The sequence below is a fragment of the Ochlerotatus camptorhynchus genome, unplaced genomic scaffold (genome assembly GCF_037179485.1).
Source record: "Ochlerotatus camptorhynchus isolate MF236.1 unplaced genomic scaffold, CSIRO-AGI_Acam_v1.1 ptg000022l, whole genome shotgun sequence".
Classification (NCBI taxonomy): domain Eukaryota; kingdom Metazoa; phylum Arthropoda; class Insecta; order Diptera; family Culicidae; genus Ochlerotatus; species Ochlerotatus camptorhynchus.
Genome location: NW_027040514.1, coordinates 1,926,585 through 2,503,300, shown reverse-complemented (window position 1 = coordinate 2,503,300; position 576,716 = coordinate 1,926,585). Strand labels below are relative to the sequence as shown.

The following is a 576,716-nucleotide window of genomic DNA, read 5'->3' as shown; positions in this document are numbered from 1 at the left end:
ACTTCCTATAACTATAGTTCAATAATCCCAATGCCCCCCCCCCTCCCCGCCGACAATGTACTTTGTGTCACCCACCAGGACACAGGAGGTTCAGCACAACTGCCGGTCAACAATTATCCTAATTGATTATTGTATGTTCAAGTGCATGTGTATTTAACCCCCTCCCCCCCCCCCCTGTTGATGGCAGCAGCGGGTCAGCAAGTACGCTCTGTTAGGTCAGTTTTAGCAAATAATGTCAACGACGGGCGGCCCTGCTGACCGAATGCATGACAGTGATTTTGTTATTAAATTTTGATTACATCAAACTCGAGTTGCCCGGTTTCCTGCCCCGGTTCTTCGGTCCGGTTGGCTGCGGATTGGATCCACCGATCGGTTGGTTGATTGCAGGTCAAGCAAGCTGACATCCCATATGATACGCCGCCATCATGTTGTATGGTAATTACACGGGCTGAATTTATGATAGAATAATTTGATACATTTTTAATAATGGGTAACCCAGCCGATGCGTGATGGACACGGATGGATGGTCGGTCGGCTGGGTGGTCTGCCGGTGAGTGTGGTTTTTGGTGGATCCTTCATATTGACGTGTGCACGTAATCATTTTGATACGGCTATTGCTGCGATGTGCCTTTCGTTTATACACGGGGGTGGAATGGGCGCCATGGTTTGCCTTTTTGTGCTACGGTCGGTTATAGCCAGCTGAATGTGTAGCATAATAAATTTCGTTCTGTGAATAGGAAATTGCTCTTTTGTGGTGCTGCGTTATTGATTAGGTTGGTTTTGATAGTGTACAATACTAATTGGGAACAAACATGGGATCAGTTGTTCGAACGGATTATTTTTGTGAACGAGAAAAAAAAGCAACGCAGTTATAATAACACTCAATCAGGCTGCTTTCTAAACACAACCCTCAAGCGAATCCTTTGTTCTCCTACAAGCACCGCTCTCCAGATGCCTAAACACAAATCGGAACAAATTTCACTATTTCACTTCCAATTCCAAAAACTACTCATTCACTGGACCTAAATCCACCCGGCTTTTGTTTTGTCCCTCCAGTAGACCACAGAAAATTTCCCAGACTGCCATTTTCCCTCACTTCCTATCAGTTCACTAGAGCAGTGCACAAGGTCATAATTCACCCATTTTCAGTGCTTTGGAGCAAAACCACCGGCCCTGCAAAGCTCTGGGACTTTCCGAAAAACGACATTTTTATGTCAGTGCGCTCGTTCCTCGTGAGTCTCTGTCTCGTTTGCTCCCTCGGTTTCAGTGTACATTTTTATTCTTTCCCATGAATGTCACACGGCTGCTCTCTTCAGGGCTATTCAGTCCAACTGGAGAACCGAGAAATCCATTTTTTAAAATCCCGAAACAAATGTTTCGGAAAATTGTTAGCTCCTTGTTGTTTTGCGCCTTTCGGTGAGTTCGCCGCCTCTGTGCGTGATAGGAGAATGAGGTACCTACTATGTGTTGCTCGTTTTGTGGTATTTTGGGATGACGGGTTGTAAATTGTAAGGATCGTAACATTGGGGGAAAGTTTCCCTTTTCTTCCAGTTCATAAAAGGCACATTCATTTATAAATGTGCATTTATTTATGATAGACATCGTCAGTTTGCGACTGCTAGCATGTTTCGTTAGGTATTCGAATGTTGCTTGTCGTTGCCTACTCTGAAAAAAAAAACTGCATTATAACAATCGAGAAAAATCGAGAAAACGGTTGGACCAGAGACGATGTTTTATAAGAGACGCGCGGAGAGAGTAAAAGTAAATCTGGTTGCACGGCCAACTAAGTAATTTTGTCTGCAAGGTTTGGCAACCCGCAATTTTGTGTTTACTTCGAGTGACTTTTATTTTGAGCGACTCCTTTTTTGATCGCGACGGTAGTATCGTTGAATACGAAGTAGTTGAATAATCAATTTTTGACAACACTGAGTGAAACCAAATAGTTATTACACATTGGAGGGGATATTTTACAGAGCGTTGCGCAATCTGCGATTCTTGTTTCTTACCCTGTATAAATGAAATTTCGATTACTTTTTTCAGTTACGCCAAACCGACGATCAAATGCATTGTGTACAAAAGCAGATAGGGGAATTTACGTATTCTCGGCAACCTAAGCAGCGACCTTCTTTCTATAGCCTTTTTCTCTATGGAACGCACACATATGCAGTATTGGTTTGTTTACAATCTTTTGCTGCCAGCTGCTCTAACAATTTCAGTCGAAAGAATTGTCAAAAACTGTTTTGAAACGCTTTTACAAAGCTCCAATCTTCTCTAGTGAGAGCGAGTATTGTCGGCAACCAGTTTTTCTTCGGCAACCGTTCCATTTGAACTGCACGTAAATCTGCTGTTCTATTATCGGCAACTCGAAATCAGCTACAATTTGTAGTGCGTGTGTTTCATTTCAAGAAAACCCTGCTAGATTGCTTTTTCTCAGTGGTAAAAATATAGTCAAATTGAAGCTGAAAGTATAAAGAATCGTTTGCATGCATTCAGCGAAGTGTTTTCGTAAGAAAATCCAGTGAAAATAGTATTTCAATTTGGGTTGCCGAAAATAGTATATCATGCCGAAGCCGTCATTTCCCCTATGTAAATTAAAAAAAAAAGTAATCGAGAAATCCCTTGAAGTCTTTTGCCAAATTCACTATCTTGAAATATAACACCGGAAACTCCTTGATCAACGTTGCAGGGCCTGAGTAAATGTTTTTCGTTGCACTGGAGCGCATATTTCGTAAGAACATAACGAGACTACCGCTGGTGAATAACAATAATATTCCAGCCCAGTTAGCTACCTTGATGATGCTATTGCAAATCACTAGTTTTGAAGACTGTCACGATGTTCACATAAAACTAGATGATAGGTTAAAAATGTTTTGACTTTGTATTCATCAGCCATGCAAATCTGGTGATTAAAAACTTAATTATAAACTCTCAGAATCTGAGATGCACCGTAGAAAGCCTGATGGAAGCTCCCAATAACCCCAATTCAGTACAGCGAACTGCCGCCTTCGTTCATCATAGTCGTCTCGGCCCTGAGGTTGGTGGTGAAAAGGGAGTCTTCCCCCACGCTTGCTCAGGCAAGTATTTCAATTACTTGCCTGTTCGCCGTTGCGTGATGAGTTTTCCCGCATCCAGGTACTCCCGAATCCTTCGAGGCTAAACGATGCGTCTTCGCTATCCTCGAATGGTCAATCTACTCATCCGGAACACACCGTAGATGTTTCCACGATCTCCGAGAATAATGCTGCACCAGGACGCATCGTAGAAAGCATTCCCCAGCTCCTCTAGCTTAGTCGCGCCTATTGCTGCCTGCCTGCCAAGTCGTCCTGGCCCTGAGCGAAGACAACAACAACCTGGCCCTGAGCGAAGACAAGCAACTCTTCCATTTTCTCATACGAACGCTATGAGACAGGTACAATCGCGTCATCTGCCGCTCAAAGGTAAATGCTTCGAACGAATTTGATAGCAAAGATTACATCCTTAGAAGAAGGGTTTGTGTATTTGCTCATTTTTCTATGCGTTGCTTCCACCTTCACTCAAGTGCAGCGCCATTGTATCTGTCGCTTGGATTCTGGCAAAGTTGCCATTCTTCTTGATTTGTTGTCTTCGCCCTGAGTCTACATGTGGGCTGAGGCTCTCCCAGCTTGCTACATTAAGCAAGTACTACTGTAATTGTGAGCTTTCGGAGCCTGATGTTGATCAGAATTTCAGTGCCAAAGAAACTACATCTGCCAGTTGGTTTCCCAGACTCTCCTCTACTAGCCGGATACCGGGACGCACTCTTGTCGCTTACCTTGAGGAAGTTCCAGCAGACATCCCGGTCCTGCGCTTGAGTCGAGTCGCCCGACAACGGACCTACTTGCACAGTGTTCTTACGAAACACTACCTCTACTGCTTCTGGACCACCACCATCACCAAAGACACGCATCGTGGATAGTACTGTGGAAGCCCCCGATTTATCTGCCTCAGTCACGCTTACTCCAGCCAGCGCTTAGCATAGTGTAGATGTAGGTCGGGGGTCTTCCAACCAGCTATTACTGGCAAGTATATTGACGATTCAGCCTCTCCTTTGCCTGATACCGCTTCAACTTCTAGCTGTGCTTCCGGTTCTGTGGCTTCCGCACTAGCCACATCATGTCTGTTAACGCAAACCCTAGCAATGAATTCTCCTTAATATATAAGACCTATATTGATCTCACTCGATCACTTGCGATCAATACCAAGAATGTACCCTTCCTTATCATAAGCCTTCGGATAACGAGAGAATAGAATAGAATAGACTTTTTGCTCTCTTATCAAGCCACTGAATTCGCATATATTACCTTTGTTACTAGCGTAACATAGGTATTAGAATCGATTTTCACACGTCCTGCCGTCTGCGCCCGATAGCCATCCATACAAGCTATCTCACCTGTATAAAACATTCTCAATCGATAGAACTCGGCGCGATCTGGCTCGACAGTTTGATTACGACATCGTAAAATCAAATTAAACATCAAAAATCGACCCGGCAAGGTGAAATTTGCTGATGTCTGTATGTGCGTCTGTGGACGCGTTTCATCTAGGCAAGTTTTTTTTTCGAGATGGCTCATGCGATCAATATGGTTGATATCTCGTTCGATAGGCCCCATTGCGCCATTGATCGCTATTGTATTTTTTCTCGATCTGACTTCCGGTTTCGGAGATATATAGGCCAGAATGATTTTAGCGAACGATTTTTTTAAAAATCAACGGTACACTTTATCAACATGATTTCTTTAACAGTAGAAAGAACTTATCCATATCTACTTGGGGAAAAAATTCCATACCGATCAGACTTCCGGTTCCGGAGATTTACAGGATAGAATGATTTTAGTTAACGATTTTTTACAAATCAACGGTACATCCCATCAACGTGAAATTTGCAGCAGTGGAAAGACCTCATCTATACCGATCTGACGTTTGGTGTTCGAGATTCCGCCTTATTACCTTTGTTACTAGCGTAACATAGGTATTAGAATCGATTTTCACTGAATGGGAAATGCAATTGCAGTCGGGTATCAAAAACGAGATTATACTGGGTAACAAAGGTTCTATTCACCTGCCCGGCGGATCAATTTGGGTTTTACTATACACGAACCAGAATTGTATCAGTCGAAAATAAACCTACAAAACGTACACGTCGTTCAAACTATCTTGCGATAATTAGAGGAGTGTAATAAATAGAAGTGAAGTTAAATAATGTGATCTTTCTTTACAAGCTAATTCAGTAAGTGCCCGCGCCAACAATGTCCATGCATCCATCTTGCCAACTGCCAGCATGAGATATCCGTCTACTACCAGAACGTCGGTGGTATCAACTGTGATTTTGACGATTTTCGCGTACATCAGATCTTTGCTACGACATCATTGTTCCCACGGAGACACGGTTGGATTCACGCACGATCTCTCGTCAGGTGTTCGGCGACGATTACAAAGTTTTCCGTTGCGATAGGAATGCTGCTAATAGCCGGAAAGCTAAAGGTGGAGGCGTTTTAGTGGCTGTTAATTCTAGGTTTAAAGCGAGGTTACTAGAAAATAATGCTTGGATATGCTTAGAGCAGATGTGGACGTCGATTTGGACAATTACAGCTCGGCCACTCTTCCTCATATCAATCATGTTATTAACCAGAACAACCGCAGTTTGGATCTTTGTTTTGTGACCGTCCAGGACATGGCTCCTTTCTTATGCGAGGCACCCACTCCTCTGGTGAGACTGGATAGACACCACCCTCCGCTACTGGTGACGTTAAGTACTAAGCTGATGCATAATTTTAATAATTCACCTGCCACCTTTCCCTACGATTTTCGTAACGCCGACCATGGTAGTATCGCCGAGTTACTCTCCAGTTTAGATTAGATAATTCATTTCACTCACTAATACAGTCAACATTTTTCGGTCTCCAATTTTCGTGCATTGGACCGCAGCTAGGTATATCGCATCCTCGGTTCATGTGGTCTCCACTAACATCCTCTGATAATGAATCCCACATAATTGTAAGCGATTCCTACATCCCCCGGTATAGAATTATTTTACAAAGCACAATGAATTATCAGCTCCGTAAAGCTAACGCGATTGAGCCTTACAAATAAACGATCTAGATTTTTAAAAATATCGTTGATGCGATTAAAATCATCTACCATTTGAAATATCAACAATTATATCTAGACCTCCTACAACATTGCCATGAAACCCGTAGATGCCTAACGTCAAAACCGGGTAGTGATTTCTTGAAATCTTGGTGAGCGTGTAATCCCGCATGGACCAAATGGCGTATGTTGGGTTGCAAAAGATTTGCCAGAGGAATCAGTTTACCCAACGCTGCAAAAAGTCATATGATCCAATCAAACACTTTTAGTGCCCATCAAACCTAATTTCTATTCTAACTGATCAGTTCCATATCGTCCCAAAATCTGCATCAACCTTAATCACAATGCCACAAAACCAATTGCACTGGGAAATGCTCTGTTCCGATTGACATTTCCGAGCAACTCGCCAGTATTCTGTGTGGGGGCAAACCACTATTCAATTTAACGTTCCAACCAACCACCAACGGTCGGACGTGCATCGATCTGGATTTCAATGTGATGGCATCAAAGTCAATTCCCCAGTTGAATAGGGATAAATTAGGGCGGCCCCGACACAAGGGGGTCTTATTTGTCAACTGTCTACTTTCCATGTTGGTTGCAACACAGAAGTTGCTCATGTTTCGAGTGCCGAGGGTACCCTTTGCTTCTCGATTGAATCGGCAGGCCGTTCCTCTTTGCATGCATGGAAATAAATCAACGTTTGAGATTCCCATTCAATTGTGGAGCGTTCCCGGAATAGGTTTGTGTAATCAGATGAAAGTGTACGGGATTTATTGGACCAACAGAGTTCCGGGGAACCTCTCCGTCCAAACGTAAACTTACACCGGCTGGCTGTAGTACAAACCTGAGGTACATATGTCATGTCAGCACACTTTGGCCGTATGTGGAGCAGTGCACAGTTCAAATAGCGCACCATCAGAGGCTATTGTGTAGTTCCGCTCTGGCATCGAACACCGGTACAGCAGACAGCATCTTTCCCATCTGGTCGGCTCATCTATCATGTATTGTGTCTAGGCTAGGACGTCCGCTCGTCCGGGCCTCCGCATTTGAATCGTTCCAGCGAGCGAACCGGTTGGAAAGCCATAAATAGATCATGGATTTCAAGTTTTCATTAAAGCCATCCCCACCGCACATCACACACAGGCCGTTCTAGGGCTGGCTGTGCGGTCGTCGGTCGTTCTACGGTTGAACTGGGGAAACACAAATGTTCCCTCGTCTACGGCCGTCGTCGTCGTCGTCGTCATCATCATAGTCGGAAAAACAGTGTTTTGAATTGTGTCCTAAATTTCCTCACCCGTTCCCAGTTGGGCTCGGTAAATGGTAGACATTTGACTCTTTTTGTTCGGCTCCCAAAGGAGCGGTAGTGTGGGTGTATGAGCAAAACTTTAATCGAGTTTTCAAGTTGATTGATGTTTGAGGAGGCTTAGTCTCTGCGGAGAAGGTGATATGATTGTTGGGCTGTTTTTGCCATCCTGGTCAGGGTGGTCTGAGGAAATTTTAACCAATAAAAAAAAACATGGAAAGTGACAGGATGACGTCCTTTCCAATCAAAATCCCGTCCCTAATCCCACAAAAGAGAATCAGAACCGACTTCAAACAATAGCATTAATAATTGAACGTATCCAACTCAACTTGGAACGTCGTTTTTACAAACACCAGCCCAACTCAATCGCTTTGACTAAACAAATTGAACTTCCTTTCCCGGGTGGTTCGTATACACATTTGGAACTTTGGAACGCAAAAGTATAGGCAGCTGGATGCCACAAGTTGTCAATACATACCGATGTTCGGAAGATCCCCACAGTGAATTTATCATGAGTTTGTGTGTCAGAGCCAGGAAGCCGGTGCGGTATTGTTTCGATTTGTCTGTGCTCACGATTTTTGGCTTCTTTAGTGGTAGGTATGTAAGGAGGACTTTTCGATGTAATTTCAAAGCCAAACGATTGCTGGGGTTGGATGTTTGCTCTTCTTCAAACGAATGGAGACAGTTCGGTAAACGGGCTGCCGCAGGTGGGATCGAGCGAAACGAAGCGAATCAAAACCGGGGACAGTTGAGACGGGGTGGTTGCTTGACTGATGAACCATGCTGGGATTTGTCTTTCGAGCGAGTGCTCACTCCTAAAACAAATGTTTGCTTCATTTTCATATGAAATTTCATGCTACCAGCAATTTATAAAAAAAAATAGCAATTATTTCAGATTGTTCATGAATAAAACCATATTTTCGCAAGGATCTAGAAGAAAAAAAATCCAAAGTTTTGTTCCGAGGCAAAGTGGTAGAAAACATCGTTGAAAACTAGTCGAATGATATGATCCTTTGGAAATAATCTAGTTTGGACTATTTTGCTCAGACTTGACAGACTAAAGTGTTCAGGATTTCAAGAGATATTCGAGACGGAACAATTTCTAAGATCCAACTGAAAAACTAAGTACTTATTTTTCTTGGTTTGACAAGGAAATTGGAACTTCGTTTATAGTGACTTTGTGACAACTACTAAGTTTCAAAACGGAAGTACAAGTCTTATGTGAGAATATTGTAAGTTGAGTTTTGGAAGCGTTGGGAGAAATTTTCCATTTTTGTAAACACTATCGAATGCTTTTTCTATGTCTAGAAGAGCAACTCCAGTTGAACAGCTTTCAGATTTGTTTGAACGAATTAAATTGGCAACTATTGAGAGTTGAATGCCCATGGCGAAATCCAACCTGCTCATCTGCAAAAATTGAGTTCGTGTTGATCTGAAGCATCATTCTATTCAAAATTATCGTTTCAAAAAGTTTTCTTATTGATGACAGCAAACTTATTGGACGGTAGCTGTGTTAAATATTTTTGCCAAGAAACACAAAGTGAAGATCATTGTCTATTATAATAGAATAGAATTTAACCTCACATTTTGGTACCGATGTAGCTCTTACTTTAACTCAAGAAGTAGTCAGAGATTCAAGAGTATAATCAATTTCATCTTTGGTTTTCAAACGAATATTTGAATCGAAGTTGAATTCCCTAAACGTTCGATATTGCATCCAATCAGCTCTATAGTAATTGGAGATAGAGCTGATTGGCTTAGAAATTATTTCTTTAGATATTTCAAAAGTTACGGGAAGGTGGCAAGAACCGAAGTTAGCATGGGTAACCAATTGAGCATGAGCATGAGCATGATTGTCCGCCCACGGTTGCTACTCTCTTATTTCTAGACCAGCTGTTATTACATAGAGAACCAATAGACGATGCTTGGGACTGGCAATCATCCTCAATACCAGCGCCGACAAAATGGTGAGTTGACAACCTGGAAGGAGCGGAATACCTAGCCCTGGTCCTCACAAGTTCCTACTTCACGCCTCCTCGAGTCATATGATAACAAAAGACTACCAGCTGAAACATGGACACAGCTGGTTGGCGTAGCCTGGGCAATGTTGCCAGTCCGGCAATAGCAAAGTGAAGAGGTGCGACGCGAACACTGGCGCGGTAACCATAGTACGGTGATAGAGGAAATGCTTCACCAAACCTGAGCGTCTGCTCACCATGGAGGTGCGGCACAAAACGGCGTCTGTTCTCCATGTTAGGAGCGGCTGATCACCGTCCTAGTGCCAGCGTGGGACTCTAAACAGAGCTGTGCACGATGGTCCTCCGGCGAGACAGGGGGTTGGGGCAGGCCCAACAAGCCGCCCTGGAAAAAAACAAAGTTGCAAATACCGAAGAAAGAAATACGGATCGGAACAATCGGCACAGACCTACGCGACGAAATAAGGACTACGATTGGAAACTCGGAACATGGAACTGCAAATCGCTCGGCTTCCCGGGTTGCGATAGGTTAATCTATGACGAACTTCAACCACGCAACTTCGAAGTCGTAGCACTGCAGGAACTTTGCTGGACGGGACAAAAGGTATGGAAAAGCGGGCATCGAGCGGCTACTTTCTACCAGAGCTGTGGCACCACCAACGAGCTGGGAACCGGCTTTGTAGTGCTGGGTAAGATGCGCCAACGCGTGATTGGTTGGCAGCCGATCAACGCGAGGATGTGCAAGTTGAGGATTAAGGGCCGTTTCTTCAACTACAGCATCATCAACGTGCACTGCCCACACGAAGGGAGATCCGACGACGAGAAAGAAGCATTCTATGCGCAGCTGGAGCAGGTGTACGACGGCTGTTCGCAACGGGACGTCAAAATCGTCATCGGCGACATGAACGCTCAGGTAGGACGGGAGGCAATCGGGCCAAACAGCCTGCATGCCGTATCGAACGACAACGGCCAACGATGCGTGAACTTTGCAGCCTCTCGGGGTATGGTAGTTCGAAGTACCTTTTTCCCCTGCAAGGATATCCACAAAGCCACCTGGAGATCACCTGACCAACACACAGAAAACCAAATCGATCACGTTCTAATCGACGGGAAATTCTTCTCCGACATTATCAACGTCCGCACGTACCGCAGTGCGAACATAGATTCGGACCACTACCTAGTTGCAGTATGCATGCGCTCAAAACTCTCGACGGTGCATAACACACGTCGAAGTCGAACGCCGCGACCCAACATTGAGCAACTACGGGACACCGGAGTTGCCCAGGACTACGCGCAGCAGCTGGAAGTTGCACTACCCACGGAAGAGCAGCTTGGCGCAGCTTCTCTTGAAGATGGCTGGAGGGACATCCGTTCAGCCATAGGTAGTACTGCTGTAGCGGCACTAGGTACTGCAATCCCGGACCGAAGAAATGACTGGTTTGACGGCGAATGCAAACTGTTAGTAGAGGAGAAGAATGCAGCACGGGCGAGAATGCTGCAACACCGCACGAGATTGAATGTGGAGCGATACAGACAAGCGCGGAACAGACAAAACTCGGTTTTCCGAAGGAAGAAGCGTCAGCAGGAAGATCGAGATCGCGAGGCGATGGAAAATCTGTACCGCGTAAACGACACACGGAAGTTCTACGAGAAGCTAAATAGTTCGCGCAAAGGCTACGTGCCGCAAGCCGATATGTGCAAGGACTTGCACGGTAACCTTCTCACGAACGAGTGTGAGGTGATTGAGCGGTGGAAGCAGTACTATGACGAGCACCTCAACGGTGATGCAGCAGAAAACGAAGGTGGCACGGCAACAGACCTTGGAGCACGCGCAGAAGACGACAGGCTACCGGCCCCTGATCTTCAAGAAGTTGAGGAGGAGATCGGTCGGCTGAAGAACAACAAAGCAACTGGTGTAGATCAACTACCAAGTGAGCTATTGAAATACGGTGGTGAAGCACTGGCTAGAGCGCTGCACTGGGTAATTGCCAAGATTTGGGAGGAGGAGATATTACCGGAGGAGTGGATGGAAGGTGTCGTATGCCCAATCTACAAAAAGGGCGACAAGTTGGATTGCTGCAACTACCGCGCGATCACACTGCTGAGCGCCGCCTACAAGGTACTCTCCCAAATTCTATGCCGCCGTCTGTCACCATATGCAAGAGAGTTCGTGGGGCAATACCAGGCGGGATTCATGGGTGCCCGCGCTACCACGGACCAAATTTTCGCGATTCGGCAGGTTCTGCAGAAATGCCGCGAATACAACGTGCCCACACATCATTTGTTCATCGATTTCAAATCCGCATACGACACAATCGATCGAGATCAGCTATGGCAGATTATGCACGAGTACGGATTTCCGGATAAACTGACGCGATTGGTCAAGGCGACGATGGATCGAGTGACGTGCGTTGTTCGAGTATCGGGGACACTCTCGAGTCCCTTTGAATCTCGAAGGGGGTTACGGCAGGGTGATGGACTTTCGTGTCTGCTGTTCAACATCGCGTTAGAAGGTGTGATCAGAAGAGCTGGGATAGACACGAGTGGCACGATATTCAGGAAGTCCATCCAGCTCCTTGGTTTCGCCGATGACATTGACATTATGGCACGGAACTTTGAGATGATGGCGGAAACGTACATCAGACTGAAGGCTGAAGCTAGACGGATTGGACTTGCCATCAACGCATCAAAGACAAAATATATGAAAGGAAGAGGTTCTAGGGAGGACAATGTTAGCCTCCCACCCCGAGTTCAGATTGACGGTGACGAAATCGAGGTGGTCGATGAGTTCGTGTATTTGGGCTCACTGGTGACCGCCGAAAATGATACCAGCAGAGAAATTCAAAGACGCATTATGGCAGGGAATCGTGCCTACTTTGGACTCCGGAGGACGCTCCGGTCGAATAAAATTCGCCTCCGCACGAAGTTGACTGTCTACAAGACGCTGATTAGACCGGTGGTCCTTTACGGCCACGAGACCTGGACTATGCTCGTGGAGGACCAACGCGCCCTTGGTGTTTTCGAACCGAAGGTGTTGCGTACCATCTACGGTGGAGTGCAGATGGATGACGGAACGTGGAGGAGGCGAATGAACCACGAATTGCACCAGCTGCTGGGAGAACCATCCATCGTCCACATTGCAAAAATTGGGCGACTACGGTGGGCTGGGCACGTCGTAAGAATGCCGCACGACGACCCAGTGAAAATGGTTCTAGAAAGCGACCCAACAGGAACAAGAAGAAGAGGCGCGCAGCGGGCAAGGTGGATCGACCAAGTAGAAGGTGACCTGCGGACCCTTCGCAGACTACGAGGCTGGCGAACTGTGGCCATGGATTGAGTAGAGTGGAGACGACTTCTTCGGACAGCAGAGGACAACAAGGCCTTAGCCTGATTGGTAAGGTAAGTACCAGCGCCGACCGCGCCCGAACACAGGTCAAGATAGTAATGGGTAGAAATGTGTTGACGTGACACTCGCTTTGATGGAAGCCGAGAACACCTCTGCCCTTCCACAAGAAGTCACAGGGATATTGGGTAATAGGGTTGGGTTTGCAGCAGGGTTCGTTTTGGTAAACGATAAGCTTAATTGATGTCCTAACGATCATATAACGCGAAGGAGCTTGGGATTGAACCCACGGTCTTCTGCTCAGTAAGCAAAACCGTTTGCCACTAGACAGACGAGCTCCTTTTTAATCATCGAGTTGCTGTTATTACCATGTAGTCGTGTTAACAAATATAACGATTAACGAATCTTGAATGTGGATGGGCTTGAGATTAGACTAATAATGTTCTGCTCAGTAAGCAAAAACGGTTGCTCTAAGGCCACCGAGCCCCTCATATCACATTATACCGTTACTCAAGTTGTTATAACTATTCAAAGCTAGCACCGAGGGCAACGAAAAATTTTACAAAATACACGATAAAAAGCGATCGTACCATACATTTTAAATATGAAAGAACCTGGGATCACGTTTTTCTGCTCAGAAAGCAAGCCACTGCAACCGACGATCTTTCAAATCCTAAAACTAAAAGCTACGAAATAGTACTTAGGCCTTCATTACGTTCCACTTTTACGTGACGTTCAATGTTTCGATTTGCTCTTTACGCATGGTTCATGCAATTATAACAAGCTATAACCGACGTGACGTGACTGGTTAAACAAGCGATTCAAATGAAATTACGTTCTCGAATTTCACTTAGTATGTCATGAACAACAGAAATACGCGGTAATGAATATAGTTTCAGCGGTTGATTATTAATTTAAAATATACTAACGGTACCGCCTACAGCGACTACGACGGCAAATACGACAGCGACTACGACAACGAAAACAGGGAATTTGTGACTTACCATTTGACTAGGGTATAACACTTTAGCCCGGCACCCAGGCTTGCTGAAGCTCCTCAAACTCACTGGAGGTTTTAAAACATTCTTGTCCTGCGAGTATAGCCCGCCCTCACCTCAAGTTAATTAAAACTCCTCGAGCGATGATTTGACGTGAGGTGCGCTTTTCAAGCCTCCGGATGACTTTTTTGTTCGACGCAAGAAGCTCAGAGTTCACCCAGAGTGAGAGTAAGAGCGTGTGATAGAAAAAAAAAGAACATGAATGGCAGCAAACATCACTCTCATTTTATCCCCCTTTGCTCACAGTGGAATGATTTAGCAGTAGACATTCTACTCCTCAGAAATATGCTACGCTCGGCTCATTTCAAACTCGCGAGTGAGGCTCCATTAAGCCTGCCGGCACCTCCACTTGGGCTTCATGTCTGCAATCTGTCTCTGTTTGCAAACATATCTAATAGCAATTACCTTTGTTGTAATACTTCCTGCATTGCCATGGTCATCTAGGAGGAGGTTCGCGTCCAGTGCTTTCCCCAGGAACCGTTCGCGGCCACCAGCTACCGCCCGTCCAGTCTTGGGCGTATTCAGCGTGGCAGTCAGCATGGGTAACCAATTGGCTACAAAGTTGACATGAATCAGTTAAGACCAAATCGATTGTAGAGAGATTTCTTGATGGAGAAGAGCATGTCGGGCTGTTTGGACATTGAATAGTGTATTAACCTGCAGAACAATCATCAAACAGAATATTACAATTGGAATTGCTTTGAGCATTATTCCATGAGCGGTGTTTTGCATTAAAATCACCAATAATGAAGAATTTTGACCTGTGACGGGTAATTTTCTGAAGGTCACCCTTGAGAAAATTCTTTTGCAGGCCTACGCATTGGAATGGCAAATAGGCAGCTATAAACGTAAGTTGTCCAAATTTTGTTTTAACAGAAACACCCAAAGTTTCAAGAATTTGATGGTTGATTCGTCTATGAACAATGATGGCAACGCCACCACAGGCTCCATCAAGGCGATCATTTCTATAAATGAAATAATTTGCTTCCCTTTTAACCTTATGGTCAATAGTGACAGCTCGCCAAGTCCGGTCAGAGCAGCACATGTCTATTATGTTGCTTTAGGAATGGTAGCACCCGCTTTTCCAGGCACTCCTGGACGTAGATCTCTTGATTGATAGTTCCCGTAGTAATGAGTGTGTGCGTATACAGTTTTCGGGACCACTGCTTTGCCGATGTGTTTTGTTTGTAATCTCGGTTCGCCACCTTCACCTTCTTAAACGTCGACAACCCGGCTCGTTTCCTGGCCCGCTGCACAGTAGTATGGGAGACATTGAGCTTGCCAGCGACGTCCCGGATGGAGAGGTTGGGATTCCGCTTATATTTCACCGCCACTTTCTTCGTCGTCGCAACCACGTCCGGATTACGATTGCCGCCACTTCCAGGCTTCTTGGCGGTCGACAGACGCTCCCCGAACACTTTTAAAACGTTTGTCACGGTCGATTTGGCCACATCCAGCAATTTAGCTAACTTGGCGTGTGAGAAATTTTGACAAGTTGCTCCTCTTGCTTGGACGTCATTTTGAAAACTGGAGAGCAAACGGTGAAAACTCATCATAGCAACCATTGTTTATTCACTCAACTTCCAAATGCAGCATTTCAGATTTTTTATGCATTGTTAACAGAAATACACCAATTTGAAGTTGACCAATTTTTGCACGTTCCAGACTTTAATGCTTCCATAGTCACAATTATCAAAATTTCCATTAGAATTGTGTTGGCTACAATTTTGATTTTTGACCCGCTGCAATAGCTTCATTTTCTCACTGAACATTGTTATCAGCTAGGGAAGCAGGTATAAATGAAGAGATTGAAGCAGGGGTGATGTTTGTACGAATGTAGAATTTGTTCCTCGCTGACCGTTGTTAAAAACAGAGGAATTTGTACCGTTCGGGAATGTTGAGTGTTCCCTACTTGTCGCTTAGAATAAGATTGTAGGATCGCTTTGCGTAGTGAGGCTTCGACTGCCGAATGGTCTCGTTCGTTCGTGATTCGGTTGTGAAAAGTACCGGGCTACTAAGGTTTTCACGACGTGTCGCGTTCCGGAGCGAACCGGTTCGAGACCGGAGATTTGTTTTTCGTACGCCACCCCATCTCAGACAACCGTTTTGAGATGAACAGCCGCAAGATCCGTGAAAACACGTTTCGCGTGGAATTTGCGAACCTACAAAAAAAACCAACAAAACACATTTGTTGGAGTACATCTCGGCATCACACGTACTTAACTGGTGAAAATACAGATGAGCCACACAGACAACTGCGCCTTTGTCAAAGTAACGGACCAAGCTATTGCTCAACGAATAGTTGACCAATACGACAACAAGTTTGACTATGAAGTCAAGGGAGTAAAATACAAGCTGCGAATTCGTATGGCGGATGGTTTTGTGGAAGTGAGACTACATGACCTATCCGAAAATACAACGGATGAGCAGATCCGAAAGCACATGTCGTTTTACGGTGAAGTCGTCTCCGTGCAAGAGTTACTATGGAGTGACAAACACTATGATAGGTAATAAACTGAATAACTACTGTAGTTTAGAAACGGCACAATGAAATATTTCAGTAGCATAGCGCTTTTCGCTATGTTTCGCTCTTCTTTCGCATTGACAGCTAGAAATGTCATGTTCAATTTTGAATAAAAACACAACGTAGGAAGCAATTGAAAGTGAAAGTTGTTTTTCTTTGCTATTCCCGAAAAGTGCGTTTTCCCGAGTTTTTCCCCGATTTTTACCCGTCGCGCGTTAGTTTCCAGTCGTGTGTGATTCCGTTGCTGTTTTGGAAGAAAGGCAAGTGAGCCTCCCCTATTGAAGGGCAACCACCAACGGAGGAGCCTATGCTGATCGTCGTCTCGCCTGTATATTTTGCTGTTGCCGCTGCCGCTGCCCGTGGAAGCTAATCGCTTTTACATCACCTGAAAAAGGAACTGAAAAAGGAAAGCTGACCCGTCCCGTTGAAGCCCTTCCCGTATAGCCAGCGCCGGTGAGTCACCCATACCCCAACATTTTGGTGCCGTGACCAGGATTCCTGGTTTTCCCGTTCCCAACCACGTGAGATCAACGACATAACCTCATTTGGATCGATTGAGCCGCTGCATACCCCTCTGGAAGTTACTGCTGGTTCCAGAATATAAATATACAAGGCCTCTTTTCAAGAGGTACAAGGTGAGTACCTCTCCAACCTTCTTACCTCCAGTTTTGTGGTGCTTCTTTGGTCTCTTTTCGACCATTTCAGTCAAACTGTCTGCATAGTGTCGACGATATTGAGGAACAGCTCGACATGCCCGACGAAAAGCGCATGAAAATAAAGGAAGCCAAACGACGGAACGCCATCGATGGCTTCAAGCGCATGGACTTGTTCCTCGCCAACTACATTCCTGAACAACATCAGCACGAAGTTGCACTTCGCTTGGAACGTGTGGAGAAAATATGGGAAGTGTTCGAGACCATACAGGACGAGTACGAAGAAATGGATGACGAGGAAGAATTCGTAAAGAAGAACCTGGAGTTGCGTGCCCAAGTGGAGCAGCTGTATTTCCGTGTGAAAGCTGGGCTTGCTACGAAGTTGCCACCTTCTCCCGTTCCTGTTGTTTCTGGACCTTCCACTGCACCACCCGTTACGCCTACTCTCGCCAACGTGAAGTTACCAACCATATCGCTCCCCGAGTTCGATGGTGATTTTAATACCTGGTTGACTTTCCACGATACTTTCTTGTCGATGATTCACTCGTCGACAGAAATTTCCCAGGTACAGAAATTTCACTACCTCCGGGCTGCTTTGAAGGGTGAAGCAGCCAATTTGATACAGTCGGTAACAATAACGGCCAACAACTACGCCGTAGCATGGCAGACGTTGGTCAACCGATACTCCAACAAGGCCATCCTCCGTAAGAAACATATTCGGGCCCTACTCAAGCATCCCAAGATTCCGAGCAACAACGTTGATGCCCTTCACAAGATCGTGGATGAGTTCCAACGCCACACTAAGGTTCTGGAACAGCTTGGTGAACCAGTGGATCAGTTTAGCTCTATTCTCATCGAATTGCTTGAGGATAAACTGGATGATGCGTCGCTCACTGCATGGGAGGAATCAGTCGCCGTTGACGAACATCCCACAAGCCTGGCAACCAGTTCCCCGCATCGAAGAAACCAAATCAGTCTCGCTTAAGCACCATCGCGGCGGCTGAGATCCCGTCAAAGATCTTCCCGATCTGCCCAGCCTGCGACAAGCAGAAACACTCGCTTTTCGACTGTTCCGTATTCAACGGACTAGATACGAAAGGCCGCCTGAAGGTGGTCACGGACAAGAAGCTCTGCAGCAATTGCTTCCGTAGCGATCATTTTGCCCGAAACTGCCGCTCCAAATTCAGCTGCAAGCACTGCGGTAAGCGGCATCACTCTATGATACACCCAGGTCCGTTCGAGATGAATAAGTCTACTTCCGAAGATAGTGCCACGATCAGTTCCGAAAATTTTCCGCCTGGCACTTCCAGTGTTTCAACTGCTGTAGTAGCAACACCCGCTCCAGAGGTCATATCAACGGTGAAATCCTCTAACACAAATGTTCTCCTCACGACCGTGGTACTGATCATTGCTGACGTCTACGGTCAAGAGCACATCGCCCGTGCCCTGTTGGATACAGGTTCGCAGCCCAACGCAATCAGCGAGCGGTTGTGTCAGCAACTTCATCTCCCCCGAAAGGTTGTCAATGTGCCCATTGCTGGAGTGGACAGCATCGTCACGAACGCGAAGTACGAAGTTCGAGCCGAAATCCGTTCGCGAGTAGCTGACTTCAGTGAATCACTGGATTTTCTTGTCCTGCGGAAGGTGACCCGTGATACGCCAGCCGTTTCGTTCTCCACTGTTCAGTGGAATCTTCCCGAAAAGTTTCCACTAGCTGATCCCGACTTCCACACTTCTCGAAGGGTGGATATGATCATTGGCGCAGCTCATTTTTATTCATTTCTGCGGGATGGGCGCTTCCGCCTGCCTGGCCATGGTCCATTACTTGTTGAGACAGTATTTGGTTGGGTAGTGGCCGGAAAATTTGAAGACATCGGTGGGTCACAATCGCAGCCTTCAGTTACATGCCATACGGTGACCGTCGCTTCCATAAGCGAACAATTAGAACGTTTTTGGCGAGTGGAAGAGCTCCATGGGTCGAATTACTCCATCGAAGAACAGACGTGCGAGGATTATTACCGAAGGACCGTTTCCCGTAACACTACTGGACGATACATCGTGAGAATGCCAAGACACACTGACCACGAGCAGATGATTGGAGCATTGAAGCCGGCTGCACTGCGCAGATTCAAGCTGTTGGAACGAAGGCTGTTAAAGGACGATGACCTGAAGACCCAATACCATGACTTCATCAATGAATACATATCCCTTGGCCACATGGCTCCTGTTCCTGTGGACAAGGAAGACGATCCGAAGGCTTGCTACCTCCCCCACCATCCCGTCCTTAAATATTCGAGCTCCACCACAAAGGTGAGAGTTGTTTTTGATGGATCTGCTAAGACGAGCTCTGGACATTCGCTAAATGATTCCTTGCTCGTCGGCCCCGTCGTGCAGGACGAGCTATTGAGTCTCGTTCTCCGTTTCCGGAAATTCTTGATCGCTTTGGTGGCTGACATCGAGAAAATGTACCGCCAAATACTGATGCATGTACACGATCGTCTCCTGCAAAGAATTCTGTGGCGCTTCAACAGTTCACAACTGATTCAGGAGTATGAACTATGCACTGTCACTTACGGCCTCGCTCCGTCCTCGTTCCTGGCTACACGAACACTCTTGAAGCTCGTCGAAGATGAAGGTATCCCGTTCCCGAAAGCAAGCACGGCCATCAAGAAGAACACCTATGTGGACGATATCCTCGCCGGAGCCGATAGCATCGAAGAGGCTATTCTGCTTCGTGAAGAACTAATTGAACTATTGCAGAAAGGTGGTTTCCGTCCCCGAAAATGGTGTTCCAATTCGCTTCCCGTTTTATCTGGACTCCCTCCTGATGTTCTTGGGACTCATTCGTCGCTGAGATTCGATCCTGGAGAAATAATCAAGACCCTTGGAATACGCTGGGATCTCGAGGCAGATGTTTTCCGTTTTGATGTTTCCATCGCCGTGAAAAACCAAACGCCCACAAAGCGTAACATTCTATCAGCTATCGCACAGTTATACGATCCGCTTGGGATCATCGCACCCGTCGTAGTTCAGGCGAAAATTATCATGCAGCAACTGTGGCTTTCGGCATTGGATTGGGACGAAGAAGTATCACCCGACTTGCAAAGTAAGTGGAATCAATTCTGCGAACAACTTCCAAACCTCTCCAACTTTTGTATCGAAAGGTATGCGTTCATTCCCGGCTATCGCATTGCTGAATTGCACTGCTTTGCAGACGCGTCAGAAGTAGGCTACGGCGCATGCATATACGTCCGTTCCGAAACCTCTGAAGGGCGTGTACAAGTGAGCCTGCTTGCTTCAAAGTCAAAGGTTGCCCCATTGAAACCACTCAGCATCCCGCGCCTAGAGCTTTGTGCCGCGCTGCTTGCCTCCCGTTTATTTGAAAAAGTCGAGGCCGCATTGGATATGAAGTTCTCTGGATGTTTCTTCTGGTCTGATTCAACGATAGTTATCCAGTGGCTGAAAGCCCCCCCACGAACGTGGAAGACGTTTGTGGCGAATCGTGTCGCCGAAATCCAAACCCTCTCTCATGGATCGCAATGGCAGCATATTTCCGGGAACGAAAACCCTGCTGATATGATCTCGCGAGGAGTCTCGGCCGAAGACTTGATCACCAGTGAGCGATGGAAATATGGACCCAGGTGGCTGGGTGAAGAAAAATCAAAGTGGCCTGTTCATGCCTGCCTGGACAACAAGTTCACCGACGAAGAATTGGAGCTGAAGAAGAATTTGATCTTGACTACCCAAGTGCTCACATCAAACCCGCTATTCGAAACATTTTCATCGTTCCAGACCCTGCTTGGCACAGTTGGATATTGCCTTCGTTTCTGCCACAATGCTCGCAACAAAAAGCAGCGACATTCCAGTAGGATTCTTTCCGTTGCCGAATTGCAAAACGCCAAATTAGTTCTCGTGCGGATAGTTCAGGCTGGATCGTTCCCCGAAGACCTGCAGCGTTTGAAGAAAGGACAGATGGTCACGAACAAATCTTCTCTTCGCCTGCTGAGCCCGTTCATCGACGCTGATGGCTTGATCCGTGTGGGTGGCCGGTTGCGGCTGTCCGATGCACCGTATAACGTAAAACACCAGATTGTCATCCCCGGTTTCCACCCCTTTACACATCTTCTTTTGAAGCACCATCACCGCAAGTTTGTCCATGGTGGAATTGAGATGACCCTGTCCGTCGTCCGTGATGAATTCTGGCCGCTGAATGGCCGGAAAGCAGTTCGAAGTGTCATACGAAAGTGCTACGAGTGCAGCAGAGCAAATCCGCAACCCATCCAGCAACCGATTGGTCAACTTCCGATCGCCCGTGTTACCGCCAACGAAGCCTTCGCCTGCACCGGCGTTGATTATTGTGGTCCCATTTTCCTCAAGCCAACACATCGCAAAGCAGCTGCCCGCAAATCCTACATTTGCATTTTCGTTTGTATGAGCACAAAGGCGGTCCACCTGGAGCTCGTGAGTGACCTGAGTACAGCCGCATTCCTGATGGCACTTGATCGGTTCGTTTGGAGGAGGAATAAGCCCCAGCACTTGTATTCAGACAACGGCACAAACTTCATCGGGGCGAAAAATGAATTGCACGCCCTGTACACTATGCTCCAACCCGGTTCCGAAAACAACAAGATCGTCAAACGCCTTGCCGAAGACAGCATCCAGTGGCACTTGATCCCTCCTCGTGCTCCTAACTTCGGTGGCCTCTGGGAGGCGGCAGTGAAGGTTGCCAAAACTCACCTCGTTCGTCAACTCGGCTCTTCTTTGCTGTCCTTCGAAGAGATGTCCACGGTGCTGATTAAAATCGAAGGGTGCATGAACTCTCGTCCGCTGTTGCCGCTTTCGAGCGACCCGAATGATTTTGCCGCCCTCACCCCAGCGCATTTCTTGGTGAGAAATATGATCCGCCCTCTTCCTGAAGCAGACATCCGAAATGTTCCGTTCAACCGGCTTAGCCAGTACCAAAAGCTTCAGAAGCACTCGCAAGTTTTTTGGCACCGTTGGCGAAATGAATATTTGAAGGAGTTGAACCTACAGTACCGGACCAACCCGAAGCGTTACCAGCTCAGCATCGGTGACGTCGTCATCGTGAAAGATGATTCTCTTCCTCCTGCCCGCTGGCCACTGGCCCGCATCCTTGAGCTTCATCCCGGAGCTGACGGAGTTACCCGAGTGGTTAGCCTTCGTACCTCAACTGGAATTCTGAAGAGGGCAGTCTGCAAAATTTGCCCTTTGGAGTGTGCCTTAGAAGAATAAGATTTGCAATGAATTTGTAAGCAACAAAACATTTTTTTGAAATTAGTAAATTAATTTTTTGATTTAGTCTAATTTGTTTCGCAAATAATTTGCGAAGGTGGCCGGTATTATGATAGGTAATAAACTGAATAACTACTGTAGTTTAGAAACGGCACAATGAAATATTTCAGTAGCATAGCGCTTTTCGCTATGTTTCGCTCTTCTTTCGCATTGACAGCTAGAAATGTCATGTTCAATTTTGAATAAAAACACAACGTAGGAAGCAATTGAAAGTGAAAGTTGTTTTTCTTTGCTATTCCCGAAAAGTGCGTTTTCCCGAGTTTTTCCCCGATTTTTACCCGTCGCGCGTTAGTTTCCAGTCGTGTGTGATTCCGTTGCTGTTTTGGAAGAAAGGCAAGTGAGCCTCCCCTATTGAAGGGCAACCACCAACGGAGGAGCCTATGCTGATCGTCGTCTCGCCTGTATATTTTGCTGTTGCCGCTGCCGCTGCCCGTGGAAGCTAATCGCTTTTACATCACCTGAAAAAGGAACTGAAAAAGGAAAGCTGACCCGTCCCGTTGAAGCCCTTCCCGTATAGCCAGCGCCGGTGAGTCACCCATACCCCAACACACTACTTTCCTGGTTTCTCATCTGGCATTCGTCAAGTCAGAATGGTTCTCAGAGATATATACATATATCACGATCGATGGGGATACCACTTACGTGACGTACCCAAAACAAAGACAAACATCCCGCCACTGCGGAGAGTTTATGCATACTGGAATCTCATGCGTCCAAAATAAGAAGCTGTTGGCGCAGAAAATCGGGTTGAACGAGCGGCTAAGAGGATCCTCTTACGCTGGTGCTGTGCGTGGCAATTCAACAGGAAATTCCCATACCGCTGGATCTTCAAGGACGGCGGGTTCTCCAGGATCATCTGGCACATCGGGTTCGTTCGGAACGTCGGGTTCGTCCGGCTTTGCTTCGAATACGTCAGGCAACATGAACCCTTCTGGACAAGATGGAGAAGCTAGTCCATCAACAGGTTCTAAGACGACGCTGAACGAGGCAACCTCAGACACTACAGTGAACCTTACATCAAACGCCCAGTCGATTGATCCTGTTCAACCCGAACAATCGATGGCTGCTGCTAAGGGAGAGTTCGTAATGAATGAATCTTTGGAATCATCAAGCATATCTCATCCAACACCTGTGGCACAGGTAACTGACTCGGCTACAGACAACGTTGTTCCTAGTACCTCTTCTGGTGGTGTTATGCAAGCGTTGCTGAAGGTCATCAATATCGACGGAAAGGGACAAGCGGAAAAACATAAACAAGACGACGGTGGAACCAGTGATGATTCTAATGCATTCACTGTGGTTGAGAAACGCAGCCGAGGGCACCCGAAGAAGCTTAAACAGTAAGTTACATAACAACAAAGTACGCTTAGAAATGGATTCAATAAGTTACAATATTGCAACGATAAACATTAATAACATTACCAACCAAAACAAACTTAACGCTCTACAGCATTTTACTAAGACATCGGAATTAGATATTTTGCTTCTTCAGGAGGTAGAAACTGATACAATGACTATTCCAGGATTTAATATTATATTCAATGTAGATCATTCTCGAAGAGGAACCGCTATTGCGTTGAAAAACTATATTAGATTCTCACAGATAGAAAGAAGCTTAGATTCTAGGTTAATTTCTCTTAGAATACATGATACGGTCTCTATCATCAATGTTTATGCTCCCTCTGGTACTCAGAATAGAGCTTCCAGAGAAGAGTTCTTTAACTCGACAATTTCTTATTACCTCCGTCATGCAGCCGAACATGTCATCCTTGGTGGGGATTTTAACTCTGTAATACATGCAAAGGATGCTACAGGTGAGAGCAACTTCAGCCTCTCGCTAAAAAACACTGTTCAACAGGCACAACTCTTTGATGTATGGAATTGTTTACGGAAGGGTACTACTCAATACTCGTACATCACCCACAATTCGGCTTCCCGCATTGATCGATTATACGTGTCATCTGGGGTGCTGAAAGACCTAAGACACATCGACACTCACGTTTGTTCGTTTACTAACCACCATGCCTTGACAATATAATATATAGGCAGAGGTTACTGGTCAATCAGACCCCATGTTTTGACTCAGGGTAATATGGACGAATTTCAGCTCCAGTGGGACTACTGGACACATCAACGAAGAAACTACAATTCATGGATGCATTGGTGGTTATCATTTGCAAAACCAAAGATCAAGTCGTTTTTCCGGTGGAAAACTAAGCAAACATATGATGTTTTCCATAATAGATATCAATTGTTATACACTCAATTTCGTGAAGCTTATAATAGCTTTTATGGAGATCATTCGATGCTTTCCACAATAAACCTACTAAAAGGTAAGATGCTACACCTCCAAAGAGAGTTTACACAAACTTTTGTACAGGTGAACGAAACGTTTGTATCGGGAGAACCCGTATCTGCTTTTCATCTATCATGTTATCATGTTATCAGTCGGTTGAACACATCCGATAGAGAATGCATCGATAACTCCGAAGACATAGAAAATTATGTCTACGATTATTTCCGAGAGCTGTACACCGAAGGTGAAGTACGTGTAAACACAGAATTTATTTGTGACAGGATCATCTCCGAGAATAGTGATGCTAACACCAGGTGCATGGAGGACATCACAACGGAAGAAATATACTTCGCGATAAAAGGTAGTGCTTCCAGAAAATGCCCAGGACCAGATGGGATTCCGAAGGAATTTTATGAACGCGCATTTGACATTATTCATGGCCATCTCAATCTCATTCTCAATGAGGCTTTACGAGGTGAATTTACATCCGAATTTGTTAATGGAGTCATTGTGTTAGCAAAAAAGGAAGGTTCAAACAACACCTTGAAATCGTACCGTCCGATTTCTCTCCTTAACGTAGACTTTAAACTACTCTCTCGAGTGCTAAAAACCAGATTAGATCGTGTTTTAACTGAAAACTCAGTAATTAGTAACTCACAAAAGAATTCCAATCATGATCGGAACATTTTTCAAGCTACACTCACTTTGAAAGATCGTATTGTGCAGTTACGAGAGAAGAAGAAATGTGGAAAATTAGTGTCATTCGATCTCGATCATGCTTTTGATCGTGTTGATCGCCGATTCTTATTCGAAACGATGTCCTCTCTTGGCATAAACGGAAACTTAATAGAACTGCTTTCTAAAATAGGCTCTCTTTCCAATTCTCGGATGCTCATCAACGGTCACCTCTCTCGAGAGTTTCCAATACAAAGATCGGTTCGCCAGGGCGATCCACTATCGATGCATTTATTTGTGTTATACCTACAACCATTAATGACGAAACTTGAACAAACCCTTAACGATATCGATGATGTTGTTGTAGCATATGCAGATGACTTTACGGTGATAACTACTAGCGTAAGCAAAATTGAGAGGGCTCGAGAGATATTCGAAATGTTCGGCAGATCCTCAGGCTCTGTAGTCAACCTCACAAAGACAGTTGCTTTAGACGTTGGGTATATACGAAACAATAACCAGTTGATCGTACCATGGTTAACAACAGCCGATAAAGTGAAGGTGCTCGGTATTGTATACACAAACTGCGTTAGGCTGATGATCAATGTAAACTGGGATTCATTGATAACGAAATTTGCACAGCAATTGTGGATGCACAAAATGCGATCTCTCTCCCTCCATCAAAAAGTCGTCCTACTAAATAACTTCTTGACTTCAAAAATTTGGTACACTGCTTCAGTTTTACACATAAACAAATCGCATTTTGCAAAGTTAACGTCTTTAATGGGAACCTTCTTATGGTCAGGGCAAACAATTAGGGTTGCTATTAATCAATTGGCCCTAGATGTTGAAAATGGAGGATTAAAGCTACAGCTTCCGAGCTTTAAATGTAAGTCGCTGCTTATCAACAGACATTTAAAAGAGTCTGTTTCAATGCCCTACTATGCATCAATGATATCTAGATCAGGAAATCCACCATACCTAGGAAATATTCCTACAAACTGCCCATGCTTACGAACAGTTTGCCAGGAATTAGCTTACCTCCCAGAACAAATCAAAGAAAATCCGGTTTCGAAACAAATCCTTACATTTTTCTTGGAGAAGGTTGAACCCTCCAAAATAATGCGAACGTTTCCAGAGATAAATTGGAAGCGTGTTTGGCGTAACATTGCATCTCGGAACCTAACTTCTGACGAAAGAAGCACTGTACTATGTTCTAGTGAACAACAAAGTTCTTCACCGTAAACTACTTTTTACAATGCAGCTGACTGATTCAGCAACTTGCTTGGTATGCAATGTAACTGACGAGGATTTAGAACATCGTTTTGCAACATGTCAGAGAGTAAAAGATGCCTGGGAAGCATTGACGCAGATTATAGAGACCGTAGTAATGAAGAGACTAACTTTTTCTGAATTATTATTTACAAACATTAATACTTCAAGAGAAAAAAGATGCAAGGTCATGAAACTATTTATAAACTATGTCAAGTTTATTAATGTAGTTAATAACACTGTTGATGCAAATGCTGTTAAATTTCATCTAGAAAATTTATAAACTGAAAATGTAACATAATACTGTAGACTAATAAATGATTTTACAAAAAAAAAGTCTTACATTCCCAAAAATTGGATTTGTGGTTTTCACCACAATTCGCACATTTAAATTTCTTAGGATCTTCCTTCACAGGACAGTCGTCCTTTGCGTGAGAGGAATCACCACAATTCATGCATTTAGCTGGCATGTAGCAATTTTTGTTCCGTGACCCCATCCCTGGTACTTACGGCACTGGGTAAGGTTTTGGAAATTTCCTCCAGTCTTCCTGAAGTGTTCCCACTTCACTCGGACATGGAGCATCAGGCTAGCTTTCTCCAAGGCAAGGGTGCACTAAATAAAAATCATCAGAAATCCAGTTGCGTGAATCGCCAAGACATTATTCCATTTTCATTTTGATTAATTGGAGTGACTCCCCAGACAACCAGAAGTCGTATAATAATGTACAGACAGTATCGTAAATTGCTACAGTTTAAGTCATAATCGCATATAAGAATGGCATACCTCGCATTATGTTTAAATTAAATCGTATGGAATGCAAATTTCCGACCAATATGCGATGACTCATTTTTCCATCGTACTGTATCACACATTAAATCGGATTACATCGTAGGACTTTTCAAGATGAATTTGTTATTACAGTTTAAATCGTATATGATGTTAAATCAACTCGTTTAAAATTAAATTAAAATATGCACGTATATGGCCTCCACTTTTGTACGTATAAGCCATTTCTTTGCATTATATACGAATTGTTTGTTTGTATATATGTTTGTATATCACGAAAACAACTTTGAATATACGTGCATTCTGGTTGTCTGGGTCAACTCCTAGTAATTTTGTCCGATTAATCTTTGATCTGATCCAGGTATTCACCACTGGGCAGACCTTTCATGGTAACCTTAAACAGACGTTCAGTGTAGGTGTCATAAGTAAAAAAAAATGAGTGCTGCTTCTCAGTAAGATGCTTGAGAAGACGTTTGAATTCGCCTAAGGTTTCAGACAATGCACGGTCAATTTGAAGTGAAAACTTGAATTCAACCACGTTGAAAAGTTCCGTGTGAAGAGCATGGAAATCGGAAGAGGTTAACATAATAGCGGGGACCTTTTCTTTCTTTCTTGGCATGAAGCCAGGAATGTTTAATGAATTTTTTTCCTGGATGATGGATCATTCTCATCATCCGTGAGCATATCATATTGATTGCTGAAATCAATTTCATCAGAAGGGGGATCAAGAGATTACCCTTTTCGTTTGCGTCTATGCGCCATGGTGGCAGTAAAACGTTTCTCCAAATTGACTTTCAAGCATATTGTTATAAGAATCCGAAGGATCGAAGAGGCATTTTCCAAATCGAATTTTGCAAGGCTATGTCGAAGCAGGAAATAGAAACTTTACAGGCAATATTGAGCACTGAGAAGTGCTATTTACATTTGTTGTAGCGTTAGGTAGCAGTAATACTTCCTTCAGCAAAAAGCAAGTAGATCCGCAACAATAGTTCTACGGATATTTTTTACAATACTGACATTGACATATACATGGAGAAAACACTTAAAATGACAATGACACTGACTGACACTAATTCTCAAATCATTACAAGAATATTTTGTGAGCTGTTTTCGATAGTTTTCTATTTTGTTTAAATTATTTTTACGTCAAATTTCAATCTTTATTTGTGATGTGAAGATGTTGTTATCCACTATTAATTATTTACTTTTAATTAAGTCCATTCTCCATGCATTTTTATCTTATATACATTCATTTTTTCATGTTTAGCTTTGCTGAGCTCTTCTTAGATTTCTTGAGCATTCATTTTCTTTTTTTTCCTTGTTATCTTTTCCGTCGATTTTGTTTTCCCGAAGGAAGGCGTGATCAGAGATTTTATGCCTCAGAAAATCCCGGTGGTGCCGACTTCGATTGAACCCAGGCCCTTTGGAGTGATTCAATTAAAGCTCTTTATTTCCTAAGGACATAATTGAGGAAAACGTATTTAAAAAAAAATAAAAATAAATGGTCACAGGACATCACATTTTCTTGGACCAATAAGCGACTGACTATTAAATGAAATAAGCTCGAGGTGAATGTTGAGATTGGTTTCAGGATATCGAGCATTCTGCTTTGATGACATTCTACTAATTCACTGGTTTCCTCATGCTTCTTGAAAGGGGTGGTTTCCCTAGCCCATCGTGCCCATCTTCATTCAGCACCTTGATTTCATTCATTTCACAATGCACTTCGCTTAGACTACCTTTACGCAAAAACTCGGTCACATGTTCCAGGTGATGTAATCCACTTCGCACGAATTCACACTCACACAACCCACACAACCGGTCCGGGACCCTCATTAAAATGTATAAATAATAGAGCAGCGGGCTGAAATGTAAATCAATTATTTGACCAGCAACCCACCGAGGGCGGTGGGCTGGCTGGGTGGCAGACGAATGGGAAAGCTTTTCATTGTCGGCTGCACGTGTGGCTTAAAATGCAATTTTCACGATGCTCTCGCGCCGCTCTCCCATTGGCTTAATGAAACACGGTGACACCATTTCCACGGTTTCGTTATCCTCCGGTTGTTGGTCCCACTGATGCTGGTTCAATGCTCCGATGATCCCGATAAATCACTCCCTGTGAAGGTTCATTGGCTTAGCAGCGTGGGGTGCGGTGGCGGTGTACAATTTTACGGCTCACATGAACGGTTCACTGGGTGGGGATTCTATTTTTTCCCCTATATTTGAATTATCATCGTTTATAATTATCCCCGGTTAAACTGTTTCCGGAGTATTAGGAAGGGAATTATGATTTGAAAAATGTATTTAGAATTTGCTCACAATGTAAGAGCACTTTGAACAATTTTAATCGCCAATGGTATCGAACGGCGTAACCCCCAATCGATTCCAGTTCATTTGTGCTCGTCCAACTCAGTCGAATCGACCCTTCTGGGTTACACGGATCGACGATGTTGAATGAGACTCGCTGGTTCAACAAGCGGCTATGCTCTACGTCTAACCTCACAAAGCTCTGGACAAAGTTTATCACCGACGAGCTCGCATCGCTCTACTACGGTACCGAAAACCGACGAACCGCAGATTTATGCCTTCGCCTCTTGTACCTAAGCTGCGTGGAAAGGTATCCACCAGGAGGACTATTTGCATCAAAGTGGGTAGTGGCTGTATTGCCACCCTCGTTGGGTTTTTGTAGCTCGTGCATTCGTAGAACTTCCGCAGAACAATGAAGCACAGGCACACACACACAGTCTGTTGCCACACGAACAAAGCGCAGATTACCCATAACTGTCTCGCAATAATGTTCTTTGGTCTTGTCTAACCCTGAAAACCCATCCCGCCTCATCCCAGCCTTCAACGAAGCATTTCATTAGGAAAATTTTCGGCCAAGAGTGCGCGTCCGTTTCCAGGGCAGCAGACAACTTTCGCCCTCACTTTATAGTTTCTCTGATTAACTTTTCCACCACCCCGGAGGTTTGACTTTCCGGGAAGGAGCGAGGAAAATTAATTCTTCGGTCCGACGGCAGTTTATCAGACAAGGCCGACGACGACGGTGCAGAACAGCCGCCTACTTCGCTCTTGTTGGTGGTGGAGTGTTTTTGAAGGGACAGACCCCAGCAGCCGAGGTCCGGTTCAAATGAAGCGTGAAAGTTTGGCTTTCAGATGTACACCTTTTTCCGCAACAGACCGGGACCGGGACCGGGACGGGTCTTCAGAGTGCCGTGTGCGTGGTGCATGTAATCAAAGCGTAATCCTTGATTAAACGGACGGCCGTGTCCAACTTGGAGCCAGTTCGGTGGGGAATTATATCATCCAGACCACGATGGCACCGATACCAGTGGGGAAAATTAAGGCGTATTTTTGAGAGCATTATCATTAGGGTCCACATGCTGAACTCAGATGAAAAGGATGGTGCACAAAATCTCAATTAGAAAGTGATGCTCTCAATTTGGCAGGTAAAATGGTATAGTGGCATAACGTAGACCCCAATGAGAGTGTCCAGTTAATCCTATCAATCCCTCCCCGTGGTGCTAAAGTGCGAGTTACCATTTTGGAAAGATTGGATTATCGACCCTGATGGGACATTATGCGATCCAAGCGACTGGTCTTCCTGTTTAAGGGTGGCTGAACATCGTCATGGTCGGGCGTGTATTTTTAAATAACCGAACCCGACCCGAACCCGATTCATACAATTTTGCATATCCGAACCGACCCCGAAATGTGATTTTGTTATAAATAACCGTACCTGATCCGAACCCAAAATTTTAGGTTTCTAAATACCCGTACCCGGCCCGAACCCGAGTTTTAGGTAAACAAACCCGTTCCTGAACATGTACAGTTTATTGATTACATATACCTATTTGTACATTTACCAGTCAAAGAAGACTGGATACTTCGACAACACAGTGACGCAACATGGAATACTAAAGTACGGGCACTGGAGGAGTAAAACTGAGGATAATTTACTGGCTTTACTCGGCGATCGTGAGACTCAGAATCACATATGCTTCGTTTGTGTAGTGGCCTAAAACTACACAAATTTCAGCCCAAAAAAAGCTTAGAAAACTACATCGACTGGCGTGCTTGTCAATAACTGGAGCAATGCCCACCCAAGCACCTTAAGTTCAGATTTTACTTGAGAAACGAACTCAAAAGTTCACATCTGGTTCAAATTTAGTTCCGTGGAACTTTCTTGCTGATTAACAAGACACTACACGTACAAACAGAACTTAATGCTCTTTAAAGTACCACCAATATTTATTGGAACCAAGGTTGCAAAGACTCATTTCAGCTAAAACAATGTTTTTCTAAATTATGAAATAATTAGATGCCATGATCAAATTTTGAATTGGTAGGATACAAGAAGAGGTTGCAAAGAATGTGTTTGACATATTAAACCTGTTTATTTCACTTCATGAGAGTCACAATCAGCGATTTTTCACAAACTCACTCACTCACTCACTCACTCACTCAGCGATCAGCAAATCGCTGATTGTGACTCATAGAAAGCAAAATTTACAGGTTTTATGTTTCCAACGCATACTTTGTAACCTCTTCTTGTAAGTTACAAGTAAAACATGCCATCATACCATCTTTTGGTTTTATTATTCCGAAAAACATTATTTTAGCTGAAATGAGTCTTTGCAACCTTGATTGGAACCTTGAAAGTTCAACAAAAGTTTCTTGTTCCCGTTCATTTGAACTGTGAAGTTCACAAAAATTGAATAAAGAACTTGTTTCGAACCTCTAACACAAAGTTCAATCTTAGCACTAACCGTACTTTTAAGCAGCACGAAAGTTCACAATTAATCTATGTTGAACTTCTTTCAGACTTTAAAGTACACGTAAAGTTCTAGATAAGTTCGAAGGAAGTTCGACTTGAACCTTGACTTGAACTTGTAAGCAAATTTAGAAATGTCAATTTCTAGCAGCTTTTTTCGTCACGGATCAATTTATATTGTTCTGCGACACTGTTTGCGTTTGGCCAGAACAAAATGTGTCCACTTTTTCATTTCCGCAGCAATTGATCTGGAACGACCGAAAGCTTCTTACAGCGTTCAATGTTTCTACTACGGCGAATGGCATTTCTGTGAGTAAAAACCCGAATCTATCCACCTATGGTGTGATCAGACCCTTCTTACTTATTCAAGTTTATTTATTTTATTGTCATTATCAGTGACCAAGCCCCCCACCCCCGTGTCATCCAGTGACGCTACGCCACTGCCTGGGGGTACCCGGAATATATCCGGGGGTAGTCTATTTGGTGAGGCTACCAATCACCTTATCATCGTATTTTAATGTGATTTAATGGGTTTTAATTCAATTCATATTCAAGCAACTTCCCCGGGGTACCCGGAACATGTCCAAGTGTGTCCAATGTGGTCTGGAACACTTAACACGACTTGCATTGATCTTATTTTTGAATTCTGTAGTAATTTGATGTGTCGTATGATGGTTTTGATACGTTTTCCGTTAAATCCAGCGTGAAGGCCTATATTCATCGGATCTTATTCCGGCCATATCTCCGGAACCGGTTCACCGATTTCAAAACCGTTCAATAGCGTTCAATGGGACCCCAAGACCTATCATTTGGCGCCGAGTTTGTCCAAATCGGTTGAGCGGTTGCTGAGCTATACACACACATACACACGTACACACGTACACACACACACACACACACACACACACACACACACACACACACACACACACACACACACACACACACAAATGTGTGGGCTACAAATGGTGAATTGACAACCTGGGAAGAGCGTTTTTCCTATCTCTGGTCCTCACAAGTTCCTACCTCACACCTCCCCGTGGTGTAGCCTGGGCAATGTTGTCCTTCTGACAATAGCAAAGTGAGGGGGTGCGACGCGAACACTGGCGCGGTAACCATAACACGGCGATCGAGGAAATGCTTCGTCAACCCGCAGGAGTGCCAACCGGCACATTAGGATCGACACCAGTAAGATCCTTATTACGGCATACTGGATACGGCATGGAACTATGGACACGACACGGCACAATGGATTGGATACCACGCTACAGGGCTGACAGTCGTGCTATTCTGCTCCCTAAGTAAAGAAGGGTGACACCTTCTTGAAATGGCGAGTGGGCTAATAGTGCGGCTGCCCCCGTCCCGGTAAAACCTTGGCAGGCCTCCGGATACGTTCAAAACTCGTCACCAATTGGTGATTGGTGAGTAGTAGACTCAGATGTAACATTCCTGACTTACGCCGATCTGGCTCTGAACACGGCCCCCATGAAGGACCGTGTCAACCCTAGCATGGCCTCCCTGCTTGCATAGATAACCATGGGATCACGATAGGCGACTACATACAACGAGTGGAGATAGCGGCCCGGAGGGGGGACCCAACAGAATGGAGAAAAACGGAGAAAAAAACAAAAAAGAAGAAAATGAAAAAACCCAAAAAAATATGAAGGACGACGGCAAGACGCCAGAAATTGAAAACGGAGGAGCGAACGTGTTCGCAAGGAGCGGGATATTGCAGAGATCACCAGTGTTGAACCTGGAGGCAACAGCGAGTTCCAACAGCAGCAGTAAGCCCCAAGGTGAGCAGCAAGGACACCAAGGAGAGCTAGGTCTTATGCTAAGCCAGGTGTTCACACTGAAATCCAGCAGTAGCACACCCCAAGAAGGATTGCAGCTTGGGAAGACCAAATTGATGGAGGTCAGGAGGAGGATCAATGAACTCCATGACTTCATCAAGGATAAGAGCAACGTCCACAAGGCAATAAAGGAAATGGTGACGGGCATCAAATCCGCCATTATTGCTGCCGAACGTGAACAGGATGCGCTGAGGACGAGGTCCGTAACTGCCGAAAGGGCACTGATCGAGGCCAAGGAGAGAGCAGCAGCTGAAATACAGGAGACGCCAAAGGGACCTCGAAATCCACGCTCGGAGAAGAGGAAAAGGGAAACTCCAGGAGAGGAAGAGGAGTTGAAAAAAGTCAAGAACGACAAAGAAGACAACAAGGAGGAAGGCTGGCGTACCGTCGAGAAGCCAAAGGAGAAGTGGAAAAAACGGAAGGAAAAAGACGTGAAGAAGAAAGCTGAACAGAAGAAGGAGATACCCAGGACTCGTCGGGAGCGAAGTAAGGGCGATGCTCTGATCGTCGAAGCTAAGGACAAAACGTCGTATGCAGCACTCCTCCGGAAGGTACGAGAGGATCCGGAGTTGAAGCAACTAGGAGAGAACGTGGTGAAAACCAGGCGAACCCAGAAAGGCGAGATCCTCTTTGAGCTGAAGAAGGATCCTGCTATCAAGAGCTCAGCCTACAAGGAGCTCGTTGAAAAGTCTCTTGGCGAAGGGGCGAGCGTAAGAGCTCTATCCCAGGAGACAGTGGTCGAGTGCAGGGACCTGGACGAGATCACCACAGAAGAGGAGCTAAGAAGTGCGTTGAGAGTGTACTGCTATCTGGGAGATGTCCCGATGTCAATCCGCATGAGGAAGGCGTACGGCGGCATGCAAACGGCGGTTATACGGCTTTCGACAGCTGCAGCGAATAAGCTGTTGGAGACGGGCAAGGTCAAGGTTGGCTGGTCATTGTGCTCGCTGAAAGCCACTCCTCGGGTTACCAAGCAATTGGAGCGATGCTTCAAGTGCATGGGATTCGGTCACCAGGCGAGGAACTGCAATGGCCCTGACAGATCTGATCTGTGCAGGAAATGCGGAGAGAAAGGCCATATTGCAAGAGGCTGCACGAAGCATCCGAGGTGTATGCTCTGCAAAAAAGAGGACGGTAACGATCATACGACGGGAGGCTTCAAATGCCTAGCATACAAAAAGGCGATGGCAGGCCAACAGTAATGGAGGTAACCCAAATAAACCTCAATCATTGCGACATTGCTCAGCAACTGTTGTGGCAGTCGACAACAGAAACAAAGTGCGACGTTGCAATCATTGCGGAACCGTATCGAGTCCCTCCCGATAACGGTAACTGGGTTGCGGATAGAGCTGGGATGGCAGCTATACAAGTTATGAGCAGATATCCCATTCAAGAAGTGGTTGCGAGCTCATACGAAGGCTTCGTCATCGCCAAAATCAACGGAATCTTCATGTGTAGTTGTTACGCACCCCCCAGATGGACGATGGAGAAGTTCCACGAGATGCTTGATGGACTTACCGAAGAGCTGGTCGGACGACGACCGGTAGTCATCGGAGGAGACTTCAATGCTTGGACAGTGGACTGGGGAAGCAGGTGTTCCAATGCAAGAGGGCACAGTCTGTTGGAAGCTCTGGCAAAACTGGAAGTTATGCTGGCCAATAAAGGCACCAGCAGCACTTTTCGCAGAGATGGCCGAGAATCCATTATCGACGTTACTTTCTGCAGTTCGTCGCTGATGGCAAACATGGATTGGAGAGTGTGCGAAGGATATACCCATAGCGACCATCAGGCGATACGATATGGCATCGGTCAACGGAATACTGTGGCAGTACGGAGGACGAGAACTGGTGACCGAAAGTGGAAGACGAAAGCTTTCGACAAGGATTTGTTCGTTGAGGCACTTCGTGTGGACGGGAGTCCCGTAGATCTAAATGCGGACGAGTTGACAGAAACGTTAGTGAGAGCATGTGACACGACCATGCCGAGGAAACTGGAGCCAAATAACAGACGGCGTCCAGTCTACTGGTGGAACGAGGCACTTAGTACTCTCCGCGCTAGTTGTCTCAGAGCCAGAAGACGTGTTCAGAGAGCAAGAACGGAAGCAGACAGAGAGGAACGAAGAGAAGTGTTTCGAGCGGCCAGGGCCGCTTTTAAACGAGTGATTAAGCAGAGCAAGTCGAACTGTTTTAAGGAGCTGTGTCGAGACGCTGATGCCAACCCCTGGGGCGACGCATACCGAGTCGTGATGGCGAAGATCAGAGGTCCAACGATGCCCGCTGAAATGTGCCCAGAGAAGCTAAAAGTCATCGTGGAAGGACTTTTCCCGAAGCACGACCCAACAACCTGGCCACCTACACCGTACGGAGAAGGAGAGGGAGATAACGTCGAAATCACCAACGAGGAGCTCGTAGTAGTGGCGAAAGGATTGAAGGTGAAGAAAGCTCCCGGTCCGGATGGAATCCCCAACGTAGCGTTGAAAGCGGCGATCCAGTCATCCCCGGACATGTTCAGGATGGTGCTGCAGAAATGCAGGTGGAAGATACAGAAGCTAGTGTTGTTGCCGAAACCAGGAAAACCGCCGGGGGATCCAGCATCATACAGGCCTATATGCCTGCTGGATACACTCGACAGGTGGAAGATACAGAAGCTAGTGTTGTTGCCGAAACCAGGAAAACCGCCGGGGGATCCAGCATCATACAGGCCTATATGCCTGCTGGATACACTCGGAAAACTCTTGGAGAGGATCATCCTAAACAGGCTGACGAAATACACGGAGAGTGAGCACGGATTGTCGGAGAGGCAGTTCGGATTCCGGAAAGGGAGATCGACGGTGGATGCAATTCGGACAGTGGTCGAGAGAGCTGAAAAGGCGTCCAAACAGAAGCGGAGAGGAGATCGATATTGCGCCGTGATAACGATCGACGTCAAGAATGCGTTCAACAGCGCCAGCTGGGAGGCCATCACCGAAGCACTGCATAGAATGAGGGTCCCTGACTACCTGTGCAGGATCCTGAGGAGTTATTTCCAGAACCGGGTTCTGGTCTACGAGACAGACATGGGACAGAGATCGATTAGGATCACAGCGGGAGTTCCACAAGGCTCCATCCTTGGTCCAACGCTCTGGAACGGGATGTACAACGGCGTGCTAACGCTGAAACTGCCCAAAGGAGTTGAGATCGTTGGCTTTGCGGACGACGTCGTCTTGACGGTAACAGGCGAGACGCTGGAAGAGGTGGAAGTGTTGTCAACCGAGGCAATCGACATGATTGGTAACTGGATGAAAGGAGCGAAGCTGCAAATAGCCCACCACAAAACGGAAGTGTTATTGGTCAGTAACTGTAAAGCGGTACAGCGGGCAGAAATCACCGTCGGGGAGCACACCATAGCCTCGAAGCGTGTGTTAAAATACCTGGGAGTGATGATCGATGACCGGCTAAACTTCAACAGCCACGTCGAATATGCCTGTGAGAAGGCTTCGAAGGCCATCAACGCGATAGCTAGAATCATGCCGAACAACGCTGGTCCCAGCAGTAGCAAGAGGCGTCTTCTGGCCAGCGTGTCATCATCGATACTGAGATATGGAGGTCCAGCCTGGGTTCCAGCGCTGGAAACGAAGCAGAACCACAGGAAACTGAGCAGTACGTTCCGGCTCATGGCCATGCGAGTCGTGAGTGCGTACAGAACCATCTCGTCGGAAGCAGTATGCGTTATCGCCGGTATGATCCCTATCGGCATCACCCTGGCGGAGGACAGCGAGTGCTACAGGCAGAGAGAAGCCGGAAGAGTACGGAAAGTTGTGAGAGTGGAGTCATTGGCTAAGTGGCAACATGAGTGGAACACGACGGAGAACGGTAGATGGACACATAGACTAATACCGATTCTTTCGACCTGGGTGAACAGAAAACACGGAGAAGTCAATTTCCACCTAACGCAGTTCCTGTCTGGCCACGGCTGCTTCAGGAAATACCTGCATCGGTTCGGACACGCAGCGTCACCCCTCTGTCCGGAGTGTGGCAACGTCGATGAAACGCCGGAGCATGTGGTCTTTGACTGTCCAAGGTTCGAGGCAGTGCGAACGGAGATGCCCGTCCTTAACGTGGAGAATGTCGTCGATGAAATGTGTCGAGAGGAGGACTCATGGAATGCCGTCAGCAGGGCAGTCACGCAGATTATGTCAGAGCTGCAGCGTAAATGGAGAGAAGAGCAGCGATCTAGCAACGCCAGCTAGCGCTGAGAGTACGACAAGTGCATGAGCACAGCCACCCCCCGAAGTAGTCGCTTCACAGTGGTCCCGGGGGGATCCAGGCAGAGGAGAGAGTAAGGAATGGGTTTTAGTGGAGCTGCACTAGGCAACTAGTGGATACCACACCGTGCCACCTTCACTGCAGGCCAGGCTTCTTGAAGCTTTCCTAAACCTTACTATAAAAAAAAAAAAAAAAAAAAAAAAAAAACACACACACACACACAAATGAATAAAACAAGTCTCAAAACAAGTAAATTTACTACAATCGTTTCGTACTTTTCGATGTTACTGAAAACTTTTGCGGAAAACAAAACGAGCTGTCAAATGTCAAACGGTGCAAGTTCACAATAAGTTCCGTATGTACTTTTTAGCAACTTTCAAATTCAGATAAGGTTCTACATGAACTAATCAGAGACTTTGAAGTTCAAAAATAGTTCTTACGGAACTTGATTTGGCTACTCTGAAAACCATTTTTATGAATGAAATCAACTTATCGAGTAAAATCAGATGATTTTCCACTTCGTTCACATAGAGCAGTGGTATGTATCTTGGTTTCAAAGAGGAGGACTTGAGTTCGAGACTTGCGGTAAGTAATTTAAAAACATGTAATTTAAATTAAATATTTGACCATATTTCAAACATTTATCTTCCGACGACGCAGTAGCTCATAATAAATTAGAAGAGAACGTGGTAAGGAGCAAAATAAAAGATACATTTGTTTTCAATTTTGGATTGTTGATTTCATACAAGTTTTCTTTTTGGGCTGAATAGCATTCCTTCCAACGGTTAAAAGAACCTTTTATTTTTATTTTTTTTTCCTTTGGTTTGTTTTTCCGTCGATCTTGTTTTCCGTGCTGAGCACCAATGCTACCGACGTGCCAGGAAGGCAGCTCCCACACCTGGACTCCACCTATCGACCCATCAACTCATGAACCGGGGACCAACGGCTTTACTTCCCATCCGGAAGGCGTGATCAGAACTATGAACTTTCAAGTTCTTTTTAAAAGTGAAATAGTATTCTGTTAGAAGCTTAAACACCGAATGTGAACTTGGAAGTTCGGTTAATTACTTAAAAAGTAAGCTGAATAGAATTCTCTTCATAATCCTTCGAATAGCTTATTAAGCCAAAAAAGGGCAACACTCTCTAAGGCCTTTGATGCTCTTTTACATCTTCTGCCGCTACATTAATTCATGCAACTTGAAACAGAAAAAGGTGCTCTAAGGCTGCAACGTGTAAAACGTTTTCAAGATGGAAATCTCAATGGACACCTATGAATCCTCAGAGATTTTCAACTAAGCGCTTTAGTAACCATGATTGAAGACTGGATGAGGCCAAGACTAGTTTTAATGTTCCCTCTGAAGTGATTGAATCCAATTGCAGCATATGGGAAGAAGGCGGTCCTAAAATTCGTGCAGGATCACTCGTGTTTTACACCGATGCGATGACTCCAAAATGGGAAACTCTACCGGAGCTGGGATCACAGGTTTAGGATTCAGCATCTTAGTTCCAACGGTATAGTGGCCTACAGTTTTCCAGGCAGAAATACATGCTTTTTTAACATGTACAAAAAAAAATTTACTGACATGCCAATTTCTGTATTTTCTCTGATAGTCACGCAGTACTGAATGCTTTAAAAGCATACACATGTCAGTCGAAACTAGTTTTGAAGTGCATCCTCTCTTTGAAACAGCTGACTACAGCTAGCTAATACAGTACTTGTTCGCTAACTGGGCGATCTTTACCTGGACTAAGGCCTGTACTCGAAAAAATGCACCAGACAAAAGTGTTCGCCAAAAATTTATTTTAAGTCGGATTTTTTTGAAACATTCAGGGAATGAACTAATACATATGGATTATGTTTCGGCATAATTACTTTACTCAATTTCCTTTCCATCGCTGAGAGCTCGCACCTTTCCCTTAAGACCCCTCATTACATTTTGTGCAATGGTGGAGCCGACCTTTTTGGTCACTTTCATCCATTTTTTCTTCAACTCCAGCTCGTTATTAAACACCTTGGACGATTTTCGAACTATGACCTTCATTATGGCCCGAAATCTTTCTAACCGGACGAATCTCTGGTGAATTTGGGGGGTTGGCGGTTTTCGGTATCAAAACAACGTTATTGTCTCTGTACCAATCCAACGTCGATCGCGCGTAATGGCATGATGCCAGGTCCGGCCAAAATAATGTCTCCGTGGGACCTCAGGAAGGGCAGCAGACTCTTCTGGAGGCACTCGGTGCGGTAAATTTCGTTGTTGATGGTACCCATTGTGATGTACGGTTTACTCAGTTTACCGCATTGGCATATGGCCTGCCAGAGCAAGTATTTTTTGGCGAATTTGTCCACTTTCTTCTTCCTTATGTCTTCCGGAACATCACACCGTGATTTGGCAACGTAGAACTCCAGCCCCGGTATCTGTTTTGCGTCTGCCTTGATGAAGGTTTCGTCATCCATAACCACACACATCGGTCTCGTTAACCACTCTCGATACAGCTTCCTTGCGCGGGATTAGGCCGCCGTGTTTTGTTGATCACGCCGGTTCGGTGCCTTCCGGACCTTGAATACACGAAGCCCAGCTCGTTTCATGGTTTGCTGAACGAACCAGGCGGAACACTTTGCCTTCAGAGCCACGTCGCGAATCGAAAGGTTTGGATTACGCTTGAAATAATCCAACACCTTCCGGGCCTTCACAGGGTCAGCTGTCTTCGATTTCTTCCACTTCCAGCCCACCGCTCGGTCGTCTGGGACTCCTTAAACGATTTTACCACCTGAGACACAGTTGTATGGGTGATTCCCAGTTGTCTTACGATCCATCTCATGGTCGCAGTTGGATTTTCTATGACGGCGCGCAAAATTCTTGTTTCGATGACATCTTAATAACCACTGAACCGATTGTTATGAAATTTTGCCCATGTAAACAATTCACTAAAAATAAAAATAAATTACAAACGGATAAAAATTGTTCATTTTTTTCGAGTACAAGTCTTACTTTTTAACTGGGCACTCGTTAACTGGGCTGTAGCCCAGTAAAAAGCAGTTATGTGTCAAAAATAGACGTCACATTTAGTTTGACATTTATTTGTCATAATTGGTGAAGGGCATTCGAATGGAATATTAAGTGATAATGTAAATAAATATGAAATTATTTTCATTTCACACTGAAATCACGACTTAAAAGCGTTATGATCAAAAACATTAAGTAGAAAGGCTACTAGCTGGATTGAATGCTGTGAAAATAACAATGACAAACTTTACACTGTATCAAACAATCCTTTGAAGCTTCCCTGAGTGTTTTTTGGCGTTTGACAAGCCAGCCCAGTTAGCGAACAAGTACTGTAATGCCGTCGTGGTTCTCCTGCCCGTGCAATACAGTGACCTGAAACAGCTGGCTACAGCTAATAGTTTTGGCCTATACTGAGTACCTGGTCACTGGATACGTGAGTGACTACCGACTGAGTCGGACGTGTGTGCTGTTTGCTGCTGCGTTCAGTGCTGTTGCTGGTTTGAGGAAAGTGTTCGACGGAATGCTGGTCCGGTAATACGGATTAGGAGGCGGATTGGTGGAGTGATACGAAGATAAGGTGGTGGTTAACATCCGCAGGTGGTGCGCTATAATTTGCGTGACGGTTTCAATCGGTGGCGGTGATAGAAGAAGAAAGAAAAAGCGTGATTGAGACTGCTTTTGGCAGGATTGCTGCTGAAGGGGCGAAGGGTCTATGCGGGGAGGCCCAGTGTGCATATGTGTGCGAGGGGAGCGCAAGGGGAGTTGCGTTTAAGAGTGGAAATTGTGGATTCCACGCCGAACGGTACCGATAATTTCGAGCGCGAGAAGGCAGGAAAGAGGAAGAAAAGAAGAAGCTGATAGTGCGGGGAAAATAAAAAGCCAAAAATATAGCGGCAAGGCATGAGAGTATTTATATGGAAGAACAGCTCATGCTATAAACAATGCAAAATTACAAATTCAGAGAAATTGCATTAGGCAAACTATTTTGAACCATTGTAACTTCGTTACTACAATAGCTGGATCCATTAATTTCGATTCTTGACTTTTGCAGCAATAAATTTGTTTCTATGCTTTGCTGTTACATGCTTGCCGGAATGTGATATTTGAAAAATGAATAATACTGAATGGATCTATACTAACTCCTAGTTTTAAGTAAATTAAAAATCATTGAAGTGCTCTAGAATAAACGACATTTTTGGTTTTGCCGTCTGGAGCAAATACATACAATGCAGAGCTTATGCCCACTCGTGAACATGCAACATATAACTGACCATGCGAGAAACATGGAAATTCCAGATTCAATCCGCTAATATCCAATGACTGTCCTTGCGCTTTATTTACAGTCATTGCAAACGCAAGGCGAACCGGAAACTGCACACGTTTGAATTCAAACGGAAAATCGGTTGGTATCATTGGAATGCGCGGTGGAGATGTTGCAGGTTGGATTTTCATTGGTTTGCATATTCAACGGCAACTTGAGAGCGGAGTGAGCTGTTTGACCTTCCTCCAATAAAGTCGCTGCAATGCCGGATGATGCAAGTGCCACTGTAATTTGGTCTTGTGAACGAATCGATGCCATAATCAACGAAATCAAGAATGCTTTTTCAGTTCCTGCGGGCGCATCTAAGAAATAAATGCCTCCAGTTTCATCGTTTACTGATTTCATGATGCTATCGTATGCACATTTTTGCTGTTGATTTAGTAACGGGATGTTCGCTTGAACTGTATTACTTAAAGCTTCACGATCGTATTGCTGTTCTCGCTCCAGCTCTTGATTGAATGCATCGTGCATTGGACGATCGGGCGATGTCATGCCTAAAGATTTATTAGACATCATCAAACACATGTTCTCTATTAAAATCAAAGCTTCGTTTTGAATCGTGTCGTTCATTAGCAAGTCAGGGTTCGATGTCCTGACACGCATTTGATGTAAAATGTCTTCAGACATTTCGTTTCTGTATTTGATCCACAAATCATTTGGTCTCGATGGAAAACATGATTATAGAAAACAATGTGCGAATCTGATGTGGATGAGCCGAAAAACTGCATCACAGAGAGTTTAATCCCAGTGACTATCGTTCTCAAGCAATTGCAAACGCTGGCAGGCCTCGCGATATGCTGTACACAATACGCCTATCAAACTTATTTGATTTGAGAAAAATACGGACGATGTAAAAAAGAAGAATACTCACCATCCACAGTCCGTATATTTTCGAAAGATGTAGGTCCACGAACATTGATCAACAGTAAACGCAAGTAGAAACATTCGTTGTTTTTGGGATGAACTGTGTAAATCCTTCCAAATGTATCAGTTGAAAAAACGTTTCCGTACCCTGGAACGGGATTTCCTTGTTTCCGGCGTTGGAATCGCTTCGTTGATTGATTCCACGTGTAATATCGCGGCATTTCTGCGTACATCAGCGTTTTATCGAAATCATCATTCTGGCAAGTATCGAAAAAACTTGTCAATGTAGTCGACGGCGGTCGATTAGCACGTTCTAATGCATTGTCCGTTGTAAAGTATACTCTTTGGCCATTTTCCAAATGTACTGCCACGTGTACAACGGTTGGAAGTCGTTCATGTATGGCGAAGGAAAAAATTCTCCAAATCGCTTCGTTGGTGCTCACATAACGGCCCATTTGGTATTGTGTGACTTCATCGCTTGAATTTTCCGTACTAACTCCGAACACTTTGTTTTGTTTAAATGATCTTTATTTTAGTTTAACTTGGACGATTACCATATAAATTTTTTACTAAGTGATTTAATTGCTTTCTTCATCTTTAGGTATGGGTGAAATTCAAAATTTGTTTTACAGAATTAGTCCTAGACTTAGTACACGGTCGACCACCTTGGTGGGATTGGTTTGTTTTGTTTTTAGAATTTGAAGAGAAACTACTTAATACTACTATTTACAGCTTAAAACTAACCTACTCTACTATATACACTTAACCTACTATGTACAAATTGCTTATTAAAGCATGTTCAGAAAGATTGCATTTTTGAATAAATTTAGTTGTCATATCATCAATTTTGGAATCTACTTTGGGAATTTCTGCCTCTTGATGGAGGTCTGCTATTCTTGTGTCGAATGGACGATCTAGGATCATCCTCAACACTCTATTCTGTGCAACCTGGATTTTGTTCCTGTGGGTCTGAGCGCACGATTCCCACACCGGGGCGGCATAGAAGATCGCGGGGGCTATGATCTGTTTGTAAACAGCCAGTTTGTTTTGCCTTGAGAGGCGGGATCTGCGGCAAATGAGCGGATACAAACACCTAACCAAGGCGGAGCACTTAACTAGGGTTTTCTCTATGTGCGAGCGGAACAGGAGCTTCTCATCGAACAACATCCCGAGATAAGTAACATCAGTGGACCACTCGACCCTTGTACCATCCATCATTACGGTACAGGAGGGAGACGGTTTAAGTTTTAATGATTGTCTGTGAAGGAACATGATCGCTTGGGTTTTCGAGGCGTTGATTTTGATTTTCCACGTGGTGGCATAATCAGTAAAGGTGTCAAGGCATCGTTGGAGCTTGTTCGTAATTTCACGAGGCATCCTACCCTTGACGGCTTTCGCGGTGTCATCTGCAAACAGAAAAAACACGCAACCGTCTCCTAGAGGAGGGATGTCCGACGTGTAGATGCTGTAAAGCAGTGGTCCCAGCAGACTCCCTTGCGGAACACCTGCTGGGATCGGAAATTGTCCCGAAAGGGAACTATTCAACGACACCCTGAACGACCTTTGCTGGAGATAGTTACGGGTGATTTTCACAAGGTATGGTGGAAAGTTGGAGTTACAAAGCTTGTATATAAGTCCGTCGTGCCAGACATTGTCAAACGCCTTTTCGACGTCTAACAAGGCCATGGCTGTGGACTTGGATACAGCTTTGTTACTTCGGATGTTATTCATCACCCGCACTAGCTGATGATTGGTGGAATGCCCCTTGCGGAACCCGAACTGTTCCGGAAGAAGAATGTCATGTTCCTCCACAAACTTGTTTAGTCGGCTGAGGATCAATTTTTCGAACAGCTTGCTCAGCGCTGAGAGCAGGCTAATCGGTCTGTAGCTTGACGGTAGTGAAGGGTCTTTCCCAGGTTTGCGGATCGGGATGATTTTTGCCACCTTCCAGATGCTTGGAAAGTAGTGCAGCTCCAAGCATCTGTTGAGGATGGCAGCCAGCAGCGAGTGCACCCTCGCGCTGAGATTTTTCAACTCTAGGTTGAATATTCCGTCAAACCCGGGAGCCTTCATGTTCTTACTGTGTTTCAGCGCTGAGCAAATTTGTTCCTCTGTAATCCGTTCTTCTGGAGGGACGGCACAAGGGGAGGCATCTAACGTCTGGACGCACTGCGCAACCTGGTTCTCGAGTGGACTTGGGATTGTAGAGCCAAGCAAATGCGACTGGGCAATGTGCTCCCCAATTGCATTGGCCTTCTCTTCGTTGGTGATAAGCCGTTCGTCATTGACTCTAAGTGGTGGAATGGGCTTGGGGTGAGACTTCAGCACCTTGGCAACCTTCCAGAATGGTCTGGAACGGTCGTCCAGGTTCTGAACGAGCCGCCCGAAACTCTCGTTCCGGATTGAGACCATTCTGGAAGCGATCTGCCGATTCAGATCGACCATTTCGTATTTACGCTGCAGATCCCCAGTCCGCTGAAACTGGCGTCTACGAACATTTCTGAGCCGAATCAAGAGTTTGGTGTGGGAATCAATTGCTTGAAACTTACCCCTCACAGGAACTCGTCGAACGCACTCTTCGTCAGCCACGGATATGGCTTGATGGAGACCCTCCAGGGCCCGGTCGATGTCATCCACTGTGTCGAGCGGTTGGTTGTCGTCGATGTGGCGGTCGACCACGCGTCGAAACTGGACCCAGTTGACTCGATGGTAGTCCTTCCGCTGGCACGGTGCAGGGGCCACGTTGTAGCCCAGCTCGGTCAGCACCGGTTGGTGGTCCGAACTCAGGTCGTTGACGGCAACCGGCTTGGCTAATCTGGTGTTTGCCAAGAACAGGTCCAGCGTCGATGGGTTGCCCGTCGGTGATGTGAAGGTTGGTTCGTCCGGAAACCAGACGGAATAGAGACCATGCTGGGAATGGTCGAATAGCAGGCGGCCGTTCTGGTTCTGCTGGTAGTTCCGCCAGGCCTCGTGCCGGGCGTTCAGGTCCCCTCCGATTACAAAGCGGGCATTGGTGTGGGTTATGATGGCAAGGTCGTTCTTGAACTGCTGTGCTGTACCATTGCTAACGGTACATTGCCGGGGGCAGTAGACAACGATGAACCGGACGTTTCCGGTCGATGTTTCCACCTCAACGCCGACGGCCTCGATGATGGAAGTGCGGTAGAGGGGTAGGGTGCAGTACTTGATGCCTTTCTTGATGATGACCGCGACACCGCCCCCCCTGGAGCTGGTGCGATCAAGCCGGACAATGCTGTGGTCGGGCAGCCAGAAACTGTCACCGGTCTTGAGGTGGGTCTCGGTGAGAAGGCCCACGTCGATGTCGTGCTTGCGGAGGAAGTCTGCAAGCTCAATGTTTTTCGCCCCTACGGAGCGAGCGTTCCAGTTGGCGATCTTTATGGGTTCACGGTCCATAATTAGCGACGAAGGAGATGATAGCTTGGAGCTGTTGTGTTCTTGTTGCGCAGGTGCGCTTGATGATGATGGCCTGGGCCAACAGTGTGACGATCTCATCCGTTGACAGCGGAGAATCGTCTGTAGCTTCACCGGTTGTACCGGCCAATTCCGGAGCAGGGGGATCCGTCGATGGCCCGGAGGCTTGACCGGGTACTGCAGCGGCAGCCAACTGGGCAGCAGCCAACTGTTGGTTGAGCGGGAGCGGCGGCAACACTGGAATTGGCCGTGATTGGACCGGTGATAACGGAGGAAAGTTCTGCGCGTTGTTTTCTGGAACCTTCTTGCGACCGGGCTGGCTGTTGGACGAGGCCTTCTTCCGGATCTCGGCGTATTCGGCCCGCTTCGGACAGGCCTTACTCGTGGCCTTGTGGGCGGCACCGCAGTTGGCGCATGTGGGAGTGGCTTCCTCGATGCTGTCGCAGTTGTCGATCTTGTGGTTTTTGCCGCATTTGATGCAGCGGCTGGCCATGCGGCAATTCCTGGTGCCGTGCCCGAACAATAGGCAGTTCGAGCACTGAGTGACGCCACGGTGGGTGGGTTTATACCGCTCCCACTTCACTACGATGTGGAACAGTGTGCGTGTCGTCTGGAGATCCTTCACGGTTGTGGAGTTCTTCTCCAGATGGACCAGGTAGAGCTGGTCACGATACTTGATGGCCTTGCTGCGGGTCATCTTGTGGACTTCGACCGGCTTGAGGCCGTTCGCCTTAATCTCGTCCATTAAGGTGGTGGTGTCCATGTCGTGGAGCCCGCGCAGCACCACTTTCAGCGGCTTGGTGGCCTCGATGTCGTGGGAGAAGTACTCCAGCTTCATTCTGTCCAAGAGGGCCTGAACTGCGTTGAAGTGTTTTTCGGCCGGGACCATCAGTTTGTAGCCTTCCGTGCACCGTTGAATGGTGCAGCGAAGGCCCTGCTTAATGTAGAAATCCAGCTGCTCCCATAGCCCGGGAGGGAAGCCCTTCACATAGAAGGGTGGCAACTTAACTTTTTTCGGCACCGTCTCAGGGTCCGACTGCGGCTGCGCTCCGTTCTGCAGGGCGGAGAACGGATTGTTGCTCAGCAGCTTTTTTGCTGCTGATACGGTGGCGCTGCTGTCTTCAGGTCTGGGTCGTTTAGTTCCGGGAGGCCCCGGCTGCGGGTCCGCAACGCCTGTCGGGATGGGCAATGGGGTTTTCTTCTGCTTCTTCTGGGCTGGCTCGGTGGTCGCGCCGTCTCCTGGGAGAGTCTGTTTTCCCGGTAAACCGGCACTCGCGTTACCGCGCGATTTCTTACCCATGGCTGGGTCAGCGAGAGCGTCACTACACAACGCGGAGCTAATTCTACTTGCGAACGAACGAACGAAACTAGAGAGAATTCAAATCGACTGAACTGCTCAACAGTCTGGCAGCGAATGATGACAGTAGCTGACGCGGTCGCAGTTTTATATATTTGCGATACCGCCTCCTAGATCAAAGTGGATTCAAACGCGTTGGATCCTTTTGAGGCCCACACGGTAATCACAACAAACTCTCTTATGACTATAAAGTACGCTCTTTCTTTGGAAAATGGGACTATCCAATAAAGGAGTATACTGTTTTTACTCTCTTTTGCGTAAATAGTATGTACGTCAGAATCTGCATACTTTTTACACCACATAGTAAACTTAAAAATGCGTAATTTTGACACCCCGAACAAAGTATAAATACGTAATTTATACTCCCACATGCATAGTTAAATGCATAGTTTTTACATTGAAAAAAAAAAAATTTATACCTACGATAAAACAAATTTTGTATTTCAAGTTCGTTTCAAATATTGAATAAAAATGCAACATAATTTTAACAGTAATATTTATTTATTTATTTGTTTAATTAAATGGAATAAATCCTTTCTAGATTTTATTCGCATCAATCGTCAAAACACTTACACCAATCCATCGAATCAACGGTGCTGCCAACTCCTCCTCGATTCCCAATGGCATCACGTTTGGCGGTTTTTTAACGCCATTTCTGGACTGTTGTCCCATGATTTGGAGGCATCCACGGACATAATCTACATTTAGATGAATATTTCATTTAACACGTAATGAATACTCGATGTCCTTTTTATTCGGTTAAAATTTTTTATTTGGTTAACAATAAAAGTAAATGCTTTAATTACCTGCCAGTGTCGTGAATACGTCCAGTTCCAAAGTTTTGGACAATTCCTCCATTTTCCGCTGTCATTTTTAAAGAAACAATCCGGGACCGGGAACTGAATTAAAATGCTGCTTTTCCAATAAACGCTGTTTTGAAAATGGCGGCACGTCGCGCCGTAAATTTTCTTTTCTCAGCGGGGACTACTTTTTACACATTTTTGTTCGTCGTTGACATACTCGGAAATGCATAAAAAGTACTCTGACATACTCGGAAATGCATAAAAATGGGTTTCTTTTACATTTCATAAAAAACACAGCGAGGATCAAGACGAACGAATCCATGTTCAAAAATTGCAAATCCGTCCATCCGTGACATAGATAACGCACATCCATTTTTATTTATATAGATAGATACATAGATAGATAAAGAGGAACTCGAAACTTTGCCTGAAGAATAAACTCCTGATATTTAAACATGTGCTAGACCACTTCCAGGGAAAAAGCACTTCAAAGCATTCAGAGAAAAGTTCTGAAGATGATTTTGAAGTTGCCCCCCTCTATGAACCTTTGAATTCCAGAATGAAAGACAGGCAGTAGTTACATCATTCTCCTACCATAGAGATGAATAAATTGCCCATTTGCAACTCAACAATCCAATTAATCACCAAGTACAACCTCAGCCGCCACCAGACCGGATTACTCCCCTTTTGACCAGTCGGTAGGCTGTGCTGAGTATAAGCGGCAATAAACACAATTTCTCACAGCTCTCTTCCATTGTTCTTGTTATCTGTTGATAGCTTAATTACAACCATTAAACTGTTTTCGCAGTTTATCCGCCGAGGAGCAGCCGAGACGAAAATGTCAGAACCTATTCTTCATGGCTTTCATCATCAACTCCCGGCCCCGGTCGTAACAACAGTGGACAAGCTCTTAGAGAGGCAGGCTACCGTAGACCGTTGTCAGTAGTACATTAATCAAAGTGATAATGCTGTCGGGGCCGAACGCCGAGCAAACAAAGTACCGGGTGTTTCCGCCGCCGCCATCGCCGACCGACCACTGAACTTCGACACAGCGATGATGTGATGCCGTGATGCCGAGAACCTGTTATCCCCCAGACACGAACGATCCCGTAATTATGTTGATTATAAACCTTTTTCGGAGGGTCCGTGAACGAGGTGGGTGGGGAGAGGGATTGGATTAACTCCCAGGGGGCTGTCAGGTGACCTAATGAATTAAACACCCTCAATTGATGTGACTTGCGGCACAGCAGCACACGGCGAACGAAGGCAGTCAGTCTAGTTGGTCGAGGCTCGTGATGTGACTGCATTCCGCAAGCACACACACACACACACAGATGCACCGTTTTGGCTTAGAACTGGCGCAGAGATTTGACAATGGACAATGGCAAAATGTTAACGGGTGCGTTGAAATGCTGAAATTACCCAAACGTGAAACAGTTGATGCCCATTCCCCGTTGCTACTGTCGGCTGGGCTGTCTGATGGGATGTGCCGATGACCGTGTGTGTTTGCAGGGATTATTAGCATTTCAAACCTGGTGATTTATGCACGTTTACCATGGGATGGACCGTTGAACTTCATGATGTCTATGCTACTGCTGTTATGCAACAACATGCTATGCGTAAAGTTCTACAAACATTAGGTTTGGGTACCCATTAATCTTGAATTCATTACCATTCAATATTTGACGAATTTTTCAAATTTAATCTACGATACAAAATTGCTCCCGTAAAACGGAATAACTTGAAATCAGTGCACAGTGGTCCAGAATGGGAATTTAGCAAGAATGACGCATTTGGAGCCTGAAATTAAAACTAAGGGTTGTGCCCTGGGCATTGGCATAACCTTGAGGATTGCATTACTGCAACCAGGTCCCAGAACTTGTCTGTATCTTTAAATTTTGAATGATGCACACTAGTGATGCCAGTTGTGATGTAGCGGACCAAAAGTTTTTTGGAATTTAGCGACCAGCAAAAATTAAATAATTGTTTTTTTTTCTAAACAACTTTTTTCGAGTGAATTTTGTTCGTGATTCAGGAAAAAAATCTTTAGAAATTCCGAAGTTTCGAGAAGGGAATCCTCTGGAATCGATTCGCGGGAAAAAGGAGGTACCCGTAAATGTGTAAAAAACCTGGGTGAAGTGCCTTAAGACAATTTAGAAGAAGAGTGAAGATGTCGCATACTTGCAAAGAATGGGAGAAGGGAGTTTTGTGACGGCTTTGGATAATATTGAGTAACTGGTAGAATTTGGTGAGGCTTTCCCGAATCTATAATCGGTTGCTGATCTGGCCAAATCCAGGCCCAAGAGACAATTTCAAGTTCCTCATTTTAGGTCTCTATTATTTGCCGCTGAGAAGCTGTTCCGAAGCCAAGTAGAACCTCCACGAGGCGTCCCTTCATTCGTCCCATAATTAGTTCCATCATTCGTTGAGTCGCAGCGTTGAACCTGACTATTGGTCACGAAAAGGCTTGCCAATGCACATCAAAAATCGACTACATGTGGGAAATGGCTCTAATGTTGGCCTATGAATCTAAGATTGGGCCCATCAAACCTCTTAATGGAATCCCTTTATGAAGAGCTTTGAGTGGGATATTTTTGGTTGCTATTGAAAATTTAATCGATTGCTGAATTATTTACTGCTGCTTTAGTTACTGCTGCTGCTGTTCCTTCGGCTGGTCCGTTTCCTCTAAAATTCGTAAAAAAAAAAATACGGACCAGCAGCAGCATTGCACTATGGTCCGAATCGACAATTCAGCAGGAAAAAAATGTTTTCTCCGTTCTTGTTCATTTTAGATGCTAAGTGTTGTGAGAGAAGTTGTTTGCAATAAGCCCCATAGAGTTGTTGTTATTCACATCGTAGTGATTTTGCGCTGCTAAATTTGTCATTTTTTATCACACGGGCTATCGTTATTCGTGTTTTTCCGTTCGGTATACTTGTAATATTGTACTGGTTGTTAGTGGAAAGTGTAGTTCGTTACGATAATCGGCTAATTAGAGCATATTTTTTGTTGTGAAAACAGTGAAAAAATTATCCAATCGGACATATTGTACACGACTAATATTGGGCGATCTCGAGAATCCAATTTCTCTTTGCGTATTAGAGCATCTCCACCGCTGTTTCTAAATCACTTTTGGAAAGTGAGTCAGCATGACTTCCGCCTGTGACCAATGCGCTAAGCCAGTTAAAGGCGATGAAGAATCCGTCTCCTGCATGGCTTTTTGCGACAGGATGATTCACCTAAAGTGTGGCGGCACAAAGCTGAATAAGGCTTTTCTGAACATTGTCCACACTAGTCCGAACCTGTTTTGGATGTGTAACGAGTGCGCGAAGCTGATGAAATGTGCTCGATTCAAAACTGCCGTCTCGTCGTTTGGCAGTGTGATTAATTCTATCACCGAGAGACAGGAAATCGAACACGCTGAGCTTAGGAAGGAAATGGCTAAGCAAGAACAGCAGATCGCTCAGCTATCAAAACGAATCGCATTGGCAACTCCGACAAACTCTGATTTCATGCGTCAACCGCCATTAAAACGGCGCCGCGATGAAGGCTCGCTCACAGGCAAACCACTTGTTGGTGGTTCTAAAGCAGTAACAGGTGACAATGCCTTTACCGAGGTCCTTACTGTCCCTGAACCCACCGAGCTGTTTTGGCTGTACCTTTCTCGTATTCATCCTAGCGTGAAATCGGAATCAATCGAGAAGCTGGTGAAAGGTTGTGTACAGTGCGAAGATCCGATTAAGGTTGTGCCGCCAGGGTTCCTTCCATTCATTTTGGCTAAAAAATGTTTTATTAAATTATGGAATAGTAAGATATTATGATAATAATTGGTTTGCGTAAGCAACAAGACAAGATTGTAAAGTTTGTGTTTGACACATAAAACTTGCATATTTAGCTTTGACAGAGTCACAATGAGTGGTTTTCTGATCGCCTTTTCGCGAAGAGTGAAGAGCGAAGAATGGGTGAGATAAATGACAAAATCACTTATTGCGACTCTCATGTAGCAAAATTGGCAGGTATTATGTGTCAAACACAAACTTTACAATATTTTCTTGATGCTTACGCAAACAAAATATTATCATAATATCTTATTATTCCATAATTTAATAAAACTTTTTTTTTTGCCGAAATGAATGGAAGGAACCCTGTGTGCCGCTAGTCAAAAAAGGAACCGACATCAGCCGTATGAGCTTCATCTCGTACAAAGTCGGAATGGATCCCAAACTACGCGAAGCTGCTCTTAGATCGGATACATGGCCGAAAGGAATTTTGTTCCGTGAATTTGAGGACGGTTCAAAAAACATGTGGTTGCCTCGTTTGAACACGCCTACCATCACGATCTCTCCTATTACGGGACCTTCCGAGTTCTCAACTCCCATTTCCGGACTAGACCCAGTCTGCTGATTCAGAATTGGATTTTGCGTTGTGAATCGGAGCGCTGTAGACCAGAACGCAATGCCTGTCGCATTATGGGAGACCTCAAACCACTCGATCCAGTCGCGCTAGCTGTTTCCCGCCATCAAAGTCGTTCTATTTCCTGCCATCAGAGTCGTTCTGGCCCTGCGGTCGAGTTCGGTGGTGGGGTCTCCCAAGCATTGTCTTCAGGCAAGTATGCATACATTAGTTACAGTCATTTGCCTGATCAGTTTCCGTGTTCCAGTGCAACGCTTCAAGCACCTGCCGGCTGTTTCCAGTTGAGAAGCACTTCTGATACTGCTCATTCACAACATCCGCTTTACTGTTCGAACAATCCTACTTCATCTCCGGGACGCACAATAGACTGCTCTTTGGAAGCTCCTGGTTACTCCAGCCCAGTCGTGCCAATTCCCGCCAGCGTTCAGCATAGTCGTCTTGGACCTGTGGCTGGATATGAATCAGGAGTCTTCCACCTTGCCTCTACAAGCAAGTACAATCAATATATTAACTATTCACTGCCTGATGCCGATCAAATTTTCAGCAATTCTAACTATGTTAGTCATTGTGATGATGCCTCTGTAACTCCTAATCCTGGAAACCCGGAACGCGCCGTAGAAAGCCCCATGGAAGCCCCCAATCCTCCGTCTCAGTCCTGCCATCAGCAGCCTTCGTTCATCATAGTCGTTCCGGACCTGCTGTCGGATGCGGAGAGGGGGTCTTCCAACCCACTCACTATGGCGAGTATCCAATGAGACTTGATGATGGTCAGTTATTGCCTGATGTATCTGTGATTTCCAGGGAGAGCAGTCGTTCGATTCCTTGCCGCAAGCAGGACGTCGTGATCTTTTACCAAAACGCCGGTGGAATGAATTCTGATGTTGAAGAGTACCTGTATCGGATCGTTGCTACGATATTGTTGTCCTGTGCGAAACGTGGCTCGATTATCGAACGCTTTCCAGTCAAGTCTTCGGTCCTGACTACGAGGTCTTTCGTTGCGATAGGAATCCTAACAACAGCCGTAAATCTACTGGTGGAGGTGTCCTTGTAGCTGTCCGTAGCGGGTTGGAGGCAAAGGCCATCGAGAACGATTCATGGAACAATGTGGAGCAGGTTTGGACAGCCATCAATCTGGGTGATCGCACACTATTTCTATGCGCTCTGTACATTCCACCTGATCGAGTCCGCGACAATGAACTCATCGATACTCACTGTCGGTCAGTTTTCACAGTTGTCGAAAGTTCCACTCCAGTTGATGAGAAATTCATTTTTGGTGACTTCAATCTGCCAGGCGTTTCGTGGAGTCCATCTCATAGCGGATTCCAGATCCTGATAGCTCTACATTTCACGCAGGAGCTATTAGCCTTCTCGACAACTACAGCGCAGCGACGCTTTCTCAAATTAACCATGTAGTTAATGAAAATGGTCGTAGTTTGGACCTCTGCTTCGTGAGCACACAGGACAGGACTCCTTCAATTTCCTCGGCTCCTTGTGCACTAACTAAGCTAGTTCCACATCACCCTCCTCTAATTGTCACTGTTGAGGACAAACTCGTGCGTGATTTCAGCGACTATACTGCTACGGTTTCTTATGACTTCCGTAAAGCTGACCACCGTAGCATCATAGATGTATTGTCTAGCATGGTATGGGAGAACATCCTTGATCCAGATGACGTTGAGCCTGCAGCGCAAACCTTTTCACATGTCTTGGCATATGTCATTGACAGACACGTCCCGAAAAGAACTCACCACAATGTGTCTCACCCTCCCTGGCAGACGAGAGAGCTACGTAGGTTGAAATCAATCAAGAGAGCAGCATTGAGAAGATTTACGAAGTATCAGAGTTGGTTGGAAATGCTAACATGAAGCTTTAGTGTGATGATTTATTAGCTAGAGAATGATCTTTAGAAGAATGTAGGTGGATAGTTCCGTTAGAGTACGGCAGTATGAAAATTGAATAGAAGTTGAAAATGAGCGAAGGGCCATTAAAGCGACAGTTTTCAAGATGACGCACATTTTTGCCTAGCCCGTACGATGTACGCGGGGACTTGAAGTATGTCTCCAAGTCCACAGGCAAAAATGTGCGTCATCTTGAAAACTGTCGCTTTAATGGCCCTTCGCTCATTTTCAACTTCTATTCAATTTTCATACTGCCGTACTCTAACGGAACTATCCACCTACATTCTTCTAAAGATCATTCTCTAGCTAATAAATCATCACACTAAAGCTTCATGTTAGCATTTCCAACCAACTCTGAAAATCGTTAACTTCGCGTATGAAGTAACATAAAAAACACTTTGAATACGAAGTATCGCCCGCTTCCTCTGAAACTACATTATGTGAGGCTGAATCACATGTACCAGCGAGTCAGTCGTGAATGCTTTTCAAGTTTCCAATGAGGCATCCAGCGCAAACTTAAGCTACACCCGAAATCCTTTTGGAACTACGTGAACGAGCAACGCAGGGAATCCGGCCTCCCATCGTCTATGGAATTCAACGGAGAAGTTGCTGCCACTGTTCAGGATATATGCCACCTTCGAAAAGTTTTCCAGTGTATTCACTAATGAGACACTAACTGACGACCATATTAACCTGGCTGCCAGAAACGTTCCAGTAAACGATCAAACGCTGGGTGCAATTGATGTTAATGCAGAAATAATTTCTAAGGCCGCGACTCTGCTCAAATCATCCTTCAATCCTGGACCTGATGGAGTTCCATCTGTATTTTTGAAGAGACATATTGCTAGCTTGTTAATTCCGCTTCTTCGCCTGTTCCGAATGTCTCTCTCAGGTGGCATATTTCCATCTTGCTGGAAATTTGCGCACATGTTTCCCGTCCACAAAAAAGGAAGGAAACGAGCTGTGGATAACTATCGAGGAATTACATCGTTAAGTGCCGTTTCGAAGCTATTCGAGCTAGTGATTATGGAACCGTTGCTGTCCCATTGCAAGCAGTATTTGAGTGCTGATCAACATTGGTTTACTGTCGGCCGCTCTACAACTACCAATCTGCTGTGTCTCACATCGTATATAACCGAAAGCATGTCGGATCGGGTTCAAACGGACGTTATTTATTCAGACCTATCCGAAGCATTCGACAAGTTGAACCATGCTATTGCGATTGCTAAACTCGGCAGGCTCGGTGTATGCGGTAATCTTCTGAGTTGGTTTCGATCATATCTAACCGGTCGGCAACTAAAAGTTGCCATAGGAGATTGCAGATCAGGTAGCTTCTTCGCCACATCAGGTATACCTCAGGGAAGCCACATGGGACCGTTAAATTTTATACTGTACTTCAACGACGTGCATCTGGTCAACGAAGCTCCTCGGTTATCATATGCAGATGACCTCAAAATCTTCCTACGAATCTGATCCATTGCTGACTGTCACTTTCTTCAACGTCAACTGAATGTATTCGCTAGTTGGTGCAGGTTAAACAGAATGGTAGTGAACCCAGCCAAATGCTCCGCTATTACGTTTTCACGAAAACAACAACCGATAATATTTAGCTATGACCTGCTTGGCTCGACAATCGAACGCGTGAATCAGGTGGAAGACTTGGGTGTGATCTTGGATTCGCAGCTTTCATTCAAGCAACACATTGCATATGTTGTTGATAAGGCGTCAAGAACTTTAAGGTTCATTTTTAGGATAGCTAAAAACTTCACTGATATCTATTGTCTAAAATCTCTCTATTGTTCGCTTGTTCAATCGAAGCTTGAGTATTGTTCAGCGGTTTGGAACCCAAACTACAACAACGGTGCCGAGAGAATTGAATCTGTTCAACGTCGCTTTCTTCGTTTTGCGTTGCGTAGATGGCCTTGGAATGATTACCCAGTTACGAAAGCCATTGTCAACTTATCGACCTAGAACTTCTCCGGACTAGAAGAGACACAAGCAGAGCCCTAACCGTGGCCGATATCCTGCAAGGAAGGACAGATTACGAGGCTATCCTGAGGCAAATTGACCTGAATGTTCAACCCCGACCGCTTCGTAATAACCTTATGCTAAGACTGCCTCTACGTCGCACAAATTATGGAGCGTACGGTGCGATTTGCGGACTGCAGAGAACATTCAACAGAGTTGCATCTGTTTTCGACTTTCATCTCTCCCGTGATGCGCTTCGTCGAAAGTTTTCTTCTGTTAAGCAGGAGTTAAGATATTGACTATAAGATATACGTTTTTTAATGTTTTTTTTTATGTTATGACCATGCTTGAATGTATTTTTTTTTACCATAGTTGATAAGGTTTAAATCATTGGGGCTTCATCCAGCCTGTTGATGTAAAACAACAATAAACAATAAACTATCATACCATGCTTCTTTTGAGCAAAAAGCCAGTTAAATCAAAATTCAAATTCTAACTTTTTTGTTTCATCTTATAGGTAGTTACATTGCTGAGCAAAATTTTAGAAAATATTATTTTAGACAACTATAGCATTTATCTATCTCTTTAGTTGACTGTTTTAGAGCATTTATTAAATATTTAGTTAGGGTGACCCTAAAAAACAGTTTTTTTATTCTATCTTTTTTGAACCATTTTCGTTTAGAAAATGGTCTTCAAAAACATGTAGATCAAATATTGGTGCACGTTTTTGCTCAAGAAAGCATGTTGGTAAGTCTTAACGTTAAAACATTATAGGCTATTTTGCCCAAAAAACCAAGTGGCGTTAAAATGCTTATATCGCATGGAGTTGGATCGCTAAAATATTTAGAGAGATATTTGAGAAAAAAAAACTGCTAGGACAACTTTCTTTAAAGTTGAATAAATCAATTTTAAAAATTCCCTAAAAAAACTTGAAAATTATCTAAAACTCAAAAATTTCTAAAAATAACAAAATACTGTCGTTATCAAAATTGTAGGTTTTGACTAGATCTTAAAGTCTTCTTTGCACAACTTTTTTGTAGAATGTAAAATAAAAAAGATAGATTTAATTATATGTTTTATGTGTGAGACAACCTATATCAATTATAAATTATCATGGGAAACAACCTTTTAGTAAACTGTCATTGTACGGATTGACTCTGAAAACTTTAAATGGAACGAAGCATATATATTTACGAGACAAATATTATATTCTTGAGGACGAACCAAAACTACGAAGAAGCGGTCGTCCTTCTATACCGTTTTCAGCGGTTGGGAGGAAATCAAAACAGAGTAAAGTACGTACGCTGACTAACCAATTCTCTCCTGAAGAATTGCGATTTGCTGCAGCTAAAAATACTGCTTTGGAGGGCTTTCGTTCGGCTGGAAAGCTGATTGAGAGTGTTAATCATGATCCTTCAATTGCTATGCAAGTTTGAAGCGACTCTAATAGTTCAGAGCAGGCTATTCTGATGTATACGGCAAATGAAGCATTTGCGTTTATTTGTCAAAATGATTTTTCGAAAGCCCAATATTTGAATATCCGATTTATGGCTGCTCAACAATTTTTCTTATTTCAGCAAAACTTTCTAAAAATGCACAGAATTATCCAGAAATTTGCTAATATCCTTGAAGTTCCCAAAATTTTTGAAGCTCACAAACCTTTCCGAAAGTTCGCAGAATTTTCTTGAAGTACGCAGACTTTCCTGAAATCCGCAGAATATACCTGAAGCTCGTATATTTTTTCTGAAACTCGCTGAGTTTTTTGTAGTTTTGTAGTTTTGAAGTTTGTAGAAGTTCCTTAAGTTCGCAGAATTTTACTGAAGTTTGCAGACTTTTCTGAAGTTTGAAGAATTTTTGTAATGTTCACAAATTTTCCTGAAGACCGCAGAATTTTCCTGAAGGTTAAAGAATTTTTCTGAAGCTCGCCAAACTTTCCAGAAGTTCACAGAAATTTCGTTATGTTCGCCGACCTCCCTGGAGTTCAAAGAATGTTCCTAAAGTTTTCAAAATCTTCGTGAAGTTCGCAGAATTTTATTAAAATTTGCCACATCCTGCAGAGTTTTGCTGAAGTTCGAAGAATTATGCTGAAGTTCGCTGAATTCCCTGAAGTTTGCAAAACTTTGCAAAGTTTTCAGAATTTTCGCAGAATTTTCCTTAAGTTGGCTGATTTTTCAGATGCTCAATATTTTTTCCTCGATTTTTTTTTCCCTTAATTCAGCAATACATTCTAGAAGTGCACATAATTATCCTGAAATTCACAAACTTCCTTGAAGTTCCCAAAATTCATCAAGCCTGAAGTACACAAACTTCCCTGAAAGCCGCAAAATTTTCCTGAAGTTCGTAATTTTTTTCTTGTACGTAGTACGTAGAATTTTCTTGTAGTTTGCTTGATGTTATCCTGAAGTTCATAGACTTTGTGTAAATTTTGAAGATTTATTTTAATATCTTAAAGCTTTCCAGAAGAACGCAGAAATTTTCTCAAAGTCGCAACATTTTCAGAAGTTCCAAGAATTTTTCTGAAGTTCTCAAAATCTTGATGAAGTACGTAGATTTTTTTGTAGTTTGCTCTAAGTTATCCTGAAGTTCGTAGAGTTTGTTCGATTTCCGAAGATTTTTTTAAGCTCTCAAAACTTTCCAGAAGTACGCAGAAGTTTTCGCAAAGTCGAAAAATTTCCTGAAGTTTGCAGACATTTATGATGTTTGTGTTATGATGTCCTGTAATTTATATAATTTTTCTTAAGTTTGCAGAATTTTTCAAAAGTTCATAGATTTTTTTGAAGTTCGTATAATTTTTCTTCAAAGCATTGCAGAAGTTCTCAGATTTGGCCTGAGGTTGGCAGATTTTGTCTGAAGTTTGTAGACCTACACTGATAAAATTCGACACATTTTTAATGGCGAATTTCCATGTAAACTTTCACATGATTTTCATGTGTCCACACATAAACAGAATCCCCTCAGAAGTACACATGAAATTTATGAGTCAAGTGTGGTTACACATGAATTGTATGTGTACACATATGAACTATGTGTTCGACACATATATATATCATTTGTTTCTCAAATTGCAAAAATTCATGTGTGGGACACATAGAAATAATCATTGAATTTCTATTAGTGTAGGAAGCTCTTTGATTTTCCTGAAATGCTCAGAATTTTCCTGAAGTACGAAGAATTTTGCTGAAGTTCGCAGACTTTATTCCTATTAATTTGATTGACTTGTTGGTTTTGTTTATGTAATCGTTTAAATAATCGTTTTTTAATCGTTACTTTTTCATTGATTCGACTTTATTATGATTTCTGTTTTAACCGTTTTCAGGTATTTAGGTCATGGAATGAGTCACTTTGCTCTGTCTCGTTTATTCCGGATGGGCGTTTCAACCGTACGGGAAATCACCCAGGAAGTTACGAGAGTCATATTTACATATGACAATATTGGTACATATTTACCAATGCTGAGTGAAACCTCTTGGAAGGAATGCAGCGATGATTTTTTTGATCGGTGGAATTTTTCGAATTGCTGTGGCGCCGTCGACGGGAAGCATGTGGTTATTCAATGCCCACCGAACGCTGGATCACTATTTTACAACTATAAAAAACAGCATTCAATCGTTTTGTTGGCAATTTGTGACGCCAATTACAACTACTTGGCAGTTGACATAGGTGCGTACGGTGGAAACTCTGATAGCAGTATATTTGCGTCAAGTGAGTTTGGAAAACTTTTGTTATCAGGCAGACTGGGATTTCCTCCGCCAACTAACTTGCCAAACAGCACCATAGAGCTGCCTTATTTCATTGTTGGAGATGCAGCTTTCCCTCTCAGATCAAACATCATGAGACCCTTCCCAGGAAGAAATCTACAGGAAATACAAGAAAATTTCAACCATAGACTTTCTGTTGCACACCGCACGATAGAAAATACATTTGGCATCACCGTCGCTAGATGGAGGATTTTGAAGTCACCATTGTGTATGTTACCAGAGTTAGCGGAAAATATTGTTAAGGCAGTAGTGGTGTTGCACAATTTTCTGAAAAACACGGTGAGCAACAGTACACTCCACCAGGATTCACGGATACCATCGACACTGTTGGAAACTTGGTCCAGGGCGAATGGCGCACGCTTACTGATCCTCTACAAAGTGTTCCAGCTGATTCTATTAGTTGAAGACATAATGCTTCTCGAAAAAAAGTAACACTTTTTTGACAATTCTAAAATAAGTTGCCGTCTATACAATTTTTGCCAGTGGTCAATATTTGGCAGCAGTAAGTTGGAATTTATTAACCATTCATCTTCCCTTTCAGTTACCGAACGTTTTAGATTAGTGTATAAGTAATTTTGTAAGAGAAAGGAATTCTGTAAATTTCACCAGAAATAAAAATAACAACCGTCAATAAATTTAAAGATATGTATATACATTTAGCTTCGTAAACATATTATACTTTGTTATGGACTCAATAAAAGATCAAATCAAACAAAGTAATTTTGTAAAAAAGAAAGATAATAGATAAAAATTTAAAAAGTAATAAGCATAGGTCATTCCATTGGTATATAAAGCAAAAACAAATTGAAAATTGAGCAACGTTTTTCATGTTGAGATATCAAATATTGATTAAATTGTAAAAAACATGCAATATTATGTGTATTATATGTATATTAAGGTAGGTCAACATTATAACCCACTGATCCCCACTGCTCATTCGATCTGTATTGAGGTCCTCAACAACTATGCCAAATTAGAATGAATTATTTTACGATCTATAAATGTGAGAGAATTTTAAATTATGTGTGCGAAAATGTAAAGGAAATGGAACATCATTGTTTGAGCATTGAATCGGTAAAAAACGAATTTAATTTTTCTCCCGTACAACAATTTAGTAATACATTTTAATTTTCTCGAAATTCAACAGTAAAACTTATTGAAATTCCGTGGTTTTATCACAATTTTTTTTTTTTTGACAGAGATTTAGAAAAAAAAAAAAATATGCAGTACAACTTTGTCGAAGATTGCAAATCGATTCGACTTCTGTTGAAAACGTTATTAAGGTGATTCGCGGTGCATCCTTATTCTCGTTACCACGTCGAAACTTTAAGTGCACAAATAGGGGAAATGACGGCTTCGGCATGACAGACTATTTTCGGCAACCCAAATTAAAACACTATTTTCACTGGATTTTCTTACGAAAACACTTTGCTGAATGCATGCAAACGATTCTTTATGCTTTCAGCTTCAATTTGACTATATTTTTATCACTGAGAAAAAGCAATCGAGCAAGGTTTTCTTGAAATGCAACACACGCACTACAAATTGTAGCTTATTTCGAGTTGCCGATAATAGAACAGCAGATTTACATGCAGTTCAAATGGAACGGTTGCCGAAGAAAAACTGGTTGCCGACAATACTCGCTCTCACTAGAGAAGTTTGGAGCTTTGCAAAAGCGTTTCAAAACAGTTTTTGACAATTCTTTCGACTGAAATTGTTAGAGCAGCTGGCAGCAAAAGATTGTAAACAAACCAATACTGCATATGTGTGCGTTCCTTAGCGAAAAAGGCTATAGAAAGAAGGTCGCTGCTTAGGTTGCCGAGAATACGTAAATTCCCCTATAAGATTCTACGACACGTGCTACATTCAAATTGTTACTCCACGTTTGCTGCACTGCAGCATACATGAAGTAACAATTTCAGGTGAAGTGGAGCATCGATTTCCGAGATTTGTGTAATTGAAAACTCGAAGTGGTAGTGCATGTGGGCTCTACAAGAAATCACCTTAAACATTTACCAACTAGGTATGTGTGGAGCTCTAGGCCTACAGTAAAAAAATAACAACTTTTTGCCCAGAAGTCGAATCAATTTGCGGTTTTGGACAATGTTGTTTTGCATAGTTTTTCCAATCTAAGTCTCAAATGTGGTAAAAATTGAGCAATTTTTGAATTTTTGACAAGTGCACGGCCACTCAAAGAGAGAGAGAGTCACTTGTACTCAGAGGCATGGAGAAGTTTCTAAAAATTGGCCACGTAAATTCCACAGCGATACACTTTAGAGTCTGTCTATGTAAGCCACCAATGCTATCGGATAGAAAAACTTTCACCCTACTCGTCGTGGTGGGTTGGTTGAACAAGTTTTATTCGGGAGACATTTTTGTTTAGGTTTACTTAGAATATCTTATGTACCTACATGAAAATGAATAAAATCGATCTCATGAATCTATTGAGACGTGCTTTGTTAATGATGACTCTATCCTAAGTGAGGTTTAACAGAAGATCAGAACTCAAAGACGAGATACATGGAGATACATAAAAACGAATCAGCTGCAATCAGCATAAGATCCATGAATCTGTCGGGATTTATATGTGGTATTTTGTTTGGCTTTCATTTCCAAGTTGTGAATAATTTTATAACACTGATAACCATCGTTTAATGTATTGCTTTATTCATTGGAATAAACATCAAGCACTTCGTTTACTCGTGCAGTAAACTCAACTTCCAATTCTCGTGCCACTTTCATTGGCAACGAGGACATGCGTTGCCCAAGATAATTACAGAAATCTTTGTGCCTGTTTGTTTGGTTCACTTGCATGGACGTGGCAACGTCTCCAACGATGTTCAATATACCATGGATTTTTTCATCCAGGGCGTCCGATCTCTTCTTCCTCTTCGCTGGTGTCGATGATACCATTGTTGGAGTGCTGTTCTCAACATCGTCTAACTCCTCAACGTCAATATATTCCTGGGCAGTCATGTTCTGCTCTTGGGTGTCTGGCTCGGAATCTCCTTCTGTTGGCTGGGGATCAACCCTGTAGTTGCTGGTAGTGCTGAAATATTGAAATCATGTTAAATTACTTTTATATATTTTGAAATTTGTTTTCGCTACCTTCTGCGTTTGCAGTGGCTGGATAGAAATGAAAGCTCGTTGTATAAACACCATTTTGGTTGATGCACCTGCGAGCTGCCTGCTCCGGAAGTCACTGTCTGCTCAACCTTCCGCAACTCCTTGAGGTACCGGTCACGCAAATTTTTCCATTTTTTTTTTGCTTCATCGACTGAAAGGGAAGAAAAACAAATTGTAACCGGTAGTGACAAAAAACAAATTTGTCGATCAGTTATTAAAAAGTTATTAAACAAGTTAAAAAAGTTATTCAACAGGTTGATTTAATCAGCCTAGCAACTTACTCGGTATTTTAACTTCGTTGCTGACAGCCATCCAAAAATTCTCCTTTTTTCCAGCATTCTGGTACGCCTTGTCACTTTTCGCTTATAGGGCCGGGTATTTCTTAACTACTCCGATAAAAAAATAGTTAACATATTCCTCTTCCGTAATCTCATGGATAGAATCCATTTTCTGAAATTCCGATTCGATTCGAACACACAATTGTTTTGGATTGCGCTTTGCCGTGCCGCGTTTTTCCAAAATTTTGAAAAAAAAAACGCGTTTTAGTGCAATGCCGCTTTTGCCGCAACGCGCTCATTGTGGGTTATCAAACGGATTTCAGTGTATTGGAAAATTTGCGCTTGCCGCTATGCCGCTATGCCGCTATCATTGTGTTCAGCCCTTTACGATGAGCAACGCGATGAGCGAGCAATCCGTATAAGAATATAAAAAAAATCAATCGATTTTCACCATCTTTAGACAATGGTTTACTTTTAACCATTTTTCAATAGTTTACAGAATGAAATCAATAGTTTTGAAACATTCAGCAAATTGCTAGAAATATTTCCAATCGATTGATGCCCTTTTCTCGTAAATCTATCGAGAGACGGTTGAGTTATTATCGTTCAAAATCTTTTAATTTTTCGTAACGCATCCAAAATGACTGTTTTCAATTTTGTACCCCCGTATGTTGCCGAAAGACGTTATCCAACGTCAAAAAAATCCCCTTGAGCAAGTTCAACCTGAACCTTACGGATAATTGGTTTTCCTATACTAGTTTAGTTTTGTTTTCTTTATCAGGGAGTCTTTCAGCCTGAGGCTGGTTCGCCTCCGGCCCCTTTTTCTATACACACTTAGAAATTATTATTTTTACACGAGACGTAATTCAGCTTTGACGTAAATCATGGAACGTTAACAAACATGGCGTGTAAAATTAAGTGTCCTGAAACTGAAACATATGCAACTCGACGAAAAGTGCGTTTGACTGAATTGATTTTCTCGTCCTTGTCAACTGATTCTTATGTCAAAAGGGCCGCTTGCATGTGTCGGTCTCAGGGCACTGAAATTTACATATCTTTTTTTGTAGTGTATAGGGTAGAACACTACTTCGTCGTAATCGCCCATTTCCGTTCTATCGATCAGAAAAGATCAATAATATCAATGATTTCACCATGCACAAATCAATAAAAGGTTTGTTCAGATGCGTTAGTTCATTAGCTACAACATCAATTCTATTAGAGCGCATTGTATGAATATTTACGCTCATTGCTCTCAAACAAAAGAAGCGCTCCTAGCGAATCTCCTTTTTCTACGTTTATCCGTAGGACGAAGACAATCTAATGGCGTTTCAATGTGTTTGGACGGAATTGAAACTCGTAAGACGAATTTAGAATCAAGAAGTATTAGATTTAGATGAAAAATTTTGAAGTCATCTTTGAGAAAAAAAAATTCAATTTTTTGTTCAAACTCGTCAAAAAAGAGATGTAAAGCGCGGGTTGTGCTTAGTAGAACGGAAATTAGATCAAAAACCCTACTAAACAAAATCGAACCAACATTCATCTTGCTCTCATACGGGACTATTTTCTCCAATGAAGGTGTACAATTCTCCAAATTCGCATCCTATCCTTCCTAACTAATCACCTTTTGATGCACCCATTTCAGTCTCATCTAGCGAAACTCCACTTGACACAACTTTAATCCATTTCCCCGTCCCAGAAAAGGATGCCATAAATTGTCCCACAAATCCACCGAAACGCGCGGTAGGTCACATGTAGCCAACTCTCCCACACACACTTGTCCTCTTCCGTTTGTTTCGCCCTCGTTCCCCCCTCCCGCCACCGCCCTCGTTCAAATTGAATAAACTTTTGTCTGTGTCGTCCGTGCAGCTCTACTCACTCAGCACCGCCCAGCACCACAGCCAGTCAAATAGACAGTCCGGGGCTGTCCCGCACATTTGCGCCTTTGTCAAGCTTAATTTCCGAGGCGCGACACGTCCTCACTACTGGCTGCTGCTGGTCTCCTCCTGCCCCGGCGCAGGCAGACAAAGAAGACAGCGGAGAATATAAAAAACCGAGCTATTTCAGCAACTGAACTCGAAGGATAATCGCCTCGATGTAGGCACTACTCCACTCCGTTCAGAATGTATCCAATCTTTTGGTATGCAACCCGCGTGCACGCGCTGCTGATGCTGCATGAACGAGTTTCAATCGCGTTTTTTTGTTCTGTGTAGGTTAAAATGTGACGGAAAGATAATTATAATCAATTCTAGTGTTGCTTTTCACTTTAAAATAATATTGTAAATTAAATAATAGCCTCGACGAAACAATTGACAACTAAGGAGGTGAAAGTTCAAATGTTCGCCCCCCTCACAAAACTTCCATTTTCACACATTTTTTCTGGGAAATTTTCACCACTACCACTTTCATCCCTCTTCCAGCGACAAGTGCACTCGGTGGTCTACATTCATTTATGGAATTTTAAATTTCATCCTACGTGCTTCGCGTGGTCTGTCCCATTTTCTGCAGCAAATTGCTCTCCTTTCGTTATGCTAAACCCGACAAAACCGGCAAAAAATTGGACGTAAGGCGTAGGTGGCAAGCGAGGATCGGTGTGTACATTTCATTTGTGGATGCTGTAGCGTAGCGCGTCGTCATCAGCGTCAGCTGGTCCTCGCATCCAACCGGGCAATCCAAGTGCCATCCGTCCAAACTGTCTAGTGCTGTTAGGCGTGGGTGCGCCTGAAAGTAGTCCCACCAACGGTCGAATCGCTATTTTTTCCATTTTTTTTCTCTCTCTCATCAGCGATATCAATTTTCTGGCGGGTCCCACTCTGTCACGTGCGCACGATCTGAACAGCAAATTGAAAATGACGCATTTTTCGCTTATCACGACGATGGACCGTTTTCCACGGAGTGTGCTAACGAATTGGGCCCTCGGGGTTGGCGTGTTGGTGAAAATCTATCGAAACTCTCGCTCTGTCTCCCTCTCTAGTCTCGTGCCGTGGACGGAGGAGGATCTTGGTTGTTTGGGCAAATACCGACCATAGGCAGATCTAGGTTTCGTTTGAATCGGAATTCTCGGTCTATACCAAGTCCCCGGCAAGGTGACAGATAGCCTTAGTTTCACGTACCCACTTGCAAATAGTAGATGTCGCCACACAACACAAACAAAGGGATTGTCCTTCACTACCGCAATGACATTTCTCTTTAGCCTTCTTGCCGCAAGATCTCACTAAACCAACCGCGGTAGTCTAACAATGTAAAAACGATTTGTTTATTATTTTCAACCACGAAATCAACTGTCAAAGTGTTCGACCTGACAGTGGATTGTTTTTTTTTTAATTTTATTTTCAACCTTTACAACGCATATACTAGTGAAACTACTCAATAATCCTAACGGTGGCCGATGTGAAGTATCCTGCTATCTGACACTTGTGTTTCTCATTAAATGATTCAACTTCACTTGTTGATGGTTTATGCAAGATTGATTTTATTGTTCAAATTTAACTTAGCCTAAGCTGGAGGTCAGTGATGGCATAATCCTCACTCAACTGATTTTGTTTCGCTCTCAAGGGCTCCCAATATCACGCATGATATTGGAATAAAATATCAAGCATGATATTGTTTTTACAAGCTCCTTTGATATTGCGAGACTATTCAGAACATGTAAAATTGCAGCCACGAGTTGACCACAAAATGATTCCTTTGCTCATCGTTTTCTTAGAAAGAGAAAGCATAGTTTGCTATCTTTCTTTACGCTTCACAGATGGCAGACACGAAGTTAATGCTGCCAGCAGTGATGGAAGTTTCGTTTCGTGTTCGGATGTACAGCAAAAATCTTGAAGCTCAAACTCAACACAGTTTGGTGAGAATTGTAGCCGGGGAGTTTTGTTAGCATGATATCATAGCAACCGTTTCACAGCTTGTAATATCATCTGCTGTTGTTTGCGTGTTGAGTTTTTGGTCTACGATACTCAAATGAGATTATGCACATTGGTGAGATTAGATCTTTTGATATTTTCACAACACTGCTGGAGGTATTTGAAGTCATTATGTATTTGCTAGCCAATCAGCGATCGATACATAGATCGACCAAGAGAGGGAGAGAAATGATCAAGAGAGAAACCGCGTATAGCTTTGGAGGGTTTTATAAAAAAAAATGATAGGTAATAAATTGAACCACTACTGTACTACGAAACATTACATTGAAATATGTCTGTAGCAAAGCGCTTTTCGCTATTATTTCGCCTTGACAGCTAGAAATGTCATTTTTACAGTACTTTTATCCCTATCTCCATAAAAAATCCTCGAAATGTTAAATTTTAGTGAAAATTCCCCAAATGGAACACAGCCTAAGCAACAATCAATACAAAACCAACGATTTTAAATTGGCTCACTACTTGACTAGCATATTGGTCCCAAGCAAATCGATCAACGTACCCCATTCTAGCCGAAATTCTATGTTTGTTTTGATTCGCTATGAAAGTTTGGCTGATAAAATGAGGGATTCGTGGATTTCCTATGTTTCGAGGGGTGCATCTATTAGCTTGGGACCGAAGATAGTACCAGAGCTGAGCCAAAAAATTGAGCACGTTTCTTCGGGACCTTCTGGTCTTAGAGTTACCTCTACGGCCTAAGTCCGTTCACGTCGGTAAGATTGACATTGATGAAATAAAACGAAATAGAGTTGTTAATCGGTTCATTCAGTTGTTGTACGCTGGAAAAGATTAAGTAAACTGTTAAATCGGCATATGAAATTAATAAAACAAGATGAAATACACTAATTATTCGGGAAATTAAATAGTTTAATGAAAACATACTAAATCGACAGAAATCATTGAAGAATGCATTGGCAGAAAAAATTATTGATATAAAGTGAGCGTTTAATTTACTAGATGGTTTGGAAGAAGAAATTGAATTCAACAAATAAACATTTTACACATTTGGATTTCAGGGTCCACTCGGCTGTCGACAAAAGCAGGCCACTCTCGATGTGTGCCACGTGATCGTCTGTTTTATCGGCAGGTGTGGTCCTCCTCATTGTTTTTCATCAGCAGTTCTTTCGGTCGATGCATCGTCGACTTTGGAAAGCAACCATTTAGTGATGAGTGTGTGAGTGCTAACCACGTTTTGCATTCATTGCTGAAATGGATGCGCTCTGACCCCCGTTGGCGAATCTGCCATACAAGGAAACCACTGGAAGCGGCTCCCGTTCTGATGAAGGAGGCTTTTTGGATAGCGGAAGATCAAGTGTTTATTGTTTTGTACCTTTTGACTATAGTTTTAAGATGTATTGTATAGCTCTGTAAAGTTAATTTGATTGAACCTTATCAAATAAATTAATAAACAACAACACATTTGGACTTGAAAGATTTATTTAGAGTCTTCAACGTCTTCCTCGATGTCATTCTCAGAGTCCTCCGAACCCTGAACCACTAAATCCGATGGGAAACCATCTCCATTTTCAACCATATGTACCACAACACGCGTTTCCTCCTTTCTCATTTTCTTCGCACCTGATGGTTTCCCAAAGAACTCTACAGCTCTGATAGGGGGAGCCATGAGTGGAGGATTTTCCTTGGCCACAGATTTCTTCGCTTCTCTTCGCCGTTGTGAATATGCTCTTCCTTTCCCTTAGTTCACTAAGTCTGTCAACTGTTTATCCGTGGTCAATGTGATGTTATCTATACGGAATTCAAACACGGTAAACAAATATGATATCAATATGATTCGGGTGCTCGAATTTGCCAACTACAGCTTGCACATCATCGATGGTTTTTACCGGAAACGTTCGTTTTCTTGGTGGCGTCATGCGCTCTTTGATGATTTGGAGCTGGTTGTTGCATTCTGCTACCAGTTCCCGTGTCGCTCGTTGATGAGCAAACATCACGTCGTTGTTGTTCAACTAAAGAAATACAAATAAAAACAAATTACTATTTAGTGTGCCGTAGCACCACTTTATTGTTATAGCTATAATTACCTCTGTCAAACCGAGCTGTGGTTCGATCGAATTCCCTCTCCAAAAATCTTCGCAACGAATTTGAGTCTTAACTAGAGGTGGGCAAAATAGCTCATCTGGCTGAGCGAATCAGACCCGTCCAGCTGATTAAAGGGAGTCGATTCTTTTGAACAGCTCACCTTTAAATTATAGAAATTTTTACACACATTTCAAACGCGATGATATGATCGACATCAAGTTACACGATGTTACGCCTTTTCTCTAGCTATGTAATCCACTCTACATACAGATTTTATTTCTGATGTTAATTCTTCAGCAGATTTGTTCTCACTATTCTCGGCTTCAGCTCCAGATCATCAGCTCAGATATGGAGATGGGCTCCCAAGCTGTTCTTTAGACCCGATTCATTCAAGTCAGCTTATGACCCGTGGTTCGTTTTTAGGAACCGCAGCTCATCTGCTCACTGATATCATAAGTCTAATGGTGTATTCAGATCAGAGCGTGCATCTCTATTCTCGGCTTCAGCTCTAGATCATCAGCTCAGATCCGGATCCGGAGCTGAATCGTGAAGAATCGAGAGAGAAAAAGATCCAAAGAGCTGGACGGGTCCGACAGATGTCATCTCACTGAATCATTCGAGCCGATGATTCGGATCCGGAGATGAGCTGCTAAGGTGGAGAGCTGCACTTAGCTTTTCGGTTATTTGCTTTTGTGCGGATCTTCCGCTCCCCCAGAGAATGATGGGAAGAGAGGTGAGAGTACATATGCTGGAGGAATAACATCAGAAATAAGAGCTGGGTACGTAAATACATTGCATAATACCAGTAGAAATTAACATCGTGCAACACATGTACATATGTCTCTCTTTCTCCCATACAGCCGCTTGGAAGTTTGCTTTTACGGTTGATGATATCCATCAGTATGCACTTGTAGCGCATCTTGATTTACGCGGTGACTGTTCAATGCGTAAAGGAGCACTGCGTGCTTTTTTGAAAAAAAAAAAATCCGCTCTAAGTCACGGATTGAATGGTTTAGATTTGTGATAACAATGTGCTGATGAGCTGCGGTTCCTAAAAAAATGAACCGCGGATCATCATCTCACTTTATTGAATCGACTCTTTAGAACAGCTCGGGAGCGGATCGACCATCTCTAGTCTTAACAAGAATAAATAACTCACCAAGCAAAATCAAAGTCAGCACAGCTTGACTTGCCAAAAACAATTGAGCGAACGATTTTTGGGACAGGTCTTGTGAGAGTTTTCACCATTTCGCACGGTGACATGAAAGTCCCAGCTAATGAGAATAAATTTACCCATTTTGAAGAAAAGTGCGCACGCGTTTTAGCGTGTGGCTTAACACATTACATTAGTAAAAGTGGATTTACTCATTAATAAGTATTCGACGAATACTTAAAAAAAAAAAACATGGGTACATTTTAATCTGCATGTTTTTATCTCGACAGACTATAAAAGATTTTTAATACAGCAATGAGCGGAATTACTTACCAGAAATGTTTTACACTTTAAAATGCTGCATTTAAACTAAATAGATTGTTCATTGCCGTTATAGAGCCATTATAAATCAGAGTGGATGCCAAGTAGCTGCTGAATTGTTACTTGGGGGGTCAAAATGGTTGGAAATGGTTTTTGGCCTTTTTTTATAACGCGTTTATTTTTCTAGGCTCATTTGCTGTAGCTTTGCGGAGCCGATATTCACTGTTAAGATAGTAAAATTATTTAAAACTAATGTTAGTAAAGCAGGGGCCGATTAATCGCGGCTATCTCGAGGTTAGGGGTAACAAATTGTAACAAATGGATGGCAGGGTAGGGATTGAGAAGACAAGGTTTGGAGAGCAATGTGCTCTTGATCTCGAACTAAGCAACTCTCCGATGAAAAAGACAAACATGGGGGTACACCGATGGGCAGCTAACAACTTGGAAGAACACAAGATGACACTAACTACTAGATCCTCAAATCTATCCGTTTTAAAAACACATAAATTAAATTCAAATAGTGTATCGCGGGTTGTTTTCCTCGGGCCCTGAGGGATGTGGATAACTCAGATCTGGCAACACGGTGTAAGGTACATGACCAAACAACATGCTCGATATCGGGATAACCACTGCCACACGCACATAAATTGCTGCCTGAGAACCCAATTCGATAGAAGTGCGAGTCTAACGAGCAGTGATTGGACATAAGCCTTGATATAACGCGTATAAAGTCACGGCTCTTGTCCAACTCTTTGAACCATGGTTTGTTCGACACCTGTGGGAGAATAGAGTGTAACCATCTTCCCAATTCACCATCATTCCATTTTTGTTGCCAACTGATGAGGACTTGCTAACGAGCAATGAAGAAAAATTCGTTGAAGGCGATTTGTCGCTCAAAAACATTGCCTTCCATAGCAATGAGCAATGAGATGAGACCCAAGCTAAGGTGATAGTATAGGAGCAGTTGGATCAGATCTTCCTTGGCTCCCAACCAAGTTCCGGTAATTAAACGAAGAAAATTAATCCTTTGCTGGCATTTTTGTTTCAGATACGCAATGACTGTGCAGGATGATGCTTCCTAGAAAAAAAAACAACCAACTCAGTTTTCTACGGAGAGAATTCGATACCCAGCTTCATAGCCCAAGTAGACAAATTGTCTAGGGTATCTTGCAATGGTCCTTGCACGTCCGGTGCACTTGGCCCAGTGACAGAAACAACGCCATCATCTGCAAGTTGCCTTAGCGAGAGATTTTCATCAAGACAACCATCAATGCCTTTTACATAAAAATTATAAAGAAGGGGGCTTAAACATGAGCCCTGGGGAAACCCATGTAACTAATTCGTGAAGTTGTCGAGTTTCCATGAGAGAAGCTCATATATTTCTCAGACAACAAGTTGCTCAAATAGTTGTTCATAATTGGTGAAAGCCCACTATCGTGGAGTTTATCCGAAAGGACATCGATACAAACAGAATCAAAAGCCCCCTTAATGTCCAAGAAAACTGAACCTATTTGCTGTATTTACCCATAGGCCAGTTGAATTTCAGTCGAAAGCAACGCAAGACAGTCGCTCGTTCCTTTGCCTCTCCGAAATCCAAATTGCGTATCTGAAAGTAAACCTTTCGACTCGACCAAAAGAATCATTTTCTCCAACAATTTCCGTAAACAGGGCAGCATCGTGATGGGACGTTACGAGTTATAATCCGACGTGGGTTTACCGGGTTTTCGGATGGCGATAACTCTTACTTGCCTCCAGTCATCCGGGACAATGTTGTGCTCCTGAAATTGATTGAATAAGTTCATTAAGCGTCTCTTCGCGACGTCTGGGAGATTTTTAAGCAAGTTGAACTTGATTCTATCAATTCCTGGAGCTGATTTTTTACATGAGAGGAGAGCAAGTGAGAATTCCACCATCGAAAACGGGGAATCTATTTCGTTACTACCCGACAAACGATCACGAACGTTGGTTTGAACCGACACCGAATCCGGGCACACTTTCCGCACGAAGCTGAAAATCTTTCTGTCCGAGTATTCCTTGTCTTCATTAACCGGTGATGACGCGTTTCGCATTCTCCTGCCGACATTCCAGAGTGTTCTCATGGAAGTCTCTAGCGACAAACCATCGACGAACCGACGCCAGTAACGGCGTTTTTTGGCTTAAGTCAAGTCCTTAAAAGTTTTCTCGAGGTTGGTGTACCGCTCGAAATCCTCGACCTTACCGTGTTTGCGGAAGCGTTTAAATGCGGCGGACTTCTCGCTGTTCGCGTCGGTGCAATCCTTATCCCACCACGGGGTGGGAGGTCGCTTGCGGACGGAAACACCCGGAACACGTTTCGTCTGTGCTCGCAGCGCACAATCTATGATGAAACGCGCGAGAAAGGAGTACTCGTCCAGCGGAGGAAGTACGTCGACCGATTGACTGGCTTCAAGAACCGCGGTCGCGAATTTTCGCCAGTCAATGTTTTTCGTAAGATCGTACGCGATGTCGACCGAGCGAGTAGAAGATGAACCATTGGTAATAGAAATTTTGATTGGCAAATGGTCACTACCGTAGGGATCTTGAATTACTTTCCACGAGCAATCCAACGATAGTGAACTCAAACAAAGTGTTGTCATTAATGTTGTCAATATTTATGTATTGATAATATTGTAAGGAAAATTGACAATACGATGATTGTCAATTTATTGACATGTGTAATGGGCGCTTAATGTATTGCCATTAATGTTGTCAATATTCGTATATTGATGATATTGATCGCGAAATTGGTGGTTTTTTGTCAATACATTCTGAGTACTGAAAAAGTGAAATTAAAATCAGCTTTTCGTCGATTGATATCACCTTTTCAATAAAATTGTCAGTATGTCAATTTATTGTCAATATATTGATAAGTGTAATATGCACTTGAGAGTTAAAATCTTCCAAGATCAACCGTGGCTCCATCATAGCCGTGCAGATATCCGGGAAACTTTGACGAGAAATCGCAATTCTCGGTGGAAGATATACTGAGACAATACTGAGGCATTTACCTCGAATGTTAACCTGACATGCAACAACTACAATGCCTGTCACCGAAAGCAGATCGATTCTGTAGAAGGAATGGAGCTTGTTGATCCCCAGAAGCACCCCTCCATACGAATCTGCGCTGTCAAGGCGAATAATGTTGAAATCGAGGAAAGCAAGTTGTCAGAAGATAGCCATGTTTCACAAAGGGCAAATGCATCAGAGAGTGAGTTGTAAACTAAAAATTTAAATGCGTCAAATTTTGGTATAAGATTTCTACAGTTCCACTGAAATCATATCCCCGACCTTATTCGGAGAATCTTCCATCAAAGGATATGATCGATGCAAGGAAGGACCGCCTAGAAGCTTGTTGCTTTAAAAGAGTTTTCACCATTGGCAGCATTAAATTAATAATGCTCGTCGTTGAGTCAGAGATATTGAATTACTGAAGAAGCTATCCACAATACCAGAAAACGTGAACATGTTCTTGCTGATTATTCAGCTGATTTTTTGGCCGAAAAACTGGGCCATCTGGGGTTTTAGATGATCCTGGAAGTGACGGAAAGTTCTTGTCATAATTACAAGGTTTAAAACCCGGTGGAATGCTGTGGTGGAATATCTAGGTGGGTCAAAATGGTTGGAAATGGTTTTTGGCCTTGATATTGATCGAGAGAAACGATTTGTGATCATTTAAAAACCATATCGGAAATTTGTCCGTGTTTTGTATGGAGTCGTCCCACTGTCGGAACATGGAGAGGCTAAATACGAATAAGAAGCGCTCGTAGTGCGATAACTCAATTTCGTATGCTTTTTCTGCTGAACGGGAATTGGAGAAAATTGGGGCAAATGTGTGCGTCGTTTGACAATGTTATAAATAAAATGCTTACAAAAAAAGAAGATAAAAAATAATTGCATCGTCAGCAAGGTCAACTTACATATATAATTTGCTGCGGAGGACGATAGGATGTACAACTAACATTCAATGTAATACATTTTTGGTTTGCGTGTACAACTTAAAACATAAACTGTAAACTCGGCATCTGTTATAAATAATGTCCAGAAAAATCAGAATAAAACATGAAATTTTAAAACAGAAATTCAGTTACCACCCTACGCTAGCTACGCCACTGCCCCCTTTTCTAGCAACCTTTATTTTCGTCCTTTTCCGAACCCGATGCTCAGAGGGTGCCAATCGAGGTGCGGTGGAAAGACACATCTGCTTCACCTGAATCAATAGGCGATATCATCTCGATGCCATCCTCCGGGGGCGTCAACAGATGGCCATGATTCGATTTGGCTCCATTCTGTACGACAGGTAGGGAAAATTTACGACACTCGAAGGGAAGCGTTTCTCGGAAATTTTTTAAAACGATTATTCCCAAAGTTCCCCGGATCTCTAATCGCTCCGACATGATGGTTGCCCTAATTTGAAAATCGAATCATGCGTCGGCTCAGTTGGCGCGCGTCTAATTACCACATCGCAACTAAAACCATTCCACGTTTCTCGTTTCTTTTCCGCAGATTGCGACTGTGCCAAAATCACTCGACTCTCGGTGCCCCGGGCGTACATTCTCGATAATTACCACCGGGAGCTCGGCGACAGCAACGAACTGTTCGGCGGCGGAGGTGGCCGCAACCGGGCCGTGTACCGGTACGAGGAAGTCGGAGGCAGTGTGAACCGACCGCCGCCACCGCCTTCGAGGGATCCGGACGGAAGACGTCACAACGAGCATCTGATACTGGACTGCGAGTACGAGATCGATCCGGACGAGAAGGGATTCGTGCTCAAATGGCTGTACAACGGGAGACCCATCTATCAGTGGATTCCGCCGGTGCGTTCCCCGCACGGATTCAAGGCCACCGGTCAGCACATCAATCTGACGTACAGCATCAGCGACGAACCGATGCACAAACATCGGGCCCTGGCCTTGATTAGGCCGTTGAAGAACTTTACCGGCGAATACACGTGCTCGGTTTCGACCTTCCATAGTGAGGAAATGCAGTCCGCGCGGATGGTGATGATTGGTGAGTGGAATTTTTTTTTCTTTTCTAATCGATTCGTTGTGACAGTTTATATTTTGTGGGAGCTTCCGAATGACTTTGGAACTAGCTTTAAATAAGGTGGCTATATTTATAGTCTGGCGGATACAATTTCGATCTGTCAAGAAGAAGGAACCAATTTAATATATTGGAGACCAATAACTGAAAAGCTACGATCATCTTTTATAAACAATGCTTTGATAGTTCTTTCATCGCCAACCGAACGCAAATTAACAGCATCTTCGGCCTTGGTTTGCGGTTTTCGAAGTTTTGTTCAGAAAGCTGATATGCTCTTTTCTGATGTTGGTCGTGATATGCTCGATTGGCTCCGCTATTTGACTGCTTAATTGGTTCCCGAGATTCTATCCACGTGACTATTGTGACTATAACTTTAAAGACATATCATAAAAGTTGCCTTGCAGCCTTACTGATTCCCTTAATTTGGATTATCGCTAAGACTGTGCTGCAATTAAAGAGTGACATTTAACTAAAGTGGGCAGATAAAAATTTAACGAACGGTTCATTTTCGGTGGTTTTGTAAATTTTTACGATTTTATAGATACAGTCAAGATTCTTAAATTACGGTTAATAGGGACCACACAATTGGAACCGGCATTAACGAATACACGTAGCATATGAGATCCCAAGTAACATTGCAAGTTTTATCGAGGTTTTAAAGAACTCTTCAACCCTAAACCATGGGCTCCAAGAGCGTTATAAAACCAAAATTGTTGCTTGGGATTAAAGCTATTTGGAGACGACCGCTTATTGTAGGGTAATCTGAAGAGATAACTTCCTGGTGTCTTCTAAACATTTATTAAAAAGATAAATGACCTCCTTTTGAGACAACTTTGCATCCGGAAAGTCAGAAGTCTGGTCATCTGGAAGATTCGGAACATCCTAAAAGTGGTCAATTTATGAAACTGATTCTAGAGCTCAGGGGTTTTTTTTTTTCCAAAACCACTCATAGACGTCTTATCACAATTAATTCTGAGTTATGACCTTAATTTGCACTCTGGAGACTACAAGATGATCCACCGAAAGATCCGGAACATTCGTTATAGTGGCCAATTCATGATCCTATAGCTCCGCAGATTTGAAACCACTCATAGACGTCTTCTCAGAATTAATTCGGAGTTGTGACCGGAATATGAAACCTTAGGACCACGGGATGGCATACCGGTAGATCCGAAACATGCGTAGAAGTGGTCAATTCATGAAACTGATACTAGAGCTCCATAGTTATTTTTTTTTTAAACCACTCATTAACGTTTTATCAGCAAGAATTCGAAGTTGTGATCGAAATATGGACCATGGAGATCACGTAATGATCGACCTAAAGATCTGGAAAATTAAATAAACTGATCCTATAGCTCCGCGGTTTTTTATAAACCACACATAGACGTTTAATCAGCATTAATTCGAAATTGTGACCGGAATACGAACCCTGGGAACTACGAAATGGCTCACCGGTTGATCCGGAACACCCGTAAAAGTTATCAATTCATGAAATTGATCCTAGAGCTCCTCGTTTTTTCAAAACCACTCATAGACGTCTTATCAGAATGAATTCGAAGTTGTGACTAGAATATAGACCATGGTACATCCGTAAAAGGATTATTGATTGATTTATCTTTATTAAGGAGGCTTTCAGCCTGAGGCTGGTTTGCCTCCAAAGATCCGTAAAAGGAGTAAATCAATGAAACTGATCCTAAACATCCGGAGATTTTTTTTTCGAAACCGCTCATAAAACTCTTATCATAATTAATGTGAAGTTATGGCCGGAATTTGGTCACCGGAAGATCCGGAACATCCGTAAAAGTGGTAAATCAGTTTCATTAATCATCCTAGAGCTTCAAAACAACTAATTGAAATCTTATCAATATAAATTCTGATTAGTGACCGGAAAATTTACCCTTGGGCCCTTGGAATGGTCCTCTAGAGGATCCAAATCATCCCTAAATGAGGTGAATTCACGAAACTGATCCTAGAGCTCTTCTGATTTTTTGAAATCACTCATAGATGTCTCATCAGAATAAAATGGCTGGAAAATGGACGCTTGGGACTACAAGATGGATCACCAGGAAGATCCGGAATATCCATAAAATTGTTCAATCTAATCTAATTTAATCTAATCTAATCTAACACCAGCAAAGCCAGTTCTTGAAAACATCCTGAAAATGATATGTATACCTACATCATTTTTCTTGTCTATTTGATAAATGTTTCACATCGAAGATGCGTCACACATATCAAAACGGCCAGGCCTACTGTACACCATTTAAGGGGCAAGATGATTCAGGTAACATCGGGCCTGTTTAAATCGAAGATTTAAACTCGATGCTGCAGAATTCAATAAATGGATGAAACGTGGACAACTCGTACCGTACGATTCGATTTTGGTAATTATATGATTCGTTGGTCGTTGGAAGCATCAAAGCTAGAAAGGTTAAGTGATGCTCCATTTTCTTGATGAGCATTAACTCTTGTCCTAGCCTTTTATGACTTATGGCTATAGCGCTATCACTCACTTTCTGAAAAGAGAAACGTGAAAGAAAAAGGAGAAGGACAAACGAAAAAGGATTAAGTGAAATCTATGAACATAAACAATATTTTTGATCCTTTAAATTTGTCGATCTTCTTAACGGAATCCTTTTATGAAGAGCTTTTATTTGGTTTTTTTATTTCCTTTAAATTCCGTTATAATTGCTTATATTTTGACAGATACGCGTATTTCGTTCTAGTTTCCAAGGCGAAGATACACTCCGCAGGATATTAATGTTATCCTAGACGTAGCAGAAAGTTAAGAAATATTTAAACATAATCCAACAAAATTACTTAATAGAGATCAAGGAAACGGATACTCGATACTCTTTAGCATACTACCTTAAACCACACATCGTAACATACATCTACCTGTTGGAGACTAAATTTAGGTACCTGGTTAGGCTAATTGTGACATGGCAGTGGATACCTGCTGATTTTTAGTACCTATTGATTAGTATTTAACTCGTAACTAAATGATGGAACCTTCAGTGGTGTTGAGTACTTGGCACTGATGAAGTCTGCAAGTAGTAGACGAAATACGCGTATCTGTCAAAAGATAAGCAATTATAACGGAATATTTTTGATTAGAAATATACAACATAGAAATGCATAACGGCGCGGTGGTTTTGTCACTATTATCAAGTCATAAAAAGTAACAAGGACTAAAATGTGATCCTTTGATTACTGGAAAATCCTGATTCCCTAGTTTGAAGTTGTCACGACTAAGGTTCGGTGGTAGATCTTATAACAGTAACGCACCACAAAAAGGTGACTTCCTAACGTTACTGGTTTGAAAAGATACAAATTTACAAAATGGAACAAACTCACCAAGTTTAGCCAATTGAACCTGAAGGCTGCCTGACATGTGTTGATGTAGAAGTCCAAATTGTAGACGAAGCTTGACGAAGATCAACATGAACTAGTCTGGTCTATGGTAGTTGTGCGGAATGTCTTCCGTCGATTTGAGATAAACAAATGTTCGGATGTAGGGTAGAGTGCTACTTCGTCGTAATCGAAGTAGAAACATCAATAATCTAAATGGTTTTACCGTACACAAATCAAAAATACGTTTATTTTAATGCGTTAGCTCGTAAGCTTTAAAACAAAGCCTAAACTCGCGCGTTGTATGAACATTGACACTCATTCTTCTCAAAACAAAAGAAGTCCTCCTAGCGAATCCATTTTATCTACCTTCATTCGTAGAACGAAGAAAAACCTAGAAAAACCAATGGCATTTCAATACGGTAGGACGGAATTGAAACTCATAGAACGAATTTGGAATCAAGAAGTTGTGTTAGATTTCTAACAATATCTCAATAATGTGTGACTCTTTATTAAATTCAACGGTACGTACACTACCAATCATAAGTTTAAGGACACCCCCAAAAAACCATGCAAATATGTTTTGTTCAATGATGTCTCATTTCACGTTCAATTTTCGATCTCCAAAGGTTATTTGAATGGTATGAATGGTATAGCATAAGTGTTCTACTACTACTTTTATTTCAAAATTTGGCCAACCCAATTCTGAGAAAATCAGTCCCGATTCTTCAGAGTAAATTTTGAAAAATATTGTAACTTTGAGTGAACTTTTAGCACACAAAATTTTGAAAATTATATTGAACCTAGAATGAGGAACTAGAAATTGTCTCCTGGGGCTGGTTATGGACAGATCAGCCACCGATTATTGATAAAAAAAACTCCACAGAAAACGTCGAAAACTTTTTTTTTTCTGTGGGGTGTTTTATAATCTACAATCGGTGGCTGATCTGTCCATAACCAGGCCCAGGAGACAATTTCTAGTTCCTCATTCTAGGTCCCTATTATTTACCGCTGAGAAGCTGTTCCGAAGCCAAGTAGAACCTCCACGAGGCGTCCCATCATTCATCCCAACAATAGTTCAAACATTCGTTGAGTTAAAGCGTTGAACCTGACTAAAGGGTGATACGGTCAAAATTTGGTCAATATCAACTTGACGTATTTCTTTAAATTTTGCATTTAAAAAACCTGAACACCCCTCATTTTGAAGGTGTGTGTGTGTGTAGAATGTTGCTCCTATTTTGATTTTGGAATTCACTCTTCAGTTGTCAAAATGCCGTCCAAGCAAGAAGAGCAGCGTATCAAAATTTTGCTCGCGCATCGCGAAAATCCGAGCTACTCGCACGCAAAGTTGGCAAAATCGTTAAAAGTTGCCAAATCAACCGTTACAAATGTAATTAAAGTGTTTGGGGAACGTTTGTCGACAGCCAGGAAGTCTGGATCGGGGGAAAATCGAAAACCGGAAGCCGCTGAGACGACAAAGAGAGTTGCCGGTAGTTTCAAGCGAAACTCTAACCTCTCTCTCCGAGATGCCGCAAATAAGCTGGGTGTATCGTCTACAACCGTGCATCGAGCCAAAAAACGAGCCGGACTATCGACTTACAAGAAGGTAGTGACTCCAAATCGCGATGATAAACAAAATACGACGGCCAAAGCGCGATCCCGGAGGCTGTACACGACGATGCTGACGAAGTTTGACTGCGTGGTAATGGACGACGAAACCTACGTCAAAGCCGACTACAAGCAGCTTCCGGGACAGGAGTTTTATACGGCAAAAGGAAGGGGAAAGGTAGCAGATGTTTTCAAGCACATGAAACTGTCAAAGTTCGCAAAGAAATATCTGGTTTGGCAAGCCATCTGTACCTGTGGCTTGAAAAGCAGCATTTTCATAGCTTCCGGGACTGTCAACCAAGAAATTTTCGTAAAAGAGTGTTTGAATAAACGTCTGCTGCCTTTCCTGAAGAAACACGGTTGTTCCGTACTGTTTTGGCCGGATTTGGCATCTTGCCATTACGGTAAAAAGGCCATGGAGTGGTACGCCGCCAACAACGTGCAGGTGGTTCCCAAGGACAAGAACCCTCCCAACACGCCAGAGCTCCGCCCAATTGAGAAATACTGGGCTATTGTCAAGCGGAACCTAAAGAAGACCAAAAAAACTGCTAAGGGCGAGCAGCAGTTCAAGGCAAACTGGCTTTCTGCGGCGAAGAAGGTGGACAAGGTGGCTGTACAAAATCTGATGGCAGGGGTCAAGCGTAAGGCCCGGCAATTCGGATTTGGAAAAGCGGAAGCCTAACTGAATATTTTTCCTGAATTTTATACTAATTGAACTTGAAAAAGAAATTTAATTTGATTTTTTAAATAAACGATTTCACCGATTTACACGCGTTTTCCCTTAACCAAATTTTGACCGTATCACCCTTTAGACGTTATCGCGGTTCCAAAAATATCCATATTGATGGGTATTTGACAGTATTTCTAACTTTTTCTGAAATCGGAAGCCGCCATATTGGATTGAAAATGGCGTCGAACATCGATTTTTATTCGCTAGTCGTCATCCCGATTCCAAGAATACCCATATTGATGGGTAATTTACTGTATTTTCCACTTTTTCTGAAATCGGGAATCGCCATATTAGATTTTAAAATGGAGTGGCATATCGATTTTCGATCTTAAGACGTCACTCCGACTTCAAAAATATCCATATCAACAAGATTTTGACAGTATTGCACACCAGTCTGCTACCGGAAGCCACCCTCTTGGATTTCAAAATGGCGTCGGTCATAAATTTCCGACCTCTAGACGTCATCCCGAATCCAGAAATACTCATATTCTGCCATAGAATTCCATAGCAAACCGATGCAGTGGTTCTCAGAAATTCGTAAAAAATTGTATGCTTGTTCCCTATCGCAAAATATTAGACCTGTATTTATTTTTCGTAATTAGGGTGACCATTTACATGTTAGGGTGGTACAAAAAATCGATTTTTTTTCAAAAATTACTTTTATAACTTTTGAACCACTGGGTCGATTTTAAAGATCAAAATATCATATGAATGGAACAATATACTTTTTAGGAAAAATATAATGATATTAAAAAAATGAGATATTGTATTGAAAAACATTGATTGTATTTGATTTGTTTGGTTTTTATGGTTTGTAGATAGAGTTTTATGTTTTTATATTTTTCCTTAAAAATATTGGCATTTTTGAAAAAGAATCGATTTTTTGGACCATTCTAACATGGAAATAGTCACCCTAATTACAAAATGAAAAAAAAAAACGCAAACAGGTCTATACACTGTTCCAGAAAGTATAAGCACACTTTTAAAATAACAAAAAAGTCATGTTTTTTTTAAGTTTTAATATTTTTATTTGCCAAATCAGATTTGTATTTGTATTTCAAATGATATTTTACTCTCGTTTAATCAACATATTTAATCATAGCCAAGACTCCTAACTTTTCCTCGAACATGACCCATTAGCTTCTGCACAGTGGTACTTCCCACCATTTTGACCACTTTTGGCCAATCTTTTTTGAATTTTTGGATGTCGTCCGCTGGTTTTATTAATTTTCGAAGCTTTGCTTTGGTTAAAGCCCAAAAAGTCTCGATTGGCCGTGCCTCCGGGCAGTTCGGCGGATTCATGTCTTTTGGCACGAAACATACATTTTGACTTTTGTACCATTCTTAAGTGTCCTTTATCATCGGCAACAATCGCTTCTGGAGACATTCCTTAACGCATTTCTGAGTGTTCATCGTCTCCGTTGTGATGTACGGACTAGATGTTTTACCACACTTGCATATTGCCTGCCAAACTATAACCTTCTTACCGAATTTTTCGGTAAAAATTGCCTTCTCCGTTTCGGGGATGTCCTTGCCTTCGCTTACAGTATAGAATTGTCGTCCGGGAAGCGTTTTGTAATCTAGTTTCACGTAAGTTTCGTCGTCCATTATTATACACCCAGAATTTCGACACAATAACGAATCGTTGAGTTTGCGGTCCCGTGGTTTCACGGACGTGGCCTGTTTTGGGTCCTTTTGGGTTTTTTTTCTGCTTCCGGTATGTTTTTAGCCCAAGTCTTTCTTTGGCACGCATGACGTTACTCGACGAGGTCCCTAGTTTTTTCGCAACATCCCGAACGGAAGTCGCTGGTTTTCGTTTGGAGGCATCCCTGATCTTTTTATCTATATCCGGACTTACAGGACCGGATTTCCGGCCCCTCTTCGGCGCATCTTCAAACGTACACTGTTCTCTATATTTTTTAATCGCAGTTCGTACCGCTCCGACGCTAACACCCTCTTCCTTGGCCAATTTTCTCAAGGAGAGTCCGCTCACAGTGCACCATTTGTGCACGATACTTTTTCGTTGTTCCGGAGTAAGACCACGCATTTTGACAGGAAACACAAAACTGAGCACTTTTTTGATGCTATGTTATTCAGAAATGAGCAAACAAAAGGACGCAGCCAAAACATGTTGAAATATTTCATTATATTCAAAGTGACCGTTAAAATAAGGTGTGCTTATACTTTCTGGAACAGTCGTTAATATTTTGCGATTAAGAACAAACCTACCAATTTTTACGAAATTCTGAGAACCACTATATCGTTTTACTAAAAATGGGTACATATTTGATATCGAACATCCCTATTCTAAGCACAAACTGTTCGGAGTCTATCCGGATAGGAAAATTATGGATAATCCAAGTTCATCTTAAAAATTATCAGGATAGAGAAAAATGTGGACAGGGAAAGACTCCGCTTATTTCTATAGGTCTATCCGGATAATGTTGAAGCCTGATCACCACCCGACTTTGTCGAAGATCTACTAGAATGCACACAATGTGTTCAAAATTAAACTTCCATGATTGCCTCTCATATGACAACCATCCTGCATTGTTTCAGTTCCGGAAACCAACTTCGTGCTGCGCTACTACAGCAGCAACATCAGCAACCTGGTGACGGTCATCTGCAGCGTGTACGGAATCTTCCCGGCACCGGAGCTGTCGCTGTGGATCAACGAATACCGGCTGGAGAATGCCACCGAAAATCTTCTCCTGACCCAGTCGGACCTATACGACAGCTCCATTCGCATCCAACTGGTCCTGTATGAACGGATCCAGCAGGACGACGTCATCAAATGCACCCTAGGTGTGAAAGACACCGAGTACAGCAAAACCAAGGAAACTGTATTCATCGGTAAGTTTTCGGAATCAATTCCCGCTTTTTCATGCTTCTAAATAACAAATTGTCACACCACCCTAGATGTAAACAGTGATCCGGTAATGGAGCACAACTCCGTCTTTGACCCCGTCAGCTCAACCACCCGAGAACCAACGAGTTCGACAGCCGAAAGCAATTCAAGCTCAAGCACAAGTTCGACTGCACCCAGTTCAACTACAAACTACGATTCGCCGACAACGCCGCCTCCGTCGCCGTCTTCATCCTCTTCCTCCTCCTCCTCCAGCACATCAACCAGTAGACTGTCCAACGAAGTCTACAAGGAAGCCGACGCAGTCAAGCATCCTTCGATGGTGACGGTGGTGGCGCCAACGGCCCGAGTAGTTCATCACCACTTTGCCCCTTCTCTGCAACCGGCGGTCGTTCGGTTGAAACCGACGCCTCCGCGAATCTTCACGGCCGGTGAACAACCCAGTGGCCTGGATTCCGATGAAGTGACCAATGTCGTCAACTTCAAGGAAGTCTTTAATGAGAACATGCTCTACAGCAGCGGTGGCAGCAGCAGCAGCAGAGGTGAGTTTGACTTTCCATTAGCTCGCCGGCGGCACGTGCAGCACGTGTGACTGGATTAATTTCCGGAAGTCACGAAACGGCATTCAGATCACATACGACAGGGCTTTCGGTAATAATGGAACCGGGTAAGATGATCGCATTCAATTTCTCCTTGGTGCGGGGGGAAGTTGAGCGAGAAACTTTTCGCTTCCCATTATCAAGCTCATCATCATCATCATCATCATCATCTTCACTACCACCATCATCGTCGAGGGGGCCACCGAAGCAAGCGTGTGGCACCAGTGCAGAAGTAGTCGAAGCATATGATGGGGGAAGTTTTTCCTCCTCAAGTCGACTCCGGTCCTGTGTGAAAAAGGAAATTCGAAGAAGCCGGTTGCGAAAAACATAAAGTCAGTTAATTTAGTTTCCGGAAAGCAGCGGGAAACTTTGCTCCCCACCCTTGCCAGGCTTAGAGTAGAGCACCTAGTAGAGTTTGGCAATTAGTTTTGCAGATGGGAATTTATTAATTCCGGACAAGATGCAAGATATCCGATGAGGCTCTAGAAGTTTAAAAATCAGTTTTTTTATTTATCATTCATTATTTTCTAAATGCTTGGATCACATTATCAAGGATAAAAATGGGGTTTTCCATCGGTAGTTTTATTGATTTTAATAAAATTTCAATCACTGTCCAATATATTAAACTTATCATAAACTGATTGCCAAATCTTACTTAAAATAGGATTGAAATATTTTCTATCAACAATAAAAATTAAAACTGGGGTCATGTTTACATTCAAATCAGCTTCAAAAGATACAGGATCTTCTAGTTTTGCTGATTTGTATACATTGGAAGTAATATTTTTAATTTGTTAACGTTTTGAGAGTCTTAGTGGAATACATGTATAAAGAGAGAGAGAGATGTAGCTCAATTAATTGAAAGCTTTTTTTTCCTTTTTTACTTAATTTGATTTTCGTCGATTTTGTTTTCTGTACTGAGTACCAATGCAACCGACGCCAGGGAGACAGCTCCCACACCTGGACCCTGCCTATCGACCCATCAACTCATGGACCGGGGACCAACTGTTTTACTTCCCGTCCAAAGGAAGGCATGATCAGAGATTTTATGCCTCAGAAAATCCCGGCTGGTGCAGACTGGGATTGAACTCAGGCCTTCTGGGAGGCAATCACGCTTAACTCTACACCACCGGAGACGCTAATTAATTGAAAGCTTATGTCCATTCTTTTAACCCTTTGTATCCCTATGTCTGTATCTTGAGGTCAATATGACCCCAGGCAATTTTTGCAATCTTGATTATTCATCAAAATGATTTTTTTCCCTGACATTTTTGCATGCTAAACTCTTCTTGATATGCCTGCCTTTTACTTAAGAAATATTTCGAATATCCCGTTTTTCCGTTTTCAAGGATTTTCGCAAAGAACTTAGCTTTATTTTAGAAGCACAGACAGAGGGTTAAAGACCCGCAAATAGTGACATACTTATGGTATGTATGGTACACAGATAAAAAATCTGAATTTTAATTGTGATGTAAACATTCATTCACGTAAACTTGTATTTCATCTCACACAACCGAGCAACTTGCAAACAATGTTGTTTACAAAGATGGGCTTTTGCATACAATATTTACTACTTTGCATGAAATGTGTCAGAAATTTACATGATATATAATGTAAACGTATATGATATGTGACGCTCCATTTATGGGCATCATATTGAACAGAAATTTACACTACTTTTTCGAACTGTGTAGGTGCTTCAGTTACTACAGTCACTTACCAGCTTTAATTGTTATAATATAAATCTAATTGTTTTTACATTGTTCCTGCCTTGGCAATTCAGTATTTTAATTTGAACCTGCATGTCAGTATAGCAATTGAAATCTTAAAACTAAAAACGAAAACTAAATCTTATCTAAATATAAAGAGAATTAATCGTTGCAATTGAGGATTGCAACGATTTTTGCCTGAAATTATTAATTATTTTGTTGGTCATTTGTTCTAAAGTCTCAACATTCGAAATTCTATGTACTTCGGTAGTACTGTACCAGGGAGGCAACTTCAAAAGCATCTTCAGAACTTTGTTCTGAATCCTTTGAAGTGATTTTTTCCTGATAGTCCAACAACTAGACCATATTGGCACAGTGTAAAGCATGGCAGGTCTAAAAACTTGTTTAAATATTAGAAGTCAGGCAAAGCTTGGATTTCCTATTTATAAGAGGATACAAACATTTTATATATTTGTTACATTTGGCTTGAATGCCCTCAATGTGGTCTTTAAAAGTTAATTTTTGGTCAAGTACTAATCCAAGATATTTCACTTGGTTTGACCAGGAAATTGGAACTCCGTTCATAGTGACTATGTGACTACTACTACACAGTTCGAAAAAGTAGTGTAAATTTCTGTTCAATATAATGCACATAAATGGAGCGTCACATATCATATACGTTTACATTATATATCATGTAAATTTCTGACACATTTCATGCAAAGTAGTAAATATTGTATGCAAAAGCCCATCTTTGTAAACAACATTGTTTGCAAGTTGCTCGGTTGTGTGAGATGAAATACAAGTTTACGTGAATGAATGTTTACATCACAATTAAAATTCAGATTTTTTATCTGTGTAGGTTTCAGAAACGAAGCTTTAGGCTTATGTGGAAATATTATAAGTTGAGTTTTGGAAGCGTTGGGAGAAATCTTCCATTTTTGTAAATAAGAAGAGAAAATATCTAAACTTTTCTGCAGTCTGCTGCAAATAACACGAAGACTTCTTCCTTTAGCGGAAATGCCTGTGTCATCAGCGAACAAAGATTTGTGGCAACCCTGAGGCAAATTAGGGAGGTCCGAAGTGAAAATGTTATACAATATAGTCCCAAGAATGCTACCCTGAGGAACTCCTGCTCTAACAGGTAGTCGATCAGATTTGGAATATTGATAATTTACCTGCAGATTTCTGTCAGTTAAATAATTTTGAACCAATTTCATAATATAAAGTGAAAAATTAAACTCTTTCAATTTTGCAATCAAACCTTCATGCCAAACACTGTCGAATGCTTTTTCTATGTCTAGAAGAGCAACTCCAGTTGAGTGGCCTTCAGATTGGTTTGAACGAATTAAATTGGTAACTCATAAGAGTTGATGAGTAGTTGAATGCCCATGGCGAAATCCAAACTGCTCATCTGCGAAAATTGAGTTCGTATTGATGTGAAGCATCGTCCTTTTTAAAATTATCTTTTCAAAAAGTTTACTTATTGAAGAAAGCAAACTTATTGGACTGTAGCTAGAAGCTTCAGCTGGATTTTTATCCGACTTCAAAATTGGGACATTTTTTGCGTTTTTACATTTATCAAGAAAGTATGCCAAATGGAAACATCTGTTAAATAATTTTACCGAGAAAGACAAGGTGCTCTCTGGGAGTTTTTTGATGAGGATATAGCTTACATCCTCAGCTTTCATATTATGAAACTTTTTAGACATAGATCTTACTTCGTCCAAATCAGTCGCCCAGGAATCATCAAACATATTTTCCTGAGAGAAAATATACAGTTAATCCCGAGCAACCTGATTCTCAATGGGACTAGTAAGACCCACACTGAAATTATGGGAACTCTCGAATTGCTTAGCAAGTTTCTGAGTTTTTTCCAAAGGGTTGCTGCATATATTATGTCACGCTCTATGGGGGGAGGGGGGATCTAAGATTTTGTGACGAGCAATGCATTAGGTATAGGAAAAACGTCACTATTGCGAGGGGGAGTGTGACATAATTAATGCATGGGCCCAAATTCACGATCAAAATTTGAACACCACCTTTAAGCGCTGGAATAGGCTTTGGAGGTTTTTTCAAAATTTTTAGGAGCATCCAAAAGGATTTGGAACTCGGATCTAATTTCGAAACACTATTTTCAAAAGTTTTGATCCTCAGGGCAGAGAATCGTTTTTTAATTTGTTTTTGCAAATCCCGCCAGATAACTTTCATGGCAGGAGTGCGTGTTCTTTGTTATTGTCTCCTACGGACATTTTTAAGACGGATCAAGAGCTGAAGATCGTCGTCTATTATAATTGAATCGAATTTAACCTCGCATTTTGGTACTGAGGCAGCTCTTGCTTCAACTATAGAAGTAGTCAGAGATTCAAGAGCATAATTAATTTCATCTTTGGTTTGCAAAGAAAAGTTTGGATCGAAGTTATATTCCATAAATGTTCGATATTGCTCCCATTCAGCCCTATGGTAATTGAAAGTAGAGCTGTTGGGATTAGAAATTATTTCTTGGGATATTTCAAAAGTTACTGGAAGGTGATCAGAACCGAAGTCAGCACGGGTAACCAATTGCCTACAAAGATGACATGAATCAGTTAAGACCAAATCAATAGTTGAGGGATTTCTTGCAGAAGAAAAGCATGTTGGGCTGTTTGGATATTGAATAGTGTAATAACCTGCAGAACAATTATCAAACAGAATATTACCATTGGAATTGCTTTGAGCATTATTCCATGAGCGGTGTTTTGCATTAAAATCACCAATAATGAAGAATTTATACCTAGGACGGGTAAGTTTCTGAAGCTCACCCTTGAGAAAATTCTTTTGCTGGCCTACGCATTGGAATGGCAAATAGGCAGCTATAAACGTAAGTTGTCCAAATTTTGTTTCAAAAACTTTGGTTTCAAATGAAGAAAGAATTTTATGTTTGATTCGTCTATTAACAATGATGGCAACGCCACCACAGGGTCCATCAAGACGATCGTTTCTATAAACGTAATAATTTGCGTCCCTCTTAACCTTATGGTCAGGTATAAGGAACGTTTCAGTTATAACGACAATATGCACTTTATGAACTCTCAAAAAGTTAAATAGCTCGTCTTCATTATCTTTAAGAGATCGAGCATTCCAATTTAAAATATTTAATGCTTTAAAATCCATTACTGTCATGTTTGAATAGCATCAAACATGGAGTTAGATTTAAGCATATCAGAAATCATGTTAATTAATGATTTCTGCAAAAAATCCATTTCCGTTAGAATTACGTTGGTTAGTATTTTGATTTTTATCCTTTGCAATAGCAGCATAGGTAGCTCCATTTACTCGCTGAACATTTTTAGCAGCGAGGGGAGTATTTATAGATGAAGAATTTGAAGCAGGGGTGCTATTTGTATCTACGGGTACGAATGTAGAATTTGTTCCTCGCTGACCGTTGTTAACAGCAGAGGAATTTGTACCTGGTCGGAAACTTGGAGCGTTTCCTACCTGTCGCTTAGAACGAGATTGTAGGATCGCTTTGCGAGTCTTAAATTCCCAAAAATTGGATTTGTGGTTTTCACCACAATTTGAACATTTAAATTTCTTAGGATCATCCTTCACAGGACAGTCGTCCTTTGCGTGACAGGAATCACCACAATTCATGCATTTAACTGGCATGTAGCAATTGTTTATTCCGTGACCCCATCCCTGGCACTTATGGCACTGAGTGAGGTTTTGGAAATTTCCTCCAGTCGAGTCATAGGCTAATTTTTACTAATGCCTTAAGGTTGTTTAGTTCACTAGACTTGAAGTGAACTAAATAAAAATATTGTTCTTCTCTAGCGCAAAGCATAATCGTTTGCGTGAGCTACGTACGTGTGCATGACAATCTAAATTCAAGCTGAACATTGCATTGGGTCCTAGGTGCCATTGATGGATTCTCTTCGTCGACTTCCTCTTTGTATTCCCACGGCCATGTAAATATATTATCAGGTATTTTTGGAACACAGATCGATAAAAGAAGCTAATATGACAAACACAACAAGAAACAGTTATGTGCTCAAGTTATTAACGAAAGAGAAGGAGGAGAATCGATCATGCTTGGGACCCAATGTAGAGTCCAGCTTGAATTCATCCCCGCACGCTAGAAGGGCTAGATCTAAGAGAAGAGGTGACTATACGGGGGCGAAAATGAACCACTTTTCTGTCAAACGTGAACCAGCTCCTGATTGGCCGATTTCATGTGCGTAAGATAGAGATAGAGATAGATAAAGATAGAGATAGAGATAGAAATAAAAGAGGAAGAAGCCAATTGTCACCTCTTCCTCTTAGGGCTAGATGCAGAAACATATGGAAGCAAAACTCTGCTACCAGAACGACGGTTGATTCATAACATTCTAATATTTATCAATTTTACATATTAAAGTTCATTTCAGTTTTCTAGAATATTTTTTTTTTTAAATATGTTTTATCGTAATCGATTGATAATTTGGTACATCTTCAATTTAAACGAGTTCGGTGATTATTTTCTATTGTCGTTTTAATGTTTTTATTTTAGACAAGAATAGAAACTCTTCAACTGAGTAACCGGTGGCATCATCCTTTACCTTAATATAATTTTCAATAATCTGGTTGTATCTCAATTGTAAAATTTTCTACTTGGCACTTTGCAGAGTCTTTGAGTTTGGAAACTAATTTAAATTGGTTTCTTGACTCGGAGATTCTGTGGGGTGTCAAGCAGAAAATTTACAATATTCTGTTTTCGAACTTTCAGTTCTGTCCTCTCAGATAAATAGTAGACTAATCCGTGTTTCATGTTTGAACTTTGTTCTTTTCACTTAACTATTATTATTAATTTATTTATTATTTTTCTCCATTAAAATTCAAAGCGTAAAAAGGACTTCATGTGTTGTCCATGGGGTGGCTGTAGATAACTCGTATTTTAAAACTTTTGTTGAAGTATTCAACAAAAAAGCAATATGAATTGGTAAACTAAATAGAATTGCGTAGGCATAGGAAAATAACCAGGTACTCGCAGCAGAATAGCAGAACGTATTTGATACCAGCATAGTTTATTTTCAACTCTTTGTCGAAACGTCAACAGATCACGACTTCCTTTTTGCAGCTCACTTTCGAACTAGTCATAAAATATCTTCATGCTCATGTTATTTTCATCCAGTTACTTAATCCTTATACTTTACTTTTCAGCAGCATAATCCTAACACTATTTTTATTTAGGTAGCGGGCAACATCAAAGGATGAACTCTGGTTTCTAGCTTTATTACTGACTTATTTAAGAAACATAATGATTGCAACGCTGACTGGGCGTAACCTATGGCATACCTTTCAACTAAAAAAATCCTAAATTCCTGTGACATTTATGAGGGGTCGTAGAGTTTTCTGCGCCTCTCTTAAGTAATTGTTGGACTAACATTCCTTCCCTATCCGCACCAGTTGCAAGGACGTGGTCTGCTGCTGGAAGGAGAAACATCCTTTGTCTAAGAGGTAGTGATTACTCTCAAATTACCATCTAACAGTACCAGGTGGATCTTAACAGTAGTTTGGAGTTCGTACCACCTATGAATTTGTGCAGCGTGTTCTATACTATGCTATGCTATGATATTTATGTTACATCTCTTTCGTCAAATCAAATATTTTCAATATCTATTAAATTATCATTTATAACAATAAACAGTTGAAGATGCTCGACTAAAGTGGTAATTTTTATTCGATAGATGAGGAGATGCAAGTATAGAGTTGATAGTTCCGTTAGAGAACGGCAGTGTGAAAATTGTATATAGAGAGTAGAAAGCGAGCAAGGACAACAAACGAAAAAAAAAGCGAAATTCAGCTCAATCAAACGTACTTTCGAACTTTTCAGTCTCAGAGCACTTTTTTAATTCCTCTGTTCGGGACATAACACTACTGGGACCAGTAAATTGATCTATTGTAGTATATCCCGTGTCATTAGTTTAGTGCATATCGTATTACTCCATCACTATTAAGAAATGATGAAGTATTCGATTTTTTACAGTTGCCACTCTTGCATTTATCGCAAGGATCCGACTCTAATTGAAAGGTCCCGCTATTTATACGCTTCGGAGTGTTGAAACACCCTCCAAAGGCGCGCCCCTTTGTCAGTCAAAATTGGATTCCTTAGCAACAAAGTTAAGGAATGACACCGATAATGACCATGCATCAGAACCCTAGGCTTAACCACTTTAAACTAGAGAACAACGAATGATTAGGAATCACATAGATGAAGACTAACTAACTCATGTTTTCCTTGTTTCAAGATCATCCTCGGTAGACAAAGCCGAGTCTTGTCACTATCAACAAGGCATAAAAAGTAACAAGGACTAAGATGTGTTTCTTGTATTACGGAAAAATCCTGTTCCCCTAGTTTGAAGTAGTCAGGACTAGGAATCGGTGGTAGATCTTACATCCCGTAACGTACCACGAAAAGGTGATCTACCCACGTTACGGGGCCTCGGAGCACTTAATTTTAAATGACATGTTTGTTTACGTCTCATCCTTTATGTCAAATATGGGTTCCGTCACGTGTAAGATTAGGTATTTCTAAGTGTGTAAATTATCGTTTGGCTGAAAAGACTGCTGCAGAAAATGCAGAAAATTCTAGTTCACTTTTTTGTCAAGATTCACCTAAAAAACCGTCAAAGCATATCATCAGCTTAATTTCACCCGATGTCAAATATTTTCCCCCACGAGGGTACTGCAAGGGTTCCCGCGAGTATAATCCAATACTTCGTTTGGCAGCAAGTCAGGTTGGATTTTCATCCTCTGTCCTCCCCATCTCCACCAAACCTTTACTAATCATCATCCTGCACCACACGCACCACTCGCATATGTGATCAGACTGCCACTGACTATTCTTGCTGCCGTCCGTCCGTCCGCCTGCCAACTCCTACTCAAGGAGATGATATTCCGATACTTACTCAGTATACCTACAGACTACATATATTCACATGTTCTCATTTTCTTTTCCAACCGCTGTCTCTTTCACAGCCCACCCACCCGGCGGCGGTGGCGGAAGAGCCTGGTGCTGGTGGATGCTGCTGCGGCTAACCGCCACGTTCGTCCTGACATTGGCGCTGACGACGATGACGCTGCGGAGCACCAGCAGCCGGCTGTAATATATATCCTCCATCCCGGGAATGAGCCAATTTCGGTGAGCAACCTGTGCGCGGGGCGGGGGAGGGAGGGGGCGCGGAGGCACTGGCTTGATTTCTGAGCCACGCGGGATTTTTCTTTCATTTCATCATGTGTGCGCGTTTCGTTTCATTCGTTCGTACCGTGTATAAGTAGATAAGGGCAAGGGGAGGGCCTCGGCGAAACTCGATTAAACTTTTGCGGCTTTTCGGAATCTTTTTTTTTTTTCATCTTCCGGGCAAGTAAACGGGCAGAAAACGAATAAAACAAAGGAAATTATGTGGGCTGGTATTCGCCTGCTTGGGGTCTGCGACGGGTGAAGAGAGTGAAACAGTTGAAGATTTTCGACAAAGTCGTTAAAGCTGCTTGAAGTATGTGATAACCTGACAGTGACATATGGTGATGGGTAGGGTGCGTGGTGGGGAGGGGGAAGGCAGGCGAGCTCGAAATTAGAATGGAATACGAAGTTGTTCCGGCTACGGCTCAAGAGGATTACACCGACGATGATGACAGAAGGTTAAATTGGGAAAGCGTACGTGCACGATGAGTACTATAAGAGAATGGGATACTGTGGGGGGAAGGTCCTTAGATGAGTGACTAACAGGATTAAATAACTCGGAAATATTACTGCTTCTATCGTAGTATAAACATTGAAGTCCATAATATTTTGGACCATAAATGATCAAGTTTTCGATCAGGTGATCAACCAAATTTTCTAAACAACGTTACTTACCTTACCATTCAGGCTCTAATTCATGGTCTACATCGTTGCAATCTGTAATTTTCTCTGGCAACGAATGGAGCAACTTTTTCGTGTGTTGAACTGAACTGGTCGAGATTCAGCCACTTTTTGTATTACTGAAACTCTTGAGCCCAGTTCTGTCACATATGCAGAAGCATTATTGTACGCACTGTTTTGTTTAAGTTTAGAATATGATAATAAGGCACACTTTATGTCGAGTGTGCAACAACAAACTGCTTAAACCCACGCGAGCGTGTACAAATAAGATTGGCCACAAGGGTCCGCGTGGCTTGAAAACGAACGAGAGCAGAAAATTGGATTGCAACACGAGAATGTATACACGAGCAACAAGTAGTCTTCCGGTCATCTCTCACCAACAAAAGTGTATTCGTGAAAACCATCAGACGAGTGGCTGCTGGACCGTCGGACAACGAAGTCGTCGCGGAGAGTGCGGTGCTGTTTGATCCTGAGCATCGTCAGTGGACTTCGGTGGAATTCAACGCCTAGAAAATTCGGGCACAAAAGTGAAGGACTTGCCACTGACGAGCCGCACAGCATAGGACCGAGGGAGAAAAACGGGCTCGCCGTAGCCGCCATCAGATCGAGACGAAAAGACGATTGGAGGTTAGTAAAACAGTTTCCGCTTACGGGAGACCAATCCTGACTAAAGCTTTTTCAAGTAGCACCACACTGGAGGAAGCAGGTCGAAGCACCGTCGAAACGACCGAAAGATTGCGAGCGCATAAGAGCCGACCGAGGAGTGGATCTTCCCTGCTGCGTCACGGCATCGCAAAGCTGGGAGTCGGCCATTGGACACAAAAAAAAAGCCTTCCCAAGGAAGTAGGTTCTCCCAGATGTTGATGTTGTCCACGAAGGCTGACCTAGTGGCGTCTCAGGCCTTTTTATCAATTTAATTGCAGCTTCGAACCCTTCCAAATCGTGCAAGCCAATCCGGACAGTCTGCGATTCTTGATCGCGTCGACGGCATCGATTTCGACGCTCAACGAGCAGTGCGGCGGCAGCAAAGGCAGCGAAGCGCAACCCACACGCATACAACAACGAGCCAGCATTCTTTTAGGTGGCCCCATCGAGTCGGGTAACCGAACGAATCTCGGGCCTATTTCATCCGTGGCCGATTGGCACATCAGGCCGACGTAGTCCCTCGTATGCACATGTGGAGCATTGTTCAACACTAGTAGGACGTGTCGGGTGCGTGTGTAGTGTCCCAGCGTGACTGAAATCGAGCGGTGGTAAGGGTGCACCCAGCCGAAACAGTGAGTAGGAAATGAAGAGAACCGTGCAATTGAACGAAAAAGAAAACTTGAACCAGAAGGTAGGACAGTTTGAGGAATTAGGCAAAAGAGGAATAGTCAAGGGAAAGATGGAAGGGAGGAATAAATGTACCTAAAATGATAAGCCCGTTCTTGATTTCGTTGGTGCACATTCCTCCAGTGTTTGCGTTCTAGCCCATTCATAGGTAGTCTGCTCTACTGCAACGAAAATAAATACGAAGTTTCAATGCTAATCTCAAAGTTACATATAGTATTTCAAGAGAGAGTTTCAAGGTTGTTCGAGTAATCTTAAGAGAATTGAGAAGACTTCCTAGGCAATTCTGAGGACCATTTCATGGAATTTTCAGAACTCAAGAAAATTCTGAGAGGAGTATAGAGTGAATTCCGAAGATTATTCTATGGGAATTTTAGAAGAATACTTAGTGAATACTGAGGAGCAGTGTTGGCTAAAATCAAGATCAGAAAATCAAAAACAGCTATCTTTCAAGATCAATATCACCTAAAATCACAGGCACCAATATCACAAGCCATCATCACCACGAAAATCACACGTGATTTTCGACCAATATCAGTGATTTCCGATTCCGAAAATCAACCAGCATCAATATCAGTCAAAATCAAAATCATCGAAAATCATAGCATTAGAAGATTTGTTAAATTCTAGAGTTTGAGGCATTTCGAATTTCAAGTCAACATTCTGGATGAAATTAAAATGGTGGATTTCAACCTAAGATGGCTTCCACAAACCCAAGATGGCGGACCAAAATCCAATATGGCGCCCTCTGGATAGCAAATATGCATCTAAACCCATGCAATATGGGTATCTACGGAATGGGCTCGATGAGTGGAAGTGGTAAATTGACATCCACCGCCATTTTGGAATTCAAGATGGTTGACCAAAATCTAGTATGGCGGCCCCCGACAGGGAATATGCATCTAAACCCATGCAATATGGATATCTGGGGCGCGGTGGATGTCGATTTTTCACTTCTACTCATTTAGCCCATTTCATAGATACCCATATTGCATGGGTTTAAAGCCCGATTCAAAGTAAATTTGGACGCATTCAAATGACCATAACTCAAGAACTAAACAACATACACGTTTAATCAAAACGTCAAACAAAAGGGTATTTACTCAGCTTTCAAACGATATATAACAAGTTATTACACATCACCGTTTCGAACGAACTGTCGCACTTTACTTGTGATCGATGCCATCAGGATCTGCACAGTCGCTGGGGACACAGTACCAGTGAACATATTCCACTTTAAACGCATTTGTTGTGCATTTGTCACTTCTTTACCGCATCCTCGAAGTTTTCGCTTGACAATTGCCCAATATTTTTCGATCGGTCTGAACTCAGGGCAATTCGGAGGATTAATCTCTTTGGCGACGAAATTAACATTATTTTCAGCATACCATTCTAGTACCTCCTTAGAATAGTGGCAGCTCGCTAGATCCGGCCAAAACATAACGTTGGTCTTGTGTTGCCGAATGAAGGGTAAAATCCGCTTTTTCGGACACTCTTTAATGTAAACCTTCGACGTCATTGTGTGAGATGTGATGAAAACCTTGGTTTTAAGGCCACAACTGCCACAACTTCCTGATTTCTTGTCAAATCATTAGTTTCCTAGCAAGCTTATCAGCAAAAACAAATTTATACTTGGAAAGGACATCCCCACGACCAGTTGCCAGGTAAAATTTTCGTCCGGGGATTTGTTTATAATGCGTTTTGACGTATGTTTCGTCATCCATTAAAATACAGCCATCAAATTTCGTCAAAACTTCGACAGTGAGCAGGCATAAGGGCCTATACGCGATGATCGATTCTCTTCGTCGATTTTCTCTTTTGTTAAGAACTCGCTAGATTTAACGATTCTCGGTGCGTTTGCTGTTGCTTTTGATAGCCAATACAACCTTTTGCTACTCTGCATTGAACAAATTCTAGAAAATTGTTTTGCTTAGCTGTAGCAATGCAAAAAGAAAATCGATGAAGAGAATCGATCATCGCGTATTCGCCCTTATGCATGCTCACTGTCGACTTGTTCGTATAGTAATCGTGCTCACTTTTTGGCCACTAAATTTTGTTTCAGAGAGCAATTCGGATGCCAAATCACGTATGGAGACACCTGGGTTGCTTTTCACGTACCTCAACACCTTTCTCCTCAGCTCTTTGTCCCTAGTGCCACTTTTATGATAGATGCGCTGTGCTCTATCCACACTCAGAGTATCCTTGTAACGTTTGATTACAAGACTCACCGTTGACTTTGGGAATTTTAACAATTTTGCTATTTTTGAGGTAGACCACGAAGAGTTCTCTAGATGTTAGTGCATAATTAATTTTCTTTTCTCAAGTTCCATGATCCGTAATTTCGGGATGCGTCAATCAATCGAGAAAAAGTTTTCACCAATTTATTCGTCAATGAAACATCAACAATTGTCTGTCAAACATATTTTGTTCCAACCAACAGGGGCGCGTCGGTGTATTAAACCGTGCGTCCAGATTTACTTTGAATCGAGCTTTAAATGCATATCGCTGTTCGGAGGCCGCCATGTTGGATTTTGGTTCCCATTTTGGATTCCAAAATGGCGGCGGAAGTCGATTTTCCACTTTTACTCATCGAGCCCATTCCATAGATACTCATATTATATGGGTTTAGATGCATATACGCTGTCCGGGGGCCGCCATACTGGATTTTGGTTAGCCATATTGGATTCCAAAATGGCGGTGGATGTTGGTTTTTTACTTTGTCTGTAATACCAAGCTATGGATTTTCCGTTTGGTTAATTAGTTACCTCAAAATCAGCTAAGGTTAAAATCAACCTTGATGTTCTGCTTTGTGATTTTGCTACTCTCAAGATCAGGTAAAATAATATCAGCCGTGATTTTTTGTTTGTGATTTTGCTGATATCAGTGACAGCAGTGATTTTCGGCAGTTCCTGATTTTGTATTTTATTTTTTATTTTGATTTTTTCCATCACTGCTCAGGAGAGTTATTCGCAAGAGAATTCGTTGGGGAATTCCTAAGTAATACAGCGAGAATATTTAGTTAGTAATTTTCTAAGAACTACATGCAGGGTGAATCAGAGAATGTTTTAGAGAGAATTTCTAAAGTATTATGGAGGAAATGGCCCAATATTTTACGATTGGGTGAAGCTCTGCTGTGTTGGGAGGGTTCTTGTCCTTAGTCACCACCTGCGCAATGACAGAATGCCAAACCCGGCCAAAACAGCACGGAAAAATCGTGTTGCGTCAGGAAAGGCCAGCTAGCCTGCCCAACCAGATATTTCTTAGCGAACTTGGACAGTTTCATATGTTTGAAAATGTCTGCCACCTTTCCCCTTTCGGTTGCCGTTTAGAACTCCAGGCAAGGAAGCTTTTTGAAGTCTGCCTTGACGTAGGTTTCGTGCGAGTAGTTCGGATTTTCGCTTTGATGCGTTGCTCCTCTACGCCATTTTGACAACTCAATAGCAGATGTCAAAACCAGAACAGAGGCATCATTCTGCACGCACACACCTACAAAATGAGAGGTGTTCAGGTTTTTTTAAATGCTCGATTAAAAGAAATGCGTCAAGTTTAAGTCGACCAAATTTTGATCGTAGCGCCCCTAATAGAGCAGCTACCAGACATGTTTTACAGTGTCAGGCACTCTATTGTGTAGTCTGTGGAAGGGATTGATAGGTTTTACGACAGAACTGTCCTCTGTCAACAACTAAGGGGCTGTTCATTAACTATGTAGAAATTTAAGAGAGGGGGGGGGGAGGGTTTGGCAATTATCCGCGGCCCATATAAATTTAAAAAAATGTGTGTGGACAATTTTCTACGGGGGAGGGTGGAGCAAGACTCCCAAAAACTGTCTGCGTAGTTAATGAACAGCCCCTAATGGACGGCCCTACTCGACAAAAATCAATAATCAAAAAAATTCAACTATCATTCCATCAGGAAAATTAGTTAATAGAAATTCGAAAAATTCTGGAAAGTTCAGAGCTCTTAATGGGCTGTTCGGCTCGATTGACTTCTGAGAAGAAAAAATTGTATGAATTCCACATATGTTACTAGAATAAATTAAATACAACTTGAAAGTAGTTGTAAGTCCCATGGACGTCAACTTGCGGGAACTGCAATGATGCTCGGAAAGCTTTTCGCAAAGTTTGAAAACTTTATGGTAGTTTCATTACATCAATGAAATGTGGAAACTTTCAAGAAGCTCTCAGAATTTAATGGAAATTCAAACAATTCGAAAAATTCTGGGTAGTTCCGAGAACTTCAAGAACGTTCCGAAGAACTGCGGGAAGTGTTATGATCGTTCGGGTAAACTTCAGTAGCTTCAGGGCAGTTCCACAGGTTTTAGGTAAATTTCTAAAAGTTCAGTGACGATCAACGAGCTGCAGGGCAGTTCCATTAACTTCAGGAAAATAACAAAAACTTTACCAAAGTTGCCAAAATTTTAGTTGAGTTTAAAGATCTTAAGAGACATTACGTAACTTTGGTCAGTTCCGACAACACTGGGCAGCTTCAATATTATCAGGAAAGTTTGCAGAATTGCAGGGAAGTTCCGCGAACTTCAGGTCAATTTTTTGAATTTAAGGACGGTTCCATAAAATTAAAGATAATCCAGAGAATATCAGGGAAGTGTTAAGAACTTAAGAAAAGATCCGGAAACTTCACATAAGGTGTGAGAATTTCACGGAAGAGCAGAAATTATCGAGAAGTTAAAAGATATCTATAGGGAGGTCTACACAAAAATATTAGGATATAGTTCCGAGAAATTAATGGAACATTTCGAGAAAGTCAGGAATTTTCACAAATTTTCTGGAAAATTACGGGGTCTTCATAGAAGTTTCATTAATTTCAGGAAAATTTTAGGAAAGCAAGATAATTTCTTGAAAAAACTCAGGCAATTTCAGACAAGCTCTTGGAAGTTTCATGAGCTTCATGGAAGTACCGGAAAATTCAGCAAAATTGCGGGCACATCAGGATAGACCAAATAGTTTCAGGAAAATTACGGGAACTTTTAAAAAGATGTTAAATGACCTTGGATTTTTTTTTAATTTTTTAAGGTGTTTCAGTCTTCTAGAAAAAGTGTTCAGTATTATTTTATAATCGTCAACGTTTCCATCCATCAAGGCTAGTTTAACATTAATATCGTAAAGCTTTTTGCACTGTACTGAGCGAAAGACAGCTTTATGTCCCGTACATAATAAGGCCAAATACAACAATTTAAATGTTGGACATAAAACATTGGAACTTTAAGATCCACCGGTCAGCATTTATAAGTTTAATAATTGCAGAGAAGTTTTTGCCACAGCATAGTTTTAATTAGGGCGAACTTGCTGTGTACTTTCCTTTATTACACTTATGGTGTCCTTAAAGGGGGCACATGGATTTATGATTAGGGTAACCAGCTCTTAATTTACCATGACTGCACTGGTTCACGGAACTTGCTAGGAGCTCATGGATTTTGGGAGAAATTACCGTAGCTCAGGAAACGTTCACGATACTTGAAAGGGTCTGTTCATATACTACTTAGGGGAAACGCTCCCATAGTTGCGCTACGTTAGAAGCGTTAGGTTCCTATAGTTGTGCATGGAAACTCAATACACAACTATAGGAATCTAATGCTTCTAACGTACCGCAACTATAGGAGCGTTTATCCTAGGAACTTAAGGTAGGTGGACTCCCAAGTAACATTGCAAGTTTTATTGAGGTTTTAAAGCATGCTACAAGTCTAAATCATGGTCTTCAGAACCCTTATAAAACCAAAATTGTTACTTGGGCTGTCGGCAAGTAGTAGTAGTTTATGAACAACCCCAAAATTAGGGAAAGTTCACAAACATTGAATAAAGTTTTCAAAACTTGGTATAAGGTTACGGAAGTTTGGAGAAGTTTACCAAACATGGAAAGAGTTCAGAAAAGGTCACAGAAATTTGGAGAAGTTAACAGAACTTGGAATAGGTTACTAAAACTTGGTAGAAGTTTACGGAACTTAGCACAAGTTCACTGAACATGGGAGAAGTTAACTGAACTCCTTGTTCAGAAGTAAACGAAATTTGGGAAAGTTCACAGAATTTGAGTGCAGTTCACGGGAATTGGAAGAAATTCACAGAATTACGATAAACTTCAAGTAAGAGAACTTGTGGGAAATTCCAGGGTAAAGAAGTTCCGTGAAATTCTAGAAATTTCCGTAAAGTTTTTCCAAGATTCGTGAACTTCTCCCAAATTCCATGGACATTTTCCATGTTGTATGAAGTTTATCGCAATTCAGTGAACTTCTCCCAAGTTCTGTGAACTTCACTCAAGTTCGGTGAGCTTTTCCGAAATTTCGTTAACTTTTGAACGTCGAGTTCTGCTAACTTCTCAAGGAAGGTACTTCCGAAATATCAGAAATTGAGAGAAGTTAACAGAAGTTGGGAGAAGTTCACTGAATTGTTCACGGAACTGCAGTAAAGTTCATGAAACACGGAAAAATATCACACTTCCTGAAAGATTCTTTGGAACGTCATATAAGCTTCATTAGAACTTCCTTGGATTTTCCCACAAGTGCCGTTGGTACTTTCGGGTGCCTTGGAACTTGATGCTGTTCATCATAACAAAATACAGTCAAGATTCCTATAGTATGGTTAATAGGGACCGCACTATAGGAACCGCCATTAACGAATGCACGTAGCATTCCAAGTAACATTGCAGGTTTTATCGCGGTTTTATAGCATTCTACAGAACCCTCATAAAATCAAAATTGTTACTTGGGATATGCGATTTGAGCTAAGTGGGGACAAACACTTATTGTAGGGTAATTTGAAGAGATGACTTCTTGGTTTCTTCTGAAAAGTTATTAACAAGATAGATGACCTCCTTTTGGGACAATTTTGCATCCGGAAGGTCAGAAGTCTGGTCTTCTGGAAGACCCGGACTTCCGTAAGAGTGGTCAATTCATGAAACTGAACCTAGAGCTCCGTGTTTTTTTTTCGAAACTGCTCATAGACGTTTTATCAGAATGAATTCGGAGTTGTGACCGGAATATGGACGCTGGGGACTCCGGAATGACCCACTAGAAGATCCGGAACATCCGTATAAGTGGTCAATTCATGAACCTGATCCTTAAGCTCCACAAATTTTTCAAAACCACTCATAGACGTCTTATCAGAATGCATTTGGAGTTGTGACCGGAATATGCATGCTTAGGACTACGGGATGGTCTACTAAGAGATCCGGAACATCCGTTAAAGTGGTAAATTCATGAAACTGATCCTAGAGCTCCGTGTTTTTTTTTCGAAACCGCTCATAGACGTCTTATCAGAATGAATTCAGAGTTATGGCCGGAATTAGGACGCTGAGGACCATGAGATGGTCCAACGAAAGATCCGGAACATCCATAAAAGTGGTAAATTCATTAAACTGACCCAAGAGCTCCGTGGTTTTTTCGAAACCACTCATAGACGTTTTATCAGAATGAATTCGGAGTTATGACCGGAATTTGGACAATGGGGACGACGGGATGGTTCACAGGAATATCTGGAACATCCATAAAAGTGGTCAATTCATGAAATTGATCCTAAAACTTCGCGTATTTTTCGAAACCACGCATAGGGATTTTTCGAACCACTCATGAATTCCAAGTTGTGACCGAAATTTGGTCACTGGCAGTCACGAGGTGGTCCACTAAAACATTCGGAACATTCGTAAAAGTGGTCAATTTATGAAACTGATCCTAGAATTGGTTTATAAGTTTTGATTATTTCAAACGAGCAGTTTAGGGTGGCCCCTAAAAAATCGGCTATCCTTAAATATATTTTTAAACGTTTATTTCTCGTAAAGCTTCGTTCTAGATACTTTTAGAACTTTTTTTTGCTGATATCTCCTTTAGGGGTCGTCCATTAATTATGTCACACATTAAGGGGGAGGGGGGTGTTTTGAAAACTGTGACGAGTCATAAAAAAAATTAAGGTCCATAGAAAAAATGTGACAAAGAGGGGAGGGGAGGTTGAAAATGGGCCAAATTTGCGTGACATAAATAATCGACCATCCCTTATTTGAAAAGATATGCTATTTTTAAATTAAATTAAATACTTTAAACATAAAATACTCTCCCAGTTTTTCCACCAAAAATGAAAAAAATACACGATCTTTCAAATGAAATCAAAAGTTTGTAAATAGATTTGCTCCATTTAAAGATATAGATAATTTAATAGAACTATTTTTTTGAATATAATCTCCATTTATTTTCTTATAAAAAAGATAGCAGCCTGGTTGCTAAAGCAAAAATATGCATCATCATAAGTTTACAATGTGTTCAAAACAACGTTTTACGAGAAAGATATTCAAAGAAATCTATTTTTTTAGGGGCCACCCTAAACTGCTTGTTTAAAATAATCATAACTCATGGACTATATGAGACAGAAATTTGGTGGCTTGTGCAAAGTTGCTTCAAATTGATTGTTCTGCAGCTTTTTAGAACATAACATTGGCCTATATCAAATAATATTAAAAAAAAAAAATGTATCTTCAAATCATCAATTTTGTGGACCACCCTACTTTCACTAACATAAAAAGATCGACCAACAAATATGAAGAAACTTTCCCGAAGGCACTTTATACCTAAAACTGAAGGTTTGGGCGCAAACATTTTTGTCTTCCTAAATACGGCTTTGGGACCATTGTGCAGCGGATGGTCCTCCGAAACATCCGTAAAAGAGGTGAATTAATGGAACTCCGTATTTTTTCGAAAACTATCATAGAGGCCTTATTATTATGAATTCGGAGTTATGATCGGAAAATAGACCTTTGAGACCATGAATGCTCCTCTGGAAGATAATAGACGTCTCATCAGAATGAAGTCGGAGTTGTGACTGGAAAATGGAGGATAGTTCAAGCAAACTGATCTCCGCACTCTGTGTTTTTTTTAAGAACTGCTCATAGACATAATTTTTCTATTTATTATCGTGGATGATATCTAGGTGGTATTTAAGCCCGTCAGTGGTATTCGGCATTAGAGAAGGAAATTAAGCGTTCCTTTATACGGGACAAGCGAGCGTGGGTGGACTCCCTGGCTGATGAAGGGGAGAAAGCCGCAGCAACTGGCGATATCCGCCTCCTCTATGATGTTTCACGAGGCCTGAGCGGGGCAAGGATGAACCCAAGGTTGCCTGTGAAAGACGCGACTGGACAGTTGCTAACCTACCCCACTGACCAGTTGAAACGTTGGTTTGAGCACTTTGAACAACTTCTCGAAGTTTTAACGGTCAACCAACCATCAACATCTCGGCAAGATCCGCCAAGGGTGAAGCGCGTTACTCGCGTCAACACTGAAGCTCCATCATTGCAGGAGATAGAAGCAGCCATCCGAATTATGAAGTCCAACAAAGCCCCGGGGGTCGATCGCATATTAACAGAGATGCTCAAAGCTGACCCCTTGCTATCCTCATAAATGTTGCATCAACTATTCTGTAATATCTTGGACACCGTGACTTTTCCGGCCTACTGGATGCAGGGCGTCTTGGTAGGGGGAATCCAACTGTATGCGCCAACTGGCGAGGCATCATGTTACTGTGTATGTTACTGTGTATTGTTCTCAAAGTTTTGTGTAAAGTTATCCTCAATCGGATACAGGAGAAGATTGACGTGACTCTCCGACGACAGCAGGCAGGATTCCGTGCTGGAAGATCCTGTGTGGACCATATTGTCACGCTCCGCATCATCTTGGAGCAGATCAATGTGTTCCAAGAGTCCCTGTACTTGGTGTTCATTGACTACGAAAAAGCTTTCGACCGACTAAACCACGGAAACTTGTGGGGGGCTCTGAGACGCAAGGGAGTCCCTGATAAGATCGTCAACCTCATCGAAGCGCAGTACGAGGCTTTCTCATGCAGAATGTTGCACAACGGAGCTTTGTCTGACCCGATTCGGGTAATCGCGGGTGTGAGGCAAGGATGTATATTATCACCGCTACTGTTCCTCATCGTAATCGACGAGATCATGGTTGAAGCCGTTGACCGTGTACCGAACCGTGGGTTGCTGTGGCAGCCTATTACCATGGAGCATCTCAACGACTTCGATTTGGCTGATTATGTTGCGTTCTTAGCACAACGGCGCTCTGACATGCGGAGTAAGCTCGACGACCTTGTGGAACGCTCCTCTGAAGCAGGTCTAACCATCAACGTCAACAAGACCAAATCGTTGGATGTCAACACGGAAAACCGTTCCAATTTCACGGTAGCGGGGCAGGCAGTGGAGAAAGTCGAAAACTTCCAATATCTTGGCAGCCAGATAGCGTCGGATGGCGGTACCAAGAGCGACATAGGTGCACGGATTAAGAAGGCGTGGGCTGCTTTTTCCAGTTTGTGAAATGTATGGAGAGTTCTGTTATACGCCAGTGAAACATGGTGTGTATCAGCGGAGAACACTCAGAAGCTGCAGGTGTTTATCAACCGATGCCTGCGGTACATAATTCGTGCCTGGTGGGCCCACAATTGGATCTCAAATTCCGAGCTTCATCGTTTGTGCCATCAGAAGCCGATAGAGACAGCAATTCGTGAACAGAAGTGAAGGTGGGTCGGCCACACACTACGACGGAGTGGAAACGAAATCTGCAAGCAAGCACTGGACTGGAATCCAGCAGGACATCGCAATAGAGGCAGACCCAGAGGCTCGTGGCGGGGGAGCCTATAAACAGTGAAATTAAGAACGTTGAACGAAATTTGACTTGGGCACAGGTCAAGGCCAAAGCTTTTAATCGCCCAGGATGGAAATCTTTCACAAAGTCCCTTTGCACCCCTGAAGGTGCGCAGGATCGTTAAAAAGAATTTAAGTAATTAGATCTCTTGGACTTCTTGCTTTTGACTTCTTAGAGATCTTTCTATGGAGTTACAAGTTAACTAGGGACTATCTTTAATGTTTATAGTTTTTAATCATCACATAAAATTTAATCAATAAGCTATTTGAAAGTATCGTCTGATAGAGTTATTATTCATATTAATTTATGAGTGGTTTCGAAAAAAAACGCGGAGCTCGAGGATCAGTTTCATGAATTAGTCACTTTTTACGGATGTTTCGGATCTTTTGGTGGACCATCCCGTGGTCCCCAGTAGAAATTTTCTGGTCAGAACTCTGATTTTATTGTGATAAGACGTCTATGAGAAGTTTCTAAAAAAAAACCGCGTAGCTCGAGGATCAGTCTTATGAATTGACCACTTTTACGGATGTTCCGGATCATCCACAGGAGCAGACTTGTGTCCTCCTGGAAACTGACTCATCCCAAAAAGTGGCAAACTATCTGCTTAACAACTTCTCCAAAGGCATCAGGAAGTTATCCCAATTAGCTCAAATGCCATATTGTACGTGTATCACGTGGCATCAGTACTATAGGAATCCGGCAAGAGCGAATCCGCACTGTGGGATACACCATACGCCCCGTCAGCATACCCCTCGGTTAACTGTAAATTGACGTTGACGAATAAGTAGAGCGTTTGCCAACACTGCGCTCGACTGTCGTGAGCAGTCAGCAAAGAGCATCGTCCTCCCTCGTCTGCACGCCGTTGATCAGGTAAGTTGTACTCAGTGGAAATCTCCGTGATCCTCCGGCCATTTGCCGGGCAATTAATGCAGGGCAATCGCCCGGACCTAACAATGGGGCCATTTGGCGGAACCTCACGCACTATAGGAATCTTGACTGTACATTTGAACTGAACCACGAAACGTAAACAGCGAAAGTGATTTTTGTGTGGAGCAGCTCACACTCAAGCAAAATAGCATGTCAGCTCATATTTGAAATTATTCCCTATTTCCGTTCACATACTACCGGTGTGTACATAAGTTGCTAGATGGACCTTGAAAATAAGGATTGGAATCCGCTTAGAGACAGATTTGTGTGCCTGTCGTAGACCAGATCCCCATAGAAGGGTGTACGCCACTAGGATCGATGAGAATACCGTTTCATCTTTCATCATATGTTTGTTTAGTTTACTTAGCTCACTCAATTCCAATGTCTAATAAAGTCCCTCTGAACTGTGATTCCAAATTAATTACAAAAAACACATCTCAACAGAAATGCACCGGACACTTCTTTGTGACACATAAATTGCCTTCCATTCCGTTTGAATCAAACAGCAATTAGTTCTGATCCCCAGAGCAACTGCCACTCACGCAAATTTGTCAAAAGGATTGCAACCAAATATGTTTACCAACTCACAACTCCTCCCCCATGCACCCAATCACCAAGATCCCCCAATTTCCCCTTCTTATTTTCCCTGGCGCTAGACAAATATGTCGTAGAAAGTTTGCGGACGTCTGGCTCAGATTCTTCACTCTCTTCACCCAACGAGCACCCTTGGGAGGAACCACCCCCACTCAACGCAACTTGGCTACGGTCAAGCAGAAGGAAAAGTCAGTTCTTTGGTTCTTTCGAAAGGAAGGAATAGGGAAACATATAATAAAAAACAGCACATACGAAGAGCAGCAGTTCAAAGTGGTCGAAAAAGATGGATATGAGAATAGTTCCGTAGATGTGGTAAGGGGGGGGGGGGGGGGGCGAACAGCAGGAACATGTCCTTCTGCTCCATACACTCCAAACAGTAGCCATGTGCCATATTGGTGTTAAGATGTATGTGCATTAGGGTGCGCCAAACCCACTCAAACTCCAAACAGGCTCACACGGGTTGTTGAAACATACTTTCCAAAGCTGGCGCACCCTAGTGTGTGCATTCTATAAATAAATTCAACTTTTGAATAGGAAAAAAAAAGCCCAAGACAAGTAAAAACTCAAGTGTTTGGCTTTCGTTTCGCTTGTTGTAGTCGGGGCTTTGTTTGTCGGGCTGCTGGTAAGAATTCTAAAATAAGACGAATACGAATAATGTTAGTGCTAAGAAGAATAAGAAGAAATCGTTGTTCAAAAAAATAAAAATACGAAAAGTTCGGACAAGTGCTGCTACTGGACTTTGGCCGACAAACAACACCAAGTCTGGGCGGGAAAACTTTCAATGAAATTGAAGTAAAACTAGTTTGTCCTCTTCTGGGCACCAAATAGCAGAGCAGAGCAGCCGACGACGAGGACGTTCACGGGGAGGGTAAAACAAATAAAATGGACTATAAATGTGATAACTACCAACTACTACTACTACTACTACATACTGCTACTCCGACAGCCACTGATACTGATGGTGACAAAGTGGAGATGAAAACGACGACGATAAATCGGGCGGGAAATTGGGAAATTGAAAACCCGTTCCGATCTTGCGACTTTCCCGAGGGAATGGTGTGCTGTGTATGTGTTTGTGTACGTCTTGAAACTGTAAACTTTGGCTTGCTGCGATTTAAAAAAAAAACATATGTATGGGGAAAGGGTAAACGGGAAGGGGGGCTTGAAGCTTTTTGCTGTTGATGAAACTCACTACTTGAGAATATTACGATTGGGGATAAGTGGAAGCTATGCTGGAGACGGAACAGTTGCCAGCAGAACAAAAACGGACGATGTAATATTTTTAGGAATTCAAATTTAATTAATTCACAAAATGTAAATATAGCTGCTACGGGGACGGAGAACCGGTCCAGGGAGGGGCAGCAAGAGAATGAAGAGAGAAATATAGATAAGTGATGGTAAACCAGGAAAGAGGTTTGTCCGTTATTGCAAGGTTAAATTAATTCGAAAGCCCTCGTCTCCTCTCGGTTGCAGTTCTTGAGAATAAAAAAAATAAATAAATATGGTTTGTTGATTTCCAGGGAATCCGGAATGATGATTTGACTCTCAAATGCAAACTTTGACGTCTGCACAAAAGCAAAACTCAACCAGATATTTATCTTTCGATGACATCTCCATCAGTTTTTCTAGGTTATGCAGATCCAAAATTTAAAGTCTTGCAGTTTTTTTTTTTTTGTAATTACTTTATTTGTACAGGCTTAATCGAATAAACTTTACAGAGCCGAGTTATCCTTTGCGTTATACATTATTACTGTCTTATATTTAAAGTTACAGGAACTGGACCGAGTACTCGCGGTCGTCTCGAGGTTAGTGGAGATTTACATTGTTTGGATGGGAAAAGGGAAGAAGGAGGTTTTAAATGTGGTTTACGATACAACTATTTAATTAATCCTAAAGCATGAAATTATTTCTATGCATCTTGAAAACAAACATTGAAAAAAAAAACCCCAGACGTACAAAATACAAACTAAACACAAGATTAATCAAACTTACAATCTAAGGTTAATATCCTTAAAGTAAACATATATGAGTTTCATAAACTCCAGCCAAAATATCCCGAACTGGAACATTAGGTTGTCTACCTCGACCCCGAAGGGAATCATAAAAATGTGATCTGACTCCACGATACTCTGCACAAGACCAAAGGATGTGATCAGCGTCCTGGTAACCTTGTCCACATTCACAGAGATTGCTGTCTCCCAACCCCACACGGAACAAGTGAGCGTTTAGACAATAGTGATTGGACATGAGACGAGACATCACGCGTATGAAGTCTCGACTCAAGTCCAACCCTTTGAACCATGCAAACTTCGACACCTTAGGGATAATTAAATGTAGCCATCGTCCCAAGCTCCCTTCACTCCATTGATGTTGCCAGCTAACGAGCGACTGCTGACGATAAATAGAGAAAAATTCACTATAGGCGATTTGTCGATCATAAATGTCGCCTTCCATAGCGCCCACCTTCGCAAGTGAATCCGCCTTCTCATTGCCCAAAATTGTAAAGTCTTGCAGTTGTTAGGGGTGATGTATGCATTATTAGCCATGTAATGTTTTAGGAATGCTTCGCTCAATTTCAATTTCTATTATCAACCAACTCTGGGACTCAATTGATTGTATCCCGCCAAAAGCTCTGAGTCATAAATACCTCCATGATTCTCATAAAGTTTGTTTACATTCTTGTTTCGCCACAGTATGTTGTATTGGAATTGTAAATCTGTCATTATGTCATCAAAACTGTGCTGGTTTTTAAACATTCTTGCTGTAAGCCGTTTGAGCTTACAATTAATAATGTGTTACGAAAAAGTATGATTCATTTCTATGACATGACAATACTTAACTGTAGATAAGAAGAGAAGCAACATTTGTATCATCAGAGTGATTGGCTCCCGTTTGACAGTTCGCGTTGGCTCCCAAATGACAAGCATGTTAAGTGAGTCAGTCCACAGTACCCCGGGGGACAAAACGCGACGAAAGGGACCGGTTAAATTTTCCCTCAATTTCGCGTAACATAATTAATGCATGGCCCGTTAATAGTGATCATTGGATATCTAGAATTGAACCTATTTCCCACATGACAATAGCAGTAGAACAATAGAAACGATAAATCGGTAAGTTTATTTGCATAGACAGTCATCATTCATATGTAAGCCATAAGCAACACAAATTTCTCTTACATTCAATGTAAGGTTGGATTTATTATATCCTCTGCATATGTTACAAAAACTGTAATGGGAGTTTTGGCAATAGCATAGAGGTAACTCTAAGACTAGTAGGTCCCGAAGAAACGTGCTCAGCTTTTTGGCTCAGCTCTGGTACTCTCTTCGGTCCCAAGCAAATCCACGAACCCCTCATTTTATCTGTCAAACAAAACGAACATAGTGTAGTACTAGAATTTCGACTAGAATGGGGTACGTTAATCGATTTGCTTGGGACCAATAGGCTAGTCAAGTAGTGAGCCAATTTTAAATCGTTAGTTTCCATCGGTTGGCAATAGTCTGCAGCGCACAGCGTCTGATTCAGAATGCATATTTTTGTTAAGAAACTTCACGAGATCATTTTCGAGGCACAATGCATTTGGGGAAACTGTTATATTTTTCACCTTATCAGTTCTATTAACCTTGATCTACTTTAAATTTGTTAATACCTTTACTTTATTCTTTTTAACATCCACGGATAGACGCCATTTTGTTTGTAGTGCTGACCAGTTAAAAAATTTGTCTTTATTTCTCTGGCATACATTCGAAACAGAAGCAAACTTTGTTCAAAAATTAAGCTTACATAAAATTTACACAATTATTTTTAAAAGCTTCTAGCAACCACATTACCAATGTGCTCATGCGCGAAACACTACACATTATGTATAATTTTCATGCAAATCTGTAATAGAATCTAATAATATTTTGTTTAGTACACATGTTTTTTTTTCACTTTTTTTAAAGTTCTTTATTAAGGAGTTTTTTTTGCCTATGGCTAGTTCATCTCCTGAGAAAGAAGAGGGTTCAGAGTGAGTAACCTCTAAATACACGGTATTTGAAAAAAAATAACAACATATAAAATTATTAAACAGAAGAACAACACAAAACAAAATGATTTAAGACAAGCTACAAACGATTAATTTAAACAAAACAGAGCTCAGCTTGCATGGGTCCAATAGGGAAAATCCATCCAGCTGAGATGGCCCGACGGCCGAAAGAAATTCCTGCTATACCAAGTGGTAGATTTTGGCTTCCTTTAAGAAGGTAACTAGTGCTGCTGAGGCCAAAGTATCATTCCCGAGCTGATCGCTGATGCTGGAAGTTAGGCAGAATGATTCCCGAAGATTTTGGAACTCCGGGCAGTTGTACAGGATGTGTTCGACGGTGCAGGGTACCCCACAGATGATGCAGCTCTGCGGAACGGCAGGCCACCATAGTTATAGTAGAGTTTGGTGTGCCCGGTTCGAAGCCGCGAAATTACGCGTTGATCCCTCAGGTTGTGCAGTTCGCTCCATGGTTCAGTTGAGCCCTTGACTTTGTGGATGAAGCCAGTTCTGTTGCGGAGCCATTCGGCTTCCCATGCCGCTCGAATGGTCCGTATGATCCACCGTCTGACGTCCTGTAGGGGTACCTTGTTGGTGAGTCTGGGACCCGATGTCCCGGCTCTGGTAAGGTGACCAGCAGACTCGTTACCTGGCACTCCGCAGTGTCCGGGAATACATGTGTACACGGTGTTCGGCATAGTTGGACCCAAGTAACTCGGCGACCGATCTGCGCAAAATCATAGATGTACCCCCTGCTTTGAAGCGGTTCTTGATCCGATTGTCCAATTGGATTCGTGAAGAGTGCCAACTTTTCTCTCCATGCCAATGGACATTGGCCACTGGGGGGAGGTCGATGTCTGCTGCCGTGCGGAGGACTCTGTTCCCCTCGTCGAGGAGAAAGATCCTATTGTTTCCGGAGGTCTTGGCGGAAAAGACGGCGGCTTTTGTGGCAATATCAGCGTTTAAGCAGAACCGGAAAGGAAGAAGACCCGCTTCGATGCATGTGGCGTCAGCTGGAGTGGATGGCAGGAGACCAGATATGATGCGGATGTAGCTGTTGTAGACTGGTGCTAGGGTTCTAACCAGCTTCCCGTAAGCGATACAAGTAATTTCCGTCCAGTAAAGCAACCTACTGTCGATGATGGCTCGCGCCACCCGGAACCGAACATCGCGGTTGTTGGATCGGTGAGGCCGAGAGATCGTTTTAACGAGGTTGAGTCTACTGCGGCAGTCCTTTTTGACCTGTTGGAAATGCTTGTCGAAGGAAAGCGTTCGGTCGATCAGTACGCCAAGGACGCGAACTGTTTTCCTGTTTGGAATGGCTTGGTCGTGGATCGTAATTGGGGTGGCCACAATCAGCACATCGTCAGCGTAAACAAATATGTAAATGCGCCCAGGTAGCTGGTCAAATACCTCGTTCATTGCCACCAGAAACAACGTGACTGCGATAACGGAGCCTTGAGGGACTCCGGTCTCCTCGCTGAAACTTTTCGACCGCGTGTTCCCCACCAATACACGGAATGACCGGTCGGTCAAGAATTTTCGTATGAAATACATCATATGCCCCTTCAAGCCCCAGTTGGTAATTTTTTTCAGGACGGCTGGCGTCCACGTCCTTTTGAAAGTCTTGGAGATGTCAAAAGAGTTGATTTTAACGTGGTGTTCCTGATCGTAAGCTTCCTTGAGCACGTCCCCCAGAGTGGCAAAGTACGTGGATGTACCGAAACCTTGTCGAAAGACATGTTGTCGGTGGTCGAGCAAGCTGTTGGTCTCAAGGAACATCTTGAGTCGACGGTTCACCATCCGTTCGAATACCTTGGCCATGCAGGATGTGAGAGCGATCGGCCGGAACTTAGATGTGCCCCTGTCTTTTTCGTTTGCCTTCGGGATGGGCACGACGAGACTCTCCTTCCATAGCGTCGGATAGGTATCCGAGACCCAGAGTTGGTTGAGTATCTCAAGCATGCAACACTTGCCCTCAAGGGGCAGCTTTTTTAAAAGTGGATACCCGAGATCGTCAGGTCCCGCAGATTTGCCGCCGAGGTTGTCCGTATCAGGCGGGTTGCTGAACTCAGCGAGTGATGTACGGGTAGGCTTTGCCAACCGCTGAAAGTGGCTATCGTAACCGGAGATGGCCGAAATTTATGCGAAATACCCTCCGAGTTCGGCGACGGCTGCCGGTTCGGAGATGGTAACTCCGTTAGCTTGTACATGTAATGGCGTTGAGTGCCGTTTACCGCTGAGAGCATTAACCCTGCTCCAAATATCGGCAGAGGACTGGGAGGCGTTGATGCTTTCAAGGAAACCAGACCAACTGTTAAGCTTCGCACTTCTCACTTCTTTTCTGCATTGAATATGCAGTGCACAGTACCGTGTTAGTAGCTCTTCCCTGTTTGGGTCATCTCTCGGGGTTCGCCTGAGTTTCCGTAGAGCTTGCCTGTGGGCTTTAACGGCTTTTTTGGTGTGGAGGGATCCCTGGAGAGAGTGACTGAGCCCACGATGGAGGAGAATGAGCAGATAACAGAGGCTAGGAAAAACAGTAGCCAACCACGGAAGTACACCGTTCGAAAAATTCATGTAAATTTCTGCGAGATACAGCGCACATAAAATTAACGCTAGATTTGGCATAAATTTACGCTATATTTCGTGTAAATTTAAGCGCAATATCGCATAAAAAAATAACAATATTGTAAGCAAGCTTTTAAACGATTTCGCTGTTTATGCCAAGTATAGCTCAAAATGAAACGAAGGTAGTTTTTACGCGATAGTTAAAATTCAGAATTTTTTCTGTGTAGTAAAACGTGTGCTCGTGTGTCGTCCCGCGGTTTTCCGGTTTTCCGGTCTTCATTCGAACTCGTCTTCATCCGGCAGTAAGCCCGGCCGTCATCCGAGTGCCATCCGACTACTACTTACGACCATCCGGCCACTACCCGGACACCACCCGGCCACCACCTTGTTGCCTACCAGATGCCATCCTACTGCCATCCGACCATCACCCGACATTCACCCGTCACCAACAAATCGTTTAACCGTTGACCGTAGCGTTTGATAGGATCCCTTGTCCGAAAACTCTCCCATGCCCGTACGCCTTAAGACCCGGAACTATCAGAGGCCGAGAACGCTTGCGCAAAAAGACTAGGGTGGGAAACGGATTCGAAACTCAAATGTCATTAGCCAAATGCATCCATGCACCATTTTCAGCTTTCCATGCTCGGTATTCGCTTTTTTTTTGTATGAATAAATGTATCCTTCACTGTGCTTTTTGACACTATCTGGATGTTCGGATTTTGACTCCTCCCTTTCCCTCTCCAAGGAACAGAAAAAAATGGAACAACATACGCCCTCCAGTTAGTGCCAAAAAGCACAGTGAAGGAAACATTTATTCATACCAACAGGCCACCATTACCGAGCATGGAAAGCTGGATAGGTCCACCGTTGTATAATTGGCAATGCACCCGTGTACTGAATGGGAATTGTGGGTTCAAATCCCACCGGTGCTCTTAGATTTTTTTCGCAAATTTTCTCACACACACACGTCTCTTACCGATGATATGTGCTTACCTCTCAGTATGTTAAAACTTTCTTACAAACAATTAAATTGACTGAAAGTCGCTAAACCGTAAATCTACAGGAAAACTGTGAAATATCACCGAGCTGTTTACCAAACGTTCAGCTGTTGAGTAGTAAAGAGTTGCAGAATCGTCGTCAAGCCAAATAGTTTCACCAATACCAATACAAAGTTATTAAATAAAGTTCGTACACCATAATTAAGAACACGTTTCAAAATTATGTCCCTAATATTCGGTCCATAGTTATACAGTGCAAATAGCGAAATATTTTCTAAATTTTCAATTACAGTGAAAGCTGTGATATTGATTTATTGGACTAGCATCTTACAAAAAGGTAAGTCCTTTCAATTCATGAAATTATCAGTTTTTTTGATGACCACCGCAGTGTAGATTTTCGTACGGCAAGATCATGGTGCCTAGAAATCGAAAAATGTTAATGTTTCACAATGTACGACATTTGACCCAAAAATAGGCAATTTATTTACGAATTACAATTTTGCAGCAGATGTTTTATTAGTTTTTCATTACTATTGTGTATTATTGCAGAATGAATGAGTTATTTGCTTGATAGGCCGAAGTAAGGGGATAGGCTGACATTACATACCTTCCCGATCAGAAGTGCATAACAAAATGTTAACACAATTATATCAACGTTTGTTTTATTTTGATATATTAGTGTAAAGTGATCTGTGTGAAGTTTTTCCTCATATCAGAATTATAACAAAGTCAGTAATAATTACTATCAATACATAAAATGTGTATTAATGATTCCAAAATATAAGTTTATCCACTATTTTTTTTTTGTTTCTGAGTGGCGATCATTAGAGGCATCAAAAATTTGAAAAAGAAATGGAATAATCATTGCCAAACATATGGAAATTATTATTTCTAATCTATAACAACGGTATACGGTAACAATACATGCATATTTTTGAACGCGATAGATTATATCTAATTTTGTAATAATTTTAATATAATTATATCAACGTCTGTTATAATTTTGCTGCCACCAAACGAATTTTTGTTATGATTTTTGCTATTTTAACAACTAACCAGCCAATTTTTATTACACGTACTGTTACTTTTTTTTAAATAAATAACTCCAGTTGTTATAATGTTGTTATACCCTTCTGATCGGGTTAACTCAAAGATTTAGTTTTTGTTTTTCGTTTTAAGATGTCAATTGTTATACTGACATGCAGGTACATAGAAAACCTGTTTAAAATACTGAATTTACAAGCCAGGAACAATGTAAAAACACTAAGATATATATTAGCTGGAGCACATAGGTTAAAATGAAATGTAATATATATTGAATTTAGAACGAATAAAGAGTTAAGAAAAAAAAGTTATTCCACAGAATACCAGAATAATATACCATACCACATTAAGATATTCGTTTGTTATTGTATCGTTATTGAGGACAGTCAAGGATCACGCTATCCAGCTTGTGCCCTACTCGACTCTGGTTCGGAATGTAATTTCATTTCGGAAGATTTGACCGTAGCTTGAACCTTTCGTGTTACCCTCGTATTTGCCTGCCCAACTCCTTGGATTGAAATATCGACCTTGTAGCTGAGTACCTTCATCAACCTACTCAAATCTTCCGAAATGAAATTACATTCTGAACCAGAGTCTAGTAGGGCACGAGCTGGATAGCGTGATCCTTGACTGTCCTCAATGATAACAATAGCGGTAGCCAAAAGCATCTGGGATGACGTAACCTTTGCCATATTTGACGATGCAGATTCTGTTGAAGCAGCATTCAACTCCTGTGAGCTCTGAGCAGCTACGTTTTGCTTAGCGCCTTCACCCGAAACTCCACTTCCGGATGACCTCTGGTTGGAGCTGACTCCGTCTGACTTGAAACACATGGTGTCTGGCCTTACACTTTCGGCAAGAATATCCCGATGAGCAATCCCTTGCGATATGACCTCGTGTTAGGCAGTTTCGGCAAAGAGAATGACTACGCAGAAAAGACTCCCTACTGGATAACGACATCCTCACGAAGTCTGGACAGATGTGTAATCCATGGGCTTCTGAGCAGGACGGACATTCCCAACAAACAATTTTAGCTGCAGATTAGCTTATACTGCCAAAATTTGCCTTATGCAGCTAATTTTTGCCTGTATAAGCTGAGTTGCAGCTAAAATTGTTAGTTGGGTTGTGCATTGTTGGACTGAGTAGCATTGTGGCTTACCTTCTGGTAGATAGGTTTCCGCCTTTCCTGTGATGTAGAATCACGCTTGGCTACCGATTTCACAGGAAGCGATTTAAGGATCTGGATTCGCCGTTGGAGGAAATCCATTAAGTCCTTGAATGTATCCTTTTCCTTGGTAGATGTAAATTCCTCCCACCCTCGACGCGTAGCAGGATCGAGACGAGAACTGAGGAGCTCCACTTATAGCAAGTCCTTGTAATCAGCAGGTTCGAGTACCTGATCTAAATTTCGAGTAGCTCTATCGAATCCTTCCACCAACTTGTGTAGTTCATCAACGGATTCCTTGACGAGAGACGGAAGTTTTAACAACGCCTGGATTTGTCTTTTCCTCAAGGGCTTGCTATTATTGTAACGCCTTAGCAGCGTATCCCATGCTAGCTGATAATTGTTCCAAGTGATCTGTAGTGGATCAACCAGAGCCCTTGCCTCTCCTGCCAGACATCCTTTGAGGTAGTGGAATTTCTCAACTGGCGGCAAATCGATTTTGTGGTGAATCAGAGAAGTGTAGCGAAACACTGTAGCTTTATTTGCGGAAGACGGACATGATCAACCGCACCATGCAAAGTAGTATCGCCTCCCCAAATAGTTTGATTTTGGGCGGGAACCTTTTGCAATTCGTTCGCCTTATCAATCAGGAAAGATTTGACGTCGTAGAAACGGGTTTCAAACTCTTCCCGTTCCTTATGAAATGCTTCGTTGTCTTCAAAATTTTCATGATATTCTATCTCCCAAGAAGTCTCATTAATGGATTCCCACAACTCATCGAGACGATCAATACGAACTTTGATCTGACTTGCCGTTGTCCCTTCCTTGAACTCACTAACAAACCGTCTTATATTGCTGAACGAAGTGCGAAGGCCTCTGAGCTTCGTCGTGAGAGACTTCAGTTGTCTTGATCTCTTTGTTGCCATTGTTGAATCTTGCCGACGCAGTATGTTTTCCGAAAGGCGAGAGAAAAGCGTGAATGTAGTTTCAAGAATTGGCCCGCTTCGGTGAACATATACTGTTCAGCTCACCTGTGAGACTAAAACAGCGGTGTCCCTCAACCGATCAGAACCAATTCGAAAATTATTATGCTTTCTATCGAATGTCAGAAGCGTCAGACTCCAAAAACCAAAGGGTAGAAAAGAGCGGATGTAGTATTCAAAGACCCAAAACTTCGGCTGTACATATACCGTAAAGCTAACCTAGAGAATTACAGAGAACGCCAACAGCCAAGTTCGAACACACCTTCCATGTACAGCAAGTTGTCTCAAAGCGGAATATCCAGTGCAAAAAACGGAAAAACAGCTATGAAATATCGACAGAATGCCTGCGACGGCAGGACATGTACTTTAGCCTCACCTGGAGAATCTAAAGATGGCGCTGTACAACTCAAAAACGACTCAATGTTTCGTCCAATGAAGCCCTTGAGCATAGGGATTGCGTCCGTAAGAAATTTTTGCCAAATTTCATCGAAAAGGTAAAGTTTATTTTGTGATGCAGCATCAACATAGAACCTCCTACGGCCGGGCATATATCTAAATGTAAATTTACCTGGACGAAAAGTTCGATGTCCGTTGTCCAAGCTCGTAGGGTTCGTTGACGTCGTGGTGTAGCTTGTCGTTCTTCCTCGTTAGCGTTTCGCGGATTCCTCACTACCAATCCGTCATCAGTAGTTGCCAAAGGAGTCGTATGATGATGGCTCAACAGCTCACTTAATGGATGGCACACCGGTCAATTGATTCCCTAATGGTTTTATTTATTTATTTATTTGTCTACATCAACAGGCTGTGTATAGCCCCAATGATGATTTAAGTAACTTATATAGGTAAGTCAAAAAATAAAAACTAAGAATAAAATACATAAATAAAACACACAATCATTCACGGTTAACTGTGCCAGAAAAGAACGATGAGAAGTATTTTCGTAGCAGCTGTCGAGGCATATGGAAATCGAAGATGCCCGAGACTCGATTGAACACTCGTTGCAGCCCACCTATTGCGCCGTTCATGCCATAGTTTGTGCGCTGAAGTGGCAATCTCAGCATAACGGGGGGAGGTAGCTCATCGATTCTTCCGGTTCGCCTCCTAGCATCGTGCTATAAGGTACCAGGCGATAACCAGGGTAGTTGATCGATAGCTCGATGACGTCATTTCGTTGGCGTCTGCAATGGGAAATTCTCATAGCAGGCGTTGACGATGGGACGTTGTCGAGTTGTTGAATAGCAACTATCGTGGTAACTCACCGATTACCTGTCGATCTGCCAAATTTGGAAAGACGTCTGCATTGAATTGTCTCATATAATAATATTCCACCCACTATATCATATTGGGTACAGGACCAAGTCTCCCCTGGGTGGTTCCAGAAGATGAGCGCAATAGAATCATCAAGTTGCCATAAGGCACGGAATGAGACTATTGCATGGTTGGGTAGTCAAAGTCTTCCATTCGTTAGTCATTTCAGGTGGATTAGAACAGGTTTAGGATTAGGGTGGGCGTTGGCCAGATTTGGATTTTTCAGATATAATTTTAAATAGGACCTAGATTATTTAATACACTAGTAACCTCAACTTCTCTCACAATGTTTCATTGTGACTAATCAACACTCAATGGGTAAAATATCAAATTTGCGGTAAATTTTAAAAAAAGGTAACTTGGCGTTTAGAGCGCACTGCCCACTGGACGATTCTGAAGCCTGACCAAGTGAGTGGGTTACGGATTTATTTGATTGTACGTCATTTCCAAGTTATATATATATAGATACATTCATACCATTGGCATTTTGTATTTGAGATAAGACAGAGACAGGATGCGGAGGGCCTGCTTAGGGGGAGCGTAACCCATGTTATGGCTTCCATTTATTAAATAGTTCAGATAGGCTGGAAATGATAGGTTCATGGTGAGAAAATGTACCATATGGTGCCCGTTCACTGATCAAAATTAGATTCAAATCGTCAGGCCCTGCCCTGGAATAAGGGGATTGACGATGATTTGTCAAGTTTCATCTTGCATTTGCATATAATTGTAAGTTTAGGTTTGCTTTTCTAATTGTAAGATAGATAGTTTGCCTCAATTGAAACATTGAGTTGTATAAACTTGACGAATCATACCTCTAAAATAGTAGTAGTTACAGTGCCGCATTATCTAACAACCACTGCCTACAACTAATGTTGGAGGGGTCAGCAGGGCTGATTACGGATCAAAACTAACATAACTCTAACACTGAAATGATCCCGAAACTAACGCTCATTAAATAGTTTTATTTATTTTCCTACTAATCTATCTACACACTTAGTTTTTTCTACCGAGCTCGGCTGTGCAGGTCTCGGCGGGGAGGGGTTTTTGCTAAGATCTCGGCGGGAGTGACATTTGATTGCTGAGTCTCGGATAATGCCTTTTCTAATAATCTCCCTACGTTTCTTTTCTTTATCCCCTTTTTATTTTTCTGCTCTTCTTTCCTCTTCTCTTCTTTTGTTTTGTTTGTTTACATATAACTAATACTAATACCTCCTTGTTTTCTCTCTAATTTGGCTACTATGTCCCACCATCACGATGAGAGATGAGCTACCGTACATGGTACACGCTCATATACACTCCCAAAATAGTATGCCGCAAGTAAGTATATCACAGAGGCAACTAAAGATCCAGAAACGCTGATAACGCTGAAGATAATGAGCTGTGGTGATTTATATAACTATATAGTATTTTTTATTTATACTAACCTAAGCACAACGTGGGGTGACCCAAATCCAAACGATCACTAACCAAAATAATAGACTTATCTTTTTTCAGCAGGTGTAATTTCGTTTAGTTCTGTTTCTCTCTTTTCAGCAAAACAACTACAAAAAAACCTCTATAACTCTTCTTCATTCTTTTAATCTCCTACTATCCCCTATAAATGTATCGGAAACTAGTGGGACTGTCTGTGCAAACAGAAACAGACCTGCTAGTGGAAGAAGGTCGTTATAACTCGTTTAACTCGTACTCGCACTCGCTTAACGGCAGATTGGTTTACAGTGGTCGACCAGGGTGTGTGCTGATAAATTACAAAATTACAATTACATCATTATTTCATACATCAGCTAGAATTGCGTTGATCGATGTTACATTTTTTTTTTGCTGTGCACTACACCAACCAGCAAAGTTCAACAATCCATCGTTGCTTATGCCTTTGTTGTCGTTTGGAACCAGTTTTGCGAGGTAGGCGACGATTGTGCGTATTTCTTGCGTAACTTTTGAAAAGGGCCTATTTATAGCCTGAACAATACGTAAAGAGCAAATTGAAACATTGAACGTCGCGTGAAAGTGGAACTTAATGAAGGCCTAAGTACTTTTTCATAGTTTTTAGTTTTCGGATTTGAGAGATCGTCGGTTACAGTGGCCTCCTTACTGAGCAGGAAAACGCGGTCCCAGGTCCTTACATATCAAAGAGATTTATGGTAAAATCGCTTGTGTATCGTGTATTTTGCGAAACTCGTTGTTGTCGTTAGTTCCGGGTTTGAATGGATACAAAAATTTGAGCAACGGTATTATGTGATATGAGGGGCTCGTTGGCCTTAGAGCAACCGTTTTTGCTTACTGAGCAGAACATCATGAGTCTAATCTCAGGCCCATCCACATTCAAGATTCGTCAATCGTTTTATTTGTTAATATGACTACATGGTAATAACAGCAACTCGGTGATTAAAAAGGTGCTCGTCTGCCTAGTGGCAAACGTTTTTGCTTACTGAGCAGAAGACCGTGGGTTTAGTCCCAAGCTCCTTCGCGTTATATGATCGTTAGGACATCAATTCAGCTTATCGTTTACCAAAACGAACCCTGCTGCAAACCCAACCCTCTTATCCAACATCCCAGTGATTCCTCGTGGAAGTGCAGAGGTGTTCTCGGCTTCCATCAAAGCGAGTGTCATGTCAACACAATCCTTCCCCTTCCTTTCTTGACCTGTGTTCGGGCGCGGCCGGCGCTGGTATTGCCTAATTTAAGATCACCAGTTTTTACACATTGAGGATGATTGCTAGTCCCAAGCATTATCTATTGGTTCTCTGTGTAATTACAGCTGATCTGACAATAACAGTGTAGCAACCGTGGGCGGTCAATCAAGCTCAAGCTCAAGCTCAAGCTGAAGTGGCAATCTCAGCATAACGTTGTTACGTAGCGCACGGGGTTGGACGTTAATGTTGACTTGCCCCAAGATTGCACTGCAATCAATTCTACCTTGTAAAGTGTCCGCAATGAACAGGGCCCTAGAGGTGTCTCTTCTAGTTCGGAGAGGTTCCAGATCAATCAGCTGGCAACGACTTTCATAGCTGGGCAGATGAAATGGGTCTCTCCAAGGCAGCTTCCGCAGAGCGAATCGAAGAAAACGGCGTTGAACGGACTCAACTCTCTCAGCACCATTGACTCAAGACCACAGAACAATATTCCAGAATGGATCGCACCAAGGAACAGTACAGTGACTTCAAACAGTAGATGTCGGAGAAATTCTTTGCTATCCTGAAGATAAATCCCAATGTCCTAGACGCCTTGTCGACAACGTACGAGATGTGCTGCTTGTACGTAAGTTGAGAATCCAGAACACCCAGATCTTTCACATGGTTCACACGGTCGATTACAGTGCCGATAAGTTTGTATTCAAATGTGATTGGTTCTTTCTTCCGAGTAAAAGTGATCACTGAACACTTAGTGGGGTTAACCACCATTCGGTTCAAATTACACCAGCTGGCAAAGGCTTCGAACTGACGCTGAAGGAAGTGACAGTCCTCAATCGAGCGGATTCGTAGGTAGATTTTAAGATCGTCTGCATACGATAGTCGTGGGCCTTCGATGACCAAGTTCACGTCATTGAAGTAGAGTAAGAAAATCAAAGGTCCCAGGTGACTTCCTTGAGGTATTCCTGACGTAGCTAGATAGATATTGCACCGGTTGTCACCAATGGCAACCATCAGTTGCCGATAAGTGAGATATGAACGAAACCATCGCAAGAGGTTGCCGCTGACCCCAAGTCTATGCAACTTGGCAATCGCGATGGCATGGTTTAGCTTATCGAAGGCAGCTGACAAGTCGGTGTATATGACGTCTGTTTGAGTCCTCTCTGCCATGCTTTCCGTAAGATACGATGTCAAACACAGCAGATTTGTGGAAGTAGAACGGCCGGAAGTGAAGCCGTGTTGATCACCACTTAGATACTGCTTACAATGAGAGAGTAGAGGCTCCATGATAACTAACTCGAATAACTTCGAAACTGCACTCAACGACGTAAATCCACGATAATTGTCCACACCCCGTTTGCTGCCCTTTTTGTGGATAGGAAACATATGTGCGAATTTCCAACAAGATGGAAATGTACCACTCGAGATGGACAATCGAAATAGGTGAAGCATGGGCATCAGCAAGCTGGCGATATGCTTTTTCAGGAATATGGATGGAACGCCATCGGGTCCTGGATTGAAGGACGATTTGAGTTGTGATGCGGCAGTGGAAATCATCTCGACGTTGACATCCATCGCACCCAGTGTTTGACCGTACAGTGGAACATTACTAGCTTCAAGGGTAATGTGTTCATCAGTTAATCTCTCATTCGTGAAAACACTGGCGAACTTCTCAGAAAACAAGCTACAGATCTGCTGAGGAGTGGAAGCAACTGCTCCATTCAACACCATTGAAGAAGGTAGGCCGGATTCCTTGCACTGCTCATTTACGTAATTCCAGAATGACTTCGGGTGCGACTTGAGTTTCCTCTGAATCCCTCGTTGATATCGCGAATAGCATCGACGGCTAACTCGCTTGAACTCATAATTGAACCTAACGTAGTGACGTTTCAGCGAAAGCGTACGATACTTAATGAATTTTCTTAATGTGGTAAGGCGTTTTCCCTGGAAGTCATGGAAACATCAGGTGGCGAATGGACATGAACAATCTCAAGTGGATACTCGCCGTAGTGAGTAGGTTGGAAGACCCCCTCTCCACATCCAACCACAGGCCCGGAACGACTATGAAGATCGGAGGCGGCAGATGGCAGGACTGGGTCAGAGAGATTGGGGGCTTCCACAATGCTTTCTACAGCGCGTCCCAGGTTCCAATTAACAGGAGTAGAAGCATTTCCTCGATCGGTGACATCCAGAGTGCTGAAATTCAACTCGGCATCAGGCAGCGAATGTTCAGAATAATATTTGTACTTGCCTTACATAGCAAGTTGGAAGCCCCCGATCCACATCTAAGCTCAGGGCCGGGACGACATTGATGTACACTGGCAGGAATCGGCACGACTGAGTTAGAGGAACCGAGGACTTTCCAAGTGCTTTCTACGGTGCGCCCCGGTTGAAAATACTCATCATTCGTTCCTGCGATGCGTCTATTTGTCCGAAGTGCAGCAGCAACAGGATTCACTTCATCATGGTCCAGGCAGCTAATGATAACCTGGGTGCGGGAAAACTCGTCACGCAACGAAAAGCTCGAATCAAAACAGTACTTGCCTGTGCAAACATGGTGGAAGACTCCCTTTCCACCACCAACCACAGCACCGAGACGGCTGTGATGAACGGAGGCTTCGAGATGCCGGACTGGGTTGGGGCGATTGGGAGCTTCCATCAGGCTTTCTACGGTGCGTCTCGGTTGAATTTCTGGAAGTGTAAGCTGTCACTCCATAGGGGCAGCATTCGTCAATTGGGTGATTTTCAAGCTTCGTGAATCTTCGAACTCACGGAACTGGATACTCTCAGGCCAAGAGTCGCAAGAAAGTGCCAGGTCACGCAGTTCTTTCTTGACGCCAATTTTGAACGATACGAAGTTCAGCGTTGTTGGATCTCTACCTTTGGGTACCAGTTTGGCCACCATTGGTGTTTCACTAGGGTCCAGTGCCAGACAGTTACGAACGAGTGATGCAATATCTTCGTTCGTGGTACTGGGGTGAAACGCCGATAAATATACCCACACCTTATCCGCATTTTGGTTAACTGTTTTAATCGACTTATGGTTAAAGAACAGGTTGAAATGTCGGTGTTAGAACTGAGAAAAAGGCTTCGGCCGGACATACACTAGTTCAACCAACCTGACCGGTGATAGAGCAACACTAAGGTTGAACTGCATGGGCCTGCAAATCCTGTCCAACGTCTGGAAATCGTTGTTTAATCCTTGGTAGCTTCGGTGTCACTAGTCCCAATCGTTGAAAATGGCAATCGTCATGCCAATTAGTAGTGATGATTAATAGTTGGGTCCAATATGCAATGGCGCAATGAGGCCTTATACACAAGGCGGTGGTACCAACCTAGTAGCGGTCGTGATGGCGATCGAAGTATTGACGGTGTTTGATGATGGCGCAGATGCCCTTTGTAGCGATAAAGGACAGTATGAGATGGCGTAGGTCCTTTGAGGAATAATGACGGCCTTCCGTGATGGCGCGAATCCATTCAGGTGGACACAAAGGCACTTCTTCGATGGTATGCAATGGCGGTGTTCGCTTATATCCCAACCAGACTCACCGGTGGCTAGTATCCAGCTCGAAGGACCAAATTATGTTGGGATACCTTCGGTACTCGTCCTTGGGTGACCTTGTCGCATCGCTGGACCAGCCGTTTGCTGTTGGTGGTACTTCGCTGGCATTGGCTGAACAATCCCTGGAATTTCGGATTACACTCTTCGGGGCACAATGCACGTTAACACCAGTTACAATTAATTACACCTTATTCAAACGAAAACTACATATATTTACATACACTATTTCACATCAAACATTTATTTGATTTGATACGTGTGGAGGTTTGCCCGACGTTGACCGTTCGCGAGCTGTGGTAGAAGCTGACTGATTCTCTGTGTTTATCGTCGTTGGTTCTCGGTTCTCTTCCTTGCAGTAGTATGGGTTGAGGCGAAATCATTCCAACCGATGAGTGCCCGCCTTACTCCGACATGGCTCCTCAAGTGATACAGTGCGATCACTCGACCTGACTGCATCCATACGAATCGATCACATCATTCGCAGACAGGTCAGTTATCGGTTCGGGTTTTTTTTCTAGTATTCATTTGATATTTTACAAAATATTTCGATAACTGACTAATAGCAAAACAAGGGTTTACAACAAGCATACCAAAATAAGGCATTTGGGGAAATTGATGTAATGTCGGCCTAAATGCCTCTAATTTTGGGCCCACACATAAATTCCAAAAATATCCATTAGTACTGTCTCAATGACGCGTTCGTCTGGATAAAATTGATAAATAGCAGATTTCTAACGATGGGCCCAATCTTAGATCCATAGGCCAACCTTAGAGCCATTTCCCCTATATCTTATTTTGATATTCATATGTAATCGATTAGTTACCGGTTCTTGCTCGGATATTCAACCACAATGATATTATATTCAGCTATAAAAAGTTGATAGCCGGGTATGAGAACTTGTTTTAAATTAGGTTTAAAACTTTACTCGGCTGGTGTGTCATTGGTTTGGTATTGTAGGAAATGCTACATTTGCTTAATTTCATCTGGTTTGAACTTCAAACTCATCATCAAACGAAACGTAACGTGAGAACAGTAATTCATGCGTGTTTACATTTTTTTTTTAATTTGACATGCTTGCGATCGTGTCAGATCAGACAAATCAATCAACTTCCAATGCATTTATTTATATTTCAAGCGATTAATAGCCCTATTCTGTGAGTCATTTAACTCTCTGCCCTAGGGAGGTGACGTCGTATGAGAGGACTTTCCATTTGTTTATTTGCACGGAGAGTCACCTCACTCGACTCGCATAATAAGCGGAAGTACCAATTATTTTCGTCCATCGAGTAGGATATTACTGAAACAATTCGCTTGATTGGAAAAGCACCATCATCGCAAGCTTCTCCTATGCTCCAACAAATCGAACAATACAAACCAACTGTTAGCATAAAGACATGTTGGGAAACAGTCTATAAATAATTTATCGAATCACTTTCCCACTATTTATACAGTACCTATGTAGGAATTCCAAACTCTCAAACCCAGCAGCTAGTTGCGAGAAGTTTCTTCTTTTTCGTTGCAACTTGTTACTATGAAGCACTGAGAAGCATCCGCAATCCGCCATCATCGCATCATATTTTTTGTTCGGATTATCATGAATAAAAGACGAGATCTATCTATATATATAAGGATGGACGGTAGGGGTGGAGAAGGAAGCGTGCGGATAGGGAGAAAGTCCATTAGTCTCTTCCTTTCCGGGCGCATTCCCGGAACCACTCTTTGTATAGCTTTATTACACTTGCATTGATTCAACAGCGTTTTCCTCGACCCTCGCTGAAGTAGCATCCCCAATATTTGTTGTGTGCACAGAAGTAAGAACGAAACAAACATAACCGATTGAATTGCATCCATTGCGACGGAAATTATCGGGGCGAAATTATTTCAACTCCTTGTGGAAAAAGTCCTTAATGCCTAGCGTATCACAGGTGAATTGGAACAGCTTATCGCACTGGACCGAGTTCTTCCAGAAGCGATGGCAGCTGGCCACGCGGCAGTTGCTCAGGTAGGTACCGCCCTTGCCTTCCAGTTCCGGTGCGATGGCCGCGTACACCACGGTGCGGGATCCCTGTTCGGGGTTCTGTGGTGGGAGAAGGAGAAGGGTGAATTGGTTTTTGAAGGCACATGTCAACCAAATGGGGCATACCTTGAACAGCAACTGTCTGACCCACGGGACGTAGTTGGTGCTGGAGTGCTCGAACAGGTCCGTATTGACGACCCCGGGGTGCAGCGAGTGCGACTGGATTGGGTCGTTATCTTCCTCGAACTGGAGGTTGATGTGCTTGGTGAACAGGATCTGGGCTAGCTTGCTCTGGTTGTACGCTCTTGAGGGGTAGTAATTTTTGCTGCAATCAAACCGAAAAGAAACATGAACGGGGGTTGGGGGTCAGAAATTGCATCGTTAAAATTATCATGGCCTCGATGACAGACCGGTGAGGCGCTCTAGGCTGTTAATTTCGCACATCCCGTGCCTGGCGGTGTTGATGATGAAGCTTGTTCACCGGATACGGTGACAACAGCGATATCGTCGGCATTGCCATCGTTTCCATTTAACGGTGAGCACCGAACGAAACTCACACAACGTCAAACTAATTTGAATTTAAACAAATTTCCTAATGGCGCGTATCGGAGGACACCGTTTAGGAACCGAGTTACTGTACTTACGTCATGTTGATGTCGCTGTAGTTGATTTCGCCGATTTTGTTCACGCATGAGGACACATTTACGATCCGAGCATGGCAGTCCGGGGTTCCGGCGGCTCGGAGCTGCGGCAGAAGGAGGTGCGTGAGCAGGAAGTGGCCGTAGTGGTTGATGGCCATGTGCGATTCGAAGCCTTCCTCGGTGAGTTTGTATGGGACGCACATGACGCCGGCTGTAGGGCGGAACGAATGTAGGAATTTTAATTGAGTTACGGATTACGGTGTGACTGGTAATCTTCCAGGGTGGAAAAGGTTTTGTTGTAAATGTTCTAAAGGGTCAACAGATCGGACGAACAAAACGTCGAACGATTTGTGTCTCATCAAAACACTCCTTCCTTGGAACGATTTGCCGATATTGGCGATGACCTTCTGAACTTTCCATTTCGACTTATTGGCCCCTTAAGTTTCATTCGACGTTTTGTCCATTTGAACTTCTGTTCATTCAGCGATTATTAATCAGATTTACAATTTTTGCTATGGTTTAAAAACACAAATGCAAATGCTGTCAAAAATAGTGATTTTAGCGACCATGTTGTAGGATTACGAAAGGTAGTTTTGATGTCACAGCAAAAGTAAAATGTATAATAAATTGACTTATTAACTCGTTAGGAAAAGTTCGATAGGTTGAAATTCGGAAGCAATTTGAGAGTTCTGTTTGTGAGGTGCTCTGTCGATGTCCATGTAGTACAAGCCAATCCTGGACGGTATGTCTTGGATACAAGCTCGTACTCTTTAGTTAACTCGTTTATCAGTCATTTATGGTCCTGAAAAGGACCGATTGATTGGAAACTTGGCGGCCAGTTTAGAACAATGCTGCAGAAATGTGTCCTCGATGTTCTTGGAGATGATAGCGGTGCGGAAATGAAGTATATATTAGGGAACACACATCAATCATAGAACTACGACGAGCAACTGAATCCGATCAGTGGTTGAGGGCAGCCAATGGCACTGCTAACAGTGACGACCATGTGACTTGAGCAACACAATTACTAGAAGCCGTTAATGTGAACAAGCATCTACCTCCTGAACTACTTGAATAACAATAATGTGACACAGAATGTACGAAATTACACTTTTTGTTACCAGGTGAAACTTTGTCATTGACGAAAAATGAATGAGATTTTGACGAAGGTTTTTTTGAGAATCAAGTCTGTCAGTGACTATGTGACGAACAATTTGTCAATATCGCGCGAAAGTCTGTCACTGACAATGACAAATCGCAGCACTGCTTACCACACGCGGTGATTGAATGAACAGCATTTGTTGAGACTCGATGGAATTCAATTTTGAAATCTGTGCTAGGGAAAGCGCTTTTCGCAGGCAACCCTAATAAACAAATACCATAAACGAACTGTATCCCGGATAGGTAAACTATCCAACAAATGGTTTGGATGATACCCCGAACACGTCGTTACCCAAGTAACATTTTAAGTTTTATGAAATACTAAAAAGCAACTATAAAACAACATTCATAAAACCCTGGTCAAGGCTATTTTGTCATTAATGCATCCACCAAAACCTCATTAAGACTAGAATGTATCTAGTTGGCCCACCCTGGAGAAGGTTCTGAAGGGTGTATTCTCGAAGCTCTTCAAGATTGACTTACTGCAACAGGTTGTATGACGAACGCATTGAGAACCATTTGAAAGCTACAATAAAAGCTATTTAGCAACAATATAAACCCTTTCCGAGCCATTTTTCCTAGCCGCATGCTGAATCCACTAGAATCAAGATAGAAAAGGATTTATGAATCCGATCTTATCAAAATAATTAAAATAGAAACTGATGGTATAAAAATCTTGTTGAATATCCAAATTTATTACAATAGATCTTATTAAGTGGCCTAGTTTTAAGTGCCATATCAAATTGCATGTGAAATGTACGTGAAAACATCGAAAAAATTAAGCCCACCCTCGTAAAACGTCGATTTGAGTAATTATTTAACATTGAAAAAAAAAAATATATTCTTCAGATCGAGCTTGATCGAGATTTTTTTTTATTATTTTCGCATTTAAATGTTTGCTCATTGCTAAATTTACCAAAATATAGTTATATCTAAGGAAATATAGATTGAAAATCGAAGATTGTAAAAACACAAGCAAACTAATTGTAACATGGCGGTGGCATAAAAGTTGATTTTCATGGGTCATTTGTGAAAAAGTTGTTTTGCTTTCAAGAATTCCTTAACAAATCAATAAGGTTTTAAAATGGCTTTTATGAAGAAAACCTGCAGGCTGAATTGTATTTATCTAAAGCCATTTTGCTTGATCCTAACCCGTTCAGATTTATGGCAGCATTTATGGACGCAAAGTTGCCTGCAAAAAGTTAAACGTCAAAGTTTGTTTATCTTTCGATAGTTCCGCTGTGAGATCCAGGGTTCTTCCAGGTGGGTTTCTCCCGATAGATTGGGAGATTGGTTACTCAGACAGTTTGCGATACTGTTTTACAACATTTCGCATTTCGAACAGCTGAAAGCGCAACCGTTCCCGAAAAAGATCCCCTTCTTCCGGATGGTTACAGAAGTGCACCATCCAACGATGCAGGGATGAAAGCTTGAATGAAATTTTCGAAGAGTTGATTCTTTCGCCGAATAAAATCGCTGCTATGGATCGGAAACCAGCTAATCTCCGCTAACTAACAGTTTCAGTGGTTTGCTATCTGTTATCATCTTTTCGCAAGATCTGGAGAAGGCTGGTATGTTTTTTAAACTTTCGAGAATGTGCTATGAATTCGAGGGCCCCGCTCCGTTTGCTCTTCTCCGCCAGATGGTCAGTCGATGATGGTGTGCTGGTTCTTCTAAAGAAGTAAATTTTGCTGAAATCGACTTGAATTTTTCATCCTACTTCGTCTATCCTTCGAGATTTCCTTGTCATAAATTTGGCATTTATTAACTATGAAGAACCATCTTTTAAGCTCAATTTGTAAACAGAGTAACTTTAAAAAGCCTAAAAAGCAACAATAAATGCTTTTTGCTCTAATGCAAAACCTAATGGTTTTATGGTTGCTTTTATAATGATAGAACACATTTATAAAGTATTTTGTTAAGACATTAATAAACAATTGCTAATGACGTTTATGCTTGAATTACAGAACAGTTTTAAGGAGGGTTTGATGACTGTTTTAAATTTATTTAAAAAAAAAGACAGTTTTTGACTTTCTTGCCAGACTATAAAAGGTTTTTAAAACAGCAAAAAGCTGAATTACTAAGCAGGAATGTTTTATACTTTGAAATGCTATATTTAAACTAAATGGATTGTTCATTGCCATTATAAAACCATCATAAATCAGAGTGGATGCTAAATGGTTACGGAATTGTTACTTGGGTAAGCTCTCTTTTATGGTTATTTTTATTAGGGAATCGGTGACCATTTTATGATCATATCAACACTTGCACATTTGTGCAATTTTCAATAGTGACATTTTGATAAATGATAAATCCTTAATTTTAACAGATTCGTAGAAAAATTTCCTATCGATTTGCGTATTCAGAATTAAAATCCATCATCTCTGGATCAAAATCAGACCACTTTCATGCAGCGACCGACTTTGGATTCTGAAATTGCACTGTCAATGTTGCCTTAACAATGTATGATATGTTAGATTTTAACATATGGGAACTGACAAATGTCCAAAACATAATCTTTAACAAATTTATGGTGGTCCTGAAAAGGTCTGTTTTGTCGTGATGGTTAAGTAATGCTGAGTTATTAGCATTGGCGTAGCTTTTGAGGGTGCCAGGGGGGCCAGGCCCCCTCCAGAATTATCTAGGCCCCCTCCAGAATTTTTCGAGTTTTGTTTTGACTCACCGGTATTTTGTCAAGCTTGTTAAGTTCGATGGTATTATTTAACAGTGATTAATAAAATTGGACCACCAACAAAGATTTTTTTTTAAAGTCCCTTATGATGATTACTTTCGTTATGTTCTGGACTAGAAGAAATTTTTTTGAGAAATTATATTATATCAAATCGATGGCATAATAAGACGTCTTCAGGTTCTACAAATTGGCCATACGCTCAGAGATTTTTCTTTAACCTGTGAGAACTTCGTAAAACTTCAAATAGAAGTTCAGGGAAGATCGTAGAAATTAAGTTAACTCGGTAGGAATTCTGGGAACTTCATAGACCTTGAGAAAAAAAATCGTAGAAAAAAGGAACTTGGAAAAGTTCTGAAAACAGCGTAGAAGTAGAGAATTCAATTAATTTTGATGAGCTTCGTAGAAGTTTAAGGAACATTATTTTATTTTAGGGAAGCTTATTATTGATTGGGAACCTCTACATAATTTCAGGTTTTTTAAGCATCATGAACTTAGAATAGTTATGGAATTACAGTACAAATTCAAGAAACGAAGAAGTGCAGCAAACTTTGTAGAAGTTTTTCGAATTTCGTTGAATTTTGAGGAGCTGCGTAAAACTGCATATACGTAATTTTGAAAAAGTTAAAGAAATGTTGTAAAAGAACTTAAAAATAGTTCAATAAACTTCTAAGAGCTTAAGGGATCTTCGCTTCAGTTAAGGGAACTTCGTTGCAGTTTGTCAGAGATCTTACTCCAAAAAAGCTCCATGAACTTCTTGGAGGTTTTGCGAACTTCGCTATATTTCATGGAATTTTCTAGGTGTACAATAATATTTGTAGATGTCTTAGGCGTCTTTCCAGAAGTGCAAAGATGTTCAGAGATTATTGTGAAGATTTTTTGAAACTTTTGATTAGGTCAAACATATTACAATTATTAAAATTCTTATTTGATTTTAATATGGATGAACTAGAATTTTTATGAAATGCCTGTCTAGGAAAGATCTTGCAATTTTACCTTAGTCTTATAGTTAGGACAATTGATCAAAATTCGTTGACTTTTATTTACATTTGTATTCGAAGAATTTATGTTTCCAATCTGTATCAGATATATCCTTTTTTATTAGTCACAAAATCTTGAAAACGTATGGGTTTTGGATCATATAACTATTTTTATTTTAACATTCACAGTGTTAAGAATTGTGCATCTGCAGATTATGCATGTACGTAATTGATGGATTTGTTTGTTATTTCGACACTTTTGGACAATGTTTGACATATCATTTTCTTGTTGAAAATCAACAGTCAGAAGCATTGCTATCGATGCGTAGAAATAATTCTGATTTGGTGGTAAAATTATTAAAATTGGCATGAGTGATTAACGATCAAAATCTTTCATAATTTCGTTACATGTTCCATTTTCAATTTTCACAAAGTGTACCCCCATATAGAAATCACAGACGTAGTCCTACGTCGAAAAATTGTGGATCTTGAACATTTTCCTACGTCCTAAATGTATTAAATTTATTCTGCGTGCACTTCACCTTGACACAGCCAGAAATTTTATAAAATTATAAAATTCAAACTCCTAGAATTTTTATTTTGGTTCCTATGCCTGAGGTTTGACCGATGGTGAAATATTCAAAATCTCAAAAAAGCTAGTTACAAAATTCATGAAATTACCTAACTCTGAGAATTTTCTTAAGTTTTAGATGCTTACATTTACAAGATCCGAACTGTGATTCGATTACAAAAATCATGAACAAACGATCATTGCTTGTTCAAAATTAGTTAGCGTTTAAGGCTCTCCCAGTCGAGATCCCAATCGTTGTTATGGAATAAATATAATCAAATTTATTGTTTCACCATTAAAATAATAGCAAGTCTCAATGTCTTATTATTGATCACAGAAAAAAAAAAAATGTACGCAAAATAAGTTACCTTGACGCAATAAGAGTGAGTTTTAATTTAACCGTAGATTTGCAAAATTAAAAAAGTGCAGCAGGCCCCCTCCAGATAAATTTTCTAGCTACGCCAATGGCTATTAGGGTGTTCAACACGGATGAGGCTGGCGAGCTGTATGTTGTTTGGAGCAAGGGTGACGCGCTTGGCCATAGATGACCCACAGCGACTCACGAAGAAACTGATTTCGATCCATAGCGGTGCGGCTGTGGGCTCTGCAGCTCGCTGCTTGCAGGCTGCCTTTCATTGTGTACTGGAGAACACAGTTCAAAGCCACACGCCGAAAGCACTGCTCCTGCTGACACCGACGACCGGACACAACCACACACGGTGATTGAGATAGGATCGAATCCGATTTTTAAATCTGTGTTAGGGAATGCGCTGTTTGCAGGCAATCGGTGATAATTTTGATCACTATTGCAATAGTTGGAAATTTTTTGTATTTTTCAATAGTGACCTATTGAAAATTAATAATGTATTCATTTTAACAGATTGGTAGATAAATTTCCAATCGTTTGGCTTGTTTAGAATGAAAATCCATCTGCTATGGACAGACTTATATGTGGTCAAAACCTGACCTCTTTTCGTAATGCGGTCGATTTTAGTTTTTTTTTTAAATTGCACCCCCAATATGTTGCCGAAAGACGTAATCGTACGTCAAAAGTGACCTAAGCGAAGAATTGTTGTTGTTTAAGACTTATTCAATTAGTATTTCATAAACTCTACAACAAACTCAGGGAAATACAATACCTCCAAAAGTTTAAAGGTTATTAGTTGTCACATACCTCTACTTTTACTTATTTCCTAAACTATTCCTCTCCTTGTTAATCTGCTTAATGCTATTGGTCTGCTTGCGTTTTCTAATCAAAGTTCAAGGCTAATAAGAAGATTGGTTGTCTTTGGGTGTCTTTATTAAGAAGGTTTTCTGCCAGACGCTGGTTCATCTCCGGGAAAAATAAGAAGATTGATTCTACAACTTTAAAGTTTAGTTGCCTCCCTAAGCGGACCCCCCGCATGCTAATTCTTTTGTTAATCTACTTAATGTCATTAGACTTTCTGAAGTTTCTTATTTAAGTTCATTTGATGATTATGATATCTCATTAGTCTAATTTAAGAAATTATTAAAAGCTCTAATTCACCTAATCAATCATTACACAGGCTTTATTGAATACCTGCACTTGTGCTTGTAATCTAAAATTAAACGTGTTTCAAGTACTTTTGATTTTGACCTGTACCTATTTATTATATCTTAGTTCGACCCAGGTTATACCTTCATGTGACGAAAATGCTTAACTTTGATGTTAGTTTCCTAGCTGTTTTTTTTTTCAAATTATATAGGGTATGTGCTCTAACTATGCTCACACGCTTTCACTATGTCGCACCACAAAATATACGTATGGGTATGTCACAATAGAAGCACGCCACAGTGGAAATCCCGAGCCATAGTTCAAACACTTATCCCAAATCAAAATGAAGCACATATAAGATTAGTTACAATACCATGTACAAAAATGAAGTTTAACATTGTTTCCATTGTTTCAATGAAAACAACAATGAAAGCTTGTCACGCAAATAGAAGGAGCACCGTTGGGCACTTTCTGAAATATTTCAATAGTATAATTCCCTTGCAAACCCAAATAAATCTATCTGCGTAAAAATAAATAAAATAAGAGTGATTGGCGGCAAAACCCGCCATTATCACACCCAACGTCAGTTCCTATACGTAAGCGTACTACGACGCGGCTCTCAATCAAAGGAGTAACAAGTGTGATACTATCACTGCTAGACTAGATCTTTGGTTCGCTCATGCAGTGTTTTATCAGAGAGGGGAAGCTTACTAATCCCCATTGCCTGCCCATGACGCCATTCTATCGCGGCATGAGCCAGCAACGCCGACCATAAACCTACCGTCTCCAACACCCCACTATAAAGCATGAAATTAAGCCAAGAGGAGGGTCTTTCACAGTTTAAAAGGCTTATGATATTTAATTATAATTTCTAAGGACCTCATTTCAAAGGAGTTCTGGGAAAATAATCTTTAAGAAAAAACATGCTTTAAAGGTAGTTTTCATGAATTTTAGATTTCATGTGAAGTCTGAAATAGTTTTGAGTATAATTTCAAGAAAACCCTGAATTGAATTTAAAGTTATTTTTAAAGAAATCCCACGGGAATTTCTGAGAAGCAGAACTTCAGCGATTTTTAGTGAATCCACCTATGCATCGCCAATCATAGCAACCCTGTTTATACAGAAAACAAAATGACAGCGTTATCAGTTGATATGCAGCTGCCATGGCGAAAACAGTCAAGCAACTACGTTCGAAGGTTTGTTCGTACTGCCAGCTCCACCCCGGAGCGAAGAAGTTTGACATCGTGAGGATATAGCTGATCCGGCATTTACAATATCCTCTCTCTTCTGGAGAAAGGCGAGAGCGTCAAACGGAAGCCTGGTTCTTGCCGCCCGACGGTGCTACGCGACCGTAAAGTGCAGCTGAAGCTGAAGAGGAAAACCGAGGGCAAGGTGGCCTCATCGTTCCACGCCTTGGGTCGTGAGGTCGGAGCAACCGGCCAAACCAGGAAGATGTACCTGGATAAGATGGACATTGTTATAAGGAAGCGTCAGTCGAGGCCGGCCTTGTTTGAGCAGCAGGTAATCGCCCAGAAGGAGAAAAATTTTATGCGAACCTCAAACGGAGGATCTATTTCAATAATTTCGTGGCCAAAATGGAGGAGCAGCTGATTGCCAAGGCCACGAGAGAGCCAAAGAACATGCCAACATTGACCTTTTCATCGGCTATGGCTAAGGTTCCGGACAACTGCCGTGAGCCGCCCGGGTAGGGCGTTGAATTTGTTTGTAATAGGTTTAATAAACGTAGGATTTACGGAAAATTTGTTTCATTGAATTACCTTTTGCAAACGTTAGCTTTAAAACTTCAAAACAAGAAAAACTTTACCACAAAGGCAAGACTTGATTATTTAAACAAGGCTGACAGGGCTTTGAAATTGGAATTTAATGAAACAACTTTTGAAATGAGGGTCAAAGTTTTACCGAACGTTGAGGTGCTGAAAGTTCAGTAAACAATTACCGAAATCGGTAATAGCTTGGGGCAAGTCAGCTTTTGATCATGAGTAAAATTTGATTTTATTTTGAGGAAATCTGAGTAACTGTGGAGGAGCAGGAAAAGCTGCTCGTCCGCTGCTGTTGCTGATAATGCTTATATTTTTTAAGATTCTTATTCCACTTCTGTACGGATATTGGCATCCTTTAAATAGTAAAAAATGTCCACTAATCTGACGAAAATTATAAATTTCCACTGGGAAAGACTTACAGCACACCAAAACTGGTCAGAAGTGTTGTTTTCAAACCAGAATGGTTATACATATAGCCGATTAGCCTAGAATTGAATTTTTAATTGCCGCGGTAAGAACATACGGTTCTATTGAAGGATCAAAGCTTTATGTAACGATTCTTCATAAAATGGAACCGCAGTTTCTGCAGCCATGTTGAATGGATATTTTTTGACAAAAAAATGAATTGCATGATTTGCAAATCAGATTATACAATAGTAATGAATATGGCAGTTTAAGCTATTTTAGACTTATAGACGGGCTTTTATTGAAACATTATTACGCATGGTTGGTGAAATCGAAAATATTTTTTTGACGTCGGACTACGTCTGTGATTTCTATATGGGGATATACTTTATGAATACCGAGAAAGGAACATGTAACGAAATTATGAAAGATTTTGAACGTTAATAACTCAGCTGCCCCTGGACCAATTTCAATAATTTTAACACCAATTGAGCAAAAATATTTCTACGCATCGACACCACTGTTGATGTTTAACAAGAAGCTATTGAAAAAGTGGTAAATGTCAAGCATTGTCCAAAAGCGTAGAAAGAACTAACAAATCCACCAATTACGTACATGCATATGCTGCTCCCCCTATGGGGCCTCCCTTAGATCAGTCGGTAAAAGCGCAGCTACAAAGCAAGACCATGCTGGAGGTGGCTGGGTTCGATTCCTGGTCCGGTCTAGGAATTTTTCGGATTGGAAAATTTCTCGACTTCCCTGGGCATAGAGTATGATTGTACTTGCCACACAAACATACTAATCCAAAAATGGTACAGGCATCGAAAGCTCTCAATTAATAACTGTGGAAGTGTATCTAGAACACTAAGTTGAGAACACTCAATAAGCTAATATGCGGTATGCAATAAGCTTGAAATGCGAAGAAGAAGAAGAAGAAGAAGAATATGCTGCTTCTCCAACACAGGCATCAGAAAATCTTTTCTAATGAAACATGTTGAGGCAGCATCGCTGCTTCCCCAACACTGCCATTAGAGAGTCGTTAGTAGACGAAACAAGTCGAAGTGTGATTCGCCTCGGATCTTTGGGCGTGTGCAAATAGGGAGGATGCAATTGCGTAACATTTTGCACACTCATCGCTATATTCAGAACCACACGCCCCAACGATCACACAAAATGCTCTCTAGAGTTGTAATCTTGTAACCAAACTTGGAAGCAGGGGTATAAGTGATTTTGATCGATTCTCTTCAACGACTTTCTGTTTTGTTAGTAACTCGACGGCTAACACATGCGTTGTACGTTTGTTGTTCTGGATGATAGAAGAGCATAGCAGAAATAGTGTGAAATAGGTTAGTGAAGCGATGGTCATCAAAAGAGGAAATCGATGAAGAGAGTTGACTTTCACCTCTCTGCTTCTAAGCCTCTTAATTCAGTCGCCGTCATAGCAATGAAAACTAGCATCGCACCGCTTGTGGTTCTTGGGATACACTTGCTGGTTGCAATTCGACATTTTGAAAGAACCACCAAAAAACATGAAATGACACTATTTTCTTTGGATGCCTAAAAATCCAATTATTCGATTAACGATTAATCGGTATAGATTTTTCCAGCTATTCAACAAAATATTTATTGAATTTTCAATTATTCGAGCACGTAACCGACATCCCTTCTTATTTCTACTCGTTTGATTTAGTGCAGTAGAGAAAATAAGTAAAAGTACTAATTTATCTGAACAGGCATAGAGAAGAACCGTGAAACAGGATCATAAATTCGCCGAAAAAAGTGTTAAGAGTCTTTCTGCTAAAGGCTGAGATTCACCAACTTGTTGAGAGAAAGAGTTTAACGAGAAAAACTTAAAGGGGGAGGAGCTTTACATTGATATTCTACTAGAAAGGCACAGCAGATGAAGTGTATGTTAAAATACCCAAAATGGGTGGGGCATGATTTTCTAGCTTTCCAAAAATGATTATTTTTTCATGTCCGATTGACAAGCGACAAAATCGCAAAACGCGGAGGAACTTCAGCTTTAGCTAACAGAAGCTCCTCCTATTTGGTGGTATCGGTAGCATCTAGTGTGTCGTTCGATGTCCAGTGCCGTATTATTTATTGAATCGCATTCGGGTACTTGGTAACAAACTGTTTGTTACCTTCAGCGTGCCGCTCATTTCTGCCCACCTGCCACATCTGAACTGGTTGAATCGCTGATTGAATTTACTCAAACGGACCTTTTTAGGTTCACCAATTTATTTTCAAGGGATAGGTTGATAGGACAGAACTACTCAAAGTTGGTTCAATGGACCGAGTAGCTCGATTTACTTCAAAATATGATCGATGGTTCAGAAATTCGAAGCTAGAAACCACCTGTTTATAATCACAATACTTACTGAAATTGTCTGCAAATGTGACTGCAAAAGGACAAATATTTTCTACGGTGACTACAAGAAAAGCAGCAGTGTTGCAGAGGATGTTGATCGCCATGGACTGCTCAGATGTAGGAAGGTTATTCCTACACATCTTCATACATTTAGATACATGAAGGAACTGCAGAATCAATCGAAGAATAAGAACCGTAAAAGAACAGTTCCAATAAACCAGTGTACGACACCAAACCTACTTTTCCCCGCACCGACTGTTCACCATATAAACTATGACATTTCTGCTGGGTTTATTTTGCTCTTGTTTATTACTGATCATCTCTTTCACTCACGTGAAGAATGACGAATAAAAGTACAAGCAAAAGTGAGGATAGCTTTCGCGTGCAGTGGTCTAGGTTCCAATTGAAAGTGATCATGGCTCGCCGATGTGGAACGGCGAGTTGACGTTAACCATTTTCATTTCAGCCTGCTGCAGTTAACAAATAACATTTATTATTTAAGACCACATAGTTCTACGCCACCATTGCGTACAACCCCATAGGGCTGTCCCTTGTAGTTTTTTGTCACCTGCGATTTTTATATTACCATCAAAGTAAACTACTGGATGCAATGCACTTTTATAATGGTTGGCACGAAGCACTGGCAATGCAACTAGTTTCAAATAAGGTTTTAGGATGTTTTCCATGCAGACAGCTATAAAGTCATTTTGAAGCTTAAAATGCTACTTGGGCAGTAGATATGCGCAGAACAAATGACCATAAAAAAAAAATATTAATTTTTGCTCAGAAGTCAAATCGATTTACGGTCTTCAACGAAGTTGTTCTGCACAGTTTTTTTTTTCTATCTTAGTCCTCAGTTTGTAAAAATTGAGCAATTTTAGAATTTTTAACAAGCAGTTGAACCGTTTCGGACCGTTTCCCATACATTTTCGGATAAACATAATAAAGCTTTCTCGTAAATCCAGATCGAAACCAAATTCGTTCAAATTTGGCACAGTAGTTGGGGACCTCAATACGAATCGAAAGAGCTGTGGTTGGCCCACACTATTAGCCATACAAACTTTTTGGTCATCTGGGATTTAACCAACACGCGTGAATGAATGATCCACAATTGTATTTAATTTGTTGCTGATCATTACTACAGTGCCAACATTTTAAAGGGGCGCAATTGCTTTTGTAAACAATGGCTTTAGCCGTCGATTTCTCGCAAATAAAAGTCCACCTCTCCAAATTACTAATGCTCGCTGGGACTGGAAAAATTCCTCTATCTGCTGGTCTCATTCATTTTCATGAGTGAGCTTTCATTCGCGAGAAAACGACGACTAAAGTCATTGTTTACAAATGCAATTACGCCCCTTTGAAATGTTGGCACTGATTTGTGGGGTTACTGGATAGCAATATGTGTATGGACTTGTTCTTGGTTGCTTGGACTAAAGTTCTTCTATCAACGGGTTGAATTCATCTGATGACTGCCACACTGCAAACATTCATTGTATGTCATCAGTTGTTACCAAATCTGTCAGCTTTCCAAACAATCCTCTCGGTCTCCATAGCTACACATTCATCCTCGGTGGGCAAAACATTTCAAAATTCATCAAAATCCTCACATGCACACACACACACACACTCTCGCACCAATATTTGCATTCACCTTTTGTTCCGATAAAGCCCTCCCTCATTTCCCCATCATGCAGTGGAAATTCCATACGTACCGTTGTTGATAAGAATGTGGATTTTATCAAACTTGGGCTGAATTTTGCCGGCAAACGTCCGAACCGATTTCATGCTGCCGATGTCGAGCTGTTCAAAGTGCAGCTTCGCTCCGGCCGCCAGCTTTCCATGCTCCAGGTACTTTTCGACCGCTTTTTTCGACTCCACCGGATTGCGGACACCTGTTGTTGTTTTTGGACGTTTTGTTGTTGTTCGTGTTTTCGAGGTGCGAGGGTGGATCGAAAACAATCCGTTTCCAAACCGACCAACGACATTAATCGATGATGCGATGATGGTGAAACGAGGGGAAGAGAAAAAAAAAGAATCGAGGATAAAAGAGAGCTTTCAGATTGTTGTTTTTCAATTTCTGCCGGGCACGTGCATATTTTCGTTCATTGTTTGACGGAATGCCACCCACCGTACGTACTATGGTTACACATTCCACCGGGGCGAGGACCAGATGTGGGATCCGGTGCCTCGAGGAAACTCACCTAATATCACTTCGATGTCACACTCGACGAGCTTTTTCACGATCCGCAAACCGATGCCGCGATTTCCACCGGTGATGAGGGCAATTTTCCCGGGCTGTTTGTAGAGAGCTGTGAAGAACATGGGAAAAAAAGGGAACGTTAGAAATGGATTTTTTTTTTCCATTGAACAGCGGAGGAATGCGGAATCTAAATGGAATTTTTTAGCCTCTTTCGAAAGGGGGGATATTCGCTTTCCGGTGAAAATCGGTTTTTTTGATCCGTTGAAAGGTTGGTATTTTTGGGGGTTGAACGTGGCTTAACTCATAAACAATACGAAGTATGATTCAGATTTCATGAGTGGGCATTGCGTCGGTAGAGTGTCCACCAGGGTGCTTCATTCTGTAAAAAGTATTAGGAATCATTAGGGCCACCCTCCAGTTTGATACATAGCCCCAAGATATGAATCTGTGCCAAAAATGGTAAAGATTGATGATGGTTTAAAGGTCGGTTGAATGGTTTGAAATTGGTATGGGGATCATGGTGGATAAATCTTATCATGGACCTCATGGTCCTACTCCCAAGCTCCTTCCTGATGCTGTTGAACAACTCAAAATTGTTAGTGGGATGAAAGATGTACCGCATGCCATAATCCCTCCCCATGGACATGGATATTGACGGTACTGAAGCAAAGGGTTTCTTTATATTTGCAACGATGATGATTTCCTATTGTGACACATATCACCTTCTTAATGCTTCAGCAAGCCTCAAACGATTAACTCTTGGTTGTTAATAGAACTTCCTTGATGAAATCGATTGCTTCATGCAGGCTGAGCAATTCTGATTGTAGTATCAGATTTGTTCTGTATACAGAGGAACTGGAAGGGCTTATTAGAATCTTCTCACCAATAAAGTTATCATCTTCTAGTAAATTTTGCATATAATTTTATTATTATTTTATTTTATTTAAGCATATTATTTTTGTTACAGTCAATTAGCATTAGCATACGATACAAGAGATTTAATATTACTTGCTCGTTTTTGCGTAACATAATCAATAGTTATATTACTTGTAATAACCTTTGAAAGTTTTTTTCAAGTTTTTTTTTGTGATCTGAAAACTTTTCCCAGTTTGGTTAGAAGTTTCGAAGCTAACGCATGTCCACAAGACTGATGCAAAATTTGACTTTTTCGCTCCACAGTGCTTAAATGGTTTTAAATCGGGTCCTGATTAGCCTCCCAAAGTTACAACTCATTTGGTTAGAAACAGACTTCGCACAAGCCATTTGAAGTTTACATGTAAATTACTATGGGAAATCTCAACTATTTGTACATTGCCTTCTAGTCTTTTTCCATATTGAGCTGCGAAACAGTTCGATAGCCATTCTCATATAAAATGTTTTCAGCTACAACTTTGCTCAAGATCGTTTCTATGTAAAACGAGACAGGAAAAAGTTATTAATTATTTAAGAGATTGGTAAACTTATGACATGATCAAGCAGCTGCTCTGTAGGCAACACTGTATTTTGCAGTGTGACATAGTAGCCATGATTTTTGTGTCCTATTCAACGCCCCAGAAACACCAATGTTGCCTGCTGAGCATGATCATAAGACATCAGCGCATTGAACCATTGATAACATTCGATCCTTGCATTTAATCAAAAAGTAGTCTTCAGCAAAGTTGTAGCTGGAAAAATTTCCTATAAGTACAGTTGAAAGTTTCTGAAGCAAACCGATGTGGTGCATTATAAGACAGACATGAACAAAAACCTTGGTTTTACCATAGTAATTGCCATACAAACTTCAAATGGTTTGTGCCATCTCAGTTTCTAACCAAATTGGTTCAAATTTTGAGACGTTAGTCAGGATCCTATTTGGAATCGTTTAAGTATTGTGGAGTGAAAATTTCAAATTTTGCATCACTCTAATGTCCACAGGACTAATAGAAAAAATGTATCATGAAGAATGGTTGCATGCAGGGTTGCTTCCACTCACTTGCTAGGGATGTAATGGGGATTTGTGTTGTTGGATGCGGGAGGAGGTTGGAGGGCGGATGTTTGACATTCGCTTTCAGAATGTCGCAGTCAGCGGTTTTATGATTCGTGAGCGATCGCGATTCGTAGAATCGTTGATTGTGGCTGCGAGTGGATTTGACGGGTTTTGTGTGTCGGACGCTTGCCTTTTGGCCTCTTCTTGTGTCTAACATGTGCAGAGTATCATTATAGCGTCTAATGGTTTTGAGATTCCTGGTTGCGTGAAATACATTTGTGAGAATATCTTTTTGAGTTTTTAGTAGTCACGTTTGGTTTGTAGTTTATATTTTATTTCTTTCATGTAATTACCGTAAATAAGGCCGGAACAAATATCAAGTAATTTTTATGTCAGCCCCTCCCCTCCTCCCCTTAAAAATTTTGGAATATCATCAAGGGGAAATAAAATAAAACTTTCAATGTATATTTATTTTTCGTAAATTCATTTGGGTATGGATACTCGCTTTGCTAGGTTTTATTATGTTGTTGTTGTATCACCTTGTTCTTTTAAAGAATTTTCACATAAATTGGTACAGTCGTTCGAACATTTATGGTGCCGAAACCCGGGAGGAATTCCCATTCGCCGTCACCAGGAAAAAGGAAGACTCCAGAAGGTATATTGTTCCAGAAGTTGAGGTTACGACAATCACGTGACGATCGTAAGTGAAGCATCAAGGCAGGTGGGTACCTTTTGTCTATGCTAATTGAAAATGAGTTTGCCCAAAAAATCTTCTCTGCGGAAAAATGTGTTGCATCATAAAAGTCTACACCGTAGAAGAGACAACATACTCGGTTCTGCCAAACTAATTCAACGGTTTGATGAAGAGTTTGAGGCTACCCAAATCAATCTAGTTGGTATAAGAATTGAGCGTTTAGATGACCTGCGGGAGAAGTTTGAGGATACGGAGGATGAAATCGAAGCGTTAGAGGATCAAGAGGAGGGTTTCTCGGAAACTCGTCAAGAGTTTCAAAATCTGTGCTTCGAACTCAAAGCATCTCTTGTTAGCAAGCTTCCCTTGCACTACAATTGCACATCCCACTTCTCCGGGCCCACGTCCGTCATATATCATACAAGTTTAGATTAAAGAACGTGTAAATTTATGAGACATGTCATGCTATATTTCATTTTTTTTCCTTGATTTGTTTTCCGTCGATCTTGTTTTCCGTGCTGAGCACCAATGCTACCGACGCCAGGGAGGCAGCTCCCACACCTGGACCCTACCTTTCGACCCATCAACTCATGAACCGGGGACCAACGGCTTTACTTCCCTTCCGAAGGAAGGCGTGATCAGAGATATTATGCCTCAGAACATCCCGGCGGCGCCAACTGGGATTGAACCCATGCCTGCTGGGGTGAGAGTTAATCACGCTTACCATTACACCACCGGCGCCGCTGTGCTATATTTCATATATTGTATGCAACTGTCCACTTTGGTTTGCAACATTTCTTGCAAGCTGCTAGTTTACGTGAAAAGGAAGTTTACATGTATGAATGTTTGCATGCATGGATGTTTACATCGCCAGTAAAGTTCAGAATTTTTTGGTGTGCAGTATTGGCAAATCAAAGTTGCCACTCGTGGAGAATAGAAGAACTATGAGAGTGATGATGGTTTCAAAATTTTACACGGTGAGGTATACGAGTGCAATCTTAAAATGCTTTTATTTTGCAAATGGAGTATTTTATTTAAATCTGTTTGACGCTATGTTAGTAGAAAACTTAAGGACTACTCAATAGACAAATAATACAGAAAAATTAATTTCTTTTCAGATTTTTAGGTGTACACATAGATTTGAGCTTTTCTACCACTGTAGCAGCAACCAGATTTAAATAAAATGTTCCATTTGCAAAATAAAAGCATTTTAAGATTGCATTTGTATACTTCCCCGTGGAAAATTTTGAAACCATCATCACTGTTATAATTTTTCTATTCTCCACGAGTGCCAACTTTGATTTGCCAATAAAGATTTGATGAGCTTTATTTTGAAACGATCACGCACACTACAAATGTGCTAACCAAACCTCAGTCTGCATACAGCAAATCCAACAAAGCCATTTAGAGGTAAATCATCCTCTCACATTGTCTCTGAGAGCGTAGTTAAATGCCCCAATTGTAAACAGGCTCACACGATCTCTCAGTGTGAGGCCTTTTTGAAACTATCGCCAAATAATCGGTTAGATTTCGTCAAAAAAACATCAACTGCTTGCGAGGAGGACATCTGGCTAAAGACTGCCGCAGTAGCCTATGCAGAACGTGTGCATAGCTTACTGCACCTTCCCTCAATTGCATCTGTCACGAGAGTTGTGGAAGAAAGGCCTTCTACCTCAACAACATGCACAGCTGTTTATTCAACAGACAGCATCTTCCCTCTGGCGGGAACTTCGTTTTCGGGATCGGTAGCACCGTCGGTGGTGCCTTCCCGTAATTCACCACAGGCAAACGGGTCGTCGTCGGGATCGTCGGTAGTTGTATCGTCTCCGCAGTCGTTCGCCATTAGTAGCTCCTCTCCCTCGTCGTCGGTTTACTCGAAAGATCGGTCCGATTCTAACAAGTCCCCGGCAAGGTGACAGATAACCTTAGTTTCACGTACCCACTTGCAAATAGTAGATGTCGCCACACAACATAAACAAAGGGATTGTCCTTCACCGCCGTAATGGCATTTCTCTATGGGAATACAACTTTCTGTTTCTCCATGTGTGGATGTCAAACAACAGGCAAGAATGGTATATGATAAGAGCGAATTTATTTTGTTCGTGGTGAAATGAAATAATCCAAACAAATTGAAACCGATTGAAGAAGGTTCATTTTCTTAAATAATCAAATAACAATAAAATACTTTGCTGTCTTCTATTTTACTTTGCTCTTGAATATTATCAGCCTAAAGATTTGTTTTTATTATAGTGGTGCGGTAAAGGCTTGCCATGGGCTGTATGAATAAACAAAAAAATTACTTTCCTGTGTTTCTCTATTCTTGTGATCTTGTATATTCTTCTAACATGCAAGACTTCTGAAACTAAACTGTAAATACTCATTAATCACCACAAATATTTCATCGTTGGAAGATATTACGAACGGCTTGAAAATAGAATCCTTATGAGCATCTGTAACATCCGGCTAGAGGAATATGCCAAAAACTTTGGAAGAATGAAGAATTCTATCCGCAAAAACTTACAAATTTTATTATATTTCGCGATGAGTAGCAGCTTTGCTGGGTGATGAGGAACATTTTGTAGATCCATTTAAAATTGAAGATATACATACAATTAAATGAACTAAATCAAATAACGGTTTCAAAAAAAATAATATTGAGCTTCTTAAACGAATAAATTAAAGTGATAATCTTTTGTAACACCCGTCCTATCATTAACGTTATTCCTCACCAAACTTGAAGCCTCAAGAAACAGATGAGTCCATAAATTTGTATGTAATATTATTTAGTTACACAGTTATGGGCAAAGTGACAATGACAACACAAATACCATGAAGAACTCTGAAAAATGAAGTGTTTTCTAGAATATCAGCTAAAACTGAGCTCTGACGATTTTTGCACATGAGTAATGGTCACAGATCCGTTGTTGCAAGATATTTAAAATTCAGTCAAATTGAATAATAAATCACACTCTAACGTTGTACTCCTGCATGCTAGTACCTCAAATTGTACATTTTGCAGTACTAGCTGCGTATAATTAGTACACTCTTACTCACTGCAAACCATTCTTTCTTAGTTGATTATCGACGATAATAGCAATAGCGTTAAAAACACTGAAAGTATCTTTGTTCAATTCTTATTTGTTCCAATTGATTCGATGACAATCATATATTTTCGTTTTACAAATCATATGTTTAAGCTTTTGGTTTTGTACTCCTCAAATACATATGTTACTCAATGTAAAAAAAAGTTTAATAAACTGATATGTATTGTGCATACTACTGAGAATCAAAACGAAACATTTAGCTGGCATCACTGGAGCTCCTGTGTCGCTATAGTCGCGTGTCTGATTTGGTGAGCGCGCGGCAATAAGATGAATTTTAAACTTTAATTTTGTTTACTGTACATCATTTCAGCATTCGCCCTTTTCAGATAACACTTCTGAAATTTGTGAGTTTGACAGAACCACCAGCACCAAATTGTCGGGGTACACCTGGGGGGGGGGGACGTGCTGTCAAATCAGCCTACTGATCATCTTGTATGAAACTGGTTCCAAACGTAAACAGACGCTGTAGATTTCTTATGGCTTGTTTACGTTTGGAACCAGTTATGCGAGGTAGGCGACGATTGTTCGTATCTGACAGCCACCTCCCCCCCTTGGGGTACACTGGCAATATACTGGAACTGTCAAGTTGCCCCCGAGTTGGATTCTAAAGGCCCACGCACATTAGATCCGGATCGGACGCGTTGCGGCAAAGTGACAGCTAAATCTATTGTCTAACTGTCAAATTTACGTCAACGCAACGCAAACGGATCTAATGTGGGTGGCCCTTAATGAACAACTTCCCTCTTGCTCTTACGATACCGTGATGTCGCCCACTCTCTAGGCGAGTAAGAGAGGTGCCACAGTCGGAAGAAGTGTTAGTTTGTTTACTAAAATGAACCGCCCATTTTGTTATGGCAAGTTTTGCTATAAGAAATGCTCCTCGTGTTTATTAGCAAAATTCACATCAAAGATTGATTAATTGCGTAGGAAATCAGTTTGGCACGGCATTTGTGACCAGAATACACCTTCCGGTCGTATGAAACATGTTAAAAACTGTCCAAATCCGCAGATAAAAATTTTTGTTTTGAATTTCTGTATGGCAAAATAGTGAACTTTTCGTGAATATTAACGGTAAAGAACTCAACAACACTGGGAGACCGTAAGTTCCTACACACATGTCTTAAAAACATGAGTGGCATTGGTCAAGCAATGGTCAGTGTACGTTACTGCACAGACAAAAAGACGTAACTCTTTGAAAAAGTTTTTCTTGAAAACATAGTATCTCAAAACATAGGTCCTCAGTAACGACATCTCTCGGGCTTCTCGCGGAAAACAAGCTTGCTCGCTAACTCGCAAAAAATATTGCATTAAAGGTCTATAGAATGTATAGAAACGTCAAAGTGATCCGATGCCAGCGCTGCGTCGAGTAGTTCACGGAACTGATAATATTCAAATAAACCGTTAAATGCGTGACCGAAGATACACAATGAAGAGTTACGTCTGTTTGTCTATGGTTACTGTGTACAGCTTTCACTTGCATCTCGTTTCGGAAAATTCGTGCAGGATATTGATTGCTTGGTTCTCCCGAAATTCACAGTAAACCTCCCAATTTGCCATGTTGATATCTCGCGGTGGAGCATCCCACGTAATTTACCATTAGCAGATCCAAAGTTTAATATTAGCCATGGAGTCGATCTGATTGTGGGGGCCGAATTATTCTTCTCGCTTATTGAATCGCATCAAATGGTTTTGGCTGATAATTACCCTATTTTGCAGAAAACTGTGCTCGGTTACGTGGTCTGTGGAAAATATTCAACAAGCGCTATCGGAACGGTCGATGGCATGGTATGTTGCCACTGATCAAAATTTAAATACCCAACTAGAGAAGATGTGGGAGATCGAGAATTTCGATGTCAGAAAGACTCTCAACCAGGTAGAACAGGATGTTGAAAAACACTTTCTTCAAACCGTGTCACGCGATACTACTGGGCGGAACATTGTACGTCTTCCTTTTCGGGAGTCCATGGCTCCGCTGTTAGGAGACTCTTACGACCAAGCAGTACGACGTTTTCTGCTTATGGAGATACGGTTCGCTCGAGACAACGATCTGCGTGACGAATATGTGAAGTTTATGGACGACTATGAACGATTAGGACATATGGAAGTTGGTTGTCGTGTCTCGGGACCGCAGTATTTCCTCCCGCACCATGCCGTTCATCGGCCAGAAAGCAGCACGGCAAAAACTCGGATTGTCTTTGACGCTAGCAGCAAAGGATCCACTGCTCTTTCTCTCAACGATATTCTTCACACTGGCCCCACTGTACAACCACCACTGCTATCCAGCGTTTTGAATTTCCGGATGCCGCAGGACGTCTTCACTGCGGACGCGGAAAAAATATTCCGCCAAATGTGGGTGCATCCTGAGGATCGGCGGTATATAAAGATCGTATGGCGTCTGGAACAATCTATGCCACTGGAAGTCTATCAGTTGAAAACGGTGACTTATGGACTTCCTTGTTCGCCGTACCAAGTTGCGCGGGTGTTTATCAAGCTTGCCGAAGACGATGGTCACAACTACCCTCTCGCTGCCGATGTTGTAATCAAGCGTTTCTACGTTGACGACGTTCTAGCTGGAAGTGACAGCCTAGAAGAAGCCACAGAAATTTGTCGTCAATTACGGGAGCTACTCAGCCTGGGAGGATTCTCGTTGAGGAAATGGAGCAGCAACAACCAGAGTGTCTTAAATCACATTCCTAGTAACCTGTGGGAAGCACCCCCTTAAGATGGAAATTTGTCGTTCGACGGTGACTGCTTTAGATCTTCTGTGGAATCCACAAAGTGACAGTTTCGGTTTTAAGGTTCCGCCACTCCCAGAACTGCACAACGTAACTAAACGCATTGTGGTAACTGAAACTGCTCAGCTTTTTGATCCTTGGGTCGATCGTGATTAGTGCTAGGATTTTTGTTCAGCCGCTTTGGGCAAAAAATATTCCGTGGGATGAGGAACTTTCCACCGAGGAGAGTGTATGGTAGAAGGAATTTCGAAGTGAGCTAAACCTCATCCAACAGCTAACCATTCCTCGTCGAGTTCTATCAAACCCTGATCGAAATTACCACCTCCATTGTTTCTGCAATGCTTTTGAAAAGGGCTCTGGCTGTTGTGTCTACGTCGTGGGTCCAGATGGTAGAGGAAAAACCACCAGTCATCTCTTGGTTACAAAGTCTCGAGTAGCTCCATTGCGCGGATTGTCGATGCCGCGTCTTGAATTATGTGCAGCGCTGGTGGGCGGTCAGTTAGTGGACAAATTACGTAATGCGACAGACTTTTCGGGACCCGTTACGTTCTGGACAGATTCAACAGTGGTGTTGTGCTCCACCGACCAACTGGAAAGTGTTTGTGTCAAATCGTATAGCTGAGGTGCAGCGAATCACCAAGGGTTTCCAATGGCGACATGTTCCGACGGAACTCAACCGGGCCGATCGCATTTCCCGTGGGATTCGTCCTAGCCAAATAAAGGACGATATCTTGTGGTGGCATGTACCGCAATTTCTCGAGCATCCCGTTACCTGCTGGCCTATTGCTTTTCCCAACTCTACACCCTCACGGATTTTAAATATGGAGCCCGAGAGACGTCAAACTGTCGCTTTAAGCTGCCTGCAAGTCGATGGTACTATTTTCTCCAAATTCTCCGATTTGGGGAGACTTTTGAAGACAGTCGCTTGGTGCCTGCGATTCACCAACAACATTGGAAGCAAATCAGAGGATCGTATCCTCGGAAGGCTGACGCCGGCAGAAATCGAACGAGCTCTCAAATCACTCATTCGCCTAGCACAGGTAACTCTGCTTTTTTCAATGAAATTCATCAACTAACTTCCAAGAAATTGCTTACAAATCGTGATGTCGTCTTTGATTCCAAGTCACCCCTAAAAAACCTCAACGTTTTTCGCTTGAACAGTCGCTTAGCTAATAAATATGGTCCATATGACACGAAGTTCCCCTTGCTGCTCCCCGTAAATCATCATTTGAGTTGGTTGATAGCTAGGTCGTTACATCTACGTCTAGGCGAGTAAGAGAGGTGACACAGTCGGAAGAAGTGTTAGTTTGTTTACTAAAATGAACCATGCCCATTTTGTTGTGGCAAGTTTGCTATAAGAAATGCTCCTCGTGTTTATTAGCGAAATTCACATCAAAGATGGATTAATTGCGTAGGAAATCAGTTTGGCACGGCATTTGTGACCAGAATACACCTTCCGATCGTATGAAACAGGTAAAAAACTGTCCAAATCCGCAGATAAAAAATTTTGTTTTGAATTTCTGTATGGCAATATAGTGAACTTTTCGTGAATATTAACGGCAAAGAACTCACCAACACTGGGAGACCGTGAGTTCCTGCCCACCTATCATTTCCCATCTCGCATCTACGTACTGCTCATTTGGGACCTTCTCTACTACTTTCAACGATGCGTCAACGTTCGAGATGGGAAATGACAGGTGGGCAGGAACTCACGGTCTCCCAGTGTTGGTGAGTTCTTTGCCGTTAATATTCACGAAAAGTTCACTATTTTGCCATACAGAAAATGTTTTATCTGCGGATTTGGACAGTTTTTGACCTGTTTCATACGACCGGAAGGTGTATTCTGGTCACAAATGCCGTGCCAAACTGATTTCCTACACAATTAATCCATCTTTGATGTGAATTTCGCTAATAAACACGAGGAGCATTTCTTATAGCAAACTTGCCACAGCAAAATGGGCATGGTTCATTTTAGGAAAAAAAACTAACACTTCTTCCGACTGTGTCACCTCTCTTACTCGCCTAGCATCCAGACGACCTCTCCGTGTTAACACCCGGTCATTTTCTCTTCGGGGAGCCGATGTTTTCAATTCCTGAGCCCGATGACCCGAACCTCACTATTTCTAGACCCTCTCGATTCCAGGAAATGCGCCGAGCTGTCCAAAATTTCTGGATTTGCTGGTCCAGAGATTACTTGACCCTCCTATACCAGCGCTCGAAATGAAGAGGCGCTACCAAGAACATCGAACCTGGTACTATCGTCCTTCTCAAACAAGACAACTTTCCGCCATTTACATGGCCTCTGGGAAAAGTGGTTGAGACCTTTACCGGATCTGATGGGTTAGTACGCGTCGTGTTAGTGCGAACCTGTCGTGGTCGCTACAAGCGGGCAGTAAAAGAGGTTTGTGTGCTGCCAATCGAGTCGGAGAGAGAAGCCAACGAAAAGGAACCGATTATCGAGGACAGTGCGTCCAACAACCAAGGTAAGTTGAACCAGACTGGTTCAACGCGGCCCGGGAACACTTTTGTCTGGTCCATTTTTTTTCGAGTACAGGCCTTAGATTGAAACCAATACAGGGCTGGTAGCCATCACTGCTGTCAAAAATAGTGATTTTAGTGACCATGTTGAAGAAATAAGTGACTAAATAGTGACTGATAGTTGTAAAAATAGTGACTAAAAAGTGACCCTGAATTGAATTAAAAATAAATTTTATTGAAAACTCTAAGGAATTTCTGAGGAGCACAACTCCTGTGAACTTCAAAGGAAAATTTCAAGGGCATTCTGAGAATAATTTCATAAAGTGTGTGGGAGAAAACAAATTCGGAGCAAAGTCCTTGGATTTTTTTTGAAAATACTAAAAGAAGAATTACAATTAAATCTGAGAATAACTCCAGGACATCTTCAAAGGAATTTGGAAAATAAATTCAGGAGAGTTTTCCAAAAAAAATATGAGAAGAAATCTAAGGAAATTGTGAGTAGATATGCCAATGAATTCTTAGGAGACTTTCAATGAGAGTAGAATTCCAAGGGAAGGAGTGTGATTTAAAAGGAAATCTGAAATGAATTCAATGAATATTCTGATAATCTTTCCAAAGGGTGTCTTATTGTGGAGAATTTTAACGTAATTCCGATAAAAACTAAAAGAAAATTAAATTCGGAGGATTTCCGTTGAATATGAAAAAAAAAAACTATTCTGAGAACTTCCCAAATTTTTCCTATGAAGTTCTCGAAATGTTTCTGAATACCACTGTCCTTCTGTGAAGTTTTCGAAGTTTTTCTAAATTTCTGAAACTTTTGTGCTCCCGCAATTTTCATGGAATTAGAATGAAATAATTAGTATAGTTTTATGATTTTCACTTAAGTTCTCATGATTTTTCTGAAGTTCATGAAACTTCCATTAAATTATCGACACTAATTTAAAACTTCTTCACTAGTCTAGACTTTTCGGGTGTTATTAAAACTGCCTAAACGAATTTCTTTAAAGTTTTCTATGTTGCCCTGCATTTATCAGTATTTTTTAACAACCTGCAACTTTACTGAAAATAATTGGTTTGCCTTGAAGTATGTACAATTTTCCTTAAGTATTCTAATCATTGAAAACGCTCACTTATTTTCCCTGAACTATGCTTACCTGAAGTTTTCTTAATTTGTTTGTCTGGCAAATTTGCTGATATATATTATATATTTAAAATTCTCTGACGTTCTTAGATCAATCATAGAATTCTTGGAATGCCCCATAATTCCACGGAATTTCTCGTAAGTCGCTGCAAATTTGTTTAAGTTAATGGGATTATTCTGAAGCTATTTGATCGTCCTTGAAGCACTCGGAACTTCGCTGAATATCGCTGGAATTTCTTGAAGATATTTATCGCTGCTTGCTAAAAGTTCTCGCATTTTTTTTTAAATGAATGGAACTAAAATTATACAATCAACTTAGCTAAACTTTCGTATTTTTTAAAGTTCTTGATATTTCCATGATATAACACCCTTAAAAATACTCATCGGAGCTGTGTTGAAGTTTCCGGAACTTCTTTAAGGTTACTACAATTTTCTTTAAATTATTTTAACTGCGCTTGATTCTCTGATCTGTCTTGATGCTCTCGCGGCTTTCCTAAAGCTCTCAATTCTATTGAAGAAAAATTTCCCTGAAATTCTTTGGACTTCTGTGAAGTTCCTGAAATATTTATGAAGTTTTCATAAATTATCTGATGATCTCTGTACTGGCTGAATAACAACACTTTGTCAAAGCAGTTGTTTAACGATACATATTCCGTCTACCGTCAAGATCGATCAACCCTCAACAGCAACAAGTCCTCCGGTGGTGGAGTCCTTCTGGCCATTCGCTCCTGCTTCGTATCTCGCTTACTGAAACCTCCTGAAGATTCGACGGTTGAGCATCTGTGGGTTGCAATTTCAACTCTAAGTGGTACAATCTATATCTGCGTGATATACGTTCCTCCCGACCGCGTTAACGACGACAGCCTGATTGAGAAGCATGCACTTTCGCTGGATTGGATTGTCTCTCAAATGGATGCCAGGGACAGCATCGTCATCTTGGGCGATTTCAATCTTGGCACTGTATCGTGGCTTAGCGATGCTCACGGCTTCTTCTTTCCTGACAATTCCCGTTCATCGTTCAGACCGGCTTCTCTCTCCTTGCTTGACGCGTATTCAACCGCAAGGCTTCAGCAAGTGAATGGCGTTCTGAATGCAAACAACCGTTTGCTCGATCTGTGCTTTGTCGGGGAGGATTTGGGACAAAGCTGCTCTGTTACCCATGCTCCGGCACCGCTCGTCAAAAACTGCAGACATCATTCACCTCTACTGTTGACGCTTGCAATCGATCCTGAGAAATGCTTCCAAGACCACGCCGAAACCGTCTTCTACAACTTTCACAAAGGAGACTTCGAGCGAATGAATAACTTTCTCGCTAATGTGGATTGGAATGCGACACTAGACTCCGGGGATGCGAATCTGGCTGCCTCGACCATGTGTGGTATCATATTCTACGCTATCGATCAGTTTGTGCCTAAAAAACTACGGTGTAAACCTGCCAAACCCGCCTGGTCGAACTCTGATCTTAAGCATCTGAAAAAGGTGAAAAGGGCTGCACTGAGGAAACACAGTAAATATCACACAGATTCTACAAAGGCTAATTACGTCCGCGCCAACAACGAGTACAGAGATCTCAATGCAAGCTTGTACAACGCACATCAGTCTCACCTGCAGAGTCGTCTCAAAGCTAATCCTAAGGAATTCTGGCGATATGTGAACGAGCAACGGAAAGAAACGGGATTGCCGTCCAATATGACTGATGGCGTTACTGATGCCAACTCCGTCGCAGATATCGCCAATATGTTTCGCACACAATTCAGCAGCGTTTTTTCAGACGAAGTTCTTGATGCTCAGGAAATTGCTGCTGCCACGAGTAATGTCCCTCGTACGTCGGTGTTTGGTTCTCCATTCACCATCCATAGCGACATGGTGATTTCAGCCGGGAAACATATGAAAACATCAACAGGATCTGGTCCAGATGGCATTCCCTCATTAGTACTGAAACGTTGCTTAGACACTCTTTCAGAGCCCTTAGCTAAGTTTTTTTTTTAATCTTTATTTTAGAGATTTTTAGCCTGAGGCAACCCTTAGCTAAGGTCTTCAACTTGTCAATGACCTCCGGAGTTTTTCCAGAATGTTGGAAGGATTCGTTTGTTTTCCCTGTTCACAAAAAAGGATGCAAGCAGACTGTCGCCAATTACCGCGGAATAGCTGCATTGAGTGCTATCTCCAAACTATTCGAGCTAATTGTCCTGGAAAAGTTGGTTCAAGACTGCTCGTACAGTATTTCTCAGGATCAACACGGCTTCATGCCTAAGCGCTCAACGACGACTAATCTAACTGTTTTTACATCGTTCATTATTCGTGAGATTGAACGTGGCCATCAAGTTGACGCCATATACACCGACCTCTCTGCAGCTTTCGATAGAGTGAACCATGAAATTACCATCTCTAAATATGACAAAATGGGTGTTCATGGGAGTCTACTTACCTGGCTTCGCTCCTATCTGACTGGCAGATCTATGTCTGTTAAGATCGGTGACTACGCTTCTCCACCCTTCATTGTTACATCTGGTGTTCCTCAAGGCAGCCACCTGGGGCCATTGCTTTTCCTGTTGTATATGAACGACGTGAACTTGATCCTCAATTGCCTTAAACTCTCGTACGCCAACGACATGAAGCTCTACTACGTAATAAAAGGGCCTCAAGACGCTCATTTCCTCCACAAAGAACTTGAAGTCTTTGATGATTGGTGCCGGATAAACAGGATGTCTTTAAATGTGTCCAAGTGCTCGGTCATCTCCTTTGGCCGTAAACGGGCGATGCATTTCCACGATTACACCTTAAGAGGAATAAGCTTGAAACGCGAATCGACTGTCAAGGACTTGGGAGTCATGCTCGATTGCAAATTAACGTTCAAGGATCACATTGCTTATGTTGTATCTAAAGCTTCATCGCAGCTAGGATTTTTATTCCGTTTCGCCAAAAGCTTCAAGGACGTGTATTGCCTGAAGGCTTTATACTGTTCCCTGGTTCGACCTATACTGGAATACTCTGCCGTTGTTTGGTCGCCATTCTATCAGAATGCCATCCATAGAATTGAAGCTGTTCAGCGAAAATTTATTCGCTTTGCGTTGCGACACCTTCGTTGGCGCGACCCGCGTAACTTGCCGAGCTATGAAAGTCGCTGTAACCTCATCGACCTGGAGCTCTTGGAAGGAAGGCGTAATGTGGCGAAGGCTTGTTTCGTTGCGGATCTTCTGCAAGGGAACGTCGACTGCTCCACACTTCTCAGTCTTCTTGACATCAACACTCAACGACGGGACCTCCGGCTGCATGCGTTCTTCAACAACCGGCGTTCGAGGACCAACTATGGCGTACACGAACCAATGTTGAGTATGTGCCGCGTTTTCAATAGTTGTTATTATGTGTTCGATTTTAATGTGTCCCGCGAGAAAAATAAGCGTAGCTTTAAGAGATGTTTGCGTTAATTTTGTGTTTGAAGCAGTTTTGATGTTTAGATATAGAAAATTGTCATTAGGGTAACTATTTTATCTGTTGACAAGTAAAAATAAATAAATAAATAAATATCACCTTCCCTGAAATTATCGGAACATCTTAAGGGTTCTCAATTTTCCTTAATTTACGATTTTAGATATTTAAACTGCTCTAAAAAGTCTGAACTAAAGTCATGGGAACTGCTCTTAAGATCTGAAATTCCCCAAAGATCTCTAGATCTAGCTTTTCTGAGTTACTTAGATTTTTTTTTTAAATTTGCACAATACCCCTCAAGGTTTCTACATTTCTCAAGTTTGCTTAACACCTGTGATGTGCTCTGAAATTCTAGGAAATTCATAAAAGTTTCTGAAAATTTTAGAATGTTAAAAGAACCGATTTGAGGATCTTAATGCTTCCAGTAAGTTCCCCATAATTTCAGTGTGTTAACTTCCCTTATGTTCCCGCAGTTTGTTTCTGGAACTTTACTGAAATTCTCAGAATTTTTTTTCATTCCTCATAACTTCTTCGAAATTCCTACAATTGTTTTGAAGTTAATGGGACTGCAATTAAGATCTCTTATATTTCATAAAGTTAATGAAGAAATAAATCATTTAATGTTTTCCTTAATTCAGGCACTTTGAAAATTTTCAATATCATGAACTTGTACATGGAATACGAAACTACAAGACATTGAATGTTTCTAGATTTTGGATTTGCTCAAATAAAGTAAGTTTTTTAAAACTGTGAACAGTGAAAAATTAAGTTCAACATCCATTGGATTTGATTACAAACTTGTTTCTTTAAAACTGATTGCCATGTCTTAAAAAAGATTGGGTTAATTACTGTTGATCTTCCAGAAAAAGCATATTTTGAACAGATTTAAAAAAAAGCCTTGAATTTACCCGTTAAAGTTCTGGGAAAACCTGGAAAACTCCGGAAATTTTATTAAGAAAAATGAGTAGACAGCCTGTAGATAGAGAAAGACGATTAAACGGCACAAAGCAAATAATGATCAATATTGAAATAAATTCACGCTAAAATAGTTGAAAATAGTGACTGATTACAAGAAAAAGTGACTTTAGTGACTTGACCTTTAAAAAAGAGACTTTTTAGTGACTGGCTTGAAAAAAAGTGACCAAGTCACTAAAAAGTTACTCACTACCAGTCCTGCCAATGTTTACTCCCCAGCATTATACCTGAAAGTAGTCTAACTGAGAATTTCAGAAGAGAGGTGTGTGTCGCTAATATACAATCTACGAAGTATATCATAACAACGCTAACGCTATAAGAAATAATTTAGGATCGTGAAATAAAAATGGTCCCGGATGGCCATGAGACCGTCCTCCGGAAGATCCGAAAGATCCTTAAAAGTGGTACACCCATGAAACTGATCCTAATGCTTCGCAGTTCTTTCGAAAACACGTGGATCTGTAATATAAGAAAGAATTTGGAGAATATGGACCCGGTTGGCTACGGAACCGTCCTTGAGAAGATTCGGATTATCTCTTGGAACTTAGATATAAGAAAAAATTACGTCGTGACGTAAACATGGACCAAGATGGGCATGAGACCGTTCTCTGGAAGATCTGGAACATCCTTAAAAGTGGTAAATTCATGAAACTGATCCTTGAGCTCCGCAGTTTATTAAAACAAATATTAGGAACTGTGTTATATTAATGAATTTGGGATCGTGACATAGAGACATAGACATGAACCTGGATGGCCATTGGACCGTCAGTCGGAAGATCCGGAACATCCGTAAAAGTGTTTGATCGGCTTCTAATTTTCATTCCTGAAATAATCAACTTTTTTTTAACTAGTCCGTTTATTTACTAGGCTCAGTCGTGTGTGACACTTTGCGGAGCCAAAATCAGTAGTTCTAGGTTAGTATTGGGTACCAACTACTCGTGGCGGGCTCGAGGTTAATGGTAACAATTTCGATTGGAAGGAGCTAGGTAGGAAACTGGTTTCTGAAGCCTCCTTTGGATACTACTCTCGGACGTTTGACCAAATCCTGACTGGGCAGGGGCAGGTAGCACAGGAACAGGAGGATAATAACTTCCACAGTTAATAATTGAGAGCTTTCGATGCCTGTACCATTTTTGCATTGGTATAATTGTGTGGCAAGTCCAATCATACTTCTATGCCCAGGGAAGTCGAGAAATTTTCCAACCCGAAAAATTCCTAGACTGGACCGGGAATTGAACCCAGCCACCTCCAGCATGGTCTTGCTTTGTAGCTGCGCCTTTACCGACTGAGCTAAGGGAGGCCCCAGACTGGGACACAATGGCTGGAAATTGTTTGGAAAGGAGGGGATTGTCACATCAAACTCTAACATCAGACAATCAAAGGAATTCGTAGATCGCTTGCATGTAGAGAAGATCACGTGTTCCCAATACATCTCTTACTTCACCTCACCTCGGGCCACTAGGGTATCCAATAGTCGTGGTCTGGAGGCGTCATTACCCGGACAATACCAAACTGCGTGATCGATGTCATCATAGCCGGTTCTGCACCTACATAATGGTCATCTTTGGAGGCATATTTCATTATGATATTGATGGTTGAAATTTTATTCATGGATCATGAAAATATGGAAAATAATCTAAAAGTTCCCATTCCTAAACATCTTAAAATTGATAATTGCATTTTGGCCACCTCTTTATATGAAACCCTTCTTATGTGCAGTCGAAGTCAGTAGTTTTTTTTTCGAACTCGACTCCAACTCCTTATGCTGAAAAATTCACCGGACTCCGACTCCGTTGTTATTTCCATTGACGTTTGTATTTCCTATTAAAGCTGATGTAAGGTTCCTATTAACATTGCAAAACTCTGGTCCATGATGGCACTGAATGTAGCCAATGGAAGATATCTCAGCTTAAGAAAAGTTACACTCGTGTATTTTTCAGCTCTCTGCCTCTTTCCAAAAATAGTCGATAGTGTTTCTTTGGTCAAGTTCAGTTTGGTATCGATTTCCAGGTGTAAGTTTCTCCTAAGTGGCATCACCTCCCAGACCCATAGGCAATGGAAAATTGAAACTTTGCACCTCCGAAGTTGGACCTTTACCTATGCTGAAAGGCTGAAACACACCCCCAAAATTTAATTATCTGTTCAATTTGACCCAATTCTAGAGGATGGAGTGTTGGCTTTGGTTCGACTCCTTCCCAATTGGCATAAGTTTGCCAGAAGAGCACCACTTATTCGAAGCTCTAATCTAATTTCGTTTCGGTACGGAAGCATAAACCTGCTACATGGCCTGTTTAAGTCGCCGCCTCATAGGTGCTTGCGGATGCATTTTCGATCTTTGGGAAAAGTTGCTTTATTGGATTCACCTATTGGGGAATGCCAAGTGGAAGTTGCTTGAAGAGTTTGAACAAGTGCCATGTGAGCGGTGAGTCGATTGGAAGTTTAGCTGCCGTTTTCACCAATTTGCAGCTGAGCGAGGGGAGTGTTTCAGTGGGACTGCTTAATTCATTAGAGCTTCGGTGCTAATATTTGTACAGCTGTTTATCGATTGCGGTTGGTTTTTGCAAGCCGTTCGCCGTTTGGTGGCCGGTCAGTCACTGCTTGCTGGTGGATTTGTAGAAACAAACAAACAAACAAACAAACAAACAGCCGAGTGGATTTGCATGCTGAGTTCGTTTATATCGTCTCGTCGATAGGCACAAGTAGATAATGTGGAATTTGCACGTACAAGTTAGATGGTGTGGTTTTTTGCCGTTATAGGGATGGCAGGTGTTTTTGGGAGGTCCAAGAGATTTCTTCACTTGTATTCACCATTAGTAATCGAACTGAATGTGGATTTTTTTCAGCGTTATTAACCGATATATTTTGCGACGCCTTATAACTGAACCACGATAAACAAATGAAAACTTTAACACGCACTATGTAGCAAATTATTAAATAGATAAAATCAACGTGAACAACAGTACAATGATTGATTTCATCCACACTTCAGTGCCAACATTTCATAAGGCCGAAATTGCATTTGAAATCAATGGCTTTAGTCGTCAATTTGTTACGAATAAACGCTCACACATGCGAATTAACGACACCATCAGGTAGAAGAATGTTTTCTCTGCCAGCTGGCATCGTTAATTTTGACTTAGTCTATTTCTACCTACATATTGCACAATCCTGTACATCACGTTGAATTCCACCTAGGTACATTCATCGTACAATTTAATCATAATGAAACCCAACATCCCATCGATCCGGTTGCACTCGATCACCATTTAATCCATTTCCTTTATCCCATGCTTTGGAACACCATTTCAAAGCATCAACATCGGTACCTAGTACGTAATTAATCCATTATCCTGGAGAAATCGAAGCACTTCGAGAGGGAAAGGCGGTATTCTCTTCCGAATGAATTATATAACACCTTCTGAGCTGACACGACCACCACCTCCCTCACGCATCATCAAAGCGTCCGTCTCGTGTCGAGGCATGCAATGTCGTCTTCTGCCCTACAGCAGGCGTCTTCACCTATCGACCCAGCCCATCAATCCGCTTGGGCTTCTAAGCTACAAATGATGAATTAATCAGCTTGAAGAGGCTTTCACATAGATTGCGATCGGCCTGGAATTATTCATCGACCTGATTTCGCTCAATGTTTGAATAACTACTCCCAGCAGCGCTAATTACATTCACCAGCAGAACACCTTCACTGCAGCAACTGTGCACACTGCATTATCCGCCCGGGCATTCCTAGAAAGTTGCAATGAATTGCCACCTTTCATGAACACTTGCGCTGCGAACCGTCGTCGGTGTCTAGACCAAAAAAAAAACAGTTCTCCATTCCATTCCTCGAATATCTCGACGCTGCCGGTGTCACATTAATGTTAATGTTTGCACATTCGCACAGATGTAGGATTTAAATATCACGCGCTTCGCGCGAAATGGTTGTTCCCGATTTTTCGGCATCGCTCCCAAAAGTGCAATGCAAAATGTGTGCACCACCATTTGGGGTGTGGATTTAAATGCAAGGTGCAATAAACTGCACATGAGGCAAATAATAATCCAATGGAAGCTTGGTCGTCGGGAATGTGCTTGGGTCGGCAGCTCTGATTCGAGCGGGTAATAAGTAGGTCGGTATTGTATGTCTGTTCGAATTCGCATTCACATTAAGCTAAATGCCCGAATTCGTTGGTGGTACAAGTCCTAGGCCATTGTATGAGAGTAGTGCCACCTCTGTCCGATACCATTTAGACCGAAATTGCGGGTTGAGCTCGGCCTCTCAAACGGAAGTGTTACCCAGTTACCCAACAATGGAATTGTCCTGGAATTGTCCTTGCAACTGCTGGGTATGGGAAATGATTGTTAGTTGAGAACTTACTTGAGGGAGGTTTGTAAGTGGGGAAGGTAAAGCCACGGGATTCTTTAAGTAAACGTTGCTAGCAGATAGTCTACAATAACAGTGGATTACAACTTTTAATGCACGTGAAATTGTTGAAATTTTTTCCAGGCTACAACAATCCATCAGCCAAATGTAGTAAATAAATATCGCAGATAGTTGCAACGGTGGAGATGCTCTAATGCACGCGCTGTTTGGAACTGTTCGATATCAGAATTGATAAAAGAACCCAGACTGAAACCAAAATCTACACGGTAAAAAAATATCATGTTCATGTAAAGTGATTTGCTGTTGAATTTGTACTACTTGCCAAACATTGCAATTCGATTAGCAAATCCCATGGAAGAGATCATATTAAAGCTCGATGAAATCAACAGTAAATCACTTCATTTTAGATTGTTTTGCACATCGTTGTTGATGTGCTGTGATTTGAACTCGAAATGTCAACCATACTGATATTGACAATCTATCACTTTAAGTTTAAATAATTTATCCTTGGATTTAATTTTCACTGAAAATGAGATTTTAAGTATATATAGCTTTGTTCATACTGCAAGCCTTGTTATATGTTATTCGGATTATGTTCCAGATCACATGTTTCCAAGTGATATTGAACAACATCACCAGGCTTTTAGTAGGACAACAATAAATTTGATAAGTTTGACACTGTTTTGTAATCGAAATTATCTGAATAATACACTATTATTGACTACTCGCGCTCTGGAACACAGATTATTTCGGGTGGAGATGGAGAATTATCGCTTCTCCCGCTTGACTTCATTTGTTGTTGACTTGTCATCTTCGCGAGTAATGTTTATCATGTGCGTTTTTGACATTTGCTTCCAAAAGCAAAAATAATCAAATTCAATGGATGAAAACAGTGGTGCCAATTCAAATGATAATCATTTTGATTGAAAGGTATACATATTTTTCACCGACAAATCATTTGGTTTCAAAACGCAAATAATCTGTAAATCAATGATAAATCACTTCGATTCGTAGTGCCGCATAACATACTGAGTCAAGTGCAAGAGCATTTGGATTAGATGTGACAACTTTTTACCTATCGAACTGTCAAACCGTTTACCTATCGAGCATAGTAAATAAACTGGCTATGTTGCGTGGGAAGTATTGTTATTCGAAACTAGAAGAACCTAGAGGGTAGGTGGATAGTTCCACTAGAGTACGGCAATATGAAAATTGAAATGAAGTTGAAAATGAGCGAAGGGCCATTAATGCGACAGTGCAAGTCAAACGCACACTCTTTGCTCAGGCCTGTAGATTTGAAGACATACTCCAAATCTCCACGTACATCGTACAGGTTAGGCAGAGAGTGTGCGTTTGACTTGCACTGTCGCATTAATGGCCCGTCGCTCATTTTACACGTCTCTTCAATGTTCATACTGCCGTACTCTAGTGGAACTATCAACATACCCTCTTCAGACCTTTCTCTAGCTAATAAATTATCACACTAACGCCTCATGCATTTCCAACCAACTCTAAAAAAAATTACCTTGCCAAACGTAAGGGGGATGCTCTGGGTAAGTTCAGATTTGTCATTGCAGATAATTTCACTTGCAAGTTGATGATTTGGCAACGAATCTCCAGTTGTGGAAAGAAAACAAAGGTTGTCATTACTGGAGCGACTATGAATGGCCAACTTTACAAGGAGGAATGTCTCCAGAAGAGAATTTTGCCATTCATTCAGTCACATGAAGGTCCTGTAAAGATCTGACTCGACTTAGCCAGCTGCTATCACTATCAATCCACCAAACGGTCCAAATTGTCCAGATTTTCGTCCCATCGAAAAATTTTGGGCAAGTATCAAGTGTAAATTGAAGAAATGTGGCAAAACAATCAAAACACCAGTTGAAGTGGTGAAAAAGATGGCAGATAAGGTTGCCAGTATTACTGTGCAAGACATGATGGGAGGTATTCAAAACAAAATAATTAAAAAACTACACAATGATATCCTTAGTGTTTTTGAATGTTATTTCCTCTTGGAGAAATCACCCATTTTGTGCGACCAAATTCTAAATGGAGCAGACTTTAATTTAATTAGAAGTGTAAAAAAAATCAACCTTTGGAATATTCCAAATCATCCATCTTTGAGTTATTCATATTGGATCGCTTTAACTAATTGGAAGTCTGAGAATATTTTTAAATTCCTTAGTCAAAATCTTGACTTTTTTTCTGTACCTTGGAACTCTTAACAAGATTGTTTTGGGATTTGCTACAGAATTTCTTTAAAATTATCTAAGAAATCCATGTTGAGACTCCGAGCTTAAAAAAAAAAAACACTTTAAACATTCTCTAAAGATATCTCATGATATTTTCTCTGCAATTCGCATTAATTCTAGCAGAATTACCTTGAAATTTTCATCAGAATTTTTCTGATTATTTTGAACATTTTCTTTACAACTATCTCAGTATTCCTCATGAAACTTCAATAGAATTATTTCCTTGATTACTTTGGTATCCTGTTCAGGATATCCTTGCAATATGTTTTAGGATTCTGACAGAATTCCAATTTATGTTTCCTCGAAATTCTCATAGAAAATTGCATTGGAATAATCCATGGTAGTCCGTTCAAGCTCTCGTAAGAATTCCCTTGGAATTTTCTCCGCATTCCTTGCACCAAAAGACATTATTCTCAGAATTGCCTTCGAATTCTTCTCACAATTCTTTTGAAATTTTAGTCAGAACTCTCTTTGAATTAACCCCACATTAATTTTAAAATCCTCCTTAAAATTCAGCTGCAATTCTCGTCTCAATTTCTATTCAATATTTTTTAGCATTCCATGAGTTTTCCCCTAAAATACTTGTGGAATCATGCGTTGAATTAGCGTTCGATTTCTCATCATAATTCTCTTGGAATAGCGAATGGTAAATGTCTCCTCGTGTTCATTTTTCTCATCGTGACATTTTGATTTGCAAATTTTATCATCATTTCTTTGAATTTCTATTAGAAAGTTTCCTGGAATTTCCCTTGAAAGATCCCGAAAATTCCTATTTAATTATTAAGGAATTTCCCACATAAAGGCTCCTAGAATTTAATTTAGATGTCCACTAATTTCAAAAAACAATGTCTTTTGAACTTCCACCAGGAGGTTCGCAGAACTTTCCCTAGGAAGCTCCCAGAATTTCCCCAAGGAAGGTCCCAGAATTTTCCCTAGGAAATTCCCATAACTTCCCCTAGGAAGTTTCCAGAACTTCCTCATGGAAGTTTCTAAAACTTCCTCAAGGAAATGCTTTTAAAATACATCAATGTATATCCCGCTGTTCATTTGGCTCAACAAGACATTTTGAAATGCAAATTCTCTTATCTCTTCTTTCTGGGAAGTTCCATACATTTCTGATAGAACTAGGCAGAACCTGTAATAAGGTGATCCAAGAGACATTTCGCAGTGGAACTGACAGCTAGAAATCAAGAGTGTGTGAGTGATATGGTGATAATGGGGCTGAATGTAAACATAAACAAAGCAGAAATTCATATGAGAGTGAACTGTCAGTTCTACTGTGATCTGTCAAAAGTTTTTGGTAAACAAAAAAGTCAGCTGATCGCAACTGTCTCGTGGACAGCCTTATTTCCTTGAACTTCTATTATAAAGTAGGTACCCAAAAACTCCTTTAGAATTATTCATGAATTTCCCATAGAATGATCCCAAACTATAATTAAGATTTTCACTCAACTGTCTCCAAAACTTCCTCCAGGAGGCTCCCAGAACTTACCTTAGGAAATTTACAGAACTTCCCGAAGGAAGTTCCAAGAATTTTCCCAAGGAAGTTCCCAGAACAGAATTTTCTTTCTACGATAGAATCTAGAAACAGTATTAGATTTTAAACAATATCTCAACAATTTGTGACTCTTCATCAAATCCAACGGTACGTATGGAAAGGTGAATGGAAAGGTGAATAAATTTGGAATTCATCTTTGAGAGAAATTTAACCATTGTTTTTTCAAACCCGTTCAAAAAAAAGAGGTAAAGTGCGGGTTGTGCCTAGTAGGACGGAAATTAGATCAAAAACCCTACTAATAAAATAAACCAGATGAAACTTCTAGGAATTTCCTTTCAATCCTCCTAGCTTCTAAAAAGTTCCTACAATTTTCGTAAAGTTAACGGCACTGATCTGAAGTTTTCCAAGCTTTCTTTGATGTTTTACGAACTTCGCTTATGTTCTCACACATGTTCTGCTGATGTTCTTTTTTTTTTCCTTGATTTGTTTTCCGTCGATCTTGTTTTCCGTGCTGAGCACCAATGCTACCGACGCCAGGGAGGCAGCTCCCACACCTGGACCCTACCTATCTACCCATCAACTCATGAACCGGCGTAATCAGAGATGTTATGCCTCATAACATCCCGGCGGCGCCAACTGGGATTGAACCCAGGCCTGCTGGGATGAGATGCAATCACCCTTACCACTACCCCACCGGCGCCGCTACTGCTGATGTTCTTGAAACTGTTTTCAAATTATTGGAAATGCATTAAAGTTCTCTTCCCTGAAGTTCTCTGGACTTCTGTGAATGGCGATCGGTGATGCATCCGATTTTTTTTTTCTGAAGTTCTCAAAGATTTCCTGGACTGCTTTAGGGTTCGCTGGAATTTTCAAAACTAATTGAAGGTTTCCACTAGTAATGCACTAAATACACCAAAATGTATGATTTTCGGACATTCCCCGTCCAACATGGCGTAAAGTGGTCAATCTGTGAAACTGATCCTAGAGCTCCGCAGTTTTTTTTTTTTGAAAATACTTGGAACTTTCATGTACGAATTAATTTGGGGTCGTGACATAAGCATGTTCGTAGAAGGTCATGGGACCGTCCTACGAAAGATCTGGAACATTCTTTAAAATGGTCAATCAGCGAAACTGATCCTAGAGTTCCACGGTTTTTTTTTTCGAAAGCATTTGTAACTGTGATATATGAAAGAATTTGTGGTCATGACATAAAAATGGACCCGGACAGCCATGGGGCTGTCCTCTGTTAGGTCCGGAACATCCGTAAAAAGGTTAATCAATGAAACTGATCCTAGAGCACCGTAGTTTTTTTTTCAAAAACATTAGGAACAGTGATATAATAATGAATTTTGGGTCGTGACATAAACATGTAACTGGATGGCCATGCGACCATCGTCTGGTAGATCTAGAACGTCTGTAAAATCGTCAATCCACGAAACTGATCCAAGAGTTCCTTGTTTTTTGACGTAGGATTACGTCTTTCGGCAACAAATTGGGGGTGCAATTTCAAAAAAACCAAAATCAACCGCGGGACGAAAATAGGTCAGGTTTTGACCACATATACCACTGTCAATAGCAGATGAATTTTAATTCTAAACAAGCCAAAGAATTGGGAATTTATCTACCAATCTGCTAAATTGAACACTTTATTAATTTTCAATAGGTCACTATTGAAAAATACACAAATGTCCAACTGTTGCAATGGTGATCAAAATTATAACCGATTACCTGCAAACAGCGCATTCCCTAACACAGATTTAAAAATCGAATTCGATCCTGTCTCACTGAACGCTGCTCATTCAATCACCGTGTGTGGTGGTGTCCGGTCGTCAACGTCAGCAGCAGCAGCAGTGATTAGCGTGTGGCGTACCTCACGAAAGGCAGCCTGCAAGCAGTGAGCTGCAGAGCCCAGATGAGCACCCATAGAAGGAGGAAGAAGCCGCTGGATCGAAATCAGTTTCCTCGTGAGTAGCTGTGGGTCATTTATGCCAAGCGTGTCAACCTTGCTCCAAACAATTAACAGCTCGCCAACCACACCCCAATAGCTCAGCATTACTCAACCATCACGACTAAACGGTCCTTTTCAGGACCACCACAAATTTGTTAAAGAGTATGTTTTGGATATTGTAAAGGTTATCAATCGGATGTCAGTTCCGGCAAGCAGCTAACTATCAAAACTCAATCTGGTCTATAGAAGGTGTGGAATTGTAGGCCTGAATGTATTGGTGCAATTCGTTTTTCACTAGGTTTTCATTTCGATTCGCACGATTCGTTTACTCAGTCACCCTTGTAGTGGCGTCATAATGTTTGTTTCGATCGGCATAGGAAATTATTATGAATTATAGAATTTGTGTATGTTACCAAAATTTTTGAATGGTCTGCCACTAAATGTTGAGCTAATTAATTGATTATTGAATATCACACTGTGTATACCATGAAAAAGCAGCCTGTTTGTGAGTTCCATATAACATACAGTTCGCCAGCCTTATCCGTGTTGAACACCCTAATAGATCAGCATTACGCAACCATCACGAGAAAACGGTCCTTTTCAGGACCATCATAAATTTGGTACAGAGTATTTTTTTTTACGTAGGATTACGTCTTTCGGCAACATATTGGGGGTCCAATTTCAGAAAATCAAATTCGACCGCATTACGAAAAGAGGTCAGGTGTTGATTACATACATATAACTCTGTCAATAGCAGATGGATTTTAATTCTAAACAAGCCAAACGATTGGAAATTTAGCTGGCAAATTGCTACAATGAACACTTTATTAATTTTCAATAAGTCACTATTCAAAAATACACAATGTCCACCTGTTGCAATGGTGATAAAAATTATCACCGATTACCTGCAAACAGCGCATTCCCTAACACAGATTTAAAAATCGAATTCGATCCTGCCTCACTAAACGGTGCTCATTTAATCACCGTGTGTGGTGGTGTCCGGTCGACGGTGTCCGCAGCAGCAGCATCAGTAGCAGCAGTTCTTTCAGCGTGTGGCGTTGAACATCGTTATCCTGTACACCACGAAAGGCATCCTGAAAGCAGCGAGCATCCATAGAAGGAAGACGAAGCCGCACCGCGATCGAAATCAGTTTCCTCGTGAGAAGCTGTGGGTCATCAATGCCTAGCGCCGTCAACCTTGCTCCAAACAATTAACAAATCGCCAGCCTCATCCGTGTTGAACACCTTAATAGCTCAGCATTACTCAACCATCACGACTAAACGGTCCTTTTCAGGACCAGCACAAAATTGTTAAAGAGTATTATTTGGACATTTGTCGAGGTCATCAGTTCCCGCAACCAGCTAGCTTTCAAGGCTCAACCTGTCTATATAAGGTGTGGAATTGTAGGCCTGATTGTATTGGTGAGATTAATCATATCGTCCGGCCATTTTCCAGAGACGGAGCTGTTCCGCTGGTAGGAAGTTATAAAAATCCACTATATTATAGAATTTGAAAGAAGTGGAAATAATTCGCTTTAGGTGCATATTCAGGTAAAAAGTGAACGACACGTTAAATTTATTAGTCAGGGACAATCATTTGTTTTCCCGGAAAATACTGTTTAATATAAATGATTTTTCTTCATACAGTTTTCCCTGCTTTACTACCCATCCTCAGAAAGCCAAAAAATAATCAAATTTGTGAGTAAATTAGCTCTCACGAGCTCAATCTCTCAATTGCCATATTTTTATGAAACCCAATTTGTGATTTCCTTTCATAGATTACAAAATAGAGTAGGGTAGAGAACTACTTCGGTCTAATAGCCGATTTTGGGCCTATCGAGCAGAAAACTTCAAATAAATCCATGATTTCAGAGTTAACAAGTCAATTAGGCGTTTTGTACGATAATTTAGTTAATAAGCTACCGAATAAAGTCAATGCAAACGCGTGATATGAAGGTTTGCACCCATAATTCCCACAAACAAAAGAAGTTCTCCGACCGAATCAATTTTTTTTTCTTTATCAGATAGGCCGAAGTGAATTCATTGGCGTTTCAATGCGTAAGGCCGAGTTTAGAATCCGTAGGCCGAGTTTGGCGTCAAGAAGCAGTGTTAGACTTATAACAATATCTAAACAATTTGTTTCTCTATATCAAATTTTACGGTACGTACATAAACGTAAATAAATTTGGAAGCCATCAGTAATAATAAAATTCCGTTTGGTGCTAAACTGCGCTAGATTAAGAAAGACTAAGTGCGGGTTGTGCTTAATAAGCCGGAAATAAGGTAGTGAACCCTATCTGACAGTACAAAACATGTCTGGTACCACATTTAGATTAACATTCTTAGTCCCTCCTTTTTTACATATTCTGCTCAAACGCTACTTTCTGCCCCGCCCCATTCACACAATTCGGAAGGAAATCCTGAGAGGGGTGAGCTATTTTGAGTGCAGAATGTGTAAAGAAGGAGGAACTTCAGTTGTTAATCTAAATGCATATATAGAGGTACCAGACATGTTTTGCGCTGCACATTCTCTGCTTGTTCGTCAAGCAGTACAGTCCGGTATTTGTTCGCTCTGTCGAGTTGTTTGATAGTTATTCCAAACGTTTATTCGCGTCGTCAGTAGTGTCGGTCGCATCGTGTGATGGGAAGACAGCGCTCCCGGAGCAGGCTCCGTGAGAAAGCGGAAAAGAACAGTGGTGAGTGTAGCACGAGTGTACCTATTTCAAATAGGTACGCTACTCTTCCCACCGATGTTGGGAATACCACCTCCGCCACGGTGAAGCGATCCAAGAAGAGGAAGAAAAACCAAGGCCAGTCCGATGGTGCGAGTGGACGTGATGACGTCACAGCAACGAACGCCAGCGACATCGGTGATTTCGGCGACACCATCGACAACGAAAATTCTGCCGGCCCGAGTGCGGCAAAAGTGAAGCTACCTCCATTGGTGGTAAAAAATGCTCATCTTAATGAGCTCATCGCGGATCTAGCGACGCTGGGCGTTAAAGCCGAATACAAGTTGGGCAGAGTCGGCACCAAGGTGGTGCTCCGTACCAAAGCGGAGTATGACTTGGTCGTCGCCCACCTGAGGACTTCCAAGGTGGAATTCTTCACCCACGACATTCCCGGTGAGAAACCATTCAAGGTCGTCATCAGGGGCCTACCAAACTTCGACCCGAAGTTTATCGAAGCTGAAATCAGGGACCGGTACAAGCTGGCCCCAAGTGCCGTCTATCGGATGACAAGAAGAGACGAGAATGTGAAGGCGTATCCGGATTGCCTTTTCCTGGTACACTTCCAGAAGGGAACGGTGACGCTCAACGCGCTGAAAGCCATCCGCTCCATCAATTGCATCATCGTCCGCTGGGAGCCATACCGTGGCGGCCATCGCGATGTGACTCAGTGCCAACGGTGTCTGAACTTTGGACACGGCACCCGCAACTGTAACATTAAGCCACGCTGCGGCAATTGCGCTCAAGACCACGCCACTTCCGACTGCCCTGCGGATGAAGCCGTGGCGTTGAAATGCGCCAACTGTGGTGGTGCTCACCAAGGTTCCGACAGACAGTGCTCCAAACGCGAGGACTTCAAACGCATCCGAAAACAGGCGGCAGCTAACAACCAACCAGGACGCAAGAAGGACAAAGTCCCGGCATTTCGGACGGAGGATTTCCCGCCTCTTCATGCTCCTCAGCATAGGCAAGCGAATTCGCGGGTGCATTCCGCTCAAGCAACTTCTGGTGATTCTGCTGGCCAAAGCTCTCCATCCCCCCTGGATTCTGGAGACAACCACCAGCGCAAAACAACAACCCCGATCTGTTTTCAGCGGATGAACTGATGGAAATTTTCGTCAACATGACCGGTGCTCTACGTAAGTGCCGCAATAAGCCCGAACAGATCCAAGTGCTCGGTAAGTTCATCATCCAGTATGGTGTCTAAACCGCTAATCATCGCTACTTGGAACGCTTGCTCTGTAAGAGCAAAACAGATTGAGCTTGCCGACTTCCTCCGCAAGCATAGCATCGACGTGGTTCTTCTAACGGAGACCCACCTAAAGTCCGGTGACAGCTTCTGGTTGCCTGACCACAACATTATCCGGCTTGATCGCACCAGCTCCAGGGGGGGGGGGGGGTGTAGCGGTCATCGTCAGAAAGGGAATCAAGTTTTGCACTCTGCCCCACATCCGCACTTCTATCATCGAGGCCATTAGTGTGGAGGTGGAATCACCAACTGGAAACGTCCGGTTCATCGCTGTTTACTGCCCACGCCAGTGTACCGCAAGCAACGGATTAGGAATCCAATTCAAGAAGGACCTGACCGCCATCACCCGTACTAGCTCCCGATTCATCGTTGGGGGCGACCTGAACGCCCGCCATGAAGCTTGGAGGAACTACCAGAGGAACCGGAACGGATGTCTATTGTTCGACCACGCACAACACGGTCTGTACACTGCGCAATTTCCGGACGAACCAACTTTCATCTCTCCGGCGGGAAATCCCTCCACGCTGGACTTTTTCCTGTCAAACATCGGACTATCCAAGCCGGAGGCGCACAACGATCTCAGCTCCGACCACCAACCGGTGGTGACTGAAGTCGGTGTCAACGTGGTTCCTGCTAGAGGCTGCCTGCGTAAAGACTACCACCATGTCAACTGGGTGCAGTACGGACGAATGGTGGACAGCAACATCGATGAAAATCCACTACTCAACACCGTAGATGACATCGACCGGACGTTGGAAGGGCTCCAACAGGCCATATACATGGCTGACGAGGCATACGTTCGACAAGTTCCTGTGAGGGGTAAGTTTGTTGCTATTGATTCTCACACCCAATTACTGATTCGGTTGAGAAATGTTCGTAGACGCCAGTTTCAGAGGACTGGAGATCTGGGCAAAAAACGTGAAATGGCCGATCTGAATAGGCAGATTGCTTCCAGAATGGACTCACTCCGAAATGAAAGTTTCGGGCGTGTTGTCCAGAATCTGGATGACCGCTCCAGACCATTCTGGAAGGTAGCCAAGGTCCTGAAAAATCATCCCAAACCCGTTCCACCTCTCAAAGTCGAAAATGATGACGATCGGCTTTTAATTACCCCACAGGAGAAAGCAAATGCGATCGGCAAGCATGTCGCTTCATCGCATTTGCTTGGCTCGACTATCCAAAGTCCGCTCGATGATCAGGTTGCGCAATGCGTTCAAAACCTAGATACCTCCCCTTGTGTCGTGCCTCCGGCGGATATGATTACAGTACAACAAATTTGCTCAGCGCTGAAATGCACCAAGAACATGAAGGCTCCCGGGTTTGACGGTATATTCAACTTGATCTTGAAGAGACTCAGCATGAAAGTGCAGTCTCTTCTAACCGCTATCTTCAACAGATGTTTGGAACTGCACTACTTTCCAAGCATCTGGAAAGTAGCAAAAATCATACCGATCCGCAAACCCGGTAAGGATCCAACATTGTCTTCAAGCTACAGACCTATCAGCCTCCTTTCAGCGCTGAGCAAATTGTTCGAGAAACTCATTCTCAATCGTTTGCTCAAGTTTGTCGAGGAAAGCAACATTCTCCTTCCGGAACAGTTTGGATTCAGAAAGGGGCACTCCACCAATCATCAGCTAGTACGGGTGACGAATAACATCCGAAGTAACAAAGCTGTATCCAAGTCCACAGCCATGGCCTTGTTAGACGTTGAAAAGGCGTTTGTCAATGTTTGGCATGATGGACTTGTGTACAAGCTTTGTAACTTCAACTTTCCTTTACATCTTATTAAAATCACCCGTAACTACCTCCAGCAAAGGTCGTGTAAGGTATCGTTGAATGGTTGTCTCTCAGACACGTTTTCGATCCCAGCAGGAGTCCCGCAAGGTAGTCTGCTGGGCCCCTTGCTTTACAGCATTTACACTTCCGACATTCCTCCCCTTGGAGACGGTTGCGTGTTTTTCCTGTTCGCAGATGATACCGCAATAGCCGTCAAAGGAAGGATGCCTCGCGAAATAACGAACAAACTTCAACGATGCCTTAACGCCTTTGCTGATTATGCCACCACGTGGAAAATCAAAATCAATGCCACCAAAACACAAGCGATCATGTTCCTCCATCGGCAATCGCCCAAACTGAAACCGGCTCCATCTTGTACTGTAATCATGGATGGCACAAGGGTTGAGTGGTCTACCGAAGTTACCTATCTCGGGATGTTGTTCGATGAAAAGCTCCTCTTCCGTTCGCATGTAGAGAAAACTGTAGTCAAGTGTTCTACCTTGGTTAGGTGTCTGTATCCGCTGATTTGCCGCAGATCCCGCCTCTCAAGGGTGAACAAACTGGCCGTCTACAAACAAATCATAGCACCTGCGATCCTCTACGCAGCTCCGGTGTGGGAATCATGTGCACAGACTCACAGGAACAAAATCCAGGTCGCTCAGAATAGAGTGCTGAGGATGGTTCTTGATCGTCCTTTCGACACTAGGATAACAAATTTACATGAAGAGGCAGGCATTGCCAAAATAGATTCCAAAATTAACGAAATTAAGACTAAATTTGCACAAAAATGTAATTTATCAGAACATGCTTTGATAAGCAATTTGTATATAGTAGGTTAGGTGTATATAGTAGTTGTAGGTTAGTTGTAGTTGTAAATAGTAGTTATAAGTAGACTCCTTTTTCCAATTCAAATCATACCAATCCCACCAAGGTGGTCATACTTTAAAATAGGCCTGATAGGACTAGGAACTGTAAATAATAATTAAAATCTCACTGTACTAAAGTTGAAAAGACGCATCTGTGTCACTTGAAAAATTCATACATGTAAACCACACAAACACAAGAAATAAAGATCATTTAACTGTAAAAAAAAAAACTTTTGCACTGCACTGTCCTCTGTGAATAGTTATTGGAAAACAAATTATGTGTAGTTTCCGATCGATGCCACCGCCAACAACAGCAGTGACATCTGATGGAACATGAAAGCAGAAGCTTGACAAAATGATTAATCCGTTTTTCCCTCAGCTTTCAGTCCGCTTTGCACGATTCGTTTTTTACTCAATCAACCTTGTAGTGACGTCAAAATGTTTGTTTCGATCGGCGCTTACATAGGAAATTTAATATGGATTATAGAATTTTTTGTATGGGAATTGGCTCTAATGTTGGCCTATGGATCTAAGATTGGGCCCATCGCTAAAAATCTGCTATTTATCAATTTTATCCAGATGAACGCGTCATTGGGACGGTACTAATGAATATTTTTGGTTGCTTTTGAAAATTTAGTTGATTGCTGAATGTATGAGCCAAAATTAGAGGCATAATGTTGAGGTAATTAATTGATTATTGAATTAGCACTCTATATACCATGAAAAAGCAGCCTGTTTATGAGTTTTTGCCTGTTTTCAAGTAAGGAGCTATTGTAAAGAAACTATTTGCCAGCTTTTATTACCCGGCGACTTTACAAATAAATACAATCAAACAAAATCATCATGCAGAACGAGGATTTGTTTCACTTCATATTTCACAAAATTGCTTTCGAGTGTTATGACATCGTTTCCCGCAAAGTTTACATTTTGACATAGGATTACGTCTCTTGGCAACATATTGGGGATGCAATTAAAAATAAAAAAAACAAAATCGACCGTGTTACCAAAAGTGGTCAGGTGTTGACCACTTATAACTCTGTCAATAGCGGATGGATTTTAATTCTAAACAAGCCAATTGATTGGTAATTTTTCTTCAAAGCTGCTAAATTCAATACTTCATCAATTTTCATTTAGGTTACTATTGAAAATGACACAAATGTCCAACTGTGGAAATGGTTATCAAAATTATCACCGACTGCCTGCAAAAAGTGGTTTCCCTAACATAGTCGCCAAATATTGATACCGAGCACGTAATCCTACGTCAAATCTACGGTCGAGTCTTGGATACAACCTCTTACTTTTTTTTTCGAAAACACGTGGAACTGTGATATAAGAAATAATTTGGGGTCGTAACATAATCATGGACCCGAATGACCATGGGACCGTCCTCCGGAAGATCTTTAAATGGTCCATCCATAATATTGATTCTAGAGATCCACGGTTTTTTTCGAAAACACTTCTCAAGATATATGAAAGAATTTGCGGTCGTGACATAAACATGGACCTGGATGGCCATTGGACCGTCCTACGGAAGATTATGAACATCCGTAAAAGTGGTTCGAAAACTCTGTTACATATTCGAGATTATGCCGACGAAATGCGCCAACAATCATCGAAATTACCCTATACTTCGAGATCAATAAAAACTAGATCACCTATCATCAACTCTTCTTGTCGCACTATGTCACTAAAGCAACCGATAGGAAGGCATTGAATGCACTCTCGCACGATCGCACCAACAATAGTGTGAACGAACAATTGGTGACAATTGTGTCGATAGCAGGCATGTTGTAAGCCTCGGGCATTTAAATTTTAAGAACTCCAGAAAGGTAGTGCTGTGAGATTGGTGGGTTTGCTGTATTTTCCTGGTGATTGACACCTGTTTGAAGTTTGCTTATACCAGAAGAAATGCGCAATCTCCCGACCCAAGCACCCAGACAATAGACCAGCAATTTGGTCTTTCATTGCAGGCACGTTCCAGACCAACGAACAAGAGGTCAAATTCGTCAAAAGTGCGACGACTCACTTCTTCAACTACTCTTCTTCGATCGAGACGTAGACGCTAAACCTGCAAATTGGTCCATCTTCGTATGTACCTTTGAGACCTGAACCAGCAATAAGTCAAAGCCGCCAAGTGTGACAACCCACTTCGTCGAATATTCTTCAGCAACGTCAGACTCTACAACGCAGAATACAAGAAGGTCTTCGACAGGTAAAGGAAAAGTGTATCACCAGCAAATGTGACGAATGAATGGTTAACGTGAGTGCCACCTCTTCAGAGGGCCTTTATTTACAGTCCTAAATACTCTGGTTCATCGACGTGACGCCAACGCACCCGACCGTGTGAAATAGGCCGAGCAACTCTACCTTTCCCACTGTTTCCCAGCCGCGTTTGGCAGATCGGTTTTCCCTGACCCTCGCTAGATCAGAGCGACAAGGCCTTGAAAGGGTCCTTCGAAGGCTATACAAAGGCTGTGACGTGCAAGTTGAGAGAGAAAGAGAGAGCGGCAATACGGTAGGACGGATTCTAGCCGTGCGACAAACGTCGCTTAACAGTGCGACGTCGGCTGTTCGAGCTACAAGTCAGTGAGACTCATCGCCAACATTGCGACAAATCTTGTGGCGCGATAGGTTCCAGTGCATCGAAGCTACAGCAACGCCGCACACTGTAGTGCAACCAAGGTCGATGACCTTCGAAGTTGTTTGACAAACAGCAACACATCGCTCAACATTGGCATGCAGGTGAAGGAGTGACGGGCCCCCCAACGATAAATGCAACGAAGAAGAAGTTCTGGGAGAGGAGATTAATATATGTATGTTAGGCGTAGTAGAGGTAGGATGAGCCAAAAATACCACGTTACATTACCGTACCGTAATCGAATCTTCCTTAACGACATTAGGTCAAGATCCGACAATTCCCCAGTCTTAATCGGAAATTGTCACAACTCTTGGAACTGTACTCCGAAAGATCCGGATCATCCGTAAATTGGTTAATCTGTGAAACTGATCCTAGAGTTTCGCAGTTCTTTTTCAAACACGTGGAACTGTGATATAAGAAAGAATTTTGAGTCTTGGCGTACAAATTTATCCAGATGGCCATGGCACCATCCTATGAAAGATCCTGAATATCCGTTAAAGTGGTAAAGCCATGAAACTTTATTCTGGCTAATTATGAACATTTGTGGCCATTAATCTAAATTATAGATCTGTAGCCCTCCCCATGGACATGGAGGTTGACGGTACTGAAGCAAAGGGTTATGTTTTATTTCTTTATATGTGCAACGATGATGATGTCCTATAGTGACACATATCACCTTTTTAATGCTTCAGTATGCCTCAAACGATTAATTCTTGGTTGTTAATAGAACTTCCTTGATGAAATCGGCTGCTTCATGCAGACTGAGCAATTCTGATTATAGTATCAGATTTGTTCTGTATACAGAGGAACTGGGAGGGCTTATTAGAAACTTCTCACCAATAAAGTTATTAATATTTCATAATTTTATGTATATTTCATATTGAACATTAACCTCGGAAACTATTTGCATATCAAGCGAAAACGTGGTCCTGTATTGTCGCGAAGCGTTATGGTTCTGAGATGCTCGATGACCCTGGAGGGATCGTTTTTGCTTACTGAGCAGAAAATCATGGGTTTAATCCCAAGCTTTCCGTCATGACTCTTAAAATTCATGATCACTAAACAAAATTAATATGTTCTTTCGGTAGACGGCTATCGAGAGATTAAATAAACAATACATACTTTTGGTTGCATCGCCAACTTGAGGTGAATCCTAACCGAATACCCTACCCAAACTCCGTAGCACTTATGAGGGTGTCGCTAAGTCGGTGGCCTCTCGTTAAGTAAGTACTACATCAACATTTCCTTCCCTATCCCTAGTTATGGTAAAGATGGGCATGGCCAGGAATAGCAACAGTCATGCTTCTGTTACTCTTGTTTAGATTGGAACCAATGTTTACTCCTCAGCATTATTCCTGAAAGTAGTCTAACTGAGAATTTCAGAAGAGACGTGAGTGTCGCTAGTATCCAATCTACGAAGTATATCATAACAACGCTAACGCTATTAATCTAAATATAGATCTTAAACCCCTTGAAAAACCCATAAACACACCTTTAAAAAAAGTATAACAACTCTTTTCACTTTACAAATGAGTAGACGACCTTATTTTCAAAATAATCCTTAACAATCAAAATAATCTGCAGACCCTAAGAATTGTGGAGGTATGTACCATTTTTTTGAAATCCATTAAGAAATGGCAAAGCTATACCATTTCAAACTTGCCGTTACACGTTTTTCGGAGGCATCGTATTCGGAGTGTTAAAAAACTCGTACTAGATGGAAGACGAGAAAAGAAAATTGATCCTGCACACCCACGTCGAAACCCCGACGTAGTCAATTCAAAATATCGTGAAAAAGTGTAAAACTGCCGTTTATAGAATAGATAAAGTGTCCGGATTCTAAGTGTACCAGACTTAGAAGTAGTTTCCAGAACATCTTCAAGGAAGTTCCCGGAAGCGTTCCTCAAGCTTTGCTTAGCAAGTTTCCATTAATTCTTTCAGATAGTTCATAGAACTTCCCCGAACTTTCAGGTAGATTTCCTCATATTTTCTTGCTCGGAAGTTCCACAAATTTCCTCTAAAACCTCCCCTAGGTAGTACCTAGGAGTTTCTGGAACTCTCATTAGTAAGTTCCCTGACCTTTCCCTAGTAGTTCCCTGAAATTTGTCAAAGAAGTTCCCAAAACTTCCTCTAGAATGATTCTTGAACTTCCCGTTGAATTTAAATTAGGACTTCCCCAAATCTTCTTCCAGGTTGACTTCAAAATTTCCGCAACGAAGATCGCTAAACTTGCCTTAAGATGTTTCCAAAACCTTCACTGTAGAACATTTCCAGCTCAAAAAGCAAAAAAAAATGTCAGTTTTGTCTCGACCCTTTCCGATTTGAATGAAACATGGCTCACATGTTCGCTGGTACCAATGCCAATGGTTGCATTTTTCATCTAAATAGATTTTTTTTCAAGAGTAACTTTTGGAAAGGGCGTGTTCAAAAAAATGGATAATATTTTTCAAAAAAGCGTATCATAAAAATGATTGATCTGATAAAAATGACATCTGAAAAGAAGCTGATGTTCTTCGAGAAAAAATATGTACTGAAAGAGAAAAAACTCAGTAAATTCATAACAAAATAAAACATGAAACTTTGATTTCCTCAAAACACCCTCTCTTCAATTTTTTTTCGTTAAATTATATTTAAATGAAATATACCACGATTGGTAACAGCGAACGTATGAGTCAAATCGGAAACTTCATATCAAATCGTTTGCGTATTGGGCTGGATTTCCTAAAACTTCCCCTAGGAAGATTCCAGAAATTTTCTAAATAAAGGAGGATCAAACTATCTGATTTTAGCTTAACAGTCAATTTCTCAACAGAGTCACCCTTAGTTCATTAGGAAAAGGCACAGCTACACGCATACCAAAAAATATTACATTCAATGTTAGTAGCATTTTCTATCATTCTACGCAGCGAATACCGTAGAGAATGATATGAGTTGGCCATGCAGACGATGTAATGATATTTTTTTAAATCTTTTTTTATTTCGTATTCAGTCTGCGCTTTCGAATACACCACCAAGCTTTTTATTTATTACAATGTACAACGAGGCACACATTTTCTTCAGCAGAAAGAGCATGCGGAATCAAATTATCGTACTATGAGCGCTTCTTTTTCGCTTTTAGCCAATCCATGTTCCGAAGCACGGAGAGAGCAGTAGAGAAAGCACAGGTCTGTTAATTGCAACGTTCGTGGTTCGAGTCCAGTCGGCACCCTTTTTTAATTTTTTTTTTCGTCATAGTTCATTTCTCTCACTCACTCCACTCCACAGACGATGCTCGAGGTGGCTGAGTTTGATTCCCATTCTGGTTGAGGATTTTTTCGGTTTGAAAAATTTCTCAACTTCCCTGAGAATAGAATATGAGTGTACTTGCCACCCAATTATACTAATGCAAAAATGGTACAGCCATCGAAATCTCGTAACTAATAAATGTGGAAGTGAATCTATAACACTAAGTTGAGAGCACGCAATAAAGGGTGATACGGTCAAAATTTGGTCAATATCAACTTGACGTATTTCTTTCAATTTTGCATTTAAAAAACCTGAATACCCCTCATTTTGAAGGTGTGTGTGTGTAGAATGTTGCTCCTATTTTGATTTTGGAATTCACTCTTCAGTTGTCAAAATGCCGTCCAAGCAAGAAGAGCAGCGTATCAAAATTTTGCTCGCGCATCGCGAAAATCCGAGCTACTCGCACGCAAAGTTGGCAAAATCGCTAAAAGTTGCCAAATCAACCGTTACAAATGTAATTAAAGTGTTTGGGGAACGTTTGTCGACAGCCAGGAAGTCTGGATCGGGGAGAAATCGAAAACCGGAAGCCGCTGAGACGACAAAGAGAGTTGCCGGTAGTTTCAAGCGAAACCCTAACCTCTCTCTCCGAGATGCCGCAAATAAGCTGGGTGTATCGTCTACAACCGTGCATCGAGCCAAAAAACGAGCCGGACTATCGACTTACAAGAAGGTAGTGACTCCAAATCGCGATGATAAACAAAATACGACGGCCAAAGCGCGATCCCGGAGGCTGTACACGACGATGCTGACGAAGTTTGACTGCGTGGTAATGGACGACGAAACCAACGTCAAAGCCGACTACAAGCAGCTTCCGGGACAGGAGTTTTATACGGCAAAAGGAAGGGGAAAGGTAGCAGATGTTTTCAAGCACATGAAACTGTCAAAGTTCGCAAAGAAATATCTGGTTTGGCAAGCCATCTGTACCTGTGGCTTGAAAAGCAGCATTTTCATAGCTTCCGGGACTGGCAACCAAGAAATTTACGTGAAAGAGTGTTTGAATAAACGTCTGCTGCCTTTCCTGAAGAAACACGGTTGTTCCGTACTGTTTTGGCCGGATTTGGCATCTTGCCATTACGGTAAAAAGGCCATGGAGTGGTACGCCGCCAACAACGTGCAGGTGGTTCCCAAGGACAAGAACCCTCCCAACACGCCAGAGCTCCGCCCAATTGAGAAATACTGGGCTATTGTCAAGCGGCACCTAAAGAAGACCAAAAAAACTGCTAAGGGCGAGCAGCAGTTCAAGGCAAACTGGCTTTCTGCGGCGAAGAAGGTGGACAAGGTGGCTGTACAAAATCTGATGGCAGGGGTCAAGCGTAAGGCCCGGCAATTCGGATTTGGAAAAGCGGAAGCCTAACTGAATATTTTTCCTGAATTTTATACTAATTGAACTTGAAAAAGAAATTTAATTTGATTTTTTAAATAAACGATTTCACCGATTTACACGCGTTTTCCCTTGACCAAATTTTGACCGTATCACCCTTTAAGCTTAAAATGCAAAGAAGAAGAATATGTCAATTTCGCTGATTTATAACGACACGTTTGTTATTCGTGGGAATGTTTCTAAAAATATTGGTTAAGAATTTGCAATTAAGTTAATCGATAGGCTGCAGATCAAGTTAATATCATACCTGAATATAGTTCCACAAGAGCATAATAATCGATTCTCATCACGCGTCGTGGACAGCAGTTAACTGCAATTAGCCCCAGCTGGAGTGCGAATCCCAGTCGCATAAATCGCCATAATGAGACTCATCATTAATTTTATACCGCACCTACGCGAAGACCGTGATCAAAAACTAATAATGGCGACAATCAAATTTAATTTTCCTTGACACCGGAAGCAATCTCCCTCCCCGCTGCGCAAAGCACCATTAAATGTTAATTATTGAACACACAGATTAATTAATGCTTCGTAAATATTAACCAAAAGCTCTCGGCCAGGAAAATAAAAAATGAAAAATAACCGCCCAAAATAAAAACAATAATTTCGTTCAAACAGAACAGCGCCAGAAAAAAATCTCCACCCCGAAACCGCCCATGTTCAATTGATCCAATTTCGGGATGGAGGATAAACAAGTGACGACGACGACGACGACAACTTGGCTGTGGATTCGGCCACCCACTTGGGGGAAATCAATTTTAAATGAGAGTTTACGTTCACTTATCAACCTGATTTTCAGCCCAAATGAGTTGCTTTTGTGCTCATTTGCACATTTGGGCAGGACCGGCAATGGAACCATCTGGATGATGGTGAGTACCAAGTGGGTCGCTGGTTCAGGACAGGTGACATATCAAACCTCTGACTGTTTAAAAATTGAAAACCTAGAGAAAAAAAAACAAGAGCTGAACTGAATGGGTCCCAAAATTAAAATCAACCGCTTATGACGATTCGAAATGTGCGTTTTCTACGTGGCGTCGTCGCTTGGGTTGGTGCAATCTGTACACGAATAGGACTGTCAGTGCGTCCACTGCATGGATGGCACTGACTGGTAGGATTCTTTTGTTGGTGACTGGGATGAGTGGAATGGATTTGCATCTGACGTTCTCTTCTCCACAGGGCGTATGGGATTTGTATGGGAGCGATTGAGGGGGTGGTGGTGGAGTGTAGGTGAAATCCATTTAATATCTGTACGTGAGTTTTTCCGCCAAAGGGAATTCGGTCTACATGTTGCAGTGGTACAATCTGAAGGACTTGAACGGAAACGATAGAATGATTTTAATTTTGAATCTACTTTTGAAACTTTTTTCTGTTGTGCTGATTTCAGTGATGTGTAAGGCGTTTGAATGCTTTGATTACAAATGAGCCAAATTCAGGACTGTACAAGATATTCAAAATTTGAGCCGCTAAATCCACGATTTCTCTAAAGAAATCCACGACTTCATATTCTAATCCGAGGCAAATGAAAAACTCTTTTGATTGTTGAAAAATACCGTTTGTATTACTGCTACATGGCATCGCACTTATTTAAAATAGTTTCAGTGCACCAACATTGATGTAATTTTGAATTTCGGTTCTATTTTTTATGCAGATTACGAATATTTACCTCAATACCCTTGAACAACCCAATTTACCACAATCAAAATTTGAACAAACGCCAAAGCGGTCAGTCGAAAATCTCGCCTCCAATAATTACGCAATCTCCATTCCACGAGTGAGACTGAGCCGACCACCTGAAACCCCGTTTGCAAGTGTGAGATACTTACTGACTTTGTTGGCCCCTCGAAGCACTATATCCTCCACGATACCGACGAAGCCGCACTGCTGCACCTTCAACTCCGAAACAAACTGGGACCAATTTTTGGGCATCTCCTTCGAGGACTTCATGAAGAAGAAGATCAGCACCGCGATCACCAATCCAATAGCGACATACAATAGCAGAGCCATGTCTGTTTACTTGCCTTTGCACTGTTTTTTCTCGAAAATCACTTCCCACAATCACACCCAACTGTAACGGTTTGCTCTGTACACTCCGGAAGTGACCCAGTAAATATCGCACTCACTGACTGAGGTATCTAACGGTAGTCACCACCAAAATAGTATTCGCTTGTTCCACGTACACTTTACGGCTATATGTTTTTCAAACCACGACCACGACGGCGGTGACGACGACGACGTGAACCGCCACGGACGAACTTCTGCAATGTTGTGCGATCCGAGAAACCCGCAGCGATCGATTGAGGTGGTTTGGCTGATGGCGGACAATAATTTCGATCCAGACGATTTCGCTGCTAAGATCAGGTTCGTCGCTTGCCGTCCGAGTGAGAGACTTGTTTTCGGGAGTTTCGTCATGCGTGGCTAACGAACTGTTTTCGGCCGTTGGTTGTTGGTGAGTTCGGGCGATTACACACCACAGTGGTGCTCTGTCTGTCTGCGGGGAAGAGAAATGGATAGATGCAAAGTTAGAGATTTCAACTCGATTGTGGTTTCGTCGTTTCGACGCGGTCCATCGGAGAACCGGTTAAACGTTACGTCATTCGGACCCGAACCCTTATTTCTAGCCTGCGCTTCAATCTATTGTTGTCCACTTGAGTTACCTTTTCCGCAAATGTTTACCCTACAATGCGAGAGGTAATGTAAATATTTGACGATTTTGTGAGTCACCTGCAGTTTGAGCGAACACAGCTCCAAGTTTTGCAGGTTTGACCGAAGAACTTTGGAGCAAAATTGCCCACATATTGCGCCAGAAACACCAACTGTTTGAACAAAATTACTTTTGTTATTGAACTTCTTATTCGCAGCCATCAAACAGCGATGGCAGCTATTTTTTTTCTTGCCTTGATTTTTTTTCATCTTTCATCAACGCGTAATTGGAAGGAAATACTCATGCTTACACGCTATTTCAAAACTAACCCAAATTTGGGTAGAATACAGCCTGATCGGTGAAAGCAGAACCCACCTGAGAGCCTGAATTCGATCCGTGTTGTTCATTTGTCATTCAGATTAGTTTACCATTTTTGAGTAGGTTCAGTTTCGACCGATTTGCGGCGATTCTACTCAAATTTGGGCTAGTTTTGAAATAGCGTGTAGCCCACAATGGTCACAGTCGTCGATGGTGGTGGTTTTTGTGTGCGATATTACCATCTAATTTCACACCCCGCCTGCTCCCACTGCAGCACACATTCGCTTCGAGGAGAGTCATTTGTCGATGTTTGAAAGATTTTGCGTCAAGCTGGTTTGTTTTTTCGTCTGTAATCCGGCGGCGGCTGTTTCCATAAGAAAGACAAATAGACTTGGTAATATTGGCGCTGTTGTTCGATGGAACCTCACTTTTTTTTTTGTTACTCAGCAGCCCGTGCATGGACCAAGATTGAGTGCTGAGACTCTAATTGCGCTCTTACGCTTACGCCACGTTCAAGTTCAAGATGAGCGAGAACAATTGACTGACCTTGGAGCTATTGCCGTGGAGAGTTTGATGGCTGTTTGCCGTTCACCGCTGGGTAAGACACGTTTCAAGTTTTGATTTTGGGTAAGACGTGACCATCTGGACGAGCTTGACTTTTGTTTCTGAAGAGGAGATTAATATTTGAATGTAGTTTGCAGCGACTATGGTTGAATGGTTCGAGAACCAACTGTCATGGTGTTCGAGAAACGAACATAATTATCCTCTGTTAAAAGCCACGCAAATGTTTACGTACTTAACATCATTTGATTTCATAGATGACCTATGATCGTACAGTGGAAGGCATGGCCCACAGTAGGGCGAGTACTATTAAAATCCACCACCGATAATGCTTTCTTTCGATTAAGATAAGAATCATATATAAGCCAAATAGTAAAACAATAATTTTTGGCACGACCGTCTCCGATTTGCATGAATCTTTGCATAATCGTCTGTTATGGGCAACCATTTGCATTTATGCTGAAATTCTGCCATTTTTGATTTTTTTTTTATCTAGTTCCTTTAGGCTCAATCAAATTAGCTTTACCGAGCCGATAGTTCATTCACAGACAAACAGACATAACACTCGAAAGTTGTTCATCGAACAAGCATTCAACGGTCAATTTAAAAGTGTATCGTAGTTGGTAGTACCGGCACCTGTGGCGCGCATAGTCAATTCCCTTGTGTTTGACGTTTACACACTACCGCCATCTGGTCAGCGTAGTGCCCACCACAGTGTACTCAACAGATGGCGGTAATGTTTTAGCGACGATGTTTTACAGTAAAAACTATTCAATGTGTTATTTCTGTTTGTCTGTGGTTCATTGTTCATTTTTTCTAACCAAACTAACTTATTTCTATGTCTAGTAGGAGTTGACCCAAACACAAGCCAGACGGTGGAACTCAGAACTTCGCGTTCGTGGAGAACTTTGTAGGATCATCCTAAGGATCTTATTCTGGATCCTTTGGAGTTTAAGGTGATGGCATTTGGCACAACTCCCCCGATTGACATACCGTGCTCGATTACGGGAAGGATGATTTGCTTGTAGACAGCAAGCTTATTTTGCAGGGACAGGGTGAACTGCCTGTTGATACGTGGATACAACGATCTTATCAAGATGTTGCACTTGGTTTTCGTTGCGTCAACATGCTTCCTGAAAAGCAGCCCACTGTCTTTTTTTTCATACAGGAGGGAATCTGCTCACAGAGACCTGTGAAAGTAACTCAGGGTGTGGTGATGAGAGAATTGCACAATCCCAACCTGTGCGCTTGGCCTTGACCTCCCCGGAACCGCCCGAAGGCATTACTTCGTGGGAGGGGCCTGTGCGTTATAGCGCTCCTCTAGCCATACTCTAACGCTCTAGTCGGGCAGTAGGCAACTGCTGCTCGGCACGCCACACTCGTTGTAGTTCCGAAACTATGTGGGTAACCGCAGTCACCCCCGCGCTCCAGATCTCGGTGGTACCCCACATCCTAGGGACGATGTTATCCGGACTGGTATCCGCTCCGCATATCGCTAGCATAAAGTTCATTACTGGCTCGAAGCGTGGACAGGCAAACACAACATGTTCCACCGTCTTTTCGACGCCAGCACACGCGGGGCAGGTGGGAGTACTTGCATGTCCGAACCTATGCAAGTAACTCCTAAAGCAGCCATGGCCTGACAGGAACTGTGTCAGGTGCAAGTTTACTTCCCCGTGGCACCTGTTGACCCAGCTTGATACGGAAGGTATCAAGCGATAGGTCCGCCTCCCCTTTGAAATCGCTACCGCGCGTGCGTTGTTGCGCACCCCTCGAGCGGTCCTCGTGTCATAGCACTCCACATCCTCCTTGATGATGAGGCCGATTGGCATCATTCCTGCTATGACACAGACGGCCTCCCTCGAGATGGTGCGGTATGCACTGGCCACCCTCAAGCACATTAGCCTATGTGTACTCTCTAATTTCCGCCTGTGGCAGTCAGTATACAGTACCGCAGCCCACGCAGGGCCTCCGTATCTGAGGATAGATACTATAACCCCAGCGAGGAGCCTGCGCTTACTGGCACTCACCGCCGAGCTGTTTCACATCATGCGGGATAATGCTCCCACAGCCGTGGACGCTATCTTGCAGGCGTACTCGACGTGGCAGCCGAAGCTGAGCTTATCATCGAGCATAACCTCCAAGAGTTTCAGAGAGCGCACATACCTAATTGTGCTCTCGCCGACTGTCAACGTCGCATGCATACCGACATGCGATTGTTGACTACGACCACCTCCGTCTTGTGATGGACAAGCTCCAGTTTCCTGGATCTCATCCATTCCTCCACAAGCTTAACGGAGCGAGCCGCTGTCAGCTCTACCTCTTCGAGGGATTCCCCGTAGACTATCAGCGTGACATCGTTGGAAAAACCAACAATTTTCACGCCTACTGGGAATCTTATCCTCAACACTCCGTCGTACATGACGTTCCATAACACCGGGCCCAGGATGGAGCCTGCGGTGACTCTAACGCATTTTTCGCCATCTTCTGTGTCATTCTTCAACACACGATTCTGGAAGTAGCTTTCCAGAATCTTGTACAGCCCTCCGGGGATTCGGAGCTGGTGAAGCGAGCGGACTATCGCCCCCAGCACGCGCTGTTGAACGCGTTCTTCACGCCTAGGGTTACCACCGCGCAGTAACGAATACCCCTTCTTTTCCGATGGACCATCTCTGCCGTCTGTATGACGTCGCGGATGGCTTCCACCGTAGGTCTGCCTTTTCGAAACCCGTACTGGCTGCTTGACAGGCCGTCTACACCTTCGGTGTAAGCCGACAGCCTGTTGAGGATGACCCTCTCAAGCAGTTTACCAGTGGTGTGCAGCAAACTGATGGGCCTGTATGCTGACGGGTCACCAGGGGGTTTTCCAGACTTCGGGAGAAGCACCAGCCTCTGCCACTTCCACGCATCTGGGAAGATGCCTACGTCCAGACAGGTCTGAAATACAGACCTGAACATGTCTGGATTTTCCGCAACGGCCACCCTCAGAGCCACAACCGGGATCCCATCCGGGCCCGGGGCCTTGTTCACCACCAGCGACTTGGCAATGTCGGTCAGTTCACTGTTAGTCACTCTAGACACTACTCCCTGTTCCGCGACTGGGATACCCCACTGTCTAGAGTTAGTCCGAGGTAGACTACCTCTTTGGACCATTCTACCACTGTGCCGTTAACTCAGATTTTGCTAAATAGATTGAACAGGATGGGCCCAAGGATACTTTCTTGCACCGATGGTAAAGGCATCCGATGTGATGCCATTCAGAGAGTCTCGGAACGTCCTGTCCGACAGATATTTTTTTATGATCTTCACGAGGAAGATCGGAAGATCGTATCGATGCAACTTGTACACCAGGCCATCAAAACGCTTTTTCAACGTCTTACAATGCCATGACAGGTGTTTTAGAAACAGCCTTGTTCCGTCTAAGAATGTTTGTTACTCGGGACAGTAGGTGGACGGTCAATCGACCTTTTCGAAGGCCAGCTGTTAACTGCCCTTTCGAACAGCGATGGGTATGAATTTAGCTGACTTCCATTCCAAGGGTAAGTAGCCAAGTCGGAGGCACTGATTGAAAAACCTGGAACTCAAATGTTTGAGTTCCAGATTGTGGATGTTGTCGAAACCTGGGGCATTCATGTTTTTGGATGATTTGATGTAGGCCAACAGTTCGTCAGCTGTGATCTTGGAGTCCTCAGGAAAGATGATGGGAATCTGATGGAGTTTGGCTGCGCTTTAAGCAACCGCAGCCTCGTGTCGACTTATGCTGTTCTGTCCTATCACTCCAGCTTCTCTACAGGGGTTATCAGATGAATCTCTGAATCGTTGGAACGGTATCGGTATCGGTATAGCACAATCTGGAAGAGAGCGGATCTTACTAGCAAAGCCGTTATTTCTGAGATAATTTTGGTAAAGCGATTGCAATTGGTCTTATGGACAGGCAGACCAGAACGTTGGTACTGCCTTCGGATGGTGCTACGGAGCCTTATAAGGTCTTTGGTAGATCTGACAAGGTTCAGAGTATTGCTCACCTGTCTGGATACTGGCACGTGTTGTTCCCTGATCCGGGATATTGTCTCATCGATGGATTACGTCTTCGGACGTCTCCGGTTGGACATCGTAGTCGATGGTTGTGTCGACGCACTGTTGATATTGGTCCCAGTTGACACGATGGTAGTTGCGCCGTGAAGCGTCGAATCGGTTCACCGAAGAACCAACTTTGGCCCCAACCGGTTAGTGGTCCGAGCTGAATTCCTGGCAGTTCCTGGTTGCCCATGTTGCTGATGAAGATATCGATGTTAGCGTGAGCACCGGACCGACTCAACCGGGTGAGATTGTCCGGACTCAAGATGTTGTACTGCGCTTCCTGCATGTTGTTATTCAAGATGGTGCCGTTTTGATTGCGGCGAATGTTGCCCCAAGCTTGATGTTTGGCGTTCAGGTCGCCAGCGATGATGAAATTTTCCAGCCGTCGTGTTAGCTTGACAATATCTCTTCGCCGGACTGCTGCCGACCCATCTCTGATGATGACTTGTTTGGGGGACTATGCTGCAACGATGATGGGGCCTACAGGAGTAGAAATTTTATGCCCCTACGGATTCGATAATCTTCAGCTAGAGGGACAGTTAATGTCCCTCCTCCAGGCTCGAAAACCGGGAGGAAGGCGTTAATCTCGGGCTTCAGGTGCGTTTCGGTGATGATGGAGATATCGATGTTTCGTTCGTTAAGGAATTCAACGAACTCGATGCTCTTGCTCCTGAGTGAATACGCGTTCCAATTGGCAATTATGATGGCTTCACGGTCCATACTTATTGATGAGGCATACGGTAGCATGAAGTTGTTCAGTTCGGTTCCTGGGTGAAGGGGGAGCACCTAAATGCTGCCACTATACGGAGGTGGAGAGGTGCTTCGGAATGCAGCGGTGTCATGCACCCCAGCTGTTGGCGGGACCGATGCAGCACCAGCAAAACGGTTGTTGAATGGAAGTGGCGGAAGCACCGGAATTTGGCGCCCTTGCAGGATGGCAGCAAAGTTCGGCCCGTTGTTTTCTGGCACTCTTCTTCGGTCAGGTGGAGGATCAACCTAGAAGCGGATAGTAATGAATTCCGCTCGCTTCCGGCATGTCTTTTTGGTTGCCCGATGTTTATATTTGGGGTCTGCTTCCTCCAATAATTCGCAGGCATCAGGTGCGTGTTGCTTGCTATAATTGTTGCAGCGGAAAGCCATGTGGCAGCTTCTCGTTCCATGCCCGAATAGCATGTAGTTCACCCGTTGAGTGACATCACGGTGGACTGGTTTGTACTGTTTCCAAATCACCACGTTGTGGAAAAGGGCCCGAATGCTCTGGAGGTCATTCAAGCATGTTGAATTCCTTTCCCAGTGGACCAGATACAGCTGGTCACGGTACTTACGTGAAGCGTTATGACGATTCATCTTGAATATTTGTGACAGTGAGTGTGACTGTTTCCATGTCGGGAAGACCGCACAAGACAAACTTGAGCGACTTGGTCGTCTCAATATCGTAGGAGCAGAAAAACGTGAAGTATTGCGTTTTTCAGTTTCAGCAACGCCTCGACGGCCTTGTAGTGGTTCATCGTTGGAATCATTAGCTGATGCCTTCAGTGCACGTGCGCATGGTGCACTTGAGACCTTTACCGCTGTAAAATTCGAGTTTCTCCCGCAAGCCTTCCGGGAATCCTTTCACGAAGAACGGTGGAACTTTCTCCTTCTTTTCCACCTTCGGTTCATCGCCGTTTTTCAGACTGGCGTAACGATTGTTGGCCAACAGCTTCTTCGATGTTAATTGAGCACTGACGGTGTCCGATCGGGGCGGATCACTTTATGATGATGAAGGTGTCATTTTCGCCTCCCTCTGCCGTCATGCGGAAAAACTTCCTCGCAGTGGACGCCGTAATGAGTTGATCACCTTGACAACCCACGGTGGGGTGGAAGGTAGGTCAGTCACCTCACTGACCTCTTCAACGTGCTGTTTTTGCATTAAACTCAATCTGCACTTGCGGGTATCGTTCGAACAAACTGGCGATTTTATAAATATATCTCGCAACTCTCATTTGTGGAGAGTCGATCAGATGATATCGAGCAGATGTAGGATGAGCTTTAACACAAGAACGATGTCGTGGTAACGAAGCTCATTTTCGCATCGGACAATGTAGTGAACAGCAGCAGCAGTACCTCCAACGGTAGGATGTGGACTTCTACCGTTGGAGGTACTGCTGCTGCTGTTCACTACATTGTCCGATGCGAAAATGAGCTTCGTTACCACGACATCGTTCTTAAGTTAAAGCTCATCCTACATCTGCTCGATATCAGCCTTTTGTGAATTACAATATTATTTCTCATTTGGGTCCCGTCCAAATATTACGTAACGCGGAAAATGTCATTTTTATAAAACACCCACCTCCTATGCTGTCGAATTTCCTTTAGAATTATTTCCCGCACAGAATTTCAGAGTATCTCTAAAATAAAATTGAGATTCTCAATGAGAGATTCATCCTAAGATTTGATTTAAAAGAATTCAATAAAAGTTCCTGTTATAATTATATTTAAAATCTTTTCATAATTATATAGTGAATACTCCTTAGAATTTCCATACATTTTATCTCGGAACTGTCGTGCAATTCTGCTCACAACTCTCCTGGAGCTCTCCTCTAAATTCACTTATATTATGCCCTTGGAACTATTCTCGGATTTTTCATAAAACTCTTCTCAGAATTGCTTTGGAATTCGATCCCCTTGGTATTTATAGCTGAATTTTCATGTAACTCTCTAAAGAATTAACTAAAAATTATCTTTCAAATTTTCAAAGAATTTAATGCTCTTGGAATTTCTTTAGTCATTCCAACTCTTTTAAAATTCTTCTCATAACTTGTTTGAAATATTAATTAGATATGGACCTGGAAACCTCTTCACAATCGTCATGCAATTTTCCACAGAAGTATCTAAAGATTCAACTCTGACCTCACACCATTGACTAGGAGTTCTACTGAAATCTCTCTTATGGTGGTAAGCTCTAACCGGTATTATTCTCGTATTTCTTAAATCCTGATTAAGAATGTCTGACTGCTCTGATGTCGACATCAGATTTATTCAACACGCCTCTAAGCAAACGTTTTGCAGATCATCTAAACAGGGACGGGATTAAAAGTCAATACGAGTCGACAATCGTTGTTGGTATTCACGTCGTCGTGATTTTGCGCTGTTAAATTTGATGATTGTGTATCAAACGGGCTATCGTTCTTCGTTTTTCCCGTTCTGTAGAATTGCAAAATTGTACCGGTTGTTAGTGGACAGTGCAGTTCGTTGCGATAATCGTCTATTTGGAGCATATTTCGTGTTGTGAAAACAGTGAAAAAGTTATCCAATCGAACATCTTGTAGTGTCTACTGTTGTGTTATTGTCGAGATCAGACGCTCTGCAGAATCCAACTCCTCCTTGCGTATTAGAGCATCTCCACCGTTGTTTCTAAATTAGATTTGGAAACTGAGTCAGCATGATTTCCGCCAGTGACCAATGCGCTTAACCAGTTAAAAGCGATGAAGAATCCGTCTCCTGCATAGTTTTTTTTTTGTGATAGAATGATTCACGGCGGCACAAAGTTGAACAAGGGTTTTCTGAATATTTTTTTTTTTTTGCAGTAAGTATATTGTTTATTCAGTTTTTAATAATAAATAACACATTCAAACAGATAAAAAATTAAATTATTCTTCTAGACTTAGAACAAACTCTAGCTCACCTACATTGATTCTACTATTAATATTGGCATTAATAAAGTTGATGTATTTTATGAAAATTTTAAGTAAATTGATTCTTGTCTCTGTTGCAATCGTACCCAGGATCGGGCGTAGAAGGTCTTCGAAAGTAGGCCTTTGCCACCCACCGAGAGTCATCGTCATCCTTCGTTGCACTTACGCCCATGGGAAGGGAATCGATCTCTTGAAGATGGCGATTGACGAGAAGCGCTTTGCACTTGATCGCTGGCAATTGCAGTTTTAGTCCTCCATGCTCTTTACTGCGCGCCAGCTGCTGCATTGGGACACGTGCTGCCAATTCTCGAAACAGGAAAGTCCCCATTGTCGCTGTCAGCTTTGCCGTGTGAATACATTGCGATGGTATTATGGAAGAGAGGTACCACACCTTCGCTGTGATGAAGGTGTTAAGTAATATTACCTTTTGCTGCAGGGTAAGGGAGCGCATGTTATGCATCCATATAAGCTGCCGAATTTTGTTGATTAGCGTATCCCAGTTTAGCTTCACCATCAGCCGCACTGAGTTTGCAAAAATAACACCCAGAACCTTCACCTTCTCTGTATTCTGTAGTCTTGGTATCAACAGTGGATCCCCATTGATGAATCCGATATCGATTGCAACTGTTTTATGGCGATTTAGTTTTGCCCCGGCAACGACTTCAAAGCAGTCGAACAGCTGAAAGATCCGTTCAATTGTTTGCGTTGATGTTGCTATCACCGTGATATCGTCAGCGTACGCAACGCAAAGATCACCGCCACACACACGCTCCACCCGTGTGAGGAGGGGATGGAGGTAGAGCACATCGACATCGGATCTCCCTGACGTACGGATCGTTCTATGCGGAACGACTGTGAAAGGTGCCCATTCACTAACAAACAGTCGTGATGAAGAGGTATCGGCCACTCGAGAGAGCCAGCCGACGAAATCATGATTGATCCCCAGAGAGAGAAGGGTTCGATGAAGAAACTCATGAGAGACCCGATCAAACATTTTCTTGCGATAAGCTGGGCCACACGATCCTTGAGCGAGAGTGTAGCTTGAAAAAAAGAGCGGTTGGTGTTGGCGCATTTTTGAGCGTCACTCAGAACTCGATGTATCTGCAGCACGCGTTCCAAACGGGCCTTCATCACACGGCTAAGAATTTTATAATCGACGTTGAGCAGGCTAATCGGACGGTATGCTCTCGCTGTCCCATCGCCACCTCTCTTTTTGACCAGCACGATTGTGTTAGCGGTGAATTCCGAGGGGAGCTCATTCGTCATAGCCTCATTTATTACGAAGTACAGCTCCCGATAGATGACGTCGAATGTTCGTGTGATGCCACATATACAGATTTATCTGTAATCATACAGATTTTTTTCAATATTTCGATACAGATATCTGTATATACAGATTACAGATTTTTAGAAACTATACAGATTTTTCAAGTATGTGGATTAGGTATATTCGATATTACTTTTAATTTATATTAATGTCAACAAATCGTAATTCCTTTCTTTTGACCAACTGAATTCATTATGTGCGCATCAAACCCAAAGCGTATTTTTCACTTAATAAAATATTATTGTATTAGGGTAGAGAACTACTTCGGCCTAATCGCCCATTTTGGGCCTATCGAGCAGAAAACTTCAAATAAATCCATGATTTCAGAGTTAACAAGTCATTTATACGTTTGGTACGATACTTTAGTTAATAATCTACGGAACAAAGTCAATGAGAACGCGTGATATGAAGGTTTGCACCCATTATTCCAAAACACAAAAGAAGCGCTCTGACCGAATCAATTTTTATCTTCATCCGATAGGAGGAAGTGAATTCATTGGCGTTTCAATGCGTTAGGCCGAGTTTAGAATCCCTTGGCCGAGTTTGGTGTCAAGAAGCAGTGTTAGACTTTTGACAATATCTCAACGATTCGTTTCTCTTTATATAATATATATATAATGTATATATATATACGGTACATATGGAAAGTTAAATAAATTTGGAAGCCATCAATAATAAGAACATTCCGTTGGGTGCTAAACTGCTCTAGATTAAGAAAGACTAAGTACAAGTTGAGCTTAATATGCCGGAAATGGTGTAGCTAACCCTATGTTCAATAATTTTATAAAAGACTTCTGATGTTCAGATGCTCTAATTTCTGATTTTTCGTTGGGAGCGATGTTAATTTCCCATTCCTATTCACCATGTCGCATGGTGACCTCAACTGGAGATTATGAGTCAACTGAAGATTATGAAATTTGAATAGCGTCATATTAGAAAAAAATATGATATGCGATTCGACTAAACTTCCAATAAAAGATCTGTGTTAAAACTTATAAAGAACTACGGAGTGTCAAAAAACAATGAACAAGTAAAGATTTTCGTAATCTCAGACATGAAAACATAAATTGTAGAGAAATGTGATTGTTACTTCATTTGGGAAATTTTGTGCCGGAAGCAGATTTGTCTCTCACTATTGAACTTGATTTTTGGTATTATCAGACATGTAGAAAGTATAAAAACTCTTTAAAATATTAAGATTGTACGATATCTAGATTTTTTAAATAGATTAATTCATTAGAAAGCAAACTTTTATCATTTTTCAACATTCTAAACATAGAAGAAACTATACAGATTTTTTTACAGATTTTTGTCAGGCAGATACAGATTAAAAAGATTTTTTGGTATGAAAATACAGATTGAATCTTGAAAAAATGTGGCAACACGAATCGTAGGTAGAACTCTACCGGCAGGCCATCGGTACCAGGCGATTTTCGTTTCTGTGATGTTCGGATGGCATTTTTCAAATCGTCAATAGTGATCTCTGCCATTAGAGCATCGTTGGTTTCGTCGTTCTCGGGTACGACTCTCTCGTTTATAAACGTTTCTTCCCCAACCTGCCTCGCCTCTCCAGCCGCATACAGGTCCCTGAAGTATCGGAACATGTGTTGTTCGATCTCCAGGGAGCCTTGTATTTGTTCTCCTTGCTCGTTCTGCAGTTCTGTTATAGTTGTTTTTTTCCTTCGTCTGTCGCCCAGGTGGATAAGCTCTCGCCCGCAACGAACGTCTCGTTGAGGCGGATAAAATTTTGTGCAAAACGTCGCTGCAACATCAGCATTTGCGCTTTGACGCGGTTTATAGTCACCAGCATGGTGGGATTCTGATAGTACGCATCATATGTGAGTCGTAGCTGCGTGTACAGACGTTGGTGTTCAGCGTTATAGATGCTGAATGCTTCGCTCGACTTCCAGCGGAAAAATGACTTGATTTTTGGCTTCGTGTATGAAAGCCACCATTGCCATCCAGCTGGGGAAATTCCTCCGTTGGCGGGTCCAAAACTGCCACCGAACTTGAAAATCGTCAATGTTTGCGGCAGTCAAAAGGTGAGGGCGGAGGGACCAAAAACCACTTCCTTGTTCACGGCCGAGGTCGGAAAGGCAAATTCGTGTTGTTAGAGCCTTGTGGTCTGAAAATGAACATACGTGCGTGGCAGCGCTTCGCAGATGCTCGCATAGCCCAGCGCTGACATACATACGGTCGAGCCTGGATGTCGCATTGTGAGTGACGTACGTGGGTGCGGGGGATGTGGGGTACAGTTTTAACCATATAACGTGTAGCTGCAGCTGCCGTACGGTCGCCTGGAGAGCTGGACTTGAGTTGGCACTCGTAGAGTCACTCGGACGTAGCACGCAGTTGAAATCACCGGCAAAAATGACGTGTTGCGTGTTGAAGCGAAGGTAGTAAGCGATCGTACCGTTGAAAAACCTCTCTCTTTCCGCACGAAAAGCTGTCCCCGATGGTGCGTAGACGTTGCAGAGAGTCGTATTTTGCACCCTCAAAGCAATGAGGCGGCCATCCAGGATTTCCTCGACATGCGAGAATTGTATGTGGTCTTTTAGTGCGATTACCGTTCCCCGCCTCGCGTGATCGACATTACATACGACGTTGAAACCAGGGAGAGAGAGCTGCTCATTCTCCACCTCCTGAAGGAAAACGATGTCCAGCTGCAGCGTTCGTACGAAAGACCGAAGTGCGTCGATCTTCGTTGCGTTCGTGATGTTGTTGATGTTGATAGTTGCGAGGTTATAACTTGAGAACTCAGCCATTAGGACGGTCGGTTACTCCCATCTCGCGTATCGTCGTCGTTCTCCACTCGAGTCTTCTTGCCTGGTGGACGAGTGCGGAGATGCATTTTGGAGCTGGATGAGCCGACAGATGAATCTGTCTCGTTGCGATCCACTCCGCCACTAGCAGGGGGCTGTTGACCTGTAGAGGGGATCAACGGCCCGCTATCCGATGGGTGAAGCGAAGCCGAGGTAGAGGCTAACGTAGGAAAATTTTCATCAGTGACGACCGGTGGTGGTAACAACCTCTGTTGTTTTCGTTGGGGAATTTGTTTCGGTGGCTGCATACTTGCCAAGTTTGTGTTGGTTTGGTTGGCACCAGGAGTGATGAACCTGTTTTGGCTGTACCTTTCTCGTATTCATCCTAGCGTGAAATCGGAATCAATCGAGAAGCTGGTCAAAGGTTGTGTACAGTGCGATGATCCGATTAAGGTAAAAAAAGGATCCGACATCAACCGTATGAGTTTCAAATCGTATAAAGTCGGTTTGACTCCCAAACTACGTCAAGTTGCTCTTGCATAGGATAGATAGCCGAAAGGGATTTTTTCGTGAATTTGAAGACGGTTAAAAACATGTGGATGCCTCGTTTGAACACGCCTGCCATCACGATCTCTCCTGTTTCGGAACCTTCCAAGTTCTCAACTCCCATCTCCGGACTGTATGGAACGCTGTAAACCAGAACGCACTGCCTGTCGCATTATGGGGGACCTCGAACCAATCGAGTCGCGCTAGCTGTTTGCCACCATCAAAGTCGTTCTATTTCCTGCCATCAGCGTCGTTCTGGACGAGTTGTAGACTACCGCCATTAGAGTTCTCCAAAAAATCTCTTGTTATTGTTGTTATCACCAGATTTTTTCTATTAGGGTTAACTACCCCATTTCCGGCTTATTAAGCACAACCCGCAATTAGTCTTTCTTGATCTAGCGCAGTCTAGCACCAAACGGAATGTTATTATTACTGATGCCTACTAAATGTATTTACCTTCCCGTACGTACCGTAAGATTTGATAAAGAGACACCAATCGTTGAGATATTGTCAAAAGTCTAACACTACTTCTTGACGCCAAACTCGGCCTAACGCATTGAAACGCCATTGAAGCGTCAATGAATTCACTTCGGCCTATCGGATGAAGGTAAAAATTCATTCGGTCGGAGCGCTTCCTTTGTTTTTGTGAATAATGGGTGCATTTCGAGTCAATTTCGTACGGCGGCAAATTTTTTTCGACCGGAGCGGCCTCCGGAGTCCAAAGTAGGCACGATTTTCTGCCAGAATGCGTCTTTGAATTTCTCTGCTGGTATCATTTTCGGCGGTCACCAGTGAGCCCAAATGCACGAACTCATCGACCACCTCGATTTCATCACCGTCAATCTGAACTCGGGATGGGAGGCTAACATTGTCTTCCCTAGAACCTCTTGCTTTCATGTATTTTGTCTTTGATGCGTTGATGGCAAGTCCAATCCGTCTAGCTTCAGCCTTCAGTCTGATGTACGTTTCCGCCATCATATCAAACTTCCGTGCCATAATGTGAATGTCATCGGCGAAACCAAGGAGCTGGATGGACTTCCTGAATATCGTGCCACTCGTGTCTATCCCAGCTCTTCTGATCACACCTTCTAACGCGATGTTGAACAGCAGACACGAAAGTCCATCACCCTACCGTAACCCCCTTCGAGATTCAAAGAGACTCGAGAGTGTCCCCGATACTCGAACAACGCACATCACTCTATCCATCGTCGCCTTGACCAATCGCGTCAGTTTATCCGGAAATCCGTACTCGTGCATAATCTGCCATAGCTGATCTCGATCGATTGTGTCGTATGCGGATTTGAAATCGATGAACAAATGATGTGTGGGCACGTTGTATTCGCGGCATTTCTGCAGAACCTGCCGAATCGCGAAAATTTGGTCCGTGGTAGCGTGGGCACCTATGAATCCCGCCTGGTATTGCCCCACGAACTCTCTTGCATATGGTGACAGACGGCGGCATAGAATTTGGGAGAGTACCTTGTAGGCGGCGCTCAGCAGTGTGATCGCGTGGTAGTTGCAGCAATCCAACTTGTCGCCCTTTTTGTAGATTGCAAATCCTCCTTAGGGCTCTTTTTTCGGAGTTTGTTTGGCAGACTGTCTGAATCGACTCGTTTCCAAGCACAAACCATCGGATCGGTACTACGAATTGGCATACACTGCATCCAACTGCTGGTTAGGAATACCAGCGAGCGAGGAAAGTAGACCGATAGCCGGTGAAGTGACTTGGGAACCGGTGAGACCGGTGTCTTCTCCGTGATCTTATCTTATCTGGTCGGCAACACGAACTTCTACGTAGGGAAACCAATCCACTGCGTTGTGACCGGGATGAAGTGCGATGGCCTGCGTGAGATTCATCTAGCGTTGCTGGCTGGTCGAATGCGGCAACTGAGAAGCAGTAGCCCAACTGAATAACCCATAAGTACAGCATTACCATTTATATTGTGTGATTTGGGATAATTAAGCTTTTGGTTTGGTTTTGGGATTTTAATAGATTTGCAACATGGGGTTGACGCATTTGAGTCACGAAGAGATTGACTACGAGCTAGCGCTTCGCTACGCAGTCAACCTAGGACCAATGACTCACAGGTCAAAGGTCATTAAACTGAAAGCTCTCGTGATTCAGGAGGATACACTCTAAGAGCCAGTTCAGCACAGTTCGGAACATGTTATGAGTCCGACTGTGAACATAGAAACATGTCAAGTCAGGATTCGGGAACTTAAGAAGCTCGTAGACGATGCTTTAAAAGGGAATCAAATGAATACCCTCGAGCAGCTACGGTCACGTCTTCTTCACTACAGGAACAGGTTGTGGATCGTAAAACCCCCCACACCTCTACTGGAAACGAAAGAGATGTTGAGCACACTTGTTAATGTGTTATTAGACGATGTTGTCTGTGCTTGGCCCAATCCAGTGAATCGAAGTGAACGTGAAGAAAGAGGAAACGTAGCGGAGGAAAGGAGGACAGCAGACATAGCCATCGGACAAGGACTGCAAGATCAAGCCGAGCAAGAAGGAGAGACGAACGGCGATGGAGCCTACTCATTACCGGGAAACAACATAAGTAATCCTGGACTTCCGACAACCAGTTCACCGATTGCAGCCGGTAGAGGCAGAGGTTCCTTTCTGAAGGATCTGCTACCAACACGTTTTAGCATATCCGGAAGAGGTGGCAGTGCAAGGCTTCTCCCTTTACTACAAGGACTCTTCTCCACATACAACAACAACAATGGTCAAGGAAACGACAGCATCGGCAACAACGACAGTAACGGCAACAACAACAGCAACAGCAGCAATAACAACAACAACAGCTATAGAAACATTATCATCAACAATGCTTGGCTGTATGCCGACTTGCTGGAGCGACGGCGGGAACGGGCACAACCTGCTTAACGATCGGAGCACCGCAGAATGATGAAGGCAGTTCACAACTGGCCGTTCAAGTTTCGCGCGGAGAAAAATACGACGTCACGTTGTTCACCTTGTTACTCACCTCGATCAAACATTTACTTCAGGAAGATGTCCCAGCACCAACTATATTCGTGGGAAGCTTTCAAGCGGGAAATCAGGAAGGAGTTTCTCCCTAGCGGATACGCTCAACTACTGCGACTGGAGGCCAGCTTCCGATTCCAAGGGCAGAATGAATCATTCGCCAAATACTATCGCGATATTGCTGCTCTCTTTCGCTTCGTATCGCCACCTATGTCAGAGGAGGAAAAGTTGTTCATCGTTAAGAAGAACATGAACGCCGACTATGCGGCGATAGTAACGGCAGTGAGGCCAGCCAATCTGCAAGACATGGTAGAGGTTTGCACGAGCTACGACGAAATCAGAATGTTGTTGAATCGGGAACGCAGAATCCCAGTACCGCATAACGCTCTGCTGGAGCCCAACTTTGCCACTCCAGCAACCGCTTCAAAGCCATTCAACTCCGCTCAGCCACAAAGATTTCCGAGGATTAATGCTGTGGAATCGACGGAAAGACAGGAAGTACCAGCGACAATGCAGCGGGTGATAGAAACTGAACGGGTGACAACGGAGGAACAAGATGTGGAAGCCTGAACATGGAGGTTGGATCAGCTTTTGGAGCAAGTCAGTGCATTGAAAGTGCAGTACGACCGAAAAAATACCAGACCCCAAGGGAACTCCGCACCAACCCAAACTTGCACGCCATTTGGGCAGCAGACAGTGCAGCACCAAGCTCATCGTCAGATACCATCGAATCAGCAACAGCAACCCTATGCTTCAAGGCAACAGCAGCAACCATGGTCCACGGCGCAGTAGCAGGAGCAACAGTCGTGGTCTCCGATGCAGCAACAGCAACGGTGGTCTTCCGGTCAAGTGCAGCAAACAGGACAGCAGCAGCATTCAAGATCGAATCATGTTCAATTATCGATGGCACAATGCGGGAATCAACAGCAGGGAGCTGATAGCGCTCGTGGTTCCATGTCTTGTTGGAACTGCGACGAAGAAGGTCATCATTTTATGGACTGTCCAAAACCACAAGCAGTATTGTTCTGTAATCGCTGTGGTCGAAAAGGATATTCCTTACGTAGCTGTTTCACGTGCCGAACGGATGCGGAAAACTTCGCTGCGGAGAATCCACAGTAGAGGGGACTGATTCTCCGCTTCAAGCAACAAAACCCTCAGCACTTCCAGACATACAGCACCTGAATTCTGTCATTATTAATCCCGGACAAGACAACATACCGCATGCAATCATCAACGTATTGAAGATTACTAAACAGCTTAACGTAGCCTACGTCAACCATGCGGTCGTGTCTTGTACACAACCCCACCAATTTTTCCAGACGGATTCAAAAAATTCCCGAAAAAAGCAACCTTTTGTGCAGAAAAGGATTGAGAAATGAGGTTTTTAGGGCTAATTGAATTTAGAAAACGATGCAAATTTAGACGTTAGGTACGCAAAGGCTAAGAAAAGATTGTACAAGATTCAAAACATAACAAACTGTGCAAAATTGTGCGTCATTGATTGATCTTGACTTATTGTATAAGCCAAGCTCGGATGATAAAAAAACAAGTTCTGACAAAACAGCCTTTCGTGTTTCAAACATGTCATTTCCCATATTTATTAATCATCAACCAGCATAAAAGCTGTATGGAAAGAAATCAAAGTTCTTCATTTTGCCTTTTTGTTAGGCTTTCGATGAACACTTCAAAAAACCATAAACGTTGGCAATGCAGACATAATATTAAAACACACAAACTTAATGTCTACATGTATCAATCGGATGACTAGCTTAGTATTGAGGACAGGCTAGCCGACTTTTTCAGTCGTGCAGCGAAACGAATTAATACATTTTCATCCTACGTTAGGACTATTTTTGGAGGTAAGGTTAGTAAGTGTCTACGGTTCATATAGGAATTCCAAAAAAAAAAAATTCTATGGACGAATGTCTACGTGAGGGGAAAGGGAGGTCTACAGTCCTAAAAAAAAAACGATCTATGAAATTTATTAACAGCCCTCCATGGAGTCTGCTTCCGAAAGTTTAACCGATTTTTGACCAATTACCCCCCTCCTTAGGTCAGTTACAACTTTTACAAACCCAACTCCACCCTTTAATGCTACGTTGCCTAGAAATTACAAATACAGTTTTCACCACGTGTCTTGGTATATATTTCTTTGATTCCAGCTTATGTCTAGTGGAGTTAACGGTGTGATAATTTTTTGATCCCCGAGCTTTGAAGAGCCATGATTGTGTTAGGCCGTGCCACTTCGAGCATAGCGAGAGAAAATCAACGAATTATTTAATAAAACGCAAGCCAAACCCGGTTTTCAGTCCCATGGAAACAGTAAATCTCGGAATTATTCATTCGTTTTCGTGATCCCGCTCGGCTGGGTTTACTTTTTTTGTTGCCAAAAATCTTGCGCCCGTTGGTAGCTTCTAGAGGTTGATGGTGATGAGGCGAGTGATGATGAAGGTGAAAAATATTCCTATAATTATCGGCAAGTGGCAGTGGCCTCCAGCACAGCGCAGCGAATTGTTTGTGCATTGATCTTCACTTGCTAATTCGCCAGATGATTGTATAACCTTCGAAGCACTTTGATTGATTAATGAATAGAAACCAAAGTATCATCACCGTCGTCATCATGGTGATGGTGCATAGCTAAAGTGTGGCAGCATTCAACTTATTCTACCATTATTTCGGCAAGTTAAATATGCTGGTTAACTCATTTTAATTTTCGTCATTTTTAATGAGTATCGATAATAACCCAATTAACTACTGCGGATGTACTGAAAAAAGCAATAAGTTCCAGAAAAGACCGTTCCAAGTTCTTGAATAACCAAATCCCCAAAAGACTTTAAAGCATTCTGCAAACTAGGTCAAGGTAGCCAGAATCGATTCCCGTTCGAACGAGCACGGTTCGCTTTCTCCGTATCGCACCACTTGCCTTGCCTTCCTCAACCGAGCCCCGCCAAGATGCCAATCAATCCACAGGTTAATTATGACCTCGTTTATGGCCCAAACATTCATTCACAAATTTGTTGCTTTTGTTCCTGTATTTTCCGTTCCATAAAGCACTGATCCATGACAAAAAACAAACCAATATTCTCTTCGTAGCAATGAATGAATTCCGGCTCTGCTGGTATTTGTGACCCGAAATCGTGATACACTTTTGTCAAGTGCAAACCGAGAGAAAATCCGGCCCAACAAAGAATGCCGAAGAGAGTTGATAAGAGAGAGTGCGCCACGTTGAGTATGCGCTTTGCGCGCTTCGTTGCCTTCGATGACGTTTGCCATGTTATCGTTGCGGTTTTCGGAAGATAACAAACCTGGATTTAACCACTTACCTAATCAAGTATTTCACAATCACTTCACAAAGTATGACATTTGGATTCACCGATTTTTTTTATTGAACAATCGAATTTTCTATTACTCGCTACACTGCAATTTCTAAGCAACCCTGACCGTGACGTGTTAGGCGACTGCTTCTGTTTACTTTTATGCTGATGCAGTTTTCCGGCCCTCCTCACTGCTGGCTGACAGATCGTAACACATACTAGGGCTCTAAAATTCCGACACCAACAACATTACCGTTCAATCATTGATTATGTGTGTGCGTGCAAACGGCTAACGTAAGCAAACAACAATGTGTGACGAGCAAGCGTTACCCATGGTTGGGGATGATGTGGTGATTTCTGATTCCAAACCAAGATGGCAGCACGGGTTGGAAGTTTTTGCTTGAAGCTTTTCCATAGCATTAACATTTATTAAACACTAAACTTAGCTTTCGGTAACCAGTGAAAAAGAGTATATTTGATTATTATCTTAAACTATGCTTAAGCAAACAACGATAATCTACAGTTTAGTTTTCTAATTTACTGATGCAAACAACCTATATTGGACATCTACAAAAATCAATTAAACACTCAAGCTGCCTAAAGCTGTTTCCGATTTTGTGGTACACTCTGTCAAAAACGGAAAACCATTGAACTGCTCTAACACCAAACCAACTCTCTTTTGCTCTTTCTACTTGTAATTGATTATGAGTAAAAGCTTCGCCTTTTCCTTAAAATCTACACGAAAATTCGATCATTTTGCAAAGCTTTAGCAGCATAGCCCCAATCCAGTCCAACGTTGGTTAACGCCAGAAATGCTCCCACTCGCAGTGAGGCACTTTTTTCAGTTGGAGTAGAACAGTTCGTAAACTGAACGCGGCAAATGTTCGGAAACGATGGTTTGGAGCTTTTCGTAGCGTGATAACGGTGTGTAACGGAACAGCGGGAACGAACGGATGATGGCATCGGTCAGAGCGCGGACCGTCGAGTGGAAGTCACCATCCTGGAATAAAAACGGGAATGAATATTAACTAATTCCTTATTGCCGGGCTATCCGCGAATAAGGGATACCCTAATGCGATTTTCACTCATAGTGGCTGTGGTCGATTGTATCCTTTGTTTCAAAATAGGTGAAATGCAGGTAATGTCGGCCTAAGTGTCCCTAATTTGGGCCCATACATAAATTAAACAATTGACTAAATTTTCAATAGCAACCAAAAATATCTATTAGTAACGTCCCAATAACGCGTTCATCTAGATAAAATTGATAAATATCAGATTTTTAGCGATGGGCCCAATCTTAGATCCATAGGCATTGGCGTAGCTAGAAAATTTATCTGGAGGGGGCCGAAGGGGTGTCTGCTTCACTTTTTTTAATTTTGCAAAACTACGGTTTATTAAAAACTCACTCAAATTGCGTCCAAGGCAACTTATTTTTGGGTACATTTTTTTTTTCTGTGACCGATAATATGACATTGAGACTTGCTATTATTTTAATGGTGAAGCAATAAATTTGATTATATTTATTCCATAACAACGATTGGGAGAGCCTTAAACGCTTACTGATTTTGAACAAGCAACGATCGTTTGTTCATGTTTTTTGTAATAAAATCACAATCCAGATCTTGTAAGCATCTCAAACTTAAGAAAATTCTCAGAGTTAGATAATTTCATGAAATTTGTAACTAGATTTTTTTTTTTTTGATTTTGGATATATTACCATCAGTCAAATCTCAGACATAGGAACCAAAATTAAACTCTAGGAGTTTGAATTTTATAATTCTATAAAATTCTGGCGGTTTCAAGGTAAAGTGCACACAGAATAAATTTAATACGTTTAGGACGTAGGAAAATATTCAAGTTGCACAAATTTTTTGAAGTAGGACTACGTCAGTGATTTCTATATGGGGGTAAACTTTGTGAAAACTTAAAATGGAACATGTAACGAAATTATGAAAGATTTTGAACGTTAATAACTCAGCTGCTACTGGACCAATTTCAATAATTTTATCACCAATCGATCAGAAATATTTCTACGCATCAATAACAATGCTGCTGATTTTCAACAAGAAATTATTAAAAAAAAATGGGAAAAGTCAAGCATTGTTAAAAAGCGTCGAAATAACTAACAAATCCACTAATTACGTACATGCTGCAGATGCACAGTTCTTAACATTGTTAATGTTAAAATAGAAATAGTTTTGTGATCCCCAACCCATATGTTTTCAAGATTTTTAACTAGTAAAAAAGAATATCTCTGATTCAGATTGTAAGCATAAATTCTTCGAATAAAAATGTTTAAAAAAGTTAACGAATTTAGATCAATTATAAGACTAAGATAAAATTGCAATATCCTTCCTGGACACTCATTTCATCAAAATTCTAGTACATTAATATAAAAAACAAATAAGAATATTAATACTAATAGTATGTTTGACCTAATCAAGAGTTAAAAAAAAACTCCATGGCCTTCTAAAAAAATATGGACGAAATTTTGTTTAAATAAAACTTAAAAAAAATTTCGATATCATAGGCTTAGACAAGTTTTGAATCTCCTGGTCTTCAAAATTCTAGATTCTGAGACTCACAGCATTTCTCGAGAGAAAAATTGTTCACGATAAGAAAGTAAGAAAAAATTAGGAATCAAAAATTTCGAAAAATCTTGACATGTGGCAAAAATTGTGAAATTTCATCAGGTTTTTAAGATACTGAATTTTGAATGTCATGATTCTTATATTTGAAGTGAAAAAAAAAGTAATAAAGCATTTATCCAGAACATTATTTTTTTTAAATTTAAGAACCAACTAACAAAATCAAGATTTAAATATATTTCTAATCGAAAGGAATACACTTGAAACTTGCATGATTGTGTTCCTGTAATTTAACTTTTTTTTACAAAAGTTGGGATGCTTTTAATATTTTAAATTTAGTTAGTTGTGGTTAAACCCATTTGGTATCAATTAATTATTTACATGTACATTATACAGGAAAGAGCTTTTTCAAGTTATTTATTTAATAAAAAAAAAAACACACAAAAAGCACGCATTTTTTATGTACTGATCTATGCAAACAATCCTGCAGCTGAATTCCGGGCATACAATTCATCGAAACGAAAGAAATTTATACATATTTGGTATATGCAGAAATTGATATTTCTGCCCGGAATTTAGTTGCTGGAGTGCAAATTTGTGACAGTATAGCTAAAACACCAAGGCACGGGTCTTCCCTATAGATAATATTCAAATATGGCCATAAAATCAAGATTCATCATTCAAGATTCCATCTGATTCCATTAGCTGGAAAACTTTTGAATACTTTCTGAGCAACCTACAACCTACCAAATATTCAGTGGACTTTACTAATATCTTGGACTATATGGAAATCTTTCGAATATTTCCTGATGTCTAGGAAGGATGTTTGAAAGAACATCCTGTAACTTATGCAACGTTTCCTGAACATCTACAAAACTTAGGTTTTACCAAATTTCCTCAACTTCTACAAAGTTCCCTGAATTTATTGCAAATTCCATTTTTTTTTTGAACATTTCTGCACTTCTGGAAAGCCACCTAAGACATCTACAAATATTCTTGAACACCTAGAAAGTACCTTGAATTTAGCGAAGTTCCCAAAACCTCCTGGAAGTTCATGAAGCTTTTTTGGAGTAAGATCTCTGAAAAACTGGAACGAAGTTCCCTAAACGGAAGCGAAGATCCCTGAAGTTCTTAGAAGCTTAGGAGTTTATTGAACTATTTTTAGATCTTTTAAAAAATTCCCTGAACTTTTCCAAAATTCCTTACACTTATATGAAGTTTTACGCAGCTCCTCAAAATGCTACGAAATTCGAAAATCTTTTACAAAGTTTGCTGTTGAATCTCCACAACTATTCCGAGTCCATGAGGCTAAAAAAACTGAAATTATGTAGAGCTTCCCGACCAATAATGAGCTTCCTTAAATAAAATGATGTTCCTTTAACTTCTACGAAGCTCCGCAAATTTAAATGAATTCTCTACTTCTACGCAGTTTTCAGAACTTTTCCAAGTTCCTTTTTTCTACGAATTTTTCTGAAGGTCTATGAATTTCCCAGAATTTCAACCAAGTTTACTTAATTTCTACGATCTTCCCTGAACTTCTATTTGAAGTTTTTTAAACTTCAAATAGAAGTTCAGGGAAGATCGTAGAAATTAAGTAAACTTGGTTGAAATTCTGGGAAATTCATAGACCTTCAGAAAAATTCGTAGAAAAAAGGAACTTGGAAAAGTTCTGAAAACTGCGTAGAAGTAGAGAATTCATTTAAATTTGCGGAGCTTCGTAGAAGTTAAAGGAACATCACGAAGTTTCCACAAGTTAAAGAAAAATTCCTGGGCTCATGGATAATTTGTAGAGGCTGAAGACGTCTTAATGCCATCGATTTGATATAATATAATTTCTCAAAATTGTTTCTTCAGAACATAACAAAAGTAATCAACATATAGGACTTTAAAAAAATCTTTGTTCGTTGTCCAATTTTATCACTGTTAAATAATAGCATTGAACTTAACAAGTTTCACAAAATACCGGTGAGTCAAAAACAAACACCAAAGATTCTGGAGGGGGCCTGGCCCCCCTGGCACCCCCATTAGTTACGCCAATGTCCATAGGCCAACATTAGAGACATTTCCCCTATTTAAAGCTATACTATTTTGGAGTAACTTGTTGTACTGGGGTAGACCAACAAGCCTGTGTCATTTGATTCAGGATTAATTGGAAACTACACCACTAGAGGCGCTTCACTTTCATATTACTTAAGACAGGCGCTATCTTATATGGAGCTTAGGCCCAAAATAGAGTATTTCTTGATCCTGGCCATGTAGAAAGCTACTGTCTTGAGCAAAGTTGTTCAGGTGACCAAGTACTTTTGGATGGTGGTCATATTACATCAGAACTCACTCTTTACGCGGCGCTATTGTGCACATGTACTTCCTGAATATGCTAGTTCTCGAAAGCCTAGAAGGCAGATATTGCCGGCGCCGGTGGTGTAGTGGTAAGTGTGACTGCTTTCTAACACCCCAATGGGTCTGGGCTCAATCCCAGCCGAGGTCGGTGGGATTTTTCTGAGGCATAAAAATCTCTGGTCACGTCTTCCCAGAGGTGTGACCTATCACAATCACTATCATCAAACAGCTGATGGTAGTAACGCTTTGTACATTCCTATCAATGTGCTCGTCGAAGCTCTCTCCATGACCATCCATCAAGTTGACGAAAGAAGTAAAAAGCAACTGGTGAATGTCGTCTTCTGTTGTGATCCATCACCGATCTGGTCATTCCCGACAATCACGACACTCATCTGTGCTCGTTTTGAAGCAGTTGCTGCTTTGCTTGCTTATGTGAGTGTGTTGGAGAGTGAGCCCAAGAGCTTCCGTTTCATGTTGCCTGCTTTATTTGTAACTCACACAGTCGCGCCTGCCGAGACAATCGTGGAATGCCTAGGCATTGTTTTCATTTTCTTCTGTCGTTTCGCTTTTTCTCATGATCGTACTGCAGAAGTCTTCACTGTTTTCGTTGTGCTTTTCATCATCAGCAGCGAGTGTAACTTTTTGCTTGTGAGTAGCGACCATTACTGGTGATTGTTGTTTGCCATGGCTCTAACTCTCACTGCGTGACAAAACGATCTGTCAGCGATAGTCGGTTGATGCGAAGACGAGTGTCACGTGAGTGTCATGATATTTTGCATGACTGGCTACGAGTCGAACGATGCAAGAAAATCTTGAACTTCCTTAAGCGAAAAAATCCGGTAATCCTGTTCACCGACGAGAGCATGTTTACCGTCGATCCCGTATCAAATTCCAGAATTAGTTCTCTTCCGGTAAAAGACGTGGCCAACGAGCACAAGAACGTGTATCTGACCAAGCATCCTGCTAGCGTTATGGTGTTTGGATTGGTGGCTTCCGATGGCAAAAAAATGGACCCGGTGTTCATTCCAGAAGGTGACAAGGTGAACACGGAGGTGTCTGCCTTGCATTGCTTTTTCTTGGGGTTCTTCGATGATCTTTGCTTCCGGCCGGCGCCGGTGGTGTAGTGGTAAGCGTGACTGCTTTCTAACCCTGGGTCTGGGTTCAATCCCAGCCGAGGTCGGTGGGATTTTTCTGAGGCATAAAAATCTCTAGTCACGTCTTCCTTCGGAAGGGAAGTAAAGCCGTTGGTCTCGGCCTATGTGTGGTGATGAATGGGTGCGATATCCTACGCAGGTGTGGAACCTGCCTTTCTGCACACTCGATTGTCGTCAATGGATGGCAATCGATGTCCGTCGGTGATTGGCACTAGATTGCGGAACAGAGACCGACGTTAAATAAAGGAAAGAAGAAGAAGAAGAAGGCAGATATCATTGCAAAACGCCATTTTGGAATCCATCATGGCCATATATTTTAGAAATGCTGTCAAATACCCTACAAAGCTAGACCATGCTGGAGGTGGCTTTGTTCAATTCCCGGTTCGGTCTAGGAATTTTTCGGGTTGGAAAATGTCTCGACTTTCCTGGGCATAGAAGTATGATTGGACTTGCCACACAATTATACCCATGCAAAAATGGTACAGGCATCGAAAGCACTCAATTAATAGCTGTGGAAGTGCATCTAGAACACTAAGTTGAGAGCACGCAATAAGCTAATATGCGATATGCAATAAGCTTGGAATTTTAAGAAGAAGAAGAAGAAGACGCCACTTTTAAATTCCAGATGGTGGTCATCGTGTTTAAAAAAAACTTAAATTGTAACGCACAGTAAGTGTCTGTTGAATCGGTGCCGTGATTTTTTTTTTCTTGGTTTGTTTTCCGTAGGTCTTGTTTTCCGTGCTGAGCACCAATGCTACCGACGCCAGGGTGGCAGCTCCCACACCTGGACCGTACCTATCGACTCATCAACTCATGAACCGGGGACCAACGGCTTCACTTTTCTTCCGAAGGAAGGCGTGATTGGAGATGTTATGCCTCAGAACATCCCGGCGACGCTGACTGGGATTGAACCCAGGCCTGCTGGGGTGAGAGGCAATCACCGGCGCCGCTTAGGTCACTATCGGAATATGGAGGTCCACTGAGTTCTTCTCGGGTACACAAACGGATAATTGCAATTGTTCTTTGTGACAGTTAGTTTATTGAACATGATACACCGAACTAAAGCTCTACATTTTCGAAGCTCTAAAATGAACTCGTGTTTTTTTTCTCTCATACATACGTGTTCGACGCTTCATTTCTATAACGTCTAGCTAGACTATCAGCAAGAAACGAAAATAAAAAAGCAGGACGCTTAGAAGGAAAGGCTGGCTGTGGAACTACTCGTCGTTGCTTTGCTCATCGCTTTCAATGTAACTAACGTCGACTTTCTAGTTAAACGAAACCTCATTATGGCTTTCAATCATAGAGGTAACTCTAAGACCACTGGGTCCCGAAGAAAATCATTATTATTTTTGGCTCACTCAGTACCAGAACAACGGTCCCAAGCAGTCCCAAGCTATTTCACTTACCCCTGCATGTTCTGCATGAATCCACACACCCCTGATGTTATCTGTCAAACTTTCATAGCGAATCAAAACAAACATAGTGTAGTAATAGAATTTCAACTAGAATAGGGTACGTTAATCGTTTGCTTGGGACCAATAGGCTACTAAAGTGGTGAGCCAATTTAAAATCGTTAGTTTCGTATTGATTGTTGTTTCAATCCCCTTTCACGAACACTCTATCACCGCTCTTTCAATTTGTTTAAAATGCGTTATGTCCCGTTTTTGATAATTATTTTTAGATAAATATATGGATGGAAGATAAATTAAAAATATTACGTGTAATCTTCACGTGTTTTCACGTGAGAAATGCTTTAAATGTGTTATTTCATTTTCCGTCATATACGTCATGAAACCTCTGTTGATGTGTTTCATGAAAGAGAAAACTATCAAAGTCGAGCGCTCTTTCGCTCATACGTTTCACCGAAGCTTGAAAGGAAGACAAGCGATCGAACATTTGTTTGTGCACGCCGACTGAGGTTCTAGAATGCTGCGAAGCTGTTCGACTTTAACAGAAAAAGAAAGCCAGCAGTCTCTTCGTCGCATCGATTTGGTCGATTGAAGCTGATATTGTGACGCCCTGCACCGAACACGCAACACTTATCTTCTGGTCAGGAATGCTTTACTGGACTGTATTTAGAATTAGAGACTACAAATGACTTAAGACCAATGGATAATATATATGGGGACAGGCTGGGGTTTTCTAGTCTTCCGATACTGCCGTATTTTTGGCGGTAGAGCCGATTGGGAGCCGAGGAGAAATACAAATGGCCCTTATGTATGTACATATATTCTACGACTATTTTTTCGGCAGATTGTAGCTGCTAGATTTATGTTATCCAAGTATGCGTGATAATGTTTGCACCATTAAGTAGGGGAAATGTCGGCTTCGTCAACACCTTAACCTATTATCGTCAGGAAGGTAAACAAAGTCCTAGAGCACTCAACTTTGGACAATAGATGCTCAGAGACACTATGTATCCACATGGCAAAATTGAGCTCTCAAGGATGTTGTTTACCCTGAAGATAATAGAATAAGGTATTGCCAAAGTCGTCATTTACCCTAATGTCAAAATTTAAAAAAAAATCTCAAAAATTTCGTTTTCGAGCTTTTTTTATTTATTCAAAGGAGGATGTTTCTTAGGTGCACCCCACACGATAGAAATTTCGTCAATGTTTCTATCAATATTTTCATGTCAATACTTTCTACAAAGTTTTCGGGGGTTCATCAATACTGGGCCGCTCCTCACTAACATTGATGTATCCGATGGAATATTCCGAGTCAAATCACAACCACCTCGACAAAAGTTGCCAAGAAACAGGCACCATCTGCTGCTGAAGTCAAACAGAAGGAGACAATGAGGGGAAATATTGAAACATGAAATCAAACTTTTCTGGTTTTTTCGTCAATATGCTCATCAATATTTTCGTCGTCAATATTTGCATCAATATGATTATCAATACTTTTGAGTATTGACAATGTTTTTTTCCCGTGTGGTGCTTGCTTTAGAGTCTTAAACTATGTTAATCATCGATCGAGTTTCCACTTGCTGCAATTACGGCCTCCACACGCTTCCGGAATGCAGGGCAGGTTCTAATAATGTAGTCTGGATCCATTTCTCTCCAGGTAATCTTCCTTTACGATCTTCCGTGCCGTAAAGTCACTGATCCCGTATTCCTTTGCCATTTTCCTTATTGGGTTCATCCGAATCTTCCTTTTGATAGCAGCGATAGCCCTCGGAACCAGAGCTGACCGCGGACGACCTGTTACCACCTTCGCGGATAGTTGTCCTTTCTTTTCTCGTTCCAAAACCCTTTTGACAGTCCACCGGGACACTCCCACGGCGATTGAAATGTCTTTTTGCGACATTTACGCGTGGGACAATTCACGAATACGCTGCCACTTCCGTCATGGTGCAACGGTCAAACTAAGTAAATCATTTTCTTTTATACACAGCCTACTACGGTATGAGGTATAGGTTACGTGCATGCAAAGAAAACCAAGGCATTGTATGCACAGGTGAAACGGGAACCTTATTTGTACGATGGTGCAAACATTATCACGCATACGGTATTTCAAACATAACATATACCTGAACCCTAGAATCTCGATCTGGGACAGTGGAATAATTGAATCAAATTTGAAAATGCTCAACTTATGAAATAAAATACATAGGTACTTATCAAAAATTTTAACGTTTCCGATATTGGACACAATGGACGTTCTAAACTCAATCGGTAAAGTCGCTGCTATTTAATCTTGACCGTTCTAAAGAGTTTGATTCCAGAATATTTTTCCGTTCGACAAATACGGAGTTGAGAGCAAACGCATGGTTCCATTTTCAAATCCTGATTCATCAGAAGTCGTCTATACTCACAGTATTGGTATAGTTCTCCAGCGAACGGATGGCCGTCTCAAAGTAGTCCTCTCCGTAGACAGACTTCTGCTCCTCGCTCAGCTGTTCCCACATGGCTTTGGCTTGGTCCATCATTTTGCTATCGTCGAGCCAGGCATTTCCGGACGAGAACTCACTGGCACAGATAATCGACACATTCACGGTGCGGGACTTCAGCTCATGGTGCAGACAGGTAGCCAAGCCCTCGATGGCCGCCTGCGTGGCACACTGGATGCCCCGAACCGGTGAGGGAATGTGAGCAATGGCCGACGACAGGAACACCACCCGCCCGTTGGCACGACGGATCAACGGCAGCATGATTTGAGTCAGTCGGGATGCTCCTGAAAAGTTCAAATCAATCTAACTTTCACTTTGGATCAGTGGCGCAGTTCTTACCGAGCACATTGATATCGAACGACTTCCGCATCACCGGAAATGGGATCCACTCGAGCTCGCCAAGGGCGCACCACATTTCACAGTGCACCAGTGCCCACAGCCCTCCGGCATCCTCCGGTAGGTTTTCCGTGATGAACAAAGAAGCTTCCAGCATCTGAAAATGGAGAGATAAACTGTGTCAAACATATGCAGAAAGAAATCCTCTGAGACGAACTTTGGATGCGCTCCACTTTGTAAAAAGAACGGATCGTCCCACGCATCAACCCGATTCCCTCTTCGCTGCAATGGCTATGATTTGTTGCATATTTTATGCGCTTTCTAGAAGCAATAAGGTGGGTTGAGTGGAGCGATCCGGAGACAACAAAGCGCTGAGCTGGAAAAAGAGCAATCTGATAACTTACTGACTGGCACCTACCTAGTTCTGGTTTGAATTTGATGTCGGCAAGTGTGGGATTGAAATGTGATGGCATTTGTTTTTCGTTTTGTTCTACCCAAGTGAAAGGATTATGGATTTAGGTGCGAAAAAAAAAATGCTGCTGGTTGTAATGAGATCAAGGTATAGGATTACTGCATGACATGACGGTAGAAATATGGGCTCGGATTTCGTCTGTCTATTTAGTGAGGTGGGCAAATGGAGGTGATTCGATAACAAAGAAACGTTCTTCCTCATCCGGTGACGGTGCTGAATAATACCTAGACTGACGTGGGCAGAGATGGATTTGGTGGAACTGGAGAATCATCCTTATCTTTAGTCGGTATTCGGACATCATTGGGAACTTCACCAGTCATAGAGCTGGATGCAAAATAATTACTTAAGCAACTTTGCCCATGAACTTGTCGATTATGCACTCAACTGGCAAAACCGAGAGACTTTACGATGTGTATATTGATCAGCGATCAGCAATAATCAAACGTAAGTGCTAGTGCCAAAGACTAATGGTATTAGGTTTATGACATGTTTTCTAATATAAGGTGCTCCCTGAAATTTGACCAAGATCTCAAACGATGTTTGGAATTTCTCCTTGAATCCCCCCGAAATTCTTCACATTCTAGCAGAGCTTCTATGTAGTTCCAAGAACTTTTACAAAATTCTTTGCTCTACTTGGAATTTGCTCAACTTTTACAAAGATTGGTAAACTGCTTTAAACTCACTGCCCTTCGAAAAAGCTTCCGGAGGAGAAATTTAAGGTATTTTTGAGGATAGTTGACCACCCACAATTTGTACAATTGCATGCTTGCTTGCTATGCTTAATCTAAGGAATATGTATGTTAGTGAAACTACATTTTTTTATAAGGAGAATTTAGAAACTGTTAAGATCTGGAGAACTGGAGAAGATCCAAAGCGATTTTAGAAATAATTTTAGTTCTGAGAATAATTCCATTGAATGTTTAAGGAGTATGTCAAATGAATTCAATGGTGAGTTCCGGAGAAGCATTTATCCGCACTATTTTTTTTTTGCAGAGATGATTAATCTGAAATATCGGGAGAATACTTAAAGCGAACTCAATAGACTGTCCGAGAGTTCAAAATTCTTCGAAAAAAAACTAAAAAGATACCAGCATGCTCAGAAATTATCGTAAGCACCCAATACTTCAGTAAGGTCATTTTTCTGGAAATATCCAACAGCTCAACACGCCACAGGTATGAAGTTCTTCACATTTCCCTGAAGTTTTACAAAATTCCTTGATATTCTATGAACTTCCTTGAACTTTCACAAATTCCTCGGAAGATATGTTTTTCAATCTTCAACTTGAATTTCTTTGATGATCTACGAACTTTTCTGAAGTTCTGTGAGCTTCCCTTATGTTTTGCCAATTTCTCTGATGATCTATCAACATTTCGGAAGTTCTGTGAACCTCTTTGAAATTTTGCAAAGTTTTTGATGAGCTACGAATTTTCCTGAAGTTCTGCAAATTTATCTGAAGATATACAAACTGTCTTTGAAGTTTTGCAAATTTCTCTGAAGTTATGCGAACTTCCCTAATGGTCTGTCTATGAAATTTCCCGATGATCTTCTAATTTTTCTGATGATATGCATTCCAGGGGAAGTTAAATTTTGTAGTTTTTTTTCGAAAGATTGACAAACTATCTTTAAAATTCCATGAACTTCCATGATCACCAGTGGTGATAAATCTGTAATTTCAAACAAAACTGTAAACAAATATCACTAAAATGAAGGAAATTGCCAAAATACTTCAACGCATTTTCCTCTGCTTGTAAAGAAACTAGCAAAAGCGGCTCTTCTTCATCCGACGATGAATCCATTGCTCACGATCGCTACGACGCTGTGAAAAAACTGCCGCTCCGGTGTGGGTGATGCAAAATATAATACTGTGACTTTTCTCAAATCAAGCGTTTGGTTTCCAATAAGTAGGTGTACAACATTAATTGAAAATTAGGGGGATTCAGTTATTGATTTTCAAAGTCAGAGCAAAAGCTCGTATACAGGTTCTCCACCTGTTCAATGTTTTGATAGTAAGCATCATAGTTAAGGTACACTGGTTTAAGTTGAAACGGTACGGTGTATCTCTTAGAGGAAGTGAATATTCAATGTAATTATTTTTGACAGGCTTTGTGTAATATCGCAAACTTCTATACCAGAAATAATCTCAGTGATTATTCACTTCCGCTAAAAGATACATCTACCGTTTGAACTTCGAAATGTTTTTCAACTTGCCTCGGTATAGGATAATGGTTGGTCCTATTTATGAGATTTTTGCACTGCGTCATGTATGCCGTGTTTTTTTTCTATGAATATAGCCATGACCATTTCATGGACATGTAAAATGTGTGTCTGGTGAAAAAGTCTACCTTTCTAGTTTCTAATATTACTAAAGAATGAATAATTTTCTCAAAAGTTTTTTTATGAAAAATTGGGAAAGTATTTATTTCTGCAGATTTGTAAAGTAATATCCTATCGATTGGCGTATTTTGATTTTAATTTCATCTATAAATGACAAAGCTCCAAGTGTTCAAAACCTAACCTTATTTCACCATACATATATTTTGATTCGTAGCCCAGTATAGTCGACAAAGGCGTAGTTCTACGTCAAAAGTTGCAGAAGCCAGCAGAATAGTGTTCGGGAGCGTTTACTCAACTTTTTCTGCACCATTATTCAATTTGTCAGTCGCACTGAATTACAGCAGCCAATAAACGCTAATTTATTTATTTATTTATCACCGTCTTCGACAAGTCGTACAGACTGAACTATTTTACTTATAAACTAGAAATTACTACTAATCCTATTTCTAAAAACGTTTTTAAACGGCGCCGGTGGTGTAGTGGTAAGCGTGATTACTTCTCACCCCAGCAGGCCTGGGTTCAATCCCAGTCGGCGCCGCCGGGATGTTCTGAGGCATAACATCTCTGATCACGCCTTCCTTCGGATGGGAAGTAAAGCCGTTGGTCCCCGGTTCATGAGTTGATGGGTCGATAGGTAGGGTCCAGGTGTGGGAGCTGCCTTCCTGGCACGTCGGTAGCATTGGTGCTCAGCACGGAAAACAAGATCGACGGAAAAAACAAACCGAAGGAAAAAAAAAACGTTTTTAGTCAAGTTAAAATCGAATTCGTCACAGACAACATTGAACAAGCGAAGACACGAATCAAAAGGGTTGCTGTAGCCGTAGTTTGTTCTGTGGTATGGGACTGCTATTAAAGCTGAGCTCCAAAACCGTCGAGGAGGAATGTTGAGCGGGATCTGTGCGAGAAGTTCAGGGCAATCGATAGATCCTCCAATGACATCGAAAATAAATAGCCGCTGCATCGTTACTCGTCTGACAGATAGTGGTTCCAATCCTATGAGCTTGCATCGGTCAGAATAAGGAGGAAGATTGGTCGGATCGTTCCAAGGAAGTTGTCTCAGTGCAAACCGTAAGAACCTTTTCTGCACCCGTTCAATCGTGAGAACATGAGCTACATAATAAGGGGACCAAATCGGAGCAGCGTACTCCAGAATGCTACGAACCAACGAGCAATAGAGAGTTTTTAAAGCGTGGATGTCGGTGAACTCGGAATGTGCGGTACAGTGTCGAAGACTTACGCGATGTCTCTTCTACTTCGCGGGACAGTGCGGTGACGTAACACATGAGGTTCGTTGTTGTAGAACGATGCTTCATAATGCCATGCTGACCATCAAAGATGATGGGAGACGCTACGTTGTATTGAACATTGTGCACCAGTCTTTCAAACACTTTGCTGAGACAGCAAAGTATAGATACGCCGCGATACTTATTTGCGAATGGAAATTTCCACAACATTGTCACCCATTATGATGGCAATTATGCGGGAATCACGAATTCGTTGAACGGGATGAAAAAGGATATAGCGTTTTTGAATTCCACGGTCAAGGAATTGTCTACGAAAGTGGACAGCAAGCAACCTGATCCTTTAACTCCTCTTGGACCGAAGCAACTGAACGGCAATCTTAAACCGGGTTCGGCTAAGCGACGTCGAACGGATGATACTGCCTGTAACTCTGTCAGATACGTGCCTCTCGAGGATGACCTACTGTGGGTGTATTTGTCTGCATTCGCACCTAGCACTAGAGAAGATGACATCGCAACACTGGCACGCGAGTGTCTTTCGTTGCGCGAAGATGAAGTACTCAAGGTAGTGAAGTTGGTTCGAAAAAATGCGGATATCTCGAATCTTCGATTCGTGCCATTTAAGATCGGCATTGATAAAATGCATCGGGACTTGGTACTAGCTGCTGACTCTTGGCCTGAGAACGAAAATTTCCGTGAGTTCAGTGACGACCGGACAAAAAACGTTACCAGGATAACCAGAATAAGGAGTCAAGGTTCGGATCAACCCCACGAGCTGAAACCACCGGATGCGAATTAGATACGAATTTGAGGACACCTAAACCAGAACGCACTGTCTGTCGCCCTCTGGAAGCCCCTAATCCTCCCGACCCAGTCCTGCTTCCTGTTTCCTGCCATCACTGCCGTTCTGATCCTGTGGTCGTGGCTGGCAATGGGGGTTTCCAACATCCTTCTGCAGGCAAGTATGCGCCCCTGTGTAACACTTCACCGCCTCATAATTCTTCGTGTTCTAGCACTGTATGTTATGCTCCTGACTCCCGTTATGAATGCCAACACCTTCACCAACTGCTGTCGTCAGAGGATGGTGCATATCGTTCTCCTGGATCTCCGACGTCGCATATGGGCACCATCGCCAGATTCATCAAACCAGAACGCATTGCCTGTCGTATCATGGGAGCCCTTAAGCCACTCAACACAGTCGCGTTTGCTGATTCCTGCCATCGTAGTCGTTCTGGCGCAGTTGTTGAGATCGGTGACGGGGTCTCCCAACCTTCTTGTGCAGGCAAGTATGCACTTGTTCATGAAAATTCCCTTCCTTATCAGTTTCCCTGTTCCAGCGCTTCGATTCATAGCCAAGACCCTTCATGCAGCAATGAGGAAAATGCCTATTCGAGTACTACGATGATCATTCATCCGGAACGCATGCAACAAGGTATCTTGGGAACCCTCGTTCACTCTGACCCAGTCGAGCCAATTGCCGTTTCCTGCCAGTCATCTGTGGTATCCTGCCGTCTAAGTCGTTCCGGCCCTGTGGTCGGAGATAGGGCGAGGGTCTCCCATCCTGGCTTTTCAGGCAAGTATGCGTGCTTTCTCGGTGATTATCCTCGTGATCAACATTTGGATTTCAGCGCAACACCCACTCAAATTCATTGCATTCTGCCGAGGAACGGACGAGAAGTTTGTGACAATCCTTCCTCAACAACTTCCGAGCTACGCATTTACTATCAGAATGCACGAGGACTTCGGACAAAGATAGATTCTTTCTTCTTAGCTACAACTGACTCGGAATATGATGTTATCGTGCTAACTGAGACTTGGCTGAACGATTGCATCTTGTCTACTCAATTATTCAACGACTCTTACACTGTGTTCAGGACAGATTGTAGCTCTTTGAACAGTCGAAAAACTCGTGGTGGAGGTCTCTTCTAAATTGTGTTGCTGTATTGATCCAGCTCCGATAAGTAATGCTCTCGAGCAGCTTTGGATCAAAATCAAACTGCAGAACTATGATGCCAGCATTGGAGTGCTTTATCTACCACCTGATTGCAGAGACGACCTGTCGCTCATACAGCAGCATACTGACTCCATTGATTCAATCCTTTCCGGCTTAAAACCTCATGACCTTGCTTTCCAGTTTGGAGACTATAATCATCCTGAAATGCACTGGGTACCATCAGAGGATAGTGGCCTCACAATAGATTCCCATACATCGAGATTAACGAATGCTAGTTGTGCATTGTACGATGCCTTCTGCTTCCAGGGTCTGACACAAATCAATACTGTGAAGAACTCCAGTTCACGGATTCTCGATTTTGTACTCGTGAATGACTCAGCGTTATCAAGCTGTTGCGTATCCGAAGCGGCTGAATCGCTCGTAGAAATCGATACTCCACATCCTGCTATTGACGTCACCGTTTCTATTTCGGTACCAGTGTCATTTGAACCATCTCTAGACGACTGCCGGTTCGATTTTTGTCGGGTTGATTATAGTACGCTATTATCAATCGATTGGCAATTTTTGGATTCTGATCAGGATCTGGACGATATTGTATGTATTTTCAACACGGAGATACGTCAAGTCATCGAAGCTCACGTGCCTCTTCAGCGCCCTCCACTGAAGCCTCCTTGGACGAACAGGAGCCTCCGCCAGTTGAAGCGCCGTAGGCGATCTGCACATCGAACGTATAGTCGGAGTCGTTCGCAGCACTCCAAACATCGCTTTGTAATGGCCAGTAACAAGTACACACGGTATAACCGTCAATTGTATGCTCGATACGTTGATCGTACGCAGAGAAATTTACAACTACGAGCGATCGCGTTAGTGCCCACACTGGGCTGGATGTTCTGGAGCGATTGAAGCGAGAAGGATCCCAAGATCGAGCCGGCCTCGTTGGATGGGACCGAGTGGCAGAACCTCGGCTGGCCGAATGGAATCGCACTGGATGTAGAAGCGCCAATATGGACGGTTCGGGAAGGAATATTATCCTGTCAGATAATCTACCGCATGCCGTTGGATTGAGCATTTTGGGCGACTTCCTGTATTGGACGGATTGGCTGTGCAGGTCGATTGATCTTTCGGTTATTGTGGAAGCATTTCCGGATTTGATGGGACTGAAAGTGGCCAAGTTGAACGAAGCAAAGGGCAGTAATCTTTGTGGTGTTCGCAATGGAGGTTGCTCCCAGTTGTGCCTTAATCGACCGAAAGTTTGAGACTGTAGATGCCAGATCTATTACGAGTTGGATCGCGATAACCGAACTTGCTTCATACTATTGGCGTTCCTTATGTTTTCGAGGCACGACACGGGAAGTATTCGAAGGATCTCCGGAGCGTGACCAGATGACCGACTAAACTTCAACAGCCCCGTCGAATATGCCTGTGAGAAGGCTTCGAAGGCCATCAACGCGATAGCAAGCACCATGCCGAACAACTCTGGTCCCAGCAGTAGCAAGAGGCGTCTTTTGGCCAGTGTGTCGTCGTCGATACTGAGCTATGGAGAGGTCCAGCCTGGGTTGTAGTGCTGGAAACGAAGCAGAACCAAAATAAACTGAGCAGTACGTTCCGGCTCAAGGCTCATGAGTTTACATAGAAATCGATCTCAAATATTTTTGTTTCGACGATAGGATTTTCTGCGTTTAGTTCATTTATATTAATGGCTCAATCACATTAGCATCACGGAGCCAATAATCCATTGTTTCGTATCAAAATTTACTTAATTCCTGGTATAGTAGGATTTTGACACTTAAATTTGATGATCATGCAATTGGCTTTGCGTATAGCAATTTGCTTTAGGATAGGGAATTTAGATAATTATATGACACACAAAAACCGGTTCTATAAAGAAAAACAAAACTAGTAGACTTCCCCAAGACCATTTTCACACAAGCGATGCTCATCATTCAAATTCTCTTGTATACAGTTTCAAGTGTTCTGTTCAAGATCCTTGACTATTTACTTTAAATATTTCATAGCAATAACTCCATACATAAATCAAAAATATCACTCAGTTGATCTCATAATCAGTTACCAAATATGCTTTCGTTGTTTCATTACGCCACCTAGTTAGGAGATTTTTATTTATATAAAAAGAGCCCATTTAAATTCAGTTAAGCGCACAGCAACAATTGCAAAACATTTCATACAATTCAGGCTACCTCGACATAACATAAACATAACAAACGCTTCCAGGAATGTGACAATAGAGTCGGAAAAAAAGTTAGCGTAGACGAAAATGGAAAGACGCAATCGAAGTACAAAAGGTGATTCCAGTTAAGCATGATGGTCGCCTGGTTGAAGCTAAATTTAGCACAAACGTTCACGGTCAATGAGAACAACTCAGAAAGAGAGAGAGAGTCACTTCTACTCAGGAATTTATAAAAACTGAGATTACTCAGCGTTGAGTAAGCTCAGATTTTGGAAATGTCTCATGCAACTGAGTAGAAGTGACTCTCTTTCTGAGTTATTCTCATTGGTCGTGTTAATCAAGTGACGGAGAAGAAGGAAATCTGAAAATTATGACATGGAAGTCACTTAACTGTAAAATACGTAATGCGAACATTTTTTGAAAACTTTTCTTATTACTGTGTGTTTGTTATATATAGCTGGAATTTGGCTCGTTCAAACCGTCATTACTAGGGCTTGTCTTAAGCTAGATTTAGAACACTGAAATCTAACAAAGTCCGTAGGTTTGGTAAGTTCAAAAGGCAATTCCAGTTCATTCATGTTATAATTAAAATCGCGACGGCTAGTGAGTAGAACACAAATCACCCGAACAAAACTTTAATCTTCAAAGAGCTGGTGCGGCAGGAGGATCCCATCCATCATTGGCCTTGAGCTAAAAGTTGAACATTGCTTGCAACAAAGCAACAAGCTGCAAACATCGCACCCGAGAGGGATGTTATCCAGAGCAAATTGAGGAACAAAGAAAACAAAACAATTTTTCCCTCCTTCCACGAAGCACAGCGTGAAGGAAGGATTGGAATTGGAAAACTTCACGCTCCAGAAACGGCAGTCTTCCTCCCAGGAAGGAACGCATAGGTAAGTGTAAGCAATCTGTAGGTGGAAATAGCTTCATCAATTTTGTGAATGCCATCGAATTTCTAAAAGTGAAAAGTTTGAAGTTGAGTGTGCTGAGCATGACTGCGTTCTCACCCCAGTGGGTTTGGATTCATTCTCAGCCGAGGGCGTTGGAATTTTCTGGGGTGAAAAATCTCCAATCACCATGGTCCTGAGCTGTGTGTTGAATTTCTTTGTTTGATAGCCCAGATGTTATCTAAAATGTACTGGCAACCCTGCTTGCATTGCCAATAGTTTGGGGTTAAACCAATATTGATATTATGGACCCAATGATCTTTTTCTCGAATCCTCGTGCATACCCATGTGATTTTATATTTCCTATGATAGGTGTCAGGAGGAAACCTAAAATTCACGATTTTGTTCATGTCTCCGGAACCAAATGTCCGATCGGGATAAAATTCAACAGCGGTCTATGGGAGCCACAACCACACTAATTGGATCAAGTTCCACTCAAACCAGTTCAGCTTCCAACCCTCAACCCTCTAATCAAACAGTACCAACTTTTAATGCCAAAGTGTACCACTTTAAGAAGGCAAACGCAGTCGTTCGATTCCATCTCACTACCAGTTCGTAAATATAAACAAGCACCCACCATCTTCTCGGAGACGAACAAATTGAGGACATTAATGACTGTGTACCGTTGAAAACAAAACCGTAAATGATTCATTTCTGCCATCCCCCCACCGGTGGACCCTTTTTCCGAGAATGCTTTCCCAAATTTCCATCTCTTTTCTACATTGTACTCCGCCCGGAGTGTTTATCTTTCAACCGACGCAAAGCGAGAAGCTGCCCATAATTTGACTTTTTAAAAGCTAAAACTCATCCCATCCCTTCAGCGACCAGCATGCCAAATGAATACACGAAGGACCTTGCCCTTCCTTCATCGAAAGAAAGGAGAAAAAAAAATCCCACCCACCAAGGCCACCCCACGTCTTGCAGTTTATGAAACATGGAACAAAGCAAGCGAGCAGAAAGAAAATCAAGTCTATAATAACATTAGTGCAAAGCTTTTACACCCCCTCAGGGCAGCGAATCCGAAGGAGCGAAAAAAAAGGAGTCGTTTCGCCTTGTGTCCACCCTGCCACGAGGAGCAAAAGGAGGACAATCGGGAAGGCGAAAACAATTTTCCATCTTTGGGCGTCCTTGCTCAAAAAATTAAGAAATATAGAACAATATCTCAATTCATTTTTATTTTTTTTGCATTCGACCCCCTTGAGAGAAGCACATTTGCTGGTTGGAGCATGGCGCCTTCGGTTGGATGGTGGTCACCCACGCTTGGCTGGGAACGATGGGCTATTGGCTGGCAGTAGATCGCCCTATTGCGTGAAAACGTCAGAACGTGTGAAAACTATTCCGATGCACGCATTGTGTATGTGTAGGAGGACGAACTGATTGGATTTCTGTAAGGGTGGGTAGTCGGGGTTCATATTGAATTTTCTTGCTGATAAATGTTAATGATTGTCCGTTGTGATGGGCGGCTGAATACGAATATAAATGTTTTCGGAATTTCTGACCAATTCACACGAAATTCTTGAACTGATGGTTCGGTGGAGTTGCAACGTTAAGCAAAAAAAGTAAGCCTAAAAATAATCCCCATTTACGGCTACCGGTTTCAGAAAAAGTGGGAAATACTGACAAAAATTTTGGAATCGGAATGACGTCTAGAGACCGTAACTCGATATCCAGCGCCATCTTGAAATCAAAGATGGCGGTTGTTGGTTTTGAAAAAAGTGGGAGATACTTTGCAGTACCCTTCAACATATATTTTCGTAATAGAGATGACGTCTAAATACCAAAAATCGATGTCCAGCGTCATCTTGAAATCCAAAATGGCGGGTTTCGATTTCAGAAAAATTGCAAAATACTGTCAAATAACCTTAAATATAGGTATTTTCGGAATCAGAGTGACGTCTAGAGACCGGATATAATTGTCCATCGTCATTTTGAAATCCAGGATGGCAGCTTCTGGTTTCAGTAAAAGTGGGAAATCTGTCAAATACCCTTCAATATTTAGATTTTAGGAATCAAGGTGACGTCTAGAGACTGTAAGTTTCGGTTTACCAGCCAGCCTATAGCTGTCCCGATTTTACCCCGGCGGGGCGGCCTCGAGCAAGGGTACTTCCCCCAAAGTCGTTCGGATTTGGGTGAAACAACAAAGCAACAAGAAGGAATCAATTTTAGACGCCGTAGGCAACCCCGGCAGACACCGCAGTGTTTCTGCCCAGGCAAATTCACCTGTAGTACTACCTGCTTCGTCCTGCTTGACGATTAACTCCGGTGGCGAGACTGGCTCTATTGGCTGAGCCACCGCAGTCCGGACGGCGGGTGTTGGTCGGATCCTTGGGGATTAGCCAGAGAAGTGTATAGCTCCTGCTTCCCACAATGGCGATCCGACACCCTTGATTGTTGCACTAAACAACACTAATTTTCGCAGCCACGGGGCCGCTCCACTCTCGGTGCACTACATAAGTTGTACTTGCACTCGCGACGCGATTGGGAAATCTTCCCAATAGAATATGAGCTAGTTCGGGACCCAAATCTCGGGAAAATCGTTTCCGAACAAAAAAACACGCTCACTCCACCGTGGCTCGAATTGTTCTCCTCTGTTTCACAACGTCACAATTACCAAAAAAAACAAAAAAAACAAACCGCCATCGCTCCTGCAACCACGCTCGACTGTTTCTGCTTTTATGTTTTTCGCCTTCTTTGCAGCGGGAGGAACTGTAAGGGCCCAATTTTATTTGGGACGCGATACATTTTAAAACGATATTTTTTTCCCCTATCTAACTAAACTAACAACAACAAAAAGCAAATAAAATAACGCGAAAAATTTACAAGTTAAAATTATTCACGAAGGCAGAGTGGTGAGTATGTTGCCGGCCGTGCAATGACAACAAAAACAAAGCATAACAAACACGGCACACGCTCGTGAGAAACACGGTGGCAAAACTACACAAAACGGGATAAATTGTAACACGCAGGTTACTTTGCAGTACCCTTCAACATATATTTTCGTAATAGAGATGACGTCTAAATACCAAAAATCGATGTCCGACGCCATCTTGAAATCCAAGATGATGGTTTTCGGTTCCAGAAAAAGAGAGAAATACTGTCAAATACCCTCCAATCTGAGTTTTTTTTTTGTAAGTGGAATGACGTCTAGAGACCGGAAATCGAAATCGGAATGACGTCTAGAAATAGAAAATAAATGTCTTGAAATCCAAGATGGCAACTACAGGATACAGGAAAGTTGGAAATACTGTCAAATACTCATCAATGTGGATATTTTCGGATTCGCGGTGATAGCTACGGACTATCAATTACTGTCCGATGACATATTGAATTCCAAGATGGCGGCTTCTGGTTACGGATAAACTGGATAGTACTGTTAAATACCCCCACAATAGGAGAATTTTCGGAATGGGGATGATATGAAATGGCTCAAAATCGATGTCCGACGCAATTTTGGAATCTAAGATGACAGTCCTCTGTTTTTATAAAACTGTCCAATACCCTACAATAGACGCAAAATTGATGGCTGACGCCATTCTGGCATTCAAATTTTCGGCATCTACACGTTTTTATTGTTCCGAAAATATCCATATTGTAGAGTATTTTACAGTTTTTCTTTAAAAAAATGGCTGCCATCTTGGATTACTTGGCTAAACAATGGCTGCCATCTTGGATGAGACGTAAACAATCATGTCATGTAAAATTAAATGCTCCCAGCCTGAAAAATTCGAAAAAACGTTTGATTGAGCTGAATTTCGCGTCTATTATGAGCCAATTGACGCTCATATATGTCAGTCTCAGAACACCTAAATTTATATCAATTTTTCTAAGTGTGCATGATAGTTTTTTTTAAACCATGAATAGTGGCTCTATGATTCGATTTTCGGCATAAAAATATCCATATTATAGAGTATTTGACAGTTTTTCAAAATTCAGTGACAGGCGTCAGACATTGATTTTCGGCATTAATACGTCGGCCCCGTTCCAAAAATACTCATTGTAGGGTATTAAATAGTTTTTTTTTTCAGAATTTGAGAGCCGCTATATTGTATTACATAATGACGTCGAACATTGATATTCGGCATCTGCATGTCTTCAAAATCCATGTAATTGGGTATTTGCGAAGACAACACATCAAGAAGACTGGCAACTCTTCCATTTTCTCATACAAACGCTATGAGACAGGTACAATCGCATAACATCTCTGATCACGCCTTCCTTCGGATGGGAAGTAAAGCCGTTGGTCCCCGGTTCATGAGTTGATGGGTCGATAGGTAGGGTCCAGGTGTGGGAGCTGCCTTCCTGGCACGTCGGTAGCATTGGTGCTAAGCACGGAAAACAAGATCGACGGAAAAAACAAACCAAATGAAATGAAAGGTACAATCGCGTCATCTGCCGCTCAAAGGTAAATGCTTCGAACGAATTTGATAGCAAAGATTACATCCTCAGAAGAAAGGTTTGTGTATTTGCTAATTTTTCTATGCGTTGCTTCCACCTTCGCTCAAGTGCAGCGCTACTGTATTTGTCGCTTGGGTTCTGGCAAAGTTGCCAGTCTTCTTGATTTGTTGTCTTCGGTATTTGGCAGTTTTTATGCAATCAATGGCCGCCATCTTGGATTCAGAAATGGCATCAGACCTCGATTTTCAGGATGTACGCGTCGTACCTCACGCTTCCACGTGTCGGATGATGACAGCCAGTATATGCCCATATATGTGCTGGTAGCGGGGTGTGGGCAATGTCATCACGATTAACCCATATCGTGATGATAGCAAGGCTGAGGATGTGCGAATCGTCGAGCGTCTGTCCACCAGGAGGTGCGGCTCAAACAGCGTCTGTCTGGCATCCAGCGGCTGAAACAAGAAATGTTGAATCGTGTCAACTAAACCTAAGATGGCAGCCCCATCAACACGATGTAGATATCGCGACCCTGGTACGGTAGCATACTGAATTACAAAAGTACCCAGAAAAATGGAGTAAGAAGAAGAAAAAACGAACGGAATTTTCGGCAACTGACCCAACGGCAACGAAATTAGGACAATAAATGGAACCTCGGCTCTTGGAATGTCAGAACGTTAAATGAACTTGAACGAGTGGGCCTTCTCGCCCGTGAACTGCAAAAGGTGAATGTGAGTGTGGCTGCTATTCAAGAAGTACGGTGGCTTAGATCTGGAGAACGTGAATTCAGGGCGGTAGATCCTATCGCCAACACATCGTTCAAATACCATATCTACTACAGCGGTAGCGATAGAGCAGAACACGGAGTTGGTTTCGTAGTGATTGGGAAACAGATGAAGCGTGGCAAATTCTTCAATTACAGCCTGATCAACATCTACGCACCGACTAACAATAAATCCGATGACGTGAAGGACGCGTTTTATGAAAGCCTGGATAAAACCCATGATGAGTGCCCTAAACACGGCGTGAAGATTGTCATCGGAGATGCAAACGCGCAGGTCGGAAGAGAGGAATTCTTTCGCCCAATCATTGGAACAGAGAGCCTTTACTCTGCAACGAATGATAATGGCCTGAAGCTGATAAATTTCGCTGCTGCTCGTGATATGGCCATCAGTAGCACCCACTTTGCACGCAAGGATATCCGAAAGCACACCTGAAGACACCCTAATGGCGAAACTTGCTCCCAGATCGACCACGTGTTGGTGGATGGTCGGCATTTCTCGGATGTCGTAGATGTCAGGACCTTCAGGGGTCCTAATATCGACTCGGATCACTACCTCGTTGTCGCGAAAATTCGAGCGCGTCTATCGACCGTTACGAGTTCGAGAAACCGGAGATCGATGCGTTTCTACATCCAGCGTTTGACAGTAGATGACGTTGCTGCAGAGTACCACCAGAAGCTGAATGAGCGGATAGCGGAAATTTACGTGAACGAGAATCTCAACAATCTGTGGGAAGCTGTCCACGAAGCGGTGAGCACAACAGCCCGAGAGGTGATAGGTACAGCTCAGAGGCGCCCCCGGAACGAGTGGTTTGACGAGGAGTGCCAGCGAGTGACAGAGGAGAAGAACGTCGCCAGAAGCCGGATGTTGGTGTCTGGTACCCGTCAGAACAGAGAGCGGTACAGGGTAGCAAGGTCAGCCGAGAAACGAACCCATCGCAGCAAAAAAAAGGCAGTACGAGGAACGCGTTATTGCTGAGGCGCAGAAAGTATGGAGCAGAATGATATGCGAAGGTTTTACGCAACTGTCAATGGCGTGAGGAGTAAGACAGCGCCGTCTCCCGCCATGTGCTATGACCGTGAAGGTAATCTGCTGAAAGATAAAACGATGGTGACTGCCAGGTGGAAGGAGTACTTCGAGACGTTGCTGAACGGAGAGAACGAGAGAGCATCTACAAACAGAACACACATCGACGACGATGATCAAGCTGTGGAACCACCAACGCTAGAAGAGGTGAAAAAGGCGATACGAGAGCTGAAAAACAGTAAGGCTGCGGGGAAGGACGAGCTCCCAGCCGAACTTCTCAAACACGGAAGTGAGCAGCTGCACCAGATGATCCACCGTATACTGCTCAAGATATGGGAGGAGGAAGAATTGCCCGCTAGTTGGTTGAATGGTCTCGTTTGTCCCCTCTACAAAAAGGGACACATACTGGAGTGCTCCAATTACAGAGAAATCACGCTTCTGAATTCGGCGTACAAAATATTATCACGTGTTCTGTTCAACAGATTGAGACCGCTTGAGGAATCCTTCGTCGGCGAATACCAGGCTGGTTTTCGTGAGGGTCGATCAACGACGGATCAAATCTTTACCCTGCGTCAAAACCTTGAGAAGTTCCGGAAATACAACTTGCAGACTCATCATCTATTCATAGATTTCAAGGCAGCGTACGATTCAGTAAAGAGAAACGAGCTATAGCAGATAACGGTTTTCCGTCGAAACTAATTAGGCTGATTCGTGCAACGCTGGATGGTTCGAAATCATGTGTACGGGTTGCAGACGAGATTTCGGCCTCGTTCGTGACCTTAGATGGATTGAAGCAGGGAGATGCTCTTTCGAACTTGCTATTCAACATCGCCCTCGAAGGAGCGATTAGGAGAGCTGGCGTGCAAAGGAACGGTACTATCATCACAAAGTCGCACATGCTCCTTGGTTTTGCGGACGACATCCACATCATCGGAATCGACCGTAGAGCAGTGGAAGAGGCGTTCGCGCCTTTTAAGAGGGAGACAGCGAGGATTGGTCTCACGATAAATTCTACCAAAACGAAGTATATGGTCGCCGGTAGAAAGCGTAGGAGCAATAGTGGTGTTGGTAGTGAAGTGGTGCTAGATGGCGAAAAATTTGAAGTTGTGGACGAATATGCGATAATGATGTTACCCGCGAGGTGAAAAGGCGTATTGCAGCCGCGAACAGGGATTTCAACGGGTTGCGTAGCCAGCTGAAGTCCCGCAGCTTGCGTACGAAAACGAAATTCGCGCTGTACAAGACGTTGATTCTGCCGGTAGCCCTTTATGGCCACGAATCGCATTGCAAGAGGCCGATCGGAGAGCTTTCGGTGTCTTCGAGCGTAAAGTGCTGCGAACAATACTCGACGGTAAACTGGAAAATGGCATCTGGTGGCGTCGCATGAATCACGAATTGTACCAAGTATATAACGGCATAGATATTGTGAAGCTTATAAAACACGGCAGGCTACAGTGGGCTGGGCATGCGGCACGAATGCCGGAAAAGCGTCAAGCGAAGTCAATACTCAGCAGGGAACCCGGAAGAGGACGTCGGCTTCGGGGTAGGCCACGCACGCGTTGGCTTTGTGCAGTTGAGGAGGACATTAGGTCCTTGAACGTCCAAGGCGACTGGAAGCGATTGGCTCAGGACCGAGACCAATGGAGACGGTTACTTCGTTCGGCGCAGATTTGCATTCAACGAGTCGTCGCCCATCAGGTACTCAGGTAGGTACGCGTCGTACTTGTTCCGAAAATACCCATTTCTGAATCTGAGAGCCGCCATATTGGATTCCAAAATGATGTCAGACATATATTTTCGGGATGTACACGTCGAACACGTTCCGAAAATACCCATATTGTAGGGTATTTGACAGGTTATCAGAATCTGAGAGCTGCCAATTTGGATGTCAAAATGGCATCAGAAATAGATTTTCGGCATCTACCCGTCGTCCCCGTTCCAAAAATGCCTATGTTGAAGGGTATTTTACCACTTTTTTTGAAGTCATCTTCCACCATCTTGGATTCAAAAATGGCAACCGACATCGATTTTCGGAATGTTTCCGTTCCGAAAATACCAATATTATCGGGTATTTGACAGACTATCTGGAAACAATGGCTGCCATCTTGGATTCTGAAATGGCGTCGTACATCGATTTTCTACACGTCGTCCCCTTTTCGAAAATATCCATATTGGGTATTTGACAGTTTTTCAGAATCTGAGAGCCACCATCTTGGATTACAAACTAACGTAGGACATCAATTTTCGGCATCTACCCGTCGTCCTCGTTCCAATAATGCATATATTTTAGGGTATTTTACAGTTTTTCTGAAGTCAACGGCCGCCATCTTGATTCAAGCTACTTTGAGTCAGAGGTGAAATCAAGAGCCACATGTGAAAAGGGCATACAAGCTTTTTGTAAACATACCTTTGTAAGCCCTTTTCTCGCCAACCGAGGGTCGCCCACGTAAATCAACAACATCATGGGGATGGGGAAAATTTCTCCTATCCGATGATGTTGATGGTTTACGTTGGTGTCATATGGGTGGCGAGAAAAGGACATAAGAAGGTTTGTTTACAAAAAGCTTGTATGCCCTTTTCACATGTTGTTCTTGAAATCCCGTCAAAACAACACAATTCTCGCGTAACATTTGAAAAGGGCCTATCCTCGTTGATCGAGTCTTGTCATCGACTTTCTCTTTGGTTTACAACGGCAACATAAACGAATTTCTCGCCAAGCTTGCAGCACAGTTCGACAGAAGATGATGTCAGCTTGCGCCTGAAACAATACACTGAATGGGAAATTCATTTGCAGTCGGATTATTTGCGAAAGAGAAAATCGATGAAGAGAATCGATCAACAATGATAGACCCTTTCTCGTGTTGGGCGAGAATTCCAGTTAGAATTTCAATCTTGTTATGTCTCGTATGCAAAGCGACATGGATTTACTAGAGAACGACCTGGGACGGGACTTGACAATCGGGTAGGGATCTCGAGCCAATTTTCTGTCAAATCCGAGCCAGTTGCTGATTGGTCGAATTGACAGTAGCAATCGCATCTGGTTGGCAGTGATGCCGGAATCAATGTTGAAAAATTTGAAAATTTGTATGCACTGCGTGTTTTAAGCGATGGATATAGAGATTAGTGCCGTTTAACGCACGCACACTAACGGGAGTCTATCACCGTGTAAAGTAGGCTAACCTCTGGTTAACCTAAAAAATGTAAGAAATTAGATCTGTCAAAATGAGTTTGACTGCGATTTGTTATGTATTTTCCTCAGATTATCACTAACACGTCTCACATATCGCACCAATACTACCGGACGTGAAAATCTCAATTGTTGTTTGTTTATGGTTGTTTTCATAGTGCAGAAACTCCGAATAAAATCAAAAATTAAAATTGAAAAAAATATTTTACATTCCTGGCATCATTAGTCACCTGCGTCCAACACCTCGCACAAGTTTCCGAAGGGCATTCTTCAAAAACATTAAGGCTGTGAACCATTTGCCGAGTTAAATTTAACTCGTGGTTAAAAGTGACATTTCGAAAGTTATATTATATGTTCGAAAATCCCTGTGCTGTTGATCGATCGGTTTTCGAGAAGAACTTAGCCTCGGTTGTAAAAATTTAACTTCTTGTCTGTCAGAAGTAACCACGCTCGGATTGCAGGGTTAATCGATAACTTTCCATCTGTCAAATTTTAACCAAAAGTTAAAATAATCCTCCAAATGGTTCAGAGCCTAAGAATAGTGAGAAGCTTGGTTGTCAAGTCCCATCCCGGAGAACGACCAGCGGCAATTTTGTCACAACAGAATGGAAAAATGACATGACAAACTGTTTTCGTCAATAACCATGTCAACAGTTTCGGTCAATCTTTTCGTCCGACGTACGTGAAACAACTAAGTCGTTCTGAAAAACGTCACCCAACAGATGTTTCGTGACGAAATGAGAGAAAGACGAGTATAGAAAATGTTTCGTCGAAAGACAGCCCAGTAGATCAGTCTTTCAAGCAGAAGTTTGCTGCATCTTGCTTATCAGATAAGCATTGACTTTTTGTTGTTGTCTTTGTTACATAGTTTATCGTCATTAGGTTGACAGTTCCTAAGCCTGGTTACCTGAACTATAAAAAAAACTATTTTTTCTCGAATAAATCAGGCATAACATTTGATAACGGCACAAAAGCATTTGTAAGCAAACTTTCTAAGGCCCTTTACACGCGAACCAAAGTACGCCCACGCAAACCAATACCACTTTTGGAAAGGTGATTGTTGCTCCTATTGTTTGAGTGGGCGTACTTTGGTTCGCGTGTAAAGGGCCTTAGAAAGTTTGTTTACAAATGCTATTGTGCCGTATCAAATGTTATGCCTGAAATTTGATCTCATTAAAATAAATTTTATTGTTTTCTATTGCTTAATATTTTGATAACATAGAATTTATTGTAAACCTATTGATGTGACTATTTGATCAACTGACTGGTACAATACAATTACAATAGGGTTAATTATCAACAATAGAATCTATATTATTTTATTGATTTATAATTTAAATGTTATGCGGGAAATTACTTACCACCTAGGTTCATCAGATTTCAAAAATAAATCCCCTCGACGTTCGAAAAATCAACCCCTCTCCTCCCCAACGCATGCACACTCACCTGCACCTCGGAGCTGACGTCCAGCTGGATCGGCTTCAACCGCCCGGACGACAGGGCATTCAGCATTCCGGCCTCGACGCTCTCGTCCAGATTCTTGAAGCCAGCAAACACCGTAAATCCCAAATCATCCAAACGTCTAGCTAGGGCCCGGGCCAGCGGCGATTCACATCCGGTAATCAGCACTCCCTTGCCCAGCGGTGAGACCTGCCGAAGATAGCGAGAGAAAGAAGGGAAAATTTTAAGAATGCCATTGGACAGGTCGTTTCCAAAACAAAGAAAATCCGAGGTTGGGTTTGTCAAAACCAAAAAATAAAAATAAAAGGGTTCTTGGCAACTGGACCATGTTGCGATAACAGATAGCAGCAGACCGAAAAGGACGCTCATAGGCAGCAGCATTCATTCGAGCGACACGACATAATCAATTCAGCGCTGGAATCTAACGTCTTGATTTTCTGACGTTCTTATGGGTGCAAGCAAGCAAGCACGAAAGGGGGACAACCGGCAAGGATTTTTAGCTAGGGCGTCGATTCCGTCCCACACGTACGCTGGCTCCCGGTTTTTGCTCGCCGTATCTTGTCTCTAAATTGTGTTTACATAATAAGGATATTTACATAAGAATTACCACCGGGTACAATTTATTCGTTTTAATCTGTGCAAGAGATACTATACTGTATAGAGCGCTGTGTGTGTGTGCCATTTTGGGTTGTCGACGGATATTTTGCGACTCTTTGCTGCTTTGAAATCGCTCGTTGCTGTGGGCGAATGTCCTTTGTCGAATATGCACTGTGGGTGGTGCGGAGGGGGAAGGGGGCTATGCTGCTTCGGTGATTGCTGATTGTGTGGAAGGTAGGGGAGTAGGTACCTATAGCTTTGCTACTAACGTAAAACGATGTTGGCTCGTTTGCGATATGCAGCAAGGTCGAGGAAGGTTAAGGTGGAAATGCTGATTTTTCCTTTCGCATTGGTTGATGAAGACGATTGTAGTGCATGCCAATCTACTCGGCTTAATGAGTTGGGAAAATGTGTTTGACTCCAATACAATTCCAACCCATCTACTTTTACCCCCCTTCCCTAATGACACTCAACGTCGAGAAATCGCATTTAGATAGTCCCCCGAGTTGAATTCCCTTCGGCAGTTCGTTACAAGAATATATCTTGAAAATCCGAACATGCAAATTAACAAGCTCACGGTGTAAATTCCACCCACCATTCCACCGCACAGCGACCACCAAATTAAGACACAATTCCCGTATTCTTTACGTGGCATTTTGTAATTCCGAGGAGCCAACAACAAGTGGGTGCTCTCTGCTGGGAGTTGCTCACTTGGAGGTGGGTGGAATTATTTAGCGAGGAATTACCGCTGATTAACAGTCAGAGCGTGGCATTTGACTTAACCCTCCAGAGAAATTTCAAGCGCTGCTTGTGAGGAATTTCGATACGATGGGAGCCTATCGTGACGAAGGAAAGTTTCTCGGTTTTATGAGCGTTGTAAATTGTAATCTAACCGGAATGCGGAAAGTATGTGCTTGACGAACAAATCTTGTGGGACGACCTCCGAGCTCGTTTCGAGCTGCCAATTGTACATACCTTCCCATTAGCCCATCTGTCGATGCTGTCCTGAAAGTTCTTCCTGCTTATGACAGAAACTGCCACAAACTTCTATTCGACTTCTTCCTCCTTTCTTGTTTCCGCCATCAAGTAACCGTTCTCTGTGTGTGGTGGAAAACTTTATTTCCTAATAGAAAAAGGTCAAAACATCCCGTCCTCTCCACCGGTCGGTTTGGTCCACGATGAAAAATACGACCCAAGAATAACGACAGCGATGCGTGATAATCTTCGGGTTGACTTTTCTTTATAGTTGTTGCTTGGGGTGTTGGCATCATCCTTCCTTTGCTACGCTTTTAGTGCTGGTTGAGGTAGTGACGTCAATCGGTGACGACATTTTCTAGAAGATTTCCATCTCGTGTCCGTCTACTTGTGTTGTACTTTTTTTTTTATAGATTCTGAGGACAAACTTATTCATTCTCACATTCCAGGAAGCTGACACCCTTGCATGGAAATTAATTTTCTTTGCTGTCTCAGATGATCTGGCCCTTCTTATTCGTACCCTAAAATAACTTTCCGGATATCATCTTCATCCATCGGAATCTTTTCGAGAGGTTCTGACACACGTTTTTGTAACCTTTAGAATATAGCAGCTGGAAGTTTGGGGCTGACTGAGCCTTGTCGGATAGCAGTTACACGTTATTGAGACAGGTAATCATGGTTAAAATTTCTCTAAAAAAATTAAAGGGTTGTGTCCTAGATACGACCGCAGTATGACGTAGAACCACACAAAATTGAATAGTATGTAGTATGCAAATGAATAGTATGTGTGGTCACGCATGGTTTTGATATGTACATATATTAAGTATGATATTGATTTGTTCATCACGTTGCAACAATTCATGTGTGGAACACATAAAAACTCCAGAACAAGATCCTTAGGATGATCCTAAACAGTCCTCCACGGACCCGAAATTCTGAGGTTCACCGCCTGGCTGGCCTTCAGCCTCTCGAAGAGCGACGAACGGTCTCCTCGGAAAGGTTCAGAGACACCTGTCTGAAATAAGATCTTCAGATCATACGTGATCTGGCACGTTAGTTAAGTTAGACTCGTAGTTAGATAGGTTATCAAATTTTTTAAGGGGTATTCTGTTAACTAGATGAAATACGCAAATACTAAATTAGAATATCCAATGAACAAAGATGAAAAACCAGATAGGCTAATCAATTGAAATATAAAATCAATGTATACACCATAATCAACAGAAATAAACGAATTTTACTATTACTACTTTTACAGTCAGTGGTGTGCAATTCACCAACATAATATCATCGAATATGTCTTTCAAACAATTTTTTTTTCTCAAATTTGATCAAAGCTTTGGTGCGGGAAGAAATTAAGGGCAAAACTTCTGTTTTTACTAATAATTGTGGTTTGTTTAAAATGTATTTCTCGGAAAAAAGTGATCGTCAAAGTCCATGTCTTTTTCGGATTATTGTTGAAGGGGGGGGGGGGGTTGTAGTGAAGGGGGGAGGGGGTTTACAAACATTGCTTTTCCTCATTCGTCATTGTGACGCATTCCTCATTGTGGTTACGCCGTGATCCACCTTTAGCCACTGACTTGCTCCTGCTTGCTGCAGGACCAAGTGCCACGCCGTCCGAGGCGACAATGAGCAAAAGCACGACAGCAGCGTTTTTTTTTTGACTTTCAATGATCTATATTTCTTGTATTGTGTGGTTTACATTTATAACTTATCAAGTGACACAGATGCGTCTTTACAACTTTAGTTCCTTTTCAATTTAAATTATTATTAATTACAGTTCCTAGTTCTATCAGGCCTATTTTAAGAATAACCACCTTGGTGGGATTGGTTTGTTTAAAATTTGAAAAAGGAGACTACTTATAACTACTATTTACAACTACAACTAACCTACAACTACTATATACACCTAATCTACTATATAAGAATTGCTTATCAAAGCATGTTCTGATAAAATACATTTTTGTGTAAATTTAGTGCTAATTTCGTTAATTTTGGAATCTATTTTGGCAATGCCTGCCTCTTCGTGTAAATTTGTTATTCTAGTGTCGAAAGGACGATCAAGAACCATCCTCAGCACTCTATTCTGAGCTACCTGAATTTTGTTCCTGTGAGTCTGTGCACATGATTCCCACACCGGAGCTGCGTAGAGGATCGCAGGTGCTATGATTTGTTTGTAGACAGCCAGTTTGTTCACCCTTGAGAGGCGGGATCTGCGGCAAATCAGCGGATACAGACACCTAACCAAGACAGAACACTTGACTACTGTTTTCTCTACATGCGAACGGAAGAGGAGCTTTTCATCGAACAACATCCCGAGATAGGTTACTTCGGCAGACCACTCAACCCTTGTGCCATCCATGATTACAGTACAAGATGGAGCCGGTTTCAGTTTCAGCGATTGCCGATGGAGGAACATGATCGCTTGTGTTTTGGAGGCATTGATTTTAATTTTCCACGTGGTGGCATAATCAGCAAAGGCGTTAAGGCATCGTTGAAGTTTGTTTGTTATTTCGCAAGGCATCCTTCCTTTGACGGCTATTGCGGTATCATCTGCGAACAGGAAAAATACGCAACCGTCACCGAGGGGAGGAATGTCGGAAGTATAAATGCTGTAAAGCAAGGGGCCCAGCAGACTGCCTTGCGGGACTCCTGCTGGGATGGAAAACGTGTCGGAAAGACTACCATTCAACGATACCTTAAACGACCTTTGCTGGAGGTAGTTACGGGTGATTTTAACCAGATGTAATGGAAAGTTGAAGTTACAAAGCTTGTACACAAGTCCATCATGCCAAACATTGTCAAACGCCTTTTCAACGTCTAACAAGGCCATGGCTGTGGACTTGGATACAGCTTTGTTACTTCGGATGTTATTCATCACCCGTACTAGCTGATGATTGGTGGAGTGCCCCTTTCTGAATCCAAACTGTTCCGGAAGGAGAATGTTATTTTCCTCGACAAACTTGAACAAACGATTGAGAATGAGTTTCTCGAACAATTTGCTCAGCGCTGAATTGGTCTGTAGCTTGAAGGCAATGTTGGATCCTTACCGGGCTTGCAGATTGGTATGATTTTTGCTATTTTCCAAATGCTTGGAAAGTAGTGCAGTTCCAAACATCTGTTGAAGATAGCGGTTAGAAGAGACTGCACTTTCATGCTGAGTCTCTTCAAGATCAAGTTGAATATACCGTCAAACCCGGGAGCTTTCATGTTCTTGGTGCATTTCAGCGCTGAGCAAATCTGTTGTACTGTAATCATATCCGCCGGAGGCACGACACAAGGAGAGACAGGTTCAAGCAGACCGATGTGCAACCAAATCTGATAGGATTTCCCGCCGTTTTTTTTATGAATGGGGCGGAGCAAAAAGTTTCTTTTGTGCAGAATATGTAAAAAAGGATGGACTTTGGATGTTAATATAATTGCATATATAGAGGTACCAGATATGTTTTACAGCCAGTTGTTGGTAATCCATCGAGTGTATGTCTCCTGTTAAGCAATTGTTTTTTGAAAATGTTGGCTCTGCATGTAAAAAATTAATTTTTTATACATAGTTGTGGTTTACTTTAAATTTATTTCCCGGAAAAAAAATGATCGTCAAAGTCCATGTCTTTTTCGAGTTATTGTTAAGAGGGGAGGGGGAGAGGTTGTTAAGGGGGAGGGGGTTTTACATGCACGTTTTTTCAAGTCTTATTCCTCATTGTGGAGGACACGCCGTGATTCACCTTTAGCCGCTGACTTAGTCCTGCTTGCTGCAGGCAGTGATGCCACATTTTTTCATAGTTCAATCTGTATTTTCATCGCAAAAAATCTTTTTAATCTGTATCTGGATGACAAAAATCTGTAAAAAAAATCTGTATAATTTCTGTATTATGGTCTCAGTGCGGATTTACGTAAATCTCCCTTGAGCAAATTCATAGTTCAGAAGGAGTTTGTTCAATGTTTAGAATCATGAAAAATTATTAAAGTTTGCTATCTTAACAATTTGTCTATTTAAAATCATAAAATCCAACAATCTTCATTTTTTAAGGTAATTTCTATCTCTTCATTAAGTGCCAGTTGTAAGAGATACATCTGTTTCCGACTGAAAGTTTCTTTAATAAAGTAACATTCACAATTCCCTAGAACTTGATTTTTTTTTGTCTGATCATAATCAGACCTTTATCTGGACATTGCACATAACACAGAACTTTTACAGGAAGTTAAGTCGAATTGCATGCAATATTCTTTAATTCTGTAATAACGCTTTTTCAATATAAAAATATCCAGTTGGACTCTTCGACTCACAAACTGTAATCAATCACTTTGTGGGTTTTCTAAAATGGCTTGTGTACCGAGTTGACAACAAATATATTTAATTAACCTTCGTATCTATCACCATGTGACATGGTTAATTAAACAAATATCCCTTCCAACAAGAAATCAGAACATCTGAACATCAGAAGTCCATTCGAAGCTAAAACAATAATAATTTATTTAATGAAAAATGTGATTTGGGTTTGATGCTCAAATTGAATTCAAGATGTTCAAAAGAAAGAAACGATTATTTATCGGAATTAATAAATATAAAAAAACACAATACAAAATTTATTCCCTTTATTTGAAAAATCTGAAAAATATGTATATTTCTCAAATATCTGTAATCTGTATATACAGATATCTGTATCAAAATATTGAGAAAAAAAAAATCTGTTGATTACAGATAAATCTGTATATGTGGCATCACTGGCTGCAGGACCTAGTGCCATGCCATCCGAAACGGGAATGAGCAGAGGCAGGTTTTTTAGTTTAAATGATCTTTATTTCAGTTCAACTTGGATGATTACCATATACATTTTTCTAAGTGATTTAATTGCTTTCTTCGTCTTTAGGTATGGGCAAAATTCAAAATTTGTTTTACAGAATTAGTCCTAGACTTAGTACACGGTTGACCACCTTGGTGGGATTGGTTTGTTTTGTTTTTAGAATTTGAAGAGAAACTACTTAATACTACTATTGACAGCTTAAAACTAACCTACTCTACTATATACACTTAACCTACTATGTACAAATTGCTTATTAAAGCATGTTCAGAAAGATTGCATTTTTGAATAAATTTAGTTGTCATATCATCAATTTTGGAATCTACTTTGGGAATTTCTGCCTCTTGATGGAGGTCTGCTATTCTTGTGTCGAATGGACGATCTAGGATCATCCTCAACACTCTATTCTGTGCAACCTGGATTTTGTTCCTGTGGGTCTGAGCGCACGATTTCCACACCGGAGCGGCATAGAAGATCGCGGGGGCTATGATCTGTTTGTAGACAGCCAGTTTGTTTTGCCTTGAGAGGCGGCCAAGGCGGAGCACTTAACTAGGGTTTTCTCTATGTGCGAGCGGAACAGGAGCTTCTCATCGAACAACAACCCGAGATAAGTAACATCAGCGGACCACTCGACCCTTGTACCATCCATTATTACGGTACAGGAGGGAGACAGTTTAAGTTTTGGAACATGTCTGTGAAGGAACATGATCGCTTGGGTTTTCGAGGCGTTGATTTTGATTTTCCACGTGGTGGCATAATCAGTAAATGTGTCAAGGCATTGTTGGAGCTTGTCCGTAATTTCACGAGGCATCCTACCCTTGACGGCTATCGCGGTGTCATCTGCGAACAGGAAGAACACGCAACCGTCTCCTAGAGGAGGGATGTCCGACGTGTAGATGCTGTAAAGCAGTGGTCCCAGCAGACTCCCTTGCGGAACACCTGCTGGGATCGGAAATTGTCCCGAAAGGGAACTATTCAACGACACCCTGAACGACCTTTGCTGGAGGTAGTTACGGGTGATTTTCACAAGGTATGGTGGAAAGTTGGAGTTACAAAGCTTGTATATAAGTCCGTCGTGCCAGACATTGTCAAACGCCTTTTCGACGTCTAACAAGGCCATGGCTGTGGACTTGGATACAGCTTTGTTACTTCGGATGTTATTCATCACCCGCACTAGCTGATGATTACGGAACCCGAACTGTTCCGGAAGAAGAATGTCATGTTCCTCCTGTAACTTGTTTAGTCGGCTGAGGATCAATTTTTCGAACAGCTTGCTCAGCGCTGAGAGCAGGATAATCGGTCTGTAGCTTGACGGAAGTGAAGGGTCTTTCCCAGGTTTGCGAATCGGGATGATTTTTGCCACCTTCCAGATGCTTGGAAAGTAGTGCAACTCCAAGCATCTGTTGAGGATGGCAGCCAGCAGCGAGTGCACCCTCGCGCTGAGATTTTTCAACTCCAGGTTGAATAATCCGTCAAACCCGGGAGCCTTCATGTTCTTACTGTGATTCAGCGCTGAGCAAATTTGTTCCTCTGTAATCCGTTCTTCTGGAGGGACGGCACAAGGGGAGGCATCTAACGTCTGGACGCACTGCGCAACCTGGCTCTCGACTGGACTTGGGATTTTGGAGCCAAGCAAATGCGACTGGGCAATGTGCTCCCCAATCGCATTGGCTTTCTCTTCGTTGGTGATAAGCCGTTCGTCATTGACAAGTGGTGGAATGGGCTTGCGGTGAGACTTCAGCACCTTGGCAACCTTCCAGAATGGTCTGGAACGGTCGTCCAGGTTCTGAACGAGCCGCCCGAAACTCTCGTTCCGGATTGAGACCATTCTGGAAGCGATCTGCCGATTCAGATCAACCATTTCGTATTTACGCTGCAGATCCCCAGTTCGCTGGAACTGGCGTCTACGAAAATTTCTGAGCCGAATCAAGAGTTTGGTGTGGGAATCAATTGCTTGATACTTACCCCTCACAAGAACTCGTCGAACGCACTCTTCGTCAGCCACGGATATGGCTTGATGGAGACCCTCCAGGGCCCGGTCGATGTACTCCACTGTGTCGAGCGGTGGGTTGTCGACGATGTGGCGGTCGACCACGCGCCAAAACTGGACCCAGTTGACTCGATGGTAGTCCTTCCGCAGGCATGGTGCAGGAGCCACGTTGCAGCCCAGCTTGGTCAGCACCGGTTGGTGGTCCGAACTCAGGTCGTTGACGGCAACCGGCTTGGCTAATCTGGTGTTTGCCAAGAACAGGTCCAGCGTCGATGGGTTGCCCGTCGGTGATGTGAAGGTTGGTTCGTCCGGAAACCAGACGGAATAGAGACCATGCTGGGAATGGTCGAATAGCAGGCGGCCGTTCTGGTTCTGCTGGTAGTTCCGCCAGGCCTCGTGCCGGGCGTTCAGGTCCCCTCCGATTACGAAGCGGGCATTGGTGCGGGTTATGATGGCAAGGTCGTTCTTGAACTGCTGTGCTGTACCATTGCTAACGGTACATTGCCGGGGGCAGTAGACAACGATGAACCGGACGTTTCCGGTCGATGTTTCCACCTCAACGCCGACGGCCTCGATGATGGAAGTGCGGTAGTGGGGTAGGGTGCAGTACTTGATGCCTTTCTTGATGATGACCGCGACACCGCCCCCCCTGGAGCTGGTGCGATCAAGCCGGACAATGCTGTGGTCGGGCAGCCAGAAGCTGTCACCGGTCTTGAGGTGGGTCTCGGTGAGAAGGCCCACGTCGATGTCGTGCTTGCGGAGGAAGTCTGCAAGCTCAATGTTTTTCGCCCCTACGGAGCGAGCGTTCCAGTTGGCGATCTTTATGGGTTCACGGTCCATAATTAGCGACGAAGGAGATGATAGCTTGGAGCTGTTGTGTTCTTGTTGCGCAGGTGCGCTTGATGATGATGGCCTGGGCCAACAGTGTGACGATCTCATCCGTTGACAGCGGAGAATCGTCTGTAGCTTCACCGGTTGTACCGGCCAATCCCGGAGCAGGGGGATCCGTCGATGGCCCGGAGGCTTGACCGGGTACTGCAGCGGCAGCCAACTGTTGGTTGAGCGGGAGCGGCGGCAACACTGGAATTGGCCGTGATTGGACCGGTGATAACGGAGGAAAGTTCTGCGCGTTGTTTTCCGGAACCTTCTTGCGACCGGGCTGGCTGTTGGACGAGGCCTTCTTCCGGATCTCGGCGTATTCGGCCCGCTTCGGACAGGCCTTACTCGTGGCCTTGTGGGCGGCACCGCAGTTGGCGCATGTGGGAGTGGCTTCCTCGATGCTGTCGCAGTTGTCGATCTTGTGGTTTTTGCCGCATTTGATGCAGCGGCTGGCCATGCGGCAATTCCTGGTGCCGTGCCCGAACAATAGGCAGTTCGAGCACTGAGTGACGCCACGGTGGGTGGGTTTATACCGCTCCCACTTCACTACGATGTGGAACAGTGTGCGTGTCGTCTGGAGATCCTTCACGGTTGTGGAGTTCTTCTCCAGATGGACCAGGTAGAGCTGGTCACGATACTTGATGGCCTTGCTGCGGGTCATCTTGTGGACTTCGACCGGCTTGAGGCCGTTCGCCTTAATCTCGTCCATTAAGGTGGTGGTGTCCATGTCGTGGAGCCCGCGCAGCACCACTTTCAGCGGCTTAGTGGCCTCGACGTCGTGGGAGAAGTACTCCAGCTTCATTCTGTCCAAGAGGGCCTGAACTGCGTTGAAGTGTTTTTCGGCCGGGACCATCAGTTTGTAGCCTTCCGTGCACCGTTGAATGGTGCAGCGAAGGCCCTGCTTAATGTAGAAATCCAGCTGCTCCCATAGCCCGGGAGGGAAGCCCTTCACATAGAAGGGTGGCAACTTAACTTTTTTCGGCACCGTCTCAGGGTCCGACTGCGGCTGGGCTCCGTTCTGCAGGGCGGAGAACGGATTGTTGCTCAGCAGCTTTTTTGCTGCTGATACGGTGGCGCTGCTGTCTTCAGGTCTGGGTCGCAACGTCCGCAACGCCTGTCGGGATGGGCAATGGGGTTTTCTTCTGCTTCTTCTGGGCTGGCTCGGTGGTCGCGCCGTCTCCTGGGAGAGTCTGTTTTCCCGGTAAACCGGCACTCGCGTTACCGCGTGATTTCTTACCCATGGCTGGGTCAGCGAGAGCGTCACTACACAACGCGGAGCTAATTCGACTTGCGAACGAACGAACGAAACTAGAGAGAATTCAAATCGACTGAACTGCTCAACAGTCTGGCAGCGAATGATTTATGAGGAGCCTGATCAGCAGAGGCAGGACAGTAGCGCTGATTTATATCTTTTCAGGTTCAAGCAGAATGATGTGCAACCAAGTGGTATTCGTTTATGATGACTGGGTTTGGGAAAAAGGCTTATTTCATGAAAACAGTGATAAATTATCATTCGTACATTTTAAATAGTTTAATTACAAAATAATTGGAAAAATATTTTTTTCAGCAGGTCCGTAATGTAATATCCTGTCGATTGGCTTATTTGGATTTTAATTTCATCTATAAATGACACAGTTACAACCGTTCGAAACCTAACACTCCTTCACCACACATATTTTTTGATTTGCACCCCAGTATAGTCGACAAAGACGTAGTTCTACGTCAAAGCTTAATTTTTAGCTATATTTAGTATAAATATAACTAACGTTTAAACATCTGCGTATTGCTTTCGTTGTTTGGCCTCGGTCTGAATTCTAACGTACTGCGATTTGGACAGCTTTGCATCAACAAATAATGCCAGAGCTTCAGCATCGTTATACTCAAACATTGGATTGCTCGATGATCTTTTCCACGATTTAGCAATTTTGCTGCCCGCGATGGGGTAGTCTGCGCAACCTCTTTGAGAATATCAGCAGCATGTTTCTGACCTGACTCGCGTAGCTTCATCTGCGTTGCAAATACAAGCTCTTCTGCTTGATGGGTCTCACGAATGGATGCTGTTTTCTTTCTTTTAGTCGAGTCACTACACTTTTCGAGTGGCATTGGCTTACGCCCAGCCGCGACGCTCGATGATGAAGAAGGAAGCATATTGAGGATGTTTGCTGGTAGTATGAACGGTATTTTGAAATTCTCAAAATGGTGGAGCAGCACCCTGTCAGCTGTGCAAATATGTTTTATCCAAAGCCTTTGAAAAATATCACGAAAAGTCTTGGTATACTTTTAAACCTCCACAGCAACTTCCGGCATAATGTCTGAATCAATCGAATAGGCTTTCAGGAGCTCTTTGAATACGCTGCGATTTTTTATCGCCGATCTCCTTCCTGCTGCTCTCCATGTTGAAAATAGATGATGTTTATCGATTTCAACTGGAATATAAGAATGATTTAAAAAATAGTTCTTGGCATAAATTCCAAAACATAGGCAGTCAAATTTAAAATTGAGATATTTTTCATACCAATGGAGGCCATTTAAACAGTTGAAAACTGGGAACTGTTACCGTGATTCGTTTACACAATAGAGCCTCAATGTCCAACAATAATTAAGATTTAACAATGTTATTTTACTTCACTTGTCGATGGTTGCTAAAGCACTCAGAAAAATGCTTTAAACATCCGAACCGGCACATGAAGCAGAATTCTGTGGTAAAAACGAACCTTGCAATTCTTGTACGACCCTGTTTTGACGAAACACAAGGGCTGCAATTTGATCGATGACGAAACATACGTCAAACTCGATTTTAAGCATCTTCCCGGTCAAAAGTTTTACATCGCGACTGGACGTGGGAATGTGCCGGGAAAATTCAAGTTCGTGTTTGCCGACGAGTTTGCGAAGAAGGCCACGATTTGGCAAGTGATTTTCAGTTGTGGCCTGAAATGGGAACCATATTTTGGCCCGATTTGCCCAGCTGTTACTACTCCAAGGGGGTTCTGGAGTGGTATGCTTCCAACAAGATCGATTTTGTCCCCAAGCTAATAAATCCTCCGAATTGCCCGAAATTTCGATCAATCTAAAAATACTGTCAGCAAATGCAGGCAAAATGGAAGAAATGCGCTGATTCCGTGTCCGTTTCCCACTATGCGGGCGCTGATGGGTTCCATCAAGAGGAATGTTCGAGATTTCGTTCGAACTGGAGAAATGTAACCATCTAATACTGTAACTTTGTAAGTTTTAATAAAAGTACTGTGAAGTAACCATTAATGGACTTTTTAAACTTATTGATTCACGAATTACAAGTCTTTTTGTGCGTACCAATTAACTTTAAGTCAGCCTTTACTTGACATCAATATCCATGGCCAAATTCGAGAGGGGCATAGGGGGCTGGTAAACGGCTGGGCAATGCGTACCATTGATACTTCGCGTATCTGCAGGTATAAAATAGACCCCACTAGCGGTCTTTAGTCTCTTGTCCAGTAACTCCTATCCCTACCTCCCCACGGTGTCGGCTGGGGTACAAGTGACCATAGGGAAGATCGGGTAACCAACCCCGGTGAGACCTTGGTCATATGCTGACAGGGAAGGGGAAGGGGGGATGCCTCTCTCCGGAGAGTGCATTCTTCGAGCGTCTCTCAAAGTCTCTCAATTTCTTGGGAAGTACCCGCATTCTTTCCGATTTATTGAGGGTCCGCAAGTTCGACATCGTAGCGCTGCAGGAGGTTTGCTGGAAGGGATCGTCGGTACATACGTATAGGGATGGTTATACCATCTACCAGAGCCGCCGAAAATAAACATGAGCTGGGTACAGCTTTCATCGTGATGGGAGAAATGCAGAAGCACGTGATTGGGTGGTGACCAATCGATAGCAGAATGTGCAAGTTGAGGATCAAAGATCGTTTCTTCAATGTCAGCATAATCAACGTGCACAGCCCTCACTTAGCAAGTGACGAATACGACAGCTGCCCAAGCCATGACGTCAAAATCGTCAAGGAATTCAGACCGGTTAAAGGAAAGTTCAGCGCTCACCAGCTAACGAACGCCAACGGCCTTAGACTCATCGATTTCGCCGCCTGTAAAAACATGGCCATACGTAGTACTTGGAGATCACCGCAGCAGACAGAATCCCAAATCAACCACGTTTCGATCGACGGAAGGCACTTCCCGGACATTATCGACGACAGGACCTATCGCGGCGCAAATATCGATTCAGACCACTACCTTCTAATGGTCAAGGTGCGCCAAAAACTTTCCGTTGCCAACAACATTCGGTACCGACGCCCGCCACGGTACAACCTGGAACGACTGAAGCTGCCCGAAGTCGCAACTGAGTACGTGCAATGACTCGACGCAGCGTTGCCGGATGAGGGAGACCTCACCGAAGCCCCTCTTGAGGACTGCTGTAACTGCACTGCTGAATGCGCCGTTGGGTTCGTGGAGCGGAATCGACGGAACGATTGGTTCGACGAAGATTGTCAGACGGTTTTGGACGAGAAGAACGCAGCGCGGGCGGCGATGCTGCAGCAAGGAACCCGTCATAATGTGGAGCGATATAAACGGAAGCGAAGACAGCAAACCCATCTGTTCCGGGATAAGAAGCGCCGCCTGGAAGAGCTGGAGTGCGAAGAAATGGAGCAGCTGTATCGTTCAAGTTCTACAAGAAACTCAACGCATCCCGCCAAGGCTTTGTGCCGCGATCTGAAATGTGTCGGGATAAGGAAGGGGGTATCTTAATGAACGAACGTGAGGTGATTGAAAGGTGGAAGCAGCACTACAATCAACATCTGAACGGCGCAGAGGCGGAGGACCAAGGCGGCAGGAGGAATGGCTTCGTCGGTACAGCGGATAAGGGGGACATGCCATCTCCCACGATAAGTGAAGTTAAGGATGCTATCCGACAGCTTAAGAACAACAAAGCAGCTGGGAAAGATGGTATCGGAGCGGAACTTATCAAAATGGACCCGGATAAGTTGGCCACTTGTCTGCACCGACTGATAGTCAGCGATCACTATTCTCAACGCGGCCTACAAAGTGCTTTCCCAGATCATCTTTCACCGTTTATCACCGCTAGCAAGCAGGAAGTTATCAAGCCGGTTTTGTGGACGGGCGATCGACAACGGACCAAATCTTTACGTTGCGGCAGATCTTCCAAAAGTGTCGTGAATATCAAGTCCCTACGCACCACCTATTAATCGATTTCAAGGCCGCTTATGAAACTATTGACCGTGAAGAGCTATGGAAGATTATGGACGAGAACGGTTTTCCCGGAAAGCTGACCAGACTGATAAGGGCTACGATGGATGGTGTACAGTGCTGCGTGAAGATATCGGATGCGTTATCGGACTCGTTTGAAACTCGCAAAGGACTTCGACAAGGCGATGATCTTTCCTGCCTCCTGCTCAACATTGCGCTAGAAGGTGTTATGAAAAGTGCGGGCTTTATCATGCGGGCACGATCTTCAATAAGTCCAGCCAGTTCATCTGCTTCGCTGACGACGTGGACATTGTCGGAAGAACGTTTCAGGCCGTGGTGGAGCAGTACCACTTCCTTAGTTATTAATTGAGAGCTTTCGATGCCTGTACCATTTTTGCATTAGTTCGATTGTGTGGCAAGTACAAGTAAAAATTCCTAGACCAGACCGGGAATCGAACCCAGCCACCTCCAGCATTGTTTTGCTTTGTAGCTGCGCCTTTACCGACTGAGCTAAGGGCGGCCCCAAAGCCTCCCAGGATGTAAATCATTCACGATGACTCTATGCAACATTGAAGGTCTACTCAGGATGTATGAGTGAGGGAGTGTAGATTAGCCTATACCGGGAATGTCAATTGGTCAATTGTCTTATCTGATTGTTGTTGAAATGAAATATCGCCAAAATTCGTTGAAAAATATATTATCCATTTTATTCAGTCACATTACGACCTTGCCGACGACAGCGAACGACTGTAACGCCATCACCTCTGTAGTTGCATCATCCTAAAATTAGATCTTTTCTCCCTAAAAGCATTATCTTCCGCCAAGCCACCTCCACCGGCAGCCCAGTAGTACGCCATGCAGCCAAAGTGCGGTCATCATCGACTGGCGACATAGTATCTGGCCATTGTTGTTCGTTCGGCTGATTTCGGTGGACTGGGGAGAGTCTGTTTGTGGAAATGACTCACGTTGCGAGATTTGTCCGTCCGTCCGCCATTCATATTTTCAGTTTCAGCACATACTTTGGTGGCTGGGGCGGGGATGGGTAGGGAAATGGAAGCCCATCGTATTGCGCCGAATTCATTCATAAGATTTTCCTCGCGCGCTCTGCAGCAGCAGCAGCAGCAGCAGCATCATTGCCATCATGGGCGAGGGTTTCTAGCTCGGGTAGTGCGTAGGTCGACCGGATAGTTTATTTTCCATCGATTTTTCGTTGGGATGAGAAAAACGCCAAACCGCCACCATTCAGAGGTTTTTGAGTTGCTATCGATCCGTGTGGATAGTGCGTCTTGATAATTCCAGTCAGTCGTCGGTTGGGCTTTTCCCGGGATCAATAAAGTGACACTATAGTAGTGGGAACGCGAGATGCTCTAGAATGAATGAATGAATGAATGAAAGCGCCCAACACTTTTGGGCGAGAGGTTTTCTTTTTTTTTGTCGTTTTCATTTCGTCGGCTGTCGTTGGAGTTTGGGAAATGATTCATCTCTGGTTGGCTTTTGCGTCATAGCGCGCTGGATAGTGGCTGGGATGTGCCGAGGCCCGCAACGTGGGTTGACTTGTTGTATAACTTGGATGGTTGTAGTTTACGTTGTAAGCGGGATATGGCTTTATGAGGGGGCAATGATGCGGTTTTATCCTTGGCGGATTAGCGATGGGAAGCGGTTTTGTTTTTGTTATTGAGTTCGTTTATGTAAGGCTGTAAAAGACTATGAATAGTTTTATAGTAGGACGACTTTGAATGTTGCCTTTTGCTTGGTTCTAATGGGCTAATTGTAAGCTTTTTTTTTGTGGGTTCAACACTGATGACGTCTACCCATAGTATCGGTTGTGGATAAAATAATGCTAAAGTGAAGAATGGAACTGATTCAATTTATCAACTAGATTAAACAAATTTCTTGGCAGATAGTTCAGATAAGGAAGGCCAGCTTCATTCCTTTAGACACTGCTTTTCTTTGCAAGTAAAACCGTTAAAGCGAGTTGTATTGCCACCGTTATTATTTCAAACTTGTACATGCCAACCTTTTCGTTGACTTTCTCTTTCGTTAATAACTTGAGCACATAACCGTTTCTTTTTGTGTTTGTTGTAATAGGTGCCAGATAAAAGCTTCTTTTATCGATCAGTGTGCTGAAAATACCTGGGAATGTCAAAGAGAAAGTCGACGAAAAGAATCTGTCAATGTTACTTAGGCCCTAAGGCAAAGTTCAGCTTGATTTGTCAAGGTCATCAATCGGATGTCATTTCCCATATGTTTAAATATAACAAACCATATATTTTTATGGCAACATTGGCAGTGCAATTTCATAATCTAAAGTCGGTCGCGGTTTGATCCAGAGATGATGGATTTTAATTCTGAATACGCAAATCGATAGGAAATTTTTCTACGAATTTGTTAGCATTAAGGATTTATCATTTTTCAAAATGCCACTATTGAAAATTGCACGAATGTGCTAGATTTTAAATGATCTATATTTCTTGAATTTGTGTGGTTTACATGTATAACTTATCAAGTGACACAGATGCGTCTTTTCAAATTTAGTTATTTTGAAACTTCAATAATTACTAATTACAGTTCCTAGTCCTATCAGGCCTGTTTATAGAATGACCATCTTGGTGGGATTGGTTTGTTTGAAATTGGAAAACGAGCCTACTTAAAACTACTATTTACAACTACAACTAATCTTCAACTTCTACATACACCTAACCTACTATATACAAATTGATTATCAAAGCATGTTCTGATGTATTGCATTTCTGCACAAATTTGTTCTTAGTTTCGTTAATTTGAAAATCTACTTTCGGAATGTTAGCCTCTTGATGGAGGTTGGAAATGCGGGTATCGAAAGGACGATCAAGGATCATCCTCAATACCCTGTTCTGCGCTACCTGTATTTTTATCCTGTAAGTTTGTGCACATGATTCCCACACCGGAGCTGCGTAGAGGATCGCAGGTGCTATGATTTTTTTTTATGACCCTAGAGAGACGAGATCTACGGCAAATTAGTGGATACAAGCACCCAACTAGACTGGAACACTTAACTACTGCCCTATCTATGTGCTAGCGGAAAAGGAGCTTCTCGTCAAATAACATCCCGAAATATGTTGCTTCGGTGGACCACTCAACCCTTGTGCCATCCATTATTACAGTACAAGAGGGAGCCGGTTTTAGTTTGAGAGATTGTCGATTGAGGAACATTATTGATTGGGTTTTGGAGGCATTGATTTTGATTTTCCACGTGTTGGCATAATCAGCAAAGGCGTCAAGGCATCGTTGAAGTTTGTTCGTTATTTCCTCGACAAACTTAAGCAAACGGTTGAGAATTAGTTTCTCGAACAATTTGTTCAGCGCTGAAAGGAGGTTGATTGGTCTGTACTACAGAGCTCATCTGGCTGAGTGGATAAAACCCATCCAGCTCACTAAAGGTAGTCGATTCTTCTGAACAGCTCTTCAGCTCACATTGAAATTATAGAAATTATGACACAAATTCAAAATCGGAAAATGATCGTAAGAACGCAACCATCGCGTAAACCAAAATGCGCGCAAAATGTGCTAACAACAACAATTACAACGCAAAATGTGCTAACAATGTATGTGAGAGAGCTACACCTATGTCACACGCGATGATATGATTGATATCGTGGCACGCGATGTTACGCCTTTTCTCAAGCTATGCAATTCAGTCTGCATTCAAATTTTATTTCTGATGTTAATTCTCTAGCAGAATTTCTCTCACTATTCTCGTCATCAGCTCCAGATCATCAGCTCAGATCGTGAAACATCGAGAGAAAAAAAAAAGATCCGAAGAGCTGGACGGGTCCGAGAGTTGTCATCCTAAACAGCTCCCAGTGATCGTTCGAGTCGATGATTCGGATCCGGAGCTGAGCTGATAAGCTGGAGAGCTGCATTCGGTTATTTGCTTTTGTGCGGATCTTCCGCTCCCCCAGAGAATGATGGGAGGAGAGGTGAGAGCACAAATCCTGAAGGAATAAAATCTACTGGATAATACCAGTAGAAAATTAAGATCATGTAGCACATGTACATATTTCTCTCTCGTCCAAACAGCCGCATGGAAGTTTGCTTTTACCGTTGGTGCTGTCGATCTAAGAGAAGAGGTGACAATACGGGGGTGAAAATGAACCACTTTTCTGTCAAACGTGAACCAGCCCCTAATTGGCCGATTTCATGTGCGTAAGATAGAGATAGAGGAAGAAACCAATTGTCATCACTTCCTCTTAGCTGTCGATCAGTAGACACATGTTGTATTACGCGCGAGTCTTGGTTTACGACTTGGTGACTGTTCAATACGTAAGTGTAGTAATGAGTCCGTTTTTGAAAAGTTCCACTATGAGCGATGGATTGAATGGTTTAGGCCACGGCCAGAGTAGACGTGACACGCGACGCGACCAATTCAAAATAATCTTATTATTCATTATTATTCCTTGCGTGAGTCGCATCGCATCGCATCGCGTGTCACATCTACCCTGGCCGCGTCCTTAGACTTGTGATATCAGTGAGCTGATGAGCTGCGGTTCCAGCTCAGTTTAGAGAATCGGGTCTATAGAACAGCTCGGGAGCGGATCGCCCATCTGTAGCTAGAAGGTTGTGATGGATCCTTACCGGGTTTGCGGATTGGTATGATTTTTGCTACCTTCCAGGTACTTGGAAAGTAGTGCAGTTCCAAGCATCTGTTGAAGATAGCAGTCAAAAGCGAGTACACTTTCGTACTCAGCTTCTTCAATACCAAGTTGAATATACCGTCAAACCCGAGAGCCTTCATGTTCTTGGTGTATTCAGCGCTGAGCAAATCTGCTCCACTGTAATATTTGCTATCGGAGGGACGACACAAGGGGAGGCATCCAAGTTTTGTACACATTGTGCAACCTGATTTTCAAGCGGACTTTGGATAGTTGAGCCAAGCAGATGCGGTGAAGCAATGTGGTTGCCAATCGCATTTGCTTTCTCCTGCGGGGTGATTTTGAGCCGATCGTCATCATTTTCGACTCTAAGAGGTGGAACGGGTTTGAGATGATTCTTCAAGACCTTGGCTACCTTCCAGAATGGTCTGTAGCGGTCGTCCAGATTCTGGACAACGTGCCTGAAACTTTCGTTCCGGAGGGAGACCATTCTGGAAGCAATCTCCTTGTTCAGATTGGCTATTTCACGTTTTTCACACAGATCACCAGTCCTCTGAAACTGGCGTCTACAAACATTTCTTAAACGAATCAATAATTGGGTGTGGGAATCAATGGCAACAAACTTACGCCTCACAGGAACTTGACGAACACACGTCTCGTCGGCCACGGATATGGCCTGGTGAAGTCCTTCCAGCGCCCGATCGATGTCCTCTACGATGCCAAGTGGTGGATTTTCGTCGATGTTCCGGTCAACCACACATCCAAACTGGACCCAGTTGACGGGGTGGTAGTCTTTTCGTAGGATTGAAGCAGAAGCCATGTTGGCGCCGACCTCAGCCACCACCGGTTGGTGGTCGGAGCTTAAATCGTTGATTGCCATCGGCTTGGATAGCCCGAAGTTCGTCAGGAAGAAGTCCAGCGTTGAAGGATTTCCCGCCGGAGAGATGAATATCGGTTCATCCGGAAATTGCCCCGTATGCAGCCCATGCTGCGAGTGGTCGAATAGTAGGCGACCGTTCTGGTTCCGCGGATAGTTCCGCCATGCTTCGTGGCGGGCATTTAAATCGCCCCCAATGACGAATCATGAGCTCGGGCAAGTGATGGTCAGGTCATTTTTAAATTGGATGCCTAATCCATTACTGGCATACGACGGTGAACCGGACGTTTCCGGTTGGTGATTCCACCCCCACCTTAAGGGCCTCGATGATAGAAGTGCGGATATGCGGCAGCGTGCAGAACTTGATTCTTTTCTTGATGATGATCGCAACACCACCCCCCTGGAGTCGATACGATCAAGCCGGATAATGTGGTGATCAGGCAACCAAAAGCTGTCACCGGATTTAAGATGGGTCTCTGTAAGGAGGCCCACGTCGATACTATGCTTGCGGAGGAAGTCAGCAAGCTCGAGTCTTTTTGCTCTTACAGAGCATGCGTTCCATGTGACGACAGTTATCGGTTTAGACGCCATACTGAATAATAAACTTACCGAGCACTTGGATCTGTTCGGGCTTGCTGCGACACTAACGAAAAGCGCTGGTCATGTCGACGAAAATCTTCATCAGCTCATCCGCAGAGAAGAGATTGGGATTGACGTTTTGTGCTGATGGTTGTCTCCAGAATCCAGGGGGGATGGGGAGCTTTGTCCAGCAGAGGCACCAGACGTTTCTTGACGAGGGCCGGATTGCACCTGCGGATTTGTTTGACCATGTTGCGTAGCACCAAGAGGCGGGAAGCCGGCGCATTGTTCTTTTTTCGTCCTGGTTGGTTTCTTGTGGACACCTGCTTTCGGATCCGTTTGAAATTTACGCGTTTGAGGCACTGTTTGTCGGACCCTTGATGAGTGCCACCACAGTTGGCGCATTGGGCCGTTTCCGACTCGATGACAACACACTCGGAGGAGACATGGTTTTGGGCGCATTTGCCACAGCACGACCTGACGTAGCAGTTCGGGTGCCGTGCCCGAAATTCAGGCAACAGTGACATTTGGTGACGTCGTGACGGCCGCCACGGTATGGCTCGGACAATGATGGAATTGATGGAGCGGATGGCCTTCAATCATTGAGCGTCACCGTTCATTTCTGGAAATGCACCAGGAAAAGAAAATCCAGATACTTCTTGACGTTCTCGTCCCTCCTTGTCATCCGGAAGACGGCAGTGGTCCTTGATTTCCGCTTTGATTAACTTCGGGTCGAAGCTCGGTAAGCCCCGGATGACCACTTTGAAGGGGTTATCGTGACAAGAGATGAACTAGCCATATGGCTAAAAATCTCTATAATAAAGAAAAAAAGGGCTTATCGCCTGGGATATCTTGAGTGAAGAATTCCGCCTTGGACTTCTTGGGGTAAGATGTGGCCAGCTCGTATTCCGCTTTCGTGCGAAGCATCACCTTTGTTCCGATTCTACTGAGCTTGAACTCAGCTTTAACGCCCATTGTCGCTAGTGATAATCGTGTTAAGGGGTGCATTTTTCACTACCAGCGGTGGTAGTTTTGACGTTTGCTGCACTTGGGCTGGCATTTTCGGTTTCGTCAGCGATACCGAAATCGCCGATATCACTGGCGTTTGTCGCAGTAACATCGTCTGTGGTTTTTCTTCCTCTTCTTACTGCGCTTGTTTGTTGCCTCTGGCTGGGCGTTTATGTCATCGGTGGGTAGAGTAGCGAACCTATTCTAAATAGGTACACCACACGAGCTACCTTCATCGGGATCACACCCGAAATCGGACAACGTTTGATACAAACAAACGCTTTCGAACAACTCGACTGAGCCAGTAAAACCGAACTGTACTACCTGATGGTCAAACAGAGGAGGTGGACGAATGTGCAAGTGTTTAATAAGAGAGAGAGAAAGATTCGTATTTTCCATTTAATTCCACTACTTTATTTGCTTATCCTTGACAGATACGCGTATTTCGTCTACAATGTGCAGACTTTTTCAGTGTCTCTTAGTACAAGACACTGAAGAAGTCTGCACATTGTAGACGAAATACGCGTATCTGGAAAATACTAATCCTTCTCTCTCTCTCTCACTATACAGGTATTCCACTAAGACGTCCACATTCATCAGGATTCGGTGCAAGTGTTGTTATGATCAGAAAATAGTCGCCGATTGCCACAGATTTCAAAATTTAATTCCATCTGGTCTCAACGCGTGATGTGAGTGGTGTTGTTCTCCAGTACACAACGAAAGGCTCCCTGCAAGCTAGTATTGAAGTTGTACATAAAAATTAACGCAATGACCGAATACCAGATGACCATGTCAAATTACCAGAAACAATTCGTAAGATTTTCTCCAAGACGCTGGAAAAAGCAGAAAAAAAATCTCGAATTCATATGATTGATCGTGAATATCTCGCGATTGGAAAAATTTTAGCAAGAAATTCCTCCAATCAATTTTATCGTTTTTTTTTTTTTATTATTTATTGAATAAACCAAATGTTCTGTCCGTTTTGAGCATGAAAATGCGTAATTTTGGCATCAGAAAACGAGGCGTTTCCGTGATGGGAAAAGTGGTTTCCCTAACATAGTCGCCGAATATTCATTCCAAGCCCTGAGCATGCCAGACGGTACCGATCTTTATGCCTTTTGGTTCAAATTTGAACACCCTCTTATTAAGATAATTGAAGCCAAAAAAAATCTTGCCGAATTCTCTTAATAGAAGAGGCTTAAAATTTGCATCAGCGGAACTATCCTTCTACCCTTTACAGACCTTTCTCTAGCTAAATGATCACACTAAAAAGTTTCATGTTACATAGCATTTTCAACCAAATCTGAAACTACAGAAGTCATATTCATCATCCTCTAAATTTGGTCTCCAAAACTGTTGCCCAGCCGTTTCAACTCTTTCCGGCCGCTGCTAGACGTTGCTTTTCACATCACGAAAGGCTAGATTTCTGGACTTTTATTATCCTATAAAAACAAAACACACAAATTTCGCTCACCCGCCACTTCCAATCCTTGCGATTTCAAGCCAAATTCTTCAAGGTGTCAGAAAAACCCCGTTGCCGGGTTGGGTATTTTACAAAAAATCGCAGCTTGCTCTAAAGGGTGTCCCACATCACGGAAAAAACGCTGTAGAAAATTACCAATTTGACCGATCCTTTTAAAACTTTCAGACAATGAAATATAACCCACTAGTAAGCTTTTGGCATATTTATTTCATTCAACTTCAATACCTTAACCGTCCGCTCGCACCTTACGCTTAGCTTTACTCATTAGGTTCTGTACAACATCTGGCTGGAGCTTCTTCTGTACGGAAACCCACTTTTTCTTCATGTCTTCCTCAGATTTGACATCCTTGAGATGCTTACGTAGGGCCTGCTTTATAATAGCCCAGTATATTTTTGATGGGCCTTAGTTCCGGTGCGTTCGTTGGCTTCGTACCACTCCAGGACAACATTTGAATAGTGGCACGAAGCTAGATCCGGTTAGAAGATCGTAGGGCCCTCGTGTTGTTTCAACAGAGGAAGCAGACGCTTCTGTAGACACTCCTTGAGGTAATTCCCTCCGTTTACAGTCCCAGTAGCCACGAACGGTGCACTCCGTTTGCCACATGAGCTGATCGCTTGCCAAGTCATGTATTTCTTGGCAAGCTTTGAAAGTTTCTGCTTCCTTACTTCCTCCGGAACATCAAACTTGCGCTGGGCGGTGAAGAACAGTAGCCCCGGAAGTTCGCCTTGACGTAAGCTTCATCATCCATGATGAGAAAATGAGGCTTCGTCAGCATCTGGGTGTACAGTTTCCGGGCCCGTGATTTTCCCACCGTATTTTGCCGTTCGTCACGATTTGGTGCCTTCTGCTCTTTGTACGTATGCAGCCCCTCCCGGTCCTTGGCTCTCTGAAAGAAAGACTTTTACAGATTCAAATTTTGTGGCCATATCCCTGACCGAAGCATTGGGATTCCGCTTAAACGCTTTCACGACACGCTTGTGATCCTGATCACTAATAGAAAATCCATTCTGACCGCATTTCTCCTTTCGTTCGATGCTCAGACTTCCGTAGTAACGTTTAATCACACGACTCACCGTTGACTGCACGATTCCGAGTTGTATTCCGATGTCCCGATGAGAGTTGCTTTTCGGGTGACGCCATGTTTCCAACTTTCGAAAAACTGACAGCGATAAAAATACAGTGCAAACAACACACTCTAAACTATTTCAACCCAAATTTTCAAGAGAATATACCCAAGTAATTTTCTACAGCGTTTTTTCCGTGATGCAATTTGATGTGGGACACCCTTTATGACCGGTACAATCGGCACACGTACAAAAAAGATGACCCAACATTGGTGTGCGGAGTTAAAACACAGTTCATTTGCTTTGGAAATATGTAAAGATGAAAATATGAATCAAATACTTTTCTTATTCATGGACCCTCCCATGATGCATTCACCAGATTTGAATATAAACAAAAAATCTTTATGAAAATTACAAAGGGTCCTATTTGAAATGCACTGTTTATCAGTTTTGATGGTTATGCCATCACATTTCCGGCTATTTTCGCAACATAGTTTATTGAAAGAAGATATCAGCAGCGAAGAGAATCTGCCAATGTTACTTAGGACATAATACAAAGTTCAGTTTGAATTTCCCTTTCCCTTTCGATCGACGACAAGGTTCACCAAAATTGAGCCAGTCAACCACTTGACTAGTATCATCACGATGTCCCTCAGAGCCTAGAATCAGTCTCATTGACGATGAATTCCACTTGCTTCCCCCCTCCAATGGGCGGAGTGGTTCGGTACAGCAAATTGCGATGAAACTTTGACATTCCCATCATCGAAAACAAAACAGCATGGATGATGGTTGACTATTGTTGTTATAACAAGAACTATCCCCCCTCCTGCTGCTGCTGCTGCTGCTGCCGCCTGATGCTCGTATGCTAAATGAAGCTTACCAACCGGCAAAACAAGCGAACACAAATCAAGCTGAACATTGAATTAGGTCCTCAGTAACATTGATCGATTCTATTCGTCGACTTTCCCCACGGCCATGTAAAGACATTCCCTGGTATTTTCAGCACACTGATCGATAAAAGAAGCTTTTATCTAGCATCTAATACGACAAACACAACAAGAAACGTATATGTGGTCAAGTTATTAACGAAAGAGAAAGTCGACGAAGAGAATCTGTCAATGTTACTTAGGACCTAATGCAATGTTCAGCTTGAAATGTGCGCCGCATGTGGGTGGACAGGATATTTTCGGGGCTCTTCTGACGCTCCTGAAGTACATCTCATCGGCATCCGTTTTCGTTGATAGGTTCGCTTCGCCTTCCGATTCCGACGATGATGGGTGGGTTTGTTTTCTTATGGGCGGCCGATTCCAGTTGGGTTCGGACGGAATGTGGGTAGGAACGTGGTGTGTATTAAAGAGTGCCGCACTCTGTCTATTGTTGACGATGATGATGACGATGACGACGTTGATACGGGCGCAAGTTTGTGGGCTCAGTTCAGCTAGTCGCGGCCTGATGGGAATGTGAAATTAGATGCCACTGCGGCTGCCGGTGGAAATTACCAATCGAAGGAAGTTTTCTCCGAAGGAAAACTTTCAACATGTCTTCGCCCGAGGACAATTTTGAACGAACGGAATGAAAACCTTGATTTTTGCTACAACTTGACATTTCGATACACCCGATAGGAATGTCTGCCGAGTTGAAGTTCAGTCCACCAGTTGACGCCCACGGTCGATCCTACACTTTATCTTGGATCGGTTCTATTCTTGGAAGATGGCACAAGTTTTCCGAACTTTTTGTTTGCTGTAGCAAATGAATTGGAGCATTTCAACTTATCATTCACCGGAATGCTTGCTGGCAGTTGTAAATGATGAATGGAGAAAGAAATAAACAAGTAATTTGATGATTGAACTGTAGATGACGAGGTGACATTGTCCTGGCCAGTCCTTATCGAGAGCTTTGTTAGTAATTAATTAGCGAGAATGAACCCCAACGTTAAATCCTAGAATTCATTTATTTATTTTGAAATGAAGAGAAAGTGGCAAAAACGAAAAAAGCAGTTTCGAGTCATTTATTAAGTCAATTGAAACAAGTCTTTGCGTCAAATGAAATGAACTGCTGAACTTGACGAACGAAACAAGCGATAGACAAGTCATGTTTGACAGGAGGAATGTGTCATCGTGACTCGATAACCAGAAATACAATGTTATGAGTTAATTTTTTTCTTTGTTTCGAAAATGCAGAACCCTGCTCGGAGCAGAAAATGAGAAATGTAAAATTCCAAACTCACTCAGTTTTCAATATCATGTGCTCTTCTCCACCTTGCTTCGACTTTCCTCTTTGAAACTGAGGACTGTTCAGATGGCCTCTTCAATGTGCGAAAAACTGAAGAAACCACATTTTGTTCCACTCTTCCTTGTCTCCTTGAGAAACTTTTTGGCTTGATTGAATCCGTTGATGCGATGAGTCAAGGACTGCATGTTTCTTGATTGGTTTTTATCTTGGTTTTGGTATCTCTCAGAAAATTAATATCAGATTCGCTTATATTCATCCAAAAATAACAGTTCCATGAAGATGTTCAAACTAATTCAGATAATTGACGAATCACGGAAAATCACTTGAAATATTAAAATCGTGATATCTCATGAAATTCTCGATGCATGATTTTGATTTTCACTTAGAATACGTAAAATTACCAATAGACTTACGTAAAATTTTATATTTTCGCTCCATAGTACTCAAACGGTTCCAAATTAATCATATCGTCCGGCCATTTTCCACAGAGATGGCGCTATTCCGCTGGTAGGAAGTGATAAAAATAGCCATACAGAAATTGAGAGAAGTGGGAATAATTCGCTTTCGGTGCATATTCAGGTCAAAAAAACTACAATGAACAGCACTAACTGGTTGTACGCAACGGTGACGTAGGACTACGTGGTCTTATATATTAACTCTTACTTGTTAACTGCAACAGGAGCATGTGATTTGTGTAGGAATAGAAGTTTAAGTGGGATTCTCTCTGTATATACTCTTTAGTATGACGCGCTTGACATAGATGGCCTACAGCGACTCACGAAGAGCTACTGATTCCGATTAATAGCGGTGCGGCTGCTTCCTCCTTCTATGGATGCTCATGTGGGCAGCAGCTCGCTGCTTGCAGGCAGCCTTTCGTTGTGTACTGGAGAACACTACCACTCATCACACTGTGATTGAATAAACACCGTTTGATGAGACCGGATGGAATTCAACTTTGAAATCTGTGTTAGGGAAATCGCTTTTCGCAGGCAATCGGTGATAATTTTAATTATCATAGCAACAGTTGCACATTCGTGAAATTTTCAATAGTGAAATTTTGAAAAATGTTAGACCTAATTTTAACAGATTCTTAGATAAATTTCCTATCGATTGGCGTATTAGAATTAAAATCCATCATCTCTGGATTAAATCAGACTACTTTCATGCCGCGACCGACTTTGGTTTTTGCATTTACACTCCCAATGTTGCCTTAAAGTACATGGTATGTAAGATTTAAGCATATCTAGATTGAGCTGGAATTAGGCGTAACAGCTTTTGTAAACAATAACTTCTCTCGATGATTTTTAGGCAAAGGCACGCCCGTGCAAACCAACATTACCGTCGGATAGGGGAAGTCTTACCCTACCTGATAGTGATGTTGATTTGCGTGGGCGAGTTTTGATTTTCAAAACATCATCCATCGAAAGAAGTAATTGCTTACAAAAGCTGTTACGCCCTAATTCCAGCTCTATCTTGATATGGGAACTGACATCCGATTGATGACCTTGACCTACTCTTTTATAAATTTATGGTGGTCTTGAAAAGGACCGTTTTGTCGTGATGGTTGAGTAATGCTGAGCTATTAGGGTGTTAAGCATAGATGAGGCTGGTGAGCTGCATGTTGTTTGGACTGAGGGTGACGCGCATGGCATAGATGGCCCACAGCGACTCACGAAGAGCTTCTGATTTCGATCAATAGCGGCGAGGACTCTTCCTCCTTCTATGGATGCTCATGTAGGCTGCAGCTCGCTGCTTGCAGGCAGCCTTTCGTTGTGTACTGGAGAACAATTTTGAACGCCACGCGCCGAAAGCTCTACTGCTGCTGCTACTGATGCCGACGAATGTACACCACCACACACGGTGATTGGAACTGAAACCTATCAGCGGTTGAGCCAGCCTTGATAGCTGCTTGCGGGGAGCCTTTCGTTATTTACTGGAGAACACCACCACTCACCACGCGGTGATTGAATAAACACTGTTTGGTGAGACTGGATGGAATTAAACTCTGAAATCTGTGTTAGGGAAAACGCTTTTCGCAGGCAATCGGTGATATTTTTTATTATCATAGCAACAGTTACACATTCGTGCCATTTTAAAAATGACATTTTGAAAGACGATAAAGTCTTAAACTTAACAGGTGCATAGAAATATTTCTGTTCGATAAAATTATTGAAATTGGTCCAGGGCAGCAGAGTTATTGACGTTCAAAATCTTTCATAATTTTGTTACATGTTCCATTTTTAGTTTTCACAAAGCGAAACCCCATATAGAAATCACAAACGGAATAATACGTCAAAAAAGTGAACGACAACGTAAATAAATTAGTCAGTGACTCTGTCGTTCAGTTTTTTCCCGGAAATTATTGTTAAACAAGCTACAATTAAATAAAAATGATTTTTCCCCATACAGTTTTACCTGCATTACTACCAGTCCCCAGAAAGCCAAACAATTCAAATTTTAGAGAGAAAATTTGCTCTCACTAGTTCAATTTCACAACATGCCATGTATTTTGATGACACTCTATTTGTGATTTCCCTCTCACAGAGTACAAAATATAGTACCTGACACTGCAAAACATGTCTGGTACCTCTATATATGTATTTTGATTAACATACGAAGTCCCCCAAGAGGAAAGGCTGTTGCTAGCAATCGTCACGGATCATCCTGCATCAAACCGTTGTGCAGTACAGTCGGTCAACGGCGCCGGTGGTGTAGTGGTAAGCGTGATTACCTCTCACCCCAGCAGGCCTGGGTTCAATCCCAGTCGGCGCCGCCGGGATGTTCTGAGGCATAACATCTCTGATCACGCCTTCCTTCGGATGGGAAGTAAAGCCGTTGGTCCTCGGTTCATGAGTTGATGGGTCGATAGGTAGGGTCCAGGTGTGGGAGCTGCCTTCCTGGCACGTTGGTAGCATTGGTGCTCAGCACGGAAAACAAGATCGACGGAAAAAACAAACCAAAAAAAAAAAAGTACAGTCGGTTGTTTGATTTACTCGCTCAGTGTTTTTGATATTTAAGCAGTGCTCTACGCGTTTGTTCTTGTTTCGGTGCATCGCGTGTGATGTCGAAGCGAAAGAAGAAGACAGGCTTGAACCAGGGTTCGAACCCTGCAACCCAGTCTAACGCTGCCCAAGGCGGCAAAAATATGAAGAGAGACACATCTGACCGTGGAAGTGTGGATTTTTGGTCTCTTGAAGTCATCCCGATTCCGAAAATATACATATTTAAGGGTATTTAGCAGTATTTTCCACTTTTTCTGGAATCGGAAGCCGCCATCTTGGATTTCAAAATGGCGCTGAAAATCGATTTACGGATTTTAGACGTCATCCCGATTCGAAAAATATCCATATTCCATCCATATTGGTCTTGATCCACTGAACAACTTCGCCGAAGAAAGCAACTTCCTAGATGGGAAGGATTTCAAGATATCACACAAACAAGGAAATCACAAATTCATGTACACTAGCGCCGTGTAGTGAGAAAATTCCAAACTTCTGTCCACCAACGATAAGGTATTGATCCACTGAACAACTTCGCCGAAGAAAACAACTTCCTAGATGGCAAGGATTTCAAGATATCACAAAACAAGGGCATTATTAATTCATGCACACTAGCGCCGCGTAGTGAGAAAATTCCGAACTTCTGTCCACCAACCTTTAGGTTTTGATCCACTGAACAACTTTGCAGAAGACAGTAACCTTCTATATGTCCAGGATAGCGAGATATTACATGTTGGTCCCTATTGGGTCAAATCCCATATACTACGTGTACTCCATTTACGCGATTCCGTCGCGTGAACGGAATTATGCGATCATCGTCAGGAAAGGGATAAAATAACGCAGTCTGTCCCTTATCCGCACCTCTATCATCGAGGCCCTTGGTGTGGAGGTGGAGTCATCGACTGGATACGTCATCGCCGTCTACTGCCCTCGACAGTGTACCGCCAGCAGTGGACTAGCGGCTAAATTCAAGAAGGACCTGTCCACCATCACCCGTAACGGTTCCCGCTTCGTTGTTGGAGGAGATCTGAATGCTCGCCATGAGGCCTGGCGGAACTATCAGCAGAACCAGATCGGTCGTCTGCTGTTCGACCACACGCAGCATGGGCTGTGCTCTGTTTGGTTCTCGGACGAGCCAACCCATCGACGCTAGACCTGGGCTGTACTCCGTTTGGTTCTCGGACGAGCCAACCCATCGACGCTAGACCTGTTCCTGACAAATACCGGTTTGTCCATGCCGGTAGCCTTGAACGACCTCAGCTCCGACCACCAACCGGTGGTGGCTGAACTGGGATGTACTGTGGCTCCTGCTTCAAGCCTGCGCAAGAACTACCACCGCGTAAACTGGGCTCAGTTTGGACGGGTGGTAGACAGGCACAGCATCGAACACCCGCCGCTTGACACTGTGAAGGATATCGACCGAGCGTTGGAGGGACTCCACCAAGCCATAACCGTGGCTGACGAGGCGTGCGTCCGATGGGTTCCTGTAAGTTTATTGCCATTGATTCACACACCCAACTCTTGATTCGCTTGAGAAATATGCCAGTTCCAAAGAAACGGAGATCTAGCTAGGAAACGTGAAATGGCCGATCTGAACAAGGAGATTGCTTCCAGAATGGTCTCACTCCGGAACGAAAGTTTCGGGTGGCTCGCCCAGAATCTGGACGACCTGGAGCTGACCACTCTGGAAGGTTGCCAAGGTCCTAAAGACGCACCCCAAACCCATTCCACCACTCAAAGTTAAATATGATCACGATATTGCCAAATCGCACTTGCTTGGCTCCAACATCCAAAGTCCGCTCGAAGACCAGGTTGCGCAAAGTGTACTCAACCTTGATTCTTCCCCTTGTGCTATCCCTCCGGAGGATAGAATCTCAGTGGAACAGATTTGCTCTCAGTGGAACGAAAATTCGACGGCGTATTCAACCTAGTATTGAAAAACCTCAGTGTGAAGGTTCACTCTCTGCTGGCCACTGTCTTCAACAGTTGCTTGGAACTGCACTACTTCCCAAGCATCTGGGAGACAGCGAAAATCATACCTATCCACAAACCCGGGAAGGACCCAACACTAGCGTCAACCTTCTTTCAGCGCTGAGCAAATTGTTCGAGAAATTTATTCTCAACCGTTTGCGCAAGTTTGTCGAGGAGCACAACATTTTCCTACCGGAACAGTTCCGGTTCAGGAAGGGGCACTCCATAATTCATCAGCTAGTACGGGTGATAAATAACATCCGAAGTAACAAGGCTGTATCCAAATCCACAGCCATGGCATTGTTAGATGTTGAGAAAGCGTTTTACAATGTCTGGCACAATGGGCTTGTATTCAAGCTTTGTAACTTCAACAGAGGTCGTTTAAGGTATCGTTGAATGGCTGCCTTTCAAACACGTTCTCCATCCCAGCAGGAGTTCCGCAAGGCCCTTTGCTTTACAGCATCTACACTTCTGACATTCCTCCCCTCGGAGACAGTTACGTGTTCTTCCTGTTCTCAGATGATACCGCAATAACCGTCAAGGGTAGGATGCCTCGCGAAATAACAAACAAGCTCCAACAATTCCTTGACGCCTTTGCTGATTATCTTCAGTGAAGACCAACGAGCTTGCGTGCAGTTTCATTAACTCCAGAAAAAAAAATCAGTGAATTTCATAGCAGGTTCTGAAACCTTTAGGGCATGATTTCAGTAAAATACCAGGTATCTTCAAGAAGTTCTGATAATTTAACGAAAGTCCAAAGAACTTCAGGGAACTTTAGTGAACTTAGGAAACATTTCAGGAACTTCACAGTAGATGCAAGATATTCTCGGAAGTCCAGATACCTTTTGAAAATGTCCATTAATTTCAGACCAATCCAGGATCACTAACAGAAGGATCTCGAAAACTTCAGGCAAGAAAGATAAGAGCCCAAGAAACATTAACGGGTTTAGTATGGCCTTCAAGTACATTCTGAGCATGTTAAACCTCTTCAAAACCATGATCAAACAGAAAATGTTACTAGCGAGATCATCAGGACAGTTCGATTATCTTCACAAAAATTGTACGAATTTTAGAAACGTTCCGACAACATGAAATGAATTTAAATGAAAAGCCGAGTATTTCACTTCTTAAGTAAACTGCGGGAACGTAAGGATTAAATTTATGACGTCTTATTATGCAGCGAAGAGTGTCGTTATGATCGCATCCCGATTCTTATTGGCGTTGACGAGAGCTCTTTAACTCTTTACTCCTATGGAGAAATCTCATATGTAACTGTCAGTCTATGTGTGAAACATGGCGGACTTTTTCTTATTCTCTCACTCCAACGCAAAACCCTATAAGGAACTGTCAAAATGTGTGTGAAGAAACGTCACTTCGGGACTGGTGTCAAGGCGAATTTGTGAACGATGACTGCACGGCCAATCATACCAACTCAGCGACTGACATTAATTGACTCAGAGAATTTTCTTTCCATACGAAATTTACTCAGATTTGGAATAAACTGCAGTTACTCACAAGCTACACAGCAAAAAAAGTTGTTGAATATTACATCGAAACTGCTGCAACCAGGTCAATCCATCGGTTGTGTAATATCACATTGTACGATGGATATCGATTTTGCGAACAAAATTACACCCATTGATGTAATATTGTATCTGCTTTTTGCTATTACATCATTATTTCATACATCAGCTTGAATTACGTTGATCGATATTACATTTTTTTTTTGCTGTGTATGAGTAACTGCAGTTTATTCCAAATCTGAGTAAATTTCGTATGGAAAGAAAATTCTTTGAGTCAATTAATCTCAGTCGCTGAGTTGGTATGATTGGCCGTGTGTGAAAAAAAAGCATGTCGGGATAGAACCGTGATAATATGAGCAACTTATTTCAAGTCCAATAAGATTAAATAGCAAACATTTATGAAACATGCACCCATCATTCTTAGTGTAAATAATTAAAGATTTGCTCATCATTTGCCGTAACGTTTTTCGTGCGTGGCCCTAGCTCGTGCGTTATGGGCATACTTACTGCATACATTTAGGCTCGTTCTTTACGATCCTCCCATTTGGCGTTGCTTATGAATGCACGGCGGATGAGATCAGCTCAAAATTGAATGGGTTTTCACTCAAAATCACAAAAACGTAGGTTACTCATAGCCTGAGTAAGAAAAACTTTTCGTATTCGAGGAAAACCTCGGTAGAGGGGAATAGCAAAACCAGAGCAAAATAATATAAAATTAAACTAACAATATCTAATTATGATATTGGTAAGTTGTGCGCTATTTTAAGTTAATAGCTATCTGCGATCAGAGCTGCTGGGTGTAAAGAGAAATTAACCTTCCGTAAGTATTCTACGTTTTAATTAGAATTAATTACTTTTACCTACAGTTCGATTCGTAGACAACAAGTTTAGTTTTTTTTTTCTCTTTATTATAGAGATTTTTAGTCACATGGCTAGTTCATCTCTTCTCAACAACAAGTTTAGGTTAAGTTCGAACATAGATTTTATTTAACATTTAATCTAGAATAGATTATTTAGTTTGTATTGAAATAGGTGTACCATTCAATATCATCATCATTACTTTGATATAATCATTAATTTTAAGGAATTAATCTTAGTTTGACAACGTAATTTAGGAAAATAAACGATGTAACAAGAACGCTTTTCATTTATTTAATTATTTAATTTTTTACAATTAAACCGTAAATGTGTTCCCCGCCAAGGAATGTCCTTTCATATAGAGTTACACTTGTCATACACAAGCAATGAGTTCCCAATACGTTCAGCCAATTAATTCCATTTGACCCGAATAGGCTACCTGTTCGTTAAAATCCGGGGTACGAATCCGAACAGTGCTCTCCTATAAAAGAGCAACCGAAAATAGATTTGAGCAAGACAGTATATTGAAATTGCAAAGAGATGTAGCATTGAATGATTTTCAGAGAAAGTTGATGAGAATTGTCGTTTGAAAGGTCGTTGAATTACTTCGGTAATTTGACGTACTTCCGGCCACGATGGCCGTTGAATCCATACTTATCTGAGGGTTTCTGGAACTTCTACTCGTTCACTTTGACTTGGACCGTGGAAGAGGCGAGAGTGCAAGTAGTTAGTACCTTAGTGTACTTAGTGTCGCGGTGTGTTTATCGTGGTATGTGAAGTTTAAAATGTGAGAAGTCTAAAAGACTGAATTTAATGATACATTTCTCGTTCCTTTCCGTTAGCCTGTAGAGTTCAAACATTAGGTTAGAAGTTACGTGCGGTCAACTTTTTGTGTGTGCAAAGTGTATAGAAAGGTAAGGAGAATAATGTCTTTTGTGTGGAGATTTTATTTAAATGTGTCGAACAGCCCTTCGACGGATTTTTGTGCAGATTGGAGATTGCACCGCATCGCTTCTAGCGATACATGGCTTTGCTCGGCACACCGCACCCATCATAAAATTTCGCGCTCTCTAGACCCCACGCTTCGGCGTCAAGGTTCCCGGTTTGGGAAGAATCCGGAAGGGAGACACCGTTAACCTATTCTCCGACAGAGCGTTGGCCAAATCCGCGAGCATCCACCACGTGAACTAACGTGCTTCCGTGCATAACCGACGATCCCCTCGTCGACATCTGCGCCACCGGCAATCGGTGCTAGTATCAGTACCAATTCGAGGATTCGATTGGGAATTTCCCCACCATACCTCACTCCGACAAAAGGACACTTCTGTCCCGATACGGATAAAGCAGCGCCGACATCAATAGTACCGTGAGTAAACAAAATGCATGAAAATCTCCACACACACAAACACATGAGCTCGAAGACAAGTGAAAGGATAGGCTAGCAATCGCTAGAACCAGATCAGAAAACCGCACACACGATAAGGGAGAGCTAGCAAACAAACAAACATATGGAAAGGAACAAGCTATGAGCAAACCTAGGTTAGGAACTCTAATAAATTATACAAGGATTTCCATTATTTTCCTCTGAAATATATATTGTTTTTTTTCGTAAAATTTAAGCTTTCCATGTAATGTTAATTTTGTTTGACTAGGGTTTTCACATTTGGCGTCGTTCTATTTTTGCGTTATTTGTTGTGATATTTTTTGTTAGCAGAATTTACTCCAGGTTGGACAGCCTGGGAAAAGAGGCTCCGCACTCACGTGTCACGATCGGTGGAGGAAATCCCTCCAGTGATGATAAATGTGAGTGGGGTTTGTTGTGTTTCGATAGAACGGCGGCTAGCACCAACTTTCGCTTAAGACTATTTGAAGCAGCCACTATCTGCGAGGATCTCAACCCCACATGGGATTTCAGTCTACTGAATTGCCCTCAAACTAATTTTCGGTCTCTTCTACACATAAACCCGCCGTGAGGTTGGGCTTCTTGCCGGACAAATCAAACCGTGACGAGTGGTCCTCTTCGGAGGTGGCGCTTAAGCTACTCGTTTGAGACAGGAAGCGTATTCAGTGGTCGAAATCTCACTGTTTCTTTGGATGACAAACACTTTTCGGCTTCACTTCATCTGTTATCGCCTACACTGTACCAAAACATCATCCTTTGTTCGAATGAAACTTCAGATCATTCAAATCGAAACATCTAAATCGCTTCTTCGAATGATAGCTGAAACCGAATGACGCTTGTTTTGTAATCTGATGCTCTTCTCAAATACAGGATGAGCATTGAAACGAGAAGCGGCCGGATTTCAGTTGATATACGTAATGTCTCTTAGCCTGTGGATTTGAGGAAAATCCTCAAGTTCCCTCATCCATTAATGTATGAGCTAGGTAAAGGAGTGTGCGTTTGACTAGTACTGTCGCATTAATGACCCTTCGCTCAATTTCATCTTCCATTCAATTTTCACACTGCCGTCGTCAAGCGGAACTATTAAACTAACCTCTTCAGAGATTTCTCACGCTAATGAATTACACTAAAGCTTCTTGTTGATATTAGTATAGCATTTCGAACCAACTCTGTCGAATCGTAAACTTCGCGTATTAAGTAACAAAAAACAATTTGAATGCACCCATAAATGTTGATCCATTTATTATGGTCACGCGCTATGGGGGAAGGACGTGGCTATAAAGATTATGTTTTTTCCTTGATTTGTTTTCCGTCGAACTTGTTTTCCTTGCTGAGCACCATTACTACCGACGTCAGGGAAGCAGCTTCCACACCTGGACCCTTCCTATCGACCACCCATCAACTCATGAACCGGGGGGGGGGGGGCACCAACGGCTTTACTTCCCTCGTGATCATAGATGTTATATGCCTCAGAACATCGCGGCGGCGCCGACTGGGATTGAACCCAGGCCTGCTAGGGTGAGAGGTAATCACGCTTACCACTACACCGCCAACGCCGCTTCCTATAAGATTATGTGACAAGCAATTGATTAGTTAAAGGAAAAACGTGTTGAAGTGGGGGTTTAAATTTTACCGCAATTCCCCGTGACATAATTATTCCGAGGCCCTCAGAGACAAACCAACCTGTAAAACCTCTATAGTAAAAAACAAAACAAAAATCCGTAGCCCCAAGCACCCATTTAAGTTTGGATAGAAAACATAAAGAAAAGGTATATTTTTTCATATGTCTAAATTCTCGACGTTTTATCCATGGTTAACGTAAGTTTTGGCTATGCAATCTGGCGAGCTAACCAAGTTGGACAATCAAAATCCTATCATCTGTTTTTTTAAGCAAATTGTATCAATAAAAGAAGTTTTAGAGAAGACCTTATATTTATTTAAATACTCTAAAATTTGCATATTTACTCATTCTTCTATGCGTTGTTTCAACCATTAAATTTTTTGAATGGATTCTGGAACGATGCCAGCCTTTTTTTAAATTATAAAATCGTAAAAAATAAATTTATTCACTTGCCATAAAATCTGAGTTTCCATACGGATTTAATTTCAAATATAAATGCTCGTATCCGTTTTCAAGGTTGGAAATCAAACAATTTCTGAAGTCTGGTGAATCAATTTTGAGCAATGTGATTTAGTTTGGTTCAATTCTGACAAATTACTTGCTGTTTATGGCTGTCAATAATCATAAAAAAAGGGGAAATGGCTCTAATGTTTGCCTATGGATATAAGATTGGGCCCATCGCTAAAAATCTGCTATTTATCAATTTTATCTAGATGAACGCGTCATCGTGATATTTTTGGTCGCTATTGAAAATTTAGTCGATTGCTGAATTTATGTATGAACCCAAATCAGGGACATTTAGACCGACATTACATCCATTTCCCCTAATTGAATTTTCATATGAATAAATGATTTTTGGCTCACCCGTGTACCCAACGGTACACCGATGTTATTGTTTTGGTCCCGGACACTCAGCGCGACTGAGTATCCAGAACGGAACCCAAAGTATAACCGGGGACTCAAACAAGCTTATTCCAAGTTAAAGCTTGTCCGATCGTATTGAGCGATCATATTGGCAGTTTTTATTTTGTTTACAAGAAATTCATCGATGGTATCTTGTGTATGCGCTTAATGGCCATCAGCTGTCAGTTCTGTTACTTGTGGCCATATATTTAATATTCCAAATATTGTACGAAAGCGTCTATCATTGTCTTTCATTCTTGCAAGTTTATTTAATTTATGTTTACTGAAAAATAAAGGAAGGCCAAGAAAAACGTTTTCTGGCTTCAATAAGGCCGGTGGCCGGTGGTGTAGTGGTTAGCGTGACTGCTTTCTCACCCCAATGGGTCTGGGGTCAATCCCAGCCGAGGTTGGTGTGATTTTTCTGAGGCATAAAAATCTCTGGTCACGTCTTCCTTCGCAAGGGAAGTAAAGCCGTTGGTCCTGGCCCATGTGTGTTGAATTGAATGGGTGCGATATCCTACGCAGGTGTGGCAGCTGCCTTCCTGCACATTCGATAGCCGTCAATGCATGGCAATCGATGTCCGTCGGTGATTGGCACTAGAGTGCGGAACAGAGACCGACGTTAAATAACGGAAAAGAAGAAAAAGACTTAAATATGCAAAACAAAAGACGTCAAGTTCAAGGACTAGGAGATCTGGGAACATCGAGCGAATTGGTTTACGCAGCTGAAATGAACGCTCGAAGCGAGGGATGTGAAAACGCTGCCAAGCTTATGCAAGAGACAATGCAGGCTACACCCTATAGAGCAAAGAAGATTCGGCAAGCATGGAAATCAGAACAAGTTTCACAGAAACCTCGTGTGCTTGACAGACAACGAAGGACTTGAATTCTTCATTGATGGAGATTTTTCTAAAGATCAATGGATATTGCTTCGAAAGACGGCAACACGATGCAATGCGCCTCAAATTCATCCCAGCTATAAAACACTTTTGGAAGCTCAGCGAAAGTGCTTACCAGATCACAACCATATTTTGGTCACTGAGGTATCTGCATACCGTTCAGCGCATACTGTCTTTGGACCTAGTTGGAATAAAGGAATCAATGCAGCTTGGAGATCTTGAACTGCTATCAAAAAGGGGGGTCGATGGTTCATCGAACCATTCCAATTATAAACAGAAGTTTAAAGGTGAAGACGAGGGTGACAGCTCCAAAACAACTTTCAACGCAGGCTTGGGTTGGCGATAGATTTTCCAAGGCATGAGTCAGGTTCAAGCAACGATGGAAATACCGCTCACCGTTTTTCCGAGAACCCAAAAGCTACAACAGAAATTGTCGAATTCGACAATAATTGAGAAATTCGCTGTAATACTGAGTGTGCTGACCTGTGGCAGGAAAATCAACGTCAACGCTTTCAGGGCATATTGTAGCATATCTGCGTACTTTCCCAAAATTTCCATACTTCCAACATGTGCCCATTATCCATAAACTTTACCACCCATAGGGAAAACCCAAAGCTTGTGAAATATCTCTAAACAAAGATTTATCCTTGCAACCCTAACACATTCCAAACCTTTCTACCGATTACTTAATTGCACCACCAAAGACCCAACCTTTCTATTTTCCATTTCTTGCTGACTATAAAACAAACACGACCTTAACCGTCTTGCTGATGCGTACGCTTAAGCGACGACACAGCTGCGCGGCACATGTTGATGATACATTTGGCTTACCCTTGACTGCCTGGCTCTGGGTCACCGTAGGTAAACAGATAGACTCATTGCAACCGTTTAAATAGTAAAACTTCTGATATAAAGACACACATTATTCGCTGCCAGACTGTTGAGCAGTTCAGTCGATTTGAATTCTCTCTAGTTTCGTTCGTTCGTTCGCAAGTCGAATTAGCTCCGCGTTGTGTAGTGACGCTCTCGCTGACCCAGCCATGGGTAAGAAATCGCGCGGTAACGCGAGTGCCGGTTTACCGGGAAAACAGACTCTCCCAGGAGACGGCGCGACCACCGAGCCAGCCCAGAAGAAGCAGAAGAAAACCCCATTGCCCATCCCGACAGGCGTTGCGGACCCGCAGCCGGGGCCTCCCGGAACTAAACGACCCAGACCTGAAGACAGCAGCGCCACCGTATCAGCAGCAAAAAAGCTGCTGAGCAACAATCCGTTCTCCGCCCTGCAGAACGGAGCGCAGCCGCAGTCGGACCCTGAGACGGTGCCGAAAAAAGTTAAGTTGCCACCCTTCTATGTGAAGGGCTTCCCTCCCGGGCTATGGGAGCAGCTGGATTTCTACATTAAGCAGGGCCTTCGCTGCACCATTCAACGGTGCACGGAAGGCTACAAACTGATGGTCCCGGCCGAAAAACACTTCAACGCAGTTCAGGCCCTCTTGGACAGAATGAAGCTGGAGTACTTCTCCCACGACATCGAGGCCACCAAGCCGCTGAAAGTGGTGCTGCGCGGGCTCCACGACATGGACACCACCACCTTAATGGACGAGATTAAGGCGAACGGCCTCAAGCCGGTTGAAGTCCACAAGATGACCCGCAGCAAGGCCATCAAGTATCGTGACCAGCTCTACCTGGTCCATCTGGAGAAGAACTCCACAACCGTGAAGGATCTCCAGACGACACGCACACTGTTCCACATCGTAGTGAAGTGGGAGCGGTATAAACCCACCCACCGTGGCGTCACTCAGTGCTCGAACTGCCTATTGTTCGGGCACGGCACCAGGAATTGCCGCATGGCCAGCCGCTGCATCAAATGCGGCAAAAACCACAAGATCGACAACTGCGACAGCATCGAGGAAGCCACTCCCACATGCGCCAACTGCGGTGCCGCCCACAAGGCCACGAGTAAGGCCTGTCCGAAGCGGGCCGAATACGCCGAGATCCGGAAGAAGGCCTCGTCCAACAGCCAGCCCGGTCGCAAGAAGGTTCCAGAAAACAACGCGCAGAACTTTCCTCCGTTATCACCGGTCCAATCACGGCCAATTCCAGTGTTGCCGCCGCTCCCGCTCAACCAACAGTTGGCTGCCGCTGCAGTACCCGGTCAAGCCTCCGGGCCATCGACGGATCCCCCTGCTCCTGGATTGGCCGGTACAACCGGTGAAGCTACAGACGATTCTCCGCTGTCAACGGATGAGATCGTCACACTGTTGGCCCAGGCCATCATCATCAAGCGCACCTGCGCAACAAGAACACAACAGCTCCAAGCTATCATCTCCTTCGTCGCTAATTATGGACCGTGAACCCATAAAGATCGCCAACTGGAACGCTCGCTCCGTAGGGGCGAAAAACATTGAGCTTGCAGACTTCCTCCGCAAGCACGACATTGACGTGGGCCTTCTCACCGAGACCCACCTCAAGACCGGTGACAGCTTCTGGCTGCCCGACCACAGCATTGTCCGGCTTGATCGCACCAGCTCCAGGGGGGGCGGTGTCGCGGTCATCATCAAGAAAGGCATCAAGTACTGCACCCTACCCCACTACCGCACTTCCATCATCGAGGCCGTCGGCGTTGAGGTGGAAACATCGACCGGAAACGTCCGGTTCATCGTTGTCTACTGCCCCCGGCAATGTACCGTTAGCAATGGTACAGCACAGCAGTTCAAGAACGACCTTGCCATCATAACCCACACCAATGCCCGCTTTGTAATCGGAGGGGACCTGAACGCCCGGCACGAGGCCTGGCGGAACTACCAGCAGAACCAGAACGGCCGCCTGCTATTCGACCATTCCCAGCATGGTCTCTATTCCGTCTGGTTTCCGGACGAACCAACCTTCACATCACCGACGGGCAACCCATCGACGCTGGACCTGTTCTTGGCAAACACCAGATTAGCCAAGCCGGTTGCCGTCAACGACCTGAGTTCGGACCACCAACCGGTGCTGACCGAGCTGGGCTACAACGTGGCCCCTGCACCGTGCCAGCTGAAGGACTACCATCGAGTCAACTGGGTCCAGTTTCGACGCGTGGTCGACCGCCACATCGACGACAACCCACCGCTCGATACAGTGGAGGACATCGACCGGGCCCTGGAGGGTCTCCATCAAGCCATATCCGTGGCTGACGAAGAGTGCGTTCGACGAGTTCCTGTGAGGGGTAAGTTTCAAGCAATTGATTCCCACACCAAACTCTTGATTCGGCTCAGAAATGTTCGTAGACGCCAGTTTCAGCGGACTGGGGATCTGCAGCGTAAATACGAAATGGTCGATCTGAATCGGCAGATCGCTTCCAGAATGGTCTCAATCCGGAACGAGAGTTTCGGGCGGCTCGTTCAGAACCTGGACGACCGTTCCAGACCATTCTGGAAGGTTGCCAAGGTGCTGAAGTCTCACCCCAAGCCCATTCCACCACTTAGAGTCAATGACGAACGGCTTATCACCAACGAAGAGAAGGCCAATGCAATTGGGGAGCACATTGCCCAGTCGCATTTGCTTGGCTCTACAATCCCAAGTCCACTCGAGAACCAGGTTGTGCAGTGCGTCCAGACGTTAGATGCCTCCCCTTGTGCCGTCCCTCCAGAAGAACGGATTACAGAGGAACAAATTTGCTCAGCGCTGAAACACAGTACGAACATGAAGGCTCCCGGGTTTGACGGAATATTCAACCTAGCGTTGAAAAATCTCAGCCCGAGGGTGCACTCGCTGCTAGCTGCCACCTTCAACAGATGCTTGGAGCTGCACTACTTTCCAAGTATCTGGAAGGTGGCAAAAATCATCCCGATCCGCAAACCTGGGAAAGACCCTTCACTACCGTCAAGCTACAGACCGATTAGCCTGCTCTCAGCGCTGAGCAAGCTGTTCGAAAAATTCATCCTCAGCCGACTAAACAAGTTTGTGGAGGAACATGACATTCTTCTTCCGGAACAGTTCGGGTTCCGCAAGGGGCATTCCACCAATCATCAGCTAGTGCGGGTGATGAATAACATCCGAAGTAACAAAGCTGTATCCAAGTCCACAGCCATGGCCTTGTTAGACGTCGAAAAGGCGTTTGACAATGTCTGGCACGACGGACTTATATACAAGCTTTGTAACTCCAACTTTCCACCATACCTTGTGGAAATCACCCGTAACTATCTCCAGCAAAGGTCGTTCAGGGTGTCGTTGAATAGTTCCCTTTCGGGACAATTTCCGATCCCAGCAGGTGTTCCGCAAGGGAGTCTGCTGGGACCACTGCTTTACAGCATCTACACGTCGGACATCCCTCCTCTAGGAGACGGTTGCGTGTTCTTTCTGTTTGCAGATGACACCGCGATAGCCGTCAAGGGTAGGATGCCACGTGAAATTACGAACAAGCTCCAACGATGCCTTGACACCTTTACTGATTATGCCACCACGTGGAAAATCAAAATCAACGCCTCGAAAACCCAAGCGATCATGTTCCTTCACAGACAATCATTAAAACTTAAACCGTCTCCCTCCTGTACCGTAATAATGGATGGTACAAGGGTCGAGTGGTCCACTGATGTTACTTATCTCGGGATGTTGTTCGATGAGAAGCTCCTGTTCCGCTCGCACATAGAGAAAACCCTAGTTAAGTGCTCCGCCTTGGTTAGGTGTTTGTATCCGCTCATTTGCCGCAGATCCCGCCTCTCAAGGCAAAACAAACTGGCTGTTTACAAACAGATCATAGCCCCCGCGATCTTCTATGCCGCCCCGGTGTGGGAATCGTGCGCTCAGACCCACAGGAACAAAATCCAGGTTGCACAGAATAGAGTGTTGAGGATGATCCTAGATCGTCCATTCGACACAAGAATAGCAGACCTCCATCAAGAGGCAGAAATTCCCAAAGTAGATTCCAAAATTGATGATATGACAACTAAATTTATTCAAAAATGCAATCTTTCTGAACATGCTTTAATAAGCAATTTGTACATAGTAGGTTAAGTGTATATAGTAGAGTAGGTTAGTTTTAAGCTGTCAATAGTAGTATTAAGTAGTTTCTCTTCAAATTCTAAAAACAAAACAAACCAATCCCACCAAGGTGGTCGACCGTGTACTAAGTCTAGGACTAATTCTGTAAAACAAATTTTGAATTTTGCCCATACCTAAAGATGAAGAAAGCAATTAAATCACTTAGTAAAAAATTTATATGGTAATCGTCCAAGTTAAACTAAAATAAAGATCATTTAAACTAAAAAAAACTAAAATAAAGACACACTCCTTATCATGTACTGAACGAGACATGTCATCTATCTATCCGAAGTCCGATGTCCAAACACCATTATATTGCTATGATACAGCGATATACTTTATGCGAAAATCTCGCTGGTATTACCTATATGCCACGGTCTGTGAATTGCATTTTAATACATGGTGCAGAGATAATTGAAGCAGCCGCACTACCCATTGGATACCTCTCGGAAGAACCTCAAGAATGCCGCAATAAGGATCTCAAGCGATTCCGTGAAAAACGTGTTCATGGTAAGACAATGATGAAAGAAATAATGGCCAAAGTTTAACAATTATAAATCTTTTTGATTTCTGAACAGGGTGGTAACCAACGAAGATGTGTTTAGACGGCTGCTAATGACATCCGATCCTTTCATAGCAAGCTTAAGACGACCAACAGTAAGGAATTCTAGGCAACTGTTGTCAGCAGCAATGGAGCTTTTGCAGATGATTGTGAAGACCTCTAATATCACATTATTGGCAACAATTTGAAATTTCTTTAATTTCAAAATTTAGCTGGTAAACGGCTGGACAATGCGTACCATTGATACTTCGCGTATCTGCAGGAATAAAAGAGACCCCACTAGCGGTCCTTAGCCTCTTGTCCAGTAACTCCTATCCCTACCTCCCCGCGGTGTCGGCTGGGGTACGAGTAACCATAGGGAAGATCGGGTAACCAACCCCGGTGGGACCTTGGTCGTATGCTGACAGGGAAGGGGGGGGGGACTCCTCTCTCCGGAGAGTGCAGTCTTCGAGCGTCTGTTCACCATGGAGGTGTGGCTCAAAACGGCGTCTGTTCTCCATGTTAGGAGCGGCTGATTAAATTCCTGGTGCCAGCGTGGGACACTTAATAGTGCTATGCACGATGGTCCCCCGGCGAGACAATGGGGGGTGGTGCAGGCCCTACAAGCCAGCCGTAAAAAAACAAAAGTACAGGAAGCACGCAATGTACATACGGACCGGAACAATCGGCATAGACCCAAGCAACGGAAACGGACTAACGATTGGAAACTCGGAACATGGAACTGCAAGCCTCTCAATTTCTTGGGAAGTACCCGCATTCTTTCAGATTTATTGAGGGTCCGCAAGTTCGACATCGTAGTGCTGCAGGAGGTTTGCTGGAAGGGATCGTCGGTACATACGTATAGGGACCATCAGCCAGAGCTGCGGCAATACTCATGAGCTGGGTACAGCTTTCATCGTGATGGGAGAAATGCAGAAGCACGTGATTGGGTGGTGACCAATCGATAGCAGAATGTGCAAGTTGAGGATCAAAAGCCGTTTCTTCAATGTCAGCATAATCAACGTGCACAGCCCTCACTTAGCAAGTGACGGTGACGATAAAGAGGCTTTTTACGCGCAGCTGGAACGAGAATACGACAGCTGCCCAAACCATGACGTCAAAATCGTCATCGGTGACCTTAACGCTCACCAGCTAACGAACGCCAACGGCCTTAGACTCATCGATTTCGCCGCCTCTAAGAATATGGCCATACGTAGTACTTCTAGATCACCGCAGCAGACAGAATCCCAAATCGACAACGTTTTGATCGACGGAAGGCACTTCTCGGACATTATCGACGTCAGGACCTATCGCGGCGCAAACATCGATTCGGACCACTACCTTCTAATGGTCAAGGTGCGCCAAAGACTTTCCGTTCCCAACAACATTCGGTACCGACACCCGCCACGGTACAACCAAGTACCGTGGAGCGACTGAAGCTGCCCGAAGTCGCAACTGATTACGCGCAATGCCCCGACGCAGCCTGACACGCCGCCTTTTTTTTCGTAGCCAGCATAAAAACGTGATCACATATCAATCCAAGCGGGCCCAGATCGTAGGCCCACACCTATGCTCGCTACGACTACTTGTTAGTAGTAAAGATAGGGCTGCCACCTCCTTGGGGAGAGCTCACCGAAGCCCCTCTTGAGGACTGCTGGAGCAACGTGAAATCAGCCATTAACAGCGCTGCTGAAGGCGCCGTTGGGTTCGTGGAGCGGAATCGACGGAACGATTGGTTCGACGAAGATTGTCAGACGGTTTTGGACGAGAAGAACGCAGAGCGGGCGGCGATGCTACAGCAAGGAACCAGTCATAATGTGGAGCGGAGGGATATAAACAGAAGCGAAGACAACAAACCCATCTGTTCCGGGATGAGAAGCGCTGCCTGGAGAAGCTGGAGTGCGAAGAAATGGAGCAGCTGTATCGTTCAAGTTCTACAAGAAACTCAACGCATCCCGCCAAGGCTTTGAGCAGCGAGCTGAAATGTGTCGGGATAAGGAAGGGGGTATCTTAATGGACGAACGTGAGGTGATTGAAAGGTGGAAGCAGCACTACGATGAACATCTGAACGGTGCAAAGGCGGAGGACCAAGGCGGCAGGAGGAATGGCTTCGTCGGTACAGCGGATGAGGGGCACATGCCAGCTTCCACGATAGGTGAAGTTAAGGATGCTATACGACAGCTTAAGAACATCAAAGCAGCTAGGAAAGATGGTATCGGAGCGGAACTTATCAAAATGGGCCCGGATAAGTTGGTCACTTGTCTGCACCGACTGATAGTCAGCGATCACTATTCTTAACGCGGCTTACAAAGTGCTTTCCCAGATCATCTTTCGCCGTTTATCGCCGCTATCAAGCAGATTTGTGGGAAGTTATCAAGCCGGTTTTGTGGACGGGCGATCGACAACGGACCAAATCTTTACGTTGCGGCAGATCCTCCAAAAGTGTCGTGGATATCAAGTCCCTACGCATCACCTATTCATCGATTTCAAGGCTGCTTATGATACTATTGACCGTGAAGAGCTATGGAAGATTATGGACGAGAAAAGTTTTCCCGGGAAGCTGACCAGACTGATCAGGGCTACGATGGTTTAATTTTATTTTTTTATTTATCTGCCTCCTGTTCAAAATTGCGCTAAAAGGTGTTATGAAACACGATCTTCGCTGACGGCGTGGACAATAGAGTGGGTCATCGTTATATGGAAAAACGCAAACTTTACCTCACCAATCGAGAACAACCTTTTTTTGATTTCATTCAGGGTCCCAAACAACTGTGCAAAATTTGAGGACGATTGATTGTAACTCGGTATTCCGCATTGCGTTTGAAATTTGTATGGAAATTAGTATGGGAAAATCAAATTTTTTGCCTTTGTATCTCTAGAGACCACAATTTGCATGAACCGTGCAACTAAGTATGTATAAATATAGTCCAAGAAGTGCCATACAACTTTACCAAAGGAAGTTTAAAGCTGTAATGCATCTAAAAAAAGTTATAACTATTCAAATATTTATTATTTGAATTAAACACCAAAATCCCTTTTTCTGCCAACACTGCCGGTGTACCAATGGGAGTCAGATTCCAAATAGAAATATTTTCGGAGTTTCTTATGAATTATTCAAAAACAATTGCTCTATCTCATATGTGTAGCTGGAGGGGGGGAGGGGGGGTGATAATATACCCAACCCCCCTCACTCATATCAATAGAAGTAACGTCTCAAACTGAAATAACTTCGGAGTTTCTTATCTTATCGATTTGGTATGTTCAGGATGAATTCTTCAAACATATTTGCTCAATCTCATAAGCATAGTTAGAAAGCGGGGGGGGGGGGGGGGAAGGGGGTCATCTATAAGAAATTTTAAAACGAAATTTTTTGCAGAGTAAATGGGGTCCACTTGTCCGTTCATTGGTTAGTGAGGAGATGTTGTTTGAGTTATTAGTCCAGCTGCTATATTATTTCTATATAAAGCTTTTATTTGAAATATTAAACTGCCATTCGGGCCACCCACATATAGAAAACACAGAAGTAGTCGTACGTCAAAAACCAAAAATAGTAGAAAACGGAAACTGTCTTCACCAGTTTCGTCTTAGACACAGGTACAGTCAGATTTCGCTTGTTGGGCTAACTTCAAGTGGACTACGTTTCAGTTGGGCTCCCAAGTCAAACGTCATTTCGAACAGTGCTGATTCCTTTTCAAAATTTCGACCGGCTTCATACAAAAACCGGCAAACGAGTGGAGTAATGATACAGATTATTTGAATGCGATACAACGAGTTGCTTCCTTGATGGTTGTGAACGATATGGCTGAATGAGGGGTGAAGCTTCCATTTCTGACTTATCAAGAAATCCACCCGAGACCTAATTCAACGGCAATATTTGCTTCAAGGGAAAAACCGAAGTTATTGCAGTTTGAAGCTTCACTTCCATTTATATGAGTGAAGGGGGTGGGGTATAAGGTAGCCCCCCCCCCCTCATCTCCTAATATGCATATGAGATTGAAAAATTGTTTTTGAATAATTCATATGAACATACCAAATCGATAAGATAAGAAACTCCGAAGTTATTTCATTTTGAAACTTTATTTCTATTGATATGAGTGACATACCCCCCCCCCCCCCTCCGACTACTATATCATATATACCCTGATCTATGAGATAGATCTATTGTTTTTGAATATTTCATCTGAACATTCCAAACCGACAAAATAATCAAATTTGAAATTATTTCAGTTTGGAGTATGACTTTCATTGCTACACTGGCAGTGTTGGCAAAAAAGGGATTTTTGGCATTTAATTCGAAGCATTGATCTTTGAACAGCTATAACTTTTAATAGGGGCATTCTAGAACAATACATACTTTGGCAAAGTTGTTAGGCACTTCCTGGGCTATACTTTAACGTATTTAGATGATGCAAAAAAGTAAGTTTTCCCATACTAATTTCCATACAAATTTCAAACGTAATGCGGAAAGCCGGATCACAACCAATCGTCTACATGTTTTGCATAGTTGTTTGGGACCCCAAATGGAACCAAAAAAACATTGTTCTGAAAAAATGATCATGATGACCCATCCTAGTGGACATTGTCGGAAGAACGTTTCAGGCCGTGGCGGAGCAGTACACCAGACTGAAACGTGAAGCAAAGAAGGTTGGATTGACGGTGAATACGTCGAAGACAAAGTATCTGTTAGCTGGAGGAACCGAGCGGGAGAGGGCTCGCATAGGCAGAAGCGTGACAATCGACGGAGATGAGTTCGAGATGGTGGATGAATTTGTGTACTTTGGATCAATGGTGACGTCCGATAACAACTTCAGTAGAGAAATTCGTCGACGTATTATTGCCGGAAGTCGTGCTTACTACGGACTCCACAAGACCCTGAGGTCGGGTAAACTTCACCTCCGTACTAAATGTACCATGTACAAGACGCTGATAAGACCGGTAGTTCTCTACGGGCACGAGACGTGGACGAAGCTCGAGGAGGACCTGCAAGCACTGGGTGTTTTCGAACGACGAGTGCTTAGGACCCTCTTTGGCGGGGTGTGTGAGAACGGTGTATGGAGGCGAAGGATGAACCACGAGTTGGCGAAACTCTATGGCGAACCCTGTATCCAGAAAGTTGCGAAAGCTGGACGGGTACGATGGACGGAAAACGTTTTAAGAATGCCGGACAACAATCCCGCAAAAATGGTGTTTGCCTCGAATCCGGCCGGTACTAGACGAAGAGGAGCACAGCGAACAAGGTGGTTAGACCAAGTGGAGCAGGATCTTGGAAGTGTGGGACGGTCAAGAAATTGGAGACAAGCAGCCACGGACCGAGTGAATTGGCACAACATTGTGATGCAGGTGCAATCCTGAGGGATGTCGGACCAGGATAAGTAGGTAAGTAAGTAAGTACTATATGTTTAGTATTACTTCTGCGTGAAGTCAACGATTCAGATAGTTGAAGATGCTTATTTCAAATAACAGACTGAAGTGGTAATTTTTATACGATAGAAAGCGAGCAAGGACAACTTTAGGAAGGTACAAATCGGTTTCATCATCTCTCTTTACCAAACTCCCCCGTTGGAGAGGGGTGGTGAGGGGTATTCCCCCCGCCACCACTGGCAAAAATAGATGATCACCGACACGTTCAAGTACTGACGATGTGTTTGAAACAGTTCTACCGAGTTTTACCGCACTCCAATTGTTATCTGAAGGAAGACATCCAGCCGTAGGTTTGGAAATTGCAGCTATTGTTACCTCTACCACGGTATGTGCTCCAGTCATCGTCGACTTGACGATCTCGAGGGGACCCTGCTGCAACTGTACCTTTCGACCAATGACAGTAATTGATGGTATGCTCCCATTCCAGCGTTATATGAAAAAATTAATAATACTATGATAGTATTATTATTTTTTTCATATAACGCTGGGTTGAATAAACCTTTTTTTTTTGCTTTATTATAGAGACTTTCAACCTGTAACTGGTTCGTCTCTTTGAAGGATTGGGGCTCCTGAGGGGGCCCTGGAGAGAGGAAATAAATAAATTACATAGTGTTTGTTACAGAGTTTAAGTATTTTAGGGTTCTGTGTCGATTGTTTTAACAGTAAGGAAGGTAAGCGAAGTTGTGGTTAATATCCGAGAGAGAGAGAGTCAACGTCCGTAGCCTGCGGGGTTGTCATCGTTGTTCTTCCGTTTGACATGTCATTTAAAGAGCTGGTGTTGTCCAAGTGCCGTCGTTCGTCCGTTGTCGTGTCATTGTTCGTTGCGGGGTTCTACGTATATTGATAATAGCCTGTGTCTTTAAGGAAGTCGAGAAGTGATCTTTCCCTGTCTGGGTCATTGGATAATGCGTCTCTGATGCTGAGACCGATACCGTTTTGGTATCGGAGGTTTTGATGTGCAGGGTAATTTATTATGAGATGCTCAACTGACATTTTGGTTGAGCACCCCATACATTGTTTGTGGAATCCATCACGGGATCCGAGATCGTGTGAGAATCTGGTGTAGCCGCAGCGTAATCTGGACAGTACTCTCTGGGCCTTTCAGTTTTTGGTGTCGGACCAGCATTTCGTATCTCCTTTTATTTTGCGTAAGAAAGGGTTTCGGGTATTAGCCCATTCCTTGTCCCATGCCGAAGTGATGATCGTTTTGATCCAGATTTTTAAATCCGCTGTAGGGACTTCCGGTTCCACTGCCAGCTTGTCCGCCGCCTCGTTTCCACTGATATTGCAGTGGCTGGGAACCCAGGCATATACGGTGTAACTGTTCGAAGCCATTCTGATTGCTTGCACCAACGGGTGTCGGTTCTTCGGACTCTCAAGGGACTTCAGCACTCTGGACGAATCGGTAATGATGGCCTTCCAGGAAAAACTGGACTCCATAACGGCTGAGAAGATGGCAGCTGCCTCAGCCGAGAAGATCGATGTAGGCTTAGGAAGGCCTCTGCTGGTATCTAGGTTGGGGCCGAATACGCCATAGCCGACTTCTTGAATAAACATAATTTTTATCCTAGAGAGAAAAGCCAGCTCAATGACGGATGGTTTGTTTTCTTTGTCTTCTTTTTTTCTCCCCTACCCAATCGTGTTGTTGGTTTGCGAAGGCAAGCCTGAGCCCGCACGAAAAAAGTTGTTTTCAAAAGGATGATAGCCCCATTTCTAATGTTCGGCCTAGTTTGCAGTGACAGTTCATGACTGGATCTCGATGACGTTTGCATGATCGATAGAAAAGCTGTCTCCTCTCTCTCTCAGATTTTTATTATTTCAGGCATGGGAGGCATGTAACGAAAAGTTTATAAATGGAGAAATAAACCAATGCATAATGGGAAATATTTCATTCGACGGAGAAAACATCCAGCAATTTTGACGTAGGACTACGTCTGTGATCTCTATATGGGGGTACACTTTGTGAAAACCCAAAATGGAACATGTAACAAAATTATGAAATATTTTGAACAGTTATAACTCTGTCCATATCGGATAGATTCTAATTCTAAACAAGCCAATCGATTGGAAAGTCATCTACAAATCTGTTAAAATGAACACTTTATCAATTGTCAATAGGTCACTATGTGCAACTGTTGCTATCATAATTTAAATTATCACCGATTGCCTGCAAAAAGCGCTTTCACTAACACAGATTTAAAAATGGATTTCACTCCGGTCTTGCCAAACGGTGTTTATTCAATCACTGCGTGTGGTGAGTGGTGGCATTCGGTCGTCATCAGCAGCAGCAGCAGTGCTTTTGGCGCTTGGCGTTCTCAAGTACATAATGAAAGCCTGCCCTCATGCAGCTAGCTGCATGCTCTCGATTCAGCCTGCGATTCTACGAAGAAATAGGACGAAGCATCACCGCTACTGATCGGATTCAGTTGCGCGTCGTGCGCCACAGTGGGCCATCTATACCAAGTGCATCGCCCTCGTTCCAAACAACATACAGCTCGCCAGCTTTATCTGTATTGAACACTCTAATAGTAGCTCAGCATTACTCAACCATTACGACAAAACGTTCCTTTTCAGGACCACCATAAATTTCGGCTACGGTGTTTACTCAATCACCGTGCGTGGTGAATGGTGGTGTCCGATCGTCATAAGCAGCAGCAGTGCTTTCGGCGCGTGGCGTTTTCCAGTACATAATGAAAGGCTGCCCGCAAGAGCCCTGGATGCACCGAAGAAAGAGGAAGAAGCCGCACCGCTCCTGATCGGATTCAGTTGCGCGTCGTGAGCCGCTGTGGGCCATCTATGCCAAGTGCGTCAACCTCGTTCCAAACAACATACAGCTCGTCAGCTTCATCAGTGTTTAACACCCTAATAGTAGCTCAGCATTACTCAATCATCACGACAAAACGGTCCTTTTCTGGACCACCATAAATTTGTTAAAAATCTCCTTCTGCAGTTAACAAATAACATTTTTCATATAAAACCACAGAATGTTGTGGCAATAACGACATGGTGATCGGGGGCTCGCTCTTCCCCCATCGGCCAGTGCACAAAGTCACGTGAGTTTCCCGTGATGGACATACCGAAAATCAGATCGACCACATCTGCATCTGCCGAAAATGGAGACGGAGCCTTCTTGATGTCCGGAATAAACGCAGCGCCGACATCGCGTCTGACCATCACCTTCTAATCGGTGAAATTCGCCTACGCATGGCGCGGATTCAGCGACGGGAGGAGAGACTTGGGCGGCGGTTCAACACACGCCGACTTGAAGATCGAGCGGTAAAAAGGTCTTTTGTTGAAGAACTTGAGACTCGAGCTGCGGACGTTCCAGCGTAGAAGAACAATGGACGGCCATCAAGAATACCTTTACAGAAACAAGCGAGAACAACTTGGGTGAGCTGCGCACCCAGAGGAAAGAGTGGATCACAGATGAAACCCGGCGGAAGATTGAGGAGCGTAGAGAAGCAAAAGCCGCAATAGTGCGGGCGAGAACCAGAGGAGCCAAGAACGAAGCCTGCCAACGATACTCGGCGTCAAGGAAGTCTAGCGCTCTTGCAGACGGGACAAGCGAGCGTGGGTGAACTCCCTGGCAGACGAAGGGGAGGAAGCCTGACGCCTGAGTGGGGCAAGGATGAACCCGAGAGTGCCAGTGAAGGACACGACTGGACAATTGCTTATCGACCCCACTGACCAGCTGAAACGCTGGTTTGAGCACTTCTAACAACTTCTTCAATTTTCGGCGGCCAACCAGCCCTCAGCATCTCGCCATGATCCGCCTAGGGTGCGGCGCATCACTCGCGTCAATTCCGAGGCCCCATCACTGCAGGAGATTGAAGCAGCTATCCGAAGCATGAAATCCAACAAGGCTCCAGGGGTCGATCGCATATCAGCAGAGATGCTCAAAGCTGACCCCATGCTATCCGCACAAATGTTGCATCAACTATTCTGTAATATCTGGGACACCGCGACTTTTCCGGCCGACTGGATGCAGGGCATCTTAGTGAAGGTCACAAAGAAGGAGGATCTGACTGTGTGCGACAATTGGCGAGGCATCATGTTACTGTGTATTGTTCTCAAAGTTCTTTGCAAAGTTATCCTGAATCGGATACAGGAGAAGATCGACGCGACTCTCCGACGGCAGCAGGCAGGATGAATCTATATTCTCTCGCACGGACATCACAAACTAACACTTCCTCCTTGTGTGGCACATGCAACGCCTCAATGCATTACCAATGCATGAATTTGTATATTGTATGGTAAGCACAATGATACTCTATGCCCAGGGAAGTCGAGAAAATTTTCAACCCGAAAGATTCCCTCGACCGGACCGGGAATCGAACCAACCGCCTCTGGCTTGGTAATACCGTGCCTTTACTGACTAGGCTATGAGACCCCGGTAGAAAACTCATCGGTAATATTTAAACAATGCAGCGGTTGTACTTAAAAGTTTATTTACTTTTTTTTTCCTTCATTTGTTTTCCGTCAATCTTGTTTTCCATACTGAATACCAGTGCTACCGATGCCAGGGAGCCAGCTTTCACACAACGGCTTTACTTCCCGTCCGAAGGAAGGCATGATCAGAGATTTTATGCCCCAGAAATACCCCACAGGCACCGACTGGGATTGAAGCCCAGGCCTTTTGGGATGAGAGGCAATCACGTTTACCACTAAACCACCGGTGCCGCAGTTCATTCACTGTTGGTATCGATTCCATGTTCACACAAACGGCACCATTTGAAATATTTAAAGAGTTTTAAGGATATAGATTTTAAACAACGAAAAGAACTAAGCACAAAAACAAGTGTACCGACCAATCGCGGTCCTACAACAACCTTCCTTTCGTGCCCCTAGGCACAGACTCTAGTACTTTTTTTTTCATTTTTATATCTTTCATGTAAGCTTTGGGAACTTATTTAATAAAATTGGGGAAAATTATATAAGAAAGGTTTTGTAAACCTATTAGATGACTAGAAAAAAAAATTGGGTCATCTTTGGGTTACGATAAACAATTTTTGATTTAAAAAAATATTTTTTTTTTGCTTCGATATAACATAACTCGATATAACGTAACGTTGCTTTAAATCGAGGTACGACTGTATTTTGCCTTTAAACCGGTTTACAAAATGCAAACAATTCTATAAAGACTACCGTTGTCTTCAGCAACTTTGTATATTTTGAGAATATTTAAAACTTTGTATAACATATCAAACCGGTTCGTTGAGATTACAATTCAAAAAATGACAAAAAAGCGATTTTAAGGAACTCCTGTCAAATCTTGTAAATAATAAGATTTAGAAGCTTGGTGTCTTGAGCAAAGTTAAATAAAAATTTGCTTTTTTACATTATTGTTGAAGACATATCTTGAACCAGTGAACAAATAGTTTTTGTAAGTGTAATACCAGCTTCATAAAAATTTGGGTAATTATTTCTAAAGACGTGGACCATTATTGCGAGAAGCTTCTTCAAAGAAACCAAGTCTTTTAAACGACGATAAAGGGTAATCTAATAAGCAACATTGATCGATTCTCTTCGTCGATGCAAAGAGAAACTCGACGAAGATAATCTGTCAATGTTACTTAGGACCTAATGCAATGTTTAGCTTGAATTATCACCGGCGGTTGTCGGAGATTCACTTGAATTCGAGTTAATGCCTGCCAAACTACCCCACCGCACTCTTACTCTATGGTTGACAAATCAAGTCCAAAATCAAATGAATTGTTATCTATTTGCAACTTCATTTTCCAAACACGACAATCACATCCACTTACTAATCGCTTCAAGAAGCTAGTTTTCTGCACCGGCTGCCCTCCCCTAGTGCAAAACTAGTCGTCCAATCATCGCCGCGCCACCACTCAAATTGATGCATTCCACTTGCCAGCAAGTTCGCTCGAAGAACGAACGTCAAACAAAGCGACATCGATCGTTATGGGAAAATGCTACGCTCTCTTCAACATATCTCATAAACAATCATGCTCGGGTAGAACCCTTCCAGCTATGGGACGGGGGCGTAAGTCCGCACTCCACTTCCCTCACCCCTCCAGTATGGACATCGGAAAGGGTCGTCTACCTACCTGGTACTGCCTTCACTTCCAATTTAGAAGCCGCTTGCATGCGTCCCTCTCTCTCTCTCCCCGCTTCGTGCTTAGAAAATTAGTTTTCTTTCCTTAGTTTGAATAGCATCTAAACAGCTCGCTTTGGGCTTGGACCAGACTAGACTTAGTATGCGCTCAACCTGTCTTTGGTGAAGACTACTTTTCGATCGACGACGACGACGACGACGTTTCGCGACGATTCTCTCTGGTGTCGGCTGTTCTAACGAGAGTCTGTCCGCCACGCAAATCACACCAGAGTGACAGTAGTAGTTGGTGCAAGATAAGCGCGTGCAAAAGGTGTGTTGTCGATCCGCGAGACCAGTTTCCGATTCATTGATCTTGATTGGATTTTTGTGTTTGACTTCCGGGGGAAAAGTGCCATCCGCGATCGTGCTGGCAGGTGTCCTTGTGGTGGTTGATCAGTGTTAGCTACGTCCAATCGAAGATCCATTGTGTGCACAAGTGTCCCAGCAGTGACCCAGCAGGATTAACGCATTCTAAAAACCGGTTCGTATCCCTTCTTCTTGGAATTTGAATTTCTTTCTGCAAACAACACCAGTAGTGTAGTAATGAAAATGGTATGAAGCAATCCTTCAGGTGTGTCCAAGGCGAGATGTTGTTGGTGACGCACTGTTGTCTCTTTCTACCGGTTGGACGATCGGTAGGTCGCTAAGACTTACAAGGTAGACGGTGTTGCAGCAATAGATCGGTTGCAAAAATGAGCACAAGACAAAGTGCAATCCATAATGTCGTATCAACCGGTGAGGATGATGGGAGGACTCTGAAACCAGGCCACAATTAATGACGGCGACGGCGCGGTGGCCCGTTTGTGACCTTTGACGTTGGCTGCGATGGTGTTAGGCTGGTGTGTTGGCTTCATTCTGAGTTGGATTGTCTGGTTCTGGTAGCTCGATGAGTGCATTATGACTGCATTTGGTCGCAGCAATCGTTCGGTAGGCCAAGTTTTGGTCAAAGTGTTATTTTCAGTTGGGTTTCCCACTTGGGAAGATAGAAGGATTTGCGTATTAGCTTGACTCATTGTTTCAATTTGTGCTTAGATGTTTCTTCCCAAGCATGAAAATGCATGCGATCATCAGTTAAGGCACAGTACCTACTATCAAGTTTAATATGGCATTAAGTTGAGCTCATGTTATAGCGAATTTATTTATTATTCAGTTCCAACCTGAACTGGGTTTGCTTGTTTTTAACAACCGTCAATTTGATCGTTTGTTTTTTTTTTTAATCTACGGCTATTCAAAAAGTTCAGTTTCGCACTGGATTGGAACTGGTTTCAACCCCGATAATAAACGAATTAGCTTTTAGAGCGTCAAAGCTAGGAAGAAGAAGAGTGTTGGTCGTTGTGGATTGATCCAAAAAATCATTTGTAAAACAGTGCTAGGTGTCCCAGTTATGGCTAAACGTTCCTATTATGGCACGTTCCAATTATGGCCTATTTGATTTCCATATGCCATACTTGGATCACACCATAATAGGAACGAATAGCCATAACTGGTACATCTACCCTATAAGAAAACAATTCAACGATGCATTTGATAACCTCATATCACTACAAAGGTGTCAGGGATTCTGCTACTACTCGAACGGATTAAAGTTCGGTCCTGGTGCCTAGTCTCAAAAAAATGTGTCAATCCTGATAGAATTAACAGTGAATTTACAAAAAACCGATTCAAAAATGATGATTCCACACAAAAGATAAGCTTGGTGCACGCTCATGTATGCTGAAAACCAGTTTCTTAACACAAGTCACGACAGGATCCAAAATTCTCTCAAAACCATTCGGGTTTCCCAATTTGTTTTCTCTTTTTATCTGGTTTTCTCCGGTTGGGTGTAATGAAGTCGGTTTCGAGCAAAACTGGCACATTGCAAGATCTTTGAATTATCATAATCAGCGTTTGAAATTTGGGGTTCAAAAAAGTTAAGTTTCAATTTTACAGAGCTTTCCATTTCCATTCTATCAAATATCTGATCAAAAAATATACAGTCCAACGATTTGAACTGCTCTTTACTGCCTTTGCCATGCAAAAATGAGTATACTTTTTTACATGAATAAACCACATGCTAAAGAACAACTAAATGACATATTAATATGGACAGCATAGTGCATGTGCCAACTCCAAATGTGCCTTTGATGCCACTTTATTTTTGATTTTTTTTTTTTTTTTTGAAAAATTAGCAAAGCCATATCTGCCCAGGGTAAACGCACCAAAAGTGGAGGTACGTTACCGCAATATGTTCGAAAAGATCAATATGTTGGTCGCAGTCATGTGTGACCCGCATTAGCGTAGCTACAACATTTTACTGGGGGGCCTGTGGAATTTTGACGAAGAACTACGTCTTTGTCGACTATACTGGGGTGCAAACCAACAAATATGTGTGGTGAAATAGCGTTAGGTTTTAAACGCTTGTAACTTCGTCATTTATTGATGAATTTTGAATCCAAATACGCCATTCGATAGGACATTACTTTACAAATCTGCTGAAATAAATACTTCTCCAATTTTCTATGGAACAACTTTTGAAAAATGTACAAATGATAATGTTTTTTATCGTTTTTTCCCAAACCCAGTCATCATAATCGAATACCACTTGGTTGCACATCGTTCTGCTTGAACCTGAAAAGATATAAAACAGCGCTGCGCAGTTTTTGTGCAGTATAATACTACTAAAAGATACAAACTTCATGTTAGTATGCATTAATTGTATTCAAAAGTTTGAATATTTGACAAAATTCCTAATTTATATTTGTATCATGGTTGGACCTAGTTTCCTGCATTGACACGTCAGGTGTGCTTCGGTTTGTTTACAATTTTCTTCGCGTACAGCAACATGATTTTCTGTTTACTTTCCTAGTGACAACTTTCTCAAACACAGCATAGAGGAAGTAGATGAATTCTCATGTGATTTGAGGCATCGCATAATGGAAATTTGAAAACTGGCTACTTCCCTAGGGGTTTCCGGAAATTGACTGGATGTGGCCAGCGTGATCCTTGCTTTTCCTAATAACTGCCATTGAACTGGTTGACCATATTTAGAAACTGGCATTTAAATAGCAATAGTTTGTTGATACCAGAACAATCGGGATATCGGGAAGGTCATTCATGTGAAACCACGTTGAATTTGGGATTAGCAAAGTGGAAAAATAACTTGGAGTGTAAAGATACGATTGTTGCAGTTTTTTTTGGACCTAAAACGCGTTTTTAAAACAATTTCTAGACCCTTATTGTTAAGATAAATCAAGTGCTTTGGAAATACGAGTACTGCATATAAATGGTTTGAAAGCTATTTGTCTGACAGAACTCAACGGACTGTTTTTAATGATTCTGTTTCCAGTTTCGTGGGGAATAACCTTTAAGTGCCCCAGGGAAGTGTATTAGGGCCCATGTTATTTATTATGTATATTAATGACGTGTTTTACGATTTTGCGAGATTAATCTTTTTGCAGATGATACTGTGTTATTCATTGCAGCTAAGGATTTAGATGATGCCATTTTACACTTGAATGAAGATTTGCGTTCTATAAGTAGATGGTTGAAGTATAAGCAGTTTAAATTGAATACAAGTAAAACTAAATTTATGGTAAGCTTTGCCATTCGAACAATTCTGATGTCATCACGATTACTTGTCGCACGATGACGTCCTTGTCCGGATAAATTCCTCACAATTCCTCGTGATTCGTATTTTTTCCATATGTGCTGAACAGCTCCAACTGAGATCGAGTACTTTTCGGCAATTTTCCGAAAAGAAATTCCTTTTTCACGATCGCGAATCACCAAATTTCTAACATCAAGCGAAATCTGCTTTCCCGACATTTTTCACTTTTCCAATGACGCAAACAAAACACAATGGTGCGATACGCACGCTTCCCGGAACAAGAACTGTCAAATATTACGCCGTGATGCCAAATCTTCAGATTTTGTTTTTATTCGATGGCTAAAAAATAAAATCTTAGGAGTGTATGATTTATTTTATCCAAGCCCAAAAGTGAGCATATATTTATTTAAATTTGTAACAAAAATAGCAGAATATTATAATAATTTTCATTCAGCCGATTGAATGCAACATGAGAAATACTTGAACTTTTCTGAATATACTGCTGAAATTGCGTGCAAAACAGCAAAATATGATGTAATGTACTTTTTTGGGTTGAGCGTATGATTTACTTTGTCCAGTACTGTACGTAATTGGTGGATTTGTTAGTTATTCCGACGCTTTTGGACAATGCTTAGTATTTATCACTTTTTCAATAGTAAATTGTTGAACATAAACGTTCGCAAGCATTGCTATCGATGCGTAGAAATATTTCTAATCGATTGGTGATAACATTTTTGAAACCGGTCCAGGGGTAGCTGAGTCATTAACGTTCAAAATCTTTCATAATTTCGTTACATGTTCCATTTTCGGTATTCACATAGTGTACCTCCATATAGAAAACACAGACGAAGACTAACGTCAAAAATCCTATCCACCAATCGAATTAAGAATTAAAATCCATCATCTCTGGATCAAATTTCCAGACCACTTTTATGTCGCGACCGGTTTTTGAAATCGCACCCCCAATGTTGCCTTAAAATTCATGGTACGTTAGATTTAAACATATGGAAACTGGCATCCGATTGATGACCTTGACAAATGTCCCATCAATACTCTTTAACAAATTTATGGTGGTCCTTAAAAGGACCGTTTTGTTGTAAAGATTGAGTGAATGCTGAGCTATTGGGTTGTTCAACGCACAGGCTTGTGACCTATATGTTGTTTGGTATGAGGGTGACGCGCTTGGCATGGATGGCCCACAGCAACGCACGAAGAGCTACTGATTCCGATCAATAGCGGTGCGGCTTCTTCCTCCTCGTGTGGGCTGCAGCTCGCTGCGTGCAGGCAGCCTTTCGTTGTGTACTGGAGAACAATGTTCAACGCCACGCGCCGAAAGCACTGCTACTGCTGCTACTGATGTCGACGAACGTACATCATCACAAACGATGATTTGAACTGAATACGATCAGCGGTTGAGGGCAGCCATGATAGCTAGCTGCTTGCGGGGAGCCTTTTGTTGTGTACTAAAGAACACCACCACTCACCACGCGGTGGTTGAATAACCATCGTGTGGTGAGACCGGATGGAATTTAACTTTGAAATCTGTGTTAGGGAAATTGCTTTTCGCAGGCAATCGGTGATAATCTCAACTATCATAGCAACAGTTGCACATTCATACAATTTTCAAAAGTGACATTTCTAAAATTGGTAAAGTCTTAATAACACATGCGTAGAAATATTTCTGATCGATTGGTGATAAAATTATTTAAATCGGTTCGGGGGCAGCTGAGCTATTGACGTTCACAATCTTTCATAATTTCGTTGCATGTTCCGTTTCCGGTTTTCACAAAGTGTACCATATAGAAATCACAGACGTAATCCTACGTCAAAAAGGTCAAGACAGGGAGATCACCTAAACTATTAGTATGCTATAAACGTAAATATTAGAAACATAACAATACGTGTGGGATGTACGCGTTTTATAGAACTGTATAAATGGAACAGTGGGCCATGTTGTGCTTCGGCACAGTGTGTAGAGTTGATTGCCTCTTGAGAATTAACAAAATATTTTTTTATCGTCTATAATTTTTGGGAATATTACCTAAATACTCAATTAATCACTTCACTCGAGCAGTTGAAATGACGTTTACTACCACTCGAACTTTGAACTAAAACATTATTTTGAGATTTTTTCTTCTAGAACCACGAGAAAAGTAGCCATCATTTGTGCGTTTCATAAAAAAATAGAAATTAGATGGTCCAATTTTGTGGAACCGCTGGTAGAAAGTCACGCCAAAACTGCTTGACAAAGTGGTCAATTTACCGGAATATCTGGCCTTATTTACTCTTATGAATTCGAAGAATGATTCAAAAATCCATTTATGGAAGTTGTGAGTAGTTAATTTATAATATTAAGCAAATATACGCAAAACACGCAATAGGACCAAAGATAAATACTAAGATGAAACTTTCGGAAAAAAAACTTTCAATTGGGTTTTTATATATCATCTGAAAGAGCTTCGTTTTCTGAGCACAGCGATATTTTTTTCGAACCCACACACTTTCATCTCGATTTTTAAATCAAAATTTAAAGCAAAATAATAACATCACTGTTTGACACTAAACTGACAAACTGACAGCTCGCTCCCATACAAAGTGACACCGAGAGGCGCTAATAAGTTATTTTTTGCAACTGTAATCATTCTTATTTAAAATAGTTCCAGTGTACCAAAATTGATGAAATTTTGGGTTTGGATTCCATTTCTAATGCAGATTACGAATATGAATTTACCTCAATAACCTTAAAGAACCCAATTTTAGTGTCCTCTTTCACGGTCCCTTTCATCCAATGAATACCCCCAGTATGCAAGGTAATTCTGTGGTTTCTGTGCCCCCTCGGTAGGGATGAAATTTTGCGCCCTTTTTTATGAAAACCATCACACCAAAATCAGAGATGTCCCATTTTTTAATTGCTCGATTAACAACTAATCGATTATTTTTTGTTCGCTGTGCTGTCATTTTTCCACCAATGAGAGTGCAAAACTTGTTTGAAACGATCGGTGATGATCCTCTGCAGAAGTTAATGCTTATATCGGCATGATATAACCGATTACAAATAGGTTACTGTTTGGTTCGTTTATCGAATAATCGATTATTCGAATGAAAATCGGGCATCACTAGATGAATGTGAAACGTCATTTCAAATATAAGGACCGCACATAAATCATGATACAATTTGAAAGGGACCGGGGCTAATCACAAATTACGCCCCCATGGTAACTGAAATAAACACGAGTGTTCACCGGTTGATAGGACTGTCAGTTCTGGAAATTTAATTTATCAAGATATCATTGGTCTTTTCTGGTCTTTTCTGACGAATGATCATTAGCCCAGACTTTATTAAATTTGGACGAACTTCTTTACACAGCTTGTTTTTAAGATTTCAACTTCTTAGACATTTGTTCCAACGATTTGGACGTTCCAGAATCTTGGAAATTTCTCCATGTCTGGAATATTTTAAAATAAAAATACCTAAGTCTTCAAGACATGAACAGAACGTTTTCTTAACATGAAATTCTAAAAGTGTATTTATTATTTTTTTACAAATCCTACAGAATACCGCTAGAGTTTGTCTTAGGCCTTTTCTTGAAATTTATTTTAATTTGCTCCATAATACCTTGAAAATCATATGCAAAACACTCTTTGATTTCAATGTGCAATGCTCTTCAAAATATTAATAATTTATGCAATATTACCTAGGAATTAAAGGCTGTACTCGAAAAAAAAAATGCTGTCTGTTGCCAGATCACCAGAAAATCAGTAGTCAGATATTTTTGAAGCTTTTAGGAAATAAATAAACATATTGGCTATTTTTTCCCTTGATTTGTATTCCGTCGATCTTGTTTTTCGTGCTGAGTACCAATGTTACCGACGCCTGGACCCATACACTCATGAACCGGGGACCAACGGCTTTACTTCCCTTCCGAAGAAAGGCGTGATCAGAGATGTTATGCCTCAGAACATCCCGGCGGCGCTGATTGGGATTGAACCCAGGCCTGCTGGGGTGTAGCAATGGGTGATCTTGGATCGATACACAAAAGATCGATTCTTTTGGTTCCAATAATCGATTTTTTGAATCCATCTCATACACGACAAAAACCGACTGGATCGATCCTTTTCATTCAATTTTTGTTTCGATTATAACCTGTTAAATCACTCACCCAATCATGTATCCTGAGCAAAACTTCCACATGTCAAATGCAATCGAAATAGTCATTTGCTATATTCTCATTAGAAATACTCAGAGGGAGAGATGGGCGGAGAAAACAAAATACAATTCGGCAGCAGGGATTTGTACCTAAATTATCTTGCAACCCTTGCTAGAAGCTTGCATTTCACATGACTTTTACGTGCAAAATAATAATTGAGTGCATTGCAATATTTTGCACATTTCTTGGTGCTATTAGTTAACCAACTAAGATCAATTAATCAATAGAGTTAGAATATTGTTTTTGATAAAAAAAAAAAAACTAGTTGAATTTGAGAAGCACACGGAACAAAAAGGTGATTGAATATCTGTTCTGCAATACTGCAATACTCTGATATTTAATGTAGTAAGAATAACAAATCTTCGGGAAAATTCTAATAAGAATGTTCGTTTGGCTCAGATTTTGACAGTTCATTTGGCTCAAAACATTCTCTCCGCCTATCTCTCCCTCTGAGTTTTTTCTAATTCTCATCATGTATGTATGTTACACTCACAACTTTTACTGCGTACGTACCGTTCCGATTCAAATTTCGGACGATTCAAATTTCGGACACTTTCATTTTTAATTAAATATTACATCCATGAAGTAATGAAATTGGGTTGTTAGCGGAATGCTTTAATAAAACAGCAAAAAAAGGTTATCTTCCATTTAATTCCACTTAATTAATTTTGGTATCCATGACAGATACGTATTTCGACTACAATGTGCAGTCTTCATCAGTGTCATTCCCACTAAAGAACTTATCAAAATCTAACCCCCTTAAGTACTCATCCCCTAGGTATAAAAGTCAAGATCACAGGTATATAAATGAAACTACAATGTGTTGAATCGGAACCTACCTAATTAATTAAAACCAAAGATTTAAGTAAGCTAAAGGATAAAAATCTATTCAACTCTCTAATAAGGAAAATCCCAAAGGCTTGGTAGCCATCATAATGAAGTAATGAAATTGGGTTGTTAGCGGAATGCTTTAATAAAACAGCAAAAAAGGGTTATCTTCCATTTAATTCCACTTAATTAATTTTGGTATCCATGACAGATACGTATTTCGACTACAATGTGCAGTCTTCATCAGTGTCTACCTGTGATCTTGACTTTTATACCTAGGGGATGAGTACTTAAGGGGGTTAGATTTTGATAAGTTCTTTAGTGGGAATGACACTGATGAAGACTGCACATTGTAGTCGAAATACGTATCTGTCATGGATACCAAAATTAATTAAGTGGAATTAAATGGAAGATAACCTTTTTTGCTGTTATATTACATCCAGTTAGAAACAAAGTAATAATGTTAGATGATCGTGGAGGGCACTAGTCAAAAAAATTTAAAATTTACAAGACATGTGGATCATATTCGACCGAGATAATCAACTTTTAAAAGTGTCCGAAATTCGAGTTTAAGTGTCCGAAATTTGAATCGGCACGGTACTACACAATTGGCGTTAATCTGCACCAACTTTCCTATGATCCGTTATATTTGAAACATTTTTATAAAATAAAAAAAAAAATGAATCCATTCAAAAGATCGATTTCAAAGGATCGATTCAATTTGATTGATTAAATCGGGGAATCGATTATTGCCTCAAAATCACCCAATGTTACTGGGGTGATAGGTGATTACGCCTACCACTACAGCACCGGTGCCGTGTATGTGTATTAGCTATGCGAAATTGGTTTATTCACCCTCCTCTCCTAGGATAAATGCCCGCACCTTCAAATCCTATGCAACTCTTGCGCCATCTTTCTTACACACTTTCATCCACTCTTTCCACAAATTCTTATCCTTTTTGGAGACCTTCCCCGTTTTCCGGAGCTTGCCCTTCATAATCGACTAGAATTTTTGTATTGGTCAAAGTTCTGGTGAGTTTGGCGGATTTGACTTCTTCGGCATAAAAACAACATCGTTGGCTTTGTACCACTCCACAGTGCAATCCTTTGACTTTAGGTATATAGTGTCTTAAGAGAAGTTTTAAGGCATAATTGGTGCCATCTTTTGACGGTAGCCATTTTGTGATCGATCCCCCTAAAAGTGGGATCCAACATTCATTTTTTTTTAAGTTGAGACAGAAGGTTTGTGTATTCAGCAAAGTTGTAGATTATGTCAATACAAACAACTTTGCTCAAGACATAAACCTTCTATCTTTTTGGTCAATTGATCTATAAAGCGTTTTTTTGTGGACGTGCCTCTTAAATCATATTTTTACCATAACTTTTTCTCTGTAATTTTTACAGGTTTGCAATGTTCAAAGGACTTCTTTGTATTGTTAAAATACATGTTATTGTGGAACATTGTTTCTCATTATTTCCAATATACTTGGAGATATTTGGGATTTTTTAATAAAATTGGCCTATTTTTGAACTCAAATATTTCATAAGGTGGCAAATGGTGGCAGATCAAACAACTTACATTTGAAAGTACAACAAAAATGCTGCAAAATCATGGAAGAGTTGTCTACATCGGACTACATCCGGAAAAGTTACAGCTGTTTTAAGAAGGGATCAAAATCAAATGTCTCCTATTAAATATTTGATCTCATTCAGAAAGCGACAATCGAGATACTGTGACTATCTGTCTGGTATGTTTATAAAGATCTTAATTCTTCGTTAGATCATTTTCCAAAGCTTTATGGACATTCTTGTATTGATATGTTGCGTTAATGACACTCTCTTTTGAATTAAAATAAAAACTAAAACTCGCTTTTTATGTTGCTTTATTCGCTATCAGTATCGTCAGAATCAGACCCAGTACTTGAGTCGTTCATATCTAGTAGGAATCGAGCATCATTAGAAAATAACACATTTGGCTTGCACGTACTAATCCTATTCATTGTAATGAATGGATCAGACAACTCAAGCAATCGATGCAGCAGATCGGTATTCGTTGCCACCCGAGAAATTTTCCTTGAATGGAACGCTCGTGTCTGTCGGATGACTTTATTCATCGATTCTTGTGCCTCCTCGGAAAGTTGACCAATGGGCACCATAAATTGATTGATGATTCTTGAACCATGTAACAGGATTTTGTGCACAGAGGCAGCCAAGTAGAACCACGGATACAGGTGAACTAGTTTTCGTGCCGTTTCTATACAGTAAATATCGAATTTTTCCACATTTACTGTACGATCAGAAGCCAGAACTTGCAAAATTGAACTAAAACGCAGAATCACATGTAAGTCTAGACCTAGATAATGAAAAATGCGTGCTGGAATAAATAAAAGTATAAACTGATATATATTTACCTAAGATTTCTGCAGACTTTTCTGCATCTCTGAAAAATCGACGAGCTGCGTTACCGTCGTTTGACGTTCCTGCCCCAGTCGAACGCGGTTTGTCGATTATTAATCCAAGTTCCCTTTTGAACCGATTCTGTATTGTCTTCTTCCGTTCTTTCATCCTTTCAATTTCAACTCCTTGAATTCGCCATTTTTCTATATCAAGCCTAAAGGGTGATACGGTCAAAATTTGGTCAAGGGAAAACGCGTGTAAATCGGTGAAATCGTTTATTTAAAAAATCAAATTAGTATAAAATTCAGGAAAAATATTCAGTTAGGCTTCCGCTTTTCCAAATCCGAATTGCCGGGCCTTACGCTTGACCCCTGCCATCAGATTTTGTCCACCTTCTTCGCCGCAGAAAGCCAGTTTGCCTTGAACTGCTGCTCGCCCTTAGCAGTTTTTTGGTCTTCTTTAGGTTCCGCTTGACAATAGCCCAGTATTTCTCAATTGGGCGGAGCTCTGGCGTGTTGGGAGGGTTCTTGTCCTTGGGAACCACCTGCACGTTGTTGGCGGCGTACCACTCCATGGCCTTTTTACCGTAATGGCAAGATGCCAAATCCGGCCAAAACAGTACGGAACAACCGTGTTTCTTCAGGAAAGGCAGCAGACGTTTATTCAAACACTCTTTCACGTAAATTTCTTGGTTGACAGTCCCGGAAGCTATGAAAATGCTGCTTTTCAAGCCACAGGTACAGATGGTTTGCCAAACCAGATATTTCTTTGCGAACTTTGACAGTTTCATGTACTTGAAAACATCTGCTACCTTTCCCCTTCCTTTTGCCGTATAAAACTCCTGTCCCGGAAGCTGCTTGTAGTCGGCTTTGACGTAGGTTTCGTCGTCCATTACCACGCAGTCAAACTTCGTCAGCATCGTCGTGTACAGCCTCCGGGATCGCGCTTTGGCCGTCGTATTTTGTTTATCATCGCGATTTGGAGTCACTACCTTCTTGTAAGTCGATAGTTCGGCTCGTTTTTTGGCTCGATGCACGGTTGTAGACGATACACCCAGCTTATTTGCGGCATCTCGGAGAGAGAGGTTAGGGTTTCGCTTGAAACTACCGGCAACTCTCTTTGTCGTCTCAGCGGCTTCCGGTTTTCGATTTCCCCCCGATCCAGACTTCCTGGCTGTCGACAAACGTTCCCCAAACACTTTAATTACATTTGTAACGGTTGATTTGGCAACTTTTAGCGATTTTGCCAACTTTGCGTGCGAGTAGCTCGGATTTTCGCGATGCGCGAGCAAAATTTTGATACGCTGCTCTTCTTGCTTGGACGGCATTTTGACAACTGAAGAGTGAATTCCAAAATCAAAATAGGAGCAACATTCTACACACACACACCTTCAAAATGAGGGGTGTTCAGGTTTTTTAAATGCAAAATTGAAAGAAATACGTCAAGTTGATATTGACCAAAATATGACCGTATAACCCTTTATACGAAACATGTAGAAAAAGTTCCATAAATCGAATCCAGGCGTGAAGAGTCGATAGTCCGAATTGGAACGTTGTTTCATCAGCAACACGTTTTTGAACATCTTCAATTTGGTTAATCTGTTTCGGAGTTGCACCACAAACGTAACATCTTTGAGAGGATGCTACTTTCCCGTCAATCATTGTTAAAACCATGCTGTATTCCACAATCACAGTTTTCCCATTTATGCTCGTTTTGAATGGAAAAGGATCTGCTATTTCACGATCAACAATTTGTTTTTCGGTTACCGATACTTCTGTTGTTTCTTTGATCAACTGAATTCTTAATGGCCGACAGAACCGAGTTGATGATGGGGTGGGATTTTGAAAAACAATTTTTCCGTAAGTTTCCGCCTTTATCGGGACAATTGACGTTAAAAACATGTGCGAATCTGATGCATCTTCGTCCGCTGTAAACCGTTGTTTATATTGGCTGTGATCGCTGCTTCCGTCAAACCCTCATTTCACAATCATTTCCACTTTTAAAAGCTCATCGGCGGAAAGCTCTTTCACTATATCTGCAGAAGATTGCAAAATCCGTAAAGTAGTGTGATTCAAGAGTTGTTGCAGTTGTACTTCAATTAAAGTTTCGCCAACATGAATATATTCCTGATCAGGGTAACATTGTTGTTTTGCTGCTAAAACCTTATGGTACGAGGGATATAATCACGCATTTCTCAATCTTGCACCCTTTCGAGTGTTGATGTATTGAGATTTTGTCAAATCCTGTTCAATAATCAAAGCTAACGCTTCCGAGTCAGAGAATGGAACTATTTCCGGAAGTTTCGATGATTTCCAGGATTTTAAAATTTTTGTCGCACGAGTTGGGGAAGTTTGTGTGGCTTCTTTGACAATATAAGCAGCATCATTTTGCCCAGGTGAACGCAATGACATTTGTGCAGCATAGGTCAACTCATCAGCATTATGAGCTGAGCGAAGCACCGCTGTTCTACGTCTTTTCACACAGTCTGAGGTTTCGACAAACGCTTTAATTATTTTGTGTGTAACATTGGACGTTGATGGAATGTTTTTAAGGATATGATGCGGTAAACAAAATGGTTTGTCAAAATAAGCAACGTTATTTTCCAGAACTCTAGCCATTGTGCGGTTATGCCTCTGCCACAGCTGGCTGAAATATTTGCAAATGTTATCCAAGTAATTTTCAATCTCTGATATAACATCAACAAGTTCTGCATCTATTTCAAGACATCGTGTTATTTCTTTAACCAAAAAACCCAATTTGGTTTTTTTGTCACCTTCCGCATTTTTCCAAAGCAGAAACACCTGACGATAATCCATTTCTCCTGCAGATACTGATAGAACATGTTAGTATAATATAAGAAAAAAATGTGTTACCATATTAATGTTATTGGAAAGCATTCAAATTATGCTGAACGCCAGAATAGAAGAAAATATCTGAAGAATCATTATAATATATTTACCGGATAGTTAAGAAGTTATTTCGGCTAAATTTAAAAAAAATTAGAGCACTTCACCAAAAACACTTCCGAGCACTACGGATAAAAGCTCCTTCCAAAGTGACCTTCAAGCCGTGGTTTTACAAAGAGCATTGTACTATCGGAGATAATTGAACAAGTGTGCGTGAGATGCTTTTTATACACATAAAACTAAACCAATAAAAATCTAAGCAATAGAGATTGCTGACAGCTCTCTTACCACCACAAACGTAGCCGACACGTGGTTTGTGATCAACCTAAAACAATTTCCCTGCAGAAATATTGCTCATAAACGAGCCACCGAAGGTGCTGTCGGGTTGATGTAAACTTGCCAGTACATGGCGGTTCGGTAATGAGCACTTTTTCCAGCTGGGAAATCTTCGCTCAGTTTTGTGATCATCTTAGAAACTGACAGACCGACCAGAAAAAGTATGGCGACATGCTCTGTCATAGCTTTTTGCAATCAGTGCAGCAAACTCTATTTAACCTTTTGCAAACATGGCATCACTGTTGTGTGAAATGGTTGTACATTTGATTTCGTATATCATTAACTCAAGAGATGTATTTTTCTTTTTTTTTTTTTATTCATGGCAATCCTTACGGGAAAGAAAATTGAATAGCTGAATGTTGCCATTCGAATGAGATCAAATATTGAATAGGAGACATTTGATTTTGATCCCTTCTTAAAACAGCTGTAACTTTTCCGGATGTAGTCCGATGTAGACAACTTTGGCATGATTTTGCAGCATTTTTGTTGTACTTTCAAATGTAAGTTGTTTGATCTGCCACCATTTGCCACTTTATGAAATATTTGAGTTCAAAAATAGGCCAATTTTATTGAAAAATCCCAAATATCTCCAAGTATATTGGAAATAACGAGAAACAATGTTCTACAATAACATGTATTTTAACAATACAAAGAAGTCCTTACAACATTGCAAACCTGTAAAAATTACATAGAAAAAGTTATGGTAAAAAAATATGATTTAAGAGGAACGTCCACAAAAAACGCTTTATAGATCAATTGACCAAAAAGATAGGAGGTTCATGTCTTCAGCAAAGTTGTTTGTATTGACATAATCTACAACTTTGCTGAATACACAAACCTTCTATCTCAACTTAAGAAAAAAATGAATGTTGGATCCCACTTTTAGTCAAAAGATGGCGCCAATTATGCCTTAAAACTTCTCTGAAGACACTACATACCTAAAGTCAAAGGATTTTGCGTAATCTCACACGATCACGTTTTTCGCCGTTTGGACCACTGTGCACTCCATCACCGGTTTCGCGTAATGGCACGATGCCAGATCCAGAGTGTCACCTTCGTGGGACCAGAGGAAGGACAGCAGGCGCTTCTGAAAAACAAAATCTCATATTTTCTTCAAGTATGACGTTCTTAATGGATAACCCTAAAGAATATCAGTCTTAGAACCTAGTTTCAACTTCATCGGAAGACATGAACATTATACCTAACGTACATTTAAAACATCATTGGAAACAAGAAGGCTGTGCAAATATCACAGTGTTCTTCTTATTATATCGATATACCTTCCCATGAGCATCCATTTAACATGGTATATCAACCTTGAAGTTGAATCAGAATTATCAGAATAAAAAAGTTGAATCGGTATACCAACATAAGTCGCCTGGAGATGACCAAAGAGATATTTGAAACTTGACTATAAAGCTTAACTTTTGGTTTAGGGTATATGTTAAGCCATAAGAATATACCCATAGTTCCTCCGGAATCGAGGTTAAAGGAACCAAGAGACATCTGGAAACGACTCAGTCTCTCTATAGTCGATTTGTAAGAGCTCCATAATCGCATCAATTGGTCCTATCACATTTCAATTGAGCATCGTTTCTGCACTTTGAAACCCTGACAGCAGCAATCATCAGTAAAGTAAGCAGCCTCAATTCCAAGTGTCTGTTGGATTTGATTGGATTTCAATTAAAACCACCCTCCACAGTGTGGTGGGGGAATAAATATCGTTGTTTTAATGCGCCATGAATCAACGTTGAAAGGTGTAATGCCTAGCCACCTCACGTTTAATATTTGATAATTGCCATAATTGATTGGTGAGTGCTGTAATCGATTCGCGGAATTCCACCGAAATGGTCTGTAGGAGAAAAATCCCAATCCTCATTAAAAACCTACCCATTGGAGAAGGAAGCTCCGACATCATTGGAAATTCACTCTAACAAAACCACACGTTTAACCTCTGCCAAAGTCAATCGCCGTAACAGATTCCACAAGAGTCGGAATCAATTGATTGGAACGAAAATAAATATTATTTTGATATTAGAACAGGTACTTCAGATGAGTTGCAAACATTCAATGTCACATCGATTGAAATTGACCTGGTAAATGGAGTCTTTGCCGGTTTCAGTCGACCCAACTGGATCGACCATCAAGATTTATTGTCATAATCCTGCTTCTAGAGTGCGGTAAAACGTGCCAAGGGGCACCATCAAGTCTTTAATTGAACACCTTTTAATAAATATCGGGTGGCTTACTACTTACGATGGTACCGGTCCGGCGTTTATTGTTTTTCGGATATGAACATTGGCTGCACTCAGCCGTGTTGTTGTTGGTGGTGGTTTTGATCCACTTTTGCTTTATAAGAGAGTTAATTAGGCGTGGAATCAGTTTCAATATAAGCTGCCATAGAATTGCCAAAGGCATATCGCGATATGACGAGTGAACCAAATTTTATGGCTATTGAATCAGAAGAAGTCGTAAATCGTGTGTTAAATGATCAAAAGTGGAAAACGCAGAGATTGAAGGGGGAGATGTGTAATTTCCTGCCTATGCGATTTTATCTCAACAAATGACCCATGCATAGTAGGGTGCCAATGAAGAATCTACTCTTCAAGCTGCAGAAAGTAGAAATGGAAGCCGGACTTTTGAACTGGCTCTAGTTCTACTTTACAAATCGTAAGCAAACTTCGCTTCGTACGCTTTCGAAATGAACTTTCAGAACCAATTGACTACTTTGTCAAGCAGTTTTGGCGTGACTTTCTACCAGCGATTTCACAAAACTGGACCAACTAATTTCTATTTTTTTATGAAACGCACAAATTATGGCTACTTTTCTCGAGGTTCTAGAAGAAAAAATCTCAAAATAATATTTCATTTCAAAGTTCGAGTGGTAGTAAACGTTATTTCAACAGCTCGAATGAAGTGGTTATTTCCTGGCACAAAATTAGGGCCCACTTCTTATTATTTTGCACGTAATCGACATTTCCTTCATACTTAAGAACTTTCAAGTACTTGTGTATGCAGACGACACCAAGCTCTCCATAGATATCCAGCTTTCCATGCTCGGTAATGGCAGCCTGTTTGTATGAATAAATCTATCCTTCACTGTTCATACAAACAAGCCGCCATTACCGAGCATGGAAAGCAGAATAAGAAATGCCTCCGACGCCTAAATATGGTACATGTCCCTAATCTCGGTATAATATGAAGCCTTCAATTACATTTTATGTCATATCTTATGTAATAATTTAGCTGCAAAAGATATTTCACTGTCACATGCAAGCTTAGATGTTCGTATTATTTGGATATTAATTAAGCACGACCGAAAATTGTAAAACTCAGTATTTCAACATGAAAACTTGCCAGGTAAGTGGATGTAATGTTGGTCTACTGTACTCAAATTGGGTCTATAAATAGATACAACTTCGGCCTATTGACTATCGAAGATGACCCTCGATTTACAAAGGTCCGGCATATTTTTTTTTAATTACTTTATTTGTACAGGCTCAATCGAATAAACTTTACAGAGCCAAGTAATCATTTTTTTACATTATAAACGTCTTAAATCTAAAATTAAAGGATATGACCGATTACTCGCGGTCTTCTCGAGGTTAGTGGATGACAATTGTTTGGATCGGGAGAGGGAAAAAGAGAATTGGAATATGATTTATGATTCAAAAATTTCACTATTTGTAAAACATATACTTAATCCTATCGACGTTATATCCACTCTGTAATTATACAATTATTACAGAAACAAATATACTTTTGTGTGGTACACACAAAATACAAACTAAACACAAGGTTAATCAAATTTATAATCTATAATTAATATTCTTAAAGAAAACATATTTGAGTTGCATAAACTCCAGATCGCGTCTAGCAAAAATATCCCGAACTGGGACATTAGGTTTTCTACATGGAGCCCGAAGGGAATCGTACAACTTGGATCTGACTCCACGGTGCTCAGCACATGATCAAATAATGTGATCTGCGTCCTGGTAACCTTGTCCACATTCACAGAGATTACTGTCCCCCAGCCCAACACGGAACAAGTGAGCGCTTAGCGAATAGTGATTGGAAATGAGGCGAGACATCACACGAATGAAGTCTCGACCCATATCCAACCCTTTGAACCAAGAACTCTTCGACACCTTAGGGATGATCGAATATAGCCATCGTCTCAAACTCTTTTCACTTCATTTATTTTGCCAGCTGGCGAGTGACTGTTGACGATAAATGAAGAAAAATTCGGGATTTGTCGATCGTAAATATGGCCTTTCATAGCGCCCACCTTTGCAAGCGAGTTCGCCTTCTTATTGCCCGGAATTGAGCAATGAGATGGGACCCATGCAAAGGTGATGACAAAAGATCTTAAAGATAGAGCAGCTAGAAGCTCTCGTATTTTCATGAGAAAATACGAGGAGTGCATGAAGCCGTATAGCCGCCTGCTCAGCAATATACATGGAACAGGGAGCTTGAAGCATTCGAGAGGCGCTATGAAATTCGTTATAAGTACCAAAACCAGCGGACGTCTCTATTAGTGATCCATCTGTGAAGAACGATCTTGCGGAATCAACTTGGCCAAACTTTGCAGCATAAATTGACGGAACAATCATGGAACGATCATGTTCTGGGCTTTCGAGAATCTCTTGCTTCATAGAAAAATAAAAACTAACTGAATTGCCGAAGTCGGAGAAGCATACACGATGCGGATTATGCTGTGAAGGGCTGACATCCTGTGTTATGTACACGTAGTACAATGACATAAAACGAGTTTGAGGGATTAGCTCAAGAAGCTTCTCAAAGTTTTCGATTACAAGTGGGTTCATAGCATCACAACGGGTGAGGAGCCTGAGGGACAATTCCGAAAACCGATCCGAGAGTGGCAACATGCCCGGTAACACTTCCAAGTACATGCATCCTAACGCGATACGAAGACAGCGATACTGGATACGTGATATGTGTTTTAGCCGCCGACTTTAAGCAAAAACTACCGTACTCTAGAACCGATAAAATCGTTGTCCGGTACAACGTTAGAAGATCTTGCGGATGGGCTCCCCACCACGTTCGGGTAATTGTACGGAGAAAATTGATCCTTTGTTGGCATTTTCGTCTCAGATACTCAATGTGGGATCTCCAGGTTCATTTGGAATCGAACCAGACCCCGAGATATTTAAAAGACATGGAATGAGTGATCGGCCTACCCAAAAGTTGAAGCTTCAGTTGTGCTGGGCTATGCTTCCTAGAAAAAACGACCAACTCAGTCCAAAATTCGATACCTAGCTGGACAGCCCACGTAGACAAATTGTCTAAGGTATCTTGTAAGGGTCCCTGCAGGTCGACCCTTTTGGGCCCTGACACTACGCCGTCATCTGCAAGTTGTCTCAACGTGCAGTTGTCACTAAGACTATTATCAATTTCTCTGACAGAAATTATACAGAAGGGGGCTTAAACATGAGCCCTGGGGGAGACCCATGTAGCTAAATCGTGAAGCTGTAGAGTATCCATGAGAAAAGCTCATATGTTTCTCTGGCAGCAAATTGTACACAAAGTTATTAAATAATGGAGAAAGGCCACATGCGTGGAGTTTGTCTGAAAGGACTTCAGCTGAAACTGAATCAAAAGCCCCCAAGAACACAGAAGCCATTTGCTCTTTATTAGCAAAAGCCAACTGAATTTCTGTGGAAAGCATTGCGAGACAGTCGTTCGTTCCCTTGCCCCTCCGGAAACCAAATTGAGTATCTAAGAGTAGGTGGTTCATCTCAACCCATTTGTCGAGGCGAATAAGGATCATTTTCTCCAATAACTTTCGAATGCACGATAACATTGCGATGGGACGATACGAGGTGTGTTCGGCATGTAAAATCGCGCTTCTTCACTCTTATCATTCATACGTAACAACATTGTTGACGTCACCTACACTTCTCGCGTAAGAACTGATGAGGAAGAAAGAGCCAGTGATTTCTCTCCAGTTGATCCAGATTACATAAATCACGATGCTTTTAGAATCAACATAAAAGCCAAATAGATCATCTCACGACCACACATACGACGAACTGTCAAGTCAATTCCAGATCAACATGTGAGATGGGCCTATGTTCCAAATGTAAACAATGTATTTAAACGTAGATTTCTCGCGGGTTAAGACTCATTCCGCCAAACCCACAGCAGCATCTGGTAGAGTAAGTTTGCTCTATCAAATTGTGTAGTTAGTTTGCGTGGACGTGTTCTGATTCATAAGCAATCGTGTAGTCATTATTTACATTCGGCTCATAGGACCTTATAACATGTTGCTCTAGAAGTAATAGTCCGAAGGGCCTAATCGGGATTTTAATGCACGGCCGATAAGATCAAATCAAAATTGAGCGGTTTTTCACTCATAATCGCAAAAATGTAGGTCACTCATGAATCAAAAAATCAGCGGGCTCTGGAGTACATGGGATTGAAGCTGCTTGGGATGTGGTTTACGATGGCACCTAGTATAAGACAAAGGCTGATCACCTGATGATCTTAGGAATATTTTCTGAGACACCGGGTTTCATGAGAGAATACCTTAGAGACGTGATTTGAATTATTGGACTGTTTGTGATACTCAGAATGTTACCTGATAAACCTCATGTCTTAAAAAAATATCCTAACGATTTCGGAGATCGCTGATAACCTAATACTTTTTCAATAATTTCAATTAATCTTGGTCTCATGGTCGAATATCTGAGAGCCGTGATTTGAATTGTTGAACAGTTGAAGAACTTTAGATTTATACTGGATCATCCTGAAGTATGAAAACATTTCCAAAGAAGGTTTTGAAGATATCTAATCACATTAAGGTCTTTGGAATACTTTCTGAGTCACGTGGTATCATAAATAATATCTGAGAGACGCCATTTGAATTGTTGGATACCATCAGAATGATACCTATTCAACCTGAAGGCTTGACAAAATATCCTGAAGATGTCGGATCGGCGTGTGGAATAATTTCTAAGCAGTATGATAAGAGAATTTCTGAGAGACGTTGTTTGAATTAACAGACAGTATACTTTTGAAGATTTTCAGAATCGATCAGAAGCATTGAAAAAGTATCCAGATAAGACTTTGAAGATCTCACATCACCTGAAGATCTTTGGAAAACTAAGGAGTCATGTGGTTTCCAGAGCGAATATCTGACAGATATTATTTGAATTGTAGGACAGGGATCTTCAGAATCCATGTCTTCAAAATAGTACCTGAGCAACCTGCAGATTGAATTAAATATCCCTAGTACTATCTCCGCAGAAGGGTTATGAAATAATTTCTGAGTTGCTTTTTATTGTATGGGAAAATATCTTAGGGTTGTGATTTGGATCGTTGATTTTTTATGCAGAATATTTTATGGAGATTGCTGATCACCTGTTGGTTTTTTGACGAAACTTTCGAGTGACCTGGTATCGTGGGTGAATATCTGAAAATTGTAGGACAGTTGAAGATCTTCAGAATCATACTTGTTCAACCTGAAGACTTGAAGAAATATCATGAGAAATTTTTGAAGATCTCTGATCAGCTGAAGGTATTTGGCAGATTTTCTGAGTGACCTGGTATCATGATATAAAATTTGGAAAATGTGATTTGAATTGTGGGACAGTTTGAGATGTTCAGAATAGTACCTGAGCATCCTGAAGTCTTGAAAAAATGTCTAGAGGACTTTGCGGAAATCATAAAACACAGGAAGGTCTTTGGAATAATTTCTGAACTGTCTGGTATCATATGAGAGAATATCTAAGAGATGTGATTTGGATAGTTGGATATTTTCAGAATTATACCTGATCAACCTGAAGTCTTGAAAAAACATGATGGGGATCTTTAATCAGTTGATGATCTTCGGATAAATTTCTGAGCTGCCTGGTATCATGAGGGAACATCTAATAAACGTAATTTAAATTGTTGGTCATTCTTCAGAATAATACCTGATCAACCTGAAGTCTTGAAATAATATCAAGAGGACTTCATGGATATCTTAGAATACCTTTCATACACGCTTTCATGAAATTTTATGAAGATCCATGCATTGACATGAAGTTCTATAATCCATTATGAAATTCCCAGAACATCTGTGATGCTTCCTGATCTTTTATGAAATATCGCTCACTTCTATGATATTACCTGAGCTTCAATGATACTCCCTGGCACTATTTTAAAATACAAGTTTCATAAAGTTTACTGTTCTCTATGAAGTTCTCCGATTTGTTTGTGAAGTATTTTTTATGAAGTTCTCCGAAATTCTATGTAATATCCCCAAACTTCCCAGAAGTTCCCGAAACTTCTGTAAAATTTACGAGAAATATCTGTAAATAAATACATCCAAAGAAATTTGAAACGGAGTTCTATTCGTATTTCAAACCCGCTCATAAATAAAATAGAATAGTCAAGAAGTTGCAAATCTGGTGCAAAATAGTGCTCGAATAATGAAGCTGCATCTCTGCATTGCGAGGAGTGCGTTTCTGTTCTAGTTTCAAATTGAAACAGTCCATATAAAATATAACAGCATTGCCAACGGTTTAACAGTATGTTCCATATCTCGCTTCCCACTCACAAAAGTCCCAGAAATACATAAAAAAAAATTGAAAACCAAATTGCATGGATGATTTTTCGGTTTTCAAAAAACCTCAAACTTTGAACATTTTGCCCTACCCCTAAACCATGTCCGATTGAGTTCAAATTTTGCACAGGGTCTTTTTTTTCGAAGCATTCAACATTTTACCCATGGTCGGTTTTGAAAATTCGAGGGTCACTTTTTTTCCCAAACATTCATTGGCACCCTAATGCACAGTAGTGATTGTAAAACAGTCATAACTTGGTTAGCTTATGAGTTTGAAATGATCGTCCGTTATTTATATGTTCGATTGGTTTGATTTCATTTTACGTTGCATCATAACTTTATCTAATTTTGGGACCTCAGATAGTTGAGGCACGGTAAAACCAAGTCGGGTGGATTGTTCGGGTTAGACTTCAAGGAACACAAATTCCTAGAATTATGTTATGTAAACTGCTTTACATCCAAAACCAGTACGGTTATAAACATTATTATAGAACATGTGGGACATTTTCTCGACTTCTCTGGGCAAAGATGATCATTGAGTTTTGGTTGGCATAGAAGGCTCTCAATCAATAACTGTGAAAGTGCGTCCAAGAACAACGTTAAGAAGTTATAAGAACAGACACAAGCTCGCGTTAGAGCGTCAGATCTTAGTAGAGAAGAAGAAGTAGTAAAAGAAGAAGAAGAAACATCGTTATTTAACCTTTTTCAAACATTATATCGTAATCAGTCCTCTTCACCCAAACTTACTGCCACGCTCGTTACCTTCGTGCGTTTTGGTGTAAAAATCTTGATTTCCGAGAATACGAAAAACCCGCTCTTAAATCATTCTTTGTGTATGTTCTGGGCCACGCTTTTTCACCTATGATTATTTACATTCAACAAAGTTGCTCTGGGAAAACCGGCACAAACCAAATTCCGTTGAGTGCAAATGTGTTTCCAACAGGGCAATTTTCCAGCTCACAGCATGGTACAAACACAACTGCCATTAACCATTCTTGACTCAGGAGTAAGAAAAAAACATCAAACCTCATAAACATAAATTCGCATGACAGCATCAATTCATCGACCAATGAATGCTGGCGCACCTCCGACCGTCGAGGGAGGGAAAAAAAATCCAATTTGTCGACCCGACAATGAGCCATGCCGGATACCTAGGTGGTACAGGAGGTAATTACGACCACACGCCACTGCGGCAATCACATTCCTCTCTTGAAGGGCCGCACAAAGCACATTTCTTTATCTCCTCCAACATACGGGGGAAAACGCTTATACAGCTGAGCATTGAAACCGAAAGTTGGTACGCTGCGTGTCGAATGCCCGCAGATAGACCAACGTCAGCAACGGATTGGGCTTGATGGAATTACCTCACATTCGGAATTAGAGCGTGCGGTTTTTCGATGGCAGTCGGAGGGCTACTCGGCCAAGTTTCCACTAAAATGTGCTGCCACAGGCCAAGGGCACCAGTGATCCGATCGGCGGTCGGTGCTGTCGTAATCGTAAGCCGGTTCCACTCGTGCGAATCACCTCAGATGCAGTTCTTCAATTGCACCGGTTGCGTGTGAGGAAATGCGTTTATCAATTGATTGGTTACAGATTGCACAAAGTTCGTTTGACCGAGTTTGACCGCAACGCCATGTGGTGTCCTTTACGCATACACACACACACACACTTTATCCCGTTCGGGTTGATTGCATGGCAAAGCTCCCTAACGACTCATTAAGCGCTCTGTTTTATCGCTCCCTACGACAATTGACACAGAAACCACAAACGACATCCCGCTCCAGCACAATGGACAACCTTTGACCGCTTGATGACGATGGCGATGAAGTCCCAAGACCCACCCACGCAAATCTCATCCCCGGACGCGGGAGGATGTCAAAGCACTCTCATTACATTATTATGCAAATTGCAACGACGCTTTGCTCGGCTCAACCGAGCGAATCCAAGTGCCACTGTTCGCACTTACGCGGGTTAATCAATCACGCTTGTTGCGCCGAGCTACTGTCCAAACACTAGTAGATACAGCAAAAAGCCCGCAACCGATTTGCACTCCATGATCTGTCAATCAGTTACCGGCCTTCCTCCGCCCTTTCTTTCCTATTCCTGCATTTACGTACAATCATTACCGTTAAGTAGGTACCTATGTGTAGACACCTGTCCACCGAGGCGATGGAAGGCAGCCACGCGCGGGTTAATTTGGTCAATGGAACATGATCTGCGGTCGGCTGGTCGGCGGGCAGGCAGGCAGGTAGATTGGGACATGTGCGAAGGCAAGGCCACAAAAAGGAATGGAAAGACGATAGATAGAGTCAGATGACCGGTTTAGGGGAGCTGATCGGCTGACGAGGACGGTATGCACCATGTGCCCTTTAGTGACGCTCGGCAGTTCTCAAACATCCGTTGATTGTGATCCATATAATCCGTTAAAGCCCGGGGCAAACTTTTTGTTTTCAATTTTTTTTTATCTCTGAAATACTATGGCCGAATAAATTGGAATTTTACATCATTCCAGTGAGTGGTTCTTACTTCTGTTGGGTGGCCCCTCCCTCTTTGTTATATATTCAAGGATGTGTTTATTCAATCTTTATCATACATCTATTTATCATTGCGACAACATATTAATATTTTTCTTGGAACTCGATAAAATAATAGAGAATAATCATAAGAACCCATGTCTACCTTAGAATCGATTCCGGATGTTCCAGATTATGGTTCCATATGGTCACATTTATTATCTATCATAACCATATTGTTCGCGACAGTCCTCACCTTGCAAGCACACACCTTGAACCGTCGATCCGTAACGTTAGGCATTGGATACGGATAACGGATAGCTTTGACGTTGATGTAAACCTTCAATCCGGACAAAGAGCACAAGCGGACAATGACTGTTTACACGAAAAACCAAGTTGAATTCACACCAGTGGCAACAAATCTTTAAGAGATTTTAACGCATTTGAGGTTATCCGGAGAAAAATCGATGCAGCAAGAGCTTGAAAGCAAGCGGAAAGCGAATCAGCAACGGTGGGAATTGGAGAGGCAATTCATTGGCAGGAAGTACAACCTTCTGCAGTCCGTGAATGAAGGTGACGACAATGTGAGTGTGAGGAGCCTACGTAGTAATCGTAGCTCTAAAAGCACGGTTCATCGGTGGTTGGAAGACCAGAGAGAAACGATCATGGCAGCTTGTGCTGGGAACGTTGAAGTCCCAGTAGTTACCACATCGTATACTGGAACGATCCCGAAACGGACCACTGCAAGGAGCTTAATTACCAGTAGGAACCCAACCACACCAGTCATAACAAGCATTTCATCGAGACAAGCACAGGTCAGGTATACAGATGAAAACTCGCTGTACGACATCGCAGTAGGTGGAGTACCAGCCCCTGTCAGTGGCCAATTTTTCGAGACGGTCGGCGCATCAGTTCCAGTATCAAACGTCGATACATTTCCTGCTCCCGTTCGTAATCCAATACTGCATTCAGCGATTTGATCTCTCCACCAACTTCAAAACAAGAGGAACTTGCGAACACTTTCTCCGAAATCTCGTCGAACGCAGTGATGGCCATGGAAACTGAGGAAACTGGAGCAACAGATACTCGATTTGCGGAAGGAGGAGCGCCTAATGTATCCTCATTTTCACGAAATACAGTTAATGCATGGCTCCTCTCATCACTAGTGTTCGTATAATATCGTTCCTGTAAGCTCTTATGCAATAATTATATGCAGGGGGATGGTTGGGAATATAGGTGGTGGTGAACTTTTTCACTGTGCTATTACCAGTGCTGTAAATTCTCAAAATCATTTGAACATTTTTGATGAAAATTAGAAAAGTAGCTATTCGCTATCAAAGGGGACCTCCTCCGAATGGGTGGTATCAGTTGCTTAGTCATTTGACGAAGGCATGGATCATTCTCATTTGAGAAACGCTATATATCATTCGATTGAGTGTAACCTACACACAAACGGAGCTCTGGTCGACATTCCGGCGAAAAAGCTAAGCCAACCCGACACCAACCTGACTTCTATCAAACCCCAACCCAATGTTGACCCGACATTGACCCGACATAAACTCAAAATGGACCCGACATTAACACGACATTGGATCGACATCGACCTTAAATTAGCCTTACATTGATCCGACATCGGGTCGACTTGTCTGTTCGGGACCATTTTCCTGGATTTCTTCCATACTCCACTGTCGTATATCAAATGATACTGAGTGACTCAATTGACAGTGACAATGAGCTTCGAATGAGAAAGGGGCTCTTCAAATTATGGTCATGTGAGAATTCGTTTACACAATTCTGTGAATGGTTGTAGTGGTTCATCTTCAATCGAATGATATGAAAATTTACAGCACTGGTTACAAGTATCTATTATTAGCTGGTTGCATTGAGAACTAAAACTATAAATAAATCCGGAAAACTTTGAGATTAGGGCGTAATTTCTTTTGTAAACACACACTTAATTCGCCGATTTCTCGTGAATCAAAGTTCAATCTAAAAAACTAACAACACAGACAGGTAGATGAATGATTCATTTGGTATAGTATAGTTCGCTAGATTGTGCTTTGATTCGTGAGAAATCGCTGAAAGACGTGTTTGTTTACAAAAGCAATTACGCCCAAATCTCAAAGTTCTCTGGAAATGGTATTTAATGTGAAGGATGCGAAAAATATCGGAGAACGAGAAGAAAACAAACAGACACTCTCGCATGATCATCGCCTACCTTTACTCGCTGGAAAAAAAAGAACAAAGCTGAGGGGATATTTGGTTGGTTCGAATCACGAGTACGTGTGAAATGATGTGAGATGGAGAGACGAAAGATCTTTCGCGATACGAAATGAAAATTTCTCTCGCTCTACGCTTTCATGAACTTTTTATCATCTCTCGTTCGCGAACTTTTTGTGAGAAGTTCCTTTGGGATTTATCTCTGCAATGAGCTGTGATAGAACTTTTTTTGAAAATGATTTTTCCAACACTGTTCCTAGTTACCCTAATCTAATTCCATCTCGATGGGTTCCGCCAAGGATGCCAGTAGTTCCACCAAACGTTCCGATATGTGGTCCGAATGCCCAGCAACTTGCTGCCCGGCATGTTGTGCCGGCGGTCGGCCGGAGTTGGTCGTGAACGGTCGGCCGGAGTTGGTCGTGGACAGTCTTCTCACTAAAGTGCGATCCACTCCCGCACCAAGGGCTGACAAATTGCAGAGTATTATCAGCTTCGGTCTCGTAGTGCAGAATCTTTGTGGTCATCTGTGCTCGTTGGGTATGGAGAACCATCTGTCGAACCCGACTCTGTTGCAAGAGCTGGTGACCAAGCTTCCGGCGGGAGTCAAACTCGATTGGGCTCTTCACCAACATCGAATTCCTGTTGTAGATCTGCGTGCTTTCGGGGAGTTCATGTCCTCAATTGTCTCTGCTGCCAGCAACGTCACGTTTCAAAATGACTTCGAAACGATACGCTCATCAGCAGCTTCGAAGTCAGAGAAACCGAAAGGGAAAGAAAAGGGTTTCCTGAACACTCATGCGGATGATGGTGATAGAGTAAAGGTGCAAGGTGAATGGAAGCACAACGTCAACACTGTGGAAAAAGGTCTAGTTCAGCCGAAACCATGTCCAGTTTGTCAGAAGAATGGCCATAAGCTGAAAGAGTGCTACAAGTTTCAGAAGAGCAGCATCGATGAGCGTTGGAAATTGGTCCAGCAGCTACATCTGTGTCGATGCTGTTTGGCATCCCATGGAAGATGGCCCTGCAAGGCACCGTTATGTGGACAGAATGGCTGCAAATTAAAGCACCATAGTCTGTTGCATTCAGAAAAGGCGGAGACTCCAGCAACCAAAGAAATCTCTTCTCAATCAACTGCGAAGGTGGATGTGCACCCTCAAGGCTCGCGGTCCACTCTCTTCCAGATTGTGCCAGTGCGGTTGTACAGTAAGGACTCATCAATCGACATATTGGCTTTCTTGGATAACGGGTCGTCGTTTACGTTGATGGAGCAAGGAGTTGCGGATCAGCTCGGAATCGACGGTGTGATTGAACCCCTTTGCCTTCAGTGGACAAACAATGTTACACGCACGGAATCGGAATCCAAGGTAGTACAGTTGGGAATCTCCAGTATTAGCGGTGACAAACGATATATGTTAGAGCGAGTAAGAACGGTTGAAAGTCTCGGGCTACCTCCACAATCTCTTCGCTTCGAACAAATGGAACAACAATTTCCATATCTTCGGGGGCTACCAGTGAGCAAAACTTTATCCTAAATTGTTTATTAAAATTCTAGTTTACGAAGTTAAAATTACTTATATTAATTGAATTGAAGGTAAATTTATATTATATTTGATTAATTAAACTTATAATCTAATGTACAATACGATAAAATTTAGACACCAACAGCTACGACGTGAATTCTTAAATATTAATGGACTAAAATATGTAGGTTTCGTGCAATTTATTATTATAATCTAGCTAATAAAAATCACAATTTGTAGCTTAAAGCTTACTCTACGGAAAAACAAGAGTTTGCTATAAAGAAGTCCGAAAAACCAAGTGGAATTCACACCAGTGGCAACACATATCGTGCGACATATCAAATCACATCTACTCGATGAACTGTGACCAATGGCACTCAAAATGGCAACCATAGAACCATATGGCCACCGTAGAACCGGTTCCAGATATTCCGGATTATGATGCCTTATGGTCAAATTTATTATCGCTCATAACCATACTAAGCGACATATCAAATCACATCTACTCGATGAAATATAACCAATAGCGCTCAAAACGACAACCATAGAACCATATGGTCACCATAGAACCGGTTCTGGATAGTCCGGATTATGGTTCCATATGGTCAAATTTGATATCTCTGATAACGATATCGAGCGGCATATTAAATAACATTTACTCGACGAAATATGATCAATGGCTCTCAAAAAGACAATCATAGAGCCATATGGTCATAGTAGAACCGGTTCTGGATATTCCGGTTTATGGTTCCTCATGATGAAATTTGATATCTAATAACCATATCAAGTGACATATTAAATCACATCTACTCGACGAAATATAATCAACGGCACACATGGTCAAAGCATCTCTCGTAGCCACTTTAGAAACGACTCTGGATATTCCGGAATGTTGTTCCATATGGTCGAAATGATTGTCTCTCATGGTTATGACAAGTGAAATATCAAGTCAAATCTTCATGAGATATAACCAATGACACTCAAAGCAAATGCATGACCATTGTACAACTGGTTTGGATATTTTTGTTTATGGTGACAGTGGAAACATGAAAATAGCTTCATACCTTACAATAGGTTTCTGATGATCCAGGTAATGGGTTGACATTCTGCAAATTCATGATTAATCATTATCATATCATACCACATCATCAAATCATATCTACTCAACGAAATATTAATCACCACTTGTGTTTGGCTGTGTTACGTCCCCTCTGGGACTTTACACCAGTTCTACACTTTGTGTTTTTTGAGCAATTCCACAATTTTTTCAACCCGAAAAATTCATAAACAGGACTGGGAATCGAACCCAACCACCTTCAGCATGGTCTTGTTTTATATCTGTGGCTTAACCGAGTGAGCTAAGTCATACCTTACCTTACCAATCAGGCTAGGCCTTGTTGTCCTCTGCTGTCCGAAGAAGTCGTCTCCACTCTACTCGATCCATGGCCACAGTTCGCCAGCCTCGTAGTCTGTGAAGGGTACGCAGGTCGCCTTCCACCTTGCCCGCTGCGAGCCTTTTCTTCTTGTTCCTGTTGGGTCGCTTTCTAGAACCATTTTCACTGGGTCGTCGTGCGGCATTCTTACGACGTGCCCAGCCCACCGTAGTCGCCTGGTGCAATTCGTGGTTCATTCGCCTCCTCCACGTTCCGTCATTCATCTGCACTCCACCGTAGATGGTACGCAACACCTTCCGTTCGAAAACACCAAGAGCGCGTTGGTCCTCCACGAGCATAAAGGGTGATACGGTCAAAATTTGGTCAATATCAACTTGACGTATTTCTTTCAATTTTGCATTTAAAAAACCTGAACACCCCTCATTTTGAAGGTGTGTGTGTGTAGAATGTTGCTCGTATTTTGATTTTGGAATTCACTATTCAGTTGTCAAAATGCCGTCCAAGCAAGAAGAGCAGCGTATCAAAATTTTGCTCGCGCATCGCGAAAATCCGAGCTACTCGCACGCAAAGTTGGCAAAATCGCTAAAAGTTGCCAAATCAACCGTTACAAATGTAATTAAAGTGTTTGGGGAACGTTTGTCGACAGCCAGGAAGTCTGAATCGGGGGGAAATCGAAAACCGGAAGCCGCTGAGACGACAAAGAGAGTTGCCGGTAGTTTCAAGCGAAACCCTAACCTCTCTCTCCGAGATGCCGCAAATAAGCTGGGTGTATCGTCTACAACCGTGCATCGAGCCAAAAAACGAGCCGGACTATCGACTTACAAGAAGGTAGTGACTCCAAATCGCGATGATAAACAAAATACGACGGCCAAAGCGCGATCCCGGAGGCTGTACACGACGATGCTGACGAAGTTTGACTGCGTGGTAATGGACGACGAAACCTACGTCAAAGCCGACTACAAGCAGCTTCCGGGACAGGAGTTTTATACGGCAAAAGGAAGGGGAAAGGTAGCAGATGTTTTCAAGCACATGAAACTGTCAAAGTTCGCAAAGAAATATCTGGTTTGGCAAGCCATCTGTACCTGTGGCTTGAAAAGCAGCATTTTCATAGCTTCCGGGACTGTCAACCAAGAAATTTACGTGAAAGAGTGTTTGAATAAACGTCTGCTGCCTTTCCTGAAGAAACACGGTTGTTCCGTACTGTTTTGGCCGGATTTGGCATCTTGCCATTACGGTAAAAAGGCCATAGAGTGGTACGCCGCCAACAACGTGCAGGTGGTTCCCAAGGACAAGAACCCTCCCAACACGCCAGAGCTGCGCCCAATTGAGAAATACTGGGCTATTGTCAAGCGGAACCTAAACAAGACCAAAAAAACTGCTAAGGGCGAGCAGCAGTTCAAGGCAAACTGGCTTTCTGCGGCGAAGAAGGTGGACAAGGTGGCTGTACAAAATCTGATGGCAGGGGTCAAGCGTAAGGCCCGGCAATTCGGATTTGGAAAAGTGGAAGCCTAACTGAATATTTTTCCTGAATTTTATACTAATTGAACTTGAAAAAGAAATTTAATTTGATTTTTTAAATAAACGATTTCACCGATTTACACGCGTTTTCCCTTGACCAAATTTTGACCGTATCACCCTTTAGTCCAGGTCTCGTGGCCGTAGAGGACCACCGGTCTTATCAGTGTCTTGTAGACAGTCAACTTCGTGCGGCGGAGAATTTTATTCGACTGGAGCGTCTTTCGGAGTCCAAAGTGGGCACGATTCCCTGCCATAATGCGTCTTTGAATTTCTCTGCTGGTATCATTTTCGGCGGTCACCAGTGAGCCCAAATGCACGAACTCATCGACTACCTCGATTTCGTCACCGTCAATCTGAACTCGGGGAGAGAGGCTAACATTGTCTTCCCTAGAACCTCTTCCCTTTCATGTATTTTGTCTTTGATGCGTTGATGGCAAGTCCAATCCGTCTAGCTTCAGCCTTCAGTCTGATGTACGTTTCCGCCATCATCTCAAAGTTCCGTGCCATAATGTCAATGTCATCGGCGAAACCAAGGAGCTGGATGGACTTCCTGAATATCGTGCCACTCGTGTCTATCCCAGCTCTTCTGATCACACCTTCTAACGCGATGTTGAACAGCAGACACGAAAGTCCATCACCCTGCCGTAACCCCCTTCGAGATTCAAAGGGACTCGAGAGTGTCCCCGATACTCGAACAACGCACATCACTCGATCCATCGTCGACTTGACCAATCGCGTCAGTTTGTCCGGAAATCCGTACTCGTGCATAATCTGCCATAGCTGATCTCGATCGATTGTGCCGTATGCGGATTTGAAATCGATGAACAAATGATGTGTGGGCACGTTGTATTCGCGGCATTTCTGCAGAACCTGCCGAATCGCGAAAATTTGGTCCGTGGTAGCGCGGGCACCCATGAATCCCGCCTGGTATTGCCCCACGAGCTCTCTTGCATATGGTGACAGACGGCGGCATAGAATTTGGGAGAGTACCTTGTAGGCGGCGCTCAGCAGTGTGATCGCGCGGTAGTTGCAGCAATCCAACTTGTCGCCCTTTTTGTAGATTGGACGACATACGACACCTTCCATCCACTCCTCCGGTAATATCTCCTCCTCCCAAATCTTGGCAATTACCCAGTGCAGCGCTCTAGCCAGTGCTTCACCACCGTATTTCAATAGCTCACTTGGTAGTTGATCTACACCAGTTGCTTTGTTGTTCTTCAGCCGACCGATCTCCTCGTCAACTTCTTGAAGATCAGGGGCCGGTAGCCTGTCGTCTTCTGTGCGTGCTCCAAGGTCTGTTGTCCCTCACACTCGTTCGTGAGAAGGTTACCGTCCAAGTCCTTGCACATATCGGCTTGCGGCACGTAGCCTTTGCGCGAACTATTTAGCTTCTCGTAGAACTTCCGTGTGTCGTTTACGCGGTACAGATTTTCCATCGCCTCGCGATCTCGGTCTTCCTGCTGACGCTTCTTCCTTCGGAAAACCGAGTTTTGTCTGTTCCGCGCTTGTCTGTATCGCTCCACATTCAATCTCGCCCGTGCTGCATTCTTCTCCTCTACTAACAGTTTGCATTTGCCGTCTTCGGTCCGGGATTGCAGTATCAAGTGCCGCTGCAGCAGTACTACCTATGGCTGAACGGATGTCCCTCCAGCCATCTTCAAGAAAAGCTACGCCAAGCTGCTCTTCCGTGGGTAGTGCAACTTCCAGCTACTGCGCGTAGTCCTGGGCAACTCCGGCGTCCCGTAGTTGCTCTATGTTGGGTCGCGGCGTTCGACTTCGACGTGTGTTATGCACCGTCGAGAGTTTTGAGCGCATGCATACTGAAACTAGGTAGTGGTCCGAATCTATGTTCGCACTGCGGTACGTGCGGACGTTGATAATGTCGGAGAAGAATTTCCCGTCGATTAGAACGTGATCGATTTGGTTTACCTTTTGGGAAAAAGGTACTTCGAACTACCATACCCCGGGAGGCTGCAAAGTTCACGTATCGTTGGCCGTTGTCGTTCGATACGGCATGCAGGCTGTTTTGGCTCGATTGCCGGTCTATACATTGCCGGCCTACCTGAGCGTTCATGTCGCCGATGACGATTTTGACGTCCCGTTGCGAACAGCCGTCGTACACCTGCTCCAGCTGCGCATAGAACGCTTCTTTCTCGTCGTCGGGTCTCCCTTCGTGTGGGCAGTGCACGTTGATGATGCTGTAGTTGAAGAAACGGCCCTTAATCCTCAACTTGCACATCCTCGCGTTGATCGGCTGCCAATCAATCACGCGTTGGCGCATCTTACCCAGCACTACAAAGCCGGTTCCCAGCTAGTTGGTGGTGCCACAGCTCTGGTAGAAAGTAACCGCTTGATGCCCGCTTTTCCATACTTTTTGTCTCGTCCAGCAAAGTTCCTGCAGTGCTACGACTTCGAAGTTGCGTGGTTGAAGTTCGTCATAGATAAACCTATCGCAGCCCGGGAAGCCGAGCGATTTGCAGTTCCATGTTCCGAGTTTCCAATCGTAGTCCTTATTTCGTCGCGTAGGTCTGTGCCGATTGTTCCGATTCGTATTTCTTTCTTCAGTATTTGCAACTTTATGTTTTTTTTTCCAGGGCGGCTTCTTGGGCCTGCCCTAACCCCCTGTCTCGCCGTGCACAGCTCTGTTTAGAGTCCCACGCTGGACTAGGACGGTGATCAGCCGCTCCTAACATGGTGAACAGACGCCGTTTTTAGCCGCACCTCCATGATGAACAGACGCTCGGGTTTGGTGAAGCATTTCCTCTATCACCGTACTATGGTTACCGCGCCAGTGTTCGCGTCGCATCTCTTTACTTTGACTGGCAACGTTGCCCAGGCTACGCCACCCAGCTGTGTCTATGTTTCAGCTGGTAGTCTTTTGTTATCATATGACTCGAGGAGGCGTGAAGTAGGAACTTGTGAGGCCAGGGCTAGGTATTCCGCTCCTTCCAGGTTGTCAACTCACCAGTGAGCTAAGTCAATGACATTCAAATAAAAAAAAAATCGTTCATCAAAATGGACATCGTGAGGACGGTTTCACTCCTATGAGTCAATGGGTCGATCGGGAGGGTCCAGGTGTGGGAGCTGCCTCCCTGGAGTCGGTAGCATTGGTACTCAGTACGGAAAACAAGATCGACGGAAAACAAATCAAGGAAAAAAGACGGTTTCAGATGCTTCAAAAAATCGTTTGGATACAGGCAAATCCGTTGTCTATATTTTTTTGGTTCTAAGATTAGAAATATTTGGTATCAATGATCATTAGTCAGGGGTTGGAAACCATTTAAAACGTATATGAATGATAGCCTTCACGGGGGAAGGTGGTTCTAAATTCCTTATAAAACGATCTGCGTAGTTTATGGACAGACCCAAAGTAATTGTCAGTCTATCAGCTAATTTCATATACTCGATTAAATCATCTACCTAATGGCACTATCTACAGCAGGGCTTTACATTTTCGAAGCTCTAAAATGAACTCGTGTTTTTTTTCTCTCATACATACGTGTTCGACGCTTCATTTCTATAACGCCTAGCTAGACTATCAGCAAGAAATGATAGTGAAAAAGAAGCACGCTTAGAAGGAAACGCTGGCTGTGGAACTTCTCGTCGTTGCTTTGCTCATCGCTTTCAATGTAACTAACGTCGATTTTCTAGTTAAACGAACCTCATTATGGCTGTCAATCCCCTTTCACGAACACTCTATCACCGATCTTTCAATTTGTTTAAAATGCGTTATGTCCCGTTTTTGATCATTTTTTTTAGATATATATATGGATGGAAGATAAATTAAAAATATTACGTGTAATCTTCACGTGTTTTCACGTGAGAAATGCTTTAAATGTGTTATTTCATTTTCCGTCATATACGTCATGAAACCTCTGTTAATGTGTTTCATGAAAGAGAAAACTATCAAAGTCGAGCGCTCTTTCGCTCATCCGTTTCACCGAAGCTTGAAAGGAAGACCAATGGAGCGACGGGAGAAAGAGAGACAAGCGATTGAATATTTGTTTGTGCACGCCGACTGAGGTTCTAGAATGCTGCGAAGCTGTTCGACTTTAACAGAAAAAGAAAGCCAGCAGTCTCTTCGTCGCATCGATTTGGTCGATTGAAGCTGATATTGTGACGCCCTGATCTACATTCCACAAGACCAATTTTTGAGAGCTTTTAAGCCCCACCCACAGGGGAACATAAACAATCACATATTGTATAGAGTGTGGATATTCGTCAGCCTCCCTTCCTTGTTTATTCGCCACCTTCCATTTCCCCTGAAAAACCTGAAAGATTTCCATCCTGGATGGCTGCTTGTTTTTACTTTGACCTGGGCCCTGGTCTAATTTCTATCAAAAGCTTGACGATCTTGTTGAGACTCTTCTCTCAGGTCCACTACCATGACTACTGCATCTGTTGCGATATCTTGTCTTCAGCACCTCCTTTCGTTTCCGCCCCTCCATAGTGTATCGTTGATTCACCTTCACTTATGTTTCTGAAATTCTGTTGATATCGACTTCGGAGCTGTCGAATTCGGTTTATTTATATTATGCCATATTTATTCGGTACATCTTTTAAGTGGCCATATGGCACTGTGATTTTTGTTTTTAGTGCCAGTGGCCATATTTCGATGAGTAGATGTGATTTGATACGGCAATGGTAGATAACGAATTTGACTATGTTGAGCCATAATTCGGGATATCTGGAACCGGTTCTACGGTGGTAACAAGGCTCGGTTATTATTGGTAACATTTAGTCGAGTAGATGTGATTTGACATGTCGCTTGATATGGTTAACATGAATAACAAATTTATATAATCCTAAATATATGTAACCTGTTCTACAGTGCACAGGCATGTGGGTCTATGATTTTCGTTTTCAGAGCCGATTGTTAATATTTCGTCGAATATAATCAAATGTTACCTATTGCGGGATTCCAGAAACCGGTTCTACGGTGACCATATGGCTTTATGGTTTTCATTTTGAGAGCCATTGGTCATGTTTCGTCGAATAGATAATATGTCACTTGGTATGGTTATCAGAGATATCCAATTTAATCATATTTGAACTATTGACTATTGAAAATTGATATAGTATTAATTTTAACAGGTTCATAGAGAAAATTCCAATCGATCGGATTGTTTAGAATTAAAATCCAACCGCTATTGACAGAGTTATAAGTGGTCAAAACCTGACCACTTTTCGTAACGCGGTCGATTTTGGTTGTTGGAAATTGCACCCCAATATGTTGCCGGCAGACGGAATCGTACGTCAAAAAAATCAATAAATTTTCGACTCAGCAGTACTGACGGCAGATAGCCAAAAGCTGCGTTTTTACAACTTTCGGCGATTGCTAAACCCTAATTACCTTGAAATTCATTCAACAATTCATATTCGGCTAAGTTGAGGCTGAACAAAGTTAACGATAGTACCTTACCGATAAAGGGTGGAACGAGTAAAAAGTACACGCAAACCAAAAATCTATTACAATGAATGTTAGTTCCGATTCCTATCATCCTCTGTTCTTGAACATCGCAACGAATGTTAGAAATTGACCACGCAGGCGATGTAATGGTTTTTTGTCTTTTTTATTTCGTGTTCTATCTACGCTTTCGACTATACCAGTAAGCTTGTAGAACGACGCACATTGTTGAACATTGTAGAACGACGCACACACTTGCCTCGAATCTCTCCAGCAGAAAAAGCATACGAAGTCGAGTATGCGAGAAAATGAGCGCTTCATGTTTGCTTTTAGGCTATCCATATACAGAAGCATGGAGAGAGCAGTGGAGAAAGCACAGGTAACAGTAATAGGAACGTTCGTGTTTCGAGTCCAGTCGCGGCAGTCTATTTCCAATTTTTTTCGACGTAACTAATTTTCCTCACTAATACACTCTAAATTTTTCGGTCTCAAATTTTCTTGCATTGGACCGCAGCTAGGTATATCGCATCCTCGGTTCATGCGGTCTCCACTAACATCCTCTGATGATGAATCCCACATAATTGTAAGCTAATCTTACATCCCCCGCCTGGGTGTGGTTTCTAATCAAAGGTTATACACATTTGTTCAACCAATGGCTCACGTAAAAATTATGGATGATGATATCAGCTGTCACAAAGATAATTGCTCTTCAGCTCACCAGTGCAAATCACCTGCCCAACCAAATAGTTTTCTGAAAAATTCTATAGTAGTTTTTTTGCTTAAGTCACCCTGTGCATTGTGAATGGCTTTTCGGTCTCGACAAAATCAAAATACTGCTATTTTATTTTTTTTTTGTCCAACGTTTCGGTCCATTTGGGACCTTCTTCAGGGACTCGATAATTTCAGTTTTCTCGTCTAGTGCGGTTCTGTGGAAACTGGGAATTTTCTTCCAGTTATGTATAAAACCAGCCTTCACAAAGAAATACCGTGGACCCCCGCTAATCTGAACGACACCTCATTCATATTAACGGGGTTCATTTTTAATTTGAACTTCTAGTAACCCTATCAGCGTGCTTCTGGTTGCCTTATTTGCTGTTTTGTTTTGATTCTGCGTTCTGTTTTGCAATGTTCCATTTCGCTTTACTCCGTTCCATGTGCAAAATGACGTTTAGGCAATTTTTAGTTTGCACGCCGTGCAGATAATCGGTTTTCAAATTAAAAAGTGTTCAGATTAAAACCGGCCATTCAAATGTTCGTTATTTTATAAATTGCTGTTATGGTTCGAGTGACGCTTGCCTTTGATAAAAAAAACACGTCTACTGAGGATTCATATTTATGAAAAAATCATATATCAATGAAACAGTCATCGGTCGTCATTGAAAAGCAATGCAACTATGTTCTGTCAATCTAATTGACTTTTATTGGTTCTGTTGTCTTGTGAATTTTAGCTAAAACGGCCTCTTTTCTGATTTTTATCTCTCAATCTATGAAATATACACGAAAACTATGTTGGAACGAAACTTCTAGAACAATATGAGGAACATTATGCCGTACACTACACATTTCTATATCATATGGGTGGAAAATTCGTAGAACAAATACTTTAAAATTCTTCACTTTTTAAGATATCTTCGAGCATGAAACTAAGTCAAACTTCAATAAAATCACTTCGAATAGTCAACCTTTGGTTACAAAGTTGATACATAACACATTAAACTATGCTATGAAAGTTGTTACAGCAGCTTTCGTTGTTTCAGTCTCGAGATACAAATATTGTAAGCCGTAAATTACCTTAAAAACATAAAATTAACTTGAAGCACCTCTAAATCATCACCGATTTTGCTGAAAATTTGCACAGAAGTTCAAATTAACATGACGAACAGTAATCACGGTTGACCCGTTACATTCCGAACATTTCGTTTAAAATGAACAGGTCTAGTGTATATGTATATATAATAAGGAGCTCGGTGGCCTAGTGATGACCATTTTTGATTACTGAGCAGAAGACCATGGCTTCAAATCCCAGCTCCTTCGATCTATAGAGATCAGGGAATCAAGAAAATGCTATCTTCCGATGCTTACCGACGATAAAAATACTAGTTAACGGAATCATGATCAGTGTACAGTAAGATCATGGATTATCATTTGTGTTACATATCATGATCAGCAACAAAAACGATAATCTACTGATATGATAACAATCACTTTGTAATGTATCTCAAAATCTAGGAACTTGCTGTCTTCGGAAAAGTATTGCGGTCAAATATCCTACAATACGAATATTTTTGGAATCGGGATGACAAATATATTTTGAAAATCAATGTAGGTCGCCATTTTGAAATCCGTCATCTAGGCCGTTGGTTTCGGAAAAAAATCGTCAAATACCCTACAATATGGGTATTTCTGGAACTGAAATAATGTGTAGATGTTGAAAATCGATGTCAACCGCCATTTTGGAATCCAATTTGGCGGCCTTTGGTTTTAAATAGAACTGACGAATACACTAGTCAACATGGCGGCCGACATCAATTTTAGACATCTACACGTCATCCCGGTTTCAAAAATGCCCACATTGTAGGGAAAAGTTGTTTCTAAAATCAATAGCCGCCATCTTGGATTCCCAAATAGCGGCAGATATTAATGTTCTATATCTGCATGCTATCCCTGTTCCGAAAATACCCACATTGCAGGGTAATCTTGCATTTCCAAATGGTGGCGGACATCAATTTTCGACAGTTTTTTCTTAAATCGATGGCCACCATCTTGGATTTCATAATGGCGGCAAACATCGATTTTCGATCTCTATACGTTATCCTCATTCCGAAAATTCACATATTATAGGGTATTTGATAAGCCTTGTCTTAAATGGGGAATTTTCAGTAACGAGAGCTGATGATGATGATCTGAGATTATCGCTATTTCATATGATCATGATCTGTTACACAAATGATAATCGCATTATCGTTTCCAGAACTGTCCGTTGTGATTTATGGATTTGTACTAATCATGAGTGTAACCAAAATGAGAATGCCATTATCTTTATCTGAATCGTTCATTTTGATTCCCTGATAGAGATAGAAACGATCACATTACAAACCATGGTACTGATCTGCTACTTTTTCGCTAAAATTAATTGGCTTCCCATGATATATGCGGATTCACAAGAATATTCTTCCCCGATGACCGAAAAGACGTGGACAGCGCAGCTTTCGATCTTAATCGAATTATTTCACAGAAATGTACACACTGAAAAAAGGATTACCAATCCCAAGCCCCATTCATTTGGTTGTTTGTGCACATTTTGCTGGACCTGGACAATAGTATTCGATCTAATGATCTTCGACGTATCATCCTGAACCGTTACAAAACTTATTGAGATCAGTGCTGGATGACACAACAAATCACCACTCGCATCAATCCGCATTGTAAACAAACAATTGACGGTGCAATTAATTACATTACGTAATCGCATCTCGCATGAATTACGGATTATCATCACTCGAAGATTTGCGACGACAACTGACTATCTTCTTAGCAGTGACACTTGTGCTTGTGCAGCTTGGTTCACTTAAGGGAGCAGTTCTGTTGAACGATTGTGCTTATCGCACGCCATCTCGCTTCGAGCAAGTGCATCTCAATTTCAATGCGACTGGTATTACCGCAATCGAAATACAATAATATGCATTGGAATGTCGTCCCGTTGACGCAATAAGAATCATCGGACGCGTTCATGCGATCTGACAAGCTTCTAGAACTTGAGTTAGAGTGACTCGATTTCAACTTTGACGACGACGACGACAACAACAACCACCTTCCATCCGAATCGTACCCACTAATTATGATCTCCTACTGTGAATTGTACAGCCGGTCACCCCAATAATTGCTTATGAATATGCTCTTTTCCGTCATTGTTTCGTTGAAATCCAAATTATACTGCTCAACGAGCGTACGCCGCTAACCAGGGGGTGTTCACACACTGAGGCGAGTTATCTTGTTCTTGGGTAGTTCCATTAGAGTAGAGTCACGAAACGGTGACCTTGCCTTTGTGCGCACCGACCAACCGGCCGACTGCACTTTTGGAACAGGTTGGTCTTTTCCGTCACACCGCTGGCTGACAGTACGTACATACATATGTAGGCACCTCGGTGTTGACGACGACGACGGTTGTTTGCTCTTGTTCAGATTCGTATCGTTTTTGATAATGAGTTTTTTTTTGCTTGCATTCAACGACCCACACAAATGGTGGCGCAAGGTGTGTGTGTGTGTGTTTGTGTGAAAATCCATCATCTTTTTCATGCCAGGAAAATGTCCGCACACCGTTTTCGCTGAGGCGGGCGGTGACGGTGTCGTTAGTCAAGTGGAGCAATTTGTTGAATTTATTGAGGGTTTCCATGATTAGGTTGTATAAATATCGTCACCACTTGGCCTGATAGGGTCTCATTAGATTTGGTACGAGTGTACGAGCGGTGAACTACGACCGCTGGACATGGCCTTGTTACAGGAAGAAGGGTCGGAAATTGAGAACGCCATATCAGGTCATGATGATGGAGAGGTACACATTTACGGGGATTCTAGGAACTTAAAACCTCCATTAGCTCAGTCGGTAAAGGCGCAGCTACAAAGGAAGACCATGCTAGGTTCGATTTTCGGTCCGGTTTAGAAATTTTTCAGGTTGGACAATTTCTCTACTACTAATACTAATACTACTTAATTATACTAATGTAAAAATGGTACAGGCATCGAAAGCTCTCAATTAATAACTCTGAATGTGCATCTTGAACACTAAGTTGAGAGCAGGCAATAAGCTACAATGCGATAAGCAATAAGCTTGACAAGCAAAGAAGAACAAGAAGAAGACGAAGAAGATGGAACTCGAAAAAAGATTGTGGCATTGATAGAACAAGAGAAAGATTGTGAGAGTTAACTAATTTTGTGTTTTTTGGAACTTTCTTTTCCGGTTCTTAGAAAATATTTTAATTTTAGGACTTTTGAAAATTCCATGGGAAATTGATTGATTTTTAAAGATAAACCTGATATTTTTCAAAGAGATCCTTATGAATTCCTCGTTGAAGTGCAGAGGATTTCTCGGTTTCCATCAAAGCGAGTGTCACGTCAACACATTCCTACCCATTCCTTTCTTGACCTGCGTTCAGGCGCGGCCGGCGCTGGTAATGCCTAGTTTGAGATCACCAGTTTTTACACATTGAGGATGATTGCTAGTCCCAAGCATCGTATTTTGGTTCTCTTTGTAATTACAGCTGATCTGGCAATAAGAGATTAGCAACCGTGGGTGGTCAATCATGCTCATGTTCAAAGAGCAAGATCAAAGAAAGTGGCAATGACAGTGAACACACTATGATACACACTAAAAATTATCAGAGTGAATGATCGATAATTCTGACTTATCCAAGATTATCGATGAATTGTGGATGAATTCGGATAATATTGGCAGGCACGTGTTAGTTTCATTGCGAATCGAATGTATCCTAAAAAAATCCAATTCATGAAGCAAATTTTATAGAACATCTATAATTGAAATATAGAATGGATTAGTTTCAACCCCCTTGCATAATATAGGTCTTGTTCATTTGAGCGACTTTGCCGAAGACGGAAACCTTCTATCTGTTTAAGATGTTAAATTAGGACAAAAAATTCAACTTAATGTCACATTAGCGGCGCTTGGTGCGTGAATTCTGAACTAAACTCTTTTCCTCAAGATACACACTTAGAAAAAAAATCATCAATTAAGAAATAAATTTGAGTCATAACAGACGCGAAATACAGCTCAATCAAAGATACTTTTCAGTCTCGCACCACTTAATACTACATGACATGTTTGTTTACGTCTCATCTTTTATGTCAAAGACGGATTCCGTCACGTGTAAAATTAGTTATTTCTTAGTGTGTAGGTCCTGTTAACCTGAACAATTTTTATGAATAGTGAGTAAATTCTGTCATATACTATCGATTGCATTGAAGACCTTGTATTCTTTAATATCTTTGCAGATTGGATGGGATGTCGTGATATAAACAACTTACAATTTACAATTACCCCTTCCTCCAAGCTATCCATGAAGCATCGATTCGTTCGACTTGAACTTTATGAACAGTGCTTTCTCTTCCGCAATCCAATAAGTAGCTCCCATCTGAATGGGATCCTCATTCAACGCTTTCACGAAATAGGCAATTTCATCCATGGTGGGTTTTGCACTTCCATTTGCCAAGCTAAATTTGATCGGTAGCTTTATTTCAGCTAGTGCTTCCTACCCGGGACAATCTATATATATATATAAAACAAAGTTGTATACAGAGGCCGCGCACAACTCAATAATGGATCGTCCGATTTGAGCAATATTTTGTTGTTGTCTCCGCCCAAGGAACATTTTTACATTGAAAAAAACAATAAGCTCATACACAAGCATATTGCGTTACTTTTACACACAGGAGTTTTCTTTCATTATTCTGACTTTGATATTAATCCAAGAACAAATAATCTATCTACCAAAATGAGAACCTTACTTAACAGTCCCCAACGTTGAGTTTACTTAAACTTAATTTTGGGAACTTTTTCCTTACTGCGTCGATGGTGTTTACATTGCGCCATTTGACAGGTATGCTTTTTGCTTCGCCAGTGCATATTGATATTTTGTTTAGTGAGGCATCTTAAAATTTAATCGGAAGTCCATGTTTTGTGATTTTAGAGGTGATTTCAGTGGAAATTTTCATGCATTTTCGAGTTCGAATTCTTCAACTTTGAATTTTAAGTGTTACAGAGACATTATGCCGCCGGTCAGAAGATCGAACAATGGTTCACGCAGTGGCAATGCTCGACGATTGGCGGTTCGTCGTGCGAATCAAACTTCTGAGCAACGCGCCGAAGCGAATGAACACCTTCGAGCGCATGCATTGCGAATTCGTGCAGGGCGTAGTCAGGAGGAACGAGAAATACAGGGGTTACTCAAAATAACTAGGATAGGTAAATTTTTGGTCAACTTTGGAGTGTTGTAACTTCGTCAAATATGATCCGATTTTAATTTTTTTTAAGAGCATTTGACTGAAAACTAATATTGTTCTACGGTGTAGCCACGAAAATAATCATGGTCACCGGATACCGGAGATATTCCAGGTTTCCGAAGGGCTTGTCTAACTTGCTAAATTGTTGGTGAAATTTTATATATGATGCTGGTTAAGTATATATATTTTTAGTAAATACAACGAAAGAAGAATCATTTTTAAAGCGAATCATATATCAAGAGCTAAAATCGGCCCATAATCAACCGAGATATGGCCATTTCCCTGGAATCGGTTCTGGTGGAGGGTTCTGAATGCGGGCAGATCATTTAATCACTCAAAACATGCTGTGCGACAGCTCTTTCTTCATGGTTTCTCGTCAATAGACTTTCGATAAACTTTAAATGCATCATTGACCACATTTGCCACTCTCGGAACATCCAATATGCCTCCGAGGGATCCTGTAACAGGGGTCAATTGCGTTTTTTCACCAATACATGCCGTGCGACAGCTTTTTTTGCAAGCTTTTTCATGACTAGGCTTTTGATACACTTTAGATGGATTAGTGACCACATTGGCCACTCTCGGGACCTCCGGTATGCCCCCGGGGGAACCTAGAGCAGAGGACAATTGCATTTTTACACCAAAACATGCCGTGCGACAGCTCATTCTTCATGGTTGTTCATGAATAGGCATTCATTAAACTTCAAATGGATCAGTGACCACATTGGCAGCTCTCGGAACCACTGGATACCCCCAGGGGAACCTGTAGCAGAGGACAATTGCGTTTTTACTCAAAAATATGCCGTGTGACAGCTCTTTCTTCATGGATTTTCATGAATATGCTTTCTATAGACTTAAAGTGAATCATTGACCACATTGGCCGCTCTCGAAACCACTGGATACCCCCAGGGGAACCTGTAGCAGGGGACAATTGCGTTTTTACTCAAAAACATTTCCCCTGTAAATTCTAAACGGGTTGTCTGATCGTTCAATCGTCAAAAGATAAATTGAAGGTAAATATATATGTATCTTGCTAAACTTATCAATGCTGATGAAGAATCACGATTAAATTATGAAAATGTCTTTTTTTCTACAAAAAAAATTATTTTGATGAAAGTAAATCTTGAAAACGGTTATATTTAGGAAGTTTATCGATATGAGCACTATCGTTTGAAATGATTTTTATAATCATATACTTACATCAAACTGAACATTTTGCCGTAAATAATGAAATTTTCAAAAATGCCTCAAAAGTTGCTCATAGAAAAACTTTTGTATTGAAAGTTTGTCCATCCTAGAGTTGTTTTAAAAACTTCTGCTTTCTATTCAAGTTTTTATAAAAAAAATATAAAAAAAATCAAATACAATTTTTTTTGTTATTTGAATTTTGAGGTTTATTTTAAATTTTTTTTGTAAAAAAACGAAAAAAAAATTCCGCGTTTATTTTTTTTTTAAAGTTTTATTAGTTTCCTACAACTCCTTTTTTTGTAATTTTTTTCTACAACCAACTGTTTTCTAACTACTTTTTTTTAAGTATGTGTGCAAAAACACATGGAACCTTTTCAAAAATTACCCTTGAGTCAAAAGGGTCTCCTCTCCTGCGGAAAATACTTGGTCTATCATACTGAAAATATGGGCAAAGTATCATCCAAATCGAAGATGGTCGAGCACGATTTCAGGTTTTTTCAGCTCATTCTGGATGGAATCCCTCCCGTCTAAATAGTCAGGATCTTGAGATACAGCAGCACAAATATATTCACTTTCAATAATCACTAGCGCCACCTACTGGAGGAATTCCGAATTGTTCTATCCATCATCCAACAGTCCTTAACCCCCTGATCAACTTTGCCGAAGAAATCATCCGTAAATAGTCAGGATCTTGAGATACAGCAGCACAAATATATTCACTTCGAATGCTCACTAGTACCGCCTTGTGAAAGAATTCCGAATTGTTCTGTCCATCATCCAACAGTCCTTGACTTCCTTATCAACTTTGCCGAAGAAATCATCCGTCTATATCATCGGTATCTAGAGAGACAGCATTCAAGTCATGCAAAATAGCAGATTTTAGGGAAAAATAGCAGATTTTAGGGAAAAACTTACCCTATCGTACCCAAGATGAAACCCACTCCAATCGGTTCCTGAGACTTTTTTTTCTATAAGAATGACTATTTTTTAGTCTCTTGTTCCAGCGAGCACCGAAGTCATTGAATTGTAACACATTGTTTCGATTTTGTCCCCAGTGTGCAACGGCTTTACTTCCCGAAGGAAGGCGTGATCAGAGATGTTGTGCCTTAGAACATGCTGGTGGCACCAACTGAGATTGGACCCAGGCCATTCTGGGGTGAGAGGTAATCACACTAACCACCGGCGCCGATACCTTTCAAGGTGATATCACGGCAAATGAGAACGACCCAAATTTGAGTTTAGTTATCTCAGAAATAAGGAATAAGGTGTAGAAGCTCAGCGATGAGTAAATTTGCCTCATGTTTTCCCAGGATTTTCCAGGAATAAAATCTCAAATTTGAGAAAAGTATAGATTGGATTCACTCAGTCTTTTGGTACTACTCCGAAACTGAATAAAATTTTCGTCAATTTCCTCATCTTCTGGCAGATTTTTTAGGTTTTCCACAGGAAACCATGAGACAAATTTACTCATCGGTGAGCTCCTGCACTTTTGGCGATTATGAGTGAACTAAACTCAAATTTGGGTCGTTATCATTCACAAACTACTCATAATGGGAGCTTTGTAGCTTTTATACCACTTGGTTGAACATCATTCTGCTTTAACCTGCAAAAAATATAAAAGAGCGCTGCTGTATGGCATTAGCTCATTTTCGCTTCGGACGGCGTGGTGAACAGCAATAGCAGCAGTATGAAGGTGGTGACTAGTCCACTCCTTCACACCTAACAAGCAACAATTGACTGGTCGTGGCAAAGAAGGAAAAGGTCTGGTAAAGGAGGCGCCAATCGTCATCGCAAAGTTCTTCGAGATAACCGCCATCGGTCGTCTGGCTCGCCGTGGTGGTTTCAAACGCATCTCCGGTCTGATCTAAAGGGTGATACGGTCAAAATTTGGTCAATATCAACTTGACGTATTTCTTTCAATTTTGCATTTAAAAAACCTGAACACCCCTCATTTTGAAGGTGTGTGTGTAGAATGTTGCTCCTATTTTGATTTTGGAATTCACTCTTCAGTTGTCAAAATGCCGTCCAAGCAAGAAGAGCAGCGTATCAAAATTTTGCTCGCGCATCGCGAAAATCCGAGCTACTCGTACGCAAAGTTGGCAAAATCGCTAAAAGTTGCCAAATCAACCGTTACAAATGTAATTAAAGTGTTTGGGGAACGTTTGTCGACAGCCAGGAAGTCTGGATCGGGGGGAAATCGAAAACCGGAAGCCGCTGAGACGACAAAGAGAGTTGCCGGTAGTTTCAAGCGAAACCCTAACCTCTCTCTCCGAGATGTCGCAAATAAGCTGGGTGTATCGTCTACAACCGTGCATCGAGCCAAAAAACGAGCCGGACTATCGACTTACAAGAAGGTAGTGACTCCAAATCGCGATGATAAACAAAATACGACGGCCAAAGCGCGATCCCGGAGGCTGTACACGACGATGCTGACGAAATTTGACTGCGTGGTAATGGACGACGAAACCTACGTCAAAGCCGACTACAAGCAGCTTCCGGGACAGGAGTTTTATACGGCAAAAGGAAGTTTTTTTTTTTTAATTCTTTATTTAAGAGATTTTTAGCCTTAGGCTAGTTCATCTCTAAGGCAAAAGGAAGGGGAAAGGTAGCAGATGTTTTCAAGCACATGAAACTGTCAAAGTTCGCAAAGAAATATCTGGTTTGGCAAGCCATCTGTACCTGTGGCTTGAAAAGCAGCATTTTCATAGCTTCCGGGACTGTCAACCAAGAAATTTACGTGAAAGAGTGTTTGAATAAACGTCTGCTGCCTTTCCTGAAGAAACACGGTTGTTCCGTACTGTTTTGGCCGGATTTGGCATCTTGCCATTACGGTAAAAAGGCCATGGAGTGGTACGCCGCCAACAACGTGCAGGTGGTTCCCAAGGACAAGAACCCTCCCAACACGCCAGAGCTCCGCCCAATTGAGAAATACTGGGCTATTGTCAAGCGGAACCTAAAGAAGACCAAAAAACTGCTAAGGGCGAGCAGCAGTTCAAGGCAAACTGGCTTTCTGCGGCGAAGAAGGTGGACAAGGTGGCTGTACAAAATCTGATGGCAGGGGTCAAGCGTAAGGCCCGGCAATTCGGATTTGGAAAAGCGGAAGCCTAACTGAATATTTTTCCTGAATTTTATACTAATTGAACTTGAAAAATAAATTTAATTTGATTTTTTAAATAAACGATTTCACCGATTTACACGCGTTTTCCCTTGACCAAATTTTGACCGTATCACCCTTTACGAGGTGTGCTGAAGGTGTTCCTGGAAAATGAGGTCCACCAAGCGTAGATGGCCATGGATGTCCTTTTCAATCAAACGGCTCTTCTCAGGGCCATCAAGCTTACATCAGTAAAGAGTTGGAATTGAATTTATATGTGCTTGTTTGTCCATATTCAGAACCACAAGCCCCCAACGACCACACAAAATGCTCTCCAGAGATGTAATCTTGTAACCAAACTTGGAAGCAGGGGTGCAAGTGATTTTGATTGATTCAACTTTCTCTTTGTAAAAAATTACTACAAATTTGGTACGCCTACAATTCAAAAACGGAAAGAGTTGAGATAATAGATAATTGATTAATTAAAAGAACTAAATACTCTTCACATTTATGCCGTCCACTAGTGGTCCTACGTCAAGCTTCCGTTCGTGCCCCTGGGCACAGACCCTTCTACTTTTTTTTTGATTGTTATAAAACATAACTATACGTTGTTCCTTAAATTAAAAATAATAAGTTTAATCAACGATTTCCGCAGGCGGAAGGGGCCTCCCTTAGCTCAGTCGGTAAAAGCGCAGCTACAAAGCAAGACCATGCTGGAGGTGGAGGTGGCTGGGTTCTATTCCCGGTTCGGTCTAGGAATTTTTCGGGTTGGAAAATTTCTCGACTTCCCTGGGCATAGAAGTATGATTGGACTTGCCACACAATTATACCAATGCAAAAATGGTACAGGCATCGAAAGCTCTCAATTAATAACTGTGGAAGTGCATCTAGAACACTAAGTTGAGAACACGCAATAAACTAATATGCGATATGCAATAGGCTTTGAAATGCGAAGAAGAAGGCGGACTTATTTTTTTCGATCTTTCGAAGCACATTTCACATTAGATTTCACCTAAAAATAGACCACAAAATGAGAACTGCTTTGATAATTTTTGTAATTCTTTCATATTAGATGAGGAAATTTAAGAAGATTTTGGAAAGATTCATTTTTGAATCATGAATTTGGCAAGATCTTATGATATTTATGTACCTATCCCTTTTTATCTTGATTGATGCTTTATTTCCAATGCGATTGGCAAGCGTCAAAGGCAAATGGCAGAAGCATTTATGCCAAATGGCTTTTATTGTAGTTCTGATAAGGATTTCAAATGGTTTTCAATACTTTCGTCGTATTACCTTTTTGCAGCAAATCAATCTTGAAGTGCCTCGAATATATGCCCTTCAAAACCTTCTTCGGGGCCCACCCTAGACATATTCTAGTCTTTATGAGGTTTTGGTGGATGTAATAAAGGCAAAGCCGTCTTGACCAGGGATTTATGAATGTTATTTTATACTAGCCTTGTAGTATTTCATAAAACGTAAAATGTTATAGTTGAAGATGCTAATTTCAAATAACAGACTAAAGTGGTATTTTTTATACGATAGATGGAGGAGATGAAAGTATAGAGTTGCTCCGTTAGAGTACGGCAGTGTGAAAATTGCATATAGATAGTAGATAGCGAGCTAGGACAACTTTTAAGGAAGGTACGAATCGGTTTTTTCATCTCTCTTTACCAAACTCCCCCGTTGGAGAGGGATGGTGAGAGGTATTCCCCCCCCCCTTCCTACCACGGTATGTGCTCCTGTCATCGTAAAATGTAATGTAAAATGTTACTTGGGTACCTTGTTTCATCGACCCTTCAAATATTAAATTTGAAATGAGGGATACTATGAACCAAACAGGCCTCAATTGGTAATTGATCAAGAATATTGAGTGAGAAATATTAATGAATATTGATGTTCTTCTTCTTATTATTCGCATTTCAAGCTTGTTGCTTAGCGCATATTAGCTTATTGCGTGCTCTCAACTTAGTGTTCTAAATACACTTCCACGGTTATTAATGGAGAGCTTTCGATGCCAATACCAAAGCATGAATTTGTATATTGTGGGCAAGCACAATGATACTCTATGCCCAGGGAAGATTCCCTCGACCGGACCGGTAATCGAACCCGCCGCCTCCGGCTTGGTAATACCGGAATATTGATGTTAAAACTTTTATTAACAAATCCGCAAGCATGAGGAGTCGTTAACGGATTTAGTTTACTAAGACTAAATGTAGCTCGGCATAAACGAAGGTTAGAAAAAAAAAGTTGATCCGAAAAAGGCCTGCCGCATTTCTCTTTATTTCGTGTGTGCTAGAATTCAAAAATGTATAACAACTGATAGAGGGTGCTCGCAATAAAAAATAGGCCAGGGCCCCCAAGCGTGGCAAAGATGGTCCTGGTCACGAGACTATTCCGCACAACACGTGCAAAACCAATGGTGAAATCTTCTGAAATTCCTTCGAGATAACTGGATATGTTTTAATGATCTCAATATCTCTAGTTTAGCATACTGTCCGGTATAATCAAGCTGGTTTTTGAGTGCCATCAAAGTGATCTTCTTCATCGTTTTTATTTTTTCTTTAATCGCTTTTTTATTTTATCGAATAGAATCCTCCTACTACGCACACACATACATCCCCGACCTTGTCATAAGCAAAATCAGACTTGCAAATACAGTAACATTATTGTTCGATAAAACTAAACCTGCTTTTTTGTCTCGTTGACACAGAGCTTACCACCGCGAAGATATTTTTTTTTGGCGCGTTTCGATTTTTCTAAAAATATTGAAATATTTTTAAAAAATACGGAAGGCAAGAAAATCACATGTTATTTTTCCTGGATTTTCAATTACTATTAGCGTTATTTTTTTTATTAAAAGCAAAATTAAATTTTTTCAACAGCGGTGGTAAGCTTCCCGTTAAGATCTAAATTGGAAAATTTTACAGACGTAGACGTTGTCTTATGGCATGATTTTAAGGGAACTAAAACCGACCTGATTCGATTTGATAGAGCTGGTTTACCGCCATCGACTGTACAAACACGAGCTTGAACAAAGTTCAGTCTGACTAACAGTCTGACTGAAGAATTAATTTCAATTAATTTGAGCGCCACTCTAATGTTTACAACCACCAAAAGAAGGGACTATTCAAGCACAAACACTTCCCCAAAGAACCAAACGTCTAAACAGTACTATTTCGGCTAAATTCTCATTCTGGATCACTGCCCATTGTGCAGCGTCATATTAGCAAAAACCCACTTCTTCCCATCGTATGTAGCACGAGACTTCTTCGGCTGGCGCTCCACAACCCAAGATGAACGACCATCGCCGCAGCAACAAAAAGCACCATAACCGACCGACGGACTCGATTACAAATTCTCCCAACCTGCCAAACGGATGACGATCGGTTGCTACAGATGCGCCTCCGGCTGGGTTAGCCACATCGAGCACACTTACATAAGCAGCTCTGGTGGTGATCGTCGGGCAAACAGTCGGCTTTGGCTACATAGTTAGTTGCTCAGACTAAGCAGTAAAATCGATTACAAAATGTTGCTGCCTGCACGCACGTTTGATCTTCTCGTCTTCGTTTGGATTGGTTCACCGGCTAACAACTAGGTGGCGTAGCTAGGTGGAGGCTGCGACGTAACGAAAACCTTTCTATCTAGTCGCGGTTAATTTGAATTTGGGGTAGGCGAATGTCCACACTTCTAAAAATAGTCGAAATTTTGTTTGTCATGACAGTTCAGAAATCAACTTGTCATTTTTTTGCATCCATACCATGGTTGTGCATCAGATTCGGGGTTACGGGTCGTAAAATGCAGTTCCCAGGAAGATGAAGTCGAGAGGGTCATGCCGTTGTTGTTTGATCGCTTGTAGGCAAACGTGAAGCGCGTGGTTGATTGGCGCAGTTTTTGGCTCGGGGTTTCAGGGTCATCGTCATAAAACTAGCTTGTAGTTTCGTTTTCCAATGATTTTAATCGGGTTTTTGCCTGCTGCTGCTGGACGGCTGAACGACCATATATTCGTTTTCGATTTTGATTACACTTTGCATTGATTTCAAGCTGAATTAACGGTTTTTTTATATCTCTTTTAGGATAACAAAAGCAACGATTTACGTTTGGAGTGATACCATTTAAAGGTAAGGCATGTTTGTAAGAATTGACTCCAAATATTTAAAATCGTGTCACCCATTTCGAGTATGACAGTCTACTAAAAGATACATACCGAAATTCAACTCCATCTGACGCTTCATGATGAATGATGAATGCTTCAATCGTGTGTAGATATTGTGCTGCAAAGAATTTATTAATTTCGATGAGATTAAAGATCGATTACTATTTACGAAAAGGTCTACAAATCCCCGGCTAAGATAGGTCATGGATTGGTTAATTTGCTGGTGGAATTTTTTTTACGTCGGGCTACGTCTGTGGGAACACTTTAAGAAGACCAAAAATGGAACTTTATTAAAAATTATGAAAGATTTTCAACGTTAATAACTCAGCAGCCCTTGGACCAATTTCAATCATTTTTTCACCAATCGATCAGAAATATTTCTACTCATCTGTTAAATTCAAGACTTTATTATTTTTCAAAATATCACTATTGAAAATTGCACGAATATGCAACTGTTGTGATGATGATTAAAATTATCACCGATTACCTGCGGAAAGCGATTTCCCAAACACAGATTTCAAAATTGAATTCCATCCGATCTCTCCAAACGATGTTTATTCAACCAGCGCGTGGTGAATCGTGGTGTTCTCCAGTACATAAAGAAAGGCTCTCCGCAAGCAACTAGCTATCAAGGCTGTCCACAACCGCTGATCGGATTCAGGTCCAATCACCGTGTGTGGTGGTTTTTGGTCGTTGGCATCAGCAACAGCAGTGTTTTCGGCGCGTGGTATTGAACATTGTTCTTCAGTACACAACGAAAGGCTGCCTGCAAGCAGCGAGCTGCAGCCCACATGAGCATCCTTAGAGGGAAGAAGAAGCCGCATCGCTATTGATCGGAATCAGTAGCTCTTCATGAGTCGCTGTGGGCCATCTATATCAAGCGCGTCATACAAATAGTATAAACAGAGAGAACCCCACTCAAATTCCTATTCCTACACAAAACACAAGCTCCTGCTGCGCTTAACAAATAAGATTTATTTTATAAGACCACGTAGTCTTACGTCACCATTGCGTACAACTCCATAGGGCTTTCTCTTGTAGTTTTTTCCTTGATTTCTTTTCCGTCGATTTTGTTTTCCGTACTGAGTACCAATGCTACCGATGCCAGGGAGGCAGCTCCCACGCCTGGACTCTATCAACTCATAGTCTGGTGACATTTTGTAGCCAGCCCAGACGATCCGGGATGGGCTTAAAACGCGTGGCTCCAGAAGGGAGACCCTCCACGCCCACTGTAAATTTACCCGGTTGAGACGCTCCTAAGGGCGAATCCATCAAATGTCCTAGAAAGGATTTACGGATCAGGCAAGCCGGCTTTCAACTAACCGTCCAAACGGGAAAACCCTATTATCTCCGTAAAATCACAAACACGATAATCACTCAGAGAGTCGGTGAGAGCTCACCCATACTACCAAAAAGACCTCTACGAAAGAGAATTTATCCTCATCGGCAGTCTTATCACTTGCCACTAGAAGTGGACTACTCGCCCCAACATTCAAACTCTCAACAAGAGGACGGGACCCGAAAACTACAACGGAGAATGCGAAGTGAGGTCGAATGCATTCAATCAATTAATGCTAGGGAGATGGTTCGTTTAAGAAAATATTTGTTGCTACAAACTATTCAGATGGTATATTGACGGAATAACGGGTATTTCAACATTACTTAACCTACGTGGATTTATTTACATGTTATCTTTATCGATTTATATTTACTTGTGAGTGTTCGTTCCTCTCTCCCATGTGTGTGCGATTTCTCTCTCCCTAACTGAAGTGCTCATATGCTCTTATCTGTTCATCTGTGTGACGTCACCTTATCGGCAACTCAGCTACTCCAAAGTAAAAAAAAAGGCTTGACTCACCAGGTGATCGCTGGATTACGTGATGGTCACAGCCGATGACCTATCGACGGGTTCGACGCACTCGTTAGTGGTCGTCGATGGTGATCCGATGAATGGAGCTCGAGCAATGGCGTTTCACACGCCGGTGCGATGGCGGTTACTCTGCCGTGCCGGTAGGTTGAGGAACCGACGGGTGGACCGTATCCACGTGGAAATCCCTTGAGGCTCCGCGGACAGATTTTTTTACGGATCCCTCCGTCCAAATTATTCTACGAACGATTTAAAGATGGCTTCACCAGAACAGTGAGCACAACCACGGGTACGGACATGGACAGCACATATTGAGCATATCTATTCACCAGCAATTTTATAGTCTGTCTCCTGATCACACACAAATTCTTCACGCACGCTATAGCTTCTACTAGCTATGTAAACGTACAAACATATTTAATTAATTTAAACACTTGACATCACTTTAAGTTACATACTTTAATTTCAAAACAACAAGCACGAACAAACGCACACACTTCAAGTTCGTTGGGAAGTCACGGACGAAATGATCGAGACCGTGAATCCTCTGATTAAAAAAGTGAAGCTCGGACGAACCGGAAGTCCATCATTTCCCGAAACCCTTCGTGTCCTATCGTGAATCTAAAGACACGAAAAATAACTTGACTTGTTTAATCGTGTGGCTGTCCCTTTCCTACCTTATCCATCCATTAAATGGACCCCTCTTAGGAAAGATTTCAGCAAAAATGCTTGTGTCTTCCTACTGCCTACACTAAGGAATTTAATTCAAACAATTTAAACCTATTAAGCTATAAACAAATTTACACAAAATTCCTGATCGTTACCATTTGCTGGATGTCTTTGACTGCCCCACCGCTTCGTCGAAGTCGCTGCTTTGAAATTGCACAGCATTTTTCGATTGGTTGAAATTCCGGGAAATTCGGAGCTTGGGGACAAAATCGACCACCTTGGAGTAGTGGCAGCTGGCCAAATCAGGCTAAGAGATTACTTTACCCTTATGCTTGCGGATGAATGGCAATACACGCTTTTTCAGGCATTCTTCGATGTAAACTTGGAACGTCATCGTCGAGGATGTGACGGATGGTTCCAAATCATGGCCTTCTTCGCGAACTTGTCGGCAAACACGAATTTGAATCTTCCCGGAACATCTCCACGTCCAGTCGCGATGTAAAACTTTTGATCGGGAAGCTGCTTAAAGTCGAGTTTGACGTATGTTTTGTCATCGATCAAAGTGCATCCCTTGTGTTTCGCCAAAACACGGCCGTAAAAGAGAGTTGCACGCTTTTTGGCCTCGATATTGTGCTTCATGTGCCGGTTCGGATGTTTACTGGCTGTGTACGACTTGTATCCTTCCCTGGAAAGGATGTTCCGCACCGTTTGAAGGTTGGCGTTGTACATTCTGGCCACATCTTGGATTGAAAGACCGGGGTTGGCTTTAACACACCTCAACACCTTGCTGCGCAGCTGACGATCCTTGGTTCCAGTTTTTTCGTAGGTCCGCTGATTCTTTTCCACACTCAGGGTTTCCTTGTAGGTTTTGAGCACTCGACAAATTGTTGTTTACGGCATCTTCTGCACTTTAACCAGCTTGGAACCGGACCACGCCAGATTTTCCAGGTGTTTGTACACTATATTTTTCTTCTTTCGAATTTCATTTAACGTTATTTCTGAACGCGATCGACTACTTTGATCAAACTTTCACCAGTAATTCTTTATAGAAGTGTAAACAAACAACTGGCATAGATGTTCGATTCCCAACACTACACGCTATTTTGAGGCTACTCATTTTTGAGTCGAAAATTACTCAGTCCAGCCAAAAGGGAAGTTACTCAAAAATGAGTAAACATCATTTTACTCAAATTTGAGTAAACGTGCCTATGGAGGAAACTGGGTAACGGTTACTCAGATTATGACATTTGTCAACTGAATAACCGTTACCCATTTCGGAAGAAACGAATGAATTCCCCGTGGGGTGCGACACATCCAAATCTCAATTTAAGATCGTCAAAAAATCTCACGATAGCGAATCACTCTATGAAAATTTTTTTTTCATCACTTGTGTCTAATTCCATCTACTTGCATCGCTCTCCACCTTTTGCAGGAAATCTTCAAAATCTTCTATCTAATAAGCGTGCACGCATCTCACAACAGCAAAGCAATTTTTTTCCTGCATCTTTGATAAAGTCACTCCCCTCGGAATTCCCTATAAATGCCTTATATATAAATTGTTTCGTCCAGGAAGAATATCAAAAAACATTATGAAAATGATAATTCTGTATTTATTGATACCAAACGAACTGTTAGAGTTGTATACCTTACCAACTAGCTGCTGATAGTTTTTGCCATCCAGGTCATTACATAACTGCTTCACTTATGAAAACTAATTTTAAACTCACTGCGCAAAAACCACCTGTTCACAACTTCAAAGTGCGCCTTTTTGAAATTAGGGAAAAATGATATCAGAACGATTTACCCAGAATCTGGGTAGATCCAACTCATCGGAGCAAAACCAGTTTACTTATTTTTTGACAACTCCATACAGCATGCAAAAATGAGTGCAATCCACCCAGTCACTGAGTAGCCTCAAAATAGCGTGTAGAGACCAATTTACTTTTTGTCAAGCTTTTGCACATGGAATGGAATAAAGTGAAATGGAACGAGCCGATACGGAATGCAGGATCAAAACAAAACAGCAAATATAAAATAAAAATCGTGTGCGCACTATTTCAAAAGTACACAAATTTGGGAAGAATCCACCCAGATCAGTTAAAACTGATCCTACCCAAAAATGGGTAACCTATGTTGGGAGTGACAAGTTGACAAATGAACAAAGTCGATCGGATTTAGGTCGATGTTGCCCAAGAAACCGTCTGGATGTCCAGGATCACGAGATATTCCATGAGGGAACCATTTAAGCCAAATCCCATACATACTTAGAAGAATTGATGTAAATTTAGGTGCTCTAAGACCGACATATGTGAGCGTCTATTTTGACATAAAATTGAGTCATAATAGATGCGAAATTCAGCTCAATCAAAGGTACTTTGGAACTTTTCAGTCTCGGAGCACTTAATTTTACTTGACATGTTTGTTAACGTCTCATCGTTTCTGTCAAAGATGGATTTCGTCACGTGTAAAATTAAGTATTTCTAAGTGTGTATAGCAACATATTAAGGAAGACCAGATGGACGCTAGCGCCACGTAGTGAGATATATCTGAATTAATCTTTATAACATCCGGAAGACCTTAGCCAATGAAAAAAAAAAAACTTTGCTGAAGACGGCAATATTACATATGACCAAGTTAAGAGATGAACTAGCCTATGGCTAAAAATCTCTATAATAAAGAAAAAAAAAAAAAAAAAAATATGACCAAGTTCACGAGTTATCCAGTACTGGAAATGTACTACTTTTGCTCGCAAGGTTTTCTGGTTTACTATTAATATTTTTAACATCAGAATGGATTTTATTAATAGAGTATTTTTGAATAAAAGCGTTCCCAGTAAAATTTACCCTAGTGCACTAGCGTGCACAGGAATCTTGTTAAGGAGGGGCAATTTTTTTTCTATGTTGCATTTAATCTGGGGATGGGGAGTACTCCAAAGTACGTGGTAGATGGTGCTGTCCTCCTCCCACTTTTTCCCTACTGTTCAATTTAGCTAATTTTATTTATGTTTTGCTCCGGTGGTGGTTCATCTTCTTTACATTACATTGTGCAACGACGTAATGATGTCATTTTGAAAACGGTTACTTGTATACTGCCAATTTTTTGCACCTTCCGCCAAGAGTTTTTCAAACACAGGATCTTAGTTAGCCACCAACTGGGTGGCAAACTTTCCGCTCCTTCCGAATGTCCACGAAGTGGTCGGCTACCTTTGCAAAGTATGCGCACAATATCGATGAAATGTTCCATTATATAGCGATTTTGTAGCCGCTTTGCCTTACTAGCAGAAATCTGTTTTTTTGTGGTCCAGTTCTTCGACGATAGCCTTCCTGGTTTTAAAATTCTTCCACGCTTCCATACTACCTGCGATTGTGTTTGCCCAGCAACTCGGTCGATTTCTTCCAATTTCTGAACCCTGCAGGAATCGTTGTAATAATGTTTTGCGGCATGCTCTTCTTTACAGGTTAAAAATACAAATCAAAGAAAATATATTCGTCAAGGTACTGGTATCATCTTTTATTCAGTTACCTTTCTAAAATTTTATGCAGTACGTTTTTGTATATTTTGAAGACATCGTTACAATTTTTGGCTATTTCAAGTAAGTATTTTTGTAAGCCCTTATATGCTGTTGTAGTCACTTTACTTTTATCGTTGCGAGTACGTTGAACTTGGTCATTTTCAGCGAAAATTGTAGTTTTAATTTTTTTCAAATTTTGACCTAAATGCCAAGGCTAATAGGATCATTAAAAGGTTTAAAAAATATATACCGATTGGACCAAAGGCGCACAACACTATTTTGATAAACGAGTACGAGTGTTAACGGAATGACGACTTGTGCGAAGGATTAAGCATATCAACCATGGTAACAAATGACTTGAAATTTTCAGAGAAGATTCTCAGACAAATTCTTAGTAAGACAACAATCGACCAAGGTTCAATGGCAAACTAATACCTAATTTTCAATTAGGGAATCCAAAAGCTTTCTTCAAACTTTGTACAGTTGTGAAAAAGTCCATCCTCAGAATTCCTTAAGTTCTTTTAGAAATTTTTAGAACTCGATGAGCTCTTTTGAAATTCTTCTCAGAAGTCCTCTGGAATTATTTTTAAAATTCTTCTTTACTTTTACTCAGAACACCTTGGAACTGAAATTCCCTTAGAGTTTCAGAAGAATTTCCTCAGTATTATCTAGAAATTATTCCCGGAATGAGCTAGAAATTATTGGTACTCCCTTGAAATTTCCCTCAAAATCCCTTTGGAATTTCACTCAAAATTTAATTTTGTCGGTAGTCTTTTCGGAATTATCTTTGAACTATCTGTAGGATTCACTTAAAATTATTCGCAGACATTTCTTGGAATACTCCCCAGAAATCTTTTGGAACAGTCCTCAGAATTCAATATCTTTGATGATCTTCTCGGATTTTAAGAGCTCTCCGAAGAGCTCTTTTGAAATTCTTCTTAGAAGTCCACTGGAATTATATTTACAATTGTTCATGATGTTTTTCTCAGAACACCTTGGAACTGAAATTCCTTTAGAGTTTCAGATATTATTACCGGAATGAGCTTGAAATTATCCTCGGAATTCGTTTGAAATTTTGCTTCAAATCCCTTTGGAAGTTCACTCAAAATTTGATTTTCTCGGTATTCTTTTCGAAATTATCTTGGAACTATCTGCAGGATGCATAATTTCTATCCGCAGAATTTTCTTTGAAATCTCTCCAGAAATATTTTGGAACTGTCATAAGAATTCAATATCCTTGAGGTTCTTCTCGGAATATTCTAGAACTTTTTTTTCTCAGAACACTTTGGAACTGAAATTCCCCTAATTTTTCAGAAGAATTTCCTCTGCATTCTCCAGAAATTCTTCCCAAAATAAACTTGAAATTATCCTCGAAATTTCCTTGAAATTTTCCCCAACATCCCTTTGGAATTTCATTCAAAATTTGATTCTCTCGATATTATTTTCGAAATTATCTTGCAACTATCTGCAGGATTCACTAGAAATTATTCGCAGAATTTTCATGGAATCATCCCCAGAAATCTTTTCTTTTGGAACTTCTCTTCAGAATTCAATACCCTTGAGGTTCTTCTCGGAAGTCAAGTTTAAGTTTTCCGTCGATTCACCAAAACATTGTAGTTTTTCTACCAGAAATGTTCAATAAAGCTTGCCCCTCCATTCACCAGAACTGTGCAATTTTTACATCTGGAATTTTCAATTCAGCTAGCCCCTTCATGCAGCAGATTGAATCTTACACCAGAAATTTTCAATACAAACTTGCCCTAAGAAAATTTAACACCAGAAAATTGTACACCAGAAAAGTTTAAACCAGGAAATTTCAATTGACCAGAACGTTGCAAATGTTTCACCGTTAATGTTCAATAAAAATTGTTCTCCAATCTTATGATTGGTGCAGATTTCCTTTTCCTTCCACCAGACATTTTCAATATAGCGTGCTTCTCCTATCATCAGAATGTTGCAGGTTTTCCATCAAATAAAACTTGCCTCCATTTTCAGATTTTTCAGCATAAATTTTCAGTAAAGTAGCTTCCCTCCAATCATAAGAATGGTGCAAATTTCACACCAGAAATTATAATTAAAGTTTGTTCCTCTATTGAGCAAAAGGATGCAAATTTGAGACCAAACATTTTCCGAAAAGCTTGCCCATCCGTTCACCAGAACGGTGCAGATTTTCCTCCAGAAGTTTTCAATACAGCTTAATTTAAATAAAGCTTGTGCCCACCAGACCAGTGCAAGTTTTCCACCAGAAATTTTCTGTTAATTTAATTTATCAGAGCGTAACAAATTTTGCACCAGAATTTTTCAATAGAGCATTCTCCTCCATTCACCAGAATGATGCTCCAAGAATTGTCAGTGAAGTTTGTTCTACCATGCACCTTTGTTGTGCAATTATCAGGCTTGCATTCATCAGAACGATGCAAATTATGCACCAGAAAAATGAATAAACCTTGCTTCTACATTCACCACAGTATTGCGAATGTAACACCAGAAATACAATGCACCTACAAATTTTTAGCGTGATTCAATTTTTCTACCAGGGTTATTCATTTTGATTAATCCCTCCATGATTGATGATATTTTTACACCAGATATTCAATAAAAAGCTTTCTCTTTGATTTACCACCACGAAAGTGAATTTTTTCAACCTTAAATTTAACCTCTTCTTTTATCCCTCCATGAACCAGCTTGAAAAAAAAATTACACCAGAATTTTTTTGTACGCACCACTGTGGTGCAATTTTTTGACCAAAAAATTCATTGAAGTTTGTCCCTTCATGCACCTTTGTGGTGCAATTTTCAGACACCATCTCAAAGGAATTGACGCAATAAAAGGTTTTCAGTGCCCTTATAGTATGAAATGAAGTTATTTTACCTTCAAATCAAGTTATCAAGGAAACAAGTTATTTTATATCGTAATTTGGAAATGTGGAAATAAACATCTTATTTATTAAAGGAGGGGCAATTGCCCCACCTTGCCCCACCCTGTGCACGCCAGTGCCCTAGTGGATATGTACCATTTTCGCTCGCAACGGTTCAAATGTCATGTTACATTTGAAGACATTTATTCGATCTCGCTGAAGACTTTTCTCAAAACACCTGACCTACCCAGAGTACTCAAGTTTGATTTGCCTCATCATATTATTTTTTTTGTATGAATAAGGTGATCCAAGAGACGTTTCTCAGTGGAACTGACAGCTAGAAATCTAGAGTGTGTTTTTGATGATTAATTTATATGATAATAAACTGCCAGTTCTACTGTGATCGGTTAAAAGTTCTTGGTAAACAGAAAAGGTAGCTGATCGCAACTGTTTCGTGGACAGCCTTATTGAGTACCCAGAACCCATTGGCCATCCCTAATAAAAAAAATTGTCAATAGTGACCAAAATGTCCATTAGTACCTTCCCAATGACGTACTCATCGAGATAGAATTGATAAAAAGTTGATTTTTAGTGATCAGCCCAATCTTAGATTCATAGGCTAACATTAGAGCACAGAACAGAAGGGGAAGTGCAAACAAATCGGAGCAACAAAAAGTGGTTCGTTTTTCTGCTCAACAAGCAATTTGTTGTGGTAGCGTTCCACACGGGCTTTCTATGTGCACTCACACTTTCATAGCATGCTGCCTATCTTAACTGCAGGCAGAAGATGCCTTCTACCGCTAGGTGCGCTAGTGTTCGCAAATGACAAGTGGAGCCACTTTCTGATCCGAAGTTCCACTCCTGTGATTAGAGCCATGTCCCCTATTCATAAAATGAATAAACGCTGTTTACTTATTGGATGCGTTTTTCTTGAAACTGCTTAAACGCGTTTTTCTCGAAACTAGTTAAATTTTAATCATTAGTTAAAAAAGACGTTTTTCTCAAAAGTGGTTAAATTGTATACACACGAATGATTTTAGATTATTGCCTTTTATATTCAATATCAATTAAGGTAAATTTCTTAACATCTATTTAAGCCCTAAGCCAGGTTTATCCTGCTGGCGTAACGTCCCAGAAGGGGTAAATCGAAAATCTAGAATTGCGACCGTCACGAAAAGGTGCAAGGTTTTGAACGCTTATAACTTTGTCATTTATAGATGAAATTGAAATCCAAATACATCAATCGATAGGAAATAATTCTCGCAATCTACTACAATAAAAGCCTTTTTAACTTTCTCAACTAAAATCGTTGAAGAATGTAAAAATAAAAAGTGATAATTTTATCACTGTTTTCATGAAATAAACGGTCTCCCCAAACCAAGTCGTCATAATCGAGTACCATTTGGTTGCGCGTCGTTTTGCTTGAACCTGTAAAACTATATAAGAGCTCTGCTATCGTTCCTCCGCTCGTTAAAGCTTCGGACGGCGTGGCAAGCAGAAGCAGGAGCAAATCAGGAAAAGTTGAAATTTTTCCCTCTGCCTCTGCTGAACATTACCACAGTCGGGCTAGAGTGGTGCTGTTGTGAATCCGCTCATTTTTGCATCGGACGGACGGTGTGGTAAAATAGCAGCAGTCAGCATAATCACATTGATGACAACCAACGATGGGGTGGAGGGGATGTGGAATTTGTGGAGATCGAACAATTGGACCTTTTCAGGAACACACATATTTAACAGAAAGAGTTATTGAGGAGACTGTTTTCGGTCCCGTTCAAATAATATGAATCGCGACAAATGTTATTTTTATAAAACAGCCCCCCCCATCCTCCTATAACGACAACCTAAAAAGAATTGACGTTAATTTTTTCAACCGCCAAAAGAGCCAAAAATTTCAAGTTGAGAGATTTGCATGTCATGTAGGCTATACCTGTCACAGCTACAAAATAGTGTAAACAGTAGTAGTAAAATTTACGTTTATTTTCTGGGTTTTTATGTTTCAACATTTGATTTAACATTTCAATTGGTTAGTCTTTGGCTCTTCATCTTTGTTCTAGTTAATTGGTTATTCTAATGTGATGATTGCGTTTAGCGCTAATTTACAGGATACCCTTTGTGGGATTGTTTTGGTTTGAATTTAAAAATTTGATAACCTACCTACTTGAGCACCTAACTACTTAAACTAGGTTGCCAAATCACGAATGATCTGGTGGTTTGATCGCAGACAGGCGACTCTGAACCTTTCCAGCGTGGAAGTCTTTCGCTCCTCGATTGTTTGAAGACCGGCCAGGTGGTGAATCTCAGAATTACGAGTTCGCGGTGGACTGTTAAGGATCATTCTGAGGATCTTGTTTTGGATCCTCTGAAGCTTTAAGTGGTGGCACTTTGCACAACTCTCCCAGATTGGCATACCATACTCAATAGCCGGCAGAATGATTTGCTTGTGGACAGCAAGCTTGTTTTTGAGGGACAGGGTGGACTTCCTGTTTATCAGAGGGTAGAGCGACCTGATCAAGATGTTACACTTGGTGGATGTCTTGTCCACATGGGATCGGAATAGCAATTTGCTATCGAGGGTGAGACCAAGGTAGACTACTTCACTCGACCATTCAATGGGAGTGTTATCAAGATGAAACTTGTTGTTAGCAGGTGGAACAAGCCGAGGTGAATTCGAGTGTGGGAACAGAATGGTTTGTGTTTTAGCTGCATTGATACAAATCTTCCAGCTCTTAAAATAGTCGGACAAAACATCCAGGCCTGATTGTAGTTTACTCGCCAGAGCACGGATCACTTGACCCTTATGAAGGTGTCATCTGCGAACATTGACACGATACCACCACCCGGCAGGAGAGGAACGTCTGACGTGAAAATGTTGAATAGGATAGGCCCAAACAGGCTACCCTGAGGGACCCCTGCATCAACGTTGAACGTATCAGAGGGGACATTGTTCAAGTAGACCTGGAATGATCTGCCCGACAAGTAGTTTTTGATGATCTTCACGAGGTAGATCGGAAAGTTGTATCGATGTAGCTTGTACACTAGACCATCATGCCAGACATTGTCGAACGCCTTCTCGACGTCCAGCAATGTCATGGCAGATGTATTGAAAACGGACTTGTTCCGCTTGATGATGTTAGTAACCCGTGCGAGTTGGTGGATGGTAGAGTGGCCTTTTCTAAACCCGAATTGCTCTTTGAGAAAGATGTTATTATCATTTGAAAACACCAGCAGACGGCTGAGTATCAATTTTTCGAATAGCTTCGAGATGGAGGACAAGAGGCTGATGGGGCGATAGCTTTTGGCACTGGTAGGATCTTTGCCAGGCTTGCGAATTGGAATCACTTTGGCTAACTTCTAGCATGCAGGGAAGTAGCCAAGCTCCAAACATTTGTTGAAGATAACGGTAAGATGGTTGAAGAAGTCAATACTCAAGTTTTTCAACTCGAGGTTGACTACACCATCCATACCCGCAGCCTTCATGTTTTTAGTACTTCTAATAGCTGCTATCACCTCATCAGCCGATATTCTACTATGATCATGCACTACTACGGGGGTGTCAGCGACTCTAGTCATTGCCTCCAGGACGGCAGGCCCATGGGGGCTCACCATGGTTTGACCAAGATTATGTGAAATCACAAAATGTTGGCCAAGAGCATTGGCCTTTTCAACTGGGGTTATCAGTAGGGATGGGTCTAAGTGGTCAACAGAGGAAAGCGGAGGGATCGGTCTCGACTTATTTTTCAAAATTTTGGTCATCTTCCAAAATGGTTTTGAACAATCTGGAAGAGAGCTAATCTTTTTGGAAAAATCGTTATTTCTGAGTTCCACCATCCTGGCCTGGATAATTTTGGCTAGCCTATTGACATTGGTCTTCAAGTGGGGCAGCCCAGAACGCTGGAACTGCCTACGAATGGTGTTACCGAGCCTGATAAGATCTTTGGTTGTGCTGTCAAGGTTCAGAGTATGACTCACCTGTCTGGATGCTGGTACGTGTTGCTCCCTGGCACGGGATATCGCCTCTTCGATGGCTTGCAGACACTGATCGACTTCTTCGAACGACTCCGGTAGGACGTCGTAATTGATTGCTGTGTCCACACAGCGCTGATACTGCTGCCAGTTGACACGATGGTAATTTCGCCGGGAAACTTGAAACCTATTGGCCGAGGAACCTACTTCGGCCACCACCGGATAGTGGTCCGAGCTCAATTCCTGGTAGGCGATAGGTTGGGAGATGTTATCGCCAATGTTGCTGATGAAGATGTCGATGGTGGCATGAGCTTCGGATCGACTCAACCGGGTGGGAGAGTCCGGACACAGAATGTTGTAGTGGGCTTGCTGCAGATCGTTGTATAATATTGTGCCGTTCTGATTTCGCCGACTATTGCCCCAGGCTTGATGTTTGGCGTTCAGGTCGCCAGCGATGACGAAATTTTGCCGCCGTCGTGTTAGATTGATGATGTCTCTTCGCAGGTCTGCGGCCGAGCCGTCCCTAATGTTGGTTTGCTTGGGGCAGTAGACCGCGATGATGGTGATTGGACCAAGCGATGTGCTCACCTCAATTCCGATGGCTTCGATAATTTTCAGCTGGAAGCTTGGTAGTAGCCGGCAGCTGATGTTCCGCCTCGCAGCGATGGCCACTCCCCCTCCCCAGGAGCTGGTTACGGTCAAGCCTTACGAGCCGAAAGTCGAGAAGGAAGACGTTCAGCTCAGGCTTCAACTGTGTCTCGGTGATGACGGCTATGTCGATTTGCCGTTCGTTGAGAAAGTCAACAAACTCGATGTTTTTGCTCTTCAAGGAGCAAGCATTCCAATTTACGATCTTGATGGCTTCACGGTCCATACTTAGTGACAAGGGACAGGGCAGCATGTAGCTGTTCAGATCGAGTCTTGCAGGTGCGCATGATGATAATGACCTCGGCCACGAGCGTCACAAGTTCCTCCGAGGTGAACGGAGAATCGTCGACAGGTTCACCTGAGACAACACCAGCGTATGATAAACCAGGGGCGGTGGAGGGACCTGGCATTGGCTGGGCAGCAGCAGCAGCGAGACGATGCTGGACTGTTCGATTGTTAGGAATACTCACATGCTTGACTTGTTGGTTGTTGAGCGGAAGTGGGACTAAGTTCGAAACATGTCGACGGGGCTGGAGAGCTGGGTACTGGACTTCCGTGCGTGCAGGAGGCGAACGATGATTACGGAGGCGACCGGGCTGATTATTGATCGTAGCCTTCCGACGGATATTGATGAACTCCACTCGCTTGGGGCAACCGCGATTGGAGGCTTGGTGGTTTCCACCGCAGTTGACACACGTTGGCTCGATGTCATCGACTTGCTCACAGGACGCAGTTGAGTGAGTTCCAGCACACTTGCCGCAGTTTGTCTTCATATGGCAGTTTTTGGTGCCATGGCCATAGGAGAGGCAGTTCGTACACTGCGTAACATCACGATGTTGGGGCTTGTAATGCTCCCAACTGATGATAACCTGAAACAGGTCCCGGATTTTGGATCTCAGAGCCGCAAGACTGGTGGATCCCTTCGTGAAGTGCACCAAGAACAACTGGTCACGGAAGCTGGTATTGTTGATGGAACGGCGGTTCATCTGGAACACGGCCTCAGGTTGGAGCCCAAGCCGCTCCAGCTCGGACTTCACCGCAGCTGCCTCGAACGACGGTAATTCACGCAAAACCGCCTTCAGTGGCTTGCTCGATGGCAGATCATGCGTGAAGAAGTCCACGTTGTATTCTTTCAGGAAACATCCTATTTGTTTGTACTCCTCCAGGCTGGAGCACATGATTTTGGTACCGATGCTGCAAAGCTTAAAGCGAGGCAGCAGCTTGTGTTTTGCCAGTTCGGCACCTAGCTTGGCAACATCCTTCACCGGCGTGAAAAGCGGGGGAATTCGCTCTTTTCTTGCAATGGGAGCGGCGTCACCATCGCCATTTTCTTCCGGGAGCACTGCATACTGGTTGGCTTGCAGTACTCGTTTTCCGACGTCATCCTGCGACGCGCTGGGCTTGATTAGCACCTTCTTTGAAGGGCCCGCTGCTGACTCATTGGCACGTTTACGCACCATTTGTTTCGTGTTTGCAAATTCAAGTAAACTTGCCAGAACGCGAGAAGGTGGCGACACTTCCACGGCGCAACGCGACAGCACAAAACGAAACAAAATCGAAACGAGATCTCGAGCGAAAAACATGGATTCTGCACAAAAGTACTTTCTGTCACGCCCCATTCATAAAAAAAACCCCGGGAAATCCTGTCAGAAAGTACTTTTTGTGCAGGATATGTAAAAAAGGAGGGACTTCAGATGATAATCTAATTGCATATATAGAGGTACCAGACATGTTTACACTATTTTGCAGCTGTGACAGGTACAGCCTACATGCCATGCAAATCTCTCAACTTGAAATTTTTGGCTTTTTTGGCGGTTGAAAAAATTAACGTCAATTCTCTTTAGGTTGTCGTTATAGAAGGATGCAATACTGTAAGAACTGTCAAAATACTATGAATTTACACGCTAGATTCTACTTGACGAACTGAATTTTGATGATTTTGGGCCGTCCCTGTGTTGAAGTGGGATCCAAAGGGACGGTGAAAATTCATTTTTATCTTTAAGTAGAGCTTAACATTATTGTTTGTTACAAAATTCATGCACCAAGTGGAGCGTTTCTGGGTGGCGCTGTGTTCAGTTCGGTCCAACAAAAATTAAACCTCTGAAAATGGGTTGGAGCGTATTTGCGTAAATGCAAGAATGGCAAAAAGTTAAGAGATATATTTCTGAATACTTGTAGTTCTAGTTCCTCATTAATTGCTTAAGAGACGGATAAATTCGAACGTTAAGCTATCCAATGAACATTTAGAATAATGATCCTGCTTGGATGGACGAACTTTTGATTGCTTGAAGTAGCAAATTATGATTATATATTGAACTCAGGGTCACATGGACCAAACTTTCTAATTTAGAGAAAGCACAACTCTGCATATCAATTTTTTGATTATACTGATGGAAAGGAAGTGAAAGGGCCAATCCTAAGTAACCAACAGTTATAATCCGACTAATAATGCGTCTAATCCCTGTATTAGTCGTATGCAAGCTTTATATAACACAATCAATCTAAATTAGCGGGCTCATTGGCTACCTCCCAAGTAACAATTTGGGTTTTAGGAGGGCACTGTAGACCATGATTAAGACTTGTTGAGTGCTTTAAAACCTCAATAAAACATACAATGTTACTTGGGCTGGGATGTGCAAAACGTGCTTGTTGTTCCCACCGGAGGTGTTCCACTGCGATCAAGCGTTTGGTTAAACGTGTTTTTCGTAACAAATGTTCAACGGGGCCTTTGAAGTGTGAACGGGAAATAAATTTTATAACGAAGGATTACTGACAAGCCTTTCATATACGGAAATATCCCTAACGGAAAGTCCAGAAACAGTCAGAAAAATAACTAATAAGGGTGAGGAAATTGACAAGTCAAGGAGAGGAAATGGAGTAAATTCAGAAAATAAGTTACCTTTAAATCAGTTTATAAAAATTCACGAGAAGTTCCCTAAATATCTCAACGTAGTTTACGTCAATCATGCAGTCGTGTCTTGTACATAACCCCACCATATTTTTTTCTGAATAAGCTATCGAGAGACCTAAATTAATGTTAATTCCTTGATACTACGATTTGCAGTAGTCGTTGAAAAGGAGGACCAGTTCCTTCAACAGACTGCACGTTGATCAAGCCTGAGGATTGCTGTACATCTTTGCACCTGGGCAACAGAGGGTAATTTTAAACAGGTGAACCAGGTGAGTGAACCGAGTTTACTCCAATGATAAACTACTTAAAACGTCGCATGGGCTGAGGGATCCTCAATATCAACAGATACTAAAGATAACTCATATTAGCATCCACTTACATAAGGGATTATGTAGATTTCGAAGGACGCCACCCATGTCAGTACCAGTGCAATGTATCCAGAATCCGAAATCTACAACACGTTATGCCGAATCTCCGGTCTGTCGAACTTCATGCTACATTTAATCTGAAAAAAGTATTAACATTAAGTTTAATAGGTATTAATCAAGTTAATCATTCAACATACCTAATATTTATGCTGTGTTCCCCAGAAACAACATAAATAGTGATTCTAAAACAAAACTGCCATCTTGCACTGATCGTGAATGCAAACAAAGACATTTTTAAGCCAGTAATGAATAAAATTCAGACACTTCCTGTGCTGTCTAAATTTTATGCACTTTTCTGCTATAAATTTTAACCACTTTATGACAGCTCGAACACATTCTAAAAGTGGTTTAAAAATAGTAATAAATGCATCGACTGGGTTTTTCCGGGTATGATTTTAACATCAACTTCACAGAATTCAGAAGCTCAGCCTTTGACGTATCGAGTAATAGAATCAAAATAACATTGGGGTAAGTGTGCCAGTTATGGCGTAAACATTTGTCTGAATCTATGTTCTAACCTTGCATCGAAATACACTTGATAAAGAATGAATAAAATTGAAAATTAAGATTGGGCCAATTAGAAGACCACTAGGTCCAAAAATTGGCTCACTTACCCAACATGCATTCATCGACCAAAGGAGGTATCGACTTGTGGAAATATCAACTTATGGAGAGAACGGTACATGGAAAAATGAACGGACCACCGAATCCATCGAGTTGTGGAGAGTTGACTATTTTGAAATGTCATTTGATTCAGCGGGATTCACTCATCCCTCTTCAAGTTCTGCAATGTTCTCCATTAATACCACACAAAGAAGTAAATATGCATGAGTCTTGTTGATGTTAATGCAGGTTTCCACTTGACTTTGAATAGATAATCCATATTCTCGAGCCTCACATCTCATTTGGAATACAAACAATTACGTCTATCCTTCCCTATTTGGCAGGGGAATCTTTGAGTGATTAACAATCTGTCATACACGGTATCTCACCGTCCTCCACTTTTATACAGTGACAGCCAAGCTTTTCAGTTGAAGATGAATCGCATCAATGGAAAGTGCTTTATCGTGACAGCAATTATAGGGGCAAAACAAGCAGCGCACTCTACTCAAACTCTTCTCCATTTACGACCGACCGACCGATCGATCCAACAACCGATCGACATGACAGACGACCGACATGACAGACGACCGACCGGTCCTACGAGCGAGCAGGTAGAACCCGATCGGCCCCGCCAAGGTCGATCGGGTTTTGACATGGCAGGGATTACTCATTCACTGCATTTCCTCGGCCTGACGATGTTTCCGCGTAGTCGCAATTCGAAATATTAACTGCTGAGCGTCTCAACCGATCAAGGCAGCAACGAACGATCCATGCCGACGTGAATTCCGGACTCGATAAAGCTCATAGTCTGATGGTTATGGGCAGAGTATTTTCTCTTTTTGTTCTGATCCAAGTCATCGCACCGGCCTTGGAGCCGGATGGGTTCAAGTTGTGTTATGCAATAATGGAAGCGGGTTTTGCGTAGAAGAAGGGTCACCTCTGCGTTTTGCTTCTTTTCGGTTCAACCTGGGAGGTCAGGTGCCACCGAGGTCTAGATCGGACTTCCAGGAGGTACAAAAACCGCTCGAAGAGTTGCAAATCGGTTTAGTTCAGTGCAGGTGGCATCCGAAGCTACCTGCAGGTTCCCACAGTGGGCAGTGCGCGAAATAGAAGAAAGCAGTGCCGGCAGGTCGGAAGTGAAAGTGCTCGGTGGAATGTGAGTAGAATTGGACCTTTTATTCACTTCAATCAACTACAGTAATGACCGCATCAGACTTTTATCGTGCAATAATATTACATACCCGTAATTACAAATCTCTCTCATTCATCTTCAAGATGGACGTTTAAGGTATACTTTGGTGCAATAAGACCACTGAAATAGTGCATGGGTTACTGTATGTAATGAAAACAAGCTTCACGGTCAAGTTCACCTGCATAAAAAATAAGCCAATTAAGCCAAGGCTTTACTCTACATTGCACCACGGTCAAGATTGAGCGTCGTCCTGACGTTTCCCTTCTCTTGATTCCCCCCAAAGTTTATTTAAACAGTCTGCCAGTAGTTTGTGGCGGATGTTAAGCAATACACTGCATATCTGCAGTCAAGGGTCCAACCAATATACGGTACATTAAATGCAACACTGCTGCGTTGTCATCGCTGTGGTGAGAAGAGTTGCGCACAATACTTGCAAGGCTCTCGTAACATGCACTACCGGCGGAGGGCAGCCTCTTGAGTGGTGGAGTTGGCCTCCAAATCGGAGGAATAATTAATTGATAATTCTCTCGGTCTTGGTACTCGACTAGTACGTACGATGCAATGCAGAATGTGAAGGGAGTGGAAGTCTCTTCGTTGGATGTGTTGTTGTTGGCCTGCAGTCGGAACTGCGGGAAGTGTGACAGGGGGAAGAGTGAAATGGATTGTTTTGGGTTTTGAAGCTCAAGACAACTTGTAAAGCTGCTGATCTTGAGACGGAATCTCCCTTCCCGATGTGACGAGAAGATAGGATTTGATATGGGAAAGAGGTTAACCTTCTAGCAGGATTTAGACAGCTGGTGGGTAGCAGATAATGATTGTTTGTTTACTTGAATGTGTTATACCTTTCGGAGCATAGATTACAAAATAGTATTACGATCAAAGAATCTCAAAGACTCAGAATTAGTTAAATCGGTAGAACAAGATGCCATATTTGGGAAACAGGAATGTTGGGCAAACCTGCTTGTTTAGTCGATCCAAGGAGCCACGGAGCAACCGAAAATCAATAACAATTCAAATAAAAGTATAAGAATATTGTAAACTGGAACGCGCTCATCAAATCAAGCATCACGATCACATACTGTGTGGGAGGGCATTGACGAAGCTTCCACGCATATTTTCCTCTATCCAAATCAAACCCTGCATGATGATAAGGTACTAGCACAAACGAAGTGACTGACGCAGAAATCAATAAAAATAATGTAGTTCGCTGTAATATAATTTTCTTTGAAGCTTGAGCCATCAGCCACCAGGTGGGCTAGTTTTTTTTGTTTTGATTTGAACAAAGTTGATTTTGTGTGCAATGATCTTTGACAGTGTGCAAAGAGTGTATAATTTTGTAATTTTTGACGTAGGACTACGTCTGTGATTTCTATATGGGGGTACACTTTGTGAAAACTGAAAACGGAACATGTAACAAAATTATGAAAGATTTTGAACGTTAATAACTCAGCTGCCTCTAGACCAATTTCAATAACTGTATCACCAATCGATCAGAAATATTTCTACGCATCTAAGACTTTATCAACTGTTGCTATAATAATTAAAATTATCACCGATTGCCTGCAAAAAGCGATTTCCCTAGCACAGATTTCAAAGTTGAATGTTCTCCAGAACACAACGAAAGGCTGCCTGCAAGCAACGAGCTGCAGCCCACATGAGCATGCATAGAAGGAGGAAGAAGCCGCACCGCTATTGATCGGAATCAGTAGCTCTTCGTGAGTAGCTGTGGGCCATCTATGTATGTCAAGCGCGTCATACTAAAGAGTTTAAACAGAAAGAACCCCCCTCTAATTCCTATTCCTACACAAAACACAAGCTCCTGCTACGTCACCATTGCGTACAACCCCATAGGGCTATCCCTTGAAGTTTTGAGTTGAGTGAAGGAGATAGAACCAAAACATTCAAGTAAATTTGGTGAAAATGCTAGATCAATCCAGTAGTAGTGTTGCCATGTGATACACTGAAAAATTGCAATAGCAGGTTCGTCACCAAAGTTTTCGAGCCGCTCCGTCTGTCACATTGTTTGTGGTACTAGCATAGAGGTAACTAGCGTTTGCATTCCCGAGAACAATTTTCCTGGATTCCCTGGATCATCATTTTCGTTTCCCGGGATTCCCACATTTCCTGGATAGTTTTATATTTATTCAAAGTTGAACTTAATATTTTTCGATAAAATTTTTCATTAGTGTGTATAATGCCTATTTTGGCATCCAACTTGCTTGAATTGAATGTCTAGAATGTTGGTTAATATCATACTCGTCAACTATAAAATCGGTGGTGTATACAATCCAATGTACTTGATCATACCACAAACGAAGTGACAGACGGAGCGGCTCGAAAACTTTGGTGACGCACCTGCTATTGTAATTTTTCAGTGTACCACACGGCAACACCACTACTACTGGATTGCACCACATGGCAACACTACTAATGGATTGTACCACATAGCAACACTAAATGTACTAGAATGTTTTGGTTCCATCTCTTTCACTCTACTCTAAACTGAAATGCATAAAAAAAAATGACAAAATGATACACTCTTTGCACACTGTCAAAGATCATATTGCACACAAAATCAACTATGTTCAAATCAAAACAAAAATACTAGCCCATCTGGTGGCTGATGGCACAAGCTTCTAAGAAAATTCTATTTCAGCGAACCACATTATTATAATTGATTTATTCGCCAGTTAGTCGTCTGTTACTTCGTTTGTGATCATACTATGACATGGAAACAGTGGCTAAGAAAAACAATTACAATGGTTTGCACACTTAGAAAAAATGATGTAAATTTAGACGCGAATATCAGCTCAATCAAACGTACTTCCGATTTTTTCAGTCTCGGAGAACTTAATTTTACAATACATGTCTGTTACCGACGCCAGGGAGGCAGCTCCCACACCTGGACCCTACCTATCGACCCATCAACTCATGAACCGGGGACCAACGGCTTTACTTCCCTTCCGAAGGAAGGCGTGATCAGAAATGTTATGCCTCAGAACATCCCGGCGGCGCCGCAGACAACAATATAAGAAAATAATGAGCTGCAAATGCTTTAAATTAGATTTTTAATTCAATTGTTAACATTTCCATATTGAATAGCCATGAACAGCAGTTCCATCATGGATACAAAAATTGTTTTTTGGTAGAAGAAACATCCTCACCACGAAATAGAAAATCTTCGTTTTTAATGCTTTACCAAATGGTCGGAACACCTCTGATAGCGATGACTATGTTTCCACCTTGTTTGTCGGCTCAAATTAGCAAATGACGTTCGACAGAGTTATTTACATCATCGTTTTGGATGATTTGCGTTATGGGGCTGAACCAATACCGTATGCATTTCAATTTGGAATGACAATCATTCTACAGAGAGTGTTTCGTGTTTCAACTAAGGCCCGTTCGCTTCTCGTATCAATGTTCATCCTGTATTAGAGAGAAGCATAATCTGATTACAAAACAACCGTCATCCGGTGGCAGTTATCATTCGGCCTGAGGTTTCATTCGAACGGAGGATGATGTTTTGGTACAGTGTACTACTCCTTTACACGAAAAAAAAAAACAACTTTTGAGTTCTTTCCACCAAGGTTGGCAGTTCCGGGCGCCAACTCAATTTAGAATTCTAGCACCTTCTCAATTTTGAATTGTTGTCACTCACTCGCATGCAAACAGGATTACTTAAGTTTAAGTTGTTTTCACTCAACGCCAAGTTCAAACTACTCAAAATTGAGTTTTACAAAACTTAGTCAATTTTAACTTGGCGCACGGAAATGTCGAGTTTGGTGAATAGAACTCTATTTTGGGTTGTTTTGCTCTGTTCGATTTTGACAACAACAAGAGAGCAAGTGAGAGGCATCTACTCAAAAGTAAGTTTAGAGAACTCAACCGTTGGGTAGTTTTGGGTCTCCGTGTAATATCTAACCAAAGACATCAGATTAAGAAGACTGGAAACTCTGTCCCTTATGTGATAGTAGGCGATCTGAATGCGCATCACCCCTTTTGGGGATCACATTAGACTGACGTTCGAGGTTGTATCAGCTACTGGACACGTTGGGTTGTTCAGTGCTGAACGATGGCAGACCAACTCGATTGGATCCCACCACCGGGGTTGAGTCCGTGATTGATCTGGCCATAGCCTCTTGGGATGTAGCCAGCCAGTTTATCTGGCGGGTTGACGATGACTTACACGGAAGTGAGCATTTCCCTATTTCATTGTCACAGGCCGTAGACCTCCCGTCTACTGTGACAAGACTTAGATGGAATTTTGAGACGGCTTTTGCAAAGAAGTCTGTCGTCAACTGCCTGGTGATGAGACGATACTGAGACCAGGTGACTGGACCCAAATCTTGAGTAAGGCCGCTCATCGTCACATCTTTAATGCTGAATTTAGGAGAGGTATGAAAACTGATACATGGTCTGCTTTCACTGCGGACATATCTGAAACCACTCGCTCTGGTGAGCTATGGCGAAAGGTAAAGTCTGTCGGTAGTAAGAATAGACATGTTGAAAGGGTGGTTAAGTTGAATGGTGATAACACGAAAGACCCAGGACTGATCACTGAGGCCTTTGCTGATCAATTTGCCAAGGTGTTGACAAACAGCAATCACAGTGATGAGTCATTGGCTGAGGGGGAGTACCGCTACTCCCGTGACAGGCAAAATAGTCTTGTTAAAGGCTATAACCAACCGGTGGAAACTAAAGATTTTAAATTGGCTCACTACTTGACTAGCATATTAGTCCCAATCAAATTGATAAACGTACCCCATTCTAGTCAAAATTCTAGTACTTCACTATGTTTGTTTTGATTCGCTATGAAAGTTTGACGGACAAAATGAGGGGTTCGTGGATTTTCCTATGTTTCGAGGGGTGCATCGTTTAGTTTGGGACCGAAGAGAGTACCAGAGCTGAGCCAAAAAGTTGAGCACGTTATTTCGGGACCTTCTAGTCTTAGAGTTACCTCTATGATATAACCCTCATCGTGTTTGGTAAATACGGTAGGATGGTTAGGCATAAAATGCAGGATGCAGTTCAGTCTGTCGTTGACTGGGCAGATAGTGTTGGGTTTGTGATTTCCCCCGAGAAGTCCAAACTGTTGCATGTCTACTTTGGTCATCATCACACACCGAGTCTGCCATTCGTTAGCATCGGTGAACATGCGGTCAAGGCCGTGCGCGAGATGAAACTGCTTGGTGTGACTATTGATAACAAACTCCGATTTGTTAAGCACGCCAAGTTGGTGAAGGATAATATCAACAGCAAGTTGAATATTCTTCGGACCTTAAATGATCGCTTCTCTGAAGCCTCTCTTTGTACATTGACCAAGGTTGCTAGGGCTCTTGGTGTCCCTAGCATCCTTTACGTGGCGGAACTGTGGAGCAGGGGTGGTGTCTTACTGCTCAAGTTTCTAGAACCTCAGTACAATAAGGCGTACAGAATTTGTAGTGGAGCGCTGAGGTCTTCACCAATAGCTTCCCTGTTGGTGGAGAATGGAAAGGTACCTTTGGTGAATGTTGTCACCAAAGACCTGGTCACTAAGGCGCTGAGGTTGTTGGAAAGGAATCCTACCCTCAATGACAGACCCACGGTTGCTAGGGCGAGAGGATGGTGGAGCGTTAACCCAGCGAGTTAGGCTGTGGCAACGGGCATGGGATGCTACTGCCCCGAAAGTCGATTGGAGGGTTAAAGCTATGTGTGGGGCGGGGGCCAGCTCTGGTGTGGCGAAAGTTGCATCCAGGGAGGTTGCTGCCTTATACGAGGGAAGGCCCATTCTATTTACGGATCGTTCTTTGATCGACGAGGAAGTTGGTTATGGCGTGTCTGCGGCTGGTTATCCGGTCTTTGTGGTATCTTCTCACCTGAGGCCTATGCTCTCCTGCAAGCTTGTAGGATAGCAAACGAGTCTTAAGCCGTTGTATTCTCTGACTCAGCGAGTTGTCTTTCTGCACTTGAGCATGGGCAGGTTGGACACCCGTGGTTGTTGGAGGTGGACCTGGATACGCAGGTAGAGGTTACTTCGGTGCCCTATAGTGACGCTACCCGCTGGGTGAAGCACACCTCGCGATACGCATGAAATGTATCTTGGCATAACAGCCATGATGCATTCCTGCGTAGAATCAAGAACACTACACAAAAGTGGAAAGATGTACCCAATTCTCGAGATCAGAAAGTTTTGAGTAGGCTGAGGATTGATCATACACGGCTCACTCATGGACCTCGTTTTAGCGGCAGTGTGGCCTACTGCCAGGGTTGCGGTGCAGTGTTAGATGTAAATCATCTATTAGTGGAGTGCCCAGCTCGAGCACAATTGAGGGAAGAAATGGGTGTCGTTGGTTCAATTCGTGAGGTATTGTTCAACTACAGGAGTTCTCCTCTACCAGGAACAGTTAATAGAGACGTTAATAAATTTAACCACAGCTACTTCTGGGAAATTTATTAATTTAACTTTTGACTATCTTTAATTATTTAAACTTGATAATTGTTGAGTTCTCAGAGCTGCTCAAAGCTACATAGCTTTTCTTTGAGCTCATCATTGAGAAGATCATGGATTAGCACCCAAGCCTGGTAAAAAAAAAACCATTACTGATATAATTCGGGCTGAACGGTACAGACAAAAAATTGTTTAGATTAGATAATACATGACATACGTTAGATATTGGTCAATAATTTCATTTGTTAATGTGACTGCATAGAAATAACAGCAACTCGATGATTAAAACGGTGCTCGTTTGCCTAGTGTCAAACATTTTTGCTTACTGAGCAGAAGACCGTGGGTTCAATCCCAAGCTCCTTCGCGTTAAGCGAACCCCACACGTATCAATATATTGACGCGGAGGGGAATTGACCACTTTGTCAAGCAGTTTTAGCGTGACTTTCTACCAGCGATTTCACAAAACTGGGCCAACTAATTTCTATTTTTCTATCAAACGCACAAATGTTGGCTACTTTTCTCGTGATTCTAGAAGAAAAAATCTCAAAATAATGTTTTATTTCAAAATTCGAGTCGTAGTAAACGTCATTTCAACTGCTCGAATGAAGTGGTTAATTATTGACAATTATATTAATGATGCGAATACAGAATTATTGTCAATACCGATGTATTGACGTCAATATAGAATGTATTGACAATACGATTATTGTCAATAAAAACAATCGTGTAGAGTCCACTTTATAGGATCGTTAGGGCATCAATTTAGCTTATCGTTTACCAAAACGAGCCCTGCTGCAAACCACATAACATATGTGGAACTTCATTCAAAATAGCTGATATAAAGTTGACCCATGGTACCAGCCAGCCACCGTCTTTTCACGCAAAGATGGACATAATCTTATGGGATTTTCATAGGAGTGAAAGGGTAAGGAAATGTTCACCATTTTTCACGCACATACTGATGTTTTCTTATGGGATTTTAGAGTTACAGAGTGACCGAAAAGGCAAATTGTAAATAATCAAGATAATGCACAATGAGATGTAAACAATTGAGGCCCAGATAAAGTGTCGTCTCTTCTGTTCCTCCGCTGTTTAAATGCTTGACGTTTGCTGTGTAGGCATCAGAGATGCAAAATATCATGACACTCACTCGACACTCTTCAACGCATCAATCGACTATCGCTGACAGAACGTTTCGTCACGCAGTGAGAGGTAGAGCCATGGCAAACAACAATCACGAGTAATGCTCGCAGCTCACAGGCAAAACGTAACGTTCGCTGCTGATGATATAAAGCATAACAAAAACAGTGAAGACTTCTGCTGTACGATCATGAGAAAAAGGGAAACGACAGAAGAAAATGAAAACAATGCCTACGCATTCCAAGTTCGACTCGGCACGCGTGACTGTGTGAGCTACAAATAAAGCAGGCAACATTAAACGGAAGCTGTTGGGCTCACTCACCAACACACTCACATAAGCAAGCAAAGCAGCAACTGCTTCAAAACGAGCACAGATGAGTGTCGTGATTGTCGGGAATGACCAGATCGGTGATGGGTCACAACAGAAGACGACATTTACCAGTTGCTTTTTACTTCTTTCGTCAACTTGATGGATGGTCATGGACAAGCACATTGAAGCGTTACTACCGTCAGCTGTTTGACAATCGTGATTGTGATAGGTCGCAACTCTGGCAGGCATTCTTTTTTCGACTAGCTCGATAGGGGGCTTTTCAAAGGATTTTTTAACTAGTATTTTCAAGTCAGTCAGAAGCCAATCAGGAGCGTTGTTATCCAGTGTTGCCTATTTACAGATGTAATATTTCTTCGTCTCTAATTGCATTTGATTGATCGCGGAAATTACGTTAATCGAATGGAATTTAATGCAAAACTCGAAGATTTGATTATATCGTTGAATAATCTAATCCAATCTTATATAACACCAACACAGCCAGTTCTTGTAAGCAACCTGGAAAATGATATACCTACATCATTTTTCTTGTCTATTTGATAAATGTTTCACATCGAAGATGCGTCACACATATCAAAGCGACCAGGCCTACTGTGCAGCATTTAAGGGGCAAGATGATTTAGAAAACATCGGGCCTGTTAAAAACGAAGATTTAAACACGATGCTTCAGAATCCATTAAATGGAGGACGTACGTTCCGATTTTGGTTAATATATGATTGGTTGGTCGTTGGAAGCATCAAATCTAGAAAGGTTAAGTGATGCTCCATTTTCTTCTAACGGTTTGAGCATGAGCACTAACTCTTGTCCTAGCCTTTCATGAATTATGGCTATAGCGCCATTACTCGCTTTCTGAAAAGAGAAGAGGGAGAAGGACAAAGGGAAAAGGATTATGTGACATCTATGAACATAAACAATATTTTTGATTTGAAATATACAATATTGAAATGCATAACGGCGCGGTGGTCACTACCCGTGCCTTGTCACTATTATCAAGTCATAAAAATTAACAAGGACTAAAATGTGATCCTTTGATTACTGGAAAATCCTGATTCCCTAGTTTGAAGCTGTCATGACTAGGGTTCGGTGGTAGATCTTAAACCAGTAACGCACCACAAAAAGGTGATCTCCCAACGTTACTGATTTGAAAAGATAAAAATTTACAAAATGGAACGAACTCACCAAGTTTAGTCAATTGAACCTGAAGGTTGCTTGACATGTGTTGATGTAGAAGTCCGAATTGTAGACGAAGCTTGACGAAGATCAACATGAACTAGTCCGGTTTAAAGGTAGTTGCGCGGAATGTCTTCCTTCGATTTGAGATAAACAAATGTTCGGATGTATGTAGTCGTTTTTTGATGTGCATTGGTAAGCCTTTTCATGGCCAAGGGTCAGATTCAACGCTGCGACTCAACGAATGATGGAACTAATGATGGGACGAATGATGGAACGCCTCGTGGAGGTTCTACTTGGCTTCGGAACAGCTTCTCAGCGGAAAAGAATAGGGACCTAGATTTTTTTTTAATTCTTTATTAAGGGAAGCAGACCGCTCCGAAAAAAAATTACGTTTTGATTTTTATAAAAATATTGAAAAAAAGTATCAAAAATCTAAAAAAATCACATTTTTTCTAATTTTTTAAAGAAAATTCACGTGCAAAAACATGTTTTATAAGTCATTATGGCATAAAGTTGGACTCAAAAAACCACAAAACATCAACTTTTCGGTTTTTCTGAGAGTCCAATTTTTTTTCATGATGGGATAGAAAAAAATTTTTTGCATGTAATTTTTGACAAAAATCTAAGGAAGAAACTAATTTTCTTGGATTTTTGATAATTTTTCCCAATATTTTTAGAAAAATAAAAACGTACCGAAAATATTTTTTTATTTTTGGGCCGGTGAGCTTCCCCTTAAGGAGATTTTTAGCCTATGGCTAGTTCATCTCCGGAGAAAGGAGAGGGATCAGAGTGAGTAACCTCTAAATACATGGTATATTAACATTTAGTAACTAACTTTGGTTGCTGGCTCTTCAACTTATTTGAAAAAATAACAAAATATAAAATAATGAAACAGAGGAACAACAGAAATCAAAACGATTTAATACAAGCTACAAACGATGAATTCAAACAAAACAGAGCTCAGCTGGCATGAGTCCAATAGGGGAAATCCATCTAGCTGAGATGTCCCGACGGTCGAAAGAAATTCCTGCTATACCAAGTGGTAGATTTTGGCTTCCTTTAAGAAGGTAACTAGTGCTGCCGAGGCCGAAGTATCATTCCCGAGCAAATCGCTGATGCTGGAAGTTATGCAGAGTGACTCCCGAAGATTTTGGAACTCCGGGCAGTTGCACAGGATGTGTTCGACGGTGCAGGGTACCCCACAGATGATGCAGCTTCTACGGAACGGCAGGCCACCATAGTTATAGTAGAGTTTGGTGTGCCCGGTTCGAAGCCGCGAAATCACGCGTTGATCCCTCAGGTTGTCCAGTTCGCTCCATGGTTCAGTTGACCCCTTGACTTTGCGGACGAAGGCAGTTCTGTTGCGGAGCCACTCGGCTTCCCATGCCGCTTGAATGGTCCGCATGATCCACCGTCTGGAGGGTACCTTGTTGGTAAGTCTGGGACCCGATGTCCCAGTGTCCGGGAATCCATGTGTACACGGTATTCGGTGGGGCGTACTTGATAATCGCCTGGATCCATGGGTGTTTTGATGTTGGAAATGCTGGTCGAAGGAGAGCGTTCGGTCGATCAGTACGCCGAGGACGCGAACTGTTTTCCTGTTTGGAATGGCTTGGTCGTGGATCGTAATTGCGGTGCTATTGACTCGGTGCTGAGACGGACATACGTGACATCGGATGCTCTTCCTGGCGGACAGCTGGAAACCCATCGAGTCGGTCCATTTGACGGTGACAGAGACTGCCGCTGGCGCTTGCCGTAGGGTTCGGATCTGTGTAGGACCGGTGGCCACAATCAGCACATCATCAGCGTAAACAAATATATAAATGCACCCAGGTAGCCGGTCAAATACCCCGTTCATTGTCACCAGAAACAACGTGACTGCGATAACGGAGCCTTGAGGGACTCCGGTCTCCTCGCTGAAACTTTTCGACCGCGTGTTCCCCACCAATACACGGAATGACCGGTCGGTCAAGAAGTTTCGCATGAAATACATCATATGCCCCTTCAAGCCCCAGTTGGTAATTTTTTTCAGGACGGCTGGCGTCCACGTCCGGTTGAAAGCCTTGGAGATGTCCAAAAAGATTATTTAAACGTGGTGTTCCTGGTCGTAAGCTTCCTTGAGCACGTCCCCCAGAGTTGCAAAGTACGTGAACGTGCCGAAACCTTGTCGAAAGGCATGTTGTCGGTGGTCGAGCAAGCTGTTGGTCTCAAGGAACATCTTGAGTCGACGGTTCACCATCCGTTCGAATACCTTGGCCATGCAGGATGTGAGAGCGATCGGTCGGAACTTAGATGTGCCCCTGTCTTTTTCGTTTGCCTTCGGGATGGGCACGACGAGATTCTCCTTCCACATCGTCGGGTAGGTATCAGACATCCAGAGTTGGTTGAGCATCTCGAGCATGCAAAACTTGCCCTCAACACTTGCCCTTTGTGTTGGGATTTGAGAAGAATCTTTTAATTGACGGTCATTGAGAAACATAGGGAGTGTTGAAATACTGGATATTATAGGTATCAATAAGCGCACGATTTCATTTAAAGCCCTGCTTACAAAATTCTTGCGAATGGAACGATGCAAGGCCAGCTCAAAACACTGCATATTTTTCAAATGGTATTTCTGTATAAACCTTGGCAACCTATTGCAAAATTTTGCTGCTTCTCTCTGGACTTCAAAATGTTAGCACTTTTCACGGTCGTATTTTCCCTCCTACAAAAACTTTGATGCAATTGATTCCAAAAAATTAGAAAATGCCCAAAGAAGAAAATGTTACATGCATTGTTTTCTAAGTTTACCCTAGTTTTGCTGTGTGAAGCAAGGTGATGAATTTGTTAAAGCTTGCTATATAATTATAAATAAAGGACACAAATGGTTAAATAAATAGTAAGTTCAGGAGTGCTAAGAACACATATAGAATTAAAAAAACACGTTGGAATTATTTTAAAAGAACTGACTTCCCCCATTGATCATCATTCTCATTTTAAAGCTGGTATGATCAATTTGACAGATCTATGTCCTTCTATACCACTTAAAATCACTGAAATAGAGTCGATTTTTGAGTTTCAAGTTCCACATATGTTATGAGTGCAAACCCAACTCTCCTATCCAATATCCCAGTGATTCCTCGTAGAAGTGCAGAGGTGTTCTCGGCTTCCATCGAAGCGAGTGTCATGTCAACACATTCCAACCCATTCTTTTCTTGACTTGTGTTCAGGCGCGGCCGGCGCTGGTATTGACTAGTTTGAGATCACCAGTTTTGCCGTAGGACTACGTCTGTGATTTCTATATAGGGTTACACTTTGTGAAAACCGAAAATGGAACGTGTAACAAAATTGTGAAAGATTTTGATCGTTAATAACTCAGCTGCCCCTGGACCAATTTCAATTATTTTATCACCAATGGATCAGATATATTTCTATGCATCTGTTAAATTTAAGACTTTATCATTTTTCCAAATGTCGCTATTGGAAATTTCACGGATATGCATCTGTTGCTTTTATAATTAAAATTATCACCGATTGCTTGTAAAAGGCGATTTCCCTAACACAGATTTCAAAGTGGAATTTCATCCGGGCTCACCAAACGGAATTTATTCAATCACCGCAGCAGCTAGTTACCAAGACTGGCCTCAACCGCTGATCGGGTTCAGTTTCAATCACCGTGTGTGGTGGTGTCCGGTCATCGGTATCAGCTGCAGCAACATCAGTGCTTTTGGCGCTTGGCGTTGAACATTCAAGACCAACAATTGAAATGTCTTTAACCGAGGAAATGACCTTAAAAGGTTTGCTTACAAAATGGAGTTAAGGTCATTTCAATTGTTGGTCTTGCATTGTTCTCCAGTGCACAACGAAAGGCTTCCTACAAGCAGTGAGGTACAGCCCAAATGAGCATCCATAGAAGGAGGAAGACGTTGCACCGCTATTGATTGGAATCAGTAGCTCTTCGTGAGTCGCTGTGGGAGATCTATTCCAAGCAAGTTTACCCTCATTCCTCATCTGTATTTAACACTCTAATAGCTCAGCATTACTCAACCATCACGACAAAACGGTCCTTTTCACGACCACCATAAATTTGTAAAAGAGTATAATTTGGACATTTGTCAAGGTCATCAATCCGATGTCAATTCCCATATCAAGATAGAGCTGAAATTAGAGCGTAACAGCTTTTGTAAACAATGACTTCTTTCGATGATGTCTTGAAAGTCAAGGCTTGCCCACGCAAATCAACAACACCATCAGGTAGGGTGAACCTTTCTCTGCCTGACGGTAATGTTGGTTTGCGTGGGCGTGCCTTGAATGCCTAAAAATCTTCGAGAGAAGTCATTTATCACAAAAACTGTTACGCCTAATTCCAGCTCTATCTAGATTTGTTTAAATCTAACATACCATGTACCTTAAGGTAACATTGGGGGTATGATTTCGAAAACCAAAGTCGATCGCGGCAAGAAGGTGGTCTGATTTCGATCCAGAGATGATGGATTTTAATTTTTAATACACCAATCGATAGGATTTCAGGCGTAACATTTGATAACGGCATGAGGTACAGCCCAAATGAGCATCCATAGAAGGAGCTTTTGTAAACAAACTTTGTAAGGTCCTTTGCACGCGAACCGCATTACGCCGACGCAAACCAATTCCACTTTCGGAAAAGTGAGAGTTGCCCTTACTCGATGATGTTGTTGGTTTGCGTGAGCGTACTTCGGTTCGTGTATAAAGAGCCTTACAAAGTTTGTTTACAACATCTTTTGTGCCGTTATAAAATGGTACGCCTGATTTTTTCTATGAATCTGTAAAAATTAAGACTACATAGATGATTTTTCAAAATGTCACTATTGAAAATTGCATGAATGTGCCACTGTTGCTTTACTAATTAAAATTATCACCGATTGCCTGTAAAAAGCCATTTCCCTAACACAGATTTTAAAGTTGAATTCCATCCGGTCGCACCAAACGGTGTTTATTCAATCACCGCGTGGTGAGTGATGGTGGTCTTCAATACACAACGAAAGGCTGCCTACAAGCAGCGAGCTGCAGTCCACATGAGCATCCATAGAAGGAGGAAGAAGCCACACCGCTATTGATCGGAATCAGTAGCTCTTCGTGAGTTGCTGTGTGCCATCTATGTCAAGTGCGCCATACTAAAGAGTATAAACAGAGAGAACCTCGCTCAAATTCCTATTTCTACACAACACACAAGCTCCTCTTGCTGCAGTTATCAAATAAGATTTATTATATAAGACCACGTAGTCCTACGTCACCATTGCGTACAACCCCAAAAGGCTGTCCCTTGTAGTTTTTACACATTGAGGATGATTGCTAGTCCCAAGCATCGTCTATTGTTTTTTTTGTGTAATTACAGCTGATCTGGCAATAACAGAGTAGCAACCGTGGGCGGTCAATCATGTTCATGCTCATGCTCTTGCATGTTCATGCTCATGCTCTTGCTCGTGCCAAGGAGTATTCTTTTGTTATAATCTTTGTTATGTTGTCTGTTTATTCAACCACAATGATAACATGTTCCGCTATAAAATCTTGATGACAGGGTATCAGAACTTGTTATCAAATTGGTAGAATCTTTTACTCGGGTATGCAGTCAATAATAAATTCTCGATCACAACTTCCTGCAAGTTTAAACACATTCTGCATATTGATTAGACTACGCAAATACATGCATGCCACCTTTGCTCAATGCACTTTCCTTCCCTCACTTTAAATCCCATACAACAACAATGTGATTTTTCAATAAGACCCGGTATCGATATGGAAATGTAAAAAAATAAAAATAATAAATAGCAACTACAACCGGAATTAATGCATTTTATTATCCGCATAACCAACCTAACTACACACGAAAGGGGCAGGTCTAAATCACCCCAATGTTTCCGCATTTATAAGATAATGCATTCATTACTTATGTAGTTATTGGAAACAAGCCGAACGGGCAGCAGATGACCTTTTCAACTCGTCCGTTTTGCATAAACATTCATCACACAGCACCGAGTCATACAAAGTCAGCAAATTTCCCCCAAAAGGTATTGCACTATGATCACACCGCGTGGCGTCAAGTTTGGGATCATGAATGCTTTCTCGACAGGTACTACAACCGACACTCCGGAATTCAATTGTCCAAACCGATATTTAAAAAAAAAAACCGGATTCCCTCTTGCTTCAAGTGAAGTTCAAGTGCACACCCAGCCAAAACAACTCCGTACCTACTCTTTGGGCAATCACCGCCCGCTGCCATCGCAAAACATAATGCGATCGAGTTTTGACGAAATAAGGGGAAAGAGAAAATGGAAAACGGCGCGCGCGCGCGCGAGTACCGAGTTGCTGCACTGACTAGTGGTGTGAACAGGAGGTGAAGGGGGTAAATATGTAAACAGCAATTAACCATTCGCTCAAGTGGGCTACGAGCAGTCTGTAGGTACCTACCTATGTACCTCTGGTGGATCATATCCCTCTCTCTAAGCACGGGGGACACGGGAAAATCGTTTTGACACTGGCAATGAAACCGAAAGTGGTAGGTAGGTATGTCGGTACCGCTTGCTTGTTTGGGAGCTTGTTGGCTGGTGTCGGGTGACTGAGAGTGCGTGGTAATTTAATTGCATCGTGAGAAAACCGCTCTACGAGGGGGGCTTTGTGATGCATAATTAAGGGGTAATAAATGAGTGTAATTTTTCGCTATTGGATAACGCCGATGCAAACGGTTTTATTTTCAATTGTTGGGTATTTGGGCAAGGGCGTAGCCAGGTTTCGAGCTAGGGAGGGGCGAAAAAAAAATTACCATGGAAAATTTGGCCGAATGCCATTTCACCGAACGCCATTTCCTCGAAAGCCTTTGTGTTGCCGAGTTTAGGGGGGGGCAGTCGCCCCCCCCTGCCCCTATCTGGCTACGCCTATGTATTTGGGTAATTGAATGAAAAATAAAAAGTGGTCTCATGCACCTGTGCTGGGTGTTCGCAGCTGATATTCCCCTACCGCATTTCCTTTCCCATCACAAGTCATACTTGAACTTGAAAACTCACATCTTTCCAGTTCGGTTGAAAGCGAAATTCGGCCGGCCATCCCAACCCATTGATTATCACTGCGATAACTCGAACTTGAAATAGCTCATTGAACTGACGCCGGGCCAGCACCAACGTCCCGAGACCATCGGTGCTAAATATTTGCGATCCAATTTAGGCGACCTGAGCCTGAGCTTTCGCGGTCATCGAATTGGTCGAATTGTTTCGGATGTTTACCCATCGCAGTTCGAGACCCATCATCTATTTGACACAGTATCAACAGCAGTGACGATTTGCTTCGTCATTTGTCGAGAAGGTCATCTCCGGCTTTTTCAAACTCGATGGATACATTTTTCGTTGAATCAGTCCGGCTTCTTTAGGGGGACAGGCTAAGTTGATTGGTGTCGATCGGCAGTGATTCGGTAACCTACGGCTTAGCGATCATCGGTTACGTCAGCAGGGAAGGGAAGCTGTTGCTTCGTTTGTTTATGGGTTGATACTTACGTCTGTTTTATTGGCTCACACTCGAGTCGGTGACATTGATTAATCCATCATTCTTTTTCGTTTGATGGATAAATAGCGCTTGATAGGTTGATAGGAATCATTTACGAAATTGTCAATTACCTGAAAGAAAAAGAAACATGCGAGTCTTGGTTAGTGAGTTGCTTTTCGCAATCAGATATTTTGTTGTTGTTAATGGTAAGTCAATCAATCTACGTAATTCGGTTGACCTAGATTTACATATGCACCCAGCTATGTTTCTGCTTTTTGTACGGCTGTATTTTGTATCCTGCGATCTTCAAATGAAACTAAAATTTGATGCAACTGGTTTTAGAATCGATGACAAAAGGTCGAATGAGCACACACACAAAAGGCGCAATCTCAAAATGCTGACCATTTTACATAAGGCAGAATAGAACATTAAGCATCAATTAGAAAGGTGGAATGAACCACAATAATATCCAGATTCTAGAATTGAAATTGATTCAAAAAATTATTATCATTATTGTTAGTTGCATTTTCTTTCATCCTCCGTAGCGAATGACGCAGAGAATGATATAAGTTGACCATGCAGACGATGCAATGATTTTTTTTTTTTCGTTTCTGTCTGCGCTTTTGACTATAGGTACCAGCAAGCTATTTATTTTTAAAATTGTAGAACGATGCACACACTTGCCTCGATTCTCTCCAATTGCCATACAGCAGAAAAAGCATACGAGATTAAATAATCGTACTTCTTATGGGTTTTAGCCAAACAATATTCCGAAGCATGGAGAGAGCAGTGGAGAAAGCACAGGTCTGATAAACGTTTGTTGTTCGGGTTCAGTCGGTGACCTTTTTTTCTATTTTTTTCGACATGATTTATTTAACTCACTTTTACCAGAAGGTCTTGATGAAACGTGCTCAACTTTTTGGCTCAGCTCTGGTACTATCTTCGGTCCCGGCTAATCGATGCACTCGTCGATGCACCCCTCGAAACGTAGGAAAATCCGCGAACCCCTCATTTTATCTGTCAAACATTCATAGCGATAGTTGAAGATTCTAATTTCAAATAACAGACTGAAGTGGTAATTTTTATACGATAGATGAGGAGGAGATGAAACGACCGCACTCCAGTTGTATCGGTAGATCTGTTTCAAACACATCGTTGGTACTTGAGCAGTCGGTGAACATCTTTTTTTGCCAGTTGTGGCTTAGGGACACCCGTCACCATCCCTCTCCAAAGGGGGAGTTTGGTAAAGAGAGATGATAAAACCGATTTGTACCTTCCTAAAAAGTTGTCCTAGCTCGCTGTCTACTCTCTATATGCAATTTTCACACTGCCGTACTCTAAACTGAACTATCAATTCTATACTTTCATCTCCTCCTCATCTATCATATAAAAATTACCACTTAAGTCTGTTATTTGAAATTAGCATCTTCAACTATGAAAATCGTTGACTTCACGCAGAAGTAGTACCAAACGTAAAGTCAAATTCATAGCTAATCAAAACAAACATAGTGTAGTACTAGAATTTCGACTAGCATGGGGTACGCTTATAGAGGTACTTGGGAACAATAGGCTAGTCAAGTGGTTAGCCAATTTTAAATCGTTAGTTTCCACCGGTTGCTAATACTCTCCACATAGGTATGTCGGTCTCCGATTTTCTTGCATTGGACCGCAGTTCGGTATACCTCAGTATCCGTTCAAGCGGTCTCCACTAACATCCTGCGATGATGAATCCCTTATCATCCTCTTCTGCTTCTTCTTCTGTAAATTTCAAGCTTATTGCTTATCGCATAATAGCTTATTACGTGCTCTCAACTTAGTGATCTAGATGCACTTCCACAGTTATTTTGAGAGCTTTCGATGTCTGACTCATTTTTAGTATAATTGTGTGGCAAGTCCAATCATACTTCTATGCTCAGGGAAGTCGATAAATGTTCCAACCCGAAAAATTCCTTGACCGGACCGGCAATAGAACCCAGCCACCTCCAGCATGGTCTTGCTTTGTAGCTGCGCCTTTACCGACTGAGCTAAGGGAAGCCCCATAATGGTAAGCAAATCTTACATCCCCCAGTTGGGTGAAGAGTATTAGTTCCCTCAAACTGACAGGAGGAGTAAAATTTGTCTACATTCAGCTCGCTATAAAACTATCGGAGACGTAGCTCTTGAAACTGTGCTGAAGTTCACGTAAATGCCCTAAAATCTGTAAACATTTGAGCAATTCTCTAGACTTCCTCGAAGTGCTAATGATTAACTTACATTCTCTGAACTTCCTTGAAGATCACTGGAAGTCCTTAGAACATCTTAAAAGCGACACAATTGTCCTAGAGGTTAATGGAAGTACTCCTAAAGGTCCCTCAATTTCCCTAACGATCATGTATCATCTTTGAAGCTACCGCATTTTGTTTTTAATCCTAGGAACGTCCTGCTGTCTATAAAATTTCCATGAAGTTCATGAAACTTCTATAATTTTTTTGAAACTTCCCTGAAATCAGTGGAACAGTCCAAACGTTTTATGATCATTCCTGAAGATCTCGGAACTTCACCAAAGTTCTCGAAAATCTTCAAAGTTCTTTTAATTGTCATTCTTCTGAGTACTTTGAACTTCTACGAAGTTCAAAAAAAATCTGAAGTTTTTGAAACTGGTATGTGAAGTTCACTAAACATTATGAAAATCTGGAAACTTTTTCAAACTGCCCTTTTTCTGAATTTAAAAGATTCACAATGATCGTTAGGAAGATCATTGCGAATCTCTTAAATTCAGAAAAATAGTTCCCTCAGTTCTCGAAACAACCGTGAAGCTTACGGAATATATTTTAAATGTTTTTGCATTTTCAGATGTTTTTAGAATTTCCTCTTTCCTGACGTTCTCTGGATTTCTAGGAAATTTCGCCGTTTTCATTAAATTTCTTAGCTTCTCTTGAGTTCATTGGAATGTCCTCAATTTTTTGTAACTTCTTTAACTCGCTGCAATTTACCTGACAGTAAAACGAAATAATGTCATTCTACGATTTTCACCCAAGTTCTCAAAATGTTCCTGAAGCTCATGAAAATGCCCTTGTAATATGAAATCAAATTCATTATCATTTTAAAATTTCCTCAATAGGGACTTTCCTGATGACTAATGTGCTTCCTTTATGTTATTGCGACTACCAGAAATTATCTTTTATTCTCTAGACTTCCCTGGAATTATCAATATCCCCGTTATTTCACTGACGTTTTTGTCTAACGTCCTTCGGACCAACGTCCATCGGTTCAACTTTCTTCGTTCCAACGTCCGTCCGCCCAAATTCCATCGATCGAACGTCCATCGGTCCATCAATTCAACTTTCTTCGCTCCAACGTCTATCAGTTCAACTTCCATCGGTCCAACGTCCATCGGTCCAACGTCCATCGGTCCAACGTCCATCGATCCAACGTCCATCGGTCCAACGTCCATCGGTCCAACGTCCATCAATTCAAGTTTCTTCAGCCCAACGTCCATCGGTCCAACGTCCAACGATCCAACGTCCATCGATCCAACGTCCATCGGTCCAACGTTCATCGATCCAATGTCCACCATTCCAACGTCCATCGGTCCAACGTCCATCACTCCAGCGTACATTCGTTCAACGTCCATCCGTCCAACGTCCATCCGTGCAACGTCCATGCATCCAACGTCCATCGATCCAACGTCCATCGGTCCAACGTCCATCGGTCCAACGTCCATCGGTCCAACGTCCATCAATTCAAGTTTCTTCAGCCCAACGTCCATCGGTCCAACGTCCAACGATCCAACGTCCATCGATCCAACGTCCATCCGTCCAACGTCCATCCGTGCAACGTCCATGCATCCAACGTCCATCGATCCAACGTCCATCGGTCCAACGTCCATCGGTCCAACGTCCATCGGTCCAACGTCCATCGGTCCAACGTCCATCGGTCCAACGTCCATCGGTCCAACGTCCATCGGTCCAACGTCCATCGGTCCAACGTCCATCGGTCCAACGTCCATCGGTCCAACGTCCATCGGTCCAACGTCCATCGGTCCAACGTCCATCGGTCCAACGTCCATCGGTCCAACGTCCATCGGTCCAACGTCCATCGGTCCAACGTCCATCTGTCCAACGTCCATCGGTCCAACGTCCATCAATTCAACTTTCTTCGCTTCAACGTCCATCAGTTCAACGTCCATCGGTCCAACATCTATCGGTCCAACGTCCATCGGTCCAACGTCCATCGGTCCAACATCCAACGGTCCAACGTCCATCGGTCCAACGTCCAACGTCCAACGTCCATCGTCCCAATGTAAATCGGCCCAAAGTCCATCGATTCAACGTCCATCGGTTTAACGTCCATCGGTTCAACGTCCATCGGTTCAACTTTCTTCGGTTTAACGTCCATCGGTCCAACGTCCATCGGTCCAAATTCCATCGATCAAACGTTCATCGGTCCAACGTCCATCAATTCAACTTTCTTCGCTCCAACGTCCATCAGTTCAACGTCCATCGGTCCAACGTCCATCGGTCCAACGTCCATCGGTCCAACGTCCAACGGTCCAACGTCCATCAGTTCAACGTCCATCAGTCCAACGTCCTTAGGTCTAACGTCCTTAGGTCCAACGTCCATCAGTTCAACGTCCATCGTCCCAATATCAATCGGCCCAACGTAAATCGGTCCAACGTCCATCGGTCCAACGTCCATTGGTCCAACGTCCATCGGTCCAACGTCCATCGGTCCAACGTCCATCGGTCCAACGTCCATCGGTCCAACGTCCATCGGTCCAACGTCCATCGGTCCAACGTCCATCGGTCCAACGTCCATCGGTCCAACGTCCATCGGTCCAACGTCCATCGGTCCAACGTCCATCGGTCCAACGTCCATCGGTCCAACGTCCATCGGTCCAACGTCCATCGGTCCAACGTCCATCGGTCCAACGTCCATCGGTCCAACGTCCATCGGTCCAACGTCCATCGGTCCAACGTCCATCGGTCCAACGTCCATCGGTCCAACGTCCATCGGTCCAAATTCCATCGATCGAACGTCCATCGGTCCATCAATTCAACTTTCTTCGCTCCAACGTCCATCCGTCAAACGTCCATCGGTCCATCAATTCAACTTTCTTCGCTCCAACGTCCATCCGTCAAACGTCCATCGTCCCAATGTAAATTGACTCAAAGTCCATCGGTTCAACGTCCATCGGTTCTACGTCCATCGGTTCAACGTCCATCGGTCCAAAATCCATCGGTTCAACGTCCATCGGTCCAACGTCCTCGGTCCAACGTCCATGGGTCCAACGTCCATCGGTCCAACGTCCATCGGTCCAACGTCCATCGGTCCAACGTCCATCGGTCCAACGTCCATCGGTCCAACGTCCATCGGTCCAACGTCCATCGATCCAACGTCCATCGGTCCAACGTCCATCGGTCCAAATTCCATCGATCGAACGTCCATCGGTCCATCAATTCAACTTTCTTCGCTCCAACGTCCATCCGTCAAACGTCCATCGTCCCAATGTAAATTGACTCAAAGTCCATCGGTTCAACGTCCATCGGTTCAACGTCCATCGGTCCAAAATCCATCGGTTCAACGTCCATCGGTCCAACGTCCTCGGTCCAACGTCCATGGGTCCAACGTCCATCGGTCCAACGTCCATCGGTCCAACGTCCATCGGTCCAACGTCCATCGGTCCAACGTCCATCGGTCCAACGTCCATCGGTCCAACGTCCATCGATCCAACGTCCATCGGTCCAACGTCCATCGGTCCAAATTCCATCGATCGAACGTCCATCGGTCCATCAATTCAACTTTCTTCGCTCCAACGTCCATCCGTCAAACGTCCATCGTCCCAATGTAAATTGACTCAAAGTCCATCGGTTCAACGTCCATCGGTTCTACGTCCATCGGTTCAACGTCCATCGGTCCAAAATCCATCGGTTCAACGTCCATCGGTCCAATTTCCATCGATCGAACATTCATCGGTCCAACGTCCATCAATTCAACTAGCCCAATGAAAGCAGCACCGGTGCCAGTCAGAGCTGACTCTGATCGCTCGCTTTCGGTTTGCAACATTGTAGCAAACAAAACAACACATTTGAACTGTCAAAATAGCCCAAAAGGGAAACCGGTTGGTCATGAGTGTTTCTGATTTGAATGCTTCTACCAATGGTTGCATTTTTCATTTAAATCTAGAGTTATATTTGAAATGGGCCTATGTCCAAAACGTAAACACACCAGAAAATGAATTTTGAATTTTTCCACCACTATGCAATTCATAATTAAGATAATTGAAGTTAGGCATTTATATTGTTCACAATAACAATAGTAACTGTATTTCAGTATACAACATCCAAATATGTGGAAAGCTTTCAAAAATATATGAGAATCGATAACAAATTTAATTTCATACATTAATAAGCCTTTTTGAATCTTTCAATGGAAACGGCCCTTTTTGTTAAGCCACTGTGCTTGTCATCAGAAAATTGGGGGGAGGGGGGGGGCTGTCGTGCTGTCAAATCAGCCTACTGATCATTCTTGTATGAAACTGGTTCCAAACGTAAACAAACGCTGTAGATTTCTTATGGCTTGTTTACGTTTGGAACCAGTTATGCGAGATAGGCGACGATTGTTCGGATTGTTCGTATTTGACAGCCACCCCCCCCCCCCCCTTCATCAGAAATGGTACGCTCTTTGCTTAGCCTTTTCGCAACGTCAAATAAATTCAAAGCAAATCATCGGCCCTGTCTCAAGCAGCAGAGCCTAGCTTTGGTTTGAAAATTTTCAATCATCGGCCCTTCTACGTCACTACACACTTAATCTAGCTCGGTAAAATATCCAACAGCCGATTATCAAATATCTGTTTGTTAGCTGAGTATCGGCAATTGTTTTACTAAATCTCAGCTAAATAAATTCCAGAATCACTCGGCTGTTGGAATTTCGGCGAAAAAAAATTAGGTTTGTAGGTCTATCAATGAAATGAAATAAAAGAATGGTTGGCCGTTTTCGCGAGTGGACCTATTAATGAATTGAAAAATTTCGTTGATTGGCCGTTTCGAAAATCGAGTTATTTTTAATGAGTTTTCTCGATTATGTGGAACTTTCCTACATGATTAGTAGCTATCAAGCGGTGCCAAAGAATGGTATCAAACCCCGATTTGTTTACGTTTTGGACATAGGCCCATTTCAAATGTTACTCGAGAAATATGATTGTTTTGCTTCACAGTAACTTTTGAAAAGGGCGTATTAGAAATAAAAATTATTGTACTTTTTTCAAAAAATCATAACACGAAAACCATTGTTCTGATCAAGATGACAGATGAGAAAAAAATGGAGGTAATTAAATTGTCCGTAAGGAAAAAATACTTTGAAATAAAAAAACTTAGTAAATTATTATTTAAAAAACTTAGAACGTTGATTATCTCAAAACACCCCCCTTGTATCATATTATTTTTTATCAAGAAAGCTGAAGAAATGTTCTTAAACTTGGTGAAAAGTGTAGGCAGGTTACTTGCTTTTAAAAAATCTATTTTTTTTTAATTTTTTTTTAAATTGCATTACTGTTTTAGGAAAATAAGAATTGATTTGAGTTTTTCGAATAAATTTCAAAAAAATTTCATGTAATATTTCATTCCTAAGTCCAGCCGTGCTCAAGTTAATGCGAATGAATAATTATAGTAATAATCACTTTCAACATTGTATACCATTTTCAAATGTTAGTCGTGATGTCCAACAGCGAGATGTGTTTTACATGATTTTATATTACAAAACAAACCATTCATTCTCTGATTTGGTAGCTGTCAGGCTCACCCGTTTCTATTTAAGGCACCATTGCCTGCAACCCAATGCGGCTGTCCCTTGTAGTTGTTTTAGTTTTATTGCGAGTGGACTGCAGATAAGTTACTCTATACTCCCATACGCTATAATTGTTTTTAATTAGAAGGAACTAGATTGTGTATACATTTCAATAAGATAATTGTGGGAGCGCCTGAATTTGAGATGGGTGGACATATATAAAATCAGTGACTAAATTTACCATGACAGCACTGGGGATAAAGAATGTACAAAATGTACAAGGTTATTTATTTCGAAGCCTTATTTCCAATGTTCAGGCGCCGATGTTGTAGTGGCAAGCGTGACAGGGTCTGGGTTCAATCCCAGCCGAGGTCGGTGGGATTTTTCGGAGTTAATGGAGTTAATTGATGGTAATCGATGTCCGTCGGAGATTGGCACTAGATTGCGAAACAGAGACCGACGTTAAATAGAGGAATCTGATGGAATCCATGGATAACAACATGCGAAACAAGCTAAAATTCCAATCATTTCAAGCGACCATCCATTCTCTTGTTGATTTGAGTGAAAAAAAAATCAGCGATCTGCATCAACCACACCGGACTTCCAAACTAAAGTCTCACTTTTTCCCCCCTGCTCAAGCATGTTACGTTTTCTGGGCCGAAAAACTAAAACAAGCTCTCACCAGCGATGCCATGAATTAAGATTTTTATACATTTTGAAAGTTGGGACCCCTCGTTTATTCCAATACCGGAATGAATTGTCGACTGAAAAATGATAATTTATGGAAAATAAATCACATCATCCAAATATATAGGGGCTCCCAGCTTTTTCGAGTGCAAAAATCTGTATAACTGGCATCGATGGCACCCGTCAAAAATCCATTCACTCACTCAAATCGAAAACAAAAAAACACCAACAATCGCCTCATCTAAATTTTCGAAAATCCATGTAGCGACCTTGGCCGGAATTGGATTCGTATTTTACGACCCGGCCTACCAGTAAGCTGCTAGCTGGCAGTTTTGATCTCCGCGAGCTTTCTTCTCAGCCTTAGCATTTGGAGTGACCGGTGCGGAGGCTGCTGTGACAAATGTGCCTAACTCGGATGGCGAAAACTTCGCGTCACTTTAAAACGGACAGCCTGTAACCATTGTCTCTTGAGGCCGGCTGCCCCCGTTGGAAGAGAGCTGTTACATGATTCGGTGGTCGTTGCGTGTCGCATCTCCGAGCAGTTCCAGGTCAAATAGTGGGAAAATAAATAAGTTTTAGCTTTGACCTTTCAGAATTCCATGTTCGCTACACGCTGGAATTTCACCGTTTTTGACTCACACTTAGTTTTTCAAAATGGCGGTTTGGATGTGTTTCAATAAATCATAGCACGAAAACGGCTCCTCCAATCGAAATGACGTTGGCGGCAAAGTTTTAAGATGCTTTTCAGAAAAATTTCGAATTCCGGCACAAACTTAGTTCATTGCCCGTGCCATCATGTGACGTTTCATGGAGTTTTGCAGAGAGGGAAAAACAAAATCGATTCGTCAGTTGGCGTGGAACTGCTCATCTGCAGTATCTCCGTGGAGATAATCGCTACCTCTGTTAGTTGGAGGACGTTTTGTTTCTCGGGGAACCCAAAGCAGTAGTGCGTTAACGGAACACCAGAAAAGGTTCATGAATGTTGCATGTATTTTGTTCTGCAATTGGTTGTTTTGTTTTTACGTTCAACCGGGGGATTGTCTCGGGCTTGTTTTGATTGAGGAACTGGTTTCGAAATCTGGCGTGAGTAAAACTCAACTTGATTTCAAGGATAACCAACAGCACCTGCCTGTCGGATTGGACCATGCTTTGGATAAATAGAGGCTTTGAATTTCTTATTATCTTTTTTTTTTTGTTGGCAGCGTTACCTTTGTTTGTTTTTGACAGTGTTGGCGTGAATATCAATTTCTTCACAGCAATTAGATCGCTGTTTGTTTGACTACACAATGGTGAAAACTGTGTCACAGTAGGCTTTGAATATAAATTTGAAATATTAATAAACATACGATTGTAAAAGATATTCTCTTCACCAGTCCAAGATGCTACAAGTGTTCTTGGGATAATGTAGATTGTTGTCTTTTCACATAATAAAGTGAATGGAACGCCGGTTGATAAAACAATTGAAACAAAAAGAAGGCATTTTTCTTATGTGTGTGGATTTCAGTTCCGTTCGGTAGTTTGGTGCATTCAGCTGACTAAAGGGTGCTGTGTCATTTCGCCGAAGGACGTTTCGCCCCTTGGCTCATTTCGCCGAATGGGCAGTATTTATAGGAAGGAAGCATTCCTATAAATATTGATAATTTTCAAAAATCGTACAACTCAAAAGAACTGCTCATGTTAAGAAGAAGGAAGCATTACATTTGAATAGCTTGCCAGGTTGAAAAGATCGAACCTTCTTAATCTTTTTTCGAGGCTAATTTCAAAACTCACTGAGCTTTGAGAAAACTTCAAAACCGTAGAAAATGAACCGATAAGTCCTACGCTCCCGGCAAAACGTAGGTTGGATAGAAGATAATATTATCGGTACAGTTGAAAACCGGAAATCCCCACACGGGACAATCGAGTTTACTCTTGTTCTGCTCAAAGCGCGCTGCGCACTATATCCGACGTCATGTCTAACGTACATCACGAGAGTAAAATTGAATGTCGCGTGTAGGGTTTTCCAGTGTGACCATCAATAGCACAATTGGAACCAGTTAGATTCCGAGGGGGCGTCATGGCACGCCAAATCTAAATTCTGGATGCCCAAAAAATCTCACACTAGCAAAGCAATCTACGAAAAATCTTCTTTCATTTCTCGCATCTACTTGCATCGCGCATCATCTTTATGCAGGAAATCTTCAGAATCGTCATCAATCTTCTTTCTATCTACTCAGCGTGCACACAGCTAACCACAGGAAATCAGAATCTTTTCTGCATAATAGAGGCTACACTGTGTATGGATAATGCTTCCGTGTGGATTTATCTGCGGAATTTTCCTTCCATGAATGCCACGTTTTTTGTATTGTTTTTAATCCTTAAAACGGCATTCAAGTTGGGTGTTAGCTTTGAAATCGGTCTCTGTTCCGCCATCTAGGGGCAATCACCGACGGACATCGATTGCCATCCATTGACGGCAATCGCCGGCGTGGCATGGCTGTTCCTAGACATATCAAAGTTGTTTTTTTTTTATAATATACAAGCATATATTACGCACTTCACATCAAAGTAGACTGGTTCGTTGCTACCAGGCCAGTGTCAAGGCCTATACCAGGCAGTAGGCAGCATGTCCCGGGCTCAAATAATTTATTTTGCTGTGCTGGACCCGCTGTCACTGTATAACATGTTGCCTACGCGCCTGCCACTGGGCTGGTTGCTACGCTAAAAATAATCCCTAAAAAAATACCGCTTATACTAGACAAATTTCCAATTAATATTATTCAAAGTTTTTTTTTTTTCCTTTATTTAACGTCGGTCTTTGTTCCGCAATCTAGTGCCAATCATCGACGGACATCGATTGCCATCCATTGACGGCAATCGAATGTGCAGGAAGGCAGCTTCCACACCTGCGTAGGATATCGCACCCATTCACAACACACATGGGCCAGGACCAACGGCTTTACTTCCCTTCCGAAGGAAGACGTGACCAGAGATTTTTATGCCTCAGAAAAATCCCACCGACCTCGACTGGGATTGAACCCAGACCCATTGGGGTGTTAGAAAGCAGTCACGCTTACCACTACACCAACAGTGCCGGCCGCAACAACTTTTGTAAACAATGACTTCTCTCGATGATTTTTAAGGAATTCAAGGCACGCCTACGCAAACCAACATTACCGTCGGGTAGGGGAAGTCTTACGCTACCTGATGGTGATGTTGATTTGTGTGGGCGAGCCTTAACTTTCAAGACATCATCAAAAGAAGTCATTGTTTACAAAAGCTGTTACACCCTAATTCCAGTTCTATCTTGATATGGAAACTGACATCGGATTGATTACCTTGACAAGTGTCCAAAAAATACTCTTTTACAAATTTATGGAGGTCCTTTTGATCGTGATAGTTGAGTAATTTTGAGCTATTAGGATGTTAAACACATATCAGGCTGGTGAGCTGTATGTTGTTTGGAATAAGTGTGACGCGCTTGGCATAGATGGCCCACAGCGACTCACGAAGAGCTACTGATTTCGATCAATAGCGCTGTGGCTTCTTCCTCCTTCGATGGATGCTCGTGTGGGCTGCAGCTCGCTGCTTGCAGACAGCCTTTCGTTGTGTACTGGAGAACAATGTTCAACGCCACGCGCCGAAAGCACTGCTGCTGATGATGATGATGGCGGCGACCGGACACCACCACACACGGTGATTGGAACTGAATCCGATCAGCGGTTCAGGGCAGCCTTGATTTCTGGCTGCTTGTGGGGAGCCTTTCGTTGTGTACTGGAGAATACCACCACTCACCACGCGGTGATTGAATAAACACCGTTTTGTGAGACCGGATGGAATTCAACTTTGAAATCTGTGTTAGGGAAATCGCTTTTCGCAGGTAATCGGTGATAGTATTAAATATCATAGCAACAGTTGCGTCAATAGCGACATTTTGAAAAATGATAAATTCTTAAATTTAACAGAAGCGAAGAAATATTTCTGATTGATTGGTGATAAAATGATTGAAATTGTTCCAGGGGCAGCTGAGTTAATAAGGTTCAAAATCTTTCAACACTTTGTTACATGTTCCATTTTAGGTTTTCACAAAGTGTATCTCCATATAGAAATCACAGACGTAGTCTTACGACAAATAATGAGGAGGCACGATAAATAAATAAAAATGCACCGGTTAAATAAAAAGTATTTTCCCTAAAACAAGAGAAATCATCAATAAGTCAGAGAAAATATTCCTTGAAAAAGCATTTAAATGTTCTCTAGAACAAACTACAGTATCCGTTCGATTTTGGCAACAAGCCCAAAATTTTAGTGCTGCCAAAATCTAACGGTTTTTTTTCATTATTTTTTTTTTTTGGTTATTATTACTTGCCATGAAAATAGAAACCATGCAGTTTCTATGCGATTTTATTACAGGGAACGTTCATAAATTACGTCACGCTTCTATAATAAAGAGGAAGAGAGTGGAAATCGTGATTTTCCATACAAAATATTCTAAGGATCATTAAAAAAACTTGAACTTGATACCGATTTACAGATATGGTTTTTAATTAAACCGATTCCTTAGTTTTAATACAGATGTATACCAATTTTTTAAATAATCAAAATCATTGCCTGCCCTTGCTGAACTGTCGGAGGAAGCCATTGTGAGAGACTTTCATCTCTTTGAATATCTCAATTTTTTAGAGCCTGCTGAAACAATTATTCTTCAAAAACGGCTTTTGCTTGATACTCTTTCGACTAATGTTTCCATTTTCTCACCGTTTTTGGCTACCAGCAATCGAGCAAAAACTGATGAATCATCCCGGTAATACATGTTTCTTGTGGCTTCACTAGAAATGTTTTTCCGTCTTCTCCCGCCGGAACTTCAGGAATGCGTAAAGTGTTTTATAACAGTTCCATTTTTGCTTCCAGAAAACTTTAGGAACTTTTAAGACGTTCTGAATCTTCAGAATTGTCCAGACTTTTGGGTAAGTTTAAAGATCTTTCGGTGTAGGTTCCGATGAATTAAAGAAAGCCTAATTAAACTCTTTTAAAATTCGAGAACGCTAGAAGTTAAGGAAAGTCCAGAAAACTCCAATGAAACACTTCAGGGAAATTTAATGGTTTTCAGGACTGTTCCATTTTTTCCGGGGAATTCAGAAAACTTAGGGAAGCTCTGAGAACATTAGAGCAGATCAATTATTTTAAAGGAAATTTCTGGAACCTTAAAGGAGTTCCGAGAAACTCGGATAATTTTCGAAAACTTGAGCAAAGTACCGAGAGGTTCTTGAAAATTTTGGAAACGGAAGATGCTGAAGATGCTCAGCACTTAAGAAGTTCCGAAATTTTCATGAATGTCTGAATACCTTCAAAGAAGATTAGAGATTTTCTGGTAGTTTCATTATAATCACGTCAGTTCCGAGTACCTCGAGGATGGTCAGAGAACTTCAAAACAACTTTAGGAAAATTACAAGAACTTTCAAGGAGTTCCGAAGAATTATGTGACATTCCAAAGTGCTGTTCAGGAATGTCCAGCAAATTTCAAGCGCATTTTTGGGTTTTCAGGGATGTTTTATGAAAATTAGGTAAATTACTCAGGATCATTAGAACATGTAAGGAACTTCAGGGAGTGTTGTGCTAACATCCCCAAGAAATCTCTTTCTTCCGGAATTTTTCCCCAACTTCTCCTTGAAGCTTCGTTCGGCTGATCCGTAAGCCCTATGACTTTCGACTTTCTCCAGAAGTTTCTTCTTATCCACCTTAGGAAGATTCTTTCATGCGTCTCAACTTCTACCAAAAGTATCTCCCAGATATCCATTCGTCTTCCTCTGGAACTTACTCCATAAGCCATTTTCCGTAGATTTTTTTTCGGCTTCTATTGGAAGGTTTTTCTTAGCTTCTTCTGGCTTTGCCTGGAAATGGCTACTCCTGGAATTTATTTCAGCTTTCTGAATTTTGTCTGCCTTCCGCTGGATGTGTCATCCGATTTTTTTCCGAAAGCTTCTTTAAATTGTCACCAGAAGTTTTTCAATATTTGTCTTCGAAGTTCCCCGGAAGTTTCTTCGACTTCTCTTAGATCTTTCTTCAAACTTCCTCCAGAAGAGCTACTTTATTCTTTCTCTGGAAGTTTTATCGACTTCCGTCAGAAGCTAGTTCAAACATTGCAGGGAAATTTCTTCCGACTTCTCCTGGAAAGCAAATTTTCCGTTCTTAATTCAAAAAGTTTGAATTTTCGCCATCAAAAACGGCAAACATGTACAACTAATTAAGATAAATAATGAATACCGATAAAAACCGATTTCTTTACACTGTTGATACCGACAAGCTCGAAAAAAAAAACTGGCAACGCTGGTAAGGGGACAAACTAAAATAACGTAGCATTTTTACGACCAATCGAAAGACCCTCTCTCCCGCCTTCGTGTGGTGCGGCGTGAACATGGTGTGATGTTTTGACAACTTAGCTGCTGCCTCCGACACACCGCGCTGGTGGGTGCCCCGCCTAATATTTGACACAAATTTGCAGACCCCTTCCTAAAATGCTACGTCAATTAAATATAGCGCCCTAAGATGGCTTGAATGTCATTTTGTTTAACTCCGACACAACCAACTTGTGTATAGCGTGCCCCTCGTTTTCTGTTTCCCATTAACATCCTTTTTTTCCAATTGCGATCGTGTATTTGTACATACTTGCAATTAGTTGACACTCACATTCAAAGATTTTCTGTTGCTTGAATGTGTTAAAGAGCCTGAATTTATAAAGAGACGACATCTTTTCTATTTGACAGGTCTTCTACTCGATTGGAATGACTTTTCCTATGACTTGGACAGATAATAGACAGTTAAGACCAAATCAATAGTTGAGGGGTTTCTTGCAGAAGAAAAGCATGTTGGACTGTTTGGATATTGAATAGTGTAATAACCTGCAGAACAATCATCAAACAGAATATTACCATTGGAATTGCTTTGAGCATTATTCCATGAGCGGTGTTTTGCATTAAAATCACCAATAATGAAGAATTTAGACCTATGACGGGTAAGTTTCTGAAAGTCACCCTTGAGAAAATTCTTTTGCTGGCCTAGGCATTGGAATGGCAAATAGGCAGCTATAAACGTAAGTTGTCCAAATTTTGTTTCAACAGAAACTCCCAAAGTTTCAAAAACTTTGGTTTCAAATAAAGAAAGAATTTTATGTTTGATTCGTCTATGAACAATAATGGCAACGCCACCAAAGGGTCCATCAAGACGATCGTTTCTATAAATGAAATAATTTGCGTCCCTCTTAACCTTATGGTCAGGTTTAAGGAACGTTTCAGTTATAACGGCAATATGCACGTTATGAACTCTCAAAAAGTTAAATAGCTCGTCTTCATTATCTTTAAGAGATCGAGCATTCCAATTTAAAATGTTTAATGCTTTAAAATCCATTACTGAATTTTAAAGTCATGACAATATTATTAGCAAATTTTACTCCAGTTTGAATAGCATCAAACATGGAGTTAGATTTAAGCATATCAGAAATCATGTCAATTAATGAATTCTGTAAAAAATCCATTTTAGGAGCAGTAATGCTTCGTAAGTCATAAATGTCAAAATTTCCGTTAGAACGTTGGTTAGTATTTTGATTTCTACCCGATGCAATAGCAGCATAGGTAGCTCCATTAACTCGTTGAACATTGTTAGCAGCGAGGGAAGTAGGTACAGATGAAAAATTTGAAGCAGGGGTGATATTTGTACCTACGGGTACGAATGTAGAATTTGTTCCTCGCTGACCGTTGTTAACAGCAGAGGAATTTGTACCTGTTCGGAAACGTGGAGCATTTCCTACCTGTCGGTTAGAACGAGATTGTAGGATCGCTTTGCGAGTCTTACATTCCCAAAAATTGGATTTGTGGTTTTCACCACAATTTGAACATTTAAATTTCTTAGGATCTTCCTTCACAGGACAGTAGTCCTTTGCGTGAGAGGAATCACCACAATTCATACATTTAGCTGGCATGTAGCAATTTTTAGTTCCGTGACCCCATCCCTGGCACTTACGGCACTGAGTGAGGTTTTGGAAAATTCCTCCAGTCTTCCTGAAGTGTTCCCAGTTCACTCGGACATGGAGCATAAGGCTAGCTTTTTCTAAGGCCTTAAGGTTGTTTAGTTCACTAGACTTGAGGTGAACTAAATAAAAATCATTAGAAATCCCGTTGCGCGAATCGCCAGGACGGGATTTCATTTTCATTTTGATTACTTGGAGTGGCACAACTCCAAGTAATTTTGCCAGTTCATCTTTGATCTGATCCAGGGATTCACCACTGGGCAGTCCTTTCATGACAACCACAACACACGTTCAGTTTTGGTGTCGTAAGTAAAAAATTTGTGCTTCTTCTCAGTAAGATACTTGAGAAGACATTTAAATCCGTCCAAGGTTTCAGCCAATACACTACATTCACCCCGACGTTCAATTTGTAGTGAAAACTTAACTTTCACGAAATTCAAAAGTTCCATGCGAAGAGCATGGAAATCGGAAGTGGTTATCACAATAGGGGGAATCTTTTCCTTCTTGGCATTAAGCCGGGAAAGTTTATTAGAATTTTTCTTGGATGATGGATCATTCTCATCATCCGTGAGCAAATCAAATTGATTACTCAAATTAATTTCATCAGAAGGGGGGTCAAGAGTTTGCCCCTTTCTTTTGCGTTTAGGCGCCATGGCGGCAGTAAATTTTTATCCAAATCGACTTCCAAGCAGATTAGTATAAGAATCTGAAGGATCGAAGAGGAATTTTCTAAATCGATATCCAAGAAGGATTACCTCGGGTAGGGTCCAAACAAGGATCGAAGAGGAATAAGAGGAGTTGAACAAGGTAGAAAATTTTTACAGGTTGAGCACTGAAAAGTGCTGTTTAAATTTGTTGTAGCTTTAGGTAGTAGTAACACTTCCTTAAGCAAAAAGCAAATAGATCCGCACGGCAAGAGAGCACGATGCGGACGGTTAGTTTCGTATTGATTGTTGGTATTACTCCATCACTATTGAGAAATGATATGTTCGAAGTATTCGATTTTTTTTACAGTTTTCATTCTCATTTATCGCAAAGATCCGACTCTAATTGAAAGGTCCCGCTCTTTATACCCTTTGAAGTGTTGAAACATCCTCCAAAGGCGCGCCCCTTTGTCAGTCAAAATTGGATTCCTTAGCAACAAAATTAAGGTATGACACCGATAATGACCATGCATCAGAACCCTAGTCTTAACCACTAGGTATCAACGAATAGAAGATTAGAAATCACATAGATGAAGACTAACTAACTCATTTTTTTCCTTGTTTCAAGATCATTTTCGGTGGACAAAGCCGAGTCTTGTCACCATCAACAAGGCATAAAAAATAACAAGAAATAAGATGTGTTCCTTGTATTACTGAAAAATCCTGTTCACCTAGTTTGAAGTAGTCAGGACTAGGAATCGCTGGTAGATCTTACATCCCGTAACGTACCACGAAAAAGTGATCTACCCATGTTACGGGGCTTCTGTAGGCCATAATAAAACTTGCAATTTTACTTGGGTTATGTGCAGTAATGCTAAAATTTTCATTCAAAATCCATTATCATGTCCAAAAAAATATTTTAAGACTTCTAAATCGTTCAATAATTCAAATCATACACAGCAAAAAAATAATTTTGATATCACATCAAAGTGGATGCACTACAATCATGTCGTAAATTTCATGTAATTTTTATGACCACATAAATAAACAAATGCAGTAAAAGCAGTGTAATGTCAGTTCATGCATTGTATTAATGATAATTTTGTCCTTTTTAGCAAGTAATATTACACCATATTTTCGACATGATTGTAGTGCATCCACTTTGACGTGATATCAAAATTATTTTTTTGCTGTGTATGATCTACTTCAGAACCAGGCTTGCACAATATCTTTAACAAACAAAACATATCTAAACATATTCATGGAGCCTATGTGCATCAATTAAGATCATATTCCATTATGTAGAAGATGTTCTACGTTCTTCGAATCGTCCTTCTCAGCAAAACATTACGAACCAGCCAACGGCTGAAAGTCTCTATAATAAAGAAATCAATCAATCAATTTTGATATCACATCCAAATGGATGCACTTCAATCGTGTCGAAAATATGGTGTAATATTACTTGCCAAAAAGGACAAAATTATCATTACGCTGCTTTTACAGCATTGGTTTATTTTTGTGGCCATAAAAATTACATGTGATTTTAGACATGATTGAAGTGCATCCTCTTGGATGTAATATTAAAATTTATTTTTTGCTGTGTAGAAATTTGATCATTCGATCTACTGGATCAACTAAGTATGGAACAATGTCACCAGCTTCAAAAACATGTTCAATGGTAATAATTTGGAGAGTCCAGGACCACGCTCGTCACATCGGGCCGTGATCCAAATATCCCCAGAGAAGTAACCAGTAAAACCCGTCATGTGCTGCCTCAAATTACATGAGAATTCAATAAATCACCTCACATCATATGAGCATTCGAAGGAATTAAATTGTGTATACATTGATGAGCGTATGGATTAAATGTGAGTGTTAAAATCATTTAATAACCAGCTCTAAATTTAATACGACAGCTCTGGACATGGCCGATAGAATAATAACACGTTAAAATACTCTAAAAAGTAAAACTTATTTCATTACGATCGGTGGTAATCAAACTGGAAACACGAATTGTTCAAAGTGATCAAACCTATGGAACAAACAATCTGGAAATTCTATTTTGAGTGCCAGAAACCACCGAGCAGAACGAGAACACTGGTAACTTTAATTAAAAGCGATCGTACCGTGCAAAGTGACTTCCTGCCCTGCAGCAAAAGTAGATTAAAATCTCCCATCATTCACTAACTAGTAGCTCGATCGCTCTCGATGCTTAGAATTCCTCTAAGAAGTCTCTCCCGGCAATCCACACACCAATCGCACCGCCAAGATGCTAATGAAGCTTCACGAACTTCATCTGTAGTGTGACCTTTCTTTTCACCAACCACAACCAACCAGATCGCAGTTGGGACAGCATGGCGCATTCCCTGATGTTTAGCACGTCATCGCTAACTGCCGCACATCCGAGTCGATTCGAGATCATCTTCATCATCTTCTACTATGATTTTGGAGTTCTAAGTGTTCTTTTTTAGGATTGGACTAGGCTATCGGAAGCTTATCGATATCGTTGCGACGCGACGGCGACCACGACGACGACGGGGTTGATTAAGTTCTTCTCGCTGCTCGCAAAAGAGAGGAAGGTCAGAGACACGCATCACTCGAGCCCTTTTGCTTTGTTGATAAACCAAGATCGGTCGGATCCCAACTGTGGAAAGGGCGACTTTCCGGGTTTTCGGCCTTGGCGCCCTTCTGAGATTGAGACCTGTTTGTCGCCGTTCGCAACTGGGGGGTATCAAATGGATCGGCAGCACACGCGGTTTTAGGGGATTGTATAATAGTAACTTTTAGGATACTCAGACGGACAGCAGCGGGGGCGCGGAAGGGGCGACGATTTTTCGATTTCGACAGGCTGCTGGACTTGTTGTTAGTTTTTCGTTTTCGGAGACTTGCTCTTCAAGGTCCGAAATGGTGACGCACAAACGCGCAGACCAACCTTGTGGATCGATGCGGATCAAGAGACGCACGTGTTTCGACGTCCGACTCCGATTGCTCGGCCCGCGTCTTTGTCTTGGTTTTAGTGCTAGTTTTAGTAGGCCGTTTATCAGAAAACGGCGAAAAACTCGACGGAAAGTAGGACTATCGTACAAGAAGGTGATCGTCGCTGTGGTTGTCGTCGTCATCGTCGTGGTCGTCGTTGTCTATGTCGTTGCAACGTGCTGCTGCTGGAAGCCTTCGTTCGGAATGAAGAAAAAAGGGAAAAACAAGAAGGCAAACGAAAGGCCGCTGCGGAGTCTGAGTTTTGTTGAACTTTTTTCGAATCAGTTCGAGTTGGATTTCGGACGGCATGAGTCGTGAGCGAGGGACCGGAACTGTCTTCTAATTCTTAGACCGATATTGCCCCGGATAGTTAGTGCGCGTGGTTTATGCGGGATTATTTTTTTTGTTTCGTTTCGACAACGGGTCAACTGAGTCGAAAAATAACGCCGGACCGGGTACGTTCTGCGTGGGCGATTCCTGGGCGGTCGATAGTGAGGAGAAAAGTTTTCGCGGTGGATCCTGTAGCAGGAGCAAAGGTGTGATATTGGACTTTGCAGTGATTGAACATTTTGCTATGAATTTCATGTGTCGTTGCAAGGCAAATTGGTTGAGTGATAAGCTAGGTTCGATGGTTTGAGTGATAAGACACGTCGATTTAAACCGGAACCAGTGGTAGAGTGTTTACTGCACTTGAGAAGATTGGGAAATTGTTGGCAGTGATGAAGCATAAATGCGCGTGGGATTAAAGTCAAATCCCAGCGGAATGGTGAATTGTTGACAGGATTTTTTTAATCGTATGGAATAGCCGTTTTGAGGATTATTTAATAAGTGGATTAAAAGTGTGTTTCCAGCGGAGGTTAGATGCTGCAGGATTTGTATTTTTTTTTGTTCTGCATAATTGTGCACGCCGCCTTCTTTTCGTAGCCAGCATAAAAACGTGATCATCAAACAATCTAAGCAGGCCCAGAGCGTGGGCCCTCGCCTATGCTCGCTACGGCTACTTCTTATTAGTAGAGATGGGGGTGCCACCTCCTTGGTTTCACCACTTGGAGGATGGAACATTAGAATTGTCGCTCCACAGTGGTGGTAAAAATGGTTTCAAATCGGGTCCTGCTTAGCATATGAAAGCTTAAACTCATTTGATAAGAAACTGACTGGGCACCAATGTTGCCTGCTGAATAGTTGATTGAGCATAATCATGAGACATCAGTCTTTTGAATGATTAATAATTTTTGTTCCTTACATTTGATCGAAAAAAATTACAAAAGGAACTCTCATGAATATAACAAGAGTATTTAATTCAAAGAATACAATGAAGTGCGAGGTTTCATGAGAATACCAACAATACTGTAAAGTTAATTCAAAAAAATCAGTAGATGGTGAAAGTTTGAAGGGAATTCCAATAAGAATCCAAATTGTTTCTAGTGTGTCAGAACTTTTACGTGTGAATATATATTTTTTTAAATCATCACAATTGTCGATTTTTGCGACTTTTGTGAACTTTATTCCAGGATGGTTTAAAAATAATCATAAGTGCAATTTTTTTATCTAATCCTAACCCAAACTTAAAGAAAAATCTAAAATAAAATGTTTCTATCAAATTTTCAAGTTAATGATGATTATTGAAAAAATTGTTATCGAATAAAATGGTAGATCTCTACCAAGACTAAGTTTTCAAATATAATTTTGTTAGTTGTTAAATAGATGAGATGAGATGAGGAATTGGGAATGCCTTCGATAAAATAAAAAAATCTTCAAAAAAAAAACAAAACAAAACAAAACAAAACAAAAAACGTTCACCAAATTGTACAATATTAAAATCCTTTTAATGCAAAAAAAAAACGCACCACATTTTTATAATTATACGTTCATTGAAATTTTTTAATAAATTAGGGATACTAAAGATGTAATATCGTTTTGCTTTGCTCAATTTTCGGAGACACAAAATATTGTAAAAATTTATAAATCTTCTTCTTCTTCTTATTCGCATTTCAACCTAATGCTTAGCGCATATTAGCTTGTTGCGTGCTCTCAACTTAGTGTTCTAAATGCACTTCCACACTTATTAATTGAGAGCTTTCGATGCCAATACCAATGCATGAATTTGTATATTGTGTGGCAGGCACAATGATACTCTATGCCCAGGGAAGTCAAGAAAATTTCCAACCCGAAAGATTCCCTCGACCGTACCGGGAATCGAACCCGCCGCCTCCGGCTTGGTAATACCGTGCCTTTACTGATTAGGCTATGAGGCCCCTCCCAAAAATTTATAAATGCTAATCCTTTAGAGTTGATTATATGGACAACATTAAAAGGACTATTATCGCAAGGCTATGATTCTTTTATAAGTCTTGGTTTTAATAAAATATGCTCGAATGCTCAACATTTACCGAAGCAGAAAAAATTAAAATCTCTATTAGACTCCAAATTTTAAAAATCTGGCACTGTCTGGTGAAAATAAATTTCAGATATCGAGCAAAACATGAGTAATCTTAAAAAAATCGGTTAAACGACGATCTACCTAGTAATCGATACGGCGTTCGGTACACACTAAGAAATAACTATTTTAACATGAGACGTAATCCATCTTTGACGTAAACAATGGAACGTAAACATGTCATGTAAATTTAAGTGTTCTCGAACTGCAACATACGCAAGTCGACGAAATGTACGATTGATTGAATTGATTTTCTTGTTTCTTTCAACTAATTCTTATGTCATTTGGACCGCTTGTATGTGTCGGTCTCAGGACACGTACATTTACATGACTTTTTCGTAGTGTTTATAATTGTGTTCAGCTAATCGGCGTCCAACCTTATTCCCTACAAACAATTTTTCATTTTTGCGCCTCCCTAATTCGAAACCTAGCTACGTCATTGTGTGGATGGTTCCCGTCTTGAGCAAAATTGTTCAGATGGATAGAACCTGTCCTCAAGTAAAGAGTTTAGTTCAGAAATCACTCACCAGGCAGCGCTAGTGTTGGATTCATTTTGAATTGTTTGCCCTTACTTAACACACCGACTAGATACAGTGCTTTCCCGATTTTGTCTACCTCCCAATTTTTTCCCGATTTGGGAAGGCTGACAGCAGAATTTCTAAACATGAATTCTCACACTTTTCACTCTGAATGATGTTTATTCCAGGGCTGGTAGTGATCACTGCTGTCAAAAATAGTGATTTAGTAACCATGTTGAAGAAATAAGTGATCAAATAGTGACTTATAGTATTTGTTGAAGAAATAAATGACTAAAAAGTGACCTAAGAGAAGAAAAGTAGTCGTTATAATGGCACTGCAAATAAATGATGTTTTAGACTTATTCAATCGCATAAACACTTATGTACGATATGAAGCTTTGAAGCGAAACATTAAATAGAAAGTTTTTTGTCCATATCCACGGTATTAGCCAGGGTGTATACAATCTGCAAAAATCTGGAAAACCGAGAATCCCCAGGAAATTTTTTATTTTATTTTTATTTCTAGAGAATTTAATAATTTTCTTACAAGGATATTTTAAAGAAAATAATGAAATACAAGCATTTAATTATTCTCGTTATTTTCATTCACACTTTGAACATTATAGATCCACAGTGGATTAATATTCATTAACAAATAAATTAAAAAAAATTTTTTTTTGCTTTTTTTGGTTTTTTTTTTTTTTTTCTTTGGTTTGTTTTTTCCGTCGATCTTGTTTTCCGTGCTGAGCACCAATGCTACCGACGTGCCAGGAAAGCAGCTCCCACACCTGGACCCTACCTATCGATCCATCAACTCATGAACCGAGGACCAACGGCTTTACTTCCCATCCGAAGGAAGGCGTGATCAGAGATGTTATGCCTCAGAACATCCCGGCGGCGCCGACTGGGATTGAACCCAGGCCTGCTGGGGTGAGAGGTAATCACGCTTACCACTACACCACCGGCGCCGTTTTTTTTTGGTTTTGGAACATGCATATTTCTTATAAATTTCAAGTTTGAACTAGCTCTGGACTTAACGGATAAAATACTTCAAGAAATTTGCATGAATCTGAAGTCAAATTCTAAACACAGTTTTAATGGCTCGTTGAATTTTATTATAACGTTTGGTAAGAAATGGGGACTCAAACCTAAAATGTTACATTGGATTTATTCGGCTATAGTAAAACCAAGAATAATTTATGCATCACTAGTTTGGTGGCCAAAACAGTGCAAAAAACAGCTCAACAAAGACTTGAAAAACTGCAGAGGTTGACCACTACATCCATAACTGGAGCAATGCGCAGTACTCCATCTAAAGCCTTAGAAGCTTTGCTTAATCTTCTTCCTTTACATCAATTCATTCAACTGGATGCAATGAAGAATGCTCTCAGACTCAGACGAACAAAAGAGCTCTTTGAAGGAGATCTTAAAAATCATATGAGCATCTTGAAAGAGATTCAATTAAGTCCACTAATTTTAAAGAATGAAGATTTTATGGCAAAAACTCATGAATTCAACCATCTATTTAATGTGTTTAATACAACACGCAATGATTGGGAGACTGGAGGGCCGTTGATTCGTCCTGGGTCTATAACATTCTACACGGATGGCTCAAAACAGGATAACAGGGTAGGGGCAGGAATAACAGGTCCCGGAATTAACTGTTCTGTAGCAATGGGTAAATGGCCAACAGTATTCCAAGCAGAAATATTTGCGATTCTAGAATGTGTAGCAATATTTTTAAAAAGAAATTATAGGAATACAAACATATGCATTTTTTCGGACAGTCAAGCAGCATTGAATGCCCTTAAATCAATGATCTACACTTCAAAGTTAGTGTGGGAATGCTATAATCAACTTCAGAAATTGTCCTGTCGTAACAAGGTAAATCTATATTGGGTTCCTGGTCATTGCGGCATTGAAGGAAATGAAAAAGCTGATCAATTAGCAAAGCTTGGCTCATCCCAGAAATTTATTGGTCCCGAACCATTTATTGGTCTATCGCCTTCTAATCTGAAAATGGAATTAAAGAACTGGGAAAAAAGCAAGGTACAATCCAATTGGAATAATACCTCAACAGCCCGGCAATCTAAACAATTCATTAAGCCCAACGTTTTGAGTACGCAAAGGTTACTCAATCTTTCCAAAAAAGATTTAAGCACCTACACTGGATTAATAACAGGACATTGTCCTAGTAAATATCATTTTTAAAAAATTGGAAAGCTTAGCGACGATAGATGTCGCTTTTGTTATTTGGAGAGCGAAAGCTCTGAACATTTATTGTGTGATTGCACTGCTAAATTTAATAAACGATGCAGATTTCTTGATAAAGGACTCACCGTACCTGAAGAAATTTGGACCAGTATACCCAATAAAGTTGTAAACTTCATTCGAAGTGCAATTCCATATTGGGATAATGCCGATGATCAATAATGAAGATCACTCTACATAGTGGTTGATCATCAAAACACACGGCAAATAGTAAAAAGAGGATACACCACAATAGATCAAAACACTGGTCGCAGTGGTAAATGTCCACGACACGGAAAAAAAAAGACTCTCAAATTGCTTAGCAAGTTTCTGAGATTTTCCCGAATTTGTGATCAAAATTTTACCACCTTCTTTAAGCGCTGGAATAGGCTTTTGAGGTTTTTTTTTAATTTTTGTGAGGGTTTGGAACTCGGGTCTAATTTAGAAACATTATTTTCAAAAGTTTTGTTCCTTAGGGCAGAGAATCGTTTTTTAATTTGTTTTTGCAAATCCCGCCAGATAACTTTCATGGCAGGATCGCTTGTTCTTTGATATTGTCTCCTACGGACATTTTTAAGACGGATCAAGAGCTGAAGATCGTCGTCTATTATAATTGAATTGAATTTAACCTCGCATTTTGGTACTGAGGTAGCTCTTGCTTCAAACTATTGAAGTAGTCAGAGGTTCAAGAGCATAATTAATTTCATCTTTGGTTTGCAAAGGAATGTTTGGATGGAAGTCATGTTCCATAAATGTTCGATATTGCTCCCAATCAGCTCTATGGTAATTGAAAGTAGAGCTGTTGGGATTACAAATTATTTCTTGGGATATTTCAAAAGTTACTGGAAGGTGATCAGAACCGAAGTCAGCATGAGTTACCAATTGGCTACAAAGTTGACATGAATCAGTTAAGACCAAATCAATAGTGGAGGGATTTCTTGCAGAAGAAAAGCATGTTGGGCTGTTAGGATATTGAATAGTGTAATAACCTGCAGAAAAATCATCAAACAGCATAGTACCATTGGAATTGCGTTGAGCATTATTCCATGAGCGGTGTTTTGCATTAAAATCACCAATAATAAAGAATTTAGACCTATGACGGGTAAGTTTCTAAAGGTCACCCTTGAGAAAATTCTTTTGCTGCCCTACGCATTGGAATGGCAAATAGGCAGCTATAAACGTAAGTTGTCCAATTTTATTTCAACAGAAAATCCCAAAGTTTCAAAAACTTTGGTTTCAAATGACGAAAGAATTCTATGTTTGATTCGTCTATGAACAATGATGGCAACTCCACCACAGGGTCCATCAAGACGATCATTTCGATAAATGAAATAATTTGCGTCCCTCTTAACCTTATGGTCAGGTCGAGGGGGACGACTCTATCTACGATGCAGGAAATATTGTGTTTTGCTGTGGCTAGCTGCGCGTACGCTGAGTTGATAGAAAGAAGATTTATCACGATTTTGAAGATTTCCTGCAAAAAGATGATGCGCGATGCAAGTAGATGTGAGAAATGAAATAAGATTTTTCGAAGATTTATTCGCTAGTGTGAGATTTTTTGAGCATCTAGAATTGAGATTTAGATGTGTCGCCCCCCTCGGCTAACCATATTCAGAAGCATGGAGAGAGCAGTGGAGAAAGCACAGGTCTGATAGTCACAACGTCCGTGGTTCGAGTCCTGTCGGCCACCTTTTTTCTATTTTTTTTTCGACATAATTAATTTCACTCACTAATACACTCCACATTTTTCGGTCTCCAATTTTCTTATATCGGACCGCAGCTAGGTATATCGCATCCTCGGTTCATGCGGTCTCCACTAACATCCTCAGATGATGAATCACACATAATTGTAAGCGAATCTTACATCCCCCGGTTGGGTGTAAGCTTTCAGATAGGCGGTAATTTTTTTTGCGATTTTTTGCGAAATATGTTGAAATGATTAATAACAAGTAAAGTGTTCTTTGGAAAATATCCGTTTCTTAGTTTTATAATCTGCGGTGCATACTGTAGCAAGCTGCACAATGCCTTTTTTTAAAGCACACCAACACGCAAACACATACACACACCCGCACCATATATCTATCTCTTATGGTTCATGAGTTATAATTTTTCTAAACAGGCAGGTTAGGGTGGCCCCTAGACAATCGGAATTCTTTAAATATCTTTTTATACGATCATTTCTCGTGAAATGTTTATACTAGTCACTTTAAGAACTACTCCAAACCTTGTGTTCTCAATCCCTACCCTGCCATCCATTTGTTACAATTTGTTACTCCTAACGTCGAGATAGCCGCGAGTAATCGGCCCCCGCTTTACTAACGTTAGCTTTAAGTAATTTTGTTATTTAAACAATGAATATCGGCTCAACAAAGCTACAGCAAATGAGCCTGGAAAATTAAGTGCATTATTTAAAAAAAAAAACTTTAAAAACTTTTTATGACGCATATTTTTGCTAAGTTGTTTTCTCTTTTATGTGAAAATTTATGGCTAGTTTTTGCTGAAAAATATTAGGGTTGCCTACCCCATTTCCGGCCTATTAAGAACAACCCACACTTAGTCTTTCTTAATCTAGCGCAGTTTAGCACCAAACGGAATGTTATTATTACTGATAGCTTCCAAATTCATTTACCTTTCCTTAATTACCGTAAGATTTTATAAACAGAAACCAATCGTTGAGATATTGTTAAAAGTCAAGCACTGCTTCTTGACGCCAAACTCGGCCTGCGGATTCGAAACTCGGCCTAACGCATTGAAACGCCATTGAAACGCCAATGAATTCACTTCGGCCTAACGGATGAAGATAAAAATTGATTCGGTCAGAGCGCTTCTTTTGTTTTTGGGAATAATGGGTGCAAACCTTCATATCACGCGTTCTCACTGACTCCGTTCCGTAGCTTATTAACTAAAGTACCGTACCAAACGCATAATTGACTTGTTAACTCTGAAATCATAGATTTATTTGAAGTTTTCTGCTCAAAAGGCCCAAAATGGGCGATTAGACCGAAGTAGTTATCTACCCTACTTTTTTAATTAAATTAAACGCTTTAAACAGAAAAAGCTCTTGCAAATGAATAAAAAACGATGTTTCCAATGAAATTACATGTTTGAAAATCAGTTTACTTCATTTTAAGTTACTGACAATTGAAAGAGGCAATTTTTTCGAAGAAAATAGCCTTTAACTTTCTAATCAAAAAAGATAGTAACCTAGTTGCTTGTTAGAGATGAACTAGCCTAAGGCTAAAAATCTCTTAAATAAAGAATTAAAAAAAAAAAACTTAGTTGCTTGAGCAAAAACATGCGTCATCAAAAGTTCTAAATGTAATTTTTTTTTCCTTGATTTGTTTTCCGTCGATCTTGTTTTCCGTGCTGAGCACCAATGCTACCGACGTGTCAGGAAGGCAGCTCCCACACTTGGACCCTGCCTATCGACCCATCAACTCATGAACCGGGGACCAACGGCTTTACTTCCCTTCCGAAGGAAGGAGTGATCAGAGATGTTATACCTCAGAACATCCCGGCGGCGCCGACTGGGATTGAACCCAGGCCTGCTGGGGTGAGAGGTAATCACGCTTACCACTACACCACCGTTTCTAAATGTAATCATAACAATGTTTTTGCGAGAAACTAACGCATAAAAAGATAATCAAAGAAAACCGACCTGGCCACCCTAACCTGCTTATTTAAAAAAAATATAACTCATGAACCATAAGAGATAAAAATGTTGTGCCTTGAACAAAGTTGCTTTGAATTGATTGTTTTACAACTTTTTACAGCACTGCTTCGTTCTATCTCAAATAATAAAAAAGTTTGTATTTTTTATTCATCAATTTTATGGACCACCCTGAATTTACGAACATAAAAAGATTGAACAAAAAATATGAAGCAACTTTCCCTAAAAAACCATATATCTAAAACCGACGGTTTGGGCGCAAACATTTTTGTCTTCCAAAATACGTCTTTGGGACCATTGTACATTGGTTTTGGTTCTACTATACTCCTTTTTGTGACGTCTTGATTGTCAAGTTTTCTTCATACAGCTAAAAAACATATATGTCAACTGTTTTTTTTTGCCTATTTGCAACAATTTTGAGGTTTTGGCCAACTTTTGTTCTAAGGAGAACCACTCTGCATCCCCACGACCAGTTGCCAAGTAAAATTTTCGTCCGGGGATTTGTTTATAATCCATTTTGACATATATTTCGTCATCCATTAAAATACAGCCATCAAATTTCGTCAAAACTCGTTCGTACAGTAATCGTGCTCGCTTTTTGGCCAATAAATTTTGTTTCAGGGAGATATTCGGATGTTTACTGGCACAAAAAGACTTATATCCTTCTCTTGAAAGGATGTTACGCACGGTGGAAAAGTTGGAATCGTATTTCTTTGCCAAATCACGTATGGGTTGCTTTTCACGTACCTCAACACCTTGCTCCTCAGCTCTTTGTCCCTAGTGCCACTTTTATGATAGATGCGCTGTGCTCTATCCACACTCAGAGTATCCTTGTAACGTTTGATTACAAGACTCACCGTTGACTTTGGGGATTGGGGATTGCTATTTTTGAGGCAAACCACGAAGGGTTCTCTAGATGTTTGTGCACAATTAATTTTCTTTTCTCAAGTTCCATGATCCGTAATTTCGGGATGCGTCGATCAATTGAGAAAAACTTTTCACCAATTTCTTCGTCAATGAAACATCAACAAATGGTTGTCAAACGTTTTTTGTACCCACCACCAGGGGCGCGGTGGTGTATTAAACCGTACGTCCAGATTTACTTTGAATAGAGCTTTAATAAAAAAAAAAATTATCGAATAAGCTCTGTTACATCACAGAGAACAGTCGTTCAAGCTCGGTCAGAAACTTGTGTAAAATAAGTGGGAACGTCGCCATTACGTGGTGTTAGCATCTCCTGATTTTCTCTATAAATTTTCCACTTTCGACCAATTTGGCGCTAGTATCGATAAATTTTCTATTGAAAATTGCCACTTGGCGCTACTAGCACTTAGTGTCTAGTGTAATTTGTGCAACGCCAGCGGCATCAGGTTGTCAAAGAGGGTTTTTAAGTGGGGAAGTCGCCGTTAGTGGCGTTTAAGTCGAATAGGAATCTTTACACAAGTTTTTAGAGAAATTTTTTTCGAGCCTCCATGTCTGTTCTCTGTGTGTGTGGTGAAGTAGTGTTAGGTTTTGAACGCTTGTAACTTTGTCATTTATAGATGAAATTAAAATCCAAATACACCAATCGATAGGGTATTACATTACGAATCTGCTGGAATAAACATTTTTCCAATTTCTCTGTAATAAAACTTTTGAAAAATGTACAAATGATAATTTTATCACTGTTTTCATGAAATAAGCGTTTTTCCCAAACCCAGTCATCATAATCGAGTACCACTTGGTTGCACATCGTTCTGAAAAGATATAAAACAGCACTGCTGTCGAGCTTCTGCTCATTTCCGCTTAGGACGGCGTGGCGCTTGGTCCTGCAGTAAGCAGGAGCAAGTCAGTGGTTAAATGTGACTTGGGTCCCGTTCAACTAAGGGGCTATTCATTAACTACGAGGGGGGAGGGAGGGGGCAAGAATCCCAAAAAATTGTCTACTAATTGTCTATTAACTAAACAGCCCCTAATACGAAATGCGGAAAAGTTATTTATGCAAAACAAGCCCTCACCTATAACGACAACCTGAAAAAAATGGACTTTAAAGATCACTGTTTTCCGGCCAATACAATGTGATTAAAAAAAAAGTTTTATTCCGTTAATTTTTTTACCCAACTGCTCAGAGAGCTTCGAATTTTAGAAAAAAATCGCTCACAATATTTTGATGTTATTCTGTGGATGATTTATCACCAACTGACTGTAAATCATATCTGGTACCTCTGTATATGCAATTAGATAAACATTCGAAGTCCATCCTTTTTTACATATTCTGCACAAAAGATACTTCCTGCCCCGCCCCATTCATAAAAAAAACGGTGGGAAATCCTGTCATGGGGCGGGGCTTAGAAAGTATTTTTATGCAGAATATGTAAAGAAGGAGGGGCATTGTTGACCCGTGCATCATAGAGAAAGAAGCTCTATCTACTGTTTCCAATTGGGTTATTCAAGGATATTGAGGTAAAGGCATATTCGTAATCTACATTAAACATGGAACCGAAATCCAAAATTTGATAAAAAATGGAGCACTGGAACTATTTTAAATAAGTGCGATTACATTTGTTAGTTTACTGTCAAACAGTGGAGTTAATATTTTGCTTTAAACTTTGATTTAGAAATTGTGATGAAAGTCTACGGTTTCGAAAAAAATATCGTTTTGCTCAAAAAACGAAGCTTTTTCAGATGATGTATAAAAATCGACACACTTTTTTGAAATTAAAGAACCCAATTAGCGCAATTACTCAGGAATGCTTGTGTGATTACAAGCCCGCGTTTCAATAAAATCCTATTGTGATAACATTGTTCATTTTTTGGTATTATTAGAAACTAGAAAGTTAGACTTTTTCACCAAACACACATTTGTCATGTCCATATGTAATATTGATAGAAAAAAAAAACACGACATACTTTTAAACGCAGTGCAAAAATGGCAGGAATAGGTTCAACCAAAATCCATTACCCTGCACCGGAGCAAGTAGAAACGTGTAGGGAAGTTGAAATGGTAGATTTAGCTCTTAGCGGAAGTGAATAATCACCCATTAAATGAGTAAAATTTTACCCATTTATGAGTAATTCCAACTACAAAAATAAGTAGTAAGTATTCATTTTTGAGTAACAAATACTCATAAATGGGTAATATGTTTACTCATTTCATGGGTAGTCCCAGTCTCCCTCGAAAATGCTTACTTTGTAGTCATTATTGGGTATTTTGCGGTTACCGTGAAGGAAGCGAAGTAGCTGGAAGCTGAGTAGATTGAAAGAAGATTGATGACGATTTTGAAGATTTCCTGCAAAAAGATGATGCGCGATGCAAGTAGATGCGACAAATGAAAGAAGATTTTTCGAAGATTGATTCGCTAGTGTGAAGCGCCCATTACACATGTCAATATATTGACAAACATCGTATTGTCAATTTTCCTTACAATATTATCAATATATAAATATTGAAAACATTAATGACAATACGCTAAAGCGTTCGTTACACAGGTTATTATATTGACAATAAATTGACATACTGATAATATTATTGAAAAGGTAATATTGATGACGATGGATTGATGACGAGTATTGTTGAAAACTGAGTTTCATTTCACTTTGTCAATATTTTTCCCCTACCCAAGAAGAGAGAGAACGTTCGTCATTTAGACCGACTGACTCACAAAGCACATTCACGCATACAGTGTTGCCATTTTGTTTAAATCTTCGTATGTGATATAAAATTGGTTTCAAACTAAATAAAAAAGTATCCTTTTACAGTCGCCAATCACTACCCAGGCTTCATCTATATGGATGTTCATTTTCTACAAAATCACAAACATAATCATGTTTTTTTTTTACTTTAAAATAAAATAAATACTTTCTGTGTTTCACATGCCTGCACGTAACGCAGGCGTTTTTCCTTTATGAGTGTTTATATTTAGGAAACTGCATACCATGAACGTGGGGTTTTCAACACGAGTCGTAATTCCACGCACTCGACAATCGATTTGATTCAATTCCATTAATTTGTAAAAACACATGTGCCTGCATGTGTTATCATATTGTCCTGTGTATTTTCTGTGTTCTGTCAAAAAGTTATAAAGTTTGATATTGGCTAGCCGTCAACGCCAATATCAATTTGGTATTTGAATGCAAGTTCGCGGAATTTCAGCTCCAGTGGAATAACCCACGTTCACGGTATATCCTATATTAATTAATAAACTATATGCCTGCCCATTAATACAGTTTTTATAGCATATTACCTACATTAACTTTCTTACTCGTCTTTTGGTTATAGTTGTCTTTTGAGTATTAATAATCAATAATATAAACTTGCTAAAAATTATAAGATGATTTCATCATGGTAAAACTAGTGTATAATTATGATAAAACTTAGCATTATATGTATGGTTAACATTCGGTAAACATTATTGTTCTGAAGAAAAATGTGAGTTAAGTAATATCAAAACTAAAATTGGATGGTAAAATGTATCACCTAGTTCTTTTGTCATTCCGTAAACAACATTCCTTTAAATTGAATCTAGAATAGGTTATTATGTAATACTACTTATTATAAAAATCCTAAAAATAATTAAAAATGTACAAGCATAAGTAAGGGTTTGGTGAGAATTGGTTTTCTTTGGTACACACTAAACCAGGCCTTCGATGTTCGGTAATTTTTGAACTACGAAACTTTTCGGTATAAGTTTATCAGTAAAAAGATTAACAATTTTGAAATTTATTAAGAAATTGTACGGACCTAGTTAAAAACATTCAATGATAATGTGTCGATTTTATTGATTTCTTACGAGTAAGGGGCTGTTCATAAACCACGTAGACGTAGATTAGGTAGATGGGGGTTGGGAATCACCCACGGCCCATTCAATTTTCATTTTTTTAATTAGGCAGAGGGAGGGAGGGGGGAAGTCTAAAATCCCAACAAACTATCTACGTACAGCCCCTAATGGTAATTTGAAATTTTACCGACTTAGGTGATACGAATTCAGTGTGTATTTAGTATTTTCTATAGGTCCAGCAACGACGTTTCTGTTTTGACCCGAGTGCAAACATTAACACTAAACACACTTTATGTCGCTGATCCGTGTTTCTTGTGAGGGGAAATTGAGACAAGTAATATTGACTTTAATACATTGAGGTTAAAAGGCTTCAAACGTATTGCCATTAATGTTGCCAATATTCGCAAAAAGATAATACTGATAGCAACATTGACTGTTTTTTGTCAATATATTCTGAGTATTGACAAAGTGAATTCAAAATTAACTTTTCGTCAATACTTGTCCTCAATCATCATCATCAATATCACCTTTTCAATAATATTGTCAGTATGTCAATTTATTGTCAATATATTGACATGTGTAATGGGCGCTTGAGATTTGTTGAGCATCTAAACTTGACATTTAGATGTGTCGCCCCCTCGCTTAATTTGTAATGTGTGAAACATGTAATTTGTATCTAGTTTTTAAGCAGGGTAACGGGCATAAATTCAATGCGATTTTGTTAGTAAATATGGTTAAAATATTTAAACTTAATTATCTTAAAACTACATCGTCTGGTTCAAACCGTTGTAGGGGTAAGAGGTGGGACCATCATCATCATCTCAAGCTGTTCAAAGGACGGCACAAAACTTTATATCCTCTGAAGAAGTCCAAGTCCAAAGGCCAAAACGTCGGACATAAAACAACGCAACGTTTTGATCAACTGCTGAATTGAAAACTCAATTTCGAAAAAAAAAAAATCGGCGACTTCGATAATTTATCGCTCTATAACCTCAAATCTAAGCTACTGTTCTATTTTCCCCCTTACAGATATTAAACCACATGCGATAGCACAAAAATCATTAGGCGTTAAAAAGGATAAACCTCAAAAGTAGTGAAAAATGCAATCGGAAACGATGACCGAAAGTAGTGGCTTTTTCGATCGGATAGTGCATTTTTTCGTAGACAATCAAGGTAAGCCCCGGCACCTGGAACCCTAACCTCAAATTTGATTCGACTCCCTTGACAACCCGGCAGATGAGCGCACAAAGGACTGGCTGCTGTCCGGATCGATGACACCACTGATCATGATCCTGGCGACGTATCTCTACTTCTGTCTGTATGCCGGACCCCGGTGGATGTCCAAGCGGAAACCATTCAAGCTGGAAAATGTCCTCATCGGGTACAACGCCGTCCAGGTGCTGCTGAGCATCGTGCTGGTGTATGAGGTTTGTTCGTTGAAGATGGTTAATTTGGAAGGATGTTCTATCGTATGTGTTCTCTTACTCTAGGGCATCCAAGGTGGATGGAACGGACATTACGATCTCAAGTGCGAACCCGTGGACTACAGCCGGGCTCCTCTTGCCATGAGAGTAAGACGTGATCGTTTGTTCGCTGCCAGGAACTACCTAATTGTGTTGTTTGATTGTTTTAGATGGCCCGTGCCGTTTGGCTGTACTACATCTGCAAAGTCGTTGAGCTGCTCGATACCGTGTTCTTCGTGCTGCGCAAGAAGCAGAATCAGGTTTCGTTCCTGCACCTGTACCACCACTCGCTGATGCCAGTCTGTGGCTTCATTGGCGTGAAGTACTTTGCCGGTGAGTCCCCGAGGGGTCTGATGGATTCTAGTTTAGAGGGAAACCGGTGAAGGGAATACCAATTCGTTTGAAATTCCAGAATCGGTGCCTCATGAGTTTGTCACAACCTAAAAAACCTGTTGTCGACTGAATAAGCTACAGTGCAACTTTTAAATGCTTGTTGGGTAATTTGTAGAATTTCAAGTTCCGCACTCTACCACCAGTAGTGAATCTCGTCTCATATTTCTAAAATTCTACATTTTAACGAACAGCAGCTTTTATCAGCACAACATTCAGATCGGGGACTTTTCTCCATCCAAAACTTCAAACCTTTTTTTTTTCAAAACTGACTGTTTAACGTCGAAAGTTGACAAACTGGTTCCCTCCTACAATGAATGCATGCAGAGCAACAGTGTTTGGCTTAATTTTGATAATATCTTCCAGGTGGCCACGGTACCCTGCTCGGAGTGATCAACTCGTTCATACACGTGTGCATGTATGCCTACTACATGCTGGCTGCGATGGGACCCAAAGTGCAAAAGTACCTCTGGTGGAAGCGGTACCTAACCGTGATGCAGATTGTAAGGCGACAAAATTTCCTCCAATTTCAAGCAATTCTGACTGACTACCACACTTTCTTTTTCCCCTATCACCCCCAGATTCAGTTTATAATCGTGTTCTATCACACGCTGCAAGTGCAGTTCCAGCCTACCTGTGGCTACCCCAAGTCCATCGCAGCCCTGCTGACGCTCAACGCCGGTCTGTTTATCTACATGTTTAGCACGTTCTACGTCCGGAGTTATCTGCGAACCGCCCGGCGAAATGCCGCCGAGCTCAACAACAACAATAACAACAATCGAGTGGAGTGTAAACCAAAGGAAGTGCCACAGTCGGAGGACAGTCGGACGCCTAGCGCAAATGTCGTGCTCGCTGGTGCCGAACCCAAGAAGGATCTGTAACGGATCGAATGGACAGCCTTGGATTCGAGGCCATGTGGAATGAAAGAAAACAAAACAACAGACTACCACAAGATGAGCGATTGGAGCCGAACAATACTAGTGATAGGAGTGAACGTTGTCTGTAAAGTTCCGTGGAGCTTTCGTATTTTTTCGCCGACTCTGTTTTTAATTGTACATTTTTTTTTACTTAGAAAAACCGACACTAGCTTATTGAATATATTTAATTACAAAGTATGGAACGGGGTTTGAGGTAAATCTTGAAGAAATCCCTTCTTTTCGCGTGTCAACTATTCGCTGTTCAATCACAAATTGAACCACAAATATTTATTTATTTATTGTTGTTTCGAACGGCGCCGGTGGTTTAGTGGTAAGCGGCCTGGGTTCAATCCCAGTCGGCGCCGCCGGGATGTTCTGAGGCATAACATCTCTGATCAAGCCTTCCTTCGGAACGAAAGTAAAGCCGTTGATCCCCGGTTCATGAGCTGATGGGTCGATAGGTAGGGTCCAGGTGTGGGAGCTGCCTTCCTGGCACGTCGGTAGCATTGGTGCTCAGCACGGAAAACAAGATCGACGAAAAAAACAAACCAAAGGACAAAAAAAAAAATTTGTTTCGTCTTCCGTATTCTTAATTCTATTTTTTAAAAGCATTCTTAGAAACAGTAAAATCGTAATGAACACCAACGTCGTTGAAGGCTTTCAAGCAGGAATTTAGTGGATTGTTCTGACCATAGACGGTTCTATGTGCCGGTACAGCAATGAGAGGAGATCTCCTTAGTTGCCGCGGTGGTACATAGAGAGGAATTTCCTGGAGCAATTGAGGACAATCGATGTTTCCGCCAAGTAGGTCGAAAATGAATAGTTGCTGAATCATTTTACGCCTTTCATTTAACGTTTCTAAGTTTATCAATGCACAACGAGCGGTGTAGTCAGGTAGGTGCATGAGATCACGCCATGGCAGATTTCGTAGTGTGAATCTGATGAACAGTCTCTGTATACGTTCAACTTTTAAAACGAGTGAAGTACGGAACGGAACGGAGCCCAGATGGGAGCTGCATATTCTAGGAGGCTCCTTACTAGAGTACAGTACAGCGTCTTCTGGGCGTAGATATCCGTGAACTGCCAAGTGTACCGCCGAATGAAACCGAGAACAGCATATGCCTTCGAAGTAACCATCGCTACGTGATTGTTAAACCTCAACTTTGAGTCAATCGTAACCCCTAGATCAAGAATTGATGACACTCGTTCCAATGGTACAGATTCCAGCGTGTACTGGTGAGTGATAGAGGCGCAGCGACGAGAAAATGAAATTATTTTGCATTTTTTTATATTGACTTGCATTCCGTTTTCACTGCACCACAGCAACAAATTGTCAATATCACGCTGAAGTTCAATACAGTCGAGGATGGAAACGATGATTCTGTAGATTTTCAAGTCATCGGCGAACATCTGCTTGAATGATGAGATACGTGGACACAAATCATTTACAAACAATACGAAATTTAATGGTCCCAGCACACTGCCCTGTGGTACACCGGAAGTGATTGAAAACGATTCCGAACGAGTAGAGTTTAACGACACGAAAGCATTACGATTCGTCAGGTAAGACCGAATCCAGTCAACCATCCAATCGGAGAGTCCTATAGCTTTCAGTTTTTCAGTGCGGTACCGTGCAAACGCTTTTGAAAAATCAATGTAGACCGAGTCAACCTGATTGCGAAGTTCGACCTCGCGGAACAGTGTGTTGGTATAGCACATCAGATTCGTGGATGTAGAACGATGTTGAACAAACCCATGTTGATACTCCGATATTAAAGGCTGAACAACACTGTAAAGTGCGCCGTGCACTAGGGTTTCGAAAGCCTTGCTAATGCAGCATAGTGTAGGGTCTTGCCCCTCATGCAGGTAGAGAGGGCTGAACGTGTGGTGTGTGAGAGAGAGGAGGTTGGAAGGAGACAGAGAGGGAGAGAGTGTCGTTGCCGAGGAGTGAACGGACGGATGGGGTTTTTAAGCTGAAATAAAGTGTAAGATTAATCCTGGTAGTAAATTGAGTGTTTTCATTTAAGTGCAATCATCACAATTGGCGACGAGGAGAAAGCAGGGGATGGTAAGTTTTATTAGCCAGAAGTGATTGAACGTTTGGGAAAACAAATTTCCGAATACGGCAAGAGATAAACGCATTTTTCTTCAAAATGGCTGACACTCGTGCGGAGGGTTTTTGATGAAAGGAGTAGTGTTCTGAAAACTGAAAGGAAAGGAGGATTGTGGCAGCAGAATTGAGGGACGTGTTCAACGTGCGAATATTTGTTGTTGTTTTTTTGGAATATGATCGAGGTGGAATAGTTGTCTTGGTTTAAGATCGGGTGAAATGTGAATCTATAATGAAGTAGGTGATGAAGATTGTAGAATGGAAGTGGCAATCGGACAAAAAATCCAATTGGAATTTTTAGAGCTATAAAAACAACGGAAGCTTCATGTGTGCGATTTGGGAATCGAAACCAACTAGATGAAATCGATTTGGGAATCGATGCGGTGTCGGTTTGGGAATCGACCAAGTTAAAATTGAATCGATTTGGAAATCGAACTGGATGAATACAATGATAAGGCATTCGATTTGGGAATCGATTTGTTGTTGATTGGAAAGTTGAGCGAGGTCATTTAATAGATATGGTAATCGAATTAGTGGACAGTGTTGCTATAATCGATTTGGGAATCGATGCAGTGTCGGTTCGGGAATCGACTGAGTTTATATGATCGATTTGGGAATCGAATTGGACTTTGACAAGGTTCAGGCGCTCGATAGGGAAAAGATATAGTGTGGTTTGAGAATTGGCTAGGTGCTTATAACAGACTCGAATACTGACAGGGTTGTAATATCGGTTGTTGTTTTGACTTTGATTTTTTTAGATGGTTTAGTAATCAAATCGAGTTAAATTCAACTCAGAACGCTTGTTTAAAAAAAAAAAAAAAACTTATACCTATGTATATGGATTTGAATAATTTTGTTCTAGATGGAACAGTCTCGAGTTTTGCCTCCATTCAGATGTAATGATGTGGATAAAGGAAAGCTGCATAGAGAATGGGTGATTTGGAAGCGTTCCTTGGAATGCTATTTCGAATCGGAAGACATTATTGACCAGAAGAAAAAGCGGTCAAAGCTGTTGCACTTCGGTGGGCCGCAACTGCAAGCGCTCTTCCAGAACTTACCAGATGCGGAGAAGTTTTCCTATGTGACGCCGGAAAAGCAGTACTACGATGTGGCCATTCAAGCATTTGACGCGTTTTTTCAACCAGGCCGACAGGATGTACTAGAACGTCACAAGTTAAGACGGTTGAAGCAGCTACAAGGAGAACGATTTGCTGAGTTCATTGTCCGTGTGCGTCAGCAGATTGGTGAATGCGGGTTTCGAAAAATATCCAGAAAAAGTGCGATGCATCTTATCCGATATTATGCTGATAGATACGATTGCAGAAGGCTGCCGCTCGGAGGAGTTACGGAAGCGCATTCTGCAGAAAGACCGTTCGGTGGAGGAGATAGAAGAAATCGGAAAATCGCTGGAAGAAGTGGAACAACAAATTAAAGATTTCACTATGGTTCGCGAAGAAGAACACGAGAGAGGACGGGTGTACAAAATTCAGACCCATAAGCAGAGGAAATACACTCCGGCGTCGAGCAATGCGGCGTACGCTCGTATGAATAAGGATCATTTGAAGTGTTTCAAATGTGGTTTTAGTGGCCATATTTCCTCGGAAGCGAAGTGTCCGGCACGAGGTAAGATATGTAACCACTGCAAGCGCTTGGGACACTTTGAGTCACAGTGCCGTATTCGAAAGTCACAGTCTGGGGATCAAACACAAACACGGCCAACATCGAAGAAAATACGCTATGTTGAAACTACTGGTAGGAATGTGGATTCTACATCGTCGGAGGATGTTTATTCGGTGGAGGCATCGGAGAAAGAGGATTCCAAGAAAACATATTATGCGTTCTACACAGGAAACGATTCGAACATAATTGAATGCGAAGTAGGCGGTGTTCACATAGATATGCTGGTCGACTCGGGGGCAGAGGTTAACCTGGTATCGGAAGCGGCATGGGAGGTGCTGAAGGCAAAAGGGGTGCGCGTTAAAGTTTCGGAGAAAGGCAGTAAGCATGTGTTGAAAGGATATGCTAGTGATCAGCCTTTGGTGATCTTGGGTACGTTTGTAGCTGATATTGTAATCGGACAAAAGCAAGCTGAAGCAAAGTTTTTTGTGATCAAGAGCGGCCAACGTTGCTTGTTGGGTGATTCCATGGCCAAGGAACTTGGAGTACTCAAGATTGGAGTAAACATTAGTCAAGTTGATGCTACACCTAAGGCACTCTCTAAGATCAATGGGCTGCAGATTCATATCCACATGAATCACGCTGTAAAGCCGGTTTTCCAACCAGTGAGAAGACTCCCTGTGGCACTTGAGGACGCGGTTAATCGGAAATTGGACGACTTGATTAAGCGGGACATAATTGAGGAAAAGAAGGGTCCAACCAGTTGGGTTTCGCCTCTTGTGGTCGTTGGCAAATCTAATGGTGAGCCCAGAATTTGCTTGGATCTGCGTAGGGTGAATGAGGCAGTCCTCCGTGAATGACATCCCATGCCGTTGATCGATGATTTTCTGGCTCGAGTTGGTGGCAACATGATTCGGAGTAAGTTGGACGTGATGGATTCGTTTTTGCAGTTAGAGCTGGATGAAGAGATATTATGTTGTTTATCACTAGCCGAGGACTGTTACGTTTTAAGCGAATGCCTTTTGGTCTGGTCACAGCTCCAGAGATTTTTCAAAAGACCATGGACTCCATTCTTGCCGGTTGTGACGGGACTTGGTGGTACATCGACGACATTTATATCGAGGGAAGGAACAAATCGGAGCATGATAGTCGCCTTGATAAGGTAGGATGATCAGTTGTTTTTGTTTTTTGGTCAAGTATCCAATTTGCTTTTATATTGAAACAAATTAAATTCGATTGGATATGAAATTTATTCAGAGTTTGAAATAAAAGAAACTGGATAACATCTATTACTTATTTTATTTGATTCATGTTTAGGTACTTCATAGGCTGAAAGAGCGGAATGTTCAACTAAATTGGAGCAAATGTATTATAGGGGTAACTGAGCTTGAATTTTTGGGACACAAAATTACCAAGGACGGAATAATTCCTTCGCATCAAAAGGTTGAGACTCTGCTTTCATTTAGGAAGCCAGAGAATGCAAACGAAACTCGTAGTTTTTTGGGACTAGCGAATTATCTAAATCGCTATATTCCCAATTTGGCCACTATTGACGAACCTTTGAGGGACTTAACCAAGAAGGGAGTGGTTTTCAAGTGGACGGTCAAACACGACACAGTATTCGAAGAAATTAAAAAGGCTTTGACTGATTCAGCCGCGCTAGGGTTTTTCAACGTACGTGATCGAACACTTGTGATGGCAGATGCTAGCCCGTCAGCCTTGGGTGCTATGCTTATACAAGTTGATGAGGAAGGAGAACATCGCATAATTAGTTACGCATCAAAATCATTAACAGATACAGAGCGGCGGTATTGCCATACAGAAAAGGAAGCCCTTGCCCTAGTATGGAGCGTGGAGAAATTTTACATTTACTTATACGGGAAAGAATTTGAGTTGCTTACTGACTGTAAGGCCTTGATCTATCTTTTCACTCTACGCTCTAAACCATGCGCTAGAATAGAGCGGTGGGTCCTGCGGCTCCAAAGTTTTGAATATTCCATTACCTACATTCCCGGAGAATCAAATGTTGCAGATGTTCTCTCTCGATTGACCACTCTTCAACCGGTTGCATTTGATGAATTGGAGGAAGTGATGGTTAGAGAAATTGCAAATTTGTCTGCTGATGCTGTGGCTATCGAATGGGGAGAGTTAGTGGATGCTACTAAACAAGATCCTGAAATCCAACAGGTTATGAAAAGTCTTCAAAACAACAGTCTGCAGGAGTTGCCTATCGATTATCGGATCTTTGCGAATGAGCTATGCGGTGTTGGAGAGGTTTTAATGCGTGTTGATCGTGTGGTGGTGCCACATAAACTGCGTAACCGTGTGCTGCAGATAGCGCACGAGGGTCATGTGGGTACACGCATGATGAAGACATTTTTGCGTGCAGTGGTTTGGTGGCCGAAAATGGACAAGCAGATTGAGGTGTACGTGAAGAGATGTCAGCCCTGTACTCTGGTAGCCACGCCCGATGCACCGGAGCCAATGCGTCGAAAACAGCTGCCATCGGGTCCGTGGGAGGAAATAGCGATAGATTTCTTGGGGCCACTGCCGGAGGGCCAATACTTGTTGGTTGCAGTTGATTATTATAGTCGTTTTGTTGAAGTGGCTGAAATGACGACGATTACTGCGAAAGATACAGTTGGTGAACTGGTTACAATGTTCAGCAGATATGGTGTTCCTCGAGTTCTAAGGGCAGATAATGGACCACAGCTTAGCGGTGATTGCGAGGAATTCCGAGAATTTTGTCAGGAGTTTGGGATCGAATTAGTAAATACCACACCATATTGGCCTCAGGCGAATGGAGAGGTGGAGCGCCAGAACCGTACTATTCTAAAACGCTTGCGCATCGCTCAAGAATTAGGTCAGGATTGGCACAGGGAACTAAGGAAGTTTTTGCTGGCATATCACGCAACGGATCACCCTGTTACTGGGAAGTCACCTTCAGAGATGATGTTCGGGCGCCGCATAAGAAGCAAATTGCCGACGCTTCCAGCGATAATACATGATGATGGTGAAATACGAGATCGGGACCGGTTGTGGAAGGAGAAAGGGAGAGTGTACGCAGATGCGAGACGGAAGGCCCGTCCGAATGCAATAAAGGTTGGCGATAAGGTTTTTGTTAAACGAATGAGAAAGGACAATAAGCTATCCACTGATTTCTCACCGGAACTGTATGAGGTAACAGATAGAGTGGGAGCGGAAGTTAGCTTGCGGTCAACTATATCTGGCAAGAAACTGAAACGTAACGTGGTACATCTGAAGGTGGCAGAGACGGATCAAGAGCAGGGATCAACAGGGAATTTCAAGGAAGTTGAGCGAGAGCAGCAGAGTGGAGAAGAGTTGCTGACGGACGAATCGCCGTTGAAAGATGCACAAGAGGGAAAACAGATGGAATTGCCTCAACCGAAACGGTTGAGAGTGGAACCAAGAAGATTTATGGATTACGTTCCTCACTGAATTCAACAGTTTATTAAAAGAAGGGTGGGATGTAGGGTCTTGCCCCTCATGCAGGTAGAGAGGGCTGAACGTGTGGTGTGTGAGAGAGAGGAGGTTGGAAGGAGACAGAGAGGGAGAGAGTGTCGTTGCCGAGGAGTGAACGGACGGATGGGGTTTTTAAGCTGGAATAAAGTGTAATATTAATCCTGGTAGTAAATTGAGTGTTTTCATTTAAGTGCAATCATCACACATAGAAGCGAAATACCACGATAATTGTCAACGTGGTTACGGCCACCGGATTTGTGTATTGGTACGATAGCAGCAGTTTTCCATAAGCTGGGGAACGTCCTCTCGGACAGCGAACGGTTGAATATACAGCAAATCGGTAAAGCCAGCGAGCGAGCGCAGTATTTCAGGAAATTCGGAGGAATTCCGTCAAATCCGGGGCTTTTTGATGCATTAAGATTGATCAAAACTGTATGGACAATTTAAGTCATATTCATGTCGCTCGTTGACGCTGTAAGCGGGGAGGTGAACTTGCCTTGCACCATAAACACCTTGAAAAAACGTAGCGAACAAATTTGCGATCTCTTCCGGCGATGTTACGGATACTGTGTTGGGTAGGCGATTGCACATCATTTTCAACTTCACGAATTTCCAGAAATTCGATGGGTTTTGTCTCAGGTTTGACTGTGTTCGTTGAACATGTTCTTCGTAGCTAGTGGCGAGTAGTTCGTTGTATTGAGTTTCAATTGAACGAAGAGTATTTCGGTTGTCCTCAGATTTAGTGATGAAAAACCGTTTGTGGGCCTTGCGGAGTTTGTTGCGGAGGTTACGCAGCTCTGTATTCCACTAGGGTTTCCACGCAGAGTAGCCGGAGAAAAGTCTACGAAGAGGAACACACTCGTGGAAAATTGCGTGCAGTTTTTTGTAGAACTGGTTTGTAATGATGTCAACTGAATCACCGTTCAGAACCAGGGACCAATTAACTGCTGTAAGTATGTGATCTAGGGCGGTTAGGTCACCGTTTTTAAGATCAAATACTGCTGGGGCATCATGACGATCAGGTAGATTGAAGTGCGCATCGAGGTTCAGAATGAAGGGCCTGTGATGGATGTCAACATTAAGCAGTGGAACCGCTGGTTCAAGGAGATCAAAAACGTCTGGATTGCTAGTGAATGCCAAATCAAGCAGCTTTCCATTTGTGTTTACAAATGGGTTAACCTGAATTAGACCATTAGCAAGCATTTCTTCGGTAAGAGCCACTTCCTGCTCCGTCGATGAGTTTGAAGGCAGATACCCGTTCATGTCCTCGTCTAAATTCCAGAGTAAATGAGGGAGCTTATAATCACCCAGCACCATGATGATATCATCGCTCAAGGACGTCTCTGTAATATTCCGTATAGCTACGGCATGTAGCTTGTAGAGCTCAGGACCTGACAAAGGGCGAACGTAGATTCCGGAGATGAACAGTGAGCGGTTCTCCAAACTTATTCGGACAATGACCTGCTCGAGCTGGTCACAGTTTTCCAACGAAACCAACGAACAAGGGTGCACCAATTTGACTGCTATGAGTGTACCACCTCCCCTGGAAAATTGACTGGAAGCTTCATTGCGATCACAGCGGAATATTTGGTAGTCCGTCGAAATTTCACAGTCACAGTGAAGCCAGGTTTCTGTTAAGACCACTGCATCGTAATCACTGCTCGTCAGTCTCAAACGAAGTTCTTGGATCTTCGTACGTAAACCCCTAACATTTTGATAGTAGATAGAGAAAACTGAATCCGAGAGGTTCTCGGGTGCATTCATGGAGCGGTCCTGCGTTCGTCTCTGCGGGTTCGGCTCGGTCAATGTAGGGATGTCAGTACGTTCCAAAGTTTGGTTAACACCACTGTAGTTTGAGTAGTACCTACTTGCAGAGTGTTGAGTTGAAGCAGCAATGGCACCCACGGAGAGATGATATTCTCGGACGATGGTATGCAGATTCGTAGTACGATTTATGTTTGCTAAGAGCATCACCTTGGACGGCTCCTGTCCTACCATCGTCCACAAGAGCAAGGTGACTTTGACCTCGTGAGCACACATCATTAGTAGGGCAAGATTGGGTCGGAGTTTGGGCTGAAACTATGCAAATCATCAGGGACAGAAGGTTTGATAACACACGTATACTTGCCTGGGAGTGCAGGCTGGGAGACCCCTTCCACACACTCGTAAACAGGACCTGGACGACTTCGATGGCATCTAGCTGAATTGATGACGTCAATAATAGCAGTTGATGGCTCGACTGTTACGGTGCTAGAAAAGGCTCCCACAGCGGTTTGTGATGTGCGTAACGGTGTTGAAGAAATAGATTCATTGGTTCCTATGCGCCTGACGTTGACGAATCCATTGCATCCCTCGAAGATAGACTGACTACTATCAATATCAAGCATTAGATTTTCGTTTGACGTGTGACCAAAATGCATCCCAACGAACGGGCCAAAATTGAACCCCATTTGGAACGGTAAAACTACGGCAGCAATTTTGGGCATGGTAGCATTTGATTTCCAAGGGTAGGAACAGGGTGGCTATACCTACCGATTTTTCGATAGTCCTACCGATTTTCGCGATGCCCACCGATTCACAGACGAAAGGTTCAAAACTACAGATTTTAAGTAATCTTGAAAAATGTTCAATACCTGTGTTTTGTTTACCGTGTAGTTAGTCAATTTGATCGAACGCGATGCGCTTGGCAATTACAATCCAAACGGATTACTTTTTAGGTTTAATCGACTTTCTCTGCCTGTCTCCTAGCGGCATGCTTGGCATGCACAGTTGTACACACCAACTGCTAATTTGTTAATAACTTTTCACTCAGTTGCTGAAATTTAGTTTTCTTTAAAGTAATTGATAGATTAGGATCATAGTTTACTGTAGACATGCAAAGAGTATGTAAATCTTATCATTTGAATCAACACCAATGAATGTTTACACTTAAAGTCCGAGATGTGCAGCGAGCATTTCTCACTTCATTTTTGCAGTTTATTACTAGAATTCAAATTACATTTTTTTTACATACCTATAAAAACTTAAACTCTATTATATCGACTGCTTCAAACAGAACTATGTTTCGTCAACTCTGTGCAAAGTTATTAGCAAATGAGCAGTTTGTGAGCAAAACTGTGTACGCCAAGCATGCCTAGCGGAGATGCTATTTTCTGTTTCTCCCTTTTTTGGTTCCGTATTTCGCTCGCCCTACTCACACTTACTTGTTGTGATTAGACTAGAGTCGATCTATAATGAGTCACGTCAAGAGAAAAACAGTTGAACTCGCATCACGGGTTTCGAAAGATTCCCTTTCTTATCACTTGGCAACACAGGAAAAAATAGCGGCTGTAGTAAATTATCTCAACAAAATATAGTAGAAATTCTAATTACTGATCATTACCAAACGTATCCCATGACAATTTAAAGCTCACTGCGTGTTTATGATGATTTCTGCAATTATATTTTAAATTCGGGTGTACCGTTTAAAATCCGCACAAACTCAAATTGCTCTAAGTTTTGATCCGTTGGGTAAAATGAACTGAAATTTGACGTAGACATAGTTCAATGTGTATTGTTTACACTCTGTGAGTTGATTTCATCGGGTGCCCAAAAGTTTTTAAAATGGCGACAAAAGAACAGTGCGTGCGTGAAGTATTTTGAGAATAAGGATCTGTCGCATCGTGCCATCGGAAAAAAAAGTTGAAAATCTCGAATTCCACGGTGTCTGATATCATGAAACGGTTCAAAGAACGTCTTACTGTTGACAGGAAGCGATCACAAACGCGTGGTTAGCGTATTCAAACGGAAACCGAACGCCTCAGTTCGAGATTTGGATTAAAAGTTGCATGTGAGCAAGACTTTCGTGCAGAATACCAAAACTCGAGCTGGACTACGTACGTTTAAGGTTCAGAAAGCCCCAAACCGTGACGAGAAACCCGCAAGTTGTACGACCAGAAGTTAACGAAACCACACTGCTGCGTAGTGGATAACGAGACAAATCAAGCTGAACATTGCATTAGGTCCTAAGTAACATTGATCGATTCTCTTCGTCGACTTTCTCTTTCGTTAATAACATGAGCAGATACCCTTTATTGTTGTGTTTGTCGTATTAGATGCTAGATGAAAGCTGATTTAATCGATATGTGTGCTGAAAATACCTGGGAATGTCTTAAGATGGCCGTGGGGACCCGAAAAAAAATTACATTGAAATTTTCAGTGGAAACAATGCTCTGACATTAATATTTATTGTCGACAATAAAAATGATTGTTATAATGTTGTACCCTTCCAAAAACGGCAAAACTGCTACCTATCTGCTACATAATAAAATGTTGTTACAATGATTTTTATTGTATTTTTCATTTATTTTATTGTTAACATGATTCGATCACGAACAATAATGAACAACTCTATTACAATAAAAATTGTTGTTACATTAAATATTGGTGTGTTTTCATTGTGGGTTACTTCACGAACAATAAAAATAAATCTGATTGAAGCATGCAGACTATGAGAGGGTCAGCAACACTGCCAATGTAATCAAGATAGGCGCTGCTCGTATGGCTCTTGCTTTGACAGTTCGTTTGGCTCTATTCGTTGCCAAGTCAATTGAACGCCTACGACCAGATCGGTTTGAGTTGAACTCAACTCTCCTGTATTATCTAAATCCCGCTTAATGCATACCTTTTCCGTGCAGTCAATAATCATACAATAATAATAAAAAATCCACCACTTGAAGATGTCAGGAAATAACTCTCAGGTGGAAGCATATTTCATGGGCGATTCTCTCCAGTTGAATGCATTAACTTATCAACGACGCTCAACCACCAAGGAGACGTGACCTAGAGAGATCGAGTGCAGGGGAGTTGGCTTCCATTTCTCACAAGTTCCGGATCGAATCTCAATCCATAACCAGTAAAAAAAGGAATCACCCGTAACATATATACCACCCCCTTCACTTCCCGGGGCGATGTTTTATTTTTTCGATTTATTTTTAAAGTCGATAAAGTAGATCTGTCAAGCCAACACGTACACTCTAAAGTACACTGTTATTTTTTTAATCAATAAATTCGCCAACCAACAGTAAAATAACAATAATATATAATGTTATTGAAAAAAAATTGTATGGGGAAATCACGAAAATTTCATTGTTAAGATACTTAACAACCCCCCTTTTTTATTGTAAATTTTCCATTTACCATGAAATTTACTGTTTTGTACAACATAAATCAAGGTAAATTTATTGTAGACGTAACAATATAAATCATTGTTAAGACAATAATTTTCGTCTTATTGTTACATTGTTTTTTATTGTATTTTTGTCGTTATTTTTTTTCGGGGATACAAAGAGAAAGTCAACGAAGAGAATCTGTCAATGTAACTTAGGACATAATGCAATGTTCAGCTTGATATGTGAAGCTGGACTACAACCAGTTTCCAGGCAACCTGTATGTGACTGCCAAGGATAAGTGTGATGTTCCCGAGAACCTTCGGATCTAGAAGATGTCGAAGTTTGCCAAGAAATTCTTAATTTGGCAAGTGATTTGTAACTGCGGAAAGCGGAGTACACCTTTCGTTACAGCAAGCACCATGGATGGACAGGTGTATTTGAAAGAGTGTCTCCAAAAGCGGCTTCTCCCTCTCCTGAAGGCTCACGACGGTCCGACGATCTGCTGGCCGGATTTGGCATCATGCCACTACACGAAGGACGTGCATAAGGCGAATGATGTCGATTTCGTGCCGCAAGATCTGAGCCCCGAAACGCTCCGGAACTGCGCCCAATAGAAAAACACTGGGCCATTATCAAGGCGCACCTTCTGTCGATTCTGAGGTTGTGCAGAACCTTATGACTTTGATTTAGGCCAGGGTTCGTGCATTCGGATATAAAGGCGAAATAATTTAAATAAAGATGCCAAAACTAACTATAATTCAGTACCAACATTTCAAAGGGCTTTTGTAAACAATGGCTTTAGCCGTTGATTTCTCGCAACTAAAAGCTCGCCCCTCCAAATTAACAATTTGCTAGCTAGTAGAGGAAACATTCCTCTACCTGTTGGTGTCATTATTTTTCATTTAAATAATTAATTAATTATTTTTCATGTGTGAGCTTTTATTCGCGAGAAATCAACGGGTAAAGCCATTGTTTACAAATGCAATTACGCCCCTTTGAAATGTTGGCACTTAATTGTTTCTTTTTACTCCCTGAAAACTTGGTGATTGATAATCGAATGCATTTTGTGTGTTCGGATTTTAAACGGTACACCCTTTATTCCAATACCTTTCGTGGACCTTCCATAGCATCGTAATGTTTGTATACTTTGCACGATAGGTAGCCGGTTTGACAGTTCAATAGGTAGACTTGGCTTCACTCTTGGCGTGACTCATTATACACCGACTCTAGATTAGACTATCCAATGTGTGAGGTTGAAGGACTGATGACTCGGTTCGAAAGTCCAAAATTGCGCGTGATTTGTTTACATCCGTCCCTCGCTCACAAAGGTTTTAAGTTTCGGGAAGTCTTCTTAAGATAACTACCGCTTAAAGTTTTGAGAAGCTACCGATAAGAAAAACATAATCTGGCCATCCTGGGTAGGAACCACGTGGGAAGAGGCGCAGGTTGGGACGATAAACGATTCACTAAAGCTTTTTAACGTTTAATCGGCGCACACTACTGCACCATTTAAACCCAACGAGTGCGAGCAAGAGGGAAACAGATTAGTGGGAAAACAAACCGTTCATTCATCCATATGTGCTAGATAGAAAAAGACGATTAAACGTCAAAAAGGTCTATAGAATGGTAACGCTTGTAACGTTACTCATATATATACACGGCCGATCAGACTAGCTCCGAGAGAGAGAGAGAGAGTCACTTCTACTCTAAGAGAAAGAGGAGACAACTGGCTTCTGACTCTTTTATATCTATCTGTATCTATATCTATCTCTATCTTACGCACTTCAAATCGGCCAATCACGAGCTGGTTCACGTTTGACAGAAAAGTGGTTCGTTTTCGCCCCCGATTGTCTCCTCTTCCTCTTAGCTTCTACTCAGACGAAAGAGAAATTTCTAAAAACGGGGATTACTCAGCGTTAATCGAGGGGTTTCTACCAAGCTTGTAGCGAGATCGGTAATAAAAAATTTCCACAATTTATTAAAATAATTAGTGAATTTTGAATTACTGAGTAATTACAATGTAATACAAATATTTGTAGGTAATTTCAGTAATTACTACTGAAAATAATTTGGTAATTTTAAATTCTTTGCTTCGAATTTTTTTTTGGTAATTTTAAAGATAAAAACTACAAGGGACAGCCCTATGTGTACACAATGGTGACGTAGGACTAAGTGGTTTTATATAATAAATCTTATTTGTTAACTTCAGCAGGAGCTTGTGTTTTGTGTAGGAATAGGAATTTGAGCGGGGTTCTCTCTATGTACACTCTTTAATATGACGCGCTTGACATAGATGGCCCACAGCAACTCACAAAGAGCTACTGATTCCGATCAATAGCTGTGCGGCTTTTTCCTCCTTCTATGGATGGTCATGTGGGCTGCAGCTCGCTGCTTGCAGGCAGCCTTTCGTTGTGAACTTGAGATGACCATCACTCACAACGCGGTGATTGAATAAAAATCGTTTGGTTAGACCGGAGGAAATTCAACTTTGAAATCTGTGTTAGGGAAATCGGTTTTCGCAGGCAATCGATGATAATTTTAATTATCATAGCAACTGTTGTACATTAGTGCAATTGTCGATAGTGACATTTTGAAAGACGATAAAGTCTTAACCTTACCATATGCGTAGGAATATTTCTGATCGCTTGGTGATAAAATTATTGAAATTGGTCCAGGGCAGCTGAGTTATTATTGTTCAAAACCTTTCATAATTTTGTTACATTCTCCATTTTCGGTTTTCACAAAGTGTACCCCCATATAGAAATCGCAGACGTAGTCCTACGTCAAAAAATGACTATTTGAGTAATTAGGTTGTTTAGGAATATTGAGGTAAATACATATTCAATAAAACATCAAAAAAGGTTATCTTCCATTTAATCCCACCTAATTAATTTTTTGTATTCATGACAGATACGTATTTCGATTTCAATGTGCAGTTTTCATCAGTGTCATTCCCATTAAAGAACTTATCAAAACCTAACACCCTGAAGCATGCTTGGTATGTACAGTTGTACGCATCAACTGCTCATTTGCTGATAACTTTCCACTCAGTTGTTGAAGTTTGTTTTTCTTTAAAGTAATTGATAGATTAGGATCATAGTTTACTATAGATATGCAAAGAGTAGGTAAATCTTTTTTTTTTTTTTTTAAACTCTTTATTTGTTCCAAATTCAAAATAAATTACATTTCATTTTAACCTAGGGGCTCCAGTTACTGCAGTAACGTACCAGCCTTAATTGTTATGATATATATCTAAGTGTTTTTACATTGTTCATGTCTTGGAAATTCAGTATTTTAAACAGGTTTTTTTTAACCTGCATGTCAGTATAACAATTGATATCTTAAAACTAAAAACTAAAACTAAATCTTAACTAAGTATAAAGGGAATTAATCGTTGCAATTGAGGATTGCAACGATTTTTGCCGGAAATTATTAATTATTTTGTTGGACATTTGTGCTAAAGTCTCAACATTCGAAATTCTATGTACTTCGGTAGTACTGTACCAGGGAGGCAACTTCAAAATCATTTTCAGAATTTTGTTCTGAATCCTTTGAAGTGCTTTTTTCCTGGTAGTGCAGCAATTAGACCATATTGGCACAGCGTAAAGCATGGCCGGTCTAAAAACTTGTTTAAATATTAGAAGTTTATTCGTCAGGCAAAGTTTGGATTTCCTGTTTATAAGAGGATACAAACATTTTATATATTTGTTACATTTGGCTTGAATGCCCTCAATGTGATCTTTAAAAGGTAATTTTTGGTCAAGTATTAATCCAAGATATTTCACTTGGTTTGACCAGGAAATTGGAACTCCGTTCATAGTGACTATGTGACTACTACTAGGTTTCAAAAACGAAGCTCTAGGCTTATGTGGAAATATTATAAGTTGAGTTTTGGAAGCGTTGGGAGAAATCTTCCATTTTTGGAAATAAGAAGAGAAAATATCTCAACTTTTCTGCAGTCTGCTGCAAATAACACGAAGACTTCTTCCTTTAGCTGAAATGCCTGTGTCATCAGCGAACAAAGATTTGTGGCAACCCTGAGGCAAATCAGGGAGGTCCGAAGTGAAAATGTTATACAATATAGGCCCAAGAATGCTACCCTGAGGAACTCCTGCACTAACAGGTAGTCGATTGGATTTGGAATTTTGGTAATTTACCTGCAGAGTTCTGTCAGTTAAATAATTTTGAACTAATTTCATAATGTAAAGTGGAAAATTAAACTTTTTCAATTTAGCAATCAAACCTTCATGCCATACACTGTCGAATGCTTTTTCTATGTATAGAAGAGTAACTCCAGTTGAGCAGCCTTCAGATTTGTTTGAACGAATTAAATTGGTAACTCTTAAGAGTTGATGAGTAGTTGAATGCCCATGGCGAAATCCAAACTGCTTATCTGCAAAAATTGAGTTCGTATTGATGTGAAGCATCATTCTATTCAAAATTATCTTTTCAAAAAGTCTACTTATTGAAGAAAGCAAACTTATTGGACGGTAGCTAGAAGCTTCAGCTGGATTTTTATCCGGCTTCAAAATTGGAACAACTTTTGCATTTTTTCATTTATCAGGAAAGTATGCCAAATGGAAACATCTGTTAAATAATTTTACCAAGAAAGACAAGGTACTCTCTGGGAGTTTTTTGATGAGGATATAGAAAATTCCATGAAATTTTTTAGTTATAGACCTTACTTCGTCCAAATCAGTTCCCCAGGAATCATCAAAAATATTTTCCCGAGAGAAAATGTTCCGAAAATCCCGAGCAACCTGATTCTCAATAGGACTAGTAAGACCCACACTGAAATTATGGGAACTCTCGAATTGCTTAGCAAGTTTCTGAGCTTTTTACAAATTTGTGATCAAAATTTTACCACCTTCTTTAAGCGCTGGAATAGGCTTTTGAGGTTTTTTCAAAATTTTTGTGAGTTTCCAAAAGGGTTTGGAACTCGGGTCTAATTTAGAAATATTATTTTCAAAAGTTTTGTTCCTCAGGGCAGAGAATCGCTTTTTAATTTGTTTTTGCAAATCCCGCCAGATAACTTTCATGGCAGGATCGCGTGTTCTTTGATATTGTCTCCTACGGACATTTTTACGACGGATCAAGAGCTGAAGATCATCGTCTATTATAATTGAATCGAATTTAACCTCGCATTTTGGTACTGAGGCAGCTCTTGCTTCAACTATAGAAGTAGTCAGAGATTCAAGAGCATAATTAATTTCATCTTTGGTTTGCAAAGGAATGTTTGGATCGAAGTTATATTCCATAAATGTTCGATACTGCTCCCAATCAGCTCTATGGTAATTGAAAGTAGAGCTGTTGGGATTACAAATTATTTCTTGGGATATTTCAAAAGTTACCGGAAGGTGATCAGAACCGAAGTCAGCATGGGTAACCAATTGGCTACAAAATTGACATGAATCAGTTAAGACCAAATCAATAGTGGAGGGATTTCTTGCAGAAAAAAAGCATGTTGGGCTGTTTGGATATTGAATAGTGTAATAAACTGCAGAACAATCATCAAACAGAATATAACCATTGGAATTGCTTTGAGCATTATTCCATGAGCGGTGTTTTGCATTAAAATCACCAATAATGAAGAATTTAGACCTATGACGGGTAAGTTTCTGGAGGTCACCCTTGAGGAAATTCTTTTGCTGGCCTACGCATTGGAATGGCAAATAGGCAGCTATAAACGTAAGTTGTCCAAATTTTGTTTCAACAGAAACTCCCAAAGTTTCAAAAACTTTGGTTTCAAATGAAGAAAGAATTTTATGTTTGATTCGTCTATGAATAATGATGGCAACGCCACCACAGGGTCCATCAAGACGATCATTTCTATAAATCAAGTAATTTGCGTCCTTCTTAACCTTATGGGCAGGTTTAAGGAACGTTTCAGTTATAACGGCAATATGCACGTTATGAACTCTCAAAAAGTAAAATAGCTCGTCTTCATTATCTTTAAGAGATCGAGCATTCCAATTTACAATATTTAATGCTTTAAAATCCATTACTGAATTTTAAAGTCATGGCAATATTATTTGCAAATTTTACTCCAGTTTGAATAGCATCAAACATGGAGTTAGATTTAAGCATATCAGAAATCATGTCAATTAATGAATTCTGTAAAAATTCCATTTTGGGGGCAGTAATGCTTCCTAAGTCAAAATTGTCAAAATTTCCGTTAGAACGTTGGTTAGTATTTTGATTTCTACCCGCTGCAATAGCAGCATAGGTAGCTCCATTAACTCGCTGAACATTGTTAGCAGCGAGGGGAGTAGGTACAGATGAAACATTTGAAGCAGGGGTGATATTTGTACCTACGGGTACGAATGTAGAATTTGTTCCTCGCTGACCGTTGTTAACAGCAGAGGAATTTGTACCTGGTCGGAAACGTGGAGCGTTTCCTACCTGTCGGTTAGAACGAGATTGTAGGATCGCTTTGCGAGTCTTACATTCCCAAAAATTGGATTTGTGGTTTTCACCACAATTTGAACATTTAAATTTCTTAGGATCTTCCTTCACAGGACAGTCGTCCTTTGCGTGAGAGGAATCACCACAATTCATGCATTTAGCTGGCATGTAGCAATTTTTAGTTCCGTGACCCCATCCTTGGCACTTACGGCACTGGGTGAGGTTTTGGAAATTTCCTCCAGTCTTCCTGAAGTGTTCCCACTTCACTCGGACATGGAGCATAAGGCTAGCTTTTTCTAAGGCCTTGAGGTTGTTCAGTTCACTAGACTTGAAGTGAACTAAATAAAAATCATTAGAAATCCCGTTGCGCGAATCGCCAGGACGGGATTTCATTTTCATTTTGATTACTTGGAGTGGCACAACTCCAAGTAATTTTGCCAGTTCATCTTTGATCTGATCCAGGGATTCACCACTGGGCAGTCCTTTCATGACAACCTTGAACACACGTTCAGTTTTGGTGTCGTAAGTAAAAAATTTGTGCTTCTTCTCAGTAAGATACTTGAGAAGACATTTAAATCCGTCCAAGGTTTCAGCCAATACACGGCATTCACCCCGACGTCCAATTTGTAGTGAAAACTTAACTTTCACGAAATTCAAAAGTTCCATGCGAAGAGCATGGAAATCGGTAGTGGTTATCACAATAGGGGGAATCTTTTCCTTCTTGGCATTAAGCCGGGAAAGTTTACTAGAATTTTTCTTGGATGATGGATCATTCTCATCATCCGTGAGCAAATCAAATTGATTACTCAAATTAATTTCATCAGAAGGGGGGCAAGAGTTTGCCCCTTTCTTTTGCGTTTAGGCGCCATGGCGGCAGTAAATTTTTATCCAAATCGACTTCCAAGCAGATTACTATAAGAATCTGAAGGATCGAAGAGGAATTTTCCAAATCGATATCCAAGAAGGATTACCTCGGGTAGGGTCCAAACAAGGATCGAAGAGGAATAAGAGTTGAACAAGGTAGAAAATTTTTAACAGGTTGAGCACTGAAAAGTGCTGTTTAAATTTGTTGTAGCTTTAGGTAGTAGTAACACTTCCTTCAGCAAAAAGCAAATAGATCCGCACGGCAAGAGAGCACGATGCGGACTGAGAGTAGGTAAATCTTAATATTTAAATCAACACCAATGAATTTTTACACTTAAAGCCTGAGATGTGCAGCAAGAATTTCTCACTTCATTATTACAACGCAAAAAACAAATACAGTTTATTACTAGAGTTACAATCTACTTTTTGCACGTATCTATAACAAGCTTAAACTCTACTCTAGCTACTGCTTTAAAAATAACTATGTTTTGTCAACTGTGTGCAAAGTTATTAGCGAATGAGCAGTTCGTGACCAAAACTGTGTATGCCAAGCATGCTCTGAAGTACTCATCCCCTAGGTAAACATGTCACGATCACAGGAATAAAAATGAAACTCCAATGGGTAGAATCGGAACCTACCTAAAGATTTAAGTAAACTAAAGGAGAAAAATCGATACAAATCTCCAATAAGGAAAAATCCTCAAAGGCTTGGTAGCCGTCATAATGAAGTAATGAAATTGGGTTGTTAGCGGAATACTTTAAATGAAACAGCAAAAAAGTGTATCTTCCATTAATCTTTAAGCTGGGTTTAGACTAGGCAAGTCAAATGATCAACTCAGTTGAATTCAATTGGCTTGAAAAGTTTAACCTGCTTCTACTTTTTTCAATTCAAGTGAGTTGATCAAGTCAGTTGAATGGCATGGTTTACACGTTCAATTCGCGTTCAAGTCAGTTGAATTCAACTGACTTGATCAATTGACTTGCCTTGTCTAAACCCAGCTTTATTCTTTATCTGCATTAAAAATGGAACCAAATCCAAAATTTCAACAATGTTCCCAATCAAGGGGCAAGACAGTTCCTAATGATGAGCAATTTCAGAGTTGCTTTTGAGGCACCTCGAGTAACTCACATTGTTCAGTGAGCAAGCTCGATGTCATTTGCTTTCTCACTTTTCGCATCAAAGCCACATTTGAAGGTACACCTTCATGCGAAGCCGAAATGTTGCTGTCAAACAAAACAACAATAAAAGCGGAACTTGGAGACATTTAAATCATATCAGTTTAACCAACCGTGAACGTGAAAGGAACCTGTTGCAACCTTACACTTACGACGGTCGAATGCTTATCTGGTTGAAATCCAAATACTCAAAATCAAAACTTGTCGAAGCAATTCCGTCCCATCGCTTGAAAAACTGCCGTTGGATGGAACTGCGAACCGAGCTCTGAATTACCGCGGTGCCGTTCTGCTGACGGGGGACATCCATCCCTGCTTTTGTAGCTTTTGCTGGGCCTTCCGGATGGTCGTGATTCGCTCTTGTTTTTGCTATACACCACGGAGATTTTTCAGCGGCCGTCGACCGAAGTCTCCAGGAGAAAGTCGACGAAGAGAATCTGTCAGCTTGATTTGTGCTTCGTCTTTCTGACGGGTTTTCACTTCGGTTTCGTCCGGTAGATTGTTAATGGGTTTGAAGTTCAAACGAGGATCACACTCACCGGAAATAGCAGCTACTTCATCGTCCTCCTCCTCCTTAGTCGAAAGGGGATCAGAGTTAGTTATTACGACATTGACTGGTGATGCCTTTTCCAATGGGGCTTGTCGGAGACGATCCTTTCGGAGTGACGACTGGGACTGGTTGCTGAGAAGGAAGAACAACCCTTAGAGCAACCGTACCAGTCGTTGCCATTTGCGGCACTATTTTACTTATGCACAATGTTTCCATTTTGGCTTAATCACTCCTCTCTACACCGGTCGTTGCTATCAGAGTCATAATTTAAGTTACCGTTTTCCACACCGGCAAAACAAACTTTTGACGTTTATTCAAAATAGCAACCGTCTGATGCGTTGCTACCGGGTTGCTAAATTTATGAACTCACTACTTCCCAAGGTGCGGATTGCTATTTCCCCAACCTGAATAGCAACTCCCGGTACGCAAGTAGCGTTATGGTAGAGGTTGGTAAATGTGCCTTACTTACTCATTGGTACGGTTGCTCTTATAGCTGGTTGGAAGTGTAGGTTGTTATTGGTAGTAAGCAGGCACCAGCACATGTTCTTCCTTAATATTCCAGTTATTCGAAAGGCTCAGAATACACTTGGAATTACTTTATTTACAAACAAAACTGACGTCTAAAATGAGTAAACGGAGGAGGCAAAGAAAATATTGAGGTACATTGAATAACTCGCGAGTTACTCACTGCAAAAAAGCAACTCAGAGTAAACCTGTCTCACCCTTTGTTCCCTACTAATAATTTTCGCAATGTAAACGCTATACTCATTTAATTTATACAGCCAGTCAAAAGTAATTTCTAAAATTATTCAAGTAATTTCGGCAATCGAAAATTAATAAAGTAATTTTAATTAACCACTTAATTCGAGCAGTTGAAATGACGTTTACTACCACTCGAACTTTAAACTAAAACATTATTTTGAGATTTTTTCTTCTAAAACCACGAGAAAAGTAGCCATCATTGGTGCGTTTCATAAAAAATAGAAATAAGTTGGTCCAGTGTTGTGGAATCGCTGGTAGAAAGTCACGCCAAAACTGCTTGACAAAGTGGTAATTAATTGAAAAATAATCAGAGTAATTTTCGGTAATCTGACTGGCACTGACGGGTAACACGTTGATAGAAACCCCTCGGCGTTGAGTAACCGCCGTTTTCATAAATCAAGCTGAACAATGCATTAGGTCCTAAGTAACATTGACAGATTCTCTTCGTCGACTTTCTCTGTACATCTTCACGGCCATGTTAAGATATTCCTAGCTATTTTCAGCATTCAGATCGATGACAGAAGCTATTATCTAGCTTTTGATACGACAAACACGACAGGAAACGGTTCTGTATCCAAGCTATTAACTAAAGAGAAAGTCAACGAAGATAATTAATCAATGTTACTTAGGACGTAATGCATTGTTCAGCTTGAAATGTCTCTTTCATCTGAGTAGAAGTGACAATCTCTCTATCTCCGAGTTAGTCTCATCGGCCGTGTATGCGATGCTCGATGCGATGTTCTTTGGTAGTTTAGCACGGTGCCTACTATTTGGCGTTCACTGTACATTTCACAGTGGGCTGCTACACGGTAAAAAGTTTTCATATCTAATCCAAATGCTCATGACTTAGTCTGTCATGCGGCACTACGAATCGAAGTGATTTATCATTGATTTTCAAGTGATTTGCGTTTAGAGGCAAAGTGATTGGTCGTTGAAAAATATGAACTGTGTAACACCTTCAAATCAAAATGATTATCATTTTAATTGGAACCACAGTTGTCATCCATTGAATTTGATTAGTTTTGCTTTTGGAAGCAAATGTCAAAACTGCACAGGGCCCATGCTTTAATTATGTCACGCTAAATCGAGCAAAAAATTACCCCCTCCCCCCCTATCGTGACGTTTTTCCTATACCTAATGCATTGCTTGGCACACAATTTTAGACCCCCCCCCCCCCCTTTTAAATCGTGACATAATATATGCATCAACCCACATGCCAAACATTACTCGAGAATATGGCAAGTCAACAGCAAATGAATTCGGAGCAAGAAAGCTATATTTCTCCATTTCTACCCGAAATAATTTGCATGCTAGAGCGCGAGTATTTCGAAATTGTTGCTGTATTCAATAATAGTGTGTTATTCAGATTTGTTCAATCACAAAACATTGTCAAACTTATCGAATTTATTGCTCAATGTCTCGTCTTGCTTCTACTACAAACCTTGTAATGTTGTTCAATATCACTTGGAAACATGTGATCTGCACTCTTAGAAATAAAGAATTTTACTAGTGACGGAATCCATCTTTGACAGAATCCTTTAAGACGTAAACAAATATTTCATGTAAAATTGACTGCTCCCAGACTGAAAAGTTCGTTACTCGACGAAAAGTACGTTTGATTAAGTTGAGTTTCGCGTCTGTTATGACTGAATTCTATGTCAAAGTTGACGCTCGTATACGTCAGTCTCAGAGCACCTAAATTTACATGATTTTTTCTAAGTGTGTGGGTAGTAATATGATACATGTTCTATGGCCATATTCTGAATAACATATAACAAGGCTTGCAGTATGAACAAGGCAATACATTCATTTAAACCTTTTTTCAGCAAACATGAAATCCAAGGATAAATTAGTTAAACTTAATGTGATAGATTGTTAACATCAGTATGGTTCACATTTCGAGTTCACAGCACAGCACACCAACAACTATGTGCAATACAATCTAAAATGAAGTGATTTTCTGATGATTTCATCGTGCTTCAATATGATCTCTTCCAAGGGATCTGCGCATCGAATTGCAATACTTGGCAAGTAGCGCAAATTCAACAGCAAGTCACTTTACATGAACATGCTGTTTTTTTTTACCGTATAATTAATAAGCCTGTAGTACACTGGAAACGAATATTACTCAGAGAGCGAGTCAATTTTACTCATTCGTATAGAGACATTTATAAAAGCGTAGCCCAACAAACAATTTGAGTTGATTAATAGTCGAATAAGCTATTTTTTAGCTGAAAAAGCATATTTTTGCCTGAATAAGCTCTTATTCAGCTTTCAATGTTTGTTGGGAGGTTAGTGTTACTCATACGCTGAGTGACCTACACGGTTAGAAAAAAGTACCCAAAATTAAGTTCTTTTCACTCATCTCGGCACTATAGTGCAGGAACCCAAAAGTAGGTAAAGCGGGTCAAAGTAATTTTCATTTACTTGTGTGCAGTTCGTATGGAATTTTCCACTGGCTTTTAAACCAAAAGTAAGTTAGTTGTACCCAACAGTAGGTAAATATGATTATACTCAACGTTGGGTTCCCACACTTTACTACCCCTGTTGGGTGGTTTTGCTCCTCCGTTTTTGACAACATTAGAAGGAGAAAAGGAGACAAACTAGTCAAAAGTAGGTAAAAGTGAACTGGCCGTTGGGTACTTTTTTCTTACCGTGTACGCTTTAAGAAATTTATCCATGCGCATGAGTAAAAGTGATTCACACTCTGAGCCTGAAATTTGTCGGTGTAGGGTTGAGAACTACTTCGGCCTAATCGCCCATTTTGGGCGTATCGAAGCAGAAAACTTCAAATATATCCATGATTCAGAGTTAACAAGTCAATTATGCGTTTGGTACGATACTTTAGTTAATAAGCTACCGAACGAAGTCAATAAGAACGCGTGATATGAATTTTTGCACCCATTGTTCTCAAAAACAAAAGAAGCGCTCCGACCGAATCAATTTTTATCTTCATCCGATAGGCCGAAGTGAATTCATTGGCGTTTCAATGCGTTAGGCCGAGTTTAGAATCCGTAGGCCGAGTTTGGCGTCAAGAAGCAGTGTAAGACTTTTGACAATATCTCAACGATTGGTTTCTCTTGGTTTCAAATCTTACGGTACGTACGGAAAGGTAAATAAATTTGGAAGCCATTAGTAATAATAACATTCCGTTTGGTGCTAAACTACGCTAGATTAAGAAATACTAAGTGCGGGTTGTGCCTAATAGGCCGAAAATGGGGTAGTTAATCCTACGTTTAAGTCGTTCGAATTTAAAGAGGTCCTTGTTCGTCTGAGAGGTGGTTTTAATTTTAGCCTGATCTTCTGATTCCACCTGATATTATAACACAGTTAGATCAATCACTATGAAGTAGTGAGCCTTAGAGATTCTATGAAGGATCTAAGTCAGACACTCATGTCATGTCGAAACGAAACAACTTACAAACGTTTGTATGAAAAAGTTGCTCTGAGACTGCCATATGCGAGCGTCAATTTTTGACATAAAATTGAGTCATAATCGACGCGAAATTCAGCCCAATCAAACGTACTTTTTATCGAGTAACGACATCCTTTATGTCAAAGATGGATTCCGTCAATAGAGTTAATAAACTATAGAGGAAGAATAGCACTGCCGTCGCTGTCGAAACCTGTTATCCTTACATTCAATAGGGACACAACTGTCAAAGCGAGAAAAAACTATGCAGTTTGACAGTTCTGTACCCGGTATTATCGGAACATCGGAACAAAGGGAACACCAGCGCTATTCTTCCTCTATATAGTATATAAGCGAAGACAACAAATTGATTTGTTGTCTTCGATATAAGCTTATAGTCGCTATATTCATAGTATGGCGGATAGAATTTCGATCTATCAAAAAGCGGAACCAATTCAATATATTGTAGACCAACAATTGAAAAGGTACTATCAACTGTTATAAACACAACGTTGATTATTCTTTCCTCCGCCAATCGAACGCAAACTGCCGGCATCATCGGATAGGGAAAACTTTCCTCAACCCAAAGATGGTGTTAGTTTGCGTAGGCGAGAATTGAGTTACGATAAAAGGGTTTCCGAAGTTTTGTTCACAATCGCTGATGTGCTGTTTTCTGTTGTTGGTCATGATTTGCTCGATTGGTTCCGCTATTTGACAGCTCAATTGATTCCCGAGATTCTATCCGCCAGACTATGAATAAAGCGACTATTATATTAGCTCTATTATAAAACGCTGTACAGACTGGAGAGTTATAACATGTTATAACTGTTGTCAAATAATTGCAACACAGAAACCACCATCAAGATAGCGCTATAACATGTTATAACTCTGTAGTCTGACCGTACTATAAGGTTGTCCACGAGACAGTTGCGATAAGCTGACTTTTTTGTTTACCAAGAACTTTTGACAGATCACAGTTGAACTGGCAGTTTGTTCTCATATGAATTTCTGCTCTGTTTATGTTTATATTCAGCACCATTAACATCTGATCACTCACACACTCTAGATTTCTAGCTGTCAGTTCCACTGAAAAACGTCTCTTGGATCACCTTATTCCGTCCCGTGTAAAACGCTGTCCAGACTGGAGAGTTATAACATGTTATAACGGTTGTCAACTAATTGCAACACAGAAACCACCATCAAGATAGCGCTATAACATGTTATAACTCTGTAGTCTGAACGTACTATAAAATTAGTTATTTCTAAGAGCATCTCCACCGCTGGTTCTCATTTCGGTCGTTGAATGACGCCTCGAATGGGTCTCGATTTAGTTTAGAAACCCGACAAAATTCGGTTTCCCACCGCTGGGTGAGTATAATTATAGAAACTCAAACTCCTACCGCGGGTTGCCAAATAACATCTTCGTCTTGGTTTTGATTTGTTTTTTTTTTTTTTATATGGTTGGAGCAGGAGGAACAAAATTAAATTCCCGGAAAACGATAGGCTGTTTATTCTGGTAAGTATACTTGAATGTTTGTTGCTTAGTAAAAAAAAATTGTTTAGGAAATTGCACTGCAACATCCAACCGGAAACCGATGCAGGATACCAAAAGGGAGTAGATAATGTGGGATTCATCGGTGGACACCCAGCAGGTAGTGAAGTGTACAGGTCAACGGACGGAATTAAACCCGGGGAACCAGCGATAACGACGAAATAAAAGAACACTCGTACCCACTACTACAAAAGTGTTTAATTACCGGACTGTTTACATATAAATGAAAAAAAAAAAATCACTTTCACTTTGTTATTGCAGTCTTCTCTCTTTTGGTGCATGAAACTGATTGCAGCGTAGTGACGCCGGGTAAAATTTTTGCTCCTACTTGTACACGCTTAACAGATAAAGGTTAGTAAAGTTAATTAAGTGAATTCAATTAGGATTCCACAAACGGATCCCGATGGGGAAACCGAATACGGATTCCGATGGGGATTCCATATACCGATCCTGATTAGGATTCCGTAGACATATCCCGATGGGGAATCCGATTCCGGATCCCGATGGTGAATCCGATTCCGGATCTCGAAGGGGAATCCGAACACGGATTCCGATGAGGAATCTGAAATCGGAATCTGATGGAGAATCTGAAATCGGAATCCGATGGTTAATCTGAAATCGGATCCCGAAAGGGAGTCCTAAGCCAGGTCCCGAGAGGAAGTCCGAAGCGACATCCCGAAAAGGAGTCCGAAGCCGTATCTCAAAAGGGAGTCCGAAGCCGGATCCCGAAAGGAATCCGAAGCCGGATAGCGAATGGTTAGAAAAAGTTTAATTTAAAAATAAGGTTAAGTTAAAGTAAACTTAAGTTTATAAGACAGAGTTATGTTAAAGTATGGTGAAAGATAAAATCAAGTTGAGTTGAAATAAAGTCAAAGTTACGTTAAAGTTTAGTTAAAGTTTAGGGAAGTTAAGAAAAAGTTTAGTTAAATCGAATTCAAGAATGACCCAAGAGCGTTAAAGTGACTATAATAATGGTAATATTAATAAAAAATCGTTTTTGTAGTAAACAAAGTTAACTTAAAATTTATCAATAAAAGCAAAAGTTTAATTAAAGCTGTATTTAAGTTAGGTTAGATAGTAAAAAATTTGTGAAAATAAAGCAAAAGTTTATTAAAGATAAAATCAAGTTAAGTTAATTAAGTAAAATTTTAGTGGAGGTTTCGTTTAAGTTAACGATATATAAAACTTAACCTAATTGTTGATTTTTGTATGTACTAGTTAGGTCTGTGATACAAATGGGAAAGATGCTTGTATGATAGGGTAGGCGTAAGTTTACGGCGCAGTATACAATGCTAAAAAACTGCAAGAATACCGAAAGCTCTTCCTAGAAACGAATAGAGTACACGACTGTAGCCGAGCCGAAGAAGATTTGAAACCAACCAAACTTGAATTGTATCGACCGTTTTTAGATCTATTCGAACCGTTTTCGCGCCTGGTTGTCCACCTAGGAAATTTGAATTTAGTGTTAATGTAGTTTGTAATAAAGTGGTTGTTAAAGTAATAAATGGTATTTAAATCACCTCAAAGTGTCTACAGCGTTTGATTTTGGATTTGGAGAACGCTATTAAGTGGAGGGTCACAACATTGGTGCCGTGACCAGGATAGTGTTCTAAGGAACGTACCGACGCTAAGACACCATTGTGGTATCGTACAAAAAGACCAACCGCCATCGAAGTCGTGACCACGCTAAATCATTGGGCGCTGCCATCACGATCTGCGCGTACACGTATGAATTTCATGCCATCACCGTTTTTGTGGAGATTGGATGCAGGAGAGATAAATTGAAAATACAAGGCTTATTAGATAGGCCTACAAGGTGAGGACCTGCCCAACTTAAAATTTTCAAATTTCGTCTCTACCTGGTCATTTATCGTTCCTGGTCTCTTACTACTTCGGCGGAGTTTCCGGTGGCTATTAAGATTAAAACTACGCACGAATCGTTAAAGTGCATTTGGGAGCAAATTATTAGACATTGGATAGTATCGTGGAAGGTTTGGAACTGATCAACGAGTCAAGCAGATTGGAGCGGTTATAATTAAACTAAAGGCCTAATTGACAGGCTCACCAGGTGAGTTCCTGTCCAAAAAATTGTATTATTCGTTGGAAGGTGCTGCTCTTGTCGACTTTTCAGAACGTGCCTATATTTGGATTTCTCCATCGTGACGTCATCTATTCAAGTTTAGCGGCTCCTGGATATCCTTCTTCGTCTACGACATGTCGAAGAAACTCAAGACCCTATTACGCAGCAGGGACAACGTTGCTGACTTTGTGATCCGCTTGGAAAGCTTCCTGAACAACACCGAGGAGTTCAACGAGCAACAAGTCAAGATACGTCTGGAGAAACTTGAAGCGAAGTGGACTGAATTCGAGGAACTTCAGAACGATATTGAGGTAAGGGCAGGGTTGGCGAGTAAATTACCACAACAGCATGCAACATAAAACACAGTTCCTATTAACACCTCTCATGTGCAAGCTTCCGTGCGACTTCCTCAAATCAATCTATCTGAGTTCGATGGTAATTTCCAAAATTGGCTTCCATTCCACGATACGTTTGTTGCCTTGATCGATTCCTTTACAGAGCTGAACAACATACAGAAGTTCCACTACTTGCGCGCTTCACTCCATGGTGATGCTTTGAAGCTGATTGATTCCTATTCGATGAACGAGCCTAACTATAGGGTTGCTTGGGATTGTTTGGTCTCACGGTTCTCCAACAACTACCTTCTCAAGAAGCGGCATTTGAATGCGTTGTTTGAGTGTCCAAGAATGAAGAAGGAATCAGCGGCAACATTGCACGATCTCATCGATTGTTTCGAACGGAACACTAAAATTCTGGACCAACTAGGAGAGAAGTCGAACGGTTGGGGAGCGATGCTAGTTCACTTAATGGTCTCGAAGCTCGACGAGGTGACTCAGAAGTGGTGGGAGGAGAATGTTACATCTGAAGAGGAGCCATCATTTTCGTCGCTGATCTTGTTTCTTAAGAAGCAAACTTGTGTTTTGGATGCAGTTTCTGTGGATCAACATATCTGCGCTCCTATTGGTTCATCGACCAACAATAATTTTAAATCTCGTCCATCGAAGGTTTCGGTCAACTCGGCGACCGAAAGGGTTCCATCGGATTGCTTCGCATGTAGCGATAAACACTAGATCACTCGGTATCCAACTTTCGCTAAACTTCCGATTGACAAAAGGCTGCAGCTTACCAACTCCAAACGGCTCTGTAGTAACTGTCTAGGAAGAAATCATTTGGCTTGAGATTGTCCTTCCAAATTTCGGTACCAGACATGCTCAAAGAAGCATCATTCACTGTTCCACCCTGGTTTTCCTGGTTCTGGTTCTGCTCCTACTCCAGCAGTGAATGACAACGAGGATTCACCTGTTCCATCAACATCGGGTGGTGCTTTGAACTCTGGTGGTTTAATCTGGCGATGGGACAGCCAAAATCGCACGTGTTTCTGCAAACGGTTCTGCTGAACGTCAAGGATATTTGGGGAAGGATTCATCTCGCAAGGGCACTTCTGGATTCTGGATCGCAAGCTAACCTAATGTCTGAAAATCTCTGTAAGCTACTCCGGTTACCAAGGCGGGACAGGAAAGTGGAAATTTCTGGTATAGGACGATCACGTAGTCACACAGCTTATCAAGTTTCCGCTACAATCGCTTCTCGCGTGCAAGATTTCTCAATGGCTCTGGATTTTCTGGTTATGGAGCATGTTACCGATGATCAGACTTCAGTTTCTCTTCCGTTGACTCAGTGGAAACCTCCTGCTAACATGGCTCTAGCTGATCCGGAATTCTTTGTATCTGGTCCGATCGATCTGGTTTTGGGTGCTCAGTACTTTTACGACTTCCTCGTACGCGATGGTTGCCGGCTTCAAGTTCTCAAATTCGACAGTACGCTTCCAGTATTTGTCAGTACGATGTTCGGATGGGTAGCTACAGGCGAAACGAAATCCATGGATGAGGCGACGAACATCACTTGCCATGTAGCGAAGGTGGACTCGTTAGACAAGGCTATTGAAAAATTCTGGACAGTGGAGAAGCTCGAGACTAAAAAACCAAGTTCGCAAGAAGAAGAGGACTGTGAAGCACACTTCAAGAATACTGTAAAGCGTGACAGTACTGGCAGGTACATAGTACGTTATCCTAAACGCATGGAATTTCACAGCATGGTTGGAGAATCGAAACAAGCGGCTTTACGGCGATTTCTTCAAACAGAAAAACGGCTGAACTGTGACCCCAATCTACGCAAGTATTACGTGGAATTTATGCAGGAGTATTTGGACCTAGGGCACATGAAATGCATCGGTATGGCCAATGACGATCGGTTGGATGAAGACAAATCAGTCTGTTATCTTCCGCATCATCCGGTGTTTAAAGAATCTAGCTCGACCACAAAGGTACGGGTTGTCTTCGATGGGTCGGCGAAAACATCCACGAGTTTTTCGCTCAACGATGTTCTGCTCTCTGGGCCCAATATTCAGGATGAACTGTTAGATTTGATGCTTCGCTTTTGGAAATACCCTGTTGCTCTTAGTCGCTGATGTCGCAAAAATGTACCGCCAGATTCGGGTACATGAGGACGACACTCCACTCCAGCGGATATTATGGAGATTCGATGGTTCGGAACCACTTCAACTGTACGAGCTGCAGACTGTCACCTACGGTTTAGCTCCATCGTCGTTCCTCGCTACGCGGGTGTTGAAACAGTTGGCTCAGGACTTAGAAAACAAATACAAGCTTGCTGCCAGCGCTGTGCAAGAAGATTTCTATATGGACGATTTTCTCTCTGGAGCCGAGTCTGTGGAAGAAGCCATCAAACTACAAAGGGAGGTACAAGCTATGATGGAAGAAGGAGGTCTTGAACTTCGAAAATGGTACTCAAACCGAGTGGAAGTACTACACAACATGCCAACCGATTTGCTGGGAATGGAATCAACGCTGCATTTCGACGAACCGCAAAAAATCAAAACACTTGGAGTGGGGTGGGAGATAGGCCCAGAGCAGTTTAGCATCGAAGTTCAGCCACTTATCAACGACGGTTGTTGGACAAAACGGAAGATCTTTTCGGCGATTGCAAAGCTCTACGACCCACTTGGATTGGTGTCTCCGTTCATAGCATGGGCCAAGATTCGGATGCAGCAACTTTGGATAGTGAATGCAGGATGAGACGATCAAGTATCTGAAGACATCATGGTCAAATGGAAGGAAATTTCAGAGCAGCTACTACTTCTCGGCGGTTACAAGGTTTCCCGGTACCTTTTCTTACCAGTTTCATCGACAGTGCAATTCCACATCTTTACTGATGCTTCAGAAGCTGGATATGGTGCATGCATCTACGCACGATCTAATAGCAAGGAACGGCATATTAACGTCGAACTCATCGCGGCAAAATCACGGGTTGCACCACTCAAACGGATTAGTCTTCCATGGTTAGAGCTTTGTGCTGCACTTTTGGGGGCGAAGCTGTATGCCCGGGTGTCAGCAGCGCTGCGGATGAAAGGGATTCCTAGCAGTTTCTGGTCCGACTCTACGGTAACTCTGCACTGGATACAAGCACCACCCAATACATGGCAGACCTACATTGGAAATCGTACATCGGAGATCAAGTTGTTAACTCACGGCCACAGCTGGAATCACGTAAACGGAATCGACAATCCGGCGGACCACGTGTCACGAGGAATGCTTCCCAAAGAATTCGTCTCCAACATCATTTGGCGGTGTGGACTCCCATGGCTGTTATTAGGAGAAGAAAGCTGGCCTAAACATCCGAACGATACTCCATCTGAGGATTTGCTGGAACGCCGGAAAACAGCTCTTGTAGGACAGAAAACGTTGGACCATCATTTCTTGTTCCAGCGATATTCATCTTTTTGGCGGATACTTCGGATTACAGCTTTACTTCTTCGTTTCAAAAATCGTTGCCGAGGAAATATCAATAATCATCCGCACCGGTGCGCTTCAGTAACAGAGCTGGAACATGCTAAGGAAGTCATCACGAAGATTGCGCAGCAGGAAATTTTGCCGGGGGGTACAAAGAGCTAGCTCGAAATCGATCTGTATCCAGGAAATCATCTCTGAGAATGCTGCGTCCATGAACTCTGTATGCACTCAGGTCCACGCATGACATTGGCCACGATGCACCAAGAATACTGGCCGGTTAACGGAAAACATATCGCCAACTCTGTGTATCGTAAGTGTTTGCATTGCTTTCGCCAAAACCCTGTTCCTGTCACCCAACCTATCGGCCAACTACCCAAACCTCGCACCGCACCTACTAGAACATTTGCTGTGACAGGAGTAGATTATTGTGGACCCGTCTACATGAAGCCAGTGCACCGACGAGCTGCAGCACGAAAAGCATTCATTGTCGTTTTTGTTTGCTTCGCATTGAAAGCTGTACATCTAGAGCTTGTCTGCGATTTGTCCACGGAAGCATTCATCGCAACATTGCGTCGATTCATCGCCATTGGGATCCGTTTGCGGAATCCTAATCGAGATCCGTTTACGGAATTCCCATCGGGATCCATCTACGCAATCCCCATCGGGATCCATATTCGGTTTCCCCATCGGGATTCGTTTACGGAATCCCCATCGGGACCCGTATTCGGTTTCCCCATCAGGATCCGTATTCGGTTGCATCCACTATGCTGTAACATCTCCCCACTTGAATGTTATACAATTTAATGTTTAAACAATTCCCTACTAACAAATTTACAATATTTGAATACATATTATTTTATAAATCCTACTAACCAACATCAGATAGCTTATTAAAACGAGACAGTACATTGTAACAAACGGTTACACCTTAGACATCGATTTGAGGTGGGTGCACAGATATGCGGAACTAGCGAGTAACCAGCTCTGAATATACCATGACAGCACTCCCGTGTAACAATTTGGTTTTATAAGGATTCTGTATACCATGATTTAGACTTCAAGAATGCGTTTAAACCTCGTTAAAACTTGCAATGCTTTTTGGTGCTGTATTCCGGAGAAAATGCACTAGCCAGAGGATAAGGATCAAGAAGGGCAGGAATGAGGCAGAAGAACTGGCTAGACAAATCTGCTAAGGAAACCTCCATCCAGGATATTGGATTTATATCTTCGTTGGAGGCCTTGTTTGAAATTTCCGCCCTGGATTAAAGGTCACGGTTGATGACTCATTCTGAGGTCTTGCAACCGAGCAAGGAATTCTTTGTTGAGAAAAAGGAACTTCTTGCAGCAAGAGAAAGCTTGCGTGGCGCTTAAACGTATTATGGATTTTCTACGACTTGTTGATTGGTGCTATGTCACGCACTTGGCAGTATCTCCGATCATAAAATGTGTTGCATTAACAAATCCCATTACGACTGTGGACTAGACAGCAAACCGCATTTTTTTCTTCTTCTTCAAAACATACTTTCCCAAGCTAATTTCCGATGCTGGATCCGTCCACAATTGAAGCGAGTGAAATTCTCGAATCACCCATAAAGTGCCGCCAATAAATAGCTCCATCTGGCATCAGCCCACGCATTATCGTCGTCGTTCTGCGAGCTTGAGGGCCATCAACTGATGGACGCAAAGCCAGTCCTTAACGAAACACATTTTATGATTGCCGCGAGACATAGCCGCTCGTTGATGGCCGTGTACCGGACGGGCTTGGGGAATGTGTAACGCCCTTTTAACAGGCTCTATGTCACTTTTGTGGCTCTGTTCCGTCCGACGGCGATTGGTCGTTAAATTTTACGGACCATTATCAATTTTTTGTCTGTTCTGGCCGTTCTCACGCGATTTACGACTAGCAGATACCACACCGGTTCCTAAATGCTTCCGCTAGCGGCCCAGAAGTGCCCGTACATGCGAGGAATTGCGAATATTCGAACACGGCAAGGATCTCCTCATTCGTCTGATGCAGAATGCGTCGTCGCAGGACGGAAACAGCATAAATCCATATCCGCGTTTGTTGATTTTTTGACATGGGTACCGTAGCAGGATAATAAAGAGATTGACTTTCCTCTTGACAGGCAAGGTAGGATGTGGTGTGTGAATGCCATTAGCCATCATCCGTCGCTTGATTTTCGGAAGTTCAAAGAGCTGTCAGTGTGCCGCATTTTAGAAATCTGCTGAAATTCAGTTCCTTTTGATGTATGAAATAATGACATCCTGGTACCGAAATAGCTCATAAATTTATACGGATCTGTGGGTTTTTGCATGGGATGGCAATTGCAGCTCCTAACATCATTGCATCCACTTACCTTAAGACTGTGGAAACCGATGGCGGCCCCGACGGTCAGGATGGCGAAGAACAGAAACAGCACGAAGGCCGACACCTGGGAAATTCCGAGAAAGTTGAACACGGCGGAGCAAACAATTGCTGCAGCGTGACAGCCGATGATTGGAACCAGAAGGCGGTCGATGAGGTCCCACGGGATCTGCCGCGGGGTGGTTTCAATCAGGACCGACCCATGTCTGGACATGCGCCGCCTGGTGGCCGGCGATTTCGGGATGGTCGCTGGCTGCAAAAGGAGAGGAGTAAAAAAGATGAAATTGCATTAATATCGATTCGAACCACGACCACGACTGACTGTATTAATTCGTTTTAAGATTACCCACACGAGAATGAGAGAGTTAAAAGAATCTAAAATCTGAAACAATATTCCCGCAGCCCACGCGCGAAATGGGATGCCTTCCCTCGGAGGAACACCAATCATGTTGCTTCTCGGTAGCAATTCGATTCATATTTGATTGAGTTTATTCCGAGCAGCAGCAGCAGCAGCAGCAGCGTCGAGGGCACAGGGATGGACGGGTGGATCATCGAAGCAAACGGAGAAGCTATTCTTGTACTACTGCCATCCACCTTCATCGAGTGGCCATCGTCAAGTCAAGTCGCTACGAACGAGCCTTAAAGGTGAATTAAACCTGGCCTACGCAGTACAGGGGAACAAACCGACATGTGCGGTTAATCGAATTCATCCTATTACATAGCATTGTTGGATGCTTTATTCATTATTTGTGATGTTAAAAAAGGTTTCCCCAATTTGGCAAACTGGTTTCCTTCTAGCCTTTACAGAAGGGACCAAGTAACAATTCAAGCTGAACGGTAATAACAGAATCGGTTTGTTAGTCCATTTAAGGTGTACAAAGCTGATTAACACCAGCCTGAATATAAAGTTGATTAGCAGTGCATTACGCGAATTGTATCCTCATAAGAAGTGTTGGCGAAATAATCAATCAAATGATATTTTCCGCGCTGACTTTGAGCTATTTTTATTATATATTAGTTCGTCCCACGTGACACCTTCAAGTGACTAAAATGCTTCACTTTGAAGTTAGTTTCCTAGCTGATTTTTAAATTATATAGGGTATATGCTCCAACTACCCTCACTCAGGTTATTCACATTCGCTCGTTATCGTAGCTTTCGTTCTCGCGTTGACGCCGCTGTTAGCTACCACCAAAATGGTACGCCACCGTGAGGAGGCGCCGCCAGCACCAGGCCCTTCGAAAAGGGTGCGCACTCAGCAGACGGTCTCGGAAGAGGTCGCAAATCGGCTTATGGCTATTCAGGAGCAAGTATCGGATACTACCGTGGCAAAAATCAAGCTACCACCAATTTTCACCACACAACGGGACAGTGATGCTCTGAAAAATGAGCTGAAAAAATATGAAACCACTTTTCAAGCGTTGCATCACCGGCACCAAAATTGAATACGAAGCCATCGGTAAATTTCTGCAACATCACAAGCAGGGGTTTTACACACACGACGTGGCTGCATCCAAGCCATTCAAAGCAGTGCTGCATGGGCTTGCGGATACGGAGCCGAATACAATACTGAAGGAACTGCAGGAGCTGGACCTCAAGCCAGTGAAGGTGTTCCGGATGATGAGACACAACACCGGTGTGGACTACAGGGACGTTCTTTTCCTTGTCCACTTTGCCAAACATTCAGTGAACATGGAAAAGTTGCGTAGCATCCGCACTCTTTTCAGCACGATAGTGGAATGGAAGCGGTACAAGGCTGTGCACCGTGACGTCACGCAGTGCACAAACTGCCATGGTTTTGGACATGGCACCCGGAACTGTCACATGCTGCCCAAATGTGGGTCCTGTGGTGACGCACACAAGACTCAGGAAAGCAAACTTTCCGACGAGGCAGAGCCATTGTGCATCAATTGTGGTTCCACCCATCGAGCCACAAGCCGTGATTGCCCAAAGCGAGTGGAATTCATTCAAATCTGCAAAAAGTCATCAACGAAGAACCAACCGAAACGGAGAAGTGACCCGGTACCAGAAGATAACGATCGGAACTATCCAACTCTGCAACCACGCCGGCCGATTCCGGTACTTCCTCCACTGCCACTCAACCAACGTTTGTCATCCGCAGCTGCATCGGTCCCCTCTGGTTCTCATACCGCACACGCTACACCTTGTAATGTAGTAACTTGTGAGTAGTTTACATTTAACGTGTTTCACACTTTGTGAATACCATCACCTTATGTGCTCACCTTTGTAATAGACCCTTCTTGAATAAAGCTAACTCCAGTCTCAACACGAATCACATGGTGTCAGAATTAAATTTTGTTAAACCGCGGAGTTTCGGGTGCAATTGGCCGTAAAATGTTGAGAAACAACAATAAAGATAAGAAACAGTGAATTGTTTCCTCACGAACGTGAAAATCGTAAAAAAAAGGAACGGAAACACATAAAAAAACGAGTTTTGTAATCGCATACAACATGGCGGCTGCTGGTGGAGCTCCGGCTGCTTCTACAGCAGGTCTGAAGCCACCAAAACCACTAGTGTTAAGTGATAATATGGCAGAACAGTGGCGAAGTTGGTACCGTCAGTTCAGGTGGTTTTCAATCGCGACACAATTAGATGTGAAACCAAGCGCAGTGCAGGCAGCAACGCTGTTAAGTGCAATCGGTGTGGATTGTATACGTATTTTCGATACTTTTGGGCTACGCCCCGAGCAGGAAGATGACATTACCGTGATAGTTCAAAAATTCAACGAATACTTTACTCCGAAGTCATGTATCACATACGAGCGGTATCATTTCAACAAAATAGTGCAGAAGGAAGAAGAACCTTTCGATGTGTTTGTAACTCGCGTCCGGGAGCAGGCTAAAAAATTTTCATTTAGCGTTTTACACGACTCGCTAATTAAAGACAAGTTAATCATTGGAACGCGGTTTTCGAAGCTAGTTCCTCAATTACTTGATGACGAGCTCACGCTTCAGAAAACTATTGAACTGTGTCGTAACTTTGAACTAACATGGATGCAAAAAAGAGAATTGAATAAAGAAGAAAAGGTTGAAGTATTAAAGTCGGTAAAACGACACGAAGAACCAAAAAGGTAGAATGAAGATATGTTTGACTGTAATCGCTGTGGAAGAAAGCACAAAAGAGGTGCTTGCCAGCGTTGCCAGATTGTTTTCATGATTATCGGTATCAAATGATTAAAAAATCGGTATTTATCGGTATTCACTGATTTAATTAATTTTAATTTTTTTCAATTTTTTTTGGACTAAAATCAAGAGATGTACTTTCTATGTAAGTTGGAAGAAATCTCTGGGAAATATTTTAATAAGTCTCTTAATGGTACCGACTAATCTTCCAGAGGAAGAATAAAGAAGATCTTGTGGAGAAAGTTTGAAGGAAGTTCTAAAAAATGTCTAAAAAACATCCGGGATCTTGCAAGACAAACATTGAGAATCTTCTGGCAAACATATTTTAGTAACTTTCGGAAAAAAATCAGAAGTCCGAAAAGTTTGGAAATTGGAATCCAATCCCGGAGGACCCATTTCCTGGGGAAGTTAGGAGAAGCTTGGAAAAACCTTCCAACAAGTCGGAAAAAACCTACGGAGAGTGACTTATGAAGAAACTTTCATAGGAAGACAAAATAAACTTTTGGGAGAACTCAAGAGATGCATGCGGTTGAACTTTAATTGAACTTCTTGGAGAAGACGGAAGATACTTCCAGGAGACACTGGGAGAAACTTCGCTAAGTAGATTGGAAGAAACTTCTGGAAAAAGTCAGACGCCAGAGGGCTTACAGAACAGTTGAAAGATACTTCAAGAAGAAGTTGGGAAAATTGGAAAATTTAGATTTCTTGGGGATGTTAGCACAATATTCCCTGTAGTTACTCATATGCTCTATTGATCCAGCAATTTTCCTGATATTCATAAAACATCTATGAAAATCTCACAATGTTCCTGAAATTTTCGGAACATTCCTGAATTGCACTTCGGAATATCCCATAATTCTTCGGAACTCCCTGAAAGTTCTTGAAATTTTCCTAAAGTTAATGGGGATGTTTTGAGGTTCTCTGATCATCCTTGAAGTACTCGGATCTTCCCTGATTATTTTGAAACTACCGGAAAATCTCTTATCTACTTTAAAAGTCCCTTGAACATCTTTAGCGCATACTTTTTTTTAAATTAATGAACATCAGCATTAAAGTTCTTTGATCTTCCCGATTTTTTTTAATTTTTTTAAAGTTCTGTAAACTGCCGATAAAAAACACAGAACTTCCCTTAAAATGTTCTCACAATTTTTACTGAAGTTTTTGAAAATTCTCTGATTTTCTCTAAACTAATTTAAAGATTAAGAAATTTCCTTGAATTAATATGTCCTGATGTTCTCAGAGCTTCCCTAAAGTTATCTCAATTCTCCTGAAACAAATGGAACTATCCGGAAAACCATTGAATTTCTTTGAAGTTCTTTGGTCTTGTGAAGATTCCAAAATATTTCAGTTTCCTTAAGTTCATTAGAGTTCTCTGGGCTTTATTGACATTTCCGGGTTCTCGAATTTGAACAGAAGTTCATGAAACTGTTTTTAATTTATCGGAACCTACCCAAAAGTCCGAACTATTCTGAAGTTTCAGAGCTTCTGAAAGGTTCCTGAAGTTTTCCTGAAACTAATGGAACCGCAATAAAACTCTGGAAGCATTTCTGTAGTACCGGGGAAGTTGAAAAAACTGACGGGAGGAGACGGGAGAACCTTTCGACGAAGCCAGAAGAAGCTTCCAAGGCAAGTCGAAATAGCTTTCCGCAAGAAATAGGAAAATAAGTTACAGGCTAAGGTGTACAGAAATTCCTAGGGAAAGTTGGAAGAAACTTCAAAAGAAAGATTGAAGAAATTTCAGGAAGTTCAAAAATTAACGTTTTTTGGACCCATTTTTCCAAAGAATAGAAGTATTTCCCGATTTCCACAAATTACTGGGGTGACCCATTATCTGTTTCTCGACTCCTTTGTAAACAAAAATGGCGAGGAAATGGAAGCATTAGTCGAAAGAGATTCAATCATAAGACATTTTTGAAGATGAAATTTTTTTAGAGCACTCTCAAAAATGTTAATTTTCAATAAGATAAAAGTCTGTCACAATAGTTTCCTCTGACAATTCAGTGTGGGCAGGCAGTAATCATTTTGAGTATTAATAAAAAAAAAAAACGGTATAAATCGGTATTAAAACTCAAAAATCGGTATTTTGAGAAACCTTATCTGTATATCGGTATCAAGTTTGAAAATCGGTATAAATACCGATAAATCGGTATATCTGGCAACGCTGGTGCTTGCCCTGCGTTTGAAAAAATGTGCAATGCTTGTGGACTAAAGGGACACTTTGCCGTTATGTGTAAATCGAAGAGAAAATCTGAGAAAAAGGTGAGTGAGATCACACGTCAAGTGAGTGAATGTGACGAATCAGAAGCAGAAGAAGAGTTTTACGTGCATACTGTGAAGAACAACAGAGAGGACGACTGGTTCGAGACCATCGAAGTTCAAGGAAGAAGAGTATCAGTCAAGCTGGATACCGGCGCCCAGTGCAACGTGCTGCCCATGAGGATTCTCCAGGATATTTCCGTAGCAATCGAACCATCAGTGACGAAAAATCTGGTGACATACAACGGCCAGAAAATTCCGGTCGTAGGTGAAATTTCTACACAATGCCTCATAAAAGGTAGGTCCAGTCCAATTACTTTTAAAGTTGTGAAGGAAGACGTCACCCCAGTGCTAGGCCGCAAAACTTGCATTGTCCTTCAACTGATAGCCAGGATTAACACTGTTGAAATAAACAAAAGTGATCTGTACGAAGGCCTGGGATGTTTACGAAATTACGTTTATGATATTGATCTCGTTGGTAACCCAGCATGGGAGATCCGCCCATCGAGAAACGTACCCCACAGCATCAGAGAGGATGTTAAAAAAGAACTTTCTAGTATGGAAAGATTAGGAGTGATTGCAAAGATACGTGAACCAACCCCCGTTGTTAATGCCATGGTTATTGTTCGAAAGAAAGGAAAATTGCGGATCTGCATAGATCCATCGCAGGTTAATCAGAATCTCTTAAGAAGACATCACTCACTTACAACGATTGAAGAAATCGCTGCACGCCTTAAGAATTCTAGTCGGTTCACAATTTTGGATTGTAAAAAGGTTTCTGGCAGATAAAAGTAACTGACCGCACATCAAAATACCTCACGTTTGGAACGCCGTGGGGCCGTTATTGTTGTAAGCGACTACCATTTGGCCTGGCATCGGCTCCCGAGGTATTCCAAAGCATTATGCTAGAGGTAATTGGAGGTATCGATGGCGTTGAATGCTCTATGGATGATATATTGATTCACGCCAGGAGCTCAAGGGAGTTGCAGGAAATTACAAACATCGTATTGAAACAAATCCAGACTGCAGGACTAAAGTTGAACCGTGAGAAGTGCTTGTTTGACCAGCCATCAGTAAAGTTCCTGGGACACATCCTGTCGGCCGACGGATTAAAAGCAGATGATGATAAACTTGATGCAATACGGAATCTCCAAGTACCTACTAATAGGCAGCAGCTGCAGAGAGCTCTAGGCATGATTACGTACCTCGGTAAGTTCATTAAAAACCTGTCAGAAATTACAAGCCCACTTCGAACGCTCTTAGCAACGAACGTTGCATGGGATTGGAACGTAGAACAACAAGATGCCTTTCTGAAAATAAAAAACATGATGATTTCTCCGCCCATACTAGCCTTCTACGACGTCAATGCACCTGTTACGTTGTCGGTGGATGCCAGTTCCAAAGCGATGGGGGCAGTGCTATTGCAAGGTGGTCAGCCAGTCGCCTACGCTTCGAAGTCGTTAAATCCAGCAGAACTTAATTATCCGCAAATAGAGAATGAGGCTGCAGCAATTCGTTTTGCATGTCAAAAATTTCACCAGTACATATACGGCAAAGAATTGACCATCGAGAGTGACCATAAACCACTAGAGTCAATTTTTCGGAAGCCTTTAGACCGCGCACCACCAAGGTTGAAGAGGATTAGGCTGGATGTTGCGCAGTATAATCCACGTGTCGTCTACGTAAGAGGCAAGGACATACCAATCCCAGATATACTGAGTCGGGACGTCTTGAATCAACATAAAGATGAGTTTGAGGAAGAACTCGAGGTTCATATCGTACTACAGATGTCTAAGCGAGCAGCTACCGAGCTTCGAGATCACGTCACGATTGATCATGAAATGCAACTACTGAAACAAATGATAATGACTGGTTGGCCAGATCAACGAGACGATGTAAATCCTATCCTGCGTAAATTCTGGTGTTTCCGCGATGAACTTGCGGTATACGAGGGAATAGTGTTCAAGGCTAATCAAGTAATGGTTCCACGATCACTGCGAAAAAAAATGCTAACAACTATCCATAGCGGACATCCCGGACTACACAATTGTGTGAAGCGTGCGAAGCAGTCCTTATTTTGGATAAACATGACTTCCGACATCCAGGAAATAGTCGATGCCTGCAGAGTCTGCCAAAAGCATCAACGAGACAACGTCAAACAAACCATCGTATCAAAAGAAATTCCAGGTTTGCCATTTGAGAGAGTAGCGTCGGACTTATTTCACTTCAAAGGCAAAGAATACATACTCATTGCGGATAGCTATTCGAGTTTCTTCGATTTCAAGGAGCTATCGGATTTGTCGTCACGTGCCATAATCGCAAAACTTAAGGAATGGTTTGCGGTGCATGGTATCCCACTTGTACTTGAATCGGATAACGGACCTCAGTATTCGTCAGAGGAGTTCAAAGTGTTTGCAAGGGAGTGGAGCTTTGATCACAGCACTTCCAGCCCAAGCTTTCCACGAGCCAACGGATTAGCCGAACGCTACGTGCAGACGGCTAAAATGATTCTTAAGAAATGTGCTGAAGATAAGTCAGATATACAACTAGCATTACTTCACGCCAGGAACACGCCGAGGTCTACTGGATTGCCCGCTCCATGTGAAAGATTAATGGGAAGACTTTTACGCACAAATTTACCGGTCACTGATGAGAAGTTGCAGCCCAAACTAATCACCGGAGTTCCACAGGCATTGTCGGAAGAAAGAAAGCTACAGAAGCAGTACGCCGATAGGGGAGCTGTGGAGTCAAGTCAATACCAGCCAGGAGAACCAGTATTGCTTCAGAATCAAAATACCAAGACCAGCAACAGTGATGCATTGTATCGACGATAGAAGATCGTATGCTGTAACCGACGGAGAAACTGTACTCAGGAGGAACACCCACCACTTGCGGCCACCTAAAGCAGTAGAAAACGAAGGCCAAGAAGCGTTGGAGCCACAACCCATACCAGGAGAACAGTTCACATCCACTAAGGATGTTGCTTCAGAGAGCAACTCAGAAGTCAACCAACCAGCTGAAGAACCGAGTGAAGATCAAATGGTTGGAAAGCAACAGCGAACAACACGCAACGGCCGTATTGTTAAACCATTGAGGTTTAAAGATTTTGATTATTATTAACGTTCTAAAAAAGGAAAGATGTAATGTAGTAACTTGTGAGTAGTTTACATTTAACGTGTTTCACACTTTGTGAATACCATCACCTTATGTGCTCATCTTTGTAATAGACCCTTCTTGAATAAAGCTAACTCCAGTCTCAACACGAATCACACACCTGGCTTCCCGTCCAGGTTTCAATGGCGACAAGATGGTGCATCCCTTCCTCCAAAGGAAAGTGAACCGTCGCTGTACACCTCTGCGGAAATGTGGAGTATTTTCACCGAGATGCACAACATGAAGAAAAGGTGCAAAACCCGCGACGAGCAGATTCAGGTCATAGGCTATCTTCTGTACAATTATGGGGTCAAATGAGTCCCGCCAACATGCGCTTTGCAAATTGGAATGCTTGCCAATCCGAGCAAAAAAGACCGAGCTAGTCTCATTCCTGAATGAACACAACATTGACGTCGGTATCTTTACCGAGACCCATCTCAAACCAGAAGATAGCCTTGCCATACCTGATTTTCGATTGTTCAGACTCGATCGCACCAGCTCCAGAGGAGGAGGGGTAGCGATTGCCACTAGTAGGAACATATGCTGCCGCCTGCTGCCGACTTTTCATCTTCAAGTCATCGAAGCCATCGGTGTGGAAGTTTCCACTTGTGTTGGCTCTAGCACCATCATCGCGGCATATTGCCCCAAGCAAGTCCACATAAACGACGGGTCGGCATCAAAACTGCGACAAGACATCATGAAGTTAACTCGGCGGCAGAGCAAGTACATTATCGCCGGGGACCTCAACGCGAAACACCAAGCCTGGGGAAACAGCAGAAACAACAGAGGAACGGCATTATCTTAAACGACGACGTTGAAGAAGGTCACTACAACATCTTGAGCCCGGATTCTCCCATCTGGTTGAGTCGATCCGGAGCTCTATCAACCATCGATTTCTACATCTTCAATTTGGCCAACATCTCTAAACCAGTCGTCGTTCAAGGTGGCTGTGGTGGGATCCACCGTTAACCAATTTGAAGCTTTCCGGCGCAACTATCATCGTGCCGACTGGGGGTCAGTTCCAACACTGCGTCGACACCGCTATAGACTACGATGTCCAACCGGAATCGTTCGAAGACGTTGACTGGTGTCTGCGCTCCATCGATGAAGCTATTTCCCGGGAGCTACATGTGCCAGTATCCAGACAGGTGAGTAATACTCTGAACCTTGACAGGCACACTAAAGACCTTATTAGCTTCCGCAACACGATTCGTAGGCAGTACCAGCCTACTGGTCTGCCTATCCTGAAGACCAATTGCAACCGTTTGAACAAAATCATCCAAGCCAGAGGATGGTGGATTTCAGAAATGCGGACTTTGCAAACAAAATTCACCAGATGGTGCTAAGCCATTCTGGAAAATGACAAAGATTTTGAAAAATAAGCCAAGGCCCATTCCTCGCCTTTTCTCTCCTAACCAAAATTCGGATCCATCTTTGCTAATAACTCCAGTTGAAAAGGCCAATGCTCTTGGGCAACACTTTGTGAATTCACATAACCTTGGCCACGCCATGGTGAGTCCCCACAAGCCTGCAGTATCAGAGGCTATGTCTAGAGTCGCTGCCACCCCCGTAGTTGTCCCTGACGAAAGTAGAATATCGGCTGATGAGGTGATAGCAGCGATTAAATCAACCAAGAACGCTGGTGTCGATGGAGTGTTCAACCTCGAGTTGAAAAACTTGAGTGTTGACTTCTTCAAGCACCTTGCAGTGGTCTTCAATAAGTGTTTGATGCTTAGGTACTTCCCTGCATGCTGGAAGTTAGTCAAAGTGATTCCAATACACAAGCCTGGCAATGATCCTACCAGTGCCAAGAGCTATCGCCCCATCAGCCTCTTGTCATCCATCTCAAAGCTATTCGAACAACTGATGTTCAGCCGTCTGCTGGTGTTTTCAAATGACAATAACGTCTTTCTTAAAAAGCAATTCTTGTTTAGGAAAGGCCACTCTACCATCTGATGAATCGAATCCACCCGCAGTGAAAGAATAAAGAATGGTTTTATTTCGAGCTTCTCTTGTTAACACATGGGTTGAGAAATTGAGGGCACAACTCGTGCGAATGCAAAATACAAAAGAAAACAAGCACGCAACATGTGCCGGTATAAAAATGTTCATACAGTGTTGGAAAATTACTTGCTAATTCTACTAGGTTGATAGGGTTGTCGTTCCACTCCTACAGTCCTCCTGAATGACTACCAACCTCGTTACTAGTTCATTAAGTCGATAGCCCTACTCTTTCTACAAACTTCAGCAGCAATGACGGACCAAGAGGCTTCGTTAAAGCGTCTGCCACCATCTCAACAGTAGGACAGTAGATTAGCTGAACTATCTTCCGCTCACAAAGTTCACGAACGTAGTGGCTCTTTGTATCAATGTGCTTGACTGACACGTTCTGCCTAAGCAAAAGACAAGCATCCTTGATTGTCTTCATAAATTGTAGTCCCGCCGGTTTGGCGTTCGTCCTAATCGTCCAGCAAACGTCGCAGCCATACAGCTTCTTGGCAAGTCACCGTAAGCGCATTGTACTCTGCCTCGAGTGACGATAAGGCAACGCAGTCCTGACCCTTGCTAATCCAGTAAATCGGTCTTCCGCCATAAAAGAACACGTACCCGGATGTAGAACGCCTGGTACGCTTATCTCCAGCCCAGTCCGAGTCGGAATAGCCAATCAAGTGACAACCATCGCCTGGACCAAACGTCAGCTTATACTCCTTCGTTGTCTTCACGTACTGCAACACACGCTTCGCCGCACTCAAATCGTTCTGATTCGGGTCACCACCAGGTAGAGCAGCGCCCCTATCAAGCTACAGTAGATAGTCTTGTTGGAAAACGGCTTGCTCTCCTCGTTCAAGGTCGTATATCCCGGATCAATAGGTGTACGCACTGGATGTGCATCCTCCATTCCGAACCTCTTGATCAAACAGTCGATGTATGCAGTCAGTCGCAATGAAAAATACTTTCCATCTCGTCCAATTTCGTAGCCTAAGAAATGTCGAACAGCTCTGAGCGACGTAATATTGAACTTTTCTCGTAGTCGTCGGTAGATTTCGTCCATTTCCGCTTCATCCGTGCATCCCATCAGCAGGTCGTCCACATAAACGAGTAAGTAGACGGTTGCTCGATCTGAACGACGAACGTACAGACAGGGATCGGAGTTGCACTGCACGAATCCAAGTTCTACCAGCGCGGTAGGCAGCGCCTTATTCCAGCATCGAGCGGATTGTCTCATACCGTAGATGCTCTTTTGTAATTTACACACCATTTCTCGTTCGGCTGTCTCAAATCCTGGAGGCTGTCGCATGTACAGCTCCTCGTCGATAGTCCCGTTGAGGTACGCCGAATGACATGTATGCCGACGAGTACCGAGACGGGCATTTTCGGATTCGAACTTAACACGTTGGATTGTCATTTACGAATGTATGAATAGTTGTATTCTGCCTTACCATCTAACTTACATTTTCCTTGTTATTATTTGACCCAAGCTCAAGCCTCCAACGATGTTTGAAAAATAAGTTAATGTCAACCAGATGTGTATCGTACGGCAACATGTGTAACGCTGCGTAAGCAAAGCTATACCCATGCGGAAGGTAAAGAACAGTTCATACGCAAAGCGCGCATGCTGTTTGGTATAATTATGTAAATGAGGAAAGGGTGTCAAGCGACCTCGTTGCTGAATTTATGACTCGTACATTAATTTTGGGTGTGCATGTTTTAAACGAATGGTTGAAATGATAGACAAATGAGAAGAACGCATAGGGATGCTACAGCCGTCTTGACGTCGTACTGTTTCAACAGCAACTCTTTCTTCCCGGCCACTGCAAGCATCGCCCTCAGCGTCGACTGTCGGGTTACTGGAGCGTATACTTCCGAATAGTCCACTCCGAACGTTTGCGTGTAGCCTTGTGCCACGATCCGTGCCTTGTGCTTAACTACTTCGCCAGTCTCATTCCTTTTTAACTTAAACACCCACTTAGCTCCAATGATCTTCTTGCCGGCAGGCAGTTTCACAAGATTCCAGGTCGTATTCACCTTGTGCGCCTCTATTTCTTCACGCATAGCTGCTCGCCACTCCGGAATGCGCATCGCTTCACGGTAATCACTGGGTTCTTCTTCGTGAGAGACTTGCCCCACAACGTAATCACCAAATCTGGGAGGCAAAACTCCCCGGTTGCGCCGATCTTCTCTTCTCAGAGGCCACGTTTCCACTTCTTCGAAACCGTAAAAGTCATCCTCTTCTTCTTCCTGGAGTTCATGCGCGTCTGTATCTTCATATACTGATTCGGGATCTTCAGGTTCTTCTGCCACTTCACTACCCGCCCTTTGTCCAATGAACACTTCATTTTCACAATCCGCTTCCACTGGCTCTTCTATCTCAGCTGCACCTTGATCCACAGGCTCTTCCGGTTGCTTCACTCGTTCCTCCTCCTGTTGTGATCCGTTCCCCAGCTCTATGAACCGTGCATCCCGACTCACGGTAACTCGGTCGGTCTCACAGTCCACGAATCGGTAGCCCTTGTGGCTTTCCGAATAACCTACGAAGATCATCTTCTTCGATTTTTGTCAAACGTCTTCCTCTTGACTCGGGAATATGAACGTATGCTTCACAGCCGAATACACGAAGCTGAGAGAGATCCGGCTTCAGTCCAGTCCACGATTCAAACGGCGTTCGATCCATGGCTCTTGATGGCAGTCGATTCTGAATGAAGGCAGCCGTCAGAACAGCTTCTCCCCAGTATCGCTTTGGGAGTCCCGCATCCAGCAGCATACAATTCGCCATCTCCTGCAAAGCCCTGTTCTTCCTCTCCGCTACGCCATTGGATTGCGGCGAGTTGGGAGTTGAAAACTGTGCATGAATACCCTCGGCCTTGTAAAATTCCTGCAGACTCTCGGCAATATATTCTCCGCCGCCGTCCGACCGCACAATGCGAACCTTCCGTCCAAAAATATTCTCCGTCCAGCGAACATACTCCTCGATCTTGCTAGCCGCTTCACTTTTAGACTTAAGCAGAAACACCACACAGAAACGACTATGATCGTCGATCATGGTCAAAAAATACTTATTACCGCTCGGTGTCGCGTTCTCAATAGGGCCGCAGAGATCCGTATGGACAATGTCGAGCGGTTGCTTCGATTTCTTCTCAGTAACCTGCGGAAACGGGCTACGAGCTAGCTTCCCCTTAAGGCAACACTCACAGATAATCCGTTCACCGCAATCCTTAATGTTCAAACCTTCCGCCAATCCCTTCGATTGAATAGCGCCTACAGCATCCATGTCCCGATGTCCGACTCTCCTATGCCAAGTATGTTGACACTGCGCAGTATGGTTTCCAGTCGCAACCATACTCGATTCCGCTATCTTGAGCACATATTGATTGCCATGCGTTTCGCCTACTGCCACGACAACACCATCAGCAGACTTGACTTCACAGTGGTCCATTTTGAAGATGACATCAAACTCCTTCAGCGCAAGCTTGCGGACAGAAATCAATCCGCCTTCCAATGCAGGAACGAACAAAACGTAATCCAGCTTAATCGCTATGCGCTTGCCTTGTCCATTTACGCCAAACAGTACTCCGCTTCCGCAACCAGCCGATTTCATCCTGTTTGAATTCGGTGAAAAAACCTCGATCGTTTGTCATGTGGCACGTACAGCCACTGTCCACGACCCAAGCACCAGGAATCACATCGCCTGCTACAAAGCAGACCACGCCACAAACAGCACTGTCCTTCACTTCGGGTTTCTTCACGGATTTTTCCACTTCCGCCTGCTTCACTTTCTGATCCGAAGCCGCTTTCTTCGGTTCTTTCGAATTCTCACCCTTTTTAGCTTCCAGAAACTTGCGGCAATTCCGACGAAAATGCCCCGGCTGATGACAGAAGAAGCACTTCTTTTCGGTCTTCGTTTTTATGCCCGTACGTAGAGCTTTCTCCTCCTTCGAACCGTTTTTCTGTTGACCCGAACGCTTCTGACATTCGTCCCGTAGACGAGCCACAACCAGGTCCATCGTCAAATCCTCCTGCGGTCGATTTTCTAGCGATGTGACGAAACTGTTGAACGACGGTGGCAAACTACGCAACAGCATAATTATTCGTAGCAGCTCTCCCAGTTCGATGCCCGCGTTGTCGAGCCGCTCATACAGACTCTCGATCTGGTCGATGTGTTTTTCGATATCGCCCCCTTCTGCCAGATTCAGGGAACACAGCTGCTGGAGGAGCATCGCCTGATTCCCGATCGTCGCTTTCTCGTGGTAGACCTGTAAATTACGCCACATCTCACGCGCCGTCACAGCTTTCTTCACAAACCGCAACTGGCTGTTCTCCACAAACAAAAAAAACCGTCTTACGTGCCTTCCGGTCATCCTTCACCCATTGCGCAAGCTCGGCTAGGTCAACCTGCTCCGGCTTCGGCTTATCCACAACATCCCAAACTTCCTCCCGTTCAAGCAGCGTCTTCATTCGGTACTTCCAGGAGACGTAGTTTGTGTTGTTCAATTTGGTGTTCAGACTGTCCGCCATCTTTTCTCTTCTTCACTTTTCACAGCACTTCGGTCGTCGGAAAAATTTCCGGAAAACAGTTTTCGCCTTTTATTTTTATTTTTCCCACTTTCCACCACTGGGCACACAACCTGATGAATCGAATCCACCCGCAGAGTCCGTGGGAACTTGGATAAATGAGAAAAAGCCACCAGAAAACGAATAACGCGAAACTTTGTGAAAGCATAAAGAATGGTTTTATTTCGAGCTTCTCTTGTTAACACATGGGTTGAGAAATTGAGGGCACAACTCGTGCGAATGCAAAATACAAAAGAAAAAAAGCACGCAACATGTGCCGGTATAAAAATGTTCATACAGTGTTGGAAGATTACTTGCTAATTCTACTAGGTTGATAGGGTTGTCGTTCTACTCCTACACCATCCACCAACTCGCACGGGCTACTAACACCATCAAGCGGAATAAGTCCGTTGCCAATACATCTGCCATGGCATTGTTGGATGTCAAGAAGGCGTTCTCTGGCATGATGGTCTAGTGTACAAGCTGGATCGATAGAACTTTCCGATCTACCTCGTGAAGATCATCAAAAACTACTTGTGGGGCAGATCATTCCAGGTCTTCTTGAACAATTCTCCTTCTGATACGTTCAACGCTGATGCTGAGGTTCGCCAGGGTAGCCTCCTTGGTCCTATCCTCTTCAACATCTTCACGTCAGATGTTCCTCCCTTTCCGGGTGGTGGTATTTTGTCAATTTGCGGATGACACTGCTATCATCTATAAGGGTCGAGTGATCCGCGCTCTGGCGAGAAAACTCCAATAAGGCCTGGATGTTCTGTCCGACTATTTCAAAAGCTGGAAGATTTGTATCAATGCAGCTAAAACACAGACCATACTATTTCCACACTCGAACTCACCTCGGCTTGTTCCGCCTGCTAACTCAAAAGTCCACCTTGATAACACTCCCATTGAATGGTCGAGTGAAGTCGTCTACCTTGGTCTCACTCTTGAAAGCAAGTTGCTATTCCGGTCCTATATGGACAAAACATCCACCAGGTGCAACATCTTGATTAGGTCGCTCTACCCACTTATCAACAGAAAGTCCACCCTTTTCCTTAAAAATTAGCTTGATGTCCACAAGCAAATCATCCTCCTCACCATTGAGTACGGAACGCCAATGTGGGAGAGTTGTGCTATGTGCAATCACCTCAAACCCCAAAGGAACCAGAACAAGATCGTTAGAATGATCCTAAACAGTCCTCCACGGACCCGAAATTCTGAGGGCCACCGCCTGGCTGGCCTTCAGCCTCTCGAAGAGCGACGAACGGTTTCCTTGGAAAGGTTCAGATACACCTGTCTGAGACCAGATCTTCAGATCATACGTGATCTGTCACGTTAGTTAAGCTAGAATTGTAGTTAGATAGGATATACAAATTTTCAATTAGAACAAAACACACCCCCAAGGGGTATTATGATAACTAGATGAAATACGCAAATACTAAATTAGAATATCCAATGAACAAAGATGAAGAGCCAGATAGGCTAATCAATTGAAATTTAAAATTAATGTATACATCATAATCAACAGAAATAAACGAAATTTTACTACTACTACTACTACCCTCACACGTTTCCACTACATCGTTCCACAAAATTACGTATGGACATGTCACAATAGAAGCACGCCACAATGGAAATCCCGAGCCATAGTTCAAACAGTAGTCAGGACTAGGAATCGGTGGTAGATCTTACATCCCGTAACGTACCACGAAAAGGTGATCTACCCACGTTACGGGGCAGGTTTCTTCCATACAAGCGGATTGTATCCACACACCACACACACCTGTGCAATGGACACCCACCATCGGAACAGGTGGTCAGTAGCGCTATTCTTAGTAGGTCTTAATGACCAATACTGTCACTAATTAATTGAGGGGATTCCATAGAAGTTTCGCCAAAATTGTGATTTTGGTAAAAGTTCTGGGAATTTAATAAAAACTCCGCTCAGGTTTGTTGAAGCTCATCATACTTATTAAAAACTTAAGGGTTTGATTTGGTAACTTACTAATAATTTTGGAAACTTTGTTTTACCCGAGGTTTTACCCACGAATGTGTAGGAAAATTTCTAGAAATATTTCAATGTTTTTCCAGAAATTTAGAGAAAGGCAAGTATGATATGAGATTTATAAGAAAAAAAGGATGATGCTTGGGAATGTTTACGAAACTTTAAAAAAATTAAGAATAATTTCAAGAAGTAAGTGTGTGTGTGTCTTTGTTTTAACGGGACTTTAACCGTAAACGGTCATTCGTTTGCTTCAATTAAATTTGGTCATACAATCCGGTTGCTTTCAAGAACTCCAGCAGCTTCTGTTCAGTGGGTGGTGATAAAACTTCCGCTATGGTTGTATCTTAGATGATAAGTCAAACGTTCGGTACTGTAGGCTCTAGAATCTAACAAAAGGTGGGGGATGAACAGTGGGACACCGCATGTGATGCAGTTTGGAGGTTCCTCTTTAGTAATTCGGTAGCTATGGGTAAGACGGGTAGCACCAATTCTAAGTCTGGAAAGAATACGGCGGTCTTTGGGGTTTTTATTATCTGGCCAACGAGATGTAGACTGTTTGATTCTTCTTGACCAGCACCAGCCAATCGGTTCGCCTCCTCATTGCCTCGGATACCAAAGTGACCTGGGACCCAACAGAAGGAGACGTGATTAGCTATGGAGGATGTTTCTGCGGACATGAGCCAAGGATGTTTCATGGAACTGGATTCCATTTCGCGGAGACAGCTTGCTGAATCGCTAAAGATGACAGTTGGATTCTCAGACTGTGGAGGGTTCAAGTTGGAAGCTTTCATGAGGGCATAAGCTTCGGCACTGAAGATGGAACAAGATATAGGGAGGGAGGAACTAATACTGGTTAATGCGCTAGTGATACCATAGCCGAACTTTCCATTAGAAACGGAACCGTCGGTGTAGATGTGGAAGTATTTGTTTATTAATTTATTTGATAAGGCTCAACCGAATTAACTTTACAGAGCCGAGGATTCTTGGTCACTATACAATACATCTTAAAACTATAGTCAAAAGGTACAACACAATAAACACTTTATCTTCCGCTATCCAAAAAGCCTCCTCGATCAGAACTGGAGCCGCTTCTAGCAGTTTCATTGTATGGCAAATTGTTGTACGCCAACGAGGGTCAGAGCGCGTCCATTGCAGCAATGGACGCAAAACGTGGTCAGCACTCACACACTCATCACGAAACGGTTGCTTTCCAAAGTCGACGACGCATCGACCGAAAGAACTGCTGATGAAGAACAATGAGGAGGACCACACAATGGTTGCTGCAGAGAAAACAGACGATCGCGTAGCACACATCGAGAGTGGCCTGCTTTTGTCGACAGCCGAGTGAACACTCAAGATGTGGAAGTAGTTATTGTATTTTTCTGAACGGAGATTGTTAAATTGTTGTTGTATTTTTAACGGGGGATCACCTGCTTTAACTTTTCGAAGAAGAAAGAAAGATCTATCTTAGGAGGTGGTTGGTTCCAAGGTCTGTTTTTGGTTTTGGGTAACACTGCAATTGAAGGGAGATTTAGTTTGGTAAGGGAGTTGAACAGATCGTTTGCTCTTGTTAAACTTGTTCAGACTTAACCATCGAATAGCCTTAGTCACCACGCAGACTGTTATATAATGTTCGAAGGGGAGCTGACCACACTCGGCTATTATAGCGGATATGGGACTAGTGATGAAAACTCCGGAAGCTGATTGGAAAGCCTTGTTGTACAACGAACGTAGCTTTTTGGTTATGATATCGCCACCTCTGCTGAAAAAACCTGCACCGTAGAAGATTTTGGGCAGAAGCCAGCCGTTAACTATTTGCATGATGGATGTTCTATCCCGAGCAGGAACGAATATCTCGATATCTTAAATTGGTATGGATGAGCCTGACATAAGAGGTAAAATACCAAAAAATAATACAAAAAAAAGTTCCCACAATACCATTCCAATACCAAATTATGTTAATGCAATACCAAAACAATACCACCCAGGTATTCTTTTGGTATCCAAAAATCAATTTTTGGTATTTACAAAGTATTTTGCATGTAATTTTTTGGTATTATTCTTTGGTATTTTACCTCTTATGTCATGCTGGTCAATACCAAATTTTGGTATCAGATCAGAATTCGGTATTCATTAGTTATTTTCTCCTGCTCGGGATGTGCACATGGAATTCTTGTCCCAATCGTCCTAATGACCTGTAGCCGCCGCTCGGTGATTTTCCGAACAACGTCTGCGTGGTGTCTAAAGCTGAGAGTCCGGTTAAGGTAAACTCCAAGGATTTTCAGAGTCTGTCCTGCTTCTATTGTGGTCTGGTTTAAGTTTAGTTGGGGTAGTTTGCTAAGCTTTTTCCTATTGCTACTAATATGGAGGAGTTGTGATTTTTCAGGGGATATGATGAAACCTTTTTCATCAGCCCATTTGGCAACAATATTGACTGCGGATTGAATCCATTTTCTGGCTAACGATTTGAAAATATTGAAAGTGATGATGGTAATGTCGTCTGCATAAACCAGTATATGAACATTGGGGGGAATAGTATCAAAAAGGGATTGCATACAGCTGAGAAAGAGTGTGGGTGCGATTACTGAACCTTGGGGGATACCGTTCTGTGGTGGATACGCAAACCAATTGAAAAACAGTTTGATTAAGACGCAATCATTTCCGTTAAAAGTGTCGATGCGCAACATAAACGAAAAACAAACTTGTAAATCAAAATGACATTAATGTATACCAAGTATTTCCACTGGGTCTCAAATAAACATTCCTAAGAAATCCCAAATGCAATAAACATGTTTACTAGGTCAAGCGCAAGACGATCAACAACGCACGCAGACGGCGCAATGAATGAAATGATTGTTTGCATAGCTAAGCATACTTGCAATAAGCATAATCGATTGCGTGTGACTTTTGCCACATGGTATCGGGTCAATTCGTAAACAACAGGAAGCAACATATCAACATAGGACTTGGGAAAGATTCAGCATAAACAATATTGAATTCTATCTGCGCAATTGGTTAATTAATAAAACTAACTGAAACTGAAATATACATTATTCTACAATCGCAAGTCAGAGTGTTATTAACTTCGAATGCCAGCTCAGTTCTCTTGAGACCTGACCTCAGATCGGTTGTTTCCTATGATGACTCTGAATCTCCTATCGTCCAGAAAACTTTGAACGTAGTGACCCATGCGGCCCTTGATTCCATATTCTTCGAGCGACTTTAGGATGGGAAAACGCCATGCACGATCGTAAGCCTTCGACAGATCCAGAGAAACACAGTCACCATGCATACCTCTTTCAAGGTATCCATCAATGAGATCCTCTAGCTCCGTAAGGTAATCATCCGCGGACTTTTCTGGACGGAAAGCAAACTGGCGATTGTCGACTAAGCCTTAGGACTCCATTTGAGTGATGAGTCGTCTATTTACCATCTTCTCAAAAACCTTCCCAATACAGTTCAATAGAGTGATAGGCCGGTAGCTGTCTGCATTATTCCTGTCTTTTCCGGGTTTGGGGATGGGAACAACTAGAACTTCTTTCCAGTCACGTGGGAATTTCTCCCTGGTCCCATATTTGGTTGAACATAGACAAAAGGATAGTTTTACCGATTATGCGGAAGATTTTTGAGAAGAGGATAGTCTACGTCGTCTGGTCCATCGGATGAACCACTTACCCTACTCAGAGCCCACGCTATCAAGAAGTAAGGATAAAGGGACTTTGTTCAAGGAACATTAGAGTAATTTTCCGCCCCTCGCGGTTTTGTTATGTGCCCCTTCACCACCTGTAGAGTACGGTGCTGCTCATCGTGCAGCATCGATAAAGTGCAAATGTTTTGCAACATTACACATCAACTAGATATCTAGTAGATAATACACTATTTGAAACATCTTCATCAACGTCAGGGGCGGGCATACCGTTATTTAAGGCATCTTTATATTTTATAGGGCGCAGGTCAATTGGGTGCGACTACTGAGCTCAAATTTTAGGAACGCAGCACTGACTGTCAATAATTTTGCTCAAATTTGATAAACGGCATCGCAAAGCTATTGCAATTGAGCCTTGGCAAGTAATTTTTTTTTTTATAAAAAAAAAGTAAGAATTTAATCGATAAAACCTAATGATGCTTACCTTATTTTGACTCTGCATAGCTCCGACTATCTTTCGTATGGAACAGAGTTAAGTTCGTTTGCAAGGTATCACCAATAGAAAGACACTTTTGAATTCACACTGAACACTCTTTTTCACAACCACTAGGAACTGATATTCAGCCGCTTTAAATCCTTGAAGATAATAATAACTTATTGAAAGTAACTGCCCACACGTACGCACATCCAATCACTGATCACAGTATTTTAATCAGAAAAAAAAACAACACCCTACTCAATACAGTTGTCACAGCTCCTTATGAATTGACGGCCTGTCAGTGAGCTGGCGATGAAAAACTTCTTCACACAACTGTTGCAATCATCCGAAAAATACATCCCTTCTTTCCATTCATGCGAGAAGGGAAATTCAATGAACACATCGACCACCAAAGAGCAACGGCAAAGACGACGACGACAACGACGAGGTTTCAATTAATGGCGCAAAATTAATTAATTTATTGTAATTTATTGGTGGGTGCAGCTCTGTGGGTTTGCCAATGAAAATAATAATAATAATAATAATTAGTGTGAGAAAACAGGTCTGCAAAGATCCATCCGAGTGTTCGCCTAGAGGAGCATGGCTTGGTCTGAGTAATATCATGCCACTCCGATGCTGATGCAAAGTGACTTTACTTCTAAGTAGCTAGAATTAGTCAATTTACCGGATCATGGATAATGCAAATAGTCTAATGTTAATTATTTACAGATGATTAGCAACGTTAGTTCAGTCGATTGAATCTGGCTAAAATTTCCGATTGGTTGTTTTGGAGAAACATTGTAAGTTTAAACGTGGTTGTAAAGCATTCTAGAGAACCCTCATAAAACCAAAATTGTTGCTTGAGTGAATCCCGATCACGAGTTTTCCGCCGATAGAATCAACAAACCAAGAACAGTATGCTATACACTAAAGTCTTGTCGACCAATTTTTGCGCGTTCCAGTCTTTAAATTAGCTAAAATCACCATCTTAGCACCCCTCGGTGGGGCTTTGCATCTGTCAACTAATAGAATTAATGTCAAAAATCAAAAATTTAAATCTTGATGTACGCCTTATTAATAGAAACTAAGTGAACGATTCCACCTCTGGTGACGAAGAGGACAACGTCAAAAAGAGCGTTGTGAGCAGAAATTTCTGCTGTGAGACATAGGAAGTGGGACACTTTTTCATTTTTCCTGTTAAATTGATTCATCGGAGATCCTCCAGAACTAGATCAATAGCTGAACAATTTAATTCTGTATCGGTTTTGCAAGGATCCTGCTGGTGTTCAAGAATATTTTTGTTGAGAATAATGGAAAATTAGAATAGTACCTTACGCAACTAACATTTTCAGCTTTATAAGCCAACTTGTCCAGCATTGTGCTGTAAAGTAGCTGAAAAAAGCTGCATATACAGCCACAAGCAGAAGCTCTTGAAATTAGTTTTGGAGAGTGTTTACTCGACTTTTTCTCAACCATTATTCAATGTGTCAGTCGCACTGAAAAACAGTAGCCAATAAACGCTAATACCACTTCTCTACAAATATTTCATGATGGTCAGTTATTGCCTGATGTATCTGTGATTTCCAGTAAATCTACTGGTGGAGGATTCCTTGTAGCTGTCCGTAGCGGGTTGGAGGCAATGACCATCGAGAACGATTCATGGAACAATGTTGAGCAGGTACTCCCAAACCCTTCGAGGCTAAACGATGCGTCTTCGTTATCCCCGAGTGGTCCATCTGCTCATCCGGAACACACTGTAGATGTTTCCACGATTCCCAAGAATAATTCTGCTACCTCTACTGCTTCTGGACCACCACCATCACCACCGAGACGCATCGTGGATAGCACTGTGGAAGCCCCTGATGTCTCTGCCTCAGTCGCGCTTATTCCAGCCAGCACTCTGCATAGTCGTCTCGGCCCTGAGTGTAGATGTAGGTCGGGGGTCTTCCAACCAGCTAACTTCTAGCAGTGTTTCCGGTTCTGCGACCTCCACACTAGCCACATCATGTCCATGCATCCGTCCTGCCAACTGCCAGCAGGTTTATGCCGCCACCTGCTCTTCCTCGGATCCGGGACACCCTAAAACAGGCACTGAGGAAGGATGCCCCGTTTTCTATGCAGACGATACGAAAATCTCTCGGACTGCTGGGATCTCCAGAATATGTTAGGTATTTTTGCTCGACTATGTTCTCTACGGACACTGTCTTGCTCGTGTAGAGCACATAAAGGATCTCGGCGTTACCTTGGACTGCAGACTCACTTTCAGAATCCACTACAATGACATCATCTCCAGAGCTAATCGATAATTCTAGATAAAGCTGGAATTAGGCCGTAACAGCTTTAGTAAACAATGACTTCTATCGATGATTTCTAGGAACTCAAGGCACGCCCACGCAGACGAATATAACCATCGGATAGGGGAAGTCTTTCCCTACCCGATTAGAATGTTGGTTTGCGTGGGCGAGCCTTGAATTTCTAGAAATCATCGATAGAAGCCATTGTTTACAAAAGCTGTTAGGCCCTAATTCCAGCTCTATCTAGAATTGGGCTTTATTTTAAAAATTGCCGACGAGTTTCGTGACCTGCTATGCCTCAGGTCACTTTACTGCTCGCTTGTGCGATCCTTATTGGAGTCAAGTTCAGTTGTTTGGTGCCCTTTCCATGCTAGCTGGATCACTAGAATTGAATCCGTTTAACGCAAGTTTGTGAGATATGCTCTTCGTTTCCTCAACTGGCGTGACCCAACGAACTTGCCACCGTACGAGGAGCGTTGCCGTCTCCTGGGAATCGAGCTATCAGAGGTGAGACGGACGGTCGCTCAAGCTATGTTCGCTGGAAAGCTGCTTACGGGTGACATTGACTGTCCAACACTGCTGTCACAGCTAAATATGTATGCCCCTGAGAGATCTCTTCGTCAACGCGACTTTCTGTTTTTGGAACCACGGAGCCGGAATTTTACACAACACGAGCCAATTCGAGCAATCAGCCGGCAATTCAACAACTTTTTTTTATATATGTTCGACTTCAATGTATCAGCTGACGTGTTTCGTCAACGGTTACTTGGCCTTTTCCGTACCATTGACCGTAACTATTTAGTTTAAGTTTTATTCATTTAGACAATAATTTTCAGTTCAATTTTTCAATAAACAATAAACAATTAATCAACTTTCAACTTGTAGCTGCAAAACAAAGCTAATAAAGTGAATATATTACTCATTTGATGGCTTCTACACAAACAACCTGAAGTGCTTTTTCAAAAACTAAACAACCTGTACTCAGCTAATTAACTAACTAACGCTCCTTGGAAGCTATTTTACAGTCGACTTGGTTTATTTTTAGACTTGTGGAGTTTACAGCTTTTACTCTGCTCCTTTACAAAGCTGAAGTAATCAATCGAGAAAAGTGATTCGTGTGCACTATTATAAAGCCTCTACTCAGCGATCTTGTTGTAGAAGGTCATGTAGATTTGTGTACGTCAGTTCAAAGTGTCTTGAGTTCGATTCCATGTTTCGGTGCAGGGTAAATAATTTGGTGGTGTGCTTATAACTAATTTTCGATTAATTTGATTCTCACAGTCAATCTCTCAATCAATTCATCCAACAAAAAGTAAGAGGATGTAGCCAAGACTCGACCGTAGATTTGAGGTAGGATTACGTGCTCGGTATCAATATTTGGCGACTATGTTAGGGAAACCACTTTTTGCAGGCAATCGTTGCTAATTTTGATCACCATTGCAACAGTTGGACATTTGTGTAGTTTTCAATAGAGACCTATTAAAAATTGATAAAGTATTCATTTTAGCAGCTTTGTAGAAAAATCAACAATCGATTGGTTTGCTTAGAATCAAAATCCATCCGCTATTGACCGAGTTATAAGTGGTCTAAACCTAACCACTTTTCGTAACGCGGTCGTTTTTTTTATTGCACCCCGTGATCCTACGTCAAAAAAAAACAAAAAAAAACGTAAACGATATTTAACCCGGCTTCAACAGAAAGCTGTGTAGTGGTTATTGGATAACAGGGAAAAGGTTGAATAAGAGCCTTTCAAGTTCGCACACAACTAAACAGCAGGATAATAGCTGTTTGGAAGCGTAAATGGAAATGCAATAAGAGCTTGTTCCAACCGTTCCAACAGCCATAAGTAGCTGACTAAGTTCGCTAGATTTGCTTGTATAGAGGTTGAGTAAAGGTTACCACGTTTCCTCTCGAACTCGCGGGGCGCATTCTACGTTGGTGGTGCATTAAAAAGGCCTATGGGACCGATAAAAATATCGTTGTGCTCAGAAAACGAAGCTCTTTTAGATGATGTATAAAAGCCGGTATGCTTTTCGAAATTAAACAACCCAATTACGACACTTTTGAGGTCGTTCTGATACTTTTCTGAGTCAATTTCTCGTACGACGGCTTGATTAGAAAGAAATCGTGCGATTCTGTGACTGGAAATTATTGGATTCTTTCCTTTCCCGTTGCTCTCGGTTTACACCACTCGATTAAATCGTAAAACGCTAATCGTCATCCAACTGACAACATTATTGTGAAAATTTTCCATTAACAAATTTGCTCATAATGCTTGGGAAAATGAAGCACAGGCTACCGAAAACTAATCGCTGTACATTCTTCTACAATACAGATACAAACAAGAAACAGGTCAAACACATGTTCCTTCCGCACCGAAACCGAATTCAAATTGACCAGCTTAAAAAGACCATGACGCAAGTGGGCCAAAATAGCGTCAAGAGCCGTAAACAGACTTCTGCCTGTTCTCACCAGAAAAGACTTCATCTACAAAAAATACACCCTCTCCAACAAGTCCAAACCACGCATATCATTCCCAATCCACCAGAGGAGCACCAAGAAGCAAACAAAAAAAAAATGTCAAAGCCGCCGATCAATGGTGGAGTTTTCGAATTTCACTTTTCCATCGTCAAAAACCATCAACAAAGCAGCAACGTCAGTCGGTCGGAGCGCATGCGCGGTTGCCTTCTTTCGACGCCACAGTTGCATAACGCAATCCATCAACAAACGTCTGTTTTTCCCGTTTTCCCATGTTCGACGCCGATTGTTTTGTTTGCTCCCACCGCCGATTATTATCTAACGTCTAACTGCCGTGACAATTCTATTTTAAAGAGACATCCTTGACAATCCTCCCCCGTCTGTCAGCCTATCGATCACCGCACCGGGGAGGAGGCAAACAGGAAATTGCGTTCACACACCGGTGGCAATAAATTCGCAACTGTCACTTCAAATGTCACTCGTTTTCATCGTAATCATCGTCATTGGGACGGATTGCAGCTGCAGCTCAAATCAGTCGCACTTCGCTCACTGACACTTTTCACCAATGTTTGTTCTCTTGCTGCTGGCCGATGGGATGTGCACACACATCCATCAAGATCGCTCCGTCGTAGGGTAATCGATCAACAAACGTAACCGCCAAGATTTATAGATAGAGCAGCACGCACATTCACCAGAGATAAGGAGATCTATCACGCACTCGACACACGGTGGACTGGACGCTGCTGGACTGAAATGGCGCTAGTTGGCACGCACGCGATCCTCACCGGAAGAGGTTAATTTTGGCACTAGCTCGGCTACCTACTGCTGTAGAACCGTTCGGCGGTCGCTGGCTGACGATGATGAGAATTTCGTTTTCAACTTGTTCATAACTTTTCTCGGGATGTGCAAGGGTGGAGGAGGAGGAGGACACAGATCGGGATGGGTGAGGTGAGTTGGAAAATGGATATTTTCATTCACATGGCTGTACAGATTTGTTTGCTGAGGGGAGGCCCGATGGTTGGAGGAGCTTCATCGGGTTTGGAGATTTAATTGAATATGGTGAACGATTGTGGTTGAATCACAAAAAATGTATTTTATTATTTATAATAATAACAATAATGATGAGATGTGAATATTAGAACAGAACGTAACTTTTAGCGTACATCTTTTAACATTTCAAACTTAAAGAGATAGCAGCTTGGTGAATTGGGTTCTTTAGATATATTGAGGTAAATGCATGTTCGTAATCTGCATTACAAATGTGATGTGTGATGATGATGTGATGTGAATGGACCCACCATCAATGCAAGGATTACCAATGTCTGCAGCTACTTTACCGGTTGTAAAGTGCTGCCTGATGGTTAGCAGGGTGAATCAGCTTAATTGAAAACCTTTGGAACACAAAACGACCAGACAGCCATCTGCTATCACGTGACAAGGGACTGGCAAATCCATGAACCCTCGTCCAGTCAACAAATACTTTGATTCCCTTAGGCTGCACATCCCCCCCCCCCCCCCCCACCAACCTACTATATATGATTTACAGCAATGTTCCACCACATTCTCAAAAATGTGCAGACAACACATTTTGCGTTCAAAGCAGAGATGCCAGATTTGTTTTTCAGAAGTCTGCGAAAAATGTCTGTGAATTTCAGAAATGTCTGTAATTGGGCTGCATAGAATTGATGATGATGATGGTCCCACCTCTTACCCCTACAAAGGTTTGAGCTGGAGATTTATCTTTAAGATAATTAAATATGACATTTTAACCAGGTTGGCAAACAAAATCGAACTGGTTTCAGTTACAGATATAAATTCCCTCTAGAGTTTACAGTTGCTTCACAGCGATATAAATGTTGAAAAGCTCAGGCGTCCACCTCTTAGTTCGCCTTTTTGTCCACCTAAAATATTCATAAGTATTACAAGCAATCAAGAGTTAATGAACAATCAACAAAGCATCCTATAACACAAGTAACCCCGCAATCTGATGCTATCATAATTTTCAGCAATGTCAGGAATGCTCACGAACCCCCAACATTTGCCAGAAAACTTACTACTAACTCAAGGTATCTTCCAAATAAGCTTCAAAATTGCATTTTTTTTTTTATCGAATGTTAAATTCAGTCCTCTATATCCGTAAAACGCGCGCGAGGCTCAAACCTTTGTAGACTACTATTTTTTTTACTACTACTATTAAATCAAATATCAAAAATCCATCATCACCATCGTGGCGAACAAAATAGTTTTTGCAGTGCTACAATAATTATTAAAAAGTCGTTATAACAGCTATCCATACAAAATAATCCGTTAAAAATAACTTCGTCAAGATACATAATTTGTCAATTCATAAAAAAAATCACTGGATAACCGTTCAAAAGACAGTTTTAACGTGTGAAATGCAATGTCTCTTAAATTCTGCTGATGTTGTTGAACGTTTAATGTGTCTAGGCATCGAATTGAAAACATTTATTCCTTTAAAAAATAATGAATTCTGTGAAGCACAAGTCAAGAAATGTGGTGTTCTTATTTCATCCGCGTTTCTAGTATTATATCTATGATAGTCACTTCCTCTTTCAATTCGATCACACAAATATCGAGGCAGCAAACCGTTAACTACTTTAAAAATGAACACCATAGTCAAATATACAATTCTTTGCTTCACCGACAACCATTGTAAGGCGTCTAACATCAAAGTTGAGGAAGTGAATCTACTACATCTCAAAATCAAACGCATTATTTTACTCTGCAAGCGCTGTAATCTCGATATTTGTGTTGCATTGGCCAGAAATAAAATGGAAGGGCAAAAGTCAAGATGAGGAGAGATGATTGATTTGTATAGCTGTATTTTACTGGCAATAGTTAAATCGTTTTTCAGTCGACATAGAATTCCATACTTCTTGACAATTTTCTTGATGGCATTGTCAATGTGAGAGTTGAACTTAAGTGTGTCATCAATAATCACGCCAAGATATTTAATCTCGCGAACGCGATCGATAGTCTCATCATCAATTACAACAGAGACGTTCTCATTTACTCGATTCCGCGAAATTACCATAAATTTAGTTTTACTTGTATTCAATTTTAACTGCTTACACTTCAACCATCTACTTAGATACTGCAAATCTTCATTCAAGTGTGAGACGGCAACTTCTAAATCCTTAGCTGCAATGAATAACACAGTATCATCTGCAAAAAGGTTAATGTCGCAAAACCGTAAAACACGTCGCAAGTCATTAATATACATAATAAATAAAAGGGGCCCTAATACACTTCCCTGGGGCACTCCAAGGTTGTTCCACACGGGACTGGAAACAAAATCATTAAAAACAGTCCGTTGAGTTCTGTCAGACAAATAGCTTTCAAACCATTTATATGCAGTACTCGTAATTCCAAAGCGCTTGATTGTACTTAACAGTAAGGGCCTAGAAATTGTTTCAAAAGCGCGTTTCAGATCCAAAAAAACAGCAACAATCGTATCTTTACGCTCCAAGTTGTCTTTCCACTTTGCTAACACCAAATTCAATGCAGTTTCACAAGAATGACCTTCCCGATATCCCGATTGTTCTGGTATCAACAAAGAGTTGCTATTCAAATACTCCAACAGCTGGCCTTTAACAACAAGTTCTAAGATGTTTTCTAATGTGTGCAACATGTTGATGGGACGAAACTCTTCGGCTTTAATCGTTCCAGCAACTTTTTGAATAGGAATCACTAAGGATTCCTTCCAAATTTGTGGCACATGTCCATTCGGCAATGATTCATTAATAAGGTCCAGAAAGATGTGGCCAATGACATGAAAGCAATCTTGAATAACTCTAGCATTAACATTATCTACTCCAGCCGATTTTCCTAATAAAAAACAAATAACTCTAAGTTCATCTAATGTGATTGGGTGAAAAACTTCAAATCTACAACTACTATTAACTGGCTGTTTTATTTCGTCAGGTTCATCGACCAATTCAATAGATTGATTAATCAATGAAACGCTATCTACGAAATAATCATTAAACTTAGCTGCAATTACTTGTTCTGACTGTTCTAATGTGCCATTAAAAGTTATGGACCGCGGTTTGCAATTACTAGGTTTTAATAAAGATTGCAAAATTTTCCATAACTCTTTGCTGTTGTTTTGATGCTGATCAATCTTCCTTTGAACATATTCACAACGAGTTTTCTTTATCGATTGTGAATACTTATTACGCGCGATTGTGTACCTAGTCCAATGATTGTCATTATAAGATCTACAAAACTTTTTGTACCATTTGTCCCTTTTCCGTTTAAGACGCAAAAGATCCAAATTGTACCAGCTGTTCGAGTTTTTCAAAGAAACAAACTTTTGCTCAACTAGTTGATTGGTACACGTTTTCAAAGCGTTATTAAGAACAGCTGTAGATTCATCTAAGTTACCGGCCGCGAATGGAAAATCCAGGCTTCTCTCAACAAGATTTGAAACAGCTTGCTTGGAATATTTCCTCCAGCACTTCAATTTTACAAAATTATCGTTATCGTTAACATGGTCTAAGACATTAATCACTAAAGTCTCATGATCGGTTATTTTCAAATCAGTATCCGTAACTGAACAAATGGAATCAAAATTGGAATAAACGTGGTCAATTAAAGTTCTACTGTGCCTGGAAATACGCGTATATTCATTTACCGTTTGCTTCAAATTAAAAAACTCAGCTAAACGCTTCAAATGATTCGAATTATGGCTATCACGCCAATTAATATTAAAATCACCAGCCAATATATTTAATTTACTAGAATCAAGGAATGTCTCGAGCCAGCTCTCTAAAACGTCAACAAAACGCTGGTCACTAGAACTGGGAGAATGATACAAAACACCATAATTACCCATCTTCATGCCACGTACAACTGTAATGCCCAAGAACCAGTTGCCATCAATAACTTCGTTGGTACGAAGGTTGAATTGAACTGATTCTTTGACATAAATAGCAACACCGCCAGTGTGTCTAGAATGTGATAAACAAGCAGCAACAATATATCCCGGAATACTATACTGATCAAAAGCTTCAGTTTCTACAATATGAGTTTCAGATAATAAAACTAAAAGAGGACGTTTTTCCTCAACAATCTGACGTAATGCTACGTAGTTTGTTGACAACCCCGCAATATTCAAATATAAAAAATCAAATTGATTCACATTCCTGGAACTTGGCTGCTATTTATTGAAACGCAAGCTGCTTTTCTTCTGATCAAAAAGGCTTTTATAAAGCAAACATTCCGAGCTAAATGCGGCATGGTTGACGTCCAAGTTCATTTTTCGTTCTTTATTCGTTTTCAAACAATTAATACATTTCAATACAGTTGACGTACACTCCGACGTTTTGTGTTGTTGGCTGCACCTAGAGCATCTATCACAATTTTTGCAATCCATGCTCCTGTGCCCAAATTCTCCACATTTGAAGCATCTCAACACATTAATCGCGGGAACTATCGAGCACCGATCAAACCCTACATTTACTTTTTTCGCACATAACAAACATTTATAAGTATCGACATCGACTTCAATTACAACACTAAACTTGTTATAAGTGAAGCGTGGATTTTCAAACATGTTCACTACTTTCACATCATTAATAGCGATGTCTTCATTTTGACTTTTTAAGTAGTCAATAAAGACATCGGAGGAAAACTGATCGCTCATGCCCACTATTTTCAATCTTGGCACCGAAGTGGGAACAACAGCACTATATTTTTCACCCAGATTGCTTTCAATACCATTTTTCACATCACTTACGTTTGCTCCTGTTGCACACTCAACAATAATGGAGCCATCTTTACCATTCCTAAAATTACTGATTTTGTGTGTTTTTGGATCCAACTGACTTTTCAAAAACTTACGAGTATCTTCGCAAGGTTGTTTGGACTCTTTCGGTTTAATCACAATGACTGGACGAGTCTTACGATTATCTGGTTTGTTACTTTTACTATTACTGTTACTATTAGTTTTACTTTGACTAATACGACTATGTCTTTTTACAACATCCGCAAAACTCGCATTTTCTTGAAAAACAACATCATCATCATGATCACTATTACTAATTACTAATTTACGTTTTTTGCGTCTGGTATTTTTGTCCGATTCCGACTGAATCGTCCTAGATGAACTGCACGGATCATTCTTTACAGCTAATTGGTTTTCCGCATCAATTTAAAAAAATGAACTTTTCATATTATCCAATATCTCACAAATCAAATTTTCAAGACCATTTAGATTTATTCTAATATCTGCCATCCCGTTTTTAACCGCGATGTCCACCTGAGCAGCAATGTGATCTCGCATGCCAGTGATCGAGTCCGAGAGTTGAAAAACCTTCTTCATCTCTTCCTCTATCCTTTTGACGCGCGAGATCAGATCATTCTGCTCGTCACAACTCTGATCTGATAGACAACTATCACACTTGAACAGAACATTTGCATTATCTGCTATAAGCCTGGCCGCAGTCTTAGTGAGTGCCGCACAAGCGAAATGGAACGTTCCATTGCACGGACCTACACACGTAACTGGGAGCCCACTCATAGCAATAGACTGCTCGCATACATTACACACATCCATTCTACCAAATTAAACGCTAACACTGTTAGCAGCAGACATATACAGGGGAGGAGAACACAAAATAAAATTTTACCGCCACAGCTCACTATACAAATCAATAGCGCGCCGGGGGGAAAATACAAAATTAAACAAAAACTAGTTGCTAGGCAACCTTTCCTCTACTTATCCTGTTAGAAAAACACCACGGGCACGCGTTGGAATAATCCTTTCGCGGCACACGCCACTATTTCACACGAAATTATTAATTTATTTTCACAGCACAACTCAACAAAAACACTACTTTGTACGCCATACTTTGCACTTTCCGCGAAAACTTTTGCAAAAGTTTTGCGTTGGAGGGGGGGGGGGGGGGGAGATTCACGAAATAAATGCAAAATTTTAAATGTCAGTAAAAGTCATATTCGCGCGAAAAAGAACCGCTTTTTGTAATATAACAAACCCTATTGTATCTTGACAAAATACCATTTCATGTTGATTATGTTGAAGTATTGTAAGTGAACACAATTTATATAAAGAGAGAGACGAGGAGAACAATAACGGTCGCGTGTATTCAGTGAGTTAAACATGTCAGTTGAAGAGGGAAACAAGAATATTGTAGTGAAGTCAAAGATGACGTATGTAGGACGAATGGATGAACGAATGGATTTCGAGGTGTACATCAAACGGTTAAGGATGTACTTTGTTGCAAATGGTATTTCGGATGAACTAAAGGCAGCAGTGCTTATTACAGTCATGGGAAGTGAAACGTTTCAAATATTAGATTCGTTGTTTAGTCCGGAGACCCATGTGAACAAAGTTTCGATGGGATTGTGTCTAAACTAAACAATCAGTTCAAACCAATGGTGATTGTGGCCGCAGAAAGGTATAAAATGTATACTAGAAAGCAGAAAGTGAACGAGCCAATAGCAGAATATACCGAGCATGAAAGCATTTGGCCCAATCGTGCAATTTTTGAGCCTTTCTACCAGATGCACTTCGTGACGCGTTTCGCGGATTCGAAAATTCGAAGGCGGTTGTTGTCAGAGGACATGAATTTCGATCAAGCGTATAAAATAGCTGTCGGAATGGAGTTGGCGAATTCCGAAGAATCAAAGTTAACACGTGGACACAGTTTGAATCACGTGGTATCGAATCAGTCAAATGGGTGGATGAAAGTATCAAAAATGCGTGGCAGTGTAAGTGGGAAGCAAACAAACGAAGAGCGAAAGGTGAAGATGTGTAGTCGGTGTGGTAGATCAAGCCATCCGATCAACCAGTGTCATTCTGTCGACGTAGTCTGCTTTAAATGTCGAATCAAGGGTCACTTTGCGAGCCATTGTAAGACCAGAAATGTTCATTTGGTCGATGAAAGCGATGGAGATGAATACGATGATGAAAATGTAGATGTGATTAGTTGGGCGTATACGCGATGATCGATTCTCTTCGTCGATTTTCTCTTTTGTTAATAACTCGCTAGATTTAACGTTTCTCGGTGCGTTAGCTGTTGCTTTTGATAGACAGTGCAACCTGTTACTACTCTGCATTGAACAAATTCTAGAACATTGTTTCGCTTAGCTGTAGCAATGCAAAGAGAAAATCGATGAAGAGAATCGATCATCGTGTATTTGCCCTTATGAATGCTCACTGTCGAGTTGATACTGGTGCTTGTAGCTCGATTATAGGTGAAGAAGAATACCTTGAGAAATTTAATCACCTTTATTTAAATCAAGAATCAAAGTCATTTCAAGTGATTACCGGTCAAAAATTCAAGCCAAGAGGAGTGGGAGAATTCAGAGTCAGCTTACCTAATAGTGACACGGTGTTTAAGTTACAAATGAGTGTAGTACTGTCAGAATTTAAATTCAAAGCAGTTTGGGACGCACGTGGCTAAATATCTTGTACCCTGGATGGAAAAGTAGAATTTTAGATGGAGAGCAAAGTTATGTACATAATGTGGAAAATGGGAAAGTGATCGAAGGCATTGCAGGTGAGAAAAGTAAGACAGTGTGTAATCGAAGGCTAGATTCATTTACCGAGAAATATGTGGTTGAAAATAAAAATGATTTCTTAACAACATTGCAAGAATGCTACCCGCGAGTATTTAGTGACGACAGCAGTACATCGATCGAAAATTTTGTAGTGGACATCCATTTGAACGAGCATACACCTGTATTTCAGAAGGCATACGAACTTCCTTTCAAAATGCGAGGACCGGTAGAAGAAGAACTAACAAAAATGGTGAACAGTGGAATTTTTAAATCAGTGAAGCATAGCAGATATGCAAGTCATGTTCCAAAATCAGATGGTAAGTCTATTCGAGTTTGTGTTGATCGGTGATCTGATGAGTCCGCACAGATCGTTAACAAACAGCACGAAAAGTAAAGGTCCCAAATGACTTCCATGGGGAACCCCGGAAGTAATTAAGAACGTTTCAGATGAGGTTCCACCGAGGCGTACAAAAGCCCAACGATCAGACAAGTACGATTCAATCCATTTTGAGTTTTTCCACTGCCAGTGCATGCGGCACTTTGTCGAATACTTTAGAAAAGTCGACATAAACTGCATCGACCTGTTGTCGCTTTTCAAGGCTGTCCACAAGAGAAGAAACGTAGTACATCAGGTTGGTTGTTGACCGCTTCCTGACAAATCCATGCTGACTCTCTGAACGTTACGATACAAAGAATCATGGACAAGACTCTCCAAGACTTTAGGAAAGCAACTCAAAATCGAAATTGCACGATAATTTTCGACGTCATTAACATTACCAGTTTTATGAATGGGAGTGATGGCTGCTGTTTTCCATTTGTTGGGAAATATGCCCTCCGAAAGAGATCTGTTGAAGAGTATACTCACAGATAAAGCGATTGACTCCGCACACCGATTGATGAAGAAAGGTGATAGACGATCTGGACCTGCTCCTTTCGAAGTGTCGATAGAAACCAGCTTAGCAAAAAGTAGAAGGGTCTGTGCCTAGGGGCACGAACGGAAGCTTGACGTAGGACCGCTAGTGGACGAAACAAATGTGAACTCTTTCCGTTTTTTATTTGTAAGCGTATCAAATTTTTAGTATTTATTTCAAAGATAAAATTGATGAAGAGAATCCAAGGGACTGTCAACTTGAGTATTTTCGATCCATCTACCCGACTATAAAAGGTGTATTTTGATTTTTTTTTGTTATTTACGAATTTTTAAGTTTTGTGCATTTTGGTATTAAAGATTATTCAATTCACCCCTCACAGGATTTCTTTCCGAATTATATGAATGGGGCGGGGCGGAAAGTATCGTTTATACAGAATATGTAAAAAAAGAAGGGACTTCGAGAGATTGAACTCGTGAGAGCTTATTGTCTCACAAATTTGATTCTATTGGCTTTCTGGGGACTGAATATACACCCAAAGCGAATTATTCCCACTTCTCTCAAATTCTATATGGATTTTTAACACTTCCTACCAGCGTGTTCTGGAAAATGGTCGGACGATGATTAATCTCACCAATACATTCGGGCCTACAATCATAGAGGTAACTCTAAGACCACTGGGTCCCGAAGAAAATCATTATTATTTTTGGCTTACTCAGTACCAGAACAACGGTCCCAAGCAGTCCCAAGCTATTTCACTCACCCCTGCATGTTCTGCATGAATCCACACACCCCTGATGTTATCTGTCAAACTTTCATAGCGAATCAAAACAAACATAGTGTAGTAATAGAATTTCAACTAGAATAGGGTACGTTAATCGTTTGCTTGGGACCAATAGGCTACTAAAGTGGTGAGCCAATTTAAAATCGTTAGTTTCGTATTGATTGTTGCTACAATTCCACACCTTCTATAGAGACCAGGTTGAGCCTTGATAGCTAGTTGCTTGCGGGAACTGATGACCTTGACAAATGTCCAAATAATACGCTTAACAAATTTATGGTGGTCTTGAAAAGGATCATTTTGTAGTGATAGTTGAGTAATGCTGAGCTGAGCACGACGAGCTACTGATTCCGGTCCTAGCCTAGCGGTGGGACTTCTTCCTCCTTCTCTATGGTTGCTCATATGAGCTCTGCAGCTCGCTGCTTGCAGGCAACCTTCGTTGTTGTTGTTGTTGTTGAAAGCACTCCTGCTGCTGCTGCTGCTGGACTGGACACCACCACTTAAGGTCCAAACGCAATGTGGGCGGAAGCGGAACGGAAACGGAAAGTTTGACAGTTGTCACAAATGACATCAAGATGCCTAACCGAAGTCGAATTGATTCTAACTAGTTTTCAATCCGACAAGTAGGCTTACTCAGATCGGGCTTTCCAGCTGCCGCTGCCGTTCCGCTTCCGCTGTCATTGCGCTTGGGCCTTTACGGTGATTGAATGAGCACCGTTCAGTGGGACCGCATCGAATTCGATTTTTAAGTCTGTGTTAGTGCGCTGTTTTCAGACATTCGGTGATAATTTTGATCACCATTGCAACAGTTGGACATTTGGTATTTTTCAATAGTGACCTATTGAAAATTAACTATGTTTTCATTTTAGCAGATTGGTGGATAAATTTCCAATTGTTTGGCTTGTTTAGAATTAAAATCTATCTGCTATTGGTCAAAATCTGACCTCTTTTCGTAATGCTGTGCATTTTGGTTTTTTGAAATTGCGTGGAATCATTATATATTTGTAAAGTCGCCGGGAAATACCAGCTGGCGATTTGTTTTTTTTTATGATAACTCCTTACTTGAAAACAGGCGAAAACTCACAAACAGGCTGCTTTTTCATGGTATACAGTGTGCGCCGATTGAAACAATCTTTTCGACGTCACTACAAGGGTGATTGATTAAACGAAAGAAACGAATCGTGCGGAATGAATGCCGAGGAAAACCTAATTGCACCAATATATTCAGGCCTACAATTCCACACCTTCTATAGACAGGTTGAGCCTTGATAGCTAGCTGCTTGCGGGAACTGATGACCTTGACCAATATCCAAATAATGCTCTTTAACAAATTTTTGGTGGCCCTGAAAAGGACCGTTTTGTAGTGATGGTTGAGTAATTCTGAGCTGGGTGTTCAACACGGATGAGGCTGTCGAGCTGTATGTCGTTTGGAGCGAGGGTGACACGCTTGTCATAGATGACCGACCCGTAGCGACTCACGAAGAGCTACTGATTCCGATCCATAGCATAGCGGTGCAGCTTGGTAACCTTTCGTTGTAACTGGAGAACAATTTTCAACGCCACACGCCGAAAGCACTGCTACTGCTGCTACTAATTTCGACGACCGAACACCACCACACAGTGGTGTGGTCGTTGGGAGCGTGTGGTTCTGAATATGGCGATGAGTGTGCAAAATATTACGCAATTCCATCCACCCTATTCGCACGCGCCCGAGGATTGGAGGCGAATGCCACTACGACTTGTTTCGTCTACTTACTACTCTCTGACGACTGTGCTGGGGAAGCAGCATATGCATGTAGGTAATTGGTGGATTTGTTAGTTAATTCGACGCTCTTGGACAATGCTGGACATTTATCAGGTTTCAAAGTTTCTTGTTGAAAATCTACATTCGGAAGCATTGTTATCGATGCGTAGCCATTTTTCTGATCGATTGGTGATAAAATTATTGAAATTGGACCAGGGGCCGCTGAGTTAATAACGTTTAAAATCTTTCATAATTTTGTTACATGTTCCATTTTCGGTTTTCACAAAGTGTACCTCCATATAGAAATCAAAGACGTAGTCCTACGTCAAAAAAACATCTTGCCGAGAGAAGTTGTAGACGGTCACGTTCAAGTCGTAGTGCGGCAAATTGCTCAAGTTCGATTCAGTCAAAGGTGGTCGGTTATTACTTTGCACACTTCGAAAGAACGCCGAGAACAGATTTGCAGATTCTGATGGAGATTCAGCTGCCTCACCTTGGTAACGAAGATGTCGAGGCATTCCGTTGGATCGCTTACGGGTCTTCACATATTGCCAGAATTGTTGGGGGGCCTGTTTCAAACTTGCTTCAGTACGATGAATGTAGCAGCGAAAGCATTGCGCATGCAAAGAGTTATATTCGCTCTCTAAGTCACGCAACTCAGCCTTATGCTGTTCATTCCTAGACCGAAAGTAACGCTTCCTTGCCCTGCGTAGACAATTTCGCAGCCGTTGCAGTTCATTGTTCCACCATGGTTGTTTCTTCCTGTGGATGTCGATCCGTTGTTTTAGAGGCACAACTTCGCTGATGATTCCATAAAGCTTGTCGTAGAATATCGATACCGCTTCGTCGACACTGCAACCAATTAGAAGATTCACCCATCCGACGTCCGAAATCATTGAGCTCACAACTGCAAAATCACATCGCTTGAAGTCAAAATCTAACGGATCAGTTGCTCGGGAAATTTCACATTCGCTTGCAGTTTCAATCACAAGCACCAATGGTTTATGATGTTCATCAACACGCAGTAGCGGTGACGGGGGCTCCACAAGCACGAGTACATTGATATCAGTAGAGAAAACCAAATCTAGTATCCTTCCATTCGCATTACCATAATGATTCAACTGATGCAGACCATTAGCGATGAACGATTCAACCACAGTGAACTCCTGCTCAGAAGACGTATTTGTAGGTAGCAAACATCGCAATTCATCATCATGGTCCCAATTCAAAAAGGGTAGATTGTAGTCACCAACAACAACAACCAAACCACGATCACCCGCTTGATCCATCAGTCTTTGAACACATGAACAGTGCTGTTCATACAATGCATTGTCGCTGTTGGGAGGGAGATAAATACAACAGACGAAAAGTTCAAATGTAGGCAGCTTGATCCGAACGATTATTTGCTCCAGACACTCGGTACCAGCAATCGAAACAGCGGCACTGTTCAATGCATTACGGACGCCGACCAAAACACCACCACCTCGTCGAAATTGGCTTGTTGTGGCGTTGCGATCACAGCGATAGATTGTATAGTTGTGTGATAATTCAGAATTTGAAATATCAGCACCGAGCCAGGTTTCGGTGAAAGCTATCACATCGTAGTCAGATTGGGATAGTTTGTTTTGGTGCGTAACTCACGTACATTCTGGTAGTATAGCGTGAACGTGTGAGTGGTTGTGTTTCGGGACTGTGTTGTTGTGGTTATTGCCATATAAGTTGAACAGCTGATCATCTGTGAGGCTGCACCGATATCTAGGGCGCCCAGTAAACTACTGTGTTGTGGGTCCGAAGCGAAAAATAGGCCGATCCGACGATGATTGCTTGGAATCGAATGGACGAAATACTATTCCTTGTTGCCACGTCGATCCAAAGAGGGCTTGTTGCTGCAGCTGCAAACCAATTCCGACTTTGAAGGAAACAAAAGTAAGTTCGTTAAGCTTTTTGCCTTTGGGAACTAACTTAGTTACTTCAATGTCATCATCAGTGTCGAGATTATCCTTGACGAGCTTTTCGATTTGAGTTGCTGATGCTGAAGGGTCGAAACCGGACAAGTACAGCCAAAACTTCTTTTGCTTTTTAACTGTTGCAAGTGGGATGGTAACCCCCGGGTTCTATTTGTTTCGTCCCAGTAGACTCTGTTTGTTGCCGTGTGTCGTTACCAAAAGTTATCGGTGTTGGCTGGGTTTGTTCGTTACGCGTTGCTGATTGTTCGAGAATTGTGTTGATTTTGGTAGTGTTTTGAGCGATCCAAAATAGTTGGGAACAAGCTGCAATGTTATTACGAGTAGCTAGGGTCTGATGAACGCATTTCAGATGGAACGACGACTTGCAAAATCCATTGGACATAATTTCATCAGCTTTGGCGAGACTTCTGGCACAAGAGAAACACACAGTTTCCATTGTTACTATGGCGGATCACACGTACGTTGAGACGGTAAATCGATGAATTTGGCTGATTAACCGGTATGTAGGTGCGGTACTCCAGCGGGATGCGATAGGGTGATGTGAAAAGTACTCGATGGGTCGTTCGGGTGTAACAATTTTATGAAATGGTTACCTCACACACACAAAATTTCCTTCCTTATGCACTTCATTAAGGCCTCTTTATGATCTGTTGAAGAAGGATACTCCTTTCCATTGGACAGACAAGCATCAGAATGCTTTTTTGAATAGCAAGAAACTATAACTATCAAATAGACGATTGGAAATGTATGATCCCGAAAAAAAAATTGAACGTCTCGTGTGATGCCTTACCATACGGAGTAGGTGCCATACTATCTCATGAAGTGAATGGAGAACAAAAACCTATCATTTTCGCTTCATGTACATTGTCACCTGCGGAAAAAAAACTATTCACAGTTGCTTCGCGAAGCATTGGCGATTATGTTCGCAATAAATCCTTTTCATAAATACATTTATGATTATCAGTTTGAATTGCATACAGACCACGAACCACTTCAAGCAATTTTAAATCCAAAAATGTAAGAATGCAATAGCAGTTGCAACACTTCAGCGATGGACTGTGCAATTGTCCATGTACAACTATATTGTTAAGTACAAACCTTCTTCTAAAATGCGACACGTGGTTGTCTTATCAAGGCTACACACTTAGAAATAACTAAATTTACACGTGATGGAATCAATCTTTGACATAAAAGATGAGACGTAAACAAACATGTCATGTAATATTAAGTGATTCGAGACTGAAAAGTTCGTTGCTCGACGAAAAGTACGGATGATTGAGCTATATTTCGCGTCTCTTATGACTCAAATTTATGTCAAAATTGACGCTCGTATATGTCACTCTTACAGCACCTAAATTTACATGCATTTTTCTAAGTGTGTACCATTGAAAGGAGAAACAGAAGTAGATTACGTAAAATTGTTAAATATTTTTGAGGAGCTTCCTATTGATATTGAATTGATTCAAAAGAAATCTGAGAATGATGGTTTGTTACACAAACTTATCAAACATTGCTCATCTGGTTGGTCGAAAATGAACCACTCTGACCATGAACTAAAGTATTATCAAACTCGTATAAAATCAATTCGAATTTATTAATTTTTTTTTAATATATTTGGGCGATATTGGGTATCAAGGAGACGCTGAAACAAGAATTTGACATGACTGAATAAAGATTCTACGATACCGTCAACAAGGAATCATGAAGCTTTCGCAGGTGAGAAGATTCTACACCGTTTTGAGGTGAAACTAGGTTGCAGTAGAAATGAAGCAGTTAGCAGTGCAAGCATCCTTATCGCGGACTAATTGGATGCCTAATGTACCTGGTTGTAAGGTCGACAGGTTGTAAGGCCGAGCAATATCAGAGTCCACTCAGCTCAAGCTCCTCCCCTTTTTAGTTTTTCTCGTTAAACTTCTTCTCTCAACAAGTTGGTAAATCTTAACCTTTAGCAGAAAGACGCTTCACACTTTTTTCGGCGAATTTATGATCCTGTTTCACGTCATGGTTCTTCTCTATGCCTGTTCAGATGAATTAGTACTTTTATTCACTTTCTCTACTGCGCTTAATCAAACGAGTAGAAAGAAGAAGGGATGTCGGTTACGCGCTCGAATAATTGAAAATTCGATAAATATTTAATCAAACAGCTGGAAAAATCTTTACGATTGGGCACCCCTAGAAAAAAGTGTGATTTCATGTTTTTGGTGGTCCTTCGAAAATGTCGAACAGCAGAATTGCAACCAGCAATTGTAACCCAAGAACCAAAAGCGGTGCTATGCTAGTTTTCACTGCTATGACGACGACTTAATTAAGGGGCTTATAAGCAGAGGGATGAAAGTCAATTCTCTTCATCGATTTGCCCTTTAGATGACCATGGCTTCACTAACCTATTTCGCACTATTTCTGCTATGCTCTTCTATCATCCAGAACAACAAACGTATCAATGAATGTGTTTGCCGTCTAGTTATTAACGAAACAGAAAGTCGATGAAGAGCATCGATCAAAATCACTTGCACCCCTGCTTCCAAGTTTGGTTACAAGATTACAACTCTTGAGAGCATTTGGTGTGGTCGTTGGGGGCGTGTGGTTCTGAATATGGTGATGAGTGTGCGAATTGTTACGCAATTGCATCCTCCCTATTCGCACATGGCCGAAGAGGCAAATGCCACTTCGACTTGTTTCGTCATAAACGATTCTCTGATGACTGTGTTGGGGAAGCAGCATATGCATGTACGAAATTGGTGGATTTGTTGGTTATTTCGACGCTGTTGGACAATGTTCGACAATTAATGCTTGATAATGCTTGATAATTACCAGTTTTCAAAAGTTGGAATCATTGTTATCGATGCGTAGAAATATTTCTGATCGATTGGTGTTAAAATTATTGAAATTGATGCAGGTGTAGCTGAGTAATTAACGTTCAAAATCTTTCATAATTTCGTTACATGTTCCATTTTCAGTTTTCACAAAGTGTACCCCTATATAGAAATCACAGACGTAGTGCTTCGTCAAAACAAAATTTCATTCCAAGACCCGGAGAGACGAATGGCTAGATGGCTTGACCAATTTGAGTGGAACACAAAAATTTACATACATAACAGTTGTTATAAATTAGATATAAAATTTGCCATATTTTTGGCAATGGTTATGCCATTTATTTTTATTTTTTTTTTGCATCTAAGTCAATTAATTAATTAAAATTCATCAAATGTAGGTCATTTTAATTATTTAAGAGTCATTCGTCAATTCGTTTCATTATGTGTGGTGCTTCATCAGCCAAAGATTTTGCAGCAGCTGGTTTATCTCCCCGATAAAGGTGGAGTTCCAACAACCGATCTGAGAGAAAAATTGGTTGTTTTAGTAATTCTGAATGAATTAATGAAAAATTAAGGTTACGTCACACATATTTCACATTTTTCGGCTCAAGTGGAATGTGTTTAATTGTGTTATGTGGCAGTTGAGTCCGATGCTTGGTTGCCGTCGTTCGTGGTCTTCCACATGGTTTGTTAGAGGATCTTCCATCAAATCATGAGATTCCTATGGTGACGGAATTTCATTCATCATCTGGTTCAGAAGCAGTAGGCAGCCAATCTATTTCGGATCGCGGTCGGTAGAGTTTTCCGATGACCAATCAGAAAAATCGGAACATTTTATACAAGCATAATTCTTCGATGGATACGATGAACGATGTTCCGGATCGGTGCTTATTATCTTATTCATTCAAGGTAGACAAGACCGAGAACATCCTATCTTTTTGACGTTGGATAACGTCTTTCGGCAACATACGGGGGTACAAAATTGAAAACAGTCATTTTGGATGCGTTACGAAAAATTAAAAGATTTTGAACGATAATAACTCAACCGTCTCTCGATAGATTTACGAGATAATGGCATCAATCGATTGGAAATATTTCTAGCAATTTGCTGAATGTTTCAAAACTATTGATTTCATTCTGTAAATTATTGAAAAATGGTTAAAAGTAAACCATTGTCTAAAGATGGTGAAAATCGATTGATTTTTTTATATTCTTATACTTTCTCCAACCGAGACATCAGATGCGAGTATCTGACACCTCTGATATTTTTTGTTCTACTATATAAGCGTCCAACAAGGTCGCCCGTTCCATCATTGTCAACAACATCAGCCCAACAAAACGGCCCTTTTCAGGGCCACCAAACTTTCGCAAAAGAGTTATTAAGGAATATTCCTAAAATATAATATACACAATTAAGTACAACGCATAACAGACGTTATCCAACGCCAACCTTGCGGTCGTATCTAGTATACAACCCTTCCAACTTTTTTAACCCCCAGTATAGAAATTTGAGACGTAGTCCTACGTCAAAACGGAATGCCTCGACATCTTCGTTACCAAGGTGAGGCAGCTGAATCTCCATCAGAATTTGCAAATCTGTTCTCGGCGTTCTTTCGAAGTGTGCAAAGTAATAACCGACCACCTCTGACTGAATCGTACTTGAGCAATTTGTCGCACTACGACTTGAATGTGACCGTCTACAACTTCTCTCGGCAAGATGTTTTTGCTAAGCTGGTTTCTATCGACACTTCGAAAGGAGCAGGTCCAGATCGTCTGTCACCTTTCTTCATCAATCGGTGTGCGGAGTCAATCGCTTTGCCTGTGAGTATACTCTTCAACAGATCTCTTTCGGAGGGCATATTTCCCAACAAATGGAAAACAGCAGCCATCACTCCCATTCATAAAAGTGGAAATGTTAATGACGTCGAAAATTATCGTGCAATTTCGATTTTGAGTTGCTTTCCTAAAGTCTTGGAGAGTCTTGTCCATGATTCTTTGTATCGTAACGTTCAACATGTGATATCAGAGAGTCAGCATGGATTTGTCAGGAAGCGGTCAACAACAACCAACCTGATGTGCTACGTTTCTTCTCTTGTGGACAGCCTTGAAAAGCGACAACAGGTCGATGCAGTTTATGTCGAGTTTTCTAAAGCATTCGACAAAGTGCCGCATGCACTGGCAGTGGAAAAACTCAAACGCATGGGATTCCCTCAGTGGCTTACTCAATGGATTGAATCGTACTTGTCTGAGCGTTGCACTTTTATACGCCTCGGTGGAACCTCATCTGAAACGTTCTTAATTACTTCCGGGGTTCCCCAAGGAAGTCATTTGGGACCATTACTTTTCGTGCTGTTTGTTAACGATCTGTTCGGACTCATCAGATCACCGAAGTACATGTTCGCTGATGACCTGAAATTCTTCCGCCTGATAACCTCCATGGTCGATTGTTGCGCTCTTCAGATGGATATCGACTCGCTTCTTGAATGGTGCTCATTAAACGGAATGGAAGTGTTCAACCGATCTAGGACAACTGCCATTTTCGATTATAAGATGAACGCTTCAAGTGTCATCCGTGTGTCATCAATCAAGGATCTTGGATTAATACTGGACAGTAAGCTGAAATTCACCGAGCACATTGCAGCAACCACCGCCAAAGCATTTGCGATACTAGGGTTCATCAAGCACAACACGCAGCAATTTGAGGATGTATACTGTCTAAAAACATTGTATTGTTCGCTAGTGCGTAGCATACTGGAATATGGCGTTCTAGTATGGGCACCGTATAACGTCACGCTTTGCTTTCGCATTGAAAAGATTCAACGCAACTTTGTCCGCTACGCTCTACGACTGTTACCATGGAACGATCCAGTTGTTCTTCCGCCGTACGAGGATCGCTGTGCTTTAATTCGTCTTTCAACATTGGCTGCTAGAAGGATTCTTCTACAACCGCTGTTCATATTCGACATTCTGGACAACAATGTAGATTGTGCTGAACTTCTAGGGAAAATCCAGTTCAATGCACCGGCTAGGCAGACGCGTCAAAATGACCTTCTCCGTATTCCTCAGCATCGTACAGTCTACGGTCAAAACAATCCACTGGATGTTTGTTGCCGTCTTTTCAACGAATCGCGTGAAGATTATGATTTTAATATTTCGAAAACCATGTTTAAAAATAGGATTAGTTCTTTAACTAGACATTAAAAATTCTGTCTGTGCGTTTTTATTATACGAAGACAACTTGAAAGGGGTAACTTCCAAAGTGGGACTGCTCCAAGGAATAGTGGTCGGGAGTGCAGGAAATCAGTTTGGTTCAAAGATTTAATTTCGTCATATGGAGCATTCTCTGCTGTAGACCATTCTTCTGTGTCCTATAAAGACATTGCTGACCATCCAAATCGAGCAATCTGGCTCAAAGCGGTACACGAGGAACTGTTGCAGCAACTAGAATCGGATGTACCCGTGCCATTCAAATGGGTATTCACGTTGAAGACGGACGCTGATGGACATCCAATCCGTTACAAGGCAAGGCTAGTGGCGAAAGACTGTGTGCAGAGGAAACACTATCCGAACAGTTCTGGCTATTGCGAACACCAAAGGACTGTAAATCCACCAAATGGACGTCCGTACAGTTTTTCTGGAGCTAGAGCAAAGCCTGGGGGCGTTCGTCTGCTGAATTAATCATTATATGGGTTAAAATAGTCCCCAAGATTTTGGAACACAAGATCCAATGAGTTTCTGCAAGGTCAAGGTACGATTACTGCCTGTATGTGAAGCACCAAGGAGATGCAACAGTGTATATTGTTGTTTGCGTAGATGATCTGTTGATCGTTGCTCGGAGCATACAAGCGATATATATATAAGCGAAACACTGAAACAAGAAATTAACATGACTGAATCAAGATTCTACGATATCATGAACAAGGAATCATGAAGCTTTCGCAGGCGAGAAGATTCTACACCGTTTTGGGATGAGTGACTGCAAACCATGTCAACTGCTGCTGAAACCAGGTTGCAGTTGAAATGAAGCGGTGAGCGGTGCGAGCATCCTTATCGCGAACTAATTGGATGCCTAATGTACCTGATGATGGGCACCCGACCGGATTTGCGCTTGGTCGTCGGGTATTTTTCGAGGATTCAAGACACTGCAAGCCTGGAGCACTGTCCACACGCGAAGAGAGTCCTCAGGTACGTTGTCATTGCGGCCCGAATAACACCTCTGGCTGTTGGTTTTGTGGATGCGCGTTGGTTACGCGAATGACGTGGAGGACCGGAAGTGTGTTTCAGGATTCCTACTGAAAGTCTTCGGTTTTCTAAGAAACAAGGCAAAGTGGCGATGTTATCTACTGAAGCTGAATATATCGCCATGTGCAGCTGAATCAGTGAATCCATATGGCTCAGTGGATTAATGGATTAATGACGCAGATCATGTTGCTGTATCCTGTTCCAATATTCGATGATAACCAAGGGGCAAAAGCGATGGCACAGAAGAAAGAGACGAAAAGGGCAAAGCCTATAGATATAAAGTACCATTTCATCCGTGGTGCTGTAGCTGCGGGTTGAATCCAGTTGGTCTACGTTCCGCGCTTACCATACACCACCGGCACCGCTAAAACCGTTTTTCCTGAAAAGGAATTATTTCTTCCTACAAGATTGTCTCAAACCTCATTTTGATTTGAAGTGAAATTTTCGAGATGTTCATTGTTAAAAAATATCGAAATATATCGAATTTTTAAATATGAACGAATTTCAGCTCAAACGTGAATGATTGACCATAACAAACAATCAATGCAAAGTTTTATGCAAACGGGAGAAGGTCGAGTCTGAAATCCAATTCTGTTCTGCTATTGGTCTGAAAATGCTCCAGTTCTTCTTCAGCCCTAGACAAATACGTGTTCACGATTGTAGCAATAATGCAGAAATAGCGTCATGCAACCCTGCCGGAATAACAGATTACAGCTATAAATAAAAGTTCCCGAGTTTCAAACATACCAACTTTTGAGAAACCATCGTTACAGCATTGGTTTCAATTCTTCACCTCACGATATAGAGCATTACCATGTAATTTAAATGCTACGACCTTCAATCCTGCCATGGGGTGCATCCTTCCCTGCTGGTTGCATGTGGAATTTGTTTGGTATGTGCCCATCGCCTGTGGATGTGTATAGTCGTAATGAAATCATGTCTAGCAAATAAATCACCTCCCAAAAGGAATGCAAAGCCATCCCGAACATCATGCGAAAACGCAGAGGCACTTGCATGGACTGAACGAGCAGATTTTGCTTCTCTGATGCTGTGGTTGTAATCTGTTGCCTAGGAACACACATACACATACACACCACACAAACACACTAAATCTGAGCTGGGAGGCCTCTGCACGCCGGGCATAAATCCTTGCTGGCTCCTTCTCCGTATAGGTACGGTTCGGTATGCGTACGTTCCGCAATTGGTAGGTCAGAGATTTCCCATTTCCCGGCATGGATCGTTCCAGCCTCGGCCAAGGATGATTCATGTAGTTTACATTGAGTGTTTGCAGGCCGGAATTGTGTAAGCAAGGGCGTGAAAATATTTATCCTCACAACTGGGATGAATCCTTTCTAATGTTCGACTGGCGGTGGTTTTGTTTTGGTTCGACCAACCCGATCGAGTATGGCTAATAGATAGAAAAGGAGCTTAACCATAACGGTCCGGGATTAAAAATAGCAATTGAACTTCAGGAAATGTTAACCTATTCCGGTAAAGGTCATCTGCTCTGCATCCCAGTAAGTACACAACAGTTGGTTAGCATTTTTCATATCCCACGGATTGGTGTTCCTTCCATACGGCGGACAGTAAATAGATCATAGAGCAGTTCCACGCCAAATGACGAATCTATCTGACGCGGCCTTCTGCGATTTGTATGATACTTTGCATAATTGTTTGTTATGGTCAATCATTCTAGCTTGAGCTCAATTTTGGCCAAAAAATGGAAAAGGTTGTATAGGAAAAAAATAATTGCTTCTAAGAAAAATTATTCATGTTATTCATGAGGTCAGCGTTTGGAAGAAGGTGCCCACGAGAATGAACGTAGCCGATGAAGCCACCAAGTGGGGTCGTGGATCATGTTTCGATGAACAGATCAGGTGGTTCAAGGCCCCAGAGCTCCTGCATAAGCCGGAGTGTAGCTGGCCAGAAGAAGCGGTCGAGTCGACAACAGCCGAAGAATTAAGATTGGTCCATGTGCACCAGCTGCCACCGACGCAGCCAGTCATCGAGTTCGAACGGTTTTCAAAGTGGGAAAGGTTAACCCGCACAGTAGCATTCGTTCTACGGTGTGGCTGCAGGCAGAAGGGTAGGAACGGAGGAACCTTGAGCAGTGTGGAGTGTAAACTAGCTTAGTCGACCGTGTTTAAGCTGATCTAAGCGAGTGAATACCCGGACGAATGCAACATTGTGCTGAAAAATCACCAAGTGCAGCTAGAGGAACGTAAGCGAATCCAGAAGAGCAGTCGGATATTCAAACTATCTTCGTTTCTAGACCCAACAGGAGTCATGCGAATGGGATCACGCATCGCTGCCGCAGAGTGCGTTTCAGATGAAGCCAAGTTTCCCGTGATCTTGCCGAAGGATCACTACGTCACGCAGCTAGTGATTAACTGGTATCACAAGAAGTATGGATACGTGAACAACGAAACGGTGGTGAACAAAATGCGGCAATATTCCACGTCTCAGAACTTTGGACAGTCGTCAAGAAGGTGGCAAGTTGCTATAACTGGTGTAGAGTGTACAAATCGAAACTACAAGTTCCACCGATGGCTCCACTGCCTTCAGCTCGCCTAACGCCATATGTGAGGGCCTTCACCTTTACGAGACTGGAATATTTTGGTCCGATCACTGTTCGCTTTGGACGTGGTGGTGTCAAAAGGTGGGTATAGCGCTCTTCACCAGCCCAGGAACCCGAGCAGTCCACTTAGAAGTCGCCTACACTCTGTGTTCCGAATCCTGCAAGATGGCAATACGTAGGTTCATTGCCCGCCGAGGCCTCGCGAGGTGCGCCACAGGATATCTACTAAGATCAAGGAACACATTTCCAATGTTCTAGTACGGAGCTAAGACAGCAGATCGGTGCCATCAAGCGGGATCTAGTGGAGACGTTCACGAACGTAGACACGCAGTGGAAGCTCAACCCTCCTATGGGAGGCATATGAGAAAGGCTGGTGCGCTCAGTCAAGACTGGTTTGGCATACATGGAGTTGCCAAAGAATCCGAATGAGGAGACTTTGGTAACGGCTCTTGTAGAGGTGGAATCCATGGTGAACTCGCGACCCTTGACCTATCTACCAATCGACAGCGAGGAATGCGCAGCCCTTGACACCGAACCACTTTCTACTGTTGAGTTCAAGCGGAGTGGTCCAGCCGGCGGTTCAGCCAATCGAGGAGAACATGGCATTGCGGTCGAACTGGAAGCAGGTTCAGGTAATGCTGGATCGATACCTGCCTGTCATCTACCGACAACCAAAGTGGTTTGGAGAGGTCACTTCAAACAACATCGGAGATTTGGTGGCCGTTGTGAACGAGAGTGTAAGGAACAGCTCGATCAGAGGAAGAGTCACTCGGGTGCATCGTGGGCGAGATGGACGAGTCCGTAGCGCGGATATCCTGGATGTAGCCAGAGAAGGAAGTACAGCATTAAGGGCACTTGAAGCAATACGGTCGGGGGCATGTTGGCACCACGGATCAGCACGTTCAGCACCTCTCGCGCAAAGTTACCAAAGAGACGTGGATGAGTGACTTGCGAAGCGTTTACTCCGTTAGGGTAGAGGAAGGTAATTGCATTCCGATAGGGCCACTCAATTGTATTCAAAAATAAACAGTGACAAGAGATAATCACGACTTGTTGGAAAAACCATGTAATACAATTTCATGAATTTGGGCAAAGTTAATTAATAGAACCTGCTGTAAGAACCCTGAATATGTTTCCGTAACGTACACACTTAGATGTTTTGCCGAGATGGGCACGTAAATTTTGCTGAATCTCGGCAAGTTTTCACTGAGGTCCAGCAAAATAAAATGCCGAGCTGCTCGGTGATGCCCATCTCGGCAAAACAAATCTAAGTGTGTACCTAACTTCTAAATATTAAAATATACAACAGATACACAAATCGGAACAAAAAGCTGTTTAAGTACGGTGGATTCAGTATAGTAGAGGACAATAAATGTAGGTTAACCTAAGAAAGAAAAATCTATCAACAAAAAAGGAAAACATAAAATTGAATTTCAGCTTAAAGCTAACTCTCAACAACAATAACGAGTTTGACTTGAAGAGGTACGAAAACAGAATCCACTCCTGCAACAACATTAAAAACGTTACAAGATTCATTTTTGAAATTCTGAAAAATTATCAAGTTATCCCTCTGTCTCACTCTTTCCCAATCTCAAACTTTAAAATAATCGGTTGAGACATCCCAAGTATCACTGCAACGTTTATCAAGGCTGTATCCACAATAATCCTGACACATCAAAACTTAAGTGAAACACAAATTTTGCATTGTATGGGAAATGGATGTAATTTCGGCCTAAGTGCCCCTTATTTTCAGCAATCGACTACATTTTCAATAGCGACCAAATATATCCATAAGAACCGATCCAATGACGCTTTCATCTAGATAGTTAAAACTAATCAATAGTCGATTTTTAGCGATGGGCCCAATCTTAGATCCATAGGCCAACATTAGACCCATTTCCCCTATGATTTAAAAATTCACGAAGTCAAAACATAGTTATCCGGTATTTACATAAAATTTTCGAACTTTGCGCAGACTCTGGTGGTACCGTGGTGGCCGCCTTTGTCCAAATTTGTTAGAACTGTTTGATATCTTTGCATCCTTGTTTCTTTTCAGAAAGCATACGCTTAATCGCTTATATAGCATTATACAAGTCTAAATCATGATCTACAGAACAGTCCGCATCGTGCTCTCTTGCCGTGCGGATCTATTTGCTGAAGAAAGTGTGACTACTACATAAAGTACAACAAATTTAAACAGCACTTTTCAGTGCTCAACCTGTAAAAATTTTCTACCTTGTTCAACTCTTACTCCTCTTCGATCCTTGTTTGGACCCTACCCGAGGTAATCCTTCTTGGATATCGATTTGGAAAATTCCTCTTCGATCCTTCAGATTCTTATAGTAATCTGCTTGGAAATCGATTTGGATAAAAATTTACTGCCGCCATGGCGCCTAAACGCAAAAGAAAGAGGCAAACTCTTGATCCCCCTACTGATGAAATTAATTTGAGTAATCAATTTGATTTGCTCACGGATGATGAGAATGATCCATCATACAAGAAAAATTCTAGTAAACTTTCCCGGCTTAATGCCAAGAAGGAAAAGATTCCCCCTATTGTGATAACCACTTCAGATTTCCATGCTCTTCGCATGGAACTTTTGAATTTCGTGAAAGTTAAGTTTTCACTACAAATTGAACGTCGGGGTGAATGCCGTGTATTGGCTGAAACCTTGGACGGATTTAAATGTCTTCTCAAGTATCTTACTGAGAAGCAGCATAATTCTTTTACTTACGACACCAAAACTGAACGTGTGTTCAAGGTTGTCATGAAAAGACTGCCCAGTGGTGAATCCCTGGATCAGATCAAAGATGAACTGGCAAAATTACTTGGAGTTGTGCCACTCCAAGTAATCAAAATGAAAATGAAATCCCGTCCTAGCGATTCGCGCAACGGGATTTCTAATGATTTTTATTTAGTTCACTTCAAGTCTAGTGAACTAAACAACCTTAAGGCCTTAGAAAAGCTAGCCTTATGCTCCATGACCGAGTGAAGTGGGAACACTTTAGAAAGACTGGAGGAAATTTCCAAAACCTCATGCCAGCTAAATGCATGAATTGTGGTGATTCCTCTCACGCAAAGGACGACTGTCCTGTGAAGGAAGATCATAAGAAATTTAAATGTTAAAATTGTGATGAAAACTACAAATCCAATTTTTGGCAATGTAAGACTCGCAAAGCGATCCTACAATCTCGTTCTAAGCGACAGGTAGGAAACGCTCCACGTTTCCGACCAGGTACAAATTCCTCTGCTGTTAACAACGGTCAGCTAGGAACAACTTCTATATTCGTACCCGTAGGTACAAATATCACCCCTGGTTCAAACTTTTCATCTGTACCAACTCCCCTCGCTGCTAGCAATGTTCAGCGAGCTAATGGAGCTACCTATGCTGCTATTGCAGCGGGTAGAAATCAAAATACTAACCAACTGCCCCTAAAATGGAATTTTTACAGAAATCATTAATTGATATGATTTCTGATATGCTTAAATCTAACTCCATGTTTGATGCTATTCAAACTAGAGTAAAATTTGCAAATAATATTATCATGACTTTAAAATTTAGTAATGGATTTTAAAGCATTAAATATTTTAAATTGGAATGCTCGATCTCTTAAAGATTATGAAGACGAGCTATTTAACTTTTTGAGAATTCATAACGTGCATATTGCCGTTATAACTTAAACGTTCCTTTAACCTGACCATAAGGATAAGAAGGACTCAAATTATTTAATTTGTAGAAATGATCGTCTTGATGGACCCTGTGGTGGCGTTGCCATCATTGTTCATAGACGAATCAAACATAAAATTCTTTCTACATTTGAAACCAAAGTTTTTGAAACTTTGGGAGTATCTGTTGAAACAAAATTTGAACAACTTACGTTTATAGCTGCCTATTTGTCATTCCAATGCGTAGGCCAGCAAAAGAATTTTCTCAAGGGTGACCTCCAGAAACTTACCCGTCATAGGTCTAAATTCTTCATTATTGGTGATTTTAATGCAAAACACCGCTCATGGAATAATGCTCAAAGCAATTCCAATGGTTATATTCTGTTTGATGATTGTTCTGCAGGTTATTACACTATTCAATATCCAAACAGCCCAACATGCTTTTCTTCTGCAAGAAATCCCTCCACTATTGATTTGGTCTTTACTGATTCATGTCAATTTTGTAGCCAATTGGTTACCCATGCTGACTTCGGTTCTGATCACCTTCCAGTAACTTTTGAAATATCCCAAGAAATAATTTGTAATCCCAACAGCTCTACTTTCAATTACCATAGAGCTGATTGGGAGCAGTATCGAACATTTATGGAATATAACTTCGATCCCAATATTCTTTTGCAAACCAAAGATGATGTTAATGCAGCTGCCTCAGTACCAAAATGAGAGGTTAAATTCAATTAAATTATAATAGACGACGATCTTCAGCTCTTGATCCGTCTTAAAAATGTCCGTAGGAGACAATATCAAAGAACAAGCGATCCTGCCATGAAAGTTATCTGGCGGGATTTGCAAAAACAAATTATTTAAAACGCGATTATCTGCCCTGAAGAACAAAACTTTTGAAAATAATGTTTCTAAATTAGACCCAAGTTCCAAACCCTTTTGGAAACTCACAAAATTTTTGAAAAAACCTCAAAAGCCTATTCCAGCGCTTAGAGAAGGTGGTAAAATTTTGATCACAAATTTGGAAAAAAAAACTCAGAAACTTGCTAAGCAATTCAAGAGTCTTACTAGTCCTGTTGAGAATCAGGTAGCTCGGGATTATCTGAATATTTTCTCTCGGGAAAATATTTCTGATGATTCCGGGGGGACTGATTTGGACGAAGTAAGGTCTATAACTAAAAAGTTTCAAAATATGAAAGCTCCAGGTGATGATGGAATTTTCTATATCCTCATCAAAAAACTCCCAGAGAGTACTTTGTCTTTCTTGGTAATATTATTTAACAGATGTTTCCATTTGGCATACTTTCCTGATAAATGGAAAAATGCAAAAGTTGTTCCAATTTTGAAGCCAGATAAAAATCCAGCTGAAGCTTCTAGCTACCGTCCAATAAGTTTGGTTTCTTCAATAAGTAAACTTTTTGAAAAGATAATTTTAAATAGAATGATGCTTCATATCAATACGAACTCAATTTTTGCAGATGGGCAGTTTGGATTTCGCCATGGGCATGCAACTACTCATCAACTCTTAAAGGGCGAACACGAAATTATTGCGACACCGAAAATGTCATGCCAATTTTCTTATTATGTTTAGAATCAAACCAAAATTTTATACATATATTTACTTCAAAAATCAAAAGAAAAGTTAATCGATGGAGCCTTGAGTGTTAAATTGAACGCATTTTCGCTTGATGCCCTCCATCAAAGTCTTTACAGTGTCATCCGGTACCAGTTTCTCAGTTTTTTTTTTCCATTTTCTTAACATGTCCTTCTCGTCTTTGACTGTCTTCTTGCTCTTCCGAAGTTCCCGCTTCATTATTGCCCAGTACTGCTCCACCGGGCGCAGCTCCGGACAGTTTGGCGGATTCATGTCCTTTGGTTTGGAGGCGAACCAGCCTAAGGCTGAAAGCCTCCTAAATAAAGCTAAATAATAATTCATGTCCTTTGGAACAAAATGGACAGAATTGGCCTCATACCACTCCAGGACACTTTTAGAATAGTGGCATGATGCCAAATCTGGCCAAAATAGCGAAGCTTCGTCGTGCTGCTGCAAGAACGGCAAAAGGCGCTTCTCGAGGCACTCAGATTTGTAGATCTCGCGATTTACTGTGCCCTTTGTCACGAAAGGCTCACTCCTCAGTCCGCAAGAGCAGATGGCCTGCCAAATGAGATATTTGGAGGCGAACTTCGACATTTTCTTCTTCTTAAATTTGTCGTCCACATCGAACTTGCTCTTGCCGGTGAAAAACTCCAACCCCGGAATTTGCTTAAAATCGGCTTTTATATACGTTTCGTCGTCCATCACACAGCAGCCATATTTTGTCAGCATCTTCTCGTAGAGCTTCCGTGCCCGAGTTTTAGCCGTCGATTGTTGCCGCTCATCGCGGTTTGGGAAGTTCTGTACCTTGTATGTATGTAGTCCAGCTCTCTTCTTTGCATTCTGGACATAGCTCTGCGACATGCCGATCTTTTTAGCCAAATCACGGCTTGAGACGTTGGGATTTGCTTTAATCATCCGATTCACCTTTCCCTCCGTCTTTTTGTTCTCCGGTCCCGGGTTTCTTCCAGCTCCTTTGCCGTGGTCCAACGTCAACCGCTCCTGGAACCGCTTCAACACTCTGGAGACGGTTGAATGGTGAATGTTCAACATTTTTTCCAACTGCCGGTGCGACAGGTCAGGAAATTCCAGGTGTTTGGAAAGAATTTGTTCTCTCAACTCTCGTTGGTTCACCTCCATTTTCGTTGAATCGAAAAACACGACTTCGAGTTTGACAGCATGTACACAATACACATCAATGAGAAAGTGTGCAAAATTTGGTTGATTTTTACCCAATGGTAAAAAAGTTAGGCCCTGTTGAATGTGTCGCAATAATTTCGTGTTCGCCCTTTAAGAGTTACCAATTTAATTCGTTCAAACAAATCTGAAGGCCACTCAACTGGAGTTGCTCTTCTAGACATAGAAAAAAATTGGAAGGGTTGTATACTAGATACGACCGCAGGGTTGGCGTTGGATAACGTCTGTTATGTGTTGTACTTAATTGTGTATATTATATTTTAGGAATATTCCTTAATAACTCTTTTGCGAAAGTTTGGTGGCCCTGAAAAGGGCCGTTTTGTTGGGCTGATGTTGTTGGGTTTGCTCTACTCTGTCGCCCTGGAGGAGCTTTGGAATGATGTTGGTAGTTCGAAGACAGACAGCATCTCCCCTTCCAGCGTTCCCACACCCCAGTATAGTCCCCAAATTTAAGTGTAACTGTGATATTCTGGAAAGAAATTGTCTTCAAAACTAACTCTTTGTCGAATTATTGGTGGCCCTGAAAAGGGCCGTTTTGGTTGTGGTTTTGGAATGATAGACTGAATAAATGATTATGTTTGAAAAATTTCAGTTTTTGCTCCGATCAACAACCATACGGGGCAATATGAGCACCCTAGTAAAAGTTAAGGTTTTGACAGGTTTTCAATAGAAAATAACATGCAGGAATCAAGTGAAATAGAAACATAAGTTCTTTTAGCAACAGTTACGTGTATTGCTCGCTGTAGAACCAGCGGATCAGTAAAATGTAATATAGTGAATGCGATGCTTGTTTTCTTGACTGCATATCTTATAATATTCTAGAGATTTTGTCTTAGACATGTAATTGAATTTTGATACGGTTTTCATGGAGATGCATATTAGAAGCATTTTCAACAAGTTTGTAAAAAAAAAATAGATTGAGTTAATAGGCATTATGCCCAAACGAACGGTGGCCCATCTCGCCCCGTATGGTCTTCTTGCCCCCATCGCCTCTATTGGACTGAATTCGGAAACGCTCATGTCCAACCGTTTTCGTTTTGGGCTGGAAATTCTCTAAAGCAACATATTTAAAAAATCTGGGAAAATCCGGAACATAATTAAAAATTCTTGAAATAAACGTAATAACATATAAGTGAATTATATCTGCACCCAACCGGTGGATGTAAGATTCGCTTACAATTATGTGGGATTCATCATCAGAGGATGTAAGTGGAGACCGCATGAACCGAGGATGCAATATACCTAGCTGCGGTCCAATGCAAGAGAATTGGAGACCGAAAAATGTGGAGTGTATTAGTGAGTGAAATGAATTATGTCGAAAAAAATTGGAAAAAGGTTGCCGACTGGGACTCGAACAACGAACGTTGTGATTATCAGACCTGTACTTTCTCCACTGCTCTTTCCATGCTTCTGAATATGGATAGCCTAAAAGCAAACAAGAAGCGCTCATTTCCTCTCACACTTGACTTCGTATGCTTTTTCTGCTGGAGAGATTCGAGGCAAGTGTGTGCGTCGTTCTGCCATGTTATACATAAAAATCAAGGCAAATGCTTGCTTGTGTAGATGAAAGCACAGACAGAACACGAAATAAAAAAGGCAAAAAACCATTACATCGCCTGCAAGGTCAACTTCTAACATTCGCTGCGATGTTCATGAACAGAGGATGATAGGAAATGGAACTAACATTAATTGTAATACATTTTTGGTTTGCGTGTGGGTAAGTATCTGGCAAGACGATTGAAAATCTGGAAAATCAAATAAATCAGGAATACTGGCAACGCTGTCTCGTTTCATGCCCGTAGAGACAACCGACACTCATCCCATTTTCAGTATTTTGCTACCCACAGTATTTATTGTACCGTCCCTGTATTCATAATATGCTACTCGACGCAGGTATAACACCACCCTCGACGGTCGAAATGTCATCGTGTCGCGGTCATCATCAAGAAAGGCATCAAGTACTGCACCCTACCCCACTACCGCACTTCCATCATCGAGGCCGTCGGCGTTGAGGTGGTAACATCGACCGGAAACGTCCGGTTCATCGTTGTCTACTGCCCCCGGCAATGTACCGTTAGCAATGGTACAGCACAGCAGTTCAAGAACGACCTTGCCATCATAACCCACACCAATGCCCGCTTTGTAATCGGAGGGGACCTGAACGCCCGGCACGAGGCCTGGCGGAACTACCAGCAGAACCAGAACGGCCGCCTGCTATTCGACCATTCCCAGCATGGTCTCTATTCCGTCTGGTTTCCGGACGAACCAACCTTCACATCACCGACGGGCAACCCATCGACGCTGGACCTGTTCTTGGCAAACACCAGATTAGCCAAGCCGGTTGCCGTCAACGACCTGAGTTCGGACCACCAACCGGTGCTGACCGAGCTGGGCTACAACGTGGCCCCTGCACCGTGCCAGCGGAAGGACTACCATCGAGTCAACTGGGTCCAGTTTCGACGCGTGGTCGACCGCCACATCGACGACAACCCACCGCTCGACACAGTGGATGACATCGACCGGGCCCTGGAGGGTCTCCATCAAGCCATATCCGTGGCTGACGAAGAGTGCGTTCGACGAGCTCCTGTGAGGGGTAAGTTTCAAGCAATTGATTCCCACACCAAACTCTTGATTCGGCTCAGAAATGTTCGTAGACGCCAGTTTCAGCGGACTGGGGATCTGCAGCGTAAATACGAAATGGTCGATCTGGATCGGCAGATCGCTTCCAGAATGGTCTCAATCCAGAACGAGAGTTTCGGACGGCTCGTTCAGAACCTGGACGACCGTTCCAGACCATTCTGGAAGGTTGCCAAGGTGCTGAAGTCTCACCCCAAGCCCATTCCACCACTTAGAGTCAATGACGAACGGCTTATCACCAACGAAGAGAAGGCCAATGCAATTGGGGAGCACATTGCCCAGTCGCATTTGCTTGGCTCTACAATCCCAAGTCCACTCGAGAACCAGGTTGTGCAGTGCGTCCAGACGTTAGATGCCTCCCCTTGTGCCGTCCCTCCAGAAGAACGGATTACAGAGGAACAAATTTGCTCAGCGCTGAAACACAGTACGAACATGAAGGCTCCCGGGTTTGACGGAATATTCAACCTAGAGTTGAAAAATCTCAGCGCGAGGGTGCACTCGCTGCTGGCTGCCATCCTCAACAGATGCTTGGAGCTGCACTACTTTCCAAGCATCTGGAAGGGGGCAAAAATCATCCCGATCCGCAAACCTGGGAAAGACCCTTCACTACCGTCAAGCTACAGACCGATTAGCCTGCTCTCAGCGCTGAGCAAGCTGTTCGAAAAATTGATCCTCAGCCGACTAAACAAGTTTGTGGAGGAACATGACATTCTTCTTCCGGAACAGTTCGGGTTCCGCAAGGGGCATTCCACCAATCATCAGCTAGTGCGGGTGATGAATAACATCCGAAGTAACAAAGCTGTATCCAAGTCCACAGCCATGGCCTTGTTAGACGTCGAAAAGGCGTTTGACAATGTCTGGCACGACGGACTTATATACAAGCTTTGTAACTCCAACTTTCCACCATACCTTGTGAAAATCACCCGTAACTATCTCCAGCAAAGGTCGTTCAGGGTGTCGTTGAATAGTTCCCTTTCGGGACAATTTCCGATCCCAGCAGGTGTTCCGCAAGGGAGTCTGCTGGGACCACTGCTTTACAGCATCTACACGTCGGACATCCCTCCTCTAGGAGACGGTTGCGTGTTCTTTCTGTTTGCAGATGACACCGCGATAGCTGTCAAGGGTAGGATGCCTCGTGAAATTACGAACAAGCTCCAACGATGCCTTGACACCTTTACTGATTATGCCACCAAGTGGAAAATCAAAATCAACGCCTCGAAAACCCAAGCGATCATGTTCCTTCACAGACAATCACCAAAACTTAAACCGTCTCCCTCCTGTACCGTAATAATGGATGGTACAAGGGTCGAGTGGTCCACTGATGTTACTTATCTCGGGATGTTGTTCGATGAGAAGCTCCTGTTCCGCTCGCACATAGAGAAAACCCTAGTTAAGTGCTCCGCCTTGGTTAGGTGTTTGTATCTGCTCATTTGCCGCAGATCCCGCCTCTCAAGGCAAAACAAACTGGCTGTTTACAAACAGATCATAGCCCCCGCGATCTTCTATGCCGCTCCGGTGTGGGAATCGTGCGCTCAGACCCACAGGAACAAAATCCAGGTTGCACAGAATAGAGTGTTGAGGATGATCCTAGATCGTCCATTCGACACAAGAATAGCAGACCTCCATCAAGAGGCAGAAATTCCCAAAGTAGATTCCAAAATTGATGATATGACAACTAAATTTATTCAAAAATGCAATCTTTCTGAACATGCTTTAATAAGCAATTTGTACATAGTAGGTTAAGTGTATATAGTAGAGTAGGTTAGTTTTAAGCTGTAAATAGTAGTATTAAGTAGTTTCTCTTCAAATTCTAAAAACAAAACAAACCAATCCCACCAAGGTGGTCGACCGTGTACTAAGTCTAGGACTAATTCTGTAAAACAAATTTTGAATTTTGCCCATACCTAAAGATGAAGAAAGCAATTAAATCACTTGATAAAAATTTATATGGTAAATCGTCCAAGTTAAACTAAAATAAAGATCATTTAAACTGTCAACTGTCGAAATGTCATCATTACAGTTTCAGCTTCGAATTGCTCGTGTCGTTCGTTGCATTATGTCTGGACGTGGAAAAGGAGGCAAAATCAAGGGAAAGGCAAAGTCCCGTTCGAGCCGCGCTGGATTGCAGTTTCCAGTCGGTCGTATTCACCGTCTTTTCCGAAAGGGCAACTATGCCGAGCGTGTTGGAGCCGGTGCTCCCGTTTACCTGTCTGCCATGATGGAGTATCTGGCCGCTGAAGTTCTCGAGTTGGCAGGAAATGCCGTCCGTGACAACAAGAAACCCAAATTATCCCACGTCACCTGCAGTTGGCCATCCGAGCTGAACAAACTTCTTTCCGGAGTGACCATCGCTCAGGGTGGTGTCCTGCCAAACATCCAGGCCGTCCTGTTGCCCAAGAAGACCGAAAAGAAGGCCTAAATTCGATCGAAGTTCCCACCCTTTAACAAAATCCGCCCTTTTCAGGACGACCAATTTGATGGTAAAGAGTTTCGTTTTCAAAACAGTTTCCTTCGTGGTGCGCAAGGAGTGATAAAATGAATCCATTAAAAACATGGTTGAATCTTTCTGTCATGCTCTCCCTAGTTAATTGATATCCTCATCGAGTAGGTTCGATGATGGTTGATTAGTGTAGGCGTGTCTTGAATTCCAAGAAATTAACCAGTGCAGTGTTATCATTCCATCCATAGCTAAAATTAAACTATCGACTAAATTTTCAATAGCGCCCTAAAATATCCATCAGTACCGTCCCAACGACGCGTTCATATAGATAAGATTGGTAAATAGCAGGTTTTTAGCGATGGGCCCAATTTTAGATCCATTTCCCCTACCTTGCAGAGCTGCAGTGGCCCTGGACTTATGGCCTACATTGATGCAGCGGAATGAAATTCATTAGCAAAATACGGTTGAGATTTGAGATTTCAGAAATCAAAACCCTCACTGCGTCCTAGCAAGAAGTACGGTCGACTTGTTTCGCGCTCCGTTAATTTGGAAGTTTTCTCGCTATTATCTGACGTAAATAATCAGTTTTTTCTCGCTTAGTGATTCCTGGCATAATTCCCGATAAATTTATCAAAAAGTGAGTTTTTTTTCTGAGAAGAAAGTGTGTTTTCGGCATCATCGGAAGGAAAATTGTTTTTGCGATTGCCAATTCGCCAACCATTTTGCGCACCATCGGTGCGTGGTCACGCATACCTGTGCACACGGATCATCGTCATCGAGTGTCAGCATCTGCCTCCACATTTAAACCGCTCATCCATCTCGTGTGTTCAGCTGAGTGCCGAGCTTCATACAAGCACACACCAACGAAGACCGCCCGCACACGCGGATCGAAGATCATCAAAGCTGCGCGTCGCTCCACTGCTGCTGTGTAAACGCTCGGTGATAGTAGTATAGGATTATCAGATAAGTTTTTGTTTCTTGTTTCTTTCTTTCTCCCATCAGTTAAATTTTAAGTTTGTGTTTCTGTGTTTGTATTTTTTTTTTCTCGTGTATTGTGTCCGAGTAATTTTGATTATCGTTGCAGTGGTAGAGCGTTTTTCGCTCCCACTAGTACGGCAAAATGGACATTTTGTCAGAAGACGAAATGGACGTTTTGTCGGAAGATGACACCACTTTGCCACGCGATAGCAAGAAGGGTCGAAAACGTCTGTCATCCCAGAAATCAGATGATGCCATCCCTGCTTCGTCATCTCAGTCTGGTAATGGACAGGGACAGATAAGCCCCCGATCGCGAGCCTACCCAGAAGACTCGACTGGCCCATGGGTTGTTTACTTTCAGCCCAAAAAGAAACCTTTGAATGTAATGCAAATTACTAATGATCTGACGAAGCGGTTCTCGGCCGTGACCGAAATCTCGAAGGTGAGGTACAATAAACTTCGCGTTGTCGTCTCTAACCTGAAACAAGCTAACGAGATTGCTGCCTCCCAGCTCTTTACACTCGAGTATAGAGTGTACATCCCAGCTCGTAATGTGGAGATCGAAGGTGTGGTCACCGAAGCGAGTCTGACCCCCGAGATCTTGGCGAAGCAAGCGGTTGGCCGTTTCAAGAACCCCTTGCTTCCCACGGTTGAGATACTGGAAGTCCAGAAGCTGAACTCAGTATCTTTCAGCGAGGGTAAAAAGAGCTTTACCCCCACAGACTCGTTTCGGGTGACCTTTTCTGGTTCAGCCCTTCCTCACTACATCGAGTTGGGAAAACTTCGGCTACCTGTGCGTTTGTTTGTTCCTCGGGTCATGAACTGCCAAAATTGCAAACAGTTGGGACATACGGCCTCTCACTGTGGCAGCAAGGCACGCTGTTCCAAATGCGGGGAGAAGCACGAGGATGGCGCCTGCACAGTCACTGCACCAAAATGCGTGTACTGTAAGGGAACTCCTCATGGTCTCTCATCGTGCCCGGCGTACAAACAACGCGGGGAGAAACTAGAACGCTCTCTTAAGGATCGTTCCAGGCAGTCTTTTGCAGCAATGCTAAAAACAGCCACACCATCAACCAACGACAAAAATCCCTTTGCTGTTTTGTCTGATGACGAGTCTGACTCTGACTTGGCTGAGGAGGGAGTTTCTTTCAGTTTTCCGGAAGGTTCTGCACGGAAACGAAAACGCATCCGTTCGCGGAAAGTTGCAGATAAGGAACCCCAAATCAGCTTGCTCAAATCAAGGAGTGATGGAAAAAAGGAAGTTTCAACTCCTCCTGGTTTCCGCAGAACTGACTATAACCAGAACTTTCCATCTCTTCCGGGGACATCAAAAACCCCTGATGGCCCATTTTTAAGAACAGAAGCCCCTTCTTCATCCGGGTTGTTCTCATTTGATAAAATTGTGGACGATATTCTCAAGTACCTCAATATTTCTGATCCTCTCAAAAGCATTGTTCTGGCAATGCTTCCTTCTTTGAAGACCCTCTTGAAGCAATTGACATTGAAGTGGCCCCTCATTGCAGCAATCATTTCCTTCGATGGATAATTTTCCAAACGAGGTCGGGGATTTGATCACTATTCTACAGTGGAATTGTCGAAGTCTCATTCCTAAATTAGATTCTTTTAAGTTTTTAATTCACAATAATGATTGTGATGCATTTGCTGTTTGTGAAACTTGGCTCTCTTCAGATATAGATCTTCCTTTTTATGATTTTAACATTATTCGACTGGATCGTGAGGATTCGCGTGGAGGAGGGGTACTTTTGGGGATCAAAAAGTGCCATTCCTTCTATAGAGTGAATCTTCCACAATTTCCAGGTATTGAAGTTGTTGCATGTCAGGCTATTATTAAAGGTAAGAGCCTTTGTATTGCTTCTGTTTATATTCCTCCTAGAGCCGTTGTTAATCGCAAACAACTTTCAGATATCTGTTCGGTACTTCCTGCTCCACGGTTGATTATGGGAGATTTGAATTCCCACGGTACAGGCTGGGGGGAACTGTATGATGACAACCGTTCTACTTTGATATATGACCTCTGCGACAGCTTTAATATGACAATTCTTAACAATGGAGAAGTAACACGTTTGGCTGGCCCATCCTCGAATGGAAGTAGATTAGACCTCACACTTTGCTCTAACTCATTATCGTTGGATTGCACGTGGAATGTGATCCAAGATCCCCACGGTAGTGATCACTTGCCGATCAAAGTTTCAGTTGCCAGTGGGTTCAATCCGTCGGAACCCGTTAACGTCGCGTACGATCTTACCCGTAATATCGATTGGACAAAGTTGAAGAATGTGATGGAAGATGCCCTAACGTCGGTAGAAGGGCTTCCACCGTTGGAGGAATATAACTTCCTCTCCAATCTGATCTTGGACAGCGCGCTTCAAGCTCAAACTCGGCCGGTTCCAGGAACGTCTTTCCGTAGGAAACCTCCTTCCCCTTGGTGGGACCAGCAATGCACTGAGGTTTATCGTAAAAAGTCCGACGCGTTTAAGCTTTTCCGGAAACGTGGAACACCCGTACATTTCGAAGCGTACTTGGCTCTTGAACGCGAACTCAAGAGCCTCATCAAAGCCAAGAAACGCGGATACTGGCGGCAATTCGTGGACGGATTATCGCGCGAAACGTCGATGAATACGCTTTGGAATGCGGCGCGAAGGATGCGTAACCGGTCTTCAAACAACGAGAGCGAGGAGTACTCCGATAGTTGGATCCTCAAGTTCGCGCGAAAAGTATGTCCTGATTCCGTGCCGGCACAGATGATTCCTCGCGAAACGACGAATTCGGTAGACGAGATCAGCCAGCCTTTTTCAATGCTGGAGCTCTCACTCGCGCTCCTTTCGTGTGGCAATTCGGCTCCGGGGGCTGATAGAATCAAGTTCAACTTGTTGAAGAACCTCCCAGACGTCGCTAAGAGGCGCATGTTGAACTTGTTTGGTCAGTTCCTGGAGCTCAATATTGTTCCGGATGATTGGAGGCGGGTGAGAGTTATAGCCATTAAAAAGCCTGGAAAACCCGCGTCAGATCACAATTCGTATCGTCCCATAGCGATGTTATCGTGCATTCGAAAATTGATGGAGAAAATGATCCTTTTTCGTCTGGACAAATGGGTTGAGTTGAACCACCTACTCTCAGATACTCAATTTGGTTTCCGTAGGGGCAAGGGAACGAACGACTGTCTCGCGTTGCTTTCCACTGAAATTCAGTTGGCTTTTGCTAATAAAGAGCAAATGGCTTCTGTCTTCTTGGATATTAAGGGGGCTTTTGATTCAGTATCGGTTGAAGTCCTTTCAGACAAACTCCACGCTTGTGGCCTTTCTCCATTAATTAATAACTTTTTGTACAATTTGCTGTCAGAGAAACATATGAGCTTTTCTCATGGAAACTCTACAGCTTCACGATTTAGCTACATGGGTCTCCCCCAGGGCTCATGTTTAAGCCCCCTTCTGTATAATTTCTACGTCAGAGAAATTGACAATTGTCTAAGGGACAACTGCACGTTGAGACAACTTGCAGATGACGGAGTAGTGTCTATGACAGGACCCAGAGAGGCCGACCTGCAAGGACCCTTACAGGATACCTTAGACAATTTGTCTACTTGGGCTATCCAGCTAGGTATCGAATTCTCCACGGAGAAAACTGAGTTGGTCGTTTTTTCTAGGAAGCATAGCCCAGCACAACCAAAGCTTCAACTTTTGGGTAAACCGATCACTCATTCTATGTCCTTCAAATATCTTGGGGTCTGGTTCGATTCAAAATGCACCTGGAGATCCCACATTGAGTATCTGAAGCGGAAATGCCAACAAAGGATCAATTTTCTCCGAACAATTACCGGAACGTGGTGGGGAGCCCATCCGCAAGATCTTCTAACGTTGTACCGGACAACGATTTTATCGGTTTTAGAGTACGGTAGTTTTTGCTTCCAGTCGGCGGCTAAAACGCACATCATCAAACTGGAACGGATCCAGTATCGCTGTCTTCGTATCGCGTTAGGATGCATGCACTCGACTCATACGATGAGTCTCGAAGTGTTAGCGGGCATGTTGCCACTCTCTGATCGGTTTTCGGAATTATCCCTCAGGCTCCTCACCCGTTGTGAAATTATGAACCCACTGGTGATTGCAAACTTTGAGAAGCTTCTTGAGCTAAACCCTCAAACTCGTTTTATGTCATTGTACTACGTGTACATAACACAGGATGTCAGCCCTTCGCAGCATAATCCCTATCGTGTTTGCTTCTCCGACTTCGACAGTTCTGTTCATTTTGATTTATCAATGACGCAAGAGATTCGCGGAATCCCAGAGCATCATCGTTCCATGATTGCTCCGTCAATTTTCGCTGCAAAGTTTGGCCAAGTTGATTCCGCAAGATCGTTCTTCACAGATGGATCACTAATAGAGGCGTCCGCTGGTTTTGGTATTTATAACGAATTTCATAGCGCCTCTCGAATGCTTCAAGCTCCTTGTTCCGTATATGTTGCTGAACTGGCGGCAATACACTATACGCTAGAAACGATCGCCTCACTTGCACCAGATCACTATTTTATTTTTACGGATAGTCTCAGTTCTGTCGAGGCTATTCGATCCATGAGGCCGGTAAAGCACTCCTCGTATTTTCTCATGAAAATACGAGAGCTTCTGAGTGCTTTATCTTTAAGATCTTTTGTCATCACCTTTGCATGGGTCCCATCTCATTGCTCGATCCCGGGCAATGAGAAGGCGGACTCGCTTGCAAAGGTGGGCGCTATGGAAGGCGATATTTACGATCGACAAATCGCCTACGACGAATTTTTCTTCATTTATCGTCAACAGTCCCTCGCCAGCTGGCAAAATAAATGGAGTGAAGGGAGTTTGGGACGATGGTTATATTCAATCATCCCTAAGGTGTCGAAGTGTCCTTGGTTCAAGGGGTTGGATGTGGGTCGAGACTTCATTCGTATGATGTCTCGCCTCATGTCCAATCACTACTCGTTAAACGCTCACTTGTTCCGTGTTGAGCTGGGCGACAGTAATCTCTGTGAATGTGGACAAGGTTACCAGGACGCAGATCACATTATTTGGTCATGTGCTGAGCACCGTGGAGTCAGATCCGAGTTGTATGATTCCCTTCGGGCTCGAGGTAGACAACCTAATGTTCCAGTTCGGGATATTTTGGCTAGACGCGATCTGGAGTTTATGCAACTCATATATGTTTTCTTGAAGAATATTAACCATAGATTGTAAGTTTGATTAACCTTGTGTTTAGTTTGTGTTTTGTATGTGTGTGTGTATTTTTTTTTTTTGTAGATTTGTTTCTGTAATAATTGTATAATTACAGAGTTGATATAACGTCGATAGGATTAAGTATTTGTTTTAGAAATAGTGAAATTTTTGAATCATAAATCATATTCCAAATCTCCTTTTCCCTCTCCCGATCCAAACAATTGTCATCCACTAACCTCGAGAAGACCGCGAGTAATCGGTTCCAATCCTTTAATTTTAGATTTAAGACATTTATAATGTATAAAGAAAATGATAACTTGGCTCTGTAAAGTTTATTCGAATGAGCCTGTACAAATAAAGTAATTAACAAAAAAAAATTTCAGAAATGATCGTGGTGTGCGTCCAATCTGAAGTGTGGTGTGATTTCTGATAACGTATTAGTACCTCTGGAAGTGAATTAACTACCTACGTGACATCGGTTTACTGGATCCCGGTAAATGTACCTTACTCTCCGCTTTGGACGTGAACTGCTTGCCTTCAATAAATTGAGTGATTTGACTAGTAACTTCAAAAGAGGTTTTCCTCGGACCGCTGATTCTGAACTGTATTGTTCCTTCATTGCTCAACATTTACCGTTACCGTTGGGTGTTCCGGTCTTCTTTGCTTAGCCAACCGGTTAATCGTATTGAAGCGATACTTCTAGATTATTATTACGTCTATACTGTGGGCTCATAAAACCGAGCCTGGTTAGTAGGTGAACACAAAATACTAAAGTAGAACATTCTACCAACATATAGAGTCCAAGAGATTCCTTCAAAAAGGCACAATATATGCGACCGAAACTTCGGATGAAATCCAAACAGATATTTTGAGAGGAACCAGTCGATCACAATCCTCTTATTGAGTTTAACCGGTATTAACAGAGAAACAAGACGCGTTAACCACGAATCCTTGGGAATGATCGTGACACGCTTCATATGGATGACGAATCGTCGTCATCTCATCCTCAGAAAATGGTACCCATTATTTTAATAGGCATCCTTTTGAAAAATTCCCCTCACAAAAAGGCTTTTCATGTACTGCCAGAGGGTAGGGGGAGAGGGGCAATTTAATTATTACTAAAATGAACGAAATTTACGATGTGCGCTTCCATCGTGCAAACTTTATTTTGATTGCCGAAGCATACACTCAAAAAATTTACCACATAGGTATCTAATGGATGAAAACCATGTGAATTTCACATAGCTAAAAATCCCACCACAAAATCACATGAATATCATGAGGCCGATGAAAGTCATGAAAAAAAGTGTCGGAAAGGCATTAGAAAATTAATCGTTAAACTCTTTCTTGATAATGTTGTGGCCCTGAAAAGGGCCATTTTTCCAACGCGCTCGGCGTAGTTGCCCTTGCGGAGCAGACGGTGAATACGACCGACTGAGAACTGCAGCAGCTGGGCATTCCATGACGGCGGCCCAGTATACCGGAGCACTGGCACCAACGCACTCGGCGTAGTTGCCCTTTCGCCCCCAGGCTCTGCTGCCGCTGCTCTGCTGCCGTTGCTCTGCTTCCGCTGCTCTGGTACTGCTGCTCTGCTGCTCTGCTGCTGGGTCGACGATCGGATAGACAATAATGATGGAACGGGCGACCTTGTTGGACGCTTATATAGTAGAACAGAAAATATCAGAGGTGTCAGATACTCGCATCTGATGTCTCGGTTGGAGAAAGTATAAGAATATAAAAAAAATCAATCGATTTTCACCATCTTTAGACAATGGTTTACTTTTAACCATTTTTTAATAGTTTACAGAATGAAAGCAATAGTTTTGAAACATTCAGCAAATTGCTAGAAATATTTCCAATCGATTGATGCCATTATCTCGTAAATCTATCGAGAGACGGTTGAGTTATTATCGTTCAAAATCTTTTAATTTTTCGTAACGCATCCAAAATGACTGTTTTCAATTTTGTACCCCCGTATGTTGCCGAAAGACGTTATCCAACGTCAAAAGTATTCGACAGTGTTTGGCATGAAGGTTTGATTGCTAAATTGGAAAAGTTTAATTTTCCATTTTATATTATGAAATTAGTTCAAAATTATTTAACTGACAGAACTCTGCAGGTAAATTATCTAAATTCCAAATCTAATCGACTACCTGTTGGAGCAGGAGTTCCTCAGGGTAGCATTCTTGGGCCTATATTGCATAACATTTTCACTTCGGACCTCCCTGATTTGCCTCAGGGTTGCTACAAATCTTTGTTCGCCGATGACACAGGCATTTCCGCTAAAGGAAGACGTCTTCGTGTTATTTGCAGCAGACTTCAGAAAAGTTTAGATATTTTCTCTTCTTATTTACAAAAATGGAAGATTTGTCCCAACGCTTCCAAAACTCAACTTATAATATTTCCACATAAGCCTAGAGCTTCCTTTTTGAAAGTTAGTAGTAGTCACATAGTCACTATGAACGGAGTTCCAATTTCATGGTCAAACCAAGTGAAATATCTTGGATTAATACTTGACCAAAAATTAACTTTTAAAGATCACATTGAGGGCATTCATGCCAAATGTAACAAATATATAAAATGTTTGTATCCTCTTTGCCTGACGAATAAACTTCTAATATTTAAACAAGTTTTTAGACCAGCCATGCTTTACGCTGTGCCAGGGGGAGGTAGCTCATCGATTCTTCCGGTTCGCCTCCTAGCATCGTGCTATAAGGTACCAGGCGATAACCAGGGTAGTTGATCGATAGCTCGATGACGTCATTTCGTTGGCGTCTGCAATGGGAAATTCTCATAGCAGGCGTTGACGATGGGACGTTGTCGAGTTGTTGAATAGCAACTATCGTGGTAACTCACCGATTACCTGTCGATCTGCCAAATTTGGAAAGACGTCTGCATTGAATTGTCTCATATAATATTATTCCGCCCACTATATCACAAGAAATTGCGAGTAGCTGAGTGGAATGGAGATAAGTTAAGCATTGGGTACAGGACCAAGTCTCCCCTGGGTGGTGCCAGAAGATGAGCGCAATAGAATCATCAAGTTGCCATAAGGCACGGAATGAGACTATTGCATGGCTGGGTAGTCAAAGTCTTCCATTCGTTAGTCATTTCAGGTAGAGTAGAACAGGTTTAGGTTTAGGGTGGGCGTTGGCCAGATTTGGATTTTTCAGATGTAATCCTGGATAGGACCCTGTCATTGAACGTCGTGTGAAAGTGCAACTTAATGAAGGACTAAGTACTTTTTCGTAGTTTTTAGTTTTCGGATTTGAAAGATCGTCGGTTACAGTTGGCTGCTTACTGACCAGAAAAACGTGGTCCCAGGTCCTTACATATCAAAGAGATTTATGGTAAAATCGCTTGTGTATCGTGTATTTTGCTAAACTCATTGTTGTCGTTGGTTCCGGGTTTGAATGGATACAAAAATTTGAAAAACGGTATTATGTGATATGAGAGGCTCGGTGGCCTTAGAGCAACCGTTTTTGCTTACTGAGCAGAACATCATGAGTCTTATATCAGGCCCATCCACATTCAAGATTCGTCAATCGTTTTATTTGTTAATATGACTACATGGTACCCCAGCAGGCCTGGGTTCAATCCCAGTCGGCGCCGCCGGGATGTTCTGAGGCATAACATCTCTGATCACGCCTTCCTTCGGAAGGGAAGTAAAGCCGTTGGTCCCCGATTCATGAGTTGATGGGTCGATAGGTAGGGTCCAGGTGTGGGAGCTGCCTTCCTGGCACGTCGGTAGCATTGGTGCTCAGCACGGAAAACAAGATCGACGGAAAAAAACAAACTAAAGGAAAAAAAATGACTACATTGTAATATCAGCAACTCGGTGATTAAAAAGGTGCTCGTCTGCCTAGTGGCAAACGTTTTGCTTACTGAGCAGAAGACCGTGGGTTTAGTCCCAATCTCCTTTGCGTTATATGATCGTTAGGACATCAATTCAGCTTATCGTTTACCAAAACGAACCCTGCTGCAAACCCAACCCTCTTATCCAACATCCCAGTGATTCCTCGTGGAAGTGCAGAGGTGTTCTCGGCTTCTATCAAAGCGAGTGTCATGCCAACACACTCCTTTCCATTCCTTTCTTGACCTGCCGGCGCTGGTATTGCCTAAATTTAAGATCACCAGTTTTTACACATTGAGGATGATTGCTAGCCCCAAGCATCGTCTATTGGTTCTCTGTGTAATTACAGCTGATCTGGTAATAACAGAGTAGCAACCGTGGGCGGTCAATCAAGCTCAAGCAAGCTCAAGCTCAAGCTCAGCCATGCTTTACGCTGTGCCAATATGGTCTAGTTGTTGGACTACCAGGAAAAAAGCACTTCAAAGGATTCAGAACAAAGTTCTGAAGATGATTTTGAAGTTGCCTCCCTGGTACAGTACTACCGAAGTACATAGAATTTCGAATGTTGAGACTTTAGAACAAATGTCCAACAAAATAATTAATTATTTCAGGCAAAAATCGTTGCAATCCCCAATTGCAACGATTAATTCCCTTTATACTTAGATTAGATTTAGTTTTAGTTTTTGGTTTTAAGATTTCAATTGTTATACTGACATGCAGGTTTAAAAAACCTGTTTAAAATACTGAATTGCCAAGGCAGGAACAATGTAAACACACTTAGATATATATCATAACAATTAAGGCTGGTAAGTTTCTGTAGTAACTGGAGCACCTAGGTTAAAATGAAATGTAATTTATTTAGAATATGGAACAAATAAAGAGTTAAAAAAAATGATCTACAGAACTCTCATAAAACCAAAATTGTTACGTAGGATCTAATGACAGTTTTCCGATCTCTCTGTAGACTGTTTTCTCAAAACTCCTGGCACCCCTGCTGCGATTATTAATATAGCTACCTACCTACAGGCATCGCCACTCGCGCAATCAATTTTGGAACTGCCGTGCTCGATCGAACATCATCTTTTCGGTCTGCGGGGTCTGCCGCGGTGCGATCCAATCCGAAAATAGACTTCATCAACGAGCACTGGCGGCTGCAGTGGACCTTGGAAAGGGCACCTACTGATGATTTTCATGGAACGATCCCTCTTGCTGTTCCCTCTGATATTTTCTCAAGTTGGACAACGTGATGTGCGTCATCGCTCGCCGCACTGATCATCGTCGATTTAGCAAATTTGCCAGCAGTGCTTCGTTAAATTCACAATTTGATTGCCAGTCATTTTTCCGGTGGATGTTTGACTGCAGTCGTTCAAAATTGCTACAAACTTTTAAGTAAAAATCAACGAAAAGCAATTGGTGAACCAGCCAGCCATTCATAATTCTTTCGGTTGTTGCTACTGGGGGGGATCGGAGCTGTGACAAATGGATGCTAATTTCAGTCTCATTCATCACCGTCGCTGGTGGCATTATCCCGGAGGGAGTCACGCCAGAGTGAAGCTGAAAAATCAGGTGGAAAATCACGGACAAGGACCAACCGAGTCTCGCATGCTTCGACAAAGAAAACGATTGTTCAACCAACTGAGGATGAAATGTTGGAAAGCTGAAAACAACGAGATAGAGAGAGAGAAAAAAATGAAACAAAGAAAGTCGAAGTGAAGTAACTCCACCAGACAGACAGACAATCAGACAGTCACACCAGCAACCCCGAGAAGGGCATGATGAGATAAGTTTTCATGACGGTTGTCGCATTGTTGGCCCCCTTCCGTCTTCCCTCCCGTTGATGCCACAATTTCTGACAACCGTCCCTGGTGACAGAGAGCGTACGGCTGTTTGCCACGCACCGTGTAACAACTGTAACATGCAACAATTTGTTTGCCAGGTAATTTTAGAAGTTTATTTTGGAGTATCTCACAACTCGGTGCCGGATGGCATCTCAGAGTCAGTCAGAAGCACGTAGCTATTCTGTTTTTGGGTTGGTCAACAGCGGTTACGAATGCAGTTGGCTTAGCGGAAATGAATTGAACAATCTCAGAGCGATAATTCAATGTGAGATAGATATTTAAAACCCCAATTAATCCACCTACTGGTGACAAGTGCCTTTCTCATATGGGTCATTGCAGCTCAAGTGTGAATAAGTTCAGCGCACGAAAAAATGAAGAAGTATCATTTATCCATACATTTCAACCAAAATCCCCATATAGACTTCAAACCAAAAGCGCCAGCTGGTGTTACAAACCAATGAGCAGAAACATTCACAGAGAGTGGATTTCTCATCTAAAGACACACAAATTAGCAGAAAAAGAAGTACACACAAATTCCGCAGAATTTCGTCACAAAAATTACTTTTCGCTCGTGCTGCATTTTGTGGTTGTAATTTCGTTTCGTTTATTTCGCGGAATATGTTTCATCCGTTTCGTTTCGTATCGAGCATTAACAATCTCATATAACATGCCCTTAAGTTTGAGTGAAGTTTTCGAGCTCGATATTCAGCCAAAGTAACACTTTAATACGCGGCAGAAGCGGCATAAATGTATTGTAATTAGGTTCTGCAGGGTGACGTCACGAATGAACTCAGTGTCTCAGCAATTCGCAGCAATTCTTGTTCTCAGCCATTTTCCGAATTTTAGCTTGAAATTGTCGGGGAACAGCGCGGTGAAAGGATGTTGCTCGTGGACAATGCAGAAGTGTGGTTATCGAGAAAATCTACCAAAGAAAAAATCGACTAAGTTCACGTAAACAGTAACGTCTTGAAAGATTGTCGATGCAATTCGTAATCTGATGAGATTGAAATTTAAAATTAACGTTAGCTCTCTTGGCTGCTTCCATACTATCTTGTTGTTGTTGGTATCTGGTGGTGTGTATTGGCTTGGTTTGGATAGATTTTTCAAACTCTCAGTTTAGTTCTGCTCCAATTGCCAAAACAAAGTGCTTGTTCTTTATCTCAGTCCAAAATAACACCCATGCTTTTGCACATAAATCCTTTCTATGACAGGGCTCATGCTCCATTATCATCATAAATTAGCCACCATAATCATTGCTGCAGAAGGCAAGACAGTAGAAGAATTAGAGCAGATCAGCCCGCTTTATTTATACCGCATAAAAGCACGATTGTTCGCTTGCCAGGCTTCAAAACCCCCCCGAAGAACTCATTAATGGCTTTGCAAACGTCATTATCTACTCAACGACTTAGACACTAATCGTGACCACCATCCCGTTAATTAATTCATTTGTTTATAATGTGCTTTGTTGTCCTATTGAGGGCGCCTGCCAGGCAATGACGTCGATTTCCGTTCGTTCTACCTGTGGTCCACAAAACGGAAACTAAATCCTATTGCGTCAAACCTCAAACTCCGCGTTGGCTGGCTAAATAGTCTAGCTCTCCCGGGAGAAAAGTTGATTCAATTTGATTAATCATACACACAAAACGTGATCGGTGAGAAAATTTGTAAAATTGGCTGAAATTCTGATAATTTTACTAGTTTTGAAATGATTGTTTGCTGTGGAAAATTGTGCATTTCTGCTCAAATCGCTTTAACAGCGTAGTTGTGTGCGACGATAGCAAAAACATACACGGAACGTAAAAAATACATGCATCTTAGTTGACACTACTTACTTGTAAGTTGTTTTCACCCATCGTCAAGTTCAAACTACCCAGTATTAAATTGTACACCGCACTAATTCGACGCTAACTTGGCGCACAGAAGAACCCTGTCTCAATTGTACGGTCAAAGAACTCAACTGTTGTGGGTTGTTTTGTTTTTCCGTGTAGACTCATTCCTACGAAAAAGAAATCCTAATCCATTTACTGTCAAAACGTTGATTGCTTCTGAAATGTTTTTCCAGCTCTGCCGTTTAATTGTGCTTCTCGTTTCTCTGCGAGCATCCAATATAAATAGACACGTATTGAGAAAAAGGCACACACAAAAAAACCGTTTCGTCTCGACCCCGAGATTTGAATGAAACTTTGCTGTTATGCTGTTTACTACTCAAGGTTGTATTTGTAATTGAAATGAGATTATTGTTCTCAAGCGTAACTTTTTTAAGCGGCTTGCTTATAAAAATGGATTTTATTTTTCAAGTCATTTTTGATGACTTGAAGTTATAGGTAATTAAATATTATTTGAAAAAAAAATACAAGAAAAGAAAAAAAAAAATTAAAAATGTCATGTCAAAAACTAACAAAACAAAATATCAAACAATCTATGTGAACAAAACTCAAAGCACATAACATATGTGGAACTCGATCATCAAAAATCGACCCTATATCTGTCAAATTGATTATACCAGCTGTAAAATGAGAAAGGGAGGCAAGGGGGTAGTCAATTCTATTGAAATAATAATAACTTGCACACTTAGAAATAACTAATTTTACACGTGACGGAATCCATCTTTGACATCAGACGTAAACACATGTTTCATTTAAAATTAAGTGCGCCGAGACTGAAAAGTTCGCTACTCGACAAAAAGTACGTTTGATTGAGTTTTGATTGAGTTGAATTTCACGTCTGTTATGACTCAATTTCATGTTAAAATTGACGCTCATATATGTCAGTCTCAGAGCACCTAGATTTACATGATTTTTGAAGTGTGTGGTTTATGACTCTATGACTAGCGCTTCTGAACTTATGTCTTGGTTAATCGTTAACTATTTACGTCTTTTATTTATAACTGTATAGCTGGATCCAACAAACTCATCACCTTGCTTCACACAGCAAAACGTATATTAGCGTTTTCATTAAAAAAAAAGTAGGAATTTTTCACTGATATTTTATGGAATTATCTGCCACCCAGCTATTGATCCTGAAATGGCATTGTAAGTTGCCACATTTTAACTGTTTACAGCCAAATTTTGAAAGCGATACGTATTGCTTTTCTGTAGCTATGGCAAAAATGTGGGGAAACTCCACGCGAATACTTGTTTAATTCTTGCAATTCTAATTTTGCGCGGATTTTTTTAATATTATTTCTGTAAACTGTTTGTACCAGTTTTTTTGTTAAACTTTTTCTAATTGTTTGGAACCAATTGCATCAACCTTTGAATTCATTTAAATTCGTAGGAGGCAAAATATGACTGCGCAAATTAGTACCCAACTAACAATTTTCACAATGTAAACGCTTTACTTATTTCATTTATACAGTCTCAAGCTGTATTCAAACGTTATACGATATGAGGAAACCTTTACTCAACCCCTATACAAGCAAATCTGGCGAACTTAGTCAGCTACTTATGGCTGTTGGAACGGTCGGGAGAAGCTCTTATTGCATATCCATTAACGCTTCTATACAGCTGTTATCCTGCTGTTTAATTGTATGTGAACTTGAAAGGCGCTTATTCAACCTTTTCCCGTTTATCCAATAATCACTACACAGCTTTTTCTTGAAGCCGGGTTAAATACTGTTTACGCTTTTTTATGAAGGAATGTATTGAGTTAATTTTGCTGTGAATCAAACCTTGACACTACCAACTGTGCTACGCCAACACTTTGAACTTATGTAAACAAATCAACATTCCCTTCTACAACAAAATCGCTGAGTAGAGGTTTTATAATAGTACGCATGAATCACTTTTCTCGACTAGTTATAAAAGAGCAGAGTAAAAGCTGTAAAACTGCACACGTCTAAAAATAAACCTAGTTGACTGTGAAAATGCTTCCGAAGTTGCTCTAACACAGTTTATAAGCTGAGTACAGGTTGTTTAGTTTTTGAAAAAGCACTTTTGATGTTTCTGTTATTCAGCAAGAGTGGTTGGTTCTATAGAAGCCATCAAAATCATTTAATGAGTAATATATTCACTTTGTTAGCTTTGTTTTGCAGCTACAAGTTGAAAGTTGGGTGGTGTGTGTATAGAAGTGACATTAGCGTTTATTGGCTGATGTTATTCAGTGCGACTGACAAATTGAATAATGGTTGTGAGAAAGTTGAGTAAACGCTCTCCAAAACTATTTTGATAGCTTTTGCTTGTAGCTATATCTGCAGCTTCTTTTCAGCTACTTTACAACACAACGCTGGAAAAGTTGGCTTACAAAGCTGAAAATGTTAGTTGGGTAGTAATTTGAAGTCCAGAGAGAAGCAGTAATTTTGCAACAAAGGGCCACGTTTAAGCTAAAAATTTACAGTGTTTCGAGGTGACCACCATTCCATTCGCAAGAATTTCGCAAGCAGAACGATAAATCAAATCATGCGCCTCTGTACCTGTAATACCCAAGGATTCAATTCTGCATATGTTTCTCAAATGCTACCAATTGCAAATATTTGCTCAGCAGCTTTGAGTCTGTTATTTTGCATGAAGTTCTACATATGTTATGTGCTCAAAGTCAGTTGTTGCCATATCTAAAGAATAGCCAAAATAATCGCATTTTGTTATTATCTCATCAAGCTATTGGTGTGTTATATCCAAGGAGTAGGTCACTCTACCAGTGATGCAAAATATCACGACACTCGTCTTCGCACCAACCGACTATCACTGACAGATCGTTTTGTCACGCAGTGAGAGTTAGAGCCATGGCAAACAACAATCACCAGTAATGGTCGCTGCTCACAAGCAAAACGCTACACTCGCTGCTGATGATGAAAAGCACAACGAAAACAGTGAAGACTTCTTTCTGCAGTACGATCATGAGAAAAATCGAAGCGACAGAAGAAAGTGAAAACAATGCCTACGTATTCCAAGTTCGTCTCGGCAGGCGCGACTGTGTGAGTTAGCAGGCAACATGAAACGGAAACTGTTGGGCTCACTCAACAACACACTCAAATAAGCAAGCAAAGCAGCAACTGCTTCAAAACGAGCACAGATGAGTGTCGTGATTGTCGGGAATGACCAGATCGGCGATGAATCACAACCGAAGACGACATTCACCAGTTGCTTTTTACTTCTTTCGTCAACTTATGGTCATGGAGAGAGCTCCGACGAGCACATTGATAGGAATGTATAAAGCGTTACTACCATCAGCTGTTTGGCGATCGTGATTGTGATAGGTCGCAACTCTGCACTCCGAACACCAATCTTGGGTCAACATTTTTCTCAGTGTGCCGCAAGTGTACCGCTGGTTTGCCGATTGTGCCGGCAGTGCGGGGCATAGCGCAAGCTGTGATTTAAAAAAAAATTGTATGGTATATTTGGCAACCCAGTATTTCTGACAGCTTGAATGTTTAGGTTTGCAATCACAACGGCCCCAGAACTGTCGAATATCGTGTTCGATAAGGATTTTTTTACCGACGAATAAAAGGCCTCTACGCCAGCTGGAAGGAACCAGAGTTTTCCCATGATGATTCGCTGCAGAAGGTGGATTACATTCTGACGGTGGTTGGCGTACACGAAGAAACCATCTACAGCAAATCAACCTCGTTGAAGACCTGGCTGCTGTTATACGAGCTGATCGATACAATTGCGGTGCTGTGCGAAAGGTCAATCTTTTTCCTGACCAACAGGTCGATTTCCTGAAGAACGACAAAGACAAGGCCAATTTTGAAAAGCTGCTGGAAGCGATTAAGGGATCCAAGGATGGCAAAACGTTGAGCGTCTTCTCCAAGGAAAACTTTCCTGGTGGCGAGCCTTCATCAAGGACAAGAGTTTCGACACGGTGGACATCAGCGGAGGACTCCGAGGTTATCACCATCAGACGGTAGATGTATTCAACAAGTACCTACCTCAAGGATCACGTTATGGAGATTATGGATACTGATAAGAAAGTAAAACATGTCAAACTGTCGGAGGGTGTCGAGCAGGCTCTGACGGACAAAAGGTCCGTCTCCGTTGGGCATGTGCTACCCAGCGATTAACCAGTCGGGTGGCAATTACAGCTTGAAGTTCAGTGCAATCAGCGACAAGAACTATCTGCACTTTGAATCTATCATCTGTGCTCTGGGTGCGCGTTACAAGTCCAGCTACTCCAATTTCATCCGAACGTTGCCGGTCAATCCGACGGAAACGATTAAGAAGCACTACACTTTACTGCTCAATCTGGAAGAGGAACTGCTGAAGGTGATGATTCCGCGCAAGAAGCTCTCGGAGGTTTTCGACGTCGGAATGGTTTATGCCAAGAAGAAGGATCTCAGACTAAGACGTCTGGTTTTACCATCGGGTTGGAGTTCCGGGAGAATTCGATCGTAGTACCTGAACAAGTGAAATTCAGTTTAAAATTGTAAGTTAATTGTAAACTGTGTGTTTTATTAATTTCATCTCCGTACCTATCACAACGATCATAAACACAACGTAGGGATCCCGCCCGTGCGCGATCACCATTTATTTCATCTTGTATAAGATGACACATATCCGAAAATTAAACTACTCAAATTTCAACCGAAATCTCACTTCAAATTTATATACGTCGCATCGGTGCTAAGGCCACAGTTGTTACCCTTCACCGCCATCAAAGCATATCCATCGTTGCCCCAGTAGTTGGACCAGGAGTTCTTGATTACCAGGAATCTTCTCCTTTGAGTTTTCCGTATCCAACCGCCACCACTGCATGATCCAATCCATCCAAATTGCTCTTGCATTCCGGATCGTATCGATTTGCGTAGTAGCTGAAAGACTTTCCGGGGCCTCCCTTAGCTCAGTCGGTAAAGGCACAAAGCAAGACCATGCTGGAGGTGGCTGGGTTCGATTTCCGGTCCGGTCCAGGAATTTTCCGGGTTGGAAAATTTTTCGACTTTCCTGGGCATAGAGTATGATTGTACTTGCCACACAATTATACTAATGCAAAAATGGTAAAGGCATCGAAAGCTCTCAATTAATAACTGTGGAAGTGCATCTAGAACACTAAGTTGAGAGCACGCAATAAGCTAATATGCGATATGTTATAACCTTGAAATGCGAAGAAGAAGAAGAAGAAGAAGAAAGTCTTTCCTCTAGAACTGGTCTGAGTTCCTCTAGAATATTAAATTAGAGTATGTTTCTGTGGCGAAAACCAGTAGGCACACAGTTCGTGGAGAGTGACGGTCTAACTCATAGCGTAGATTGTTGATCGATCGCTGTCAACTCGATCGATCTACGATCTACGCTATGAGTTAGACCGTCACTCTCCACGAACTGTGTGCCTACTGGTTTTCGCTACACCCCCGCCCATGACTCCGGCTCAGGATTCTCGTCGGAATTGCCGGATTTACTAGGAACCTCGATAACCGCCAAGTTGGCAACAGCACCTCTAGACGTTCGAACATTTACCTGTCGTACTCTGCCATCATTACCTTTAAACACTTCCTCGACGATCCCTCTGATCCAGTTCTTCCTCCGTGCGCCATCTAGGACAAACACTAAATCGCCTACCTGTATCGCTTTGCGCTCGTTGATCCAAGCGGACAATGTTTATTGTCGGCAGGTATTCTTTGCACCAGCGCTGCCACATTTGGTCGGCCAAGTACTGCGACCGTTTATAAGCATTTCGCAGAGCTTCCGCAAAGTCCACAGTGCTGTCCACAACCATGTCTGCATCCTTTATAACGCCACGGAGAAAGTGGTTTGGTGTTATCGCTGCAGCTTCTGCAGAATCTTGTGGCAGATAGGTCAAAGGACGAGTGTTTATCATATCCTCTGTCTCAGACAACGAGGTCAGCCAGATTTCATCCGTAAGTTTTCGACCATCATCGAGCGCCTTCAGTGCCTCCTTTACCGATCGTACCATACGCTTCCAAATACCACCCATGTGTGGGGTACCTGGTGGAGTGAAGCTCCATTTAAGTTTGGGACTCGTCACGCTTTCTGGACATGCTTGATCGATGTGCCACATCCTTTCCAACTCATTGCTAGCGCCTTTGAAGTTTGTGCCGTTGTCGGAGAATATTTCGTCCGGAGCTCCACGTCAAACTGTGCACAACTTCTAAGTGCACTGCTCGCACCGCTAGAGAGGTCGGCCCACCAATACTTCTACGGGTCCCAAATAGTCTACGCCAACCGAGCTGAACGGACGAAGTTGTGGCGTAATCCGTTGTACCGGTAGCGATGCCATCATGGGAGCTTACGGCAAACAGTGATTGACTTGGCACCACATGCAACTCTTCACCGCTTGTTGAATAGCCCATCGCAATTTGGGTATGTGGAACCGTTGCCGCAATTCATTACACACGGTCTCACGATTTCCATGGCCGAACTTCTTATGGTAGTACATTATCAGCCTGTTGGTTACCGCATGTCCTTCAGGGAGTATGACCGGATGTTTCATGTCAAATGTGGGAAATTCCACCTGCTCTATTATGTCCCCAACACGCATAACTCCTTCGGTATCGAGTACGGGGCTTATCTTGCAAATGGAGCTTGATTTTTCTAATCGTCCCGGAGCTTGTTCCGGTTTCAGATCTAGGTGTCTCTCAAGGATCCTTTTCTCCTCTGGAAACCCGTCATGTTGAGCCTGCCTCCACAAGATCGTTTCGGCCGCTTGCAATTCGTCCTGTAGAAGAGGTTGCAGGATAGATTTTGGTTTTGCTTTTAGCAGACGTTCCTGACCCGGGGTTGCCTTGGACACCAGGATGGGTTGACCAGCTATTTTTCTGCGACAGTTCGCGACGAACCGAATCACCCTGGCTGTACTTCGAAACAGACTCGCTCGTTCTCCGTTGCTTTTTCGACATTGAACTGAACTGTTTGGGTCGGCTGTGGTTCTCGAAGACACTCTAGTACTTCGGCGGAGTTCGAGACCCAGTTTCTTATCTCGAAGCCTGCATTTTAATGGATGAATCGTACCTCTTTAGCTCGACGTACTGCTTCTTCAATGGTGTTGACGCTGTCGTAATAGTAGTCAACATAGTGTTTTTTGATTATAGCTGCCGCCGCCTCTGGATACTCTGCTGAAAACTCCGACGCGTTGAGATTTTTAACATATTGTGCTGAACATGGGGACCGGACCCAAACGTGGCAACATCCATGATGTACACAAGAATAGCTGCGCTCCCTTGTCGGCCTTGCGGATTTTCATCTGGTGGTACTTCTCACGAATGTCTCCCCCGAAAGCAATTCGGTGCTCACGAAACGGACAAAACACAGCAATCAGTGGTGTCAGCATATCGGGACCTTTGAGCAACTGGCTGTTGAGAGACACACCATTTTCTGTTGCTGCGGCGTCCCATACGAGACGGATTTTCCCAGGCTTCTTCGGATTTTGGACTTAATTCAGAGGAAGATTCCACCTCTTTTGTGGATCGATTTCCACCAGCTCCTTCGACGTCGCTAGGTGAGCATAGCCTTTTAGTTGTTACTCCTCAATCTGTTGTCGAATCTTCTCGTACAACTAGGGAGTCTTTCCCAAACACTGCTCCAACTGCTTCAACCTCCTACGGGCCATCGGAAAACTGTCCGGAAATGTTGGATCGTCGGTTCTCCAGAGCAGTCCTGTCTCAAAGCAATTACCGACACGCATGGTTGTTCACTACAAAATCTCCCGAACTCTCTTCTCGTCTTTCGTCTCTTGTACAACCGCCACTATGGATTCCTCCTAAGATTAGTGGTCTTTCAGCAAATTGTAGATATTTTCGTTGCTAATTTCACGGCGATGTCCGATGATATTTCCACCTCCTGTTCGTCCAGCTGACGGACCATAAATCGACCATCCGAGCTTAGAACGCACAGCTATCGGCTCTCCTATACCCCGGACCTTGGCTTCAATTGGCGCAATGGTGTGAATATTGTTTAGGCCAATTAGCAAACCAGGATGTTGATCCGTGTACGAGACTATTGGCACGTCTCGAAGATGGCTATATTCAGTGGATATTTCCGCAGCGTTCAATGACTGTTTCGGAAGAAGCAGGTTTTCAACCGTCTGCGCGGACGAGAGTAGGTATTTTTCTTCCTTTCCCACAGCGGAGATCCTCAAATCCATCCTTCTGGAATTCGGTTCAACACGTGTGACATCCGCGGTCCATTTTATGGTGAGTGGCTGCTTGACACTTTCGACACCTAGCTGTTCAGCCAGAGAATGTTCGTCCAGGAACGCTAGCGTCGATACGTGCTTTTCCCCGCAGTGTAGTGTTACGGGCACCATCCGGAAGATTGCGGAAACCGATGTGCGGATGTGTGTATTAATGACCACCGCACTAAAAGCTGCTACCGAAAGGTGGTGCATTTTCTTAAGGTAAATCCGAACAGTTTCTGAAATACACAGTCAAATAGCTCGTAATATTGTAAACAACTTCAATAACAGAAGTCCAGCAGTGCTTCCATTTTATTTAATGAACAATCCAATGCCTACGAGATTGTGCCGAAGCTGTGCCGATGGATGTGCCCAAGTTGTGCTGAATCTACGTTGGGCACACTGTGCTGAGTGACTTACCCCTTGGTTCTTTCAAATAATCAGTTTATCGGCACATTAATACCTTATTATGGTGCCAAATCAAAATATCATAACAGTAGCAAATTATGTTTTGATGGCACGACCAGTAATGAACTTGTTAAAGCGCACAATTTACCAATAACATAATAATTGGTTCGATTTGATTGCTTTATAATAGAGACTTTCAGCCATTGGCTGGTTCGTCTCTAATAACATAATAAGATATAGATAGTTATATTTGATATTATTTTATTCTGGTTGCAGACTACCTGGGAAGTTACGTCCTAAAAGTTGGAGGAAAGTGTTTGCCGCAAGGGTTAAGTCACTCAGCACAGTGTGCCGAAACTAGATTCGGCCCAGCTGGGGCACATCAATCGGCACAATCTCATAGGAATAGGATTGTTCACTAAATAGAATGGGAGCACTGCTAGGCAAATTACATTGAAGTTGTTCATAACATTACGTGTTGTGTGACTATGTATTTCAGAAACATACTCTAATTGAATATACTAAAGGAACTCAGACCAGCAATTCACTTCTCGGTTCACGTTTAAATTCGAAATGTAGGCTTCCGAGGGCTGTCGATTGCTATCAATGCCGGTCACAAGTCTTTCAGTTACTACGCAAATGGAGTGTACTACGAACCGGAATGCAAAAACATTTTGGATGGATTGGATCGTGGCGTGGTGGCGGTTGGATACGGAAAACTCAAAGGAGAGCTAGCTAATCAAGAGCTCCAGGTTCAACTACCGGGGCAACTATGGATATGCTTTGATGACGGTGAAGGGTAACAACGGTAGCCTTACCGATACGACGTGTTAATTGGAAATGAGGTTTAAATTGGTTTTGAGGTTTGACTTCATTAAAGAGATTTTTAGTCTTAGATGAGGTTTAAATTAGAATTAATTAAAAGAGTAGTTTAATTTTCGGATATAAGTCATCTCATACAACATAAAATATTGTGTTGAGGCAACGGCTCGGGAGTGGCAGGATGTGGACTCTACTTTTCAGCAGCAAATCACCAGCACTGGTTGAGGTACTACGATCGAATTCTCCCGGAACTCCAACCCAATGGTAAAACCGAACGTCTTATCTTGAGATCCTCCTTCTTGGCATAATCTATTCCAGCGTCATAAACCAGCTCCTCTTCGGTAGTGATCTCTTTCAGATCCCTGCACTCGACCACTGTCTCCTGGGATAGAGCTCTTACGCTCACCCCTTCACAAAGAGACTTTTCGACGAGTTCCTGATCGAAGGATCCTTCTTCAACTCGGATGATTTCCTTATGGTTGAATTCGTCGGCAACTGATGAGCATCCATATGACTGTCCTCCAAATAAAGGATGATATTTATTTGAAAATTGGCTGTAAAACATACAGGACTCAGAGGGCAACAATGTAAGGATAGGATGCAAAAATGCTTTAGATTAGATTATTCAATCGATTGTTTACATTTCCATATTGCAATAGGATTGGGCGATCTTGTATCGATCTTTGAAAGATCGATATTTTTCATCCCGATTTCCAATTTTTCGGATCGATTCCTTGTCCATGACAAGATCGAAAAAATCGATCTCTTCTTTCGATTTTTTCCTTCTAAAAAAAATAGGTTTTAATTTTTTATTTAGATCGAAAAAACGATTTACTCTTGTCCCAAACTACGTGAAAAACTGAACGAACATAACGTCAACATCAGCATCGCTCCCTACAATGACATCACTATTTGCGTTTCCGATATTTAAGACTACAGCAATATTTGATGGTTTTCACTACCTCTCTCCTGTGCTCATTGCTCCTAACCGTCACGACAACATTTAATTGAATATTATAACCGAACGAAATTCTTGGGGAACCAACCGTAAACAAGCGTATTAAAATGAAAATAAAAAGATAGATCTACCAATGATCGATTCTTTGGTACCGATTTAATCAGTGGATCGATTCTAGAGCCAAATATAAGATCGATCCATCAAGATCAGCTATGGCAGATTATGCACGAGTACAGATTTCCGGATAAACTGACGCGATTGGTCAAGGCGATGATGGATCGAGTGATGTGCATTGTTCGAGAATCGGGGACACTCTCGAGTCCGTTTGAATCTCGAAGGGGGTTACGACGAGGTGATGGACTTTCGTGTCTGCTATTCAACATCGCGTTAGAAGGTGTGATCAGAAGAGCTGGGATAGACCGAGTGGCACGATCTTCAGGAAGTCCATCCAGCTTCTTGGCTTCGTCGATGACATTGACATCATGGCACGGAACTTTGAGACGATGGCGGAAACGTACATCAGGCTGAAGTCTGAAGCTAGGCGGATTGGACTTGCCATCAACGCATCCAAGACAAAATACATGAAAGGAAGAGGTTCTAGGGAAGACAATGTTAGCCTCCCACCCCGAGTGAAGGTGAGGCTAATGAACCACGAATTGCACCAGCTGCTGGGAGAACCATCCATCGTCCACATTGCAAAAATTATGTGACTACGGTGGGCTGGGCACGTCGTAAGAATGCCGCACGACGACCCAGTGAAAATGGTTCTAGAAAGCGACCCAACAGAAACTAGAAGAAGAGGCGCGCAGCGGGCAATTTGGATCGACCAAGTAGAAGGCGACCACGGACCCTTCGCAGACTACGAGGCTGGCGAAGTGTGGCCATGGATCGAGTAGAGTGGAGACGACTTCTTCGGACAACATAGGACAACAAGGCCTTAGTCTGATTGGTAAGGTAAGTAACCGTCAACATCGATCTTTCTCTGAAGATCGCCCAATCCTATATTGTATAGCCATGAACAGCCATTCATCATGGATCCAAAAATTACCTATTGGTAGATTAAACTTCCTCCACCACGTAATAGACAATCTACGGTTTTCACGCTTTACTAATGTTTGTACCACCTCTGATAGCGATGACTATGGTTACACTTCGTTTGTCTGCTCAGAGCAGCAAATGACGTTCGATATAATTATTTAAATCATCGTTTTGATTGATTTGCGTTATGGGGCTGAACCAATATCAAATGCATTTCAATTTAAGATGACAATCATTCTGCAGAGAGCATAACGCATTCCAACTGAAGGCCCTATCCCTTCTCATAACAATGTTCATCCTGTATTCGAGAGGAAAATCTTCTGATTTCAAAACAATCGTCATCCGGTTGCAGCTATAATTCGAAAAGGCGATTTCGATGTTTTGATTTGAATGGTCTGAGGTTTCATTCGAACAGAGGACGGTGTTTTGGTAAGGTGTACCTCGCATAAGTGGTTCCAAACGACAACAAAGCCATTGGCGTTGACGGCGACTCTGTAGCTCTGTACTCCAATGGAGAAATCCATAAGCAAACGTCAGACTGTGCGTGAAACATGGTGGACTTCGTACTATCGGTAGATTGACACAAAGACTAATACCAACCGGTGGAAACTAACGATTTTAAATTGGCTCACTACTTGACTAGCCTATTGGTACCAAGCAAATCGATTAGAGCACCCCATTCTAGACGAAATTCTAGTACTACATAATGTTTGCTTTGATTCGCTATGAAAGTTTGACAGACAAAATGAGGGGTTCGTGGATTTTCGAGGGGTGCATCGATTAGCTTGGGACCGAAGAGAGTAGCATAACTGAGCCAAAAAGTTGAGCACGTTTCTTCGGGACCTTCTGGTATGACCATCGGAAAGGCGAGTAGCCTTATCTGCTGTTTTGCTGTGATTCTTCATTCCGTTTCGCATCGTTCCATTTCGCTTGAGCTAAAAGACGTTTGAGCAATTTTTAGTTTGCAGATTAAAAATTAAAAATCAAATTAAAACATGTTCGGATTAAGACGGTCAGATAATCGGGGGTCCACGGTACTCGTTTTTTATTAACTGGAAAAATGTACATCAAACTTCATTTTCAGTTTGCTCTCACTGATAGCAGAATTAGTTTTCAATTTGATCTCAGACTTTGCTCGGGTTTGGTGTCCATTTCACCCCCAAGCCTTCGATATTAACTAAGACGGTGCATTGCCAAGAAAAATGTTTGAATTTTTTTCAGCTTCGAATCCCCAATACCGGTAAAACCTTAATATTTCGACTTGTGAAATTGGGCAGTGTAATGATGACTCTACAATCAGCACTTAAACTTGACAAAACTACCTCAGTCATCAATGCACAACAGCGAAATACAGCATCCTCTGTGAACGTGTCATTCTATATAGTTAATGATATTACTGGAAGTTATTACGTAAATGTATCTCACCGCAACCGCTCGGATGGGTCCATTGCATAGAAGTCCTCCTCCCAAAAGCTGCCTGGTAGCACCCGGCTCATTTCCTCTCGCTTTGGAGGTCACCTCTCGTTGCCATCATCATCCATATATTATCCCACACAGCAGCAGCCATCGCCATCGTGGTGGAAAGTGCTATGCAACTGACCGAACGTAATGGTGATGACAGTGGCTCTCTTGCATATTCCTATCCGCTTACATGCGGGAAATGGGAACACCATGATGCTGCTACACGAAACAGCTGATGTACATACAGTAGTAGTGCATCCTCCGTCCTAGAGCCCCAAATTGCGTCATACCGAACCACCAAAATCCCAACTGAATTACGCCAGTCCATTTACGTATCTATAGGCAAATGCCGCTTCTGACCCGATCCTGAGAGAATACACAACCCAGCAGGGATCTGCAAAGTTTTGGCGGCCGCCAAAAACTATGATATTCTGAAGTTGTTAATCCCGAGGAAAATCATCCAACGCCATTTTCGACAACGTCTTTCGGCTGAATTGATGACTTCTATTTCGGTCTTGAAGAGCTCTTGTCCCGGACCTGAAGTGTAATGCAACAACCAACGAACGCATGGTTTATTGCTGTTTGTGTGGTGGCTGAAGAGAGATAGAGAGCAAACATCATTGGCAGAATCAACAGCACCACCCAGCAGCAGCCAGCTACTTGAAAGTTAGGCAAAATATTTAATCAATTTGTGACTCGTTAGGAGCTCAAGCGAAATGGATGTTTGCTGTTTCTCGAGCACCAGCTCTCAGCTAGGGTTGAAGCGGCAGCAGCAGGTGTGTGCTGCCCGTGTCAGGCTTTTTGGGGCATGAAATATTCACCACTGCTGCTAACAGGGGGGCTTTGGAATGAATTAGTCAGGAAGAGGGCTAAGAAAATTAATTTATTGGAGTCATTTAGAAGGATGCTTCGATAAGGAAGAGGGGTCTTCTTCTTTTGGATGTCACTTTTCAACTGGAACGTCGACTTGGTGGTTCTTCGTCAGTTTTGCAGTCGTGGTGCCATATTTCGTGAGTTCAATTCCATAGATTCGATATCCCTACTCAATATGGGTTCCCCCCTCGGAATTATTCAAAGGAATACAATGGTTTTTTCAGGTCGGAGTAATAAATATCTTCAACGGCTCGAACATTGTTCCTTCGTGTGTGTTAAAGGTGGCTAAAGGCGGTGACAATACAAAGGTAGGCTAGTCTATTTTTCTACTCGCTCTTGAGGAGAAATTTTGAGGCATTTCATAATGCGCCAATGTCAATATTTCAAGGCGATATATTTTGCATTTTGCGCTAAAAATAATTCCCAGAATTTTTTTTTCGCTCAACTCAATCAAGCTATAAAAAACTACAAGGGACAGCCCTATGGGGTTGTACGCAATGGTGACGTAGGACTATGTGGTCTTATATATTAAATCTTATTTGTTAACTGCAGCAAGAGCTTGTGTTTTGTGTAGGAATAGGAATTTGAGCGGGGTTCTCTCTATTTATACTCTTTAGTATGACGCGCTTGGCAAAGATGGCCCACAGCGACTTACGAAGAGCTACTGATTCCAATCAATAGCGTTGCGGCTTCTTCATCCTTCTGTGGATGCTCATGTGGGCTGCAGCTCGCTGCTTGCAGGCAGCCTTTTGTTGTGTACTGGAGAACAATGTTCAACGCCACGCGCCGAAGCACTGCTGCTGCTGCTGCTGCTGATGCCGACGACCAGACACCACCACACACCGTGATTGGAACTGCATCCGATCAGTGGTTGAGGGCTAGCTGCTTTTTTTTATACAGGGGGGAATCTGCTCACAGACACATGAGAAGGAACTCAGGGTGTGGGGATGGGAGAATTTCACTCCCGACCCACTAAACCTTACCCTGTGCGCTGGCCCTTGACCTCCCCGGAACCGCCCGAAGGCATTACTTCGTGGGAGGGGCCGCTGTAGCGCTATGGCGCCTCTCTAGTAATACTCTATCGATCTAGTCGGGCAGTAGGCAACTGCTGCTCGGCACGCCACTGTCGTTGTAATTCCGAAACTATGTGGGTGACCGCAGTCACCACCGCGCTCCAGTTCTCGGTGGTACCACACATCCTAGGAACGATGTTATCCGGACTGGTATCCGCTCAGCATATCGCTAGCATAGCGCTCGATACTGGCTCGAAGCGTGGACAGGCGAACACAACGTGTTCGGCGGTCTCCTCGACGCCAGCACACGTGGGGCAGATGGGAGTACTTGCATGTCCGAACCTATGCAGGTAGCTCCTAAAGCAGCCATGGCCTGACAGGAACTATGTCAGGTGGAAGTTTACTTCCCATGGCGCCTGTTGACCCAGTTTGATACGGAAGGTATCAATCAGTAAGTCCACCTCCCCTTTGTGGAGTTTTCCCACTTCGATTGCCATCTTGCGGTCGACACAACTCGCGCGTTGTTGCGCACCCCTCTAACGGTCCTCGCGTCATAGCACACCACGTCCTCCTTCATGATAAGGCTGATTGGCATCATCCCTGCTATGACACAGGCGGCCTCTCTCGAGATAGTGCGGTATGCACTGGCCACCCTCAAGCACATTAGCCTGTGTGTGCTCTCTAATTTCCGCCTGTGGCAGTCAATATCCAGTACCACAGTCCACGCAGGGCCGCCGTATCTGAGGATAGATACTACGACCCCAGCGAAGAGCCTGCGCTTACTGGAATTCACTGCCGAGCTGTTTGACATCATACGGGATAATGCCCCCACAGTCATAGACGCTCTCTTGCAGGCGTACTCGACGTGGCTGAGCTGAGCATAACCCCCAAGAGTTTCAGAGAGCGCACAGACCTAATTGTGCTTCCACCGACTGTCAAAGTCGCATGCTGTACTGACATGCGATTGTTGATGGGCAAGCTCCAGTTTCCTGGATCTCATCCATTCCTCCACAAGCTTGACGCAGTGAGCCGCTGTCAGCTCTACCTCTTCGAGGGATTCCCCGTAGACTACCAGCGTGACATCGTCGGCAAAACCTACAATTTTCACGCCTACCGGGAATTTTATCCTCAACAGTCCATCGTACATGACGTTTCATAACACCGGGCCCAGGATGGAGCCTTGTGGCACTCCTGCGGTGACTCTAACGAATTTTTCGCCATCTTCTGTGCCGTACGTCAACACACGATTCTGGAAGTAGCTTTCCAGAATCTTATACAGCCCTCCGGGAATTTGGAGCTGGTGTAGCGAGCGGGCTATCGCCCACCAGCACGCGCTGTTGAACGCGTTATTCACATCTAAGATTACCACCGTGCAGTAACAAATGCCCCCTCGTTTCCGGTGGACCACCTCTGCCGTCTGGATGACGTCGCGGATGGCATCCACCGTGAATCTGCCCTTACGGAACCCGTACTGGCTGCTTGACAGGCCGTCTACACCTTCGGTGTAGGCCGACAACCTGTTGAGGATGACCCTCTCAAGCAGTTTCCCAGTGGTGTCCAGCAAACAAATGGGCCTGTATGCTGATGGGTCCCCAGGGGGTTTTCCTGGCTTCGGGAGCAGCACCAGACTCTGCCGCTTCTACGCATCTGGGAAGATGCCTACGTCCAGACAGGTCTGAAAAACAGAACGTAACATGTCTGGATTTTCCGCAACGGCCGCCCTCAGAGCCACAACCGGGATCCCATCTGGGCCCCGGGCCTTGCCCACCACCAGCGACTTGGCAATACCGCCAAGTTCACTGTTCGTCACTCTAGACACTTCTACCTGATCCGCGCCTGGGATCCGCGGCCAGAAGTCTACGTCCCTACGTGAGAACAGGAACCCAACGATCGGAGCCAGTACCGTTGGTGATCTCTCCGGGGGGCCGTCACGCCGCGGGTCTTTGCCATGACCACTTTGTAGGCATCCCCCCATGGGTTCGTGTTGGCGCTTTGGCATAAGCTGTCAAAGCACGCACGCTTGCGTCTGGCGATCTCTTTATTAAGGGGCGGCTTAGCCGCTCGAAGAGCGACACGGCGTTCCTCCAGAGATTCAGTCGTATGAGCTCGTTGCATCCTCCTTTTCGCCTGGAGGCAAGACGCCCTGAGGATAGCAATTGACTCGCTCCGCCAGTACACCGGTCTATGGCCATGCCTGGGATAGGCTCTCCTAGGCATGGTTGTATAGCACGCCCTTGTCAGCGCTGCTACCAGTTCTTCCCCCGTCAGATCCGGGGTTATTCGCTCCCGCCTCAGTGCTTCGCCGAAGATCTCTTCCTCGAAGAACGACGTCCGCCAGCCTCGAGCGCAGGAAGGATTTCTTCCTGCCACTCGCCTCTCACCTGGCCCCACACTGTACCGAATCGCCTGATGGTCACTATGGGTGTAACCCTCATCGACCCTCCAGTGTAGGTTGCCCTCCAAACTCGGGCTGCAGTATGTCACGTCGATGACGGATTCTGCACCATTCCTCTGTAGGTACTGACCGAGCCGGTGTTGGAAAGTACAACGTCCAGTTTGGCCATTGCCTCCAGTAGGATGCATCCTCTGTGGTTGGTGTGGTGGCTGCCCCACTCCACCGCCCATGCGTTAAAATCGCCCGCAATGACCACCGGTCTTAGGCCGACAAGTACCGCAGTGAGTCTGTCCACCATCTGCGAGAACTGCTCGATAAACCACCTGGGCGGAACATAACAGCTACATAAGTATACTCCATTAACCCTGGCGATCACGAATCCCTCGCTCGAGTTGGACACGACTACCTCCTGAATGGGGAAGCTCCCCATCGTGCATATCGCCGCCATCCCCGACGCGTCCGTGACCCAAATCCCGTTGCCGGTTGGGACGCGGTACGGGTCGGAGAAGATTGCGACATCCGCTCCCCATTCCGCTGCCGATTGCCACAGCAGTTGTTGGGCAACCGAGCAGTGGTTCAGGTTCAACTGTGCTACCTCGAACATGGCTTAGCATTGCTCTTTGCCGGAGCAGCATTGCTCTTGCCCCCCGGGCAGCGTGGGCCACCTGCCATGTGGTTGGTAGGGGATTCCCCCTTCTCCGCGCATATAGTGCACCTCGGTGGCTTTTGGCAACCTCACACCTTATGGCCCTCCGAGCCGCACCATGTGCATAGCTTGCTCCTGTCGGTGTTATTACAGTCGCGGGCCACATGGCCCTGACCGAAGCACCTAAAGCAAGCCATAACCGGTCGGGGGATGCTCACCGGGCAAACCGACCAGCCCACTCGTACTCTCCCTGTGGCTGCCGCCTTCCTGGCATCAACACCACGCTTTAACACCAGGAGCATTTCGCCAGTACGAGTGCGCCTGATGCTCTTCACGCTGTTGCCCATATCCACAAGACGCTCGTCGGTTCTCATCTTCCTCAAGACTTCCGCGTAATTCGACGCTTCCGTCTTGATGATGAGAGCCTCGCCCATCGTCCTGTGTCTATTCCGGACAGTGCTGCTCTTGGGGGCAGTTTTATCCGGGGGTTTCGGGGGAGTACCCTTTTTGTTACCCTGCTTTGAAGCACCTTTCTCAATCGCTTGTATTCCTATTTAAGGCCACTTTTGCGGCTCATGCACTACTGCCCCGCACTGCTCAAACACAGCCACACACTCTACCTGTGCTGAGACTTTCCGTCTCTTAGACCGTGCCATACCCTTTACTGGCGAGGTTCGGTCACGCCTATGCCCTTGTGTCACGGCAAAGTGTAGGGCCTCGCTGGCCATCGTACTGTTGCCTGCGAAGTTGAAGGCGTCCGTCTGGGTAGACTTCGGTTCCTTCTTCTCCGCCTTCTCGGCGACTTCCAGTTGCTTTTCTAGCCGCATGTGGTCGTCGTGGGCCTCATCCACCGTTGCGCGGAGCTGTCGCAAGGCCTGCTTGAGGTCCTTTGCGATATTGTTCCGCGTGCTGGTGAATTCGATGATCGCATCGAGCTGACCCGCGATAGCCAATATCCTAGGGAGGGCCCCAAAGCCAGTTATGGCTTTTATTAGCCTGGGCCCATCCATGGGTTGTTCCTCTGGCTGTCCGCCGGTCTCATCGGTTGGCTCTGGGTCTGGCAGAGGTTTCGGCCACTTGGTGTTCTTGATAGAGTCACTGGGTAGGGGAGATCTCGTAAGACCACCCTTCGCGAACGGATTCGCGGTCGCCTCCTCGGCGACTTGTTCTCTGGCTTGGGTTTTTGAGCTTTTTTTGATGATTATCCATCATCCCGACTATTGGGTCCCCCTTAGACCGCTATCCTACCGTGCAACTGGAATAGTCGCTGATTGATCCCCATGGGTGCCTATGCAAGCTGTGAGGTCCATGACAAGGGTTGACGTAGGCCTTCATGGGGCGTTATGTTCAGAGCCGGATCGCGTAAGACGGGAATATCTCAACCGAACCTATTCCCACCGCAGTCTCCCAACTGGGTGGCACGGAAGGAACGTATTCTAAGGCCTTCCAGGATTTTATGGGACGGAGACGAACAAGGCATTAGCTCAAACGTCGTTTCGGTCGGTTCCACCCGACTGTACTAAGATGAAATACCTTGGCCGCCAGCCCGTAGCGTGGTTTGTGAGAAGTTTCCGCTCGGTTTCCTATATACGGCCAGTGTGTCAGTAAACATACTTGCGATCTTACTGACATCGATCACAAGGCCCGTCGCTTGTTGTTCGATTAGCCGACTGGATCAGTACCGCAGCACTGGTGGTCCATCGTTTCCAGGGTGCAGCACGAGGAGGCGAACAACTTCACACCCCAGCTAGCTGCTTGTGGGGAGTCTTTAGTTGTGTACTGGTGAACACCACCCTTCACCACGCGGTGATTGAATAAATACCGATGGAATTCAACTTTGAAATCTGTGTTAGGGAAATCGCTTTTCGCAGGCAATCGGTGATAATTTTGATTACCATAGCAATAGTTACACATTCGTGCAATTTTCATAAGTGACATTTAGAAAATTGATAAAGTCTTGAATTTAATAGATACGTACAAATATTTCTGATCGATTGGTGATAAAATTATTGAAATTGGTCCAGGGGCAGTTACTAACGTTCAAAATCTTTTATAATTTTGTTACATGTCCTATTTTTTGTTTTCACATGTACCCCCATGTAGAAATCACAGACGTAGTCCTACGTCAAAAATCCATGTCATTTTTTGTCCAATTTTAGATCTCTTTACTGCTGCAAAAAAAAATTCACCTGAAAGAGAAAGTTCACCGATTTTGGATATACTAAAACTTCAATTAAATTTACAACAGCGACAAACTATACTGTGGGCTGAACCGAAACTTTGATTTAAAGCATATTCTAAAATTTTCAACCAAGCTTTCACAAACGTTTCTCCGTGTGTATAGAATAAGGGTTCTACTACCACTTTGATTACAAAATTTGGCCAACCCAATTCAGAGAAAATCATTCATGAATATGCAGTGTGAATGTTGGAAAATGTTGTTACTATAGGAGAAGTTTTGCAATTCAAATATTGCGAAATGTATTGAACATGTTGCATGAAAACTAAACTTAAGTCATTACCTTTCAAATGACATATAAAGATCGAAAATCGGTCGTAAAATGCGAGAGATACGAGCAAAAATTTACATGTTTTTTAAATGGCGAACCCAAACTTATGATCGGGAGTGTAACAAGTGCTACACTTTACAATACAATATCATATCGACGTTGTGACAGAACTTTGAAACTAATGAAAAACATTTTCTTTTATCTTATATTATGAGTGAAAGGCACCGGTGATGTAGTAGTGGGCCTGGGTTCAATCCCAGTCGGCGTCGCCGGGATTTTCTGAGGCATAAAATCTCTGATCACGCCTTCCTTTGGAAGGGAAGTAACGCCGTTGGTCCCCGGTCCATGAGTTGATGGGTCGATAGGTAGGGTACAGGTGTGAAAGCTGTGCAAAACGGCGATCATCTCTTTTGCCATTGGTGGCGGGGGAAGATACCCCTCACCAACCCTTCCCAACAGGGGATTTGGTAAAGGAGATAATCAACCAGATTCGTGCCTTCCTCAAAATTGATCTTTGCTCGTTTTCTACTCTCTATATATAATATTCGCTGCCGTACTCTAACGGAACTATCAACTCTATGCTTTCATCTCCTCATCTATCGTATAAAATTATCACTTCAAGTCTGATGTTTGACGTTAAGCATCTCCAACTAAAGGGTGATACGGTCAAAATTTGGTCAAGGGAAAACGCGTGTAAATCGGTGAAATCGTTTATTTAAAAAATCAAATTAAATTTCTTTTTCAAGTTCAATTAGTGTAAAATTCAGGAAAAATATTCAGTTAGGCTTCCGTTTTTCCAAATCCGAATTGCCGGGCCTTACGCTTAACCCCTGCCATCAGATTTTGTACAGCCACCTTGTCCACCTTCTTCGCCGCAGAAAGCCAGTTTGCCTTGAACTGCTGCTCGCCCTTAGCAGTTTTTTGGTCTTCTTTAGGTTCCGCTTGACAATAGCCCAGTATTTCTCAATTGGGCGGAGCTCTGGCGTGTTGGGAGGGTTCTTGTCCTTGGGAACCACCTGCACGTTGTTGGCGGCGTACCACTCCATGGCCTTTTTACCGTAATGGCAAGATGCCAAATCCGGCCAAAACAGTACGGAACAACCGTGTTTCTTCAGGAAAGGCAGCAGACGTTTATTCAAACACTCTTTCACGTAAATTTCTTGGTTGACAGTCCCGGAAGCTATGAAAATGCTGCTTTTCAAGCCACAGGTACAGATGGCTTGCCAAACCAGATATTTCTTTGCGAACTTTGACAGTTTCATGTGCTTGAAAACATCTGCTACCTTTCCCCTTCCTTTTGCCGTATAAAACTCCTGTCCCGGAAGCTGCTTGTAGTCGGCTTTGACGTAGGTTTCGTCGTCCATTACCACGCAGTCAAACTTCGTCAGCATCGTCGTGTACAGCCTCCGGGATCGCGCTTTGGCCGTCGTATTTTGTTTATCATCGCGATTTGGAGTCACTACCTTCTTGTAAGTCGATAGTCCGGCTCGTTTTTTTGGCTCGATGCACGGTTGTAGACGATACACCCAGCTTATTTGCGGCATCTCGGAGAGAGAGGTTAGGGTTTCGCTTGAAACTACCGGCAACTCTCTTTGTCGTCTCAGCGGCTTCCGGTTTTCGATTTCCCCCCGATCCAGACTTCCTGGCTGTCGACAAACGTTCCCCAAACACTTTAATTACATTTGTAACGGTTGATTTGGCAACTTTTAGCGATTTTGCCAACTTTGCGTGCGAGTAGCTCGGATTTTCGCGATGCGCGAGCAAAATTTTGATACGCTGCTCTTCTTGCTTGGATTGACAACTGAAGAGTGAATTCCAAAATCAAGATAGGAGCAACATTCTACACACACACACCTTCAAAATGAGGGGTGTATAGGTTTTTTAAATGCAAAATTGAAAGAAATACGTCAAGTTGATATTGACCAAATTTTGACCGTATCACCCTTTATACAAAAAAAAACGTTTTTTTTTTTGCATTTCTTTTTTTTCTTCGTTACGTAACGCTTTACCCCTCCCCTTCCATATAAAACAATTCCCATAACTTCCAAAACAATATCAATAGAGCTGTACCCCTCTCCCTATAAGCGTTAGGTAAATTATGGACGCCGCCTAATGGCACTCCACAAGTTAGATTTTACAAAAGACAAGGATTTATAACCGATTCAAAATGAAATGCCTCATCTCTCTCCAAAAGGGCTTCAAGCAAGCATCCATTCCAAATTTGTTGCAAGTATGTTAAGACTTGTGAACAATGCCAATACTTAGGTGACATGACGTTAGGCCATCATATTAAACTTAAGTTTTGTGTTGATGACTTTCCGAACGCCCAACAAACCATCCAAAGTTTCTCGGAAAAGTTGAACACAATTGTGCAATTTAACTAATGAGAGCAAAAACTCTGTGTTCAATGTGTTAACTAATGCAATTTACCAAGTTGAACTAAGCAATGCATCCATAAGCACATCTCTTTCATCATTTTTTTCCCCCTCGACGAACTTCATCTTCCCAGCAAACGCTGGAACGAACTTACATCATACCACCATAGTCCATATAACCCACATCCAGTTCACCGCTTAATTTTTTTGATGAGTTCAACCACCGCCCCCGCCCCTAATTACGCAGACCATCCAAAAGTTCATCTCCCACCATATCCAGTTTACGAAGATGCGGAGGTGGTACATAACGTGTTGCGTTTCACTAATGAGGAACAGTCAAGTCGAACAGTTTTCCAGCTCCCTGTCAACTGGGCGATTTTTTGTTTGTTTCCCTTCTCCAAAAGGAGCAAGGTGAAATCGAAAATATCACATGTCACATATCACTTCGTTCGAGGGTCGAGCTGAAAAATGGGCCCTGCTTCTACTACACTCGTGTCGCAAAATATGATTATCGCACAGAAGGTTGCGCAATCCGAGAACAGAAGTGTAAAGTTTTTTTTAAGGTTGGGAGGATGACTCCGTGGATGGAGGGCGGCGAACGGTGGGGAAGATAGCCGGGGCAGACGCTGGAAATATGCACACGTGTAAGTGGAAATGCGAAACCATCCTCCAGGAGATGGATGGCTGGATGAACGAACGATGATGGTGTGACGTTGTTGTCTGAAAGGTGGAAGGTGAGCACAATGGCAATTGTGTCTCTATTCGGTTGCAGGACTATGTACATCGGTGTTGCTAGGTCCTTTAGGTAGCCTCGTTTGGAGACACGCTCCATCCAACTAGTAACAATTCTGATTATTGAACCTAATCTAGTGCCGTGGCTTTGCAGTGCAAAATTTCGTTAAAACTTACTCCATCAAGTGGAAAAAGCAGCTCCACACCGAGTCCCCCCCCCCCCTCCCACATGGACCAGCAATCGCTTCCGGTTTCGCTTGAGCCCCGGAATGGCAGAGCATACAGTTTCTCGGAACTTATCGCCAAATAACCCCCGCCTGCTTCGGAGGACTTGAAAGCATTCCACTTGCCTTTTCCGCACCGGCACCGGTTCTGACCGATTCTGGCGTCAGCGTGGGACGTGAAACTGCTACTTTGCTGCAATAAAACTTTCCTCTCCGTTTGTGTGTGTGTTTCCTTCGGTGCGTCGTCGCTCTTTCCTGGCCCTCTGATGGTGTGGCGAGGATGCTGCAGCGCAAATTTATGACCACCGTTCGTCCTTTACGCTTCTTCGTTCTCTTGGCTAGGATTCGATCGGCTCTAGATGGTGGTGATCACCTTCCACCCAGCCCCATCAACCGGAGGAGCATCCATGCAAAACGCGTAAAAACCGAGAGCGAGCCGACCGTGGTGATTGCAATGCTTGGATCTGCTCACTCGGCCCACGGATGCTGCAGCAACACAGCACAGATAGTGCATCAACTACTACTACTAGTAGTAGTAGTGGGTAGTGCAGCAGCAGATACAGTGTGGGTGCATGGTGCATGGGAAAACAGTTTGCAACAGAAGGTCATAAAACGCAACAAATGGATGGAAGCATGCAAACGCACCGTGGATGAGTGGTTTCCGACGGGAAGAGGAAGAGAGATGGAACGCCTCCACTGACTGTTCGCGAAAAATTGTGAAATTCTTCGGAAGCAGAACCCGCCGAAATAGGCTGGCTCGGAAAATTGGAAATCAAATCCAGATTCGACATTAATCAATCATTAACTTTAACAAGTAGAAGGGTCTAGGGGCACGAACGGAAGCTTGACGTAGGACCGCTAGTGGACGGAACAAATATGTTGATCATTTAGTTCTTAACTCTTTCCGTTTTTTAATTGGTGGCCCTGAAAAGGGCCGGTTTTTTTGACGTGTGTGATTTCTATATGGGGGTACATGTTGTGAAAACCAAAAATGGAACATGTAACGAAATTATGAAAGATTTTGAACGTTAATAACTCAGCTGCACCTGGAGCAATTTCAATAATGTTATCACCAATCGATCAAAAATATGTCTACGCATCGATAACAATGCTTCCGACTGTTGATATAAACAAAAAAACTATTGAAAAAGTGGTCAATATCAAGCATTGTCCAAAAACGTTGAAATAACTAGCAAATTCACCAATTACGTACATGCATATGCTGCTTCCCCAACACAGTCATCAGAGAAACGTTTCTAGACGAAACATGTCGATGTAGCATTGCTGCTTCCCCAACATTGTCATCAGAGAGTTGTTAGGAGACGAAACAAGTCGAAGAAGCATTTGTGTTTGAATAGCGAGGATACAATTGCGTTACATTTTGCACACTCATCGCCATATTCAGAACCACACGCCCCCAACGACCACACAAATCTCCAGAGGTGTAATCTTGTAACCAAACTTGGAAGCAGGGGTGCAAGTGATTTTGATCGATTTTCTTCATCGACTTTCTGTTTCGTTAAAAACGCGATGGCAAACACATTCATTGATACGTTTGATGTTCTGGATGATAGAAGAGCATAGCAGAACTAGTGCGGTGGCTATTTAGTGAAGCCATGGTCATCGAAAGAGGAAATCAACGAAGAGAATTGACTTTCACCCCTCTGCTTCTAAAGCCCCTTAATTCAGTCGTCGTCATAGCAATGAACCTTAAATGAACCTTAAATGAACCTGGACGAGCGGGCCTTTTGGCTCGTGAACTGCAAAAAGTGAATGTGAACGTAGCTGCTATTCAGGAAGTACGGTGACCTAGATCCGGAGAACGTGAATTCCGGGCGGTGGATCCCATCGCCAACACTTCCTTCAAGTATCATATCTATCACAGCGGTGGCGATAGGCCAGAACATGGAGTAGGGTTCATAGTGATCGGGAAGCAGATGAAGCGTGTTATGCGGTGGAGACCGGTAAGCGACCGCATCTGTATATTAAGGATTCGGGGCAAATTCTTCAACTACAGCCTGATCAACATCTATGCGCCAACCAACGATAAATCCGATGACGTGAAGGACGCGTTTTATGACAGTCTCGATAAAACTTATGATGAGTGCCCAAAACACGACGTGAAGATTGTAATCGGAGATGCAAATGTGCAGGTCGGGAGGGAAGATTTCTTTCGTCCAATCATTGGTACAGAGAGCCTACATACAGTAACCAATGATAACGGCCTGAAACTGATAAACTTCGCCGCTGCTAGAGGTATGGCCATCAGTAGCACCTACTTTTCACGCAAGAATATCCGAAAGCACACCTGGAGACACCCAAATGGCGAAACTTGCACCCAGATCGATCACATGTTGGTGGATGGCCGGCACTTCTCAGATGTCATTGATGTAAGGACTTTTAGGGGGCCTAACATTGACTCAGATCATTATCTTGTTGTCTGCAAAATTCGGGCGCGTCTATCGACCGTTACGAATTCAACGAACCGGAGATCGATGCGTTTCAATATCCATCGCTTGTCAGTAGAAGGTGTTGCTGCAGAGTACCGCCAGAAGCTTGATGAGCGGATTAGCGAAATCAACGTGAACGAGGACCTCAACAATCTGTGGAACACAATCCACGGAGCGGTGAACACAACAGCACAAGAAGTGATAGGTACAGCTCAAAGACGACCACGTAATGGCTGGTTTGATGAGGAGTGCCAGAGGTTGACGAATGAGAAGAACGTTGCCAGAAGCCGGATGTTAGTGTCTGGTACCCGGCTGAACAGAGAGCGGTACAAGGTAGCAAGGGCAGCTGAGAAACGAACCCACCGCAGAAAGAAAAGGCAATACAAAGAACGCGTGATTGCTGAGGCGCAAGAAAGTATGGAACAGAACGATATGCGAAGGCTCTACGCGACTGTCAATGGTGTGCGGAGTAAAACAGCGCCATCTCTCGCCATGTGCAATGACCTTGAGGGGAATTTGCTGACAGATAAAACAATGGTGGCTGCCAGGTGGAGAGAACATTTTGAGACATTGTTGAATGGAGAGAGTGAGGGAGTATCGAGGAACAGAGTAAACATCGCAGACGACGATCAAGCTGTGGAGCCTCCAACGCTAGACGAGGTTAAAAAGGCAATACGTGAGCTGAAAAACAATAAGGCTGCTGGGAAGGACGAGCTCCCGGCCGAACTTTTCAAACACGGAAGTGAGCAGCTGCATCAAGCAATCCACCGTATTCTAACGAAGATATGGGAGGACGAAGAACTGCCTGCTAGCTGGTTGGATGGCCTCATTTGCCCATTATTCAAAAAAGGGCACAGACTCGAGTGCGCCAATTATCGAGGAATAACTCTTCTGAATTCGGCGTACAAAATACTGTCACGCGTTCTGTTTAACAGATTGAGACCGCTTGAGGAGTCCTTCGTCGGTGAATACCAGGCTGGTTTTCGTGAGGGCCGATCAACGACGGATCAAATGTTTACCCTGCGTCAAATCCTTGATAAATTCCGGGAGTACAACTTGCAGACTCACCATCTGTTTATTGATTTCAAAGCAGCATACGATTCAGTGAAGAGAAATGAGCTTTGGCAGATTATGCTAGAACATGGTTTTCCGGCGAAACTAATTAGACTGATTCGCGCAACGCTAGATGGATCGAAATCAAGTGTAAGGGTTGCAGATGAGATTTCGACCTCGTTCGTGACCTTAGATGGATTGAAGCAGGGTGATGCACTTTCAAACTTACTGTTCAACATTGCTCTTGAAGGAGCGATTAGGAGAGCTGGTGTGCAGAGGAACGGTACCATCATCACACGATCGTACATGCTCCTTGAATTTGCGGACGACATCAATATCATCGGAATTGACCGTAGAGCAGTGGAAGAGGCGTTTGTGCCTTTTAAGAGGAAGACGGCGAGGATTGGGCTCACGATAAGTTCTACCAAAACGAAGTACATGGTAGCCGGTAGACAGCGTGGGAGCAATAGTGGTGTTGGTAGTGTAGTGTTGTTAGATGGTGAACAATTTGAGGTAGTGGAAGAATTTGTGTATCTTGGAACACTAGTGACATGCGATAATGATGTTACCCGCGAGGTGAAGAGACGTATTGCAGCTGCAAACAGGGCCTTTTACGGATTACGTAGCCAGCTGAAGTCCCGTAGCCTGCAAACGAAAACGAAATTCGCTCTGTATAAGACGCTGATACTTCCGGTAGCCCTCTACGGCCACGAATCGTGGACGTTAAAAGAGTCTGACCGGAGAGCATTTGGTGTCTTCGAGCGTAAGGTGCTGCGAACAATACTCGGCGGTAAACAGGAGAATGGCATCTGGCAGCGTCGCATGAATCACGAGTTGTACCAAGTGTATAACGGTACGGATATAGTGAAGCTTATAAAACACGGCAGACTACGGTGGGCTGGGCATGTAGTGCGGATGCCGGAAGAACGACAAGCAAATATTATATTCAGCAGAGAACCCGGTAGAGGTCGTCGACTCCGGGGTAGACCTCGGACACGTTGGCTATTTGCAGTTGAGGAGGACATCAGGTCGCTAAACGTTCATGGCGACTGGAAGCGTTTGGCTCAGGACCGAGTCCAGTGGAGAAGAGTACTTCGTTCGGCGTTGAATCAACCTGGCGATTCGTAGCCCATCAAGTATCAAGTATCATAGCAATGAATACTGGCATCGCACCGCTTTTGGTTCTTGGGCTACACTAGCTGGTTGCAATTCTGTTGATCGAAGTGCCGATAAGTCCAATGATTCGATTAACGATTAATCGTAAAGATTTTTCCTGCTATTGGATTAAATATTTATTGAATTATCAAGCGCGAAACCGACATCCCTTCTTTATTCTACTCGTTTGATTTAGCGCAGTAGAGAATATAAATAAAAGTACTAAGCTATCTGAACAGGAATAGAGAAGAACCATCACGTGAAATAGGACCATAAATTCGCCGAAAAAAGTGTGAAGCGTCTTTCTGCTAAAGGCTAAGATTTACCAACTTGTTGAAAGAAGGAGTTGAACGAGACAAACTAGGAGGAGCTTTAGCTCGATGGACACTGATATTCTGCAGTCTTTCAACCGGTCGCAGACACCAATTCAACCCCTATCCAGCAGCAGACAGGCCGAGACTCTTGCGAGTGCCCAATCATTGAACCGAAGAATATGGAGCTGTCCGGTCCGATTTGCTGATCCAGCTGCCTACGTGTCATCATCACCTTCCGAAGGCTTTAAGCCTGTACTACCATCAGCCCTTTTCAGGGCCACCAGGATTTTCAAAAAGAGTTAATTTTCTGAACAGGCCCCAACTAAAATTCATATCAAAATATTCTTTTCAGGGCAATCATATTCATACTAAAGAGTATAAACACATCAGTGCAAGTCGATGCCGACCGGATGCTTCCTATTGCGGGAAGCCTTGCCTCCGGTCGATGTGCGTGCTTTCGTCGTCGTCCGTCGTTTTCGTATTGCACTATCAGATATCCAAAAAAAAATAAAAAAATCGACTTTCACCATACCATTTTAACGAAATGTTTAGTAGATAGTAAACATTTCAACTAAAAGAAACCCAAAGTTTTAAACATCTATCATATCCAGTTCCTGAGATATCAACCGTCAAAGCATAAAAAGCGAGACAACTGTGCACTTTTCGAAGAAAAACCCGCTTCATTTTCACCCTATAACTTCATCCACATGAGATATAAAACAACCCAAGCAACACGGCTTGTACGAGCCAAAAAACACACCACCGAAAAGCCTCGCAAGGCTACTCGTATGGACCGCCCTCCCCCCCTTGGAAAAATCAAGCGGTAATGGAAATGCACCGAAACCCATTCCACCGGGTTTTAAACCTTGTAATTATGACAAGAACTTTCCGTCACATCTAAAACCCCAGATGGCCCAGTTTTTCGGCCAGAAAATCAGCTGAATAATCAGCAAGAACATGTTCACGTTTTCTGGTATTGTGGATAGCTTCTTCAGTATATTCAATATCTCTGACTCAACGAGGAGCATTATTAATTTAGTGCTGCCAATTTTGGAAACTCTTTTGAAGCAACTAGCTTCTAGGTGGTCCTTCCTTGCATCGATCATATCCTTTGATGGATAATTCTTCGAATGAGGTCGGGGATATGATCTCTGTTCTTCAGTGGAACTGTAGAAGTCTTATGCCAAAACTTGACACATTTAAATTTTTAGTTAACAACTCACTGTCTGATGCATTTGCCCTTTGTGAAACATGGCTCTCTTCAGACAACGATCTTGCTTTCCACGATTTCAACATTATTCGCCTTGACCGCGCAGATTCGTATGGAGGGGTGCTTCTCGGGATCAACAAGCTTCCATTCCTTCTACATAATCTATCTGCCTTCGGTGACAGGCATTGAAGTTGTCGCATGTCAGGTTAACATTCGAGGTAAATACCTCAGCATTGCCTCAGTATATCTTCCACCGAGAACCGCGATCTCTCGTCAAAGTTTCGCGGATATCTGTACGACGACAACCGCTCAACCTTGATGTACGACCTGCGCGACTTTTTCAAAATGACAATTCTGAACACCGGGGAAGCAACACGAGTGGCCAAACCTCCAGCAAAAATAAACAGATTAGACCTCTCATTTTGGTCGAGTTCACTATCGTTGGATTGCCCGTGGAAACTAATTCAAGACCCCTGCGGTAGTGACCATTTGCCAATCAAAATTTCTATTACCAATGGTTCATCTTCTACTCGCTCGGTTGACATCGCGTACGATCTTACAAAAAACATTGACTGGCGAAAATTCGCGACCGCGGTTCTTGATGCCAGTCAATCGGTCGACATACTTCCTTCGCTGGACGAGTACTCCTTTCTCGCGCGTCTCATCATAGATTGTGCGCTGCGAGCACAGACGGAACGTGTTCCGGGTGTTTCCGTTCGCAAGCGACCTCCCAACTCGTAGTGGGATAAGGATTGCACCGACGCGAACAGCGAGAAGTCCGTCGCATTTAAACGCTTCCGCAAACGCAATTTGGATTTCGGAGAGGCAAAGGAACGAGCGACTGTCTTACGTTACTTTCAACTGAAATTCAACTCGCCTATGCGCAAAAACAGCAAATGGGTTCAGTTTTCTTGGACATTAAGGGGGCTTTTGATTCTGTTTGTATCGATGTCCTTTCGGATAAACTCCACGATAGTGGGCTTTCACCAATTATGAACAACTATTTGAGCAACTTGTACGCTCACGCAAACCAATACCACTTTCGGAAAGGAGATAGTTGCTCCTGTTCGATTTTTTTTTTGTTAAATTCTTTATTTGTACAGGCTCAATCGAATAAACTTTACAGAGCCAAGTTATCATTTTCTTTATACATTATAAATGTCTTAAATCTAAAATTAAAGGATTGGAACCGATTACTCGCGGTCTTCTCGAGGTTAGTGGATGACAATTGTTTGGATCGGGAGAGGGAAAAGGAGATTTGGAATATGATTTATGATTTAGGTTAGCGACTGAAAGTCAATTTTTATTTGTTATATGCGACAGTTAGAAGATACTGAGAGGTTAGCACATATCATCGGCAAGAGACGTGCGTGTGAGAAAATTTGCGAAAAAATCTAAGGGCACCGGTGGGATTCGAACCCACAATTTCCATTCAGTACACGGGTGCATTGCCAATTATACAACGGTGGACCTATGGTCTACGGATGTATTTGGCTAATGACATATGAACTCATTGCTCTATTCATACTGCATTGGACATCCCGTATCCAACATGTGTGATGTAGAACAGAGACGAGTTGTGTTTGTTCACATCGACCGATACTGAGTGGTTGCGGTACAAGCACATATCGTCGGTAATAGACGATTGTTGTGTATTGAGAACGCTTGCGCAAAAAGACTAAGGGAGGGAAACGGATTCGAAACTCATATGTCATTAGCCAAATACATCCGTAGACCATAGGTCCACCGTTGTATAATTGGCAATGCACCCGTGTACTGAATGGGAATTGTGGATTCGAATCCCACCGGTGCCATTAGATTTTTTCGCAAATTTTCTCACACGCACGTCTCTTGCCGATGATATGTGCTAACCTCTCAGTATCTTCTAACTGTCGCATATAACAATATGATTTATGATTAAAAAACTTCACTATTTCTAAAACATATACTTAATCCTATCGACGTTATACCAGCTCTGTAATTATACAATTATTACAGAAACAAATCTACAAAAAAAAATACACACACACATACAAAACACAAACTAAACACAAGGTTAATCAAACTTACAATCTATGGTTAATATTCTTCAAGAAAACATATATGAGTTGCATAAACTCCAGATCGCGTCTAGCCAAAATATCCCGAACTGGAAAGGGAATCGTACAACTCGGATCTGACTCCACGGTGCTCAGCACATGACCAAATAATGTGATCTGCGTCCTGGTAACCTTGTCCACATTCACAGAGATTACTGTCCCCCAGCTCAACACGGAACAAGTGAGCGTTTAACGAGTAGTGATTGGACATGAGGCGAGACATCATACGAATGAAGTCTCGACCCACATCCAACCCCTTGAACCAAGGATACTTCGACACCTTAGGGATGATTGAATATAACCATCGTCCCAAACTCCCTTCACTCCATTTATTTTGCCAGCTGGCGAGGGACTGTTGACGATAAATGAAGAAAAATTCGTCGTAGGCGATTTGTCGATCGTAAATATCGCCTTCCATAGCGCCCACCTTTGCAAGCGAGTCCGCCTTCTCATTGCCCGGAATCGAGCAATGAGATGGGACCCATGCAAAGGTGATGACAAAAGATCTTAAAGATAAAGCACTTAGAATCTCTCGTATTTTCATGAGAAAATACGAGGAGTGCTTTACCGGCCTCATGGAGCGAATAGCCTCGACAGAACTGAGACTATCCGTAAAAATAAAATAATGATCTGGTGCAAGTGAGGCGATCGTTTCTAGCGTATAATGTATTGCCGCCAGTTCCGCAACATATACGGAACAAGGAGCATGAAGCATTCGAGAGGCGCTATGAAATTCGTTATAAATACCAAAACCAGCGGACGCCTCTATTAGTGATCCATCTGTGAAGAACGATCTTGCGGAATCAACTTAGCCAAACTTTGCAGCGAAAATTGACGGAGCAATCATGGAACGATGATGCTCTGGGATTCCGCGAATCTCTTGCGTCATTGATAAATCAAAATGAACAGAACTGTCGAAGTCGGAGAAGCAAACACGATAGGGATTATGCTGCGAAGGGCTGACATCCTGTGTTATGTACACGTAGTACAATGACATAAAACGAGTTTGAGGGTTTAGCTCAAGAAGCTTCTCAAAGTTTGCAATCACCAGTGGGTTCATAACTTCACAACGGGTGAGGAGCCTGAGGGATAATTCCGAAAATCGATCAGAGAGTAGTAGCATGCCCGCTAACACTTCGAGACTCATCGTATGAGTCGAGTGCATGCATCCTAACGCGATACGAAGACAGCGATACTGGATCCGTTCCAGTTTGATGATGTGCGTTTTAGCCGCCGACTGGAAGCAAACTACCGTACTCTAAAACCGATAAAATCGTTGTCCGGTACAACGTTAGAAGATCTTGCGGATGGGCTCCCCACCACGTTCCGGTAATTGTTCGGAGAAAATTGATCCTTTGTTGGCATTTCCGCTTCAGATACTCAATGTGGGATCTCCAGGTGCATTTTGAATCGAACCAGACCCCAAGATATTTGAAGGACATGGAATGAGTGATCGGTTTACCCAAAAGTTGAAACTTTGGTTGTGCTGGGCTATGCTTCCTAGAAAAAACGACCAACTCAGTTTTCTCCGTGGAGAATTCGATACCTAGCTGGATAGCCCAAGTAGACAAATTGTCTAAGGTATCCTGTAAGGGTCCTTGCAGGTCGGCCTCTCTGGGCCCTGTCATAGACACTACTCCGTCATCTGCAAGTTGTCTCAACGTGCAGTTGTCACTTAGACAATTGTCAATTTCTCTGACATAGAAATTGTACAGAAGGGGGCTTAAACATGAGCCCTGGGGGAGACCCATGTAACTAAATCGTGAAGCTGTAGAGTTTCCATGAGAAAAGCTCATATGTTTCTCTGACAGCAAATTGTACAAAAAGTTATTAATTAATGGAGAAAGGCCACAAGCGTGGAGTTTATCTGAAAGGACTTCAACCGATACTGAATCAAAAGCCCCCTTAATATCCAAGAAGACAGAAGCCATTTGCTCTTTATTAGCAAAAGCCAACTGAATTTCAGTGGAAAGCAACGCGAGACAGTCGTTCGTTCCCTTGCCCCTACGGAAACCAAATTGAGTATCTGAGAGTAGGTGGTTCAACTCAACCCATTTGTCCAGGCGAAAAAGGATCATTTTCTCCAACAATTTTCGAATACACGATAACATCGCAATGGGACGATACGAATTGTGATCTGACGCGGGTTTTCCAGGCTTTTTAATGGCTATAACTCTCACCCGCCTCCAATCATCCGGAACAATATTAAGCTCCAGGAACTGACCAAACAAGTTCAACATGCGCCTCTTAGCGACGTCTGGGAGGTTCTTCAACAAGTTGAACTTGATTCTATCAGCCCCCGGAGCCGAATTGCCACACGAAAGGAGCGCGAGTGAGAGCTCCAGCATTGAAAAAGGCTGGCTGATCTCGTCTACCGAATTCATCGTTTCGCGAGGAATCATCTGTGCCGGCACAGAATCAGGACATACTTTTCGCGCGAACTTGAGAATCCAACTATCGGAGTACTCCTCGCTCTCGTTGTTTGAAGACCGGTTACGCATCCTTCTCGCCGCATTCCAAAACGTATTCATCGACGTTTCGCGCGATAATCCGTCCACGAACTGCCGCCAGTATCCGCGTTTCTTGGCTTTGATGAGGCTCTTGAGTTCGCGTTCAAGAGCCGAGTACGCTTCGAAATGTACGGGTGTTCCACGTTTCCGGAAAAGCTTAAACGCGTCGGACTTTCTACGGTAAACCTCAGTGCATTGCTGGTCCCACCAAGGGGAAGGAAGTTTCCTACGGAAAGACGTTCCTGGAACCGGCCGAGTTTGAGCTTGAAGCGCGCTGTCCAAGATCAGATTGGAGAGGAAGTTATATTCCTCCAACGGTGGAAGCCCTTCTACCGACGTTGGGGCATCTTCTATCACATTCTTGAACTTTGTCCAATCGATATTACGGGTAAGATCGTACGCGACGTTAACGGGTTCCGACGGATTGAACCCACTGGCAACTGAAACTTTGATCGGCAAGTGATCACTACCGTGGGGATCTTGGATCACATTCCACGTGCAATCCAACGATAATGAGTTAGAGCAAAATGTGAGGTCTAATCTACTTCCATTCGAGGATGGGCCAGCCAAACGTGTTACTTCTCCATTGTTAAGAATTGTCATATTAAAGCTGTCGCAGAGGTCATATATCAAGGTAGAACGGTTGTCGTCATACAGTTCCCCCCAGCCTGTACCGTGGGAATTAAAATCTCCCATAATCAACCGTGGAGCAGGAAGTACCGAACAGATATCTGAAAGTTGTTTGCGATCAACAACGGCTCTAGGAGGAATATAAACAGAAGCAATACAAAGGCTCTTAACTTTAATAATAGCCTGACATGCAACAACTTCAATACCTGGAAATTGTGGAAGATTCACTCTATAGAAGGAATGGCACTTTTTGATCCCCAAAAGTACCCCTCCTCCACGCGAATCCTCACGATCCAGTCGAATAATGTTAAAATCATAAAAAGGAAGATCGATATCTGAAGAGAGCCAAGTTTCACAAACAGCAAATGCATCACAATCATTATTGTGAATTAAAAACTTAAAAGAATCTAATTTAGGAATGAGACTTCGACAATTCCACTGTAGAACAGTGATCAAATCCCCGACCTCGTTTGGAAAATTATCCATCGAAGGAAATGATTGCTGCAATGAGGGGCCACTTCAATGTCAATTGCTTCAAGAGGGTCTTCACAGAAGGAAGCATTGCCAGAACAATGCTTTTGAGAGGATCAGAAATATTGAGGTACTTGAGAATATCGTCCACAATTTTATCAAATGAGAACAACCCGGATGAAGAAGGGGCTTCTGTTCTTAAAAATGGGCCATCAGGGGTTTTTGATGTCCCCGGGAGAGATGGAAAATTCTGGTTATAGTCAGTTCTGCGGAAACCAGGAGGAGTTGAAACTTCCTTTTTTCCATCACTCCTTGATTTGGGCAAGCTGATTTGGGGTTCCTTATCTGCAACTTTCCGCGAACGGATGCGTTTTCGTTTCCGTGCAGAACCTTCCGGAAAACTGAAAGAAACTCCCTCCTCAGCCAAGTCAGAGTCAGACTCGTCATCAGACAAAACAGCAAAGGGATTTTTGTCGTTGGTTGATGGTGTGGCTGTTTTTAGCATTGCTGCAAAAGACTGCCTGGAACGCTCCTTAAGAGAGCGTTCTAGTTTCTCCCCGCGTTGTTTGTACGCCGGGCACGATGAGAGACCATGAGGAGATCCCTTATAGTACACGCATTTTGGTGCAGTGACTGTGCAGGCGCCATCCTCGTGCTTCTCTCCGCATTTGGAACAGCGTGCCTTGCTGCCACAGTGAGAGGCCGTATGTCCCAACTGTTTGCAGTTTTGGCAGTTCATGACCCGAGGAACAAACAAACGCACAGGTAGCCGAAGTTTTCCCAACTCGATGTAGTGAGGAAGGGCTGAACCAGAAAAGGTCACTCGAAACGAGTCTGTGGGGGTAAAGCTCTTTTTACCCTCGCAGAAAGATACTGAGTTCAGCTTCTGGACTTCCAGTATCTCAACCGTGGGAAGCAAGGGGTTCTTGAAACGGCCAACCGCTTGCTTCGCCAAGATCTCGGGAGTCAGACTCGCTTCGGTGACCACACCTTCGATCTCCACATTACGAGCTGGGATGTACACTCTATACTCGAGTGTAAAGAGCTGGGAGGCAGCAATCTCGTTAGCTTGTTTCAGGTTAGAGACGACAACGCGAAGTTTATTGTACCTCACCTTCGAGATTTCGGTCACGGCCGAGAACCGCTTCGTCAGATCATTAGTAATTTGCATTACATTCAAAGGTTTCTTTTTGGGCTGAAAGTAAACAACCCATGGGCCAGTCGAGTCTTCTGGGTAGGCTCGCGATCGGGGGCTTATCTGTCCCTGCCCATTACCAGACTGAGATGACGAACCAGGGATGACATCATCTGATTTCTGGGATGACAGACGTTTTCGACCCTTCTTGCTATCGCGTGGCAAAGTGGTGTCGTCTTCCGACAAAACGTCCATTTCGTCTTCCGACAAAATGTCCATTTTGCCGTACTAGTGGGAGCGAAAAACGCTCTACCACTGCAACGATAATCAAAATTACTCGGACACAATACACGAAGAAAAAAAAATACTAACACAGAAACACAAACTTAAAATTTGACAGATGGGAGAAAGAAAGAAACAAGAACAAAAACTTATCTGATAATCCTATACTATTATCACCGAGCGTTTAAACAGCAGCAGCGGAGCGGCGCGCAGCTTTGATGATCTTCGATCCGCGTGTGCGGGCGGTCTTCGTTGGTGTGTGCTTGTATGAAGCTCGGCACTCAGCTGAACACACGATGATGGATGAGCGGTTGAAATGTGGAGGCAGATGCTGACACTCGATGACGATGATCCGTGTGTAGGTATGCGTTACCACGCACCGATGGTGCACAAAATGGTTGGCGAATTGGCAATCGCAACAACAATTTTCCTTCCGATGATGCCGAAAACACACTTTCTTCTCAGAAAAAAAACTCACTTTTTGATAAATTTATCGGGAATTATGCCAGGAATCACTAAGCGAGAAAAAACTGATTATTTACGTCAGATAATAGCGAGAAAACTTCCAAATTAACGGAGCGCGAAACAAGTCGACCGTACTTCTTGCTAGTACGCGGTGGTGTGTGCTCCTGTTCGATGATGTTGTTGGTTTGCGTGGGCGTACTTTGATTCGCGTGTAAAGGGCCTTAGAAAGTTTGTTTACAAATGCTTTTGTGCCGTTATCAAATGTTATGCCTGATATATTATATTTATATATTTTATGTGCTGAAATTTAGTTGTAAGTGTTCATAAAGTTATCATTTAGATATATATCTCATTTTGACTGTGTTTGCCTTGAGTGGCTCGGTTGACCTTTAATCTACAACTCAGATTCAGATCCTTTATTCGGTGTCGATTTTCATTGCCTCCCGGGAGCCCGGTTCTCCGAGTTCGGAGAGATCGGTCCGGTTGGTGAATTAGCCCGGGAACGTGTTGATAATGTGTCTGTACGAGCCTAATGCTCGCTTGGCATGTCTCCGTTCACCAATTGTCCGGAATCCCAAGGTTGGAGATAGACCGAATTCAAACCGGTGAAGCTATCCTCGATCAGCATGCAATCTACCGACGTGATAAAAGTATCAAACTCACTGACGCGAACAGAGATGCGTGTGCACTCTCCAACTGTACGTTTTCAACTCCTGTATATTTCTCTCATCGCTTATCTCTAAGTACATTTCTTATCTCTACTGGTTGATAGTGTAGGTGTGGTGAATTTCTAGGTTCTAGATAGGTAACAAACGTGTTTGCTCTTAGTTCTTTTAATTTTTCGAAAATCTATTATCTTAACTCCTTCTGTAGTTGAAATTGGTGGCTCTGAAAAGTGCCTTTTGTTTTTCAAATGGTGGCCCTGAAAAGGACCGTTTTTTTTGTTTTTTCCTGGAGTCCATCGAAAGGGTTGTTGAAATTGGAAGGTACGGAACGAATATATACTAATCGCTGTTGCCTTTTGGCGCTCCTTTTATTTTGGCGCTATTAGTTGACATTGCTGTTGTATTTGATTCAGTTGATGGAGAACTAACCCGAAATGCATGAACGTGCTACTAATTGACGTCTGCGGAAAGGCTTAGAGCTAGATGATTTACGCAAGTTTATTCTCTCACGGAGACTCAATCACCCAAAGCTGATATTGATATAACGTAACTGTCACTTTTGAATTTCATCGTTGATTGTTGGGTAACAATCATTGAATCAAGCAAAGTAATAATATCATCAGAGATATGAGAAAATCCTTCATCTAAGGGTCATGTCAATTTGAACAATTGATTTTTTATTTGTGAGATATCGACGATGGAAGTCAAAAGTGACAGTTACGTTATATCGAGGTATACCTGTTATGATTTTCTGAACACTGCTATTGGCACTGATTGATTCTTGCTGTTATTTATCTCCATGGTTCAAACATATTTCACCTGTTTTACCCACCATCTAGACATCTTACAAGAAATTATATAGCGTAGAAATATAGTGGCCCTAAAAAAGACCATGTGGGATCCAAGAGATTTACATGTTGGTACTTTTGGGATAGGCTGCTTACACCATTGCACAGCGATTGAAATTTTGCAGGTGATCAATGTTGTAATCAGCCTAATCAAACGACTGTAGTGAAACGTCCGGAAGATGGTGAAGCTACTCAGAGAGCCTCTGACGTCCGCGTCTTTCAGGATCCTACCACAGTTGTAGTGACCATCTTCATCGCAAAGTCGATGTTTTCGTATTGGTACGATCCGTGCTATTTCACTCATACGTCGTATCCGACGCTTATCCGTCCGTTGCTCGAAAGGAAATGGCGAAGAAACCGATTTGGCAAGCGTTTTTATTACCGCTACTTTTCTCCTCCCTTCAATTGGTGAAATGATGAGTGGTCAACCGAGCGGTGAGCTCACTCATGTAAGCATGCGCAATGTGTCGTGTGTTCGATTTGCGCTCTATCGTTACGTCCGTGTTTGGGATTTTTCGTCACATGTCTTAATATTAATTTTTTTAAATGTGACCCCCAATAAAGAAATTAAAGACGTAGTCCTACGTAAAAAAAAAACGCTTCGCTGATTTTTTTATATGTTGTTTAAAAAAGCCTAAAATGTCATGGAAACATATAAAAACATGTAGTGCCCTCTATATACAAGCCATCAAAACAATAAAATAACAAATACAATCAATGTTTTTCAATTTTTTTTTCTATTAGAGACATTTTACACTTGTATTGTGCATTCATGTCTATAATTTTTTTCAATACAAAATCAAATATTTTGAATGTTATTATTATTTTTTTTTTTAAGTTTTTCAAAAGTTATAAATTGAAAAAAAAAATCGATTTTTTGACTACCCTTCCACGGAAATGGTCACCCGAATGACACAATAAAAATAAACAGGTCTAATAGTTTGCGATAAGGAACAAAACTACCAATTTTTCGAAATTCTGAGAACCACTGTTGGTTAAGCTCACTTCAAATGAGTGTCACGTACTGCAGATCTACGCCACTGACGAATGAGTGCAATCACACCCATCGCCATACGAGGCATTGTCACTTGTTCTTCTTCTTCTTCTACTTCTTATTTTCCTTTATTTAACGTCGGTCTCTGTTCCGCAATCTAGTGCCAATCACCGACGGACATCGATTGCCATCCATTGACGGCAATCGAATGTGCAGGAAGGCAGCTTCCACACCTGCGTACGATATCGCACCTATTCACAACACACATGGGCCGGGACCAACGGCTTTACTTCCCTTCCGAAGGAAGACGTGACCAGAGATTTTTATGCCTCAGAAAAATCCCACCGACCTAGGCTGGGATTGAACCCAGACCCATTGGGGTGTTAGAAAGCAGTCACGCTTACCACTACACCACCGGCGCCGGCAGGGATTGTCACGCGATTAAAGGACAAAGTGGTCAGGTTGTAAACAAACAAATCAATGAAACGAAGACAATCAAAAGTGAGATTGCGCTGCCAATTGTGTAAATTATAAACTACTTATATATATACTTATTATATACTTTAAATCTACTGCTTAAACCTAGTGAACTAAACCTAGTGAACTTGAATGCTAAATATTAGTTGCAAATTATTGATTCTTAATCTAGAGGTTAGAATTTAACATGAAATACTATAACAGGAAGATTCTTAACATATTATGGCTCGGAAAAAGGTGTGGTAAACAGAATTTAAACCTAAAACATGATCGTAAACACAAACATCTAAATAGCTACCTACGGTTAAACGATTACTTATCACTACCAGAAAATTTGGTTTGATAGGTGAGACTTTATATCTAGAGCCACGGCACACATTAGTAAACTAAACTTAAACCTACAGATTTCCTAAACTTACGAGAGTTGTTGGATCTCTCAAGTGGTGTTGAGTACTTGGCACTGATGAAGTCTGCAAGTAGTAGACAAAATACGCGTATCTGTCAAAATATAAGCAATCATAACGGAATTAAAAGGAAATAAACCAACCCACTCAAAGCTCTTCATAAAGGGATTCCGTTAACCCTCCGTTACTAGCGCCAACTTTTGTAACACGAGTACTCGCGCTTTTGTACTTTGAAACAGATGAAAACATCAACAGGATCTGGTCCAGATGGCATTCCCTCATTAGTACTGAAACGTTGCTTAGACACTCTTTCAGAGCCCTTAGCTAAGGTCTTCAACTTGTCAATGACCTCCGGAGTTTTTCCAGAATGTTGGAAGGATTCGTTTGTTTTCCCTGTTCACAAAAAAGGATGCAAGCAGACTGTCGCCAATTACCGCGGAATAGCTGCATTGAGTGCTATCTCCAAACTATTCGAGCTAATTGTCCTGGAAAAGTTGGTTCAAGACTGCTCGTACAGTATTTCTCAGGATCAACACGGCTTCATGCCTAAGCGCTCGACGACGACTAATCTAACTGTTTTTACATCGTTCATTATTCGTGAGATTGAACGTGGCCATCAAGTTGACGCCATATACACCGACCTCTCTGCAGCTTTCGATAGAGTGAACCATGAAATTACCATCTCTAAATATGACAAAATGGGTGTTCATGGGAGTCTACTTACCTGGCTTCGCTCCTATCTGACTGGCAGATCTATGTCTGTTAAGATCGGTGACTACGCTTCTCCACCCTTCATTGGTACATCTGGTGTTCCTCAAGGCAGCCACCTGGGGCCATTGCTTTTCCTGTTGTATATGAACGACGTGAACTTGATCCTCAAATGCCTTAAACTCTCGTACGCCGACGACATGAAGCTCTACTACGTAATAAAAGGGCCTCAAGACGCTCATTTCCTCCACCAAGAACTTGAAGTCTTTGATGATTGGTGCCGGATAAACAGGAGTCTTTAAATGTGTCCAAGTGCTCGGTCATCTCCTTTGGCCGTAAACGGGCGATGCATTTCCACGATTACACCTTAAGAGGAATAAGCTTGAAACGCGAATCGACTGTCAAGGACTTGGGAGTCATGCTCGATTGCAAATTAACGTTCAAGGATCACATTGCTTATGTTGTATCTAAAGCTTCATCGCAGCTAGGATTTTTATTCCGTTTCGCCAAAAGCTTCAAGGACGTGTATTGCCTGAAGGCTTTATACTGTTCCCTGGTTCGACCTATACTGGAATACTCTGCCGTTGTTTGGTCGCCATTCTATCAGAATGCCATCCATAGAATTGAAGCTGTTCAGCGAAAATTTATTCGCTTTGCGTTGCGACACCTTCGTTGGCGCGACCCGCGTAACTTGCCGAGCTATGAAAGTCGCTGTAACCTCATCGACTTGGAGCTATTGGAAGGAAGGCGTAATGTGGCGAAGGCTTGTTTCCTTGCGGATCTTCTGCAAGGGAACGTCGACTGCTCCACACTTCTCAGTCTTCTTGACATCAACACTCAACGACGGGACCTCCGGCTGCATGCATTCTTCAACAACCGGCGTTCGAGGACCAACTATGGCGTACACGAACCAATGTTGAGTATGTGCCGCGTTTTCAATAGTTGTTATTATGTGTTCGATTTTAATGTGTCCCGCGAGAAAAATAAGCGTAGTTTTAAGAGATGTTTGCGTTAATTTTGTTTTTGAAGCAGTTTTGATGTTTAGATATAGAAAATTGTCATTAGGGTAACTATTTTATCTGTTGACAAGTAGAAATAAATAAATAAATAAATAAATACAACAGTGTGAGTTTTACATTGCCATTTTGCAGCCGAGCTACCAATCGATATGAAACCAACGGGTGTTCATTAAAAAACTTGTTTTTAACTAAACAAGCTAAACTTTTATCACAGTTAACCCCCAAAAAATGCGGATAATAGAAAAATTGTGAACGGAAACCGCGTAAATGGTGTCCGTACTACGTGGAATTTGACTTAATTGGTTACAACATGGAATGTATCGAAATCCTGACCAGATATAAAGTTACTATCTTCGGCAAAGTTGTTCTACAGATTATAATCTTTTCGCTGGTGGAGAGTAGTTCAGAATTTTCTTACTACGTAGCGCTAGAATACATATGAAATTACCGCATGTGATATATCTCGAGATCATGACCAGATAGAAAGTTACTGTCGTCGACAAAGTTGTTCAGAAGGTCAAGGCCTTTTCGTTGGTGAACAGTAGTCAGAGTTTTTTTTTTTTTCACTTCGCGGTGCTAGTATACATGTAAAATTCTCGCATCTATAAAATATCTCTAGATGCTTACCATATAAAAAGTGACTGTCTTCGGCAAAGTTTTTCAGGAAGTCAAGATATTTTCGTTGGTGGAGCAGTTCAGAAAATTCTTACTACGTGGCGCTAGTATATACGTGCAATTTTCGCATATACAATAGCTCGACATCCTGAGCAGATAGAAGTTACTGTCTTTGGCAAACTTGTTCAGGGTGTCAAGTATTTTTGGCTGGTGGACAGTAGTTCAGAATTTTCTCACTACACGGCGCTAGTACAAATGTGAAATTCTCATGTAAAATATCTCTAGATCCTGACCAGATAGAAAGTTACTGCCTTAGGCAAAGCTGCTCAGGAGATCATAGCCTTTTTGCTGATTAACAGTAGTTCAGAATCTTCTCACTAGGTAGTGCTCGTATACATGTTAAGTTCTCGCATGTGATACATCAGTAGGTCCTGACCAGATAAAGAGTAAATGTCTTTAGTAAAGTTTTTCAGGAAGTCAAGATCTTTTCCTTGGTGGACAGTTACACATACAATTCTCGCATATACATCGCATCTCGAGATCCTGAGCATATAGAAAGTTACTGTTTTCTTCAAACTTGTTCAAGGGGTCAAGATTTTTTGGCTGGTGGACAGTAGCCTAGGAATTTTTCACCACATGGCGCTAGTAAACGTGAGATTCTAAACAGGTAGAAAATTACTGTCTTCGAAAAAAATGTTCATGAGGTCAATGCCTATTGCTTGGTGCACAATAGTTCAGAATTTTCACACTACGTGGCGTTAGTATACACGCGAAATTCTCGCATGTAAAATATCTCGAGAATCTGATCAGATAGATTTCGCTAGTGGACAGTAGTTCAACATTTTCTCACTACGTAGCGCTAGAGTACACGTGAAATTCTCGCATGTGGTTTGTTTCGAGATCCTGACCAGATAGAAAGTTACTGTCTTCGACAAAGTTGTTTAGGAGGTCAAAGCCTTTTTGGCTTGTAAACAGTAGTTGAGAATTTTCTCACCATGTGGCGTTAGTATAGATGTACACTTCTCGCATATGCTATATCTCGAGATCCTAATCAGATAGAAAGTGACTGTCAACTTGAAAGTTACTGTTACAACAAAGTTGTCCAGGAGGCCAAGGTCTTTTGGCTGGTGAATAATAGTTCAAAATTTTCTCATAAGCTCTAGGCTTTAACCTCCGGAATAACTTTTATTCAAGACAGTAACTTTCTATCTGGTCAGGATCTCGAGATATATCACAGGATAGAATTTCACATTTCACTTGCATTACGTAGTGACAAAATTTTGAACAACTGTTCACGAGCAAAAATTTTGTGATATCCTGAACAACTTTGCCGGCGCCAGTAATTTTCTATCTGGTCAAGAACGTGAGATATTTTATATGCGAGAATTTCACATGTATACTAGCACCATGAAGTAAGAAAATTCTGAACTACTGTCCAAAAGAACTTGACCTCCTGAACAACTTTGTCGTAGACAGTAACTTTCTATCTGGTCAGGATCTCGAGATATAGCATATGCGAGAAGTGTACATGTACACTAACGCCACGTGGTGAGAAAATTATTAACTACTGTTTACCAGCCAAAAAGTCTTGACCCCCTAAGCAACTTTGCCGAAGGCAGCAACTTTCTAGGTGATCAAGATCTCGAGCTATTGAATATGCGAGAAAGGCACGTATATACTAGCACCGCATAGTGAGAAAATTCTGAACTATTGTCACCCAATAAAATGATCTTGACTTCTTGAAAAACTTTGCCGAATACATTTACTTTCTATCTGGTCAGGATCTAGAGATATTTAATATGCAAGAGTTTCGCATCTATAGTACTTAGTGCCGCAAAGTGAGAAAACACTGAACTACTGTCAACCTGCGAAAAAGCCTTGACCTCCTGAACAACTATGCCGAAGACAGTACCTTTCTATCTGGTTGGGAACTCGAGATATTTTATATGAGAATTTCACGTGTATACTAGCGTCGCATAGTGAGCAAATTCTGAAATACTGTCCGCCAGCGACAAGGCTTTGATCTCCTGAACAACTTTGTCAAAGACAGTAACTTTCTATCTGGTCAGGATGTCGATATATTCCATGTTGTAATCAATTAAGTCAAATCCCGCGTAGTATGGTCACAGTTTTCGCGGTTTTCATTTAAATTTTCCCTATTATCCGCATTTTTAGGTGTTTACTGAAATCAAAGTTTAGCTTGTTTAGTTAAAAACAAGTTTTTTGAGGAATGCTCGTTGGTGTCAGATCGATCAGTAGCTCAACAACAAAATGGCAATGGAAAACTCATGTGTGTTGTACAAAGTACAACAGCGCGAGTAACGGAGGTTTAAGAGGTTCGACAAATTTAAAAGATTTCTCTCAAGCAATTATTTTGCTATACAGCGAGAATCACTGAATGTAAGCATTACATGATACTTATTCTAACTTAGCTTAACTTAACTGAGTATTCCACAGGAATTTTATAACTTTCATTCGCTGAAATACATTGGTTGGTGAATAAAGTTTATAGAATTTGATTCATCTCGGCTGTTATAAACATTCCACCACAGACAAACAGACCTAACTCTTAGAAGAAAATTCTTCAAAAATATCGTCAAGCGTATTTTGCATGCGCACTAGCACAATCTATCATCCACATTCCCAAGCATTGTTTTGCAACCGGAGCATCCCTCGTTCATGCAATTTTTTCACTATTTTCTTTTCCCTCGTTCTGTCAAGGCGTCAGTTGATGGAAGTCAGTGATGTCGGTTCTACGAAATTTTCCAAAGATCTCAGGCATAACATTTGATAACGGCACAAAAGCATTTGTAAACAAACTTTCTAAGGCCCTTTACACGCGAACCAAAATAGGCCCACTTTCTTTTTCTTTATTCGTCAGATGTGGTATGTGTCTCCAGTGGGATGTCTTGACCACTTATCATTTTCAAGAGCTGAAATCTACTAACTAGACGTGAAAAAGAACTGGCATCACTGATAAGTTAAAAATGTGGTGGCTTGCTCAATGCTTCAGTGGCGCCACCATGACAAATGCATGCACATTCCCAACTAAAACATTATTTGCGATGAATGTGATTGTGAGTGTTATGTCTGTTTGTCTGTGATTCCTTTATATCGTTTTGCTTAGGAATGGCTGTATATTTGGATTCACAATAGTACTTTTAATTACAACTATTAACATGTGTACAATGACAAAAAAAAACACGAAACGGATAAAATGCGCCAGTCCTCCTGGACTCCGTCGCAGCTTTTCGCGCACTGGAGAGCGCTTATCAGCTTGACTAGCTTGTAGACTTAAGGTTCAATTTACTTTGATGCATTTTTTAAAAATTCAAAAGCAGTTTTTTTCGACGCATTATTTTAGATTGCAAAAAGCTCGCGTCATTTTGTGTAAAATATCAAATGGAATCGAATAGTGCGAGCTTTTTTGCAATCTGAAATAATGCGTAGGAAAAAACTGCTTTTGAAATTTTTCAAAAAGTATCAAAGTAAATTGAACCTTAATCGTTCTATGCGATGCTACGTCGATAGCTCCTAAGAGAAGAGATTTTTTTCTGGTGATGTGATGTTGAAAATGTGAAATGGCTGGGGTTCGAACAGTTTGCCATAATCGTAATCCAGGATCTTCCTCTACCTTAGTTCAATACAATGAGACTATGAAAACATTTGTAGAATTTTGGACATAGGAAAACATTAAATATTCTGAATTCAGTTTATCAACTTTGATATTGTCATACAAGTGCCAAGGTTCTCGACACTCGAAGTCTTGACCTTGCAGCAATGTTCAGGATTTTAAATAATTGTATTGATTACATGATCAATTTTTAATCCTTAAGCTTCATTGCAGGTTTCTCTAATGGGCCCTTCACCGTATTGACCCAACACTCGCAGTTCAAAATCCTTTCATCTCGCTTGTACTGTGAATAAATGCGCTGCATATTATTTAACATTTGTAGCAATATTTAAAGCCTTGTGAGGATTCACGCATTCGAATTCCTAAATGAGTTCTTATTCACAAAACCCAAGTGCTTTACTTCCCCCCACAACGACTGGTCTAAGCAGCCAACAAAGAACACAACCCACCAACCAGCACGGGGATGGAAAAAGTTTAAATCACTTGTAAACTGCACGGCGATGGCTTTCTGCCTGTGCGCGTTGCAAGGCAAGGGAAATAAAAGTCTCTCCCCGTTTTATAACGAAACGGAGCCCAGCGGAAAAAGACCCCTAATGAAGAATAATGAGACAGCGTGATGAGATTTTACACCGACTTTCATCCAATCCAATCCTCCTCCGCTCGGCTCTTGGCTCTCGACAGTCTGTTGCTTCTCCGATGTTCCCGTGGCGGGTAAAGTGCTTCTTCCAGTAGTGCAGTCATTTTAGTCCATCAACCGCCACTTTGTTCATGCGTCGTCCCTTCCGTCCAGCTACGTAGGATGATCCCAAACTGGCCCGTGCAATCTAAAGTTTGTAATTAATACCGGGCTGCCATTTCTTGAGCCATCTTACGAGACTTTGCAGCACCACAACCCGCACACACACACACAGCATTAAGTTAGATGAAGGTTAGCCAATCCATTCAAGTTAGATTGGATGCTTGTGGGGCATCTCGGGAACGCGGTGTGGGAGTTTTAAGTTTGCAAGACAATAGGAGTTCGGTGCATTTGAATACGGAGTTGCAGGTAAGTTTGTTAAGCAATTACATTTACCTGCACCTTAATTTTCCACGACGCGATATAAAGTTTCATCTGTCGCTACCGCTGCTTGCAGGCCACCTCCATGACACGTGCTGTTATTATTAACCTAGCAAATCGCCCTCATTTGAAATGATTTTTATTCGCCGTCGACCGGATTTTCATTTTGCTACCGACCGCAGTTGCTGTTCGAAATAATGTAAATTTACTTCTCTGTATCAGCGGGCGATTAAGGTGAAGCCATGCGTAGGATCGGGGGTTCAGCTTTCCAGCAATTTCGGGAGGTGCACAGTTGAAATGGCTTCGCAATTGCATAGACAACCGTATACAACTTTTACAACATTTTCTGACTGTGTCTGCGAAGCCACCAGTAGGCAGTCATGAAATATTCAGAGATTCCTAATTTGTTCACTTTGTAGGTTGCAACCGGGCCGGGCAGCAGAAAATATCGCATCTCGAGGGCTGCACGGTTCGGTTACAATGTCAATATGCGCCAGTCTTGGGAATTTTCCCCACCAAAAGCGATGACGACGACAACGATAACAACGTAACGGAGGTTCCACCAAACCAAAAAAAAATTGAATTACATTCGGAATGTGGAATCAGATCGTTAGCCAAACCATTTATGCAGGGATTTATATTTAACATTTTGTTAGAACACCTCCGATCCAAATATTCAACTGATGAATGATTTTCTGACAGAAGTGCAGCGATTTAATTTAGTGTTACAAATTTTCAATATTCCTGATTCCTAAAAAACATTTCTAAGTTCCCAGCAGGATGGCAAATCCAACCGCACGCCTAGCTATTATTAATTTTTATGACGTGGTTAACACCGCATTACCTTGAACCGGCAACGGAGAGACCGATGGAATGAGAGTAAATCTTTTCGTACTTCCTGTCGCAGCTTTTCCAGCATCCACCGGCCCGTCGTTCGGAAAACCCCGCACAATGAAGAAAAATTAACGCACCAATCTCCGCTTATTGTGAAAATTTGTTAGGGAAAAAAGGTGGCTCGTAATAACCCACTGACCGACAATCGTGTCGCATAAATCATAACGCTGCTTCTCCTCCTTGACACGCCTTGTCACCGCACACAAGCAAGTCCGGAGATTAATTATATGTCCAGAGCAAGCTGAAGCTGCCGAAGTGTCGTTTTAAAGTTTTCAATTTAATAGAAAACCCATTTTACAGCATTTGTGCCAAATAACAAATCTATCCTTCGGAAAAATGGAATTTTTGAAAATAATATTATTTTTTATATAAATCACTGGTCGTAAGTACTATCAGAAAGTGAATTTCAGTTAGGTACGTTGGTCATGGCCGATCAGAAGGTGTTCCAGGGATATCTCATCATTAGGGACGTTGCGATACTACTGATATCAGTAAAGTATCGATACTTTTATTTCGATACCAAGTAATTAAGTATCGATACTTTACAATCGATACTTCTCCAATATCGATACTTTTATCGTGGTATCGCGGTATCGGTATCGAATCGGATGGAAAAACAAGTAACTTGATTTCGGTATATGCGTAAGTTGTGATAAGCGTGTAGACGCATATTTTTTACACTGGGGCTATTAAATGACTGACAGTTCAAAGAAATAACGGCCCGGTGGTGTAATGGCAAGCGTGATTACCTCTCACCCCAACAGGCCTGGGTTCAATCCCAGTCGGCGCCGCCAGGATGTTCTGAGGCATAACATCTCTGATCACGCCTTCCTTCGGATGGGAAGTAAAGCCGTTGGTCCCCGGTTCATGAGTTGATGGGTCGATAGGTAGGGTCCAGGTGTGGGAGCTGCCTTCCTGGCACGACGGTAGCATTGGTGCTCAGCACGGAAAACAAGATC

At 42.2% G+C, this 576,716-nt stretch overlaps 6 protein-coding genes across 6 annotated transcripts; 4 read left to right on the top strand and 2 right to left on the bottom strand.

Annotated features, from left to right (window-relative positions):
- The first annotated feature begins 17,059 nt into the window (after positions 1-17,059).
- Positions 17,060-22,215, top strand: LOC135704623 (uncharacterized). Its single transcript, XM_065226094.1, has 3 exons — positions 17,060-17,857; positions 17,899-20,068; positions 20,411-22,215. Exons 1-3 carry the CDS (start codon positions 17,060-17,062, stop codon positions 22,213-22,215), a joined length of 4,773 nt encoding a protein of 1,590 aa, XP_065082166.1.
- Positions 22,216-76,269: 54,054 nt separating this feature from the next.
- LOC135704613 (uncharacterized) lies at positions 76,270-94,873 on the top strand. The gene is made up of 5 exons (XM_065226081.1): positions 76,270-76,282; positions 76,350-76,853; positions 85,135-85,428; positions 85,495-85,983; positions 94,746-94,873. The coding sequence occupies exons 1-5, from the start codon at positions 76,270-76,272 to the stop codon at positions 94,871-94,873; spliced, it is 1,428 nt and encodes a 475-aa protein (XP_065082153.1).
- A 34,144-nt stretch (positions 94,874-129,017) lies between these two features.
- On the bottom strand, positions 129,018-186,376 carry LOC135705789 (dehydrogenase/reductase SDR family member on chromosome X). Its single transcript, XM_065227645.1, has 6 exons — positions 186,072-186,376; positions 143,734-143,841; positions 143,245-143,424; positions 130,062-130,269; positions 129,544-129,742; positions 129,018-129,477 (listed from the first exon to the last, which is right to left on the bottom strand). The coding sequence occupies exons 1-6, from the start codon at positions 186,250-186,252 to the stop codon at positions 129,277-129,279; spliced, it is 1,077 nt and encodes a 358-aa protein (XP_065083717.1). The 5' UTR covers positions 186,253-186,376; the 3' UTR covers positions 129,018-129,276.
- A 252-nt stretch (positions 186,377-186,628) lies between these two features.
- LOC135705735 (D-beta-hydroxybutyrate dehydrogenase, mitochondrial) lies at positions 186,629-478,961 on the bottom strand. Its single transcript, XM_065227582.1, has 8 exons — positions 478,890-478,961; positions 473,438-473,580; positions 452,198-452,458; positions 236,750-236,953; positions 216,783-216,936; positions 216,369-216,727; positions 206,476-207,466; positions 186,629-186,736 (listed from the first exon to the last, which is right to left on the bottom strand). Exons 2-7 carry the CDS (start codon positions 473,453-473,455, stop codon positions 207,308-207,310), a joined length of 1,155 nt encoding a protein of 384 aa, XP_065083654.1. The 5' UTR covers positions 473,456-473,580; positions 478,890-478,961; the 3' UTR covers positions 186,629-186,736; positions 206,476-207,307.
- LOC135705875 (very long chain fatty acid elongase 7) lies at positions 415,161-417,074 on the top strand. The gene is made up of 6 exons (XM_065227732.1): positions 415,161-415,279; positions 415,343-415,533; positions 415,597-415,677; positions 415,740-415,902; positions 416,326-416,462; positions 416,541-417,074. Exons 1-6 carry the CDS (start codon positions 415,207-415,209, stop codon positions 416,838-416,840), a joined length of 945 nt encoding a protein of 314 aa, XP_065083804.1. The 5' UTR covers positions 415,161-415,206; the 3' UTR covers positions 416,841-417,074.
- Positions 478,962-512,894: 33,933 nt separating the features above from the next.
- On the top strand, positions 512,895-513,257 carry LOC135704601 (histone H2A-like). The gene has a single exon (XM_065226056.1). The coding sequence runs from the start codon at positions 512,895-512,897 to the stop codon at positions 513,255-513,257; it is 363 nt and encodes a 120-aa protein (XP_065082128.1).
- Positions 513,258-576,716: the final 63,459 nt, after the last annotated feature.

Coding starts and splice junctions, on each gene's coding strand:
- LOC135704601 (XM_065226056.1), top strand. CDS start 512,895: ATGTCTGGACGTGGAAAAGGAGGCAAAATCAAGGGAAAGGCAAAGTCC.
- LOC135705875 (XM_065227732.1), top strand. CDS start 415,207: ATGCAATCGGAAACGATGACCGAAAGTAGTGGCTTTTTCGATCGGATA. Junction 415,534..415,596: donor GCATCGTGCTGGTGTATGAG/GTTTGTTCGTTG, acceptor CTCTTACTCTAG/GGCATCCAAGGTGGATGGAA. Junction 415,678..415,739: donor GGGCTCCTCTTGCCATGAGA/GTAAGACGTGAT, acceptor TGATTGTTTTAG/ATGGCCCGTGCCGTTTGGCT.
- LOC135704623 (XM_065226094.1), top strand. CDS start 17,060: ATGCCCGACGAAAAGCGCATGAAAATAAAGGAAGCCAAACGACGGAAC. Junction 17,858..17,898: donor TGGATGATGCGTCGCTCACT/GCATGGGAGGAA, acceptor ACATCCCACAAG/CCTGGCAACCAGTTCCCCGC. Junction 20,069..20,410: donor AGTATCACCCGACTTGCAAA/GTAAGTGGAATC, acceptor ATTCAACGATAG/TTATCCAGTGGCTGAAAGCC.
- LOC135705789 (XM_065227645.1), bottom strand. CDS start 186,252: ATGGCTCTGCTATTGTATGTCGCTATTGGATTGGTGATCGCGGTGCTG. Junction 130,270..143,244: donor CCACATTCTTATCAACAACG/GTACGTATGGAA, acceptor TCCGCCCTACAG/CCGGCGTCATGTGCGTCCCA. Junction 129,478..129,543: donor TCAGACAGTTGCTGTTCAAG/GTATGCCCCATT, acceptor CTCCCACCACAG/AACCCCGAACAGGGATCCCG.
- LOC135705735 (XM_065227582.1), bottom strand. Junction 216,728..216,782: donor GTTCGATATCAATGTGCTCG/GTAAGAACTGCG, acceptor TGAACTTTTCAG/GAGCATCCCGACTGACTCAA. Junction 207,467..216,368: donor TGGAGAACTATACCAATACT/GTGAGTATAGAC, acceptor TTTTTATTCCAG/GATGGTGACTTCCACTCGAC.
- LOC135704613 (XM_065226081.1), top strand. Junction 85,429..85,494: donor CAAGGAAACTGTATTCATCG/GTAAGTTTTCGG, acceptor ACACCACCCTAG/ATGTAAACAGTGATCCGGTA. Junction 85,984..94,745: donor TGGCAGCAGCAGCAGCAGAG/GTGAGTTTGACT, acceptor TCTCTTTCACAG/CCCACCCACCCGGCGGCGGT.